The sequence below is a fragment of the Nyctereutes procyonoides genome, unplaced genomic scaffold, assembly GCF_905146905.1.
Source record: "Nyctereutes procyonoides isolate TBG_1078 unplaced genomic scaffold, NYPRO_anot_genome, whole genome shotgun sequence".
In the NCBI taxonomy this organism is placed as follows: Eukaryota; Metazoa; Chordata; class Mammalia; order Carnivora; family Canidae; genus Nyctereutes; species Nyctereutes procyonoides.
The window spans coordinates 27,556,169-28,132,884 of NW_026575131.1; the positions used below are offsets into that span (position 1 = coordinate 27,556,169).

Here is a 576,716-nt window from a genome sequence, read left to right on the forward strand (position 1 = left end):
CAGAGTTAGTCTGGGGAGCACCAGGGATTTGAACGTAGATTGCCTGATTCTACTTCAGGCACAAAACCTTCAAGGCAGACATCAATGGATGGTTTTCTTCACCAGATCCTTCTGCTCTGGGGCCCAGGGAAAAAAACTCATGACTGGAAATATTTGACAAGGAAATCTACTGGTTCAAAAGTGAAGTTGACCTAAGGTTGATCTAGATGTTCTAGACTCAGAATGAAATTTTAAAAATAACATGCAGGATGCTTGGGTGGCTCAGCGGTGGAGCGCCTGCCTTCGGCACAAGGCAAGGTCCTGGTGCTCTGGGATGGAGTCTCATGTTGGGCTCCCTGCAGGGACCCTGCTGCTCCCTCTCCCTCTGCCTCTGCCTCTCTCTCTGTGTGTGTCTCATGAATAAATAAATAAATAATCTTTAAAAAAAAAAACAACATGCAAGCTTCTTCTCTTTGTTTCCCTCTGTGTCTCAGAATCCTGAGGTTTCCTCAAAGTTGTAGGAGATGCTGCTGGTGCCTGGTCTCAGCCCTTGACTCTACACATAGAAAGATCCTCAATGTGATTGTCTGCAGATCTTTGCCTGAGGGCTTTTTCCTGGTGGTGGGAGCTTGCTCGGCCCTGAGCTAACCAACAGCACCATCACACTCAAGATGTTAGGAGCAGGTCCCAGTGTTTGACAGGTAGCTGGTGGGTGAACCCTGTGGCTTCCTCAACCTTAGTTGGGGCAACTGAGGCACAGGTCACATTCTCTCATAGCTCCCCAGCAGATTCAAACCCCAGTCTCCCAAAGCGGTATCTGCTTGAGGACACATCCTTTACTGGCCGCCTTCCATTCTGGCTCACTTCCTCACTCCTCTACCCACATTGGTGGGACTATTTCCCAAATAAATGACTTGCACTCAAATCTTTGTCATGAGGTCTGTTTCTGAGCATAAACCAAGATGAAGCCCTAGCTCCACTCTCATCATGTTTTTTTTTTTTTTTTTTTTTTTTATTTATTTATGATAGTCACAGAGAGAGAGAGAGAGAGAGGCAGAGACACAGGCAGAGGGAGAAGCAGGCTCCATGCACCGGGAGCCTGACGTGGGATTCGATCCCGGGTCTCCAGGATCGCGCCCTGGGCCAAAGGCAGGCGCCAAACCGCTGCGCCACCCAGGGATCCCTCTCATCATGTTTTAACGTCCTCTCTCTTTTGTCTGAATCCCCCTTTGAAACCGAAGGCTAGGTGTCCTTATTCCCATTTGTAGGTAAAGAAATCGATGCTCAGACAAGTAAGTAACCTGCCCAACCTGTCCATGCTTCTGAGGGGCTGGGCTGGAATGCAAGTATTGTGCAGTTTTGTGTATATATCATGAATTATCTTTCAAAATATGATTTTTGAACAGTTGTGTAATAATCTATCTTATTAATATATCCTCACTTAGTTAACCATGGCTCTACTGTTTGGCCCTTTTGCCTTTCTTTGCTCATCTGTAAAATGGGCATACTAATAGCAATGCTACTGGATAGTTGTAAGAATAAAACAAAACATAATCTCTGTAGCTTCTAGCAGAATTTCAGACACATGATAGATACCATAAATGTTAATTCCCCTGTCCACCAAGCAGAATGGTTCATGTCAAGCCTCCATCCCTCCTCACTCTTCCCTTTGAGGCTCCTGGTCTTCCCCACAGGGCTCAAGATAATTCCATTGCCTGTAGAAGTAGTCTAGGGGTCGCAGATCGGATTTCTAAGCTTTTCCCACTGCTAAGAGCTATTCAGACAGAGAACATGGAGATGAGTGAACAAAATCCCATAGGGTCTCTTCCTGTTGACATGGCAACCTGACTACCAGCTGTCAGGCAAGGTTTCCGGGGCTGCTCATTTAGGGGACTTCACCACAGGTACCTGATTAACAATCCTCAGCTGGGGGAGGGGAATGGTGGATGTATAAAAGCATTTATTCTAGAGTCACCCTGAACCACCCCCCTCAACCTAACCAGACAAGACCCTCTTTGAAGCTTGAATTAGGGTGCACTTTTTATTATCCTCTCCCACCCCTAGCAGCTGCTTAACCCAGAGTTGCAAATAATATCTGTTTGAAGACCTTTTGTCTTCAAGTTTCCGGCTGGCTGACTTTCAAAAGCTTTTCCAGCCCTGGTTTCAGCCCATCCTTTGCAGACACATTCTGCAAGTAGAACTACAGGCAAGAAACAGCCAGTTGTCAAAAACATAAGTGATTGGGAGACAGAAATCACTTCCTTATGAAGCAAGTTACTGCTCTGGGGTCAGAATCAAGTAGTTTGGATCCCAGTTACCCTGAACATATGATACAGTAGGGCCAAAGCTGTCTGATGCAATTAGATTCATCCTCCCTTTTATTTCTTCAGTTCCAGACAAAGGGTATGATTTCTTTCCTGAAGGGCCAGAAGCTGTCTCAGGATGGCTTTGTATGGTGGTGTAGGTTGTACACTGCACAAAGCCACCTGACAGAGAGGCCCAATTGGGAGTGAGATCCAGTCTGGGCATCACTCACCACTCTGGCATGTGGTCCCAGAGTGGGAAACTTTCCTAATTAAATAAAAGCCCTGAATAGACTCTTAGGGCTCTAATGGACTGTATTACTTTATCAAATTCTATCATGGGGGACAATAAAGAAAAGGTGGGTGGGTGGGGGACAAGGGAAGAGATGAGAGTTCACACCTGGACCACACTTTTCCAAAGTGTGGAAATTGATACTTTTCCCATGAAATCCAATTAAGCTTCAAAATGTAACATGGAATTAGACAAATAGGATTTCCTAAGTAAGATAGTATACAATTTTTTTAATGTAATCTCTACTCCAATGTGCGACTCAAACTCACAACTCTGAGATCAAGAGTTACAAGCTCTTCTGCTTAAGCCAGCCAGGCTCCCTAGTCCGCGATTTTTATAATGTGATTTTGGGATGTGCTCATTTACTAGGACAACAGGAGTCTAGGTATGAGAGGTGCTTGGACCACTCTCGAAGCCTGGGTAGATGTGTGGTTAGGGGTTGGTTCACTTACCTTGCATTGAGAGAACTCTTCCTTATTTATTCTTGTTGCTCTTCCTTTGACCCTTAGAACCAATACTACTGTTAAAAATAAGACAACAAGCCCCAACTGGAGTTGCTTATGCTAAGCCCTTTGTCACCAAAATGAAGCTTAGCTTAATTATAATTTTGGGTTTCCCAGAGATGGAATCACCTGATCAGCCGTAGTTAGGTAATCTGCCTTGACGGACACTATAAGGAAAGTCAACTTGCAATGACCCATTTGTTTTGTTTCCTAGTAAAACTTCCTTGTACCTGCTTCCTTCTGTCTGTAAAATCTCCTGCCTTGTGTAGCTCTTGCGAGCTTCTTTCCATCCACTAGAGTGGATGCTGCTAGATTTATGAATTGCCGAATATAGCCATCAGATCTTTAAAATTTACTCAGCTGGATTTTTTTATTTTATTTTTTATTTTTTTATTTTTATTTATTTATGATAGTCACACACACACACACACACAGAGAGGCAGAGACATAGGCAGAGGGAGAAGCAGGCTCCATGCACCGGCAGCCCAACGTGGGATTCGATCCCAGGTCTCCAGGATCGCGCCCTGGGCCAAAGGCAGGCGCCAAACCACTGCGCCACCCAGGGATCCCGGATCTTTTTTTTTTTTTAAACACTAACTACTTCACTGTGTGGTCAGACAGTCTGTTGAGATGATAACGTGGGTTTTTTCCTCCAAGCATTTTCCCTCAATCCCCTGTCCTGGAGTGGGCATGGAGGTGGATGGGAAGAGGTGTGGATCCCAAGCCGAGGAGTTGTGAGCAAAGGCCTTTGCCTTCCTGAAGATCCATCAGAGTCACAAAGATGACGACAGTGTCTTCTTCATTCCTGAACCTTCATTACCTGACACCTAATAGGATGGGCAATTAACTATCCTAGTTTGCTGGGGATTTTCCAAATTGCTGTACTGAAAATCCCACATCCTGAGAAAGTCCTCAACTGCAGGCAATCTGGGACTGTTTGTTACCCTACGAGGCTTTGTTAAACAAGTGAATGAATGAATGACTTTTGTTTTCCAGAAGTCTGCCTGCACTGAAGAGATGATGCTGGATTGCTCCAAGGCCCAGGAGAGGGTAGAGCAGAGGTTGGCTAGCTATTGGCTATGTGCCAAATCTGGCCTGCCATATGCTTTTTTCTTATAACCCGAACACTATGAAAGTCAAATGAAGAATAAAAGCTTGTGACATCTGAAAATTTTATGAAAATGACATTTTAGAGTCCATAAGTAAATGACCATTGGGAAAAAGCCACACTTGTTCATTTATGTATTGTCTGCAGCTTCTTTGGTGCTCCAGCAGCAATGCTGAGTAGTTGTGACAGAGATTATAGAGCCTGCAAAGCCTATAAAATGTTTGCTATCTGGCCCTTTACAGAAAATGTTTGCAAAGCTCTGTGATAGAAGGAGCCTGCTGGATTCAGAAAGAGATCACAGTTTGGAGGAGGAGAGATGGTGGGACGCTCACATTGCATAGTGACTACCCCTCAGTCTGGCAAGACACCAAAGGGTGGTTGAAGACACCAGAGTTCTTTGCTTTCCCAAGATCTGTGCACCCATAGAAGCTCAGAGAGTGGGGAAGACCACTGCCAGCCTGGACAGTGAGGGGGTTGGTGACAGCCTTGGGGTATGGGAAGTTAGGGGCCCTTTCCTTGTCTTCTGGGTACCATAAAATTCTCCTGGATTCTAAAGTGACTCCCAAGAGAGGTAAATGCTCAACAGTGACTAAGATGGCATTTCCACCTAGCTTGGAGGGGATTACATTTGGAAACTGATTTAAACTGAGTTTAATGAAAATGAAGAGATACCAGTTTCTTGTACATTTGAGTGTGGGGACTAAGACTCATGATTACACGTTCTGTGGAGGACCCTGTTGCAGGAGTTGCAGCGTTGGGGTGCTCCAGAATCTGAGGACCTTTGTAACCTAATGAGTGCATCTAAGCCAAGGAGGCCTGGACTGTGAGAAACAGGAGCCTGGTGAGAGAGAATCATTTTCAATGTCCACAGGCTTGTCATCCTTCCATCACTGAGATTGATACAAACCTGGCACATCAGTGCTCAATAAATGCTTACTTCGAGGGATTAGGCAAATGTTTTCTTTCTCTGGGGACAAAGCTCTTCAGAACCTGCTATGATCTGACATGGATCATTTCTTTTTTTTTTTTTTTAAAGATTTTATTTATTTATTCATGATAGACATAGAGAGAGAGAGACAGAGACACAGGCAGAGGGAGAAGCAGGCTCCATGCTCCGGGAGCCCGACGTGGGATTCGATCCCGGGTCTCCAGGATCGCGCCCTGGGCCAAAGGCAGGTGCCAAACCGCTGCGCCACCCAGGGATCCCCTGTAAATGAGATTGATTCCTTAATTTTTCTTTCTGCTACTTCATTATTAGTGTATAGAGATACAACAGATTTCTATACATTGATTTTGTATCCTGCTGCTTTACTGAATTTGTTCATCAGTTCTTGGTGGAGTCTTTCAGGTTTTCTATGTAGAGCATCATGTTGTCTGCAGATAGAAAAAGTTTTACTTATTCCTTGCTGATTTGGATGCCTTTTATTTCTTTCTGTTGTCCAATTGCTGTGGTTAAGACTTCAGTACTGTGTTGAAGAACAGTGGTGAGAGTAGACATCTCTGTTTTGTTTCTGACCATAGAGAAGCTCCCAGCTTTTGTGCATTAAGGATGATGTTAGCTCGGGATTTTCATATGTGGCCTTTATTATGTTTAGGTATGCTCCCTCTAAACCCACTTTATTAAGTGTTGTTTTTTTTAAATCATGAATAGATGTTGTACTTTGTCAACTACCTTTTCTGCATCTATTGAAGCTATCATATGGTTCTTATCCTTTCTTTTATTAACGTGGTGTATCACATTGATTGATTTGTGAATATTGAACCACTTCTGCAACCCAGGAATAAATCCCACTTGATTTGTGGTGAATGATTTTTATAATGTATTGTTGGATTTGGTTTGCTAGTATTTTGTTGAGGATTTTCACATCCATGTTCATCAGGGATATTGGCCTGTAGTTCTCTTCTGTGGTGTCTTAATCTGGTTTTAGTATCAGGGTAATGCTGGCCTCATAGAATGAATTTGGAAGTTTTCCTTCCTTTTTTATTTTTATTCTTTGGAATAGTTTGAGAAGAATACATATTAACTCTTCTTTAAATGTTTGGTAGAATTACCCTGTGAAGCCATCTGGTCTTGGACTTTTGTTTGTTGGGAGTTATTTGATTACTGGTTCAATTTCTTTGCTGGTTATTGGTCTCTTCAAGTTTTCTATTTCTTCCTGTTTCAGTTTTGGTAATTTATATGTTTCTAGAAATTTATCCACTTCTATGTTGTCCAATTAGTCAGTATATAGTTTTTTATAATATTCTCTTAATAATTGTTTGCATTTCTGTGGTGTTGGTCATTATTTAAGGTAAGCACTTTGAATGGCTTGTCTGGAACCCTCACAGAACAGCTGCAAGGTAGGTATTTTTACTGGACAGATGGTGAAAATGAAGTTCAGAGAGGTCAAGAAACAAGCTTGAAGTCACACAGCTACCGTTTTCATTTCTCAGCCTTCTAAGTCTGAAGTAGAAACAGGGGTGCCTGGAAAGAAATGTTTAACCATTATTTCCCATAAGAGTACCGAGTTGCCAGGACTAGTATCTTAGCTTTCCCTCCACGTGCTGAATCTCTGAACACTAGTAATTACATGGCCATGACAGACTCATGGCTGGAGGAAACGTATTAAGCTTTTCTCCCAGTTGTTTCCCCAGATATTTGCAGCTGATTTTTTTCATCAATCATCTCAGAAGAAACACAGATAAATCTCTGCTTCATTAGCTTTATCCAAAGCCTGGGGAAGTTTAGCAAGAGAACTGCATTATTTTGAATAATCAGGTTTTCCTACCTCAGCATTTCCCTGCATGTAAGAGTACCTGGATTAGAGTCCCAGGGGCTTGTCTGTCTCATGTGGAGTCCAGTTCTGTGATATTTCCAGTGATGTAACGAGGTGTGAACTGAGGATTAATTCTCACTCATGTTACTAGACCTATTACTGAAGAGACTTCAAGATCCAATTATAAATTGTAATGCGGTAGAAAATATTCCCGATTCTCACAACACCTCGGGGACTTGAGATGATTTACCTGGGAGTTATTTACATTTATTGCTTCTTGTTTTCATAATGCCAAAAAGTTCCAATTTATTATTTAAGGATTCTATTTTTTTTTCTTTTTTACCAAATCCTTGCTCTAATGCTCGAGTGTTATCAGCTTATGAAAATGAGCAGCTTGTTTTCTGTGAGGGAGACAAGAGAGTTTTCTCAGCAAAGGCACATCTCACAAGGGAGTTGGTAAGGGGGATTTTTGGTATCAGAGTCTTTCAGCATTAGTGGAACACTTAAGACCAGACTTTTAAAAAATTAATCTTTTTTTCCTGAGTGTAATAAGCAAAGCAAATCAAACAAATAACTATAGACAACCTGAAAAAATTAAAGTGCATATCATTACACTATACAGTTTTAACAACTGTAAATATATTTGACATATTTATATGTGCAGTGTTTTTAAAGTGCCAAATGTTTTGCATGGATCAACTTTTTAAATCCTGTTAGCCACCTCAGGTAATAGCATTATTATCACCCTCATTTTATAGATGAGAGATAGGGCACAGAGAAGTTAAGTAGTTTGCAGGAGGCTGCCCAGAGGGAGTAAGAGGTAAATGTAGGATTTAGACCCACCCAAGCAGTCTGATGCAAGTTCTCAGACTCTTTAGCAGTACCCAGGACTATATTTCTATGTAGCTCTTCAAAAGATATCATATCAATGGTTCTATGTGTATCATCTACATTACTATAGATATATCATCATATATATTACTTACACTATGTATTCAGATTAGTGTTCCTCCATTCTTGCCATATGACATATGTCATAAACATTTCCTTTTGTCATTTACTTATTTAAAATTAAGTAACATTTTAAGGTATAAGGCCGATTGGTTACATTTGTAGAACACAAAATATTGATTTCTCATTTCACATCGTTTCAAAATAAATCCAAAATAGATTATAGATTTTTTTAAATTCTAAAAAGAAAAAAAATTAAGAAAATAGAAGTAAAGCAGCCTCAACAGAGCTTGAATCAAAATCCAGCCCTTTACCTGCTCTGTGACCTGGGCAAATTGCTTAACTTTTCTGGGTCTCTACTTCTTAATCTGTAAAAATGGAAATGGTACAATTTCTAAATCAGAGAGCTGATAAAGGATTAATGGAAGATTTAGGGCTGTGCCTGGCATATAATGCACTTTTAATAAATGTTAGATATTTTTATTTTATGTAGGGATAGAAACATCTTGTCCAAAATTTCAGAAGATAAGCAGCCTGGCTTTCTCTCAGCTTATTTTTTTCTTTGTTATAAAATTACAAATGAAAGTTTTGGAGTATGTGTCTGCATATTTAGAAGAGGCACAAATCTGATTTCCATAACCAGTTTCCATTCTCCACAGAAAAAAGTTGGCATAATTGCTAATCAGAAAGGGTGGGTGAATTCTATTCCAGAGCTCCAGGTTAGATTTAGCCTGACCTACCCACCCAAACGATGTCATAGTCGTTTACAATTTATTGGGAAGATATTGAAACACATTTTTAATTTATTTGACATCCTGGATGGCAAGTCTGCATGTAAGCCCAGCTCTGCATGTATATGTTTAGGCCTGGATGATTAAGTTGGATGCAGCGTTTCTTTACTTTTACTTTTTTTTTTTAGGATTTGTTTATTTATTTGTTTATTCATTTATTTGAATGAGAGGGAGAGAGCAAAGCAAGAGAGAAGAAGAAAGAGAAGTAGACTCCCTGTTCAGCAAGGAGCCGGACACGGGGCTCCATCCCAGGACCCTGAGATCATGACCTGAACTGAAGGCAGATCCTCAACTGACTGAGCCACCCAGATGCCCCCAGACAGCAGCATTTCATCAGAAAGTGTGGAAGAGTATGTGAGGGACTACTGAGGCCGGTGGCTTCCCATGAAGTTCCAGAGCGACTGTTCCAGCAACTGTGAAGAGCAGTGTCCCAGGGTAAAAAATTACCTTTGAGAAATGCACACTTTGAACAACAGATTCTTCCCCAGCCTGTTGAAATCCTAACAGAGTATTGAAAAAGTGGGAAAGGCATTGTTCAGAACAGAATAATATAAGAACAATCTAAAATTATTTGAATATTAGTGTGACAAGATATATATAAAACAACCCTAAACAAATTGGGATAGGTTTTGCTAAAAGCTGCTATTAGCTCAAACATTTGATTGAAAAAAAAAATATATTTTGATTTCTTTGATACATATATATATATTGTCTCCATATATATGTATATATGGAGAGAAAATATAGGAGGAAGTATAATGTACACACACATATGTGTGTATATATTTTTACATATTTATGAACATACATTTTAATTTATATATTAATTAATTTTATTAATATATAAACCATAATATTTATATACTAATATATAAATAAATAAATATCATACATAAAAACATATCTCCCATCCCGATGTTTTAGTTGTTGGTTTTAATTTGGAATCCTTGCTTCCCTGTCTTATCTGGGCAGTTGTGTGGGTCCTGTAGGAATTTTGTGGTTTTCCCATGCACAGATTTCTGTACAATTTTCACACTCCTAGTGAGTGTGCAATTTCCTGCTTGGGAACAATGCAAGTCCTCCCTGTCACCTTTTCCTGAAGAGGTTTGTTCTTTGGTTATTATGTAATCTGCAGTTTTATAAAATGGTGCTTGTTGCTTCAACAGTTACAAACATCAAGTATGATGGAAGGATATTAGAAAAATAGCTAGGTGAGTGAAAAGACAAAAATTCCCAAAGCAAATACCTAGTTTGTGCATCTGCCCCAGTCTCGTGGGAGCTGCCACCCAGCACCCATTCATCCCTCGTGCTTTAGTGATAGAACGCCCTGATCTTTAATTGGGCTCATCAGTTCCTGCAATCTCTATTGCATTACAACATCCTTTGCAATTCAGTGTGGCCATGTGATAAGTTCTGTCTGATGGATGCAAGCAGATGTCTTGAGCATGGCTTCCGGGATATGTCCTTCAAGGGAGGGGCATGACTTCCTCCTTCCTGCTGGTGGGAATGAAGATAGGATGGTTGGAGCTCAAGTTACCAACTTGGATGATGAAAAGAACACATGGGGCCAATGGCAGATCAACAAGACAGATTCTGGCTTCCTGATGATTGTAGAGCTGTCGTGTCAGCCCTGGATTTCTCAACAGGGTGCTTTCTAGAAAAATATACAGCGATCTTGTTTCAGTCATCTTTATTTTGGGTTTTCTCTTCTTGTACTTGAACCTAATCCCAACTGATCTGCCCTTCCTCCTATCCTTGTCTTTTCCATCCTTCCTCTCCAATTGAACAGCTCCAAGTTTTTGGACTATTTGAGGGTTTCTCAGTGTCTGTACTCTTGATATTTGGGGCTAGGTAATTCTTTCATTTGTGCACTGTAGGATGTTTAACAGAATCCCTGGCCTCTACCCACTAAATATCAGTAGCTTTCTTCCCTGAGTTATTTTTTTTTAAAGATTTTATTTATTTATTCATGAGAGACAGAGACACAGGCAGAGGAAGAAGCAGGCTCCATGCCGGAAGCCCGATGTGGGACTCGATCCTGGGACTCTAGGATCACGCCCTGGGCTGAAGGCAGGCGCCAAACCGCTGAGCCACCCAGGGATCCCTCTCCCCTGAGTTATTAACCAAAAATGTCTTTAGACATTGCCAAATCTAATCAATTTTGGATGGCTTTCCTTCCTTGTCACTAAAATAAGCTCCTTGAAGACAGGACTCTATCTTATTCATATTTGTGGCACTAGTGCCAGACAGTAGGACATCTTTCAATATAATCATTTAGTGAATGTTCATGGAATGAATGGATGGAAGAGGGGGTGTGTCAATCAATGAAAGGTCATCTCTCCAACCACATTTTTGGTCTTTGGTGTGTTCCTCCTAGACTCTTTAAAATGTTTTTAGGGGATCCCTGAGTGGCTCACCGGTTTAGCGCCTGCCTTCCGCCCAGGGCTGATCCTGGAGTCCTGGGATCGAGTCCCATATCGGGCTCCCTGCATAGAGCCTGCTTCTCCCTCTGCCTGTGTCTCTGCCTCTCTCTCTCTCTGTCTCTCATGAATGAATAAATAAAATATTAAAAAAACCTAAAATGTTTTTAACTTTGTATTTGGATATAATTTTAACCTTACAGAAATGCTTTCCAGAACAGCACACAGAAGTCTTATGTCCCCTATACCCAGATTTGCTAGCTGTTAACATTTTACTGCAATTGCTTTAGTACTTGGTGTATGATATTTTTCAGAACCGTTAGAGAATAAATTGCATATTTTATGCCCCTTTCTCCCTAAATACTTCACTGCATATTTCCTAAAAAGACTATCTCTCCCAAAAGCCATAGTGAAGTTAAACTTTCAAGAAATTTGACCTTGGCAGACTTTTGCTTAATCTGTCACCCAAATTCCATTTTTGCCAATTGATCCATTTTAATACACTTTAGAATACTCTCCCTCAATATGGAATCCAGGCTAAGATCAGGCATTGCATTTCACCATTCTGTTTCTTTCTTCTCCTTTAACTTGGAACATTTTCACAGCCTTTTGTGACATTGAAATTTTTGAAGGATATGCCGTGCCTCCTTTAAAAACAGGATATTCATCATTTTGAGTCAGCCTTGTATTCCTTATGATTGGATTCAGATTGTGCATTTCTGACCAGAAGACTATGGAAGTGATGTTGCGTCCAGCGTCATACCTGGAGGCACATGATGTCCATCTGCCCTTCACTGGTGATATTAATTTTGATCACTAGGTCAAGGTGTTGTTCAGTGTCTTCACTGTATAGTTAGCATATTTATATCTTTCAATCCATCAGCCATCTGTGAAGATTTCCCAACTCCAGCATTCCTTTGTTATTTGTCTGTTAGCGCTGGGAATTCTTCTCTAAGCATTTTCCCTATTGATTACTAATTATCTGTCTATTTGCATTATGTACTCATGCATTTCTACTGCCAGTTGCTTATAACTCATTACTAGCCTTAATTATCTTGGTGCCTAAATTGTCTTAGATTTGGCCATAGCAAGTTCCTGTGTCCTCATGAAATTCCTCCATTATTATGGTGAGCACTTCTTTCTTTCTGGCACAAGAAGATGTTCTAGACAGGTTCATCTCCTGCCTTCCTCAGCCCCACACTGAAATTCTCCTAAGAGCCCTGGTTCCTTTCAGTTTCCCTAGACTCTTAATCTCCAAATCCTAGCAATGCTCTTTACTTCTGAATGGTGACCTTTGGGATGGTTGTCAATGTACTTTCTGTGCTTTTCTGTTTTGCTTGAATTTTAAAAGTAATGAACACACACACACGTTTTCCACAAAAGCCATAAAAATATTAGGAAAGAACCCATAGTCACCATCAACCAGACTGCTGCCTAAGTCAAGCATCCAAATGGCACTCTCCCCCCTCTTCTGGTTCTCTTTCCCTCCTGACAGCACTTCTAAAGACAGGGAGAAACAGTTATTTTGGTTCACATCAGACCTTTAATCTTGGGAGCCACAGACATGAGTCTGGAAGGGAGGCGGGGAGCTAACATGCGGCAAAAGTGAAAATGCAAGGTCGGAAAGTTAAATGAAACAGGAGGTGTTTTTCCCTCCCTGCCCCTCAAGTGGGATGTGGAAGGGCTTTTAGGCGTAGGCTGCACACAGATGTGACCTTTCAAAGTAAAGGGCAGCTTCGCAGCTACTGTGGGGTTGGCCACCCTCCTGGAGAACAAAGCACAAAAGCTAATGACAGTCCCTTTTGGTCACAGCCATAGGACTTGCAGTGCTTGTTGAACAGAAGTGCTGAGAGTGGGCGTCCTTGTCTGGTCTCCGATGTCGGGGGAAGAGCTTTCAGCTTTCACCATTGAGAATATTAACTGTGGACTTGTCATATACAGCCTTTATGATTTTGAGGTAATTTCCCTCTATTCCTGGTTTGTTGGGAGTTTTTAATCATAAGAGAGTGTTGAATTGTATTTAATGCTTTCTCTGCGTCTATTGAGATGATCGTGTGATTTTTAGCCTTCATTCTGTTAATGCGGCGTATCATCACATGAATAGATTTTCATACGCTGAACCATCCTTGTATCCTACGGATAAATCCCACTTGGTTGTAGCATCTTATCCTCTTAATGGGCTACTGGATTTGATTTGCTAGTGTTTTGCTAGGGTTTTTATCTCTATATTCATCAGGGAAATGGCCTGCAGTATTCTTTCCTTGTGGTATCTTTGTCTGGCTTTCCTATCAGAGTGATGCTGGCCTCATGATATGGGTTTGCAAGGTTCCCTCATCTTTGGTTTTGAGAAAGGGCATTAATTCTTCTTTGGAGGTTTGGTAGAATTTACAAGTGACACCATTTGGTTTTGGGCTTTTCTTTCCTGGGAGGTTGTCCTATATTTTTATCTGCTAAATCTGGCAACTTAACACTGCTGGGGGAAGGGGGGTTGAAGGATTTCCTGGAGAAGAGACATCTGTGAAGAGCTACAGACAAATAAATGTGTGTGTCTGGAATGATAGGTAGTAGGTGTGGAGTTCTGAGGGACTTCCCTTCCCCCACCCCCAACATGGCCTCTGGAAGCTTTTTATCTCTCAGTCACCCGGAAAGGGTGAGATTTTGATAATAATCAAAATTACTGAAAATTTTGATTTCAGTAATTTCAGTGATGGATTTCAAAATTCCATCACTGAAGCATTGGTCATGCACCAGATATTATTAGTTTACGGCATTCATGTTATTTCTCTCTATCCTCTCTCAACATTTCTCTGAGGCAGGTGTTCCCATTTTCTCATTTTCAATGAGAAAATCGAGGCTGAGAAAATCAATGTGATTTGCCCTAGGCTAAAAAGGCTGTGATAGACCCAGAATTCACATTCAGGTGGGTTTGGTTTCAAAGCCCATAAGCTCAAATGTTGTTTAGATTGCTTCTAGGCCCCACAGAAGACCTGGGTATTTGAGGGATGGAGCTACAGCAGTTTGCAGTCATGCTTTTGACCCTCCCTGAAGTTTTGAATCTGAACTCTGTGATCCAAGTGCTACTATATTTCTCAGCCCCAGAGGTGCTTCTGAACTGGAGAAGATGCTTCTGGGCCCAGCCTGGTGGGAGTCACGTGGTCCATCAAGGGCCTGGCCCGGCATGGGAAGGGAGGATGGGCAAATAAGGCTAGTCCTGTTTCTTGGATCTAACAGAGTTCAAGTGAGGCAAGTCAAGAGTGGCAAGTCAGGATAGAAGGTTTCCTTTAGGTAAATAGAGCAGTAAAAGGGAAGGCTTAGGGCCTGTTCACATGGTGGACAAGGACTTGGACTTTGGAGGTTGAGTTCAGCAGGAGTCTTGTATCTACCACTTCCAGCTACCTCCCCACCCCTGGACAAGTTATTTGAAATCTCTGAGCCTCTGCTTTCTTATAGGCAACATGGTTTAATATAAGTACTTGCTGTGGTGGTTCTGATGATCTAACGGGATAAAGTTGATAAAGTGGTCAAGTAGTGCTTTGTATATGGTAGCCATCACCACCATTGTTGTCAGTGCTGAGGGTCATTACTGCTATTAAAAAGCTGGGCATACTGAGCTACCTTATTCTGGAAACATGACTCTTTGCATTGCTTTCTCTCCACATTTATTAATCACTTATAAATTTGTGTCAGACCCTGGGCAAAGAGGAACCCAAAGTTCAGCAAGGGAGACAGATGAAAAAGGCAGATCACACAGAGTAAATGATAGTACAGGAGGGATGGACTCGGGGCAGTGAAACTCTGGAAGAGCAGAACTGCACATAGTGAAAGCTAGCTGCTACGGGCTGGGGCTAGAGGAGTGGCTTACTAGTTCACACCACTGAGAGGGACAGGAGGAGCCTGGCTTCATGGATTGCAGCCCTCCAGCAAGGCTGGAGTCAGGTGCTCGTGCCAGGTTGCCATGAATCCATCTCTCTGCGTCTCTCAGCTCTGGCTCCTGTATGCTGCTTTCACTCTCAAGCATCTCTCTCCAGGTTACATCCCACTGGCTTAAGAACTCTTGCTGGAAGAGAAGTCTTTTTTCTAAAGAGTAATGGCAACATTTTCAGCACTGTTTGGCCTGAGGTGGATGCATGCCCATCCCTGAACCATTCATGGTGCTTGTGGGCCTCCCTGCAGATTCTGGGAGTATGGTAATCCTACCTGGTACTGATAGGCCATATAGTCCACTTTCCTAGGGGAAACTGAGTTATGGTCATGAAAAGGGGGGATGGACACTAGATAAGCAAAGACAATGGGTGTGTGTTCCGAGAATGGTGGAAAGGATGCCAATGAAAGCTTCTAGAATGAAGAGGCCCCTCTTCATTTTATTTTATTTTTAAAAATATTTTATTTATTTGACAGAGAGAGATAGACAGAGAGAGAGACAGCACAAGCAGGGGGAGCGGCAGAGGTAGAAGGAGAAGCAGGCTCTCCACTGAGCTGGGAGCCCAATTCAGGGCTTGATCCCAGGACTCTAGGATCATGACCCAAGCTCAAGGCAGACACTCAGCTGACTGAACCACCCAGGTGCCCTGAAGGGGCCTCTGTTTAAACCCACAGAGGCATGAAAGTGTGCCTTGTTTGAAGAGCAACAAATAGAAGGTAGAAGCAAGGAGATGGGAATGGAAAAGGACAGGGATATGTTCAGAGAATTTCATTTTTCCAAAAGTCATCACTTATGTTTTCTTGGAGCCTCACTTAGACCACCTGGTGAGGAGGGTCAACTCCAGTTTTCTCACAAGCAAATTGCAGATATTTCCATCTGCTTTAGAAGTGGTACTGGCAGTTCCCACTGTCACTAAGTTCAGATGCTGTAGCACCCCTCACTGGTTTCTCTCCCTCAGGCCCCGCCTTTGTAAATGGTCCCTTTGTCAATATCTCTGCAATTACCTTCTTGGGGTGTGTTAGCCATGTCATGTGAGGGCCTTGATGAGTACAACAGCATGTACATTCGGGGATAACGTGTAGCAGAACAGGTTCCAAAAAGCAGTTGTTTCTCTGCAGAGACCCCTGCCTCATCTTCTCTCAGCATAGAGAGAGTGGTAGTTAAATAGCGCTTACATGAATCATGCAGCGTGGTGGCCAACAGTCAGCGGAGAAAGAACTGAATTGCAGGCTATTTGTCACCAACAGGCTGTCCAATCAAGCTCCTTCATGATTTGTAATACAAGGTAGGCTTCAACAGGAAACATTTATTTTAGCTTCATCATTCCCTCCTCTTAATGATGTTTACTTTGCAAAATGCTTCTCATAATTTCCTTTTTTCCCCCCAACTGCATCCTCCTGTCAGCATCCTCCTTTGTGCCAAGAGTACAAACAGCTCAGAGATTCCAACTTCCTCAGAAGAAATGTGACTCTATTAATTACTCTCTCAAATGGGACTTTCAAATCCCGCTGTAGAACTAAATAAAAACTAAATGAGAAATATCACAGGAAGATGGATGAATGATTCGACCCAAACAGATACTAGAAATTCAAGGTCAATCTCCTTCTCTAACAGTAGCATTCAGAAACTGCTATTTCCTTCCAGGTGTTTTTTTCTTTTATCCCCCCACCCGTTATATATCCACAGGGTTCTAAGGGACTAGACTGGACTCTGCGGTGATGAACAGGACAGACAGGCCTCTGCCCTCACAGAGTTTATGGCACAGAGGGCCAGCGAGAAAGGTAAGAACAAGCATTACACAAGGATGTTAACAAGGGGACCACAGGCAGTCCAGAAGGGAGGGCCAGCAAATGCTGCCCAGGAGAAATAATGTTGGAGAAGTTGAGAAGAGATCAGCCAGGTGAAGGTGGAGGGGTGCACCAGGCAATAGGAACAGCCTTTACAAAGACTTCAAGGTGCGGAACTGGCTTTCTCCATCTTACCGCATTTCCAATAGTGCCTTGTCCAGCTGGCCTGCGTTTTAACCTGTCTCTGGCTAGATCCCAGAAGTAGGCTCCAAATCCTTCAGCTCATTTCCAGTTCCTCCTTCTCACTTGTATCAGGTCTCCCACCCTCAGGTATATCTTCCATCATATCACAGCTCTGTTCAGACATACCGTGGCTGTACACATTCTGTCTTTATTCTACCCTTGTGGTGTAGGTCCTACTCCGTGCTCCACGCGCTCTCTGTGCATTTTTCTCTTAGCATCTTCAGGCCTGGCTTCTGGGCCTTTGGTTGAGCTCTTCCCATCTCCTGCATTGTCCTCCTCCCCTGCAGAGCTGTGTTAGCCAGGGTCCCAGCACAGTCCACACGGTACACTCAAACTGGGTAGCTGAGAAGCATTAAAAAAGAAACTATGCACATAGATGTGCACAGCATTTAGGGAAACCAGCATGAGGTGGTGCAGTACTTACAGCCTTCCATCACCACCTCCAGCCAGAAGGAGCAAGAGATGGAAAAGTGACCAGATACAGAAAAAGCAGCTTTGTGGAGGAGGCTGTCCAGCCCAGGCTTTTCCACCCTCCTATCACCTACAAGGTCACAGGCCTCAGCCAACCAGAAGCCAGAGGCAAAGACACATGTAGATGCAACCGTGCAGGTCAGCCTTCTTGGACAAGAGCAGGGTAGAAAAGAGTGCCGAGAAGACCCAGAGGGATAAACAGAGAAGAGGTGCAATGCCCTCCCTACTTCCACCACTCATCTCAGCCTTTTCAAAATTAGATCCATGAATCAAGATCCAACACAAATGCCAACTCATGCAAGAATCCTCCCACCTGTGCCGCTCACTGCCCTCCAGCTGGAAGCCTCTTCCTCATCCCTGAACATGTCCACTACCTTCTCAGAACTTCAACCATGGCACTCCTCATTTTGCATCTTACGCCCCCATGACTTCTATGCTTATGCTTAGGTTGGGCTTTCTGAAACCAGATCCTGAAATGATATTTGTGTCAAGTTGACCTCGGGAAGAACTGGTAGGGAGGTGGGAAGAAGGAAGGAAGCCTAGCCAAGCTAGGGTATGACTCAGTGCTGCAGGGGAGGCCCAGGCTCTGTGCACATCTGCCCTTAGAATTGATTCCGTCAGGGGCAAGTAGCGGTCTAGATGGACTCCCACGCCAGTCAGTCACTGGTGAGGGACCTCTAGTTCTCTGAGCTCACAGGCAAAGTGGCTCTGGCACCTGTTGTTAGATGCTGAGAGAGGGATGTGGATGCTGGCTTGTGAATGCAGACATTCACTGGGGTCTGGTGTGGACAAAAATGGTGAAGCAATTAAAAGAGTTGGGGGGCAGCACTGATAGGTCTGTTATTACTCACATCTCTCTCCCTTCTTAGATAGTCAGCTTCTCTAGGGTGAGGACGGGAGTCATCTCTGTAATACCATATGTATCTTTGTAATGTCAACATCAAGCACCAATGTCGGCTCCGTGGGTGTATAACTAATGCAGCTGCACGGCTCTAAGAAGGACCCCCCACTCCGTGTAATCCTCTACTGTCACCATTTTGAAATTCTTACTGATTGTTGAACAGGGAGTCCTGCGTTTCTATTTTGCACTGAGCCCCATGAATTATACTGCTGGTCCTGCCTAGCACAAAATGGACATTTGATAGGTGTTTAGTGAATGAAGGAACGATGCCTGGCATTCATTAGATGGTCAGTAAGTGCAGGCTAAATGGGTGTATCAGATGGAACTGTTGCCTTCATGTCTTCAAGTGCAAAGATGAGGTATGGTGGGGTCTTGCCATGGACCCTGGCTGCTGCTTCCTCCAGTCTTCACACCTCTCTAGGCCCCTGATGAGGTGTGGGTAGGACTTGTTTATTTCAAGTCGCTATTTATTTTTCTCTTCCCATGACACGGAAAATTCTTGGCATCAGGCAGCCTCAGGGTAACACTATTTTTATTTCCCCAGCAGAATAATTAAATTTAGGTTCAGTTGCTCTTCCTTAGCAGAGAGACTGTGGGCAAAATAGGATGAAGAGCTGTTGCAAATGGCTGGCTGGGATGGGTTCCAGAGAGACTGGGCACCTTGATCTGGAACACATTTACTGTGGATCCACATGGGGAGGAGAAGCAAAGGCTTTGTTAAGATCAGTCAGCCAGACCTGTCTGCTGTCTAGAGCAACCACAAACATATCTTAGAATTACAGAACTGGGTGGAGCCAGAGGAATGATCATCTAGACAAGGGGTCAGCAAACTATAGTTCACAGCCCAACTCTGGCCCAATGCCTGAATTTGCAAATAAAGTTTTATTGGAACACAGCCACTGCCATTCATTTGTGTATTGTCTATGGCTGCTTTCATGATACAACAGAACTGAACTGTTGTGTTAAAAACTGGGTGGCAAAAAAACCCCACAAAAACTGGGTGGCATGCGAGACGGATAATATTTATTATCTGACCCTTTAAAGACAATGTTTGCTGACCTTTGACCTAGATAAGAAACCCTCAAAGAGTGCTATGTAGACATTAATAGTCCTTCAGAATTATTAGAATATTCTGGAGTAAAGTCTCTCTTTTCTGTTTAACTTGAAGCTGAGCTCAATTTTATATTGAAATCTTTCTTTTACTGCCGTAACTCAAAGAAAATGAGTCAACGGAAGGGAGAATTGTTAGAGACCTATTTCTTGTCTCATTGGCCACCATTCTTCTTGAGGCTCAGGGACACAGAACGATAGCCTTTCCCTGCATGTCCCACACATGTTCTTGCTTTCCCATATGTGCTGCTCCTCTTCTTGGAAGGAAGGGTCTATTTTATCTTCTCTATTTCATGATCTCCAATTGTGAATCATCTCCTAAAGGATTCCATGGAATGCCTAGAATTACCACTCAGCAGATTTCCCAAGACGTCCACAAGTACTTCTTGAAAACTTATGGTATGCAAAATAGTGTTTTTCAGTGCTAGGAATTAGGGGAGGGGTTTTCTCAGTTTGGATTCCTCCCCAGAGCAGACCCTGAGACAAGGACTCAGGTGCAGGAAGCTTATAGACAGGCAATTCTAGGGAGCAGAAGTGAGGAAATTAGGAAAGTGAATTAAGGCAAGGAGCAAGGATGATAAAGGTGTGTTAAGGGGTAGCTGACTATGGTAGGTAACTCTGGCTCAATTTCGCTGGGGTCCTTCTGTTGTTCTTGTCTCATAATCATAGGGTGAGAAGGCTGGAGGACGTAGCCATGGACTTCGCCCCACCACTGACTGAGTTGCCCCTGGGGTTTGAATTCTCCTGCATGCCCTGGGTTCCTCTGTCTGCTATAGAGCAAGCTCCCAGGGCCCCAGGAAAGAGAGACACGTACACCTGAGGTAGAAAGTTGTCATTGGAAATAGTCTACTGGTGTTACAGGTGAACTCAGTTGTGCTGAGAAGGTGTATGGGCTGGGCATCAGCATTTCCTGCTACAGAATGACATTCAAAATATTTAACCTGGGGGCGCCTGGGTGGCTGAGTTAAGTGGCAGATTCTTGATTTTTGGCTCAGGTCATGATCTCAGGGTCCTGGGATCAAGCCCTGAGTACCAACTCTGTACTCAGTGGGGAGTCTGCTTCAGGATTCTCTCTCTCCCTCTGCCCCTCCCCCTGCTCTTTCTCTCTCTCTCTCTCAATTAAATGAATAAGTCTTAAAAAAATTATTAACCCATGCAGCATGAGCACAGACCATTCAGAACAGGCGCTAGCTGTGAACATCTGGTGTGGGCATGCCAGCACTCGAGTGCAAACAATCCGCTGTCCCAAGGATGCACACGTGAATAAGCATCTCGGTTTTTAGGCTGAGCTGCTCTCCAGGAAAAACTGATGGGATTTCTATGATGACATCCTCTTCCAGAGCTTTTAGCATCAGCCCCAAATCACTCAGAACAGTTGAAATGAAGATCAGAGTTGGTTTTGTTTGTGGCCTCAGGGCATAGACAGAAGCCTCCCGCCTCTCTCAGCCCAATTACCCCTCTCTACCTTAATTTAAAAAGGATTCCAAGAGTCAAGAAAGCCCAGTTCACTCACACATGGTCACCCCAGAGATTAGAAATGATTTTCATTCTGCACCTCTCTTCCCATCCTGATCTCAGAGAAGGGGGTTGGTGGAGGGAAATCTAGCAGGAAGGGCTCATGAGCCGGGAGCCACATTACTATGCAATTTAGTGTCTTCACTATTCCACGCATGCATTTCAGAGGGAATCAAAGTGTTAGAGAAATTGAAGATCCTTTAGAAACCTCCTTGTGGTTCTCCTTTCCCCACTTTTAATTTCATTATTGATTTTCATGAAGTCCTCCAGAAGCCCCCAGTACCTACAGCTTCCTTTTTTCAAAAAGAGAGATTTTTAGAAAACGGAGTTTACAGGCTGGTAGAGATACAGCATCCTTGCAGCCAGATAAGCCCTTGGCCTGACACTGAGGCCTCTGTCTCTCCTGGTGAAGGGTCCACAAATTTCCCAGGATTAACCTGTCTCACTGCAGGGTTCCAATCTGTTTGAGGTCAAAGTATACCCTTAAAGGTAAAGAAGGACAAAATAGTGCAGTGAGAAACAGATGAAACTGGTGCAGTTATTTTGAATAGAAAGATAAATCATTGAATTTTGAAATGGCTTTATCTAATAAATAAACACGTGCCGTGAAAAAAATGGCTGGGCTGGCTGAGGTCCAAAAATCAGTAAGACACAGAAGGATGATCATGTGGCTCTGCTTCCAGATAATCACAGCTGGCAGTTAGTTCCAGGTGCTGGGCTCCTCTGTCCTCACGGATTGTCCACTCTCTGTGGGCTTCATTGCCCCCTAAACAATGAGGACATATCACTGTGGCTTTGATCTTAAGAATATTCTCCGCACTGCTTATTTGCTGGTTCTGAGCTAAAGTAGAGTGAGAGCCATCTTAAACTGACTCTAAACCTTCATTCTCACCGATTTTTAAAATGAGTACAGTCTTTGTAATAAGACCCAGCTCGCCTATTTAACATTAAACCACATTGTGTTTTTTTTCCCAGTATGACATTGACCCACATCTAAGCAAATATCTTCATGTTCCCCTTTGCACTTCTTCCATTTGAGAAGGACTCATTAATTCATGTATTTGTTCATTCAATATTCACCAGTAGCTTCTATATTCTAGGTGCTGTTCTGGGTGTTCAGGATGCTATACAAGGTAGTCACGGCTCCTGCTTTTAAAGATCTGATAGGCCAGTAAATGGCCACTGAATTGTGGTTTTATGTGGCACTTAGAAAACATGTATAGGGACGCCTGGGTGGCTCAGTGGTGAGCGTCTGCCTTCAGCTCAGGGTATGATTCCGGGGTCCTGGGATTGAGTCCCACATCAGGCTCCCTGCAAGGAGCCTGCTTCTCCCTCTGCCTATGTCTCTGCCTCTCTCTCTCTGTGTCTCTCATGAATAAATAAATAAAATCTTTGTTGAAAAAGAAAACATGTATAAAGTATATTTACCTGCTGTTAACCTAAAAAGAACATGGAGAAATCATCTGCTGCTTTTCCTCCTCTCTCTCTCTTTTTTTCCCCTCTAGGACATCTTTGGCTTACTGACATTTAGCCCTCTATCTATTGGGCTTTGCCACAGATGGCCAAAGTCAAAAGCTAGCAAAGAGGAGCAAAAGAGACAGATTTTTAAATAATTAAAATTTGTCCGTTTGCTCACTGGCACCTTGTTATAATCTTTTTTAAGAACTCTCGGTTTGCACAAAAGAATATCAGAATGGGAAGGAACTTTAGGGCGCATCTGGCCACAGGGTCCTCCTTTACTAAGTAAGAGAGACTCTTAGACCCAGAGAGAATCGGGGGCAGCAAGCTGGGAGGGAAACTCGTGGTTGTGACCATGCATCAGCCTGTCCACCAGGCAAAATCCACTGTGCCACTGTCAGGAAGACACCCTCCTCTCCTCCCCTGGCCTCCTGCCTGCCATTTGCACTTTATTCAAGGAAGACCATGGGCTACAGTCTGCATGGGTGCAAAAGTTCCGATGCCTCCCTGCAAAGGAAGAATTGCCTAGAAAATTAAACCTAAATGACATGGAGAGGCAAGGAAAAGCATGTCTTATTGTTACTGCTTCTCTGCTTTAGCTCTTGCTGAATCCTTTTGGGTTCTGGAGCTGTGCGCTGCAGCTGTGGCCGCTTCCTCTTCCTCTTCCCTCGGAGGGGAGTTTGCGGTAATTGGGTGTGATCCTCGGATCGTGCAGAAGCTCTTCGTTGTTGGTTTTACATCCACTCACGTTATCATATGGAGGAGCCAGACCACGGCACAAAACAGGCGTGGGCGGAGTTCTGGGTTTTATCTGCCACTTACTGATGCAACCCGAAGTAACTCGCTAGACCTCTTCGGTTTCATTCTCCTGTGTGAGATGGAGGTGACACCACCAGTATCTCACAGCTGTTTTAGGGATTAGGTAAAAGATCATATGACAGTATCTGGGGGCAGTAGATGCTCTATCAGGGGCAGCTCTTAATAGTAATGATGATAACAGTGTGTCTGGAATCACACAAAGTAGAGCAAGATGCGTGCGTAGGGGCTGGCATGTAACTGAAGTACTCGTGTGCTTCTGAGTCCCACGGTAATGCCTTTAGGAAACCTGGTCTCATTCTGATCCCAAATTTGTATTTGAAGAAAGCATGAGGCACACTCACAAAAGGTGGAGGACTTTCTCAGAGCCACACAGCTCTTGGTGACCAAGCTTGGACCAGGGCCCAGGTCCTCTGTCTGGCCCACTTTTCTGGGTCGGTGATCTCTCCAGGGGCAGAGCCCTCCCAACTGCACAGTCTGAACACTCACACAAAGTGGGGGAAATCCAGACCACAAAGAGCCTCTCTGTAGGTAGAGTTCCTATTTTGTCAGCAAACAGGTATGAAAAAACATCAGTATGTTTGCTTTCTTTACACTCGGAGTTGTGGATAATGTATTGAAGACTTGCAACAAGATTGCACGGTTTTCATCAAGTGGGCTGGAGGGGAAGAAATGCCTAGACCCACTTCATGCGGTGGCCCCTCCAGAATTTGATTATGCACAATTGTACCCCCAAAGGACCAAAGAGAGATGAGAATCCATGCGGCCTAGACTGGAATTGAAGGAAAGAAGACTGGCACAATAAATATTCCAGGCCTGAAATCTCTGCGATACAGTCTCGCCCTATCCATGGGCTGGACCACCTTTCTGGGTTCAGCAGACTGGTCTCCCCAGGAGCACTCATTAGCTCTACTGATGCTGAAGGTCAGCTGATGAGCAGCATTCCTGTTGGTTTTCTTCCAGCCCTTTTCCCCCTTTCTTACAAAGAGACTATTTAAAGCACAATTCCTGATCTCATACTTGGACCCATTTTTAGACACTAGAATAAAGAAAATTAGGGGTTCTAGGACTGGGTATGTTTCTGTCACACTCACCAAATTGCAAGCTCTTGGATAGGAATATTTTATCTCTATTTAATCACAGGAAAACTTCCCAGGGAGGCTCAGGTTAGCTCCTTTTATATAGTGACAATGCAAGAAAGATTTCACTAAGAATAATAAATGAGATTATTCCATCAAGACACTTTTACTGAACCCATACCTGAGAAGCAAATAACATTACCTTCCAGTCCCAGTTACAGATTTTGTATTAGAGATGGTTGTTAATTTCCCATGTCAATCATTTCTTTTCCAGCTCCTCCCTTCTTTCTTTGAGAACCTGCCCATATACTTTGTAAAGACTCAGTTCCCACAGTCCCTGCTGAGTGGGTGTGCGATTTGCTTCTCTGAATGCAGTCAAGTAGATCAGGAGTCCCTACTCAAATGCAGACAATCAGATTCTCTTTCTTGGGGATAGGAATTGGGTTTCTGAGCTGCCACTGAGGGTCTGTTAAGCATTTAAAGAGAGAGGTGAAGTTAGCAATGGGGACATTGTGTTTGTTCTTGTGCCAAGAAGCAGAAAGAACTGGTCAAGAGATAGAGATAAAAAGGAAGCTAGAGATAAGGCTAGAAATGAGAATGAAGGAGCATGGGTAGGAGGGAGGGAAGGAGAGAATGCAGAAAAATGGTCACATTGTAGACAGATGCAGAGACCAAGAAATCAATTCATTTAAGAGAAACTAAGCACAAAATATTGGCCTTGGGGCACCTGAGTGGCTCCGTCGGTTAAGTGTCTGCCTTCGGCTCAGGTCATGGTCTCAGGGTCCTGGGATGGAGCCCCACATCGGGCTCCCTGCTCAGTGGGGAGTTTGCTTCTCCTCCCTCTGCAGCTCCCCCTGCTTGTGCTCTCTCTCTCTCTCAAATAAAAAAAAAATCTTTAAAAATTTTAAAAAAAATCTTGGCCTTGCTTTCTGTTACTGCTTCCAGTATTTTGTGCACATTAATTGAATTCTCTGACCTTTCATTTCATTATATCCCCCTGTGATGCATACAGTCCTTACCTTTTTCCTGTGTGTGTGTGTGTGTGTGTGTGTGTGTGTGATATAATGGGTTTTTTTCCTTGCAGCCAAGAAATATCAAGACAGATTTGTATCCATAATCTCACCTACAATGAACAGTAACATTTCAAGATGGCACCTTTGTCTTAAGAGTAGAGCTCACGGTCTAGGACAGGAACCAAGAAGTGAGGGAGGCTTTTGTGATCTATTATTTTAGCATCATGTTCATTGATTTATCTGTCACTAGTGCTTCACGTGCTTTGGCTCTGTTTTCATTCTTTGCATCAAGCTAAAATAGATTCTATAATTGATATCCTCCTCAGAGGAGCGTGACTTTCCATCTGGGATGGATTTTCAAAAATTCTTACTTGGATCCCAGAGGGTTGGAATGGCTCCAAGATTCCTCATAACACCATTGGCCAGCACCTCTTTTCCCCTTCCCTGAAAGGTGTGAATTTGACCTTTTCATTGGTCACCCAGGCTGCCATATTCAGCTACTTGTGACTAGGATACAAAGGGCTTTGAGGGAGAGCAGCCCACAGAGTTCTATTTGAGGGATACCAAATGCTTCCCCAGGACCCAGCTGGTGCCTCTCTCTCACACCGTGCCTGAAATGTGCACAGTTATTTCTGGTGAATTATACTATTATTGCTCACGATGAATTCTAATATTAAAAAAATTAGCAAATATAAAAAAATTAGAGTTGCCCACAGAGAGGACAGAAAACTCTCAAATCTGCTGGTTATGTGACTTTGGAAACATCAAAACCTTTGTCCTTCAGTTTCCTTATCTGTAAGAGAATAATACTAATACCTACCTCAGAGAGTTGTTATGGGGGTTAAATGAGTTACTATTTGTAAAGCCCCTAAAAGGATGCTTGGCACTTAGTATGCTCCCTGATGAACACTTGTAATTCCTATTAAAATGGTGATAGAGGGTAAAGTCTGGAGCTTTTTCTCACAAATATGTAGACCCTTACACTTAGAATGTCTGAGGTTTGGAAAAAGGAAAGGGTCAAGGGGTCAGGTCTTGGTGGATTGGGAACACTGTAGGGTGAGACCAGGGGTGAAGTTCTCCCTCCTGAAAGGGTTACTTCACATATGTATGTGAGGCTTTTGGTGGTGGGCTGGCAAGAAAAGTCAAGATAAGGAGGAGGGGTTTTGGAAGTTACAATAATTTTACAGTGAGTAAAAGTCTTTGTGAAAGTTTGTCTCAAAGGCTCAGGCATTGACTTTGTGTGTGTGTGTGTGTGTGTGTGTGTGAGTTGTGTAATTTAGACTCAGGAACACAAGCATGAATATAAGCAGATGTGGGTCCCTGAAACATACTCACTTTTAAGAGATATTCTCAAAAGTTGTTGGTTGGCAACAGATTATAAGGATATTGGGGTGTTTGGTTTTAAGTCACATTTATTCAGGTTTAATTCACATACAGCAAAATCTACCCTTTTTATCTAGTGTAAAGTTCTAAGAGTTTGACAAATGTGTGCAGTCATGTAACCACCACCACAATCAAGATATAAAGCATTGCCACCTCCCCCAAAAGTTGCCCTGCGCCCATTTGTGAACAACTTCGCTTCCCACCCACAGTTCTGGTAACCACTGATCTTCCTCCCCCTGGGTAGTTTTGCCTTTTGCAGAATGTCAGTAAAGTTTCTACAACTTTTGAACCCAGGTCAAGTAATAAACTCTTTTAGCATCCTGATGCCCTTATCATAATTATATCGTATATGCAATTGACTAATACATTGTTAAGTGTCTACTTCTCTTCTGCTAGACTTATGCAGGCATGTCCCAGGGTGGAGATTATGGAGATAGTTCATTACTGTATATTTAGCAGTACCATCCATTAGAGGCTCGACAAATATCAATGAATGAATAAATGAATGAGTGAATGAGCAACTTAATGACTATAAGGAAAGTGTTCATGTTCTAAGTCACTACTAAGCAAAAGCAATTTGATATTCAGTGGTATCAAATCTATCTTATTGTAAAGCACCCAGAGACTATATTATTCAAACATTCCTCAAGAGTATGCATATACTTTTCAAGTTATATTGAATCTAAATACTAGCAATCAGAACCACCCCCAGGCAATCCCAGATTCATGAGCAGTGTGCTCAATTAATTTAAAATAAAATGAAGAAAAATCTTTAAACGTTTAACACTGTCTATTGCTATTATTTTGTCTAACTGCATATTTAAAGCTATTTATTTCATGATTTTTACACTCCATATATTTTGCAGCAAATCTGAAATTACAGTGATGCTTAAGAGCAAAATCATGAAATCCTCAAAATCAAGTTTATCTTCAGTGTGCTCGTCGAGTTCAGAAAGGAGGTCTTTGTATTTGGGTTTGGTTTCTTGGCCCTGTGAGAATAAAGAATAAGTAAAAACTAAATTCGGTTTGCCACCTTGGTTTTACAGATAACAAGCAATAAGAAACATGTTATTAACATGTTATTGTAACATAACATGTTCTTAAGAATATCATGTCAAGTTGCTACTAGTGCTACTAGTTGAGCACCATGTTAAATCTTTTCATGGGTTATTTTGCTGAATTTCCATGGTGACCTTATTGAATATATTATTATTATCCCCACTTTACAGATGAACACCAAAGATTCAGTGAGAATTAAGTCACTTGCCTCAACCTAGGCAGCTATTGGTATAGAGCCAAATTCATGTCTTGGCTTCCTGATCCTAGAGCCCACACTCTAAACTACTAAGCTATCTGCCTCTCTAGAAACATAGATACGTTATGTTTTCAGAATTTCAAAATATGGGATGTCTTGGTGGCTCAGCAGTTAAGCATCTGCCTTGGCTCAGGGCAGTGATCCTGGGGTCTTGGGATCAAGTCCTGCATTGGGCTCCCTGCAAGGAGCCTGCTTCTCCCTCTGCCTATATCTCTGCCTCTTTCTGTGTCTCTCATGAATAAATAAATAAAATCTTTTTTTAAAAAAAAGAATTTCAAAATATAATCTCTTTTTTTAAAAGCATAATCTCTTTGTTATGGGAGAAATTCACTCTGTGTCGCACTGAACAATAAAAATGTCCAGATATGTGAAATAAAAAATGCTAATAGAAAAATCTGTGCTTTGGAAAACTGTTCAGCATTTAGTCTGATCATAAATCACAACCAAGTCCATAGTCCTCATAAATAGATTGAAGGAAAACATATGAGTAGTACATACATGGAGAGGCTTTTTAGTTTCCCACCACAGCTTGTGAAATATCTAATGCCAAGTGGCATTAAAACATTAAGGTCATTTGGTTCTCTGTTATTCTGAGCTATGTTTGCATTTAGTTCAACCCCAAATGCTCACCCATGTGCTAGCTGTAAAAAGCCATCACAGCAATGACTAAGGCCCTTTAGGAATGATGATACATTCCTCTTACAGGCTAGACCATTCTTGTTTCTCTAGGCTCCTGTTTCTCTCAAGAGGTCCCACCTAACAGTGAGGGTGAAAGAGCTTCCCCTGCCTCACTGCAGGGACAACTCAGTGCTACGTTGAAAGGGTCAGATCCAAGGTAGAGATAGGATTACTTACTGGTGGAATGGCACACTGCTCAAGGGTCAGAGGTGGGTGTAGATCTCACTTTTTTCTTTTTAAAATATTTATTTATTTATTTATTTATTCATTCATTCATTCATTCATTCATTTAAGAGAGTGAGCATGAGTGAGGGTAGAAGGAGAGGGAAAGAATTCTAAGCAGACTGCCCACTGAGTGCAGACTCACCTTGGGGCTTGATCTCAGAACCCTGAGATCAAGACCTGAACCAAAGTTGGAGGCTTAATCCACTGAGCCACCCAGGTGTGCTAGATCTCTTTTTTTTCCTGCATATTGGAAGAGCACCAGAGTTGACCCAGGTCTAGCCCTCTTGGGGACTGACTAGCCATATTGTCTTAGTTTCTCCTCCTCCTCCTCTCCTCCCTCCCTCTCTCCCTCCTCCTTCTCCTTCCCCTTCTCCTTCTCCTTCTCTTCTTCTTCTTTCTTCTTCTTCTTCTTCTTCTTCTTCTTCTTCTTCTTCTTCTTCTTCTTCTTCTTCTAGATTTATTTATTTATTATGAGAGAGAGAGAGAGAGGCAGGAAGAGTGAGTGGGTTAAGGGGTTGAGGCAAGAAATATCCAAGCAGGCTCCTGCTGAGTGGGGAGTTGAATGCAGGGATCCATCTCACAAGCCATGAGGTCAGGACCTGAGCTGAATCCAAGACTCTGATGCTTAACCAACTGAGCCACCTAGGTACCCCTTGTTTTTTTGTATCTTCTTAACAGTACATTTAAAAGCTCAGTTTTATTGTATCTGGCTGACTACAGAGGATTAAGATCCCCCAAGTCTTGTTAGCTTATGAGAAAGGAGATGCTCTCCTCAGAATGCAGGCCTCAGCTAAAAGATCCATCTCTGTTTACCAAAGAACTCCACATGGGGATGTAGGAGGAAGCCCGGTTAGTAACTAAGGGGCTGCCATCTTTAGCCATGGCCTTGGATGCCCCCACCTGCCTTAAGGAATCTCACAGAGCTGGGTGCTCCATCCAAGGCAGCATTCTGACATTACACATTTGGTCCATGAAGTTAAACTATTGCTATTAAAATTGAGAATGCCCCTGAGTCCCCTGGAGTCTCCTGAAGTGTAGCTTCTGCTTTTGGGTACCTCTCATAGGAGGATGAGATGTGTCTGCTGCGGGAGATCCAGGAATTGACTGCCTTTCTCAAGTGTAGCCTACACTGAGGAACATGAGGCTGAAGGTGTCTTTCTGAATGATTTGGCTTTAACTTTCCCCCCAGCTGTTCTCAGAGGGGTTAATGAATTATAGCACCACCCCTCCCCTTATCCAAGGTCTCCCAGAGTTTCAATTCCCGGGATCAACTGTGATCCCCAAGCAACCATTCTCCTTCTGACAAATCATCAGAAGGTCTATAGAAGCCTCATGTGAGGTCACAGGGCCCACCATCACTCACCTCCCTTCACCTCAGTCACATGGTCACAAGAAGGGTGAGTACCATCCAATAAGGTACTTTGAGGGAAAGACCACATTCATGTAACTTTTATTAGAGTATGTTGTTATAATTGTTCTATTTTATTAGTAGTATTGTGACTCTCCTACTGTGCCTACTTTATAAATGAAACTATCATAGTCACTGTGTTCATAGGGAAAAGTGGTCTGTAGAGGGCTCAGTTCTGTCCCTGGCTTCGGCTTCCACAGGGACCTGGGAACTACCCTGCTCGTGAGGGGGGAGGTGACTGTACATCAGAGTGACCCTCTGCTAGGTGCTCATTCTCATGTTTGTTGAAAGTTCTCTGAGGATTTGCCCAGCCGCCAGCCAGGAGGCCTTTTTCTCTCTGGAATCTGTCATTCTTTTGGCCTCTGATGTAGGCAAATGTTACAGGATTTACTCACCCACACCTTCCTTAAAGACTCTCTAGAACGTCTTACTGCTTGTCAAATTCTGCCTACTAATTCTGGCTGAAAAAGTCTTTCTTTAAAAAAGAAAATTCAAAGAACAATACAAAGGATTCTTATTCTTCTTGTAATTGAAAATGTGTGCCCTTTGACCTATATCACTTTGCTTCCCCCTCCCTCCGGGCCCTGGCAACCATCATTCTAGTCTCTGTTTCAGTGAAACTGGGTTTTTAAAAAATCACTTATTCGTGGATCCAGATCCAAGGTTGATTTCTCACATAGTCTTTTGAAATAATCAGATTCACAGGAAGTTGTCCCCTTGGCCCAGCGTCCCCTGGTGGATGACTGTCCTATATGAAAGCCCACACATTTATATTTTAATAGAATTATAATACTTATCTTTTTAATTTCTCAGAACACACATAGCACCCTAGACACTGCTTCCTTTTTAGTTTTTTCTTGCTCTACCTACCGATAAATATTGGTGGTCTAGACTTTGCATGAGCCCCCCTTTTCTTCTTACACATTTCTCCTATGCCAGCATTTCCCAAAGTATGCTTGGAGAATGTAATGCAGTTTTAGGTGATATAGGAATAAATATTAAATACAAATTAATAGTCATCTATTCTTTTACTACCTTCCATTTTTACCCACTGAATTGACATTTATAATCATGATAAAGTATTCCTATACATTTATTTAAGTAGGGAGATAAAGAAAAAAGTTCTAAGTGAATTATCATACAGGCTACAGGTAGATGTGGGAAAAATATTAGTATTTCAGTGAGTGAAGGTTGCGGAATATGTCTGTATGTAATTGAGGTCGGTGACCTAACTCTGACTTCTATATTGCCAGCACAAATCTCTATTCTGATCTCCCAAGTCATATGTCCTGTTGCTCTGTTTCTCCTCTGGCATGTTTCAGGGACATCTTAAAATTGACACATTCTCATGGAACTCATCACCTCTCCCCCACCTCATCTCACCTCAAATCTGCTTATACTCCAATCTTTGTCTTCTCTGGGAATAAGGCCACCACCTACTTCTTCCCAGGGTCAGAAACTGGGGCATCAACATTTGCTCTTCCTATTTATCAACACTACAGCCAATCAGTTATCAGATCCTGTTCATTCCACCTTCCAGATGTCTCTCCTGTTCACCACCTTCGTCCCAAGCATCATTGTCCTTGGTTTGGATGCTCCGTCACAGACACTCTCTCTTTGTCCGACCCCCACCCCAATTCCTTCTGCAGGTGGTGTAACTTCTTAGTCCTGGACTAAGAGACCATGCCTGGCTTTCTCCTACCCTCAGGCTGTGCCTCTGTAATTTGGCTTCTGTTTGCTTCCTCAGCCTTATCTCCTAGTGCTTCCTGCTTTTCCTTCTCATCAACTACTTCTTGGCTGTCCCAGGTCATTGACCATCCCTACCAGGCTTTGCATATACCATTCCCTCTGCTTGGAATGCTATCATTCTCAGCCCCCACCCACTTCCCTTGCATTACCAACTCTTGCTCATTCTTCAGATGTCAGCTATACCTTTTTTTCCCCAAGAGTGCTTCTTTGACCGACTACCCCAAGATGGTCCCTCTGTTTTTAAATGCATGCTCTACTGTTTTATGGTTATTTGAATATTTCTAATTACTTTTTCAGCACGTGTCTCTGCTCTGCTGGATTGTTAGCTTGTTCATTGCATTAACTCTAGTGTTCAGCTCACTTCTTGGCATATGGTAGGTATTCATTAGACATTGTTGAATGAAACAACATGATTGTTGGCTCTTTGGGCCCTCCATTATGATATGGCTCCTATTTCTTCATGCCTGTTAATTCACTTACTTCTGTGAAATTCCTAAATTGTGTTTGCAGCAGATTTTTGGCAGTAGCTTTTCCAAGTTTACCATTGGGGTCAGAAGAGTTTCTGAAAATCAGAGCGATGGTGGCAATGGCTTTTTCCAGATCTGAGCCCTTCTTGAGAGCTGTGAGGGAAGAAATGACATAGTCTAGGTTAGGAATGACCCTTTCCCAGACATGGGGTTATATTTCCTAAGGGACCCAGGGGGTGCAGATCATTTCAATGTGGCCCTGTCCTTGGAATTTTTGCCACCTATCTGAGAGTGGGATGTAGGGACATCTGACTCTGGATCTTTAAATAATGGAAACAAAAGTTTCTTCAGGAGCAAAATAATTATTTGAATTAGGATGAGATTGCCTACCTGTTTGTCATGTGACCTTGGGAAGATACCTCACGTCTCTCAGCATTGGTTTTCTGATCTGTAAAATATTGAAGGGGTACCTACTATGTACTAGGCTCAGACTCTGGCATTGAGGATACCACACTGAATAAGACAAAGTCCTGCTCTTGTGAAGTTTGGGTTCTATGTCAGAGCATCACCTCATGTCGGTGTGATACAGGAGGATGGCATCCAGAGCAAGCTCTTTGATATCATGATGGATAAGGGACTCCCTTTGACTTATAGCCTCAGTCATATGACTTCTCAGCTGGTTTCTCTGGTTTCAACCCCTCGGAAGGGCGGTGCTAACTCACTTCTTTCCAGTGGGTAGCACCCAGTGAACACTGAGAACTACACAAGATGCAGTGCAAAAAAGTCATTTGTTCTCTGTCCTGTTAGGCCCTTGCAATCCTCTATCATAGAACTTCTCACATATTAGAGTCATTGCATTTTTAATGGTCTTTCGTCTCAACTAAAAGGCAAGCTCCAGAGACCAGGGATCGTATCTTTATCACTGTATTCCCAGTGACTGGCACAAATTTCTGCTACTTAGTAGGTGCTTGTACATGCTTTTTAATGAATGAATAAGAAGAAAATTAAAGGAAAACAAAATCCTACAGCTTTTAGCCCAGGTAATGTGCAACAGTTGTTGCTACAAAGAATGATGATCAGAGAGAATAACACAACTTTTGTATTGAGAGTGCACTATACTTCTGGTATTTTCCTAAGGGACTCAGCACCCAGAAGTGACACAACTAGATGTGGCTTCTGCCCTCTTACAATATACTTTGCAATCTAGTGAGATAATAAGCAATAATCAAGAAGAGATGTGTCTATGAATCTATGTTTGTTTTAATGTATATTCAATAATTATTTGTCCATATATATATATTACACATACTTATAACTTGTGATGTATGAGGCAAAGAAAGGCGCAGAGACAGAAAAAATTTAAAAAAAATACATCTGGGAGGAAAACTACTTAGATAGCTAGTCTTGGAGGTCTGTGTGTTTAGACAAACATTTAAGCTAAGACCTAATGGATGGGAAGGATCTTGCCATGTGAAAGTATTGGGAGGGTGTCAGGCTGGGATTCGGGTTATGCCAGATATCCCAGGCTCAGGGAGCAGAACGTGTGAAGGCTCAGATCAGAGGGAGTCTGGCGGGTTGAGGGAGCTGGAAGGAGACAGGTGTGGCAGGAACCTAGAAGGGTGTTTGATTAGGAAAGGAGGTGAGACTGGACCATGCAGAGCTTACAGCCCCTGAAAAGGAATCAGACTTTTCTTTGCAAATATTTTCTTCCAGTCTGTCAATTGTTGGGTTTTTTAATCCTTTCAATTGAGATCTTTTGTGGAGGAATAGTTTCTAATTTTTATAAAGTCTGCCAATTTTTCCTCCTATGAAAGATTTGTACTATGTAAAACTAGAAGTTTTATAATTTTATGGTCTACATTTAAATCCATGATCCATTTTGAGTTCATTTTTTGTAAAAGGCATGAGACTTAGGTGCAAGTTCATTTTTTCAACCTGTGGATGACCAATTGTTTTTGCACCAGTCCTTGAAAATACCTATCCTTCCTTCGCTAAGTCATTTTTACATCTTTGTCAAAAATCAGTTGGGAATATTGTATGTCAATCTCTGGGTTCCCTATTCTGTCAACAACACATTGGTTTTTTTTTTTTTAAGAATTAATTTTTATTTTATTCTTTTATGATAGTCACACACAGAGAGAGAGAGAAGCAGAGACACAGGCAGAGGGAGAAGCAGGCTCCATGCACCGGGAGCCCGACATGGGATTTGATCCCGGGTCTCCAGGATCGCGCCCTGGGCCAAAGGCAGGCGCCAAACCGCTGCGCCACCCAGGGATCCCCAACAACACATTGTTTTGATTCCTGTAGTCCTATAGTAAACCCAAACATAGGGGAAAGTCCCCCACTTTCTTCTTTTTCAAAATTATCTTGTTTATTCTAGGCCATTTCCCTTTCTGTATATATTTATATAGACTTGTAGTAAGCCTTCAGAGAAATTTGAGGAGAATTGATATATTTGCTATATTGACTCTTTCAACTCAGGAACAGTATGTATCTTCATCCTCATACCACATTAGATATGCTGGAATGATGTGACCTTCCTGAGGACACACTAATGATAAGTGGCAGAACTTGAATTTGAATCCATGTGGAAAACATAAGCCTCATGATGATAGGAATTTCTTTTTCTTTTCTTTCTTTCTTTCTTTCTTTCTTTCTTTCTTTCTTTCTTTCTTTCTTTCTTTCTTTCTTTTTCTTTCTTCTTTCTTTCTTTTCTTTTTTTCTTTTTTTTTTTTTTTTGCCTGTCTTGTGTTCTGTGGAACCTGCAATATTTAGGATAATGCCTGGCACATAGTAGGTGCTTCATATATATTTGTTGAATGAATGTCTGCTAAATCTGTGTCCTCAGCTTCTTACTCCCTGATTTCCTTTCTAGCTTCTTTTTTTAAAAGATTTTATTTATTTATTCATGAAAGACACACACACACACACAGAGGCAGAGACACAGGCAGAGGGAGAAGCAGGCTCCATGCAGGGATCCCAGAGTGGGATCCATCCTGGCACCCCGGGATCATGTCCTGAGCCGAAGGCAGATGCTCAACCACTGAGCCACCAAGGCATCCCTCCTCTCTAGCTTCTGATCCTCAGTCTCACTGCCTATGGCTTGTGCCTGACCTTTCCTACTTCTGTCTGCTTGTCTAGTGGCTGGCTCTCCATCTAGCCTAGAGCTCCAGCCTCAGAACATTCCCTGCTTCTTTGGATTTGATTTTTGGCTCTTTATCCCTCTATCCTTAACCACCTCTTCCCTTCATCTCTGCCACATCCATGAAACCCACAGTTAGAATTGAGATTCTCCTTGATTACCCAACACTGTGCTGCTTATCAAAATCCCAGAAGATAAGTATATTCTTCTAGCTTGTGTCTATCTGCCTTTCCTGGGATGTGTGTATTTGAGGGGGTGGGATGCTATATGGTGGTAACCTTGAATGTAAGTGGCTAAAGAATAAACTCTATTTATTCTGTCTTTATGAAGCAAATTGCTTAGAGGAGGTAATTCCTTAAGAGGTAAATATTCCTTCAGTAATTTTGGCCATTTGATTTATTAAGTAATGACTAGGAGCAATTTGGGAAGGCTTTAGTATGAGCTGCTCTACTGGTAGCCTCTTGCTCTCCAGGCTACACCTTTCTGGTGAGGAAGGGGTGTATTTGCAAGCTGTGAGTGAGTTTGCAAATAATGACAGACACCTTCCTTGTTTACTCGGTGCCAGATGCCTTTCAAACATAATCTTATTTAATGCTTAGTAAAACCCACAGAGGTAGTACTATTTGTGTCTCAATTTTACATATTGGAAATTGACACATGGAGAGATTAAGAGTTTTAAGGTCAAATTGCTCAGAAGTGGCAGATGAAAGAATTGAAAGTCTCTTTGATTACAAAGACCATAGAAACACCTGCCAGTTTGGAGGATCTCTTTGTAAGGCCATCTGCACAGAGGCTGTGGATTCCAGATATTGTCCAGCTCCAGGAAGAAGTTCAGGTCCATCTGCATTCTAGATGGGGACTCTATTTGGAATGAGTCAACTCCTCTTCCTTCTCCACCATTCTTTTAAACCCAGCAGGAATTTCCCCCTTGACTATGACACAGCATATGTTCATAGTAAGAACTGAACTAGAAAATATTACAAATAAAAGATAACAAGATGCTCTGGTTGTCCTACCAATAACTCATGATACTTTGTGAGATGTTTTGGTTTCCTGTTTTTATGGTTGGGTTCTTCCTTAATAAACTCAGCATGTTGCCTTTTAATTCATGCCCTGTCTGCCTCACAGAGTTGTGAGCAAATATGTGAAAGCATATTGTAAAGGGCTAAGTCCTAGCAAAAACCCAAGGGTCAATGTTTCTCTTTTTGGCATCTTTTATCAGCTTTCTTGCCTCTGGAAGGGGAGTGTTGGAGAGGGTGCTAAACCAGGCACTTCATGTTGACCTCACCTGCTATTTCCTACTTTACTTTTTATGATTTAACAATACTAAACGTGTGTATAGTCTCTTACTCATACCGTTCTGCAACAGATATTTTTTGGGGAAATATTTATTGCTAGGCTCTGTCCTACTTCTGGGGATGGGCCACTGAGCAATATCAAGAGAGCAATACCTAATTTCCCGGTGCTTGTGTTCTGGAGGATAATAGTAATGAACAATTACAGAGCAGTATTTGACATTCTAGTCATTCCTCCATAGGATGCACAGGATTCGACTACTTAGCTCTCACACCAGCCTTCAGAGGTGGGTTCCCCCATATCATCGCCACTTTATAGATAAGGAAACTGAGGCTCATGAAGGTAAGTAGCTTGCTCAAGGTCACACAGGCAGTCTGGTTCTTTACTGCGATGCACACTGCCTTTCAATATTGTTTTTCAGGCAGTGTATTTCATAGGACTCTTTCTCAAACCCCAGATTGGGCAACATGTCCCTCCTTTGTGCTTCTCTAATTCTCTGAACATAAACTTATCATAACCCTCACACTAAAACTGTTCATCTGTCTAAATTTCCTTCTGGATCAGAGAGGTCCAAAAGAAAGGTACTGTGAGCCATAATGATAATCTAATATTTCTGGTAGCCACATTAAAAGAGTGAAAAGAAGCTTACAAAATCATTTCCATAACACATTTTATTTAACCCAATCTATCAAAAATATTATCATTTCAACAGGTGATCAATCTAAATAAATTATTGAGATATGTTACACTTTGTTCTACTAAGTCTCTTAAATCTGACTTACCAATTACACTTACAGCACATTTTCATGCTCAAGATCTACACGTGGCTGGTGGCTGCTATACTGGACAGAGCAGTTCTAGACAGTGTGTTCCTGAGGACAGTTACTACAGTTTATTTATCTTTACTACACTCATTCCCAGGCCCTGGCGTGTTGTGGGCCTCGGTATACGTGTGTTGTACTGAGCTGACCAGAACTTCAGAGCCATCCTCTGCCTTGTTCCCCTCACCGTCCCTGGAAAATGGCACACAGCTCTAAACATTAGATCTAGTGAGTTCCTGGCATATTAGCATAATAGAAATCCAACTCTCAGTGAAGCAAGGTGTCAGAATCGCCTCATTGTAGAACTTCTCCTAATATTAATTCTTTTTGCAAATGGAGAAATGAAAACCTGCTGGAGAGAAGTGGTTTGTCCCAGTTCACATAGGTAGTAATATGGCAGGACTAAAAACTAGGTCTCTCTAGGTCAGTAGTTTCCCCAAAACGCTAGAGCTTTTCAAAATTCTCTGCTACAAAACTGCTTTGGATACTAGAGGCAAATATGTACTCATCCCCTATTCCTCTCCTCAAGAGATCAGGGCATAGGGCCAAGCAGCCAGCAGAGAAATGTGGGTTCATATTGACCTCTAGTCCATGTTCTGCCTGTGTCTTATTTCAGCGGATAACATTTAAAACCACTTGCCACTGAATAAAACCTATTCTGGGAAGTTGAGCCATGTTTATCCTGTGCTTTTTTAAGGCATGGGAATAAATGTGGCCCAATGGTCCGATGAAAGGAGTCAGGTCCTAGGAATGGTGTGTGTGTGTGTGAGTGTGTGTGTGTGTGTATGTGTATATGTGTTTCAAGGGCAGTAAGAGTGATAGAGTTACAACTCCCCTCAACCTCTGAGAAGGGATAAATTGTATTAGACATGTGGTGGGTCAATTATCAAAAGTATCCAAAATCATTTAAATTGTAAAACAGAAACCATAGCTTTCTTATTGTGATAGTATAAAAATAGTAGTTTCACCGAGATGGAGATTTATTTAAATAAAAATACAGAGTCTCCTTTGGAGATATTGGCTAGACATCTAGGAAGAAAGACAATTGCAATATAGTAATATCCATTTATGTTCATTACTCTGTAAACATTTTAAAGCCACAGATTTTGGAATAATGATCCAAATTTTGAATGACTTTTTTTCTTATATTGTTCCTTCCATGTCAATATTGTTATCTCTAAAGATATTTTCCTGATAAAATTGAATTGAGGGGAAATATTTACATTTTGAGGGTTGGCCACACTGTGTTTTCATTCCATCAACAGAGGCAGTTGGGGGTCGATTGCATCCTGAGTCCAATGACCATTTGTGAACTAGATATTGATGGCCTTGCTCTGGACACACTGAGGATGCTGCCCATAGAGAGGCAGCTGGGCTCATGGGAAGCGGCCTGAATTAGGTCAGAGGATTTATGTTCTCATCTTTGCTTGGCCTCTTATGGACCGTCTAGATTTGGGCAAACTAATTCTTGGACCTCAGTTCTCAAATCTTTAAAAAAGAACATGATGTTATGCTATATGTTGGCAAATTGAACTCCAATAAAAAGAAATTTAAAAAAATAAATGATACAATGGAAAAAAAAAAGAACATGATGAATATTTAAGGATGTATCCACAAGTTCTCTTACAGCTCTGGCATTCTTTAATGTCCTGTTATATCTATTCTTTGTGTGCTATCACTGTAGAAGAGAAATACGTACCATTGCAGTCACCCCATGACTTACCTTTTATTGTAGCCAGTTGTTTTGATATCGAAATGCTGCCAACAAAATGAGAGAAACAGAATGATTTTGGAGCTTGGGTATTTATTTCAACATCTCAAGTAAAACAATACAGAGACACCTGGCTGGCTCAGTTTGGTAATGGTCAGACTCTTGATTTGGGCTCAGGTCATGATCTCAGGGTCTTGAGGTCAGGCTCCATGTTGGGCTCTGTGCTCAGCGGGGGTCAGCCTGGGATTCTCTGTCTCTTTCTCGCTCTGCCCCTCCCCTGCATGCACACATTCTAAATAAATAAATAAATAAAATATTTTTACAAATAAAGCAATACAAAGATTTAAAAATTAATTTGCTTTCAGTAAACCTTCACTGACCCTGTGGGTGGAAAGTCATCTGTCTTTCAAACTCCTTTTTCTCCTTGCCACATAGTAAAGACATGCTCGAGTATGTCTAGTGCGCATATCCTAGTGTTTCTTGCATTTATGTCCCCACAGGGTTAAATTCTCTCCAATGGAAAAGGAGTGGAAAAGTGTGGTCACCTTCCATGTAAGCTCTTCTCTGTTCTTTCCTATTTCCACCTGACTGATGTAGAAATTATCCAGGGCACTTTGGAAACCTCATGTTAAAACCACTATCATCCTGGGTCCCTACATGGCTACATTGAGTAAATCTGCTACAGACCTGAACCCCCACTCCAGACTGTCACACGAAAAAGAAAAAAATAACTCCTTGTTCCATAAAACACTAGGATTTGAAGTTGATTTATTTGTTCTGAATCTAAGTACCGTGCTGGGGTTTGGGGATGCCTCAGTGACTGATGGGGACATGTTCGTGTGCTCTTGTGGCTTAAGGTCTAGGACTGAAAACAGATATTAAGCAGGTATTTCAATCAAAAGTAATGGCATAACCAGATTTGCATTAGGGGAAATTATTTCACTGATATATCAGGAAGAGAATGGATAAGGGGCCAGATGGGAGGTAGGAAGATGAATCTTACTCCCTTAAAAACTGCAAGTCAAAGTTTGCTTGATATTTCAACCCACAATGACTAGAATGGTTTTCAAGAAAGCCAATAAGAACAATAGCACTTGGTCACATCTTTGACAATTCCTTAAAGGAAGCTTCCCGGTTCAAGATCTGGATTTGGCACTAACTAGCCAAGAGTGCATCACTTTGAGGAGCCTCTTTCTTTTTATTTTTAAAATTAGGAAGTTGGACTCTATGATTTTTTTCTGAGATTTATTTATTATTGTTTGAGAGAAAGTGAGCGAGCAGGGGAGGGGCAGAGGGAGAGAGAGAGAGAGAGAGAGTCCAAAGCAGACTCCACACTGAGCACACACAGCTCGGTCTCACGACCCTAAGATCATGACCCTGAGATCACAACCTGAGCCCAAACCAACAGCTGGACACTTAAACCACTGTACCACCCAAGGTCCCCAAGGACTGTACAGTTTTTTAGAACTTTTATGGTCTTCTTGGTGAGTTCCTCTTGATTTTCTAGAAACTCTGCACCATTATTATTTCCTTTATACAATGTGCTATCTTTCATTTTGCATACAATGCACCTACAGCATGGCTTGTGTTCTTTCTTTCTTCTTCTTCTTCTTTTTTCTTTTTTTTTCTTTTGGCTTTTGTTATTTTCTATTGCCACAATCTCCATTAGTCTGTGTGGGCTTTGAGACCAAGAGTTTATGCAATTTATCTCAAAACCTTCCAACCCTCACCTAACAGAGTGCTATCTAGCATTTGTTAATTGTTCAAGAAAGTATTCTGAACTATAGTACATCTCCTAAATAAAACTACACAAGAAAGAATATTTTGAATTTATTAGTTATAATTTGACACATTTGAAGATATGAAACAATTTCCCTCTGCCATGGGTAATCTGAAAGAATTTGTTGTATAGTTAAATTCCTTGCTAATTTTGATTTACAAATGTTTCTCAAGAGGCAATCAAAGATATTTGTGTTAATCGAATCATCTTTTCAGTTTGCAATCAAATCTGCCCAGTTGTTCCCTTTGTTTCTCCAATCCAACTTACAGCTGCTTTGGGGTGGGTAGTAAGTAACAAACTTAGAATATCTTGACCATCGAGTTGACATGAACTCTTTGGAAATGCATCTGCAAGCTTAAATGAAACTCATTAAAGGAAAGCCACGTGCCACTGACCTTTTAGGCATTTTCCTAGGTGCTAATGTGGATGTTGGGGCTGCAGAAGGACTGGGGTCCCCTTCCAAGTGGAGTGCTTGGTCCCGGCTACTGTGCATACAGCCACACATATCTGGTCGTTTGTTGTGTGTTGGTCTTTCCTAAGCAACAGTCACTTGCCCACTGTTACTATTGTTGTTCACTCCATGACAACTATATAAGGCTTTATTAGAAGAGCTTTTTGCCTTCTTTCCGTGCCAATAGCACTCTCGCAACGATGGTGAATGTTCCTAAAACCCGCCGGACTTTCTGCAAGAAGTGTGGTAAGCACCAACCCCACAAAGTGACACAGTACAAGAAAGGCAAAGATTCTCTTTATGCCCAGGGAAGGCGGCATTATGACTGGAAGCAGAGTGGCTATGGTGGGCAGACTAAGCCGATCTTCCAGAAAAAAGCAAAAACTACAAAGAAGATTGTGCTGAGGCTTGAATGTGTTGAGCCCAACTGCAGATCTAAGAGAATGCTGGCTATTAAGCGATGCAAGCATTTTGAACTGGGAGGAGATAAGAAGAGGAAGGGCCAAGTGATCCAGTTCTAAACTTCATTTTGTTATGAAGACAATAAAATCTTGATATTATGTTCACTTCAAAAAAAAAAAAAAGAAGAGCTTTTTGCTAGTGTTACTGGACATTAAACCATTCAGACATTCAACAAATATTTGAGTGCCTGCTATAGGCCAGGTGCTGGTGCTGATGATACAATAAAGAGCAAAATCAAACACAGGCCCTGATCCAGACAGCTTAGGGGAAAGACAGATAATCAAGTCATCACACAAAAAATACCACCCAGGAACAGTACTATGCAAGGGGATGCTATGAAATTGGTGTCAGTCAGGAAGATCAGAGAGGCTTCCCAGAGGAAGTGATGTTTGAAGATGAGTGGGAGTTAAGTACACGAAAGGTCAAAGGATCCACATTGTGGGTAGACGGAATAGCCTGTAGTAATCTTGGGGGCAGGAGGGAGTATGGTGATTAGGAGGGACTGAAAGAAAGGCCAATGTGTCTAGACCGGAGGCTGAGGAAGAAGAGGAGGCATGGTGTATAAGACCATGAAAAGCTTGTAGGTCACAGTGGGGGATTTTCACTCTATGTCAAAAGAATAGGAAAGCATTTGTGGATTTTAAGCAAGGAGGGTAATCAAGTTAGATTTACATTTTGGAAATATCACTCTGGCTTCAATGAGAATAATGGTTTGTAGAGGTGGACAGTATAAATACAAGAATACTGGTGGGAAGGCTACTTCTTTTGTGTTAGCTTAGAGGTCTTTCTGTAAAAATCAGGGAATGTGTCAGCTCAGTCAGATAAGTCTGGTTCAGGGAAGACTCATGTGAAAACGTGTGCTTGGAATAACTGGCAGTGTGCTAGGTGTTTGATAAGTCCTTTCTTTTCTCCTCAACAGCCACTAGACATAGGAATTCCGATCGTTTACAAGTGATGAAATAGAAGCTTGGAGGTTTTAGATGACTTGTTCAAAATCCTATGGCTAATAAATGAGTGAGGCTACATTTAAACCCAAGGCTGTATAGTTTCAAGCTTAATGCTCTTTTGTTATATCCTGTTGCCTCTCACTGCACTATTTGTTCATTAAAATTAGAGCTGTGGTTCTTGTTTCCTCAACTGACACCCAACTCTCTGTAAATTCTATGAGAAATCTTACTATAATGCTCTAGCCCAAATTAGCTTCTTCTTTCTATTTCTCCAAAGCACTTCTTACTTCTATTTTAATACTTCTGATCATTTGCTTTGAATATGTAATTAGTTATGGTTTATCGTTTTCTCCTCTCACTAGAGGGTGAACATTCTCATCACCAATAGCATTGATTTATAACTGCCTAAGTACAGGACGCTGCGCTATGCACTTCACATGCAATTCTTAGAATGCTCTTTTGGTGGCACTATTATTATCATTTGCATTGTGCAGATGCCTTACACAGATTAGGAGATCAGGGCTTGCCCAAGAGCACACCACAAATACGACTTGGGAGTCAAACAAGATCTTTCTGACTCCAAAAATCACACTCTCCACCACTATCTCCTCTGCAGGGACTGTATCTTAATTATTTTTGTATCTTCCTCTCAGGGTCTAGCAACCTGCTCAGGAAATGTTTATGAAATTGGACATTTGTTGACTACTATGTGACCCAGAATCTAGGAGGTGACAATCGCCAGGGCAAGTCAGGCATATATGTGGTCCTGGGAGATACATAATGTCCAACGCTCCCTCCCTGCTTTGAGAGGATCTGAGGATGAAATTAAATCCCTAAGAAAAAGGTATCATGTCCACTAAGGAAAGAGACGACAGGGGGATCCCTGGGTGGCGCAGCGGTTTGGCGCCTGCCTTTGGCCCAGGGCGCGATCCTGGAGACCCGGGATCGAATCCCACATCGGGCTCCCAGTGCATGGAGCCTGCTTCTCCCTCTGCCTATGTCTCTGCCTCTCTCTCTTTCTCTCTCTGTGACTATCATAAATAAATAAAAATTAAAAAAAAAAAAGAGAGACGACAGGAGGAAGGATATGTTTTGCCCACAGTAGAACCTCAAAAACTCTTCATTTGAATATAGTACAGTTTATGTATCTGTATATCTGGGTTATTTCCATTTTGGGATCATTATGAATAAAGCTACTATGAGCATTTTTCTATGGATATTTTTGTATACATATGCACTCATATCTCTTGGATATATATCTAGGAATAGAGCTGCTGGGTCATAGAATAAATTATGTTTAATTTTCTTAGAAACTGCCAAATACTTTTCCAAAAAAGATCGTTTCATTTTACACTTCCACCAATAGTATTTGAGTTCCAGTTTTGCTATATCCTCACCAACACTTGGGATTGCCAGTCTTTTTAAAGCTTTATTCACTCTGGTATCACCATGTAGTTTTAATTTGCATTTCCTTGATAAGTAATGATTTTGAGTACCTTTTCATGCTTACTGGCTCTTTGGTTATACTCCTTGAAATACTACTCATCAATAAAAAAGAACAAACTACAAATATGCATGAAAATATGAGTAAACTCCAAAACCACATGTTGAATAAAGAAGCCAGACACAAAAAAGGAATACATATGCTGTATGATTCCATTTATATGAAGTTCAAGAGCAAGGAAAACTTTTCTCTGGTAATGGAAGTTAAAATAGTGCTTCCCCTTTGGAAGAGAGAGTGATTGTGAAGGAGCATGAGGAGACTTTTGTGGATCATGAAAATGTTTTATATTCTTGGTTTGGGAGGTGGTCATATGTGTGTATACATGCATGAAAATGTTTAACATCGTTAAGTTTATTAAAACTTCTGTCGAATGAATTCACTTGAAGAATGAAGTTAAGGAAGCTTGGTTCACCTCAGTTTGAAAGGCCACGATTAGGAAGGCACTGCCTGTCTTCTGGCACCAGGCACCCCTGTGGTCCCAACAGCTGAGGAAAGATGCTGCTCAGCTCAGTGACCTACCAGGGCTGATTTTGTCTTTGAGCATTGTTCTTCCTTCTGCTAGACCAGAATGAGCCTTAAGAAGTTCCTTCTCCAACTAAATATGTCTTTAATTCTATTCATAAAGATGATCCTTTCCTTTCCGATGGGAACTTTATAGGGATAATTTAGTTTACGGAATTTTTCTTCAATTTTGTTGCTATAAGCTCTGTTGAATAAACTAGAAAGATGGGCTCTGGGCATTGGGCATCAACTTGTATTGATTTTTTTCAAGGCCTAATCTAATTCTGTTACTCTATAGCCAGCTCTGTTCTTTTTCTGCAGTAAAAGGAGACCAGATTCTTTCTTTCTTTCTTTTTTTTTTTTGTAAAGATTTTATTTATTTCATGAGAGACACACAAAGAAAGAGAGAGAGAGAGGCAGAGACACAGGCAGAGGGAGAAGCAGGCTCCATGCAGGGAGCCTGATGTGGGACTCGATCCTGGGACTCCAGGATCACACCCTGAGCCAAAGGCATATGCAAAACCTCTGAGCCACCCAGGGATCCCCCAGATACTTTCTTTCTTGCTGAGATAGTACCTTATGTAGCCAGGCAATAACAATCTAACTTTTAGATGGTAGTGTCCTTGCATCCAGTGGCACTGGCCCTCCCCTGACATTTTTTTCCTGATTGATCTTGTTGAAGTGGGATGCTGGTGCGAAGCACAATGAGACTTACATAGATAGCTAAATCCTCTTTTGGTAGCCATGATTGCAGGCAAGGACACAGGGTTGTCATAAAATATAAAGGCTATACTCCACCTCTGTAATCACCATTCAGTGATTCTCTATTATGTTGTGGTTTCGTATAATTGTTTAAAAAATATATTAGAATACACATAACATAAAATATACCATCTTAACCATTTTTTAAGTGTACGGTAGTAGCAGTAAGTATACTTACATTCTTTTCTTGTACAACCATTACCACCATCCATCTCCAGAACTCCTTTCATCTTGCATAGTTACCCATTAAAACAGTAATTGCCTATTTCCCCCTCCCCCCACTGTATACATATGCCATGTTTTGTTTATTCTTTCATCCATCCGTGGACACCTGGGTTGCTTCTGCTTTTCGGCTATTGTGAATAATGCTGCTATGAACGTGAGTGTGCAAATACCTGTTTGAGTCTTTGCTTTCAATTCACTTGGGTATATACCCAGAAATTGAATTTTGGAGCATATATTAGTTCTATTTTTAATTTTTTGAGGACCTGCCACACTGTTTTCCACAGCAGCTGCACCATTTTACCTTCCCACCAACAGTGCACAAGAGTTTCTCCATACCCTTGCCAATGCTTATTTTCTGTTGTTTTTTTTTTTTTTTTTTTGGTAGTAGCCATTCTAATGAGGTGGTATCTCATGGCAGGTTTGGTTTGCATACTTGATCTTTGTGGGTCTGTGTGGGGATGGGGCACAATCATTTGTAATGGTGTTTACCTAGAGAGTAGAGCAATTATTTTCTAAAAGTTTTCTGCTTTGGGAGGTTGTCTCATTCCTATCCTATTGGCTAGAGAGGGTAGGCTTCTGTTGGGGCTTTTTCCGTTTGTGCCCTTTGGTGTTTTGGGTGGGTGGGTGGCTTCCCTCTCACCCAGTCTGGTATACATGAAACAAAAAGAAACCTCAGGGAACTCACTGTCCTGTTGTTTGAGTTCCGAGGACCCTTGAATATCTGTCTTCTTTTCTCCATCTTTTAGACTTGTGTTTGTCTTATGTAGAATGTCGAGGGTTTTTAGATGTGCTTAGTAGGAAGATGAGGGAAAATATGTCTACTCTGTCTTCTGGGAAACAGAGTTCCTCTGCAATGTTAGAAATGTTAGCTTATTTAAATACTTGCTGTCTATTCATAAACTTACCCAGAGAGTTAGTGACTTGCTCAAGAGCCGATTTTCTGACCTGATGGAGGACAGTTTCTATGACCTCACCACACTTTTTTGCCACTCACAGTACCCACATTCATGGAACTCCATTGCATTCTTGTCCCTACTCATTGCCTTCACAGGGCTGTTTGTCAGTTTTGGTTCGCGATTGTCTCCTCACTAATTTTAATAGCCTCAGATTCATAGTGAGTGCATGATAGGTGTTTGCTTGTTTGTCATTTCTCTCTTCTCTCTCTCTCTCTAATAAGTTTTATGTCTACATTTTACTGCTCTCTTTCTGCATACCCACACTGTTGTGATCTTCTAATGGTCAGCATTGGGATGTCTTGTCTTTATGATCACCTTTTTATGTTACATGTTTCATGCAACATCTGTACTTGTTTTTTTAATGAAACAATTCTTTTAGATTTGTTATCCAGGAGACAGCAGGCACAGAGCCCAAACCTGTTGACAATGCACAAGTTCCCTTGTCAGGCCTTTTTTCTCTCTTTGGCTGGGTGTCAGCAAAACCACTTGGAAAGACTGTGGCTTTGTCATGGGCCCACCCAGTGGAGCTGCCAGCAGATGGCCTGAAGCATTTTACTGCCTGTCTGATATGGTGGAAATTAAATTCCTGAATAAGAATGCTGGACATTTGATTGGTCTGGGCATAAAAATTATCCTACAGTGTAATGGGGGGAAAAGCAAGAACCTTCAATTTTCCATTGGTGACTGTCATTATGCAGACTTTTCTGATGCTCATTTGAGAGGGAAGAACTGGTTCTGATGATCGCTGGAGCAATCTGGGGCCTCTCTCATAAATAAAACATGCCCTATAATTGCAGTGACGCAGCCAACACACGCATACATGTAGAATCAATGCTTATTATCCCGTCAATTAACATGGAAAATTAAACAAGATTTTAGGCTTTGTTATTGTTAGCAATCCACTACCGATTAAGAGGGTCTGGAAGTCTTTGGTTAATCCGTGGCTTCTTAATTTAGGATTTTAATACCCACAGGGTGAAGAAATCAGGCGAGAATGCTCAGCTCCACACAATATGCTTAAAGAGATCTGGCTGAAAGACTGAAGGAATTGTTCATCCTGGCAAGAAAGTGCTCGCTTGCATTTTCCCAAAATGGTAGCTTATGTGGGAAAAGGCTTGCTTTCAAAGTCATCTGAAAGTGTTTAACTATGTACCTTCAAACTTTTAATTTATTTTTGAATAAATAACACATTTCCATGCTTTAAACCAAACATATAAAAGGCATATAGTAAAACACCTCCTTCACATTCCTGTGCCCCATCTGCCCAGTTCTTTCTTCCCTCAGTTACAACCACCTTCGTCTAAATTAGTTACAAAACCTGAATTTCCTTTTCTTAAGAAAATCCTATGCATGGTTTTCATATAGAATCAGGATTGTTTTAAATCCTATAGGGGACAAGGCACAGAATGAACGGAGACATTAATTCCTGACTATAAAACCAGGTCTCTAGTGGACATATGCTAGATTGATGGCTTCCCTCCCTCTCTATCCCATGCATCTCTCAGAGCTGTGTGCCTGCTGCCTGAGGTCTAATGAGCCGCTTTCTGTGCTTCTGAAAGTCGGAGAGGTCATGGCATTGCTTAGCTCAATAATTGGGAGTATTGCAAGCCTTCACTATTGTCCTAGGGGAGTTCTTGGCTGTCTCCTCCTCTGACCCGATGATTAGTCCTTTTCCTGCTGCCGGGTTCTGTCTATGCTGGGTCTTGTCTACTCTTATCTATTCCTGCCTTCCCCCAGGGAACTGGACTGCTCAGCCATCACTCAGGTCTTTATTTTTCTTGGCTTATATCACCAGCACACGACTTTTCAAACCCAGTGGAAGCGTTTTCTATGCTGGTGTCAGAGTTTGAGACTAATCTGCGCTGAAGAAGTAAAATACAATATGATCGAAGTCTCCACTGGTACTTCGATGTTGAAGAGAATATGGCTTAACCTGAAAGACTTTGATACCCAGAATACTAGCAAGATCTATGTGTTTTTTAGTACTTTTGTTTTACTCTCTTTTGGATTACATTCTCACCATAAGGTGCATATGGGTTTAAAAAGATATCATGTTGATAAAATTGTTCTTTTAAATTTAAAACAGCTGTCAATGTGTCTTCCTACTGGCATGTTGAAATTGGACAGATATAAATAAAGATAACCAAGTTGTAAACAGAAATATCCAATCTTGAGTCCAGCAGAGATATTAATACACCGAAGAATCTATTTGGAGGATTCTAATTTCCCTAACAAAATATATTTTCTCCTGAGCCATGACTTAGGAAAGCAGGCATCAGCACGTTGCCTTGAACTCCTCAGCACCTGTCATGATGATAAATTGTTACATAGCAAGTCTGCTTGAGCAAATCCCACTACCAATTTTAAATTGCTAAGCCCTTTTTGTAAGTTTCAGGGAGCACAGAGTACCTGAAATAACCCCAAATAAAACTTAGTGGATACCTTAGTTACCTCCACCTGATTATCACTGACACCATCGATCAGCAAAAATTCTCCTTTATACACTCTGAGATTACTTCTTTCCAAATATCTAATTTAGAAAAAGTGTTACTTTTGGAAAGAATGCACTGGAACATGTTTTGGAACTATTTCTTCTTCATTGCATGAGTTACAATAGATGCTTGCTTTTTACATATGTCTGTCTGTCCATCCAGCCATCCATTCATCTATCCATCATTGATTCATAGAGTCATTTATTGTTTGACATTCAAATGATGTGTATCAGGCAACTGAGCAGGGCTTGGGGCTACATGAGGACACTGTACCAAGGCTTAGAGTCTCCACTCTCATGATGCTTACACTTTAGTGGAAGAGACAGACAATAAACAAGCATGAAAATTATTGATTTGGAAAAAGGAATCTGATACACCATCATGAAGTAGCATGGGGTGACAATATAGGCGGGGGCAACTTTAAGTTGGGGGGATCAGGGATGGCTTCTCTGATGATACTTGAGCTGAGTCTTAAATTAAGAATGAGCCGGCTGTGGGAGGTGCTGGGGGAAGAGCTTTCCAGGCAGAAGAAACAGTATGTGCCTGCTTTTGAGGTATGGAAAGGAGGCTGTTTGGGCTGGAGCACAGTGACCAAAAAACTGCCATGTGTGGTAAAAGGGGCTTATTCTGAGGCTTATGGGGAGCGGTGGAAATGTTTCAGATGAGTTAGAACATGGGGGGTGGATTATGGTGAAAAATGGATCAAGGTGGCATGAAAACAGATGGGGAAACTATTGACCTGTGGTCAAGATCAGAAATAAGCTATTTGTACAGGGATGATGGGTTAAGTGGGGAGGACAGGATATGGGGATGTCCCTCCCGAAGAAGGGGCTAGAAGAACTCAGAAGTCATTAGTTCGACTAAGTAGCTGTGGGATGGTTACAGGTTCTCTGCTATTTCTAGAGGCAGAGAAAACAGCAGGTATAACAGGTTTGGTGAGGTATGGGACATGAAGGGAGAGTAGGCAAGTGGAGGCTGGAAGGCCTCAGGGGCTTTCATCATGAAAGTATGGGAGGCAACAGACTGCAAAACTCTTGGCAGTTTCTCATGATCCATGAATGATGCCTGGCCTGGAGAGTTAGGTTTCAGAATTCATTCACCTGTGATAGGGTTCAGGGATGCTAGGTAAGACACTAGTCTTTCCTTCCAGGAAATGCTTGTCTGGAGCAGTGGACTGAAGGAAATAAATGATGACAGCAGTGTGCAGATTGTACACAGTTCATTGAAAAGTACAAGCAGCTCTCTCTACCTGGGGAAGTCCAGGTGGCTTTGTGGAGGAGGTATTCTTTTGGCTGGATTTCAAAAGAGGAGTCAGGGTTAACCAGACAGAGAAAGGCATTCCAAATAAGAGGAAGAGAATTTGCAAAGGCAAAGGCACAGAAATACAAGGTGTTACTAGAGTAAGGCTCAAGGATAAACTGTGTGGGTGTATATACATGCATTGGGAAAGTCTCAGGCCAAAGCCGAAGAGTAGCCATTAGAAGCTCACATGGCTCCTGGGGGCAGCCAGGCATTGGATTAATGAGTGAAGGAAAATGGAAGGATGACAATTGGGAATGGTGGGGGACTTCGTCAACCTGGGGAATATAAGTGTCCTCGAAAGGGAGTAGAATCTTCACAGCTCCTGCCGTTTACTCCAGGGTAGAAATGTTGTGAGGGCCTTTTGAATTTATTAATGAAGTCTGAAATGCAAAATCTCTTGAATGTTGACCATTAATTCAAACTGTAAAGCAATGTGTGGGCCAAATGAAACACTTTTGTGAGCTCAGTGAGACTACGGGTTAATTGCTGGCAACTCATGCACTACTGACAATGGAGTTGCCTTTTTCCTTTTTGTGTCTCCTCAGGTGGACAGTACAGGAGAGCTAAAACCTGATTAAATCCAGTGAACTAAGAGCTACTGGGTTACCAGCTAGCCCTTCTAGGGACATCAGAGTTCAGCAATTTGTTTCCCAGGTGTTAAAGGAATATTTACTGTGTAGTCAGTAGTGTTCTTTCTCACCTCTTGAAAATATGCACAAAATCTGCTGTGATTAGAGCCACATTGCCCAATATTGTGGCTACTAGCTACCCTACAGCTATTCAAATTTCAATTTGTTAACTAAAATTAACAAAAATTAAAAATTCAGTTCCTTAGTAATACTGGTCATGTTTTTCAAGACCTTGATAGCCACAAGTGGCTAGTGGCTACCATATTGGTCATACCAGATGCTGAATGTCTTTATCATCGTGAAAATTTCCACTAGACTGTGGTACACTAGGTTTTAGGTGACAAATTGACTGTTCTGTGAGGAAACTAACTCCATTCAGAAAAATGCACTGTAGGAGTATATTTGGTGTAGACACAAAGTATTTTTAAAAATCTATCTTATATGTGTCTTTCTAAAACTAATTTGGTACTGCCTGTGTTATTTCAGATGGGGATGATCTGAAACATTTGAAGGATTAAATAGTTTTCGTGTTTCCTTGGCAGTTCTTATCCTGAATGGTTTCATATTTCAGAATTTCCAAACCGTTGTAACAGAGTGCGTCGAGACATTCTCAGACTTGGGGGCCATGGTACCATGTGTATGTTTGCAGCAATGGATAGATTGGTGCTCTTTTTAAAAGTCTCTAAGAATGAGGAAAGACATCCATAGCTATTTATTGAGCAAATGTAAAATGCTTAGTAATCATACACTGTCACCAAGGGAAACAATTTAAGTGTTTAAGAGCTTCTCTTCCAGCGTAGAAACACCTAGATGCAGACGGTGGCTTTACCACTCAATACCATTAGCATCAAAGCCCTCGTTTATTTTCCAATATTACAATGTGAGATGAGTATTTTTGTTATTCTCATTTTTTTTAAAAAAAGGAGAAATCAAGGCATACAGGGGGTTAAGTTTCATTTAGTGTCACACAGCTAATAATTGTGGTGAAGTTGTAGATCAAATTCAGGTAGTCTGACACCAAGGACAATTTTCTTTTCTTTTTTTTTTAAGATTTATTAATTTACTTGACAGACTGAAAGGGCAAGTACAGAAGTATGTGGGGTGGGGAGGGGCAGAGGGAAAAAGAGAAGCAGACTCCTTGCTGACCAGGGAGCCCAGGACCCTAGGACACCAGGATCATGACCTGAACTGAAGGCCATCCAGGTGCCCCTAAGGCCAATTTTCTTAACCACAGCACTCCCATGCTTCTTCTGATCATTGCCAGTTTATGAACTTCACTGGGCCTTGGTTTCCTCATCTGTAAAACAGGGATAATGTTACCTAGTTCACAGGAGTTCCTGCAAGGGTAAATCACATGACACAGCACCTATCAGCTACTGTTGGATTTATTCACTTTTAAAGAAAGGCATTCCTTAAGAGAGTTTTAAAAACTCAATCTCATCATAAAATAAAGATATTTACACAACAAAGCTATAATGTTTTTCTTTTACCTTATTAGAGTGGTAAAACCCCCAAATTAGATGATATCCTAATGTGACAAGGGTAAGGGGTAAAGCGTACTCCTGAGCACTTCTAGTGGGAATATATTAATATAACCTGTAAGGAGGGAACTGGCAATATCTATAGAAATTATATCTTTTGACCCAAGAAACCACTTCCAGGAATTTATCTTTTCAGTAGGTTTGCTAGCATGTTTAAAGATGTGTGTTTAAAAATATTCATTGCTCTGATATTTTTGTAGCAGAATGTGGATCCAACAGTGTATGTGTGTGCTCCTTAGAAAAAGATTGACTTAACTAGGGCTCAGCAGACTTTTTGAATAAAGGAGCAGAGAGCAAATTTTTTAGGTTTTGTGGGCCACATGGTCTCTGTTGTTATAGTGAGAAAGCAGCCTTAGGAGATATGCAAATCAATGGCCATGGCTGTGTGCCAATAAAAAACAGGTGGCTTACTGAATTTGGCTTGTGGGCTATCATTTGCACACTCCTGGCTTAAATAAATCATGGTGTGTCCACAAATGGGAATACCATTCAGTCACTAAAGAGAATATAGGACAATCTCTAAGACCTATGATTAAATGGAAAAATCACAACGTAGCAAGCACTTACAGAGCATCTATCATGTGCTAGGCAATATTCTTTTTTTTTTTTTTTAAATTTTTATTTATTTATGATAGTCACACACAGAGAGAGAGAGAGAGGCAGAGACACAGGCAGAGGGAGAAGCAGGCTCCATGCACCGGGAGCCCGACGTGGGATTCGATCCCGGGTCTCCAGGATCGCGCCCTGGGCCAAAGGCAGGCGCCAAACCGCTGCGCCACCCAGGGATCCCGCTAGGCAATATTCTAAGTGCTTTACCTCATGTGTTAACTCATTAATATTCATAGTTACCCTATAAGGTAGCTGCTACCACTATTACCCTCATTCTAGACAAAGAAGTTAAAGTGGTGCACATTAAGAAACTTACCTTCCCGTAACCACTAAGTGTTGGAGCTAGAATTCAAACTACAATTTGAAACTTGAGACCAAACACTCATCCTATCATATGTTGCCTTCTAGAACAGGGTATAACAGTGAAGTGTGCTACCTTTTACATATATAAATAAATGGAATTACATCATCACTTTATTTTTCATTAACATCTCTAAGAAACTTTTTAGACATTTAAAAAAAAGATTTTATTTATTTATTCATGAGAGACACAGAGAGAGAGAGGGGCACAGACACAGGCAGAGGGAGAAGCAGGCTCCATGCAGGGAGCCAGAGGTGGGCGGGGTCTTTAGGATCACACCCTGGGCTGAAGGCGGCACTAAACCTCTGAGCCACCTGGGCTACCCACATTTTTTTTTTTTTTTTTGAGAGAGTGCATACACCTGAGCAGAGAGGGAGAGAGAGAAAGAATCTAAAGCAGGCTTCATACCCAGCATGAGCCCTACACAGGACTCCCTTTCATGACCCTGAGATCATGACCTGAGCCAAAATCAGGAGTCGGACACTTAACCTACTGAGCCACCAGGAGCCCTTAGACATTTTTCCCTAATGGACTTCCAATGAAAACTTAACATCTCAGACATAGTGTATCTGTTTAGGTAGTGTGTTATCTGTGTTTCGTACACAAAGAGCAGGACTTTTCTTCCCTCCTCCTACCATGAACCAATTTTTACCCTTTTAGGGTCAATACTGCCCTGTTGAGAATGAGTGGATTATGGGTGTACTTACATATTCATGGACCATCTGTATGAATGTGAGAATGTGAGAACAATGCTTCTGGGGGTATAGTCTGGGAGGGTCAGAAGAGGGAGACCTCTGATTATACAACTTTCTGCAAAAGTGAGAAGAAAATAAAGGCCCCTGAGCAGCCAAATCAAATAACCATGTAATGAAGGAGGGAGCACTTGCTGTGCTCCCCTCATTTGTCCTTGCCTGGCTGTGGTTCAGGAGCATTAATGAAGCCTCTGAGCCCCTGGGAAGTCCTTGCTTGGAGGAGGGCTGCCATTTCTTACATCTGCGGGGAGGGTTTGTTTGCCTGACTTCAGTGGTTTAGTTGACAGCTTCTCCTTCCCTTTTTCACACTAGAGGCTTTCAGGGTTCTTTCTTCCTCACAAACAACTCCAAATTGAAAAAAAAAATAGATTTTTAGTGATTTCTTTAACTTCTCTCCTAGAACCCAGAGATCCCCTTTTACATCGTTACAATAAAATACAATTCCCATTCATTCTTTGTTTCCCAACAAACTAACGCCTCCCTGGACCCCACAGTGAATTTGGGAGGGGGGTGGCGAGGGAAAGGAATGATGGCAGAAAGAACTGGTCAGAACAGGATAAGAATCTTCTAGGTTCTAAGCTTTGCTCATCCACTAAACTACTTTTCTGATCTGATGTTGAAACTTTCTATCATGCAGACATGGGCCCCACAATGATCTGTATCCAACCATTAGTGACCCCTTGGTATATGTGACTCAGTGGAGAGTGGAGACCAGCATTAAAAAACACATGAAGTACAATGGAATGGAACAGACAAGTCCAGTAACAAATGGAGTGTGTCTCATGCGGTAAAGGTTAGACTTGTTTTGTGAAACTCAGAGGTTAGTGGTGTGGGTGCACTGGGGCACATTCCAAATGTATTTACTGTTCAGAGCTCCTGTACTGCAAAGAGATGAGCCCAGTGCAGTGGCCGGGCCTTGTGTGATCGCCTGGAGCTTCTGTATAAATGCTCACCCGCTCCAGGCATCCTTTATCCTGTCACACTTTCTAAAATCCTCCATCGCATACCAATATCTACACTTAGGTTTCTGGGTTTTTGTTTTGTTTTGTTTTGTTTTGTTTTCTGTTTGCACAGAGCTCAATAAAGTAAGGCCAATCATTAAACAATGGTAGTTATTAAACCATATTTTTAGGCCAAAAGAAATTATCATTTCCATTTCACTTTGCAACAATATGTTCAAACATGTGTGCCCCCTAAATTTGGAAATTTCTCGATTCTGAATATGAGAACCAAATACTGGCGGCCTAAAAATTCACATGAAGTTATTTCCCCTTTTGTAGGAAGAGGATGAAGAGTAAAGGAACTGTGGCGGAGCGATGACTGAGGGTCAGCGAAGTTAGCAGGTCAGAGGGTCAGGAAGGAGCTTGGCCCTGAGGGCAGATTAAAGGAAAAGTCTGCAGTCTATGACTGACTACTATCCCACTATTATCCCACTTATCTATACTTATCCTGATCTTTCCTTCCCCCAGCTAATGCCATTTTCTGAGTCAAGTCCTAGGAGGTTCTGCTGTGCTCTCCTAAGACTCTCATGTCTCTGGGGTCCTTCTTCACGGATGTAGATTATGGTTAATGTGTCACATGCTGAGTTTAATGTTTGTCTGGGCCCTTTGGTACAGAAGTCAAGTATGGGAGACCGAGGAGTTGTTTTCTCTTCTTTTCTATAAGATCAGGCAAAGCTCTTGCACCTTGATCACAAATTCACCAGATCTTTCACTGCCCCTAAAGTGGAATTAGCTTGTTTATTACTTATTAGGGGTTTCGGGGGTGCAGAGGAGAAAGGTGGGCAAAATGGATGGTCCCTAGCATGAGGCACAGGTATGGCTTCAGGTTACTCCTGTATCATGACCTGGAGATGGTGCAGTTTGCAAACAGGGTAATGGGGGTAATAAGAAAGAGTACATCGATATGAGCTGGTGAAAGCCAGGGTCTGCAGGCCTCACAGTGCAGGGAGCCCTTTCTGTGTGGGCACAATGGGAACTATTTGTAAATATGCTGGAAACTTCCTACAGGAAAGATTAACATTCTTTTTCCTCTCTGGCTCATCAATATGTTATATCATCTAGGTTGCATATTTTATGAGAAACCTCTAACATAATAGCTTGTCTAATCTATTACATTGCATTCGTTCAACATTTGTTGAGTACCTGGTATATTCCAGGCACTCTTCGAGGTACTGAGAATACAGGTGTGTGCATTTAGCAAAGTCCCAGACCTTCGTGGAGTGGGAGAGAGATGAAGGACAAATAAATAAATGAATACATAATGTAATTTCAGGTCTATCTGCAATCTCTCCCATTGGACTGTAAGTACATTGAGGGAAGTACTTTGTTTATCCAGCTGTTTCTCCAGCCATGTGTTGGACTGAACGAATCTTTGGTGCCTTCCAGGAGCCCATCAGTAAACACTGCATTTTAATTACTAGAGCACTTCAACAAGGAACGTTGTAAATACGGGCTACCTGACTGGGAGCATGGTCAAAGTTGATGTCTCAAAATATGAACGTTGAAAATCTATCAGTTGCCACACATTGGTCCTATAGGCTGGGTCATCTCACTAACAGAAAAATTAGTACTGTCAATTGGAACAACTATCAGTTTTAATCATCGTTATCAGCTACTCAGCCCTCTGATTAGGCAAGTTTGCTAGGAAATTTACTGACCTGTGGGGGGTGGGTAGAGTGGTAGGCAGAACAGTGACCTCTGCCCCCAAATGCCCAGAACTCGTTCATACCCTAATCCCAGGAACCTAAGGTTACATGGCAAGGGGCACTAAGGTTGCTGATGAAGATAAGGTTGCTAATCAGTTGACCTTAAAGTCAGGAGATGATTCTGGCTTATCCAGACAGGCACAAAGTCATCACAAAGATTCTTAAAAATACAAGAGAGAGGCAAAGAGGAGGTTAGCGTGATGCCACGTGAGAAGAACTTGACCTGCTGCTGCTGGCTTTGAAGACAGGGCCAGAGAGTCAAGAGCCATGGAATTGCAGGTGACTTCTAAGGTAGAAGTGTCAAGGAGATGGATTCCCCCTAGAGCCTCCAGAAAGGATCTAGCTCCACCAGCTCCTTGGTTTTAGCCCAGTGAGACCCCTGTTGGACTTTTATCCTACAGAACTTTAAGATAACACATGTGTGTTGTTTAAGCCAGCAAGTTTGTGGTAATTTTGACAGTCAGAGAAAACTAGTAAAAGTAGATACCACAGTCTCACATTATGTGGATGAGGAGTCTGAGGTCCAGAGATATTGAGGCACTTTTATAGGCTCACACAGTCTGGACCCGATGATGGAATCTAGATGTGAACCCAGTTCTACTACAAGACTATGCTTGCACTCTGCTGCTGGGAAGTTAGACGATCAATTAGCGTTAATAAAGTAAATGACACATCTACTAATGCCTAAAGATGCAACTCAAAACTTCCAAGACATATGTCTGGACCTAGGGTCTCCTCTGAGTTAACTGTGTTGAAAAATGCATTCCTCATTAGTGCATGTGGCTCCGTGCTAGGTTCTGTGGAAACATATCAATAATAAATGTGAAATTTTAAGAAGGTGTAGGAGCTTCGAGAGAGCAAGATTAACAAAGGATTTGTGAAAAGAATAGCAATGCTTGGGGTGATGTGTAAGCTATAGAATGTATCAAATTCTGGAAGTAATGTGACATTGGAGATCAATCAGAATAGACTGAAGTGTCTGAAGACACCAGAGGAGAAAATATCCAGGAGAAACTTCAGTTCACAGAAAAGAAGGGAAAATAGTTTAAGTATGAAAAACTGTTGAGTTTGTATTTTACTTTTGTGTGTGTGTGTTCACCAAAGTGGCATGAAAGCAAGTAATGTGTCACCCGAGATTGTTTCTGGTAAGTAGGGAGATGACTTTAAGGTCATATGAGCCAGTGCATCTAGTTCACTGCACAAGCCAATTAGACTCTCTCAGGGTGCAAGAGGGCAATCAAAATATGAATAAAAGAGCAGCGGTTCGAAGACAAACCCTTTCTCAGCCACCAGGAAACCTATTAGACTTATTACAACCTCCTAAAAGTGTCTTGTTCGATAAACCAGGGCACCTGCGCCTTTAGTGAAAATACACAACTAGACTTAAAATATTTCTACTTTCAGAACATCTTCTGTTCTCATCTTGGCCTTTTAATGTCCACTGTACATTTTGCGTGGAAGTCGTAGCCAGGGCCATTCTTGGACGTACTTGTTGCCAGCAGGTTTTCTGAGGAGCATTCACCTGAGCCCTAAAACCCAGCAACGTCTCAAGACTCCAAGTCAAGCATGTTAAGAAATCTCTTGGTTCAACTGGACCTTTAGTGGTCTTAATGACTTAATTAACTTGTTCAGTGTGCTGAGTCTGATTTTATTCATGTTGACAAATGATTCTGGCCGGAGCTATCCTTCCAATTATTAGGGACTCAGTATTCATATGGAAGGTCTAGTGAAGCACTTGATGGTCTAGGTCTTTGTTGAATGAGCCCCAATGGAACAGACAAAGCACCTCTGGCTTAAAACGTAGAACAGTGGGGTAGCACTTGTTGGGGTCTAGCAAGGTGGTCTAGAGCAAGGAGTCTTATGTAGAGAGACCTGAATTTGAATTTGGGGTCTGCCACTTCCAGCTCAGTAACCTTGAGCTATAGGTCACCCAACCTTTACAAATCTCACTTTCTCACCTGCTTGATGGGCATGAAAATAGCATTGTATCTTGCATTTCCCATGAGAATTAGATGGGCAAATGAGTCTAAAGTATATAGCATAGTTCTCTGGGCAGTTTGGATGATCAGTAGATACCAGCAATTAACTATTTCTGTTAGTGATGGTGACAATGAGGATTTTGTCATCATCTCAATCCTCTGAACTTTGGTTTTCTGACCTCGTGTGGGAGTAATACTAGCACCTCTCAGTGCTGTTATGGTTAAATGCAAAGTGGCTGGTGTGTTATAAGTGCACAGTAAATGTTAGTTGTTACTTAACAGTTTGGGGAGTTAGGTAATATCATATGGCATATTGGGGTTTAAGTCATATTTATATGCTGGGTAGACTGGAGGGGTTCATGGGAAAAAAAATCTCTCAGGATTAAAAGGAGAGGGACTTATTCTAGTCTTTTCCTGGCATTAAGTTGGTGAAGCTACTTACTGGAGCCAAACCCCAGGGTGGCAGACACTGTTTATGGCTCACACACACCCTCCTGGAACTCAGCACAGTACACACGCTGAACCAGCGATGCCCACCTGCCAGCACCTGCCACGAAGCTTTCTCTGCTGTAGCCGCATCCCCTGTGCACTAGAAGTGCTGGGGAATCATCACTCTCCCAACGTCGCTGTTCAGTGACTGACAGGACTCAATGGATAAATCTCACGGTTCCTTCGTCCCTTGGTTGGACTAAGTGGGAGTGTGCTGCTCTGCATCTCAGGCTTTCCGGGGGGACTGAGCCCCAGATGCGCACAGCTGTACCCTTCTCCATAATGCAAGATTTATTCGCTCACCTCCCTTCTTTGGTTCAGTTCCCAGTTCCCTACTTGTGGTTGAATTCTGGCCTCAGAGTCTACTTCTCTGGGGGACATGGTGACAAGGCGTCCACTTTTTCACTGGGTGAAATGAAATAAGAGTTGTTATGACTTTTGAACATCAAACTGCATATGCTTTGGGTAGGTGAAGACTTCCTATTCTTCTGCCAGCATTGAAGATTTCCTAGCACAGATTCCGTAGACCTAAGAACCAGCCTAACACAGGTAGAGCTTCCCTCCTCATTCAGGCTACAATGTTCTCATTCCAGGGCTTCTGGAAACTCATACTGTGTCCATCCTCCTCCAACCCCATTGCTCATCTTCAGGTCATCTTGTTTTATTTCCTCCTTAGCATTTACCACTATTTGAATTTCTCTTATTTCTTTATTTGTATATGAACACTCTGCCTAACACCAGACTATAAAATCCACAAGCACAGAGATAATGTCTCTCTCTCTGTCAAATCTGATTCCCCAGCAATTTAGAGCAGAGCTTGGCATGTGGTAGGTACTCAGTAAATAGCTCATGAATCAATTGATGAATTAATTTATCCAGTCTGAGCATCCCCATTGACAGGGAGTTGCAAAATAATACATCAGGTCCCAAGAACCCTTTACTCAGCTTCCCCTAATGTTGACATGTCACTACAGCACAATATGAAAGCCAGGAAATTGAGAGAGGGATCTTTACAAACCAAAAATTGTATCTTGTTATTACTCTGTTTACCTGCTTTGTGGCTTCCCATTTCACTTAGAATAAAGTTTGTCTCCTGTGTCCTACAAGGCCCTTTGGGGTCTGGTTCTTCCAAACTCTGAAGTCCCACCTTCCCACCCCTCCTTACATGTCCTGGCGCCCCAGCATTGCTCTTGTCATTTCTTCAGAGGAGCTGGGTGGTCTCCTCCCTGAGGTCCTCGGGTGTGCTCCCCTCTGCCTGACATGTTCTGCCCACCACCATGCCTCCCCATTCTGTATGTCTCAGCTTAAATGTCACCTTCACCAAGAGGCTTTCTAGGGCAGCCCAGGTGACACAGCGGTTTAGCGCCACCTGCAGTCCAGGGCCTGATCCTGGAGACCTGGGATTGATTCCCACGTTGGGCTTCCTGCATGGAGCCTGCTTCTCCTTCTGTCTGTGTCTCTGCCTCTCTCTCTCACTCCGTATCTCTCATGAGTCAATAAAATAAAATAAAAAATCTTAAAAAAAATTCTAAAAAAAAAGAGGCTTTCTGGGACCATCCTATTTTACTTCTCCCCATTCTTGTGCCTCATTTCTTCCCTTCAGAGCACCAATCAAAACTTATTCTTACACATTTGGCTTATTTACATGTCTGTTATTGGAGTCTTTCAATCTTTAGTGTAAGCTCCAAGATGCCAGGAGCTGTGTTTTGCTCATCTCCGTACAATGAGAAGTTTGACTTATAAAAACTCAGGCTTATAAAGTGTGGATAAGTAGGTTTATACCTCAACATTCAATAGCCAGCTAACATCTGTAGAGTGCCCTAGGGTCCATTGACCTTTCCCACACACGACCAGGTCACTGCCACGTAAAGTAGGATTATCTGCATCCCTGTTTTATAGACTGACAATAGTAAGATTCATTGATCACTGCAGAAGGTGACTGTAGTGCCCTAATGCTGCTTCCTTTGGCCAGCCTCGAATTTCAGCCACTGTTGTTCAGGATGGCTCCTGCTGGTGATCTCCTTCATGCACGCTGCTTTCAAGGCTCCCCTTGACCTCTCCTCAAGGTCACTGTCTCTAGGAGATGGGGAGGGAGGGTGGTGGTAGCACTCATGCTGCTTCCCCTCCTCCCACTCCACCCATGACCTAATAGTTGTTAAGCCTTGGACATATTTCTCTGCAGTCACAGCAGCCTGCTCAGCCTGTAGGGAAGTGTAACTTGGAAATGAGGGAAAGTCAACACCTTGTGGGGAGCTCTCAACCAACGGGGGCTGGGGGTTGCTAGATAGATTCCAGCTCTTGTGCCTTGATGGGTAATTGCTGTAGCCAGTCTGAATATGACTCAAGAACCCTGCTGGGTTTCCCCCTTCTCTCTCTCCTCCCCTCACCCCCTCACTCTTGCCTCCTGGAATCACCTTCCCCTGGGAACTCAACAGTGCCTACTGGGTGTCCTAATGCCTTTAAATGCCTTACCTTTTTCATCCTGATAGCATCTTGTGAGGCAGATATTATCATATTATCCCCATTGTAGGGAGGGGACAGATGAATGAGTGAGAAGTTAAGTGTCTTGCCAAAGGCATTCATTGATGTGTCCACATCGCCCAGTGAGTGAGGGTAGTCTCTGGGGTGTTAACTTCCCTTCATGTTCAGGCTGCCCTTGCCTTCAGGCTGTGGCTTCAGAAAGTCTGGGGCTTTGGAGAGGGGATCAGGGAAGAAATAGGAAAGTCAAGTAAATGGCAGCACAGGAGATTCTAACGCAGGCAAATGGGATCTCAGGACCCACCTATTCTACTTGGATGCATTACCTCCTTCCAAGGAAAGGTCAGGAAGTTGAAGTCACACCCCAAAATACATCTAGAAGCAGAGAAGCTTCAACTCCCAGTTAAGACCAGTGGGCACAGAGACCTAGCTCTCTGGCTAACTGATGTCCACTTTTAAAAGGTCAGGTCTTCTCCTTTTTTTCTTGAAATCAGAAGGAATAAAACCAGCTTAGTGAAATACCTTTTGTTTTGTAGGAGCAATTTATTGTGAATCTGCAGAGGACCGTAGAAGCTTGTCTCTATCTAGACCAGAGCAGGCAGTGCTTTCCCTTGATCAGAGACCCCAGGGTACTTTGGGCTAAGGCTAGTAATGAGAACTTCTGGCTATAGGGTTTCTCTGCTTTGGAGAGTCCATGACAGTACATGAAGCAGAGGCCACTATCTCCTCTTGGAGAACAGGGGATCCCTGGGTGGCTCAGCAGTTTGGCGCCTGCCTTTGGCCCAGGGCGCGATCCTGGAGTCCCAGGATCCCGCGTCCGGCTTCCGGCATGGAGCCTGCTTCTCCCTCTGCCTGTGACTCTGCCTCTCTCTCTCTCTCTCTCTCTCTCTGTCTATCATCAATCAATCAATCAATCTTAAAAAAAAAAAGTGTCCTCCTGGAGAACACAGAAGGAAGCAGTCACATTCAGCCACCGTTCCCAGGAAATGAGAAGTCTCCCTTCCCATAGCCAGCTTGCTGCCTCGCAGATTGCTGCCTCGCAGATGTCAGTAGTCGAGGCCACTTCCTCTGCCTGGGGAGTCTTTTCTTCTTGTCCTCCTGTAGTCTACACTCTACCCTGCAGCCACTGAGATCTTTCCAAAATGCTGATCTCATTATACCCCACTTCCACTTAAAATCCACTAGTGAGGGGATCCCTGGGTTGCTCAGCGGTTTGGCGCCTGCCTTTGGCCCAGGGCACGATCCTAGAGTCCCGGAATTGAGTCCTGCGTTGGGCTCCCGGTGGCGTGGAGCCTGCTTCTCCCTCTGCCTGTCTCCGCGCCACCACCCCCCCCCGCCCATGTATATCATGAATAAATAAATAAATCTTAAAAAAAAAATCCACTAGTGAGTTCCCTTAGCTTCTTTGGGGATAAAGACGGGATTCTCAACGATGATCGCCTAGCAGCACCTCCCTCCACCCACGAGCCCACCAGCAGCCCACCTCTGCAAAGATTCCTTCACTCACTGTACTCAGGCAACCAGACATTTCATCCTGCCTCCCACCTTCTGAGATGCTTTGCAAGTATGCTCTCCCTCTGGGATACTCTTCCTGTCCGTGTGAAACCCAGGGCAGGCATCTAGTCTAAAGCTCTCTGATCTCCCTCTATAACTAGCTCAAGACTCTTGGATAAGTGTTCTCACGGACTCCTCTCTCTGTGCTGCACCCCATGTAAGTGGAGTGTGACTATTTTAATGACTACCTCTCCTTTTTTTTTTAAAAAAAAAATTAATTTATTTATGACAGACACAGAGAAAGAGAGGCAGAGACACAGGCAGAGGGAGAAGCAGGCCCCATGCAGGGAGCCCAACGTGGGACTTGATCCCAGGTCTCCAGGATCACACCCCAGACCGAAGGTGGTACTAAACCGCTGGGCCACCAGGGCTGCCCAATGTCTATCTCTCCTAATACAAGGTCAGCTTCTCAAGCTGAGCCCCTTTCCATTTTTTCCTACTCTCACATCCCCAGCGCTTTGCATAGCAGTGGGTGTAGAGGGGGTCCTCAAATGGGAGAACCAATGAAGGAGCATCCTTGGGCTTGGAAACAAGGGCAGGGGAAGAGACTGGAAACATTGCACATTTATACCTTGCTGTTTCACTGTTAAAGCTAATCAGGTTCTATTGTAATTCTGCACTATCCAGCCAGCACTGTAAGCAATAGCTTTATTAAGGTCAAATAGATATCACAATACAGATTTATCCAACAGGATCCAGAAACTGGTTACAGATATCATCTAAGAAACACGGCTGTTTTGTGTTAAAATGCTTCCAACATCACATCACACAGAGTTTATACATCGATAACAACTTTTATCTGGAAATACAGATGCACGGTTTGCCCTCACTGCTGGGCCTTGATGTTTCAATCAAGTTAAAACAAAGAAGCGAAGATTGGCATTTTCTTGATAATGAATACATTCTGAGGAATATTTCATGAGAACCCTCTTTGGGATCAGAGTCGCTCACGGAAGTCATTTCTAATTTATGGATAACACTCAAATCAGAATCAGTAATTAGTAAGTTAAGCCGTGACTTGAGAATTTTTAAGAATTGGATCAAGAAACATATTAACTTTACAAATAAATAGGATTTAAAATTTTTAGCTGGTAGTGTAGTTTCTACAGAACATCTTTTATAAATTAATATGTTGGCACAATAGCTTCTCGGCTATGGTGTCTGATATCTGCATCTCTATGATTCTAAGAAAACAACATTCCATAAACACAAACACTTATTGGGCTTATTGTTCATGGTCCATTGGATAAGAGCCACAAAACACCTTAGAAAGTTACAAGAATGTAAATATTTAGCTAAGTAAGTAGAATAAATATTGGGCAGTTGCCATATATAACACTGAATATCGACTAACAGGGAAAAAAATCCCAAACCTTAGTTACAATGCATTCAGAATTGGGTAAAGCCAAAGAGACAAATCTGCAAGTATACAAAGAAATGAATATATTTTTCTTTAAACGTCCATTTAACAAATTCATGGTGCAAACTGGAAAATTTTCATAAATACAGTTCAATTGTTCGTTTTGAGAGAAAATGCTTATTCATGCACTAAATCATATGAGCACTGATTGACTAATCAAGTAAAAAAAAAATACAGAGTAACTGTCTGAAACAAATACCTGGAGACTCACATTCCTACAGGGTCTGAAACCAAACACAATGACACATGCACATGTGATACACCAAATAGTCTTATAGAAATCATTAAAACATCTTTCGCATCAAAACGCTTAGGGAAACACAGTGCTATATAATTTACTTTATGCATAATACATACTAGAGACTTTAAGCTACAAAATGCTTTTACTATCTCAACACACCTACAAAACGACCATAAAAGTATCTGTGTATATAACAAGGTACTCTCCAATTAGGCATCTATGATGAATAATGTATCTCTTCATGTCGTCTCCTCTCTAAGTACCATTTATCATAACCCAGGCCTTTCTGCCTTAATGAGGACTACAGATATCTGATTTACATTCAACACCCTCTGCATTAAGAATTGATTGAAACTCTTATAAAACTCTTCTGCTACTAGAATGGAAGGTGGTGAGGCTATCTCCAGAAGACTGCAAATACTACCTGTTAAATCTGATTGGTAAAAGAAGCGGGGCCACTGGACTGTTGACCAAACTCATCTGAGGACGGCCCCAAGCTCGCCTGCTGGCTATACCCACTGCTTGACCCATAGCTGTCTTGGTTGTACCCGCCTTGGTTATAGCTGCTCGAGTGCTTTTCCATTGGGTCTGAAAGATATCTCTGTCCCGAGGAATGCCAGCCAGTCTCCTTGAAAACAAACCAGATGTTTCCAGCCCAGAGGATAAAGTTCAAGAACCCAAAGACCTGAAGGAGAATCAGAACAAATGAGTTGATAGAAGCGCAAGAAAAATCTTAATTTCAGAAAAATCCTTCACAATATGTACAATACTTTTCATTCAATATTGAGATATTTTCCAAGTTTTCATTTGGATCTGTTATTTCATTTAGAATATCTGACTTTTATTGAATGCTTACTCCATTGTTGGGCATTGTGTAAAGGGCTTAATGTATATCCATTCATTCAGTCTGAGAAGAAGGTGCTGTTATTATACCCATATTAAAGATGTGAAAACTGAGATTCAGGGCAAGAATCTTGTTTAAGGTCACATGACTTAGTAAGTAGTAGATGAAGGTCAAGATCTGACTGACTCCATAGTCTGAGCCCTTACTTAAATGTTACTGTCTCCCCAAATGAGGTATTTCTCATTATATAAGAGGCCTTTGGGGGTACAGAGTTGAGAACTTTGATTTTAATGATAGTGCATTAATTTATTAGATTACCTTCCCTTTATGGCTAGAGATATGACTCTTCCAGTTCTTGTAATGCTATAAAAGTGAATCAACTAAAGATGGAAGTATGGTATAAGGATTTGTACAGGTGGTATCCAGGTGAGCACATGAATGATAATGTACATACATATTGTGACTTTGAATAGTTGTACTTTCTGTGCCTCTCACGTTCAGAGATGAATGTCGAAATCACATGATGAATGAAATGCAGGTTTCAGAGAAGATGTTTTCCTAAGAACTGGATGTGCTGTTTTCCTATAGAAATTCCTCTTATTCTCCCAAAGGGTATTGTTTATAAGTCAGAGGATCAGGCATTGACTCCCCAAGCCCTGAGTATTTGATGGAAGCAGAACTGTTTACTGATGCAAGAGGCCCTAAACGGAACAGAGGGCATTGGTTGACCTGGGAATTAACCACAGGCAGTCAATTTTAACAGCTCCCTACTGGGGATAGACAACAGTATGATATAAAGCTGTGATGACAGCTTTATCTTAAGTAAGCACTCCAGCATGACAATCATCAATCAAAATGCGTCTGGGCCACCACCATCACTCTGGAACACAGGGTGCTAGAAGTCCCTTACTGGGCCAAAATTTATCCGTTGGTTGCTGGATGATAGGGTGGTCCTGAGTGCCCTGTGGGTGGGAGTGGGGGGGCTAATGTAGTCAAGATGAGGTGTCCTGAGGCCTTGGAACAGGGGCTTTTTACCAAAGTATTTCAGGATTTAGCAACAGGGGGATCAGGGCACACTAACTGCCAACTTTGGAGTCATCCCATGGGTTTTGAGATCAGAGTGGCCTAAACCCTGCACTTTCTTGCTCTATGATCTTGGACAAGGCAGTTAGGTTCTGGACCTCAGCTCCCCCCCTTATATGGAATGAAGACAATTATTCCTTCCTTGGGTGACAGTTTTAAGGATTAAAGAGAACATGTGTAAAGTTGATAGATGGTGCTAGACATATTAGAAAATGCTTACTGACTGTAAGCTATGCTCTGAGTATGTTCCCAAGTATTTCCATGAATTGTATTCAATTGGCTCTTTGCAGCATAAACTGACTTAAGACTTTGACAGTAAGGGATGTCAGCAGCCCAAGCAGTATTTAGGCCCTCACCTGATCTAAAAGAGTGGTTTATCCCTTCTTCCCTCTCTCCTATTCCACCCTCTTTTCTTCCTTTAACTTTTTCTTTTTTTTAATTTTTTATTTATCTACGATAGTCACAGAGAGACGAGAGAGAGAAAGAGAGAGAGAGAGGCAGAGACACAGGCAGAGGGAGAAGCAGGCTCCAAGCACCGGAAGCCCAACGTGGGATTCGATCCCGGGTCTTCAGGATCGCGCCCTGGGCCAAAGGCAGGTGCCAAACCGCTGCGCCACCCAGGGATCCCCTCTTCCTTTAACTTTAACTGACGTTTGTTTAACATTATTTGATGCCATGCTCCGGCTCCTTGCCGAGGAAGATACAAAGCATAAATAAGGTACTCACGGGATTACAGTTGTGTGATCAAAATGAACTAGGTAATTAGTGACTGATAAAACTCCAATATACATGCAGGACCTTTCATCCATGTGTACAGGAACTAGGCTATTTTCCATTGAAGGGGAGGATCTTGATTAAACTGTGTTTTTGTAAGTATATGTCAATATATGAGTAGAAAAAATTATCAAGGAATCTTTTCAGATCTGAAGAGATGGCTCTGCCCGGAGCCCATTTCATGTTTCCTATTCCTTGGTTCCTCCCTTTTGTTTGCTGCTACTTGGTTTCTAGGTAAGGTATGCTCAAGAAGAACCTAGAAAGCAGAGAAATGCAACTTAAAAGTGAGAACATACATTAGGTGTCTCCACGGGCGTGTGTCAGGAGCAGTGATGTCTTATTCCATTATCATCACACTGGGATCACAGGCTCCTGGTTGTGACATTTTAGGGGCATATGGGCCCTTTACTCTTTTCTTGCCATTTAAGGGGAGACTGCAAGAAACTGTGCATAGCATGAGGAAGAATGAAGAAATGAGACCTAGATTAGCCAAAAAGAGGTGTCCAGAGTGTCTATAATGAACCCAGAGAAGCAGCAGTAGAAATTATGGATAGAACAGTTATGCTCAGAGAACTTTTGAAAGAAAAGTTGAGAGAAGAAAAAAAAAATCTTCTTCCTACCCTTTGGGGTCTAACATTATGTGACATTTAGGAGAATGGAGGTATTGTAGAGGCAGCTTTTGGTTGACACTTACTGAACATCTGTCCTATGCTGGGCACTAGTCTGGCATTGCTGTCACTACTTGGGAAGTCTTATGCAAATCCCCTCACCACAGCCACCTGCGTTTGAAATGTCTGGATAGCTCTTTGCCTATTCATGTTAGTATGAAATCATAGATGCCAAAATGCTTTGGAGAAAGTAAGCTTGTTACCCAGGTAGAAATATCAGTGCTATTGCTGAACCAGTAACTTGTAACTTCTTGTGGTGTGTCTGGTTCCTTCTCCAAAGCCTACGCTTGCCTAGTAGGCAAGTTGGCTTGGTTCTGTGAGCCATATTTTTTCTGCACAATTCCCTTAACCCCAGCCAAGGTGAACACCTGGCCCAAGATGAGCTAATGAGATTCTCTGCCAGAAATTTGGGGTTTTAGTTCAAACCAAGATATTTCTTTAAAAGGAAACATAGGGGTGCCTGGGTGGCTCAGTCCGTTGAGCATCCCACTCTTGGTCATGATCTCATTCGGGGTTGTGAGATTGAGCTCAGTGCTCAGCCGGAAATCTGCTTAAGATTCTCTCTCTCTCCCTCTGCACCTCCTGCCCCCAGCTCTCTCAAATAAATAAGTCTTAAAAAAAAAAAGATAAAAAATATAAACTCAGAAACTGTGGAGTTGCTATCTTCTCTTGTGTAAACGGGAAAAAGAAAAAAAAAAAAGCATCTGAAGAGTGTCAGTAATGTAACAGACGTTCAAAAAGAGAGAGCTGAGGCAGTTCCTGGCCCCGGGTTCTGCCCTTACAAAACACATTTCTAGTGTCTTTCTAATTACTTTTACTTTTTGTGAAAAGCTAGCTCAATAGGATTTGAAGACAAATGAGTTTGTAATGAAAAAAAAAATTGCTGTGTTTTGGCAGATTAATATTCTTTTCCTCTGCCTTTGATAATAGAAATTTAGTTTCCTTCGCAAAGCCCAGTTGCAGTCAAGTGGCCTGAGCTCTGTGCTGGAAATTTAAATCAGAAGCAGAGTAATGCAAAGTCAGATACAATATTCCTTGGGATCTGACATTGAGAACCTTGGTCCTGCTCTAGATGCTGCTTTTTTTTAGAACCTGTTTGTCAGATTTCAGCAATTTTCTGAGCTACTTCATACCTTTCCAAAGTTTTTTTTTTTTTCCTGATGAGGTTAGTCAGAGTCAGTTTCTGTTACTTGTAACTCAAACATTCCAGCACATACAGGTATTGGTATGGAAGTGGGGTGCAGAGAACAGACGTTAAGGATAAGCAGATTGTTTTGCTTTAGCTATCTGGAATTCAATTTTCTGTCACTAGGAACTGGAGGATCCTTAACTGATGTAGATCCATAATGGCAATAGCAGCAGACCTGTCCTCTCTCATAGAACATGCTATTTGGTTTCCATCCATTTATCTCTTTGATTTTTTAAAAATAATTATATATCTTATTTAAAAATATTATATATGTATATGTAGAGCTTAGTGGATATTTTCTTTTCTTCTCTTTTTTAAAATTTGAGTATAATTGAGACACAACATAGGTGGACCCAGAGGGTATTATGCTAAGTGAAATCAGTCAGGCAGAGAAAGGCAAATACCTCTCTTTGATTTTAGGAGACATATCACATTGTTTCTCATTCAAAATTCCCGTCGCCTGGTCTAAAACTTGTTAGAGACATCAGAGGTAGAATTAAATAGACTATGTAGGATGCCATAATGTATGAGAAGATTGATTATTAATTGAACAAACACATCGGGTGATTTTCTCTTTTTTCTCTTAGATTTTTAAAATAAATTTATTTTTTAATTGTTCTCTTAGATTTTGAGATCCAAATTACAATAACCTTCTTTCAGCACTGTCTAGAAACAAACTGTAGAAGCAGGAGATTATATTTCAATGCACACCTCCATGCATTCAGCTGAAGGTATGGTCCTCAATGAGCAAAAATTATAATGAGACTACACACTTTTGTTCCATGTTTACTCTCTCACCAAGGCAGGATTCACAATCATATCATCAGGAAATAATTAGCAACCATTTCCCTCCTCTTAAATGCCTTCTAAGGCATTTCAGAAATGCCTGTAAATTTCAGAAAGCTGTAGAAACATGAATTAACCTTGAAGTAAAGATAATTATTTTTAGGAATTGCAAAAGAATGTTTTTCCTTCAGCAAACAGTGAAGGGTCTTCTATTCTTCCGTAATGACTGTTTTTTGCTATACCTTCTGTCTTTCTTAGACGCAGTTTCTTTCTTTAAAATAACACAAGAATCCAATTTAGCTGCCCTGCTAGCTGTCAGATTTTCTGTCTTCCTGTGAGAGCTATACATTTGATAATATTTGACTTTGTTCAGCTAATATAGTTCAGCTATTCCAAAGTTACCAGGCAATTAAACTAGGAACATGGAGATAAAAAAATTACCATAACTATTACAAGTATTTTTTATACTACACAATTCTTCCTGTGTCCTAACAGGTCTGCGTGTTTTTTTCTCCAGACAATCAACTGGATGTATTCTAGTGATGTGTGGCTTGAACAATGTTTTCTTCCCGGGAAACCTCTCTGCCATCAAATATTCCTTTTAACTTCTGGCAGGCTTCAGCCTTAAAAGTTCAGATTTTATATCTGCTTCTGGCTTAGAATTTTGACTGTCATCCAAGAAACAGCTGCCAATACCTGCTGGGTTCTTATTAAGACCCGTAATGGGCAGCATTAAAGCCTATGGGTTCTGACAATAGAAAACTTGAAGACCAGAGGATCATCTTGGAGTGAAATATCGCCTTTTATAATGGCCTAGTTTTGGAGGCAGAAACCTCCAAGATGACTTCTGAGATATTTTTCCTATTGACTTGAATGGCCAACAAAGATTTGAGAGGTAAAGCATCAAGGAAAACATACCACGGAAGTGTTTAAGCTGGACATCACAGGGCTGTGGACAGCCATGCATTTGTTGGACGGCTGTTTGCAAGCTGACATCAGTAACAAGACTTCCTTGGGATCCGTCGCGACCTTGACATCAGACAGTCCTTTCGCCCAAGCTGATGAACCCACCAACCACAAGAACGAAAAGACTACGGTGACGATGAAGTCCTACAGAAACAAAGATAAAACAGTAAAAGAAGTGTGAATTCTAGAAATGATTACTTTGAATGACTCTGTGGCTTGCTTTTTTGGAAAATTCCTAGATCTCATAGAACTGGAACCAGGGAGAAGTTGGAAAACAAAAGTAAGTTCTGTGACATTATATTTGTATAAAATAAATAACAGTAATATTTACTGAATGCTTGCTATGTTCCAGGAATGATGTTACATACTTATAACCCTCATCTAATTGTTCCTGCAACACCCCTGTGAGGAAGTTCTTATCATTGTCACAGTCGCAGCTGACAAAATTTGGGACAGGGGATGGTCAAACAGCTTGTCTAAGATGCCCACAAATAAGTCAGCGATGAGTCAGCACTCAAACCTGGCAAGCCTACATCTAAGCCCATGATCTTAACCACCATGTTATGATGACCGCAAACAGAGAGTTGCTGATTGTTAAAGACTTCTGGATAGCAATATTCATTCATTCGCTCATTCATTTTTTTTTCCATTTAACAAACCTATGTGTGATCTAGTGTATGCTTGGGACTGTGTTAAGTGGGAGGTAATAACAGCCGTAATGTTTTGAGTGCTTTTTATGGGCAAGAGGTTTTATATAAAATTATCCTTACAAATATTGTGTTAGATGGTATTTTTAATACCCATTTTAAAGATGAGAAAATCGAGACTCAGAGAGATAAAGTAACATATAGGAAGAGGTGGAGTCAGAATTCAAATCCAGATCTGTTTGACTTAGAAAACCATCTGCTGTGACGGGAAAGACGCTTCTTTTTTCCTATGAAACATCTCTCGATGCAAGAGGATGAATATTTTGAGGAAACATTCTGACCTTCTGGGCTACTTCTCATACCCTCCCTCATAACTCAGAGCGGATGGGGATGGGAGTCACTGTCCAAGTTAAGCAGACCATGTTCTAATATAGGACAGTTTTTCCAGATTTACTGTATTTACGCTTGACTACAATAAAAATGTTGCATACTGCCTACCTAGTATATGAAAAACATTGACCTGTAAAGGAAAATAGTGTATTTGCTATACCAATAGAAAGATTTTTATTCTAAATGATAAACCCATCAAGTAAAAAACTTGCCCTGTGTCTCTTTTCTACCCAAAGGCATGGCACATCTGACTTGTCCTGGTTAGTTTTCTCTCATGACGTGACTGAATTACTTTTCTTCAGGATCCCAGGATCGATTCTAAGGAAACAACTCTCACACTGTAAGGATGCTATCATGATGGAATTTGTTAGGCGTGACTTTTGTGGAGAATGTTCTAGACTGTCCACTTCTAAGAATGGCTGAATCTTCTGAGAAATTGTTATCTTTTCATCCATGGGCTGTTGCAAATCATGTTACTTACCAGTTGAACTTTTTAGGTTGGCTCTACAAAATTCAGGGCCAATTTGTTACCCACTCATAGGGTTTTTATGGCATGGCATGACCCTATTCCCAGCCTTGTTTTATATACCATCCTTTTTTTCCCTTCTCATTTTTAATTAATTCCAGTTTGAGTTTCATACATCTTTGGAAGCTATGTTAAATTGTTTTTGGAATGAATGGTGATATAAAGAGGCAAACAAATACAATATCTACAGCAATCAATAAGAACATTTGGAATCAAGAGACCCAAGTGTTTTGAGTCTGAATTACAAACTGGAGGAATGGTTACAAATAAGTAAGCCAGGTTGACTGTGTCAAATACAAATTTAGGTTCATGTTCAATCTGGACACTCATGCATTCATTCATGCATTCATTCATTCAAACAGTCATTTTTGAGTAACGTGCCAGGTATTGAGCACAGTCTTCTGAGGGATTAGAGAAATGCAAAATATGGACCCTGCTCTTTTGCTGTTATGTATTTGTTAGGGGTTATCAACACCCTATCATTCCAATTATGAGAGAGTAGCCATCATTATTTATGTTCATCGTACTTAAAAATAGACTTGAGAAAGGGTGTTAGGATGGGGAAACAGGAAAGAGTCATGTGAAGATCTCTCCACTGGAAATTGAAGAAAATAATATCAAAACGTTTAGACTTGTTAATAATAGTAAGAACACCTAACACTTATGGAGCACTTATTATGTGTGAAGTATTATCCCAAGTTTACATGCATTAACTCATTTAATCCTGACCACAGCATTGTGAAACAGGGGCTAATCCTGTCCCCATTTAACAGCTGGGGAAATGGAGGCACTAAAGGGGTTCAGTAAAATTGTTCAGAGTAAGAACTTAGCAAGTGATGGAGCCAGGAATGTAAGCTGGCCTGCTCCTTCCAGTACCTGTGAGCTTGACGATTCTATACTTCTCATGTCTGCTAAAGGAATATTGATCTTATTTAAAGTAATTACACTAAAAAGTTCAAAAGTTGGACTTGAAGTCCTGATTAATTTAGATATGACAAATAGTAATGAGTCATGTTGCATAAATAAACTTCATGACTGAAGTCAAGTATCTGTGGCCTCGAGGGTAAGTAAATATGTTATATTTGAGAAAGCATCCAAATTTTTACCCCTAGTACCATTTCACAAAGAGACATCAGTATATCATACTACGGTATCTCTTGTACTAGTTAACCACTCAGAGTCTGTCATCAGATTAGACCTGAGGCTGAATCCTGACCCTACTACTCACTAATTGTGTGTTCTTGGGCAATTTGCTAGACTACTTGAAGTTTCAGTTTAGCTCACTGTAAAAGCTTCAGTTTAGCTCACTTAGACAGGAATGGTATCTGTCTCATAAGATGGTTGCTGGCAGTGAGAATGCATTTTTGTTTGTTTGTTTGCCTATTTCTCCCAGTAAGATGTCAGCTCAATGACGGCAAGGACCTTGCTCATTGCTGGGTCTTGGCACAAGAGTTACCATCAACATCTATTGAAAGAATGAAGGAAAGAAGGAAGACATATACAAAATGGCCCCAATTTTGATAAGATATCTACATTTATGTTTATAACATTGTGTAAGAGTTTACCAAGTGGTGGTCGTAGGATTAGAGATGATTTTTGTTTTATATAGGCTTATGTACTTTTTAAAAAGATTTTATTTATTTGAGAGAGAGAGAGAGAGAGAGAGAAAGAGAGAGCATGAGTGGGAGGGGCTGAGGGAGAGAGAGAGAGAATTCCAAGCAGACCCCATGCTAAGCCTGACGTCTGGCTCCCTCTCATGACCCTGAGAGCAGGACCCCAACCGAAACCTGAAGTCAGACACTTCAGCTGCACCAACCAAGTGCCCCTAAACTTACGTATTTTTGAATATACCTTTTTTTAAAATTACACCAAATAAAATCAAAGTGGTAATGTGATCAAGACATTGACTGACAGAACTTCAGATGGCTCTTTGTCCTTACAGCAGCATCAGGATTTATAATTAGATCAAATAATAAATGTCATTAGATTTGAGAGTTTCACAGCAAATGGTTTCAGAAAGTAATTCTCAAACGGTTTTCCACAACTAAGCAAAGTGTGAAGATGAGGAGATTATGTAAGAAGTTCTAGATATAGAATATGTTAGCCTGAACTTTTTAAGATTTTTGGCTTTGGCACTGAGCCTGAGTTAGAGGCCACTTGCTGGGAGTGTGGTGTGAGAGTAAATCTTTGACCCATGTTCCTCCCTTCCAACCTCCTGCTGAGGCTCCCATTAGCTAAACCCTGCTAGAGCTCAGCGGGCAGGGCGTCCACCAGGAGCTGTCCCCAACTAGAAGTTGTCTCTGGAGCCTCAACACAGCTGCGGTCACCCGTGTTCACCATGCATTTCCTATATGCCAGGCACTCTGTTAAGCACTTACAGACATCATTAATCCTACAACATAGGTACTTGATGTTAGTCCTACTTTTCTTATGAGAAAACTGAAGTAGAGACAGGGCAAATACTTTACCTATAATTAATGCCTGGCTTGATTACTGCAGGTACCATGAACCTCCTAAAAAGCTCAGGGAAAAGATGCTCTTTGGTGTGTTTTATGCACACAATTACCTCAGCTGATGTCCTTTTAGTCATTTTGGTACTACCTAAACAATTTTTATTTTATCCATATACTCTTGTGTTATCGTTTCATATTGCATTTAAAGCGAATTTCCCTTTTTACATAAATAAGGTCATCTTAAATGGAAATTATGTGTGTACTATAATGTCAAACCAATACAACTTGTCATAGATAGAAAGGAATTGCAAACATTAGTGCTCTACGGTGGAAACAAAATACCTTAAACTCTAGCTGGGGATGTTTGCACAAGGCTTTAGAGCCTAGGATCTTTGTTAAAAGGGAGATTAGCAAGCGTTAGAGGGATATTAAGGAAATGCTAGTCTGACCTAACTAGAGGACCTGAAGTTAAATAGAATGTAGAATAACTCCCTTGGCATTAATGCCATATTAATGGTCTACCTACACCATCTTCTGTATCAGGAGAGGTAAACGCCTTGCACTTGAGAGGGAATGCTCTTGTGAAGGTGCAGACAAGGACCTGGTTGTTTATAAATGTTGCTGCCCCACGTCTGTCTAACAGAAATAGCATGCAGGGAATAAAGTCCAGAGGAAAATTTGTAAATTTACTGCTAGGTTATTATGTGCATACATTAACCCTTTGAAGCTACCTCCTGCTGGTTTTGCTTGTGTTCTTTATTCTCATACAGTGGGGAGCACTCATTAGAGTGCTTTTATGGTTCAAAAAAAAACCTCTCACACTTGGGGTCTCTGTGGTCCCAATAAAACCCCAAAAAGTAGTCAGAGGAAGTTATTAACCCCATATTACAGATTTAAAAAAAAACAACAACCCATAACTGCGGCTGAGAGGGATAAGTGGATTTGCCTGAGGTTCATTAAGTGTTTTATAAAAGATGCTCTGAGCTATTGGTCTCACTCTGTACCTAAAGAACATTGACACTCTGTATTGAGAGAACACTGCCATGCTACCTGGTAGTGTTTCTGCAGTATGTTTTAAGTGTGTGTTCAGTGATCCAAGAATATAGCCTCCTCAACAGAGGGAGCAGCCCGGCTTAATGGTTGGCTGGGTGGTTTCCACTTCATTAGCTGCCTGTGTTTTGTTGCCCTCACTTCTAATTTATTGCTAGCAAACTCATTTTCATACTAGAATGTAATTTAATATATTAAAGATGCTTGTCATGGATCACCCTGGGGCATAGGAAGGAATCATCTTTGGTGACGGAGAACTGAATCTTTTAGAAGGAGGTAAACCTGTCTCTATCTCCCCCGAAAGTGGCACACTAGATATTGGTAGAATAGTCAATTCTCCTATTTCTATCTATTAGCAAATATCTCGGTACTTCAGCTCCAATGATAGTATTATCTGTTTTGCCTCCTCCGTGGCTTTGCTATTTATTCTGTGGCTGACACCTATGCCAAGAGCCTATACCAGAAACAGGGCAGTCCAACGAGTCACCCTTACCCCCAGTGTAACTGGATTTGTTTTGCTAAGTCAGATTTCAGGAATCCTGGGATGAAGTTGTGAATGAGGAAACACAGAATCAAACAGTAAGATAGAGGCTCAGTTTAGGACAGAGCTTGGGATTTGTGCTGGAAGAGAGAAGAGCTAAACAGTGTCTGAGTAGAATAACTTCTTGTCCACTCGCAGGTTTATTTTATTATTTCATTTGAAAGATGAATGATAGTGACCTCTGACTTCTGGAGAATGTCTTCAGTTTTTAACATGATGTAGCAGAAGATCATTTGATGTTCGCAATAATTGCAAGAGGGTGAAGATAATTATACCCATTTTACAGATGCAGGGAAGTTAAGTGATGTGTCCCAGTTGTCACAGCTGGGATTTGAATGCATGGCATTGGGCACCATGTTTAGTGAGTGATTTTTCCATTATGCCCATGCTTTCTCCGAGTTTGAGTTACCCATTACTGTGGAACACAGTCATAGAAATAAATAACATTGGGCTCCCTAACGCTGAGAAAGGCATTTTTCTTCACAATTCTCTTTCAATCTGAGGAGTAAATAAGAAAGTCTCAGCTGGGTGCTAATCTGTCGCTAACATCTATTTAACAAATATTTAACACTTATTTATCAAAGAAAATTGGCCCCAGGCTCAGAGCCTTCATGTAAGCAATAGTGCCTGGCTGGAATACAGTACTCTTTACTTTCCATTGATTCATTTCTATGTTTATTTTCTAATTATGACAAATAATGCTAGATTTCTGTATCCGGTAGTGGTACAGGGTTTTCTTCAAAATGACATTGTGTTTAAGTTTAAGCAAATAATTTTAAAAGAGCAATAGCAAATAATTCATGGTTTAGGTGACAGAAGCAGGGTAGAGAATAGCTGATGTTGGAAAAGGCCTATAAGGCCCCATCCTGAGGAGGGAACGCTGAAACTAGGTCAGTGCTGTCTAACAGAACGTGAGCCAGAAATGTGAATCATATATGTAATTTTAAGTTTCTTAGTAGTTCCATTAAAAAAAAAGCAAAAAGAAAATGGTGCAATTAATTATATTAAGACAGTATATGTATTTATATAATAAAATTGGATATATAAAATTATGAATAAGATATTTAACTTTTTTTTGTATGAAGTCTTTGAAATCTGGTGGGTACTATAGCACAGCTCAGTTTGTATCACTCACCTTTCAGCTGTCCGTAGCCACATTGCTATTGCTACTGTGTTAGCTCAGCTTTAAACCACAGTTAACAAATGGAAGTACATGTCCATCCACAGTAAGAGTGATGCTCCTTCTCTTGTTTGGGGTCATGGATGTCACATTTTCTCTTGGAACTTGGCCTGAGATGACCCTAGTAGCCATCTCTCAGCCTAGTTTTCCCAAGGTCAGCATGCCTCTCATGTCTCTCCTGGCCTGTAGGATCCCATATGTGGGTTGATATAGGAGTCCAATGCATGGCCCCAGTGGTCTGGTAGAGGTCTGAAGGCAGACCAGTGGGACCAAGGAGGCTTGGGCCTTCCGTATTGGCAGACCACAGGATGGGATGGACCACAGGGACACTGGGGACTGCATTTTAGGCTAAATGTAGGGGAAAATCTGACTTGACCCCTCTATTCTCAGGATAGGTGCAGGATGGTGGCTGGTGAAATGGGATGAAATATACAGTTCCACTTTCCAGATGGGATAAATTACTTAACTCCAGCTTGAAAGATACAGAGCCAGGATTTGGAGCCAAGGATTTTGGCTCCAGAATCTGGGTTCTTAATCTATTATAAAAAACTCAATTGCTTTTAAAGGCCCATGACTTTATTGACTCATAATAAAAATTAAGTTGCAATATTAATACTTTAGGTTAGCATTTTGGAGGGTTACTATGTATCAGACACTATGTATCTGATATGATACACTATGTATCAGATACATCATTCCTTTAATTGGCCTAATAGCACTTTGAGACCACTATTATTTATCCCACTTTACGGATGAGAAAATCAAGGTTCAGAAAGATGAAGTGAGTTGCAAGAGTTTTCAGATTCATTAAGTTGCGAAGCTCCATTTGCAAACAAGGTTTGCTGAGCTCCAAAGTTGGTGTCCCTTGCTGGAGGGTGAACTTCATTATATTCCAAAGTAGTTTTAATGGGGGGCCCAATATGTGTCAGGCATGATCTTAAAAAGTTTTCCATATTGCACCTCAATTTTTCCTTACCTCAGTCCTGCAAAGTAGCTCTTAGTTTTTTTTTTTTTGTTTTTATTAATAGAGGAAAAGTGCTTAGGGTAGCAAGTAGAGGAACTGCATACCAAAGCCAGATCAGTTGGACTCCAAATCCCATTCATTTCTTCATTTGTCCATTGCTCTATCAGTTCCTTTTCTTAATCACTTGCCCAATAGTTATTATCTTCCCACTATAGGATAGGTACTATTCAAAAAATAGAGTAGGAACAGGAGGGAATCAGTCCTCAAGTGGTTTGCATTTTTCCTTTCTCTTCACTATCTGATTGTTTTATGTTATTACTGTAAGATGCACTATTGTCACACCATCAATTAATCAAAATTTTGCAAAACGAGAGAGGTAGTGGATGCTGATCATCTGTTCTAGGGGCCGGATAGTAATCAGTCATCTTGTTTCATGTGCGAAGAGTTCTACCTTATGCTTGAGAATCAACGTAAGATTTTATTTCTTTTCCTATTAAGTTAAATTTGATTGTGATTGACACACAGCACTTTCTCTTGTTCTTCAGAGAACTTCATCAGTTGACTTGTGGTTGCTCAGCTGTGGAACTGGGGCCGTCTGTTTCTTGTTTTTAACTTTTGTTATGAAAAGAAGACTTTTTATATTTTTTTTTATTTATGATAGTCACACAGAATGAGAGAGAGAGAGGCAGAGACACAGGCAGAGGGAGAAGCAGGCTCCATGCACCGGGAGCCCGACGTGGGATTCGATCCCGGGTCTCCAGGATCGCGCCCTGGGCCAAAGGCAGGCGCCAAACCGCTGCGCCACCCAGGGATCCCAAAAGAAGACTTTTTAAAAGATCCTCTGCCTCTCTCCTTTTAGCTTAGTCATACACAATTGATTTCATAATCTTTGTGCAAGAAAGGAAGTATTCTTGGCTATTTGACAACCTCAGAATGGACAGTCTTCACTAGCTTACTGCAGTGTTGTTGTAAATCAATATTAAGAACACCCCTTAAAAAACTGATTTGATATCTAATTGACCCTGCCTAACCTTTTCACCACAAATAGCACAAACCTTTCAAAACAAGTTCATAGTAATATTAGAAGATTAGTAACTGTTCAAAATAAATTAGTAATAATTGTAGCAGTATTGTTTGTAATATTTGCTAACTATTCAACTGCTTGATTCAGTGCTTACTTTGAGCCACACACTGTGCTAAGGCCTTCATATACATTATTCCATTTAATCTTCATTAAGGATTTGTGAGGTAGGTCTCATTATATATAGGGTTTTAGAAAAGAAAGCATCACATAATGGTTAAGTCTATTGTCTTTGGAATCAGTCAGCCTTGGGCTCAAATCTCAACTCTTACTAACTAGCTTTGGGACTCAATGAAGCCTCAGTTTTTCTATCTGTAAAAAGGAGCAATAATAACATGTTTTCACAGTGTTTTTGCCAAGGATGCCTGAACTAGTTAATGACACATAGTAAGCCTCCAGTGAATTTTCACACCACACACACACACACACACACACACACACACACGAGGTAGAGGAAAATTCTTTGTATAATTGGATATATAACAGCATAGAAAAGTATATTGGTATTATTCAATGGGTTTTGATGGTCAAATAAATCAGGTGGGTTCATTAATTTATTCAACAAATCTCCAATAAGAACCGACCTGTGCCTGGTCTTTGGAATACAGTAATTAATAAAAACAGACATGATTCCAGTATTCATCTGTTGGAGGAGAGACTGTGCTCAAATAATCACAGAAGAATAGGTAATTGCAGATGATGATAATGGCTTTTTAGGAAAAGGACTCAGTGTTTTGAAAAAAAACAAAAAAAATGAGTAGCACTAGTTAGTCTAGGGAAGCAGGGAAAGCTGCATGGATCTGGTTGCATTCAGAATCCTTTTAGGCTTGTCCCTTGGATGGTTTTCAACACATGGAATAATAAAGACATAACAAAATGATTTTCCTGGATGGTCTATGAATTGGTGCCTAGAGGGTGTTTTGGGCTGAGAAGCCCAAACTTCTACTACCTGCTTATACTACACGCCCAAGAAGTATGCACGTTGACAATGGTCAAGACCAGGAAGATTTATTGAATCATTCTGCTAGCAGAGAAAGGCTTAAAAGGAGGGAAAGAGTGCTTGGTTAAAGGCTTAAGAGGAGGGAAAGAGTGCTTGATTATTGAGAATTTTGGTGGCTTGCATGTCTGCTGAGGCTATTGGCTCTCTGCACTTGCTCAGCTGCAATCCTCTTCCTCTTGGAAAGCCAAACAATCACCAAAGAGGCATCTAAGTGGTGGCAGAAGAGGATTTCTGCCTTTCTGGATCCTCAGGTTCTTAGAAATTCCTAAGTCTAGCTACAGGGTTGTTAACTGTTTCCAGGTGAGTTGCTAACTTATACAGAAAACAGCATTATCTCCAAATGATTGGTTACTGGTTTTGACACATCTACCAGTAAGTACAGAAAACAAGTAAGATGCTCAAGTCTTTGTGAGTCAATTGTTGAAATCAGTTTGGACATCTTAAAAATAACTCAAGGGAAAAAAAATCACCTTTGCATTGTGAGTCAAGGATGAATCTGGCAATTTGGAGACACTTATTGATCATCTTATCAATATTTTTTATTTTTATGGTTTTTTTAAGCACCTCCAAAGTATTTTTGGGGCTGCCATTGAATCAGCTAGGTAAAAATGCTAAGATTTAGTCAATTATCCACCAGCTTTGTCTACTTGACATAAAGCTCTGGGCATTGTAAACGTATCTGGAAAATGCCAGATGCCAAGCAGTAGATGAAACATCTGGAGGAAGTGTGGCATACAGGAGATGTGGGGGGAGGCTTGGAGTCAAAGGCAGTTAGGTTTGGACTCTAGCTGGGCTAGAATGTCCTCTCACTGTGTGATCAAAACTACTTCACTACACGCCTGGCTGTCTCAGTCGGAAGAGCATGTGACTTTTGATTTCAAGGTTATGAGTTTGAGTCCCACATTGGGGGTAGACATTACTTAGATTAAAGAAACAAACTTGAAAAAAAAAAAACCTACTCCATCACAGTTTTTTATATATAAAACTTGGGAGTTGCGCGCGCACACACACACACACACACACACACACACACACACGTGGAACCACAGACACACAGAAACACCACACACTTTTTAAAAAACAGATGATACACAACTACCTTTTTCTCTCCATACAGTGGCAAGTAATAGAGGGATGGATAGTAAAAATATCAGATATCCAAAGAAATTTCTTCATTTGTCTAAATATTTTTAGGTTTCCCTCCAACCTATATTTAAAAATGGATGCATTTTATAGGAAATCATGTCAAGTAAGCTACTCTGAGAAATTTTGACTCAGAAAATGCTGGCAGACCTTTCAGGTGCCACCTTCTGAACCAAGTCAGCTGTTCTCTGGTCTCTGCTCCGTATTCTTTTGCCATCATCTTCCCTGCAAGTGGAAAGAAAGCACATCTTCCTCCTTTAGAATTACATAATATTAGAGTGGGAAGGAACTGTCGAGATAAATCTAGGCTGTCAAATACTCCTTTGAAAACATAATCCTATTATTAACTTACTATTCTACAGCACTGATATCTCCCAGATAAGATTTAGAAGAGTTGCAATGCATGGCTGGAAGTAATGCAATAAAAGCAAACCTGATCATGGATTTAAAATTCTCTGGGATTCAATGTTCACATCTGTAACATGTAAGCCTACCTCAGAGGATTGTTGTGAAGATTAAATTAAATTAAAATATGAAGCATCGAGACTGAAATATTTTAATTGTTGCATTAATGGTTGGGATGATGATGGTGGTGAAGATGATACAATCTTCAAATGACATGGGCTCTTTTTGTCAGTGACACTGGACCATGAATTCAGCTGTAATGACTTATTTTTTTCTTTTTTTTTTAATTTTTAATTTTTAATTTATTTATGATAGTCCCAGAGAGAGAGAGAGAGAGAGAGAGAGAGAGAGAGGCAGAGACATAGGCAGAGGGAGAAGCAGGCTCCATGCACCGGGAGCCTGATGTGGGATTTGATCCCGGGTCTCCAGGATCGCGCCCTGGGCCAAAGGCAGGCGCCAAACTGCTGTGCCACCCAGGGATCCCGACTTATTTTTTTCAATCTGTATATTGATGTTCTTTTGAAAATAGATTCACTCTGCTGAGGTTCAAGGCATATGGCTAAAATTTTGCTAATGCAGTCTAAAGTTTGATCCACTGGTTCTTTGTGGGTACAGCTTCAAACCTATTTGGCATCAATGAGGAGTTTTGGCAACAACCAGATGTGAATACGTGAATATTTCATCTGGTTGCTCTACATGATTGGAAAAGAACTGGAATCATCGTGTTAAGACCTGGAAGGCCACTTGAGGAACTTCTGCCTGGAGAATGAGCCACTGCTATGATCAGTGAATGCCTTGATCATCGTTATGTTCTCAGAAACTATATAGTATGTGTTATTTAAATTATTTTCACATGGTTTCATTCACTGGATTGTAGGTCCTTTGGGGACTTAACCACCTGTGTCCCTAATGCCTAGTCAAATGTCTGCTGTACATATGACTTCTCAGATATATCCACTGCATGGGAGAAGAAAGGACAGAGAGCTCACATTTGGCATTGTCACTTGGAAATCATCTGGATTTCCAAAATCTGCATGTCTCCTAAGTTATCTCAAAGATATAAGAAATTCATGACACTGGCTGCCTATAAAAAAGAAAATTAAATAGCTGGAAGAAGGGAGTTTTTATTATTTTACTTATATATATTATCCCTTCCCTCCCATATGCCCTTTTACACATGACTGGATTTGGAAACGTTAGCATAATTTTAGAATAGGCATATTTTACTGGATTTGACCTTTGGCAATTGCGAGAAACTTTCTGTTTAGGGGAATGATTATGATTATATTTCACACTTCCCTCCCACCAATTTTTTTTTTTTTGCAAGTGAGCAAGTGTTAGCACAGCTAGGTTCATGAAAAGAGCTGCTATTTTTTTAAGCATTCCTTATGCCTTCCTAGAATTGAAGACCCATTATTCTGTCACATATCAACCCATCTGTCAGCTCGCAACAGATGGTTAAAATGAAGAACTTCTAAAATACCAAGAAGGAAATTATCCTGCACCATCCACAGCTTAAATTTACTCTGACTTTGGAAAATTCCTTTGCCACTTCGCCACTCATCATACCAAGTGAAAGTGAGGGAAAATATTACATTTGAATTACAAAGTAGAAGCCATTCCTCAAAAAGATGGCCACTGGATTCATAGGCTTTGGCTTTACTCTGTCTCAGTTTAGGGGTTCGAGTCTCAGTTATGCTGCTTCTCAGATGCATAAATGGTTTCCCCCCCTTTTCAGAGGAGGGCAGGGAGGGGCAGAAGGAGAGAGAGAGAGAATCTTAAGCAGGCTCCATGCCCAGTACAGAGCCCAATTCGGGGCTCAATCTCATGACCCTGAGATCATGACCTGAGCCCAAATCATTATTAGTCAGATGCTTAACCAACTTAGCCACCCAGGTACTCCTTCACAGAATAGCTTTTGATAGTTTATTTGACCTGATAGACCTTTATTCCCTCAATTGAAATAGTTGAGAATTAACAGCCTGTTCTAGAGAGTTATTGGAGGAATGAAAAAACACAAAAGGATAATCTATGGGACAGTGTCTTGTACAACAAGGCACCTGACAAATGATAGATATTACTCTTTTCACCGTTGACTCTCCCCTTTTGTTCTTAACCCATTTCCCACAGATTTATTCTAGATTAAAGATTCCTTTTCTCTGGCAGGCAAGATTTGAGCAGAGGCCTATGGACAGAAAGAAAGCAGGTATGAAGCAGTGTCGAAGTGTGATAAGTCTGCGTGTGTGTGTGTCTGTCTGCAATGTATGCTGTATATACAGTGTAAGTCACTGAAACACTGCATGACTGGTGTGTGTGTGAGGAGGATGGGCAGGGCGACTATGGGAGTGAAATGTCTACATTCTAGGGGAATACATGTTTTTGTAATTCTGAAGGTACCAGGGACTCCTGCCCAAATCCTCCCAAAGAGAATCTTCATATGTTTTCTTGGTTTTCATTTTCAGTCTGGATGAATAAATATTTGTGATTTTTACCCTGTCTAGGCATAAATATTAATTGAATCATAACTTATGTTTCATGCTTTATTTAGCTGATTCCACTTATTTTTGTCAATTCTATCATATTTCCAACATGTAACTGTTAGAATTTAACATTCACAGTTTTTTTACAGTGGGAGTGTTTGGGAGTAGAGTTTCCCTCTCCCCAGTGTTATTCTTTTATAAGCATTGATGTGTGTGATAAGAAATAATGACAGTCCCGGAAGCTTTGAGGTGGGAGATGTGTTCTAGGGCGGGGTTTCTTAACGTCCTGTGCCACAAATCTCCTAGGATTTTGTGCAGATTCTCACTCAGTAGATCTGGAGTAGGTTTGAGAGTCTGCATTTCTTTCTTTCTTTCTTTCTTTCTTTCTTTCTTTCTTTCTTTCTTCCTTCCTTCCTTCCTTCCTTCCTTCCTTCCTTCCTTCCTTTCTTTCTTTCTTTCCTTTCTTTTCTTTCTCTTTCTCTTTCTTTTCTTTTCGATTTATTTATTTATTTTAAGGGGGAGGGACAGAGGGAGAAGGAGGGAGAGAGAACCTCCAGCAGACTCCATGCTGAGTGTGGAGCCTGAAATGGGCTTAATCCCACGACCCTGAGTCATGATCTGAGCCAAAAGCAAGAGTCAGATGCTTACTTGACTGAGTCACCGACTGAGCCTAAGTCTGCATTTCTAACATACTTCCAAGTGATGCCAGGGCTTCTGGTCCATGCACAAACTGTGAGATACAAGGTCCTAGACTATGAAGAAACTTCCTGCATAAAAACTTCCCAATGTGCTCTGGCTCCACTGCCCTCCACGGCCGTACTCTCAATGAGCTTTCTCATACCTTTTTGCATACGTTGCCATTTGGCCTCAGTTTCATGGAGGTGGGTCTCATTTTCCCAGTTCAATTTTTAAAAATATATTTTACTTATTCATGAGAGACACACAGAGAGAGAGAGCGAGAGAGAGAGAGAGGCAGAGACACAGGCAAAGGGAGAAGCAAGCTCCATGCAGGGAGCAGGGAGCCCAATGTGGGACTCGATCCCGAGACCCCGGGATTAAGCCCTGGGCGGAAGGCAGGTGCTAAACCACTCAGCCACCCAGGGATCCCTTCCCAGTTCAATTTTAAGGTAACTCTCTTCTTAACTTTCTCTCTTCTAGTATTTGTTGAGTAATTTCTATATACCAGGCACTGCACTAAGTGTTAACTTCATTTAATTCTCAGTGATAAGGTCAGACTATTATTACCATCAATTAACAAGTGAGGCTACAGAGGTACAGAGAGGTTAAATAAATTGCCCAAGGTCACCCAGCTAGCAAGTGGTGAAACCAGGACACAAACACGGTTTGACTCCAGAGCCTGGACCTCCAGTCATTAATGCTTCACTAAGACTATGCCTCACTGAAGCAGTGTCAAATATATTTTTATAATTGCTGCAGCTCCTATTTCAGTGTTATTTCTAATAGACATAAGCAGATAGAGTAAAAATCTCTTCAATAAATAAAGAAGAAACACAACTATGCTGTTTTCTCTTTCCTGTCTTCTTTTCCTTCTCTTTCTCCTCTTTCTTCTTCTTCAACTAGCTGCTTAATGAAACCTGTGGAACTAGTTTCAGGGGATTAGGACTAACATTATCAGACAAAAGTCCAATAATATGCACTTAGTTAAAATGTATATTATTAGAATCTGGTCTGGAGAAGTTAGCCTATGTGGGCACCATTTGACCTGTGGTATATTAAAATGTTGTAATGAGATCTCATTATATGCCATATTACATCATGTTGATGAGAGGAAGAAACTAGTTATTATAAAAGAAAAGGTCCCATATAAGATATTCTTAGTCACAAAGAGGACCTTGATTCCATACAAATTTGCAAAAATTAGCTGAAGATGTAATAACCTTTTATCAGTTTGCAGAGCTGCCCCTGTTTAGTGCGGCTCATAATATTATTCCTTCTTTTTCAGAAATCATTTTTACTATTACAAAAATGAAGCCAAACAGAAAACATTTTTTAAAGAGCACAAAGAAAGCTGCACCCATTCTGGAAGTAAGTATGCAATATCCCGGTTCCATATTTTGAGAACCACCCCCATTCTGTTTACGCACTGCAGCAAACGGTATCTAGCCTACTGGAAAACACCTGGGAAATAAACATTTTGCAAGTACTTTATTTTGATGATTTTGAGAGAATGTGAAAGCCAAATTATGGTACCTGTGAAGGTAATTGTGTGTGGCTTAAGTTAAAAAGAAATTTACACTTGCAATCACAATTACCTTTTAAAATGTGTTGGAAATATGAGAGTTGATTCATAACAGGTGGGGATGGGGTCTAAAACCATTCTGTAATGAGAAAATCCCCAAGAATTGAAATAATCTTTGATAAACCTTTCAATCTCCCAGAGTGCGCAGTGTTCTTACTTTTGTCTGTGCATGAGGTTGTGGGCTTGTGTTTAGGAGACACACATGAAAAACACGTGTCTTTCAACATTGGGATTACTTCAGTTCAGGGAGATGCTCTCACTGTGGGACTCTGAGGAAGCCGAGATAGAACATTCTGTTCTCCTAATGCTTTTTTTTTAAATAAAGATTTTTATTTATTCATGAGACACAGAGAGAGAGAGAGGCAGAGACACAGGCAGAGGGAGAAGCAGACTCCATGCAGGGAGCCTGACATGGGACTCGATCCCGGGTCTCCAGGATCACGCCCTGGGCTGAAGGCGGCGCTAAATTGCTGAGCCACCTAGGCTGCCCTCTCCTGATGCTTTTTGATGGGATGGCAGTAGACAGCCTGCAGGTTGGAAATGTATTTTTCTTTTTCACTACATATTTCTTATACATGTATGTATGTGTTGTTGGTTTTTGCCTTCTTCTTCTTTTTCTTTCCTTTCCTTTTTTTTTTTTTTTTGATAAACACATGTATTGAATGATCATATGCTATAAGCACCTACAGTGGACTCTGCTATGTTGCTGGTTTGGAATGGCCATGAGGTCTTTCTGTTGGTTTTGTTTTAGTGACAACTCCCACACCCTCATCTTGCCCAAAAGGTTCAAACGAATGGTTCCCAACCTAGTGTTCCTTTGAAGCAATATATGAAGAGTCAGTTTGTACTAGAGGCTGCCTGAGTCTTTTTTCTGGATTAGTACATAGCTTTCTGACCATACTCAGAGCGGTGGTAGAAACAAGCTTCTTGGAGATCGCTTCCCTATCACTTCCCCATCTCTCTGTTTGTCATTCTTTAGAAGGACAGTTGAGCACAGTGGTTAACTGCTACAGTGCTAAAGTCAGTTCTGGATTCTTCAGTGCTCACTCATTATGTGACATTAGCCAAGATCCTTAAACCCTCTTGACCTTGGTTCCCCCATCTCTAAAATGGGGGATAATACCTATCTTACAGAACTTTTGTGGGGATTAAATGAGATATAACATATGAAATACTCAATGCATATCTGACGTATGGCAAATACTCAATAAACATTAATTGTTGAAATTATTGTCTCCAGATATACTAGACACAAGGAGACTTATGTGTTAAGAATGACTTTCCAAAGCAGATCACTGATGGCAGAAGTAAAGCCTTTCTGGAAGTGAGACTATATGTGCTGGATGCCAATCTCCTTGATGAGAATGAGCACAATCCCACTGGCTTTTTAGGACCAGAGACTGCGGAGTGGTAACTAAATCTAAATAGTTTTGACCGTTTAAAAGGCTGGCATTTGCATTAGGTGTATGCTTCAACATTTTGGAGGCAAAGCAGCAGTTGCCCAGCTAAGTTTCTACCTTTGAAGCCCCTTGTATTATCGTGTACCTGGTTTTTGTGGCTATTTCCTTTCCCCTTTATCTGAGATCTACACACTGCCATTTCCCTCCCCACATCCTTACTTAGGATCTGAGTTAATAAAGTATTTTTCTGAGTCATATTTTTAGTTGCCCTGGAGCACTTAATTCTATGAATTTGGGAAAGAAATACAGTCCTTCCCACAGAAACTATTGTGTTTGCTAAATCACCTGAATATCATCAATACATATATATTTTCTGCAAGACAGGTGGGACTTGCTCAAAACTGCGAGTTTTATTCTAAAGAGGTTTTGATGAACTTTGCTCATAAAAAATAATAAAATAGAAAAGTCTCCTTTTTCTAATATTCACCAAGTTCTTTGTTTCTAAATACAAAATGGATGTGAAGACTAATTTCACTTTAGCCATTAGAGAGCTCCTACCTCAACTGAGTCATCAAATAGCTATTTATAAGCAGGAATAGGAAGACCTTTCAAATGAAAATTCATAATTCATTTTTAATAATTTTTAAATGGAACAGTCCTCCACCCCCATGCCACCCCCTGTCATGCTTGGCATTCAAAAGTAAGGAGAAATACCAGAGCGTTCTTCCTTAAAATGACAGATAACAAGTTTACTGTTTGTTTGTTTATTTTTGTAGCTAGATATGAGGAGCCCATCTCAAAAACAATTTGAAATTACTTATGCACTTAGAGGAGAACTAGGAAAATTCACCAGATCATCTAGGACAATAAAAAACACCAAAAGAAACAAACAAACAAAAAATCAGTTAACATCACTGATCATTCATTTTCCACCATGTCAAGTATCCTTTTAGATACCAGGAATATAGTAGTTGACAAAAGCAGACAAAAATCCTTGCACAATATACTGTAAGGTGGAGAAACAATGAACATGGCAAATAACTCATGTACATAGTAGTTTGGGTAGTAGTTAAGCATTATGGAGGAAAAATAATGCAGGAAAGAAGGGTAGGAACTGATATGATGAGGAAGTGGGAGGGTGGCCAGGAAAATCTTATTCAGAAGGTAGGTTTTGAGTAAAGACCTGAGGAAAATAAGGCAACCAGCCGGGTGGATATGTGGGAAGAACCTTCCAGGCAGAGGGAGAAGGGTTCTGAGACTGGAGAGAGCCTGGTGGGTTCATCAATCTAGAGAAATGAAGGCTTTAATTAATTTTCTTGAAATGACTCAAATGTGGCTTTATACTTTTTAGGTTAGAGACTCTCTATAGGATGGGATAACAAATGTACAACATTTATTGCTCCAGGGAAATTGGATTTGGAGGAAGGATGTGGGGAAGAGTAGGAGACCATGGTCATGCTTTCGATAAGAGATGACAACAGAGACTGGCTTGGGGAAGTGGCAGTAGATTCAAGCAAGAGATATAAGGAAATAAATTTGATGCCCTTAGTGAGGGATTTGATTTAGAAGTGGAGAGAAAGTGTCGCAGAAAACACGTTTCTGGCTGGGAGGATAGTAGTTCCCTTTATTGGGGGATCAACTTTATGATTCTAAGGAAGTTCTGGGGTGCACGTGGGCCAGACTTTGGATGGTTATTTCATCAAGATGTATGTGTGGGTTTTGTGTCCACCACTAAAATTATACTCATGATAAGAAGTATCACTATATTTCTAAATCTTCTCTTTGCCTAGGGGTGGTTAAAGAAAATCTCTCCTTTGTTCATTTCCAAATCCTTTAGATGGGAGACCTTCTCATGGTCAGCACTGCTACCTTAAGTTCTGAGGTTCACTTTGAGAGCCCTTTCTTTATTTATTCCTAAAATATGCGAGTTTTGAAGGTCATATCTTTTCCTTGCGCTCCCTGTTTCCACATTCTCATGATCTTTGAATTTCAGATCTGTACCCCATCTCCTTGCTACAATCCACAAATGGATGCCCTACACTCCTCAGTTTAACCTGTTTGAAAAGGAACTCCATCTCTGTCTCCTCCTAAACCTATTCTTTCTTCTGCAGCTATCAGCTTTACTGAAGACAAAAATCTGATGTTATACTGGTAGCCTCCTTAGGCTCCTCCTCCCCCTCCCCCTTCTGTTCTTGGGGGTAGTGTAAGGTGGTGTTTGCCAGCCCAGGCTCTGGACTAACAGATCTGGATGCACTTCTAGCTTAGCCATTCACCAGCCATGTTACTTACCTTGGGTCTCACTAGATTAGCAGTAATCGAGCCTTGGATAAACCTCATTGGCTACAATACTGCCACTGGGCAAAGCTGGGTCTCACTTGAAATGGGAGTGGAAATACTTACCTCCTAGGTTTTCTGTGAACTTTAAATGAAAACATGCATGCAAAGCCCTTGTTTTCATGCCTGGCAAATAGTTAATGCTCAAGAAAGACTTGAAGTTATGATTAGACTCTTACTGCTTCCTCTGAAGACTATTGCAATTGTCTGCTAATCAGCCCCCCCATCTCGATTACCAGTATATTATTTGTTAACACAAGTTTTTAAAAACACAAGTTTGCTAATATCCTTCTTTAATTTTTTTTTTTTTTAGAAAGGGAGGGTAGAGGAGAGGAGAGGAGAGAGAGAGAGAGAGAGAGAGAGAGACTTAAGCAGGCTCTACACCCAATGTGGAGCCTGATGTGGGGCTTGATCTCACAAACTCTGAGATCATGACCTGAGCTCAAATCAAGAGTCAGATGCTTCACCGACTGAGTCACCCAGGAACCCCTGTTAATATCCTTCTCTAACAGAAAACTTCCAATTGTGTAAATAAGTGTCTTAGAATTCATCCTGCCTTGGGAACATTTTATTTTTTGAAGGAGGAGAGGTCAGACATCTTTTATAGAATATAAATCTATGCTCCACAATTAGGGTTATCCTACCTTTAATAGCCTCATCTTCTACTAAATCTCCAAGCGTTAAATACTCTCACCCTCACACATGCACACTCACACTCATGCACCTTACCACACATATCCTACTTACATATGCCCATACTCATATGTATCCTCACTCACACCCACATGCATAATCACACACCTTCACTCACACGTGTCCATACACAGCCTCACACACACAAAAACACACTCCCTCTGCCCTCTTCAGTGTTCTGTTCCTCACTCTGCTTGCCTCCTAATGGAAGAAGCTTCCTACCATATTTGGCCATAGAAACTGAACCTTTGTTTTACATTAGAACTTCTGCTCCTCAGGAAAAAAAAAAATTCTGTTTCTGTGGTTGGAATAAATCACTTGTTCTTCCTTTCTTCTTATATAACAATTTGTTCTTCCTTCTTGGCACAGCGAAGCAAATAGCTCTAAAGCCAGGACTCTCTGAAATTCAGCCTCTCTGGACCTCAGAGTTTAGCACAGTGTGTTGCACATAATGACTTCTCAGTAACTGTTTGTTGAATTCAATTAGTATGATTTCAGTCTCTAAGAGCTAAATGTAAACATGCAGACAGCGTTTAAGCATTGCCTTTACCAGCCACCTGTTGCTCCCTGGTTCACAGTTTACCTTACAACCGAGTGTGAGAATCATACTTGCAGAGCCATCTGTCTCACATATTGCCAACAGGCCTGGCTTTGCCCAGTCTCTGCATCAGTACACCTTTCATTTAGCTCTCACCAGTAAGCCTTTTTGGTGAGATTGCCACCTGACAGTTTAGAGCAGAGATTAAAAACTGGTTCAACCAGTTTGATTACCTAACCTGGGAGTGGTTAGGGGTAGAGTGAATGAGGAAATGGAGTGTCAATGGGCCAATGGGTCGTGGGTTTCTGAGGCTCACCTTTGCCCTGGTTGGTGTGTATTTACCAGTGACCGGAAAAAAAGATTTAGAGAGCAGATTTTTCTGTGCATGGAATACTGTGGTCTGGCCTGGCATACTGTTAAGCAGAATGATGGCACAGTTTTAAGAAAATCAGACAGCTGCTTCTTGAAACTTGGAAAGTCATTCCAACTGAGAATTCCCTTCCTAACTTTGGGTGAGGGAAATGGCCAAGAACTTTCTAAAATTAGCACCAGTTCCCTTATCCTTATACAAATTACCATCTGGTGTTTGTTTCGTGTACTCGAAGAAAGCCAGCTGGAATGGAGAATATCAAATACCAGTAACATTTTATTCTGAAAGGTCCATTTGATATCAAACTCCCATATCAAGTAGTGAAACCTCTAAATCTATATAAGGGTGATGGATGCTGTTGATCTTGTGGCGAGGAGAATTTTCGTAATCTAGTTTAGGAAGACACAGCACATGAGAGTTTCAGTTGGGGATTTCTCTGCTGTGGTTGTATATCAGATGGACAGAATAAAGGATGTTATTTTACCTAACGTTAAAGACAGTCTCTTTACTGTCCTTAATATTAGGTCATGACAAAAGCATGACACTGAATTAAAATGAAGTAGATATTTATTTTCACAGTAATTAAATTAAAGATCATAAACAAACTCTGAAATAGAATTTAGTACAAATAAGAAGTTAACTCTCTTCCAAAGCCTAGGCTTGGAGAAGTCACAAACTTACACCTGTTATTTACTTCACTCTTGAGCAAGTTTCTACATAAGATCTTCCTGACCTCTCCCTCTCCCCAACAAAGTATGCTGGCAGCTGGAAGTAATTCCACTTACCAAGCAACCTGAAGTCCAGACTTTTTTCTCATGTTTTCAGGGATTTAATGATTAAATTTCCTTTGAATAAAATGACAACAGTCTGAATAATATTTCTTCTGTAAAGCGTTTCCCTACAGTCCCAGGGAGGGTTAGCCTAGCCCTGCTGTCTGTAGCCACAGCATGACAGAGACCTCACCCAGAGCTCGGAGCCAGGGGAACCATATCTGGGAAAGGTTATTGTATTTATGATCTCTAACTGATTCCTGGGCAGGGAGGACTGCTTGGAGACTGAGCAAGGCAAGGCTAGTGGGTGCAGAGATATAAGTTGGGACAGTGCTACACCTTTGTGATTAAAAAAGGGGGGGAGCAGCAGGGGAATCATGGGAGAAGGACAATTTAAAAGCTGGAGAGGCCGGTGGGGGAAGGTTTAAGAAGCAGAGGAAGAAGCTGTTGGCCTCACAGCATTTGGCAGAGGGTGGGCATGATATGGAGTCTAGGAATGAAGAGCAAGCCTCTAACAGAGTTTTACTTACTTATTTCTATTAACATTTTATACTGTAACATGCAATATAAACTTTCCAACTCCCTATGAAATCCTTTATATACCTAGTACTTAGCTCATGTGTGGTAGTGGATTCCAGAAAGAACTGGCACCTGCTTCATGGTGGCTGCTCAGTAACATGTGGGCTGTAAGTGTGCCTGTTTTGTATAGGATAGGCCAGTGGCAGGGTTTCACCCGTATGCCTGCCTTAATGACTTGAAAGTGCTCACATTCGTTTCAGAAGTATATCTGTTTGGATGATAAATTATAAGGTCACACAAAATAGCTCTTATCTGATTGTATTTTCAGGACAGACACATTTTATCCCTAGACTGCCTGTTTACCTACCTCCACTCCAGAGATCATGGAGTTGAGCTCCCAGAGGGATAGGATACCGTCTTCATGAATTCATTCAACAGCATGTCCTAAGTTTTGTATTATATGTGTTAGGTGCTGGGATGTGATGAGAAATAAGAAACGATCTCTGCACTCAAAGATCTTAAGCGGGGAGGCTGAGATGTACCCAAACAATTATATGCCTGAGTAAGAGAGCTTGCAACAGGGTTCCTCCACCTTGGCACTATTGAAATTTTTAGGCCAGATAATTCTTCATTGTGCTGGGGTGTCCTGTGTGCTCCATCCTAGGTCTCTACCACTACATGCCAGTAACACCCCCTCCAGTAGTGACAACCAGAAATGTGTCCAGACATTGCCAGATTTCACCCCTGCCCAGGCTCCCATCCCAGCGTTGAGAACCTTCCATTAAGTCTAGACCCAAGGCATCAAGGGAGGAGCACCTAACCCAGACTTGGACAGAATCATATTAATTCTTCGTCCTTACCATCAAGTTGATGCTCAAAAAGTACTTGATTAGTGAATAAAATACATAGTATTATGCTATTCTTCAGGATCATTGGAACAAAGTCTATAGTAAACTAGAGGGAAATTTAAGTATGAGGTCTTAGGCTGAATTTGACAAATGAATTTTACTCTGAATCACTGGCCCCAACATTGTTCCCAGAAATACCATATGTAGCCACAAAGGAACCTGCTTCCTAAATATCACAGCACAGATTTTTCTAGCAGTTATTTTCCTGTTAATAAACACTGATTGTCAAGCACTTTGGCAAATATCAGGTGCCTTAAATGCTAAATAGTCATTATAAAGCCACATAAATATTTTAGATTCATCATCCACAGCAGGGAAAGCAGAGCCCAGATTCTAGGAGGGAAAAGAAAAAAAAAAGCCCTGACATTCAACTAATGGCTTCACCAACTGATGTACCCACCCGGGAGCCTGAAACCTAGTCTGTCTCAAAAGTAAATGTTCTTTGCAAAACATAGTTAAATCTATCTCAACTTCAGAGGAGGCATCCTGTCCCCAAGTCAGCTATTGTTTTGATGTAAATGAGGACAAAAAGAAACTCACAGCACAACCCACATATGCCTTTCACACAGCCTCTGCCCTGAACCAGACTGACATGGAATAATGGGAAGGCGGATGGCAAGATAAACCTGATTCACATGTCAGCCTTTCTTAGTAGACCCAGATGAACTGGGTGATGATGGAGCTTTCTAGAACAGGCTGTGTGACTTCAGGCAAGTGACAACTTCTCTGGGCCTCCATCAGTAAGATGGAGGACAAAGGAGTCATGATTTCAAAGCTGCTCACAGCATTCATGGTTACATCCGCAGTTTTACATTCTTAAAAATTCATAGAACTGAAGAGTTCACAGCATTATTATTTTTGGGGTAGAGGAAATGGCATAAAAAAAAATCAGTCCCTGGACCTTAGCCTACACCCAGTGAAATAAAGGAAGAGATAATGGTTAAGAAGAGATCAAAAAGGGTGTTGCCTCTTGACGGGATGAGCACTGGGTGTTATTCTGTATGTTGGCAAATTGAACACCAATAAAAAATAAATTTATTATTAAAAAAATAATAAAATAAAATAAGTAGGACATACTGTAAAAAAAAAATCAGTCCCTCAACAGTTCTGATGCTGTACCCTTTTTTTTTTTTTTAAGATTTTATTTATTTGAAAGAGAGATAGTAAGATGGAGCATGAGTGGGGGACAGGGTGGGGAAAATGAGAAGCAGTGAGAGGGAGAAACAGGCTCCCTACTGAGCAAGGAGCCTCACCCAGGACCCAAACCCAGGGTCCTGGGATCATGACCTGAGCAGAAGGCAGAAGCTTAACCAACTGAGCCACCCACATGCCCCTCTGATGCTCTACCTTATTAGGCTCCCTAAAGTGTGATGACACCCCAGAGTACCATTCTGAGTTTGGCAGCTACATAGAACGAATGGGCCAGTCTGAGCTAACTCCCAGCTGGCTCCTCTCTGGGATGGTTTTGTGATGACCATTATGGTGTCCTAATGACTGGAACATGATCCAGCTGGTAGCCCTGGGCTTTAAGTTACTTAATCTTCTGGGAACTCTCTCTTATTTTCTCAAAATAAGTATTCCCAGCAACTGCACATAGAACCACTAATGTTATTTAGAATTTGCAATTAATAGTGAGATTTTTTTTCTTCTTGATGGATCCGTTGTCCCCCTAACTGCCAAACCGTAATTTCTCAACTGATTCCCCAAAGATTCATTTTATTCGGAGTACTCTTAAAGCAGACACAAAACCCAGCAGAAGAGCTGCTTTTTTGTTTTAATGTTGCTGCTAAGCTTGAAAAAAAAAATCTCTCCTCCCTCCTTTAATTCCTTCAGGAAATGCTTCATTCTGAATACTTATTAAAAATGGGGAAGCAGTCCTAGGAGGCTGCTGGAGGTCTAAGTTCATAAAGTGAATATGCATAAAGGCAGCAGAATATCAAGTTTTTATAATTACACCTTTTCATGCATACAATTCCTAGAGTGAAATCGGCTTTGATTTGGGTTGATTTAATATAGTCTTTCTAATTTAAATCTATCCCTTCACTTCTACTTAACTGTTGTTCAATTTTAGATGTGAAAAGTGGGTTCCTATTCCCCACTTTCACACACCAATAGGGATTCTGTATTTCTAAACAAGAGTGATGAGATAGCATTTAATTTCTGACCTCTTTCCCTAATTCAAGAGCTTTGGGGAAAGAAGGTATTTCTGTTTTGGAGAGATAAACTGTAGAATGAGAGGACAAAAGAGGATGGAGAGATGTAGGCTTAGGTGACTGTGCCTAGCATAATGCTTTCTCAAAGTCAGCAAGCATGGGTCTTTGTTGCAAGAACAATGCCTAAGATAGGAGAAGAGACTGAATAATCTTGTAGCAAAAGACATAGTTAAGAGCATGTACCAAAAAAACCCCAAAAAACAACCCATAGTTAGAAGTGGAATTTTGATGAAAATAAAGGCCTGTTAGAGCAATCTGTTTCAATAGGTAGAAGGAATCAATGAGGGATTTTGAGTTGAACTACAGCTGAAAGTGCCACTTGCACTGCTATCCCAGGACCTACAGTTGTATGAGGAACTCTCAGATAGATGTATGATTGGCCTAAACTGAAAGTCAAGTACGTGTGGCGATTGGAGTTCTAGTTAAAAAGCCATGCACACACCAACTGGAGCTTTTGGGAGTCCTTCCCATATTTCTTTTGGAACAGACATTTGCTTTGTGGAGCTAGTGTTGACCACAGTTCCTGACACATAAGAGGAACCCAACTAATGTGTGCTGAATTATAACAGACCCTATTCTTGATGACCAACTTAGAAGGTCATTAATTTCACTTTTAACTCTGACTTTAGGAAACTATGGCTGTGTTAGGAATAGTCTTTGCCCTTCAGATATTTAATATTCAGTGGGGAAATCAGGTAAGACCATGTCTACCTAAAGTACAGGTAGTAATGGTTTTCATACAAAAAATTTTTTTAAAATTTTATTTATGATAGTCATCACAGAGAGAGAGAGAGAGAGAGAGAGAGAGAGAGAGAGAGAGAGAGGCAGAGACACAGGCAGAGGGAGAAGCAGGCCCCATGCAGGGAGCCTGACGTGGGACTCGATCCTGGGTCTCCAGGATCGTGCCCTGGGCCAAAGGCAGGAGCTAAACCGCTGCGCCACCCAGGGATCCCCATACAAAAATTTTTAAAAAAGATTTTATTTATTTATTCATTAGAGACAGAGAGAGAAAGAGAGAGAGAGAGAGAAAGATATGCAGAGACACAGGCAGAGGGAGAAGCAGGCTCCATGCGGGGAGCCCGATGTGGGACTCAATCCCGGGTCTCCAGGATCAGCCTGGGCAGAAGGCGGCGCTAAACCGCTGAGCCACCAGGGCTGCCCCCCAATTTTTTTTCACACAGAGCTACGGAGGTTTGAGGAGGAATAATTCATATATCTGAAGGAATATGGAAAGTGGGGGAGGTGAAGGTAGATATAAAATATAAAGGAATATTTCATGGAACAGACAGTATTGGCAATGGGTCTTTGGTGATGAGTCTAACTTCGATAGGCTGAGATGGGGGAGGTGAGGATAACATTCCTAGTGGCAGGTAGAGATGCAGTAGCTATGCAGAAATAGTTATATGCACAGCAAGTTTAGGGAATTGGTAAGGACTCCACTTTAGCTAAAACAAGGGATGTAGGAGATGGAAGGAGATGGCTCTGAAGAATAGGGGAAGGGTCATAGTTTTGGATAGCCGCCTTGAATGCTGGAGTGGGGAGTGCATCTTTATTTTCATAAGCCAGAGACCTTTGAAGTGATGGCTAGAAGAATGGAAGACAGAAGGGAGGAGACCCCTTTGTTAAGAGTCTCCACACAGGAGCCTGAGTGGCTCAGTAGGTTGAGTATTGGACTCTTGATTTACAGCTCAGGTCACAATCTCATGGGTCATGGGATTGAGCCTCACATTGGGCTCTGTGCTCAGCAGGGAGTCTGCTTGAAGATTCTCTCCCTCTGCCCCTCCCCCCACTTGTGCACCCCCATGCTTTCCTCCTCTCTCTCTCTAATAAATAAATAAATCTTTTTTAAAAAGTCTTAATACATATAAACCTAATATGAATAAATTCTCTCCTTCCCACAGCCCCATACCAAGCCCATTCCTCATAACTGTGCCAATCTTTAAGGCATGAGGGTTTGTTTATAGAACGGGCTCCTGCACAGGTGGGGCTTCTACACAGGGATATTAATCCCACGTAGTTTGGTCTTGGTTTTTTTCAATCCTAAGTCAACAATTTACAGAGCATGTGGGAAAAAACAAGACAAGGCAAGTTGTGGGAAATAGTTTAAATGGGGGTTTGAAAAAAACCACCAGATTTATGCGGAGGCTTCAGGAGGTGATGGCAGCAGACAGGGCTGGACAAACACTCTTCCCAATCTTGCTGCTCCCCAAGAGAACTTTAGCCATTGGAGAAACCCCAGGATGAAATTTATAAGCCATTCCGTTATTTTAAAAACCTATCACATGGAATTTCTGTATTCTTGTTTACTTCTGTTTGTGGCCTCAGGAACAATTAATGATCTTGAACTTCACTTACTGAGCCCCAGTGAGAAAGGATACTGCCAAAGGACGAGTATAGAGAGCACAGTGATGGGACTAAGCTCACACTGCCATGCAGATTAATGCCCGTCTTGGGGATTTCTCCTTGGTAATTAAAGCCTGCACTTCTGCCTACTTAAATATGGCTTGAATTGAATTTTGATGTCCCCTTAGTATCTCAAGTTTCAAAGCATATGTGCTAGTGGCAGCATCCTTAGGACAAGTTGTGTTATTGTTTTCCTCTCTGGAAAGAAAAATTCTCTGCTGATCCTTTTGGGAGATCTTTTCTCCAACAGTAATAATATTGCAAGATCTAGGGTAGAGTCAAAAGTTGGAATCCAAATTTTCACTCAGAAAAGAAGAAATTTGCTAAGGATATGCTTTATACAGATTTAAAGAACTTTCTACTTTAAAAGTTAGGAAGAAAATTTTAGGGCTTTTATCTTGAAGAAATGATTTAAAATATGTGTTAAGATTGCAGTGCATGGCTAATTATCATAGCATTGCTTGCAAGGAGAAAATTCAAAGTCTGATAATAAGAGATGGGATAAATAATTCACTAGTTACCCCTATATAATGAAATATTATATAGCCATACAAATAGAAACAACTAGAGTTCTTTATAATAATGCATATAAAAGTACTACCAGAGTTATTCCACTTTATTCTTTCTTGGTCCTATGAATAAATATCATTAGGTATCTACCATATGCTTAGCTATTTGTAATTTAAACTTTATAATTAACTTTCTTTTTTTTTAAGTAAATTTTTTTACAGTAATCTCTATGTCCAACATGGGGCTTGAACTCACAACCTCAAGATCAAGAGTCACATTCTATACTGACTCAGCCAGCGAGGCACCCCCTATAATTAACTTTCAATGTATCAGTTCTTATAGCTTTTTTTTAAAGAAAAGTTACACATTATATATAGGTCAAAGTCACTTCATTTGGGAAGTATCAGAAACCCAAATCAAACCAGCAAGTACAAAGAGAAATTCACAAATTTCAGTTTGTGAATTTTTTGCGAAACTCTTTGACTAGCAAGTCAAAAATGTCTACTATATTATTCCCCACACTTACCTACATCCTTCTTGCTTAAGCCATTTACCCAGTCAAAACATCCAGTTAGTTTCTGTTCTTTGCCAAGTCTCATGGACTTCATAAACCTTCTCTGACCATCCAAGTGAATAGCATGTGCTCTTTCTTGTTGATTCCTATGTGATGTCTCTATTACTGGTAATAATAAAGCATATTTATTTTGTGCTTTTATCCTGATGTGTCTTTGTCTTGTCCTATGGTGAGGACTTGTGTATTTCATGCTACTGCAGTCCTTGTATGCCTTGCACAGAGTGGGTGCTTAAGAAGCTGATAGATCTTCTTGGATTTTCATTTTCCTATATCCAAGTAAAACTGGGGTGGCAGTAAGCACCGTGGTAAAATGCCAGACATTTTAGTCTGCTTTTCTCTAGCCTCAACTGCCATTTTCCTAAGTTATTTTTCCACTGTAATAATTTCATTGTTTTTGGTCTTGTAATTCCTAGGTTGTAAATATCAACATATTTTTCTGCCTATAGGTATGCCTAGTCAATTTAGCCACAAATAAAACTCATTAAAATTAAGGCTTAAAAAAAATATTTTATTTATTTATTTATTTATTTATTTATTTATTTATTTATTTAATTTAGAGATAGTGAGCAGAGGGAAGGGCAGAGGGAGAGAGGGAATCTCAAGCAGACTCTCAGTTGAGTGTGGAGCCAGACATGAGAAGATTAAAAGGCCAATGACATTGTGTTTGAGCATGGAAAACATTGAGTATGTGGTCCAAGAGGCTTAAAAGTACAAAGCTGGAGATGAGAAGCAGAAGGGCAAAAGATCCCCTAAGAATATGCTCCGATGCTATGTATTCACCAGTAAGGCCACTCAGATGATGAGACACATCAAAGGAGAATCAAGGATGAAGTCAAACAGAAGATTCTTGGCAAGTACAGTGGAACCATCAAATGGCTGATGAAGAATCAGATTACTAAAAAGGAAGATTTTTAGATTCTTTAGTAATCAGATTACTAAAAAGGAAGATCATGACCTGCGCAGAAATCAAGAGTCAGATACTTAAGTGACTGGGCTGCCCAGGTGCCCCTTAGTTGTTTATTTCTTGAGACAGCATATGAATTGATGAAATGTTTCTTAGACATTTCAGAACCTCATGGAGGCAGATTCAAAGTTACAGGTTTCAGGGCAGCCTGGATGGCTTAGCAGTTTAGCGCCTGCCTTCAGCCCAGAACACGATCCTGGAGTCCGGGGATCAAGTCCCACACTGGGCTCCCTGCATGGAGCCTGCTTCTTCCTCTGCCTGTGTCTCTGCCTCTCTCTCTCTCTCTCTCTCTGTCTCCCATAAATAAATAAATAAAATTAAAAAAAAGTTACAGGTCTCAGATAGGTAGGAGTTAAGTGAATGTGAAATTATATCTTGGCCAACGTCTCAGGTATTTTCAATAATCATATCCTTCATAGGGGATCCAAGGCAGTTTTTAGCCAGAGTCACTTCCTTTGTGTTCCCAGGGCAAATTTTGAAGCATTTCCTTGTTTGGTTCTGTGGCTTTGATTAGGGTCCTACTAATAGCAATGGAAATAAAGATGTCCAGCTGGGAGAAAGAGTTAAGAGGGATGCAAAAAAATCCATGCTCTGGACTTTGTGCCAATTATTTGAAAGTTTAATGAACCGTGGGTATTGGTGCAAGGCATTCTTAAACTGTTGGGAGCCCCAGTGAATCCAAAGCTGTGTATGTTTGTGAGTGTCTGCTTGTTCTGGAATCAAAGAAATAAACTTAGCAAATAGTAAGGATATTTTTGGCATTGTGGGGGTGGAATGGGGAGGGGAAGATTTCACCACTTTCAAAAAAATGATAGGAGGAGGGTGAAAGTCTGAACCTTATTTCTCAGTTGGATGCCCCCAAACAATCAAATTTCCTCAAGTTTCTTCCTGTTACACAAGTGTGCTCTTCACACTTTCCTGCTATTTTCAGACTTGCCAGCTGATAAGGGATTTAAGCTCCAGTTCTCTGGAGCCTGGTTAGTTTAATGGGGTTGTGTTCTTACCCCTCTTTGCCCTAAAGTATGAGATCTTAGTGCCAGGTTGGAGGGTGGAAGAACCAAGAGAGGGGAACTGAGTGACAGAAAGGCGAGACAGTGTGAAACCCCATCTTAGGGTTGATTGCATTTTCTGTAATGATAGCAGCTTATGCTGAATTTGGAGGCTCAGGAATAAAACACAATATGAAAGGGGGGTTGATGTTAACAGTGCAATAGGAAGCCTTCCAAAGCATTTGTCAAGATAAGAAAATCAGTGGAGTTTGCACTTATCCACTTGTTTTCAGCCCATTGAGATGTAATAAACACCAGCTACATAGAAAGCACAATATGGACGTTGGGTAGATAATAATATAAGGCTGATGAAAATAATGGCTCACATTAATGAGCACCTGCTGTTGTTTTAAGTGCCTTACGTGTCATAACTCATTTAATCTGACCAATGACTTAATAGGTTAGGAACCACTGTTATCTCTATGTCATAGGGGAAGAAACAGAAACACAGAGAGGTTCTGTTAATTTGTCCAAAGTCACACAGATGTACTGACTGGGTGGTATTAAGATTTGGGCCCAGGCAGTCTGGGTGCAGAACCTCACTTCTTAGCCACTGGCTTCTACTGTTTCCCCTTGACAGATCAAGGGTAATAGAGCAGAAGGCAAAGCTACAAAGGTAGGACATTTACACTGTGTGCATGTGTGTGCGTCTCTGCATGTGTCCACGTGTGTTCATGTGTCCATGTGTACGTCTGCATGCATGTATATCTGTGTGTGTGTGTAGTGGTGGTAGCTACAAGAGGAAACACAAGAAGACAGAGGGCATGAGGGTAGCCAACATCCTGTAGTAAGGTCCATAGACCAAGAGAAATGAACACAGTGAGAAGTAAATTCAGCTAAAAATGAAGGGACTTCTAAGCTGGGGTCAGATAGACCTGAATTATCTCTGGGGCAAGTAACCTGGGGCAAGCCCTTAAACTTCCTCAGCCTCAGTTTCTGCATCTCAAGAATGGAAGTTAAAATACTAAACTCGAAAGGTTAGCTCAAGGGTTTAAAAAGAATATGTAAAGTGCTTGTGTAGGTCTTGGCAGTTGGTAGGTACTCAACAGCTGCTGATGGTTGCTATAAATTGGGGTTTCTCAACCTCAGCACTGTTGACATTTTGAGCCCGATAATTCTTTGTTGTGGTGTGTTGTCCTGTGCACTGCGGAATGTTTAGCAGCGTCTCTGGCCTCTGTCCACTGTATCTCCCCCAGTAGTGACTATCAGAAATGTCTACTGATATTGCCAAATGCCCACACCTTCACCCCACTGGTTGAGAATCACTATTCCATTTGAGAAAGGAAGCATGGTTTCTCTTGGGTGTGCTGGGCCACGGAGTAGACACATTTCACATTTCAGTTGTTTTAAATGGAAGAAAGGAACACACAGGAAAGACACATTTGGGGCTTTGCAACATTTCCACCAAGGTCCTAATTTTTCTAACTGAATTACAAGTTCCCTGGAATGAAAGAAACTCTGACAAAAAAGGCCGGGGTTCAGACAGACATGCTACATGAGCCTTCTGAATATACTGGGTCCAACACAGGATGGGAAGAGCTCTGGGCTCTAGAAGAATCATGCTAATTCTATCAGTAGCTCACTGTCTTTATGAAGGCTATTGGACTACGGCTCTGGTCTTTGTTTAACTAGTTAATTGGAACACAGCACCAAATACAGTGGGAATCAACCTTCATTTAAATTAAGAAATTGCTAATCATAAGAAGCCAGAAACGAGCTGGAAAATCTGATAAAATGTGTAGATGGTGTGCTGAGAACATTTTAAATGGGTTAATTTATTTCCCTGCATCTGTGGTATAATTCTGGAAAGATTTCCTTGTTGATGCAAAATGTGTAGTAGTTTGGATGAAAGTTCATTTAAGGTTGGTTCATATCCTTTTGTAATGTCATCACTTCTTGTCTCAAAGAGTAGGGAAGCAGAAATACACACACACACACTCCACATCATAGGCCAGAGCGTCAGATTCTGACTGGAGTGCTTATACGAACAAGATACACACTTTGTGGGCTTCAAATAGTATTATATTTTTTAGCATCAAATACATTGTTCCTGGGGCAGAACTTCAAACACAGTCTCCATTCATCCTCTCACCAATCACCAACCACCAGATACTCTGGAGTTGTCTTTAATACTGGGTGGCCTGTCTACCTCCTTTACATTATCAAAGCCCATCTATGTACCTCTAGCGAGTCATTTCTAGGAAAGTTCTAATTATTAAATAGTTTTCCTCAACCCCAGACTGGATGCTCTAAATTCACCCCTATGTACATGGTGCTTGGCCTGTTAAAGACACTTATTATCTAGGAAAAGGAAGTACATAGGCATAAAGTGGAAAACTACATAAGAGGAGAGAAGACGAGGAGGGGAAGGGTTGGGGGGCCGGAGAGAAGGGGAGCAAGAGAGGTTTCTCAGAAATTCCCTAATAGCTTGAGGCTGCAGTTCTGATTTCCATCTCTGACTACAGCTAAGAAAGATGTAGTTGGGAGGAACCAGCATGTGAATCTCAGAGCATCCAGCTCTCTTCCTGCCTCCTATTGTCCTCTTTTAGTGATGCTTTAGCTGGCACTTAAAAATGGGAGCCTTATTTTGTTTTGGGGGTTAAAATCCACCTTCCAGTAATCTAATGGGGTGGAGCCACAGGAACAGAAAGGTTAAGTAAGGGGCTCAACCTGGCAATTGTGGTCTTAGAAGCAGCGCTGAGAGGGAGGGCTGCTGATTATTAAAGGAAAATGCCTACAATTTTTCTTTATGTGGCTAAGGTCCTACCCAGAAAAGGGCAGGAGAAAGATTAAAATTAACGGCAATAATAGTTTGGCAGGTAAATACCATAATTTATCATTTACTGTGTGCCTTTCCTTGTGCAAAGCGCCCCATAGGCACTAGCTCCCCTTTCCTTTCAGCAGCCCTGTGACGTGTGTATCATTACGAGCTTTGTGCTGCAGATGAAATAACAGGTTCAACTGTTAAATAATAGGTCATACAGGGGGATTAAAATCCAGGACTCTAGAGCTTAGCCATTACCCTCAAGATCATTGGACTAAGAGTCTAAATCCTTCTGCCATTAACTTCTCTGACAACAGGTAAGTTTTCTAATCTCCCAGGGACACATTTTCCAACACCTGGTGCTCAGTAGAGGTAGTAAATTGAATCTGTAGAATGGAGCTGATTCTAATTGCTTTACTTCTCTCTCAGGGTTGTTCTGAGGCTAGATGGGACAGTATGAACATAAAACAAACGTGAACCACGACACCACTGTGTGCCTCCAAAGGGCAAACACTGCTAGTCCCATAAACTGCCTTTGGTCAACCTTTATGCAAAAATCAGAGGTTGAATAATGCAGCTCTTTCATTTCCCACAAAATCTTAAGGTAGATATCGATTCTGTTAACCTCCTAGAGTAGTTAGTTTAAACCAAACCTCTTGTACCAAGGATTCACCAAAATATGGGATGGTGTGTACTATATACTCATTCTTAGAGCACTCTGTCTGCCCTGTGAGATATTTTTTTAAACCAACTTTACATTAATATGAAAAAACCCTAAAGCTTCACAATGTCACTATTTGACATGAGATCTGAAAATGGCTCAGAATATTCCGACACAGAAATCTAGGCAGGAGATGGGCTTTAAAAGTGTACTCTAAGGAACATGACAAAATGATCTAACCAGATATGACATTTCAATTCACAATCATGCCACAATTCAGGTGGCCATTTCTGCTTTTTGAGAACTGTTATTTATTCATCTGTACAAGAAGATATACACTACTGTATATCACTATAGTGATGTGCAGTAGCTGGCTGATTCTTCTGGTCTGATTTTCTTGGTCCTGTGTCCTTGAGCATCATCAACAATTATGTTACTTCTAAAGACGTTCATATTTTCATTTTTACTTAAAAGTGTACTGTCTTGTCAAGCATATTCAGTAGAAAAAGTTATTTTTTAAAAATTGCTATTGATAAGCACGGCCCCAGTCTGTCTGAAATTGCTCACGACTGCTTGCAAACCTATAGGAATCAGTCCTGGTAATCTCTGATTTACAGTACCCATTGATCCTGGGCATTTTTAAAGCTTGTTTTCTCTCAATGACGTCTTCCATTTGCAACAGAGATAAACAACAGCACAGCAGAACCCTGAGTTATTCTAGCATCATAGATTTATGGCAGTAATTCCAGGACTCCAAATAGATTTTGAAGGCAAATAAAAAATGTCAATGGCACCAAATAAGCAGAAAAGTCTAGGAGTTACAAGGTTTAGTTTCTCTATAATCAGAGTAAGACAATATAGGATCTGTCTAGGTGTATAAACCAACTGGTGTTACCTAACCTCAACCTTCTAACTTTGTAGCACATTGCCAATTAGGAATTTGGATCCTCTTGCATGGTGGTTATGAATTTGAGCCCTGGAGTTGGAGACCTGGGTTCAAACTCTCTATCCTCTATCAGTGATGTGACCTGAGAGAGGTAACCTCTGAGTCTCCCTTTCTTCATCTTTACATGTGAATAATAACATAAGTTAGGGTTGTTGTGATGACTAGCTTTATGCATAGTAGATAATCCATACCAATAGATATTATTGTTGTTCTTATTACCAACGTATTACCAACCTCATCACTTTGCTACACATTAATCTTACTTATGTATAATGTGTAATGTCATGTCCTAGAGGATTATAGAATGAGATGGGAAACTGTTAATTTTTAGATGTGAAGTAGCTTAAAAGGATATCTAACTTCTTTAAACTACTTGAATTATTCATATCTGCATAATATGCTAACATCGTCGTTACATACTAAAACATCGATGTGGAAAATTACAGAATGAAGGAAAAATGTGCATTTTGTTAAAAACAAAGCAACACCAAAAAAGAAGAGATGGTAACAAGAACTGAGATGACCAAGTAATAATCATAGCCATCTTTCTGAATAAACAGGACTGACTTAAAATGAGTACCATTATTGTTAATAGAGCATTTGAAAGTCTTTTTAGGTTTGAACCATCCTTTTGAGGTCTTGCTCACAGTGCGGGTTTTCTGTAACCTGCTACCTAACAATTAAGGGTGGGTATAATAGCCCACTTTTTGTCTCCCAATTATGCCCTTGCTATGGTGGAGTTAGAATTGACATGGTTTGTCATTTGCAGTGTAATGGCATCCAACTGATCCTCCTCCACATTCATTCAGCCTCTGTAACTCTTAGGACTCAGGCTCATTTTTAAATTAACTTTTATCTCCTAAGTAATGAGCACATCAGTTTTTTAATATCACGGAAGTTTCATCTAGGAGCCTTTTCTTTTTTTATTACGAGAATTACTTCCCCTGCCCCTCCCCTTCTTCCACGATGTAATAAAACAGAACCTACCCAGTGTAGTACACAACTCAGGATTTCATTATATCCTGCTGGATGGGAGAGACTATTTACACAGAGATGAAGTGGCATGCCTTCACAAGATTATTTCATATGAGGCAAATGTGGTTTTATATAACAAAATAGGTCTTTTTACATTTTGTGAGCAAACTAGCTGCTGAGTCAACTTCTTCTCTCAGGAAGTCTGGATATTTCCTCAGATTTTAGAATTGTGTAACAGTGTCTACACATACTCAGGAATAGGTGAATGCATATTGGTTCTGTGGTACATATATAGCAATCTCTTTTGTGTATCTATCTGCTTATTGTGGGAGGGATAAGCCCAAGGTAGGCTTTCTCTTAAAAGTATTTTAAGACCATTAAGACTGTTAGCTCCAATTTGGGAGGGAAAAAGATATTTGTTCAAAGATTCAAGTTCATTACTCTTTTTTTTCCAAGATAACATATTAAAGTACCACAAATTTGAATTTTGGGAGGTACTTTCATACTTAATCACAAGGCTCTGCAAACAGCGATTTCTTCTAATTACCATTCAAAATGTTTTTATTTTAAAGTTCAAGTCTCCATAATATATTGATTAGATTAGATATCTGTAAAATTTATTTTACTCCCTTAAAGAATTTTGAAAAATTATATTCATACTTGTGTAGATGACATCTAATTTTGTTTTTATTAAAAATCTAAATAGTTCAAAGAACACCATTTCTGGCCTACTTATTGGTATTTTAAAACACACCCACTGTATCCATTTTTAGATGAATCCAATGGAGTTATTGTTTGATTCTACCTTTCATTAAAAAATTAATGAAAAAGTTCCTCTTGAGCAGTTGGAAATTTTACGTGTTCCTTTTGTTCTCTATGAATTTGTACTTCCATTGTACTTCCCTCAAAGAATTATAGCATAAGAAAATACTTTTTATACTGGAAAGCATTTTATTGGTCATCCTATTATATTTCTTTGCCACACAAATATGTACAAAAGTTTAAATAATTTTTTGCCCATGACCCTACTGCTTTAAGTATCAAAAATTTATTTGGGGTTGAGTGATATTATTAATAAATATTATTAGTGCACAATTGTCCCAAACAACATAAATGTGTTATACATTTTAATAATCATTAAATTTAAAAAGTAAAAATTCTATTAGGAATGTCTGGGGCTTATTTTTTCTAAAATTAGTTTGCATATTTTTGGGGGAACAAATATTATTTATTTCTAGAATGGGTCATGATTCAGCATAAATTCTCTTCCCATTTTTCACCTTATAGATGTGTTGAGAAAGCTAACTCACATAAATGAGTAGATGAGAATGGAGTTTTGTTATAGCAATGTCATTAATTTCTTCAAATTCCTTCTGAGTTATATGTCCTGATCATATAGTGATCTGTTATCAAAAATTATTTTTTGATGGTCTATCAGCTGATGACTAGATTAGAACTTCCAATTTTATTGAAATAAAAAAATTGGGAACCTCCTTATATGCAAAAGAGTACATTACCCCCGCATTAGAATCAGTCATTTTTGTCAACACCAGCACCAACATTTCATTAGCACCTGAAAGGTTTGCCTCCTAGCAATGTACTATGTGGTGATGTTTGGGATGAAAGAGAAGGAAGATTTTCTTTTACAAAATAGGAGTAAGTAGTTAAGAAAGACAGCAAGGTATTTTTACATGCAGAACATTCTCAGATAAATTTTTGTTAAATGTACACGTGAAGGTTGAGAAATTTAAATTTATTTCCTAAACAATTATCCACACTCCGTGCTCCTCTGAGAGTTGTTGTGCCCCCTGTCAGTGTGTGTGTATGTGTGTGTGTGTGTGTGTGTGTGTGTCTGTGTATGTGTCTGCATCTGGATATTCTGGGCTATACTGGTTTCATCCATGTGAGTCCTTGGATCCACGTACAAGGAAAAAGAAAGTAGGAGGAGGGTCAGTGGTGGAAAGAGAGAGAGATTGGGAAAGATTGGTGGGGTTTGGGGGGAGTGCAGAGATGGAAAAATCTATGCCCAGTCTATCATATACTAATAGAACAATGCATTTCAAATAAGTGCAAGTCACACTGTCTAAATAACCAGTGAGAATAATGGTTGACTGGCTCCATAATGCTGGAATTATAAATAAATCTGCAGTAAGCTTCACTCTTCCCTTGATCTCATGAGATTTCCAACCATTTATTTCAGAGGGGCTGCTAGCAATCTTGTGATACTTTTCCAATTCAGAGACACAAAAGAATGGCAGACATCATGGTTCTGTTTCAGATCCAAGAGATGTGGATGAAAAAAAAAATGTGATTTAAAAAAAAATACCTGCCCCAAGGGCTTGCCTAACTCCAAAGCGCTTCAAGCTGTGGTAAAGAAATCAGAAGGGATGGAAAGAGTTATTTCAAGAAGTAAGCCACTTAAAAAAAAAAAAAAGAAGAAGAAGCAAGCCACTTACAATGAGTGGGCCCCGGTTGTTTTCCCGATACTTGTTCTGGAAGAAAATGTAAACGACGGTGGCGGCCAGGGAGTAGAGGAAGGCGAAGACAGCGACCGTGACGAAGAACTCAGCAGAAGATGAGGAGTCACCAGTCAGTGCCAGCTTCTGCCGCTCCTTCCCCTCGCACGTGGGCACCTCAAAGGTCACCTGCTGCAACCTGAAGTGTCAGAGCAAAGGAGACTTTACAATGCAGATGAGACCGAGTGGGGTGTGTGTGGGGGTGTGTGTGGACATGTTTTAAAGCAAAGCAGGGGTGATCAGGGAGTTGGAAGGCATGCTTTCATGACAAGATCATTAAAGAAATTACAGATTTATGCTGGAAATGTGGAAGTAAATATTGCAGGGAAGCATAATTCCACTGGGTTTCCCAATATCTAGTCACCCTAACAGAGGTGAGGTGAGGGTGGGGAGGGAGAGAGAACCTGAAATGATGATAAATTACAATATCTGACATCCTCCAGCTCAAATTACCCAGTACTTTCTCATTGTGCTTGGACTCAAACTCCAACTTGTTAATGTGACCCACCAGATCTTACATCAGGTCCTTACATGGCTCATTACTGGCTTGCAGTCATTTCATTGACTGTTCTCTTTTCCTGAATCACCCTGTCCCCTGATATTTTCCATGGCTGGTTCCTTGTTGGTATTCAAACGTCATCTCCTGGGAGAGCCTTTTCCAGACTACTAATCCAAAATAGCTCCTTTCTTGTGGACATTTGCTATCCCATTGCCCTGGTTAGCATCATTCATTCATAGCACTCATCACTAGCCACACTATCTTGATGAAGTATTTAATTACTTTTTTTTTCCTTCACTGCTCTTTCCATGATAATGGCATCTTGATTTTCTTCTTCTATGTGTATCCTGAATGCCTGACACTTGTTAGACACTCAGTATATAGGAGTTGGATAAATGAATGAACATTCTTGTTTCTGTAGGATGACAGATCAATACTAATTTGATTGAACTTTAGAACTTCTATTTTAGAGAGTAAGTTCTATCAGGAAAGCATTCAGGCTCAATATATTACCTAACAGAGAAAAATAAGATTTTGGGGATAATACTTTCTGCTCAATAAATGACACCTAAGGGAATGTATTATATCTAGTATTGTAGCTCATGCTGTGAACTAGGTGGTAAATTATAATTTAATATAGGAACCAAAATTCTGCTTCATAAGAAATGACTAAATTATTCCTTGAGTATTAGGAAGGCACTCAGAATAGCCCTAGCAGTGGTATCAGCAAAGCACCACTTGGAAAATTATCTATGAAGGTAACAACAATAATAAAGCCATTGATGAACCTGGTAATTTCCCAATTAATATTTAGAAAGTATTTTTCATACGAAGCAAAACTTGATCCCTTTAAAACAGATTTGTTGTACACATTCTCTTATACTTTAGATAATATAATGACAAAATAGTAATAACAATAGCAACTAACATTCGAGTGTTTCTTGTTTTTAAGATATTTATTTATTTGAGAGAGAGAGAGAGAGAGGAGAGAGAGAGAGAGAGTGAAAGCAGAAGGAGGAGCAGAGGGAGAGACTCTTCAAGCGGATTCCCCACGGAGCATGGAGCCCAGCATGGGGCTCGATCCCATGACCTATGAGATCATGACCTGAGCCCAAACCAAGAGTCAGATGTTCAATCAACTGAACCACTCAGGTACTCCAACATTGGAGCATTTCTTATATGCCAGATACTGTGTTTTATACTCTTTATTTAATTGAATGTCCATGTCATAGGCACTTTATTGCCCCCACCCCCTTTACAGAATAAGAAATGGGCTTAGAAAGATTCAGTAATTTGTCCTAAGCCACGTGGCTAGTAAATTGGGCAGAGATTTAAATCTGTGTTTGACTCCAGAGCTTGTGTTTTTAATTTCTACATTAACCTGTTTCTGTTAAATGATGTGACTATTAGGTAGTATGAATGTTTTTTAAAGTGAAGGTCATGGGCCACTAGCATTGCAATCACTAGAGGCCTTGTTAAAAACATATTTCAGGGTCTTGTCCTGGACCACCTGAACCAGAATCTCCAGGGACATAGCTTCCTTGACAACCAGTGTGGGAAAGTCTGATCCCTCTGATTCCTTATTTTTCAGAAACCCAGTCTTTTTTATTTATTGCTTGCCTTAAGAGAGAGCTGTTTACACAGTCTACTTGATCTCCCTTGTCTATACTGAGGCTCCTCCTGTTTCTTATCAACCAAAAAGGTGTATGCTTCAGTACAATTTAGGAAAATAGAAGTATTTGTCATGGTTATATTGTAGAGTCCCTTTCCTCCCCTTGCCAAAGATAGTAAAATATTTATCAATAATTTGGTCTGTGGGAATGCTGAAAAATGAAATAGCTTTAAAAGGTAATCATGGCAATTTTCTCAAATAGGTGATTTTCAGAAAATGTACACATTTTTTCCCATTATTTTATGATATGTCATTATTCCACAAATTTTTAGGAAGCAGCCAGTAGTTCACACAATGGCTAGATGCTGGGATAGAGTAAGGAACATAGGATGGGCCCTACTCATGTTGAACTTCAAGTTTAGAGGGAAAAGATCGTTTTTCTGAGGGGAGCCCGAGGCTAGCGTGGGGTGGGGCAGTCAAGGTGATTCCCTATGGAAGTGACGTTTAAGCTGCAGCTTGAAAAATGGGTAAAAATCATCCAGATTGAAAGTTAAGAATGAAAACACAATGAAATATGACTATATATCCACTAGGCTATAATAAAAAAGAGCATAAGATTGGATTAACAAGTGTTGGTGAGATTGGGTACGAATAATACGATAAAATTGGAATTTAAGTTCTAATTAGACAGATTGGGACTTCCGTATATTGCTGGTAGAAATGTAAAATGGTGCAGCCACTCTGGAAAAACAGTCTGGCAGTTTTTCAAATGGTTAAACATAGAGTTAGCATATGATCCATCAATTCTACTTCTAGATACATACCCAAGAGAAATGGTAACATTTGTCTGCACAAAACCTTGTACAAGAATGTTCATAACAGCAGTATTCATAATAGCCAAAAAGTGAAAACAACTCAAATGTCTATCAACTGATAAATGGATAAATAAAATATGGTGCATCCATACAATGGAATATTATCTATTAGTGACAGGAATGGAATGCTGATGCATACTACAACATGAACAAACCTTGAGAATGTTCTACTAAGTGGATGAAGCCAGTCACAAAGGACCGCACATTGTATGATTCCATTTGTATGAAATGTTCAGAAAAGGCCAATCTATGGAGACAAAGAGTAGGCTGGCACTTGCCTAGGGGTGGTGGTGGTAGTTGTGGTGGGGATAGGAGAATTGGGAATAATGGCTAGCTAAGTGATGCAGGATTTCTTTTTTGAGCAATGAAAATGTTCTAGAATTAACTATGGTGATGGATGCACAACTCTGAATATTCTGAAAACCAACAGTGTGTACATTTTAAGCAAATGAATTGTATAGTATGTGGATTATATCTCAATAAAGCTGTTAAAAAATAGGTAAGAAGGAGCATGTACCAAGATCTTGCATAGGCCAGGAGCACAGCACATGGGAAGAGATGAAATATGTCCTGAAAAATTGGAACATGGAAGGAAAAGAGAATGAGTGGTTTCAGGTGAGATGAAGAAGTCACCAGGGGACCTCACCATGAGGTATGGTGGGCCAGGTTATAAATTGGAGTCTTTGTCTTGAGATGAAGATTGCAAAGATTTTTTTTTATAATGAACAACATATAAAACAAAAATAGCAGGCAGGGCCATGTCACCTGCCGCACACTTGCTTTCCACATGCCAGGAATAGTGGTGTTTCCAACACCAGTTCCCTCAGCTGACATGCACAGACTGGGTCTGCAATCTTTGTGTGTGGTGGGGGCAGCAGGGAGCAGAACAATAAAAGAATTGGGTGTTTTCTTTCCCTATGCATTCAGCTTAATATCAACATTTTCCCTATTGCTAACTGATTATGATGATTTACAGTAAATTTAATTGTGGTTATCTGTACAAGGCACACATGCAAAAAACTCAACTAAGAAATCTGCTGTGCTTATTAATGCCAGTGATTTATAGCTTGGTATTTAGTCCGCCAGTTACACTGGGGTGAAATCAAGAGAAAGAAGGGAATTTGAAGTGAGTTCTAAGCTAATGCTTATTCTGTGGAAGGGAGTAGGGATCATTTATAAAGAAAGAGCATGTCAGCTCAAAATAGTCTGAAGCATAATAATTCATTTGACTGAACATTTTTAACACTATATGATGATATATATTACTAAACGCATATATTTTAACACAGGAGTTCTTTTAAGCATCAGCTACATATAATGCATAAATATGTATGGTTTGTTGTGGAGGGAGAGATTTTTATAGTCAGTATGTGTTTAGCAAGTGTAATAATTTTGGGAGCAGATATCATTCATTTAGAGCCTAAACAAGGAAAAAAAAAACCCTGCTCTGTACAGATAGAGCATGTCGGTTGACAGAATCTGGATGCCAGTGGGGCCACCTCTGATCTTCTGAGGAACTTGTCAGGGAGCAATTGCTGAGCCTGCAAAAGGGACCAAATCCAATTCTGTTGATTTCAAATGTATAATTCCCTTCTGGGTTGGCCTGACTCAATCAAGAGGTAATTGAATTTCATTGGATTTTACTGCATTGTGTCCACCAAAGAAAAGCCTCCATGTTAGGGTAGTTTTTTAAAAAACATTTTTACCAACAAATAAACACAGTCTTAATAATTTCACTGCTGCCTCAATGACACTAAAAGGGACTGCTAGGCACCCATAGTTTTTAATTCTGTTTGTGGGGACTGGAAAAATATTAAGCAAGTTGGCATTGCTTTATTAATAAAAATGTTTATGATAACAAGCACTGACATTTTTCAGCCTGTAGAGATTATGCTAGTTTCTCTACTGACATATTTCTCACCTAATGCTCTTAGCACTTTTCTTAGGTAGGCACTATTACTAGGACCATTATACATATGGGAAGACTGAGGCTTAGAGTGTGCAGTAAGCTTGTCTGAGGTCATGTGGCTCATGGAGGGCAGGGATGAGTCTTGAATGCAAGATTAAGTGGAACCCACACTGGTAACCACTATATGTTTCTGCTCCTCAAGTTACAACATCCTTAGATTTCCAGCTGAATGTCTATAAAAATGACCAAGCCATCTAATCTAATGGTATGATGACTTATACTGAATAGGATTCTAAATCAACATTCCTTGTGCTTCCACCTTGAAGTGTGTGAATACTGCACTGTACATGTGACCCAGCAATGACAGAGCTGAATCCCTGCAGACCAGTCAATAGGAAGTCATTAAAAGCTTCCCATTTTCCAAATTTTGACCTGGGTTATTTTAACATTTGCCTCAGAAGCAAGCAGAGGGCAAATGAACCTGAATGCATCATGTACTGAAACTGTGATATTGTAGTGCCCCTGGTTCTTTATACAAAGTGAGATATTCAGTACAGAAAGGCACAGATTCATGTTTAGGTAGCACTGTACCATTATGGACATCTGTTAATAAGACTTTTGAAATTATTGACAATATCTTTCACCTGCTGTGGAAGAAAATAGGACTAAAGCTCCTAACAGAGCATCTGAGGGTGGCTCAGGGAGAGACAATAATGACATGTCCCAGTGTTGGTGATCCCGCAGGAGCAAACATAGAAAGCATTAAGGATGTTGGGGAGCAAACTGCTGTCACTGAATTTCTCACAGCTAGAATTAAAGCAGCCAAGGGAAGATTAGAGGGCAACTGGCAAATTGTGGTGCTAAGCACGTTTCTCTTTACTTGATCATTTTCTGCAGCCCCCGTTTCAATCCTTTTATCAGTTGATAGAGACTTTAATCCTCTTGCTCCATTTTTTTCTCTCTTTCTAATATGAAATATTGGCATTTGTCTGGTTGTAGATTGACTTATCTTTTGCTAGCCATATGTGTCTGCATGATAAATGCATTTGTGCGTACAGGTATACACTCACACACCTCTTCTTGCTTAGCCTTTATGATTCATAGCATAAATCACTACAAAATCGTGGGAGTTTAGCAACATCTTCACAAACTAGATCCATTTTTTCTCCCCAGAAACCTTCTCCATTCTATAGATGAGGAAGCTGGAGCTCAGTCATCTTTAAAGAGTCATCAAAGATTACCCAGTTGGCATAGAGAAGAGGAAAACTTGGAAAACAGCTCTAAGGTGTTTTTATTTTTAAACATATGATTCAAATTCCATCTGTAAGGTTTCCAAACTACTGAATTATCCATGATCCTCAAGTCCTTCAATCATTCAGGAGGGATATGTTGAACCCCATGGGCCAGTCATTGGAGAAGCTAAGCAATGAGTTGCGAGGAATGGGAATGGAGATTTTCTAGGAAGTTGAAAAGGACAAGGCCCTCTGTCTGCCATGTCCCTGGTTTTCCTACAGTGCTTGAAGCAGGGCATATGGCAATGCTATATAGGATACTGGTGACAATTCTATTACTACTGGATGGCAATCACCAATGACAATGACATAGACCAGGCACATACCCAATGTTTCACATTTTATCTCACTTGGACCTTCAAACTTGATGAAGTGCATACTATTTCTCTTATTTTAGTGGCAAAGAAAGTGGGAAGAGAGGTTAAGTGACTTGTGGGAGTAAGGGCCTCAAAACAGAGCTTAAATGCCTTTAAAACTTACTCTAAAGCTCTCATATGAAAAAAATGCAGTGCTATTAATTTTTTTAATCAATCACACATATACTGACTTCTTACATGATTGCTGGCTTTTCTGTTGGCCTTTCTGTGGCTGGCTCCCTCTCTTGCCACTTTCAGTTGTGTTTCCACAGAAGAGTGGTCATAGGATGAATGTATGGGGTCTGGGACCTTTTTTTCCCACTGTTCCCTGGGCTCATGGGTGACTTCAAACTGGTTCTAAAGACTCACATATTGATTAGAACAAAGTTTTCCTTCATGCCACCAGCTCATCATGAGGCATATTTCTATGTTATGGTCCACTTCTGGGGAGAATGACATCACAGGGGTGCAGGTACAGGATCTATTTGGGGTGGAAAGGGCAGAAGTTGGGGACAAGGCAGGGACTGAGAACAGTCTTGGGAAATATGCTGGTTGCAGTGAGAACTGAGAGAAGACCATAGTACTTGGACTTAGGTTGCTAATGTTGGAAACAAGTTTGAAGACTTCATCTTGCAAAGGAAAAAGGAGAGAGTTTGTTCGAGATGCAGGACTCACTGACCAGAAGTATTAGTATATGCAGGATGACTCTGTTGACTAAAAGGGTCATTATTAGACTCTATCCAACATCAAAGCAAGCAGAAATATAAAACGATCCAGTTCACAAACATCCTAAGAGTGTCTCAGGTATTCTACTGATGCTGTTTGTTCCCAGGAAGGTCAGTGGACCTGCACTCCTGTCTGCTAGACCTAAGAGCTGATCTCCAGCTTCCTTATCTTCAGGTAAATGGCATTTTTAGGCAGCCAGCATCATTTTTCCAGGTATCTTTGTCCTAGCCTTAGTCAAATCAAAAGAGCTTCATCTCTTGTAACAACAGCATATATTCACTAAAAATGTTTTCTTAAAAGAAAAAAAGAAAGTGAAAGACAAAATGCTGTACTTCGGCTCTTACACACAATTAAGTCATTTCTCCTTGATGTGATTATGTATTAAATGTGTTAAATTTTATTGTCTTCATAGGAGGAACTTTCCATTACTTTCTGTGCTCTCCATTCTATCATTAGAGAAGATAATTTTTTGAATAAATACTGAGCAAGGGGAACTGAGCAAGACACTGGAAAATGCAATCAAGGCTACTAAAAAAAAATACTCTTTTCTACACGATTTGTTGTGCTTGCACACAAAAGGACATGGCTGGAAAGTGACTGCCCCCTTACCCAGCATGTGCTTTTCATCTCCATAGGCCATAAAGAAACATATCCAATGTATTGGAAGTATATTATGCTAAGAAGGATCTTTTAAAATTTCATCCCTGTCCCCTACAAGTTTGTGTTTACACAAATATTTCAAAATAAGATAGACTACGAGGTGATTAAAAAGAAATGCACTAAGGTCCGGGCATGTCCTAGAGTGGAACCCAGAGAGGGAAAACTCTATAAAACACATTATAATGGCTTGCAAAGAGGCACTGCCATTTTCATGAAGCCATGATTTATTAATTTTAGTTTCTTCAAATAGAATTTGAATCATAGAGAACTCAGACTGCCTCTACATTGTCAAATTAAAATAGATAATGAGGTCATTATCTGTATTTGCAGAGAAAATCCTTTTTTCCTACCTTTTTTGTCTTCCTTGAACTGTGGTGCTGGACTCAAGTGAATTATGAAACAAAAAATCATCCTAGAATTTTCTTTTTTAAACTTGAATGTCTAGATAATGGATTATCTGTCCATTTTATTTGAATGATATAGAAAAATTACATGAATAAAAAATGTAAAGTATTTAACTTTATTTATTTGTTAATAAATAAAAACATATTTATTAATAAACATGCAAGTAGCATGGGAGAGGGCAGCAGAAATCTGTCTGGTCTTACATTTTGTTTAAATTTAGGTCAAATTGGGATCCCTGGGTGGCGCAGTGGTTTAGCGCCTGCCTTTGGCCCAGGGCGCGATCCTGGAGACCCCGGATCGAATCCCACATCGGGCTCCCGGTGCATGGAGCCTGCTTCTCCCTCTGCCTGTGTCTCTGCCTCTCTCTCTCTCTCTCTGTGTGACTATCATAAAAAAAAAATTAAAAAAAAATTTAGGTCAAATTGATTTGATTCATTAGTTTAGTCAAAATATGCTATTTTAAAAATGTAGCCAATATAGAAATGTTTATAAGAAAATATGTTTGTTCATAATTCCATCCTCAGTATTAACAACTTACAAAAATGAAAAATCAAACAGGGTTTTCAACTTGCTGTTTGTTACTTAATAGTATGACTAAAACACAAATTTTTTAAAAAAGGAAGATATACTTTATTCCTTTTAATAGTCTATAATATATGCACAGCATAGAAAAATTACAGTGCCAGAATGCTCCACATAGTTACATTGTACAGTTTTACAGTATTTTTTAAATGGTCCCCCACTGGTGGACATTTTGACTATTTCCAATCTAACTGTTAAAACAATGCCTTGAATATGTATTTTTGGATATTTGTATGATAACTTTCTTTGGATATTATTTCTACAAGTAGAAGTGGTGGGTAAAGGAGTGTATTGATCAGGGTTCTCTAGAGAAACAAAACTAATAAGATATATATTTTAATGAATACAAGGATTTATTTTAAAGGATTGGCTCATATGATTGTGGGTGCCAGCAAGTCTGAAATGCATAGGGCAAGCTGATAGGCACAGGATTCAGGCAAGAGTTGATGCTACAGTCTTGAGTCCAAAGCCAAGAAAAAAACCAGAGTTTCTGCTTTGCAGTGTGGAGATAAAATTCCTTCTTTTACAGGAGATCTCAGCCTTCGCTGATCAGACCTTCAACTAATTGGATGGGATCACTCATATCCTGGAGAATACTGATTTAATTAAAGTCAACTGACTGTAAATGTCAATCACATCTAAAAAAAGACCCTTATAGCACATCTAGACAAGTGTTTGGTCAAAAAACCTGCCACTATAGTCTAGCCAAATAAATACATAAAATTAACCATCATAACAATCAATAAATTTTGGTATATCCATACAGTAGAATAGTACTTAGCAACAAAAAGGAATGGGATGCTGATACATAAAACATAGGTAAACCTCAAGATAATTACGTGGAGTAAAAAAAAAATTAAAAAGTCAAGCTAGATTAAAAAAAGAATAATTACTACAGTAATTATGAATTAAAGTCTATCATATAAAGTCTAAAAAATTCAACTATTCCTTAGTGAAATTAAGCAGATCAATGGTTGCCTTGAGATGGGATGAGAGGCAGGAAGGAGAATCATCAAGGGGAAGAGAAAATTTGTGGGCCATGGATACATTTCTTATTTTGATCGTGGTGATGGTTACACAGGTATATTTATTTTTCAAAGCTTATCAAATTGTGCACTTTAGATATGTACAGTCAATTATATCTCAATAAATAAATATTTGTTTATACTTAAAAAAATTAACCATCACAAGGGGTATGCAGTATTTCTAAAGACTTTGATAAGTATTGCCAAAAGACCCTGCTGAAAGGTTGTAGGAATTTGCAATCCCATGAAGAGTGTACTAGGGCTGTCCCTCTTGCATACTGTTTTTCTCTTTTAAAAAAGCTTTTATTATAGAAAATTTCAAACCCACACAAAGTAGAGATTATCATATCATCACTTCCCATGTTTCTATTCCCCATGATCAACTGTTGCCAACTCATGGCCAATCTGTTTTCATGTCAACTACCACCTGGTGCCTCCTACCACCACCCTTCACCTGCCAATAGATTATTTGGAAATGAATTCCAGACATCATATAATTTCATCTGTAAATATTCAGTATGTATTTTTAAAAGATTAGAATTCTTAAAATACATAGCCACAACACTGTTAAATTCACACCTTAAAAATAGTTAATTTTTTATATCATTAATTATCTGTCAATGTTCAAATTATCCCATATGATTTTAAGTTGGTTTATTTAATCATGACCCGGAGAAGTTAGTACATTGCATTTGGTTGACATGTCCCTCCAGTATCTTAACCTACAGACTCTTCCTCCTTCTTTATTTCCCTTTGCAATATGTGCAATATGAATATGCAGAAGGAATCAGGCCCTGTAGAGCCCCCTCACTTCTGTTAAATATCAGCTTCAAGGATAAGGCTCCTAAATGCTTTGCACCTGTTCCAGGTGGGAGATGAGGCGATAGAGAGGCATGTGAATAAAAGCAGTGATTTCCCAAGCATTTTGGAGTTTGGGTATCAGTATAACTTCCAGGAGAAATTTGGTACCAGAGGGAACTATCAATTTTTTATTTAGGTAATTGAAGACATTCAAAATAAAAATTAAAATTAAGAACAGTAATTATCACTGTTACCAAAGTTTCATACAGTAAAAGATATATGAATACCCTGAAAGCAGAAGGGGAAACTTTCAGGATGAGAGCCAATCATTTCAAATGGAATAGTTCCCAGAGTCTAGAGCCTGCAGAACAGAATCTGGGAACGAAAAAAGTGACAGGACTTAGACTTGTGGGCCTATCTATGCACCAATTTTCAGGTGACCTTAAGTAGGACTGTTCTCTGGGTCTCAGTGTTCTCAAATTTAAAATGAGTGGCTGATTGAAGGGTTCTTAAGAGGTCTACAGATGAATTTCAGGGGTTCACAATAAATCTCAGATAGCTTCATAATCATTTAAAAAATCATCTATCTGGGTCAGGTTTCATAATTGTATCATATTCTTAATAGGTGTCCTAACTCCAAAAAGGTTAAGATTTACTAAACTTGAGGATTTTGGTGACCGAGTGCTACAAGTGGAAATAACATCTGAGTTCTAAAGATTTCATTCAGGCTATTTCATGGACGTACATTTTGCCTGACATAGGTTAAATTATTGATGGTCCTTTACCCTACCCATTATTTACCTCATCTAATCTTATATCTCGGGGCAACGTGCAGAAAAATATTAGAATATTAGTCTATTCAGTGAGATTTAGCTTTCAATGCACCTACCGCCCTAGCATACATCCTATTTGTCTCCATTTGAGGCCCACTGGAGCATCACTTTTTCACTTATTTTTTCCCCTAATTGGAAGGCAAGATAAAGTAGCCCCACCAACCACCAACTATGTGATCTTGGACAAATTCTGTGCCCATTTTGAGCCTCAGCTTTCTCATCACTTATATCTCAGGGATTTTGTAAGGCTCAACTAAGATAATGCAATACATTGCATTTACTGTAGTCTGCATATATTTAAGCAAATACAGTCACTATTCTTAGGTGTGCAAAGAACTTCTGAAGTTCAAAATTCAAGGTGTAAATCTAATTACTAAAGTTGATTTTAAAAATTCAAAATGCTTTCAAATTAGATTTCAAAGACTTGGAAACATGGCATTTTTTTTTACTATTTCGCTTTGTCAAAAAAGTTACTCTACCAAGCCGTTATTTAGTCATCTGTCGTTGCTTGCTGTCATGTCATTCTGTACATAATAACTGGCATCACTGAATCTTCAGGATAGGGAACCTAGTAGAACCATTGCTGGGTGGGAAATTCAATATATTTGCCAGATTATAATGAAATAAATAGTAATTGCTTATACATATAGAACAAAATGCAATTTCCTTTAAACCACCAAAAAGCTATTGCCCTGTCAAGTGGCTATGGAAGTGTACACTTCCAATTCTTCAGTTATTAATACATACCAATAATACCATAAATATTACCATAAATATAATACATACCAATAATACCATAAATACACAAATCCTTTTTGGCAAAAAAATGTCTAAGACACAAGTCAATACTGTTCATTTTAGTTAATTAGAAACAGTTTGTTCCATATATTTATCAACTTAAGTTGGAAAAAGTGCCCTTTATTATCAGTAAGTATAATGTCACCCATGTTTCTGGTACTTTGCCAGTAACCAGGGGATTAATCATACTATTTTCAGGTTGCAATTGGAACATGACAGGTAGGATTTCATTTTTTGCAGTGCAACCAGAAATCTTTTTAAAATATAAATCAGAGCATGTCAATCCCCTGCATTAAATTCTCCTCCAATGCTTCCCCTTGCACTTGAAGCTATATCCAAACCCCTGACCGGGGCCCACAAGGACTGACATTACCAGATCTTGTCCACCTATTTGCTATCACCATACCATCTTGCTTATTTTTCTTCCTATAGCATTTCCCCTACCCAAGTCTTGGGGCCTTTGAACTAATCTCAAATAACCCACTGTCAGCTTCATCTCTTCATTCAGGTCTCAGCTCAGATGAAACCACCTCTGAGAGGCCTCCCCTGACCACCTAATCTAAAGAGGGTGTTCCATCTATTATTCTCTATCACATTATTCCCTTTAACTGCTCTTATTTATCACTCTTATCATCTAAATGATTGAAGTTATCCTGCTTATTTGTCTCTCCCATTAGAGTATAACTAGCAGGAAGGCAAGGATCCTATTAATTTTGTCTACCTCTCTTTAACTTCCAGGTCGTATCTGGTGCGGGGTTAATATTCAACATGTATTTGCTACATCAAAATGAAAAGGAGGGAGGGAAGAAAAAGGATAGAAAAAGAAAGGACAGATTTCATTAAAGTCTGAGAACAGATATTTATCTAGAAGCTGACCCTGCTCCTACCTCAAAGAATTGTAGAAAGAGATGCCTCAGCTATTCTACCAGAGGGAACCAGGCACTTGATCAAAGTCACACAGTGAATGAAAGAGTCACAACTCAAGCTTTCTGCTCCTGGATCAGTGGACCTTCTACTATCCTGCAATTCCCATGAGCAAGAGTCTCTCCAGTGGCCCAGAAAGATCATGTCTAGAGGTTGGAAGAGCCATATGATCTAGAAGTAAAAAATAGAAGGAAACTCACAGGCTTCTGGGGCCTGTTGGAGAAGCTCAACAGATTCCTCCCCTCCAGACCTTCTCAGGTCTTTCTCATAGGTCTCGTTATCTAAGGCACACCTGTGCAGCTGTGTGCTGGCTTTGCCTCATTGTCAGGACGGGGCTTCAGCACCATGCTTCCAGCAGATGCCTCATTCATTAATTCATCTACTACAAGCACTGTGCTAGGGATTATGCATATCAGAGTAAACAATAGGAGATGGTTTCTGCTCTCAGGGTATTTGTTCTTAGAAAAAGCAGACAACTGACAATCTGTTTCTATAAGTAGCAGTGAGGGTTAAGACCATATAGGAAGTCAATCTACCACAATTGGTCTGTCCAGAGGGATTGTCATTGCACAGTAGCATATTCTTCCTTTTGCTTCCCCAACAAATGCTTTTTATGCATCTCTGGCAAAGTGGATGCTTCTTCAGCCTTTCTCAGGGGCTCATCTATGTCAGTTCCATATATGCCTGCAGAGGAAAGGAGCTGTGCAAATTTTTCAGAATGGTTGATCAGGAAAAACTAGATTATTAAAAATTAATTGGCTGAAAATCAATTGGTCAAATAATTAACCTGAAACTGTCATGAGATTTTACCCAAGCTGTTTTGCTACCATGTTTTAAGTTGATGCTCCTCAATTTGAAGGCTGGTAAGAATGAAGATGTGTGTGTGTGTGTGGGGGGGGGGGGATGTGGTAGAGAGCTTGGCCCAGGGCAACTAATACAGTGCAAATATTTTCCAAGAGGAAAATCTATCTTTCAGCAAACTGATTATTTGGAAAATTGGCTCTAAGGAAATGATTTTCCTGCATATTTGGTTTTGGTTGGGAATTAACCTTGGACCACCCCCACACTGTTTTTGGAACAGAATTCTTTCGGAATGACTTGGTAACTTTGAAGCCAATGCCATCATCTTCCCCTTGCCTGCAGTGGTGAAGCTAGCACTGAGAATGAGACTTAAGCCAAGCTGTCTGGGAAAAGGAAAGGAAAGTGGCTTCCTTCCCTCATCTGTTGGGAGTCTAGATACATGTTTCTGGTCTCAGGTTATCCTCCATTTTGTCAGCTTAACCTCTTCCTGCTTATCCAAGCTAGTCTCCTGAACTTCTGTCTCTGAGAAATCACCCTGGTTCAGACCCATCTTAAATGAAAGGCAGTTCTATGCAAGGTCTAGCAAGGATTTGATTGAAAAGACACCAATATTTCATAGAAGAGTAAAAAAGGTCTTAAACAGAAAAATGGCACTTAATTACTGGGAAAATCCCAAAAGAAATAAAAAACAAAAACTCTTCTATGATTACATTTCCTTTTGATTCATGGAATATTTGAAGGGAAGAGAACAGAAGCTCAATCTAGCTAAAAATCAAGGTGTAAACTATGTAAACATAGACTACAAATTAAGTCTTGCAAGTAATTTTTATTTAACTTCTTAGAAATAATGTTTCTAAAAATTTTAGATCAGAATTCCTCAAACTGTGGTTCAGAGACCTGTGAGGACTCTGAAGCCCTTGCAGGGAGGCCTCCAGAGCAATACTATTTTCAAACCAAAACACTAATATGCTATTTGTCCTTTTACACGCATTATTTCACAAGTGTGCAGTAGAGTTTTCTAGAAGCAGCAGGTTGTGGGGTGTAGTCTTTGTTCTGATGACTAATGGAATGTCTACTTGCATATTCTAATATTTTACAAATCTCTCAGTTTTTACTTCTAATGTGGTAAATAGTCATAGATACAATCCACACAAATAAGAAACTCTTTGTAGTAGTCCATCATTCTTAAGAATGTAGAGGGGTCTTGGGACTTAACATTTGAGAATAAATACTCTAGGTAATGACTTTTCACCCTCCCTAAATTATTTCATCTTTCTTAAGCCCATTTTTAGTAATTCAAGTAATATGGTGGTCATGCATGGCCTAATTCACCATTTTACACAGGCAGTGCTTTCATTTGACAGATGTTTATTGAGTAGCTGTTCCATGCAAGTATCACACTAAACAATAGTTTTCTTATTATCATCAAATAGTGTGATTCATGTCCCTGTCCGTAGCAAAACCTAAATAAAGGCTCATGTCTGAATTGCAGATGGCGCTACCTAGATATTTTCTAGCCCGCTAACTGTCCATGCATAATCCAGAAAGAAGAAGCCTATATCAGATTGTGAATGTTCCCTGGTCTTTGACATTTCACTTCTCAGGGTCTCTCAGGCTAGAGGCAGGACAAGAGTTGTCAGACTTAGATGTTCTATTGCAATGGTTATCCACTATAAACACTACCTATCTACTATAAACACCTCTCTATCTTTTATCTCATCCCCCAAAGGGAGTCACATACTGTGGTCTACAGGTGGGAAGCTCCCCTATAGGAAAGCAAATGTTGTCTGGGTATCCCCATGTAGTGGACATCTGATATTTTTGCTTACTTGGCAGCTGTTTTTCCTTTTATAAACGGTTCCTTGATTTTCAGGTTTGAGCATCAGATCTATACATTGTAAGTTGTCATGTTTTATCTCTTGAGCTTAAAAATTAGACAGGCATATTGGATCTTACTCCAGGACAAAGAGGCCAATACAGAAGAAAATATGTGGAGAAAGAGACAAAGAGATTCTAGTTCCTTATTGTGTTCCTGGCACCTAGAACAGTGTCTGCACATTACACATGCTCAAAAGCATTTATTGATTCAATTGACTTTAATCTAGCTGCTTTACAAGTGACGAGAGCACTCAGAACAGAGGCCCATTTCATCCTTTATCTTGGACAAGCATCGGCTGCAAAATATGCCCACTGGCATATCAAAGTTTGATAAAATCCATTTTTTCTTCTCTCTTCTATTTACCCTCCCTCTTTGCTGTTACCTCATACCATTTCTCTAGTTTTTATATTTTCATTCCAAGTACCCTCTCGAGAAGGTAGTTATTTTATATCAGGACACTGGATATGCTGCTTGATTCAAAAACATGCTTTTCTGAAAGTATTTTTAACTTTGCATTTCTATGTTTAGCTTCTCTGGGCTCCTAAATCTTGTGAAGGAAATTTCACATTTGGCCAACCTATGCCAACATTCATAGTCTGGATCTGGAGCCAAGGAACATGAACCAAAGTAGATTAGGAGAATGAGTGAGAAGAGAAAGAGTTTTATAAAAGGGGGTTATATTTAGCAGGATTTAGTACTCAATAGGTTTGGCTCTTTCAATCAAAGAAAAATTAACCTATTCAAAACTCTATTTGTAATCTACACAACTATTTCAGAATCCCACTTATGTAAAGATTCAGTGGATCTGATGACCTGTAAATGATGCAGTCAGTAGAAAGGACTCATGCATCCTCGTGTCCTACAGATTGACTAGGAAAATAGCTTGTAATCCTGTATCTTTGGTTGGTCATTTTATAAGAAACCATGTTAAGAAGAGCTCACTTAACCAATCTCCTTTCCTTTCTCCATGTACAATTAAGGGGGTTTCTTATTTACTATCAAGTTGACTCCAAGAATTAAAAAAATACTGGCAGGACACTGTCCATTCCTCAAATCTGCTTGCCTGTTTGGGTTTCCCTAAATGGTTGGGCAAGATGACAGCCTCACACTCTTACCTTATCAGCTTAGTATCCCTGATCATTATAGGCCAACTCTCAGCTTCAATAGAAAAATCCAAATTAGGTCACAAGGCCAAATATCTAAACCAAATACTGAGGCCAAGGGAATGGGTGCTGTAATTTGGTCAGGCTGTCCTCAGGTGCTCAGGGTGTGTGTGATGTGTGTTTATGTGTGTGTATATGTGTGCACACATGCATGTGTGTGAATATGTGCATGCGTATGTGTGAGTGTGTGTGTAAGAGTGTAGGATGTAAGAGGAGGTGGCACTCCACACAAACATCACTGAATGGATTCTTCACTGAGAAAAAGGATTCCAGTACTAAAAAACGGAAACAATACAAATATACTGTATAGGTCTGTTCCCTAGAGCATCATGCCTGTTTTTTCTTTTTCTAATCTTTATATCTCCCATGCCAAGTATGATACAGAGGCTCAACACATATTTGTTGAATGAACAAACATAGAGCTACATGCAGTAATATATATGCCTATCATTATAATAAGGACCACGTATGTGTATACTCTAATGTTGATGTTTTGTTGAATTCATGTCCATTATGTTATAGCCTCCTTCCACCTTCCTCTTTCTCCATCTTATCATGCACGGGTTCATTTCTTTTTTGCACTTTTCTACTTAATTAGTCTTAAAGTATTACTCAGGTGCATTTCTTTCATGGAGGCTTCCCCAAGGATTACATGCCTCAGTATTTCCCTCATCTTTGAGTTATCAGTGCCTTGGTTTTCTATGTCTTGCCCTTCATGAATAGAGTGTTTTAGAACAGAGCTCTTTAATCAGACTGCTCACATTCAAATCTCCACCATTTACATGCTTTGTCACCTTGGCAAACTTAATTTCCTTGTCTGTAGAGGATGATAGTAATAGTATCTCCCTCACAGGGTTGTTGCAAATACTAAATAATAGCCATAAAGGGCTTAGAATTGTGCCTGGTACAGAGTAAGTGCTCAGTGAACATTGACTATAGTTATATCTGATGGAATAAACAGTTGTGCTCCTGTAGCAGACATGGGTGATGTCCTGCACCATGTTTCCTTGGCCCAACTGACTTTAGACAGCTGTTGCAGATGTTGATAAACCTCCCACCTAACCTCTTCTCTCAGTCTGAGGGCCTTCTTTGGCCAAAGAAGGGTTCTCTGCTGCAAGCAGGCACAGCTGGAGGTATGTGGGAATTAAACCCTTGGATGCAGCCTTCAATCACTGAGGTATGAAAGTCAGTGGGTAAATGCTATTGCTTCCCTGCCCTCTGGTCTTAGGATTCTTGGGTGTATTCTGCACAGTTTCTCAGAGGATCCCCAGCAGGACTGAGCCTCAGTTCCCCATTGTGACTGGCTACTGTTTGTCCTCCCTTTCTTCTCCCTCCCTTCTTCCTTCCTTCCTTCGTTCCTTCCTTCGTTCCTTCCTTCCTTCCTTCCTCTCTCTTTTTGATATTTCTCTGCTATCTCACTTTGCCTGCTTCTTCCCTTGGGCCTCCTGGGATCACCTCACACATAAGTTTCCTGTACCAAGTCTTTGTCTTAAGGTCTGTCTTGGGAGAATCTAAATTAACATAAGTCCCAACAGTCTCAATTATGAAAGTTATTTCTCAGGATATATTTATTTAGGACAGGTCACACCCATTTTTTTTGTAGCTCTGGATCGTTTGGCATGTTTTGTAACCTGACATCCAAACTGCTTAGCGAGGGATCCCTGGGTGGCCCAGCGGTTTGGCGCCTGCCTTTGGCCCAGGGCACGATCCTGGAGACCCGGGATCGAATCCCACGTCGGGCTCCTGGTGCATGGAGCCTGCTTCTCCCTCTGCCTATGTCTCTGCCTCTCTCTCTCATTCTGTGTGACTATCATAAATAAATAAAAAAAAAATTAAAAAAAAAAGATTTCATTCTTTAAAAAAAAAAAAAACCAAACTGCTTAGCGAATAAATGATATATTTTGAGAAAAACTTTAGTATTTAAATTCAAGAGAAGGAAGCTCTATCATATTTCTCATCACAGCTGATGAGATTAATTTGCTATTTACATTGCTATTAGGTTCAAATTTGGGATACACATGAAAGCTTGAACTTCTTTTGGAAAACTAAGCCTCAAAATTGTAACTTGTGAAAATGAGGCATAAAGTGGGTTTATTTATAAAAGTGACTTCACACTTCACTTGGTGGATTTTACTTTGTTGAGGAATCGCCCAGCTATTGAATGATTACTACTAACACACAAAGATGCCAAAATATAAACTACAAGCTACAGGATTGTGTATTTTTTCAATAATACAAAAACTTCACACTTTGTTATTGAAAAAACAGATGTCCTGGTGCAGAAGTGGATAAGAGAGAAAAGGCCTTTGCTTTCTTTCAACTAAACAAACGGATAGAACAAAATCAGGAATCTGGCCAGATGAGGTTTACTCTTTCCAAATACAGATAGTTAGACTCATGTTTGTTTTATGATTTACAAGTAAACTGCCATTTCCAAAAATGATTTGACAACTGCAGAATATATAAACAAGATAATATTTTAAAAAGTGAACAATAGAAAGATATACTAATAATGTGTAAGATTAAGACTGTATCAGTTAACTATTGCTAATACCACATAATAAACCACCTCCAAACTCAGTGACTTAAAACCATCACTACCTACTGTTACACTGAGTCTACACATGGCTGCAGTAGCTCTGCTTCATGCCCGATCATTCTGGGCCTCAGGGTGAAGGGGAGCACATACTGTTGGGGCGAGGGAATGAACTGTGACCAATAAGTAAGTTTGTCTATAGCAGGGAATATTAGTTATCATACTGCTCTTTAATGTCCATTATCACCCTGGCCTCTTTTAATTCAAGATATTCTCATCTTTACACTAATGCTTCTTTCTGCTTAGAATTACTACCCCCTTATGTTTTCCCTTATATCTCACCTTCTATAATGTAAACTCGATATAAGAGATTTTTTTTGGTCTTTTTTTTTCCACTGACGGTGGTTTCCTATCTCTTGGATGCCATCGACTGCTTAAGTATTTGGATTTGTGCATCAAGTCTTACAGATTAAAACTCATTGTAAGTTCTTAATCCTTTTGTCCATATAATCTTTTTTTAAATATTTTATTTATTTATTCATGAGAGACACACAGGGACAGGCAGAGACACAAGCAGAGGGAGAAGCAGGCTCCCTGTGGGGAGCCCGATGTGGGACTCGATCCCAGGATCCCAGGATCATGCTCTGAGCCGAAGGCAGACGCTCAACCACTGAGTCACTCAGGTGTCCCGATAATCTTATTCAGGTGTTTCAAACCATAGTAAGCTTATGTAGTTGAGCTGGGAGATATTGTTTTGGAAGGACAGTAGTCTGGATAAAAGTTATTCACCAGAAGCTCTGTTTCCCTTCACAAGAGACCCTGATTCAACTCTTAAAATATCTTGGGTTTACTGACAACCAAGGCTACATGCTCCAGTGAAATGTCTTAGGATCCTGCAATATAACTTGTTAATTGTGCAAGAGTATTCCATGTGGCAAGAATTACTTGTTTCTTTTAGGAAGCTCAGCTTATCCTAAGGATTGAGTTAGCATCTCATATCTAGATGGCAAATATTTATTCATTATAGAACTGATTTCCACTGTTAGTTTAAATTCAACACACAAAAGTATTTAAGATTTAAATCTAAGACATTGTCTACAATAAGAAAATGTCCTGACATCTCCTAGTTGAAATCTCCTTTCAATTAGGAGATATTCTTTAGTTTTCTGTCTTTAAGCATTCCTTCATTCATTCAATAAACATTTCTAAGCACACCCCATGTGTGAGATACCATGTGTCATACCTCAAAACGCAAGGATAAATGCTTCAAGGAAACTTGCACATTAGTGGGTAGAGAGCACATAAACAGATAATTACCACGGAGTATGATATCTGCTAGAATGAAGCTGTGTATAGAGTTCTGGTGACTCTTCAGATAAATGCAGCACAAGGTGGGACAAGGGATTCAGGGAGATTTCATAGTAGATATGAAATGTGAGCCAATTCATGAAATACAAATAAAACATTTGCATGGCAGGAAAAAAGTTAGAGTGGGAATAGGAGAGAGGGTAAAAGTTTGAATATGAAGGGTAGTGTGATGGATAGTTATAAAAATGTATGAAAATAGCAAGTTTGGGGAACTATAAGTCATTCCACAAACTTATCATTTCAGAGATATAATACCTGACCATAGTTTTTAGGGTTAAGCAACAACTTTGAAATATAATTAACTATAATATACTACCATAAAGTTCATCCTTTTAATGTATATAGTTCAGTGGTTTTTAATATATTTATAGTGATTAGTATATTCACAAAGCAACCTATAACACTATCTAATTTCAGAATATTTTTATCATCCCAAAAAGAAGCCTTATACACATTAGCAGTCACATTCCATTCCTCCTATCCCTTAACGTCTGGAAATTACTAATCTGCTTTGTTTCTATGAATTTGTGTAATATAGATATTTATGGTATCATACAAAACATGGTATTTTGTGACTGTTCTGTTTCACTTAGTATGTTTTCAAGGTTCATCCATGTTGTTGAACAAGTTACTCCTTTTATATTGCTGAATAATATTCCATTCTATGGATATACCACTTTATCCATTCATTCATCAGTTGGTGGACATTTGGGTTGTTTCCAGTTTTGAGTTATAATGAATAATGCTAGGAACATTTGTATATAGGTTTTTGTGTGTATGTATGTTTTCATTTCTCTTAGGTATACACCTAGGAGTGTAATTGCTGGATCATATGGTTTAACATTAACGTAATCATATGTTTAACATTTGGAGAAACTGCAAAACTGTCTTCCATAGTGGATGAATGACTAATAATTCCACTAGCAATGTAGGAAAAATTGAATTTTTCCACATCCTTGTGAATATTTCTTATTTTTGTTGTCTTTTTTATTTCAGCCATCCTGATGGAGTTGAAGTGCTAGCTCATTGTAGTTTTGATTTACATTTCCCGAATGACTAGTGAAGTTGAGCATATTTCAATGTACTTTTTGGCTATCTGCATGTCTTCTTTGGATAAATGTTTATTTAAGGCCTTTAGTCATTTTAAAACTGAGATGTCGGGATCCCTGGGTGGCGCAGCGGTTTGGCGCCTGCCTTTGACCCAGGGCGCCATCCTGGAGACCTGGGATCAAATCCCACGTCGGGCTCCCGGTGCATGGAGCCTGCTTCTCCCTCTGCCTGTGTCTCTGCCTCTCTCTCTCTCTCTCTCTCTGTGTGACTATCATAAATAAATAAAAATTTATAAAAAAAAACTGAGATGTCTTCTTGTTGTTAGAGTTCTTTATACAGAGAGAGTTTTGTAGAGAGAGAGTTCTTTATATATGCTGGATACAGTCCTTTTTTGAAGATTTTTTTATCATCCTGTGGGTTGTCTTTTCACTTTTATTTATTTTCAAACTTCAAATAAATGTTTTTATTTTTTCAAAATAATAATATTTAAGAGACATACATTTATGCCACAGATGATAACAGTACTTAGAAAATAATTATGGGACTTTAAGTTTGAACTTCTTTCCTGAAAAAGTTGTGATTCACAGTAAAAACAAAAATCACTCAATTCTTTATAAGATTATGATGCTTTTGACTCAAGACCATGTTGTTCAGTCTGATCGTCTATATAATTCATTAAATATAATAAGAGGTATCAGTTACTATGCTTTGTCAGATAGTATACATATCTAAGCTATTCAAATTTTATTTTTTCCACTTTGTTGATAGTATCCCTTAAAACACACGGTTTTAAAATTTTTTTAAAATAAAAAAAATAAAATTTAATTTATCTATTTTTTTTTATTGCTTATACTGTCAATGTCATACTAAGAAACCACTGCTAAGTAAAGTACATAAAGATTTATTCCTGTGGTTTCTTCTAGGAGTTTTGTAGTTTTAGATTTTAAATGGTCTATGATCTGTTTTGAGTTAATATTTATATACAATATGTGGGAGCAGTCCAACTTCATTCTTTTGCATGCAGGTATTCAGTTGTCCCTGCATCATTTGTTGAAAAGATTATTTTTTTCTTCACTACTATGACTGGCACCCTTGTTGAAAACCAATTGATCATATATGTCAAGGTTTATTTCTGTACTCTCAATTCTATTCCATTGCTCTACATGTTTACCTGTATGCCAATACCAACTACATTTTCTTCTGATTTTTTAAAATAGAGAAATACATTCCACCACTGCATTTAATAAGCTATTCAAGAGGATAAAAGACCCAAGGGTCAAAAAATTTAATCAGTTATTTTTCCCCTCTGAATTTACCAACTCATAATCATTTTCAGAGTCAGTAGAAGGAGTAACAGATCATCATTTCTATTTAAAAAGCTCTTTTATGCTGATGGATCTTTTTCCTTACCCACAAAAATTTCCTGGAAGTCATATTTTTAGAATCACATTATAAATTCCTGCCTTTAGTATACATTTATTGAGAACCTACCCTTTGTAAGGATAGGTAATCTAAATTCTTCAGAAATTAATTTTTAAGGTTAATAGCTATGTCTATAACTGTATATATGGATGTATGTGTAGTGTATTCGTTTTCTACATCAATATTTTAAGCATTTTACGTTAGTTCTGTCATTTACTGGCTGTGCACCCTTGGGCAAGTTTCATAATTTCTTTGACTCCTAGTTTCCTAATACCAAGAGTATACTCTCATTGAGTTCTTATAAATGTTAAATGAGAAACACATGTAAAGATTTTAGTAGAGCGTGTGATACAGAGAAGCACTTAAAAAGCTTAGACTAATAAACCATCATTAGGTTTTAACATCCTGGACTGGAACAATAAGGAAAGTATTGAGATTCTTTATATTCTCTTAGAACCTAACTTTAATAAAAAAAAAAAAAAGCTTTGGCCATTAGTGTTAGTAGAAATGTTCAAAAGTATCTATTGACAAAATATAGTTTTCAGGTATTAAAGCGAGAAACTGGAAGAGGACAATAAGTAATTCCTAGACTTCTAGTTCACAAAAAAATTGTTAATTTTTCCTCCTAGCTGTAATTTGGTTCCAAACTCACATGAGGAAGTAGGAAAAAAGGGTTGACAGAAATTCAGTTACCTTAATTTCTAATGTAGTCATTATTTGGTGACATCTTCCAAGGTTGTTCATCTTTCTATTAAAAAAAAACCGCTTTCTAAGCAACTCAATGGAGTAAAAACTCCTAAAATACATGGGCAATATACATGGTGGATAAAATATTTGACAGCACATGTCAAAATGTGTTGTACTTGAATTTCAGCTCTAATCTACTGATAAATTAAAGTGTTCTACTGTCTCATCTTTCCCACTAGTTTTATCCCTTAAAATAGTTTTCTAATGTGGATACTTTTCAAGGGAAACTGTAATAGACGTTAGCTGTGTTTTGGTTGTCAAGCACTCATTTTTCCTTTTTTGCTAATAGCACCTTGATTTCTTTTCAGGGAGTCACAACATTTGGGAGATTGTCCTTTTATGAAGGGATGTTCCCAAGCAAAGAGGTAAGTGTATATGACTCAACTTAGACCAACCAGATTATTTTTCTGGATTTTGGACCTTGAATGACATGATCAAAGGATGAAATGAAGGGCTGAATTGAATCATGCCTATAGCAACACATGAACTGAATTATGAATTAAAGCTATTCCATAATTTTTACTATATATGTAGCTCGAACTGCCCAATTTCCTGTATTTTTAAAGCCCAGTTACTGAGTGTTCCCCTTCTTTATGTGAACTTTCCTATGTCCTTCCAATAAATGTTTTCACTTTTGTTACTCAAAGGCAGGTCCTGTAACTTGCAACTTCAAGAACTCAGTGATACAGAGTCTGCCTCCAGGCCTGCCCATTCTCGTACCCTCCTAAAGAAGTAGGGCTCTGCAAGTGAGTTTTCCATATGTATCTGTTGACTTCTTTAATCTCCCCTAAAGGCTCACCCTTAAATTCTCTTGAAAGTCTCCTATTGCTTTTAAGTCTCAGACTCTCTTAAGCATTCCAGAACTCTTCTTCAAAGGATTTATTAAGACCTTGTAGGATAGGAGAGAGTAACATTTGATAATGATAGAGAAAAATCACAAAATCCTTCTTCTGCTTTCATCTGTTAGTTCTTCAATAAATATCTGTTGAGGAACTGCTATGCCCTGTCCTAGATGCTAGAAATACAAAAATGACTAGGGCAGAGTCTTGTTCCTTAGACAGCCTGGAGTCTACTAGAGAAGATAAGGCCCACAGAAATAACAATAAAGCCACAGAGACTGTGATAAGAGCTATAATTGAGGTACAGATCAAGTGCTCTAGGAGCACAAAGGAGGGAAGATTAATTCAGACTGGAAGGATTGGGGAAGATTTCAGGGGGAGGAGATGAAATTTCAAGCTAACTAATCCTCCTGTAGGTGCCCAGTGGCCAATTATCTCCATGAAATGGAGTTTGCAAAATTAAGCCTGACCTGTAAAAGTTAGTTTATTTTCTCCTAGCATGGCATATTACAGTTTCCAAGGTTTATGTCTTCTTGGGCAATGTACTAAATTGCTTAGGATGGGAGTGAGAAAAAAAGGATGTTAAACCTTGCTGTTCTGTGCCTAATATGTCTGGAGTCTAGTGTTTGCATCTTTTTAGTCAGTGGGACTAAATGACAATGATCATGGCCTAGATTGGGGCCATTGTTTCTTAGCAGGCTTTAAATACCAGCTCCAATGAACTGCTTGGGCTTATTTTCTTTAAATGGAGACCTGCAACTTGTTTTCATCTACCTTGAAAAAGATACTCATTTCATATTTTTTATGTCCACATCTTCCTTTTTTTCTGCCCACATAGTGAAGCCAACTTTCTTCTTCATTTTAGCAGAGAAAGAGTACTCAGAATTAATCTAGGATGGACATTCAGTCTAACAGAACACGTTTGAAAAACTTATTACTGTTCGTGGCCATACTTGTAGGGATTTTGTGTGAAATGCTCCTTTCGTGCTGGTAACCTCTAAGATGTGAGGGAGCAGTGTTATTTGGAACACAAAATGTTGTGTACCTAGGTGACAACGAATTCATCTATCCAGCCAGAGAGAATATAATTGAGAGAGGAAAAGCCACTTATTTTTTTAAAGTTCCTTTTTTTTAAGAGAGTGGTTTAATTTGATCAAACAAGTAGTACAATAACCCCTCTCCCTGCCTACAAAACTCACATTCTGGACAGTATTTACATTAGTATTCTATCAGGCAAGAGAAAAGAGAAAGAACGGAAGGTCACTGCTTCTTATTGACCTGGGGAGAAAGACCTTGGAAATCCTTGTTTTATTGAAATCTGTTATGTGTACACATTAGCGAGGAACCTGGGAGGGTTAAAATTCCCAGAAGTTCCTTGGGAATGACATAACATTCCTATAGAAATAGGCAGAAAAAGTAAAGAAGTCTTCATTAGGAAGACTAATGCTGCCCTTATTTTTCCAACATCAGTGCCCTGAATTTTCTGCTTAATTCAGTGACCCTCAGAATGTCCTAAAGATCCTTGTCATAGACTAAAAAAGGGTGAACATGGAAGAGGCAGAGGATCTTCAGACCTATGACCCTTCAATTGTTCCCAGTGCTCATTGGGAAAAAAGGCTACTTTTAAAGTTTATCTCACAGGGCATGGGAGATTGCTTGGCCCACTCCTAATGAGTGAATTTGGATTTGCTATTATGGGTTGGATTATGTTCTCCAAAAATATATATGTTGAAGACCTAACCACCAGTACCTCAGAATATGACCTTCTGTGGAAACTAGTTAAGATGAGGTCAGCCTAGATTAGGTTGGGCCCCTAATCCAATATGACTGGTGTCCTCATAAGAAGATGGCCATATGAAAACAGAAATATACAGGAAGAACACTGCAGGATGAGGGATGCAGAGGCTGGAGTGAGGCAGCTGCAAGTCAAGGAATGCCAAAGACTGCCATCAACCACTGGAAACTAGGAAGAGTCAAGGAATGATTCCCCTGCAGTTTTTAGAGGGAGCATGGTGCTGTTAACACTTGGATCTCAGATATCTAGACTTTAGAACTGTAAGATAATAAATTTCTGTTGTTTGAATACATTCAGTTTGTGGGATTTTGTTACAGCAGCTCTGGAAAACTAATACATTTGCTTATAACTCTCTTATCCCATGCTTTGTTGACACTTGTGACACAGATGTGCAGATTCATGGAGCACTGTACACCTGCCTCCTCCTCCTTACCATTAGGCTCAGGGATCCCTAGAACTATGAGCATCTCCTAAGTTAACCATATGCTTTCCTACCTCCATGAATGTGTTTCCTTTCTGGCACAGCCAGGCCTCAGAATTCCTTGCCTACTCATCATTCAAAGTCAGCTTTGACTCCCCTCTAAAGCAAGTGTGAACTAGTGGGAGAATAACCTTGTCCTCCCAAGTGGTGTCTTTGTACCAGCCTCTACTTGCCGTTAAGCTAGTTCACTGCATGTCTAATTTCTCTCTGTATTATAACTTTAAAAGTGGTGACTGTTTTATTTTTATTTTTTTTGTATCTCTGAAAGGCTTGCTTCTCAAATTATAGTCCTTAAACTAGGAGCATCAGATCACAGAATCTCAGTCCCCATCCCAGGCCTCCTGAATCAGAATCTTCACTGTAACAAACTCCAATGAGATTATATGCATGGTAAAATTTGAGAAACATTCCCTAGAGGACCTTGGGATACCAGCTACTATTAACTGAATGTATGCTTACCTTCTGCTATGTTGCTGAGAATTTTTACTTAAATCATTCCAAATTAGTCATCTGAACAATTCTATTAACAATTCTAAGAGGTAGGTATTATTACTCTCCATTATATACATGAGAAAATTGGAGAGAAGGTGGAATGGAAATTGTGAGGAGACCTCCTACCTCTCCTCCCAGTTGAACACCACTCCTGTGACTTGACCTTCCTTGTGGTTTTTCAGGCAGCAATCCTAACTGCCCTGGGAGTTGCAATTTCTGGGGAAACATCTGAACATCTGTCATAGAGACAGGCAGGCCTCTTTTTGCTATTTCGACACTAGTTGATGAACTCATGTCTCTCCAGACACTATATCAAAAAAGGGTTCCATGGAAACACTAAATTTGGGAAATGCTACAAATTACACAGCCCTCTTGAATATTAATAGAGCAGAGTCACCATTAAAGGCTTTATTACCTGACCTCAGTAAATATACCTACTTAACTGTTTAACTCAGTTTTCCCAAAAGTTTATTTGGCTTCAGATTGAGGTTGTGTAACAGCCATTAACATTCTGTGAAACACACTTTGGTTTAAAATGAGATGTTAATGACAAAGGGAGATCAAGAGGGAGACTCCATGGATTTTTTTTTTTTTTAATTCAGAGATAGAGAGGGAGGGATGGTTGGGAGAGAGAATATTTCTCTCCTGCTGTTATCTTTCAAGTGGATTTTTTTTTTCCTCAAAATCAAAATCAGATATTAAGCATGTAGGAAGGAAGCTAGGGACCAGCAAGAGCTTCTGAACCACTGGGAAGGGTGGTTCATTTCTCTATATATTATTTAATATCATAAAGTCTTCCCTAGAATCTCTTCCAGGCTGTAACTCAAGACAAAGACCTTTGATAAAATTAAGTGGGATGTTAACTCTTGGGAAGATAGAGTGCCACATTAAATCATATTAACCTTTAAAAAATGGACACTGAGGTCGTGAGCTTCACACATGGGGGGCGCAATACTGCAAAGTAGCAGGATACAGCCAAGCAAAGGAGATTAATTACACATCAGGAGGTTGCTGGGGAGAGGGAGCAGGAAGGATTATGCACTTGGCTATTAGGGGAAATTTCTTTTTCAAGGATGAAGGACTGCATTAGGAGCCTTTTTGCTTTGGCTGGGCTCTTGATAGTTCTGAGGGTAGATTTATTTGGATTTTTGGTGCTGATGGAGAGCAGTTCTCTATCCATAGTGCTGCTCAGAACTCTGGCAAGCAATGCCACCATTCCCTGGAGTTTTTAATCAAGGTCAGGCATCCTTTTAATGCAAATATAGGGCAGCAGTTGATTGCTGCCTGTGTGCTTACAATGGAAATGGTAGGATGGGGTTTTCCAGATTTTTTCATTCCAGAAAGAAAAAGGATTTGAGATCAGTTGTTTGGAAGCAGAAATACCTTCCGGAAGCTCCTTTTTGTAAGGACATGGACGCAATAATAAATGAACGCCAGCAAACAGGAAGTGCTACATGAGTTTTCCAGGAAAGCCCAAACTTTTGTTTTTTCCCCCATAGTGCTCTGTGATCTCCTTTCCCCAAATTCTTTGCTGCTTCTATTCTGTCTGGCTTTACTCCAGCTGTCCCCTATTTCTGGAATTCCTTAGCCCCCATTTCTGCCTATTGAAGTCACCCATTTTTTCAAGGTCCTGTCAAACTTGTCTTTTTTTGAGAAGGATTTCCTGATTTTCCCTGGAGAAACAAATGCTGCTCTTCGGTGGCCTTTATTGGCCTTTCTTATATTTATCACATTTTGATTTCTATCATCATGGTGCCCATGGTTATCTCTGAGGTTCACACTTTGAAGATGGAAACGGATTCTCAATCATGCTTACCCCCACACTGTGTAGAGCACATAGCTGAATGGTGCCTCAACACAGCAAGATTGCAACTAGGGGTAGGTGACATCTATCATTCAGCATTCTGATCTGGATGATTGGATGGTGTTCCCCTTACTTCCAGGCGTGTTCTTTCCTCTTTGTTTCCCGATCTGCGCTAGACCAGGGTTTCCCAGTTGTCAGCCCCTCTCTTTTTTTTTTTTTAACTCAAATGTTTTATTTTATTTTATTTTATTTTACTTTTTTATTTATTTATGATAGTCACAGAGAGAGAAAGAGAGAGAGGCAGAGACACAGGCAGAGGGAGAAGCAGGCTCCATGCACCGGGAGCCCGACGTGGGATTCGATCCCGGGTCTCCAAGATCGCGCCCCGGGCCAAAGGCAGGCGCCAAACCGCTGCGCCACCCAGGGATCCCTGTCAGCCCCTCTCTTATCACTATCACAAGTTATGCCACATCTATGAACCACTCATGCTTCTATTTATTCAATATTTTTCTTTATATTGATTCCCTTGTTTCTTATAATAATTCACTTAAGAAGCAGTCCATTTACCTCTAATTGTAAACCTAGTATCAACTTGCCCTCAATAGAAGATAACCACAAGTATGAATACGATGAGAATAAAACCTTATTAAATTCATTCATTAAAAATTCATTCATTCAGCAAATACTTATGGAACATCTATTATGTACCAGGCATTGAACTAGATGCTGGGGATATGGCAATGAATGAGAAGGACATGGTCCAGTTCTCTTTGGGCTTATGTTCTCTTAGGGAAAACAGAAAATGAAGGATAAACAATAAATATATAAATGCTATAAAGCAAATGAAGCAGGGCAAAGAGATGGAGAGGAATTAGGGTAGTATTTAGATGAAGAGGTCAGGGAGAGGTTCATTGAGGAGATGATGTTTGAGCAGATACTAGGAAGGGCAAATTGTGCAACCATATGGAAGCAGAACTTACGGGGTCCTGAGAATGGAGGAGAGTGTGGCTGGAGAGGACCAAGGGATGGGAAGGGTACTAGTACATGAAATCATAGAAAAAGAGCATGATGAGCCTCTGACAAAAGCAATGACTCTGAATCATATTCTGAAAGAAATGGCACGTCTGGAACATGCTATTATACTCTGGGAAATAACGTCATTGGTTAAGTGAAGATTTGAGGAAATACTCCTTCGGAATTCTAATTAGAATATCCTACTTGGTTCACGACCAAACCCTGGAGTCAAGCAGTGCTGTCTCCAAGAGAAGTTTAGCATTCTGTGGGACCTAAAGGGTCGAATGCCCACCACAATGTTTGGTTCACTCAACTCTGAACTTCTTTGGGACAGTTCCTAGCACATAGTAAAATGCCTTAATCTTTTGTGGAATGAAGGAAATGTATATTGCTTTGATTTCCAGATTGTGTATCTTTGTTTGGGCCTGGCTAATCCTGTGCCCCTGATCCTGGTATTCACTCCCACCCTGCCATAGCAGGCAAGAAAGAACTACCAGCAGTAAAGGTGCCTGCTCTTGCATTCTCCTTTCAAAGCATTGGTTCTTAATTGGGACTGTCCACTAGAACCCGCAAAGGAGCAATATATTGACATGGCCTGAGCTTCACCTGCAGGGATTAGGTCTTAATTATTCTGGGTTAAGGCTCAATTATCTGTGGTTTCAAAAGTTCCAGTGATTCTAATGTGCACCAGGCTGAGAATCACTGCTTTAAGGGAAGCATTTTCACATTCATTGTTCTAGAAGGAAAAACCAAGAGTTTCAGGTCTCTGGGATTGCATGAAAACTAGTATTTTGATGTGATGTAGATACATGGGTTAGAAATATACTGGAATTGAGATTCTCTGTGCCAGGCATAGTGTATTAAACAAGACAGTATGGAAAGTGCTATGAAACAAACAAGGATGCTGTCATAGTAAGTGACTGCTGAGGAGGTGTATGTGTGTAGGTAGATAGGGGGGGTGGTTGGCATGAATGGGGCAGTGAGGGAGGGCAACCTCATCATAGAGGTCAGGCTCTCTCTAAAAGAGGTTATTTGAACTGAAATGTGAAAGCAAAGCAGAATCAGCCAAGCAAAAACCTAGAAAAAGTTTTCAGATCAGAGGGAATGGCAAGTGCAAAGCCCCAAGGTAGTAGTGTATTGGAGGAATTGTGAGCCAGAGAAGAATGGTGAGAAATGAGTTCAGAGCTGTTAATCTGATTAATTCCTTATTTATTTCCTCAGCAAATTCTGTCATTTTTTTTTCTTTATAAAAATTAACCTTCTTCTTAAAGTCTCCATAGTCCTATAACTACTCTCCAGATGTGTTCTGCAGAGCTGAAATGTCCTTCATCCTTTCTGGTTTACCATACCATAGTCCACATTCTCTATGTCCTTCAAGGTCCTATTCAATTGCCACCACCTTCCAAAAGCCCTCCATGATCATTCTTGATGGAACCAATCTCTCTCCTCTCTAAGCCACCACAGCCCATTACCTTCACCTTTTTAATGAATGGTAGTTCTTTGTCTTATGTATCTTTCTCAGCCTATCTTCTTTACCCTACTACCTGCTCCATGCTAGAATCTAACCCCAGTTCTGATTTATCTGATAGTTCCTTGCTTTTTGCTCATGGCTAGCCCTGCATTATGCAGGGCTCAAACAATGTCTATGGAAGAGTTACTTATGTGCATTCAATTCCTTTCAACAAGAATAACAGCAATCCAAAAAACCTAAGCACACACACAGTAATTAAAGCAACTAACAAAACTGCATTGGCTCTCTGCCTCTGAGTATATTGTTGACTTGCAGACAATAGTTTCTGATCATTCACCTTTGAAAGAACATATTGCAATTCAAGCGAAAAATGTCAAAGCAGGTAGTTTTGGGAAAGCCAACTCATTTGTTGACTAAAAATGATCCAAATAGCGAGAAATGAAGACCATCAGAGAATGGAATGCCATCATTTTAACCTACTTAACCAGATACTTGCAAGTAATATAGAGAGAATAGAAGGTAGAAAGATGAGAAAAAGAGAATAAATAAAAAGTAACGCGGATTCACTCGCCATGGTCAGTGGTGTGTGACAATTGTACCATCTGTGGCCAGCCTAACTGCTACACCTGTGGATTCTTCCAAAAAGATTACCTTTTTTTGGGCAGAGACCCTATTATTTGATACTATTTGATTGCCAAAACCAATCTTATTTAATCCTACTGCTGCCCTGAAGAATGGTCAGCATCATCCCATTTTTACAAATGCTGAAACTGACCTGCTGTTCTGGAGGCACCATGGCCTTGTGCATGAGATATGAGCTTTGGTGCTCATAGCCTGGACTCTGTTTCCAGCTTCACCTACTTGCTATGTGATCCTGAGCAATATCTAATGATAATACTAATAATAATTTCTTCTTCATAGAGTTGGGAGCATGGGCCAGGTCCACATATGTAAAACACTATAAGGACACTAACACATATACAGTCAGCATTCAGTACATATTAATTCATTAGGTAACTTTCCCAAGGCTGGCAGGTGGTAAGGCAATGATTTGAATTTAAGTGTGTGTAAGGGAAAACACTAAGCAGTAATGGTCTTAGGCTAATGGAGTTAGCAATGCCCTTGGAAGTGGGAGAAATCACCCTAGTTTTGCTCCCATATCACTTAAGTATAACTATTAAATGGTCAGATCATTTCCTTAGTACCCTGTCTTTCTTTCTTGTCCAAGTTAGAGCCCTTTGTACTTGCTTTGGTAGCACATACACTAAAATTGGAAGGATACTGAGAAGATTAACATGACCCCTGTGTAAGGATGACATACAAGTTAGAACCCCTTGTTAAATAAGCATGGCTGCAAACACTATTAAAGCCCTCCATGAACAAGGCTGTGTGTGCAAGGTGAAGTGTGACCATTCCTTCCTCTGGATATTTGAAATCAAGAAATCAAAGATTTCAAGGTTTGGCAGGGGAATCATAGACATGTATAGTGTATTACAGACGAGTTCAAACTTGCCAAGCAAAGGATGAAGGTATTTCTTCTGCTAAGCTTCCATTAACCTACACTCTCCTGCTCCATGTATCTCCTACAGAGAAGAGGGATGACTGAAAGGGACAGAATATGAATGATTCTGGGAATTCCCTCTAATCTGGCACTTTGATTTTGACATAATGTATGCCGGGTGGTTCACAAATCTCCCAAGATTCTGAAAGACCTGGGATCCCTGCTGTACTTGTGAAATCCAAGGAAGTAGAAGTTGTTTTTGTGATGTTTGTACCTCACCCTATGAAATCATTCCTTTCAGTGCATGTACTTATTGTCACATTTGCCACATTGCCATATTTATTTACCTCCCTATTTGTCTTCCTTTCTATGTTATGAGTGCTCAAGGGCATGGAATATATCCAGCATATGGTAATAATTAGAACCTCCAGCTCAGAAGTCAGGAATACCCAACTGCGGTCCTGATATGGCCATAACCTCTCCTTTCTGACTTTATTCAGACAGACTTTGTTCCTACAATCTCTACGTTTTGGGCACTTTTCACCTAGTTCAGGTTGGTATCCCAAACTGCAAAATGTATTGTGACTGGGCATATTTCCATTGAGAATTCAAAGCTCTATCGATGGGGGGACATGCTTCTGTAAGGAGTAAAGAAGTTCTGCTGTAATTGATTAAAATTAAGTTTAGGAAGGTTCTAGGTTATTTGTAGCATTTTTTATCATAAAGAAAAAAGGGTATATTATATCCTTGATTTCTATATGAGGAGAATCAGTTCTGATATTCCTTTTATGCATTTCCAGCACAAATTCACTTAATGTAGGATTTTCGCTGCTTCTTTTTTTTTTTAAATATTTTATTTATTTATTTATTCATGAGAGACACAGAGAAAGAGAGACGCAGAGACACAGGCAGAGGGAAAAGCAGGCTCCATGCAGGGAGCCCGATGTGGGACTCGATCCTGGGACTCCAGAATCATGGCCTGGGCTGAAGGCAGGCACCTAACTGCTGAGCCACCCAGGGATCACCTCGCTGCTTCTTAAAATATCTCTTCCTCTATGATCTTTTATTGAGTTGTAATTCATGTGCCAACCACCTTATAAAGCACTTGAAAGCATATTACCTCATTTAACCATCATAGTGATTCTCCAAATGAATGTTAGTATCTCCCCATTATAACAAAAAGGAAACTGGGACTTTGAGGTAAGACTGGTTCTAAAGTTGTCTATCTGTGCTTATCCCCCCTATGCCATAGTGTCCTCATGTTTGTTAGAGGTCTCAGTTTATGGAGACGAGCTCATCCAGTTCTCTGTTCAGTTTCTAAGACATCTCAGAGTAGAGATCTCAGAATGCTACTTCAGCATTTAGTTTATACACTTGTAGGTAGATCACTCTGAGACCCTCAGGTATTTTCCCTTTGAGTCAGAATGTTAACTTCCCTGAACAAACAGGTCTTGCTTTTATAAACAGATTTTGCAAGGAAGGCTAAATGACATCTCATATACAATACTACTCAAAGGTTTCATGAATATATATTATATTGTGAAGTAAAAAAAAGAATATTTGAATACATTAATGATTCTAATGAAAACATGAACCACACATAAAACAAGAGAAAAGTTGCTCTTAACACTTGGAAAGGCAAATGCATACCAAACTTATATTAAAAAAAAGAAAAAAATTGAGAGAAGATAAATAGAATTAAATTAGATGCAGACTAATCATCTGCTCTGACACATTAAACTGCAAAACGGAGCACTAGAAGGTAGTTGTAGAAGGAAGTCAGGCCATGGTCTTTGACATTTCTAAAATACATGTAGCCAGAAAAAAGACTATCCAGTAAAAAGACTATCCAGTGTTTGTTGTCTAAGATGAGCAAAGACCGGGAAAGAGCTTCTTTGACATGGTGTGTTCTCTTCTAACCCAAACCAAGACAACGGTATGAGTTAGTTCAATCTTCTGGGTGTTTTCCTGTATACCTAATGATCACTCAAATTTCATGTCTTTAAACAGCAAATCTAACTTCAGAAATTTTTGTTGAAGAAATAATTATTTTTAAAAAGCTATCACAGCTATACATAAAGGATGTTGATTGCAGCATTGTTTATACTAGTACAATTAATTGTTGGACTAACTGTTGTTTGGAACTCAAATACTTGTTCATAGGGGGCTAGTTAAATCTGTATAAAGCGGGGCCCTATGGTCATGCTGATGTAAAAAAAAATAATTTAAATGTCCACAATGCATTAAGCTTAAGATGTTAGAAAACTTTTCAGGTTAACCTTTTTATGTGTGTAAAAATAAAGTAATATCAATATAATATACATATACATACATATTCATACACACAAAATTTGTAAGGTGAAAACACACGTGATATGTCTTTTCATCTGTGTACTTTTCTGGATTACCCAAATTCTCCACAGCACGTTTCTGTTGGTTTGATAATAAAAGCAGAAGTCATTACAAAAAAAAAAATCTCTAAGATGTTGATCATTCACAGTACATATTGTCATGTATTCACTTTCCTTATTCCTTCCTCCAGGCCCGAAGTATACAGATATGCCTCAATTCCTATTAACGGGCAACTCAGGGAAAAGAACCCAACTAAATTATAATTTTTCTATTTAAGAAAAGACTATTTTCATTATTTATGAAGATGACTAAGACACGGAAAAGAAGAGAAAAGAAGGTGATGATATTGATGTCAGTCTTCCAGATAATAATTATAACTATCCCATTTAGTATGGGGCAACACCTAGGGCCTTCAAAGCTGTCTCTGAAATTATCTAATTAAGCAAAGTGAGGCTGACAATGATAAAAGTGGAAGATTTAATCTGAGAAGCATGAGGGGGGCCTCTGGATACTGATGAGAGGAAATCAACAGAGGGGTAGTAAAGGGAGGGGCCAAATGAGAACTTCAGTGCAAGGAAATATTGTAATAAGCTCATAGAAGTTTTGAAGGCTGAAATCAAAAATCACAAATCAAAAAGAGAAGGAAAAGAATGATAAAATTAGTAGAACTGGGGAATGCCTGGGTGGCTCAATGGTTGAGCGTTTGCCTTCAGCTCAGGGTGCGATCCCGGGATCCTGAGATCGAGTCCACATCAGGCTCCCCACAGGGAGCCTGCTTCTCCCTCTGCCTATGTCTCTGCCTGTGATCTCAGCATTACTGATGATATGTATCTCTGTAACATAGGGAAAACATTAAACATACATCATAGATGCACATTCTTGAGGGAAGCCATAGAAGATGGCCAGCCCTTGCCCTGTGATCAAATGTAAATGCTCTGAGAAAACAATCACATCAGAGGATATCAAAAGAGCAAGTCTCAGGCATCCTCAAAGCAGAAGGTTATTCATCAGAAACTCAGGGAAAATGCTTTAAAAAAAATTAAAAAGCTTATTTGGAACCTGGTTGGTCCAATTCTCGTGAACACTGGCTTACTTCCTCACCTAATTACTGCCTCCAAATAGCCTCATTCTAGGATATATATTAATTATTCCAACTTAGTAAGATGTGTGAGCTGTTCCTTCGAAGTTCCTTCCAGGTTAGAAAGAGGGGAAGTGGTATTTACAATAGGCCTTGATAAGGGGAGGGAAATCCAGAAGTGGAGGGGGCAGGAACCAAGGCTATTTACATGCTGGAAAGTTGAAAGCCAAAGTAGGTACACTTCAGCAGGTATAAGATGTCGAAATTTTTAGAGTTGTTCGATTTTCCATGACTTTCTATGACTTATTGTGTCTCCTTCAGCAGGTTTAAGGGTGTACAGTGATGCCTGCCCATCCTGTAAATAGGCATCTCAATATCTTTCTTTCTTTTTTTTTTTTTTCAAAACATTTAGACCTGCTGTTAAAATACAGCTGCCAGTTGCCAAGTTTAGTGAGCTTCCTGGCCCAAAATTCACATATGTCAGAAGGCAGATGAGAAAAAGTGCAATGCAGTAAACATATCTGTGACTTTGATTTCATCTGCATATAAATTGCTTTATTGTGTTTATTTGGTTGTTGTTGCTTGACTAATCAAAAAGCATCACATTCCTAGCTCTCTGCTTGCAACAGTGCTCACTGGATTTCTGATATCTGACTTGAAACAGTAGTGGTGAGCATGGTGAGAGTGGGGCCTGGTCAATTTGCATCATTGCAGTGGACACCAAGCACATTAGGAGCATGTTTAGGAGTTAAGTATAAATGGATTCATTTTCATAAGATGCCCTATGGGGCATTCAAAGTTCCTTACTAGTCATAATCATAGTCTATTTTATCTGTCTTTTCCTCCCTCTCTCCCTGCCCCCTTCTCTCCTGCTTCCCCTCCTTCTCTCCTTGCTTTATTTACTCATTCCACTTACACACACAACCACTAAAGGTCTTTGATGCTGTGGATCCCTGGGGAGTAAAGAGTTCACTTTACTTTGCCACTTGTATTACACTGGGTCTGCCTCTCTCCCATCTATCCATTGGGAGCTGACTCTGAAGTGTAAATTAATTTTGTCATTTGTTTAGACAAAAATGACACTAGAAAATAAAAATCACAAAGCACATTTACAAGAAGTAGAAATTAAAATGACTTCTGTATGCTGTACAGCTTTATATGATCTGATGTGTCATGTCTTTGTCTTCCCAGGTGATTAGAAGTTGACCACAGGGCAGCCCTGGTGGCACAGCGGTTTGGCGCCGCCTGCAGCCTGGGGTGTGATCCTGGAGACCGGGGATCGCCCCTGCATGGAGCCTGCTTCTCCCTCTCCCTCTGCCTGTGTCTCTGCCTCTCTGTCTATGAATAAATAAATAAAATCTTAAAAAAAAAAAAAAAAAGAAGTTGGCCACAAACCAAATGAGGGTGTACAGGAGAATTGGTTGCTTTCAAAACCTATGTTTTAGTTTCCTAGGGCTGCGATAACAAATTACCATTAACTGGGTGTCTTAAAACAACTGAAATTTACTCTGTCACAATTCTGAAGGCCAGAAATTAGAAATCAAGGGATCAGCAGGATTGGTTCCTTCTAGAGGCTCTGAGGGAGAATCCATTCTATCCCTCTCCCCTAGCTTCTGGTGGCTGCCAGAAATTTTTAGCATTCCTTGGCTTGTAGAGGCACCATTCCAATCTCTGCTTCTATCTTCAGATGACCTTTCCTTGTGTCTCTGTGTGTTCTCTTTTCCTGTATCTTATAAGGACACTCACATTGGATTTAGGGCCCACTCTAAATCCAGAATGATCTCATCTCAAGACATTTAAATATATCAGCAAAGACCATATTTCCAGTTAAGGGCATTTTCACAGGTACTGGGGGGTAGGACTTAGACATATTCAACTTACTACATTTGTCCTTGCTTTCTTCTCTATATTACCAATGTTGAATATAAACAAAACAAAACCAAAAGTCCTATAACATATATACAGAATATAGAAGGATACAATGTTTAGTCTTCTTTGTAAGCAAATATTGGAAACATCCTAAGTGTCCATCAATAGGAGACTTGGCTAAATAAATCTGGTTCATCTACCCCATGGAATAACATGCAGCTACTAAAAAGAACAAAGTAGGACCTACATGAATTGAGATAGAAATATATCCAAAACATGCTGCAAAGACAATTAAGCAGATTACAGAACAAAATACATGTCATTAACCACTTAAAAAAACAAAACAAAACAAACTATGAACAACAAACTCACACAATTCTCCTTTTGGGGAATTTCTCTGTTTTGATGTCAGTTATGCGATTCTAAGAAGGGGACTGCCAATCATTCTCTTAATCCTCCTTTTCTGCCATAAAAAATATCCTGATCTAGACAATTATAGTGTCCTATTCTGCTAACCATGGTGATGGGAGGGAGACTGGGGTGAAAATCAAGCTAGCTAGTCAGAAGTCTTCTAAAGATTTTTAAAATTTGGATTTTGAGGAGAAAAAAATCTCTTGTCTATTAGGCTCTGATTAATTTTTTTTAAAGATTTGATTTATTTATGAGAGAGAGAGAGAGAGAGAGAGAGAGAGAGAGAGAGATACAGACAGAGGGAGAAGCAGGCTCCATGCAGGGAGCCTGCCATGGGACTCAATCCGGAGTCTCCAGGATCACACCCTGGGCTGAAGATGGTGCTAAACTACTGGGCCACCAGGGCTGCCCTCTGATTAATTTTCTATGGCTGCCAGAACAAATTACCACAAGCTTAGTGGCCTAATAGAATACAAAGTTATTATCATTCTTTGGTGAGAAATATGACACAAGTCTCAAGGTGTCAGCAGGGTTGTGTTCCCTTCTGGAGCCGGTACAGGAGAATCCATGTCCTTGCCTCATTCATCTATAGCTTGTTCTACAGGCTGTCTGCTTCCTTGGCTCATGGTCCCACTTCTCCATCTTCAAATCCAGCAACAACACTTCAAATCTTTCTTGCATTACATCTCTCCAACCTTGCTACCATTGTTATATCCCCTTCTCTGACTAATTCTGTTGCCTACATCTTTCACCCTTAAGGATCCTTGTGATTCCTTTGGGTCTACCCAGATAATCCATATATATATGGATAACATCCATAGTTTAAGGATGATTAAACATTTTAGTTTATTAACAATTCTAATTCCATCTGCAATCTTAATTCTCCTTTGTCATGCCAGGCAACATATTTGTAGGTTTAGGGGATGACAATGACATTGAGGGTTGGGCATTATTCTGTTCCAAGTTTCAAGTAAATCCAGGTCTGCAGATAGCTATCCTCTCTAATATATGGAGAAAGCCCGCGAAAGAGGGAAAACTGAGGCACTGCCAAGAGATAGAGAAATAAGAGAAATTGAAACTACCTGTTGGAGCTTCTGGATCTGGCCATTCCTGAAGTCAATGTACCTCACTTCAGTATGATTGTGTAAGTAAAGAGATTCCTCCCATTTGTTTAGAACATTTTTTAACTGGAGCACCTGGGTGGCTCAGTGCTTGAGTGTCTGCCTTCGGCTCAGGTTGTGATCCTGGGGTCCTGGGATTGAGTCCCACATTAGGCTCCCCACAGGGAGCTTGCTTCTCCCTATGTCTCTACCTCTCTGTGTCTCTCATGAGTAAATAAAATCTTAAAAAAAATAAAACATTTTTGAACTGCGCTTCTCTCATTTACAATTTAAAGAGTCCAAATTACTTGTGTGTATGTATATACATCTCATATATGTTTATACACTTCTAGAAAAATCTAGAATCATGGGTAATAGAGTTGGAGTGGCTTGTATGAGGTAGCTTTCATTTTTTATTTAATTGTATTTTGTGACTATTGTACAATGGCATATATTACTTATGTGATTTTAAAAGTGAAGAAAACATAAGAGACTGTTAAATTAAAGGTAAGTTCATCCAGGGCTCCAAGGTCTAGCTTAAGTAGCAGGAACCTCATATGTTTGTCTTTCATTTGCTGCTTTTAAATAGTACATGAGTCCATTGGAGAGCCCATAATTACAAGTTACTTCTTAGGCCCTGATAATATACTTTATCCTTTAAGAAAGCTATTTAGATGGGACTGCAGATGATAAAAGGCCTACGCTCAAAGAGACAAAGAACTTGCTGGCTCATCTTTGCAGACCCGACATGTCCCTGTCTGGGTCTGCATGGTAGGCCTTGAAAGCACAAGTTTGTCCTAGTTCTCTTTATTGCTTCCTCAGACTATAAATACATGCATTATGGGAATCAAAGTTAAAAGAAAAGGAGCAGAAACAAATGCCTGCATTTCCCTTAGCAAAACAAAGAGACAAAAGCAGCCTTAACTCCAACTGCATTAAAAAAAGGGAACAGAACAGTTTGTTAACATGTTATAATTAAGAACTCTGAAGAATTCTCCTATTGGACTTGGCACAGTGGGATGCAGTATGTTGGATCTGAATTCCCTTGTTTTCTCTTGTGACAAGGCCTCATGGATAGACAATCCACCAACATACATGGGGCAGTTTGATGTTACTTCCCTAAAAGTGACAGTGTGAGTGCCCCAGCCAGGGAGCAGAGGCATCAGGATTCAAATATGGGCCTTTCTGGTGCCTGGATCCATGATTCTCAATACCCAAAGCGCATAAGAATCATTCAGGAACTTTATTAACCACCCAGATTCTCAGATTTCTCCCTCCCTTCTCTCCTCCACAAAGTTTAGAATTTGGAGATCTAGGGCTAGGCCCAATAACAGACATTCCAACAGGCATCATGCATAATCAGGTGCAGGACAAATACACACATATTCACTCTCTCTCTGTCTCTATCATGCCTCCTGCCCTTTAACTTGATAAAAGTTATCTCAGATTCTGAGAAGCAGAGGTGCAGGATTACATATTTCTTTTTTTTAATAGTTTTTTTTTAAGATTTTATTTATTTATTCATGAGAGACAGAGAGAGAGGGAGGAAGAGACACAGGCAGAGGGAGAAGCAGGCTCCATGCAGGCAGCTGACGTGGGACTCGATCCCGGGTCTCCAGGATCAGGCCCTGGGCTGAAGGTGGCGCTAAACCGCTGAGCCAAGGGGGCTGCCCAGATTACATATTTCTGACTGGCACTCTATTCTAATATCCCAGAGCATAAGGGACTGAGACTGGGAGGTATTTCAGGGAGTCGCCATTACTGATCAGAAGTTTAAAAAACAAACAAGGAACCTCACACTTGATTACAAAGAAAGTCAACAAAACTTACACTCATCTATAGAGAAGTAATCAATTTTTAAGATGTTAAATTCCCCAGGCTGTAGGCAATTATTCAAATTTCAAGGAAAGAATCAAACTTTATTGATCAAACCTTTCTAGATGCACATCAAGAAATTGCAGTGGGAGGCATAGTTTCAAAACCTTCTGTTTTCTACTGAAATATCCTTATCCTCACAACATAGCTCATTCACATTTCTGCTTTGTTTAGTTGTAGGCCTGGCAATTACTACTAATTAATACTACCACCTCCTTTCAAGCAGATGTTGAAAACAACAGTCAAATATCTAGTCTATGGCTGAACTGGACTGGACTCATTATTAAGTACTAAATAACTAAAAGCAGGGCATAATTTTTACTCATTCATTGTTCATTCAAGAGAGTCTGTTGAAATTAAAGAATGGAAAGAATCAGAATGCAGCCAAAGGTGAGGTGGGTTAAGATGTAGACCCTGCCTCAGTTAACTTTCCTACCTCCAGCACATCGGAGTCACTTTACCCAGCTCTGTCCCCCCAATCCCATAGCATTGATCTATTTACTATATAATTTACCTATTTACTATAGTTGTTTATGTCAATCACTTCGTCTTTGAATGGGAGCTCCAGGAAGCTGAGAACTTTGTCAGCTTTGTGCATAGAATAATGCCTGGAACATATTAATGCTCACATTCGAGGGAAGGAAGAAAGGCGGACTTTATAGTGGGAAAGAACAGAAATAAAAGATGCACAGACAATGTAGTAGCCACCAGCCACATGTGGCTATTGGGAATTTGAAAAGTGGCTAGTCTGAACTGATAGGAGGTTTTGATGACTTAAGACAAAAAAAGAATGTAAAAGATTTCATTAGCAATTTTCTATGTTGAGTGTGTGTTGAAATGGGGATCACTGGCCACACTTCTCTACTTAGTGGGGAAAAAGCAGTGTTCATCAAAGGACATTCAGGACATGCTGCATGCAAGTGACAAATGTTTCCTTTTTAGGCACACTGCTGAGAAGTAGGAATTGCAAACTTAGGAGGAAGCATGTCTCCTCCATCAGCCACCGTAGGTCATTCCTACTGTCTACTCAGGGTATTGGGGCTCATGTCCCCTCAACAATTCTTCTCACTGATTTGCTCTAAAAGGCTAAAATTAGGAAGAGGGAAAAGGAGGGAGGAAAGAAACCAGGGTCCAAGTTTGAAGACAGTAATACGTGCAAGAATAATCTCTGCGCTGTGAAAATGTCCAAGAAGTATGACAAGTAAGTCTAGAACAACAGACAGAGGTACATTTATTAATGGGAAGAGGTTTCAGCTCAGGAATGAAATCTTTGGGGACATGCAAATATAAACATCGATAAAAAGGTCTACAAAAGAAGGTCCTTCACAAGACATTAATGTCATCGATTGAACTCATCTCGCTATCTGAATGTTGTTCATTGAAACTTAGAGCCAGTTGGAATTGAGTAGTTTGCTTAAAGACACAGCTATTGATAACCAATAAATCTTTCAAGGGGTGAGGAGAGATTAAAATGTTTATCATGCATCTAAACCACATTCCAATGTAAGCATGCTATTGTAGAAATGGCCTTCACTATATGGATTAACTTTTTAAATACATATAAAGTATTTAATGTAGACAACTTTCAAGATACAAATAGCAGGTGTTCAAATAACCTCCACATTCAAATGACTGGTCCTAATCTTTATTCAGCCCTCAATCTTGCTCTAAAAAGCTACCAGTCATTCCTTCCCCAATGGACCCACTGTCATGGAGAGAATAGGGTCATGTCTGATGCAAGCTTCTCCCATAACACATTTTCTCTTCCCTCCAATGTTGTGTAGAAGTGTGGAAACTGGAAAAAATAGTTAGTGTTCTGGAGCCAGGTATAGTTGTTGAATCCTCATTTCAAAATTTACTAGTTCTGTATCCTGAAGCAAGGTATTAGGTTGGACCACATGGAATTGCCGACATTTTTGCGGTTTGACTGGTGAAAATGGCAATTTCATATGGTTCAGTCTGACATCTAAAATTCTGAGCTTCTGGCAGCCTGGGTGGCTCAGCGATTTAAGCGCCCAGGGCGTGATCCTGGAGACTGGGATCGAGTCCCACGTTGGGCTCCCTGCATGGAGCCTACTTCTCCCTCTGCCTGTGTCTCTGCCTCCCTCCCTCTCTCTCTCTGTGTCATCATGAATAAATAAATAAAATCTTAAAAAAATAAAATAAAATTCTGAGCTTCGGTTTTCTTTCTTAAAAGTGAGACTAATACTGCCTTTAATTGTGAAAATTGCAGGTATGTAAAGCTCTTGGCACAGTCCTTGAACAGAGTGGGAGCTCAGTAAATGGGAACTGTTATCATCAATCACTTAGAGTATGATCCACATAGTCTTTCTTTCTCCTTCCTTCACAGTTGATTTACTGTCTTTTATTCACATACAATCACTTTAATAACTTCATTTTTCTCTCTTTCACCTCTTTCTTAACTATCTCAGAAATCTCTCTACACTGCCTTGCTCTCTTTCCATCCCTTCCCCCACACCATGTCCACATGGGCTACAAAAGAACCTCATCACAAATAGTGAATGTAAAAGTATTGGTGGATGTAGATGTCAGTGATAAGACAGTCAAACATTCAGAAATACTATTTATTTAGAAATACTATTAGATGTCATAATGAACATTTGTTTAATCTATACAATATGATCCTTCAAAGTTTCCAAAGCAGCTTTTACAATGTCCATAGAAGTCCCTCCTACCCTCTCTTAAATTGATAATTAAAAACTCCTTTTCTTCAAGCATGGATTTCCAGACACATTTTAAATATTATATTCAGTTTTGTAGCAACCTCTTTTAATTAATTATCTGGCATCTGTGATGTTCACTGTAAACAAATAATTTTAGCAGTACAGGAGCTTTAGTAGGTTAGTCTTGGAACCTAACACTCTTTATACTGCAAGAGGAAAATGATGACTTAGAAATGAACTTTGGAAAAGCGATTTATTTGTAAATTTGGAGGAAGTCAGATTGTTAAAATCCTGTAAGAACAAAAGAGGAAGGTAGAGGTGACAGGACTAAAGAAACAATGATGTCTCATTTGCTTTATTTTGTGAATTACAAATCGTAAATTAAAGCAAGTTGGTGCTTAGTATCTCTTTACAGAAAGCTATTTTGGTGCTTAGAAAGTTTTTGGAATGTTTTTTGCAAGATCTCCATAAAATAACGGTAGTTTCTCTCTATTCTTAGTTGACAAGGGCTCTTCATTTTATAACCTTCTCAAAAGCATGAATATACATGGCCAAAACACATGCATTCATATGAGATTTTAAAAGTTACCAAACCATTATTTTGTAAAATTTTTCATTTTAAAAGTGAACTAAAATAACTCATTGAAAGATCACCCTGTTACACATATTGTCGACTTAATGGAAATTTGGGAATATGCATTTTATGTAGGATTATTTTGAGAAAAAAATCCATTGGATACACAAATTAATATGGAATATTGTCTAGGAAATGGAACCTGCAATCTACACTATTGCTGGGTATGGCTGAAAGTAATAATCTATTTATATAAATTAATCAAAGTATCATTGACAGTGTTTTCAGACTTATCACCTAATTTCAGTCACTGATTGAAATGTTAAGTAAATAATCCAGGTGGTATGCACATATAGTAAGAACCTCATTGAAATTTTGAGAGAGACCACCTTATATAATGCCTTATATTTCCTAATAGAAATTACTGCTTGTAGTTTCTATTACTTGATATAGATTCCAAGGGACAGGTTGTACATTTAATTTTTTCTTTGCTTACAAAAGAACATGTAATATCAATGGTGACTAAAGCATTTTACACCCTCAGCATTATTCCATTTGGACTTTACACAACAATTCTTTGTATTATTACCTTTTCTTCTTCACTGTGCTGTGAACTCCTTGAGGACAATGACTTTATCTTTTTCATCTTGGTGGTCCTCAGTGTGCTGAGACATTTATTTCAATTAGGTTGGTATATTGGAAACAGAGACTCACTTAAACTACATCAAGAAAAAGAGTATTTTTGGAAGGACATGTGTGGACAGATCTAGAAGTAAAAATGACAGAGGCAATTCTGGGGATCAATGGCTCACTTCCTATTCCCCTCTTGGGACATGATTCCACACAGCTCTCTATTTCTCTCCGATATTCTCCTTCTTCTAACTGGCTTCCTTTCTGACTCAGAATTCTTTTCCTTACAATTTTGGATCTTAGAGCTCTTCATAGCCTCTCTAGCTATGACTTCACTTCATCTGTGATCTTCTGCAACTCCCTCCCTTTTTCCAGCTTCTTAGTGCAAATTCTCCAAATAGGGAATCTGATTGGTCTACCAGTGTCCTTTACAACAGGTCATTCAATAATTTGTTTTTTTTAAAAAACAACCAAACAACTACTGCAACTAATAAGTATCTCAGTTTTACATGTCCAATATAGAACAATTGATGCATGTCCCACCAACCCTCTACCATTATCATCTCAGTCCTTGGGCGCCAAACCTTGACTCCTTCTTTGCTTTACCTTCTACCCATATATCCTTCCCATCAGCCATTTCAATGACCACACCTTTAAAAATACCTTAAATCTTTCCAGTTTTCTCCTTCTCAACTGATAAAACTCTAATTTAAGCCACCATCATCTTTTGCTTACATTAACCAATAGTCATTTAACTGTTCTTCTTTTTCCACTGAAAAATATATTTTTCACACAGCAGCCAAAATAATTCCTGGAATATACAAGGATGTCCATTCTCACCTCTTTTATTCAACATAGTACTGAAAGTCCTAGACAGCAATCAGATAAGGAAACAAAATAAAAGACATCCAAATTGGTAAGGAAGAAGTCAAACTTTCACTATTTGCAGATGACATGATGCTATATACAGAAAATGCTAAAGACTACACCAAAAAACTACTAGAGCTGACAAATGAATTCAGTAAGGTCACAGGATACAAGATCAATATACAGAAATCTGTTGCATTTCTACACACTAATAATGAAATAGCAGAAAGAGAAATTAAGACAAAAATCCCATTTACAACTGCAGGAAAAAAAAATAAGATATCTAGGAATAAACTTAACCAAAGAGGTGAAAGACCTGTACTCTGAAAATGATAGAGCACTAATGAAAGAAACTGAGGATGACTCATACAAATGGAAAGATATTCCATTCTCACAGATTGGAAGAATAAATATTGTTAAAATGTCCATACTGCCTAAAACAATCTTCAGATTTAATGCAATCTCTATCAAAATAACAACAACATTTTTTCACTGAACTCGAACAAGTAATCCTAGAATTTGTATGGAACCACAAAAGACCCCAAGTAGCCAAAGCAATTTTTAAAAAATGGGCAAAACTGGAGGTATCACAATCCAAGATTTCAAGATACACTACAAGGCTATATTAATCAAAACAGTATGGTACTACCACAAAGATAGACACATAGACCAATGACAGAATAGAGAGTCCAGAAGTAAATCCACAATTATATGGTCAATTAATCTTTGACAAAGGAGGCAAGGATATGCAATGGGAAAAAGACAGTCTCTTCAACAAATGATGTTGGGAAAACAGGATGGCAACATGCAAAAGAATGAGACTGGATCACTTTCTTAGACCATACACAACATAAACTCAAAATGGATTAAAGACCTAAATATGAAACCTGAAATCATAAAATTTCTAGAAGAGAGCACACTTAGTAACTTCCCTGACATTTGCTGTAGACACATTTTTCTAGATATGTCTCCTGAGGCAAGGACAAAAAAAGCAAAATAAACTATAGGGATTACATCAAAATAAAAAGCTTCTATACAGTGAGGGGAAAAAAATCAACAAAACTAAAAGGCAACCTACTGAATAGGAGAAGAAATTTGCAAGTGACATGGATATGTCACTTTATTGGATGATAAAGGATTAGTATCCAAAATACATAAAGAACTTATATAACTAAACACCCCAAGAACAAATAATCCAATTAAAAATGGGCAGAAGATTTCTCCAAAGGAGACATCCTTTGGATGTCCAGATGGCCAACACACACATGAAAAGATGCTATACATCATTCATCATCAGGGAAATGCAAACTAAAAGCACAATGAGATATCATCTCACACCTGTCAGAATGGCTAAAATAAAAAAAAAAAAAACATGAGAAACAACAAGTGTTAGTGAGGATGTGGAGAAAAAGGAACCCTTGTGCTGTGTTGGTGGAAATGCCAACTGGTGCAGCCATTATGGAAAAAAGTATGGAGGCTCCTCAAAAAGTTAAAAATATAACTACCATATAGTTCAGTAATTCCACTACTGGGTATTTACCTAAAGAACATGAAAACACTAATTCAAAAAGATATATGGACCCTTATATTTAGTGTAGCATTATTTATAATATCCAAATTGTGGAAGCAGCTCAAATGTCCATTAATAAATGAATGGGAAAGAAGATGTGGTACATATATAAAATGGAATATTAGCCATAAAAAGAATGAAACCTTGTCCTTTGGAACATGGATGGATCTAGATGGTATAATGCTAAGTGAAATAAGTCAGGGAAAGACAAATACCATATACTTTCACTCATATATGGAATTTAAGAAACAAATGGACAATGAGAAAAAAGAGACAAACCAAGAAACAGACTCTTAACTATAGAGAATAAATTGCTCAGAGGGGAGGTAGGGAATGGATGAAATAGGTGAAGGAGATTAAGAGTACACTTATCATGATGAGCACCGGGTAATGTATAGAATTATTGAATCACTATATTGTGCCCCTGAAACTAATGTAACACTGTGTGTTAACTATACTAGAATTTAAAAAAAATTTTTTTAATTTAAATTCTTAAAATATGTAAATCAGATCAGGTCACTCACCTACTTTTAAGCAAAGGATTCCCATTACAACTAGAATAAAGTGCTTTACATGGCCTATGAGGCTCTGATGTTGCCTCTGCCTGCCTCACTGCATTCCATGCTCTCCTCATCCACTGTGTTCTTGCTGTACAATTGTATCTACTCCTTTACTGCACCAGGTCCCCTCTTCCTTTTGCACTTGCTTTTTTCTTTGTTTTGTTTTTTTACTTGCTTTTCTGTCTGCAGAAATCTCTTCTCCAGATCTTTGCATGGCTCATTCTTTTTGGGTCATTCTGGTCTTAGCTCAAATATCCCCTCCTAAGAGAAACTTCCTTGCCTTTCCCCTTCCCAGTTATTCTCTGTCACATCACTATTTAGTTTTTGTCATTGCACCTATTGTTATCTGACGTGATCTTGGTCGTTGGTTTGTTTGCTTTTTTTTTTTTTTTTTTCTCTCTCTCTCTCTCTGTTCTGTCCCCTTACTGCAATGTTAAGCTCCAGGAGAAGAAAGACCCAATCTATCCTGTTATCCACTGGACCTCCAACACCAAAAACCTCCTTGCATGAAGTAGGCATTCAAAAAATGTGCTAAATGAATGAATGAGCCTCTCTTTGTCCCAGCAACCATTCATAGGTTGTTGACCAACAAATAATTTGGTGCCTACCCATCATCCAATTAGCTAAAATGGGTGGGGCCTCTAGGACCCAAACATGGCTACACATGGCCTGGATCTGTAGCAGAGGGCAAGCATCTATACTCATCTGGTTACATGCTTGGCACCCATATACTGATCAAATGAGCAAATGGACAAGTTCAAAAGTTCAACCAAACCTCTGAAGACTCCTGGTGATGCACAATAAGACTGAAAGAAGAGCTGAGTGTGCTAAGCCTTTTTTCATACTGTCTATGTTTCTCTTCCAGAAAGCATTATAAAAAGTGCTAGAGACACACTGTTTATTTGGCTAGCGGCATTTGGTTGAAAATTGAAGTGATTTTTAAAACTATAGAAACATAGTCATCTGGGCACTAGTGATGAGCTTGAGCTAGAAAGTAATTCACATTACATTTTCATTTAGTCTTGCACAACATAAGGCATTTACATTCATTTTCTTCTATGGCACTGTGTGCTCCAATGAGATATTTATGCTTTACTTTTTATCTGCATAAAGGAAACAAACTTTATCATTCTTTAGAAAACATTCACTTTGCAGAGGGACCAAATGCCATCTCTAAAGACCATGGTAATCAGAGTAGTAATTTCAGGTTTAAATGGTAAAGTTCACATCAGTCTAAGATGTGGCTTAACTGACAAAAAAAAATCATATGTAATGGTTCATCATCCATAGCATTTATTCTCTCTTAACAATTGCTTGCAGTGACTTGCAAAAAGACAGGAAAAACCAGTCCCTTCCCATTCTGGCAAGCAATAAATGCAACCTAGAAGTAAAAAAAATAATAAATCGTTGAAAATTAACCATGAAGACAAACTCTTTCATATTTTTGTATCAACGAGGGAGGGTTAGCAAACAAGTTCTCTTTGCAACCACTATCGAGCAGACTGTTTTTAATGCCAACATTTTATGATAATTTGTTAAGATGAACACCATGACGTAAATTAATTTTATACATGAATTCTGAAAAAGTTCTATCATGCTGTGTAAATATTAATTTGTTAATTTAGGCAATTTGTTACAGACCTCCTTATCATTAGTAAAGATTAATAGGGTCTTAATTCCAATTATCTGCACTGTGACTTTGTGTGATGGTAATATTAGGTAAGGATTTCAGGGAAATTAGGCAAACTTTAATATAGTTGAAGACTTGTTATGGGTCTTGAATGGGACATTTAAACTCTGTGTCTCAGTTTCATCAATGTTGAGTATGTTTTTTAAAAAGATTAAGCTCCGTGGAAAGAGAATCTCTTTCCCTTTTTAAATTTCCTTCATTGTGAAGCTTGATGCCTGGTACCATACTGAACGTTTGTTGTATCAATTAACAAATCTCATAGGAGTTCACTGAAGAATGCTGATTTAGTAAAGCAACTGGGTCAGGGACAACTGATAAGATACCTTTGCCAGAAAGAAAGAAGGACATAGTGCTCTCCAAAAACTTTTGCCAGAAATACAAATGTCTAATAATTATAATAACAATGTGTTTATCTTCTCCAATGATTAAATAAGTGCATTTATAGTATTCCATATTGAGAAGAATGTGAAGAATCAGGTACCTTCATATCCTCCTGGATTTACTTTACACTATATTAATTGTAGCATTATTTATAATTGTGAAGAACTGAAACAGCCTAAATATCCATCAATAAGTGATTGGCTTAATAAATTTTACTATTATGGTATAATAATGAGGCCAAAAAAATATGTTAGATCCATAAGGGCTGACATGGAAAGATATAAACAATTTTTTAAAAAATAAGAATGAATTTGCAAAATGATATTCACATTAGAATTGATCTGTATAAAAAAAAAGAATTGATCTGCATAAAAAATGAGTGAACATAAAGAAAAAGCTTGAAATGATATCCACCTGAACTCCTGATAGCAATCACCATTGAGAAATCACATTAAAGGAGATTCCAATATTCTACTTCTTTCACTTCTGTACAGTGAGATTTTTCAGGACAGAAAATAAAATGTGTTCTTTTTTCTAATAAAGTAAAAGATAGGGATCCCTGGGTGGCGCAGCGGTTTAGCGCCTGCCTTTGGCCCAGGGTGCGATCCTGGAGACCCGGGATTGAATCCCATGTTGGGCTCCCGGTGCATTGAGCCTGTGTCTCTGCCTCTCTCTCTCTCTCTCTCTCTCTCTCTCTGTGTGACTATCATAAATAAATAAATAAAAATTAAAAAAAAATTAAATAAAAAAAGTAAAAGATATTTTAAATGGAGTTATATAAACAAAAGAAAGTGAGATTGTTTTAGATGATGGGATATAAGATAGAGGAAGAAAGGATGGAAAATGAAATCTCTGGTAGGTATGCTAAAATAAAACATTAATGTAGAGGTTGTTCAGGATAATTCTCAGCTAATTTCTAAAGATTCCAAGAGCTAATCAAGTGCATCTCAGAAAAAGTCCCAACTCTGCAACTCTGCAAGTGGTTCTCTGCACTTTCCACTTATTTCTGCTATTCTGGTGCTGGGCTTAAGGAGCATTACAACTACAAATCCTTCACTGTAATCAAAGATGTTCAAGCTCCCTGATTAGTATCTGGAAACTCTCAGCTCACCAACTCCCGCTTCCTTCCAAATCCACCTTTTTGCCAGGGAAATGAGGATCTGCCACAGCATTAAACCCTTTGGAATAACTTTGTTAGAAAACCATGTCATTTATTTGACTCCTTAACACCTCGCCTCCAAGTGACAGCTGCTACTATGGCACAGAATCTTTCAAAATAAAAAGTGAAAAGTTCTACAAACTATCAGCAACAGCTCATTTATTTCAGATTCTAGCTAGCTGCAGAAAAGGAAAAAGGGTGATCATTATAGCTCCAGCCTGGAATTGTTGTTTCTTCACAGTTCATTCCTGGACTTGGGAAATCAACTGGAAAGCAAATGCCAGCAATTCTGAGTTGCAAGGAACACAGTGTATCTGAAAACCATCCCTAAATCCTTCTTGCCTGCCCAGTTTGCCTTGTCATCGAAGAACACGCTATAAGATCTGGGAGGGAGGGGAGGATGCACCGAGATTGTGGAGGTTTGTCAATTTAAGGACATCACTGCTGTTCATCACAGTGCAATGATGAAGAGGTAAGCCAAACTGAGATATTCAAATCCTAGTCTGCCACTTAGCAGCTGTATGGCCTTGGGCAAGTCATTCAACCTCAATGAGCCTGTTTTTGCACCTGTCACGTGAAGCACAGAGTCACTATCTTATGGGGATGTTCTCTCCTAGGGATGTTAGAGCATAATATATGTGACATGCTTTGCACACTCCCTCTTTTTTTTAAAAAAAAAAAAAAGATTTTATTTATTTATTCATGAAAGAGAGGGGGGGGGCAGAGATACAGGCAGAGGGAGAAGCAGGCTCCATGCAGGGAGCCCGACATGGGTCTTGATCCCAGGACTCCAGGATCACACCCTGGGCTGAAGGCAGGCGCTAAACCGCTGAGCCACCCAGGGATCCCTGCACACTCCCTCCTTTATGGTAAAACTATCTGGCTTTTATTTGATAATAATGATGCTGATCATGATGACAATCATCGTCATCATTACCATCATCATAATCATCATTCCTGTTAGTTTGGCGCGGCTGTAAACAATTCTATTGAAACACTCATGGATGTCAAAAGATTTAGACAGGTTTCCAGGTTTGGCATTTACTAGCTGTGTGATCTTAAAAAAATCTAAGTCTCTGTGCGTTGATCTCTAAAAGGGGAATAAAAATACTCTGGCTCAGCCTTTGTTACAGTGTTGTTTGACAATCCAGGGTATAACGACCATACCAATGATTATACATACACACGTGCACACATATATATAAGATGAAAGAATTAACATATCCATCCTACTTCCTAATTTCTACCCTAATTTCTACTTGGTCTAATGGGGAAAGGCAATTAGCACTTCATCCTTTTTTGGTAAGGGGTAGGGAGGGGGACATGCTTAAAAGCACATAATGGGGTGGTAGTAAAATTGCTACAGTTAGTCCATTACTAAATAATTAGAAATAACTATTTGCTTTTCTGTCATTTATAGTTTTCATTCTAAGAGTAATATGTGCTGACAGCAGAAAATTTGGAAATAAGAGAATATAGAAATATCCATTTGCTTACTCATGGTAACTTTCTTTTTCTATTTTATCATGCTAAGTATAATAAATAAGGCAAGCGTTTAAACAAAAGTATAATCTCAAATATTGTAAAGAAAAATCTATCAGTGTTAAAACACAAACTATCACGTAACTGCAAATTGAAGCCTTATCTATTTCTCCCTAGGTCACCAATTCTCCACCTACTGTGTGTCTAAGAATCACGGGAGGACTTACTTAGTAGATGCCAATCCTGGGCCCACCTGGCACTAATGCTGAGTAGGTAGGTCTGTGGCAAGATCCTGGAATCTCTATTTTTACCAAGTTTTCTACATGATACAGATGCAGATAGGGGGACCCTGAACCTCCCGTCAAGAGAGATTCTAAATTTCAGAGTTGTTTCCAGGTCTGCATTCCCATAGCTGGATCCTAGAAGGGGAATCAGGAATGTGAGTGCTGGACTTTCAGCTTCACAACCCGGGCCCTGAGGCTTTTACCATCCTATTCTGTAGAGCATCTGGCAAGCAGGCAGCTTGAGGACTTGCCTCCTTTTTGTTTGACCTTGCGGCCCCCAGAAAATTCAATTCATTTTGTGGCTCACAAAATGTCATTCTTTCTGGGATGGGTGGGGTTGGGAAAGGAGATGGAACACAGGTCCCACCACTCAATTGGCAACAGCTTGACCTCATAGAGTATATTGTGTGACTTCTGGTCACCAGTTTGATAGCTCCAGGGGATGCAAAGAATGTTTTAACATTTCTCTGTTTCCAGAAAAGAAGGAAGCAGAGATGGAGGTTACTGGGACCTTGGAACAGACACCTAACATTTTCTTTCTTTTTTAAAAATATTTTTTAAAAATTTTATTTATTCATGAAAGACATACAGAGAGAAGCAGAGCCATATGCAGAGGGAGAAGCAGGATCCTTGCGGGGAGCCTGATGTGAGACTCAGTCCCAGAACCCCAAGATCACTCCCTGAGCCAAAGGAAGACACTCAACCACTGAGCCACCCAGGCCCCCCAGCACCTAACATTTTCAAGGGACAGGATATACATAGAGATGTGAGTGGGATGTTTCCTTCTGACATTCCTAGCTATTAGTATAGCCGATTTCCTTTGTTCTTTTCTAGGCAATTTGGTCTCCGTCTCTGTCCTTCTAATTCTAGGAAGGAAAACAGATAAAAGAAAGAACTAGAACTTATTTTTATAACTTTGAAGGAAGCAATGTTTGCATCCTTCTGAGGTGTTGAGCTTCTCTCAGGTAATGAGGTTCTGTTCACCACACTCCCTCATGCCTCCTCTGCAAAATTACACACAGTGAGACCAAGAACTACATAAAAGGCTCACTCAGCATACACTAATTTAATCTCTGCCACTTGTCAACTCCCTCTGGGAGCTCCACAGAAACAAAAGCCTTGATTACATAACCTACGATCATTCTCAGTAAGTGCCCCAATCCTGGTCTTCCAAAGCCTGTACAGATTTTACCTAAATAGGACAAATATCAGTGCAAACCCTCTGAGGTTGAAAGAAAGAGACTTATATAAAGTAATTTCATTGAATCTTCTTATTTCCTTCTGCTTTCTCTGAAGCAGCAGTGGTGGGGGCACCATCAATGCTCCTATCCAAGTTCAAGTACAACTGTAGCCCTAAAAAGATTTCCATCTTCATAGAATTAGGGGTCTAATTCTCTCTTAAGAAAGCTTCAGTTCAGTCTTCTCATTTTATAGATAAGGAAACAAGTTCAAATTGGAGCTGTGTGCTGGACATTGCCTGTTTGTTCTCAGTTCCCTGCTCCTTCCATGTTCTTTTCTGCATTTCCAGGGCTTGATTTCCTTATCAACTAGCTTCCCATTAGGTTCAGCCAATGGGAAGCTCTGGTGGGAGACCAGAGGGTGTCAGCAAGGGAGAAGCCAGACTATCTCTCCCCCTCTCTCTCTTGCGGCTTTGGGCAGCATCTCTAGCAGTGGCTGCATCTCTTTCTTGGTTCCTGCTCCTTTCATAGTCCCAGCTTTGGCCACGCAGACCCCATCTTCTACTCTAATAAGACCCTCTTCCCTTTATGCTTCTTGCCTGGGGGTCAGTAATTTTTTTTTTTTTTTTTTTTAGAGATAGAGAGTAAGGGATCCCTGGGTGGCGCAGCGGTTTAGCGCCTGCCTTTGGCCCAGGGCACGATCCTGGAGACCCGGGATCGAATCCCATGTCGGGCTCCCTGCATGGAGCCTGCTTCTCCCTCTGCCTATGTCTCTGCCTCTCTCTCTCTGTGTGTGACTATCATGAATAAATAAATAAAATCTTTAAAAAAAAAAGAGATAGAGAGTAAATATTTTAGGTTTTATAGTTTTACCAATAGGCAAAACTGAGGTTATTTTGTAGCTACTTTTATAATATTTAAAATGTAATCATTAAAAAATATAATCCCCCCAAATATATATACCATTCTCAGCTCATGCACCATGTGAAAAAGACAGTGAGCTGGCTGGATTTGGCTCAAGAGCCTTACGTTGCCATCTCCTGCTCTACCTTAGGGGCAGTGGTGGTATCCCACAGTTGCTAACCTCTGGATTCCCTCTTGGTCCCTTTTCCTCATCATTGAAGCCCTACCTACCCAGTTCCCTTCTTCAGGATGCAAAATGTTAGAACATTCTTTGCATCCCCTTCTTTGGGGATGAGCTCTCTTTTCCTGGCTGGACCTTGACTGATATCAGCAATGACTTGTTTACAACCAGATTTCATAAAGTGGAATTATTGTCTACTTCATAAATTTCTTATGGCTTTCGGAGATGTGGGTGCAAAGCTGTCTCAATGGAATTCTGTAAGTTTCCATTTAAGTTAGGTCAGCTGGCTGCCTATGTGTGTGTTGTTGACTGCGCTGGTTGACAACCTCATGCAGTGTTGAAAAATTCATGGCACCAAAAGGTGCCTATGATAAACTGAAGTTGGCCCCCATGCTGACCAAATACTACTCAACCTTACTCACAAAAATGATGGAGAAAGCTGGGAAAAGATGACAAACAGGGTTAGGTTGTAGATGTAAATTCCCATAGGAGATGAGCCATGGATGACCATGTGAACTGTGCTATATACCACACAGCACCCTCTCCACTGCCTCTGTCCCTGTCCAAGCCACTGCCTCCCCTTCCCCTGGATGGCTGCAGTGGTTTCCTAACTGGCCTCCCTGACTTCGCCATTGCCTCATGCCCCCTCTAAGACTATTTTATAGCCACAAGCAAGATCTTTCAAAAACATAAAGTTGCATGGTTCTGCTGTTCAAAACCTCCAAAAACTTCCCATCTCACCCCATATAAAATCCAAATTCCTCATATTATTTCACAAGATCCTATGTGATCCAGCTTCTGTCTGCTTCTTCAAGTTCATCTCCTGCCTCTCTCCTTCCCTCCACCTCATTCCAACCCAAGAAGGTTGGTCTCCTTATTGATCTACTGATTATGGTTTTCTTCTTTTTCTCTATGCCTTACTGGTACTGTTAGGGATCACCTGCCCAGACAATTACAAATCCTTATCTCAAGGGGTACTTCTGTGAGAACCCAAACTAAGGAATCCTTTTAAGTCCCCAACACCACTAATGTTTTGGGGGAAGTGTTTTAACATCAGTACTCCTATCTACACAGGTCAGGAGGGGAATTGTGGGGTGAGGGTAGAGTAATTTGTCATTCACTAATTTTTTCACTTAACTCATTCCAAGGCAGCAGCCACTGTACCACATTTTCTGTGATCTCTGCAGACACTCCCTACAAAGGACGATTCTTGTCTTTACTGCAGAAATCTCCAAATATGATTGTCCTTATCCTTGGTCTATAGCTATACTCTGGTGCTAGTTCCTTGCATTACATTCTATTAATCAAGGGTGCTTGGGTGGCTCAGTCAGTTAAGCAGCTGACTCCTTTTAAAAAAAAAAAATTTAAAGCAGCTGACTCCTGATTTCAGTTCAGGTCATGATCTTAGGGTCCTGGGATTGAGCCCTATATCAGAGGTCCATGCTCAGCAGAAAATCTGCTTGAGGATTTTCTCTCTCTCTTTCCTTCTGCCCCTCCCCCCTGCTTGCACATGCTCTCTCTAATAAATAAATAAATCTTAAAAAAAAACCCTATTAATTGTATCTACAACAAGGACACTACAATTCCATGAACTCTTCATGTGTGTCAAACTCTGTGTTACATAAATAACTTGTACAACTTAACTGAAAGGTCACAACCATACTAAGAGGAAAGTACTACCTTCTTACAATAAGGAAACCTAGGTCCAGGGAGATTATAACTTGCCCATCTGCTAGGTGTCAGAGCTTGGATTTGAAGCCAGAGTTTTGCCAAATATATACCATTAACCTTTTGGCTACACCACCCTCAAATCTCTCCAGCTCTCCCTGCCCCGTAGAACCACTCAGTCTCATCACACGCAAAATCTATTTTAATGCACAACATTATGATGAGATACTGTAGTTATAAAATTTCTGAAACGTTAGCCAAAAAAGAGTGAAACCCTTCGGTAATGAGAAACAATAAACAAATGCTTAAATGTAATTGCAAATGCAGCATTTCCTGAACACAGGAATAAAATACTGCAGCCCTTAACATTTTTATTTTCCCCAAATTGGCCCTTATGGTAAAACAGTTTATCACCACTGCTCTAGGGTATGGATCTTGAGAAAAAAAATACTCCCCCCCCCCCCAGTGAGCTAGCATTACTAGGTAATGACGCAAACTACACAGATTTCTTGGCACCAACCTGCACCTGTCCCCATGTTCCAAACAGGAGTGGTAGGATCAGAGCAAGTGGCTATGATTATAAAGGGGGAGAACAGGTTGTATGTAGTCAGTACCCAGCTGAGCACCCCAGTTTGTCTTTCCCTCAATACAGAAGACCCCTCTTCAAATTCTATTTCAAGAATCCTGAGAAATAAGCTCAGAATCTCATTCTACCCCACTCAGGCCACACAACCCCACTCAGGCCACACAACCCCAGGAGGACTAGTGCCACCAAGCACTAGCACTTGTCTCAGCTCTTCATCACTTGATTTCCTCAGTTATTCCTCATGTCCTTCCTTTGTTATAAGCACAGACATCCCCCATAGGTGAGCCCTCTGCTCCTGTTCTTCCATCTCTCTCAGGACCTCTCTTCTTCCAGGACTTCCTTTTCTTTGCATGAAGACAACTCTTTTGAACTCTGTTCAGGCTGTGCCTCTTCTTCTTACATGAGTTTAGCACAAAAATTCCTGATAGAAGACACCTCAAACTCTGCATAATCAAATCCAAATCTATATTCTCTACTTCAAAATGGTTTTCCTTATTATTCTTTTTATCATCTGTAACTCCTTTTCCCTATTCAATCCCCTAGAAATTACAGATCTTCTAAAATCTTGTCAAAAACTGCCTTTCCAAAAAAAAAAAAACTGCCTTTCCACTTTTGTCACTTTTCCTTGTCACATTTTTTTGCTCTCTCTCACCATGCGTCCAACAGTCTAAGCATTGTTTTCTTTAGCTTTTATTCAAATTAGTAGAATATATGAAATCCAAAAGTTTAGAATGAATTTTCTATGTGTTGTTGAACAAATTTCTCCCCACTCAATCAAAGGAATGGTAACCTGCTTCACTGGGCCCGTGTACTGATCACATGATATACATGAATGTGGCTAACACAATGGTTGTTACATAGCAGGCTTGCAATAGGTATTTGCATATTTATTCACTCATCACTAGGGCCCATTAGAGCTAGCCTTCTCCATGAAAATCTTTGCTCCCATAGCCCCCAAACTCCTTAATCTTTGTCCTCCATTTGATATATGTATCAAGTGTCCATGCAGTGTTAGTTGGCACTCTTCAAGTACACTTTCTCTGGAAATTAAATTCCTTACAATAAAAAACTCTACTTCACACATCTGTGTATAAAGGGCTAAAAATTTTGATCCAGACCCTCCAAATTATCAAGCAAGTTTTTTTTTAACCAAATGAGCACATATAGTAGATAAGAAAATGGTTAAATATTACTTGCTCATTTAAATCACGAGTCAAAAGAAAGGTAGAGGACAAATGTTTTATGCCCATAGTAAAAGAATATATTGTTGAATGTAAATCCCTTCTGATATGAGTCAAAAATATGTACATCCGGTGGTATAAAGGAGCTACACACTTTGGCATATGTATCAGAAGCAGCACACAAATGTTTTGTACATTATCTAACATTTTCTAAATTGACTTTATCCCACACCTGATAATCTGATAAGGAAGTTAAGTAAGTTTCCTTTGCTCTGTCATTTACAGACTTGGTATTAGAGTTTATTGTCTTCCTTGTGTTTGCAATAAACTGAATAGTTAGAAACTGGTGAATGCTCTTTTATTTCTAAGATTATGATACAATCATTGGCATTGGCTTGTAAAGTTTCAGGAGAAAATAACCTTTTTCATGATTTATGTCATCAGCCTCTTGCTAACCCAACTTCTTTTGAAACAAATGACATAAAAATAATCTGTATAAATTCTAGATGTTGTCACTTACTATTGACAGCTTCCTCAAGAAGATAATGATACAACATTTTAAAGCATCCAAATGTATGAATGGAATTGCAACTCTAGTAAAAAAAACCTCTAGTTTTTGGAATGGTATGGGTATCTCTTAGATGGATACTAATGGGGCAAAAGTGTAAGACATTCTGTGGGATGAGTGGGCTAATCTGAATTCCTGATAGTAGACTCTAAATGTTGTACAGATGTGGTAATCAGAAAGCCAAAAGCTTTCTTGTTTTCTTCTTGAACTGGTTTTTACAGTACTTGTAGGAGGCCCAGGGTTCTAAGGAGATACTAGAGGTGCTGTAGCAGGAGGAGAGTGGGTAGAGGATGTGTGTGGCAGGGAGAACGTGAAGGAAGACCAGTTCTGTGCTTCCAGCCCCTTTCCTCACCTGCTTCAACTTTCTCAGGGACTCCTCCCTGTTTTATATACAGAGCTTCTAAGCAAGGTAGTGTTTGGAAGACAAGTTTCTGCTACTGAAAAAATAATGGTTGATTATCTTTGTTTCAGAACCCAAGTAAAAATATTCCAAATAAGTGGGTCACTGTACTCATAGATGGCAATAAACATTTTTATCCAATTTCTTTGCCTTTTATTGGCTGACAGTATGTCTTGGGAAGAAAATTAAGCCCAATACTGGAAACTGTTTGCTTGAAGTGTCTTTTCAAATTGTACACGTAACCAATGATGGCATGAAATTAAATATCACCCTGCTCTCCACCAAAACAAAACAAAACAAAACAAAACACAAAACAAAAAAACAGGCACTGTTTTCTTGTCTAACCAGGTCTCTTGATTATTCTCTTCCAGTATGAGAGACAGAGAGACCTGTTTAGTGACCTGTTGCTCTTCAAATCTTAATGGACAGACTTTCAAGTCATCTGTTGCTACCACATCTTTTGGTAGGAAATCATTGTAGAAGCAATGCACACCTTACAATTTCATGAATAATGTTATTAAGCATTCTACCCCTGGTACCCAGCCATTGACATTTCTTAACTCCTCTGCTAGATCCCAGCCATTGGTAGTTCTTATCTCCTATCCTAGATCCCACATATTGATCAGTGAGTGTGCATTGGCTTGGCCATTCTCCATTAAAGCTAAGGAGTTCATCCAGAACTTCAGAAGTGGCAGGCACCCTTCACCAATCCCTCTAGCTTCATTTCTAGTCATGAAGGTAGCTTTTTTTTTTTTTTAAACCAAATTACCAGGTTATGCTTACTGTTTCTGACCTTTGCACTCTATTTTTATTTTAGAGAGTATCTACTTGAGCAGAGGCATTTGCAACTTTTATTAATTCTACTCCTAAAAATCATTCAGTATATTGGTATAAATGCCACTTCCCATGATTCTTTGTCTATGAGCTGAGGTACTTTTGTTTTAGACTAGGGAAAGTTCACTAAATCAATATAATAAGGATGTGTTCCATGATATACAGATCCTCTGAGATGCTTAGTGAGGAAAGGTGTCTGCGGTCAAACATATTTGGGAAACATTGTGTTTCTCTTGGTGATTCAAAATGTGCATTAGAAAGGCAGAGTGCTAAGAAGTATTTCTTAAACTTATTTGACTATATAATTTTTAAATTATTCCCCACATCTCCTCTCCCTCCTCCTTTTCTACATTAAACATTAAATATCTAGGACTCCATGGGAGAGATTTTGGCAAACACTGTACTTTCCTATTTAAGAAAAGTTTTCAGGGGTCAATTTCTACTTTTCTCTGTAATTCCAGAGCCAGCACCATGTCTGGCACAAGGTGATTACTCAATAAATGTTAAACTGAAATGAATAAAAGAGTAGATTAATGAGATGCCATACATTATGCTGGAGGTTGTTTTAAAAAATAATACCTGCTAGGGACGTCTGGGTAGCTCACTAGGTTAAGCATTAGACTCTTGATTTTGGTTCAGGTGATCTCAGGGCCACGAAATGGAGCCCAACACTGGGCTCCACGTTGGATGTGGAACCTGCTTAAGATTATCTCTCTCCCTTTCTCCCTCCCGCTCCTTTAAAATAAGAAAGAAAAAAATGCCTCTCTGTGAGCATGAGCAGTTATTCCCTACCTGAATGGGTAGGCAAATGCTATGTCAATGCTGAGGTTACTTTCCGTCTTGTTGACACAGTCCACACTCAGCCGCAGGCCTCCAGAATAGCCACCACATGTTGCAAATGCAAAGATTGCAAAAAGCTGTAGAAAAAAGAAACAAGAAAGAAAGTAGTCATTAGAATCATGCTAATCTAATGAAATATATCAATAGGAGTTTAGCATTTGAATTGAGAGAGGTTATGGTTCTTCTGAATGTGACATCATATTGGGTTCAGGCTGGGAGATGAAAGCCAGGAGGATGATGTGGACTGTTGAGGTGGTATCTGAAAAAAAAGCCTGGTAATCTGGGATAACTCTGAGGAAAATTGAACACAAGGACAAAATATCTATGTTTGATTGTGTAAAGAGCTGTCATACCTCAGAAGGTGGATATGATCTCACATTGAAAGATCTGGAAAGTTACACAACACACTAAGGGATTAATGATGGATGCCTCCAGGTGGGAAGAATTTGAGGTGTCTCCTTGCTTTTTTTCTTTTGGTTTATCTGTTTTTTCTGCAATAAACATGTTTTATCTTTTTGGAGTAATATAGTTTTTTTTTTTCTTAAAAAGGCATAGAATTTAAGAGCTAAACGGCTGAAACAGAGTATATGAGTATCTAAAAGGTGCAACTTCAGAGCATGAGATTTCAGTATATGTCAGCCTCAAAGCCTCCCTGGTTGTTACATCTCTATATCAGTTGCTCTTTGTCAATTATTATAAAATTCAACTAGTTACAAGTTAATTCATAATCTATTCCAGTATAGAACATGGATCTGTGGGAATTGGGTACTGAAAATCAGGAACAGGAAATTAGGGAAGTCTTAAAGAAAGAAGATACATCTGGGAGACCAAGGATGGCCTAAGATGGGAAGCAAATGCTAAACTGTCTGCTAAACTTAGTTTGGCGAAATTCAAAGTATTTCCTACTCATTTCCAAAAAAAGTCAATATAGTGCACTTTAACATTAATCCATGCTGTAATACTCCCCTTTATTTTATTTTCATTTTGGAATGAATTTTGGAATTCCATTTTGGAATTATTTTCATTTTGGAATTCAGCTTCTTGGGGTAGTTTGGGGTCCCATTAGGAACACTAGCTCACAGCAAAGCAGAATTATTGTATAAGGGTTAAATGTATGGGTTCCAGAATGTGATCTTAGGAAGTTTCCTTAATTTTCCCCATGTCTTGGTTTCCTCATCAGTAAAACAACACTCATAATAATTCCTCTGGATCATTTTGTTATTCATAACACAAAGCAGACAGTTGCTGTGGACAAGAAAGCTGCTGGAACTGGCAATGTCATCAAGTCTATCGGTGAAATGAGTGTTATCCATAACACCTGCCACCTCAGTCTTCCTTGGTAGTGCAAAAGTCTCAGAGCTGTTGGTCTCAATTGGCCATCTGACTTCAATAGGAAAAACAGACTGATTAATGACAAAAATAAGTATTTTAAAAATGGAAACAACTTAACCAAAAGATATAGTAGATGTAGTAACTGTGTTTATGTGTGTTAATGTGTGTAAAGCATTTGAACTAATCCTGGCAGAGGGTAAGTACTCAATAAATGTCATTACTCTAAAGAGATGTGGATGGCTCCTTCGTAAGATATTCCAGGCCATAAAATAGGAAATTCAGATTTACTGTTTAGTTAAATTGACATGACCATCAGCCCCAGTGAACCAGCATCCAAACACTCCAGAAAAACCGATCTGTTTTGCTTCACTTTTCTTCCTAGTTTGCTTCATTGATAGCATTTGAGGAGGTGTTCAGAAGCTACTCCAATCCACTCCACAATCTGAGGCTGATGCACACGGAACACCAAGGCTGAAGGGAACCTGATTTTTATCCCGGTGGCGTGCATCTGCTCACTTCTCACGACCAAATGCTCTCTTTCTGTCAGCTCTTAGTATTGGTAGGAATAGGAGGAAATGAGTTTAATTGTTCAACGCTTAAATCTAAGTTGCATTCTATAATACTGGATGTTTCGGCCTTTGTGTCATGTCAAAATACTGCCTTCAGTAAGATTTCTTCCAGAAGGAAGAGTGGAGTAAGGGAGCCAAGAACTCTGTGGTATGACTATGGAGACAGGCTGTATCCTGTCCATGCTTTCTCATCTGTAAGACAGGAATGTCCTCTGTATCTTCTTGAATCACTGAGAGGATTAAATGAGATGGAATACATATTTATGGGCAGCCCCTCTCAATTCATGCAGAGATTTATGTTGTAGTTGCACATGTGCACTTCTATGGGCAAGAATTATAAGTGTGTAATTAGCACTTGTACATGTCAAGGGTAGGAGAACTGTCCATTCTTGCCATTATTAAGTGTCTACTATGGGCCAGGTATTGGGCCCAGCACTTAACATATGTGATGTTATTTTTTCTTAACAGTGATGATGATGATGATGATGATGATGTGTGTGTGTGTGTGTGTGTGTGTGAAGCTTAGCATTCCCATATTAAAAATGTAGAAGAATAGCAGAAAGGCTCTAAGCAGTTGCATTTTAAAAAATTCCTTAAAACATTAAAATGTAGCAAGTTGGAGTTGAAGGGACATAACGATAAATCCTGCTAATTTCAGTGCTTAATAGCTATAAGGGAAACTAACTCTTAGCTTTTCATCTTACATTAAAGTGCTTTATATACAGTAAGGATTATTAATACTACCATGTATGAGCTTAAGATGGAATGATAATTATTATGTATTTAACTATTCAAAACGTTAGATGCATAGAAGGAAGGTGTCAAACTATTAAAACCACACACACTGCTACTTTTTCTTTTAACCTCTACTGAGCTCTGAAAATATAAGACATTGTACTTAAGTTAAATATGATACCTATAGGCTTTCTGGTTAACTTTCTCCCTTCCTCAGTCCTTACTGATTAAAGAGAAATCATACTGTGTGACCGATAACAAATTCACATGGGTTTGGTGAGGATTAAACAGATAATGTCTGTACAACACTGGGAGAGTCAGATCCTGCTGAGTGAATAACATATTACAGGCATGGCTGATTCCATATTTGGGAGAGTGAAATCAACTCCTTCAGACTCTATCAGCCGGGAGCCTAGCTCTGTAATTAGAATACATCAAGACAAAGTAGGAAAAGGGGACCAGAAGCTCTTTGGGGGGTCAAAACTGAAGAGGAACGTAGAGTAGGAGGAAACTTGGAAAATGCTCTCACGGATTCCCCTCCCAGAAGTCTGCCCACCCACTCTCCCTAGGTGGTTGGGCAGAGTGATTGTGGAGTCAAGCAAAACCTGAGTTTGAGTCCAATTCCTAGCTGTCAAGCACTGAGCAAGTTATTTAACTTCTCCAAACCTCAGTTCCTATATCTCCTAAATCAGGACTAATTCACTGGTTCATTCAGCAGATGTTTAATGGTGCACTTAATTTGGTGCCAGCTGGGAAGGAACAGAAAGATAAAAGAGTAAACACAAAGACAAAGAAGGTCCCTGCTCACTATGGAGCTCAATACTGGATGGGGGAGACAGAGTCAGAAAGAACATACACATGAAACAATTACAAATTGTTATGTATTTTGGGGAGGAAGCTCTTCTACACAGGAAGTTACACCTGAGGAAAGTTACATGTAAGCTTAGACCTTGAGGATGAAGGAAAGGAAGCCATGGGGAGTAGAGGGAAGTGCTCTGGGCAGAGGGAACAGCTCAAGTGAAACCCCAAGGGAGGAAAAGTTTGCTAGTGGAAGGTCAGTGTGGCAATTAGATAATGAGAGAGTCTGAGAATAATAGTATTTACCTCACATGATTTTGTGTGCTTTAGCTTGGAGAACATATGTAAAGCATCAGGCTCACAGCCCTCAACAAACATTAAAGTGTCTCCTCCTTCTCCTTCTTCCTTTGCTACTATTACTAGTACTACTATACTATTGAAAAAACGGAGAAGTCCAGAGGAAAATTCACTTGCTCCCACTGAACTAGAGCAGAGTTGGCACTAGAATCCTGGGCTCTGGACTCCCTGAGTCAGCATCTTCTAAATAGCTCTACAATAGCTGGAAAACAATTTCTAGCCAGCTAGGTGGGAGTTAGATATCAAACATTCCAGTCTTCTTTGACCAAAAAATGCACCATCGTGCTTTAGTGGCCTGTGGTTCTCCATGCTTCTCCTGAGTGTCTTAGATGCTTTGTGCTCTCTTTGTCCTCTCTCCCTTCTTCTCTCCTTCCTTCCTTCCTTCCTTCCTTCCTTCCTTCCTTCCTTCTTATTACCCTTGATGGGGTGGAGGATTTTAGAAGGGAGGTTCTTGGAAGGCACTGTGAAAAGACAGAAATTTCCATAGCTTGACAACCATTTCTCTGAGAGGCTGTTAAAATTAGCAAGAGGAAGGTTAGTGCATCTTGTAGATGCTTGGCTCTGCAAGACCAATGTTGGGAGGGAACTGTGTTATATGGCCAAGACAGAATGAGAACTGGAGGTAGTTCTATAAGTCTGAAGAGAGAAAAGAGCCTGAAGGAACTGGGTATGTGTGGTATTTGGAAGAGATGAGAGAGGGACTAGAGAGAAAGACCTCCATCTGAGGCTGACTCAGCAGGTACTATAAGCAACTGTCTGAGAGATGTGAAGATATGGAGTCTGTGTGTGTGCACATGTATGCTTGGGTCATTTTTTCCAAACCCTGGGCTCTGCCCATATATCCTCAGCTAGCATTGCACTCTTTCTGGTAATGCAATCTATTTACTCACCTTTGTAGATACTGGGGTCATAACGCTGGGGCAAAAGTCCATTTACCCAACCAAGTGAAATTATAAAACCTCTGTGTGGCTATCTTTCCTCAAGTTTCCAATTTTCAAACAAAGCAGACACCTCATCCTACAGTACATTTTAAGATAATCAATATCATAACCACTGGCCCCATCATTCACTTCCCTTGAATTCAAGAGACAGAAAATAATTTCCTGTGATGAACTCTCATTTCACTACTGTCTTGGATGATCTACAGCTCTGTTCCTAACAACAAAAAATTATTCTCTAAATGAACAAAATTAACCAGCAAATTTCCTTTGCATGCAGACTGTTTAGAAATACATTCAGGTAAAAGAGACAGAAGAATTGTCTTACATTTTCTGGCTTAATAAGCATCTATAAACCAAAATCAGCAATAGCAGAAACACTTTTGCACACTTAATAATACCAAAGGTTTTTCCCTGGAAAGAGGGCAAGCAGCTCCCTCCTCAGAACTAAGTGAACCACATAAGGAATATCAATGAAAGATGCTATTAATCCTTCTGGTTAATTTGCAAGGCATAGTTGAAAGCAATAGGTTAGAGGAGGACAAGAAATCAGGGTGATTAATAGCTTTCACAGAAACCTGTGGTCTTCAGGAAAGTTAGGGAGGGGACATTTTCCGTGGCCTGATATACAACCTCAGGCAGGAAAGATACCTTGGAAGAAATAAGTAAGGAGACTAGAATAAAAGGGATTGGAAAATTGAAACCAAGTACCAATACTCATGTTGCCACTGAGCTGTGTGTACTGACAATCAGATCTCCACAGGATAAAGCATGGATTTCTAGCATTTGGTTTGTCAGTTTCCATGGTGTGAATATTCCCACTATGGCCAATCCCAAGCTATCCTCCCAATACCTGCAAACTTGATTGGAAGGAGAGCTGTACCATCAGCTGTGCTCTAGCACACCACTGCTCCCAAGGGACCTTCCTTGATTCTCCCTGGGAGCAAGGGTGTTATTTCATTGACTTACTCTTCTTATTTCTTATTTTCTGTTATTCATATTACTCACCTTGGGCTTACTGCGTTGACTTACTCCTCTTTCATCAGGTACAACTATTCATTCTTTCATTCATTTATCTACACAATCACTTATTTTTTAAAAGATTTTATTTATTTATTCATGAGAGAGAGAGAGAGGCACAGACACAGGCAGAGGGAGAAGCAGGCTCCATGCAGGGGGCCTGATGTGGGACTCAATCCCGGGGCCTCCAGGATCACACCCTGGGCTGAAGGCGGCGCTAAATTGCTGAGCCACCTGGGCTGCCCCCCAATCACTTATTCACTTAGTTATTGTAGCAGAGGCTGTTGATGCCCTGCCTATATCCCAGTAGCTGGCCCCAGAGGCCACCTGCAGCTTCAGGAAGCTAGTCAGGTATATCTACACACCAAAGGCTTCCCCCTCCAAAACTGAGGGCCTTTCTGCTGAGGGCGTTCTCAGGCAGCGGGAATGTGCTCAGCCTGTGACTGGAGCATGGTGGAAGTCCTCTGGAGTGACTTCTCTGCTGGCTTTCAACCAATTTGGGATGGAAATTAGTGGACAAAACCCCAGTGTTCTTGCCACTCTGAGGTGCATTCAGTACAGTTTTTCAGAGACTTCCCTTTGAGATTGAGCCCCCGTTGCCTACAGCAACACCTCTCTGCTCATTAATACCTGTACTGGGTGTTCCTCCTTTCCTTGTCTCAACTCCTTACCCATCATTGTGCCTCTTCATATCACCCCTCAAGTAAACTTCCTGAGTCAAAGTTCTTGTCTCAGGATCTATTTTGGGGGAATACAACTGAGACAGTTATTAAATCCTGACCAAGGGCCTAATACTATTCAGGCACTGAACCGTGCCCAAGGATTACATTAATAAAACGAATTGTATCTTTTGACACACCTTGTCTCTTGCCTCTCAGCTTCCAGTTTTTCACACTCTCATCTCCCCAGCCCTCTCTAAATAAGCTGAGTTCCTTTGTAAATAGGAGGTCTTCTTTGACATTATCCAGAGTAGGCTTCCTGACCTCAGCCCACCCCAGTTCTGGCCCCATTACTCTCTGCCTTTGTTTGTTTGTTTTTACATGAACAGATGTTTCAAAATCATATTTTTGGCATTATTTATTTACTGGTTCATATTTTGTTTGACTATTTCACTGAGGAAAGGTAAGATACTTGTCTATTGCTGGATCCCTATCACCTTGTACAATACTTGGCATAAAGTAGGTACTCCCTAAATATCTGTTGACTAAATAAGAAAATATGTTTTCCTGTTCCACCTCTAGGGAACTTGCTGTCTATTTGAGAATACAGACAAGTTAATGAAAAGGCACCATGACATTGTTTTATTGTGTAACTGGAGCATGTTACAGGAAAATATGGTACATATTTTATGGTACATATGGTATATACTTGGAGAGGAGTGGAAGAGAAATGAGGTATAGCTTTCTGGAGAAGTAGATAACTAAGGAGAAATCAGGAAACTACGCCAGATTTATCCAGGTAAGAGGGAGAAGACGAGTATTCTAGGCAAAGAGCAGCAGCAAGTCAAAGGATCTCAAGTGAGCAAATGGGGCACATTTGGGCTGTGCATTTGGCACAACTGCAAGGTGGGAAGAAGGGAGTGACTGTTCAAGATGAAGGGGGTATGTTTTAGGTAAATTCTAAAAGGGATCCAAATATTATGGTCCCTGGGTGATATCCAGCAACATCTATTCATGTATGTATATATATATAGCTGCTTTTACACTACAATGACAGAACTGAATATGGACAATAAAAATCCTGATCCACAAAACCAAACACATTTACTATTTGACTCTTGTAGAAATAGTCTGTCAATGGGAAGAAACACCAGTTTTGTGAGGGGACTGGGATTTCAGCAGTAGGGGGAGGTCATGACAAGTCTGCATTTCAGACAAGCCAGGTGGTTGCCATGCAGAGTGTGGACTGAGAGAGGGAGGGACAGGATGCTGGAAGACCAGCAAGTGTCTTATTTTTCTAAGATTTATAAACTCTGTGCCAACTGTCTCATTTATATCTCTTGCTGTTCCAAAACATCATTTGTGGCTCATAAATTTTACCAAGTGAATGAATATGAATGAATGGGCAAGAGAAGATTAGAGGATGAAGTTCATAGAAAAGCATATTTTGGCACTGAAAACAATAATATATATTATGCTGATAACAGTAACAATAAAACAATGATAGTTGGCTCTTTGTGCCAATCTCTTCATTAAGTACATTCTTTACATTAGCTTATTTAATCCTCTTAACAACCTCTTGAAGTAGAAACACAATCCCTTATTTTATAGATGATAAAACTGAAGTAAAACAGCACACCGAGGTCACACAGTTTTTTGATATGTGATGTAGTCATGGTTTGAACTCAGATCTGCCTTTCTCTAAAGTTTATCTTCCTTCTCAACCTTCCCAGGGCTGTGAAAGGGACCTCTCTTGGCTAGCACATGCTACAGAAGGACTAATATGGAGATGTCAATTATGAGCGTAGTAAGGTACTCTCCATCACATCAATGCTCAGAAAGCCAAATGACTGAAGAAAGCATCCATAGGACAAAGCCCTGATCATCCAAATGGATACCAGTGGTAGCTCATGTATTTTGTCTCAGCAACACAAACCTTCACTCCACAGTATCACAGGTCACCAGGGGAAGAGAGTTAGAGTCTAGCATGACAAAAACACTTAGAAAGCTTAATGTGAGTAGGTCACGTCAATTATACCTCAGAAGTCCCTTCTGTCAGCCACAGCAGGGCTGGTGGCTTGCTCACTTTCATACATCTCTATCACTCGACAGTTTATAGGGGACCCAATTCTCCCCCTCCACTTCCCTCTGACGAACCCCTCTTGTCCATTCTCCTTTTATGATTTGTCTTGGACTGATGAGCCATTTGTCCCAAGAACCCTCGAAGAGCATTTTTGTGAACACAATTGTTTACAGGAGCTGATTATCTCAATAGTAGCCCTGGAAGTGAAGAATACATACTGTCAAGTTGGTTTCTGGTGCAGAATGGGTTTTTGATGAACTGTGGCTTCCCTCATACCCTACTGGCTACCCAGGAGGCCCCCAGCAGATTGATGAACACCTTTAAAACTTAATGTTCCATTTCTACTCATCTTTGTCTAATACTTTCTTTTAGTGTGTCTTCTCTTGCTGATAATTGGATTTTTCCAAGGAAATTGACCAGGCACTTTCTTTACTATCAGTTTATGGTTACTGCAATATTCTGACCCAGAAAACTTCTGTGAATAACCCTGTAAAACATCAGATGGGACCTTCATGTGAAGAATAAAACTGCCAGTTGTCCCTGGAAGACAATATAATTGTATCTTATAGGGAGGCTCTGAAAGCTACTGTCAAAAAAGCCTTCCCGTGTAGAACTGTATGTTTTCTCTTGTTACATAACTATCTGTGTTTTTAACCAGCACCAGTATCTCCTACACTGCATTCCATTTCATGCTACCTATCAAACATTGGCTATTGTGCCTTTCTATCCATTCTGTGATTTGTATGAAATCCTCCCAGGAAAAAGCAGCCTCACGGAATTGGTACTTCACACCGTCACCTGAGAAATTCTGAGCAGGTGCTACGGAAACAGAGCTCCAAATTACTTACAAAGCAAAAGAAGTTTCTGTTTTCATTGTCTTAAATGTGCAGCCTAAAGACTGTATCAATTAGTAAAGTATTTGGTCACTGGTAGCAGAAAGCTTGACTTATAGTGGCTTAAACAAATAAAGGTTTACTTTTCATACATATTGAGAAGTCCAGAATTGATGATATCTGTACAAACATATCTTTGGTTCTTTTTTTTTAAGATTTTATTTATTTATTCATGATAGACATAGAGAGAGGGAGAGAGATTGAGAGAGAGAGAGAGAGGCAGAGACACAGGCAGAGGGAGAAGCAGGCTTCATGCCAGGAGCCTGATGCGGGACTCGATCCCAAGACTCCAGGATCACACCCTGGACCAAAGGCAGGCGCCAAACCACTGAGCCACCCAGGGATCCTTAATATCTTTGGTTCTTATGATCTTGGCCTCATAGTCACAGAATGGCTGCTGTGTCCATGGACATGTTAGCTGCATGAGAGACTGGAACATGAATATCCAACTTTCCTGGGTTCCAGAGGGAAGATAAGCAAGGGGACAAAAGCTAAGAATGGTTGCTGAGTCAGTCAGTCTCCACTGTCTGCCACAGAACTTAGGGAGACAGGGGCAGAAGTAAAACAAGTAACCAAAGCATTTTATAAAAGCAAGACAGCATAGGAAAGCCCGTTCAGTAAGTGGTCATTTCCCTTGTCCTAGACAGTGCCTAGAAAGTCCTGTACCTCATATAATAGGCATATATAATAGGTTTAAGTTAACACTTGCCCATAAATTGAAATGAGAATTTCTAATTGAATTTTATTTTCCAGCATAAAGCCTGACAAATCATTGAAGTAAAATGCATGCCTGAAATAGTAAAAATAAATTGGAAACCATCTTCATGCTTATAAAAATATAGACTAATCAAATAAATTCTGAGATACTCAGTCAATGGAATATTATGCAATAGTTAAAAATAATGAATAGTAGTATAGAAAGTTGTTCATCTTTTGTAAAGGAAAAAAGCAAATTGACAAGTATAATATACATGCATATATCAAATAGGCTTGTAAAAGTCTAGAGAGGTAGCATTGAAGTATCATCAGTTGTTACCACTGAGGATTGGACTTTGAAGGCAGAAATTCAGTTTTTCATTATTTTTGTATTGTTTTCTTTTTTTAAAAAATATTTATTTATTTTAGAGAGAGACAGATTAAGCACACAAGTGGAGAGTGGGGGGCAGAGTAGGAGAGGGAGGGAGAGAATCCCAAGCAGACTCCTCATGAGCATGAGCTAGACATGGGGCTTGATCCCATGACCCTAAGATCATGACCTGAGCTGAAATCAAAAGTCGGATGTTTAACTGACTGAGCTACCTAGGTGACCCTCATTATTTTTGTATTGTTTCAATTTCTGCCAATAAGCGTGTATAACTTTTGTAACTAAAAAAAGATTTATTAAAATTGCAAATTTAGACAACCTCTGAGTAACCTGAGCAAAGCAATTTCAGCCTGTCATTAGATGGTAGTGCTGTTTTTAACTTTCATTTGGATGAAAAAATATAAAAAACAAACAAACCACACTCTCTTCCAGAATAATCTTCAATAATACCTTCAAATTATTTACATTTGCAGAGGATGTAAATGGAATAACAGTTTTGACCTGCTTAGTTATTAAAATATTTTGACAAAGTCACTCTTTAGATCAAGGTAAAAATATTTCAAAATATGCCACAGGAACATAGGGCTCAAGTATACTGTCCATCATCAATTGAGTTAAAAAGTGCAATGTTTCTTTCATCAGATTCAGTGATGGCACTTATTTTTAAAGGAATCAACTCTAATTCTCTCATATCTGTCATAATGGAATAATAAGAAAAAATAAAAATTCAGCAGAGCTTTTCACCCAGAACTGACACCATTTCCCTGACACCTGATTAGAGTCTGGTGAATTAATTTCTTGCTTATTGTAGTGTTTTTGAACTTGACATTTTTATGTGATATAGACTTCCTGAATTTTCTTACCTATCATAACCATCTCTACAGCACTGAAGAAAATCGTTGATGATAGATATATTAACTGCATACTTCTGCTTGACAGGCAAATTAAAGCAAGATAAGCCCAGGGAATATAGCTACCATTCTGTAGTTCAATAATATGTACTGGATATGCTGGCATGAACTATTCTTTGCCAGAAGCCATGCTTTCATGATAATGTAGAATGACTAGATTTTTTTTCTTAAACTGAAGATAAGTCACAACCCTTAAACCCCATTTTTTAAAAAAGAGTATACCTTAGATACCATGTCCAGAAAATAAAAGTTGGGATTCTGTCCCAGTTGAATTCAGTTTTTTTGACATTCTCTTCTTTAAAATTTAAACATTTTGTGACCTAGAGTTGTATTTATATCCCTAAAGCAAATTAGAATAACTGATAATTTTGGAGAAAAAAAATTGATCCATACCAATTGTCTACATTCAACTAATTCTTTTTACTAGACTGCATGGCTCATAAAAAAAAAAAAAAAGTTTCTCTCATTCGTTCTCCTTTTCTTAAAAAAAATTGTTGTGTTGTAAATTCAGCTTCACCTTGATAAAAAAGTACAGAATCCCATGAAAAGAATAATAGTTGATTTTTTGCTTATATTTTTATATTTTTTGTGCTTTGTGCCTATATTAAATATCAAATACAACTTATGAGAATAAACAGGTATCATATTTGAGCTCATGATTTCAAGATTTGAAGACCTTCCCATGTTTTACTTCCTTTGACTTCACTAGCAAGTTGCATCTCTATACTGTTCATACTTTAAGACATTCATACACTTGTTTTGATCATTCTGATTTTTTGACCATTTGATTTCTGGGTCAAAACTTCTGAGCCTCTCAAACATGAAGCATAGTCATCAAATTACCTCTGTCATAACAGACAATTTGCCACTATGTATTATTTTGATTACATAATGGGAGAAAAGCAAACATAAAACAGGAAGCTAAAAGGTAGCATATTGTTCATATTGCAAAAAAAGCAAAATAGTAGCGTCGAAGTCTAATGGAGCAGTTTGAAGTAGATTCTAAAGTAATATTTTCTTATCATAAATCAAATCATAATAAGAACACAACTGTTGCTTCTATTTAGTGAGACTCTATTTGTGTCCAGCAGTATTTTGGGTGCTTTAGAGACATTGTTATTCTGAAACCTCATCACTGGGTGAATAGGTACCATCATTATCCCCATTTCAGAGCTGGGTAAACCATGGCTTAGAGGAGTTAAGGGATTTATCCAAGGCCACTCAGACGGGGAATGATAGTTTGAATCCATGAGTTCATAACTATACTAAAAGAAACAAAATTAAAAATCTAATTGGTCACTGTTAGAGGATATTAGTGAACAGATCCATTACTTTAAAAACTAGTAACTAAAAGGGAAGAATCAATCATTCATCTTACATTTTTTTAAGAATGTTACTTATAAGTGACTACACCGAAGAGAGGAAATTTCCCTTTATAAAATTGTTCCCTAATAATGAAAAAGGATGATAGAATTAGAATATCACCATTTTGCAACTTGTTATGGACTGAATGTTGAAGTTCATATGTCGAAGCCCTAATCTCCAGTGTGGCTGCGTTGGAAGATGTCAGCTCTAAGGAAGGTTGAGTCCCTGACCTAATAGGATTATTATCCATATAAGAGTAAACATCAAACCTCCCTGGTTCTCTGTGTCTCCTTCCCCCACTACGTATTCACCAGAGAAAGGCTATGTGAGCAGTCAATAGGAAGATAAACTCCTATAAGCCAAAACAACAGCCCTCAGAATGAAATTTGCCTTGCCAGCACCTTGACTTTGGACTTGTCAGCCTCCAGAACTGTCAAAAATAAATTTCTGTTATTTAAGCCACCCAGTCTCTGGTACTTTGTTATGGTAGTCTGAGTTAAGACACAACCTTTAGTGAATTAGTAAATCTAAGCACAGATGACTGATAACAGATAAAGAGACATAATCAGATATTACATGCCTTAGTCTAATAAAAGAAGACTTCACCAACTGTGAAGTATTCTTGGCAAAAAGAAATTAATCAGTCAATCAATCAAACTCTGAATTTCAGTGAGCCTCTATGCCCAATTTACAAAACAATATAGAAGAGACAGGAACATGTAAAATTACACCATAGGGACTAAATCAGTAAAATTCAGACCCTGAGAAACTCTCCAAGGGAAAATACATTGTTTATTCAGGAACAACAAAAAACGTGCAGTGTGAGAGAAACATTGGAGGGGGAGATTGAGAGAGAGGAACTTATAGATTAAAAAGGTTTCAGAGATACATCAACCCAATGATGGATTTAAAAAAAAATCCAGATTTCAGGAAACTATAAAAAAACATGAAATCAAATGAGACATTTGGGAACTTGTAGATATTTGATGATGTTAAATTATTGCTAATTTTTAAAAAGTGAGATATGGTATTGTAGTGTTTTTGTATTCAATACTTTTGAGAGATACACACCAATTTATAAGAAAAATGACAGGATGCCTGGGAAGAAGGTGTAATAATAGGAGCATAAAAAGGAACAACACTGGCTATGAGTTGATTATTGTTGGAGCTAAGTAATGAGTAAACAGAGACTCATTAAATTATTCTGTGTTTTTATGTGTTCGAAAATTTACATTATTCAAAGTTTTTAACAACTGAGATTTTTAAAAAAGACTTTTTACTCATTCATGAGAGACACACAGAGAGAGACAGAGACATAGGCAGAGAGAAGCAGGCTCTCTGTGGAAAGCCTGATGTGGGATTCTATCCTAGGACCCTGGATCATGACTGGAGCCGAAGGCAGACACTCAACCACTGAGCCACTCAGGTGCCTCAACAACTGAGATATTATAAATGAACCTAGATATGAATGCATATGTTTAGACAAAATTCAATAGTTTTTAAATTTAATATATATGTAAACAGTTTTCACGTTTTATTTTTAAAAGATATTCAAAATTAATCTTAATCAAAATTCCTGAGAGGACTGCTTTTTAAAGCAAGGAAGTCTCACTCTGTTCTATTATGATACTGCAGGACTTAGAAGAAAATATATTCTATTTTTTAACAAAATTTTCTTTCTTAATAATCTTTTATTGATTGTCCTAAGAACCCATTTAGTTCTGCCTCATTATGAAAGAGTAGCTTTTTCTCATTATGCTTTAATGAGATGAAAGATTACCATAGCCTAAAGGACTATACATGCCATGTTAAGGACATCATTTCCTAGACATTAAGACAAAAATCCCCACCATCATTCAATAATGTCTTTCTATTAAGTTCAAGAGGTAATAAAATATATCAAATTACTTAATATTTAATATATTGGTTTTAGTTTCTGAGTACTAATGTTAAGTGGAGTTCATATAGACCAAACTGATGAGCGGAGACATAAATATTATCCCATCCACTTCAACACTGCAAAAGAGACTGCAACTAAAAGACAGAGTGAGTGACCTTTCCAAAAAATTCACTTTCTGGCTGCAGATTATACTTATAACACTTTTTTTTTAAGATTTTTATTTATTTATTTGACAGAGACAGAGGGAGCCAGAGAGAAAGAGAGAGAGAGCATGCTCCAGAGAGCCAGAGAGCACAAATGGAGGAATAGCAGAGGGAGGGGGAGAAGCAGAGTGTCTGCTGAGCTGGAAGCCCAATGCAGGGCTCCATGTGGGGCTCCAGTCCAGGACCCTGGCATCCTGACCTGAGCAGAAGGCAGAGGCTTAATCTGCTGAGCCACCTAGGTGCCCCACTTACAGCACTTTCTAACACATTGAGTAAGGTTAAAATACTACCAGAGAGTCACCTTATTTGTTCATGGGAATTATCACTCAAAAAATAGTGACATAATTTTAAAAGATGGGATTTGCGTGTGGGCTGGGGAACCTTGTAAATTCTTTAATGAATGTAAATAAAGACCAACATGACAAAACTGTCATCGGGGTAAACGTGATGCTTAGCTCATAGCAAGATTTTAATATTAATTTGTTGAGTAAATGAAAATACATCCCAGGGATATATTTTGAGGTTCTCTCTCGAAACAGAGCAGAAACCATAACTTTATTTCCAAGTATTTGGGTGGAAGGGAGGTCCACCAAAAGTGATTTAAATAAGAGTCTAAAAGGAGGTACGTAGAACTGGAAGTTAGAAGAAAAGGTATCCACATAAAATTTGAATTCATGTAAGGGAAAAAGGCAGACACAATACGACAAAAGTAGATAACTAAGAGTTACAATACTTGAATAGCAACATTCCAAGGAGTGAGATCTTCTTGGAAGTTGGAATAAGATGAAAGTGTTTTGGGGGATATTTGATAGTGGTCATCTAGGAAAGTCTAGGATGACATGGGGAATATCTGTGGGCTGCTGTTTTACCTCACTTTATCCTTCGGGAAGTTGCTGAAGGCTATGAACTTCCTTTTTAGAAAAATTCTCATCACCACATAAATTTCAAAACTATTACCCAGATGCTGGGATTCAGAGACCCTTTGAGGCTCTCCAGTAGGCCACACTCAACTATCCAAGGACCTCAGGCTAAGATTCACCATCTTCAAAGAGAACAACATACTAGAAACTACAGCTAGTGGCAGACCATCTATGCCTCCTACTAAGATCTGTCTCTCACATGCATTCGTCAGGTACTTTTCAGGCAACCATTATCTCCTAGGTACTTTCCAGTCCATTCCTCCCCCTCCAACTTAGGTTTCTGATCCCATTTCTTCCAATTGTCTTCAATTGTGATCATAACTCACTTCCTTTAGGATTATGTCACTATCTAATTCTTTTTTTGATTTCCATATGTACTGTAACCCTGTCAAATGTGAAATCCAGGATCTGGATTTTTGAGCGGGATCTGGCTACTTCTTATAAGGAGTAAAATGGAAATCACCTGAATGGAATGGAAATCGCCTGAATGGAAATCACCTCACTGAAAAGGTAAACTATAAAATACTCCACAGTAAAGTATGAAGCCAGTGATTTTATCTTGTTCCCTCAAATATGAAAGAAAGCGACAAAATCCTTCTGGGAAATCTGCTGTCAAAAAGAAGACCCCAATGACTGCAGTGGCACTGAGTCAATTTCCAATGGAATAAACTGGTCTCTGAGGAATGGGGTTAATGGCTGCCATGGTGGTTGAACTTATGTCTGCAGGGCAGAGGAGCCCGACAGGAATGGTGAGCCTGACCTGCCCTCATTTCTCCGATGGCCCTGGTTGCTGTACACCAGCACATTTCCTCTTCTAGGAAACCAAAGGCATGCCCAAGAGGCTGATTCAAGACCATCAAAAACTAAGTGTTTTGATTTCCTTAGCAGAGATTGGTTGGAAATGCAAATTTAAATGGATGCACAATGAAGTATGCAAAGGATAATTTTCCAGTCTAATGTTTTCATCTCTTCCCAATCATAATAGATGTGAGAGGATGTCACCATTTGAGAGAGATAAGTCTCAGCTCATTTTATATCAATGCACAATTTAGGAAATCCATCTTTTATGACCTGTGTTACCAACAACTCTAGAAAGCAGGTTCCCTATGGTCTGGTAATAAAATGTAATGCAGTGACCTAAATTAAAGGTTAATGAGTATAAATCCATACCACTGGATTCAAGGTTTTATTTGATATATGGTTCTGCCTGGAACAATCTATTATCTAATGCAACTTTATCAGAGGTATGTAGACTTTCTCCTTAAAGTTAAAAAAAATGAATATCATCTTCTAAATGTAAACATTTACTAACTACCTACTGTGTACCAGATGTGTCGATGTTGGAGATAGATAAATAGATGGATATATATACTGATGCCACCCTTTGGAGCTAAAACTATGGTGAGAACAGTAAGTAGTAAGTGAATAAACAAATACAAAATTGTGACAAAGGAGATGAAGGTACGAGCCAGTACAATGATAGAGAATAACAGTGGGGCCTTCTTAGATAAGGTGGACAGAGGCTTCTTTAAGGAGGCAATACTCAGGCCCAAAAAGACTGAAAAGAAGCTAGTGCTGGGAACAAAGAAAAGACTGACAAGAAGCTAGTGCTGGGAACAGAGATGGATAAAAAGACACTCCCAGGCAGAAGATTTTGAGAAGGGCAATAGCTGGGCAGGTTTGAAGAAATGAAAGGAAGCTCTTGTGGCTGCAGTGAGCAAGGAGAGGAAATGGAATAAGTTGGAGCTTGAAGCAGGACCAGGCAAGCCCTCATAAGGAGTCAAGATTTACATGAAATCTGTTTATTTATTTATTTATTTATTTATTTATTTATTTATTTATGAGTTACATTATAATAATTATTAATAATAAAATACTTATGATCAAAAGAGCAACTAATACTGAGGAAGCATTTACTACATGTCAGACCTGAGTAGAAGTGCTTTACATGCATTATCTGAAATGATCATCCCAACAGACCTGCAAGATAGGTACTACCCTAGTTCTACATGTATGCAATTGAGAGTCGTAACATGGTAACTTCTCTGAAATCATACAATAAGTAAAGGGCAAAGCCAGGAGTTGAACCCTGGACTTTATGAGATTAATTCTTAGCCAAATCTAGAGACATCCTCCTTCTCCTGAATCGCATCCGTACCTAGAAGCATTTGAAGACAAGCAGAACCTGTCTTTGGATTAGAACTTAGAGGGACCTGAGGTCCTTTTGATCTCATGCAGACTTACTACTGTATTTGGCAGATGCTGAAATGGAATCCAAAATCCTAGTAGAACCAGTGGTCTGTGGGGAAAGGATTAGAAGCTGTGTTTTGACACAAGTCCAGAAAAAGGCCAGAACGAAGATATAAAAAGTGACAGACTTGCTCAAGTGAAAGGAGGAAGCTGCTACATTTGTTTGGCTTTTATTGGCTGATATGTTTCTGTTCCTTGGAAAGAACTGATAGACAAATGCCAGAGGAAAGTGGGAAGAGCTGGGTAATGTAAAGCTTGCTTCAGAGGAAGCAGATCTCCTTAATGGTTATGATTATTATGTTGTTCTCATTTCTAAAGCTGCAAGTTCAGTGAAGCACTGTAAATGAAACAACAAATTCAGTATGACATTAGGATACTGGACTTAATGGGCATGTAAAGACTGTGTTCCTTTTAGGGTGACTCTTAGAACCCATAGGAACAGCCTCATTTGAGATATGCTCAGACTCAGGCTGTGGTACCTCCTTCTGTTCCATCATCAGAGCCAAAGCCCTGAGAGTAATCCTGCATTCTTCTTTCTCTCATTTCATTCACTCAGTCACCTAGCTTTGCTGGTTCTGTATTCTGTACAATAGTCATAGCTCTGTCCCCTTCTCTCTTCACCTGCTACTGTCTTTGCCCAGGTCACTACAGTCGATTGCTTGCCTAGAGTTACAGTGAACTATCCATCAGCCGTATCTGCCTCCAGCCTTGTCACAGGGCATCCAGGCTCTACTCTGCTGGAAGAGTGATTTTCCCAGAATGCAAGTTTGACTATGTTAGTTTCACTTTCCCAGTTACCACCATTCAGTGATTCTCCACTGCCTACCAGATAAAGTAACTTCCTTAGCATGGCATTCAGGATCTTATGCCTTTAGATCCTTGCCTTTCCAGCTTCATCTTTCAATGTCTTCAGTGAACAAGGAATTACTTAAAAATGCACCCTCCATCAAAAAATATCTTGGCCATTCTTTGTTTATAAGCTTTCATCGATGCTTCTGTCATTTCCTAGACAGTCTTTCTCATCTTTGTCTTTTAGGCTCAATTCAAGTGTTCTTTCTTCGTGAAGCCATTCTTATATTACTTCTTCATAATTCTGTGGTAGACAGAATAATGACTCTCCCCCCCAAAAAAAATTCCCATGTACTAATCTCCTGCCATATAATAACCTTACCTGGTAAAAGGAATTTTACCGATGCAATTAAATTAAGACTCTGAGGGGATCCCTGGGTGGCGCAGCGGTGTAGCGCCTGCCTTTGGCCCAGGGCGTGATCCTGGGGACCCAGGATCGAATCCCACGTCGGGCTCCCGGTGCATGGAGCCTGCTTCTCCCTCTGCCTGTGTCTCTGCCTCTCTCTCTTTCTCTCTCTCTCTGTGTGACTATCATAAATAAATAAAAATTAAAAAAATAAAAATAAATTAAGACTCTAAAATGAGATTATCCTGGATTATCTGAGCAGGTCCAATGCATTTACAAAGGTCCTTAGAAGAAGGAGGTGATAGGTCAGAAGGAGAGGTGGTGACAAAAACAGAGGAGGTAGAGGAGAGACTGATTTAAAGATGTCTGAACCAGGCTACTGGTTTTGAAGATGGAAGAAGGAGCCACAAGTCAAGGAATGCAAGCAGCCTCTGGAAATTGGAAAAATAATTCACACACTTTCCTCTCAATCAAAATATACACGGTTGAGGGCAGGAACCATGTCTCATGCACATTTACGTGTATAGCTATAAATAGCTATTCATTCATTCATTTGTTTGCTCATTCACTCACTCAAATATATATTACTTACTTAGTGTACAATATGCACTAGACACTGCTGCTCAGTAAATGCACTGAAGAATATAAACAGAGGCTTTCTGTCTTACAGTTTGAGATTACAATTTGATGGAAGAGATGGAGATTAATTAAATAATCTCCAAAATAATTTGAGTTTACTGAAAGATATGTAAAAGTGGATGATATACTGGTCAGAGTAGGCAGAGGGAATGGAATATGTGAAGGTTCTGAACTAGATGAAGCCATTCAGTGAGGGGCGTTTTGGAAAGACATGATCTGGAGAGGCAGACGGGGCTAGATGCTTCAAGGTCTTCTGGGTCTTGACAAGGATACTGACATTTAACCTAGCAACAACAGGAATTTAATGGAACATTTTAAGCAGGGGAGCTGGATAAACAGACTTGAATTTACAAGAGTGCTCTCATTACTACATAGAGAAGGGCTTGGAGGAAATGTGTGAGAAGAAGAATGAAGAACAGTAAGACCCTTTTATGGGAAGTTGCAATAGTCCAAGGAAGAGAGAGCAGTAATAGTAAAGATGGAGAGGAGTAAACAGATTGAGGGATACTTTGGAGGCAATGTTGTCAGGATTTAGAGCTGAGTTGGATGTTAGTGGGTGAAGGAGGTGTCAAGGATGACTTTGTTGAATGAGAATGCAGTATTTTCCTATAGCTTGGTAGTATAAATCATTTTGTCAGAATTAAGATGCTATAGAGTCCATGTAAAGAACACTGAATCAGTTCAGACCAGTTTAGGAACCCACAATTCCATTCAGGTCCCTTAAGCATTAAGCTGTGTGAACCTGATAAATCACATAGACTTTCTGCTTCCTCAAATGACAGAAAATTGATCATCACAAAGGAGGGTAATCAAATGAAATTAGAGACTTAATTCAATATAATAAGTTTTTGTTGAATATCTATTTTTGCCTATATCATGTCTTATGAAATCTGGAAAATCCAAAAGGAAGATGTGATGTGTTTCTTTACTTTTGCTGATAACTTCGCTGGAGAAGGCAACACTAGTGAAGATGAATATTAGGATTATGCAGGATAAAACATAATTGCTAAGCTAATTATATAGTGCTGGCTAAATACAAAAATGAGAAATCATTGTGACTATTGCCTTTTGGCACTGTATAGGAAGGAGAACTTGGTCTTAGTCCTATATGTGGTTTAGAGTTTAAAAGGCAAAATAAATAAATAAATAAAAATTTCAAAAATGGAGAAAAACATACTGTGAATAAAGAAACAGAAAGAATTAAGGAGTGTTCAGAGTCAGTGAAGTGTTTTATTCCACTGCAATGTGAAAATCCAAACTGGTGAATAGTGGAAGTAAATCTTGACAGGTAAATCTGGGGCCAAATCAGAAAATGAGGTGTGGCAGAGAAGCTTGATACTGATCTAGTAAGATGTTGGCAAGCCATGGAAGTTTCTGAAGAGAAGAGAGAAGACATAGGTAGACAGTAGTTAGGAGAGAGTGTGCCGGATATTTTCGATGGAATAATAAGGAGATCGAGAAATCTGAGTGGTGGGGAGGACAGATTGACAGATACTTCAGAAGGATTCTCACAGAATTTGCTGATTTTGCTTATAAAGAAAGTGGAGAAAGGAGAGTGTGAAAGGAATACAAGATTTTCAGTGAAGAGCCCGGGAAAATGACAGTTTTACTGTCAGAAATGGGTTAGGGAAAAAGGGAGACAATAGGTAGGCCTGTTTTGAAGAGGCCAAGCTCAGATGAGATTGTGATAACCAAGTGAGCATATTCTGCAAGTGAGATAAGAAAACTGGATTCATGATTTAAGGGACATAGTCATAAAATGATAGCTGAGTATTGGATAGATTGCAAAAATGGCTATAACCCTTTGTATCTACTCCCATACTCCCATTAAGAGGTGGGGTCTCTTTCCCCAAACCTTGAATCTGTGATGACCTTGTGACTTGCTCTGAGCAACAGAATGTAATGATAAATGACTTTCTGTGAGATCAAGCCTAAGTCTTAAAAAGGCTTGCAGCTTTCATGATCACTCTTTAGGAACCTCAAGATTGCCATGAGAACAAGATAGTCTCTGGGGCATGTGAGTGGCTCAGTGGTTGAGCATCTGCCTTTGGCTCAGGTCATGATCCCAGATCCTGGGATTGAGTCCTGAATCAGGCTCCCCATAGGAAGCCTGCTTCTTCCTCTGCCTATGTCTCTGCCTCTCTCTGTGTCTCTCATGAATAAATTTTAAAAAATCTAAACAAACAAACAAACAAAAAAACCAAGAGAGTCTTCTAAATGATGAGATAGATATGTTGGCCAGTCATACATATTTTCCCAACTGGGAGATAGCTAACCCCTAAAAAGACAGCCACCTTAAAAACCAGAAAATGATCATAAATGTATCATGACTAAGCCCAGTGAAGACCAGCAGACATACTACCCAGCTGAGCTCAGGCCAAATTGTTGAACCATAAAATCTTGAGCTATACAAATAGTGTGGTTTCAAACCATTAAATTTTGGGGTATTTTGTTCTGCAACAAAAGCTGACACATAAACTCAGAGAGAGAGAAAGAGAGATGGAGACAAGCAGAGGGCAGAGCTAAGTAAATCACGTAAATTCAAGGAAGAAATAACCTAACTAGATTTTACAAGATTTTATTAAAGCAACAATTCAATTACTTCATCATGAATCAAAAGCAAACAAAGTTTTAGTGCTCCAAATACCCTGATTTTCACACAAAAGATGCATGCATAATTAGGATTAGGAGACAAGGTGAGAAGAAAATTAATTGAGGGTCTTGAAAGAAGAGAATGATTCATAAGAAGTGGGTTGACATTTCTACCATTTAGAGTGAACAAAGGCAAGAGGAACAAGTTAATATCAAATTTATCATGTCAGATGTTATCAGTAATATCCAAGGTATCAGTCAGGAGTAAGCTAATTATATAAGCTTCCATTTGCCAGGCAAGATCCCAGTCAGGCTGTGGAGATTTCCCCTTTCCTGAACAAATGCTTTCTAAATATTCAATGCGTCCCGGATATGGTTTGAGCTCTGTGGGCCTGTGTAGTTTTTCAGGGGACCTTTTCCCACCTTCTTCGGTAATACAAATTAGAATTTGCTCCACTGAGACTTCTGACCCTTTATAAAGTTACAGGAGTTTAATGACTCTCTGATTCTCTAGGTCCTTTTTACTTCTTCCTGTTTTCTAGATGATAAAGTCAGTTTGTTAGATGCTGAAGCACTTGAAGCTCACTTCAATCTTATTTTGACCTAATTTGTTTTAGCAGATGCAAGAAATATCACCAAAGAGCTCATTAGAATGTAACTTCTGTGCTTTTGGTGCTATGCTCATGGTAAGTTCTTGGCTGTCCTTAAGTCCCAAGGGGGAATACGGTGACCTGTTAAGAACTTAAGGAAGAAAAATGAAATAATAACAAAGGATAATTCTAAGTGGAAATACCAGTTTAATAGAATGGAGTTACTGGAATTAAAAGCATAACTGATTGAAACTGAAAACTATCCTTGGAAAGTCAGCACTGAGGCATTCACCAGGAAGCTAATTCTTTACCTTGGGAGAAGGAAAACAAGAGGGCTCTGAGCATGCATCACAGCCTCAGATAAATCCTGGACACACGACTCTGAGGCATGTTAAAGAAGGTATTCTTAGCTGGGAGAGTGATGACCCCACATTGGGGAGAAACATGCAAAGAAAGGCCAGGTTTATCGGCAATCCTACCTTAACACCCAGCTGAGGTGTTGCTGTGAAACAGCCCAGGAGACCACATTGTGAAGGCTGTTCTAGAATCTAGGGGCAGACTTTTGATCTTGGGGTTGTCAGTTTGAGCCCCATGTTGGGTGTAGAGATTCCTAGAATCTACGGGTGAATATGGCTCTGTTGGAGCCCAGTTGTGTTCTCACTGTGCTGAAAGAGTTAATGAGATCCAACTCTGATATGTTTACTCTTTTAACCTATTGTCTCTAACATTTTCATTATTAGATTGTAGTATTGTTTGTGGACTAGTGCTATAATGAGAAGGAGAGATGTTATATCTTTAAGGTACATTTGTATACTTAGGTGATAGAATTCACTAAGATTAATTTCAATTTTGAGCCAGTAAGAATAAAATTGTTCCTATATTGAAAGCAGAGAGCATTAAAAAAAGATATTATGAGGAGAATGCTTTAAAAGCCCACTGTAAACCTTAAGTAAAATTGGTTTTGAAAATTCCATAATAGCCTAACAGGTTTACGTGTGTGTTTTTTAACATATGTAAAACTGTTTTAAAGCTGATGTTCTGTGGCTCATAAATTCTATTTGCTAGTATATTATTTATTCCACCTTCATCCTTAAAACCATCATATTTAGACAACAGCAATAATTTAATCTAAAATAACCTTGACAAGTCCCCACAATGCAGAGTAATGACACCACAAAGAGCCATTCACTATCCTGGTGCCCTGACCTTCCTTTTATGAGGGTTTCAGGAATTGTCAAATAAGTAGAGGTTCTATAGTAGATTCCATGTTGAATCTGGGGAGAGAAGATCTGCGTTTGACTCTTCACATCACCACTTACCAGTAGTAAATCCCTGGTCAATTGAAAATGAACTTTCTTTTCTTTTTTCTTCTTTTCTTTTCTTTTTTAAGATTTTATTTATTTGTTCATGAGAAACACACACACACAGAGAGAGAGAGAGAGAGAGGCAGAGACACAGGTAGAGGGAGAAGCAGGCTCCACGCAGGGAGCCCGACATGGGACTTGATCCTGGGTCTCCAGGACCACACCCTGGGCTGAAGGCGGCGCTAAACCGCTGAGCCACCCAGGCTGCCTGAAAATGAACGATCTTTCTTCCTTTTTCTTTCTTCTTTTTTATTTTTTTTTATTTTTTTGAAAATGAACTTTCTAAGCCATAGTTTACCTCACTTGATGGAAAACTTAATATACAATTAATCTATTTGCTTCCTGGGGTTATTATTAGTATCACATGGAATGATGATGCATGACACTGTCAAGTATTCAGTCTCATGAACCTGCAATTGTCAAACTTTCTGTGGAAAGATGGAAACGGAGTACCAGATGGTCATCAAGCCTTGACTCCATTTAAATTTTTCAAATAGAATGATTCTAGATTTTAAAGAAAACCTAGAGAGAAAATCTGAAAATTCACAAGGATGAAAAATAGTTATTTGCACTCCTAAAGCTTTGCTATATGTTTCTTTTAATAAATTTACTGTTTAATTTAATTCATAAAAATATGGGTTTGAAAGAATCAGGTCCCCTCTGCCTGATTTATATTTCTCTATAGTTTTTACCATGATCTAACATTTTGTATTATTTGTTTATCCCCCCCCCCCATCTCAACCATCTGAGTAACATATAACACTTCTGCATTTCCAATGCCTGGGAAAATTCCATGCATTTAGTAGAATCTTAAGCAATATGTATTGAATGACTAAATAAATGAATGAATGAAATGATAAGATACACATGCTAAATTAAGTTAAACATCACTTCTAAAATTTTCAAAGTAGGCTTATATTTGTAGCAACCAAATTTTAATTTCACAATTATGCCATATTATAGATAATTTGAGATTAACTTTGTGAAATTTCATTTTGTTTGACAACCAATAATAACTCTTACGATTTATTTAGTTTAGTACTAGGTACCACATACTTATACATACTATTGAAACCTCACAACAGCCCTCCTTCCCCCATAATGAAAATTCTTTCCTCATTTTGCAGATGAGAAAACTGGGGTTTAAGAAATGTAAATCACTGGATTAAAAGTCACACAGTGGGGAAAGGGAGTCAGAATTTGCACCCAAGGTTTGAATAGATCCAAAGTATACATTCCACACTGAGAGGGATTAATTAAAGGTAAAAATTAAGTGTGATTTAGTATTTGTTTGATAATGTTTTTATTGCATCTCTCGTTGTGGATACTGTAAGAGGAATTTTCAATTCTAATCTGCTCTTCGTGTAAGAGACACTATACTATATTTTGGCATTTATTGCTGTTCTGGGAAGTCTACTTTTAATCTAAACACCATTTATAAAAATTCTCCAGATGATTCTGATGTAGATGGTTCATGGACCACACTAGAAGAAAAATATTCTGGAGTAAAAGAGACTCAGAATTTCTACTGTCTTTTTTTCCCAACGGCTCCAGGTTCTTCTGGCAGGGGGTAGTGGGGAGGTGACCCTGATGTCATCCATGAGGAAGGTTGAGGTCATCCCCACTGAAGAGGCTGAACAAAGAAAATCTGGGAGCTCAAATAATTGGTCAGTTGGCATCAAAACCAGAGCTGGAAGCCCAATCTTTTAACTTGTTCTACAACTGAGTTTCTAAAACTGAACTGTGCATGTGAATCTGCTAGAAGTCATTAAATGTAGATTCTGATACTCAGTGGATCTGGGGTGGAGCCCAATATTCTGCACATCCAAGAAGCTCCCAGGCAATTCTGCTGGTCTCAGTTAACCCTTGAAATATGCTCAAAGGCTAAGGATTCCACATTCCTAGGCCCACCAAGTTCCATTTCATTCTAATAAAGATCATTGCTGTTCCTACTCGGATACAGATTAAAAGGATCCTCTTTTCCCCCATTTTACTAGCATTTTCCAGGATATGAACCAAATGAGGAGTGTTCTAATCAGCTTTTTCCAGGTTAACATAGTGTCTTACAGCTTAGGCCCAGGTTTCAGAATCACTACTTATAAAGTGTATGACCTTGGACAAGTGACTCAGGCTCTCTATCTCCTTTTCCCCAGCCTTAAAATAATAATAGCCATCCCTCATTGTGCTGTTGTAATGATTCAGACTCTATGAGGTAGAGAGCACAGTGCTGGGTATGCAGTAAGTGCTGCATAAGTGTCAGCTATATGATCTCTTAGCATGTTGTCCTGTTGTGTGACCCTCATTCAATATCCCTAGACTTATGAAAGGAATCCATGTCCTTCAGGATTTTATGGACTCCAATATTTCCTTCTTTTAACTCCTTCAAAGAGTTGCTATGAAGATTAAGTGAATTAATATGCATAAAACACTTGGAGTCGTGCCTGTCACATAATTAGTACCCAAGATGGTTTAGCTTTTAGCACTTACTACAATGGTAATTAAATCACTTTTGAAGGATTTTTAAATTGATTCTTCTCCCGTTAGACTGTAAATCTTAGGAGAATAGGGACTACATCTCTTTTAGTCACCTCTGTATCCCTAATTTTTTTTTTTTAAGATTTTAAGTTATCTCTACACCCAGCCTGGGACTTGCACCCTTGACCTCAAGATCAAGAGTTGCATGCTGTACAGCTAAGCCAGCAAAGTGCCTCTGTGTATCCCAAATTTTAACACTGAGCCTGGCACAGCATCACTACTTGACAGATCCAGTAGACTGCATAAATGAAAGAATGTATGAACAACTGAATGAGTAAAGGAGTAAGAAAACATCCTTGTCTTCCAGAAGGGATTCACAGGAAAAAAGTTTGAGGAACACTCTTCTAGAGGATAAAGGCAGTGGGAGAGGGAGAAAAGAATTATCTTGGGAAACTTGTCTGGAGTAGTTTGGAGGAAGTGTTTTCCAAATTCCTCAGAGGATGAGGAGTTTATGAATGCCAGTCTGGAGTGAAAAAGTGAGCTGAGGGAAAGGAGTCTGGGGAAGGACTGCCAGCAGATAATTGTCTTGGAAAAAAATCTGAGCTAACCGAGGTTTCTGATCAGATGTGCTGGGAGGTGCTTTGAGGTAAATAAAATATGAGAAATGAGAAACCTTTGAATTTCCTACTTTGGGGGCTAACAAGGAACCCAGGGCAGGCATTGAGAGGCTTTCCCTAGGCTTTGGTCCTCAAAGAGGAGAAAATCTGCATTTGTCAATTCTCCCAAGGAGCTTCTGGGATCATACAGAGAGCGGAGAAGGTTAAAGTCACACAGTATTAGAATGTGTTGCACCAACATCAAAGGTCATGCCAACCCTCTCTTCCACCCACCACAGTAAATGGGTTTTGCCTGGACAGAAGAGGGTGAAAAGGGTCCAAAAGAGTAGAAAGGAAAATTCAGGGGCATTTTTAAAGATGAGATGATCAGAGGGAATTGCTTTACCCATATTGCGTTTGGCTTTATTATAGTTATTCTTCAGTGATGATACTGTCTCTGCAATTTATTTATTTTTTATTTTTATTCTTTATTTATTATTTATTTTATTATTTATATATTTGTCTATTTATTTGCAATTTATAATATGGACATAAATCTCCCTTTGAGATGGAATTGCCCATCAAAGCACTCCCAGACAACTCTAGACACATCCCACAACTGCAGCCATCTTTCTGGTAGACTGGGGAAACACTTCTCCTAACCTCAAGCACTCATCGGTCATGGAGTGAAAACTGATGGCACAATGGCCTTTGACTGTACAAGGAAGGAAATAATGACAGTGACAATAGTGACAATAGATAAGCACAATAGTGTCTAGGCCTGCACTGTCTTATGAGGCTTTCCTCTATCATCTATGACAGCAATCCTTTCTGCAACTCTAGGGAGAGGAAGCATTAATTACCTTTTAGAGATGAAGAGATTGAAGCCCAGAGCAGGCAAATAAATGGTCTAAAGCCATGCATGAGGAAAAATGGCAGAGCCAGGATTTGGATTGTTTTCCTCTCACTCCAAATCAGTTCTCTAAGATAGTGTAGGCAGAGGCAGTATTCTTACGGGCTTTCTGCCAGAACCATTTACTTAGAAAGTCTTTTATCTTGGCAAATGCACCAAGTGTCTCAATACTTACACCTTTTAACAAGGTTAAGGGCACAGATACATTATGAGCCCTTCTCCTGGGAAAGCCACGCATCTATTCAAGCTCAGAAGCATATGTGATGAGCACCATGGCAAAGTGCCACTTGCCTTTCATGTGTTCTTAGCGTCTTTCACTCTTCTAAGATCCATCAAGATACTCCATGCCTCTGTAGCTTCTAATGGAGCTAGAAACAAGGTTAAACTCACCCCAGTGATTGTTGGGTATACTCAATTAAAACATCTAGGGACCTATCTCAGGCACCTGGAACATCTGGCCGTAACCCAGAACATGTACATTTCTGGTGTATGCCAAATCCATGAGTTGGCCTTTCTTCATTTGTAATGATTTTTCAGGTCATTTGTATGGAAGGACATTAAGCTCTGCTTTTGTCTTTCTTCTGTACCAAATTCACCACAAGGTCTTGAGAAACTCACCTCACCTCTTGGGGCTTCAATTTTCAGACTTAAAGAAATTAAGTTTTAGTATTTTACAGTCATCAGGAAGACGTCAGATGTTTTCAGGGTGTCATCTTTTCCTGCTGGGATGCTGACTCATATGGTAGGTCCATCTGACTTCAAAAGCTGGGCCCTATCTACTCTGTCAGACTGATCTCTAGGGCTTCTTGTGGCTTTTGCAATGTATCACTCTGTATTCCCTGAATTACCAAAGAAATTCTAAGAGTGTCAATGGAATATCCCAAACTTTCCAGCTAATAAATATTAAGTAAGGAGTCAAATCTATAGCCTCCCATCCACTACCACACTGCATTTATTTCCAAAATAGCCTCAAAGAGAAAAAGTGTGCTTTAAATACACTTGCCTTTTTTTCTATTAAATATTATTAATTCTTTAAAAAAACACTGGATTTTTAGTTGTGTATGCGAGTGTGAAACCAGGTTCTATTCATCATTAATTGCAAGAATTTAGGTATATAGCAATGTCCTTTTCCCCCCATCTTTTAAAAGTTTATAATATTTTAATGCTGCCTCCTTTGTTGATTGCTGCAAATGAGACAATGTAAGTCAAGCGAATGTGGTAAAGTGTTTACACAGAACGGATAATAATAGTAAAAAAGACCTAGAGATATCTTATTTGTCCTTTGTTAGGCAAGTTATACAGAATGTTTGGGCAAAAACTGCATAAAAACCTTGGGGTTGGGCAACCCAGGTGGCTCAGCGGTTTGGCGCCGCCTTCAGCCCAGGGTGTGATCCTGGAGACCCAGGATCAAGTCCCATGTCGGTCTCCCTGCGTGGAGCCTGCTTCTCCCTCTGCCTGTGTCTCTGCCTCTCTCTCTCTCTCTCTCTCTCTCTCTCTCTCTCTCTCTCCTCTCTGTGTTTCTCATGAATAAATAAATAAAATCTTTAAAAAACAAAACAAAACAAAAAAAAAAAACCTTGGGGTTAAACATGAAGCAAAACATTTGAAAATAAGAAAAATAGACATGAAATGGAAGTTTTGGTCAAGGCAGATGATGGTCACTAATGATCACTAGGTTTCTCACTTAGTGGTTCTAAACCAGGGATTATTAGGCATTGTCTAAAGATAATTTTGGTTGCTGCAATTTGGTGGGGGTAGGGGAGGGGGTGGTTGTTACTGACATCTAGTGGATAGAGGCCAGGCATGGTGCTAAACAATCTGCAATGCATTTATTTCTTTTAAAAAAATTTTTTTTTTTTTATTTATGATAGGCACACAGTGAGAGAGAGAGAGGCAGAGACACAGGCAGAGGGAGAAGCAGGCTCCATGCACCGGGAGCCTGACGTGGGATTCGATCCCGGGTCTCCAGGATCGCGCCCTGGGCCAAAGGCAGGCGCTAAACCGCTGCGCCAACCAGGGATCCCTGCAATGCATTTAAACAGCCCTCAACAACAGTGAATTTTCTGGGCCAAAATGTTAATAGTGTTGAGGCTGAGAAATCCTGGCTTATTAGAAGTGGCATGAGTTAAGAAATCAGTATATCTTGTTTATTCCTGTGCCTTAGCATTTAGCACTGTACTTGGTATAAAGTGGACTCATCTATCTATCTATCTATCTATCTATCTATCTATCTATCTATCTATTACATTTGTTGAGTAGATGAACAAGGAAATGGAACATTCACAGAGAACCAGATAATGCAAGTTGAATCTAATTCAGATGGCCATGGAAAATCTTAGTTCTTCTCAGTATCCTTTCAGTTTATGCTTCATCTTCTTTACTTTCTTGCCCTGTCAAAGCTTCTTCCCTTTCTTTCCACCCCCAAAACTAGGCAAGAATAAGTATAGCCTATCAAATCTGAGAATGCCTAAGAGCAATAAATAATGCTTATAAGACGCAAGCTTTGCATGAACTCTTCTAGCTACCCTCTTCAAACCATCCATGGCAGCCAGACAGTAATCAAATCTGTAAATAAATGGATTCATTCTTATTCCTTCTCTGAGCATGAATAGATAGGACCAAAAGCATATATTTCTTGCAAATGTCTTGCTAAAACAGTTCAATTATGCTTTTAGGAAAACACATACAAGGCCATGAAATAGAAACTAGGTTTAGGTGAGAAAAATGGTAAATAAAAGGCATTTAGTTCTGGGGGTGCAAATATTATCTGTTCATCCCTGTATCTCCCATGCCTAGCCTGGTGCCTGGCACATGGCAGGCATCCTTAAATATATAATGAATGAAAGGAGGGCCTAGTGAAGTCAGTGTTCCAACCTTACTCTCAAATCTGCCTCCCAAATAATTTCTTTTAAGTTTTCAATTAAAAAAAAAACATGTTAAGTCTCAACATCCAATTTCACAGGAAGGCAATTTGAATGCCATAGATTTTGAAAAATTGTATCCACTTTTCTCTGTTATGGAGATCCAAAACCAGATAAAGACATATGGGTTCATCAATGAGAGGCAGATGTCAATATGGTGACTTAAGAAGTCCTTGTAGTAATAATTTGTGTCGGATGCAAACATTCTTAAGGCCATATTATACCAGAAATAAAATAAGCCTGAAATACTTGTCACATCTTTGCCAGGAAGTCTACACTGAAACAATGTACGGTAATTTGGAAGGATTTAAAGATTCCGTAAGCAAGGCTAAAGAGGTCACTATCAATAGAAGCCTTCTGTTCTCAACACATCAGTCCCCCAGAGGACCATAACGTCATGATTATCCAGTTATATTGGCCAACCCAAAGCTCCACAGTGAACTGTTTGCCCTGTGTTGGGAATAAGCTTTCCAGAAACTATAGTGGAATGTGTTTCAAGTTGGCTCAGAACAATTTTCCATTAGTACTTTTGGCTAGAATCTGTGTTAAAAAAAATGACCGCTGTAAAATATATTAATTATGCAGATCCATTAGTCAGCAGAGTGGAAAGACTGAGGTGTTTCCATTTTCAACTCATCCCTAATCTTTAAACATTTAAAGATACACTGATGACCAAGAACCTCTTTTAGAGGATTCAACACTTCGTGTAACTCATATCAAGCTCAAAATCTTCACTGATTCTATTTTCTTATGCAAGTACAGAATAGGACCACTAGCTCTGTTTGTACACCAGCTTAGAATGTTTGATGACAAATTCAAGACTACTCCAACTCTCATTATGTCCTATACCAGCTGGTTTCTCCTTACTTAATAGATTATTTTTAAGCTCTTAATGATCAACATGTTTAAGTAGACATATCCATAGCCAAAGAAAAGACAGAAGGAAACATAGGTAAGATAAAGTGCAATCTCTCCTGCTATTTATTTTGGATTTGATCACCTCTGTGAAGAAAGCTGTCTCTTGCAGATGGAGACTGAAATATGACACGCTTCATAAAACTGTCTTTAGGTTTAGTTTTAAGGAAGATCCTGTATTTGATGAGCACTGTGGCTGAGCATAACATATTTCGTTATAGTAAAAGTGCTCATTTGATGGCTCTAATATATTTAGAATCCTCATAAATAGTGTTGGAAAAGGCAGATTGATTTAAGTGTCTTTATCCTGACTGGCTCTAAATACCACACTTTCTGATTAAACCAGCCAATTATTATTTTTTTAGAGCAAGAAAAAGAAGTAATAGAGAATCAATAAGTTTCCAAGCTTGCCTCCGACAAAAAGACTATCATTTTGGAAACATTTTATTGTGTGCTATATGCTGAATTCTTTTTAATTAACTGGGTGTCTACGCCAGGGTAGGAAGTGGAGAACTCAAAAGCTATTGCTTATTAGACACAGCAAATCAGACCAAAAAGTCAATGTGGTGGGTCAAACTTTAACTCTTAGTGCTTCCATTTTGTGGTGGGCTGTTCGGTTTCTTTGTTCATTTTTTTTAGATCCCTCTGAGTTTTGGTGAAATATAGTAAGGGGGTCCTGAGCTGGGTTCTATCTTCTAGTAACATTTCCATCATTCATAATCTGTTCTCTCTCGCTGGAGGGAATAAAATGAAACATTTCACAGACTCCCCTTATGACTAATGTGCCTTGCCTCCAGTCCAAAAACTGCCAGTTGAAGAGAAATTCTAAACATATTGATTCTATGTCACTTGCATTTTTCCCCCTATAAGACTCAACTGAATTTTATTGGCTTAAATGGATTTCAAATGGGACGCTCAGTTGCAAAAGAATACATTTGGGGACTCTGGATTTCAACTTTGTCACGCTCCTCAGCATGCTTATCAGCAGCTGTGTACGTTTTTTAATGACCCAGGTGGTATAGACACTTTGCAATATTCTACCTTAAGTGCCACCTCCATCCTTTCTAGCTAGCCAAAAGTGAGAGAAAATCATGCTGGAGTCAGTTAAAGGAAGTTGAGAATTATACAAAGTTCTCTACAAATAAATCAATTCAGTCACAACTGCTTTTTACATTTGCATCAATGACGAACCAGACTTGAAATTCCGATATTTACAAGTTATCATCCCATCTTTATTTTTACCCTACATTCAAGAGATTGAAAGTCAAAGGGATGGATTTCTTTTAATCAGTTAAAAAAGCTACCTTAATTTAGCCACTTCTGCATATATCTCTCCGTAGGCTGGCTCCCTTTCGTCATGTCCACATCTTTCTGGATGCACAAGTTGAGTGGAAATAAAGCATACATTCTCCAGTTTCAAACACATAATTAGCTTGGAGTCACAAAAGCACAGCCTGAGTAGAAGGAGGTTATGTAGGGTCGGAAGGGGGAAAACAGTAATGAAAATACAATGTATTATTGCAAGTCCCGAGAAATCATTCCAGTCTAGGAGTCAATTGAAGATTGCATGAAGTGAAGCCCTGACAGGGGACTCATGAAAAGCATGACTTTAGAATGAGCATATCTGGTTCTGAGTTTCATCACCATCACCAGCATCATTGTTATCATCATCACCATCATCACTGTCTTGCCTCAACAACTTACATACCTCCCCTATGTCCCTCTGTTTTCTTATCTGTAGAACGGGGAGGCTGTGTTAGCTACCTCGTAGAATGGTTGTGAAGGTTAAGCAAGCTGTGTAAAATGCTTGGCACAGTTAAGCATACTATAGGTACTTACTCAGTGGAAACCACTATTGCATTCTTTATTTTGCTAAAAAGAATAAATGATCTCATTGTGATATAAACATTCATTCCCTGTATTATTTTCCCCCAACATAGCACAGATTTTTATTCCTCAGAATAGATTACAACAGTTTTTTGGTGATGGCATTCTGGACTTATCTGAATTGATGCTTTTAAAGACTGTGCACACTAACCCTAAGTCAAACTAAGGATGCTGACCTGTTTAAGACATAGATACCCCATTCATTGCCCTTCCGATGTCAGTGAGTCTAAACATGTTTAGAAGCTTAACACTTTTGTAAACTGGCAGCCTGGAGGAATAGACAGATGCTTTTACCCGCAGGGTGCTATCCCTCTCACATCTTCATTAATCTATATTACTGAACAGCTTCAGATGATGATAAACTCCATTTTCAGCTAACAACTTTGTACATAACTTATTCTAAAGCCATAAAAGGAGAAGGATGACAAAAGACATTAGAGATGTGGAGGAAGAGGGGCTGGGTGGGGAGGGAGACGGATGTTCAATGCTCTTGACTTCATTTAGCAGTAAATATCAACAGCCCAAGGATAAAAGTTTTGTTTGTTTTGCAGTGAATGGTTGGCTAAGGAACACTTGGTTCCAGCGATAGTTTATGGCATTGAAAGCTGTTATTAGTAACACTGTGACCACAGTAAGAAGCAGTGGAAGTTCATGTGGATTTGTAGCATTTTTTTTTGAGGCTGAACTATTTTTGAGGCTGAATTAGATTAATCAGAATTTAAAATTCTGTTTGTCAGAAAGAGTCACTTCATTCCAGCATGCAAAGGGTGTGTGAGGAGCAGAAGGCCTCAAAGAAAGTAGGAGTGAGGATCAGTGCATTTCCTAGACACTCATTACTAGTTCCATGAATTGTCCTTAGATGATGCAGGATCTAAATAATTGCCATTCTGAAGATTCTATGCCTAATAAGTCCAGGCATGCATGACGTTCCCAACTTCACTTTCAAAATCTTGGAAAAATATATAGCCAGACCTCATTTTGCTTTTTATTCAAAGGTGCCTTTAACTTTCATTACAAATATATTCTAATTCATTTCACTATGAGAAAGTCTGTGCCGATTGGTTGATTGTGTAACATAAAGAGAAAATTAAAGCATCAGTTTGTTTCCGTTGGAGCAGTTACTTAATCATCTTATCACTGTCTAGGGTAATTATATTAACAGAATTTCTCCCAGACTTCTGAGTTAATAACAAAGAATTCAGACCTCCTAATACTCTCTGGAAACAAAAGAAAAACGCAGCTAGCCAGGTAATGCATTTAAAAGTCATTACTAGCAGCGGTGACCAGATAGGCATGTTGCACTAGTTTGAACTTAATAACAGCAACTTTTCTCTTGATCAGCTTCGGATACAGAAGCATGAGAGCCAGGGCTGGGCATCTGACAGATGGTGACACAAATACATAGTGCAAAGAAAGAAGAGAAGCAACAGCTACTTGTGATTACATCTTTTCACGGAATGCTAAGGATTTACTTTAATGACATGAATACTTTTCATAAATTCAGTTCATTTAAAGGTGCACAAGTACCCAATCTTACAGGGAAACTCATCTCATTCATTCCATCTTTATAAGACCTTATGAAATTAGCACACCCCTTTCGGCACTGCATACAATGTTTGGTAGCTATTCATGGAGTTTAAGAAATTATTGTTCTGACACTGACAAAGAAACTTTCATTAAAATGGCAAGCAGGTTGTAACACAATGAATATACTTAGGACATTAAATACTCCAAAGGGGAGAGGTAGAGTGACATTATATTTTTATAAAGCCAAAAATAAGTTTGCTTAAATAGTTTCCTTACTATGTTAAAAGAAGCCCGACACATCCTTCAACAACTAAGGTAAGCATCACATTATCACACAGCACAGCCTCTTTGACTTAAAAATATAAATATAAGAAGGCAAAGTAAAAAAATAAAAGATGTAAGATTTCAAAAATGATATCTGGAGAGAAAAGTATGCAGCCTAAATGTACCTATGCAAATACACATGCACACACACATACACACACATCTCCACAGCCAGCAGTAAATCACGAGAGATATAAAAACTTACCGGAGCAAATATCACCATACACATTTACAAAAGAATTGATAATCCAACTTCCCTCTCCTGAAAGAAAATAGAGGTTGTCTCATACTAAAAATAAAGCTTCTCTGTCCACAGCACCAGCCACTTGTCCCTCTTTTTATGAAGCAAAGGAGGAGAACAAGAAAATCAATGAGGAGGGAAAGTGAGATGTTATACCAATCAGGTAGCAGCTCCTGCCTTATTTGCAGAGAGATGGCAAAACGGTCATATTGTTAGACAGTGACAACCCACAGCCGAAGTACAGCAACCTGATACTTCCCTCTGGTGAAAGGCTGCCTGCCTTGTGGGGAGGTGGTTACCATCATGGTGAGCTCCCACACTTGGCTCTTTGCTCACAACTGCAAGCACGGGGCTGCTGTGCGCAAGCAGGCTGCATCATGAAGAGAGCACCATCTCCCCCTTTACTCCGGGAGCCCCCTCCTCCCTCAACATAGCGCTTAGAAACAAACTGGGAAACAAAAAGGAGCCAGGATTTTGTGGGTTGGGGGAGTGGGTGGGAAGTGGTGGTTTTATAAAATCCTGATGAATAGATTTGCATAGATTAGGTAAATGTTTATATGTTTGTTTAAAAAAAATTGCCCTCGTTTTTATGGAAATGCCTGGATGTTATGCATGATACCCACTTGAGAAATTCATGCACCACCCATAAATAATCATTAAGGTGATGGTATGGGAAGACTTTTCTGGCTCTGGCAACTGGGGAAGGGAAGGGACAAATTACAACTTGGTTGCTCATTTGTTGCAGGAGTGTTACCTAAACCTTCTGCAAAATTATAAAACTGAAAAGGCTTCAGAGGTTTAAACATGACCTGGGTTTGCTTTTCCTATGAACGGGCTTCTGCAGGAAGGAGATGAGCTTGGCTAGTTCAAGGGGCCGAAATCATGGCATCCTGAAGCAACATGTTTTGAGGGGACTGGCACTGAATTCATGGAGAGGCTGCCCACAGCTCCCCTGCTCCCCTCACACTGGCTTCCTGAGGGCAATTTCTCTTGGTGGCCTGTACCTCATCATTGGCCCAAGAGACTTCTATGCCTCTTCCCATTCTGTTCCCCATTTGAGGCCCCACTCAGCATAGAAATAGTGTTAGGCTGACTCAGGTGTCTCTGTTTCACCTTTTGTGCCACTGGTGATGGCCAGACCCAAACTCACCTTGACTGGCCACGTTTTTTATTGGTAGATATTAATTCAGAATTTGTCCAGAGTCTTTCTCTGGCTCCCACACCCCTCTGTCTCTGTATCTCTCACACACACAGCACCACCACCACACTGCATCATACATCATTATCACCATTACCTCTTTCATCCTTCTCTATACACAGAGTAACCACTTTGTGGGCAGGAAAAGGCAGCTGGCCATGTGGGAGGTTATAGGACCAAACAAACAAACAGATAAGCAAAACATGATGAGGAAGCAACCTGGGGTCTCTTCCTGAACCTCTACTTACCAGCCATGTGACTTGGGTAGTCTCTTAAGATCTCTGAGCCTCAGGCTGTAAAATAGGCATGCTAATACCTCATAGTGCTGTCATTAGAGTAATGTGGGGAACTAATGAAAGAGGGCTAAGGCAGTGCTTTCCAACCCAAACTACACACAGACAACCTGAAATAAGGATCCTTCAGCTGCCTTTCTCTTCCAGCTTTGATCTGCTTGTTCCTTACACACAGACCTTCAGGATACTTAGGAATGCTTCAAATTGTGCACAACTCATGGCCCCTTTGAAATTCTGATAGGAAGCTTACGCCCCCTTACTCTCTCTGCCACCCCCCCTCATCTGCCAATTGAAAAATCATTGCATTTCAATGAGGGATGTTACTCAGGGGAGTAAATTACGCAAGTGAACACAGTTGAAGCAGAACAAAATAGGCTAAGAACCACCAGGCATTTAAGTTCACACCCAGCAAACATTGTTGAATAAATGAATGAAAAATTGACTGAAGGAATAATGTCCCGATACTGAAGGCCACAGTTCCTGCCAGGTGGCTGCTTGGTGAGCAGTGTTGGAGTAGAGCTAAGGAAGTCGCTGTTCTGGCCACACATCCAGAGGGGAGAATGACATTTTTTTTCTTATAACATGCACTTTAATATATATATATATATTTTTTTTGATTTTTTTAATTGGAGTTCAATTTGCCAACATTTAGCATAACACCCAGTGCTCATCCCGTCAAGTGCCCCCCTCAGTGCCCATCACCCAGTCACCCCATGCCCCTGCCCACCTCTCTTTCCACCATCCCTTGTTCATTTCCCAGAGTTAGGTGTCTCTCATGTTTTGTCACCCTCACTGATATTTTCACTCATTTTCTCTCCTTTCCCTTTATTCCCTTTCACTAATTTTTATATTCCTCAAATGAATGAGACCATATAATGTTTGTCCTTTTCCAACTGACTTATTTCACTCAGCATAATACCCTCCTGTTCTACCAACGTCGAAGCAAATGGTGGGTATTTGTCGTTTCTAATGGCTGAGTAATATTCCATTGTATACATAGACCACATCTTCTTTATCCATTCATCTTTTGATGGACACCGAGGCTCCTTCCACAGTTTGGATATTGTGGACATGGCTGCTATAAACATCGGGGTGCAGGTGTCCCGGCCTTTCACTGCATCAAGAATGATATTTAATAGTTTCTTCAGGGTGGAGAGTGAGTCAGTCTCATCAATTTTGAATATTAAGAGCCCCATTTCAGGAAAAAGAAAATTTTTGTCTTCCACATAATAGTGAACATTTCTTGAATATTTGCTGTCAGATGATCTTCTAAGAGATTTCCTTCCTTTCCTTTCCCTTCCTTTCCCTTTCCCTTTTCCTCCCTTTTGTATAAGTGGATTACCTTAAGTGGGCATCACAAAACTAGGAAGAGCTACTATTTTCATTCCAATTTACCAGAGAGGAAATCAAGATGGGGTTAAGTAACCTAATCAAAGGTACACAGTCAATAATTATTAAAGTCAAGACTTGAACCTAGTCAGATGCCAGAGTCCAAGCTGTTAATAACTCCCCTCTAGTAACTACATGACAGTACTTATGCTTTTATTTATTTAGCCTACAGGATATGAGTATACACATACGGATACACAGACCCTGAAATAATTTCACAGCTCTTCTCACTGTGTAGATTCATACACAGACCCTGAAATAATTTCACAGCTCTTCTCACTGTGTAGATTCACAGTATAGAGACCAGGAACTCTGGTGTCGACTGGTCCACTGAGCTGACAAATCCCATGCCTAGGCTCTGCTGATCTTGTATGAACTTGGCCACCTTATTTAATACCCTAGGAGATAGGAGGCATAAGCCTCAGTCTTGGGATTTCTGGTGGTCTGTTGATGACCCTTTGTGTCCTCTTATATGTCTATGCTTCAGGTTTTCTCACAGTTTGAAAGGTTTCCACCAAATGATCTAAAGGCCTTCCTGGATCCACTTTGACTAGATAAAGGTCTAATACTAAAAATTCAAATTTGATGGTTGAGTTATCTTTTTTTGGCCTCATATTTTGTGTCAAATAAAGTATTAACATTCTCTACATCTTCCTTGCTACCACCTTACCACCAATCATCTCCCACCTGAGCCAATGCAATAGACCCCCGACAGGTCATCCTTTTACTCTTATCCTTATAAATCATTCTCTGTGTATTATCTACATTGAGCTATTGAAAGTATAAATTAAATCATATCACTCATCTGAGAAAAATTTCAAGAGCTGTCCAGTAGGCTCAAAGTAAAACTGAAATTCTTTACTATGGCTGCAAAGCCTTATGTGTCCTGGCTCCTGTATACCTTTTGCTTGCATCTAATTCCAACCCTCTCTCTCTCTACTCCTCAGCCACACTGGCCTTCTATGCTTTTGCACTTGCTATTCTTTCTGCCTGGAACCTTCTCTACTTAGGTCTTTGCCTACCATCTCCTCCTCTGCCATTTTCTTCTTACTTATACTCTGTTCTTCAGAGGGTCCTTCTTTCCTGACCCTACCCTAAAAAAAAACTCTCTTTCTTCCCAACTACACCTTTTCACATATCCTCTTTTTTTTTTTTTAATTGTCATTGGTATTGTGTGTGAGATGTGTTTTTTTTGGTACTTCATATTGCCCTTGTTTATTTATTGTTTTAATATCTTTCTTCACTAGGAGACAACCTTTATGGAAGTAGGAAACTTGTTTTGCTCAATACGATAACTTTGGTGTTTAATAGAGTACTTGGCACATAGCAGGTGCTCAACTGATATGTGTTGGATAAACAAATGTTAAATAAATGAATAAATCAACATGAAAACAAATTAGGCTTAAAAACAGAGGCAAAGAAATCTAAATTTATAAAAGGAGCTTAACCTTGAAATGCAGGGCAGGTGAACAAGGGTGACTGATTCATTCATATTAATGGACACAAACTGTTTTCACTGCTTCATTCAGGGAATACTCTTCAAAGGTTGCAGATTTCAGCATCATATTGATTAAAATGGAGGTCATGTCAAAAATAGTGGAGAGTGCCTGTTGTGAACCACACTGATCAGATGTTTTATAGAAACTTGGGTTCCCAGGGTTCAGTTCACTTAGGCCCATAAAGAGAAGCTGCTATTTTGATACTCAACTGTATATTTGTCATTAGAGAGGAAGTAGTCCTGTCAGCTAGCCACTTAGACTGTCCTTACCTTCCAATTTATCAGACAGTTCAGACAGTTGGATACCACTCTCTAACATGCCATTGGAACTTACAAAAATAAAGCCATATGCCATTATTTGATGGTTCTTGTTTGAAATGTGATATTAACATTGTTGCCTCTGCCTTAAAAATAACACTTATCCATTATTAGGCTATTAAAAATAGAAGTACAGTGTTTTCTAAATTGAGCATTTGTAGAGAAGGTTAAGTAGATTAAAATAATCTGTGAGTCTCTGAAAATCTCATTAGCAATGCTAATTTCCAATATGGTCCAATCTTTAACTCTGATCTTTCAACTGAGCATGGCCTTCAGATAACTTCAAACAAATTTTTTTTTTTTTCTTTGAACTGGAAAGCTTGTCTCTCCTTTGGTGGACATACCTTCTGGTGCATGTAACAGTTCCTCTTCTTTACTGCTTCTATTCCTAAACATCTGGCCTCTCATTAGGAATCCTTTCAGGCCTGCCTGCTCCAGGGTTAGACAGTGGGAGAGCTAGCTTTCTAAGCATTTAGCAAACATGGAGAAGAAAATTCCAGCACTGTGAGGATCACTCCTTTGCTGTGGGGGAAGGGAAGTAATCAAAGACAAGAAGACTACTCTGGCCATTCTAATAAAGGACCAAGGGAGTTAGCTGAGTTTCTTCTATTTTGCTTCCAAAACAATTTCAACTCTTTAAAGCTATAGCAATGAGAGCACTTACAATCAATCCACTTATGGAACAACCTTGGCATCTTTAATGGTGTTTCTCTGCTCTGACTGAGCACAACTCTTACCAGGGGAAAATGCAATTTATTCTAATGTAAACAGGTATACAGTGTCAGGGAAGGACTTTCTAAACCTCTTGCTTTTTTATTTCCCTTGTAAGAGAAAGAGTATTTTTCTCCAACGCTGTGTCTTTTCCTTTTGAAATATCTAATGAGACAAAATAAAATCAATATCACTTGAACATATTTATTTATTAGGTCATTAGCTTTCCTCACTAGAGTTCAAGGCTGGCTAAAAGAAGCTAAACATAGAGAAGTTTGTGGAAACAGGGGAAACTAAGAAATATAGTGGGACAAGATTTGAGGAGTGTTAGGATATTTGGTTGGCAATGTAGTCCCACCTGGGAGATAAAATGGTAGTTAAAATAGCAAATCAAACATGTTTAAGACCCATTTTCTGAAGGCCATGAATCTAAGCTCTTCGAAGGCAGGATAACATCTTACTCATCTCTAAGTCCTCAGCCCAGAAGTACACAGAGCAGCCAAAGATGATTTGCTTAATGAGGGATGGAGAGAATCATCTAGGGACAGAATAGGTATGGTTAAGAGCACTTCCCTTTAGGAACGCATTGTGTTGGTCAGCTTCTGTTTCTCCTTCTAGATCCCCCTTATCCCCCCCTACTCTGTGACCCAGAAGGTTGACCTAAATGACCACATTAATGAGCAACATATTCCCATGTCATCCCAATGGGAGGTGCAGCCAATGAGATGTACAGTCAGAAGAGAGAGTGGGAGGAAACTGTAGTCTGGGTATTTATTCTCTTGATCCTTCCCAATGGCCCCTGATTAGTTACATCCCCCTGGCAAAGGCCACAGGTGCTGTGAAGTTACCTTCTCCATATAGTTTTTCTCTGTGTGTGTCTCTCTCTCCCTGCAGTTGACCCTTCAGGCCTGGGGTGGTAACAGCTCCTCTGTTACTTACTAGGTACAGGACAGGCATCATCCTTTTTTGCTTTATTTAAATCCTTCCCACCTCTTTTTAATTCACCTCTTTTTAAAAATTCCCCCTCAATTAATTTTAGTGCCCTAGCACTTTCCCACTTGGAACCTGAATATACAAACAGGTGGTTTTGAGTTCCAGTTCTGTCCCTTACTGTTCATGTAGTCTTGTCCCATGCCCTCACCTATAGAATTGGGTACTTGTAAACTAATGCTACAGACTACTCAGTACATAGCAAACATTGAACACATAACAATAATGATGACGGTTTTAATCTTGATAATGATTATGTTTGCCAGCTTCTGTTTGCTTTGTAGATATGATGCATAGCTCTTTCATTTTTCCTTTACAGAGAAGAACTTACCATATTTTGGAAAGGAAAGGCAAGTCCATGCCCTGTTGAGAAAGACTTAGCAGATTTTTCTCCCTTGAATATGAGAAAATACATGAGAAAATATGCCTCACATTGAGGCATATGGCTTAAAACAAATATTTGTTGAGATTGGTTTTGAGAGTTGTTTTTCTGAATATTCATAGTATACTAGTCAATCTACTCAGCCTATAGCACAAGTATGTGGAGAACTGTATCTTTCCAATACTTGATGGAGAACAGTTTATGGATTCTTAGATGTCTGTCCATGATCTCCTGGACCTCAGCAATGATTCTAGATTTATTATGTACTGCGTAATCTTCTGTATTCATTCCGTTTCTAATTAAATTTTCCAAGCCAATGGAGGGGCTTAGTCCCATTAGAAATTCCCTTAATATCCCAGAAAGACTTGACTCTGGAGAGAAGGGGACTTGGGTTTTACGTATCACAACTAAAACCTACTTGGAGGTTCATGTTCTCAATATGGAAGAACAATTCTCAAATCCACAGAAACTTGGTCCATTTCCTAAAGTGAGATGGCAATCATTCATTAGCTTAAAATTTTTAGTTCAACAACTATTTATGGAATGTGTGCTATATGCCAGGTATGTGCTAAGTTCAGTGGATTCAGTCATGAAAAAGTTAAACAGTTATTCTGCCCAAAATAAACTTTATATCTTTCGCTGGTTTTTCTGCATAAGGCAAGATCCTACTAGGGCCTGGTGTATAAATAATGCTTAATACATACTCGTGGAATTACTGAATGAATAATGCTGAATTTCTATGATGCATTTCTTAATTATAAAGGAAATACATGAACATATTGCCCTCGCCTCACAATTTTAATCTTTTAAAAGATATTTATTTATTTATTTATTTATTTATTTATTTATTTATTTGAGAGGGTAGTGGGGAGGGAGGGAGCCAGTGAGAGAGAGCATGAGCAGAGGAAGGGGCAGAGGGAGAAGCAGGCTTCCTGCTGAGCAGGGAGTCCCATACAGAATTTAATCCCAGGATCCTGGGATCAAGACCTGAGCTCAAGGGAGCTGCTTAACTGACAGAGCCACCCAGGTGCCCCTGGTCTCACAATTTTTAAAACGTAAAATGTAAAATATGACCATAAAATAAATTTTTGGATGATATTCTTTTTTAAAAATTTATTTATTTATTCATGAGAGACACACAGAGAGAGGGAGAGACACAGGTAGAGGGAGAAGCAGGCTCCCTGCAGGGAGCCCAACGTGGGACTCGATCCCGGGACTCCAGGATCACATCCTTGGCTGAAGGCTGCACTAAACCGCTGGGCCACCCAGGGCTCCCCACTTGGATGATATTCTTATATGTACTAGAATATAGATGGCACATTCAAATGACCCAAATATCTCCGTTCACATTATAAGGATAATCTTAAAAAAATTTAGGGGCTCCTGGCTGACTCATTCAGTAGAGCATAGGACTCTTGATTTCAGGGTCATGAGTTCAAAGTCCACATTGGAGCTTAAATTTTTTTTTTTTTAATTTGAGAATAGTTAACATACAATGCTACATTAGTTTCAGGTAAAATACAGTGATTCTCTATAAGTTATGCTATGCTTACCACAACCGTAGCTACCACTTGTCACTATACAACACTATTACAATACATAAGAATAATTTTTAATATTAAAGCTTTTAAGCTGAATGCTAAGAATGTGGTAGAGAAGCTCCCCGGCACCCACTGGAGATGGGAAGATGGTGCAAGGTGCTCCCTCTTCTCTGCTTCAAACCACTCCACTTTGTGCTATTCTATATTACAGGCTTCTGCACTTGAACAAAAATTTTACATCTTAAACAAGAAAGCATGGAAAACCACTGATATAATGGAGGAATTTGGCAATTGTCATTTCCTGCAGTGAATCCTTCTGATACAAATAATGATGCTAATCTTTATTCCTGGCTATTAGCCTCAGCTCTGTCCATGTACTATCTCATCTGATTATGATTCAATCCTATGATCCAGAATCTATTGTTATCTTCAGTTTACAAATGAGGAAGCTAAGGTTTAGTGCAGTTCAAGAACTTGCCCTAGTCTGCACAGCTAAAAAGTGTTAGAGCTAAGGTTTAAAGCTGGGTTGTTTGACTCAAAAGTCCTAACTGTAAGTCTCCATAGTACTAGCCTTGTTAATGTGTTTAGCATATACAAGGTGGGCAGCTGAACATCGCCTCTCTGACTGAGCTTATATTCACTGGAAAGCAAAAGCAATGATGTATTTGAACTGCATAATTTCTGATGATTACACCTGTTGTTCTGGTGTAGAGGGTTAAAAGTGGTTCCACCATAAACCTCTGGACAGTACAATCATTCTTCCTTCTATTCTTGCATAGCTCAATATTGCTTCGTACATAGTAGGTGCTAATATATCTTTGCTAAATAATTAAAGAAGAAAAAAATGGATAAACTTGTTTAAGCCCATACTCATAATTCTAGTCAGAAAGAGCAAAGATGCAGCTCCCTGTTTTCTTCCTATCATTTTTTATAATAGAGAAAGCTCTATCAACAAATAGATGGCTTGCAAATTTGACTGTTCCTGACACATATTTCTTAAAGCCTGGTGTGGAACTACAAGATGAATAGTTGTTGCTATGATTAAGGATTAAGACTTTATATCAGAAAGAATCCCTGAGGTCCATTTTTTGCATGAATCTTGTTAGTACTCTAATAAGAGCATGAGACGAAAAACACAAAGACCATTTTCAATAATCTTGCCCAGTACACTGAGAAATGAATGGTAAATTAGATCAAGAGCTGTGTGAGTTTTTCAATGATAATTTCCCTATGAAGTGAGGTGTCATAGCCAACTGTGTACATTTGTGTGATTCTTTTAGCCTTTCTAAACTTCAGTTTCTTTACCTGTAAAATGGGAATGATAATGCTGAGTTACATAAATAGCACACAGAAGGAAGCCTGCTGGCAATTATAACAACATAAGTGACACGCATTCTCTCTCCCTGCTAATGCAAGAGAGATTTAAGAATCAAATGCTTGCAAAATGGCTTTCTGGTTTTCCTTTCCTTCCCAACAAATTGAATTAAAATCCCTCTGTTAAACCAGTATACCTCCAAAACCCAGACCAAATTATAGCTCTTAATAAATAAAATAGGGCAAGGGTAGGAAAGGATGAAAATCTGTCTCCACCCATGTAGTTTATCAAAATGTAGAATTTATAACATTTGAGTGTTTTTGTACTAGCTCCAAGGACACCAGTCATGGTCTCTCTGGTTATGATTCCATCCGAAAGCATCCTCCCCACTCTGTTCTCACCCTCCAACCCTCAGCCCCGATCTTAGGGATGTGTATGGTTATGATGCTGTGTAGCAAGAGAATGGAGCTGGTCAAAGTACTGGGGGCATTATTTTCATTTGATATGAAATCTTTGAAAAATCTCTTTCTTGGAGCATTATTTAATGAAATATTAAATCTTTGAAAACCCTCTTTCTTTTGCCTGAGTATGTATTAGGCCAGAAGTGTCTCTGGATTCCTTAAAATTTAGACTTTGCCATTTGGTTTAAAGCAAAATATTTGTTAGCCAATTGGATCTATTTGGCCAATAAAATATCCTGTAATTTCACTGACAACAACAACAACAACAACAACAAAATCTTCCTATCTGGAGAATGCTTCTGTATTCTTTGTAATTTTCCCTAATGCCTTGCTTCAGGTTTATAAGAAAAGATGCTGCAGCCTTGACAACCTCACAGGTCAGCTGTGATGCCAACAGAGGATAGTTCCTGTGGAAGCATTTTGAGAAGTGAAATTAGCAGTACTAAATGGAGCTCTTGTTACTTGCCGTGCTCAGTGTCTCCCTCCACAAACATAAGATGCAACTATTCTTCTGATAGTTGATTACTTATTACTGCGGGCCTGCTTAGAACAGTTCAAAATGCCATGTGCACTCACACAGAGAGAAACCAGTTTTCTTCTTCAGCTGTGCATCTATTTTTAAAATAGAATGCTTTACCAATGTCTTCCTTAAAATGTTAGTTCCTTCTCAAACCATCCCCGAGTTGTTAAATGATACAAATTAAGAGAGTGAATCTGAAGAACAGGACATTCTGATATTTCCAGAATGTCACTTATCTCAACTCCAAGAGCAGCTCTTTCCCTCTCATCTCTATGAAAAGTGTGGAGACAGAAACTCCCTGGAAGGGGCTATAACACAGCTTGTTCTGACATTAGTTGTAGGAGGAGAAGAGTTGGCCTGAGATTCTGTGCAGACAAAAAGAAAAAAAGAAGAAGTCTCTGTTATGACATGGCAATGCCCTGGGATATGGACCTTGGGGATTGAAGCCACATAGTGCTATGGTTCTCAAACCTGGCTACATATCTGAATCACGTGGGCAGCTTACAAAAACCATGAATTATCAGTTCCAAACTCAGACTTCCTCAATCATAAGCCGAGAGGGTCCCCAACTACCTCTTACCAGTGTGAGTTTGACAATGCACAGGTGTGAGTCACCTCCACACAGTGCGGGAGGCACTGCAGTCAAGTCCACACAGTGCGCGAGGTACTGCAGTCAACAAGGCTTGTCACACAAGATGAGTTCCATATTCAGCGCAGGCTCTGAGTAGGAAGAGGAGTCTCACCTAAGTGGAGAAAGGCTGCCTTCTGGCATCTGTTCCATAGGAGTGGAAGTGTGCATAAGGAGCCCTCGTGCCCACCTCTCTGCATACCTCTTTTGTGTTTTGGGTCTTCTCTTTGACTAAGCACATGTTCATGCACACAAACAAGAGAAAACCAATAGGTAGGTAATACCTGTAATAACCATGGTCTATATCTCTGTGCCAGGCTCTCATCTAAACACTTCATATGAATTAACTCATTTAATCTTTAAAACACAAACTAAAAGCTCAAAGTCCAAAGGCCAACAGACACGCTACCTGAACCATTTCCTAGAATCAGATTGACTTCTACTCTCTCTCACCTCAACCCAGCCCTCCTTCTCTCTGGACTCCAAACTCTGCTGGCCTATGTAGCACAGGTAGCCTTAAGCAACACTATCTTGGTTGCTCTCTTCTACAAGTATTACTCCTGACACAAGGTTATAAGTGCAAGTAGCTTATTTGGAAGGTGATTCCAGGAAAGGAGAAGGGAAGCGAAGGTAATGCATTAATGACAGGTAATCATGAGGTGCAGGAAGCCGGTGCTCCTAGCCTCCGACTCCCTCTCCTTATTATAAGCCCCCACAAGCATTAAATATCCTCCCCTGCATTTCCTGCCTATGCTGCTTGAGGGCCTAAAGTCCTCATGTTGAGGGATCTGGTTCCTGCCGGAGGATACTGAGGTCCTGCGTGAGAGCACTGAGTACCAGACACATGGTAAGACGTTGGCAGTGACTGTTGCAATACCTACAGGTACCCTCAAAAGGCATATATCACATGTAGGGACGGAAAAAAAGGGAACCATGACTTTTTGTTTGATGAGGGTTCCAAGGACAGATTTTGTTGGTTCTGGCTCTCCTTGGACTGTATGAATTTTTTCTTTGTGTTTGTTTTGTTTTTAATGGGCGTGGTGATTTACCTAACAGACCAGGCTGCACTTTCCAGCCATTTGCTTTAATGTATCTGCCCCTTTGCTTATGCTATTCCCTGCAGTAGAACTCCCTCACTTTTCTTCTTGGATAACCATTACCCTACTTGCCTTTCAAAGGCCAAGGAAATTATCACTGCCATTCTTTTTAGTTTTTTTTTTTCCTTTTCATTTATAGACCTTATTTCCTTCTCCCTGGGTCATTGTTAGCCATCGTCATGTTTGTCTCCCTCATTAACCCAAGAGTTTTCAAGTGATATGTGTTTAGTAAATGCCTATTAATTGAATGGATAGACCATTTCTAAATAAAGAAATTTCAAGCTTACATATGATTTACCTTCAGACCCTGGGGTGTGGCTGTGGCTGTGGCTGTGGAAGGGATATCTTGTTCCCTCCTGTGCATTTTCTTTTTTTTTTTAAATTTTTTTAAAATTCATTTATGATAGTCACACAGAGAGAGAGAGAGGTGCAGAGACACAGGCAGAGGGAGAAGCAGGCTCCATGCACCGGGAGCCCAACGTGGTACCCGATCCCGGGTCTCCAGGATCGCGCCCTGGGCCAAAGGCAGGCGCCAAACCGCTGCACCACCCAGGGATCCCCCCTCCTGTGCATTTTCAAAATTCTGATACTTCATTCAGTGTTATTGATTTCTAGCATTTTCCTGTTTTTCATAAATGCTACATCACCATTTGATTGCAGTGCTGGCTCAAATATGTTTTATTAGTAAGGTGGTACAAGTGAGTTGACAGTAGCTCAGTAGGTCCTGTAACCTAACATTTCTCAAGACAGAGAAAGAAAAAGAGAAGTATTGTGGCTTTGCTAGGCAGTGGCAACAGGTTTATGAATCACCTTCCATTTTCAGAAACAAATGTTCAAATGTTGTTGTTGTTGTTGTTGAAAGGACTTTTACCCTGCTGGGGATTTGTTATTTGGTTTGTGAACTCCTACTCATCCTTCAAAACCCAGCTTATTTGTCTTCCTCTCTGTGAATAGGAAAAGATGGTGACATTTTGGGGTTACTTACTCTTTGACAGGCACTGTATAAAGCACTTATGTTCTTTTTTATTTTTATTTTTATTTTTTTAAGTAATCTCTATACCCAATGTGGGGCTTGAACTCATGACTCTGAAATAAAGTTGCATACTCTTCCAACTGAGCCAGCCAGGTGCCCATACTTATGTTCTTTTATTTTATTTTCCCAACAAAACTGCAAGGCAGGAATTAGTCCATTTTCAGAAAAGAAAAGTGCAACTAAGCAAAAACCTAGCTAATATGTGATGAAATCAATATTTGAAGCCAAGTCTCTCAGCACAGTGCTCACAGCACATACTTTCTGATTATTCTTAGTGCCAACCACATCTTTTACATAATCAACTATTTTTAGCATATACGTCTTCATTCAGGTTGTGAAGGTTTATTAAGACCCTGAATAAGTACATATATTTAGCATTGTGTATGTCTGTGTGTGCATATGTGCATCCTCAGTGCAGAAGAGAATAAATGAAGGTGTGGAATGAATGAACAAAGTCATCTAACATCCTAAAATATAATGTAAAACTAGCCGATGCTTTGAAAAAGCTCAAAGCATATTTGGCAAATTAAGCTTTGACAAAGTTGGGTTAAGTAATGCTTAACGTCCTGTGCACAGTTGGCCCATCTAGAATTTATTTATTTTATCTATTCAGGTCATTCATATCCTTACCTTTTCAACAGCTGACTATGCACCAAGGCTTTGGACTCCCAATAATCTGGCTCTTGTCTGTCTCTGGATATAGGTAAGAACCAGGAGATAATTAGCCAAAGGACAAATCACCAAGCTTCTAGAGGCTAAAGACTATGCATCTCAGATTATAGGCCCCTTGGCCCTTACTCAGAGCATAATTGCTTTTCTTTTACAAATAATCCTAACAAAGTTGTCTTTTCAAAGAAGACAGCATATTAGAAGAAGCCAAGTAAAATGGAACAAATTGTCAGACACAGGCATGCTTAGAGCCCATGGGAGCAAGAGAGAACACAGAAATAAATAAATGAGAACTTGAAAGTATAGCATTCTCAGAATATTTTATGTAAGGGCAAAGAAACCGTGCTTTACTCCACAGGCTCTGAGAATGTCATTGCATTATGGCAAAAAACAGCATGTTAAAAACTGGCAAAATGTATTCTATCAACTCTTTTAAAACACAAGGACATGAACAACTTATACTTTGAAAGAAAAACTTCTATTGAGAATAGTGACAATATTTAAAAAAAAAAAAAGCCTAAAATTTTGGCTCTTAAATTAGCAAAATTTCAACAATCAGAAATCCTGGTTCTTTTTTTTTTTTTAATTTATTTATGATAGTCACAGAGAGAGAGAGAGAGAGAGAGGCAGAGACATAGGCAGAGGGAGAAGCAGGCTCCATGCACTGGGAGCCCGATGTGGGATTCGATCCCGGGTCTCCAGGATCGCGCCCTGGGCCAAAGGCAGGCGCCAAACCACTGCGCCACCCAGGGATCCCAGAAATCCTGGTTCTTAAGAAAGAAGTGTTTCCTATGGATTTCAGAGATTGCTAAAGTGTTACAGCCCTGAGAAGGTGCCAGCCCTGGTAATACGCAGAGTGTGCAGAAATGCTAAGAATAATTGGGTATCTCGTGACTAGATTCCACTTGAGATCCCAGGTTATTAGATATACCATAGAGAACTGCTTAGCTTTGGGAATGTGAGGATCTTTCCATTGCTACCCATCTGCAAGCACTACAGGACAGAAGGCTATGCGGGTTTACGATAAGCAAATTGTTGATACAATTATCTCAGCCTAGTGAGTGATGGAGTTGTTGGTCTTATTCTTACCATGGCTTCCCTTACTGTTTTTTTTTTTTTCATATTCAGTCATTGTTTATTGCACTATGTTATAGCTACCTACATGACACAATAAAGATATAGAGGAAAAAGAAATACCTCAGCCATAACTTGACAACACATCAGAGTTGTTTTTTTTTTTTTCATTTTCATATGCCTTCTAGTTCTTGTTTACATATGTGGTCACTGATTGCAAAGTGGATCCTCTTACTTCTTTTCCTGTATCCACACTTATTCACTGCGACTTTGCAGCTCTTGTGCAAGAAATAGAATTATGTCTGCACTCCTGAAATGTGGGCTCTCCTCATGACTTACTTTGGCCAGTAGAATGTGACAGAAGTAAAGTTGCACCTGTTCTAAATCTAGGTCTTAAAGTGCCTTGCAGTTTCCACTGTCTTAAAACTTTTCCAAGCAAACATGACAATAAGCCTGGGATAGCTTGTTGAATGACACTGAAAAGATGCATGGTCTAGCTGCCCCCATTGCCCAGCCAACAGCCAGCGGACCACTAAACATGTCAATGAAGTCACCCTAGACTGGTCAACTTGACAGCTGCCTTCAGGCACAAGAGTAAGCCCAGCTGATCATCAGCAAGTCTGTTTATCCAGAGACTAATAAGAAATAATAAATGCCTATTGTTATAAGGTCTGAGGTTTATGTGGTTTGCTATGCAACAACAGCTGATACAATACTCATGCATTTAGTTGACCTAATGGTAATTATGTTATAAATCATGTTTTTCAAATGCCTATCTAATATGTTATGCAGTGAATATATAATTACTAATTTAGGTGTTCTCTCTATTGTCAGATATTTAAATAATCTACAGTTATTTTGGAGAGGCAATGATGCAATGTAATGAGAACAGGCTACTGGCCTTCTAATTTTCTATAATGGCTCATAGAACTCAGGGAAACACTATTACTGGCTTATTATAAAGATATTATAAAGGAGACAAAGGAACAATCATATGAAGAAGTACCTAGGGTAAGATCTGGAAGGAACATCTGTCCTTGTAGAATTGGGGTATGCCCCCCTCCTGGCACATGGATGCATTCACAAACCCAGAAGCTCCTTGAGCTCCATCTTTTAGAGGTTTCTACAGAGGTCTCATCATGGAGACATGATGGACTTTAACTCAATCTCTAGCCACTCTCCCCTGCCTGGAGTTTGGGGAATGGGGCTGAAATTTCCAACCTTCTAATCAAGGTCTGTTCTTTCTGGCAACCAGCCTCCATCCTGAAGCTGTTGAGGGGTCTGCCAAGAATTGCCTCATCAGAACAAAAGATATCACTCAGGAAATTCCTCCTATTACCCAGAAAATTCCAAGGGATTTAGGAGCTCTCTGTTAAGGCATTCCTATCGCCCTAATTACCCAGGAATTTTAAGATTTTAGGAGCTCTGTACAAGAAACTGGGGATGTGAAGACCAAATATATATATATATATATATATATATATATATATATATATATATATACTTCTTGTGATATCACAATATCAGAAGTTAAATATAAATAAGCAGACAGGGGCACTGGGGTGGCTCAGTCAGTGAAGCTGCTGCTTATGGCTTGGGTCATGGTTTCGGGATCCTGAGATTGAGCCCTGCCGCTGCTCAGTGGGGAGTCTGCTTCTCCCTCTCCTTCTCCTCTGCTGCTCCCACTGCTTGTGCTTTCTCACGCTCTCCCAAATAAATAAATAAAACCTTTTAAAAACAAACAAACAAACAAACAAACATACAACAATGGAGGTGAAGAAACTACTGTCTAGAGGTAATCGTGCTTGTACTTAGTTTCCATTCCTTCAGGTAAGGAATCAGGGTCCTGTAGCAGAGCTGACCTGGACCTTGTAAAGCAGAAATCATCACTCTGCTGCTTATCAAATACCAGTGCATGGCAAGATCTAAGTGAGCTACATAAGAATGATCTAATAAACTTGTTTAACATGCAGATTCCGAAGCCATACAGCCAGAGATTCTGTTTCAGTAGATCTGGAGCTAGACCCAAGAATCTGTTTGCTTTGAGATTTCTCCCAGGAGATTCTGATGCACAGCCAGTTTGAGGAACCACTGCTTTAATTATCCATCCACTTGTCATTTTTCAGGTGGGAGATGAAGATAAAAAAAAAAAATTACACAAGTAGCTTAAAGCTCCACAGGGAGTCAATCAATGGCTGAGCTGGGACTAGAGCTCAGGCTTGGGATTTCTGAGACAAAGTTTCACATGACTTAGGACTAGGAGAGTTATCCCAAGTTCATCAAAGACAGAAATCCACTGAGACTCTCATTCTAAGTGCTTGCTTTTCTTCCTAAGGCCAGCTTCTGCTTCATTCTAGTCAATACATACTGTATACCCCAGGGAAATGATTAATGTGAATACATATTTTATTCTTCACTGAGAACATGTCCTCTGAACTGTAACCAAAGTAACTGACTTTCTGACAAGTTGAAATATACCGAAAAAGGGTTTATCTTCTATATTAACATGCAGCTCAATGTTAGCTTTCCAAAAAAGCAGTAAATCAAGGTAACAGGTTCTTTTAAATTGTGTTGTCTCCTAAGGGTTTTGTAATACATTTTTTTAGATAGAAAACTTACCACTCTATATAACTCATTCTTTCAAACGAATAGCATAAGATTTTTCTGGTCTTTCAAATTCGAGATTTGTGAAGATGCTATTCTCTGTCATGTGATTTCTTTTTTTTTTTTTTAAGATTTTATTTATTTATTTATGAGAGACCCAGGAAGAGAGTCAGAGACACAGGCAGAGGGAGGAGAAGCAGGCTCCATGCAAGAAGCCTGATGCGGGACTCCATCCTGGGTGTCTGGGATCACGCCCTGAGCCAAAGGCAGACACCCAACCACTGAGCCACCCAGGCATCCCTGTCATGTGATTTCTTAAACAAAACAAAACAAACAAACAAAAAAAAAAACGGAGCTATCAAGATGGATATACCCAACAAGTATATTTATTTTGGTAGACTTGGAAGGCTTAATAGGGTTTTAGAGTTATTTAAAAATTATTTTAAATTAATTTGAAAGTTGAATTCAAGCACAAAGCAATAAATTATTTACTGAAACAAAAAGAAAAAATTCCAACCTGAGTCACTTTTCTGTAAAGTCTTGAGTTTCATGTAGCTTAGCAGTAAGAGTAATCCCTGGTATAATGATTAAAAGCTTGATGTTTGAGAAGACAAGGGTTTGAATGCTTCCCACCACAGGCATGTGACTTTGGAAAATAATTCAGGTCTTCTAAACCTTAACATCTTTATGTATAACAGGGTAATTGCAGCACATAAGAAGACATTGAATATTCACCACATGCCAAGATATTTAAGGACTTTGTTTCTATTTGTCCATTTATTGCCTATTAACTCCACATTATAAGTATTATTATTGTCCCTACTTTACAGATACAGAAACTAAGTCTCAGAGAGGCTAACTTGCCCAGGACTCACAGGTAATATGGGATAAAGCTTGGATTTAAACCAGGCAGGTGGGATCCCTGGGTGGCGCAGCGGTTTGGTGCCTGCCTTTGGCCCAAGGCGCGATCCTGGAGACCCAGGATCGAATCCTACGTCGGGCTCCCGGTGCATGGAGCCTGCTTCTCTCTCTGCCTGTGTCTCTGCCTCTCTCTCTCTGTGTGACTATCATAAATAAATAAAGAAAAAAATATTTAAAAAAAAAAAAAACCAGGCAGGTGATTCCAAAGCCTACAGCACCTAGGTAAAAGTAGATAGATCTTTGTGAGGTGGCTATAAGGATTAAATAAAATACTCTCCTTCAAGTGCTTGAAAACAGTGAGAGTTCAGAAATAATGCTCTAATACCATTATGGGCATTGAAGGACCCTGAGTCAAATACTTCCATGAGGAGCCCTCTGTTAGGACTATAAGCTACTTACTTGCCTTTCATGATTCCTAGTGGATATACCCCTAATAGTAAATTAACTTTTACCTGCTTCCTTTCATTTGCTTTCAAACAATATCTATTATTATCTAAGAAATTAAGAAAAGTATAGAGAATAAAGTTTCTAAATCCCACCATTCAGATGACCACTCCATTGGTGGAGAGGATATCCTTCCAGTCTTTTCTGTATGCAAATGAATATTTGCTCTTTTTTAAAAAACTAAATGTGGATTCCTTTATAAACTAGATTTTAATTTTGCCTTTTCTCCCTGTTGATCATATCATAAGCACTTTCCCCATCCCACTATTCTGTGAAAACAGGATGTTTCATTGACAGTGCAAGATTTCATTTCAGAGATGAACTGTGGAGAGAGGTAGACAGATTGTGCCCTTCCATTCCTCCTCCCTAAGAGGACAGAGCTAATGTGACGGGTATCAGGTGCAGACACTAGTGAGAAGGATTATTGTGCTAAGAATTTACATGTAAACATCTTCTTTTCTGTTGTTTCCCCTCTATTAATTTGGCTGATGAAGGCAGACAACTGTCACTATACATACACTTTTTCCCTTGTATTCTCCCTTTTCATTGAATTGAGAGTGGTATAATGAGATTTGGGTTTGGACTTATGAAGAGTGAGAGAAAAAATTCTCCTGTCTAAGCATAATGTCCAGTAAAACTTACTAATATGCCTCCACTCTCCAAAATGCCCCATATTGTCAAAGGGACTATTAACACTGTACATTTTTAAAATGTTGGTTACTAGAGTGATTACAAACTTGTCCTGAAACACTAGTATATTAAACTCAGACAACTCAAGCTTGCTTTTACTTATTTACTTATTTATATGGATTCTAGATACTATGTTTTCTTTTTTTACTTCATACAAACACATCTGAGGTAATAATAATATAGCAACTATAATAAAAATGGAGTATAAGTAATTGTTATTGAGTCCTTCTATGTGCTAAATGTCTACACACTATCTCATTCAATGCCTAGATGATTCTATAAAGTGGAGATTGTCCACATTTTGCAAAAGAGGAAGTAAAAGTCATAGGTATATGACTGGTCAAAGGCAACAAGGCCAGTGAGTGGTAGACCAGGATTTCGATGTCAACTCACTTGCCATCCATGAGGCATTTCTCTACACCTTTCCCACCCCCAAAGCTGTTTCCTTTGGTGCTATAGGTGATACTTATTTTTTAAATAACTTTTTGTTTCAAAATAGTTTTAGATTTACAGAAAAGTTGCAAGAATATCACAGAGAGTTCCTGTGAACTTAGTTTTCCCTACAGTTGATATTACTGGGATACATTTGTCACAACTGATGAGCCCATAGTATTACATTATTATAGGTTCATACTTTATTCCTGTTTCTTTAGTTGTTAACCTAATGTTCTAGAGCCCTACTCAGAAGACCACATTACATTTAGTCATTGTGACTCCTGAAACAACTTTAGACAGTAATGGTTTTTCATATTTTCTTCATTTTTCATGACTTTTTTGAAGAAAATTGGTTAAGTGCTTTATAGAGAGAATATCCCTGTTTGCATTTTTCTGACTTTTTTTTCTCATGGTGAGACAGAGATTACGGGTGGTAATTTAAAAACAAAACAAAATGAGATTCACTCAATACCCACCACCTAGAATTAAGAAACCTTAATGTTTTCCATATTTGCTTCAGAATTTTTAAAGTAAAAAACATGAGGAAACTGAGGTTCCCTTCCTACCCCTCTCCAATTTCATTTCCTTTTGTTCTCCAAATTTGAATTTTTCTCATCCATGTCTTTACATTCATTTATTACATGTATTTGTCAATAAGTAGCAGGCAGTAATATTTTAAATTTCTATATATTGATCTAAAATAATGAACAATTATTCTGCAACTTGCTTTCTTTAGACACATTTGATTCTTGAGACCTATGTTGATGGATACAGACTTAGTTCATTCATTTTTAAACTCCTCTATGGTGTTTAGTTTTATGAATAAGTTATGCTTACCTATTTGTTTGGATGATGGACAATAAAGTTGTTTTCAATTTTTGTTATTGCAACAATCTACAATGAGCAACTTTGTATTTATTCTTGGTGAAGATGGGTGAGTTTCTCAACAATACATATTTAGCAGTGGAATTATTGGGTCTTAAGCCATGGCCATATTCATATTTTTCCTAGGTCTGACCAAATTCCTCTCCAGTTTACACACCCTCACCCCAGAAATGTGTGCATGTGTCCCTTATGTCACATCACTGTTTCCACTTAATACTTTTAGATTTTCAATAATTTGCCAATCACATGAAGTTTTTTTTAACTTAAAAAACTTTACTAAAAAAAAATACTAAAAATAAATAAATAAATCAATAAATAAATAATAAATAAATAAATAATACTGAGTCATGACTGACAAATAATAAATTACACATATTTAATGGGAGCAATTTGATAAATTTTGAGAGGATCCATGTACCCATGAAACTAACACTACAACCAAGATACTCAAAATTTTCATCATCTCCAATAGTTTCCTCATTCCTCTTTGCAATTCATCTCGTTCAACTTCGGAACACAGGTGTGGTCAACAAAATCCTAAGATGGCTCTGAGGTTTCCCCACCCCCTGGTATACATATCCTATGTAATCCTCTGACCTTGAATGTGAATGGTACCTGTATATAGGACAAGACAGCACTCCAGTCACTAGGTTACACTGTGTGGCAAAGGTGAAGAGATTTTGGGAATGTAATTAAGGTCCCTGATTTGTTGACTCCCAGGTCTCTCATCAAGTTGATTAAGTTAATCAAGAGGGAGGTCATCCCAGGTGGGTCTGATCTAATCATGTACGTCCTTTAAAAAAGGTTCTAAAGAAAGAAGTCACAGACAGGCTCTCCTGTTAGCTTTGAAGAACCTAAGGTGGAGACAGCCATGTAGTAGAGAATGACAGGTAACTGTAGACCTCAGGGCCTCAATTTTACAGCTCAAGGAGCTGAATTCTGCCAACAGCCAGAGAGCCTGAAAGACTACTCATAGTCTCAGAAGAGTCTGCAGCCATGATTTCAGCCTGAGCAGATAACCCAGTTTCATGCTGCCCCATAGAAATTGTGGGATAATAAATGTGTGTTGTTTCAGGCCTCTGTGCTTGTTATCATTGATCATGCAGCAATTTAAAGCTACTATACCAGGCAACAATTCATCTGTTTTCTTTCACCATTAGGTTTTCATTTTCTAGATTTTTAAAATAAATTGTATCATACAGAAGATACTCTTCTTTCGGTCTGGATTTTTCACTTAGCATAATCATTTTTTAGAGTCTGTCACATTATGTATCAGTACTAAGTTTCTTTCTATTCAGTGTATGGATATACCACATTTTGTCTATACATTCACCGTTAATGGACATTTAGATGGTTTTCAGTTTTTTGGCAATTACAAATAAATCTATAAGTCTGTGTGGACATATATTATCATTTCTCTTATTTTAATTTGAATCTTCCTGAATATTAGCAAGATTGATTACCTTTTCATAGTTTACTGTCTACTTGGGTGCCCTCTCCAATAAATTGCCTTTTAATATCTTCTGCCATTTTTACATTGCATTATTTGTGAGTTTTTTCCATCACTGATTTGTAGTTCTTTATGTATTCTGAATATAAGTTCTTTGCCTATTACTAAGCAAAGGAAATGTCTTTTTGTAGTTGACTATTGTCTTTTAACTTTGTTTAAAATATCCTTTGTCATATAAAAATTTTAATTTTAATAAAGCCTAAGTAATTTATCTTTTACAAAATGTTTGCTTGTTTTAAGACTTGAGGTTATAAAGGTATTTTCCTATTTTTTTTAAATCATGGCTTTAGGGTTTTGTTTTTCATACTTATATACCTTTACTCCTTTTGGGATTTATTTTTTTATAAAAGGAGGTAGGAACACAATGAGTTTTTAAATCCAATTTTCTTAACTCTACATATCAAATAGTTCATCCTTACTTCACTGATTTTCAGTGTTAGATATAGCAATTCCTCCATATGTAAATCCTCTATTTTTTCAGCTTTCTACTAAGATGCACGGCTATATTTGATCATTACTGAATTTACCATGGTGTTTTGATTATAATAACTTTACAATAAGCCTCTTTAGGATACTTATGATATTTTCTCCTCTTTCTCTTTCAGAATTATCTTGGCCTTTCTTGGATTTTACTCCTTTAAAGTTAAAAATATATTTACCTTAAAAATTTTGATGCATTTTTAAAATTAGAATTGCACTGAATTTATAGACTAATTGGGGAAAAACTTATGTCTTTACAGTATCAACTCTTCTTCCCCATAAGCATACTATATCTAACCAATTTCTCTTGTTTTCTTTTTGATGTCTTAATCACATTCTGCAATTTTTCTTCCAGAAAGATCTTGCACTTTTAGATTTATTCCTAGGTAGTAGATATGGTCTTAATTTTATGTAAGCTGTCATAGCTATTTCCCTATGAAAGTTTTAATGTGAAAAAACTGGCACCTCAACAAGTAGATACTTTAACAAAGAAAATGAACCTACTCCTAGCATCGTTCTCAAACTGATGTTTACAGTGATATTTTCTCCATTCTGTGTTTAGAAAGTAGAGCTCATTGTGATCCCTCACACTAGAGTTTCACATTCCTTCCATTCCTTCCAAATCACCTTCCATAGTCTGTGTTCAAGATATGGATACTCTCTAACCTCCCTGACCCATTTAATGAGGGCAGTTGCACTTAGGCTCCAGATAACAATGTAATCAGGAAATGTGAAGACAGAGGTTGCTGAATCTTTCAATCTTGCAAGAAAAGCTGACAACTCAAATTTTAACATGAAATTTTCTGACTTTTATACTTTGGCAAATAATTTTTTAAAAAATTGAACATGGTATAGGCCAAACTAAGCAGGCCTGAGACCTGATGAGTGCTGCTAGTTCTCAACTTCTAGGGTGGCCCTAGCATAAGACTCAGTTTAGCTTCTTTGCCTGCACCACATTTCTCTAGCCTATGAGGGTGAGCAGGGCAGGAACAATGTGCCTCCTGGGACCTATTTTTAGCTCTAAGTACCCGATCTCACAGAATGTAAACTATAAGAGTTATTAGAGTTTTTTTAGTCCTACTTTAGTTTTTTTTTTTTTTTTTTTTTTTAAGATTTATTTATTTGAGAGTGAAAGAGTATGTACGCACAAGCTGGGGAAGAGGCAGAGGGAGAGGGAGAAGCAGACTCCCCGCTGAGCAGGGAGTCCCATGCAGGGCTCCATCCCAGGGATAATGACTGGGATAATGACTTGAGCCAAAGGCAGATTCTTAACTGACGGAGCCACCCAGGTCCTCCCTACTTCACTTTTTACAGTTATAGCTATTTCGAGGCTAAGACAAGGAAGCAGCTAGCCAATGCGGACACATTCAGCCAGAGGCAAGGCCAGGCCTAGGACTCAGGTGGAAGATTTATACATGTGGCAGATTTACTATTATTTACATTGTCTGATTATTTTACAGAGCTTCAAGGTACAGGCTGTGATCCTTCTCACAACGTGTCAAATAAATAAGACTTTGTTTGACAGGTGGGAAACTATTAAGGTACTGATTCTTTTTAGGATTCATGTAGAGGAACTCTAGATAAAGTGGAAAGAATATTCAGGTACATAAATGTCGCCCTTTAAGAGGAAATTAAAAATGAATACAAACTCTTAAAACTCTATTAAGCCAAACACTCCATTAATTCTCAGTGGCTTATGGGCCTAAAATCTGGGCAGCTATAACCAACCAGACTTTCTAGATTATTGGGTGGAAAGATTAAGCATAGTGAAAACACTTGAGCCCTAGGCCTGTTTGATATATGTCCTATGTATGGATATGGATTTGTGGCTACATATAAACATGCTCCTATAAAACAGAATGAAATACAATATAATGCCAAGCTTTCTACTACCATATGAACTGAAATGTAATGTTCAATGATTCAACAGAGAAGAGTCTCAGTAAAGTTAAGTGTACAACCCAAACATTTGCCTTTAGATTACTTAAAAGATCAGTGGGTTGAATACATAGACACATCTGTGTCTTGCTTGTAACCTTTTATTGCTTTTTGAGAGTTACCTGTGTGGCTTAATGAATCAAACAACTTTAAAAGGCCTTTAAAACCACAAAGCTTCATTTCACAACTGCCATTACAGATTGACCAAAGAGCCTTCAGAGATGAAATTTTCCTTTAATGGAACTGCAAAGTGATTCAAATTATCTATGTTGCAAAGGTCATTGATATTTTAAATTTTTAAAGAGCATTGCCTAGATCCAAAGATTCTTATTATTATTTGTTGATTCGAGGGACACTTGCAGAACATAGACTTAGAAATTTCTGTTTAAAAACTCACACCAGTTATTGGAAAACTATGGCCTGAGGGTCAAATTAGGTCTACCATCTGTTTTTGTGAATAAATCTTTATTGGTACACAGCCACATCTGTTTACATCTTGTCTATGGTTGCTTTTGTGTTAGAAGGGCAAAGTTGAGTAGCAGTGACTGAGACATTATGGCCCACAAAGCCTAACACATTTGCTATCAGCCCTTCACAGAAGATGTTTGTCACATATGGTCTGTCATCTTTTTTAAAAAAATATTTCATTTATTTATTAGAGCAAGCAAGAGAGAGTATGGGTGGAGGGAGGCAGGTGGAGAGGGAGAGCCAGGGCTCTCTCCCAATGTAGGGCTCAATCTCAGAAACCTGTCATGACCTGAGCTGAAGGCAGATGCTTAACCAACTGAGCTATGCAGATGCCTCTATCATATTTTTTTTAACAACTCTTTAAAATGTAAAAGAAAACTTCTTAGTTCTCTGGGACAGGACTTGGCTTTCAGGCCATAGTTTTTCAATCTCTGGTCTAGATAATCAACAAAACAATAAAGCAAACTCTGATTTGTAGCATTTGCCTATTTCCATGGTATAAATTCTCTTAAGTATGACCAATTTCAAGCTACCAACATGCATCGTCAAACCCAGTGTTGAGAAGAAATGTGCAGCATCATGCCATTTTATAGTCCATACAGATATAAATACGAATACAATACAGATGCAGATATGAATCATGGCACATGTGATATCTCAACAACATAGATAACAGTAAGATTAGTAAAATAGAAAGTGGTGAATGTTAAGTGCTTATTCTTTTTTTTTTTTAAAGATTTACTTATTTATTTGAGAGAGAGAGAAAGAGTGATGGAGAGAGGCAGAGGCAGAGAGAGAGAGAGAGAGAGAGAGAGAGAGAGAGAGAGAAGCAGACTCCCCACTGAGGGTAGAGTCCGATGCGGGGGCTGATCTCATGACCCTGAGATCGTGACCTGAGCCGAAATCAAGGGTTAGACACTTAATTGACTGAGCCACCCAGATGCCCCATAAGTGTTTATTATTCTTTCTTAATGTAAGTTACTCAATTGTAAGTTTATAAGATTTGAAGTTGATAACGACCATGTTTAACAACCAGTTCACATCTTTGAAAATTTAACAATTGGCTCCTTGTGACCCAGTGTAAGCTTCCTGCATTACATTACTGGGTTCAGGAAAATTTCACTTCTTGGAGATAAAAGAAAAAGTATTTTACTATCATACCATAGGTTAGAAAGTGGTAAATTTTGGGGCAGCCCGGGTGGCTCAGTGGTTTAGTGCCGCCTTCAGCCCAGGGTGTGATCCTGGAGACCCGGGATCGAGTCCCATGTTGGGCTCCCTGCATGGAGCCTGCTTCTCCCTCTGCCTGTGTCTCTGCCTGTCTCTCATGAATAAATAAATAAATAATCTTAAAAAAAGGAAGGTAGTTAATTTTAAAATGTACACATATACTTGAAGGGAAGACTTAATCATGAATATATTGGCCAATTAACTTCAATGTATGTGCAAATGATATTGGTTGTAATTAGGATATATCTAAGCTGGAATGTTACAGTTTATACAGTCAGCAATTGGATCACATAGTGTCCACCCCCAAATAAATTTTCTTTTAACTTCAAGAAAAATAAACTCAGTAGCAGGTGGGTTTTATCTTGATTGTTTCAAAATATTTAGTGGATACATTTCCAGTCTTTTCATTAGTGGAGGTTGGTTTTGAAAGTTTCTGTGATAAATGTGAAATCTTCATACTATTTCTGAATTGCAATAATGAAGAGGCAGGGATAGGCTTTTTTTTTTTTTTTTCAGCATTGCTGATATCTCGCTATCATTGTTCCTGTGATGAAGAAGGCACTTGGCCCATTTGTTGTGCAAAGGATTCTTTTACATTTCTTCCAATTCAATAGACCTGAAACCTAGGCTGAGGTGAAACATTTACAGCCTAATAAAAACTCCAAGGAGTAAGGAACTCATCAGATGTGTCTCTATTGTGTGTAGATGTTTTAAAAAAATTATTTAACATTTTATGTTTTTAAGAAAAAAGAAACACAAAACTAATTACTGTCAACTATATTTTAAGTTTTCAGCTATCTAGCCAGCAGAATGCTGTTATTAAATCACTGTATGCCTTCTTTGCTTTTCTTCCCACATAAGAATCATTATTTTATTCACAATATTGGCCCCAAACAGAGGCTGTCAATCAAGATAACCCAAGTTACTGCCTGAAAAAAGAAATTATCAGGAGTCTGCTTTTATTTCAGAGATATATTTTGTTTCTTCTTAAGGTTTCTTATTTTCACCTCCGATTGTTGCTAAGGAAATGCATGGGAAAGGGTTCCTTACTGGATGATACTGCAGCTCCTAGCTTTTAAAAGATCACCTTTTTTTTTTTTTTTTTTTTTTGGTTTGTTTTAATGTTCACCTCCTCCATTATCCTTCCATACCCATAGAACCTTAGCATCTGGGCAGCATGGAAAACAGTTGGTGGGGGAACTTTCTTCCCAATCCCTCTACCCCCAAGCAGCAATCACCATTAGCAGCAGCTGCCAGAAACTTACAAGTAACAACAAACAAGAAGACAATAGCTCATAGTGATTTGAATGGGGTAAGGCAAAAGCAGCAAGAGCATTGCTATTTAAAGTTCTAGCTTGGGGGGGTGAATGGGTGACGGGCACGGAGGGGGACACTTGACGGGATGAGCACTGGGTGTTATTCTGTATTTTGGTAAATTGAACACCAATAAAAATTAATTTATAAAAAAAAAAAAAAAAAGTTCTAGCTTGGCATAACTCTTCTCTGCTGAAGTGATATTGCAGCTATATTTGTTCCAAGGGTCTTGTCTTGATTTTTGTCCTTCTCACTTGTGTAAATGAAGGAAAATAAAATGGCTTTCGTCTAACTAGCAAAACTTAATTTTCTATCCTGCTTTAGTTGTAGATCAAATAAGCCATTACATAAGCCTTCAGGGACTCCTTAGAATTCTTTCTCAATTATTTACTCATTATTTAAATTAAGACCAAGCAAACCAAAACTTTTCCCTCAACATTCTTCTGGACAGCTACCCTCTGAGCCTTTTGCAAATCACGGCAGAAAGATAAGAGGCCATTATAGTTCAAGTCACTTATAGTCAAGACATGGTGAGTCATGAAATATGATAGAAAGTAATGTGTATCAATTAAAGAGAGATTAAAGATACACTCTACTTTGTTGCTTTGTGATAGGAAAATGGTTACTTAATGAGGAAGATTATTTTATGGCTTCTAACAAGTGAGTAAGCCATTGCCATTTTGTGATCATTATCTAATTTAATAATGAAAAGGATAAAGTATAATAATAGTATGCTGATTTGTAGCATTTTCCAATTGCTGTGCTGCAAATGAGATAATGACATGAACACTTGAAACCCTAAAAGCACTAATAAATGTAAGATCTACCTACTAAAAAGATGCAGATAGCACCAAGTTTGGATATTGGATATTGATTTCTCATTAAAACCATCTACCATGACTCCACCAGAATTATCTATGTAAAACATAAAATTCATTCCATCTTCTCATTGCATGAAAAGCTTCAGTCATACCTGGCAAAGTTTAGGTTAAAGTTCAAAATGCTTGTAGTATTGCTAACACCAAGCTTCTGCTTAAATCTGTAGACTCAACTTCTACTGCCCAGTTCCTACTTCCCTTACTTCAGCCATATTTAATAACGGTTATTTCTTAAGAAAAACCATTATGGTTTCATGTCTCTAAGCCTTTGCACTATTGCCCCATCCTCCTAAAACACAACTCACCTCTGTACCTCAAGTCTAACATACACCCTCCAAAATGTGTCTCTTAAAAGAAGCCTGTACATACATCCATTACTTATATTGTATTATGTTCACATATTGACCTTACTATTTCTCACCTACACTTTTAGCTCTTCTAGGTCAGTATCCCTGTCTTGACTCAGTATCCCCAGTACTAGGTGCAAGAAATATATTGGATAAAACTGCATTGAATAAATGGATGAATGTACCAAACTTGTTTTTTTTTTTTTTCAGGCCCAGCTTCAGAAGATTCTTCTTTTAAAATCAAGAGAACAACATCTCCAGTGTAAAACTCTCCATGTAGCTTCTGACCCTCATATCCAACTGTCTACTTACTGTCTTCTTTCAAATGTTATAAAAACACTCTAATTTCAGAATGTACAAGACTGATGACATTATCCCCATTCATTTGGTCCCCAATCTGATGTTACATCAATGGTCTTCGCATAAGTTGCTCATATCAGAAAAGGTGGAGTCACCACTCATTGCATATCTAACTCATTGTGAAGGCCACTGGTTTTCCTCCTCTCTATCTTTCCTGCCAATGCTACAGCCTGGCAACCTGTTTATCCTTAGACTATTGCAAGTAACCTCCTAATCCACTTTCCTATATTCATTCCACTCCCTGTCCCATCCATTGTCCCCACTATAGTTAACATGGCATTTCAGAATGCAGACCTGGCAGTGTTACCACCTGGCTTGAAACTGTTTAATGGCCTCCTATTGATTTTAGGAGTAAGATTAAAATCCTTCATAGAGCTTCCAGACTGCATGATCCTCTCTAACTCTCTAGGACTGCTGAAGCCTTATCTCACTCACTCCATTCTCACCTCTTCTCTTCACTTGAATCTCAACTTTACAGTTCTTCCAATGTGCCACATTCACTCTGTCTTCAGGGTCTCTGCACACACAGTCCACATCTCCTTGAAGGCTCTGAGGCTTTCTCACATCCCCTACTTTTCTTTAGCCTTCAAATCTCAGCTCCAAAACCATTTCTTCAGGAAGTCTTTCCTGATCTCTCACACTTGATCATGTCATCCTATTATAAGCACCTAGAACTTTCTTTTATTATCAGTTTGTAATTATATATTGTTTCATTATTGTGACATTTGATTATGACCAGCCTTTCCACTACATAAAACTATTAGGATCATGTCTGACCTATCCACACTATATGCCCTACTGCCTAGCATGGGGCCAGGCAGTGTATGTGCTCTATAAATATTTGTTGATTGACTGAATGAACAGATCTAAGAGGATAGAGGCCTGCAGAAGAATGCTGCCCACTCTAATTTGTTCATGGTGGACTGAAAGCTCACCTCCTTTTCAACGCTTATGACTTCTGATCTCCGATTATCAAGATTTTAATTTTCTACCCACCCACTTCCACATCTTTAGATTAGCCATTTGCTGTTCTTTATTTCTCATGATCTGCTTGAAACTTGTCTGACTCAGCTTCTGCATTGCATCAGTTGGGGTTCCTGCTTACAAGAAGCAGAATTAAGCGGATAAGTTCATTAAAGGGTAACAGGTAGCCCCACAGAATTATTGGGAGGCTTAAAGAACTGGGCTTAACGCCAAATTTCCAGGAATAACACCCCATATCATGTTCCAAAACTAGACTGATAAGAAGAAGGCTACTCTAACCCCCACCCTCATCATGATTACTACTGAATGAGCTACTTTCAACATTGTAGCATCATTACAGACATTACACAAGTGGCAGGCACTCAGCTCTGCCATCACTGTCTTTAAAACCAGGACCTCCCCTGCTCTCACCAGCTGAACACATTCCACAGTAAGCCTTTTCCCTCAGATGGCTCATTTCTGAATTGAAATCTAGGGAATGAATCTAATTGGTGGAGAAGGGTCTCATGCACATTTTCTAGCTGCAAAGGGGGCTGTAATTGAGTTTTTAGGCTCCCACACTGGAAGAGATAGGACTCATCAAGTGGAAAAATCCTAGAAACATAACAGGGTATTTAAAAATGCTAAGCAGCCAAAAATATGACTAATGCCCACTCTATAAATAATGCTCAAAACTTTGCTATCTTGTTCAGCTTCTCTTCGGTGGTGAGCCTCAGCCTATTCGCTTTGGCCATCACAACTGAACTGACATATCTTGAGCAATCTAGTCTATTATTCTGTTTGAGATAGACCGGACTTAGAACCTGAGAGATTTTTAAAAACAACTTTAAGCTATTCTAGAAATCTCTATTTAAGATACTAGAATGGAGGATTTCAAAGCACAAACTCTGAAATCCAAGGATCTGGGTTTGAAACCTGTCTCCATCATTTAATTAAGTGACGTGTCATTTCTACTCAAATTTTATTTACTAAAGCAAGTTACATGGATACACTTACTTTTGGGCAGCAGTGCTCAAAAGAAGAGCTAGAATTACATGATAAATAACACAAATGATGGTCTCAACCTTTCTGAATCTGTTTCCTCATTTGTAAAATAAGGAAATAATAGTCTCTCTCCTTCACAGGATTGTTGTGAAGACTGAATAAGACCTATATGATAAATGCCCAATACATATCTAAGGAATCATATTTAAACTTTGGGAAACTTAAAAGGCACATTATGGTATGAAGAACAAGTGCATATCAGGAAAACCTCACCACTACGGTCCTCACTTAACGTCTTCATAGAAGCAGCAAGAGGGCAGATCCAAGGATCAATGTCAGCAATAAGTCAAAGGTAAGAGTTTGCTGAAACTTGAAAGTGGAAGCCCACATGAATGAATGTGCTATAGTAAGATATGATCTTAAAGCATCAATCTTTGTGCTTTTCTTTCCTTCCTTATGACCCTTCCTCCTGTCAGTCACAGAACATTGCCTCAAGGAGCACTGGTGTGATTACAGCAGAAATATAAAGAGAACAACAAAAAAATCGATGTTTAGTTTTTCTGAATTCCAAAATACGTTCTTGAAGCCCACATCAAAAATAATAGCTTCAAAAGCCCTAGCTTTTGATACATAAGGAGTTTTGCTGAGAGAAGAAAAGGCTTTTGAGAATCAAAATGGAAGGCCCTGAGGAATGCATGAGAGATATAGGATGTATATTATAACCATATGGGAATAAGAGGAATGAAAGCTGTAGATCGATTGATCTTGAGAGAGACAAGACAAGGGTCATATGACTTTGAGGGGTAGGAAAGAGGAGAGTAAGGAGGCTCAAAAATCCTGGGGAAGGTGGATGAGGTTAGGGAGAAAAGACCTCTCACAAAGAGAAGTGGAAGGCAGAGTCAGCACAGAGGCTACAAAGGATCTCTGTGGGAAGTCAAAGGGAAGCCAAGCCAAAACCTTTGGACTTTCGTTGCCATTCAGATGAGCATTATGTTGCCATTCTGAAAAGACAAGTGGGCACTTTTCTTTTTCTTTCTTTCTTTCTTTCTTTCTTTCTTTCTTTCTTTCTTTCTTCTTTCTTTCTTTCTTTCTTTCTTTCTTTCTTTCTTTCTTTCTTTCTTTCTGATTTTATTTATTTATTTGAGAGAATGTGAGAGAGAGAGCACAAGCAGGGAGAGCTGGCCAAGTTGAAGGAGAAGCAGGTCCCTGCTCGGCAGGGGAGGTGGGGAGCTTGATCCCAGGACCCTGGGATCATAACCTGAGCCAAAGGCAGATGCTTAACCAACTGAGCCACCCAGACACCCCAAGCTGTCCAGTTTTCCAAAGACTCTTGTGAATCAATCAATAGAAAGATGCCCTTAGTATGTCCATTACCTTTGCTGAGCCCCAACCCACGTGGACATTCTTACTCTCTTCAAATGAACATGGGTACTCTGATCTTCTGAAAGACAGGCCATGAATGTCAAAATAGTGGTGTTAAAAGAGAGCCCTTGCATCTATATTTGGGTGGGAAAATGGAGATATCCATTCTGGGTTACAGTCTAACTCCTGAGTAGCTTTTCTACTCACTCCATTTGTTTTGCTCCCCAGTAAGACTAGACTGCTCAATTCTGGATTTGTCTCACAAGGAATGATTTCTGCATGTATATTCCTTTTCTTTCTTCAGCAAAGATATCTTTGGGAAATTTTATAAGATTGCAAAGTGGGGCATTTCACTTGTAGGTTATTAATGCTTATAGATAAGTAACTGCTAAAACTATGCTGACTATATGTCAAGCCCTAGTAAGCAGTTTAAGTGGACTATCTTACAACAGTATTTCCTCCATTTTATAGGTGAGAAAATTGAAGTCAAGAGTACTAAATGTCAAGGATGTAGCCATAGCTAGAATGATTTGGACAGAGACAGTCTAAGCTTAGCAGCCACAGGCCTGACCACTGGACTACAGTGACCTCTTATTTATTGTTAAGATTTTTAAAATTTATTTGAAAGAGAGAAAGAGAAAGAGTGTGGGAGGGAGAGGGAGAGAGAGAATCCTCAAGCATACTCCCTGCTGAGTGCAAAGTCTAAGGCAAGGTTCTACCCCAGGACCCCGAGATCATGACCTGAGCTGAAACCAAGAGCCAGCCGCTAAACCATATCATACCTCTTTATTTTTTATTTTTATTTTTTTGTCTTTTTTTTTCGTACCTCTTTAAAATACAGGAATAAGTTGCTCATGACTCTTGCTATCCTTCCTTCATTCAAGCAATTTTTTGGAAGGCTTGCTATAAATTAGTCACTGTGTTAATCACAGGGATAGAGAAATCAATTGGGCACAGCATTAATACTCTTGAGACACTCTGGGTCTATACTGTAATGGTTCATTACTGCCACAGCCCTAAACTGTTCCTGTGATTTCTCCATGGAAAACTGAAATGCAGTGGAAATAACTCTGTGCAAGCTTTACCACCAGGTACATGTGGGACTCTCAGTAAGTAAATAAATCACTCAAACTGCCTGTGCTTTGTGACTTGTTACATATTTCTAGTCCTCCAGTGATAAGATCCTGGGACTAGGGCAGGTGCACTGTGAATCTAATGTATAATCTATTCCAAGAAAATTCAGAGGCAAGCTAACATTCCTTGGAGTCTCAATTAATCAACATGGACTGATCTGTGAGAATCCAAATGGCACCAGATCACTTCTACCAGCAGTAAAAATATCTAGGGTGGAACTTATGTTCTGGTCCTGACTTCTAATTGTTGTGGAGTTCAAAGTGGGGCACTAAAGTTAATAGAAAAAACCCTCCTGCTATCAAGGAACTTGGCAATGACGTGAAGAGACCTCTGTTATTCTAATGAGACCTGCTTGTAAGATTGCTTTGCTCCAAATTCTATACTCGGTAAAGTTTTCCTTCTTCTTTCCCACTTTCTGAGTCCTTGTTTCTTTCTGTCTGAATGTCTATTTGCGTGCATCGCTGTCTTGGTTTCCTCTTCGAGGGGCAGCAATTTCCTCTAGAAGGAGAACCAGAGCCAGGCTGGGCACTGCCTTGTCCTAAGGGAATGAGCTTGGACATACAGCTAAAATCTCTTTCACTCTTAGTTCTGAATTCATCAAATGGAACCACGACACCTGCATCCTAGAGTTGTTTGGAAGATTCAAATTAATACATCCCCTGAATCTAGCACAGTGAGGAGTAAAAATAGAGCACCTCGTAGAATACGTGGTATAGTAAAGGTATGATGGGATATCTAGCCCATGCTTGTTCTATTATTTGATTTCTTCCTTCTTTTTTCTCTTTCTTCTTCCAAACCTATGTTTTCTCTACAGCAAAATGAGAAAATCTCACTGAAAACTCAGGGATATTGATCCTGACAAGAGTACACTGGGTATTATTGGTGGTAAAAAGCTACTCTCTTAACCTACGTACCTCAAGACTCGCACATTATACAAATCTCATTATCGTCTCTGATATTCACTTCCAGCAAGAGCCTGGGCTCTGGAATCAGACTGTCAGTGCCCAAATCCCAGCTTTGCCACCCACTAGTAGGGTGATCCCAGGAAAGAAATTCAACTTCTTAGATCCTATTTTCATTCTATAAGGTAGGAAAAATAGAATTACTATTATCTAGTTCATAGTGGTAGTGTGAAGATTGAAAGGGAGGTACCAACCAAGTGCCTGTCATAGGGTAAATGTCCAATAAGTGCTATTATCTGGATTGCTGTTATTGTTATGGGAACCAGCACACTGAACTGTTCTCCAGTAATATAGAATTGAAGCTACAGTAAATGAAACTTTATAGACTCTATTGCTGAACCTTCCTTTCAAATCCATTTATTCTTTTCTATCCCTTAGCACAAGCCACCCCTATCTCTTACTGAGAATCCTGCCTAACTAAATAGCCTAACTGTTCTCCCTGCTGCCAGCCTTGGTCCTCTAAACCACTCTCCACCTGGCAGGCTGAAGGATGCTTCCCAGGTTAATCTAATCATCTCACTCTCTTGCTCAACACCCTTAATCGCTCTTAAGAAAAAGTCCTTTAACATCATCCACAGGCCCTGAACTTACCTAGACTCAATATTAAACATATCTACAGCCTCAACACTAATTATAGCCTCCTCTGTCCTGCAGGATCTAGCCACATAGAACTGTTTTCACTTCTTTGAACATATGCTGCACTCTTTGCCTTCAGCACTCTGCTTTTGCTATTCACTCTTGTCTTACCTCTGCATCTGGTACCACCTTCCTATCAATTTATAGGACATTTCTTCTGGGGAGGTTTGCCTAACCCATGTTGCATACTTTCCAAGTGATCTCTCAGCTTCATGAATTTCTTCTGCTAGGCCAACCATTACATTGTTTGCTATTTGCCCATTGACTTCTGAAGCCCTCCTCTAGATGGTTATACACAGGGCCAGGGCCTATCTTGTTCTTCATTTCTCAGCTGGCAGGGGTAGAGACAAAGAGCACCTGGGCTGCGGTAGTTGAAGTAGGGAGCTAATTATACTGATGAGATAGGGAACTACTTACTACTTACACTGAGGGAAATATGTCTTTTTCCTTAGGATTGTCACCAAATAATATGGGTTACTGCCCAATCATCTGTCACGATATGCGACACATGGTAGGTGCTCAACTAAATAAATGTCAGTACATTCATCTACACTGCTGGCTTATAAATTAGGATTACAAAGAGTTAGTGCAATGCCTTTCCCTTCTGTAGATTTTTAAATTGTGGCTTGAGAGGGCAGGTTAATCTTGTCTTATCCCCAAGATTTGCATGGCATATGTTAAATATATGGAGCAGATGCTCCATTTAAAAGAATCAAGTGACTTCTTTTTTAATAAAAAGGAAGGACACTTCAATATAAAAAATAAGATAAATATCTTCTTAAATATTAATACACCAAATTGTGGTTTTATTTTATAATAAATTCAATAAAAATTTCTTATGAGGTAGGTGATCATACAAGTTACTACAGTACCAGAATCCCTATGGTAGATAAAAACATGTAATTAAAATATCATTATAATGATAGGTTTAGAAAAACTGTGATCTGACCCATTTCTAAGAAAAATAAGAAAGATAGAGCCTAAAACAGTCCAGTGAAATTGTAAGGTAAAGATTTAGGATAACTAGTTTTCTTTTAAATACGGGATCCTGTCTCAATAACTTTTTTTCATGATTTTCCTCAACATATACTAGATACCTCACGTGTGACTATTATCATTGTTATAGTTCTTTGTAAAGAAATCTATTTTACTATAATTCTATTCACTGTAATTTCCTTAGTAACATGCTGCTTTTTCTTTTAAAAAACTATTAAAATGTCATTCACATCACAGTCTAGATGTGGCTCCAGCTATTCCCAATAGCTATTCAAAAAACATAATCACCATAATTACTGTTGACATCTAATTAACATTCAGCTTCCTTTCTACAGCATCTACAGCTGGACAAACCATCTATTCCAGGATAAAAACTAATGCTCTGTTGCCTTTTCTTAAAAAAATAAAACAAACCAGGATGCTAAACACCTGGGCTCACTGTTTTTGTTCCCCTATAAATGGTAGTTAGAGATAGGACAGCTACCATGAACACCTTTCTAAATACTGCCAACTGATAAACTGGACCTGGTCATAAGAAATTAAATCTATCCAATGGTTTAGGGGATTGCTGATGTTAATCTGCAATCTAAGAGTTTTATTGATTAAGGATGACTTTCAGAGTTTGCTAATGCATAGTTTTTTGATGAGGTCTTCCTTGATCTGGCTCCTTTCTATATGACTTACTTCAACACTTGCCACCCTTGTCTTTGTTCTCTTTGCATGACAAATCCTGGACTCCTTCCAGCTTCCCAGCATCATGTTCTCTCTTGCCTTTAGGACTTCAGCCATGCCCCATTCTGTCTTCCTTCATCAGTGTGATGGTTACAGATGTAGGCTCTTATACTAGAACATCCACTTATTTCTACTCTCCATACTACGAGCAGTATGACCTTGAGCAAGTCAGCTTAGCCGGTGGTTACCTGTGCTTTCTCATTTGTTAAATATCCACTTCATGGGGTTATTATGAAAATTAAATGTATTAATATACACATTGAGATACATATTTATATATATCTATGTCTAAATGTTTATTCTTATGAACTCTTATCCTGGCCAGATTCCACTGGTCTCTCAATATTTGAGGCCATTTTTTTCTAGAAAGCCTTCCTTCATGATCCAGGACAGTATAGGTCACCATGCTGTGCATTCCCACAGGCCCCTATACTTTTTGCATTACCGTAACACTTATATGTCAAGTGTGTCATGCTTTATTCATTTGTACAACAAATATTTCTTGAGCTGATATTTGGTGCCAGGCATGGGGGATATGGCAATGGTCCTTGCTCCAGTAGAGCTCATATTCTCATAAGTGTTGGAGGTATGAAATAAGTATGTGCTCAAATTAAGAAAAATACAAAATTTAAATATTATGAAGAAAATGCAATGGTATAATAGGATAAGAGTATTTGAGGGGATGTACTACCTTTGGTTGGGTGGTCTCTGAAATAGTGACATTTGACCTAAGCCTTGTCTATCACAAAGGACTAGTCATACACAGATGAGACAAGAAAGTTCCAAGCCCAGGAAATAGCTAAAGCAAAGCTTGAAGGTGGAACTGACCTAAGCCTTGTGGCCACACTTGTCCTTTCTCATACAGTGGACATACAATCTACACCTCTACCCACCTCCTCTACTTGGAATTATCAGAATGGGAAAGAGTCTCCCCAGCTATGCCCACAGTCACAAGTAGGCCGGACTTTTTTTTCCTATTAAGGTTTTGCCATAAAGAAGGGTTAATAAATACAAAATGTTGAAAGAAGTTTCTAGAATCCTTCAGGGTTGTTAACATCATGGAAGCTGGATTATAAAGTTTGATTTTATTTTCAAAATGAGAAATGAAATTCATGTTGGATTTCTATTCTGTGATTTTTATCTTCTAGAGCAGTGGTTCTCAACTGGGAGTGATTCTATACATAACCTATCCTCCCACCCCCTGGGAACTTTGACTTTTTTTTTTTTTTTAAGAGAACACATTAGTAGCATGGGCGGGGGCAGGGGTGTAGAGAGAGAGGGAGAGAGAGAGAATCTTAAGCAGGTTTCGTGCCCACGTGGAGCCCAACTCGGGGCTCAATTTCATGAACCTGAGATCATGACCTGAGTCAAAATCAAGAGGATGCTTAACTAACTGAGCCACTCTGGTGCCCCGGAAATTTGACATTTTCTGATTGTCACAACTTACTGCCTGTGACTGGCTACTGGTGTTTAGAGTGTAAGATGCTGCTAAACATCCCATAACTCACAGGACAGCTCCCACAACAAAGAAGTGTCTAAGCCCAAAACGCCAATGTTTTCTGATCTGGAAAATGGTCTTTTTAAAATCCTTCCTTCCCAGTTCTGACTCCAACTAGAACAGTAGGGGTTCTTTCCTTTGCAATAGTTTCCTTCCTTTATAAACAGATAGGCTTGAAATTATGAAATTAAGGATGAACAGCAGGGGCCTCTTTGTCTCAAGGGAGCAATGTATGTCTCTGAGAGTCAGTATACTGGAGAATATCTTGTCTCCTTTGCCAAAGGCACTGCTTTCTTCATATCCTACTGGCCAAGAATTTCTCAACTCTTAGAGACTGATCCTACAGAGGGCAAATAAAGCTTATCCTGCACTACAGCTCTTATTCATTGGCAGCAGTTGTTTGGAGCACCATTTGGATGCCCATGATCCAACATTGCCCAAAGCAACGTTCAGTTGACTAGAGATGTGCACCATGAATACAGGATCAGTACCACGTATGTGCTATTCCTTCATGATAGAATGGCTACTAAGTCTTTTGTTCTGCTATCAACCTAATTCTACAGTTTGCTTTCTACTGTGGGCTAGACGTATGACTTTCTAAAAAGTTCACAGTTAATGATAGTCAAACTATGCACAGACAACCGGGGCAAGCCAGTGTTTAGGTAACTAGGTTTTATTGTGTTTTCTCCCTCAAAGGCCTGACCACCATTGGCCTGTGGTTTGAATAGCACTTCCTAGCCTCACCTTGATACAGTTCTAGTTGGTGGTTAACAGTGGGCATTGCCATCTTTTTTCTTCTTACTTGTAATTGACTATAGCATTGCATGCTCTAAACTAAATGGCTCTCATCAAGCTTTTATTTGATTCATGGCTAGTCTGTTGAGTGCACACCTGTAGGCCACTCATCAGCAAATCCAATTATCTTCTCAGTGCTTCTTTTGCCATTTCACTTGTAGTTCCCCTCATAGATTTCCTCATAATACTTTTATGAGTGCATGAATTCCATCTCTCTATCTCCCTTCCTTTTATGCACCTGCATTATAGTTTTCAAAGCTCTGTAGGTTTTATGAACCTCACCCTCTTACACTGGGGCCTCTTAGCATCATAATTAAACCTTTTGTGTGTATTATATCTAGTTCCTGTACCTCCACCTGGATTCTGCCATTGGTTGCTCTAATGCCAATTTTGCTTTGCTTCTGGACAATCTCAGAGGATCTTCCATCACATATATCAAGCCATTCTGTTTTGATACAGCTCTTACACTCATTGGCCCTAGTTCTTTTCCTTGGTCATACCAAATGAATCTAAACTTACTCTTCATGACATTTCAAGTTGGCATTTCCTCCTTTTGTGTTTATTTTTTTTCATTTAATAAAGTTTTATTTCCTGAAATGTGCAGTTGGTGGGATCTTGTTCATGCATCTTCACTGGCAGCTGGGGCATCTCCACCTTTGGTGTTTCTGGTGTAAATTACTTGAGCTCTGTGCTTTGAAACCAGTTTAATAAGTCCTTTACTGAGGAGCCCCTGAAGAGCTGCCCTGGCCAAAGAACCTCAAATCTTCAGTCTCTCAGAGACAATAGCTGGAGTTATAAGCTTATAGTTGGGAACCCCCTTATAGAGTTTGTCATATGTCGCTTTGTCGAAGACACCAGATTATTGAACTTGTTTCGAACTTTGCCTTTGGACCACTTCTTCTTTTTGGCCTTGCCCCCAGATTTGTTCACTGGGTCTTTGTCCTTTTTGGCTGACTTTCTGGCATCTTTCTTCTTCTTGTTGTCCTTGGGCAGCATAGCAAACCTCGGAGAGCAACAGCCACCCCTCTATTTTGTTTTTATTGACTGTTCTGCTTCCACTTCCACTTCCCCTTCCTATAGCATTTTATTTTGGGAAATTACCCAACTATTTTCATTGAAGGAAATTACTTTATTTTGGGGAACTACCTCTCCCCCATTTTGTTCAATTCAATGATCACGTAATCTAGTATTTGCCCATGGTGTTTTTAAAATTTGTTGACACTCTTACTTTTGAATAGTAGAGCTAATTCTCCTCTCCTTAAGTGTGGACTAAATTTACTTTCTTCAAAGGAACAGAATGTTGCAACAGTGATAGTGTGTGATTTCCCAGGCTAACCCCCAAAAAACATTGTGGCTTCCTCCTTGATCTATCTCTTGGGAACATCTTGCTGTGGGGAATGCCAAGTACCGTGTAATAAGGACACACTAGCAGCCTTATAGGTAAATCTACATGGCAAGAAAATGAGGTATTTTGCCAACAGACAGCTCCAACTTGCCATCCATGTGAGTAAACCATCTTAGAAGTGAATTATCTAGACCTCCAGGTAATTGCAGCCTGCCTGATATCTTGACTGTGGCCTTACATGAAAATCCATAAGTCAGACCCTCCCAGCTAAACTGCTTCTGGATTCCTGACCCAAAGAAACTGTATGGAATAATTAACACTTACTATTACATTAAGCCTTTAATTTTGGGGGCAATTTGTTAGGCAGCAATCGATAACTAATATCCTGTAAGAAAACAAGCTATTTTGCTGTGAAAGAGCCCCCACAATCTTATCTGCATGTAAATTTTAACATTCTTTTCTTTATACAACTGCAGGTCAGCTGGGATGGCTCTGTTCTTCTTGGCTGAGTTTATCTATCCCTCTACAGAATGAGTTGAGGGTTGGCTCAGCTATATAGTTCTGCTTCATGTGACTCTCATTTCCACTGAACTACAGAGGTGGTTTAGACATTTTCTTCTCATAGACAGAGGCATCAAAGAACAAGCATAAATATGGGAAGCCTTTTAAGGCCTAGACTAGGAACTAACATGCTTTCACTTCTACCTCATTCAATTGACATAGTTTACATAGTTGAATGCAAATTCAAGATGCAGAAATATATCCTTTAGTGACAGGAACTATAAAATCACATGGCAAAGACTATGGAAGTAGAATTCTGTTATTGGGAGGCAGTAAAGCATTGGCATGATAATCTAGTCTACCACAGCCAGATCCTCTATACTCTGTAATAGCAGACACTTTGACCTAATCAGATGGCCCCCTCAGGCTCTGAATCTCAAGTTGAATGATGCAAGGTTGGAGAAGCTTCCATTCATTCCAGCTGTAGGTCCTGGTGAAGCTTTTCCTACCATGAAAGCAGTCATTTCTGCTTATTTCCTAGCCTGGGTCTCCAGGCCTTTCAAACATTCATCATGGGATGTGGTTTTGATTGGCTCATCAGTTAGATGCTATCATCTGATAGGTTCCTCGGAAAGTATACTATAAAGTCGTCAGTATCAAATATAGCTCTTCATGCATGTTGGAAGTAACAGAGAATAAAGAGGGCTTATCTCTTTGTCATAGAGATCATGCTTTTGTTAATAGCATCTAAGATTCCATTTGCTTTACCTACGAACTCAGAATCTTTTTTTTAAAGACACTGTTCTTTGACTCATCCTCTATTTATGCAGTCACTTTGTCATTTTCAAGTTGAAGTCCTTCTTGGTCTTGGAGTTGATTTCATTTACAGAAGCTGAAGAACAATCAAACCAGCGGTGAGTCATGCTCCCAGAACCAAATTGGTCACTTGATCATTTTGTAACCCATGTTTAAAACAACAACAACAAAAACCAAACAGCAACAAAAAAAGAAATCCTTTCACCCCTCCTCTTTGTCCTGCCCTCTTGGAACAATAAAAAGCATCTCCCTCCTCTGTCCATCTCCAAGGATAATTGGAGATTCTGTTTTCTATTATGTTTGGAGTATGTTGCACACACCAGAATAATTTCTTTTCTGAAGCTATCTGAATGCCTGTCTCAATGCCACTTTTTATTTTCTTCAAGGACAACCTTGGGGCACAGAAAAAGAAAGAATTTATTAATTCTAATATCTATTGAACACTGTTCATGGGACATTATTATATTTGGGGGAAAGTGATCATCTTCCTCAGAGGAGAAAAGAGTTTTTGTAAAGAAGATAACGGACTTATTCAGTCATACAGCTAGTCAGTGACAGCTTGGATTGAAACCTAAATCTGCCTAATTCTCAGTCTTTATTCTACACCATGGTAGATGGCCCAGTATTGACTCAGCTTCTGATATCACAGATCTTCAGAACTAGTAAGACATTAGGATTTGCTGAAAGCAGTGATTTCGTTACTGTGATCTTCTGGGTATAAGAATTCCTCAAAGGTGCCTCAGAAGCTGCCATAAATGGAGAGTGAGAGGGATTGGAATGAGAGAAAGGAAGGGAGGGAATAAGTGAAATGGAATCCAGGTATGTAGCACTTTGGGCCTTCTATTCTATTCTATTTTAGCCAGAGCATCTCTATTTCTGTTTTATATATCAGAGTCCTGATTAAGATCATTTTAAAGGGTTCCACTGCATTAATGAGTTTAAAAGCTATAAATTTGAAGCAACTCCCTCATTTCCCAGATCTATGATTCTGGAGAGAGTTTAGATGGTTGGCTCCAGGAACCAGTCAAAAGCAGTGCCAAGACTACACCCAGATACTTCAGCACCCAATAGGTCACTTTCTCTTCTCTCTCTCCTTTAAAGTCTTCAAGAACTAACCCACCCCACCATATTTTCCTCATCAATATTCCCACTATTCTAGTCCTAGAGAAGCCTGAAATAAATTATATGCAGAAAGTTCTCACAAGCATGAAATATTTAAATTTTACTGTTTGCCTTTTTGTCAGTTTTTGGGTATTGATGGTTCCCGGGCTGGAGGAAGATCTTAGCTCCTCCCTCATACATCCTTTCCAACTAACAACTTGATAGCCCAGAGACTTATCCAAAAGTGTTCTTGACATGTTAAGAAAAAAAGATGCTGTCAATGTAGGAACTGAATATGTTGGTTGAAAAAGAGGGGATGCCTGAACTAATATTGTTTCTGAAAGGGATACTGATTTAGGATGTCTCAGGAAGGAGTGATTGAAACCTTCTCCATCCCTAGACAAGGCGTATTGACTTACCCACAGAGCTGGTTTTATAATTTCTTTCCTCAAGCTTCACTCCCATAAAATTTGTTTCATCAAAAAGAGAGCTCTCAAAGTTTCATTTTTAGGCTAATAGCTTTTCTGAGAAAACAAAACAAAACAAAACCTTGAGGAGCCTTGCAACGTGATGAATTACTGAATTGAAGAGCTTTAGAGGATCCTTTCACAGAGAGGGCATAAGAGCCCCAAAATTAATTAATTGTGGAGCTGATGTCATACAAAGGACTGTCCAATGTGCAGGTGTGATCACCCCAACGATGTTAGGTATGCAATCAATGCATTAATAGTTGGCCCCTGTCTGGTGAGGAATTCTAGCACAGATGATTGGTTAGGTTTATGTGTTCCCTACCAGGTAGTAACTATCCTTATTAGTAAGGCTGCTTACTATGGACCAGGAACGGCTCTGAATGCTTTACATGTTTTCAGTCATTTAATCCTCACCAGAGATGAGGAAATAGAGGTAAAGAGAAGTTAATTAAGACACCAAGTTAAACTTTTACATAGATGCAATGCATTTCTAGGATTTTAATCATTGATGTTGTAAAACAGAAGAGATGTTCATCTCAACCATTAGCAAGAACAAACATTTTTTAAATCCCAAGAAATGATTTTGTACCCATATTAAATAAGAAAAAGAGAAAAAGAAGAAGGAAAAATTATTTAAAGTGCAACCCCTGATGCAGATAAAGTTATAGTGATAAAGCCACATACATTGAAAGAGATAATGTGTATATATAATACATAATAATGATGTATATACATACAATCATTGGTATATGTTAAACATTTAAAGCTTGTTATCTGTTATTGCTAGTTATTACTATTCTTACTTCACATGTAATAAAGAGACAGTACTCATGAGCTGTGTGAACTCAAGAAGCTTGCTTGGTCTCTCTCTAGTTTTCTGAATCTCATCATCTTCATCTGGCAATAGGTACAATTATGATACATACCACACAGAGTTGTTGTGAGGTTCAGATAAGATAATGTGTATAAAGTGCTTAGCACAACGCCTATCACACAGTAACCACTCACCATATGAGAGCTGGCCATTTTGTTACTGTTATAATAATTAAATAATTACTCTTTAATTATTATAGTTTTAAAATGTCATAACTATTTTGTTACTATTATAATTATTTGTTACTGTTATAATATATGTACTGCACGTATTTTGCCAGCAGCACTGAAAATTTGTGCCACCCTTCTGGAAACACGTCAAGATAAATTCACATACTACGAGTCACAAAGAGGCTTATTTCCACTTCTGAACATTTATTATAAGGAAATAACTCAAAGGATTCAAGAAGCAATGTGCAAATTGCCTTTAGCATTATCTCCAATAATCCTGTGTTTTAGAAAAGAAGGGTGGCCATCCAACAACTTTGAGTAATGTGGAATAATGATAATAGCCAATAATAATGTGGCTGGAGCCAGAAACCAGCACCCCATATGATATTCCCCTCAGAACTATTTAATGATCAGTGGTCAGACCCTGAAATAAGTCTGGTCTAGAGCTTTTTAAACCTATTATTACTCATCATGTGTGGGTTATAATAAATAGCACACTGCTTTTCACATGGTGGTATGGACTAGTAAATCCATATCTTGATGGATGCACCTATTTATACTGAAGATTTTATTAGATAAATTTTGCCCCATAAATACGAGATAGTTGCAAGCTTTTTCTGATGCTACTACTCAGAATTGTCTTAGAGGCTAATATTTGTTTTTGGCTAAAAAATTGTTTAAAGCATGATTATTTAAAGCATTTTTGTTTCTTTCAACATATTTCTATTGTCTCAGCTAAAATTCTGCAGAAGTAATTCTGAACAGAATGAGACTTGGTGTTTCAGCTTTATTTGGTTATATCTTGGCAGTGTGGCTTATAGTAATTTAACATACTTACTGCCCGGGGAAATCTGCGGAGCATTTTCTCTTTGGAAGAGAGCTGAATGGCCTTTTTGATCCAGAAAAGTTGAGAGTGGATTTGCTTTAAAGGTAAGAGATTTTGCCATATTAAAGGAAAAAATGCGCAGATACAATTGCCCAATTTTTTAAGAAAGCAAGAACAAAAGTTAAGTACACATAGAGGCTCATTAATATTGTCCTCGGGGACCAACCAGGAAATGCTCAATATGAACACAGCTTTCCAATGTTTCTAGTAATAATCTCTTGGATAGAGTTAAAACAAGATTTAATTTACATCAAAGTCTGAGAATGAGTAAGGTTAAAGCTAGACTCTAACAGTGAATTTTTTTAAAAAAGAAAGAACGAGCAGAAAATAGAATTATAAAATGAGTTGTATCAGGAAACAGCCTAAGAGAAGTTTAAGAGGCTTGTTTAAGGGATCCCTGGATGGCGCAGCAGTTTAGCGCCTGCCTTTGGCCCAGGGCACGATCCTGGAGACCCGGGATCGAATCCCACGTCCGGCTCCTGGTGCATGGAGCCTGCTTCTCCCTCTGCCTATGTCTCTGACTCTCTCTCTCTCTCTCTCTGTGTGACTATCATAAATAAATAAAAATTTAAAAAAAAGAGGCTAGTTCAAGTTTGCACAACCAGGAAAGGGGAAAAGGTAAGATTGGAATTCAGGTCTGTCCTATTCCAAAGCTCATTTGATTGGAAAAGTCTATCAGCAAAGAGACAAAAACAGTACCATTTACTATTCATTAAGCTAGCAAACATGAAATTTGGCTATAGTTCCAAGATGAGTGGGGAAACAGTCACTGTCTAACAGTGAAAGGAGTGAATATGAAATGAGCAGCTACTTTGTGGACCTGTGTACTCTGTGAACCAATAATTGTATTTCTTAGTATTTTATCTTAGAAACACACTCACATACATGCAGGAGATATGACATAAATGAGACTTTATTTTAGCCTTACCTACAATACAAAAAAGAAAGAAAGAAAGAAGAAAAGAAACAAAAGAAAAGAGAAAAAGAAAATAACCCCGGTATTCATCAGTAAGGAGATGGGTAAAATATATTTTGATGCATTTGATCCTGTTCAATTTCACACAACTTTTCCAAGGAGTGGTTTAGGTTTGTGTATAACCAACAAATAAAAATCCAAGACATATCTGTCAGTGATTCATGGTTGAATCCAAGTTGAAGAACAATGCATACAAAATTATATCATTTATGCTAGACTCCCAGGCATATTATTTAGTTTTCCAGGGCATACTCATGTATAGGAGTATAGGAAAGCATAAAAATTTATAGAAAAGGAAAAATAATGCATAGCAGAATCATTATATACTCACTACAGTGTTGGCCTCTAAGGAAGGAGAACAGATGGGAATTAGGGTATAAGTCAAGAAAAACTAAAATTTACTTATGATATTTTAGTATATTTTTCCCACATAAATGAAAAAATGGAATTTCTGACTCATAAACTCAATCATTAATTACTTCTATAAATAGAAGTTAAGAAAAATGAAAGAAAATGGAAAAAAAAAAAGAAAATGTTGTTTACTGAGTGAAAGCATCCCCCAATATGAAAATGGAGGCCTAGTTCATCACCACATTCCAGAAAAAGAAGTTACTGTGTGGCTGGATATTATGGTTGAACAATCAGGCACTTGAGGAATAACTGAGGTCCTGGGATGATCATCATAATACTGCTTTCCATTTGTTCAGTACTTTGCAGTTTTCAAAGTCCTTTCCCCATACATTATCTCCTAGATTCCCACAATAGTCTTATGAGGATGCAGCGGTATTCCCAAGATGATGCTCAAGAGTCCCGGAAAGATAACACATTTCCAAGATTCCACAAACAGATATATACATACATACAATACCATTTCTTCCAGGATCATGAGTAGCTAGATTTTAGGGGTCCTTTTGTGTATATGGCTATTCCTCCCGTGGCACAAATGGGTATGGAAAGTGGTCATTTGAAGAGTTCGTGTACAGTGGAGTAACCTGAGAACCTACTTGATTTTTGCCTCTGAAACCAGAGAGCAGTATCATTTCTGAAAAGTTGATTCTTACTGCCTGGAATTAGGTAATCTAATATTCCACTTTGCATCTACTAATGCAAGACCTTGAGAAGGAGGAATGTGTGGTACCATTTCTGGGACTGATTCTCATGTCTTCTCCATGATATATTGAACATTATTCAAATATTAATTATTAACCGTGCATTTTAGTTAGACAATAAAGTTGCTAGTCCTAATGGAGTTGGAGTTTACTTATAACATGAGTTCACACTTAGAAGTTTCTCTTCACTGTTCATGTCTAAAGAGGCAGCATAGTGTAGGAAAGGGCAAAAGGCATAGTCGTCAAGGGTCAAAGCACTAGAGTCAGGCAGACCTGAATTATTATTTTGCCTCTGCTACTTACAAGCCATGAAACTTTGCATACATAAAATTACTTCTATAAGTTTCAGCTTCCGGGATCCCTGGGTGGCGCAGCGGTTTGGCGCCTGCCTTTGGCCCGGGGCGCGATCCTGGAGACCCGGGATCGAATCCCACATCGGGCTTCCGGTGCATGGAGCCTGCTTCTCCCTCTGCCTGTGTCTCTGCCTCTCTCTCTCTCTGTGACTATCATAAATAAATAAAAATTTAAAAATATATATATAAGTTTCAGCTTCCTCATCTGTAAAATTTGGTTAGCCTGGGAGCTAAGAAAGTAGACTCTGAACCGATTTATCTTGATTCACATCTCACCTCTGCCACTATCTTCCTATGTAATTGTGGAGAAACTACTTAATCTTTCCTCACCTCACTTTTCTCATCTGCATGAGAGGTAATAGTTGTACCCACCTTAGTATTGTTGTAAGAGTTAGATGAGTTAATATGTATATATATATATATATATACATATTAACATATACATATATACATATACATATATGTATATATACATATATATAGTTGTGCCATAAATATATACATATATATGTTTTATATATACACATATATATATATATATATATATATATACACACATATAAAATGTGTGTGTCTCTGGCACAGTGTCATAACTGTTAGCAACTATTATTGCCCTTAACTTACTATGCAGCACATAGTAAGTCCTCAATAAATGACAATGGATGCTAATGGCGCTATTAATACTATTGGCCTACAGAAAGAATTTTTCAGATTCAGACAAACAGGAGGCCAGATTCCTCTGTCCAGGGAGAGGTGCAAAGTGATACTCAGTGGATGCCTATTACTTGAAGGACTAACAGATACAAATGTCCTCAGGAAGCCAGAACAAATGCCTGTACCAAACATATAGTCACAAAGACACGTTGGTGCAAGCTTCATGGACTTTTCATGTCACAGTTAGACAGAGTCTACAATGGCCTAGGTTGGGGCCCAGGAAGGGATTGAGAAGGGCAGGTCGGAGAGAGGAACTCCACTAAGACTATTTTTAAGCATGGCCAGAGCTCTGAATAGTGATGTAAACAATCCTTTTTTTTTTTTTTTTTGAAACAATTCTAAGAAGAGTCATCCCCATGTTTTCCCCCATAAATAGGCCAAAACATTATTATTAGAAGTTGGATTGTGATGAATCCAGTAAATCTCACTTTAATAATTAGTTAATCCATTCAAAAAATATTGAGGACTTGCTATGGCTCAGCACTATTCTTTTTTTTTTTTTTTTGGTATATTTTTTTATTGGAGTTCGATTTGCCAACATATAGTGTAACACCCAGTGCTCATCCTGTCAAGCGTCCCCCTCAGTGCCCGTCACCCAGTCACCCCATCCCCCACCCACATCCCCTTCTACTACCCCTTGTATATTTCCCAGAGTTAGGAGTCTCTCATGTTCCACCACCCTCACTGATATTTTCCACTCATTTTCTCTCCTTTCCCCTTTAATCCCTTTCACTATTTTTTATATTCCCCGAATGAATGAAACCATATAATGTTTGTCCTTCTCCAATTGACCTACTTCACTCAGCGTAATACCCTCCAGTTCCATCCACCTTGAAGCAAATGGTGGGTATTCATCATTTCTAATGGCTGAGTAATATTCCATTGTATACATAGACCACATCTTCTTTATCCATTCATCTTTCGATGGACACTGAGGCTCCTTCCACAGTTTGGCTATTGTGGACATTGCTGCTATAAACATTGGGGTGCAGGTGTCCCGGCGTTTCACTGCATCTGTATCTTTGGGGTAAATCCTCAGCAGTGCAATTGCTGGGTCGTAGGGCAGATCTACTTGTAACTCTTTGAGGAACCTCCACACAGTTTTCCAGAGTGGCTGCACCAGTTCACATTCCCACCAACAGTGCAGGAGGGTTCCCCTTTCTCCACATCCTCTCCAATATTTGTTGTTTCCTATCTTGTTAATTTTCCCCATTCTCACTGGTGTGAAGTGGTACCTTATCATGGTTTTGATTTGTATTTCCCTGATGGCTAGGGATGCGGAGCATTTTCTCATGTGCTTGTAGACCATGTCTATGTCTTCTTTGGTGAAATTTCTGTTCATGTCTTTTGCCCATTTCATGATTGGATTATTTGTTTCTTTGCTGTTGAGTCTAACAAGTTCTTTATAGATCTTGGATACTAGCCCTTTATCTGATAGGTCATTTGCAAATATCTTCTCTCATTCTGTAGGTTTTGTTGACTGTTTCTTTTGCTGCGCAGAAGTTTTTTATCTTGATTAAGTCCCAATAATTCATTTTTGCTTTTATTTCTCTTGCCTTCATAGATGTATCTTGCAAGAAGTTGCTGTGGCCAAGTTCAAAAAGGGTGTTGCCTGTGTTCTCTTCTAAGATTTTGAAGGATTCTTGTCTCACATTTAGATCTTTCATCCATTTTGAGTTTATCTTTGTGTGTGGTGTCAGAGGATGGTCTAGTTTCATTCTTCTGCACGTGGCTGTCCAATTTTCCCAGCACCATTTATTGAAGAGACTGTCCTTTTCCCAGTGGATGGTCTTTCCTGCTTTGTCGAATATTAGTTGACCATAGAGTTGAGGGCCCATTTCTGGGTTTTCTATTCTGTTCCATTGATCTATGTGTCTGTTTTTGTGCCAGTACCACACTGTCTTGATGATCACAGCTTTGTAATACAACTTGAAATCCGGCATTGTGATGTCCCTGGCTCTGGTTTTCTTTTTCAACATTCCCCTGGCTATTCGGGGTCTTTTCTGAATCCACACAAATCTTAAGATGATTTGTTCCAACTCTCTGAAGAAAGTCCATGGTATTTTGATAGGGATTTCATTGAGCCCAGCACTATTCTTAGTGCTCAGCATACAACCAGGAACGCAGTAGATACGATCACCAGCTTCCTGGTGCTGACAATCTAAACACAAGAAAGAGGAGACAGGACTCTGGGGGTGTAAGCGAGCTTCAGGGCATAAGGAAATCCAGGAGAGCAGAGAGAACTTCCAAGAAGAAGGAGGTCTTGGCTGAGTAGCTGGGAGAAGTTAGAGGTGAGCATTTCAGGCAGAAGGAACATGACAGAAGACCCTGGGGAAGGCTGCATTAAAGAGTTTCAAAACATACACACACAAAAATCCCAATCAGGCTGGAGTTGGAATGTCACTAGGAATGTGTGAAAGAATGAGGAATCCAAGATCTAGAGTGTTAGAATATTTTGCCCAAGTTCACAGAACAGGATGCATGCCCAAGTTTGACCAAAAGACTGCTCTATTTCCTCTCACATGGAGTCATTGGCATTGTTGGCAATGAGCTGTATGCGCTCAGGAAGCAATTGGCAGTGACACCATATCTTTTTTTAAGGATCAGCACAGATCCCTTTCTTTCAGGTCCACAGACTCTTTTATCTCTAACCTTTCAGTTATTCACATCAAAACCCATCACACTTGAATTTCATAGTCATTCAGTTTTTCTTGGGTTTTCCTGCCTTTGATGTATTTAACAGCCACCTGAGCATCATTTGGAGGCTGCATTCTTGCTACTTTGATTTGCTAAATGTACCCTCAAGAGAAAGGCCTGACTGGAAATCTAGCTACTTCTATTCAGTCTTTTGATGAAGATTCAAAATTAGGCTGCAAAATATATTTGTTTATCATGATCTTTAGAGAGAGAATTCTTTCCCAGTTGCCAATTTGTGTGCAGGGTGGAAAATGCTGATGTATCACATGCTTTTGTCTTCATGGTGCTAAGACAATATTAAATATCTTGTGAAAAAGTGGAATTCATTAGTGTTTGGCCCAATTTAAATGCTTTCATAGGTTCCTAACCAAAAGTGAAATGCTACTTGTGGAAATGCCAGTATAGAGCTCAGAGTGCGCTTTCTATTAACTATAATGATGGTTCTTAATTATTAGCACCTCCTATGTTCCAAAGTGCTTTTATGTGCACATTAATAATTATCCTTACAAAAAAAATTATCATTACACCAACCCTGCCAACTCAGAATTATCAGCCCCATTTTATATATGAGAACAGTGAGGAAAAGAGGATGGAAGTAACTTGCAAAATAAAAGTGGCAGAGACAGAATTTTCACTTTGGTTGTAAAGAAAAATAGATGTCAGATGTTTTGTTTGGCATCCATATATCTTTTATTTTTATGTTGACAGCATGTTGATTTTCCTTTGGAGAATCACCCCTATTGCCTTCTTAATGCACATGATTCCAGAGGGGCTGATGGGATGTCAAGCTTCCCACATAACACCCACCTGGTCAATAAAGATACCCTACCCCCAACCATAGTGATTGCTTCAAGAATGGGCACATCACTTAAGTGAGCCAATCAGAGCCAAAGAACATTAATCCCACTGAGTTCCCTGGACCCATTGGTAGAGGAGACATTCCTTCTTCTCAGTACTTAACCAGGGATGCTATAAACCCAGGACTACCAATAGCCATCTTTGGGAAAGCTGCCTGACAATGAAGCCAACCTGATAACATCATTTGGACTGTGTCCCAGTCATGTTGAGCCTAACAATTCCCTCTTCCCCCTCTTTTTTATGTTTAAGGCTCATTTTTGTTATTTGGAACCAAAAGCATTTGTCTAAAAATGGAGCCCAAACACACTCTATCCAGTTAATGAACTACACACTATATATAAAGAGGACTCAATAAAATACATTTTTTATTCCAAAGTTCTCTAACAGTAACTCCAAAAAGATCATTGCTCTTACTCTTGCTGATCTTAATTTGATAAAAATAAAAGCCCAGATGTAGCCAAAATTCTAAATCTCCTCATACAAAAGTCCAAAATATCTAATTTTGAAGATCAGGACAATAGTTTTATCAGAACATAGTAAAAATCCATCCCTTTTTCTATTTATGGGAATTTGTGTTTTGTGAGCAGTTACCAATTAATAGTTTTAGTAATCTACTATCAAATTTCTGGGTAAAAATAAAATAATTCCTGGAACCCCATGGGGCTCAGTCTCTGCATAGTCACACTTTAAAGCATTCAAAAGCTGTACATACAGTTAAAAAAAAAATTCCAAACTTCACTTGAGCTTCTGAAAAATATTAAATGGGGTCCAGTTCATGGTGGATGCTGTGATGTGTCACCCAGCTATCCATTCAGGAATAAGGGGCATATTACCTTAGCTATAGATCATGCCACTGGCAGACAGGGCCCGCTATCAGCCTCTTCATGGCTTGCCTTAGTTGAAGAGGGCACCCTTACCCAAAGTCACACCCTCTTCCTGGGACAACCCACAATCAATGACTGAGCATAGGCACAAAGCCCACACCTCTGGTCCTAACTGGGCAGAACTGTGATGGGTCATCCTATCTTTAGGACCTCTACAAAGTTAGCTGAAGCCTTTTCTATGACTACTCTGTAGCTCATCTTCCTCTGTTCAAGCCTGGTTCCTATCCCCAGGTGTTGATCAAGTCCTCTCTGACAAATGTCCTGGTTACAAGTCTTTGACTCAGAGTCAGCTTCCTGCAAGATCCAATGTTTAACAGATAGCAGTACATCATGAAAGCTTTTCCCCACACCCCACAGCTGCTGCTTCAAAGCCCCCAAATCCCTGAATAGCCCCCACCCCATACACCTCTTCCTGTATTCCTCACTTCCAGCTCTTTGGTAAACTTGGCCTCTTTGACTATGACCCAATTCCCATCTCCCATATCCCCCCTTCTTCTTCTCTACCATTCTCCAAATTCTGAAACAGGGCTAGTAAAGAAGAGTCTGGCTTGATAGAGGAATGAGGGAAGACTTAGAAGGGTACATTCAAAGTTGTTCTAATCACACAATACCACAGTGATGCTAAAGTCCTTTTTACACAGCAGCAAACCCAAATATGGAAAGATGTGAGGGCTGCAGGGACTGGTGGTATTTAAAGATCATTAAGCTGAACATGCCAATGGAAAACTCTAAAGGTTAAGCAATGTGAAGTCTATCCATGAGAAAATCACAGATTTGTATCCTCCCTTCTAAATATTTTGGAGTTCTACATAATCATGTGGGTTTTTTTTAAGTTTTTTTTTTAGATATAGTGATTGAAACAAAATATAATGCTGTGTATTTGGATATAAGGTAGATTATAGATATGGTAAAAATTGCAAAGGTGAGATGCAAATCACTAAATTATAGGTATTCCTTTCTTATGGTGTTGTGGGAATCAGGTCAGAACATTATGCATGCATAAACACTGTGTTTGAGTGGAAGATAACTGTTTTGCTCTATAGAACATTGCACTAAAAGATAGTACTGAATTAAAGAGATGGCAATTTTCCTAAGAGGACTGCCAGGCCAAATAAAGCTTGACCCCAGTGTAACAGGATTCTTGAGGGACAAGGCCATTTGTTTTGAAAAACCCTAATTATCTGGAAAGAAGACCAAAGGCCACTTAGCAGGGTCCCCGCTGTGTTGTTGAGGTTCTCCTATGACCTGAGGCACACCATCAACTACCAAGACAGACAGCATACTTTGTGGCACAGCCTGATGTGCTGACCTACAGCAGCACCGCACTGCGTTCTGCATGACCAGCCTCCGGCTCCCACCAGGTTGACCCTGGCTAGCTGCATAGCCACATCCCTTAAGGCTGATCCCAGGTCAGTCACCCAGAATGGAAGTTCATCAGAACATAGTGATTACAGTCAGATTTGCATGTTAAGGGGAAAAGGGAGGGGGGGAAGTAAATATAATCCAACTCTGCTCTTATTCTCATAGAAGATAATTACAGCCAAACAAGAAAATTTAATGTCAAAGTGCCAGACTATATTATAATTAAACAAACACAAAGTAGGTTTCAGGAACTTTGACAATGCCACCTAAACGATTCAAACAAAGCTTGTTAATGAGGATGGCAGACACCTTGCCATTACTCCAGAACTCAGCACTGCCCCGTGCCTTTTTAAGATGGCAGGCAGCCATGGAACATGTGGACTCCTACACGGCAGAAGAAATTTGTTTCTATATTTTGGGGGTTGAGGCTCCCTCAGCTAAGGCAGAAGCTGTGGGTTCAATTAAAACAGGGTTCAAAAAAAACAGGGTTCAAATCTCACTTAACCAATTAGTATAGGCATGCACTGTGCTTCAATTTCCTATTTATAAAAATGGATTAATGACAGTAATGAGAAATATACAAAGCCATACACCATGAAGCCTCACTTGTAGTAGGTACAAATGATATATTTGGTATGGTATATGGTATATTTGTTACCAAGATAATTAGTACTGACCATACACCAGATATATTATAGGGGCTTGGTAGGTGTCAGATGAGATGAAATAGAGGTGAGTGAACTTCTAGCTACTTTCAATTCCCAAGATATAACTCAGCAATTATCCAGCAAGGTCTTGACAGAGCTAGTATTTAGTCTTGAGTCTTTTGCTTTCATAGTCTGTGAGGTTATGGTTTTTCTCTGTAGAGTGACTTACATATAGCATGTGCTTCAAAAGAGCTGTTGACTAACTCCATGATAGAATAGTAAATGGCATAGCATGTAGGTTTACCCAAACTCATGATAGGGAGTTTTCTTCTATGTAGTCTCATATAAAGTCTAGACACATACTCCTAAGTTCTCAGCCACTACAACATTTGAAAACATTTTCCAGATGATTTTTTTGAAAAACAGAAATTAGTGTTTTCAGGAAGAAGAGCTAAAGGTGCTATTAATGTTAAAGCCACATTTTGAGTATATGTGTCTTCAGTCCAAAGGAAAGAGCTGTAAAAGAACTCTCCAGTTTACTGAGTGATTTCATGTCCATTGTTCTGCTTGTCACAAAAATTCTCAAAGAGTTGAAACCATGATTCTCAAATTGTGGGGCACATTCTTAGAATAACAAGTGATATTACATAATGTACAATATTAAATGACATTGAATCACACCTTCTAAAAACTATCCCTTTTTTAAATAATTTTTCAGTACTATTTATAATATCCAGGAGAAAGTCTCAGTCTGGTACTAGAATGTCCTTAACAACTCCATAATATTCACTAACAACCTGTCTGTGAGGTGGGAGGAGAAGGGAGGGAAAATAATTAAGGGGCTGGGGAGAACACATAATTGTCACCTTCAAAGCACTGTGCAGTATTTAGGAAGAATTTTAAAATACAGCGTTCTTTGTTGTATTCAGAGCTATCTACTTAAAGAAGAGTATCAAGTACATACTAAGCAAATAATGGTACAGGAAATATCAGTATGATACAATAACTGAGAAAGTGGTTTTAGATGATGGAAGTTTACATTCATACTTTGCATCCAGTAGTAAAGCTGTAGGTGTGAGACCTGGGACAAAGGGTCCTCCCACACCTAAATCTTGTGTTATTTCCACCTCAAGAATGCCTCCTAAATAATTAAAACATTCCAAGGGTAGGGTAAGTCTAAGTAGAGGTTAAGAGCTCTCCTATCTAGTGAGATCTGAGGTTGAGTGCAGCTTCAATGCCACTAGTTATGTTTTACTGACAAGTTACTTAATATCCGTAACCCCCAATATCTACCTTTTAGAAAAGGAGATAAGCATAGCATCTAACCCAAAGGGTTCTGTGGTGCTTCAATGAGAAAAATCAATATCAAGCATTTAGCACAGTCCCACAGATATAGGAGCTCCATAAATGTCAGCTCAAAATATTGATTACAAAGCTAGAAAAATCACATTTCTTTATTTCAAACTATATACTGAAGCCATAGTAATCAAAACAGTATTGGATGCACATAAAAACAGACACATAGACCCGTAGAACAAAATCAGGATCCAGAAATAAACCCATGCATATACAATCAACTAATCTTTAACAAGGACAACAAGAACACACAATGAGGAATAGTATTGAGAAAACTGGACATTCACATACAAAAGAATGAAACTGGATTCCTATCTTACAACGCTCACAAAAAATCATCCAAATTGGTTTAAAGACTTAAATATAAGCCTTGAAACTATAAAAACCCCATAAGAAAACATAGGGAAAAAGTTCCTTGATGTTGTTTTCAGCAGTTTTTTTGGATATGATATCAAAAACAGAGGAACAGGAGCAACAAAATAAACAAGTGGGACTACGTTAAACTAAAAGTTGCACAACCAAAGAAATAACAGAATGAAAAAGCAACATAAGGAAAGGGAGAAAATATATGCAAATCTTATAGATGATAAGGAATTAACATCCAAATCATATAAGGAATTCCTACAACAAAAAGTAAAAAAAACAGGGGGGTGGGGAGAGAGAGAAACTTTACTACAAAATGAGAAAGGACCTGAATAAACATTTTTTCCAAAGAAGACATACAAATGGCCAGCACGTACATGAAAAGGTGCTTATCACTCATCATCAGGGAAACACAATTTAAAACCACAATGAGATATCACTTCACATGTTAGGATGGTTAGTATCAAAAAGGCGAGAGATAAGTGTTGGGTACAGTGTAGAGAAAAGTCAACCCTGTATATTATGGGTTGGAAAATAAATTGGTACAGCTGTTATGGAAAACAGTATGGAAGTTCCTCAAGAAATTAAAAATAGAACTACCATATGATCCAACAGTCCCACTTCTGGGTATATATACCCAAAGAAAATGAAATATGTATCTCAAAAATATCTACACTCTCATTTTCATTGTAGCATAGTCACAATAGCTAAGATACAGAAACAACCTACAGGATGTTTCATCAACACATGAATGGCCAAAGAAAATGTCTCTCTCTCTCTCTTTCTCTCTCTCTCTCTCTCTCTCTCTCTCTCTCTCTCTCTCTCACACACACACAAAGCACACACTATGATGTTATTTAGTCATAAAAAAGAAGGAAATCCTGCCATTTGCAAAAACATAGGTGAACCCAGAAGATATTATTATGTTAAGTGAAATAAGCCAGACATGGATAGACAAATACTGTATGATCTCATTTATATGTGGAATCCAAAAATATTTGAACTCATAGAACTAGAGAGGAGAATGGCAGTTTCCAGGGCTAGAAGAAAAGGGGATGGGGAGAGGTTTGTCAAAGGGTACAAATTTCTAGGTATAAGACAAATAAGATCTGGTGACCTAGTACACAACATGGTAAACAACAGTTGAAATAATTGTACACTTGAAATTTGCTAAGAAAAGGTAACTTTGTGAGGTAATGGATGTGATGATAATTAACTTGAGTGTGGTAGTGATTTCACAATATATTGAATATTAAACCATCACATTATACACTTAAAAATCACAGGTACAACCTAAATATATATAATTGTTATTGTTATTTATACTTTAATAGGCTGGGAGAAAATATCAATTGAAAGGCTTTGAATCAGAACTCTGCCAAATGCTTGAACATCCTAGCATTACAATGAGTGGTTGTTCTGACCATCAGAAACTGACTGGTCTATCTTAGAACATATTCTTTATTGAGGACAAACCCTAACCATGGTTAAGGAATTATAAAGCTTGTTCCCAAGAAGGACTCTGAGATACAGGGAATCTAAAATCACACCTTTTGGTCAGGCAATCATATTGTCATAAATAGCTAGGCTTTGGGGAAAGGGAGAGGTGAGAACTTGATCTTAACTGAATCTCAACAAAGGATGCTCCATTTAGAAGTAGAAGATAATATTTCACAGAATATATACCAATATCCCGAAAATTTTCAGAATGTTTATTAAGCACTCATTCTGTTCTATATTCTCTACTAGGTAATGGGGCTACAGCAATAAATGAGAGAGACTCAGGCCCTGCCTTTGTAGTGGTGCAATCAAATGTTCTAGAACCCTATCCCTGAGGTCACACAGTCTTACTAGCACTTGTTCAGGAGAAAGCATACTTGGAAAGGAGCAACCACATAGGCATTAGGTAACTGGATTTCATATCCAGCACTGATTGCCCTCAGATGATTTGATACTTTGGAAAAGAGATTTTGCCTAAGTGTCTCCACTGATACAGCAAAATCATTAGATATTTAATCAGAATTTCCCAAATACCAACCATTTATATAATGTAGTTGTTGTCCTATCTTTATTCCACTATACTATACATTTTTATTCTTTAAATTGTTTCATGTTTTTATTTTGATAAATTTATATTTCAAAGGAAATCCTGTATCACTACCATAATTAAAAACTGGTATCTTGGGTAGCCCCAGTGGCTTAGCGGTTTAGCGCCACCTTCAGCCTGGGGTGTGATCCTGAGGACCTGGGATCCAGTCCCAAGAGTCCCACGTCAGGCTCCCTGCATGGAGCCTGCTTCTCCCTCTGCCTGTCTCTGCCTCTCTTTCCTTCTGTGTCTCTCATGAATAAATAATAAAATCTTAAAAAAAAAAAGGTATCTTATGACATAAATGGAAGTCATTTGTAAAAAAACAAACATTTGACCAAAGTTTAGCACAATTTTTTTTTTTTTTTTTTTTTTTTAGAGATGCAGAAAGAGCATACCAGCAGGAGGAGAGGGGCACAGGGAAAGAGAGAAAATCTCAAGCAAGCTCCATAGGGAGTGAGGAGCCCTATGCGGGGCTTGATCTCATGACCCTGAGATCATGATCTGGGCTGAAATCAAGAGTCAGACATTTAACTGACTGAACTACCCAAGTGCCCCAAGTTTAGCACAATCTATTGCCAGTCATCCATTAAACTATTATAAAGTAGATAGATATGAAGCCAAGATGTGCTTCAGGGAGGAGTGCTGTTTCATATGGTGATTCCATTAGTGCTATTCATGGCCTCTTTCATTCCTTGGCTCATGCTATTCACAAGAGATGGACCAACTTATTTGCTTGATAAATGTGGGAAGGATAAAGGACAATCTTGGTTCCGAGCCACTCTTTTCTCTTAGGAGCTATTGAGTCTCACACTATGCTGTTTTCCACAATTCAACCCTTGGCCTCCATGTGCTATTCCTTAATATTATCACCAGTTTGTTCAGAATGTGGTAGCATAAGGCATGCTATTCTATAAGACTGAAAGAAAATTGAATGTGAATGCTTCCAGAGAAAGTTGATGAGAAACTACAGAATAAAAAAGTAAGACCAACAACTTCTTAACTCCCTGATAAATCTTTATCTCCCTAAAAGTGGGATGTCCCAATGTTTAGCAACTCCTGGTGTGAAGTTCACAGAACCATCTATAAAATAATTCTTCTAAAGAATTAAACCTGAAGACTCTAGTTCTAATTAGCAGTTTATGGAAATATAGGAAATAGAATAACCTCTTAAGTGACACATAAAAATGCAATCAGTAATCCAGAATGTTGGAAATTCTTCAAAACAAATAAAAAATGAAAACCTTCCTCTTTTCAATAAAAAAAATGGCAGGAAAAGGGGAAGATGTGAAAAAGTAAAAGCCAGCCTGGAAAGGAGACAGAGTAGAAATATTTTTCATTATTCCTCCTATGTACAATGACAAACCCTAGTAATTATATATAAAATAAATGTAAAAAGACTCTTGAGAGGAGGAAAGAAAAAAGCAGACTGGCTAGAAACAATGGGACTAAAGAACAACATGGGAGTAAGTTTTCTTTTTTCTTTTGACTTATTTATTCCAAACATGTTTATGGGAAGAACCTTATAAAATAAGAGGGATTGTGCCAGCATTACAAATGCCTCTGGGGAAGGCTTAGCTCATGGGATGACAGGCCTGAGCTGCCCTCACTCTCCTTGCAGTCTTGTCCCTCTCAGTGGAGCCAAGCACACCTTTGCTCAGAAGCCTCTATGGCCCCTCTTCCCATGTGACACACATGTGACATATTGCTGGCCCCTGTGACCTCACCTTCCACCCCTCCCTTGGCTGGTTGACCTTACCATCCACCCTTCTCCTGGCTGGCCCTTCTGACTTCTCCCACCTCTTCTCTGGTTGGCTTCTCCTCAACTGCTCTTCAGACACACCTCCACACACTCACCTCAGGACCTTTGCAGTAGCTATTCCATCTCTGAAAATGCTTTTCCCTTACCAACAAGGCTCATTACCCTCTGCCTACCCTGATCACCTTCCCTCATGTGTTGTTCACTACAGTACATAATTCCATTTATCCTGCGGTGTGATCCCTGGAGTGTTCTCTTTGCTTCATATATTACAGATGTGGAGATGAAGAAATAAGCAACTCAAAAACACCAAGGAGTGTAGACCAAAAAAGTCTCAACAAAAGCCTATTGTCTGTAGTCAAAGGAGCAAGAAGAGAGCAGTCTCATAGCATGATGCCCCATATATGTTTTAGCTGGCTTCCTTGGAAACTGGTTTGGCAGGAAAGGGGGTAAATGAATGCTGCATTATTACTGCCAGTTGGGAACAGAAGTCCTGGCCTCCATTGACACCTCAGTAGCAGAAGGGATACTTGTTAGTGTTGGTGGTAGTGGGAGTGGAAAATCCAGCTCCTTCTCGGTCTCTGGTGATAGCACCCTGGTTTGGAGGAGGAGGAATGCCTTGTTACTGCTCTCTCCACTAGCACTATGGGAGTGGGGAGTGGGGAATGGGCTTGTGGCTACTAGGTAATGGAGAAAGTCCTGAGTCTACTAATTTCTTTTGATACCGCTCCAGCAGGAGGTGTGACTCAATACTGCTTGGGGGAGGATGGAAATCGTGGCTCCTCCAGTAGTCTTCTCTGACTCTGCAGGTGGGGGTGGGGCTTTGTTACTGCCCAGTAAGCAGGAAAGTCTTGGCTCCTTACTCAGCCTTCTCAGTGATTGCTGGTGGGAACGGGGTTGCTGCAGGTACTTAGGGTTCTTTATGACAGCCTGGTGAATTTGCAAGTCCAGGCTTTCCACTCGACCTTTGCTGGTAGAGGTCGGGGCCACAGCTATCTCAATGTGTTTGATGGTATGGAGTAGCTTTGTACAAAAGTCTTCTGTCTTGCTAGATTAAACAAAGCCTCATGGATTTGTGGGGCTATAATAAAAGAGCTAACATTCATATCATTAGAGTCCCAGAAGGAGAAGAGAAAGTAGAGCTGAAAAAGTACTTGAAAAAAATTATAGCTGAGAATTTTCCAAATTTAGCAAAAGACATAAACCTGGGTGATCAGTACATGGAGATTTATTGCTCTCTTCTCTCTTTTGTATATGCTTGCAAAGTTCCATAATAAGGCGTATCGAAGAGAGAAAGAATTTGAAAGTGAACATCTTTTTCATTGTTTGACTTAATGCAATGACTTTAAACAATTTAAAGCCACATCATGAAATATGGTATTAAATAAACTGTAAGCATCCATTTAATTATAACACTAACATTCTAAATATCTATAATTTACTTACTAAAACACCTATGGAGTTATTCTTTGTTGAAAATATTCCACTATATTGTACAATTTTTCCTTTTAAGATGTCTGATTTCATGCTCTCATAGTAAATGCAATGTAGATCCATAGATCGACTCTAAAGAACCGTAACCTGAAATTTTTGCTCTTTACTTTCTGAACCAATACTAATGAGACTTCTTAATGAAGGGGATCTGTGCCATATTTTGTGTCCATTTATCCTGACAGTCCAGGTTTCTTATATTCCTCTAATTTCTATTATACTCGTTTTATTAAAGATTCAACTTGGCAGTAAGGGGATAAAACCATGAAACATAGAACATTCTGTATAATAATTCTACAATGTTCTGCTATGTTTAAAACCATGTAATTAATGTTTTTACTTAATAACATAGATTCCAATTTTCTGGAGCATTGTGTCTTCATGAAGCAGGTTTTTTTTAAAGCACCTAAAATGTATCTCACTTGGTTTGCTTCTTCCTTACTGTTTGACTCTTAAAAAATGTTTTTTCATCTTTTATGTACACTAAAACAAAGACTTTTACTCAAAGTACGTGATTTCATTAAAGATGATAGGTTGGCATTACTTTACAGAAATTTGCTATTGTCCTGAAGCTATTTTATTGTTCCTTTCCAGGCTGTCAGTTTCATTTAAACCCGATAATTATACTTATAAAATAAGACTTCCTTTCTTACCTGAAAGTGACTTCGAAAACAGGAGCAAGTTGCTTTTTAAACTTAGATTTGTAAACTGTGTCTGTTTAAACCCTAGGAAACTACAGAACAACTGGCTTAAAAAGCTGGTTAAAAAAAAAAAAAAGACCACATCCTGTTGACCTATTTCAATATAAGACATTTTTCTAGTGCTTTTAAGTAAATTGAATATTTGTCATGTGGTTCTTGTTAAATAGAGGCTTAATTCAATTAACAGCAGATGTATTTTACAAATGCTATCTCTATGACTTAGAATCTACTAGCTCTATCAACATATTTTAATCTTGGTTTTTCTTTTAACCTTTTCATTGACAATGTAAAAACAAAACCATCACCTCAACTTATACATAGCTAAATCAGTTTTACTTGATTCAAGAGAGAAAGATACATTAGTGCAAGGCATGACTTTGTGAAAAACACTATAATGAGAATACAATACTGATGTTTTGATGACTCTTCCTTTAACCATTTGCTATGTACCACAACTGTTTTATGCACTATGAACATAATAGCAAATAAGACAAGTATGGTCTTTTTCTTGGTCCAGCTTACATTGTAGCAGAGAAGAGAATCAACAAACAAGTAAATAAAGAAATAATTTCAGCAATAACTAGCCGCATAAATCAAACAAAAGGAAGTGATAGAGAAAGTGATGTATGTAGCTGCTTTGGATGAGATGATCAAGAAAGCTCATACTGATAAGTTGGCATCTGAGCTATAGTCTGGATGAGCTGAAGACTCGATGGATCATGGAAGATCTGGGGGAGTGGAGAGTGGCAGCCAGGACACTGTTCTGGACTGAGACTTAAGCAAGTGCAAAGGCACTGGGGAAGTTTTGCCAAAGTTTTACAAAAATAGAAAGCAGCTCACAGTTGTGGGAAAATGGTTATTAAGGTACAGAGAGGTCTGTAATGAGGTAGAGAGGCAGGTATGTGGTCATATCATGTAGGACCTTGTAGGCCATGATGAAGAGTTGTAATTTATCCTAAGTGTAAGGAGAAACCATGAGAGCTTTCACAAGGGATTGATATGAACTGATTGAATTTGTAGATTGTTTTTGCAGCTGTATGGAAAATGGATTTTAGTGGGGCAAGACTGGAAGAAGGTTCAAGTTAGAAGACTATTATAGGAGCCCTCTTCAAAGATAATGATGGCTTGCATGAGAATAGGGATAGTGAAGATGAAGGGAAGCAGATAGATTTGAGATATGTCAAAAAAAAGTGCTATTAGCAGTACTTGTTGATAAATTGGACAGGTAGGTAAGAGGAGAGAAACCAAGGTTGACTTTAAGATTATGGGTTTCTTTAATTGGGTGGTTGGTTGATTGCTATTTACTGACAAGAGAAGACAAGTAGAGGAGCAAGTTTTAAGGTAGAAACCAAGAGTTCCTTTTTGGACAGGTTAATTTCCAGATGCCTTTAGACATGCAAATGGACACAGCTAGTGGATCATTGCATATTCAAAGCTGGAGTGTGAAGGGCAAGTCAGGGCTGGAATAGGAATTTTAAACACACTGGCATCTAGTTAATATTTTTTAAAGTAGAATTAAATAAAATCATTAAACTAGCATTAAATATCATTTCAGGGAGGCTGTGTAGAATAGAATTTAACTATAAACCTAAGGCCTCAGCAAACCTGATGCTAGGTTCTTCAATTTTTACAACTATAATCAAAATATCCTATAAGTGAACTGGAAACTGAAGGATTTGAAGACTCAGGGCCTAAAAGTGTTTTAACCATACAATAAAAAATGGGATAATTTAAATTCCAAATCGACAATTGGAGAATTTTTCTGAGCTTCCAAATGCATTATGTATATATAGGAGTCTTTCTGTAACTCAACATTCTAAATTTTTACAACGTTCTCTCTCATAAATTCAAAGCTCAGTGTGATAGAATATAAAATTCCTCATTCCTTTCCCCAATAAGCCTGAGTAATATCTAAACAATCTCTAATTGCTGAAGAACAGACTATATACTTATATTGAACCCCCATCTGCCCTCCCCCCCAAAAGCTAAGAGAGCCATCCTGAAGTTTTGCCTCTGGTATAGAAATTTCCAGTTATGCCCACAAATAATATACAAAAGGCCATGTGGTATTGGTCCACTTGAAACATCACAGTGTGAAATGCCTATAGTTAAGTTCCAGTATAATTTTTTTGGATAAGCAAAAATTTCGTTTTCAGACCTCTAAAGACAGATTATAAAGTTCTATTAAAAGAAGGTGTCCAATAGATTCTTTATTGACACACTAGACAGCTTGTCAATATGTTTTTTTTTTTCCTTAAAAACTCACCTAAAGAACGATGAAAGGATTAAAGAAATCCCAGATACAGGCAGAGTCAATCCTTTCAGAACATTCTCAAGGGCCTGGTTTTCTAAATGAAATCTTGCCAAGTATTTTAAAATATCATTGTTCTCATCTTGGGCTAGATCTGAGGAAAGCTTCTCCCATAGGGTAGAGGACTCAGAGGGTAAAGGAGTATTAACACCTCCACTTCATGCAGTCATCTACAAATGTATTCCTCACTGACACATCCCCTCCATCCATCTAGCCACTGGCTGATTATTCGGCAAAACAATTGACTTGACAAAATAATCTTATTATTTCAAAAATCAGAAAGAATGTAGCTAATTCGAGGATGGAGCCAAACTACGTTTTCATTTTAAACTCTGCTTTAAACAGTAAGATTCAAATGAGCTAATGTGAAGGCGTTCCTCTGAAATACCCTTGAAGAGTGGTCACTGGGAAAGAAGAGGACTTGAATGAGCTCTGCATTTCTAAATATTTAGATTCCATAGATGGGGAAGGGAACTCTTAGTCTCCACTAGCCCAAACCAATCTCAGAGTTCTATATAATGATAAATAAGAAGGGAGTCTATAAATGCTTTAAAACAAATAAAACAGCTTTTTAGACTATCAATGAGTCTCCTGATTAGGATCAAATAACAAATAGTGACACCGAAGGCCTTAAGAGCAACACCCCCTCTCTCCTTCACCTTCACAACAGTGAGCAGTGATTTATTAAAAACAACAACAAAGACTGTGGGCCGCTGGGGTCGGTGAAGGATCTCAAGATGGCCGGGTGAAAAGTTGCTCTAAAAACCACTGACTGGGTAGCTTTTGGGGAAATCATACCCCGAAACCAGAATGAATGCCAACTCCCTGAAATCCTGGAATGAGACGCCTACCTCCAGGTTGGCTACTCTTCTTGAGAAACCATCTGCTATCGACTGGGCTTACCACAAGGCCAATGTGGCAAAGGCTAGCTTGGTAGATGACTTCAAGAAGAAGTTTAATGCCCTGAAGCTTCCTGTGCCAGAGGATAAATACACTGTCCAGGTGGATGCTGAGGATAAAAAAGATTGAAAAGCTGTGCTAAGTTTTTGTCTCTCTCAAAGGCCAGTATTGAAGAATATGAGAAAGAGCTGGAAAAGATGAAGAACATAATTCCATTTGATCAGATGACCATTGAGAACCTGAATGAAGTCTTCCCAGAAACGAAATTAGACAAGAATAAGTATCCATATTGGCCTCACAAGCTAATCAAAAATGTATAAACTTGAGTTGGGGAGAAAGCTCTGGCCCTCATATTATAAACATTGGACGTTAAAAATAATGATATGGTAAAAAACAAAAAAAAAAAAAAAACAAAAACAACAACAAAAAGGCAGGAGAAAGGAAGAAAAGCTCAATCACCAGATTCCAAATTTCAACAGATTGGATTGGTGTATTTGGGGGAAAAAAGACAAATCTTAAAATGTTTCAAGAAAAGTAAAGGATCAAGGAGTATATGGCAATAAGCAAGTAATTGTTTTCATTTCTTGACTGACTTTATACTGTCTTTGTATGTATACACATTCTCTGTGGTCTGTTTCCACTATATAGACTATCTTTCCCATACTTACTTTACCCCCTACTTGGAAGACAGCCTTAGTCAGCTCTGGCTGCCATAACAAAAGAGCACAGACTGAGGATTTTAAAAAAGCAGAAATTTATAATCCATCCTTTGCTTCCTCATCACCTGGTTGTCTTCTGTGAATAGGCACCTTGGTATCTCTTTCTTCTCTCAAAAAGCCACCATTCATATTAGATTTGATCCTCATCCTTATGGCTCATTTTAATTTAATCACCTCTTTTAATATCTTATTTCCAAATATGGTTATATTCTGAGTTACTGGAGGTTAGGACATCCACATGTTAATTTGGGGGGAGGGATGGGGAGACACAATTCACCCTGTAATACACACCATAAACATGGATGATTTGTTCTTCCCAATCTTGAAAGTAACAGAATCTTCACCTAAGACTTCTTTCTCACCTCTAAGAAACCCCCTTGCTCAGGTCTGGTTTGAACATCTGTCAATGAGTGGCCTCATTTTCTCACCGCAATCACTGTATCAAGTCTTAGCAATCCAACTTGCAGCAAAACCTTATAAATAAAATAACTCCTTCCCAAACAGTTGATAATCTCCTTTGACCAAATTCAAGGACCATTTCTACATTCTACTTCCCCTGGTTCAATATGCGGCACTGGACTCCATTCCTGCCACCTCCTTTTGGAAATGCATTCCTTCCTTGGGGACCTGACTTTACACTCCAAAAGACCCCTTGTTATTCCTTCCTGGTTCTCCCCTCTATTTCTGCTTCTGTCCCTAAGGTCCAGTCTCATTCTTCCAGTCTGCTCTGTTCTCATTTTCCTTAAGAAAATTGTGCCTTTTCAACTGGTTGAACCATCACTTCCTATATAAGTAGCTGAACTGCCTGTCCTGAATTGTCTCAGAACTTCAGGCTCTTCATGTGCATTTTTTTTTTCAGCTCAAACTCAGCATATGCAAATCCTCATTCCTCTTTCCTTCAAACTAGTGTCCTTCCCTGTACTCTCTTTGCTTTTGTGAGGGACATTCCTCAGGCCTGATGCTGCAGTTCTCTCTAGTCATTCATTAATGTATTATGCATGTGTGTATAGAGCCCCTGTTGGGAGGTACACTATGGTGCTAAAAGATGCAGACATCAGGTGAATGGAATAGACACAGTCTTCAGCTTTGCAGTTTGCTCTTGGCCTAGGCAAGCTCTCCCTTCATGTCCCATAGCCATTCATTAGATTCTATAAATCTTTCCTTCCAAACATCCCTGGGGCCAATATCCTTTCTCTCTTTTTAAACAATTCCTTGCCGTCAAAATCAGTGACTTAGTTTCTTTCCTGATTCTTCCACTCCCTTTCACTCATTTTGCCCATCTCTCCCCATTCCTTCTTCTGTGGCAATCACCAGTTTGTTCTCTTAATTTATGGATTTTTTTTCTGCTTTTTGCTTGTTTATTCATTTGTTTTATAGGTTCCACATATAAGTGAAATCATATAGTATTTGTCTTTATCTATCTGACTTACTTCACTTAATACCCTATACATGCAACCATGTAGTTGTAAATAGCAAATTTTCATTCTTTTTGATGGTTGAGTAATATTCCATGGTGGAATATTACATATATACATATATGTAAATAAATCACATCTTCATTATCCATTCATTTAACAATGGGCACTTGAATTGTTTCCACATCTTGGCTATTGTAAATAATGCTGCAATAAACACAGGAATCCATACATTTTTTTTTTGAATTAGTGTTCTTATTTTCTTTGGGAAAACACTCAATAGTGGAATTATTGGATCATGTGGTATTTCTATTTTTTAATTTTTTGAAGGAACTTCCATACTGTTTTTCACAGTAGTACCAGTTTACATTCCCATCAACAGTGTACAAGGGTTCATTTTCACCGCATATTAATATCTTATTTCCTCTTATATCTCATCACATTTGGATTTATGTGATAACCTCCAAATTGACTCTATTCCTTATCTCCACCTTACTGGATCCTCACCACTGGTCTCTCCATAATATCACTACAACACACTAGCCTTTATATACCAGTGTGGTCACTGTCAGTCCTTGAATAAAAAATTTCAGTGAGTATACTGACCCTCTGAAAATTAAAATCCAAGCCACAGAGCTGGGAATGCTTGAAGAAAATTACAGATTTGAATTCCTGCTTTGTTACTTCAATGCTCAGTGTCTCCAATAAGTCATTTACCTTTTCTGGGCCTTTTCTCAGTTGAATAGTTAAGATTAAAATTGGTAACTAGCTCATAGGTTTGTTATGAAGGACACCAGCACTACCACCACCGGATCTATGAGCTAATGCTTATGAAGCACTTCATATGCCAGCCACTTTGATTACTGCTTATTATTCATTTCATCTTCACTCTAGATACTAGATGTATGACCTTGGGTAATTTTCTTAACCACTCAAAAGCTCAGGTGCTTTAGTTTTCAAAATGGATGTTGTAAGGAGTGACTGTGATAATACATACACATTACAGCACCTGGCACAGAGTGAGCTCTCAATAATGGTACTATAACTTCCTCTGCATCACTCATTATAACTCCTGGATAGAGACCATAAAACTAGTTGTGTTACAAGTGTACCCATCTCCGATTTTCTAACATAGATTGATGCGCTACCAGGAAAAAGGAACTGTATCTTATATTTACTCTGTTTTCCTACCAGAGTCAAACAGCATGGAGAAAACACAATAAACCCTTGCTCAGTGAGTGACAATGAATGACTTATCAGGTGACACTGTTCTCTATGAAGGTACACACTATTTATCTGAAGCTGTGATCCAGAATGTTTCGGAAGGTGGCTTATATTTTTTGGTTTGTATCATACTCTGCCGTTTTTCTTTCATAGCATTGCGAAGTTACTCTCTTCTAGCCCTATAATTACAGTAACAGAAAGTGCCTAAATTAACCTAAGATCATAAGTATTCTTTTTCTTGACACCCCCCATAAAATTAGCATTTTAGAAGAACAAAACCTATAGGGGAAAACCCCTTAATTTTATCTCAAGAAAGTCATTAAATGATTTAAATTCTACTTGATTTCAATACATAATCAGAGATTATATCTGGGTTAATGAGTATCAGAAGTAAAGCTAATTAAGATTCTGCCTCTTTTGCAGAAAATAAAATGGATTCAGCACAATTCAGTCTTCCAGATCTTTTATTGATATAATTACTAAATGCAAATATTTATGAATTATACAGACAACATTCAGTGTCATTTAAAATAGCAAAGAGCTATTGCTACAACAAAGGAAATCAGGGAAAAGAGCATCAAAAGCATCTCACAGATGCTTTGCTCATCCTGCTTATGTGAAAAATAATCAGAATATCAGAATAAGGAGGTATATCCTTATTAATAGATTCATGACACTGAAGGGGTAAAAGGGTCAAAATGTTTGTAACACTTCTTAGGTGAATAGAAAATGTAGAGAATGTTTTTGCCTATTCATTTGTGCACACAAAATAAAGATATATGTATATACAAAATAAAGATATCTATATCTATGTATCTATTCATCTATGTATCTATATCTCCTTTGAATAAACACAGGCCCTTTTCACCCTGGGTAACAGTTTTTCCTCAAATTAATGAAAGGGATACTGAATATGTTTCTTTCCTCTTTTAGCATCTTTTTGAAGAAATAAATATACTGTGATGATACTTTTGACAGCAAATTGTAAGGCTGACATACTTTTCCATAATTCTTCAACTTTATTTCCCCATTAACATTTTAACCAACCAAATTTAAAATAAAAATCCCCATATGAACTTCAATGTGGACACCTAAAATGAAAAATAGACAATAGCAGAGCTGCTCGCATTGGACCTTACTTTGGGGTGAGAGTGCTGAACTCTACTCACTCCCTCCCTGACCCAACACCTCCTACTACCAGTCAGGAAGACTTCCTGCAGAGCCCTTTAATCCATGGAACCCTGTTTGAAAACCTTTGGACTAGATGGCTGTAGATTATTCCAAACTCTAAATTCTATTTTTTTCTATGACATTCTGGTAGTTGAACATAATGTTCAAAGATACGGTGTCGTTTATTGGAATCTGTGAGGGGAATTATGAATTATACATTTGAACTCTCGCCCCTTTGCCAATATCCTGTTTCAGCTCACATCAGCTACATTGCAAACCACAGCCCTCTGCTGGCACATGTTATTTTGCAGTCAGCTAACTTCCCCTAAATACTTTCTGTAGTTACTAATCTTAAAATATCATTCCCCCTTCATATACTTGTGCAGATGATTTTCAGAACATCTAAAGTAAAGCTTTCATTTATCTGTTTCTAAAGATGTTATTTCACTGAAACTCGCCCTTATTTCAGTTTATTCATGTCATTTGAGATCATAATTCAGTCACCTAATGTATTAATTCATCCTCCAACGAATGACATTTACAAGTATGATGAAGATAACATCTTTAAAGTAGAGCATCCCAGGTCTCCTCTCATGTCTACAGAATCATAATTGTCAACAGCAGATACAAGCAGCTCTGCTTTTCCATGCACGCCAGCTGATTTGGAAGTGTGGGAACCATTACTTGAGGTCTTAATACAAGTCATCTGTAGTGGTGAATGAGTCAGAACCAAGGACAGAGATCATCTGCCCTTGTTTGATTTTAATCCATAATTTATACTTGACAGTTCAATCGATAAGAATTCACTGACTCTATCCTCTTCTAAATTACTTTTATCCAAACTGAAAACAAGAATTTCTTAAATTTTGGTTTTCCCAAATCCTTCCTTGCATCCAGATTTACCTGTATAAAAGGTTTCTCTAACCCTAATTTTTTAAAATGGCAGTGAAGTCAGTACTTCTAGTGTGACTTCTTCCTTCAGTATGTACTTATAGGCCATCTATCTATTTGATTATATGTCCTGGAATTTGGCACTGGACTGACCTTAAGTTCTTGAATCTATAAGTTGTACTATCTAGTTACCCATCCTCCCTTAATAGAACATCTCCAATATCTATGCAAATTGAAAAGCTCTCTTATACTTTGCATAAAAGGTCAATTCATCTGGAACACGACAAATAGACTAATCTTGATTTCTGACATCTCACCTTTATGTAGTTTCACTATCCTTAGCAGTGGTGTGCTTTACATTTCTAGACTTATGGTCACTCTGTGACAGAGGAAATGAAGTGTGGGAAAGCCTTTGTAGATGGTAACTACAATATTATTATTAGCCAGTATTACCTGTTAACATTTTCTCATCCATCCAAATCAAAGAACCTGCTTCTTCAGAGATAATAGTGACAATAGTAGTAATAAGGTAGAAGTAATAAATTACCTTTTAATACTTAATGTTCCTCCTCATTACCATGCATAGTTTTCATAGTTGGTACAGGCAATGAATCTAGATAGATATTTATTTAAAAAAAAAAAAGAGTCTGGGCAGAAGGAAATACCATTATGTGACCCTTATAGTCCTTTTTTTTTTTTTTTTTTTTTTTTTTTAGTCAAGGACTATATTATCCAAGGCTGTTTCTGAGTATCCAGACAGTATCTGGGACTGAGTAGGGTTCAAATATTGTCTAAATAAGTAAGTAAATAAATGATTACATGAATTTATAACTGCTTATATTATTTAATTCCTTCAATAACCCCATGAGTTAGCTATCATTCTCTTACCTCACAGCTGAGGAAAATGAGGCTCAGAAAAGCTAAGTAACTTGTTAAAGATCACAAAGTCAGTGTAAGAACAACTCAAGCCATATATTTCAACTGCCATAACTACACCTTATCTGTCTCTAAGCCACAGTATCAAGAGAATTGAGTTTGCTTTGCGTTCACTCACCTCCAACTACAGATCTTGGGCAAGTCTCAGAAACTTCGAGTCTCTATATTCTTGTTCAAAGCACTAAATGCTTTTTTCCTGCTTACCTTGAAATGTTGTTTTAACACTCAAAGGAGATAATATGTAGCTAAACATGAGGAATTATTATTATATTTATATTATTATATTATTTTTTATATTATTATATTTTATATTAATTATACTAACATTATATTATATAATTATTATCTCTAAAATCTTCCTTAGAATAAGATGCTTTACTATCTAAATGTCAAGGGATTGATATTTCCTACTGTAACACAGATGCTGTGCAAAGGGAAATTTTTGGAACTGCAGCACACAAGAAATAATTATGGAGAATGATGCTGGCCTCCAATAGTTAACATCACTCTGGATGGCATAAAAACTGAAAGTTACATTTGCCACCATGCAGATTAGTAGTAATGTTTATGACTATTATAGAAATTCTGGTGTCATACTACTATCCAGTCTCCATATTCAGGAAATCATTTAGATGATTCTATTGGTGTTGACAGTTGCTTTCCTTAGGAATCATTCAAATAATGGCTTTGGCTTTCTATGAAATTTTATACTATTTATCTAGCAGAGGCTGAAGATACAAAGAAATTTTAGAATAGAGGAACTGAAAGGAACAGATTTCAAAAAGTAGAATCATTATATCTACATCTCTGGTTAGAGACTGAGAAATGTCTGCTCATTATGTGGATTTCATCATGAATGCCCCCTCCTCATGGAAGCCTTCCTTGACACTCCCACTCCTTTAATGAAGCTACATTAGCAAGCCCACCCCTTGACCTCCCTGGAATCCAGTACTTTCTTCCTATAGCATTCATCATAGTTGGGATTCCAGTGCTATCTTTGTGTGATTATTCAGTGTAAGTTCCACCAGACTGTAAGGTCCTTAAAGGTAAATGTGAGTCTATTTTTTCTCTTCTATTTTCCCATGGCTTAGCATCAAGCTCGGCAACATGGTAGGCTCTTAATTTTTACATATACCCATCCATGAAGCTAGAATAGAGAGATAACTGCAGGATTTATCTTAGGAAACCTGCTTCCTAATATAGTACCTATCATTTAGTGGTTGTTCAGCTAGTATGAGTAAAAAAAAAAAAAGTAAAAATCCTTGTTTGGGTCAAAATAGGCTTGGTTATACTGCAGTAACAACCAACTACCAAATCTGATTAGTTTTAAAATAGTAAAGATTTATTTTTCATTCATGTTATATGTCCATCATGTGTTGGGGGCTCTGCTTCACACACACACACACACACACACACACATACACACATTTAGGGAAACAGTTCATGGTGGCTTCATCATTTGAAACATCTCTGATTATAGAGGCAGCAGGAAGATGCCAGGGAGGAGTTGCCCCAGCCCTTACATATTTCTGTCAGAAGGGGCTTGCAACACTACTCACACTGTGCTGGCCATACTAGCCAATTAACTACACTTAAATTCAAAGGAATAGGGAAAAATTCCTCTTATATTCAATATTAAAGAATTGCATTGCATGAACATTAATAATATCTTATTTACCACCAAAAGAATTGTTGAACACATTCTAATAATATCAGCTATTTTTCTTGACTTGCTATTTAAGGCTGCCAGCTTATTTTACAAAACATTATAATGTTTGTATACAATATTTGTGTATGCTCATCTATGTAGGTGTATAGGAAGATACAGCTGGAATTTCAAGTTATTAGTGCCCCATTATAACTATGACTATAACCTAGGCTATACCCATGTGTACTTTGTGTCCTGGCTTACATGCACAAACTGAGCTAACCCTTAGTTAATCCTGTGAGGAGATAATATGAACTGAACTCCTGGTATCCTTTCTGCCTTCTCCTGGTAAGACCTCTCTAATTTACCTTTAGGGAGCCATAAGTCCTTCATTATACATTGCCTTGTGGATGTTACTGTAACAGAATTCTGTCTTCCTCTGACCAAGGGATTGGCGTACAAATCAGAATAGGTCATTGAGATTCTTGGAGATTTGAAAACCTCCAAGAGATGGAACAGAAAAATTGTTGGAAATCGGAGAAGGACAAACAGTGTATGTTCTCACTTATTTGGGGAATATGAATAATAGTGAAGGGGAATATAAGGGAAGGGAGAAGAAATGTGTGGGAGATATCAGAAAGGGACACAGAACATAAAGACTTCTAACTCTGGGAAATGAACTAGGGGTGGTGGAAGGGGAGGAGGGCGGGGGGTGGGGGTGAATGGGTGACGGGCACGGAGGGGGACACTTGACGGGAGGAGCACTGGGTGTTATTCTGTATGTTGGTAAATTGAACACCAATAAAAATTAATTTATAAAAAAAAAAAAAAAAAAAAAAAAAAAAAAAAAAAAAGAAAAATTGTTGGAGCTCTATACCCTAGTAGTAACACACTAACATATTTATTAATTTATTCCAATATGTACTTACTGTCCCTATGGGCCCAGGAAGCCTCCTGGCATTTCATCAGCAGACCAGATACACATATCTCCTGCCTTCACAGAGTCCACAGAAAATACAGTGGGTGGGGGGGGTGTTTTGCATAGAATAGTCAGTAATGCTTCTTCCAACGGCAACTCTGGACATGCATGAAGTGAGGGAGTCAGCCATGTGAATATCAAGGGAATGGTCAAGGGAGATACAAAGCACTAAGACCCCAAGACAGAGATGGACTTGTCTTGTTCAAGGAATGCCAAGGAAGCTAATGTGCCAAGCAGTGGGTGAAGTGCTACACACTGAGTTTGGAGATGTAGCCAATGTCTGGATAATGTTGGGTCTTATAAGTCAAAATTAAAATACTAGATTTTATTTTTAATGCAATGGAAAGTCATTAGGGAGTTCAATGAGGGTTGAAATATTTTGATTTTATCTTTAAAATAATTACTCTGACTGCTGTATGTAGAATAGAAGTGGGACAGAGGCAAGAAACAAAGCTGGGAGAAGATCAAAGAGAGGTCACATTCACCATCCATTCAAGATAGGAATTCCTGGCTTGTGGGTGATGTGTGGCAGGTGAGAAGTGGTCAGAACTAGGATACAGGTTGAAGGCACACTTGAAAGGTTTTGCTGATGAACTGGAGGTAAAGTATAAATAGAAGGTGACACAGATGGCTACAAGAAGAGAACTAGACGTCTAGTAGAATTGGGTAAAACTGGGTATATTTATAAAAGTCAGGATTTCCAGGATGTGAAGGGATAGTGTTGTTTTGAATATTAATTTTGAGATGCCTATTTTACCTCCAGGTGGAGATGTCACATCAAAACAGGGTTAGTGGCCAGGATGTATATTTGAGAATCTGATGAGACTAGTCATTAATTCCTAATTCATATATCTCCAGGGCTGCTTGATTCAGATGTTTCCTGCTTCTTTATATTCTCGTTGAACTACGGGTTACCTTATAATCTTCAAATAAATTATATATATTGTGTCCCACATTAAGTTTCTGTTGCTTGCAAAGACCCTGATACATGCTATTAGTATCTCCATTCTACAAATTTTGGAAAGGTTAAGTAACTTGCCTAAAATCACAAAAATAACAAGGGGCAGAGCTGAACTTGAAGCCAGGTGTGTTCATAAGATACCACCCATCTAAAGTCAGAATATTACATAGCCGCTGCCTCTCTGTTCTCCTTAGCAAAAAGTCTTCAAAGGCCTGGGGCCACCTGCACTGTTCAAAGTGACTTCACAGTGGTACACAGAAGCAGGAGAGAGACACAACTTCAAACAGAAAAGGGCATCTCTCTGGGAGAGCCAGCAGTTGCCAGCCTGAAATTTCAAGAGGCATCTTAAAGCAACAAGGAGTTTGCTTTTTCTTCTTTGGCAGTACACTGTTATTTTACACCAAGTCTGTGTTGCAAAGTGCAATCTACTCAACTCTTGGTTCAGTTCTTCCAACAGGAGAGCAGTTGGGTTGGTAAGTAGGGGGAAAGTTATTATTCTATGGCCAGGTATAGAAACTTAATTCACAGCTGAATTCTCAGAGGCTGATGTACTTTCTTATTTGGAGAATCTTATAAGGTTTATCTACATGAATTAAAAAAACAAGGTGTTGTGGTTTTGTTATTTAAGGGCAGCATCTCATTAGGTTATTACCTAGAAGAAAAAGAGAGATGCTTTTCATGGTCACTCTTCTCCAGAGCCCAGCACAGTGCCTGGTACTAAGTAAAACTTTCATTTTGAATAAAAAGGAATTTTTAAAATAAAAATATGGAAAATATTTTAATTTCTTAATAAAAAAATAAAGGCTTTAAAAATTCTTAATAGCACAAAAGTTAATAGAAGAACATTAAATAGTATTACAGGAATTTCATTTTAGACTCTTGGGCAAGGAGAGGTGGATTGTAAAGTGATTATACTTGATGGTTCTAATGTCAAAATGCCTGGGTCACCATCCTAACTCAGCCACAAACTAGCTAGGACAGGCTCCAGGATACAAACGGAGTTTCAAAAGAGGATGGTAAGAGGCCATCTAAAGTAGGAGGGATATCTGGGTCTCAGGTAGAGAACCACCTCCCTGTGGGGCCCCCTGGGGGCCCCACAAAGAGATGGTGTGAGAGCTCAGACAGCAGTGGAGATGAGTGCTGCCTACCCTATAGGCACAACCAAGGGCAGAGCCAGGGTACAGGATCTGGAGTCTGCCAGAGTCAGGAAAGCCAACTTCAATACCAGAGATGTGAGAAACTAGGGCACTAATATTTAGCATTTTAGGCCAAGTCACAAAGATTTATAATAATGATAGTCACTATTTGTAGAACATTTTTTTAATGTGAAAAGCACTGTTCTAGGTTTTTTTTTTTTTTTTTTTTTTTTTTTTTTTTTTTTTTTTTTTTACATGTTAAATCATTGCAATGTTACAATGACTCTACAGGGGTATAGACAGTATTATTACTTTAATGTCTCAGGTGGGGAATCTGAGCCCTATAGCAGATAAATATCCTGCAACATTCACACAGCTGAAGGAAGAAGCAAGATGGGACCACAGATTTTTTAGGTATAGAGCCAGCCCATTTAACTTCTACATTTTAACACTTGATTTCTGCTTTGCTCACATTGACTGATTTCTTGTTTTGTTTTATTTGCCTTTGTTAGGAAAGCCCTTCTTTTTCCATTTTTAAAACCATTATGGGTTTGTGCCAGAACAAATATAGTTCATATTCATTAAACATTAATTGAGTACCTACTATGTGCCAAGAACATACACTTGCAGACTAGAAAGATAAGTGAGACCATTCGTCTCTCAGAGTCTCATGAGAGAGGACTAATGACAATGATAAATGCAGTGAGTCCTTTGGGAGCACAGCAAACTGAGGACAGCACTAATCTATTCTGGAGACTGAAGGAAGGTGTCATTGTCCATGGACCCTGAACACACTCTTTGACCTATCTTTCTCAGTTTTATTGCCCTATCTACAAGAAAGATGAGGAGAAAAGAGTCCTAATAGGGTTATTCTACGGATTAAATGAGATGTTTGTAAAGTGTTTAGCATAGACTGTAACATATAGTATTTTATAAATGCCATGCTATTGTAGGCCTTATGCATTCAACTTTGGAATAAATAAAAGCTTTTAAAAAAAGTCTCCATTAATATATTATTAGTTATGTTTTAAGACAGTTTTTGATGTTGTCAAATCACATGATTTTTTCAAATAAATAGTAAAATTTGGAAAATTTTTAATTTGTTCATGTCAGATTTTGAACAGTGTTCCAAAGAGCACCATAGATATTAGCCAAATAGACCAGGGTAGCTAACACATTCCTGATGCCTTATGACTCTACTGTCATTTGGTTCAACAAGTAATCACCAAGCTTCCACACCAGGCCCTGTGCTAGCTGCTAGAAACACAATGAAAATAGTAGTTTTTGTTGAGTTTGTGGCGCTTAGAGACTTCCACAAAAGACAGATATTGAATGAAAAAGTTTCAAGTGTGTAAAGTACTAGGGGAGAAGGATGTGATATCACAGGAAAATGCCACCTCCTATTCTCTGAGGGTATGGGCTTGAGCTGAGACCAAAGATGAGTAGGGGAGAATTAGGAGTTTCCAGGCTGGGTGGCATGTACAGAAGATCACAGGCAGAGGAGTCACATCATACATGTATTAAAGACTCTAAAAGAGAAATGAATTTTCAAGATACTCATATCATACAATTACCAACATAGGGATACAGCTTTGACAAGTGGTCCTAGGGTATCTGGACAGCACTAAAAAACACATGAAATGAGAAACCTATCTTCAGTAAGGTCAGGGAAGCCTTTCCTAAGGAAGTGGTCTTTTAGTTTAGACATGGTGGATGTGTCAAAAGTAACTAGGTGGAGTGCCAGGGGAAGAGGAGACAGAAACCCAGGCATGAGGAAGAACATCTACAAAGGCCCTACACCAGGGAGGGGCTCTAAGCAAGGGCTGGAGAGACCAACGCACCTAGTTGAAGATGGAGGATGAAGAGGAAAGCAAGACTCCATATCAATGTCTTGTAGGATATGTTAACAATCTTAAGATTTCTGAAAGTAGTAGTGATTTATTCAGGATATTATTCAGGTGGCTAGTAAGATCAAAATTGCATTTTTAAAGAATCACTATAGCTGTTAAGTATAGAATGGATTGGGAAGTGGGCCAGTGAGGATGTGGGACTATAGTGGGGAAGCTGTTGCCAATGGCAGTTGTCCTAGCTCTGGAAATCTGAAAGATCTGGAAAGTGGGGGCCTAGGGCCTACAGCAGATGTTGGTTTTGCTGCAGCAGTCTTTGAACTGAGCAAACCTTGGGTGAAATCCTAGGATCTATTGTTCTGTGATTTTGGGGAGGTCAGTCTGCATTTGTGAGCTTCTGCTTCCTTATCTGCAAAAGGTAAAATTGTACGTACTCCTCAGCTTGACTATGAAGACCAAATTAGGTAATGGATAGGAAAGCACTCAACACATATTGATGGTGTTATTATAAACATGCATGGCAATAGCTTATAAAACAGGCTCCATTTTGTCTGAAGATGTTAATGATCATTCCTGCAATATTTTCTAGATTGAGAAGATAGATATTTGAAAAAAAAGAATAATAAAAGCTAATGCTGACATAATATTTACTATGTGCCAGGCATCTTTCTAAATACTTACCCTACATTAATACCTTTAATTCTCACAATAATGTGTGTTATGCACATTACTTGCTTCTAGTTTTCACTCCTCCCTGTAGCCACTCCCGAGTCATGTGACTTTGCAGTTCCTCTCACCAAAAGGCTAGAATATATTTCTCTGTTCTTTGAGTTTGGTCATGTGATTTGCCTTGGTCAACAGAACAAGGCAGAAATAACGGTGTGCCAATTCCAAGCCTCTGTCTTAATTGGCCTCATGTGCTTCCACTTGCCCTTCTTATGATGTTGCCACCACCATGAGAAAAGTATCCTCTGTTATTCTGTTGGCTTGAGGAACACGTGGAGCAAATCTTGCAGTGTGAAGAAGGACCAGCCTTCCCAAATTCACTTTGATCCACTAGCCTCTAATAGTCTCTTTTTTTTTTTTTTTAGTTTTTTTTTTAAATTTATTTATGATAGTCAGAGAGAGAGAGAGAGAGAGAGAGAGAGAGAGAGAGAGAGGCAGAGACACAAGCAGGCTCCATGCACCGGGAGCCTGACGTGGGATTCGATGCCGGGTCTCCAGGATCGTGCCCTGGGCCAAAGGCAGGCGCCAAACTGCTGCGCCACCCAAGGATCCCAGTCTCTTATTTATACAAGAAATAGCACATAATCATTATTTGAAACGGCACTCTGTTTTCCTGTATTCACAAACACAAAATATGTATCTTCAAGCTAAGAAAAATGTCTGTGCATGGAATCCTACAACATCACCAACCTCAGCACTAAGCAGCCTGCCTCAGTCACCTAGCTGGGTATATTAATAGCTTGGAGTGATATAAAACTTAAGTTTTATGAGTGGATGGGATTGTTTGCCAAATTGGAGCTTTGATGAAGAACACTGGAGTCATCAGTTAGTCAGGCAAAAGTATGACTACAGATGGCTTGAATCATCCAATTGATTTGTCCATATCGTGATCCACCTATTGGCCAATTCCCAAATCTATGCTCCAGGGCCCGATGAGCAAAGACTTTATAACCCGTCATGAATATCGTAAGCCCAGAATGTGTTGCTTAAAAAACAGTAGGTTCAAGGCCAAAGTCAGAGGTTCCATTTTAGCAGGTAGCCCACAGCATTCCTAATTCTAGGCAGCCTCATTAAGTCTCCCTCACTGTCAGGGAAGACGAATAAGGATGATCCATCTCATTCTTAGGAAGCCATCTCAGCTCCTATGGGTTGATAGCAACTTCTTACTCCTTCAAATTCTCATAACATTCTATTTGTGCCTCCCTTACCAGATTATGTTTCCTGAAGATGAAGAAGACTATGTGGATTTCTATTCATCCACAGCACCCTGTGTACAGTAGGCATTTAATAAATGTTTGTTCTTGGGCAGCCCGGGTGGCGCAGCGGTTTAGCGCCGCCTGCAGCCCAGGGTGTGATCCTGGAGACCCGGGATTGAATCCCACGTCAGGCTTCCTGCATGGAGCCTGCTTCTCCCTCTGCTTGTGTCTCTGCCTCTCTCTCTCTCTGAATAAATAAATAAGTAAATAAATCTTTAAAAAGGTAATAATAATAAATGTTTGTTCAATGAATATGGGAAGAGGAAGATGTGGTTTAGAAAGAGCACAATGTGGTTTAGAAAGAGCCTCTCTTGTTCATCACTGTACCATTGGTGTCTAGCACACTGCCTGGTACTTGATCAATGCCTAATAACTGTGCACTGCACTAATGGACAAGCAAATAATCTGCATGGGAGGCAGAGAACCTGTATTGGAGCTGATCTCTAAGCTGCAGTGTCTTAAAAAAAGATTCCTCATTGTTTCTGCAAATCTAAATGCCTACAGCATCTTTGGGTCTTGTCAATCCACTTTCCATAAGCTTTCCAGCTGCCTTTCCATAAATTTTCTGTATTTCAGTTAGCTGGAGTTGGATTCTATGACTTGCAACCATAGAGCCCTAACTGATAAATCAATCTGTTCTCAAAATGTGGCTCAAGGACTAGTTGCGTCCCTATGCCATGGAGCTTAAAGATTCAGAACCATAGTCCTCACCTTAGACCTCAGGATCAGAATTTCCAGCAGACTTGGCCTATTTGACAAGCTCCTCAGAAGACTCCTTTGCAAGCTTGAAGAAGTGGACAGGGCGGCCTCCAAGGTCCTTTCCAACACTAAAAGTCCACAATTTCAAAGGACAAAAACAGCAACCCTTGCCAAAGCCTGCAAGTCTTGATTACTGGCTCTTTGTCACCTCTTTCAGTATATTTTATCCTCTCATCTCTCGACTTCATCCCGCCTTCTTTGGTTTTCTTTTCACAGTCTCAGTTTAGGACCTTCACACTTGCTGTTCCCTTGGCCTGGAACTCCCTTCTCCTTGTCTTCACACTGCCAGCTCCTTTCCTTCAGGTGAGTTCCAGTGTTTCCTTCTCAGAGAGCACATTTCTTATCACCTGTTGACTCCACACTGCTTCTCAATCTCCACACTGCCGGTCAGAGCATCTCAGCACTTAACACTGTCTGATGGGTCATCACTGATTTGTTTGGTTACTGTTTTACCTCTCCTCTACTTGGAACTTAAGTTCTATGACTGCAAGGACAAGCCTTCTCTTGTCTCTGCAGTATTCCCTTGTGTCCAGAGCTTTCCTTATACAGCAAGTTCTTAGTAAATACTGATGAATAAATGCAATCTATGGATATTTGAATCTTTGAACACTATCCTACATATGATATTACTCCAAAAAACTGCTTTGGATCAACAAAACCAAATGTCACATTTACCTTTAGAAATTTGTCATCCCAGGTAATACTCCCCAGTATATCACCCACCACCTCAAACTTTGATCTCTCTGAAAGCACACACACACACACACACACACACACAAGTGCCATTGTTTCTGGTTTAAATTCCTCAGCTAAGTAACACTTGGCCTAAATTTACTTAAAGCAACAAATAACCAACAATTCTTGAAGCATTCTTCTTGGAGTATTAGAAGGTCAGCTGAAATGCTTCCCTCTCTACAGTGCATTCACATTTGATTTGAAAAGCACAGGTGCCCTCTACTGGAACTATGCAACATTGCAGCTTGAACTCAAACTGTCAAGCCCATTAGGCACGGAGTGTCATGTTACCCCTAAAACCAGATGCAGTAAGCAGATGAAAAGAGCAAGACCCACAACAAATAAATGAGCACTACTCATGGTGCTTATCTGTTCTGAAGATTAAATCCACCAAGACCAATTGGGCGGATCACTCAGAATTCTGGCCTTTGAGACACTGAGCACATTTCTTCCTATAACAACAACAAAGATCAGGGGTATCTGGTCACTTTAGGACAACCTAAGAAACAAGTAGGATCAAACAGAGGGGGAAAATATGCAAGAAGGAAGCACAGTATCAGAAGGAGCACACTCAAGGGAATGAGGTATGACATAATGTATCCTTAGTTGGGGTGTGTGCGTGTGTCAAATTCCTCATTGGCAAAACAAGGAGGGATTAAGAACTGACCTCAGACCTCAAGCACTTTGATGAGAGGTCAAGAAATCACTCAATGATGGGCTCTGAAACAGATCCAAGCTACAGACATGGCTTTGCCCACACACTGCTGGTTAAACTATTAATCACAAGAGGCAACAGCTCTCAAATTGGCAACAGTCTTTGTCTCTTATGCACTTACATGCACATTCCTGATTGTGATGTCAGTACCGAGTGCAAGTGTCACTTCCATTTAGCACACTGATGATTTTCTAACAGCCAGCCTGTTTCATGCATTCATGTGATTGCCTGGCCCCTGCAGGCATTTGACTTTATACTTTTGCCTAATCCCTTTGGGATGTTCTGCATAATGGTGCATTATCTCTCTCCTCTTCACCCCAATGTGCACATGCATGCATGCGTGCACACACTCACCTTTTGCAAGGTGGATTTTCCTTCTCCCTCCATCATGATATACTCTTAAGTTCTCATTTGCGAAAGAAAGAAAAGAAGAAAGAAAGAAAGAGAAAGAGAGAAAGAAGAGAGAGAGAGAGAGAAAGAGAGAAAAGAAAGAAAGAAAGAAAGAGAGAGAGAGAGAGAGAGAAAGAAAGAAAGAAAGAAAGAAAGAAAGAAAGAAAGAAAGAAAGAAAGAAAGAAAGAAAGAAAGAAAGAAAGAAAGAAAGAAATTGCATGAACCAGACAGAGTTCCCTCTCTCCTACCGGAGCATCTCAGCACTTCACACTGAATGGGTCTGTGAGCTTGTAGTAGATCCAGCAAGTGAAATGTTAGTGTGACACAGGTGCTTGTTGTAAGGGGGAAAAAAATCTCCATCTCCATTCAGGAGTTAATCATTGTGTGGTGTGTGTGTGTGTGTGTGTGTGTGTGTGTGTGTGTGTGTGTGTGTGTGGTGCTTAGGTAGGTAGGAGGGGAATAACCTATATATTTTCCCTTCCACTGAATATTTGTAAATAATAACTATAGCTGTAGATGTGGAAGATGTCTTCTGATAATTAAGACTCCTTTCCTAAAATGCTATAGATGGGATACTAAGTCGAAAAATCATGATGGGGCATCCCAGGTGGCTCAGTGGTTTAGCGCTGCCTTTAGCCCAGGACGTGATCCTGGAGACCCAGGATCGAGTCCCATGTCAGGCTCTCTGTGTGGCACTTGCTTCTCCCTCTGCCTGTGTCTCTGCACCTCTCTCTCTCTGCATCTCTCATGAATAAATAAACAAAATCTTTAAAAAAATCATGATGTTTGCTCTTCTTATCAGTTTCAGTATATGCAGTGACTGCAAAAGACCTGCATTTTAGAATCATAAAGCCAGGGTATTAAAAACAGCTTATATTTAAGCTAATGAAAGTTTACATGTAATTGGACAAACTCAATGGATTATTCCAATTTTTTTGTTTTCCCTTTATGAGAAAACACGAAAATACAGCAGAATGAAACTAAAAGATAAATAATCAAAATGGAGTCAAAATGGTATCATTTATTACGTGACATGTACAGGTAAATTTTCCAAGCCCTCGCCACCTAGTGGGCAAAGGCAGTTGCTCAAAATGAGGCAGAAGGTCCTTCAGTTCCCAAGCCAACAGTAAAAGGTCTGCCTTGATTTAAGTATTTTGTATGCTTAACAAAAGGTAATAAAAGGTGGATGTGAAATTCAGGCAGAGAATAAACTGGTCTTCACAAACTCTTTCTAAGGGTCCAGAAAGTAGCCTGCCTCCTGCTGAAATTCAAACGTGAAACGCTGGAATTTATCTACAGCAACCAGATGAAAATGGTTTTTCAACCACACATTTGCATTTCATTATTGCCAAATCACTCTGTTAATCTACAACCTACCAGTATGAATAAGAAAAGAGAGAAAAGATGATCATTTAACAGGACAGTTCTTTAAGGAAATGGATTTTTGGGGCCATTTAGAAATCTTATAAATAATTAACATAAGCCAAATGAAGTTGAATACTTACTGTGTCCCCAATTTTGTGTTAATTGCATCATTTCATTTTTTTCTCAATAACTCTGGGATAAATACTTTTTTCTTTTTTTAAAAAAAGTTTTTATTTATTTATTCATGAGAGACACAGAGTGAGAGGTAGAGACATAGGCAGAGGGAGAAGAAGGTTTCCTGTGGGGAGCCTGATGTAGGACTCGATCCCAGGACCCTGGAATCATGACCTGAGCTGAAAGCAGACACTCAACCACTGAGCCACCCAGGTGCCCCTGTGGAATAAATTCTTATTCAAGAGATGAGGAAACTGAGGTCTAGACAGTTTTAACATTATATATGCCTACACAAAAGAATGTTTCCCTCCATAAAATTATTCCCGAAGTAAAAAATGATAGGCTTATATTCATATCATGACACATTCTCTCAAACTGTAGAGTACCCCATCCATCTCCAAGTGCCACTTGAAGGACACAATAACATTTCTGAAGTGACCTTAATCAGTCCTACTTTTGGATGTTTATTAAGGTAAGCTGATAGAATTGGTCAAAAGCGATGCAGAGAGATTTTGTACATATTTCACTATATTTTTTGTTAATATGATTTCTCAACTCCAAGGAACAAATATCATTGTAAGTAATCTCTTAAAATCATTTTTAGAAGTAAAACAGTAAGTCAAGTTAGTGAAGTATATGAACATACCTACAAGAAGAATTTTAAAGTTGTCATAATAATATGAATCTGTATTTGTGACATGGGCAAAAATTCCAGTAACAGGATCATAGAAAGATTTAAGAGTTCTATATTTTTTAAAAAATGAAGATCTCTTAAAGCTCTATTAGGTGATTTAAAGATGGATCTAGCGATGAAAATGAAATTGATGTACAAAAAAAAAGCTCAACTGAGATAGTTTCAGGAAATGCTAGAGTAGGCAAGGGCAATATTTCAAAAATAATGTTAGGATATAAATCTTAAAAAACATATGAATTTGTCCCTCCAGATCTACTTTCTACCTTTCTTGCCCGTACCCTTTCCCCAGGAGGTAATGTGGATATACCACACACATGGCCTCCCCTGGCCTCAGGGTTCCTCGGTTTTGTTCTCTATGAAGTCACCCCTCATTGGAAGTCACTACCTTCTCATGACAGTCCCTTCCTTCCAGGTTCCACACGTCAGGTCTTACTTCCTGCACTGTACAGACAGATAGATCCAGGAGTATGCCCCAGGCAACTGCTGCCTCGTGAAATTCCCCTACATTCAACTACACTTTTATTAATACTCCCTCTATAATGAACCATCCTGTTTGAGTATGTATCTGTTTCTCATTGGGATCTAAATATACTACCCAAGGAATTAAATATTAATATTGTAATATTTAATTATTACAATTGCATATCAGCCATTTCCTCTCTATTTCTAAGACCTTACACATTAAAGACACCAAAACTTTTTTTTTTTTTTTTTACATTAGAAAACAAGTAGAGTTTCTAAAACTTGCACCTGGGCAGCCCGGGTGGCTCAGCGGTTTAGCGCCTGCCTTCAGCCCAGGGCCTGATCCTGGAGACCCGAGATCGAGTCCCACGTCGGGCTCCCTGCATGGAGCCTGCTTCTCCCTCTGCCTGTGTCTCTGTCTCTCTGTCCCTCTGTGTCTCTCATGAATAAATAAGTAAAATCTTTAAATAAACAAAAATAAATAAAACTTGTACCCAAGGCTTTCTAACTTATGAGTGCAAGTGTTGGCCTCCTTACTAATCGTAGAATAGGTAAAGACATAAGAGATGCTGCTGACAATTGGAAAATTGGGTCAAATGGAAAATGATGTATTCCATTTCTAAAGGGCTGTTGATACTTTGGGTGTCTCTCTCTCTTTTTAATGCCACGCTTGTTATTATAAGCAGATTCTATTGAACACAAGAGGTTTGGTTATTACCTTTTATCAAAATGTCAGGAGGACAGATTTTTAAATGAGCTAGACAATAGGAGAGAACATTCTTCCCCGTCCACAGAGTCTTTGAAATTGATTGCAAATGAATCGCCTCTGAACAGCATATAAGAGAGGCTGAGAGCTCTCCTAATGATGTACATCTGCGAGGCTTCACTTGGGGTTTGGCTGCATTTACATCACTATAAACTCTGCAATTACAGCTCGAGCCATTTCCGGCATAGACACAGAGAATACGAATTGCAGCAGCAGGTTTCCTGCTTTGGATCTCTGCCAGGAGCCTGAGTCACCGTCCCAGACATCTGTAGCACATTAAACTGTACTCTTGTTATCTCTCAACACTGAACAATGGCCTGAGCCTCTGACAAAACAAATGGCCAAAGCCTTTTCAAGAAACCCTCTAAAGTTAGGCAGTGAATCATGAGCCTGCACAAAACTTTTCAGGTTATTTACACTGTAAAAGAAAACCAAAATATAGCTGAGAGGATTTCTGATAGTTTGAACTTTATTTAACTTTATGGATTTAGATGGTCTTGTATTATAAACTGTTTTTACCCCCTACCCCCACCCCATCCAAATTCATATTTTAAATCCTATATCTCCAGTGTGATGGTATTTTGAAGTGGAGTCTTTGGGAGGTAATTAGGTCTTGAAATGTCTTAATGCCCTTATAAAGAGACCCGCAGAAAGCTTTCCCTGATCTTCTGCATTGGGAGCAAGAAGGTGGCCATCTATAAGCAAGAAGCAGACCCTCACCAGGTGCCTAATCTGTTGGTGACTTGATCTTGGATTTTCTACTCTCCAAACTGTGAGAAATAGATTTCTGTTATTTATAAACCAGCCAGTCTATGTTATTTCTGTGGGAGCATCCTGGATCGACTATGAAAAAAAATGTCAAGATACAGCTGAGATGATTTTTGATAGTCTGAACTTTATTTAATCTTTCATGGACTAAGTAACTGTTGAAAGCTCAAGAAAAAAGGGTGATTGTTCCTATTCCTGAAGAGACGGCATTTAGGTCAGTAGTCCAAGAGAGAGAGAAAAAGTAACTTCAAGCCATATTCCCATTCTGCCTCCTACTCTCCATCTTCACTGCTGCCTTAGCATCTAAGCCACCATCATCTTGAAGAGAAGATTGAAAACTCTTCATCACTTGTCTTCTGATTCCTGGTTCTTCGCCACACAGCAGTCACCACGATCTTATAAATAAAAATCCCTGCATGATTTTTCCTATCTTAAACCATTCAATGGTATCTCACTTCTATAATAACATCTAGGTCCTTCCAATGGCCCAAGACCCCTATGTTCTCTAATCTCTGTCATCCTCTCCAGGTTCAACTCCAATCATTCTCCCTATTGCTTTTTCTTCTCCAGCTACTTTTTATTTCCTTAAAAAGGCCAACCTTGTCCTTTCTCTGGGCCTTTCCACTAACTTCTCCCTATGCCTGTATGCTTTCTGTAGTTTTCCAAAGCTGACTCCTTTGGATCTCAAGCTCACAAATCAGTTCCTCAGAGAGGCCTAACCTTATCAATCCTGTTGATTTTATTCATGTGATTATCATTATTTAAAAGCACATGCAAAAGAAAAATAAGGGAATCCTACAAATAACTTTATACTCATAAATTCTACAGCTTAGAAGAAATGGACCAATTCCTCCAAAGCAACAAACTACCAAAACTCAATCAACATGAAATAAACAATCTGGATAGTGCTATAACCATTAAAGAAATTGAATTTGTAATTAAAGAGCTTCTGATAAAGACATTTCTAGTCCCAGATGGCTTCACTAGAAATTATACCAAACACTCAAAAAATAATTAACACCAACTTTACACAACCTCTTTCAGAAAATAAAAGAGGAGGGAATATTTTTCAATTCATTTTATGAGGTCAGCATTATTCTGATACAAAAACCAGACAAAGACATTACAGAATAAAAATTATAGACTGATATCTTTCATGAACTTATGTATAAAATCATCAACAAAACATTAGCAAACTGAGTCCAACAATAAAAAAAATTATGTACTACAACTAAGTATCAGTCTGGTTATTATTTGGTCATTGATCATGACCAAGTGTCCAAGTGTTCCCTGGAATTTATTCTAGGTATGCAAATTTGATTCAAACAATGCAACTCACCATACCAACAAGATAAACAAATAAATAAAATCATATGCACTTGGGTGTGGAGCCTGCTTAAGAGTCTCTCTCTCCCTCTCCCTCTACCCCTCCCCTGATCTCTAAAAATAAATAAATAAATAGAACTCTAAAGCAAACGAGGATTAAAAAGGAACTTCTCCAACTTGATAAAAGAATATCTATAATAATCACTGCAGTGTGATATGGGAGAAAGACTATTCAACCAGACAGATGGAACAGAATAAAGAAATTGACCCATATCAATAGTCAACTGATCTTTGGCAAAGTAGCAAAGACAATTAAATGGAGAAAGGATAGTATTTTCAACAAACAGTGCTAGAACAACCAGACCCCACCTGCAAAAAAAAAAAAAAAAAGAATAAAATAAAATCTTAACACATACCTTACAACTTTCACAAATTAACTTAATATAGGCTATTTACTTAAATATAAAAAGCAAAATTATAATACTTTTAAAATATAACATAGGAGAAAATGTTTCTAAGTGACCTTGGATTTAGTAATGACTTTTTAGGTACAATACCAAAACACAATCTATGAAAGAAAAAAAGTTGATAAGATGGACTTCATTAAGAAAATAATAATAAAACCCACTGAACTGAGTTCAAAAATTTTTTAAGCTTAAAAATTTTTTTATCATTATTACTTATAACAACAAATGCTGATGAGGATGTGGAACAACAGGAATTCTCATTGACTGACCAGCAGAATACAAAATGGGACAGTCACTCTGGGACACAGTTTGGTATTTTCCTACAAAGCTGAACCTAGTTTCTCTGGAACACAGTTTGGTATTTTCCTACAAAGCTGAACCTAGTTTACCATCCAATCTAGCAACTATGACCTTAGATATTTACTCAAATGAGTTGAAAACTTAGGTTCACCCCAAAACCTGCCCACAAATGTTTATAATAGCCTTATTCATAATTGCCAAAAGCTGGAAGCAACCAAAAGAGCCTTCAGTAGTTAAATGGATAGACAAATTGTGGTGCCTCCAAACAATGTAATACTTTTTCAGCAATAAAAAGAAATGGGCTATCAAGCCACAAAATACATGGAGAAACCTTAAATGTATATTGAGAATTGAAAAGAAGCCAGTCTAAAGAAGCTACATATTTTATGATTTCAACTATAGGACAGTGTAGAGAAGGCAAAACTGTAGAAACAGTAATAAGATCAGTGGTTGAAAACTGTGAGGTCATAGATCTGTTAAATAACCTTATTTTGGTTAGCATTGTACAATATATATGTGTAACAAATCATCACATTGTACACCTTTTACTTACACAAGGTTATGTTAATTATATCTCAAAAAAGCTGTAAAAAAAAAAAAAAAGATCAGTGGTTGCCATGGGCTCCAGTGGGGAGGAAGGAAGGGATGAATAGGTGGAGCACAGGGGATTTTTAAGGTATGAAACTATTTTTGTTTTTGTTTTTTTTTTTTTAAGATTTTATTTATTCATGAGAGACACAGAGAGAGAGGGGCAGAGACACAGGCAGAGGGAGAAGGAGGCTCCATACAGGGAGCCCGACGTGGGACTCAATCCCAGGACCCCAGGATCACGCCCTGGGCCAAAGGCAGGCGCTAAACCACTGAGCCACCCAGGGATCCCAACTATTTTGTATGATACTATAAAAGTCTATACATGATATTATGCATTTGACAAAACCTAGAGAATGTGCAATACAGAGTGAACTGTAATGTAAACTCTAAACTTTAGTTAATAATTCAATTTAGTTAATAATTCAATATTGGTTCATCAATTGTAACATATACCATACCAATGCAAGATATTAATAACACGGCAAATTACATAGAGGAGAAAGGGTATGTGGGAATTCTCTATATTATCTGGTCAATTTTATCTGTAAACCTAGTATTTCTTTAAAAAATAAAGTCTATTCACTAAAAAATTAATGGTAGAATCTAGGTGGTGGATATATCACACTGAAAATGTTTCAACCTTGATGTACTTTTGAAATATTTTATAATAAAATATAGAGAGAAAAACCTTATGGTCACATAAAACCTATATACAAATGTTCATAGCAGTTTCATTCAGCACAGCTGTTAACATAATGTTCTTCAATGAGTGAATTCTTAGACTATGCTTCATCTATACCATTGACTACCTCACAGCAATAAGAAGGACTGAACTACTGATACTTAGAACAACCTGGATGAATATGAAGGAAAGCCTGAGTGAAGATAAAAAGCCAAACCCTGAAGGTTATATACCATGAGATTCCATTATATAACATTCTTTAAGAGGACAAAATTACAGAAAAAGAGGACACACTACTGGTTGCCAGCAGTTAAGGACAAGGTGGAAGAAGGAAGTGGATGTGTTATCAAAAGGCAACACAAAAAATCTTTGTGGTGACGGACTGTTCTCTATCTTGACTGTAGTGAATACACAAGCCTACACATGTGATAGAATTGTACAGAAGTAGACATACACTCACACATGTGCACACACATGCACATGAGTACATACAAGTGAAACTGGGGAAAACAGAAGAGACAGGTGGATTGTATCCACATCACTATCCTGGTTATGATATTCTACTATATAATCTTTTAAGATGTTTGTACTGGGAAAAACTGGGGAAAGAGTACATGAGATCTCTCTCTATTATTTCTTATAATTGCATGTGAATCTACAATTATCTCAATAAAAATTCAATTTAAAAAGCTAAATGCACTATAAAATTTATTAATCTGCTTACTTCCTTTCTCTTTCCAATAGAATGCAAATATCACCTGAACAGGGACATTGCCTATCTTGTTCACTGCTGAACCCCATCATGATTCCCTGGGGTATTAATAAAAAATGTGCTCAATAAACTATGATAATAGGTCAGCATGAAATAACTGTTATGACAGAGGTATAATTCTAATCATTCATTAAACAGAAGTTTACTGAGCACTACCTAAGCACCTAACAGCATTGACCAGGTAACCAAGATGAAGCCAAGAAAAGTCTTTGTCTTTAAGGAATTTGCAAGCAAAAGCATGAGGCAAGAATTCTAGGACAGGGACTGTTTCATTTGCCTTAAAAAGCATTCACAGTGCTTCTCTCCCCCAAAAGAGAGAAGAGGGTACTCTAACATTCGCCCATATGGCCACTGCTCTTTGTACACTGATGAAGCTGCAATGCAAAGAGAGAGTTGAAGGAGGTGATGTAAGATAGACAATGAGTTGGTATGTGGTGGGACTACTGGATTCTGAAATTTCCCCATTCCTGGGAAGCCTTTCTGAACAGAGTAGAGGGGGTGATCACCAGTCTCTGCAATGTCACTGTATGTGTTCACTAGCTGTGTGGCCTTGGGCAAACTAGTCAGAGCGCATGAGCTGCTGTTTTCCTCAGCTATACATGGAATTAATAACACTACCTCTGCGTGTATGTAACTCTTAGATTAGAGTCTGGCCCACAGTTCTCTAATGGTTCTTCTACCTCAGGCTGATGGCAGTGATAAGCTGTCTGAAACCTCTGAAAAGTATTCAGAAGGCATTTGACTCCAAAGGCAGCCAGATTTTTCTGCCTAGAAATTTGCTCTATTGTCATCAACTTGATTATTTAAAGATGTACAAAAAAAGGAGAGAAGAAATGACTGAGAAAGCCAAACATCTTCCTCCCTTGCTGCCCGATACTTTCTTTGATATTTTTTAAAAATTAACTCAACCATTTTATTTTTTATTTTTTAAGTACATTCTACACCCAACATGGGTATTGAACTTATGATCCCGAGATCAAGAGTCACATGCTCTACCAACTGGGACAGCCAAGCAGCCCACTTACTTCAGTATTCTGAAGGGACTAAACATCTAGACTTCCCACCGTTTAGGACTTGACTTCTCAGGAACGCTTCTCACTGGAAGTGACGGGCTAAGAGGCCAAATGGGTCATCCACTAGGGCCAACTGTCAGAAGAGAATCTTCAAAGAGTTTATTGGAATCCAGATTTCTTTTTTAAGAAACAAGTGCACTTTTATTACTTAGAGCAGTTTCAGGTTTACAAAAAACTTGAACAGGAAGTTCCCACAGCTCCTCCTCTCTACCGTCTCCCTCCACCATAAAACATATTTCTCCCCATTAGTAACATCTTGCATTGGTGTGGTACATTGTTACAGCTGATAACCAATACTAATACACTATTTTTACTGAAGTCCATTGTTTATACTAGAGTTCACCCTTCCTGCTATACATTTTACAGGTTTTGTCAAATGTATGTCATGTAGACACCATTTTAGTACCACATCGAATAATTTCACTGCTCTCAAAATCTCCTATGCTCCACCTATTCCTCCTTTCCTCCTTCTCCCACATCATTCTGGAAGCCCTGGCAACCACTGATCATTTTATAGTCTCTATAGTTTTGCCTTCCCTACAGTGTCCTATCACTGAAATCATATCGTATATAACTTCTTCAGATTGATTTCTTTTCTTAGCAATATACATTTAAGTTTCCTCCATGTCTTCTGTGGCTCGATAGCTCATTTCTTTTTATTTCTGAGTAAGTTCCATTGCATGGATGTACCACAGTTTGCTTATCCATTCAACTATTGAAGGACATCTTGATTGTTCCCAGTGTTTAGCAATTGTGAATAAATCTGCTATAAACATCTGTGGGCAATTTTTTTGTGTGTGTGTATACATGTTTACAATTCATTCGGGTAAATATCTAGGGCACACTTGTTTCATTGTATAGTAGACCAGGGTTAACTCTGTAAAAGACTGACGAACTCTCTTCCAGGGTAGAGATTGTAAGTAGAGACTGTCTTCCAGAGTAGCTGTATAATTTCGTATTCCCATTATCAATGAATGAAATTTCCTGTTTCTCCAGGTCCTCACCAGCATTGGATATTGTCAATGTTTTGCATTTTAGCTACTCTAGTAGGTATGTGGTGCTACCTCATTGTTGTTTTAATTTGCAATTCTCTAATTACATCTGATGTTTAGCATCTTTTCATATGTTCATTTTCCCTGCATCTCTTCCTTGGCTAGGTGTCTATATAGCTAGGGTTGTTTACTGTTTTGAGTTTTAGAGTTTTTAAAAACTATATCTTGGATACAAGACCTTTATCAGATATATGTTTTATAAATATTTTCTGCCAGTCTGTGAGTTGCCTTTTCATTTTCTTAACAGTATCTTTCAGAGCGTAAGTTTTTCTCCAACTTTTCCATGTTTTTCTTTCATGATGTTTTCAGAGTTGTATCTAAAAAGTCATCACTATACCCCAGGTCACCTAGAATTTCTCTTTTGTCTTCTTCTAGAAATTATATAATTTTGCATCTTACATTAAGGCTTCTGATCCGTTTTGACTTAAATTTTGTACAAGGTATAAGTCAGTGTCTAGGTTCATTTTTTTGCATGTAAATGTTGTTTCTTCAGCACTGTTTGTTGAAAAAACTATCCTTTCTCTACTGGATTGCCTTGAGGCTGGATTTTATAAATAAACTTTTCTAGGTTATAAAATATTACATGTTCCTGGATACTCAGAGGTGATCACTGGTAACATTTTGGTGAATATTTCATAAGTCTTTTATTCCATTTTGTGTGTGTGTGTGTGTGTGTGTGTGTTGTGTTTTTGGAATCCTACTGTATATGATCTTCCTCCTACTCAGTAATTTCCTGAGGTAATTAATTTCTAGTTTCATACTAAAGCAGCAATTTATGGTTGTGGCCACTGGAAAATATTATACACACTCTTCTATAATCGAATTTTTTGCCTAACTGAATATTGTGAATTTTCCACAAAGTTTTCTAGGTCATCATTTTTTTGTCACTGCATATTATTCCATGATATATTTAACCAAATTATAATGGTCAAACATTTAGGTTGTTTCCAAAATTCCTACTTATTGTTAAATGAGACATAAGGAAGGAAGTTATCATTGTGGCCTTGAGTGAGGCCCAGAAAGTGGCCTTTAAAGATTAGGAAATGAGGTCCAGATGGAAGGTGCAAGGTCAGAAGGGTGAGGGAGTTGTGTGTGACAAGAGAATACTTGGGTTGGAGCACTTGGCTAGCTCTGTCGGTAGAGCATGTGACTCTTGATCTTGGAGTTGTAAGTTCAAGCCCCATGTTGGGCATAGAGATTACTTAAAGAGAGAGAGAGAGAGAGAGAGAGAGAGAGAGAGAGAAAGAAAGAAAGAAAGAAAGAAAGAAAGAAAGAAAGAGAGAGAGAATACTTGGATTAAGGCTACCAATATTGGAAGAACCCTCAGATGAACAGTTTCCCAAAGGTAAGACCACTCCTAGGACTCTGGTTAAAGCAAATTCTAGGAGACTGAAAACCTCATGGACTTCCAGGTGTGGTGGCTTCTATAGGCCCTGTCCTCCTTCATGTCCCATATGTACTTCTTGCTCTGTCTCCATAGCACTGAACCCAATACTGATATGGTCACTGTCTCCCCCTGGAAGTCTACTCCTGAGCATAGGGCTGTGTCTCAGTTGCCTTTATAGCCCAGACGTTGGACAATGCAAAGCACATATTAGGGGCTCAGTCCCCATCCTGGAATTAAACCATCTTCCAGGAGCAGGTTTTCTAAGCATGTCCTAGAGGAACTAATTTTAGCAGCTACAGCAAGTCAAAGGAAATGCTCATCAGCAAAAGGCAGGGACAGGAGTGATGGTAGGGAAATACCAATTATCAATCAGCCTAGGATTCAAAATCCTCAGAGTTGTGTAGATTCTCTGTAAATGCAAGAGAAGCATTTACCTCTAAGGCAGCCAGCTTGCATTCTGAGTGCCTGGGACTAGTGAAGTGACCTCTAATTACCACCATCTATCGGTACACACACGACCGAGACAATTACCTGGATATTTCAAGCTGAACTTCAGCAGAGAAGCTAATGAAAGGTAGCTATGATGATGGTTATTAGGTATATCTGGTCTCTCTCAACTACATCCTTTGCCACACCAGGCAAAGGTCTCTCACTGGTCCCTCCCTTATAGCAACCATGTCTGAGTTATATCCTCTCCTGGTGGGCCATTCTACAGCCATCCTCGGTCCACTTTCTGATTATCAGAGCCCAAACCAGTTCCTGATGGAGGTCTTATAAGCATATGGATATGCCTCTTCCTGCCTGTACAAAGCTTTTACATAGGGGCGGGGGGTTGTATTAGCTATTCTGAATTCCATAGTTAAGTTAAACTCTTTACAATTATACATTCCTGCCCTGCTTATTAAAACAGCTGTGAGCCAAAAATACTTCATAGTACTTGACTGAAATAGCACAGATTATTCTTAAAAAATAGTAATAATAACCCTGTTTAAACTCTAAGAAGTTTTATACAGTCCACCACCAGGTGTCACCAATTTCTCTATTACTATAGATCATCTTCCTCATTCTTAATATAGTTTGTTTAGAAAATGTCTTAAACATTTCGGCTTTAAAAAAAAAAAAAACCTTTGCAGTAAGTGAAAATAAGCATATAAAATTAGATGGAAAAGACAAAACTTAATGACACATTTAATTCTACAATTATCTTTGGACTGTTTACTGCTATGAACAAAAAAGGGATAATCTGACAACAAGTCAAAAATTCCCCCTTTAAGGGTGAGCCATCACTTTTGTGTTTGCCTTCTCTTGAAATCAAGGCTTTCTTTTCAGATTCAAAGATGACAGGAGGCTGGGGGTAGGGGGCAGCCTGTCAAGTTTCTGAAATGTCTAATGAGATAGAGTATAACCAATGAAGAGTTCACCAGATTTGAAAGTATCCTTAATTTGAATTCAGCAAAGCAAGGTTAAGGTAAATTTAAGGCTTAGGAAAAAAACCTGTTTTTGAAAAAGAGTGAATATTATTTGCCTTTTTTTTTTTTAAGGATATGGCAGATTAAGGCAGTGCTTCTCAGTCAGAGATGATTTTTTGTCCCTAGGAGGCATTTGGCCATGTCTGGAAACATTCTTGGTTGTCACAACTGATGTGTGCGGGGTTCTACTGATATCTGTGAGTAGAGGCCAAGGATGCTGCTAAACATCCTACTGTGCACCTAGGAGCCTCCACAACAAAGGGCTCTGCAGTAAAGACAACATTGAGAAACTCTGCTCTGGGGTAACAGAGACTCCAGAAAGAACCTTGGAATGAGATGGAGTTTAAATCCTCAGTGTATCACCTAATAGCTGAGTGACTTTAGGCAAGTTCCTAAACCTCTCTGGGTTGTTTTTTTTTTTTAAGATTTTATTTATTTATTCATGAGGCATAAAGAGAGGCAAAGACACAGGCGGAGGGAGAAGCAGGCTCCTCGCAGGGAGCCCGATGCAGGACTCCACCCCTGGACCTGGGATCATGACCTGAGCCAAAGGCAGACGCTCAACTGCTGAGCCACCCAGGCGTCCCTCCTTTCTGGGTTTTGATCTCTTATTTGTAAAATAGGGATGGTGAATTCTACATCCTGGGGATATGAGAGAAGCCTGGGATGTAATGGCTTAATAAATATTAGTCTTATTTTCATAATTATTATTAAGGTTAAGACCTTAGGCTGTATATATGTCTCTTTTCTCTTCCTTCTCTCTTTACTCCCTTAATAAACACATTGAGGAGGTACTCTTGGAAAAGTACTGAGCTAAAGTCTGTGGATACAATAGAAGAAGGACAGACATATTTTAACCACCAAGGAGTTTGCATTCCAGTGTGAGATAATGAGAAAACATTGGAGTTCAGGAATGAACAGTCAAGAAAGTATTCCTGAGACATCTTTGGTGCAAAAAGGTGGTTTTGTTAAAGCATGGGGACAGGATCCATGGGCAGAAATAGCTGCACTTGGGTTGTGAAGAGTGGCTGATTATATTATATACTTTCAAGTTGGGAGGGGATTAGGGAATAGTTAAGTCTCTAGGGAATGTGGAAGCAAGATTTCCAGGACGTTGAGGGGCTAGCTGTTGTTAGAAAAAGGTCATTAATACTGTCTAATAAAACCTTAGTCATGAGACCCTTCAGATGGATATCAGTGGGCCATAAGCTTGGAGGATAATTGCTAACATGTATCTTGAGGGGGAGGGGAGATAAAGGAAGTTACCAAAGGAACTTTAATATATTAAAGGAGACTTAACAGGATCCTGGAGGTTGGGCTAATGTTAAACTAAAGTTGTCTTTTGCCCTTAGCAAAGTATTAACATTGAGGAAGTTGAATTCCTAGAGGAAGGTCACTCTGCCTGTCTCAAGGACTTGTCAATGGGCTGTAAGTTATAAGGATATGTATTTTTTTTTCTAAATTTATTTTATTTTTGTTCTCCACATCATGAAAGAGTTATTAAATGATCGGTCACTTCAGGAATATAACACAGATGAGGTGTACAAAACCACAAGCATAAGGTGAACCAAACATGAGGGCAGGGTGGGAGGTGGCCATCAGTGAACACCTTCCTGTGGAAGGGACCTTGGGGTTGAATGTAAAGGCTGAGTTAGAGTAGTGAGTAAAGAAGGGTGAGGAGGAGAAAGCCAAGTCCAGAGAATCACAAGCCTCAAGTTCCTAAGTTGGGAAGAGGCATGAGATTTCATGAAGCCCAGTTAGAAAACTCATCCTTCTTCTTTCCCTCTTCCCACAGGGCATATTCTGAAACTTTTTATTCCAGATCTATAGGTTAGGTGTGCTTTGAAAGGGAACACACCCCAAAGAGGATGAAAGCATGACCTCAGAATGCCTACCAGCTAAAGGTAACTTCAGAATTCACAGAGCACCTACTTTTTTTAAATCTCATCAGTGCTTTCTATTCTTCAGATCTTGCCAATTAGAAAGTCTATCCTTGTTCCAGGATAGACACACTGGAACCTTTTCTAAACCCTTAGCTTCTAGCACATAGCCTGGACTGAAAAAGCTCACTAGATATTTGTTGGTTTGTTGCTAGAAGCCTGAGGTCTAGGACCCAATTCTGCTACTTTCAGTTGTGTGACTTTAGAAAAATCTCTTAACTGCTCTGAGTTTCAACTTCCTCATAATGAAAGTGAAAGAGTGTAACACCCAGGGCTCTAAGAACAGGTTCATGCCCTGTAAAGAATTTTTTTCAAGATCCCCAGGTTAAAAAAAAAAAAAAAATTGGTGGCTTTATATTTGAGTCCTAGGACCCTTCTAGATTGCTGGCTTATTTCAGCTGTCCTGATGGAATGCAGTGGGTGTAAATGTATCTGAGCAGGAGAGGTTTATGGTATGTTACCACTATTTCTATTCTTATTAAAAGAGAACAAGAAAAATAGGATAGAAAAAAATCAAACAGTTCATCAGAATGAACTGGAGCATAGATGAGAGAATTCTTAAAGAATTCTTAGAACTGCACTTTGTTCATTTCTGTGATTATGCTTTTTTATCAAAAGTCTTTCATTTCAGCAGCCTCAGAATTCTGAGACAGACTTGGAAATATCTTTAGAAATCTTTTAATCCTAGGATGGCAACAGGTTTCTTTTTCACTAGTAAACTCTGTCCAATTAGTAAGGCTGCCTGGATTGGTGTGTTGAAAAGATCCTAAGGCTGCATCCAGATTTATTTATTTATTTATTTATTTATTTATTTATTTATTTATTTATTTCCAGATTTATTTTTTTTTCAGACAAAAAAAATCACATTTATTTCAATTGTTCAAAGTGCAAATACAGCAAGTCAGTTCACAATGTTTCAAGATACAGTTTTAAGTATAATGAAAACTTGATATACAAAAATGAAAGGGTAAATAGCAGAAATAAAGCTCAATTTTTAAAAAAAAAAATTCAAGTAACCCGAAAACCTTTAGACTAAAATATCCCATTTATGACAATTCGGAAACGCCTTGATTTATAGATACCAGTAGCACATTGCCATCTGAAAGGGCTTCTCAAAGAAGGAGAATCACCCCAAACCAGTCAGCTCAGGACCAGAGTGGAAGTTCTTGGGGCGGGCTATTCCGGATTTGGCCGCCTCACTCTCACTGTCGATCCATACGGTTCTACCCATGATACTTGGATGTTTAGGCAAATTCTAGAAAATGTTTAAAGTTCAATATGAGGCCAACACCCTGCTAAGAGATACTGAAATGGCCACTATATATTTACAAGATTTTAAAGACCCATCTTAGCTTCAGGCCTCTGGTGTTACGGGGGAAAGACAGACTGATACTTCTTCCACTACTTAGAACCTTTCTGTAAGGTTACAACATGGCCTTAACAACCTCCTCACGAAAATCATACTTCGTTATAGATTTACTTATTTCTACACATACAGAACTTTTATGTAAAGTAGAAAAAGTTTCCGCTAGGAAGATAATTAAAGGTTGTTAAATGTTCTTTGTATCACTTAGCAGCCAAGACACAGGTTTATTTCTGCTCCGCAGAAGCAAGGTTAACTATTTGCTTCAATTCAGGGAGGTGTGTGCTTTCAGGATGGTGGAGAGGAGATATTTATTGCATCTTTTTCTCAATCTTCTTCATCTTTTCATTATAGGCAGTAAATTGAGAGTCTGTTCCAAAAATTCTATCCCATCATGTAAATGTGGAAGCATAGTTTCCGATGAAGTTCATGTGGTGGAAATCATGATGCCGAGAACCAGCATAGAAAGGGATCAGATTTAAAGGGTTCAGGGGAATGTCATAGCCACTATGGACATCAATAGTTTCTATCAAACGAATGGTCACCCATGCCCAAAGGAGAATGACATGATCACATAAAAGCATGATTCCAATGAAAAACCCAGTTCCAAGAATCAGAGTTTCCAAAGGATATGCATATTCAGCTTCCATTCCAAATGGAGCCTGAAACTCATGATGAACTTTATGGATATATTTATATATTCTTTTGTGATGCAAGAGCCTATGTAGGAAATAGTGCCAGGTGTCCTCAATCACCGCACAGCCAAAGCATCTTGCCAAAAGCATATACCATCTTGGCATTCTTTCCCAATCATAAGGTATATTAAAATACTCTGTAAAATAATAAGTTCCACAGATCAAAGGAAGCTGGATACAAAAGTGATTAAAGAGAAGTACTTTAAAACATTTCCATTGGTTTTCCCGGGTTTCTGGTTTATCTTTTTGAATTTTGTACCTTTTCATGAAAGGTATAAGTTGAAACAAAAATCCAGGTAAACAGAACAAGAAATAAAGAACTTCGTGAACTATCAAGGATCCCCATGTTGCAATCTGGAACCTTGTATAATTATTCAACATATAGTTCCAAGCATTTTTAAATGGTTCTTGTAGAGGGTTCTCAGGTAAAAGTGAATCTACATACTCCACAGCCAAGGATGCTGAACTAAAGATGCTGATACTTTCATTTGTTGCCATTTTTCAAATCTCTGCAGAAAGCCTTAGAATTCTGGCCGAGCGGCAGGAACGCCTATATCCAGATTTAAAAGACAAATCATGTGGTGATCAATTAACAATGTCTGCCATAGAAACAGCAATAGTGGTAGTAGTATGTATGTTGTGTATTTCTGACCCTCATCCAGACCAATACTTTCCTTAAAATGATGATGAAGGATCGGAGTTCAGTGATCTATACGTGTATAACCCAAATCTAAAGGATAGATTAGTGGGCCTCTATTACTATTAATTTTGTCTGAACAGAAAGTTTGATTTTAGAAAATTTCATCTTCATCCATTATATGCTATCCATCATATGCCAGGTATCTGTTATATGCTTCCCTAGTATAATGGACTGTCAAGAGCATGTGTTCCATAGCTGGACTCTCTGGGTTCAAACATCAGTTCACCAATTAAAAGCTATATGACCCTGAACAAGTTACTTAATCTCTCTGTACCTCAATTTCCTTATTTGTAAAATGTACATAGTAATAATAATAATTCCTCTTTCATGGGATTCGTGGAGAGATTAAATGAATTAATACATGTAAATAAAGTATTAAACCGTGACTAGCACATAACACTTTAATTGTTCACCATTTTTTTATCCCTACTTTGGTTAGGGCATTTATTTAAGGACTGACATGCATACTAGGAGAAAAGCAGTCTCTCTCTTTCTGAGGTCTCAAACAGAAAGTCTCAAGAAGAATCCCAGAAGCTCAGACCTGGTTGTGATCACTGTGGCTGCATATGGTGAAACTGTTACAAATAAGAAGGGGAAGAAGAGCCAAAATATGGAGATGGAAAGTCAGATCCTAATGACAACATTTGAAATCCTCACATAGATATAAAGGTAAGGTGTTTTTTGTTCGTTTGTTTTGCTCAAGTTTGAAGAACATTTTTGACACCCACAATTACTATCTTTGCAAGGGACTTTTAACTCCCAGGTAGAGGTCTGCTCTTGAAGTTATGTGTTCCAGAAAAATGCAACAGAAGGACCCAGAGGAGATTGACCAGTCCCATCAACAAGAATAACTGGGCCCCAGGATTGCTTTTCCAAAGAGGACTTTGCTGGATAAAAGACTCCTGAGGACTAAAATGTACTTTGAAGACCAGAAAGGATCACTGAGCTTCCTGGTAACACTGGGCACAGCTGAGCCTACAACGTGCCAGATCACAGGATTCTCTCAGCCCAGATAGCCCAAATTAGGCTAAAATATCTGCAGAGATGTCTTCAGCCCTGAAACAAGGCATACCATGATTTCAGAAGGCTGGGATATGGCTTCCCTCCTTTAATAAGGAAAAGGTAAGAAAGGTGGCTGCTTGACCAAGCAAGGACCACCTTTGTGGGGGAAACCCAAAGGTACCTGGACAACTTGTTTCTGGTCAAGAACTTGGTCTTGATCCTGAGAGCTCCAAGTCAAATGAAGAAATCAGTTTCATCCTTGATCTAGCCTCCATTCTAAACACATGAGCTTTACTTCAGAAGGTTGCCATTTCTGGCAAAGACAAGTTGGTTCACAGGGTAGCCATATATTTTACTGTACAGAGACACTTTAGTGAGTGAGAATGGACAAAATGAATTGCTCCGGGACCAGGTGTGAACCAGCGCAGCCCCCAAGACATGCAATCGACCCTTACTAGTCATAAAGGGGGTACAGTCTTTTCCTCAAGCAATGTACCACAATACATTTTGGAGATTTGATCTGATTCAAGAAATTATTCAGATTAAGATCAAATTTGTTCCATTTTCTCCAAAATTACTACATCATGATGATGGGGCAAAGGTTATCAGGGTTAAAGGATTAGACTATTTTTTATATACTGTATTAACCTATTTTAGATCCTGGGTTCAAATTCTGATCACTAAACATCAGTGCCATTTGGGGCAAGTTATTTCTCTGTGCTTCAGTTTTCTCACCTGTAAAACAGGGCTAAGAAGAGCAGCTACTTCATTGGATTGTTGTGATAATTAAATTAAAATGTAGGTAAGTGACCAGGTTAGTGGCTGACACACAGTAAACTCTCAATTAGTAGTAGCTATAATTTTTAGTATTTAAAAAGATTGTGAATTGAGAACTCTGGAGCCAGTTTGCTAAATAGTCAAAAGTCTTTTATTTGTTCACTTAAACAGTCATTGTGTTCTCCCAAGGCTCATTTGTGTAAGGACTCCCCTATTTCAAAAACTGGAATAGCTGAGGTAACCTTCCTGTTGGATTTCTCTTATAGATTATATTCAAATCATTCAAATAAGAAATGTATTGAGCAGTTAGTATAGTATAGTTTATTTAATAAATGCTGGAGATATGGCAGTAAATGTGAGAAAACTGCAAATCTGGCCTCTCATGGACATTATAATAAATAAAAGAAAAAAATAAGCCCATATAATTGTTGTGTTTAACCACAAGCCACTAACAAATATGGCAAGTTTATGTAATCATAGTGGATTCAGACACCAGCTCTGGGGAATTCAGTTCTTCAGAGGTCACATCAATCCCCCAGTCCAATGCTTATTTTGCATGAACACAAGCTTCCACAGCTTTCTTGCTAAGCCCTGGAGCCCTGCATTCTTCCCAGGACTGCTGGCTCCTATTCTTAGTCACCAGCAATTTTGCTTTTAGGCTCATTCTCTTGTCCATTTTGAAAACACATGATTGTGAGTCAAAGCCAGAGAGAACAGGCATGTCAGGGGGACTGGGGCCTGGAGCGCCAACCTAATGATTAAGTTCCTAGATTATGCTGGTACATTATGAATTCCTTCTTTTAAATATAGGCCAGTTTCATTTGATATGAAATGAGCTGACTCAGGCTAGTAATGCTAAACAGGTTACCTAATTGTGGTGAAATGTGCAGCCTGAATAAAAGATTCTGGACAGACCCAAAGAGAGAGATGAGGGCTCTGAGCTTCTAGAGCCTGGGGATAAAGGCAAAAGTGAGAAGGAACTCCCATTCAGCTTCTATCACAGTTTTTCTGAGAGTGTGCTATATTTTGTTGTTAGGGCTTACTATTGAGCATCTTGAATGATATAACGAGTCTTGTGACAGATTTGAGATTTGTGGAATATCTTAGAAGTAATGTTAAAACCTAGTGATGGGGCCACTAAAATCTATTTTAGATTCAGCATATGTGATATTCTACATTTGAATAACATTTTACAATTTATGCCCAATTAATTTGTTAACAGTATTTAGTTTGTGCTACTGTTCCCATCTGTGCCTCTCCTGGTCTTTTTCATACACCGCCTTTTTAAAAGCAAATTGCAGGACATATGCATATATACAGAAAAGTGCAAAACATCTCAATGAATTTTTACAGAGTGAATGTACCTATCTACTCATTTCCTAGTTCAGAACACCAAAAGTCCCACCCTACTATGCTCCTCCCACCAAAGTTAGCTACTGTCTTGACTTCTATGACCAGAGATTATTTGTTAATTGCATTATAACACTATGTTCTCTTTCGTATCTGGTTTCTTTTGTTAATTTTTTTTGCATGAAATTCATCAATGTTGTGTGAACTCCTAGTTTGTTCTTTCTTTTTTGCTGCAAGTGGTCCACTGTATAAATACAACACAATGTCATCATACTACTGATGGGCATATGCGGGTTTTTTTTTTTAAAGATTCCATCCATTTATTCATGACAGACACAGAGAGAGAGAGGGGGAGAGACATAGGCAGAGGGAAGAGCAGGCTCTCCAAAAGGAGCCTGATGTGGGACTCAGTCCCGGACCCCGGGATCATGCCCTGAGCCAAGACAGACGCTCAACCGCTGAGCCACCAAGGCATCCTGCATTTGTGATTTTATAAATCGACTCTTATAGACATAATTATTTGTGTCTGTTGGGAAATATAGATATCAGAATAGTTACTTGGATATACAGTTTTATATATATATACATATATACGTTATATATAGTTATATATAATAACTGTATATACAATTATATGTAATTTTATAGTTATATATCATAATATATAATATACACATATATATGTAATTCCATATGCATATATTACATATACATGATGCTTACACATATATTCAAAATAAACCTACATATACACACACACACACACACACACACACACACACACACCCCTACTTTAGTAGGTACTACTGAACAGTTGTCCAAAGTTACATCAATTTATACTCCTACCAACAGTGTAAACAAGTTTTAGTTCTATATCCTTGCTATCACTTAGTATTGTCTTGTTCATTTTAGTCATTTTGGCAGTGGTAAAAATCATCTACTTTTTTTTAAGTCATCTACTTTTATAGTGTGTATATTTATCTCTATTCCCCATTTGTCATAGACACTTATTTTTCCCCTCATAGTTTACATAAATGACTGCAATTTTAACATAACTTGTAATCAACAAGTATCTAGTCAAAGTGGGAAAAAAAGCTAAAAAATAAAATGTCAGTGGTTCATTTTATTTCTATAGGGAATTTAGTCTAATGAATTGAGAAACATTGCTATTAGTTTTGGTAAAATTGAGGAGCACAAAAATGAATCTGATAGCCAGTTAAATCCAAGATTCCATATTACATCTCCCAAAACTAGCCCTATATAAACTTAATTAGAAAGAGTACCAGCACAACCCTTCAAGTGTTTCCATGAGTTACTGAGTCCAATTCTTTGAACTTGTGCTTTCCTCTAAAGAACTCAGTCTGTAATAACCACAACTCCCTTTCTTGGTGCTATATCACAGAGAGAGAAACAATGGATGAAGAAGACAATGCTTGTTTTAAGGCATCACTATGAGAAGGTGGAAGACCAAGGACCAGGATCTAGGCCTTCAGCTTTCCAGTTTTATCATTATAGGATATTACCTTTTAGGACAAAACTGGCCACTCAGTGATCTGGAATAAACAAAGTGCAATCTTTACCAGTGACCCTCTGAAGTTCCTTTTAACCTATAAGAAATAGTGATGACCACTGGAATTTCAGCACAGTCTCATTTGTTATGAAGGAGACCTACACAGTATAGACATAGCTCACCTATTGTCCCTAATATCTGAAAATGAAAGAATAAAATAGATCAATTGCAAGGTAATTTAATCCAAACAGTCCCAAATATGTAAGCTAAGAGAAAGTTCTAAGTGAGGTCCCATAAATTAGCCTCAGCCTCTGATATTTTGTAGAGTCATGGGTATGAGCTCACCCTCTGTAGTCTGACAGATGGGTCCAAACTCCTGTGCCACTGCTGGCTTCAGTGGGACCTTTAACATGTCCCTCAACTTTTCTAAGCCTCATTTTTCTCACTGTTAAAATAAGACTGCAGTGGAAATTAGAGCTCATGTGTAGCAGAATCATAATTTGAGGTATTAACCAATTCTTCTTTTATTCTCATTTCATCTTCATGCAGATGGGGAGATATGGGTCACCATTTAACCTGGAGCTAGATTTCTTAAAATTGGACCAATGAATAAAAATGACAACTTCTCAGCTCCTTGTTCCAACTCAGACACACAGGAGTAGTAACAAAATGAATCTCCTTTCATAGGTTCAAGACTCTTAGAGCCCTATAGTGCTGTTGGGATAAGATATCCAAAACTTCCCATGGGTCTTGAGAGGGACATGAACATTGGCTGAGGAGGAGAGATTCATGGACCTGTACAGGGTCCTGTTGTGGGCATGAGGAGCTAAATGTCAGATGTCAGTTGTGGGTAGTTTCCACTGGCAACTAAGGTAAGGATTGACCTTCACCTCACCAGGTTATCTGAGCCAGGTATCTAATGGGGACCAGTCAAAACTGGTCTCCATTTTACTGTGTGTCAAGGTCTGACTAAATGAATTTACGCTGAATAGAAAAGGCCAGCAGAGGGCCTGCTGGGTCTAGACAGAGAAGTGGAGACCCACTTTCTATGGTCCCCAGATTGGCATCTGTGAAATGTCCTGGGCTTAGTATCTTCCCTGGGTGGAAAGGGAGAATAATTTGGAGAAGGAAGGGGGATTCTGATCATGATCCAATTCTAAACCTGCACTAATACATTTCTAGATCAGACCTTCCTTAGAAGTGTGTACATAGGGGACGCCTGGGTGGCTCAGCAGTTGAGTGTCTGTCTTTGGCTCAGGGCATGATCCAGGGATTCCGGGATTGAGTCCTGCATCGGGATCCCTGTGAGGAGCCTACTTCTCCCTCTGCCTGTATCTCTGCCTCTCTCTCTGTCTCTCATGAATGAATAAATAAAATGTTTAAAAGAAAAAAAAATAAGTGTGTAGATAATATTCTGATCACTGGGGAGATTGTGAGTTCAAATTATTTTGTTAAACTATTTAAGTTTCTTGTATACACCAAGTGAGTGATGCTGAGAATTCATACCTATTATATGTGGAAAAAATGCCTGGTATGAGTAAATGGTCATTACTATTATCTGGAAGATCTAATTAACATCCTGTCTCTTGTCACCCAAGAATTAAGTTGTAATCACAGTGGCTATTCTGCATGCTATAAATAGCACCTACTAACACTGTACTAGCAGTGAGATTTTCAGCTTGTAACCTGCTGGAAGGACTTTTTTGGATATTAGGATATAAATGTGGACTACCCAGATGGCCTCATTAAAAAAAAATTCTGATTTATATGAAGCATTTTTTACCATTATCAACCTGAGTTAATGTAACTCAGACAACTTGAGATGAATGTATCTTGACAGAAACTCACGACACAGGTTTCTGTGTTCATGAGAAGCCAAGTGCCTCTCACTTGCAATATGTATTGTGCTCTTTCCCGAAATCTATGGAGAACAGCCAGTCACCCATCACCATCTGGCCAGGCTAATTCTGGGTGGCTGCAGCTGCAACCCAGGGTCTGGTAATCATAGCTCCCAGTTGTCTTCATGCTAAATAGTTAGCTCAAGTGGCTGCCCGGCCAGCAGATTTCACTATATGCAGCTTCCTTCTCTAATAAGAGATCCAGATTCCAAAGCACTAAAGGGCACCTTAACCATTCAATACTCAATACTGTACAGTTCCTTTCTCCTTGAGCTTTCAAGACCACTTACACCTTGACCACACATTTCATCAAGATAATACTTCTTCTGTGGCAATAATCCCATAGTTGGTCCCTTCTGTTCTGATTTGCCATTCTATAAACTATCTATTTTCTATCCAATGTCAGTTCCAGATTATCATTCAAAAGCTCCAATGATGCCACATCACCTTCTAGATCACAAACGTTTAATATTTCTATGTTGGCTACAAATAAATGCAAAATTCCTAGCTTAGCTTTCAAGGCTCTTATCATATGGTTTTAGTTTTGGGAAGCAATATAACGTAATGGTTGAGGTTACTGATACATTGATTCATAGCTCAAATTTATTATTTCCTCTATACCCTTTATCAGGTTAGTTACTATCAGTTAGTTACTTTATCAGTTTACTCATCTTAAGGTGAGATTAATAACACTTCCACAACTGTGGTAGGGATTAAGTTAGATCAAGGTAATTTGCCTAGTACCTTTGCACTGAAAATACTCATTGGAGGTGACAGTTAAAATAATTACTACCAGTTTTTCAGTACTATTTGCTGCTTTTGGCCAATATTCTGGCAACAGTGGTCTACATTTTGAAGCAGTACAGTGTAACGTGGTTAAACATTAAGATTTTGCAATCAAACTGTCTGGGCTTCAGGGATGACTGTGCAACTTGTGTGATTTGAACAAGTTACTTCACCTTTCTGGGCCTTGCTATCTTCCTCAGTAAAATGGAAATAATACTTGCCTCTTGGGATTCTGTATCAAATGATAGCATGCATACAAAAAAACTTACCATTGTTGGAACAAAGTAAGTGCTGAACGAAAATCATGCATTATTACCTGTCCTACTTTGAGTTTAATATACTCTCTTTGAATATACATTCCTCTTGTTTGCATGTTTCGCTTTTGGCTTCTACCCCTCCCCCACCCCAATTCTAGAACCACCCTATACACCTTATGTTCCTTTTATAAGTCTCTATAATCTTTAAACCCAGACCAAACACCCAAAATATTTCCTCCTCCAGGAAGCCTTTCCTGATGCCTCGGCAGGAAATAACTTCTCTGAAATAAATTACTTTGGGAGTTTAAAGAAGTAGCTTTCCAACAGAACTGAGGCATTCTGGACTGTGTATGTTTTATCTCAATAATTAAATGATAAAGTTTGAGGACAGAGATTCAGCCTACTTTTTCTTTCTATCCCTTCCATCGTAGGGCTTCAGCAAATGCTCATGGAACTATGTTTTATCCAGTTCCCATCTATGGGAACTATGATTTATCCAGTTCCCATTTCTTTTGCCAAAGGACCCAGAGGTTTAGGAACGGAAGCTATGAAGTATAAGAGAAAGAAGGTGTGCTGTCTCTTAGAAATTGAGCATCTCTAAAATATGAGACAACATGTAGCATTACATTTGACTCTCTCTTATTTCCCCTGGAGCCAGTTTTTAAGAATTTTGCCCTAGGGGATCCCTGGGTGGCTCAGTGGTTTAGCACCTGCCTTTGACCCAGGGTGTGGTCCTGGACTCCTGGGATCCAGTCCCACATCGGGCTCCCTGCATGGGGCCTGCTTCTCCCTCTGCCTGTGTCTCTCCCTCTCTCTCTCTCTCTCTGTGTCTCTCATGAATAAATAAGTAAAACCTTTAAAAAGAAAAAAAAAGAATTTTACTTTCAAGAAAAATCATTGTTGATGATTCAAAAGCTCTGTTGTTGCTTCAAAAGAAACAAATGACAAAAACTGCCCCAACAAATGCAACACTCTGCAGTTAGGGTCCTGCTACTTTGAATTCTATTGATGTGCTTAAACTAATTTTTCTCTTTGAGCCTTTCCTGTATCTTGAAAAAGAGGTCTCTTTGAGGTCTTATATTCCACTCCTATCTTTGCAGTGCCTGCTTAAAGAAGTTCTCATAGGATAATTCCCAGTGAACAGCTTCCCCCTCATCCCCTTAAGGGGATGCTTATGGAGGATAAATGTCCTATGGCACAGATGGCCCTTACACTGACTCTGTAGCCTCTTGCAGAAAATACCACTCTTGGTGAGCAAGTAAGTCTTAGATGGGGACTTGTAAATCTCTTTGCATGTGTGTATATTCATCTCAGTGATGAGCTTCTCAAGGGTAGGGAATGTGTTGGGACCACTTCAAACTGTGTGACCTCAGGAGACTGTTTAGGTTCTCTCAGCTTCTGTTTTCTCATCTGTAAAGTGGAAATAAGACCACCTGCCTGAAAACCTATGGAAAATCAATGAGTTAGAAAGTGCCTAGCACAGTACCCAGTCCATTTGAGACACTCCAGAGTGTATGCCTATGTTTATATGTGTTCATATCTCTAGCACCCATGTTGTAGAACACTCATGACAAACATTTGTGAAAACCCTATACTCCTCCCAGCATTGAATGCAGAGATTGCTGTGTACTTCTCCAACCGGCATCAGGTCTCCTACTATTCCTCCATCAGGAAGCTTTCCTAACATGCTGGCCAAGCAGGGTTTTTGCAAGAAGGCAACATTTCCCCTCATGGACTGTTGTAAGAGACCTAATTAGGTTAGTAACAACAGTGGACTCCCCTGGTGACAGGCTAGCTGTAAACACACTGGAGGAACAGCTATAACTTAAACCTTCTCAGAGCTGAGAACTGCTAATTCCCTGCCAGTCACTCTAACATGGCTGCTTTTTAGCTGACCCCTTCAAGGGAAATTTCAGAGGGCTCAATGGGGTGCTTTCTACTGTGGGGTACAAAAAAACCTTCAGCTGATTTTATTCAAGGGGAGTTTTCTTTGTGTTCAGATTGGCTACCCATGTGGACAGGTATGTGGAAACACATGAAGAACTCCCATTGATATAACTGAGGCTAGAAATTTAGACTTTTCTCCCTAAAAGAGGAACAGAGAGTTTCCCCTTCTCTAAATAATATTAAAGAATAAGCACCCACTATACGGTAAGCAATGAACTGGGTATTTGGACTACAGAGAAAATAAAGCACAGCTCTTATTTTTAAAAAGTCCCACCAAAACACACAGGGGATTTGAACATACCTACTATTCATTCTTTAGGAGTTCAAAATTAATTTTGCCTTTATCTCTACCCACATATAACTTGACTTTCATAACAGTTGTTAACATTAATCACCTTACTCTATTCCAGAAATAGAAATGGATTCTTATGGAAATATTCGCCTCCACAATTATCAACAAAGCAAGATTAGGGAGAGAATGAAACACATTTTCCTTTTTGAACTATTCTCCAGGACCCACATTTCTACAATAAATATGGTTTACTTTTACACTAAGACTATCAAGAAAAAGTGCTATTGTATTTAAAGGTCAGAAATGAACTGAGCCTCTTGAACTCATAATTTGACAAAATGAAAATGCAACAATAAAATATTGATATTTTCCTAAAAATAAGTTCCAAAACATATAAGTTTTTTCTTTATTTGAAAGAAGTATCTGGAGGGTATAAAGTTCAAAAATGCAGCCTAAAAAACATAACACCAAAGAACTGAAAATAAAAGCAAAACCAAAACCTTAAAAATGCAGTCTAACTAATTAGGTTATTCTGGGTTAAGTATTCAGTCCATGTCTAGCATGCTCCCCCAAGCAATGCTCTTCATTCTCCCTGATTTTTCTTTTTTTTTTCTTTTTTTAAAGATTTTATTTATTTAGTAGAGAGACACAGAGAGAGAGAAAGAGAGAGGCAGAGACACAGGCAGAGGGAGAAGCAGGCTCCACGCAGGCAGCCCGACGTGGGACTCAATCCCGGGTCTCCAGGATCACGCCCTGGGCTGAAGGCAGCGCTAAACCGCTGAGCCACCTGGGCTGCCCCTGATTTTTCTGTAATACATGTTTTCTAGCACTATTAATGCTCCTGGCTTTCAAACTTAACAGATTGATTTAATCAAAGGAGGGGGAAAGAGAACAGATTTTGGATTATAATTTCTTTGAAATGGCAAGAATTTCTGGAAAACCGAGTAATGCAATCTTATTTTACAGAGGAGGAAACTAGGAACAAATAAAACTGAGAACAGAATAAAACACACAGCCTCAATTTCATAATAGTTCAAAGCTCCATCTTTAATGATTATCCTGAGCTCTTACTGAAACACACAAGAGGGAAAAGAAAACCATGGCAAAAAAGAGAAACATGGAAATTTCGAGGCTTCAGGAGGGAGGCAGTAAGGCTTTGGGCTGGATGTGCAGTAGGTGATCCAATGTCACTGATGGTATCTGAGATGATTCCAGATTCTACATAAATACATTTTTATAAAGAAATATTGGGGTACCTGTGGGAGTCAGTGGTTGAGTGTCTGCATTTGGCCCAGGTCATGATCCCGGGGTCCTGGGATCGAGTCCTGCATCAGGCTCTCCACAGGGAGCCTGTTTGTCCCTCTGCCTATGCTTCTGCCTCTGTCTCTCACGAATAAATAAATAAAATCTTTAAAAGAAAAAATAGCTAAGGGCAGTTGTGCTCACTTCCCATTGACTCATGAATTCCACTTTAAGGATTTGTAATTAAGAAATAAAAAATGGGGGCAGCCCCGGTGGCTCAGCGGTTTAATGCCGCCTTCAGCCCAGGGTGTGATCCTGGAGACCTGGGATTGAGTCCCACGTCGGGCTCCCTGCATGGAGCCTGCTTCTCCCTCTGCCTGTGTCTCTGCCTCTCTCTCCTTCTGTGTCTCTCATGAATAAATAAATTTAAAAAGTCTTTAAAAAAAAGAAAAGAAAATAAATGTGGGACACCTGGGTGGCCCAGCGGTTGGGTATCTGCCTCCCACTCCGGACATGATCCTGGAGTCTCAGGATCGGGTCTCCCTCTGCCTATGTCTCTGCCTTTCTCTCTGTGTCTCTCATGAATAAATAAATAAAATCTAAAAAACAAAAGAAAGAAAGAAGAAATGTGCATAAAGATATATATTTTAAATGTTCCCTATAGCATTGTTTATAAGGTAGCAAATTGAAAAGCAAAATTTCCTTATAATTAGAGACTTATTAAACAAACTATTATACAGCAATGTATGTTTAGCACCCTGCCATTAGAAAAAAGTAATCTTAGAAAAATTCCTAATGATACAGAAAATGTTTCACACTGTAATATGTAAAAATATAAGGTTACAAAACAATATTGATAGCAGACTTCTAATTATGTAGAACATGTATACACACTATATTCTAAAAATGGGCATTGTTTTTAGGTGGTGTCATTAAGAGTGATGTTTGTTTCTGCTTTTTTGTTTTTCAGTATTTTCCAAATTTTGACAACAAAGGTTGTCATTTTGGTAATCAAAAAAAGAAAACTATCAGTTAAATAAAAATTATGCCTGTCTGCTTTGTATAATAAAAATTATTTCAGTAAAAGCTAAATTTCTGTAACAGAAGATACATACAACCTAACCATTTACCTTCTTCCTAATTCTTCAACAGAATGTTAGACAGGACCTATCAGCAACTGCCAGGTTGAGTACTACATGACTGTGCACTAGCTGGACCACTGTAAAAAACGTAAATTACAGAGAAATTTATTTCTTCCTTATTCAGTGGTTGAATTATGTGCTAGTGTTTATTTGAGACATTTTGTAGATAAATAAATGTTTTTCAAACACATTTTTTCTTTGTTGACTTCCATATTCTGAAAATAGCTTTTATGTGTATGGTGACAGAAATAACATGGCATTACACAATTAAACTTTTTTCCAATCCCCAAGTTCATAGTTTGTGAAAATCTGACATATGTGATCTCTTGCATCAGACTAAAGTAAGTCTTGACTCTACAAAGGTTTATGTCAGTTCTCTACAAAGAACTTTCCAATGTTACATTGTATGCATAGAATAAGGGCTTTCTCATTAAAAAAAAATACTTCTATATTTATTTCTCACCACACAAGTAAAGAACTACATTCACATAAATATTAAAAAGTCTCTTCATGGGGTGCCTGGGTGGCTCAGTTAACTGTCTGCCTTCTGCTCGGGTCATGATCTCAGGGTCCTGGGATTGACCTCTGTGTCAGGCTCCCTGCTCAATGGAGAACCTGCTTCACCTTCTTCCTCTGCCAATCCCCACCCCTGCTTGTGCTCTCTTTCTCTCTCTTAAATAAATAAAATCTAAAATAAATAAATAAATAAATAAATATGTCTATTCATATCTTACTTTTCATGTGAACTTATATATGAGGATTCTATTAGTTTTAAGAAGATAATGTACAATGTTCAAGAAGACCCAAACTGGAACCATGAAGTCCTCGAGGCAATATCACAGTTTCATCTCTTAATGTTTACAAGCTTGGCCCAAACACAACATCAGGTCAGCTTTTCTTCAACTGAAATGGCTTTCTGAGTTAGGAAAATTCATTCATTCATTCATTAAGTATTCATTCAATAATAGTATTGGAAACTCTGCTAGGCCCTGAGTACATATTAATGATTAAAACAAAATTTCTGGCCTTATAAATGTTCTAAATTTGTGAGAGAGACAGAGAGTTAACATAGAAACAAACCAAGAATCCAATAAAGTCTATTGTGATCATGCTATGAAAGAAATAAGTGTAGTGGGCAGCCTGGGTGGCTCAGCGGTTTAGCGCCTGCCTTTGGCACAGGGTGTGATCCTGGAGTCCTGGGATCGAGCCCCATGTCGGGCTCCCTGCATGGAGCCTGCTTCTCCCTCTGCCTGTGTCTCTGCCTCTCTGTCTCTCTCTGTCTCTCATGAATAAATAAATAAAATCTTAAATAAAAAAAGAAAGAAAGAAGTGTAGTACTGGTGTAAAATTTATCAAGATGAATAAGCCTCCATGGAGACTGTTACAGAAGCACTTGCAAAGGAAGGATATTTATTTATTTATTTTTATTTTTAAAGATTTTATTTATTTATTCATGATAGACATAGAGAGAGAGAGAGAGAGGCAGAGGGAGAAGCAGGCTCCATGCTGGGAGCCCGTAGTAGGACTTGATCCTGGGACTCCAGGACCGCGCCCTGGGCCAAAGGCAGGCGCTAAACTGCTGAGCCACCCAGGGATCCCAAGGAAGGATATTTAAATGGAAATCTGGGGGCCCCTGCCTGACTCAGTCTGCGAAGCATATAACTCTTGATCTCTAGGTTGTCAGTTCAAGCTCCCTGAAGGTGGGTGTAGAGATTACTTAAAAATAAAATCTTAAAAAAATAATTAATAAATGGAGATCTGCAGGACAGGAAGCAGCAAGGATGCATGGAAAAACGAACATTCCAGGAGCAGGGACAAGAGCGAGAGTCCTAAGGCAGGAAAGCAGTCTGTTCAAAGAATGGAGAGGTTAGTGGCCCTGGAGTGGCCTGAGCTTTGGGAGCTCAGTACCAAAGACTTATACTGGTCCACGCCATGATGGGAAAGGCAGGAATCCAGAGCACAGGTGGAAAGATCAGGCATGAGCAGGATAAAGAACATCGTTCATCGTGTCAAAAAGAAAAGAGAAGAGAATGTTACGTGAACACGGATAAGTTAGGTAAGCAGGTTTGGCCACAGGACATCAAAGAAAATGCCTTCTCTTTTATCTGGACGTAAAACATGAATGAATCTGCTGACAAGGAAGGGAGAGATGGATGTAGCCAAAGTTGAAGGAGATGTGGTCCAGTTTGAAATAGCCTCTTTGAAGAACAGCAGGGAGAGAGAAAGAGAACTAAGGAAACTGAGATTGCTGGGCAGCACCTAGGTATCAGCTGGTAGGAGGCTGTGGATTTATAGTTTTAATAAGAGCAAATTAAGTCTCTAGCCAGCAGGTTACAGAGTAGCAAGTACAGTCAATCTTATTTATGTTAAATCATATGTATATATCTTTGGGCACACAGGCAGAGAGAGATGTCTAGGAAAAAATTCATCAACATGTCAAGCACTATCTGCTTATGGAGTGATTTTGATATATACTTGATTCTTTATTGTTTGAATTATTTAATACGACTCACTTCATTGTTAGATTTATTTCATACTTGCACATCATTGGAATTTATCATATTGCCAGTGGTGGGGGGTGTTTAGAGAACTGCAGAATTCTTGATCTGAAAGGGACTGTCTTGTCCTAGTTTCCCCTTTTATTTTTTTATTTTTATTTTTTAGTTTCCCCTTTTAAATATGAGGATAGCGAGGCCCAGAAAGAGGAGGTTCCTCTTTAAGGGGGCACCTGGATGTCTCAGTTGGTTAAGTGTCTGCCTTCCCCTCAGGTCATGGTCCCAGAAATCCCAGGGTCCTGGGATGGAGCTCCAGGTCAGGCTCCCTGCTCAGAGAGGAGCCTGCTTCCCCCTTTCCCTCTGCTGCTTCCCTTGCTCATTCTCTCTCTCTCTCCCTCTCTCTCTTTCTGTCAAATAAATAATTTTTTAAAAAACCTAAAAATAAATAAGTAAATAAATAAATAAACAAAAAGTCTTTCAAGGATTTAACTACAGAGTGGGTCCCAGGTGTCCTAACTCCAACCCAAGAGTCTTTCCTATGTGAAATTCAGGTAGGGTATTAAATTTAAAATAATGTATAAAAGACTGCTTTTAACATGGGTTTTGACAGCACTTTTTGGTAATGATATATCCTGTTTGAGGATGATGCTTCCAAGTATGCATACATGTACATGTATGCGTATATGTTTGTCATATATATGTATACACACACAGCTTTAAATCTAGATTACATATACACATTATCTAGCTTTATCTTAGAGGCTACATCTCTAAAGATACCTCACTGGGCACATCTATGGAGAAGTTGATCAAAGGATTGTGCACCATCATTACCCCATGGACTGCCAGTGGTTGTCAGGGTCACAGATAAAATTTCTCAAATTGACAACTGAGATTCATAAGATACAATTATACCTCATTTCCTTTTAGAGTGAAATGTTAAGGGGACACCAGAAGTTAATTAAAAACACAAAGAGGGGCACCTGGGTGGCTCAGTTGGTTAAGTGTCGGACTCTCGATTTTGGCTCAAGTCATGATCTCGGGGTCCTAAGATTGAGTCCCACTGCAGGCTCTGCACTGGGCATAGAGTCTGCTTAAGATTCTCTCTCTTTCTCTGCCTCTCCCCACCACTACCCTACCCCACCCGCTCACCCTCATGTGCAGTCTCTCTCTCTAAAAGCAACAAGGGGCACCTGAGTAGCTCAGTTGGTTTAGCATCTATCTGCCTTCAGCTTGAGTCATGGTCTCAGGGTCCTGGGATTGAGCCCTGGTCAGGCTCCCTGCTCAACAGGGAATCTGCTTCTCCCTCTTCCTCTGTGCTCTCTCTATGTCACTCTTACTCTCTCTCTTAAAGAAACAAATAAAATCTTTAAAAATACAACAATAACAAAAAAAACCAAAACCCACAAAGAAAGCAGACTTTTAAATAAAATTTAAATTTTAGGGGTGCCTGGGTGGCTCAGTAGGTTAGGCATCTGCCTTTGGCTCGGGTAATGATCCCAGGATCCTGGTATCAGGTCTCATGTCAGGCACTCTGCTCAGCGAGGAGCCTGCTTCTTCCTCTTCCTCTGTCTGCTGCTCTGTTTGTGCTCTCTCTCTCTCCCTCTTTCTCTCTGTCAAATAAATAAAATCTTTTAAAAAATTTAAATTTTAAACAAAAATACTACCACCTTCTCTTGCCTTCTGTTCATTCATGCACATTAAAATCTACACATCTGCTTTTTGAAAGAATATGGGAAGGACACCCACATTATACGGCATTTATGTGTATTGTGGATAGCCTTGAGCTAGCTAGAGGACTTCAGAGTGTAGGGAACAGCTCATCAGTGGCCCCTCTAATGCACTGGTCTTTACATGTTTATCACTGGCATCCAAAGCAAGATACTCTCATGGTATTAGCACATCCCATGGGTCCCCTTCTTGATTTCTCTTAAGAAAACTGGCCCTCCCAGCAGCCCACTGCCTATTCTAGAACTGGAACATGGACCAAGACTAAGCCAGACAGTGCCCAAGTGGCCTCAAGATTGGCTCAGCATTGCACACGTGTGCTCATCAGAGTCTGTGGGCCAGCACGAACCTTCTGCTGAGACTTTAGACTTTAGAACAGGAACAACATTGCTTCTACTAGACTTGGACCCACGAAGACACAGGCTGGGGTTGCTGTAGCAAGAATCTGTGTAGGAGCCAATACAGGTGAAAGTATAGCTGATGGACAAAAAAGATTATGAGGTTTCTATTTTTTGAAGTCAAACTTAAGTTCATATGGTTCAGTCTAATCAATTTTAATGACCTTGAGTTGAACTTTTGACCTGAAGCCAATTCTAACCATGGACTTGCTGGTCACATAAGGCAATAAATTCCCTGTTTTATAAGCAGGTTTGGATGTTGTTACTTTTTTTTAGCTGGATATAACAGTAAAAGTCCACCTTCCTCCTTAAAGCTGAGGTCCTCTGTAAATAAGAGACTGATGGAGAGAGATAAGATAAGAGAGAGATAAGAGGGACTCCATCTCAACTCCACCAAAAGGAAAAAGAAGAGGATCTAGGATGGTAGGGTCAAGAAGGAGCTGGAGCTCAGCCTTGGAGGTGGAGGATGGGACATGTGGAAGAACTCTTCCCTAAACTCAGAGGGGACAGCATCTCTGCTTGAGGAAACATTCACTCAGCAGAGCAGAACTAGGGCTGGGGAGTGGAAACAGAACAAGGCTTTAAGATACAGTTTATCGTCCTGTAAATCCTATCTTAGAAATCTGGAAGAAGCCATCGGCTCAAGAAGTCCACTTATCTGTGTCTTCTAGAGTCACTATAGTTTGTAGGCTAGAGCCCTGGAATAGAAAGGATGGCAGAAAGAATCATGTAGGGAAATCTACAAAGGGCTCTCCTTGATTATTCAGCAGAGTACTGGTTAGAACATGCATGTGAGGGAGCTGCCCATGGAGAAGAGTGGACCACCTAAGATTAAAGTTAAGACTACCTGACCATGGGGATCCCTGGGTGGCTCAGTGGTTTAGCGCCTGCCTTTGGCCCAGAGCGCAATCCTGGAGTCCCGGGATCGAGTCCCACATCGGGCTCCTGGCATGGAGCCTGCCTCTCCCTCTGCCTCTCCCTCTGCCTGTGTCTCTGCCTCTCTCTCTCTCTGTCTATCATAAATAAATAAAATCTTAAAAAAAAAAAAAGACTACCTGACCTTACACAGGAATGTAAACTGTGCCTGAGCCCACCAGCTGGAATGGAAAAGCTTGAATTTACAAGCATTGAATAGAGGACTCAGAGGAGTCTTGCCTTAGTAGTGAGGAGTAAGTAGCCCTAGACCAAATACCTCTCTGGTCCTAACCAACAAATCCTAAGAGCAAAACTTAAAAGGACTCAACTTATTCCAAGTAACTTAACCAATTCCCAGGAGTAAGCTCAATAGTATTTATAGAAAAAAAAAATCCATCATCAAACAAGGTAAAACTCACAAAATCTAGTATCCAAGCCAAGATTACCAAGCATCCAGAAAGGAAGATACAGACCATGATGAGGAGAAAAATCATTTGAAATTGAGATAAAAGTGATACAGATGTTAGAATTAGCACATGAGGACATTCCAACAGCCGTAAGTGTACTGCAGATGTTGAAGAAGTTGAATAGAGACATAGAAGATTTAAAAAAAAAAAGACCCAAATTGAATTTCTAGAAATGAAAACTATAGTGTCTGAAATGAAAACTATATTTGAGGGATCCCTGGGTGGCGCAGCGGTTTGGCTCCTGCCTTTGGCCCAGGGCGCAATCCTGGAGACCCGGGATCGAATCCCACATCGGGCTCCCGGTGCATGGAGCCTGCTTCTCCCTCTGCCTGTGTCTCTGCCTCTCTCTCTCTGTGTGTGACTATCATAAATAAAATAATAAAAAAAAATTAAAAAAAAAAGAAAACTATATTTGATAGGATTAATGGCAGATTAGAATTACAGAAGAAAAGACTGGTGAATTTAAAGACACAACAATAGGGATCCCTGGGTGGCTCAGCGGTTTAGCTCCTGCCTTTGGCCCAGGGTGCAATCTTGGAGTCCCGGGATCGAGTCCTGCGTCGGGCTCCTGTTATGGAGCCTGCTTCTCCTTCTGCCTGTGTCTCTGCCTCTCTCTCTCTCTCTATTTCTATCATGAATAAATAAATAAAATCTTTAAAAAGAGATAAAAAAAGAAATAAAAATAAAGACACAACAATAGAAACTACCCAAAATGAAACACAGAATAAAGAATTTTATAATAGAGAGCATCAGTGATCTATGGGACCACTTCAAGTGGCCTAACATAAAGAATTGGAGTCTCTAGAGGAAGGAAAAGCAAAACATAAAATTGGAGAATAATTATTGAAAATTTTCCAGATTTTTTTTGAAAACTATAAAACCCATGGATCTAGAAGCTTCAGGAATTCCTAAGCACAATAAACATAAAGGAAATTACACTAATGTATGTCACAATAAATTGCTCAAAATAGGAGACAGAAAAAAGTCTTAAACACGGCCAGGGAGAAAAGACACATTGTGTAGGGAGGATAAGGCCTATGGAAATTTTCCTGTTCAAAGCAAAACAAGTGAGAAGGCAGTGAAGCAACATCTTTGAAATGGTGAATGCAAAAACCCTTACAACCTAGAATTTCATACACAGCAAAAATGTCTTTCAAAAAAAAAAAGATGCCATAAAGACTTTTTCAGACAAAATGAAGCTGAAAACATTTATCACCAGCAGACATGTGCCACACACACACACACACAAATGTTAAAGTATTTCAAACAGAAGAGAAATGATACCAGATGGAAATGTGGATCTATGCACAGGAATGAGAAGCACTAAAATTGGTAGTAACATCATTTATTATAAATCATGTATACCTCAATAAAGGGTTGGAAAATAAAAGATGTGTAGGTAAATAAAATTTGCATAAGGAAGTATTTATTGAATAGCTGCTGTGTGTTCAATATTTTCTATGCTAAGGAAAACAACACTGGTTGGATTTATTCCTTGTCCCAGAATGGTTTGCTGACTACAATGATATGAGAGAGACCACAGGGAAAAGCTCCAATAATTAAAAAACAAAAGAAAAAATGGTTCCTCTTTTTCTCTCAACTTAAATGCCAAAGCAAAATGAAGGACTTGGCTCTACTATTCTTTGTATTTGAGAGATACTCAGATGCACTTTCTTCTTCTTCCTTAATATTCCCTAGTATTATTGAAGATAACCTTCCTTTTCACTTTGTCCTTCACAGTCCTTTACTTTGGTAAAAATCCTTATTCATTATTTTTCCCTAATGTGAGTGATATTAAAAGCCATGAACTATGTCCTTCTCAAGTCTGATATCAGATCTCGATTAGTCTCTTAATACCAACTGCAATTAGACCAGAGTCTACATTTTCTTTCTTGAAAGTGAACTTTCTAAATAGGTTTCCTCCTGGGAATCTTATCAACACAGGATTTCTCACTTCATCTCAATGTGTGACCTCTTTTAAGACAACTTAATATATGAAAATCAAAATTTAAAGAACTTGTAAATTGAGGGCTGATTGTCTACTTTAGAAAAGATTTTCATGAAGAATTCCTTCAACATAAAAAAAAAATATTTGACAGAGAGGCTGAGGTGAGGGGATGGCAAGCAAAGGAAAGGCTGTAAAATTGCCAGCTGGAGGCTGAGGAAGCTGTTAATTAGAGGGTGGAGGAGGATGAAACATTTCTGAAATTATAATGTCAGTCAATGAGAAAATATGAATATATTAGTATACAACCTCTGGGGAAATAAATGTAGAAAGAATAAAAGAATTAAAGTAAACTCAGCACTTCGTTCACATATTAGTAAACCATTTTAAAAGTGAGTTTCCAAAAAGAACATTGGTTTCAACAGAAAGATGTTGTTTAAGAAGGTGGTGAGGGCAATAGGGAAGATAATATAATAGTTATGAACTTGGGATTAGAAGCTAGATTCCCTGACTTTGAATCCTGGCTCACTTGCATAACTTGTGTGTGACCCCAGGTGTATCACTTAACCTTGGAGCCTCCACCTCCTCAACTGTAAAATGGAGACTGTAATATATAGTACGTCGTCCTTTCTGAGACTGGGAAAACGAAGATGGATCATGCAATATGCAACAATGGATAAAGCACAAGATTATTTTAAATTGACACATAGGGAAGGGGAGCACAATGAGAAACTCTACTAAAGGGAGATGCTTTCATTTAGCACAGCTCTTTGCACAAAGTATTTAAAATATGGGTTATTATCATTATTATTATTACTGTCCAGAAACTTCCTCCAGTTATTCTGCCTTCAACATGGAGAGTGTAAATTTTACAATTTAAGAGAACAAGCACGATAAAAATAATGATAGTTGAAAAGAAATCAATCCCTCCTTCCCTTCCCTAGATAAACAGAATGAATATGCCTTCCTCAAGTCTAAACTGAGTTGGTGTCAAACCCCTCATTAAAATCACCTGCTCCCAAGTGAAGTCTTCCATTTGTATGGAATCCATCTGAAATTGGGCAAAGAAAACTCAATCCTTTTCAAGGATGATTGATTTCTTTGCATGCTGAAGTCACAATTAAGTATATTGAGTTCTCTGCTTTTTGATCTTTATCATTATAATGAACTCCTTGGCAAATTTTAACAGACCATCTACAAACTAATTTTAAATTGTTTCTCGTCACTGGTAAATCTGACAGACAGAGGTTGGGTATGTATAAGTCTCAAAGAACCTGTCCGTCTACTCTGTCAGTGAAGAGCCATCAGGCATCAGAAAACACATCACCTGCCTTAGTGCAGCATCCTATTTATAATGGCAGCCTACTTAATGCTTTGAGAGTGAAGAATACAGGATTGTTTTAAATTCAAACATACTGAAAGGGAGCATACTGAGAAACTTCACTAGAGATGCTTTCTCCCTTGCCCCAAAGACCTGCACCTCAGGGCTCCTGAACTTAAATCGACATTTCAAATCAAGAAGCCTGACATTGAATTGTGAGATGTATAAGACAGCAGTCTTTGCCTCCAAGGATTTACAAAGGAGAGAGAAGGTACAAATGTTACTCTTATAAGGTACTATAAAAGAAAATGTGCTTTGAAAATCCAAAGGCTCTCAAAATAATGAAGAACATGAAAAGTTGTCTGAGATGAATAAGTGGCATCTGAATGGGCCTTGAATGTTATGTGAGACATTAGCAGGTGGAGCTGCAGAAATCGAGGTGAATAGGGCATTCCAGCTCCAGTGGCTGTTAAGGGAAGATGCTAAATGACCAATCATCTCCGTTTGCCAAGAACCGAGGGGTTTCCCAGGACACACACCTTTCAATGTTGGAACTGGGAAATATCATGGCAAACCAGGAGGAGTTGTCACTCTAGGATATGCAAGGACTGGAGCTGATTCTGAGAGTATCTAACAGCTCAGTTTGACGAGAGCAGTTTCTGAGAGCTGATGTGTGAGTGAGTAACCTGTAGCACAAATATTTAGAATCCTTCTTAAAAATAAAGATGCCACGGGGGGCGCCTGGATGGCTCAGTTGGTTAAGTGTCCCACTCTTGGTTTTGGCTCAGGTGATGATCTCAGGGTCGTGAGATGAAGGCCAGCGTTGGGTGTGGAACCTATGGAAGAAAGGAAGGAAGGGAGGGAGGAAGATGGCTTGGCCCTACCCTTGATTTACTAAATCTGAGTTTTCCAGTGGTAGAGCACAGTAGTATGTGCTTTAAACAAGTTCTCCAGGAGATTATTATCATAATATGATTTGAAAACTAGCAGAGAATGTAGGATTTGTATAAGGGAAAAAATCTAAAACATACCTCATATACTCACAACTTAAACTCAGCAAGCTTTCAGTTGTTTATAGTATAAAGAATATTCTTTTTTCTGGTTATCCACTGCTGTATAACAAATTGGGCCCAAAATTAGTCACTTAAAACAACAAACATTTACTACTTCGTTAGGTCAGGGACCCAGGAGAATTTAGCTGGATGGCTAAGGGTGTCTCATGATATTGTTGTCAAACTGTCCAGCTATGGCTCAAGTCATCTCCAGGCTCAACTTGGATTGGAAGATACATTTTCAAGACCAAGGTCATTCATGTGATTGTCTGAAGGCCTCATTTTCTCCCTGGCTATTGGCTAAGGGCTTCAGACTCCTGCCTCCTAAGCCTCTCCATTGGGCAGACTCACTCACTGCAGTGTAGGAGGAAAATACACAAAGAAAGATGTGGCTAGGGCAGCCCGGGTGGCTCAGCGGTTTAGCGCCGCCTTCAGCCCAGGGCGTGATCCTGGAGACCCAGGATCGAGTACCACGTCGGGTTCCCTGCAAGAGCCTGCTTCTCCCTCTGCCTCTCTCTCTCTGTGTGTCTCTCATGAATAAATAAATAAAATAATTAAAAAAAAAAAGATGTGGCTAACGAGGAGGTGGGGATCACTGGAAACCATCTAGGAGGCTACCTAGTATATTCATTCTCAAACTGGACCCACTATATAGATCTGGAGACTGAGGCTCAGAAAGAATAACTTTCCCCATTATCCTACAGGTAATGTTTTGGCAAGATCTGGACCAAAATCCAGACCTGTCTGATGTTTAACTTGTCCAAAATCTTGTAATAACTCTAGTAGTCTTCTTCACAAAAAGCACTGAATAAATATTATCATATGAAATAATATTTACTATGATGATGATTTGTCTCAAAACTAAACAATACAATTATACATGTAATATTAAATAAATTAATTAATAACATTAAATAGCATAAATATAATATGATTTCTGGAAAAGCTAACCTTTCATCATGAATTCTCTCCTTTTCTTCCAGATAGACACACATGTGATGTTTTTATTGAAAAAAAAAAAAAAGGTGTATGTGGCGGGGAGACTGTGATACTTATACTCCCAAGAGGAAAAAATGTTTAGTATTTTGCATGAGTCATTCATATAATTCTCACTTGTGATATTTTTAAATCACAGAATTCCAGCTTGGAGGTACTGAGAGAAAGACAAATTCTTTAAACAAGAAATGAAAAATTGTTACATGCCCTGCAATTTAGAGGATCAACTCTCTTCTAAATTATGCCATTTCTGTAGCTTGCTCTTTCCTTTGCTCTTAGTAATTCTTTTTAAAAGATTTATTTATTTATTTAGAAAGAGAGCAACAGTGTGAGAAGGGGGAGAGGCAGAGGGAAAGAGAATCCTCAAGCAGACTTCATGCTGAACTCGGAGCCTGACGCAGGGCTCAATCTTACCACCCTGAAATCATGACCTGAGCTGAAACCAAGAGTTGGAAGCTAAACCAACTGAGCCACTCAGGCACCCTTGATTTCTTTTTAATTAATTCTGATACTGTTTAAAGAGGAAAACCATATCCAAATGACCAGTAAACTTGATTTCTTTTACACACACACACGCACACACACACCGACATATATATTTTTCTTATTCACCTGATTCTTAAGTTGATTGGAGGTCTCACTGTTTTAGAAGCTGTACTGGCATTGGTGGTAACTTTTTCTCTCTCCCTTTAATTCCCAAATGTTTTCCCCTAGAAGAGAACCCACCTGCAGAAAAGGATCTGCTAGCAGCCATTTATAATACAATGTAAAATTAACCCAGCTGTTACTTTTTCCAAGAAAATTTGCCATTTAAATGTTATCACTGACTGCAGAATGAACAGCTTTTTTGAACAGTCCTAGAATAGGAAAAGAGGAGTGAAGAAAAGCCAAAAGCACTCATTGGAGAATTCTTGTGATGTTTTAAGGTAAAGATGGATCAGTTCTATAGCCCTTGGCAACAGTGTATTTTTGTTCCTCAACTCCCCAGAATTACCCACTGGGAAGGTTTAATTAATTTCATAGGACCTCCTTGGGACATGAACCCTATTCCTGCTCCAAAAGCACAGTCTATGGTGGGAAAAACCTGACTAACGCAAAAGGGCAGACAGGAAAATCGTGAGTCTCCCAAAATAGAGGAAGAAATTTCTTTTGTGAAAGCTCAAATAAGTAAAGGAACAATCTGGGAGTTTGAGATGGTTCTAAAGGAGAAAACAATGAAACAAGGGATGTTGATGAGGAAGGACATTCCAGGTAGAAAAACCACTAACTCATTCATTCATACATTCACTCATTCAGGAAATATTTCCGTGCCTACCATGAAACAGGCATAACTCTTAATTAATGGAACTGTAGAGGTGAAGTTGACAGACAAGCTCATCCTCATGGAGCATACATTCCATGTGTAACATTCAATATTAGAGTGAAATTAATTCATTTGACATGAGGTGAACATATGAATCTTTCTGTACTGCAGAAGACAAGGTAGGAACTTTACAAAATCCAGAAGTGTCAAGAAGTGACACTAATGCAATGAGCATACACCTGCTAGTTATTGCTAACTTTCTACAGAGAATTTTCTAAAATAGTTCAATTCTCCTCATTAAATCATATGTATTTAAGCACAAGCCTCCTACAGTGAATTTGGAAGAATTGTATAAATTAAAATATGTCGTTTTCAGAAGATTCACATCATAGCCTCAGGACAGAAAATCTTTTACTTTGGTAAAGGAATACTGTAGGACATTTTGTTTATATACTTCAGTACAAAAATAAATTTCTCAAAATAATGAATGTGGGTATATGCATCAAACTCAACATAAGATGGTCAAACCATCTCCTCAATCCATTTCTTCCATACCAATCCATTTTAAAATAACTAGAGGGGTGCCTGCGTGGCTCAGTTGGTTAAGTGTCTGCCTTCTGCTCAGATCAGAATCCTGGGATCCAGTCCTGGCATGGGGGGGGGGGGTCCCTGCTCAGCGGGAAGCCTGCTTCTCCTTTTCCCTCTGGCTCCTCTCCCCACTTCCAGCAAGCTCCTGCACTCTCTCTACCTCTCTCTCTCTCAAACAAATAAAATCTTTAAAATTTAAAAAAAAAAAAACTAGATCCTTGTAAAGGAGCTTGTTAAAAGAAAACCATAAAATGGAGTCATTTATGCTAGGTTGTCACCAAACCAGTACTTAATGCCTAACCTAACTGCATTCCAACCTCCCCCCAGAAATGCAGTCTTCCTCAGGAATTTTCTGGTCAGCACTAATGAAGTAATCAGTCACTTGGGTCCCCCATCCCAGGAATGTGAGGTAATCCCACTGAAGGGCCCCCTGTCCTTCCCCTAAGTGAAGGTTGACCTTGCCTGAAACGATTCTTTCTTTTTTCCTACTAACTTCCTTGCCTCACTCTTTTCCTATAAAAAAAAAAAAAAAAAAAAAAAAAAAACCCTTCCATTTTGTACAATTCCTGGGGGCTCCTTTCTACGGGCGAGATGGGATGTGTCCAATTCATGAATCATTGAGTAAAGCCAATTAGATCTTCAAAATGATTCAGTTGAACTTTGTTTTTTAATAATCCTTAGCCTTTTCTAGATATTATTCCATGGCTTGAGCTATCTTTTAAGTCAGTCAATACTTACAAACTTATATTGTCTTTTTCAATATAAATATTTAAAAATAACTGTTCAAAATTCAAAACATTTTCCGAGGACCCAATCTATGTTTGATACTGTGCTAAGCACATCTCATACCTAAAGGTTATCCAAAACATCTAACTATCCAGATCTATTTCTCCAACTTGTCAGTGTAACACTACTGAAAAGAGGCTATGTCTACAAAACACCAGATTAGTAATAGACAATGAAAGGAAGATTAGTATTTCTATTTTTCCAATGAGGGAGCTGACACTCAGAAAGTAACCTGTTTAATGTCATATGGCAGAACAAAGATTCAAGCCTAGATTTTCAAATCTAGTTCTTTTTTCACTAAATCATATTTCACTGCATTTAATATAAGTATTTCACAGAAACAGAACTTTCTATAGCTGCCTTTGCTAATATGCTTTTTTATAACCACAGTGACATTCCTATATTTGATCAGGTGCCCTAGAGGCAGAGCCTGTGACAAAGATTCAGGTGCTGAATCTTTAGGGGAGTACTCATTAGGAAAAAAAGAGAGAGAAAGGGAAAGAGCTGAGCAAGGACATGGTATCAGGTAGAGGAGAGCAACAGTCTGCCGTCACCAAGGGCTCTGAAGTGTGAATTGTACCAGAGGTGAGCCCTCCTTGAGGCAAGGCGATAGCCCAGACTGTCCCTGGTTATAGGCTTCCTTACAGAATGTAAGTACCTGGGTATGGTGGCTTCCACTCAGTCAAAGGCAATTCTCTAGAGAAGGGGCAGCTCTGACCTGTTGACAGTCAACATTCACAACAGAGGAAGGGGAGGAGGGCTGTGCCCTACCCTGATAAAGGAGATCAGGGCAGGGGACTAACAGAGTCCACCATAATTACTTTATCCTTAAAGCATACCTGAAAATTGTCACCAGGCTGGTGAATACCAGCCCCATGACACAGTTTTTTAACCAAGGCATTGGAGTCAGCAGTTCCATGCTGATGCTACCTTAGAATGAAGATAGATAGATAGATAGATAGATAGATAGGGCAGGAGAGCAGAATTTAGCACCTCAAAATATATCTCTTTGGCAAAGTATCATTTTAGACTGCCTATTTAAAAAAAAAAACCTGCAAACACAGGAGAAGCTCTGAAAACTGAGTAACAGTTATTCTTTTGTAAGAGACACTGAGAGAAGAGAAATCACCATTTGTGAGGGAGTAAAAGAAGAGGATGATGAGCCAATCTCTACACTTTTATCAATGCAGAAGGTGGAGACTTAAATCTGCATGACAACCTTATCTGTGTTTTCTGTGCTTTTCCTGCCAACTTCCAATAACTAACTCCCCATCCTCAACATCTTTTTGGCTTTAGTTGAAGACAATATTTAAGGTAATGGCTCAGCCATTTCAAGGAGTTACTCAGCTTTCCTGGGTCTCTCCTATCTATATAGGAGATATGCATGTTTTTAACTTTTATCTGTTTTTCTCCTGTTAATCTTGTTTCTTGTCAATTTAGTTCTTAGACCAGCCATAAGAATCTTGATAGGTAGGGTAAAATTTTCGATCCCAACAATAGATACAGGCAATACACCATCTAGAATTCACACTTAAAACTCAGAATTCAAGTAAATTTTAAAAAGGTGCTCTGGGTAACAAGTTTTATAAAATGTCAATTGCCAAAATACAATTTGCAAATATCAATTGGAGATAAGTCATATTCCCTCCTTCTTCTGCCCCCTATTTCTGTACCCTTACCCACTCTACTGTGATGAGTTCTTCTAAAACTGGCAGAGAAACTTGGAACACTTAGCAAAAATATATCCAAATCACTCTTGAGCACCACAAGTGAAAAACATATCCCAATTCTGCAATCAAGGACTCTCATCATTTGCTGCTAATTTTAATACCAAGCACCTCTAATGATTAATGAATTCAATGATGCTACATACAAAACATGGAAGTACCTCATCCTGCTGCACAGGAGATAAGTCTGAAGATTAGTATCCCCAACATCTAAATGACTGTCACCACCCACAGAGATACCTTGTTTGTGCTAGTTTCTCAATTACTATGAAACTACTACCATCAGTCTCCTGGGAGTTTGTGATTTAGCTTTGATTACCAAATTCCCGGGACTCTGCTTTCTTATAAACTTTGCATTTAATCATACTTGAAAAAAGTTAGTATCATCAGTTAAGTAGAAATAGCAACAATTTTCTCCCCACCCATTGCTCCTTCTTGAAGAATCTCCTTCCCCACAAAATGAGAGAGCCTGATATACTACACGGTCCTGTTCCTCAGCCCAAATCTGGCAATAGGACCCCAGGGTGAACCATGTCATAGGTGAGGCTCAGTCGGTCATTTTCCCTCTCTGGAGAATCTGTGCCAAGAGCAACACCATTGCACTCTTGAATTGTGAGGTTAGAATTAGGCTTGAGGCAGATATTGTCTACTTTCAACACACAAAAAAAGCAAAGCAAGATGTTTATTTACAGTAAAAATCAGAGAAGTAGAGCCAAGACATAAGAGAATCAAAGAATAGATACAACAAGAGCCTAGCAAGATGATTCGGAAAACTCTTCCAGATAATTTTCCAGCTTCAAGATCAGATTTCCCTCTCCCTCTCCCTCATGAAGTCTGACTTAACTTCTTGTCTTTTGATAAATCTTCTTCTTTCTTTCTTTCTTTCTTTCTTTCTTTCTTTCTTTCTTTCTTTTTTTTTTTTAGATTTATTTACTTGAGAGAGAGAGAGAGAGAGAGAGAGAGAAAGTGCATGCATGTGAGCAGAGGCCGAGGTGGGGCAGAGGGAGAGAGGGAAGAAGAGGAAGAGAGAATTCCAAGCAGACTCCAGGCTGAGTGTGGAGCCCAACACAGGACTTGATACCAGGACTCTGAGATCATGACCTGAGCTGAAACCAAGAATCTGATGCTCAACCGAGTCAGCCAGGTGTCTCCTACTTTTTCTTTCTAAGCCAGTTTGAATGGGTTGTTGTTCCCTACAACCAAACGATTTCTGTTTAATGATCTCTGATACACTGAAGAATCAGAATGGAATTTATTATTATTATTATTATTATTATTATTATTATTATTATTACTAGCTCAGCCAAAGCAAAGGGGTGAATGCAGCAACTATTTGAAGAAAGTCTATTGTGTATCTTGTCAGAGACTGGTAACTCTCTCCCCAAGATCCACTCTCTCTCTCTTTCTTAGTAACAGTTTTGCTGGATGTGTCAACATGCCCAGCTAAAAACCACATTTCCCAGCTTCTTTTGCATACAAAGGTAGCCAAGTGATAGAATTATAGCCAATGGGGGTTCTACACTCCTCCTTAGAATCTTCCAGAGGGATTAACCTGCAGTTGCTAACAGTGGTAAAGTTTTAAATAATGTACTCTCTCTTGCCTTACTTTTCATTTAGTTTTACTTCTCCACTTCCTTACCAGTGTTTCCTGGGATTACCTCCCAAATTAAGTATAGGAATCCGAATCTCAGAGTCTGCTTTTGGGGAACCCATATTAGATAGGTGTTAACGTTCATGAGGCCACTCTTGACTAATGAGGGATGGAAGCCAAATGCCAACTGGTTCTTGTTTCATCCTTTTGTCCCCTGAGTGGATAGGTCTGAGATGCATTTCATAAAGGCTGTTCAGGAAGCCCCATCCATTTATGCAAAGACCTCTCAGAAGGAGGATCAACTCTGTAATGTCCCCTTCTATTGTTTTCCCTCTGCCCCCATTTTACATCCCTAGTCTCTCATGGCTGCTCCCTGGTATCACTTCCTAATACACAACAGAGATGCCACCTTTGACTTAGGTCTTACTCTTGGAATCAAATGAGGGTTCTGCATAACTAGGATACTGGGACTGTCTCTAAAATTCCATCCTTTCAATGGGTGACTAAACGGGATGGGGTGGTGATCCACATGGCATTGCATATTCCCACTTCCTGTTCTTATGGTTGACATCACAACCATGACACAGCTATACAATTGTTGCTTTCTTTGATTTGATTACCATTCTCTTATTACTCTTACATGTGCACTTGAATATCAGTGGTACTGTTCCGATAGCCACTGTCAAAACATTGCCAGACTACCTTGCTAATCATAGAATAAATAAATATCTCAGCATGATTTCTTGCTAACTAAACTCTGAAGACACTGTTTAATTTCTCTGCATCACATAATACTAAACAATCTTTGTAGCCATGTATCCTCATTAAAAAATCTGACTATTAGGATACCTGGGTCTCATAATCACTTAAGCATCTGACTTGGTTTTGGCTTAAGTAATGATCTCAAAGTCATGAGATCAAGCCCTGTGTCAGGCTCCACACTCAGCATGGAGTCTGCTTGGGAATCTCTCTCCCTCTCCTCCTCCTGCTCATATTCTTTCTTTCTCATAAACCAATCAATCAATCAATCTTAAAAAGTTCCTATTATTATGAGATAGTCTTGTGCTAACAAACTGGTGCAAACTTTGACAACTGTCTTTTTGCTTCATCTCAGGGGCAAATAGAAAAAAAAAGTTTGTCTAATCTTTTTATTTCAAAGTATAAAATAGACAAGTAAATGTATAAAATTCATAAACATATGAAAATATATAAAATGCATAAAAAGTATAACCTAAAGAACTGGAAAAATTTGAAAAATCCAGAGTCTAACAAATTTCTATAAGTTGGTTTGAAAAACTCCTTGCCACCAACACTGTATGATGTGTACTGAACAATAAATGTAAAAATGAAAGTGATAAAGAACAGAGCCACTTCACAATGACTATATTCTGCTACATAATAGTCAGTCCCTACCTATCTAAGTTATGTATTGAAGTTCAGCACACTCTCCTTGTAAACCAGAAAGATGGGCTAAATCTCCCCATTTTGCTTAACAATGTGGTAACCACTAGCTACTAGCTACTTATGTTAAGTACTATCTATTTAAATTTATTTTTTTCAGATTTATTTACTTATTTATGAGAGATAGAAAGCTAGTGGAGGGAAAGGCAGAAAGAGAGGATCTCAAGTAGACTCCCCACACAGGGCTCAATCCCACAACCTGTGAGTTCATGACCTGAGCCAAAACCAAGAGTCAGATGTTTAATCAACTGAGCCAACCAAGTACCCCACTACTATTTAAATTTAAATTAACTAAATAAAAATAAAATTAAAAACACAGTTCTTTAGTTTCAAGTACTCAGTAGTCACATGTAGCTAGTGACTACTGCATAGGACAGTTGCAGGATGTACTTTTGGACAGTCTTATCCTATATAAATATTCAGAATCTCCTCCCATTAGGGCTCATTTATTCATTGATTCTTTAAACTACAAATAATTAAACCATTCTTTTTATGAATAGAATTATTTGAGATTATACTGGTTGACTGAGAAATTTAGTTCTTCTCAATATCTTATCTAACTTACCCTAATTGCCAATGTTGTTGCAAGGCCCTTCTGGTGCCTTGACTCAGCCTGTCCCATAGGTGTTGCCAAAGGTTCTTGGTCTTTTTTTTTTTTAAGACTTTATTTATTTATTCATGAGAGACACACATGGAGACAGGTAGAGACACAGGCAGGGGGAGAAGCAGATTCCCCATAGGGAGCCTGATGAGGGACTCTATCCCAGGACCCCGGGATCATGACCCAAGCTGAAGGCAGACGCTTGACCACTGAGCCACCCAGGCATCCCAGGTTCTTGGTCTTTTCATAAGAAAGAATTCAAGGTCAGAGACGCAACACAGTGGATGAGCAACACAAGCAAGAAAGTTTATTAAAGCAAGAGTGTAGTCTAGAGATATGAGAGTGGGAGAAAGAGAAAGAGACAGAGGGAGAAAGAGAGGAGGAGAGAGTGAGTGAAGACACTGAAGGTTGGATTTCTAGCTTTTACTGACAGTTGTTCACTAGAGGGTTGGAATATTCATTACTTGGGGTGGGAATACAAGGTTTCCAGCCTTTTCCTCCTAATTTGTCAGGGGTTTCCTGTCATGGCATCTGCCAACTTGAGCCTGACTGGTTTGATCTGGCTTGTTGTAGAGTGCTGCCAAGACAGGCCTCTGTCTTTCCCAATAGATGACCATGACTTCCTTGTTGCTGCCCTCCTGGTATCATAAGTAGGATTACATTAGATCATAACTTGCTGTCTGCTCTAACAATATGAGCCACTGCCTCCATTCCATTAAGATTTTGGCTGAAGAATAATCCCTATATTTTCATGCTTTTTATACCTAGTAAATTTTTAAAAATCTTATCTGAGGAAAGGCAAAAAGGACATATGGACTCACTAAATTCCATCATTTCCAAAACCAAGTGAGGGTTAATTTCTGAACACCAAGTTCTCATTTATCCATCAGACAAATGGCTCTTGAAAACCTCCTGTGCAAGAAAAGAACAAGGCCAGGTTCTTGGAGGTGCAAAGATAAAGCCTCCAAAGTGTGAGGACATGGTGGTGCACTGGAAGCAAGCTGTAGACTATGGGTCATATCCAGAATTCAGCCATGCTTTGTGTATTTTGCAAAATATGGCTCTTATAATGTTTAAAAAATGGAAGACACTTCCTCCATTAAAATTTCCCAAAATTAGCACCAGAATCCTTTTTTTCTGTTTTCTCAAGAAAAGTGGAAATATCTAGACACATTAGGTCTGTGGTCCCACTCAGCAAGAATTGGCTGGTGAAGAGGCAGCTCCTCCTATCACTGGTGTTGCCTCTATGGCTGCCTGCTTCCTGCTTCCTCACACATTACCTGCCTGGTCCCCAGGAGACCTGGTTTGCATTCTGGCCCCAATATTTACCAGTCAAATAGCCATGGGCATTTCTTCTGTTTTTCAAGGACAGAAAAATCAATATGGGGTAAGAAACGGAGTGTCTCCCAAAACAAATCAATAAAACAAAAGATAGACAATCTCAAGGATCTTTGCAGTCTTAAAAGCAGATGGGGATCCTTCAAAGGTTGGCAGAGAAATTATTGACAAACTGAAAAGGCAGGAAGTATCCAGTCCTACAGCTCTTTCTAAGTCTATTTCCATCAATTGCCTAGGCAACTGTGGTTCTAATTTATACGAATAAAATAAAGACAAGATCAAACAAAATAAGAGCAATTCAAAGCAAATCAAAAACCATCCTTTAATTTATTGTTTTATCAGGTAGACATAAAAAAAAACCCACTTAACAAAAGTTCTTGGCTTTGAACTGCAAAGAGAACTTAGAATTTAAAAAAAATAAAAAATAATAAAAAAAAAGAACTTAGAATTTTGCTCTGCATGCCCATCACAGAAATTACCACCTAATAGAGGCTAATAAGTTGGTTCGGTCAAACTACGTTGGTGGATTTTTTTTTCCCTGACAGATAGAAGTTGTCTGGTTAAGTGATGGGGCTGGGCCTTCAGGTGCAATCTTGGTTCACTTATAGCTATGGAGGGCAGACCTACAGATTAGGATGGTTCTTCCCATAGGGATCTGGTCCCTGGGAGAGAATCAGAACTTTTCCTCCTCTTTTATTGCTAGGTTAAGCACACAGGGTCTTCTTAAGCACAGAAGACCTAGGTTCAAATCTCAGCTCTTCTATTATTGACTGTACACACTTAAACATTTTCTGTTTTTCTAAGACTCGAAATCTTTGCTTAAACATGGGAAAATAGTGATGCATACATTCTAACGGGCTGTTAGAATTAAATGGCATAACATGTAGAAAGCACTTAGTGCAGTGCCTAGAGCTCAGTAAGTATACAATGAATGCTAACAGCTGTTATTTTAATTCACAGGGAGGCCAAGGTGGCCCAAAATAGCCATATGTAAGTCACAGGCAGAGTGCATCCATAATGTGGATAATGCTGTTGATAGCAAGTGTGGTCAGGAATGTGATCCAAGAAAGAGGAAATAAATGTCCTTGGCATCAGGCAGCTGCTGAATTTATTTTACTTTATTGATTTGGCACTCTACAAACAAAAGCCAGATATGCCCCAGGATTCCTCAGATGGAGCAGTAACACTCTATTCACTCTGCCATTCCCTCAAAAGAATTATTAACATCCTAAGCGTCTCAAACCTGAAGAAGGTATGGCATATATTAGTATACATGAGTCACTACATACATATACATGAGCTTCACATTTCAGAAAGGTACTGAATATGGGCCAACACTTATGAGTATAATTTAAAGAAAATAATAATGTTACTTATAATAAATAAATTTAATATTAATAGGATAAATAAAATACAAATGGGATAGTAAATTTGTATTATAAAACTAAGTTATAAAGGATTTATAATAATAGTAATTATCTTTGGCAATCATTCTAAAAATTATATAAATCTATTCTTATATAATGATTTGGAGAAAGGATGGCTTATTATTTGCCTCTCTACCCAAGTCAGAGTGTAGCAATCTAAATAATTTCCAAATGGTGGAGTAGTACAATGACCCAGAAAGTTTAAGGCAACAGCTTATATAAAGATCCATGTGAAAAGCACCATGAGTTTGGCACCCTCAGTTATCACTTTACAAATCCATTCTGTTCATTAAAACATTCCCAAAAGAAAGTAAGAATATAAACAACCTTATTAAAAATGTGCAATTTCAATGCATAAAGTACGTAATCAAGATTTCACTTTCATCTATAAAACTGAAAAAAATTTAAATGATAATGCCCACATTGGTGCCACCTCATCGGAGGACAATTGTTTCAAATACCTTAAAAACATATAACCTTTTGAACCAGAAATTCTACATCTAGAAATTAAGTAAGTAATAAAAGAAGTATACTAACCAGTTATCTTGAAGCAGAGGTTAGTTTTTGGAGGTGAAAAGTGTTATAAATACACATTGGAAAAGTACATAAATTAGAAATCAGTAAATAACTTCCAGGACAGGCATACAGTATATACTATATAGCTACAAAAATTATGGGGAAAGACATTCTATCTAGTGGCATGGAAATACATTCATGATATATTAAGGAGAACAAAACAGGTGACAAAACAGTGCCTATTCTAAGAACCTATTTGTTATGGGTTGAATTGTGTCCATTCCCCACATCCCTAACCCAAGATTCATATGTTGGAAGTGTGAAGTCCTGTCTCCTAGCACCTCAGAATATGACCTTATTTGTGAATAGGGTGATTGCAGATGTCATTAGTTAAGATAAAGTTATACTGCAGTTGGATGGGCTCTAATGACATTTGACTGGTATCATATAAAAAGGAAGAAATTTGGACACAGACAATAGGAGAATGCTATGTGAAGACAAAGGCTGAAATTGAGGCAATGTATCATCTACAAGCTATGAAACATCAAAGACTGTTAGCAAACCACCAGAAACTAGGTGAGAGGTATGGAACAGATTGCCATTTAAGGCTCTCAGAAAGACCCACTCTATCCACACCTTCATCTTGGACTTCTAGCCTCCGGAAATATAAGATAATAAATTTGGCAGGTGTGGTTGTTAAGTAAATGACCAAAGGAGGATTTCAAGCCATGTCTATCTGATCCCCTGTCTCTTCTGTGCCTGCCATGATCAAATATACTGGGTATGTGTATTATGGGGCGGATTTCTTTGACATGTTATTTGGAGCCATTTTATTCACAAGCAATATATTTATTAATTTTAAATCACAAAAATTAATAAAAATTACCCGATGTTCTTCTACTGAGAGATAACTAACATTGATATTTTGAAAATTTTTTATGTTCATGTAACTTTTTTCCTGCGAAAATGATATATTAGCTTGTCACTTACTTATCATTTTTGTAATATTGGGCAAGTGACCCTTATAAGGTCACTATAAAGTATTAATGAAATTATGTATATAAGATAGTAGTAGCACTGACATATACAGCCTGACACATACCAAGGGATCATTTCTTTACAGCCATTACAGTGAACTCCCACTATTTATGGGAGCTTTGTCCTTTTTTAAAACAAAGAAGTATGATATTCCTTTTGGAAAACATCTTCACAAATTCATGGTCACCTTGCCAAAGCCTGCTGGCAGCCTGGGTTTCCAATGTATCTGAACACTGATCTAGGACTTGACAGTCCAGTCTAATCATTCTTCCCTGCCAACCACACCTGCCAAATATTTACTATCCCACTCAAACTCATTTGGGTTATGTGGACCTAATCTTCACAGCCTTTAGTATAAAGAATGCATGCATCCGGGATCCCTGGGTGGTGCAGCGGTTTGGCGCCTGCCTTTGGCCCAGGGCGCTATCCTGGAGACCTGGGATCGAATCCCATGTCGGGCTCCCGGTGCATGGAGCCTGCTTCTCCCTCTGCCTATGTTTCTGCCTCTCTCTCTCTCTCTCTCTCTCTCTCTCTGTGTGTGTGTGACTATCATAGATAAATAAAAATTAAAAAAAATTATAAAAAAAAGAATGCATGCATCCATGTATGAGACAGAGAGAGAGAGAGATGTGAAAGAGAGGGAGGGAGAGAGGCAAAATATCTAGGAAAGTCTAGAAAAAAATTCACCCTTGCGAATTTTCCAATTTATTATTTCTATACATCAGCAATAAAACATATTCTGGGGAAAGAAGGAAAGAAAATAAGAATGCATTGAATGCTTGCTATGTCATCACTCTTTGCAAATGTTATCTCATTTAATGAACACAGTAGTTCTGCCTGCTAGTTATGATTTTCACTGATATAAATATGAAAGGACCAGAGAGGATAAGTAACATGTCCAAGGTCACATAGCCTGTCAGACATGAACGGACAGTCAAATCCAAGTATTCTTTCCGTTACCAAATGAGGGAAATGTAGCAAATAAAGCCAGACATTAAAAGACACACACATACCAGCCAACAATTTAAAATAATTTTAAAAGGAGAGAAAGTATAATATTTACACTTCAAATTCACCTGCTGTGGCTGGTAAACTTAGTGGTTTCCCCTAAAATAGAGTTTAATACCACTAACAATTTTACATATACTCTTTTTTAAACCAATGAAGTACATGTCTTTTAAGATAAATTTCAAATTCATATATAATAATTGTGCTTTTGCTTTCAACTGTTTCTTAAATAGAATTTGCAACGTGGTTCTGGCAACAAAAGTTCTTATATAAATTCTAGTAGAGAATTATGAAACATGCAAATAAGCCTCCCCCCCTTTCCTCAAACAGCTGCAGCAAGAGATGAACATTAAAGGTAACACATCAGACATGGCCCTTACAGGAAAGATGCCTCGGCTACCTGAGCTTTTGTTTTCTGGAGTCAGCAATGGTCAACATTTATTGAGTCCTCTGATAGGAACTTTCATGCATATTGGCTCATTTTATTCCAAAGTATTGTGTTATGGATATTATCACTATTCTATAGCTCAAGGAGATGAAGGGATTCATCCAAAGTTTTTCAGGTATTAATTCATTTTTATCATGTAAACATATTTTTGATGTAGGTAAAATCCCTAGAAATTGGAAGTTCAGTAAAATTGATTTGCCCATGAACATACCCAAATGTATGAACCAAATGGTATTGAACCCAAGCTTGTGGCTCTAAAGCCAACACACTCTAAGTCATCATCATAATCTCTCCTCATCCACCTATCCCATTTTCCAGTTTAAATATCTCCTGGGATCTTCATTCTTCACTCAGATCATGGGTTTGTGCCTAGTAATTTCCTGGTATCACTCTTTCTTCCAATCTAACCTTTCTGCTTTCTCAATTCTTCTGGATCCCAGCTTCAGGAAGGAGCCCAGGGGGAATGCCAACTGTCTATCAGGTGTAGACAAAACCATCAGGTGAATTAAGGGCATGAGAGCACAGCCAGGCAGTCTCATGGTAGACCAGATGGAAATGTGAGCACTTCTTGTTAAAGCCATAGGGGGTATGTCTTTTTGTTTGGCACATAAATCTTTCAAAACAACAAATCCAAAGAATGGCAGCTCACATACACACAGACACACAAAGGGCAGACAAAATTCGTTTGTTCCTTCTGTATTCATGATGGAATTTGTTTGACTTGAGGAATTTATCAGGCATCTAAAAAATAATTTAAGTGTTTGCATCTTGCTAAATATCCAGATCCATTCTCAATTCTACAAAACCTTCACAAGCATGTTTTCACAACACATTCCTGACCTTGAATTTCTTTATACAATAGATCAGTAAATATAGATTTTGTTAGAAAAGATACACAAGGGATCCCTGGGTGGCGCAGCGGTTTGGCGCCTGCCTTTGGCCCAGGGCGCGATCCTGGAGACCCGGGATCGAATCCCATATCGGGCTCCCGGTGCATGGAGCCTGCTTCTCCCTCTGCCTGTGTCTCTGCCTCTCTCTCTCAATCTGTGACTATCATAAATAAAAAAAAAAAAAAAAAAAAAAAAAAAAAAAAAAAAAGATACACAAGATCAACAAAATTTATCAGGGAATAGGAGTATTTTTGAGGAGTCAAAGAGTTCCTGAATGAATTTGGATATTCCTAGTCATTATGGGGGCATTGAAATTTTGTTTGTGTTCTGGCAGCATGAGAGTGAAAAGGGACCAGAATTAGGATTGAGAAGACATGACTTTAAAAGGAGTGATATATATTGTTCCTACCATATTCACTAGAGAAATCATTTAATTTCAAGAGCTGGGAGAAATGAGTTGTCACCCTTAACGCAAGGTAACATGGATAAATGATTAAGATGAAAGAGTCTGGCATCCAATTGGCTGGGTTCAAATCCTAGCTCTATCACTTACTAGCGGAATGACTTCAGGCAAGTCGCTTGATCTCTTGAGTCCTCAGTTTCTTCATCTGTCAAAAGGAGTTATTGCTTGGTCCTTCAAAGGTGATGATGAGATTAAATGAAATAATCCATGTACAGCACTTAGTAAAGTGCTTGTCTCTATGTATTAGTATTCATATTACTCGTATATGTTTTATGATCATCTCCCAATGTTCTCCCAATGGAGAGATAGTAACAGAATGAAAAATGATACGCAATAATAAATTGAGCAAAATTTATACTGTGCTAGAACTGTTAAATGCATTTGTTGATAACATATCATCATGTTTAACAATCTCTTCCTTAGATACAAGCAGGGAGCCTGAGTATGGACCAGACATTCTGCTGGGGGTTTTGCAAACATTATCTTACTTAACCCTACTGGCAACCAAAAGACATGACTCTTGTGTCCTTTCTTTGATGTCTGAGGACTGCAAGGAGCAGTATGATTGTGTAGTCAGCTTCACTTCAATGGCTGGAAAGAAGAGCAGTTTTCTTGTATGAGGCTCATTCCAAAGCCCATGCTCCCTAAAGCCCCATGCTCCCTTTCTTCATGGTGATTCTGCTTGTCAACCAACTCGTCTCCTCTCCTCCCTCAAACAGCACCTATCACACCAGGCAAACGAATGACTCTTTCATTAGTATATATTCAGGACAAAAAGTTTAATTGGGGTAAGAATGTTAAACTAAAAAGAAATACACATTAGTGTGTTCCTATTTTCTATGACATGAATAAACACAGGAAATAATTATTGTAGTAATTAGTCTTCTAACATGAAGGGCCAGAGCTCAATTAACCTACCAATATGTGAATACAGATGAAGGGCATGTGGTTTGAAGGAATACATTTTGCTTTGAAAATGGATTATTTAATCACAGGCAAAACCTCATCATTCCTCTCAGGAAGAGGTGATGAACTAGATGGCACAAGCTCATGGAGCCCTGTGTGTTGAAGGGCCAAAGGTACACCCCTAAAATAACATCATCAATGTGAATCCACCAAATGATCTCATCACAGAGAATTCCAGGGAGGTTGGTCCTAGATCTCAAAGATGCAATACCTTCTCCTTGAGAAAACTGCTAGTGCTACCTTAATCAAAGATGTACTTATGAAAAAAAAAATCATTTATTCTTCCACCAGACATGTAAACCTCTCACTGTGCCTAATGTGCTCATGATTGCAAGAAATATCCCTCCCACTCCTCCCCTGAAAGAACAATCTCAGAAGACATATTTTGAACCTCCTGATCCTTTTATTCAGGATACGACAGAGCTAGTGGTGGGCATTTGATCCATGCGCAGCCAATGCATAACCTGATATGGCCTGGGGCTGATAGTTGTGTCCACATTGAAAAAATTATTAGCTGAGCCAGTCACATTCTTTCTCTTAGGATATTAGATTAGAATCATGAAAAGATTAGAATCATGAAAAGAAGAGAAAGGGAACACACAAGGGGAGCAAACAGGACAGTGGTCAGAACACAATAGTGGGACTCACTGCTCACTGCTTTGAACCCAAGACATGAGACCTGTGCATTTTTCAGTTCTCACATTTTAATTGCTGTAAGAACTCACCTCCTTTATTGTACAGTGAGTATGCCTACAACTGCCCTCTTTCCTTTTATAGTTGGGTCAACTTATGTGAGTCACTCTCCTCCACAACGAAGAGTAACACCGAAACAATTATTTCTATAGGAGTTCTCACGATTTGTCTTCACAACGAAGATCATGGAGGGGAAATTATACTACATCCAATGTGTTCTCAAACATTTGTGTATTCAGTCTTTATTCTTTCCCCTCCCTCTCTTCTTCCTCCTTCTTCCTTCAACTATTACTCACTGAGGACCTATCACCTGATGTTTTGATGGGATTTGTAAGTGTCCCTGGAGTTGTTCTTACTATATGTCGAGCACTGTGTTAGATACTTAGAATGTACTGATGAATAAGACAAATGATATTTTTGTCTTCATGGAGCCTTTAGTATGGCTGCAAAACTAAAATGCAAACAAGTCATTAAAGAATGTTCTCAGGGAACCATCAGGAAGCTGACTTCTGGCAACACCTGCCTACTCAGAGGTGTCCTTCCAAAATAAGTGACATCTAAGATGACACCTGAAGGGACAAGAGGAATATGCCAGCTAACTGGGGCTGGGTGAGAAGTGAAAGGCAGTATTATATCCAGAGGAAGAAGCATGTGCAAAAGTCCATCAAATCAGCAAGAAACCATCACCAGTCCTCCAAAACATCTAAGAAATGTGAAATGTGTACAGAGCAAGAAACTGGATTTCAGCATGAGAGCTAAAAAGGGTGAGGATGGACCTTCCCCATATTTGATGAGGCATCAGCTTCAACTGGCAGCACCATTTTCTTCTGATGAGTTCCAAAAAGATCAGAGAGACTGAGGCAGAGGCTTAGAGGGTAGTTGGTGACTGGGAAGGACTCAGCCACTCTGGAAGCAAAGATAAGGCACTCCCACTTCATGTCTCAAGCTTCACATGAGGGCAATTATCATATACTGTCCAGAGTCACTTAGATTAGAAAAAAAAAACATTTTTTTATCATGACTTCATCATGATTACAATTATCTTTACTTTTGGAAGACATTTAAGTTTACAAAGTGTTTTACAAGCTTGATCTCACTTAAAGTTTACAATACTGCAAGGGACACTGTCCCCAATATTTTGGTGAGAAAACTGAGGTTTTCAAAGAAAGGTTAAGCTAACTGAATGAATAAGAATAATTACAAATAATTACAAATATGGCTGTATATTAAGTCAAATATATGCCTGTAGAAGTTGAAGACTCAAAGGAAAGTCATGGTTCTCTACACACTTTTTAGAGATTTTTTTTTTTTTCTATTAACACATGACCCTTTTTTTCTTGTGTGTATCAGGAAGAGGTACAGTTCTGTGTGTCTGGGGGAACACAGAACTAAGAATAATGCCTCTACTTGAACATGAGGGCTGAATTGCTACCCTGTTCCTATCTGGGAGACCCCCAAGTGCCAGGTGTAGCTGAGTATTAGGGTGTGGTTAGTAAGTTCCTGAGGTTGATCCTGTAAGGACTTTCGTCTACAACCTGGATAATTCAGTTGGATACATGCAGCTATTCCAAAATAAGCAATTTCTATAGATTATGATTTGAGAAAAATTAGGAAAAGTCTCTCCCTGCACCACAACAAAAAAACTCCTGAGAACCAAGTGCCTGCAATTCTTTCATGAGACCTCTACCTTTAGGTTCAACAGTGGCCTCTCTGCAATGTTCTTTGAAATGCAGATACTCCAGGGGCAAGTCTCCAGAGTCATTTATGCTATGGAAGAAACTAGCAAAACAAAACAAAACAAAACAACCATGGATGGTATATAGATAGAGGGACTCCAAGAAATACATGCAAGGTGAATATAGATTTTCTACTTCAGAATTTTGCCAAAACCCTAACTTCGAAGAGATTGCCAAAATGTTCTAAATTACCTTCTGATGGACTTTTACTTTCTCCTTCTTCATCATTCCCAGAATCACCCAAATAATTGTCATCATCATCATCATCATCATCACCAGTACCTTCATAATTTGTTGAGCACTTTTTATAGCCCAGGCACTATGTAAAGAGGTTTACTTCCATTAAGTTACTTAATCATTATGGTAATCCTCTGAAAGAGAAGCCATTATCAGTTCAATCTATAGATGCGAAAAATGAAGCCTTGTGAAGTTAAATAACTTGTCCAGGATTACCATGCTAGTGAAGACTAAAATCAGGATTCAAAAACCATAAGTATATGTTTCACTTTGTTTCTGTATTTGTGGGGCCAAACACCAACTGTCTTAATAAACTTGGAAATGCATTAAGTGATGAATCCATTAGCATACTGGGGAGTTAGCTGCTCTTTTATGAAAAATGTATTTATTGATTCATATTCCAATTGCATATGATTTTGTCACTAATTGAGAGGCTAGAAAGTTATAATTAAATCCACATTAATGTAGCTTTGAAATTACAAAAAAAAAAGAAATTACATCAGACCCCAATGACAGATTGCTGTTCATAATTTAAATAACTTGTATGTTAGAATTCCCTGTCTTGTTTATACTCAGAAAAAGAAAGAGTTGTCTGACTCATGCAAACAGATTTTTTTAAGAAAATAGAAAAAAAAAGAGCATAAAATGAGATTAAATTATTGGCTTTATAATCATAGTCTTTTTTTTACATATTTTAAATGAACAAATACTAATTTTTAATTAGAACCTACTCTACTTGGTTAATTAATAACTAATAGAAAATAAAACGATATAAAAGATAACTGATATGTGTTGTGTTCATCTCTAAAGGCAAATAAATATTCCTTGGCATTTTCAGAAAAGGCTTCAAAAATATATCTAAGTGGGTGAGATAAATACTGCAAAATAGGATAGTATCTGCCTTTTAACGTTTCTTTGAGGCTTAAGGATAAGGTATAGCAGGTGCCTGCCACACTGAAGGAAGCAAAAATGTGTATCATTTAAGAGAAGACAGTTTGGAGTGAGAGTGCTCAAATCTTGGCTTTGCCATTTCCTACAATTTTGTTCTTGATGAGTTAGTTAACATCTCTGAGCTTCACAGCGAAATGGAAATGTTACTCATATAGATTTGACATGATGATGTATTGAAAGCACTGAAATATAGTCCCTCATATGAAACTTGCATGAGAAAGATAGTTCTTCTTACTTTTCTCATTAAGGATTTAAAATGGTGATATATTATATTATATGAATTATGTTATTGCTTTATTTTGTTATTATCAATAACATTATAAATGTTATTAATATCAAGTAAGCAGAATGATGTTTGTTTGGAAAACTTAGTTTAGAACTTAGATTCAAGGATGAAGATTATACAAAGCAGGTACCTTCATTTAAATAAAGTAGTAGCCCTACAATTCATGTGTCAGACACACTGCATCTTTGGATTAGCTGATCTCCTTTGGGAAGGCAGAAAGGAAAAACAGAATGGAAATGCAAGGTCCAGGGTTGCTGCAGAAATGGTATGGTAAAATTTGAGATGGATGTCAAAGAATAGAAATTAGAAGAATCAGGCAATTTGACTCAGCAGTTATTTCCAGAGGGACAGAATCTGGACCTGCAGCATCATGTTATTAGAGGACAATGCCAAATATCATTTGCAGAGTTGAAGTCCTTTTGATGACCTTACATCTGCACCAATTCTGGTCCTGGATGATATAAATGTGTTGCCATTCCCATATTCCATTACACATAAATCCAAAGTGTATATTCAGTCTTGTAAATGGTAGAAGAAAAAATGTGCTGACAGTATTTTTTAAAAGGAAAAAAAGAAGAAGAGGAAGACTGAAGTCCTCCTACTGGCAAAGAATAGAAATAGCAAAATTAGTGATTGGTGGAAGGTAGGACTCTACCAACTTAGTGTTTCAGAGTAAGTTGAAGAAATAGGGTAAATTTAATTTTTTTTTTACCATTTCCAAATAATGTTTTAAGAGATTTGCTGGATAGAATACTATCAACAAGGAATAAATGAAACAAACCATTGAAATCAGTGCTATGTCCTAAATTTGGGGTTTGACTCAACAGATAGTGAGAATTCCCTGACCTCATTTAAGTAGAGGCTAAGAACTGGGAGTTTTGCCTCAAAGTCTTTAAGTTGGCTAAAGCTTTTCCCTGAAGGCTTGACTTTTATACGTTAAACTTCCAATCTACTATATCCATGAGCCTTTCCTAAGCAAAGTGCACATAAATACAATGCATTTCCTCTCTAAGGTTATATAAATCCAAAAGCAGAGGATGTCTTTAGAAGTAATACCACTTCATATGGTCAATCCATAGGAAATCATTCAAAATATGAGTTATTTTTAAAAATTACTCATGTGTCCAACTGTGGACAAATGATATGCCTATGATTCTTCCCGCATACCATAGCTTTTCTTTACCCTCTCCTCTCCTCACTGCATCTCAAATTACACTTTTTGGAAAAAATCAATTTTAACAGTTCAGTAGTATATATTTATGTTTTTCTCTATGCTCAGACAAATCTCTCTTTCTGACACACACACACACACACAACCATATTTCCCTTTTTCTGTTTCTTAAAAGATTTTTAAAAAATTATTGATGAGAGAGAGAGAGCATATACACACGTGCAAATGTAAGCAGGGGAAGGGGCAGAGGGAGAGGAAGAGAGAGGGAAAATCGGACTCCCTGCTGAGCACAGAGCCCTAAGTGAGGCTCCATCTCACAACCCTGAGATCATGACCTGAATCAAAATCAAGAGTCATATGGTTAGCTGGCTGAGCCACCCAGGCACCCCTTTTTCTATTTTTACAAACATGGTTTTACCATCTACATGTCAGTTTGAAATGTGATTGAATAAATTGTTGATTAAAAGAATAAAAGCCACCTTTTTCCATTTAACAATTTACCAAGTATTAGGAATGAAACCAATATTTTTGCACTTGATAATTTTATCAGAGACAATTACATATACTGACCTCTAGGTCAATACATATTAATTTAACTCATTATTTTTAATGGCAGCATAATATTCCACAACATGTATGAACCATACAGTAACCATTTTCCTATTAATGGACTTACTGTTTCCAGTTATTTCCTCTACAAATGATGTTGCAGTCAATATCCTTGAACATGTATCTTTACATACACTTTTATATCTACAGCATAAATACAAAAAAATCAAAGGATTATAGTTCAAAGACTTTAAAGAGTACCAATTTAAAGCTGCTCTCATTAGAAAAGGAGAAAGGGGAGTGTTGTGCATGGTATGTCATGATCAATTTACAACTTTTGCTGATCATGTACTGTTAACCAAGCTCTACGGAAGGCACTAGTGGGGAACACAGAGACAAACAGAACAAATTTCCTGCTATCTAAAAGATCACTCTCTCATTGTCACCATTTTCTACAGAAAAGATGCCTCAGAGTGGTTCCTCACACCAATGCATACATGTAACACATTTTCCTTCTCTCCCTCCACTTTATTAAACATTCTCAGTAATGAACCTTCTTGTCTCTGCTCTCATTTCTCTACCTTAGCTCTTTTAAAAGGTAGATCAACTAACTTAAATTACTTTTTAAGGGTTTGGTTTTTTTGGGGGTTTGTGTGTGTGTGTCCCTTATTCAGGTTCTCTTCCATAAATGAGAAGCTAATCACCGATTTGCAAGCAAAAGCTCTTCCACCTTAGAACCTCAGAGACCTAGAAGAAGGAAAAGACTAGAAATATTTTAGGTGTAATAAATGTTCTCTCTTGCATACACACACACACACACACACACACACACATATCAAGAAAAAAACAACTGTAATGCAGTGTGATAAATTCTCATGAGTGAAATGTAATAGAAGCCCAAAGAATGGGCTGAATCATTCCATTTTGGGAAGAGAAAGGGGAAAGGAACAAATGTGAGAGAGAACTTCAGGAAGGTAACATTTAAACTGAAGTTAAAAGACAAACACTTTTTCTAGGCTTATGGTGTGAGTATGAAAAGAAATAGCAAGAGCGTGAAGGTTAAAAGGGCTCTTGAGTTTTGGAGGGAACCTGGATAGCTTATGGTGGTGGTCCTCCAATCTTAAAGTGGATAGGTTATCTAGGGTGCTTGCTTAAAACGCAGATTCCTGGGTATACAGCTTCCCAATATTTTGAGTTAATGTCCAGAAGTCTGCATTTTAAACAAATTCATCCAGGCTTAACTACTTTGAAGTATGCCAGTAGAGGCTGTGTGGTGAGCAGTGGCATGATGTTGTCAGAGGGCTGTAAAGAATACAGATTAACGTGTCAGGTAAGTGACAACCTAAGACAATAAGAGATATCAGAAAATGATGTCAACTCTTTGAATCTTGTTTTGAGAGACAATGGTTTGGCAGTGGAGCTATTACTTTCATCAAAAACCTCTGCTCTTCCACAGGGATTGTTTACTGAATGGCTAAATGAATGAATGTGGGCAGAATTCTGAGAAAGCCAACCGGAAGTTTCATGGACTGTGAGCACTGCTTGCTTTGTTTAACCCGGCTGTGAGGAAACCTGCTTTAGGATGACCATCCCAGAACAAGGTGCAAGGCTTCCAAATGTTGTCTTGACGTGTGTCAAATTGATATATTCGTGCATTTTTATGCAGGTTCACAAACAAGGCAAAAGTGCTTACCCTGTGGATCATCATGCACCACAAGTCGTGTAGCCAAAGCCAGACATTAGCCCTTTAGAGCTGAGATCTGGGAGGCCAGAGCACGCTCTTATGTAATTTCCCAGCTAGTCAGTGGTAGGGCCTGTGATTAATGCTACATGACGGGCTTTGAACTTCCCTGTGCAGATGGGTCCGGCTGCTCCTCAAAGCTCCTAGCAAGAGAGGAATGTGCGATCTGCAGATTTCACTCTGAATAACCATCATCTAAGCCAACAGCACTAGCACTGCTCAATGAGCGACTGCTACTGTGCCTCACTCCTTATCAATAGGTTGCCATTGGACTGTCAGAGTGGTTTGCTGTTGTTGTTGTTGAACGGGGACAAAACAGAGGAGTAACACAATTTCGGAGAGCCCAGTGGCTGAAGAGAGCTAAGCAAAGAAGGCTGGGAGCTGGGGGGAGGTTCTTCTGGAGGAAATCCTGAGAGCCCTCGAGGAGTGGCCAGGGTAGAGGAATGACACCAGGGATGGAAGGCGTCCTGCCCTCTCCACCAACCGCATTCACAGCCTCGCGGCGCCTCGCCGGAGCTCCCGCAGGGCAACTGAGCGCAGCAGCGCTTCCAGCGTCCCGGGCCGGGCGGGCGAAGGAGCGGTCCCCACCAAGAGCAACTTTCAAGCTTGGCCAAGGCAAGGCCCAGCCTTCACAGAGTCCCTTCAATCCACGCCCCTTAGCCACCCTCCCCTCCACCTCCGCCCCGCACCACCGACCCCGCGCAGAAGCGCAGGTGAGGCCGGGAGCGCAGCGGCGGCTCCTCCATCTGCTGCGCTCCCCACCTCCCCATCTCCCGGGGAGGCTCCAGACAGCAGCCCCGGCCAGGGCGCCCGCGGGAGGGGAGATGACACCTCGGAGCGCTTGCCAAAGCCCGTCTGCACGGCCGCCGCCGAGCGCGGTGCCCCGGCCGGTGCCCGCCAGCGCGGGGAGGCCCCGGGACCGGACTGCGCGAGCGCCGCGCGCCCTCCCGACCTCTCCGCACCTGGCTCCGCGCCCCGCCCGCCGCGCGCACTCACCAGTTCCAGGGCTCGCAGGAAGGCAAGGGGCTCCTTGAGCGCCCGGAACGTGCCCGCGGAGGCCAGCTTTGGACGGAAGAGAGAGAGAGAGAGAGAGAGGAGAGAGGAGAGGAGGGGAGTGAGGAGGGGGCCGCGGCCCTTCCCGCCTCCCGGGGCCGCAGGGCCCCCAGCCCCCGCCGCCCTGTCCAGACCAGGTCCGCCCTACCTGACTCACGGGGTCCATCGCTCGCGCGCGCGCTGACCGCTTCTCCCCTCCGGGTGAAGTTCGGGGGGCGCCGCCGTGTCGTCCTCGAGGCCAGAAGCTCGGCGGCGGGAAGCGCCCGCGGGGCGAGGCCCGGGCAGCTCGGGGCCCGCGCGCTGGCTGATGCTCGGCTGGCGGTGCGCTCCGCGAAGCCTGCGCGCCCGGGCTGCGAGCGGAGGCGGCGGGGGGGCGGGGAGGGGGCGGGAGGGGGAGCGCCCGGGGAGGGCTGCCATTGGCCAGCTGCAGCGGGGGGCGCGGGGGCGGGGGGCGGGGGCGGGGGCGGGCGAGGCCGAGCGCCGGGCTCCGGGCAGGCTCGGCAGCGCGCGCCCGCGCCCTCGGGCTCCGGGAAAACTTGGGGGGCCCGAGGGCGGGAAAAGCCGGCTGGCTGCGTCGGCAGCGGGGTTCCAGGGCGCAAGCAGGGGCTGCAGGTAAGAGAAGGGCACCCGCCCCTTACCTGGGGACGTGCGTGAGGTTCGGGGACACCCGAACACCAAAGCAAGCCTGTTGGCGTCGGGGGCCGTCCTGGGTGCGGCCGGGCAGCGCCGGGGCGGGGGCGCATCCGAGAACCGGGGGCCGCGGCGCCTTCCCCAGCACCAGCGGACCCGCGGGACCGACCGACGCGGCGAGAGCGCGGGACCCGGTCATCCTGAAAGTGGTCCAGGGCCCCAAGGGGGTCATTCTCGGGGCCACTGCGGGAGGTCAGGAAGCAAGTTCTCGTGCCCACGTTAAAGGTAGGAAAGAGACTTCAGGGGATCCCTGGGTGGCTCAGCGGTTTGGAGCCTGCCTTTGGCCCAGGGTGTGATCCTGGAGACCGGGGATCGAGTCCTGCGTCGGGCTCCCTGCGTGGAGCCTGCTTCTCCCTCTGCCTCTCTCTGTGTGTCTTTCATGAATAAATAAATAAAATCTTAAAAAAAAAAAAAAAAGAAAGAAAAGAGACTTCACAGAGGCCGAATTGGCCAAGGTAACACACAGCTCATGAGAGGTCAAAAACGAAGTTTTCCCGTGCTTTTCCGCTGAGATCCTTTGCCAAATAACCCCCGAATGAAGCTCCCCGAATTCATCATAAATAGTACTGAGCCCTCGCCTGCCAAACTCATACTTTTTTTTTTTCCTCCCTCGTTCTGCTAATCTTCCTGAAAAGGATAGATCATAACAGCAAAACAATCGAGTTCTTTCTGTGGGTCAGAAATTGTGCTGAGAGCTTTATAAACATTAGTTCACATAGTCAACATAACCCCCATGGGTTAGTATGCTATTATTCTCACTTTAGAGATGAGGACATGGAGGGTCATGGAGGCGAAGTTGGTCTGCTCTAGTTTAAAGAGCTAACAGAGAATGAAGCCCGAGCTGGTTTCAAAGTGTCAGAAAAAGAGAAGATGAGGAAGGGTGCTCAGCCACTAAATCATGTTGCTGGTGTGCCCCCTTCCTTCTCACTCCGTTTGGACTGGATTCCACATATGAAGTGGTCTCCCGGCAACACAGATACCCCATCTGTTTACTACAAAGATCTGCCAAAAAGGTTTGGAGGTTGTGTGTGGAGGGTGGAGTGGTGGTGGTGGTGGGGGAGGGCGACTAATATTTAAGAGCAGGGGATGAAGATGGAAATGAATAGTTAGGAGTCAGCTAAGGGGAGACAGCAGGCCAAACATTCAAGAAAGAGCGCCTCCAGAGTAGATGCCCCCTGTCCATAAATTTTGTTAGAGAAAACTAAAAATTTCGTAAGGACTCCAAAGGGCGAGTTGCACCATCTGCAGTCAGCCAGTTTTGTTCCTCCTGCTCTTCTTCCTACATGCAGATAATCTAAAACAATTGGAAATAGTTGTTTCAAAAATAAGCCATTATGCAACTTAAGGGGAGAAGAGAACTAAGTTATCAAGTACTTAGTATGTGCTCTATAATTTGTATATTTGTATTTTCTTTTTTCCTTAAAGATTTTATTTATTTATTCTTGAGACACACAGAGAGGCAGAGACATAGGTAGAGGGAGAAGCAGGCTCTCTGTGATGAGCCTGACGCAGAACCCGATCCCGGTGCTCTGGGATCACACCCTGAGCCAAAGGCAGATGCCCAACCACTGAGCCATCCAGGGGTCCCTTGTATATTTAATCTTATGTGTGGAGTTAGTTAGCCTCCTCAAGACTTGTTGTTTTTTAAGTTTGTAAAATGGAGCCAACAATATGTACCTTAGCTGTTTGTTGTGAGGACTCAACGAGATTTTTATAGATAACATATCTAAGGTGGTCTGGCAAAAAACATGTATTAGTTATATTTCTCAATGCCCACATCTCAAAAAAAAAGCAAAGATAAAAGCTCAGAGGTCTTCAGTGGAGGTGTGGTCAATTGTAGCACTGTCTTGCTACTCTCTCTGCTGTACCCCTCCTCTATATATCCTTGCCTTTTTGAACTCAAGAATTGCCAATTTACTTGCTTTGGCCAGTGAAATGTGGGCAGAGGTGATGTGTGCATTCTGGGCAGGAGTTTTAAGAACGTCTTAGTGACTTACCATCTTGTTTATTTTCTTATACCATAATGGAGAGAATGTATGACACCAAGCCTCTTCTGACGGCCTGGGTCCTGGCATAAGATTGATGAAGAGCCCAACATGGCAACTGGACTTCATGAACATGAAGCTGAGCAAGAAATGCATTTTGGGTTGCAAGTTACTAAGAGTTTTAAGTCTTTTGTTACTACAACACAACATAACCTAGGTTGATTCATGAAAAGGTTCACACAGGGGCACTCAGTTGGTTAAGCGGCTGCCCTGGATCAGATCATGATCCCAGGGTCCTGGAATCAAGCCCCACATTGGGGTCCCTCCTCAGTGGGTAGTCTGTTTCTCCTTCCCCCTTCTGCCCCCCCACCCACTTGTGCATGTACTCGCTCTCTCTCTCTCAAATAAATAAAATCTTAAAAAAAAAAAAGGTTCACACAGTTAGTACATAATTGCACCATGATTCTCCCTGAACCTGTATGACCTCATTGTCCTTATATCTTTGTTCTTTCCATAATAGTCAACTACCTTATGGCTATAGCATCTCCTGCTTGTGTTTAATAATGATGATAATTATCAAAATAGCTTATATCAATTCAGTTCTTACTGCATGCCAGGTACTGTAATACATGTTTTAAATACATCATTTAAATGTGACCATAATCTCCCCTTTATGGAAAGTGCCTCCAGGCCTAGAAAGGCTAGGTAACTTGCCCAAAGTTGTTTAGACATAAACATTAAATGTCTACACTTATCTCTTTAGACAGAGAGAGTGATTTATTTAAAATATTGCCCACTAGCATTTCATTTGAGCTGAGAACTTGGCACAGTTGAAATGTGAGCCTATTCCCCCTAGGTCTTTCTTCACACTCAACATTTCTCCTCCCTAATACGGTGGCAGATTTTTCCAGTCCTCCAAACACAATGTGAAGGAAGCCAGAATTATGGCAAATGGCAAATGTGTCATAGCTTAGGCAACAATTGCACATTGTCACAGGATGCTTTTCACGTTCCAGAAATGTATGAGCTTCCAACAGCTGCATCACCAAAATAACCCAGAGTTCCATATCACATTTGCAATGTTAAATATTTTGTAGACTTTGAGGTTAGAACCTCTATCCTCAAGCCTGGAAATATCAATGGGTTCCCTAAAGAACTAGGTTGGGAGAGGTAGGGGGGATGATGTAAACATTGTGACAATATTACTCTCCCTGGCTTATGGTGATGCCCTCTCTTCTGCCACAAAATGACCAAAGTAACTTCTTTCTTACTGTAACAGATCAATGCATTGGCTGAATGATCATGTTAACTAGGGTAGGGCATAAGCAATCCATTTCAGTGGGCTGTATTGACTATACCAGTTTCCAAATTATTCTTTTGTTTTTGACCAGGGACTTACAGTTATGAAGACTTCCTTTGACCTCCCAAGGCAATCCATTTACTTCAGTGGTTCTCAGCAAAGGGTAATTTGGGACCTTCCCTCCCCCAGGAAACATTTGGCATTGTTTGGAGACATTTTAAGTTGTCACAACTGGATGGGGGAGGAGGAGTAGAAAGATGTTACTGGCACCCACTGGTGTCTAAAGAATAGTGGCCAAGGATACTGCTCAACATCCTACAATATAGGAGAAAGCTGTACTCAACAAAGACTTATCCAGAAACTGTCAATAGTGCCAAGGTTGAGAAACCTTGACTTACTCATTGAACAAGTAGGGACTGCATGACTATTATGGGTGAGGACTCTTCTGGGTGCTGTAAAGAGCTTGACAAAATCCCACCTTCACAGAGCTTACACTGTAGTGCGATATACTATAAATCTAATATGTTCAAGGTCAATATTTGGTAAAACAGCAAGTAAACAAAATGCAAGTTATAAAAACAGCCATTTTGAATCTTACAGGGAATCAAAATTACAAAAATTAAAGTACCAAACCGCCATAGATGAACTTGCATTATTCAGACAAATTAAATCCTGCTCTCAGGGAATAACATACTTGGGTTTCATCTTTCTATGTCTCTTCCGGCAAAGAGGAGAAAGTAATTTAAAATGTTATCCATAGCAACTTAATACAGGATAAAATACTATCCATATGTTATGATATTTAAAATACTGGAGATAACTAATGAGTGGAAGTCATTTAAAATGTTATATATTTAACTTTCTGCTTATGCTGCCAACTTGAACTTTCCAAATCTTTCCTTAACTAGTGAGTACAATAGCAGAAGCCAATAGCATGTCTACTTAATTATTTGTGTATTTGGCTTGCATGAGGCCACTGGTACACGGTCCAGGAGTGGTGTGGAAATATTTTCAAGAATTTGAATTTTCCAATAAATGACAGCATTATCTGTCAACCCAAAGATCAAATAAAACAATCTTTACTTCTGTTTCAGTCTTAAATGGCTGCATGCAAAATACAAGGATGTGTACAAGTTCACTTGATTTAAAACTTCATCACAAAATAAAATTTCATAGGTTTCTATGGAAGTTGTAGCATTCAAATAGGATCATTCTTTATTAATAATCATAACTGATATAAAAATTCAAATGTGGATGGCGATTGTAAGCTCCCATCACAAAATGCTTTCAGTGTTTCTATTTGCATCTTTGTTTTAAACAAAAGATATCTGTGTAAATATAGCCACGCTTGAATACATGCAAATTTAGAGGACCAAAACACATGTCAAAGGGTTCACCATTGACCTCAGGGAATAGGAATCATAACAGTAATCATAATAATGACTCCCAGTATTAAGTAGTTGCTGGACAGAATGCTAAGTGTACCTATTGGCATAACTCAATATCCTCATCAACCTCATAAGTATGTATCACTGTTTCTTCCCTTGTGTAGACAAGAAAACACAGGCTCAAAGAAATTAAAAATCTCAGCTAAGCTTTTATAGATAGTAAACAGCAGAGTCATGATTTTTCTTCTACCCTTATAACTTTCCAAGAAAAAGATTTTATGCAGTTTCCATTGCAAATTCGAAAATGTCACAAGCTTTAGGCAAAAATATTTTCTTGCTGAAACATAAACAAAATGTCTCCAGAGAAATAAAGCAAAGATAGGCACCACTGTCAACTCCTAGTACAACTTCTACCACTGTTATTCCATGGACATAATTAGATGAAACTCCTCCCCTTCTCAAAGGCTCAATCATTCCAATTATTTTTTGTCTTTCATTAGTTGTGTTATCTAAAATGCTCATCGTTCTTGATGCTCTCCTTGGATCACTCCCATGTTTTCATGGATCACATGGATCACAACAGCTTTATATTAACCTTACATCACCCACTACAATTTCTGAATGAGGTAAATAGAGCCCAAAGAATGGATACATCTGTCCTAAAATCTTCCTGCTTGAAAAAAAAGTCTATCATAAGTGAGGCTGACACAAATTCAGGATTCAGACTGAGTTTATCATATCCTGGTTCTCTTACTCTCTCACTGTGTGACCTTGAGCAAGGCACTTAAACTCTTGTCACTCAGTTTCCTTACGGTAAAATGGAGATAATAATGGGACTATCCACTTCACTTTGTAAGAAGGACTATATGAGTTAACACAAGTAAAGAGCCCAGAAGAATATTTAGCATTAGAGAATCTAACATAGAAAGTTGGTAAAAGATCAACATATAAGACCTACAACACTGGTAGTGAGATGGCCTATGACATTAGCATCCCAAGTCATATACCATGACTTACCATGAACACTTAAAATCAATAATTCTATCTCCCTTTTCTCTTTTCAAATTTCTCATTCGTTTTTCCCCCAAATTTTTCTCTTTTTTCCCCTTTTTCCTTAACCTCCAAGATTGTCAGTTGATCTTGGGAGTTTTCCTCAGAGGTTGGTAAGAATATTGGGTTGTCCATAACATTCTTTTTGGGAGGCTGCCTGATATTACATACACTTTCTAAGACTATACAATTGAACATGAAAGGTTTGCTTAAAATTTCTTTGATGTTTATACGTGGAGCTTTGATAGGGATTGTTATGATTTTCTTAAAAATAGGTTTTTACTTGGGAATATTTGTGATCTCTAATAATTTTATTCTTATTTTAGGGAATAATTACATAATTAAAAAACCCTTAGAGATGATGAAGATAGGGAAGATCAGAGGGATTCTTTTATATATTTAATAAACGTATGTCATCCAAATTATACTGCTTGCTTTTCATGTTAGTAAATTCCCCAGATCTTCTTTAGACCTTATACTTCAAAATGGCTTTTAGATCTACTCTAAAGGAACACAAAGAAAACCTAACCCTATTCAACAATTATAAGAACACATTTACTAATTCTTTAGTAATTTAAATCATTAAGTAAAAAAGCAAACTCAAATTGATTCAAATGAGATATTAGAAAATTGACTGCTTTGTCACTTCATGGTCATATTCTCTGCCAGCCAAGGTTTTGCACATAGCTTGACAAGTGTGTGTGAGGACACTGCTGGACCCACTCACATAGAGAAACACAAATCCAATACCTAAAATTAGGTTTTTACTAAATTATACTGCACTGCACTTTTTTACACCTGCTTGGTGAAAAAAATCCAGAAGAAAGGTACAATTACATAGGTTCTTTGGCAGAAGTAGAAGACGGGATAAAATACCCCCCCCCAAAAAAAAAAGATCACTAAAAGAGAAGGAAGGAAGGAAGGAAGGAAGGAAGGAAGGAAGGAAGGAAGGAAGGAAGGAAATAGAAACAGAGAGGTAGAGAAAGAAGACAGAAAATGAAAGAATCCTTTCCCCAAATCATGATCAGCTGATACCATCAACAGCTTTGTTATAAGTTACTTCTATTGAGAATTTGCTATGTTCCACACATTGTAATAAGTTCCTTATACCGCTACAAATTAGTTATTATTATCCAGATTTTGGAAATAATGAAACTGAATCATTGACAAATTAATGACTTACCCAACTTCATACAGCTAAATGGAAGTGAAGCCATTTGAAGCCAATAATTCTTTAGAGTTTGAACTAATTTTATACATTCTAATTATCCAAAATATAAAATATACATTCCTCAGATCACAAATGGAAATTGAAAATAAGACCTTTCTTCAGTCACCAACCCCCAACTACCTAATTAAATATTGGGACCTAATAGAAATGACGAATAACCAGCATTTGCTTCAACATGGATGGAACTGGAGGGTGTTATGCTGAGTGAAGTAAGTCAATCGGAGAAGGACCATTATAAGGTCTCATTCATTTGGGGAATATAAAAAATAGTGAAAGGAATTAAAGGGGAAAGGAGAGAAAATGAGTGGGAAATATCAGTGAGGGTGATAGAACAGGAGACACTTCTAATTCTGGGAAATGAACAAGGTGTGGTGGAAAGAGAGGTGGGCGGGGGGAAGGGGTGACTGGGTGACAGGCACTGAGGGGGGCACTTGACGGGATGAACACTGGGTGTTATGCTGCATGTTGGCAAATCGAACTCCAAAAAATATATACAAAAAATTAAATTAAATTAAAACCTTAAAAAGTAAAAATAAAAAATAAATATTAGGGACTGATCCACATTCTCTCTCTCTCTCTCTCTCTCTTTTTTTAGCTGTGGTAAGAACACATGTGGATATCTAGTTTTCCCAACACTGTTTGCTGAAGAAACTGGCCCTTTCCCTATTGGGTATTTTTGGTAATCTTGTCAAAAATTAGGTAAATATATGTCTGGGTTTATTTCTAGGCTTTCTATTATGTTCCATTGATCTATGTCTTTATGCCAGTACAAACTATTTTAATTATCATGACTTTAAAATATATTTTGAGATCAGGAAGTGTGATACCTTCACCTTTGTTCTTTTCTCAAGATTGTTTTGGCTGTTCAAGGTCTTCATCTTTTCATATGAATGTTAGAGTTGTTTTTACTATTCTGTGAAAAATGCTATTGGGATTTTGATAGGATTGCATTGATTATAGATTGCTTTCAGTGCTGTCGATATTTTAACATTATTAAATATTACAATTCATAAATACACATCTTTCCATTTATTTATGTCTTCCTTAATTTTTCAGTGTTTTATAGTTTTTTTTAAAATTTTTTTAATTTATTTATGAGAGTCACAGAGAGAGAGAGAGAGGCAGAGACACAGGCAGAGGGAGAAGCAGGCTCCATGCACCGGGAGCCCGACGTGGGATTCGATCCCGGGTCTCCAGGATCGCGCCCTGGGCCAAAGGCAGGCGCCAAACCGCTGCGCCACCCAGGGATCCCAGTGTTTTATAGTTTTCAATGTAAAAATCTTTTACCTCCTTGGTTAACTTTATTCCCAAGTATTCCACACTCTGAATCCTTGTATCTCCTTTTAGTTTCAGTTTTACTACTAATGATTTTTGCAGTATCACTTATTCTTAAGTGAAAGCAATTTTCCCATTTATTTTCAAGATTTTTAAGGGATTATCTTAAAATATTTCTTGTTTTACTTAGTGTCATAGGTGGTTAAATACTAATGAGGTGATAGGAACATGTTTGATTAAAAAATTAATCAAGCTATTAAGCAATGAAAAGACATGGAGGAAACTTAAGTGCATTTTAAACACTTAGAAGTCGATCTGAAAAGGCAGCACTGTATGATTTCAGCTATATGACCGTCTGGAAAAGGCAAAACTATTGAGACAGTAAAAAATACTATAGTTCCAGAGGTTATGGTGGAGGGAGGGATGATAAGTGGCACACAAAGGATTTTTAAGGCAATGAAAATACTATGTAAGATACCATAATGATAGATATGTGCCATTTTACATTTGTCCAAACCTATATTATATATAGTACCAAGAATGACTGTAGTGGAAACTGCATTTGGGGTGATTACTATGTGTCAGTGTAATATCGTCAATTGTAGAAACTGTACCACTCAGGTAGGGGAGTTGATGATGAGGGAGTAGGGGGTATATAGGAAATCTTTGTGCCTTCTGCTTAGTTTTGCTGTGAACCTAAAGCTGCCCCGAAAAGAAAATAATCTCACTTCTTAAAAATGATAGATTTAGCAACCCTAGGTTGACATCCTGAAGTTTAAAAAAAAAAAAAAAGTCTGTCATTACTTAGTGCTATTATTTTCCTATTTTCCGAGCCAGGGACCCATCATGTTCAATGATAGAATAAAAAGTAGGACATGTTTATGCAATTTTTTGAGTAGTAAGATGAATGTTGGATTACTTTTTCCTTAGCATGATCTATAAATTAAGCAAGAGAAATGTAATTTTCTCTGCATGGCCTTATTTCTAAATAAAGATTAATTAAAGGTAATCTTTTTGTTTAATGTGTATGTTGTGTGTGTTTGTGTTCATGGGAGTTTATGAAGAGAAAATATAAGCACTTTGTTATCCTCCTTATTTTACAAATATTTATAAGATTAATACACATAAAATTTCAGTAATACAGAACTATATAAGGTACAAGTTTTCTCTTTCCCACATCCTATTTCCATTGTCCAGGGGAATATACAATTTTCTGTATAGAAATATAGGTATGTGAGCAGCCCAGGTGGCTCAGCGGTTTAGCACCACCTTCAGCCCTGGGCGTGATCCTGGAGACCTGGGATCGCGTCCCATGTCAGGCTCTCTGCATGGAGCCTGCTTCTTCCTCTGCCTGTGTCTCTGCCTCTCTCTCTCTGTCTCTCTTTCTCTCTCTCTGTCTCTCATGAATGAATAAATAAAATCTTTTAAAAATATATGTATACATGTGAATATATGTATATGCATATATATATCTAGATTCAAATATATAAGGTACATATATCTATTTCAAGTATCACTATATGCTATTAATGAGTTAGTATCATTTATATTATTGTATGGCCTCCGTTTTTCACTTTATATTTTATAAGGGCTACTTTTCCTTGTCTTTATATATTAATTTACTTGCTTTTTTTCTTCTAGGCAGGTGGAATCTATATGCGATGACAGGAGCAATAGCAGCCACCTTGGAGTCAAAAATGAATGTCACATCTGGAGGGTGATCCCATCATCCAATCTTTTATCTGTTACAAGGTAGTACTTTGTTCATGCCATTATGTTTTGGAGTTTTTTAGATTGCCTTAGACTGTACACTAATAAAATATCCCTCATTTCTCAGTTCGAATAGCATCTACTCTCAGAAGTCTTCCAGATTTCTACCTCCTCTAATTATATGCCAATCAGAACTGATCACTCTTACTTCTAACTCTGGGAAATGAACTAGGGGTGGTGGAGGGGGAGGAGGGCGGGGGGTGGGGGTGAATGGGTGACGGGCACTGAGGGGGACACTTGACGGGATGAGCACTGGGTGTTATTCTGTATGTTGGTAAATTGAACACCAATAAAAATTAATTTATAAAAAAAAAGAACTGATCACTCTTATCTCAGTGCTCTTTGTAATTTGAAAATGTTTATTTCAGCTTATAATCCTCTGGTTTTATTATACTTCTTTTAATGTAATGTCTGATGTTAACATAGAAGTCCTACCTTATATTTCGGACTAAGTTAGGTGCCCTTGCCATGTACTTTCAAAACACCCTCTACTTCTGTATAATAATTATGATCAAACTTACCTTTTCACTATTTACTTTCCTGCTATACTACATAAGCTCCATATGGACAGAATCTTGGCTGCCTTTCTGGTGACTTATCTCCAACTTCCACAGGAAATTTGGCACATAATAGGCTCATAGCAAATGTTTGTTGGATAAATAAATGATCTCCTTAAAGGTAGGAAATATGGATTACTCATATTTGTAGCTAAGCACAGTGTCTGGCACCTGTTTGGTGGCCTGTAAATGCAGACTGCAACAAACTGGATTTGAATGGGATGTTATTGGAAAAGATGAGATCGGCTTAAAATATTAGCTCTGCAAAGGGAAGCAGATGGGTATTTTTGGTGAAGAAGGTCCTTACAAAAGGCTTTTCTGCCAATGTTTCCATCAGCAAATACTTTGAAATTCCTTTATAACTGGGAAATGATCATTGGAAATAACAATACAAAAAAAAGAATCAGACAGGAATGGCTGTTACATAAATTCTAAGAGATACCTTCTATATCTTAAAAGCAGTTGTATGAATATTCATTTCAATGTGAAACCTCACACCCACCTTTGTGTGGTCAGGCATTTGTGAGAAAATTCATCATTGGTTATTTCCTTATTCATAAGCAAATCATATCTTTATATTATTAGGAAAATAGAATTTATTTTTTTTAATAGGGAACAGATAAATGGGATACTTAAATGGCTTCTCGGCTATTTTTTTTATTAAAATTACTTGAAAAGTATTTTCACTAATATTTTATATTAGCAAAGTTACATAGAAATTGAAAGAAATTTCTAGAGTTGATATGCTAAGTGAAGTAAGTCAAAGTCAAATACCACATGAATTCATTTATATGTGGAATCTAAAGAAATCAGACAAACAAAAAGACCCCAACTTTAAAATACAGAAAACAGATGTGGTTGCCCGAGGGGTGGGGGTGGAGGATGTGCAAAATAGGTAAAAAGAAATAAGAGTTACAAACTTCTAGTTATGTGATAAATAAATATAGCATAGGGTATATAGTCAATAATATTGTAACAACATTGTATGATGGCAGATGGTGAAAACATTTTTAAAAACCAAGAAATTTCTAAGTTGACACCGTGAAGAAACTTCAAACCGTAGAATTTTGGGGATGTTTACTTTGAGTGCTAAACAGTTCCATTCAACTCCCCCATATGAAAACAGGTTTGATTTTAAGTTCTCTAAATTTTCAAAATATTTTATATTTTCTGCAAAAATTTTCATATAAATGGAAATGATCATAAACCCATATATGTATTAAGAATAGATTGATTAATATGATTCACAACATGAGAGGGGAATGTCCTTAATATCACCCAGGCCTCTCCTTTTGCTATCTGGATGTCATGCTGTCATTGACTGGTATCTTCTTTCAAAAGGCTCTTTGGTGACTCTCTCCCCTCATTTATGACTTGGCATGTAGAATCATGAAGTAAATTCTATGCTCATTTTACTTGCTTGTTTACATGAAGAATGATTATTCTACAGTGTGAAATAATATTCAAGTAATGAGAAATCTGAATTGTGAAACCATTTCTGGAGGTATTAACTCTTTTAGAATATTTTCACTGAAATGGATGATACTGAACAAATTGTGTGTATGTCTATCTCTCTCTCTTTTTTTGATCTCCCATGATTCCTTTAAATTTATTCAGTCGTAAGGGAGTTCTCCCAGGCCCCTGAAACAAACCTCAGACATGATTTTGAATTGCTCTCTCGATAAAAAGTTATAGGTTATTTACAATTTCTTGATTCTGAAATTTGTAATTCCCAGTCTCATATAATAATCTAAGTATCAAAACTGAGTAAAAGTTAAATCTTTCCCTGTGCCCAAGCTGGCGTGGTAGAGGATGGTATGGTTTGCTTCTTTTTTCTTTCCTTGGTCTTCCTTTCTCCATTGCTAACAGCTTTTTGACAGAAATGAAGAGGGGTCAGTAGAACAGGAAATCTCCTGGTTGACTGATAATATTGTAAATTGGCTTCATTTCCTCTCAGCCTAGAAGATTCTCTCTTCAGAAGGACACTTCCGATCTCTCCTCTTAGGGACCACTCACCTGACCCTCCTGGACCTGAGGTGTGTGCCCCTGCCTCAGCTGGTAATTCACTCCTTCTGCAGCTTTTTAGGAACCTGGTAGACCCTTTAGGTTAAGAGGGTCTTGTGGGTACCCCTTTACATGTGGTGTAAGGTGCGCTCATGAGTGGTCCACAGGAAAAACTTATGAATCCTTTTCTCCAATTAACTTTGAGAGAGCGGCTCACCCAGAATTTCCACCATTGACTGTAACTTCTCTACCATTAGTAAACCCAGATTATTTCTCAGAAAGTAGCTCACTTTTTACAACTGCTGGGTACACACAACGAGCTCCATGTTCATGTCTGTAGGTTTTCAGTGAGCTCAGTGCCCATTTATAGCTTCATCCATTAGTCCTTAAAGCATCTCAGGAGAACCCAGGGCCATATTACAACGTTTGTGGACTGTAGGCAATTTATCTTCATGGCCCTTTCTTTACAAAAACATACTAAAACTTTTATTTTATAACTGTGTTGGCATAATGATGAATGTAATCCAAGCTGGATCATATTCATTTTTTTCTTTGGATTTTAAAAGGAATTGAAACAACTTCATGAGCCTCTTTCTTCATGGTTCCTAGGTACTATGCCTCCTAGGCTGAGTGGAAAAGCCAGCCCTGAGCAAGCCTTCATAGATTTAATCAATATATTGAACAAGTGAGACTCACAGGGTTGTTGTAACAACACAACTTTATTTTTTATTGCCTCCTATAAACAATTTATTGAGCACCTATCATGCACTAGACACTGTAGAGTAGTAAACACAACAGACACCTGATATTTTTGACGTCTAAATGTTGTCAGGTGATATAAACGTAATGAAAATAATAACAGCGCAATAGTGTTTAAAAAAAAAAACAGAAAGAAAAAGAAACCACAAATTCTTGGACTTATTGATGTGATAAATTCTACTCTTTTCTGGGCCAGGCCCCATCTGAGGAAACATGGGCATGTATTTGACTTGGTAAGAGGTAGGTGTTTCCTTTCCCATTAGTAATTAATATGGCAAAGTCCATGTGAACTTGGATGGGGAACTCTAGTTTGTATCTCTGTTGCATCCGTGAACTTTGGCCAGGTGTGCTAGATTCTGTGTTTCTAGACTCAGTTTCTTCATTAGTAAAAAAATTTGAGAAGAAGTGGTTTCTAATGCTCCCATTGCTCTATAACAATTAGGGAAGTGAGGTAAAATACATTTTTAAGTATTGATAAGTCTGATTTAAGTCTAATAAGTGGACATGCACCATGACTAAGTATTATTTCTTGAAACAAATGAAATATCTCACTCATTCAGTAACTGTCTATTGAATGTCTACTCAACACAAATACTGTGCTAGAGATTGGATTACAATAGTGAATTCAGCAGGCATGTTCCCAGCCCACATAGAATGTGGAAGTCTAGTGATCCAATACTTTGTCCTTTTCTCTATTTGCTAGTATATTGAACATTGTGGAAGCAAAGATGTTTATCACTGACTAGACAATAATAATAGTCCCTACACTGATTCTTCAGGTTGAAAAGGAAAGGGAATTTTGTTTTGTTTTGTTTTAAACAGAATGCCCAAATTTCAGTTAAAGGATGTCATTGGAAACCAAACTGCCACTATACACTGTATTATTGAAAATGCATTTAAATTATACCTATGAGTTTGAATAGCTCCTATGTCTTCCTTATTTAGGAAGATATCTGTTCGGTCAATGAGCCAGTGATGTGCCTTGTATTCTACTGAATTTTAAATATTTCTTTTTTTCTGTTAGAGAGCAAGGCTTTTCTAACGGACAGAAGTGACTTTCATGTTGAATGTCTAAGTACCACTTACATTTACATCATAGAAAAAAACACTGGGCTCTATTTAGCATTCAGTTCTGGAAATACAATTAAAAAAAAACAACACATACTCCTGCTATGTGCTGATAGGAGTTGTTTCGGCTTTTAATAAAATTGCTTTTTACTTAGAGCACTTTTCCTCTTAAAAGCTCAAAGAGTCTCACTGCATGCTTAATGGACATGTGCATCTCAATCTGGAATTTTTTTTTCAAAAAGGCTTAAGAGTGACTTTCTCACATATTATTTTGCTTAAATTCAAGCATCTTATTGATCACATACCTGCTAATCTTTCCATATTTTTTGCACAGATTACTGAGCTCCTTCACCTTTTAATCTGTTCACCATCAGATAAAATCTTTAACTTATTTTTCCAATTTATGGAACCCGTGGGTCTTTTATTCTCAAGCAGCAATTCCAAGCTATAAATTATGCAGGATGTGGAGTTTTATATGCACTAATCACAAGTAGAGACAGAACAACAAAATCATTGGCATTTGTTTTTGAAGACCAAAAGATAACATGTAAAAGCTGTGTGACTTTGGACAAATTACTTAATCTCTCTTTGTTTCAGTTGCCTTGTCTATAAGATTAGGATGTATTAATAAAAAATACACTTTATTTGGTTGTTTGAAGGTGTGGCAGTTTTGAAACATGACCCCCAAATTCTTTGACACTTTTCTCATCAAAAAGCAAAGCTGATGTCCCGTCCTATTTAATTTGGGCTCTAGAATTACTTCATTGGTGGAATATATTGCGTCAGGTTCTGGACCCTTTAAAAACTAGCAACTTCCACTTACCATCTCTTGAGATGCTTGCTCTAGAAACCCAGCCTCCCAGCCATATATGAGAAGTCCTAGAAGCTTATAGACAGACTCCATAAAGAAGAGTGAGAGACTTCTTGCCTATGAACTTGGGGCACACAGCTCAGCCAATAACATCTAGGATGCGTCTAAATATCCTACAATGCAAAGGACAGCCTCTTCCTGACCAAACATACACACAATAAAAGATTACTGGGCCCAAAATTTGAACAAGGGCAAGACTCTGGTCTAGAGCTCTGGTTTAACACATAAAAGGGGCTCAATAAATTTTTACTGAATAGTGAATGTGTCTAAAAATATATAACTGAAACAAAGTTTGATAAAATAATACTAAACCCTGACTACATATGTTACACTCCGATATTTTCTTTTTTATACTTGTGATATTGGTTACAACCACTAAATTGGTTTTCAAAATAATGTAGTTCCATATTTAAAAATGATATTTAGAATGCTATTTTTATGAGTCATCAAGCTGAATTTTAACAGAGAGGCTAAAATTCATTCATCAAAATTATTATTTTAAAGCCTGGTAGGAAGGCATTGCAGTTGTTCAAGTGATACTGCAGTTTTTAAGATATTGAAGAGTTTCTTTTGGGGGGATAGACGTTCCTTCCTTCAGAGTTTGTAGAACAATAATGTTATTCTGTTGTTACCCCTCTTGTTTTTTAACTATAAATTTATTATCTCATTGAACAACTGCCTTATTCACCATATTTGCCTCTAAATGGCCTTTAGCAGCTATTAAAATGTAAATCCACCCTCAAATGATAATTACTTGGCACCTGTTAAAACATTCAAAAGATTTGCTATCAGTTCTAAAGGCAATTCACAAAAATGTCTTACCAAATATTTTTAGTGACTTAGAATAATTGCAAGATGACTTTGAAAGCAGACATTTTTATCTGTTTATTTAACTTCTGGTGATATGTTCAGTGTCTGTCACCTGCATGTATGAGCATAGGTTAGGGCATATGAAAATGTATGGCTTTGTCCAGTTCTTCATGTCATATGTCTTTGTTCCAATTATCAACACATTTTTAGAAAATTTTTCTGTACCTTTGTGGTGAGAAAAATTGGATGTTCACTTTTACAGAAATGATTGAAGGAGATGTGTTTTCCTGAAAGGCACATTGCAAACCCTTTGTCACTGAAAGAGAAAGCCAAGTGAGTTCTCTTTGGCAGCTTTATACTATACTCAAAAGATATTTAAAATCCATGTTTTCATCCTTTATCTTGTTGTTATTGAAATAAATGCTACATAAATGGAATTCTAATTCAATGTAATGGATCACAAAACATGGCATAAAGACGAAAGGGACATTTTATTATGCATTATAAATATGTTTTATAACAGTAATATATGCTCTTGGTTTAAAAGAAATCTTTATAAAATGCTATAAAATGAAAAGTCTCAGTCTCTAGAGGAAATTAGTTAATCATTTCTTCCATATCTTTAAAACATTTAGAATAGACAACATTTTTATGCAAATGGATTCACATTATTCAAATTGTTTTTTCCCTTGCCTTTTTTAATTTAAAATTTATCTTGCAGATCTTTCACATTGGAGCATATTTACGTGCCTCATTATTTTCGATACATATTACTCCATGGTATGTGAAGTGAAAGACTATCTCATTCCAATAACTCAGGTAAGGAAGACATTTAATTATCTTTATTTCTTTTTAACTCAACTTAATTTTGTCCCAGGATTCAATTCCCTTGGGTGTCCAAAACATAATCTCTGCCAATTCAGGGTTTTTCTGCATGACATTTATATGAGTTTCATGAGACTTAACATAGAGAAGAGGTTCTGGGACATGGGTGTGGCATCTTGTTTGCTATTGGCTCTCCATGCTGACAGATCCTGAGATATATACTTCCCTTCTGATCCTCAAACACTGCTCCATGTAGATCTCTGATGATCATCTCTGGCTTCCACTCCATTTCCCTTAGGTCCTTTGAATCTCCCTCATGTGTCTCCATCATTCACAGACACAAGGGACTACTGAGCCATGCTGGCTTTTGGAAGCTATTTCTATTCTGTTCTTTCAGCACTATGTCAGGATGCTGTCAAAATTGGTGGTCATGGGAGTGGTCGTGGAGATTCCAGTCATATGTAGGCATCTCCCTAAGAAGCAGATTTCCTTTTCTCTTAGATTCAACAAAATGATCTGTAGCTTTAGTCACTTCCCACCTCTGGATTCAACCTTAAATGGAAGGTTCCTTTCTAGTGCACATACATGCTCCCCTTGTAACTCCTTTCCTTCTCCCAACCCAAGAAACTTTTATCTAGGGGGGCAGATAGGTACGTTTCTCTTAGCGCAAAAGCTTCTAAATGTCAGGATCTAGGCTTTTGAAACTCAAAAGCCAAATGTCTTCTGTGTATTTGTCCTTTGCTTTCTGCTATGTCACTTGTCCTCTGAAGCAAGGCATTCAGTACACCAGGTGAAAAAGATAATCAACCCCCCCCCGCCAAAAAAACAGGTAATATTACAAAATATTATCTCATCACATGTGTCTGTGTCTTACTTATGATCCTTATAGGTAGTAATTTCTTTTGTTTCCATTGGTTGTTGTTGCTGTTGCTATAAGCCACAATAAACATCTTTGCCCATATAGCTTGAAAATTTATGTAATCATATTGACAACAGAAATGCTAGCTTTAGAATTCCCAGGGAAAAGGGCAAGGGAAAATGTAATTTAAATACTGATGGATATCATAATATTTCCCCTCCAGAAAGGTTATACCACCACAATCTTGTATAGAAGAGCCATTGCTTTAGCCACAAAGGTTTTATCACATATTTAATTTTTTGTCAATCTGATAGCTACAAATATTATTTCCTGGTTTTCTGATTTCCAATGTCTTTAATTCAAAGAGAGATTGAACATATTCTCACATTGTTTTAGCCTTTTGCGCCGACTGTTTCTTGAAATGCTATTGACATGAAAAACATTGTGTTAAATAATCCTAAAGTGGTTTAAAAAGAAATTTTTTTCAAGAGTTATTTATTTGTTTATTTTTGTTTTGGGGAGGCAGATTACATAGAATTTAGGGCAACTATTTCCCAGTCTCTACTTAACTTGACAGCAACTAAATAACTATTATATAGGGTTAGGAATGAAACAGAACTGAAAATGAAAAACTGAGTCACCAACACAGAGCTCATAATTAAGCTTTGGCAATGTTATAATATCTCCACACTGCAAATACAAAGCTAGTTCTTATCAAGATGGCATTTGTCCCAAGGATCACATGATATCAGCCATGAGAGCTGACAAAATCAGTAAATCTCTCTTGAGCGTGTGTAATTATGCAAAGATCCCAATAGCTAATTAGTACAATGGATTTTGATCTCCACGCAGTTTGTTGCAGAGCATCCATTTTACATGTCCTAAGTTGTCACTGCTTTAGAGTCTCCACTACAGTATATTTGTTACCATGTTAAGAACTTCAGGAGGAATAATGAGGCCTGATTGCCAACTGAGTGATTAATTCTTCTACACTTTAATTATGGAACATCTAAAGTGCCTGATTTTTCACTCCAGATCTTCTTCATGCCTGTTTCGTATATTTTCTATTTCATACTTGTACCTTACCAAAATTAGCGTAATATCTTCCAGCTAGAAAGCACCTTACAATATGCACAGCTCCTTAGAAGCAGCACACTTCCTCTTTATCTTGATAGTTGCTGCTATGTCCTGAAGCCATACTATGTGCCAGGCAACTATGCTGGCTAATTATCATCACCCCCATTTTCCAGAGCTTGACACTCAGGTTGAAGAACTTGCCTAGAGTCAAAATCTAGTAAGTTGCAGACTCAGCATTAACAGGGTCTGGGGTCTGATAAATTCTGTAAGGAAAAAAGGAAGGAGATTTTTAACAGGAGCTGTGGCATTTCTTGAAATAGACTTTGCTGGAACTGCTACTTAATAGCTAGCAATGCCAAGACCTCCTGTACATTGCTTTGCCTCTGGGCAGCTAGCTGTCCCTTCAATGCTTTGACCAGTTCTGTTTAATCTTTTTTAAAGACTACAAGGATGAATAAGGCAGCCTGGGTTACATGACCCTCCAACAATTTTTCAAACATGGACAAAGAGGCCTTATGAAGAATAGACTAGATTCTTGATTCCCCATCCCATCTTTTGGCCACATTTTCCCCCATGGAAATGGTCCTAGGGGGACTCCTTCCTCTACTTGCTGTTCCTTTAGTTACCCCCACCCCTCCCACACACAGTCTTCTGCCGCCTTCATCTCATCAAATTTAGCTAACTTACTGTGTTTGGAAAGGGGCTTTCCCTCAAGAGGCAGAAAGAAATGGAATGGGATTTGGGAAGAAGGGTTGGAAGGAGAATTAATCCTATAGATGAGGCTCAGTAGTAGTCAAGTTGTTGCAGTTAGATCTGGATGATAGAACCCTTTGAAAATACCTCAAGAACACAGGTGTTTAAGGAAAGCAATGCTCTGCAGATAAATGTAAATTGGACAACTTTTTGGAATAGCACCTTGGCTGGATTGTCACACTCCATAGCCAGAGACTTCAGCCATTGAACCCCACGCCTCAGAATTCAGTCCAAAGCAAGCCTGATAGTCTAGTATCTCCTTACCCTTTTCAGAAGTAGTTTAACATTTTATTTGGGGGTTTAAAACAGGAAGAGTTGCTCTCCTACTACCTGGAGACTTTAGGCTGCAATGACTGATTTAATGCAGTATCCTCATTTCAAAACCTAAGGTTCATGACAGTTAAGCAACTTGTCCAGGACAACACAGAAAAAGAAACATTTCTGTTCACCTAATGATCTTTGACTAGTATTTAGAAGAGCATTCCAGGGATGCCTGGGTGGCTCAGTGGTTGGGCGCCTGCCTTCCGCTCAGGTCGTCATCCCGGGATCTGCAATCGAGTTCTGCATCGGGATCCCTGCGAGGAGCCTGCTTTTCCCTCTGCCTATGTCTCTGCCTCTCTCTCTCTGTCTCTCATGAATAAATAAATAAATATTTTTTTTAAAGAAGAGCGTTCCAGTTCAATACACGTGATCTTTTTAGTATGTAAGTGTTGCAGAAAATTTAAGTGTTCCTGAGAAGCATTTTTCCCTTAAATAGCTAACATTTATTGCACTTAAGCACAATGCCAAGTACAGTGTTAAATTCTGTCTGTAATATGTCACTTAATTTTTACAGTAGCCCTGGGAAGAAGGAGATTGTAGAAATCCCCATTTTATAGAAGAGAAAATAAAAGCTGAGATTTTAAGTAATTTATCAATTGTTAATATATAGTATCTTATCCGAGGTTTTGAATTCCAAAGCTCAAGCAGGCTCTTAACTTCTGTTACATGCCAGGTTACTCCACAGCATTGGAAGTATTTAAAGGGAATCCAGGACCAGACCTCAGAGGGCTTACACTTGCTGCTCCTACCTGTAATGCTATTTCTCCGATATCCACAAGGTTTAAACATGCACTTACTTCATGTCTCTGCTCAAATGTCACCTTATCAATAGCACATTTCTGACCACTTTGTGCAAAATACCTCCCATATACTGATACTTCTTATTCCATTTACTGTCTTATTTTCCTACATAAAATTTATTATTATGTGACATACTACGTATGTACTTTTGCATTGTATCTATCTTCACTCAGAAATGTAGTCTCAATGAAGTCAGGAGCTTGGTCTTTTCCCTGTATTCCAGGACCTAGAAGAGTGCTTAGCATACAGTAAATATTCACTAAATATTTGTGGAATGAATGAGTGAGTGAATGAATGAATGAATCAAGCAAGCAAGTACATCACATTTTCATCATCATCCCAATATGATATTGTTCACAAAAGCATCTGGGGAACTCCAGGCAGTGTGATTTAAAAGGTATCTGATTTTTTTTAAAAAAAATCCAGTTGAATAAAAGAATATTAAATTATGTCAGTGGCTGATATTTAAAGCATACGAGAGCATCAACTTTTTCTTCAAGCACTGACAGCTGGCAGAAGAATGCATAAGTCTGCTCTCCTTGTCTGTCCTTGTGCTCCTTCCTCCTTGCATAGCTCTGTATATTTAAGAGTCATTGGGGATACTCAATCTGAGAAATGTAGAAGCAGCATTTCTTTTCCTTTTCATAAGCCAAACACTTATTCCCAGTGGGTAACATTTAGCAATGAAGTGTTTTTTGACTCTAGCACTTATCAGTGTTTCAGAAATATATGGTCTAATTAAATTACTCAGAGGTTGTGCTTTAATCAAGAGCAAATTTAATGAATATTCAAGCTGTTCATTGTTAGGAAATGGGAAGAGACTGACGGAATATTTTCATTACAGCCTCAAAAGTCATCCAGAAGAGGGTGCTAATGTTCTTTGTGAAATATGCCATACACACTCACACCCAAACACACACATACACACTCTCACACACACACACTCAATAAAGCTTTCTTATGTGATTGATCAGGTAATACTAACTATATGCACTAAATGCTAAGAAGAAAATGTGTAGGAGCATCTGCATGGCTCAGTTGGTTAAATGTCTGCCTTCAGCTGAGGTCGTGATCCCAGGGTCCTGGAATCAAGCCCTGTGTCGAGCTCCCTGCTCAGCAGAGCATCTGCTTCTCCCTCTCCCTCCCACTGTGCTGTCTCGCTCTCTCTCAAATAAACAAATAAAATCTTTAAAAAAAGAAAATGTGTAAAAACAGGCAGTTCAAAAGTCAAAATCATTGCCTATTGATAGCACAAAAGTTTTTAAGATTTAGGATGGTTTATAAAATCTAACTTAGTCCTGGACCCGTTAGTTAACAATTGACAATACCACCACCAAAAACAGTGTATTTTCTATCACCAGAAATTGCCCAACAGAGTTAATACTGTGATATTTCAGTAAACCATGAACCTTTATCAAAGCTAAGAGATGAACAAAAAATATTTTGGCTAAAATTTAATATTATAGGCAATTATATATTTAAAATGAAAATTAACACTTTTCATTTGGTTAGTAGCATACTCTTTAAATGTGTTTCTTTTTATTTTTTTAAAAGATTTTATTTATTATTCATGATAGACATAGAGAGAGGGAGGCAGAGACACAGGCAGAGGGAGAAGCAGGCTCCATGCCGGGAGCCCAACCCGGGACTCAATCCCGGGACTCCAGGATCACGCTCTGGACCAAAGGCAGGCGCCAAACGACTGAGCCACCCAGGGATCCCCAAATGCTTTTCTTTTGATGGTAGATAAAGATGGATAGTAGTTATTGCTTAACTATAATTCACGAAAAATCGTATTATAGTTTCTGGTTATCTACCCCAGATAAAAACAGAGATTTGACATTAACATCTTTTCTGATTCACTTGGGTCAAAAATAAAATTTCAAAAAGGAGGAAGTTTCTATGAACTAAGTAGCTCTCAAAATTCTTTTCTACTTGTGCTTTAGTGATAGAAGTTGAAGATAGCCAGGGCAAAATCACCTTTCATTTATTTTTAAAATGTGCCCTAATTTTTCTTCCTTATCCTAGGTTTTCTGAGCTACTATCTTTATAATTCAAGCAATGTGTACTTTGATTATTTCTTTGAAGTGGGACAGTCATGTGAACTGTAAATTTTCTGTGGGCAAAATAAATGCAAATAAGAAGAGCTTTCTGAGTCTGCCCAAATGAGTTACTTATAATACAAATAAGAAAAGTCATGCTGAAAGCCAACTAAAGCTATTTTTACATTCCACTATTAGCATCTAGGCAGAGTAGCTTTGAGAAGACATAGGTATTGCAAAAGCTCAATAGATGGTTGGTCTTAAGTGAAGTTTGCTTTTGTAGAGCTTGTCGAACAGCATTCTATGGAAAGAAGCAATGCCTTTGCATGAAAGAGGAGTCAGTATAGTCATTCCTGTGTAAAGTGCACATGCCACTTTCACTCCTACATGGGCTAGCAAGCTGAAGTGAAAGACTCAGACAGATGGAGGAGTTCAGACACTGAGCAGGCCTCTGATACTTAAAATGTCTGCCCTCATGCTAAAAGGCTTTGCACTGGCTCTCCTGAATTCATCAGCTGGGGGTGGGTTGATCGCTTGCATATTCATTCTCAGATCTATTTTTTGCCCTTCTCTGCCTCATCAGCTATATTGAAAGACTCTACATATCCTGTGCTCCCTGGTCTTCTGCTTCTAGATAGCTTTAGCAAATGGGAGGCTCTGGTTGAAGTGTGGAGCGCTAAGGAAGGATAAAAGCCCGGATATCCCCCACTGTTCCTGGCTGTGTTTCAGATGGCAACTTCTGGGGTTGCTGCAATAGTGGGTGGCTCCAGTGCCTAGAGGTTGTCCCTTCCTTCCATGATCTCAGTTCAGACTAGATAGGCCCATCAGGTGACCTTGACTCCTGAACTCTGGTACAGCCATCTCCTGCTTTTCTAACTCCAGCCCTGGGTTGGGGGAAGCTGCCTTGCTCTTTCTAAACTCAGGTTTGTTCATAGTGCCCTTTGGTCCGTTAGCTGTTCCATCCCTAAGTGAGGAATTCCCTGTATTGGATTTTTGGTTTTGGTTTGAAATACAGAACGGGCTCTTATTTTACTGAAATAAAAGACTATCTTTTCTGCTATAGGAATATTTGGAAAGTAATCACTGTTCCGGTTTAACCTGCATATTTTATTCTGCAGCTTCTTTAAATTAATATGGTTGGGCAGTGAAAATCAAGATTCAGTTAAAAACTATCTTCTCCACCAGTTTCTACCCTACTTACCACACACAAAATGACCAAATACATAACTCTGAGGAACCTATGAAAATGTGACACATCTGGTGTGGCTATATTTAACACATATTCTGTATTATTCAACTCTTTAAAATGTCTATGGATTATTAAATGCATCCATCAGAAAAGAAATAAACAACCCCCCAGCTTCACTCTTAATTAAGAGAGCTATGGACAGAATTATGCCTTACCATTTTGAATATATTATTCCATTGTCTTTTGCCCAAAATCTATCTGAAATGGGGATAGCAACAGTGTCTCCCCTGTCAGGTTGCTGTGAACATTAAGAGATATTTAAAACAATGTCAAGCCCACATGTGTCACTGAGCAAATATCAGCTATTATGCGGACTACAAGTCTTTGTCAATCTAGTTGTCCTTCCTTTATGGAATATGTATTTTAATCTCTAGTAGGATTTAGGAACTTTGCTTCTCTTTAATATTCTGCAGTTTTACAACAATGATTCTTTTAGATACGAATTTGTCTTTAGCGCCTTCTTAAATCTTAGGATAGATGACTTTTTTTTTTAATTCTGGGAAATTCTCAGCCATTTTCTTTTATAACATTAGGTCTCTCATATTCATTTAATTTTATCCTAAGAACTTCTATCAGACATATTTTAGACCCTGTCTTCCTATCTTCCCTGTCTCAACTTCTCTTATTATTTCTCTTTTATATATTCTACTAGGTCATTTCCTTAGATCTATATTCCAATATATACATTATTTTTTCCTGTGTATTTATCTTTTCTGTTTCCTCTTTACCTATCTATACATTTAAAAAATAACCGTTTTAAAGTCTCCTTTAGATCATTTTCTATTTCTCATTCTTAATGTATAAACTCTTTTTTTTTGTACCCTCTCATACTGCATCCCAGTAATTCACTTCCTCCCATGGCTTAAATCTTCCACTGGCAGCTCATCTGCAGTAGAGACTTATTTCCATGGTGTCCTGGGTTTGCTGAAATATGGAAATGGCCCTTGGGGAATGTTGGCTTTGCCTCTTCTGAGAGTCTGTGGTTTCATTATTTTGGGGTCAATTTTTATGTTGATTTCTCAATTAGGAGCTTTTGCCCTATACTGTTGGTGTGAATTTGGACCTTCTTATTCACATGATGGTGGGTTTGCATGTTAGGACATTACTTTTTTCTAATCTCAACCCTGGATATGCAACAAACTTCCTTGATGCTTTCCACAGCTAGCAGGGGTAGAGTCTTTCCTGTGACCCGTGGCTTACTGTAGGTATTTCAGGTCTACTTCCCTGAATGAATGGGGCCTGTGTCCTAGACTACCTCACTTCTCCTCACTGGTGTCCAAACCTCCAAACCCAGCTGAAGATACACCTTGAAATTATGCCTAGAACCTATATCTGCTTCTCACAATACTCTTAACACATTTTAACCTAAGCTCCTTCTCACCTTTTGATCTGAGTTTGCTATGCTTCTGGAAATGAGTATATTCTGCTTTGGTTTTAAATTTGCATATATATTCACATATCTTTTATTTTATTATATATTATTTTATAAATTCAGTTTCTAATTAAGGGTGTCCTTTCCTCAGTTTTATTCCCCATATTAACCATGTTGAAGGGAAAGATGCTTAATAATTGTAGAAAGATTCTTGCAAAGAGTATAGTCTATGCAATCTCAGAAACACCTGGAAAGGGGTATAAGTATAATCCATTACCAGAAAGAAAATAATGTGATGCTTAGCTGATCATGAATCCACAGGAGCTCATGAAATGATGCAAAATATTTCTTTTTCCATCAGATTATTTATTCATTTGACATACTTTCTGGCTCGAGGTAACAGAAAACTCAACTATAATTGGCTTAAACAATAGGAAAGATTTATTTTCTTATCTATCCAAAAGCTAAAAGTAGGGCCGTTTCAGGGTTGGCTAACTGAGTGGCTAAATTTCATTTTTGCTTCTGTTCAAATTTTCAAATCTCTTAGCTTCTCCTAATGGTTATGAAATTATTCTGGCAATTCTAGGCATGTCAACCTTAATATATATCAAGATGTAGGAAAGGGGGAAATAAAATTTATTTCTTCCTTAGGCCTCTCTTTCCGACAGCCAGGAAGAATTTCCAAAAGTCCTAATGGTGTAACCCTCATATATTATTGATTAGAAATGTATCATATGCCCACTCTTAAACCAATCACTGGCAAGGGAAATGGAATTACCAAAAACGGAAAAGATCAAATTAGACTCACTCTGAGATTGGTAATGAGTTCACACTTCCTTGAAATGCAAGGTTACCCAATGACTGAACAATATGAGTAATCTGTTACCTTGGAAAGCAGGAAATAGCTGTGTGGCAAAGTCAGGTCACTCAGAGACGGCATTAGGAAAAAATCTGGAGGTCCATTTTCTGGGCTCCTTTACTCTTCTGATTTCCATCCCTCTTTCCTCTTCCACCCGTAGCCCCTGCTAAGGCACAAGTAATCTTGGAGGCTACCATTATTTCTATTTCTCTTTAGTGAGAGTGAAGGTGGATCCTGATAGTTGAGGACCTCCTTGCAGCCTGTGTAAAACCTAGATTTTCAAAAACATCTTCAGACTGAACCATCTCTGGGATAGATAGGGGCTGTATTCATCACTGTCCTGTTTTAGAAACGTGGTCTTTCAGAAGTCCCATGACATTGTCAAGAGGTGCATGCATAGGCCTCCTTGGGTGAGGACAGTATAAAATGTCATGGCATAGTGGAATGTTACCACTGCAGGGCAGTTAGTTGGTTATGTGCTGGTATGAATTGAATAGAGTTTCTTCCCGGTACAGATTGGAGTCCCAACTGGCACAGGCTGCATGGTCTGCTTTATGAGTAATGAAAATTTTTCATTCATACAAAAGCTGTGTGGGTGATTGACAATGACTCCAAGGCACTGTGGGTCATGGACCTTTTAACAATGTTCTTTGCAATGTTCTTTCTCTTGTTTCACGCACTGGGCATATCATGGGTATGGGACGTTGCCTTCTTGGACAAGTGTCCCAGGGTGAGGTTATTGGTATTTATCAGTCATGTCCCTTATTTCCCCACCTCCAGACACAACTCTGTGTTCTCTTTATATCCTCCATATAAAAGTTTTGTCTCTTCTTTTATTTCCTTCTAGACTGCAGAGGACCATACATCCAGAGCAAATCATAAGCCACAAGAAAAGCTATTTCTCTTTTCATGAGTGCAGGGAAAACTGCGTTTAACATTTTCTAGATGGTGAGGGAGAACATTTGCTTTTCTTACCAGACTGTAGACTATGGGGGTGACTGCCCTGCTAACATGGGATGAATGGCAGCCCAGGTGGCTCAGCGATTTAGCACTGCCTTCAGCCCAGGGCACGATCCTGGAGACCCGGGATCGAGTCCCGCATTGGGCTCCCTGCATGGAGCCTGCTTCTCCCTCTGCCTGTGTCTCTGCCTCTCTCTCTCTGTGTGTCTCTCATGAATAAATAAATACAATCTTTAAAAATAATAAATAATAAATAAAATGGGATGAATGCTTCTGATGCAAGAAAAAAGTGAAGACAAAGAGCTAAGTTTTTTAGATTAAAGTAGATTAAACATTTTTACCTGCTAAATAAATAAATTTTTCTCTTGGGGCAACCATGTGGCTCAGTAGGTTAAGCATCTGTCTTCGGCTCAAGTCATAATCCCAGGGTCCTGAGATCCAGCCCATGTCAGGCTCCCTACTCGGCTCAGTCTGCTTCTCCCTCTCCCTCTGCTCCTCCCCCTGCTTATGCTCTCTCTCTCTCTCAAATAAATAAATAAAAATCTTTTTTAAAATTCTTCTCTTGCCAGTATTGATTGCTTTGTCTGTTGTGAATGTAATATGTCCTATATTTTTTTAAAAAACTCAAAAAAAAGGGCAGCCCCAGTGGCCCAGTGGTTTAGTGCTGCCTTCAGCACAGGGCATGATCCTGGAGTCCGGGGATCGAGTCCCACGTCAGGCTCCCTGAGTGGAGCCTGCTTGTCCCTCTGCCTGTGTCTCTGTTTCTCTCTCTCTCTCTCATGAATAAATAAATAAAATCTTTAAAAAACTCAAAAAAAAAAAAAAAAGAAAATCATGAGAAGTGAGGAGATAAAATATAAAGGGATAAAAGGTATGCAGTAGATCAGAACTTGCCCCATCTCACATATGACACCAGCCTAATTAAATTGAACTTCCTTAGTCCAATAGGGATATAAAGAAATAAATAAGATTATCAAGGATGTAAGACCATTTCATAACCTTTTTCTATCTCCTATAAGACTTTTAATCATTAAACAGCTGCTTGATAATGGTAGAACAGGTGTAGGACATCTGTCACACTTCCTCTGTCAAGGAGGAGCAAAAGGATTTTGCTGGAATTTTGAAGGAATAGTGTCAGAGTGTTAAATGTGAATGTCAGCAAAGACACATTTTGAGTACACATCTATAAAGAGAGCTGGAAAATAGTGCCACAATTCATACTCAGTGGACCAGAGCCTGCAACTTAACAGCCTAATTACCAGTCATCCCCAAAGGAAAATGAAATTTGTGGCATATTATTCTTTAGAACAGTACTGCTCAATTTTGGTTTTGATCAAACCTAAAAATCTTGATGATTCTTTAATTTTTTAAGTTCAAAATAAATGCAATGTCATGATTAAAAACATAACAAAGGGGGGGAGGGGCAAGATGGCGGAAGAGCAGGGTCCCCAAATCACCTGTCCCCACCAAATTACCTAGATAACCTTCAAACCATCCTGAAAATTTACGAATTCGGCCTGAGATGTAAAGAGAGACCAGCTGGAATGCTACAGTGAGAAAAGTTCGCACTTCTATCAAGGTAGGAAGACGGGGGGAAAAGAAATAAAGGAACAAAAGGCCTCCGAGGGGGAGGGGCCCCGCGAGGAGCCGGGCTGAGGCCGGGGCGAGTGTCCCCAGGACAGGAGAGCCCCGTCCCGGAGGAGCAGGAGCTGCACCAACCTTCCCGGGCGGGCGGAAAGGGGCTCGCAGGGAGGTGGAGCAGGACCCAGGAGGGCGGGGATGCCCTCGGGCTCCCGGGGACACTAACAGGCACCTGCGCCCCGGGAGAGTGCGCCGAGCTCCCTAAGGGCTGCAGCGCGCACGGCGGGACCCGGAGCTCCAGGGAGGGGGCTGCGGGGCGGGAGCGCGAATCCAACAGCGCAGGCCCCGGAGCACAGGGCGCCGGGACACAGCCCAGGATCCGGCCTCCCCCGGGACAGGCAGAGGCCGGGAGGGCCCAGGACAGCGAGGACGCTCCTGCCCCGAGCTGAGCAGATCAGCGGCCCCGCCCCGGAGCCTCCAGGCCCTGCAGACGGAGAACCGAGAGCCCCGAGCCCCGTTGTTCCTGCGGAGGCTGAATCCAGGCTTCCAGAGTTGCCATAGCAACTGCGGCTGATCCTCCTGGGGCCCCACGGGGTAAACAACCCCCGCTGAGCCCTGCAGCAGGCAGGGGCAGAGCAGCTCCCCCAAGTGCTAACACCTGAAAATCAGCACAGCAGGCCCCTCCCCTAGAAGACCAGCTGGACGGACCAGTGATACTCCCCCGTGTTCCAATACAACTTGTTTTTGGCCACTCCGCACTGAGCAAAATGACTAGAAGGAAAACCTCACTTCAAAAGAAAGAATCAGAAACAGCCCTCTCTCCCACAGGGTTACAAAATCTGGATTACACTTCAATGTCAGAAAGCCAATTCAGAAGCACCATTATACAGCTACTGGTGGCTCTAGAAAAAAGCATTAAGGCCTCACGAGACTTCATGACTGCAGAATTTAGATCCAATCAGGCAGAAATTAAAAATCAACTGAATGAGATGCAGTCCAAACTAGAAGTCCTAACGACGAGGGTTAACGAGGTGGAAGAACGAGTGAGTGACATAGAAGACAAGTTAATGGCAAAGAGGGAAACTGAGGAAAAAAGAGATAAACAATTAAAGAACCACGAAGACAGATTAAGGCAAATAAATGACACTCTAAGGAAGAAAAACCTACGTTTAATTGGGGTTCCCGAGGGCGCCGAAAGGGACAGAGGGCCAGAATATGTATTTGAACAAATCCTAGCTGAAAACTTTCCCAATCTGGGAAGGGAAACAGGCATTCAGATCCAGGAAATAGAGAGATCCCCCCCTAAAATCAATAAAAACCGTTCAACACCTCGACATCTAATAGTGAAGCTTGCAAATTCCAAAGATAAAGAGAAGATCCTTAAAGCAGCAAGAGACAAGAAGTCCCTGACTTTCATGGGGAGGAATATTAGGGTAACAGCAGACCTCTCCACAGAGACCTGGCAGGCCAGAAAGGGCTGGCAGGATATATTCAGGGTCCTAAATGAGAAGAACATGCAACCAAGAATACTTTATCCAGCAAGGCTCTCATTCAAAATGGAAGGAGAGATAAAGAGCTTCCAAGACAGGCAGGAACTGAAAGAATATGTGACCTCCAAACCAGCTCTGCAAGAAATTTTAAGGGGGACTCTTAAAACTCCCCTTTAAGAAGAAGGTCAGTGGAACAATCCACAAAAACAAGGACTAAATAGATATCATGATGACACTAAACTCATATCTGTCAATAGTAACTCTGAACGTGAATGGGCTTAATGACCCCATCAAAAGGCGCAGAGTACCATGGACTTTCTTCAGAGACTTAGAACAAATTATTTTAAGATTCGTGTGGAATCAGAAAAGACCCCAAACAGCCAGGGGAATTTTAAAAAAAGAAAACCATATCTGGGGGCATCACAATGCCAGATTTCAGGTTGTACTACAAAGCTGTGTTCATCAAGACAGTGTGGTACTGGCACAAAAACAGACATATAGATCAATGGAACAGAACAGAGAACCCAGAAGTGGACCCTGAACTTTATGCTCAACTAATATACGATAAAGGAGGAAAGACGATCCACTAGAAGAAAGACAGTCTCTTCAATAAATGGTGCTGGGAAAATTGGACATCCACATGCAGAAGAATGAAACTGGACCACTCTCTTGCACCATACACAAAGATAAACTCAAAATAGATGAAAGATCTAAATGTGAGACAAGATTCCATCAAAATCCCAGAGAAGAACTCAGGCAACACCCTTTTTGAACTTGGCCACAGTAACCGGAGAAGGACAAACAGTGTATGTTCTCATTCATTTGGGGAATAGGAATAATAGCGAAAGGGAATATAAGGGAAGGGAGAAGAAATGTGTGAGAAATATCAGAAAGGGAGACAGAACATAAAGGCTCCTAACTCTGGGAAATGAACTAGGGGTGGTGGAGGGGGAGGAGGGCGGGGGGTGGGGGTGAATGGGTGACGGGCACTGAGGGGGACACTTGATGGGATGAGCACTGGGTGTTATTCTGTATGTTGGTAAATTGAACACCAATAAAAATTAATTTATAAAAAAAAAAAACATAACAAAGTAGTGACAATTTTAGAATCTGTTTTTTAAAAATAATACTTTCTCCGAAATATGAATGAACTGAATTACCCTCTACCACACTTCAAAACTCACTGCTATGAAATAACATCCTCACTTACTAGCTATCTGAAATTATACCTTTAGGGCTCTAATTTGTTTCACTTTAACCTGTATTGAATACAAATAACCTCTAAGAATGTTGAAACATATAAGCTCCATCAGTCATTAAAATTAATTGAATTAACATCAAATCTCTTCTTATTTTAAGTCACAGAATTAATTTAATAGCTCTACAAAACCACTGAGGCTTACACCTCTGTTTTACAGCTCCCTTTGTGTTTAACTTAACGCAAAGTCTATCCCGTTTCGTGTTTCTGCATTCCCTGCCACTAGGTTTTCATTCATTTAAAGATCACTCCAAAATTATCCCTCAGTAGATGGAAGGGGATGAGGGGGATGAAGAGACTGGAGGCTGAAGAGAGAAAAAACAAGACTGCTGAGGGGAAAAGCAGGCCCACCCAAACCAGGAAGCCAATGTTGCCTCTTCTCTATGGCAGGTAGAAACTGACTCAAAGAAAAAAAAAAAGTTTTTCTTTCTTTCTTTCTTTTTTTTTTAAAAATTACTTGTTTAAACCGAGTTTCTTCTTTAAATCAAAAGAAACTGACTTCTGGTGAGGACAAGATGGCATAGATGAGTTCCTCCTTGCTCCTTCTCACTAGGCGTGAATATAAACCCCAAAATGATGCAGGGGATAACAGAGAAGAATGCTAAAAGGGTGTAAGAGGTTATTGAAATGGTTTCCTCACAACATAGTGGCAGGTTGTCATCCAATAGGGGAAGATGTCTAGGACCTATCATTTCCCAACTCCTGACCTAACAAAAAAAAAGGTAGCCAGGGGGTGCATTCTTCCTGCAGATGGAAAAGGAGTCCTGCTGGCAACATGAGGCAAATCCAAGTCCACTGGCAAGGAGGGTCCACTGAGAATCCCATCAAAAATAAGCAGCCTTTTTCTGCGGAGTCTGAGGCTTTCCAGCCTTCATGGAGCCACCTGAGACCTGAGGAAATCCTTTCTGTGACCTCAAGCAGCACCAGCAGGAACAAGTGGGAGTTTGAGGAGTACCAAATAAACCAAGCAGACCAAAAATAACAGCACATGGCTTTGAAAATGAAACTTCCATAAAACCACAGCCCACAAAAGTAGACTCAGACCTAATTAAACCTGAACAAGTGATTGCCTATTAAAATGAAAGATTTAAATAGGACTTAGAGCCTCCTAACATTATAAACAAAATGTTCACAATCCAATGTGAAATCATCTATCTGTACAAAAAACAAGAAAATCACAACTTGAATGAGAGAAGGCAGTCAACAGATGCCATCATCCACCAACATAAATCAGATACTAGGATTATCAGATAAGGATTTTAAAGCAGCCATCATAAAAATGCTTCAACAATCAATTATAAATTCACTTGAAACAAATTAAAAAATAGAAAATTTTAGCAGTGTAATAAAATTGTTTTTTTTTAAAAAATGGAAATTATAGACTTCAAAAATAAAGCACTAATAAATCATTCAATGGATGGGCTCAAAAATAGAATGGGGGTGACAGACAGAACTGGTGAACTTGTGGACACAACAATAGAATTCACCCAATCTAAATAAGAAAAAGTAGACTAGAAAACATGAACAGAACATCAGGAACTTGTGAGATAGTAGCAGGGGAAGAACACCAAACACATATGATGTCACCATATCAACAAGTTAAAGAAATCATGTGATCATATCAACTGATACAGAAAAAGCATTTGGCAAAATCCAACAGCCATTCATGATGAACACTCTCAGCATTTAGGAGTACAACGGAATTAACTTGATAAAGAACATCTACAAAAAAAAAATTCCACAGATAACATCGAGTTTAATGATGAAATACTGAATGCTTACCCCCTAATATCAGGAATAAGGCAAGAATATTCACCCTCACTACTTTTACTGAACATAGTATTAGAAGTCCTAGCCACCAAAGTAAGGCAAGGTAAAGAAATAGAATGTATAAAGGTCAGGAAAGGAAGAAATAAAATAACCTCTATTTGCATATGACAGGATTGTTTAAATAAATAGAAACTACACAAAATCTACAAAAATACTTCTAGAATTCATAAGTGAGTTTAGCAAGCTTTCAGGATATAAGATCATGAACAAATCAACCACATTTTATATACTAACAATTAACATAGAGAAATTAAAATTTAAAACAATAGTGCTGTTACAGACACTCCAAATAAAATTAAGTACTTCAAATATGCATTTAACACAACCATGTATGGAATCTATATGCTGAAAATTACAAAATGCTAATGAAAGAAATCAAAGAAGAATTAATGAAATGGAGAGACATACCCTATTCAGGGATTGGGAGACTGAACATAATAAATATGTCAATTTTTTCCATATTGATCTACAGGCATAATGCAATTCCTATCAAAATCCCAGCAAGGTTTTTTGTAGACACAGACAAGTTTACTTAATATTAATATAGAAAAGCATGGTGCCAAGAATAGCTAAAACAATCTTAACCAAAAATAAAGAGAGAGAGAGAGAGAGATGGGAGACATTACTCTTCCAATATTAAGAATTACTGTAGAGCTGCAGTAATCAGAACAGTGTTACATTGGCAGAGGGATAGAGGCATAGATCAATGGAACAGAGTGGAGAGTTCAAGTACAAACTCATGCACAAACACCCAACTAATTATTGTCAAAGATCAAAAAGCAATTCAATGAAAGAAAGATGGCCTTTTCAACAAATGGCACCACCAGGACAATTGGATATCTGTAGGTTAAAACATTTTTTAAAAAGAGTACCTCAGATTAATGTGCCTTATAAAAAAATTAACTTAAAATGGATCATGGACTTAATATAGAACGTAAAACTATAAAACTTTTAAAAAATATGAAAATCTTCAGTATCTAGGGCTGAACAAAGACTTTACAGTCTTTAACACCAAAAAGCATGATCAATAAAGGGAGAAATCAATGTATTGGACCTCATGAAAAGCTTGTGCTCCGTGAAAAAGCCCATGTGAAGAGGATGAAAAGACAAGCTGCACATTGGGAGAAAATATTTGCAAAACACATATCCAACAAAAGACTAGTAGTTAGAATATAATGATCTCTCAATACAAAATGTTAGAAATGGGGATCTCTGGGTGGCTCAATGGTTTAGCGCCTGCCTTTGGCCCAGGGTGTGATCCTGGAGTCCCGGGATCGAGCCCCACATCAGGCTCCCTGCATGGAGCCTGCTTCTCCCTCTGCCTGCGTCTCTGCCTCTCTCTCTCTCTCATGAATAAATAAATAAAATCTTTTAAAAAATGTTAGAAAGGGAGGAGCCCTTACTGGATGACAAGGTTGAGGAGCAGAGGGGGCATCTAAGGGGAAGAGAGAGAGAGGTGGGTATGATTATAAAAGGAAAACATGAAGGATATTTGTGATGTTGGAACTGTTTAGTGTCTTGACTAGTAATCACAGATGAGTTTACTTTGATGAGTATCTACATAGGTGGTAAATTATAAAGAACTTGGTACACACATGTACACATTTGAATATACAAATGATCACAAATAAAACTGAAAAAACCTGAATTAGATCAGTGGATAGTATCAATGTCAATATCCTGGCTCTGATATTTTTTATAGTTCTGCAAACTTCCTCCTTTGAGGGTAACTAAGCAAAGCATACAAGATTGCTCTGTATTATTTCTTACAATTACATGTGAATCTATAATTATTTCAATAAAATTGCATTAAGGAAATAACATCTCAGTATCACATTAATAATTGAAGTTTTTACTACTGCGTTTACTTATCTCCTGTAACATGTACAAAACAGCATCTTTACTAGAAACAACCAGCTTGGCAAGGACAACTGGCTCAGAGCAGAACATACTGTACTCCGTTACCAAGAACTCGGACTACAGGCAAGTCATCATTTGAATAGAGAATGAAAAATACATTTTAGAGTGTAGAAAGTCTACTCCTTTCATCTAATAATTCCACAGAGGGGCAACTCCAGAGTATCCTCGCTGGGTTTTTTTAGAGGCAACACTGTTCATTTTCTAAACTAGGGAGAGCCGGGATCCCTGGGTGGCACAGCGGTTTGGCGCCTGCCTTTGGCCCAGGGCGCGATCCTGGGGACCGGGGATCGAATCCCATGTCAGGCTCCCGGTGCGTGGAGCCTGCTTCTCCCTCTGCCTGTGTCTCTGCCTCTCTCTCTCTCTCTATGACTATCGTAAATAAAAAAAAAAAAATTTAAACCAGGGAGAGCCTATCTATACCAGAACGTGATTCATTTTCTTATAACTTGACCCCAAAACATCACAGGCTGGAAGTTCTTGATTTAGTGTGCCTGTTCTGTAGTCTTAAACCTTTCCTTCAGTGGTACCCAAAGATCTAGCCATAGTCTTTAAGCTTTTGTCAGAAATAAAGTTGACAGTTTGATGGATCTTTGTTTATATTTGTTCTGGGTCTCTTTATCAAGTGTTCCTAAACTTAAAGAAGAAAGGGCCTTTAGGTCAGCCATACGATTGGAAGGGGGAATGGCCATTGGCAACATTTCTGTAGGCTGCTTCTGCATAGCAAAAACCCAAACATACTTGGAAAAAGTGGTATATGGAGATGGATAGCCTAAATACAGCCTGCAGGACAACTGTTGATGTTCCTGCCATTGATGCCAACTTCAAGGAGCATTATCGTTCATGATAACTAAAAATAAGATGATATGATTATTAAATTTAAGTTGGGAGAAGGTATATTCTATGCAGAGTGAATAGCATGTTTGAAAATGTAGAATCAGGGCAGCATGGGTGGCTCAGTGATTTAGCCCTGCCTTCAGCCCAGGGCATGATCCTGAGGACCTGGGATCCAGTCCCACGTTGGGCTCCCTGCGTGAAGCCTGCTTCTCCCTCTGCCTGTGTCTCTGCCTCTCTGTCTCTCTGTCTCTGTCTCTCTCTCTCTCTCTCTCTCTGTTTCTCATGAATAAATAAATAAAATCTTAAAAAAAGAAAAAATGTAGAATCAATAGTATATTAGAGATTCAAAGAGTTCCAAATGGAATTTAGTGGTAGCAGTGTTGTCAATATGAGGCAGAGACAAAGAGACTAATGGAAATACCATTGCCCGGTGGTTGGGAATGTGGGGTCTGGACCATGATGGGCTTTGTGTGCTGTGCTAAGGATCACGATCCTTATTCTTAAACTGACAGGAAACTGATAGATTATTTACTTTCTATTTGTTTTAAACTTGGGATGATAAAAAGAGAATTTCAATTCAGTTTATATCTCCCCTCCATGCATCTGCGTGCACTGGTGTTTTCTGCCTGTAATGGTTTTGCTTTCCATGCCCACCTGGCGAGCTCCTACCATTCTTTACATCTTGGTTCAAGAGTTCTGTTCCTTAAGCTTTCCTTGGGTTTTCCAGGCAAAGTTAGGGATTCTCTTCTTTACTGTCTCACGATACTGTCCTACCTATGGTCTATTTTTAATATCCTTACGCCTTCTTTTATATTTTCTATGGTTTTCTCCATCTGATTTTCTAATTTACCATTTCATTTTTCATCACATTTATCTTGCCATTTATCTCATTTACTTCAGTTATATTTTTTATACTTAGATTTCCAGTTGGTATCTCTTATTGGTTTCTTGTTCTTGCTTCATGTTCCTACTATGTCGTCCCATGTCTCCTGGAGGGTCTTTGGCATGGTTATTTCACATTTTTGGATCATTTGTTTCAATAAATCTGCTTTCAGTGTTAAAAAAAAATATTTGCATCCTGGCTAGACACTAGATTAACGATAATGCCTACACTCCTACCACACCTCTCAGGGAGCTAGAACACCTGTTTTCAAATTCCAGTGGGCTTAAAAATTAGCTGGGTTCTCTGTTAAACCATGCAGATTCCTGGGCTCCACTCTCAAGGAGCCTGGTATAGTTGGTCCTGAATGGGTTCTGGAAAGCTGTGTGTTTAACCACTTAATTCTGATACCCCAGGCCATTGGATTATACTTTGAGAAGGACTGTAAGTGATTGCAATGTAAACAAAATTCTTTTTACTCCTGTCTTGTGAACAGAAGATCTGAATGCACTTTCAGATGGAATTAACAATGTAGGTTCTAGTCTCCACTAGAGGGTAGTATATAAAAACTTTGAGTTTTGAACAAAATTTGTTTAAATTGTGTGATTTTTTAAAAAAAGAATCAGAGGATTTAAAACATTTTTAATATGGATTTTTTTCACATGAAATGTTAAAAGATATTATTTGGAAAAGTGATTTATTCTTTCTTTGTTTTTCTCTAGTTTAATCAGACGACTTGCTCAGATTAAAATATTTCCTCATTGCTAACATACTGTTATTCTGTGTGTCATTATAGGACATTAGCAATAAGGGAGCCCACCTTCTGTATTTTACAAATGAAGGACAGAATGCCCAGGAGGAAACCAGTTCTAGATCTCTACACTTAGTAGCAGAGTTGAGACTAGATCCCAGGTGGCCTGCCTATCAATTCAACACCATTTCCTATAAACCACCTTACAAAAAAAAAGATACTTTGGGAGGTGCTGAGAGTGGAAAAGGAACACTACATTATCACATTTTAGTTCCTTTATAGTTCCAACAAAAAACAAAATCAGAAATACTCATTTGAAACATCTTTGAGAGCTGTGAAGTAAACCCTGGCTTTTTTTTTTTCCATTTGTTTTTATTAAGTTCCATTTGCCAGTATATAGTATAACACCCAGTGCTCATCCCATCAAGTGCCCTCCTCAGTGCCCGTCACCTAGTTACACCCCCCACCATCCCTTCTGCAACCCTTTGTTTGTTTCCCAGGGTTTGGAATCTCACATGAATAAATCCTATTTAATGACTAGAAATCTGATATATCTGCTGTTAGATGAAGTTCTTCATTTCACTTTTCCTTTTTTCCACTGGCTTAGACTAGTTCTGAGTTATAACTCTTTGATTACTGCCTTTTCATCTTGTACATATGATTTTATTGTTGTTTTAAATGGTAGAACTATAGCTTCCCAAGTAAGGACAACATGAATCAGGGTTAAAAAGAACAACAGCAGGGTAAGCTTCCTTTGTTCATGTTGTTAAAATAAGGGAAACAGGTGTAAATGCTCCAGTTAATCAGGCAGTTTTTATATTTTAAGTGGTCTTGGCTTTGAAAATGAAATCTGTGCAAAAGGGTTGAGCTTTCTCCCTCTCATCATCCTCTTCTTCTCCTTCTTTTTATTTCTTTTTATTTTTTTTTCTTTCCTGACATGTGGCATTTGCTTTACTGAATGGCTTAACGTCTGGTGGAGTCATGTGCTTTTTTGGCATGGTTCTCTGCCCCAGGATCTGCTAAAAGAAAAAACGGCCTTTTCTTAGAAGGCTGTGGACCACTTTTGATCTAGGGCCTAGTGTTTGGCAGGCCCAACAGTAGTATTATCCCTGTGAGGAAATAGCAATAGTATTATTTCCTTATTGTGATGGAGATGATTTCCTGAAATGAAAGACTTAGGAATTTAATTGGGGTATAAGGAAATCACTAGGCAGTAATTTGTATTTTCACCTTTTTAATGGGACTCCACCAGTCATTTCATGCCCTTTAAAGTGGCATCTCCTAAGCATCCTACCAATGTATAACGTGGGTTATAAAACTCCAAATTCCCAAAGGTATGTTATAATAGTTAAGTTCATAACTATTATAATACAAACTGAATTTGCAAAGCTCCTGGTAAGTGTTAAGCATTGGGCTAAGTTGTTTATCCATAAAATCTTATTTATCTTGCTTAACAACCTTATTGTTATGCATTATCATCACCATTTTTACAAATGATGAAATTGAGACTCAGGTGGGGTAAGGAGCTAATATAAAAAGCTAGAGGTGGATGAACTAGGCAAAGTATGAGTGCCTGCTCTTAACCATACTGTACCCCATGCTTAATTCATATACAGCCCTTAGCAAGACAACACAGAGGGAAGTGTATCCAGTGAATGTGCATGTGGATGACCATTTTAAGTTTTAAAATATGATGTGTATCAATATTCTCTTTAAGGTTAAGGTGTTCTCAGAAAGGGAAAAGGATTAATTATGAGCCCTACCTTAGCCAGTAAGAATAAGCTTGCAGGAGCTGAGATAGGGTTAATGTCTCAGATAAAATTCAAGCCAGACCTGATTTTCATGCTCTATTTACTGTAGCAGACCAGATTCCTTCCTTCACAATCTCTGGAAATAGAATAAATAGCAAATGTATTTAAAGAAGCAAAATCTAGATATGCTGTACACATTCACATTAGAGACAGGTGTTATTTCAGATATATATTAAATTACATTTCTGGGGCATCAAGGCAGGTGCCTCAATTCATAATAGTTTAAAGCTCCATTTTTAATGATTATTCTGAGCCCTCACTGAAACATGCAAGAGGGAAAAGAAAACCATTGGAAAGAAAGAGAAACATGGAAATTTCTAGGCTAGGGAGGCAGTAAGGCTTTGGGCTGGGTAGTAGGTGATCCAGTGTCACTGGTGGTATCTGAGATGATTCCAGATGTTACATAAATACATTTTTAAAAAGATTTTATTTATTTATTCATAGAGACACAGGCAGAGGGAGAAGCAGGCTCCATGCAGGGAGCCCGACGTGGGACTCGATCCAGGGTCTCCAGGATCACACCCTGGGCTGCAGGTGGCACTAAACCGCTGCACCACTGGGGCTGCCCTATAAATACATTTTTGTAAAGAAATGTTGGGGTACCTGGGTGACTCAGTGGTTGAGCATCTGCCTTTGGCTCAGGTCGTGACCCCAGGGTCCTGGGATAGAGTCCAGCATCAGGGCCCCCCGCATGGAGTCTGCTTCTCCTTCTGCCTATGTCTCTGCCTCTCTCTGTATGTCTCTCATAAATAAATTTAAAAAATCTTTTTAAAAAAGTTGTCAATAGTTGCATATTAATTTAGCAGAGATGGGGTGTGGTGGGAAATCTAGCACCTAAAACCAGTAATTTTATGGATACTATTTCTTTGGACAAGGCCAAGTTTTGAGCAATGAGAAAATTTAAATTTTATTTTAACAAAAATATTAATTGAGTAATATTAATAGTGATAAACAGATATGGAAAAAATTTTGGAGATGTTGTACAAGAGGGATTGGAGTTTGGGAAACTTTAATATGGCACAATCAGTATATGACAAAAAGGCTCCAGTACTTGGGTCTAATTTCTGGTTTGAAATGGATTAGCTACATGAACATGGGTAAGCCATTTTCACATCTCTAATCCAGAGTCATTTTGACCATAAAATGATTTGTTCTACCTCTCAAAGGATTTGAGAACACATACATTTGATAAATACTGACTGAGGACTGAATTAATAATACCTCTTACTAGTAAACATATGACTAGTTGACTAAAGTACATAAATACTGTCATGATTAATGATGAACTGAGTTAATTTGAATTAACTCCAGTGAAAGCTCTACTAAATGCATCAGTACTTACACTAAAAAAAACAGTTTGTAAGGGTAAATTACAATTGATTTTTTTATTTTTTTATTTTTAAAGATTTTATTTATTTATTCTTGAGAGACACACACAGAGAGAGGCAGAGACACAGGCAGAGGGAGAAGCAGGCCCCATGCAAGGAGCTCAATGTGGGACTCGATCCCAGGTCTCCAGGATCACACCCCTGGCTGCAGGAGGCGCCAAACCGCTGCGCCGCTGGGGCTGCCCAGTTGATACATTTTTTTTTCCAGTTGATATTTTTTATATCAGCAAACATCAATGCAGATTTTCATTATTAACACTGGAAAAATTGCAACTGTGCACATTACCAGACTGGATGAAAGATCACGAATAGAAGCTAGTTGGTTTCTCTTACATGGTAGTGCTGAGAAGGAAATTACCCTAATTTGATTTTTTTTATAGATTTTATTTATTTGTTCATGAGAGACGCAGAGAGGTAGAGACATTGGCAAAGAGAGAAACAGGCTCCCTGCAGGAACCTGATATGGGACTTGATCCCTGGACCCCAGGATCATGAACTGAGCCAAAGGCAGATGCTCAACCACTGAGCCACCCAGGTGCCCCTGCATTTAATTTTTTACCTGACATAGAATATCTGCACAAAAAAAAAAAAAAAGAATATCTGCACATAGAAGAGCCACATTCATCTGAATGACCTTATATACCCAGGCCAACATAGAAAAAGTAGATTTGTAAACAACTGTTTTTGGTGAAAATTATATTAATGATAACAGTGATTAATAATGATGTGGATTGCTCTCATTTATTTAGCACACAATGTGTGTGTATGTATGTACATGTGTGTATACATCAGATGATGTGCTCAGTACTTTATCTCTAATTTTTCAATGTCTCTGAAAATTAAATACAAAAGCCCCTAATTTTAGTTGATGAAGGTCAGGAAGGCTGAGTTTTTGTCCAAAGCCACAAATTCATCGAATGGCAGTACCAGGATTCAAATCCAGAACAATTTTGGCTCCAATATGCCAACTATTTCCATTGTGCTACTCTGCTTTCTGATATAATAAAAGTGGGGAATTCTAAACAGATAACAGACGTAAGAGAAAGAATTTTAAGTGTGAGTTTAGCAGAATTTTCTTTAATGAGGATAGGGACTCTCAGGTTAAAAGAAATGTTGATGCAGTACTCATTGGTGGCCACTGTTAGGATTAGCCCAGGACTGAAAGCAAGTAATAAATTTTCACAGCTAAGGTCCCATCCCTGTTATCTCCTTCCAATTACTAGAAAGGTTTTCTCAAAAGTTAAGCTACTGAGATAATAACAGGGTTCTGAGTAGCTGCTGCCATACTTTTAGAACTTTTCAAACTCATATTTTCTGCAGCATCAATTGGCATCATCCAACAACATGACAATCTGACAGACTAACCTGATATAGAAAGTCTATGGGTGATTACTTGAATCAAACATAATTGTCGCATTTCCATAGTTCTTCTTGTCAAGGAATTGCCTATGAGACAAGCCCAATGGGAAAGGAGTTAAATAGTATTCTGGGTACATGATCGTCTGAATGGTTCTCAGATGTGTAGTGACACCATTTAAATAGAATGGCTTGAGACATGGTTTGTTTTCATTCCACCTACTATGAATGGAGAAAGAAACTTACTCATACATTCACTCAAAATACATTTGGTGAGTTCCTATCTCACCAAATTAGTAATCACTGGAGAATTCCAGTAGGTGATATAAGAATCAAAGTCAGAGGAGTCCTCAATGGTAATTTAGACTTCACCTACCATCATCATAAAGACTGACTTTACGCTTGAAAGTGCACAATTTCTTCTTGTTGCTGTTGTCTGTATATAATAGTGACTTTATTATACCATAGATGTCAGAACACTAGAGAAAGAGTCAGGAGGAAGTGATTAATCCCAATTTCTGTGCTTCCAAGCTGTAGGACCTGAGATAAGTGGTGGAAACTATCTGGGATTCAGTATGTATGAGAATAAAATACAGCAAATCAGAGATCTAAATCCTGTTCCTCATCATATAAATTATATATAATATATCAATATACATAAATATAAATGCTTCTTAGTCTCCTCTATGCATGAGAGGATCCCAGCGTTCAGGAGGCTGAAGTTAAAACATCATTCCAAGATGGCAATCAAATTATTATCTGCTTTCCTACCAATCTCAGGTAGGCAGGAAGCCAAACCGAGTTTTACTCATTTCCCTATGCAGTTTCTCTAGTAGCCACTTGGGGGCGCCAGATGGTCTATTTTTGTTTATGTGAAGGCAAAAAATGCCCAGAAAAATTCTCTCTGTAGGACTACCAGAGAGTTCTCTCCTTTTTTGCTGTTTGTAAATATTTTCAGACTGCATTTAACCCATAAAAAGGTTTTTGGAAGAAGGGTCTGGAAATCTGGAAAATGCGTTCAACTGGGGAGAAAATAAAGGAGAAATGAAACTAAGGAGAAAGGCTGAGACTGTGGATAGAGGGAGGAAACAAATGTGATACCCAGAAAAGTTTCATAAATGCCAGATTCAGAAACAAATTCAATGAAGTCCCTTTAATGATAAGTTAAAGAACTGGTAGAGTCACTTGCATTTTCAACTGTTTTATCTATAAAATGAAGATGATGATTCTTTACCTGCCTGAGGGGTAAGGATGATGTGTATCACTTAGGCTAGCCTCTCCTTCCAACACCACAGATTCTGTTAAAGCTGCTAATCAAAAAATAAATAAATAAATAAATAAATAATAAAAATAAAAATAAAGCTGCTAATCATATGGATACTATATTTACATATCAGGATCCTCTCTTCCCACATGGTGAAGGATTCTGAGCTGAATGGATATATTTAGCCAAGATGGCAGGTACATGTTGAAGTTTGGAGAGTCTTCATGAACCACCACCCTTGCTCCCATGCACTGATGCTCCCTTTTCTCAGCCATCCCATCTCTCTCTTGACTTGCTATAACAGCGTCCAAACTGGCTATCTTTCTTCCTCTCTTGCTCTCTCTACCCTATCTTGCATCCAACTGCCTGAGTACATCAAATCACATCACTCTCGCCTTTCAAAGCTTTAAATGGCCATCCATTACATTTAGGATAAAATCTAAATTCTTTCCTTTAGATGTGTACAAAGTCCTATGCGATCTGGTGTCCACTTGCCTCTGGGAGACACTGCTGGTTGGCCATCCAATATCATGTCGATTTTTCCTTGTTTCTTAAGAACACTCCAATTTTGTGTGTGACAGCATGAGCTCAGTTACAAACTCTCAACTCTCTAGATTTGTTTGGAGTTAGGAGTGCTTACATGGCCCACTTCTATCTAGTGAAATATAGGTTGAAGACTTTTGGAGGGGTCCTTCTGAAAAAACTACTTTTTTCCCCATCATTTTAGCAAAGGAAAGTCTCAGCTTGCAGGAGTCTTCTACCCTTCACCTGTCTTCTTCCTGCTTTGAATAGGGATGTAATAAGTACAGGTACAGCAGCTATTCCATGATCGTGAGGATGAAGCCTGCATGCTAATATGGCAAAGCAAAGGATAAAAGATCTCCAGGTCCTGACAGCATAAAACATAATACCAGCTAAGAGTGTCTACCTCTAGATTTTTGCTAATGTGATAATCATACATCTATATTTGGTTAAGTGACTGTTGTTTGGTTTTTGTTTCAAGTTGCCAAAACTAATTTTATGTAAAATACTATCTGTCTGGTTTTATCTTTAATTTGCCCCCGTAATCATCCCACATGCTGTAGGTATGGTGTTCTCTGCATCCCAGATCCTCCCTTTGGAGCAGAAAGACATTTTCCCAGCTTTTGAGATGATTGTTAACTGATAGCTTTCTGCTCTTACACTTCTTGAAAGATGCCCTTACTTCAAGAGAGCCATATTTCCCCAAGTAACAACTTATTGATACTGTGTCAACAACATATAGAGTACATGGGTCCCCTGCTTCCATCATTCCCAGTGACACCCTTGAGGGGAATTATGCTTCACTTCCTCCCAACCCTGGCCTTTGCTGGTTTAAAGATCTGCTTCCAAAAGGTGGAGCTCCTCTGTCAAGAGATGTAGTGAGACTTTCATTTAAGCAAAGTTATAGCTACAGTCAAAAAGAGATATGCTGTGGTCACCACATGCTATGAGATGCCACAGCTGGTATCATGTTCTCCTCACCTGGGGGCCTATCAGATGAAAAACTCTCAAACATGGGAAAGAGTTCAAGAGGCCAGCAATCAAAGTGTCACCAATACGAGGGCACAGCAGAGTGACTTTAAAAGAAATGTTTAATAAATCAATAAATGAATAGGGTCTGGGAACTGGAAACTGGTATCTGAAATCACCTCAGTGTTTCTAGCAGACATTACCAGGGCTTACTTATGTCATTGTGCTCCTTGCCTTCTTGGGCCACAGAAGAGCACATTTCCTAACCCCTGGGAGTTAGGCAGAGTGATGTGACCAATACTGACCAATGAAATGGAGGAGAGGAACCTGTGTCCCTTCCAGACTCAAGCAGTAAAACCTCCCTGTGCAGTTCTTGAGTCTGTCTCTTCCCTTCCAGGAGGGGTATGGAGGCCAGGTGTTGAATGATGGGGACGCAAGATTGCTGACTCACTGCACAGGCTCCAGCAGCCTGGGATAATGTCTGATCCACAGCAGGTTTTGACTGACCCAGAAATACAGTTTTACATATTAAACCACTGAGATTTGGGAGTTGCTATCACCGTGCTGAAAGCTAGCCTAGCCTGATTCATACAGGATTCTCACCACACGAACATAAAACATCTTCCTGGCACTTATTTGAAATGCTTTTTTGCTCGTCAAGATACAAATAATATGACTGATCTCTTTTGAGCCATCTGTAGACTCCTCATTGCATCTTTAGTTAAAACTCACAGAAGTCAGGAGGCCATTTTGTAAATGATGAGAATCATCTTAAAATTTGAGATAGACCCGTATATCAAACTCAAGGCATAACACCAATTCTTCCCTCTTCCGGATCAGTCTTTCTAAATTTTCGTGATATTATTCTGTTCTTTTTTTTTTTTTTTTTTTTTATTCTGTTCTTAGGTCCTGTCATTTATCACCTCCCTTTAGAGTCTGGCTGAGCCACGAATCATCTGGAGACTTTGTAGTAGACTGTATCTTGAGTTGACCTCTTTCATTTGGACGCCAAAGCCATTTTCACAGCTGTTCATTGCTATTCTCTTTGTCAGGAAGAATGTTTTGCTTAAAGGGTCTTTAAAATGGCAGAAGCTTGACACATGCCTGCCAATAAACTAGAAACTTATATTAAGAAGCCATTCTGCACAGCACTTACAGAGCCATATAGGATACTCCTCCACTATTACCTTGATAACTGCCTCAACTACCATCATCTACCACTTATTGATCATCAACAATGTGCTTGGCCCTATGCTAATGAAGCCTTTAGAAATATTCTCTAGTTATCCCTACAGCATTTTCTGGCATAAATTATTCTACCTATTTTACAAGCAAGGAAACTGAGGCTCAGAAAAGGTAAACTTTCCTAAACTTTTACGGTAGATAGTATTAATGTCAGGGTTCAATCCTGATTTTACTGACTGAAGAGTCCATGCATTTAATCACAGAATTCTACTGACTTCCAGTTGGGAAAATAGAGTCACAAAGGCAATGCTGAAATATTCTTCCCCTCAGCCTATCTGTATGTGTCCTACATGCTTAGTGCTTTGCTTAGGTCATAGAAGGTCCAACACAGCAGATGCTTTTTTAGTTTGGAAGGTTCATTTTAAATTAAAAAAGTAACCCGACAGTCTTTTCTTTCAGGAAGAAAAAGGAATGTTAAAGTTAGTATATTACTATTAAGTTTTCCACTTGATTTCAACGTTGAATGGCTCTTGCAACAACTCCCTGAAAGGTTTTTTTCTTCCCCATCAGCCAGGTTTTAGTTGAAAGTTTACATTTCTGCCTGAAAAGATACCAGGCTAACCTCCTTCACATCAGCAGTTTGTTGGGCCTTTGGCGTGTTGGGAGGGATAAGGGTGCAGCCAGCCAACACATTCACAAGAGACTAAGGAAGAGAGTTATAGAGGTGATCTGTGTGGCTCTCCAGCTCGCTGAACTGCCTCAAGATCCTGACGACACCCTTTTACATTGTAGAAGAATCTCCTCTTTCTGTAAAACACTCTCCATTAGGGACTGGTGTTCATTTATATCTCTCTTAAATTGCCAGTAAAGCTGCAGAGAAGACTTGAGATCTGTACGACTGGACCTGGGTGGACTCGAGTGGTGGTAACATCTGCTGTATTTCACAGTCAGCAGATCAGCTCTCCCAGCTGATAGAAAAATGTCTTCACACGTTGCACCAGGAGTTCTTTCCCCTGCTCTCCTTTCCTGGGGGTAGGGGGGGAGGCGGGCGGGGGGGGGGGCAGGTTGCCCTTCAGTATCTAGATCTGAGAATGCCAGTCTGTCCAACACAGCCTTAAGTGAGGGGTCCAGAGGAGACCCCTAGGGCTTGGGCACTCACCAGACCACCTTCTCTGCAGAGTCCCTTGTGTGGACAAAGGAGGACAGGATTAGAACAATTTTTCCCAAAATATATTCAATTCTTTCCCATAACAATTGTTGATTTGTAATAAATATAAGCCTAGTGAACAGCTATTCAATCTTAGGTACTCTTTTTCTTCCCTGTCTAGGTACAATCTTTTAATCCCTTCACATTCTGTCCCTAGGTAAAATCATCCAGCCCTGTGGCTTTAAATACTGACTAAATTCTTGAATTCCCAAATTATATTTCAAGTGTAAACTTCTCCTTGGAAGAGGCACCTGGGTGGCTCAGTCAGGCCTCTGACTCTTGATTTTGGCATGGGTCATAATCCCGGGGTCCTGGGATAGACCCCACAGTGGGCCCCGTGCTCAGTTGAGAGTCTGCCTCTCTCCCTCTATCCCTCCCCCCACTGTGTGCATACACACACACACTCTCTCTCAAATAAATAGATCTTTAAAAAACCAAAAAATACAAAAACTTCTCCTTGGAGTACTAAACTTACTTACCCAAGTGTCTGCTTGGCATCTCCACTTAACGATTATCACAGGCATCTCAAGCTTAAGATTTTCAAATCCAGTTTTTTTTTTAATTTTTTTAAAAGATTTTATTTATTAGTGAGACACACACACACACACACACACACACACAGATAGGCAGAGATAACAGGCAGAGGGAGAAGCAGGCTCCATGCAGGGAGCCCAATGCGGGACTCAAACCCGGGTCTCCAGGATCAGGCCTTGGGCTGAAGGCTGCGCTAAACCACTGACCACCTGGGCCGCCCCAAATCCTTTTTTTTTTTTCATTTCTTCACTCTGCCCTTGATTCATGTATCTTCCAGGCTTTACCATGCTCCTATCTATCAAATCAGAACCCTAGTGCATTGATCAGAGTCCAGTTGGGAGAGAGAAACCACACCAGTTATTTGAACAGAGAATTGATCAAATATAAAGAATTAGATATAAAGTTGCTGGCTAGGTAACTGAAAAGACTAAAGAACACTAAATTGTTAATAAGTAGCAGTGCAAGGAATAGCCACCAGCTCTAGGCCTGGAGAACAAAGAGAAAAATCAGAGTTCATTAAGAAGAGATTCTGGAAAGGTAGGCTCCTGCAGAGATAAGGCTGAGACACCTGAGAGAGAGCAGGAGTGAGGCTGTGAGTGTTGGAAACTGCAAACTAGACTTGGCCTCTGCTGCAGGAAGGAGGAGGAGCTTCTGCTGCGGTGAAGAACAGGAGGCCGGAGGTGACTTTCCTGGTAGCAGAAAGCCCACAGAAAGTCATCAGGAGGGACCAAGACCCTTGTTCTTCCTGCTGTGCAGTCTATGGCACCCCCTAATGGCAGCGGCGCACAGGAAGCAGTGGGAACACAGGAACTTGGTTTGTGGTCCCAGCTCCAGCATCACACAGCGGAGTGTGGAAGGTGGTGGACTTGCAGAGAGATGATACCCTGATAATCAATCCGTTAGTTATTAAGGACTTAGTAACTGAATTATCCTTTATTCTCTCTGCCTAATTCCATTACCAAATCCACCAGAAAGTTTTAATACTGCTCCGTCTAAAGTAGTTCTCAATCTTAATTTTGTTGACCTACCCTCCTCTTTCCCGTGAATTTGATCCAAGGCTCTGTCATCTTTACCCTGGATTATGGTAGTATCTATCTACTGGATTTCTTAATTTCACTCTTGCTTCCCTCTAAATTACTATTCATTCAACAAATGTTTATTGAGCACTTACTGTGTCCCAGGGGCACTTAGACTACACCAGTAAACAAAACAGATGAAGTCCTATCCTTTGGAGCTTCAATTTTATTTATTTTTTTTAATTTATTTTTTTTTCAAAAGCATTCTTTTTTTTTTATTATTATTATTTTTTATTTACGATAGTCATACAGAGAGAGAGAGAGGCAGAGACACAGGCAGAGGGAGAAGCAGGCTCCATGCACCGGGAGCCTGATGTGGGATTCGATCCCGGGTCTCCAGGATCGCGCCCTGGGCGAAAGGCAGGCGCCAAACCGCTGCGCCACCCAGGGATCCCTGGAGCTTCAATTTTAGCCACTCACATCAACACAAAGTAGCAAGATGGCTTTTATTAAAGTATACTTTAAATTGTGTACCTGCTTAAATCCTTTAAAGACTTTCCTATTCCAAATAGAAAAACGCCAAACTCTCTATGAAGGATAAAGCTAGGTTTAATCTGACAACTTTCAACTTCTCCAGATTTGGTAGTATCCTTTTCCTTCTCCCCTGTTCTCTGACAAACTAGCCAACTTTCAGTTTCTTGGACATGCCAAAATCTTTTCCTACTAAGGATCTTCCTGCATTCATTTCTTTTTGGCTAAAAAGATCTTTAACTCACTCTCTGCATGTCTTTATCACACTATTCAAGTACCCACTAAACTATCACTTCCCATTTCTGAAATATATATATATATATATATATATATATATATATATTTATATTAGTTTACTAATTAGTCTACTTCATTTGTTTCTATTATTTTTTTCCTCTACAGATCCTTCATAGAATTTGCCATAATTTACAATTTTAACTTACTTGATTGTTTGCTTGTTAAACATGTCTTTTCCACTAGACTGTAAGTTTCATAAGAGCAGGGGTCAGATCATGTCTATATTCCAGCATAAAGCACAGTGTCAGGTGCTCCATAAATATTTATAGAATGAATTAGTCAATTAAAAGTTGTAAGAATTCATTTCAATATTGTTTAACCCAGCAATAACTAAACTTATTTGACCACAGGCCATTCTTTTTTTTTTAAACTTATTTTATTTAAATTCAATTAGTTAACATATGTAATTATTTTCAGAGTTAGAGTTCAGTAATTTATCAGTTGCATTTAATACCCAGTGCCAGAAATTTTGTTCTGCAGTTTTGTTCAATTTATAATTTGAATCTACTATTACCAACTTGAAGCACATTATTTTGTTTTATTTAAATTCAATTAATTAATATATAATGTATTATTGGTTTCAGAAGTACAGTTCAGTGATTCATCAGTCTTATATAACCCACAGTTCTCATTACATTATGTGCCTTCCTTAATGCCCATCACCCAATTATCCCATCCCCCCATCCACCTCACCTCCAGTGACTCTCAGTTTGTTTCCTAGAGTTAAGAGTCTCTTATGGTTTGTCTCCTTCTCTGATTTCATCTTATTTTCTTTTCCCTCCCTTCCCTTCTGATCCTCTGTTTGTTTCTTGAATTCCACATGAGTGAAATCATATAATTATCTTTCTCTGGTTGACCTATTTCACTCAGCATAATAACCCCCACGTTGATGTAAATGGTAAGGTATCATCTTTTTTGATGGCTGAGTAATATTCCATTATGAAAAAAACACCACATTCTTTATCTATTCATCTGTCATCTGTTAACTGTCAATAGGCATCTGGGCTCTTTCCGTAGTTGGGCTATGGCCACAGGTCGTTCTTAACATAATACCTTTGAACCTCCTAAAAAAAAACTCATGTTCTATTAAGAGATATTGGGTTATAGAGGCTTTCATTTGGGATCCTCCCTGGCCCTTGTTTTACTTGTGGAAAAACAACTTTGGAGCAAAAGATACATTGGGTTAAATTTTACTCTCAGGGAAAAGAACAAAGGATTTATGGTTATTTTTTATGAGACCCCAGGAGGCACCCAAAGTTCAGTGACAAAGTTATGGTCTAAGCCCTAACTAGACTAAATTCCAATGCTAACTCTCATCTGTAAAATCAAGGTTACAATTCTGATATTTCAGGATTGTTGGAGGAAGTAATAACACATACAAGATAATTGATACAATATGCAGCACACAATAGGTTCTCAATATAAATGTTAGCTCCCACATTTTCACTTATTCCCTTTGTCCATCTATTGGAGAAATAAATTGTCAACAGTCTGCAGAGAATAATGGAACAATATTGACAGCATAACTCTGGTATAGATTATATTAACCACTAGTGGACAGTGTTATTAACCAATGAAATATTTATAGTTTTTCATCTCTTCATCTCTATATCTCTCATCTACTTGGCCTGCCAGTAAATATTAGATCTCGTCCTGCCCTTAAGAATACTAAAATTGTGGAAAAACAGTCAACTCAAATGAAATAACTAGAGAGAAATAAGATGCTAATAGGCAATAAGAGATGTAAGAAAGGAGGCATAAGCATTGAAGTATGTGAGGTTTCTCTTATAAAGGAGAGTGGGGGCATGGATATGCAGTTTCTCTTAAACAGCCTCTCATAATCGAGCAGTTTAAGAAATGTTTTTGGATGGAGTTTGGGAAGTCTACCCCAAATAAAATGAAATTCTGATTTAGCAATGTGCCCTTCCAAGACCACATCACATTTTAAGGAATCTATCCTCATAAATTTCAAACGAAAGAAAAGATCCAAGCCACTTTCATAAAGCCTGACTTCTCAGCAGAGTGCTTCATTACAGACCCTGGGAGGCTTAAATGGCAGGCTAATTTTTCTTCTTCCCCAAAATTGAAAACAGCTTGAGCTCTTGAAAGTCCTTGCCATCTACCAAAGCAGATGGAAACTAAGGAAGAGAACAACTTTACAACAAAATAACATCAGGATTAACCTATGGAGATAGTGAATTCAACAGAATACTGTTTCTATGCAAGACTGTAACCTTGGGTCTCCTTGCTCTTGTGGAGAGCACTATGGCACCATTCTAAAGAATGATGAAAAATTTGAGGTAAAGGAAGGCATTGTGGTACCTTTCCCAGAAGCCTAATTTATGAAAATAAATCCAGTTAGATTTGCAAAGTCTAGGAAAGAGTTCAGACAGTGGCAGCAAGAAGTTATCTGTTACCATTGGATTTGAAGTTATCAGTAAGGCACACAGAAAGATATCAAATACAAAGTTAGATAACCAAAAGTGTTAGTCATCTTCAATTAGTGTAAAATTAAATGAGTGATTTTTTGATTGGTCTCTGTTGAATATATACTTCATCTAGGGGGACAAGGGAGGAGAATGGGCAGGTCATGTGTCCTGCACACTCAGTCAGCCCAAGCAGCTCCAATCTGTCGTTTGAATATTTTAATTTTGTGCCTGAAAAATGGGTTCCACTGCTTTAAAAAGAGTGAAAATCACAGTTCTAGGTGATTTATGGCAGTGTCTCCAGATTCTAAGTGTGACTCTTTGGAATTGGGAGAGTTTCCAATACAAAACAAACCATGCCTAAGATTCCTCTAAAGACAGTTACCATCTGGAATTAGGACTTATTTTTTTTTCTCTGAGGTGATATTCTTCCCCATTTTGTTTTTTAACTTACCCATAACCTAGTTACTTGATTATAGTATTAGAAAAGCAGAGGTTTTGACATTTGTTTATTTATTTATTTATTTATTTATTTATTTTTAGGTTTTGATATTTAAAAAGATAATGCTAATAGAGAACTTTTTACATGTGATTTGACAGATAAATTATAAATGAAATCCTAAATTAGCTAATGTTGCATCTTTAATATTCTGCTTTTAGTAGGAACATGTCTTGGGCATATAGGTACTTGAGAATCCATAAAGCAATATTCTTCACATTGTTGGTAAAAGGCATCTGCTAAACACAACGTCTGATATGTGCTAGGAAGATCAAAAGGAAGGACTTACGGGAAGATGGAAAGAAAGAGAAACGGAGGAAAAGAAAAAAGAGGAAGGAAGGAAGGAAGGAAGGAAGGAAGGAAGGAAGGAAGGAAGGAGAACAAGAAGGAAGAAGAAAGGGAAGAAGGGAGAAAAGGAAAAAAGGAAGGAACGAAGGCAGGAAGGAAGAGAGGGAGGGATGAAAGGAAGGAAGGAGGAAATAAGAGAGAAGAGTGAAAGAAACAGCTTATATAAAATTAATATGGATGACTTTTTTTTTTTTTTTTTTAAGTAACAGCTACTATGTGGTTTTACCCTCTCCCATCACACCAGTCTTTTGTTTCTCAGTTCTCTGAACAGGGACATCAAAAGCATTAATTATGAGAAAGGGAAGGAAAGAGAAAGGAAAATAAGTAGAATTTGTAGGAAACCAGACCAACCAAATCTACTTTGCTTGTAGTGAACATGATTTAGAGCATTTTTGCAAACTCTGATGATCCTGAGATAAAGAGAAAAAGGGGGATTAAGGAAAAGACCTTGTATAAAAACCACTTTGTCGACAATATATTTCACTTCAATTTAATGAAATCTCACTATACCTAAATCAGCCCTAATTTCTGTGAGGACTCTTCCATTTCAGCTAGATTACCTATTCCTTGAGGAAGGGGACCACTAACATTATTAGCCTTTTCATTATTCTCAGTAGCCGGCGCATACTGGGCCTTGCAGTTGAATTTAAATACAAGTATTAAATAACTAATGCTGGCCAGAGATATGTAAGTCAAGAAAAGAGGAATTTCATTGATGAATAAGAAGTACAAGTGAAGTGAATCTGTTTTGGTTGTACAAACCTAACACTCATAATTCACTTAAATATTCAAATGGTTTCTACAGTTATGTTTGACTGTTCTTTTAGTAAGAATAATGCCCTGTTAAAAAAAAGAAAGGTGTTTGCTAAGATGTGCTCTGTGAAGTTTTCTAAATCCTAGTTAGTTGTAAAATAAAGTCTGAATTAATCCAACAAGTATTTATTGAGCACTCAAGCACATGATTTTAGGTAGCCCTGAGCCAAGAACCACATTGTCCATGTCTCATGGAGCATCCAGTTTGTAGATTAGATGGATATTAAGCAACTCATTACCTAATTATCTGATTAAAACTATTATAGAATGCTACAATGGAAAAGGGTAGGAGGTAATGAAGTTACAGTCTCAGAATTCTTTCCTGAAAAACATTATACTTGTACCCATATATGAAAGTTAAGAAAAGAACAACTAAGTGAATAAGGAGAAAGAGAATGGTATATAAGTAGCTTGTCTGAAGACACCAAAGTGAGAAGGAGTAGAACATGCTTGTGGAACCAAAGGAGGGCAGTGTGACCAAACCCCACAGTGAGGGAGAAGTAGCACAAAATAGAGTTGGAGAGGATGACAGAAGCCTATAAGATTATGAGCAGCTTTCCATGGCTCTATTTTGTTTTTAAGTTAGATGCCTAAATTACTGAAACATGACTGTGTTTGACTATACATGAAAATTGTCAGTCTTGTATGTGTGATGAAGCTGATCCACTTTAAATTCTTTCTCCCATTGTTTCTTTTTTCCTAACCTTTAACAGGTGAGATGATGTATAGATGTATTGTTTTAAACAATGACTGGGTTATACATTTTAAAAAATTCTTTATGCAAGGGATAAGGTAAATCTTAGAAGAGAACAGAAGGACAACAATGGAGGCCACCATCAGCCAAATTGTGTTCTGTGGATATAACATGATGTCACCTTAAAAACAGAAGAATTCGGGATCCCTGGGTGGTGCAGCGGTTTGGCGCCTGCCTTTGGCCCAGGGCCTGATCCTGGAGACCCGGGATCGAATCCCACATCAGGCTCCTGGTGCATGGAGCCTGCTTCTCCCTCTGCCTGTGTCTCTGCCTCTCTCTCTCTGTGTGTGACTATCATAAATAAATAAAAATTAAAAAAAAATAAAAACAGAAGAATTCTGTGGTTAAACGTTTGGGGGAAATAGTAGGTTAAAGAAAGGTAAATAGGTTTCTTTATTGATGATTCCTCAGAGTCTTTACTATTCCATCTAATCAATGTTTTCAACTAACATTCCAATCTTTACTGAACACAGGGATATAGCATGACTAGGTAAGACATGATCTCATGGGGTTTACAGACTAAGCATCATGGACTATGATCCTCCAAGAGGTAAACAGAGTTTCTAGGAGCACGAACATTGGATTGGCTTTGCCCAAATAACTGAAGATAATGGGTCTTTGGCTGGAGTAGAGCAGTGCAAAAAGCCTTTTAGGTTCCATATTATTTTAGGCTCATTAAATTTCATCCTGCTTGTTGATGGCATTTGAATAAAGACTTTTCTTTCATGTTTTTTTTTTTTTTCTAAAATGCTGCAGACAGTACTTAGAAGATTTCCTGATATGGGATTAAGAAGAGAGTCCAGAAGATGACTTTCTAGCAGTTCTGGCATCTCAGAGTTTTCCTTTCCAATGAACTTCCCCCACCATCCCCCCAAGAGCTCTACTTCATGTAGATCCTCATGATTCATACTACAGAGTTATGGGTATTGTTTTGTGATTTTATTTAGAAGGATACAAAAGATGACTTATTTCAGATAAATCTGTTTAATGAAGATGTCTTGGCACACAAAGCACACTCAAGAATGTTTATTAAATTGTTTAATCTTGTTAGTGACAAATGTTTCCTATGAATCCTTTTCTCTTTGGTGACAATGCCATAAACTTGTGAAGTCAATAGTTATATCCACTTGCTCTGGTTCCAGACGGAAAATCCACTTTTAAGAGAATTAGCCTTGTCAGATAATATGACAAGAGAAACCAGACTAGAACACAGTATAGAAGAAACTATTGAGTTAGAACATTTAAATACGTGTTAGACTGACCGTATCCTGGAATACACCATTGAGTAAAAACACTCAAAGAAAAGTGATGATCCCCTATCCTCCCTACTTCATTCATCACTGAGTAAATTCCGCTTTTATTAACAATAACCTTAGTTACAAGGATGACAAAAGCACAAAAATTATATGTCATTTCTTTACCAGAAAATACTGCACATTGTCAATAGGAGCTCGTCCCCAGGACTGGATGACTAGGAGCCAAATTTCCTCCATTATTCTCCCTGAAAGCCTAGTACTTCCCTTCATGTATGCATGTCAACTTCATTCTGTCTTTCTTCTGCTGATGTTTTCCCTACTTCTCTTGCCATTAGAGCAAGATGATAGCCATAACTGACTGCATCACCGGTCACAGCCCTAGATCTGCATAACCTCCTAATTCCTGTTCTTGGCTTGAATTTCAGTTTTGTAAAATTGAAAAAGCACAGGTCATGTGCTTCTAGTGCTATCAGCTGTGGCCAAGACCAATGGCCCATCTGCTCTGTTGTTCACATAAGGAGAGGCATAGTACACAAAATGATTGCCATTATATTTTTTATGTCTTTTCGAAACTAAATGTAAATACATCTCAATGGCACATCAAGAAAGTTTTAGCTGAGACAACACAGTATTTGAATGATTAAAATAAATCACATAAAACCTAAATACTATGTGATTTTCTATTGGGATGTATTTATGAATGTTCATAGAAATCTTACCATAGCTTGTCATTCTAAGCAAGGAGGTGCTTAAATGGTAGCACATAAAATCCCCCATACATTTTGTTGAAAATAAGAATTCCTCTGCCCTACCTTGAAAAGTCTAAATAAGTCTGAAAGATTTGTTCATGCTCTCTCTAGGTGATTCTTCTGTAAATGGGACACAGTTTGAAAAATATGGGTCTAGATTAAATAAAAGGAAAAAAAAGGACAGGACTAATAATGTGAGAAAAGGGCCTTCAACAAAGGGGAGGACAAATGAGAACTAGTTATTGATTGTTTCTGGGGTATCCTTTCCTTGCTATAAACTTTCTCAACCACCAGGAGAACCGTCAAAGTGCTTATTCCTGAATCAAACATTCTCAGAGGATTTTTCCACTGTAACATACTCCTTGGATTTGTGTTCAGCAATGTCCAGTTACTTTCATGAAAAGATGTGCAGCACCCCACTTCAGATGACAATTTCTCATCAAGGAAGACAACATACTATGCACTCCTGCCAGAGGATAATAGAGACAGCTATTGCTCATTCAGGTTATGAATGCAAAGCCAGCTTTGCAGTCAGGCAGAGCTCAGTTCTCCTCTGAGATCAGCTGAATGAAAATGATACAGATTCTCTTTTCAAGCACCTGTCAAGGGAAGAACATACACACTCCACAAAGGGGCTACATAAGTGATCTTGCGCTCAGAGACAGCATTGTGACGATCATTACATTGTTTTTGCAAAAGTCAACTTTAACAATGACAGGAGTTTCACAGCAACTGCAAAATTTCAGAGGCACAACCCGCCATAAGTGAGGAGGAACATGCCACACAGGGAGTTTTTGTTCCTCTCCCATTCAGCCCTAGGCTAGGTGTCTTTTGGTGTTACATGAAAAAAATGGGAGAGACCTCTTTTTTAAACATTTGTTCACAAAGGCTCTAATTTCATTGATCTAGTGATTAATTTGTCTATTTTTTAAAAATTTTTGGAAAATATTAAGGCATAGTTTTCATTAAGCTGGACCAAGAACTATGCTATATGCTAGGGATATGCCTGGATGCAAAACTGGCATAGCCCCAGGGGCACCTGGGTACCTCAGTCTATTGAGCATCTGACTGTTGATTTCAGCCCAGGTCATAATCTCAGGGTCGGGAGATCAAGCCCGCATCAGGCTCCATGCTCGGTGTGGGGTCTGCTTGAGATTCTTTCTCCCTCTCTCTTTCCCTCCCCCTCCCCTGCTTGCACTTGGCTTGCTCTCTCTCTCTCTCTCTCTCTTTCTCTCTCTCTCTCTCTCCCAAAATAAATAAAATCTTTTTTAAAAAACTGGCATAGCCCCTGTCTATGAAAAGGGGAAATGAGGAAGACAGATATGAAGACACTAGTCACAGACATAATACAAAATTATGTGAGCTAAGTGCTCTGGAACACTGTGATGGTAGAAAATGGAGAAATTACTGCATCAGGAAGGTTAGAGGTGGTGAAACAGAGTGGTAGGGTAACAGCTGGAATAACTAGTTGAGGAATAGCCAGAAGGAGGAATAGCAAATAGGAGAACCTATTTGCAAAGGTTGGTATGGGGGTGTTGGGGAGAGATCTAGGCGGTTCAAGAAATTGATGAAGGAGAGAGTGAGGGTGTTGTTCTAGGTTGAATTGCATCCTTCAAAAAACATATGTGGAGTCCTAACTCCCAGTTCCTCAAAATGTGACCTTATTTGGAAATAGGGTCATCGCAGAGAGAATGATGTAGAGTGATTCCTTAATCCACTATGACTGGTTGTCCCTGGTGGTCACATTGGTGTAGAGTGGTTCCTTGATCCACCGTGACTGGTTGTCTTTCTAAGAGGAGGAAATAGGCACATGGGAAGAAGATGTAACCATGTGAAGACAAAGGCAGGAACTGGAGTTCAGCTGCCCTGAAGCAAGGAACACCTGGGTACACCAGCAGTTGGAAGAGGCGAGGAAGTGTCCTCACCAAGGGCTTTGAGGGAGTTTGGCCTTGCCAACACTGTGTGGTAATTTGTTGTGCAGCCCCAGGAAGCATGTGCCCAGTACGACTGGTATTAAACCAAGCTGAAGTGCAGAGTGGCCAGACCACACAAGACCTTGAAGATCTTGTTGAAGATCTTACTCTTAAGAATAAAGGGGTGTCAGAACAATGTTTTGACACAATGTGGCAATAATAGCTAAGTCCTGTGTGAGAGGATAAGCTTACTTTTTGGTCACTTGAATTTCTCAGTAAATGAATTGGAAGGAGGCAAGAATTACAGTTAACCAAGATTCCAAATCATTGATATTTCAAAAAGCCACCTAATGAGATCAGTTTTCTTTCCCACTACCCCAGATTTATAGGAATCAAGCTTTCTCTACTGGCTAATATGGGACAGCTGAATTTGAAATATTTCAAAAAAAAGAAAAGAAAAGAAAAGAAAAGAAAAGAAAAGAAAAGAAAAGAAAAGAAAAGAAATATTTCCAAACTGTGCTCCAGGGAACTAGTTCTAAGAAAAATATTTCAGGAAATAGTCTAGGTTTCTTTGGGTGTTTCTTCCTGCTTGCAGAATCACAATGTGCATTAACATGTTGTAGTCTCTTGGAAGTTCTGTAGGACTTGAACCTCAGCTCCCAAATATGTTTGACCATGAAATACCCTTGAGCCAAACCAAAACAAGAAGAAATAGGTAAAAAGTACCCATTAACTTTTCAAGGAATTCACTTTTGGAAATGCAGAGAGGTTTTTAAAAATAGTATTTTTGTGCCCTTCCTCCTTTTCAGAACTGGGAAATGCTGCCCAATACCTAGTTGCAATCTTGCCCTACAATTTTTCTCTTCCTTGTGTGCATGGCCTGCTGGGGGAATAGCTGCTTACAATCTGTGAAGCTCAAATCTTCCTTCCCCTTCTCTTTTCCCAACTGAATTTCATTTGAGAGATCTGCCTTCAAGCAATTCTACAAGCAGAGTGTGGAAAAAATATTTCTGAGCAAATAAGAAATTGTAATGCGTTTTCAGATGGCATGTTTAAATGTGATTTGAAATAGATTTGAAGCCCAGACTTCAAAATGTTGGCCATCCCAACCAAGAAACAGTGCTATACCTGGAAAGGATTCTGAGGGTCATTTGGTACAAAATGCTTATTTTGTTTATAAATAAGTGAAGGCCTAGATTGCCGAGAAAGTACCAAGCCACACAGCTGATGGTATGGCACAGCAGGAGGGACATCTGAGATCTTTACTCTCAGCCCTACCTCCTCTTGGAAAATGTCTTTTAGGGCCTTTAAAAAACTTATATAAACTCCTGAAAGCATTTGAATCCAGACCATTAATCTCAAATATAAGGAAGGTCACCAAAAATGGAATCAATTAATTCAGGAATCTCAGTAGCCTATACCTTCTTTGTGAGTAAAACTAACCAATTCAATAAACCAATTCAGTACTATAAGGAGGGAAAATGTATAAATAGTAAATACCCTGTAAAGTTGTATGTTTTAATTGTCCATGTAACACAAATTATTTACTTTAAGTTACCACAAATAATCCCTTTTAACACATTCATATATTTATTGTAAATTCTCTATTCTTGGTGGAGGAATTTTTTTTTCCCCTCTAGACAATAAAATGTTCAGAAAACGACTCTGAAAAGTATCTGCGTTGGCTCTTTTTAATTCTCTCTTCTTTCCTTCTGCAATCTTTGGTCACAGGTTAAAAAACATCACCTGATCCATACCACTCAGTTAAGAGAGAAGAGTCATATTTTGCTATTGCTGCCCTTTTTACCATCCAGGCTGCAAAAAAAAAAAATCCTTATTAATGCATTTATGGAAATAAGTCTTAGCTTGTTCTGCTGTTGCTGCCCCACACAGATACATGTTTTGCATACCTGATTCCGTACCTTAGCACCAGCCTTTCAGACAAGATGATGGGCACAGCAGAAGGGAAGATGGCATCAATGCATATGGCTCAGCCCCATCATGAACTTAGGCTGGAAGATATGCAAATGGTGTATTGCCCTTGGTGTGCATATCTTACAGACACTTCAAAAGAAGTGGTGGTTATGCAACACGACACATTACCCCAAACCAGCTATCACCCTGTGCTCCATTGAAGAAACAGCAATCTGCTCTAATATTGGAGCATAATCAGCCTAAGGAAACCCTTGTGACTTTTAGTCCCCATTTCTCCTTACTCAGGAATTTTTAAGGATAATTTTGTGTCTATGCAATTTTTTCTTACTAGATAGTTTTAGAACCTAATCCACATATAAAACATACTTCCAGATATAATTTCATCATTAAATAGGAGTGATACTGCCTGGACACATCTAGGTTTACTCATTTCCACCCACCTCCTACTGGCCCATTTTGCTTCTTCTGTTGAGACAGAACATTGATGTCATCCCATTTGGGCCAAAGTAAAAGCACATCCAGTTCCCAACGTTCTCTTATCTTAGAAAGCAGATAAATCTTTCAGAATGCTTAAGGAACTGCCTTCACACTCCCACCACCACACTGGCAGTAAACAGCACAAAGAAATTAGGGTCTGTATCCTTTCTCCGATTGAGGAAGGATGAAAGGAAAGATGGAAAATTTTTAAAAAGAAATAAAAGTCGAAATCAGGCCCCCACTACTTGCTTGCTGAGGGACGTTGGACAAGTCTCTTCATCCTTCTGAGCTATAGTTTCCTTATCTGTAAATTAAGTCATAATATTTATTCAAATATTGATTAAGAAGCAGAAGCAACTGGGGTTTACAAAGTATCATTATGGTTACTGGCACATCAAAGCTTTCAGCCTGAACACTTCACCTTCCTTTCTCTGGCTCCTTTGAACTTCAGTATTCAACCCAAGGTAGCTTCAGAAATCGAATGCCACTCGTGTATCCAAGTGAAAGTTTAACCTTAAAAAACCTGTCATCCAGAATCTAACATCTAGAGTTAAATAAAATATCATTAAAATAATACAGTGGGGAAAAATACGGAATAGATAACAAATAGACTCCACAGAAGGGGTAATGGGGGCTATATCCATGAATAAGAGCTTCAGAAAATCAAAATATTCAGGCTAGCATATAGGCCATTATCAATTCCACTATTATCAACGGATAAAAGAGTCAGGGGGATATTGGACAGACCCAGGAGGCAATTAAATGTTAGTGGTTAACATGCATAAGTTCGGAGTCAAATACAACCATATTCCAATCCCAGCTCTACCATATACTAGCTGTGCCATCATAAGCCATTTAACCTCTGTAAGCTTTAGTGTTTTCATCTGAAAAAGGGGGTAAGATAAAAGTATTTAATTTATGGGGTTGTTTTTGTGACTAATAAATATTATAATGAGTTCTGCACAGTATCAGCCAAATAGCAAATATTCAATAAATGACATCAATTATTATTGCTGTCTTTTTCTCTTTTTTTCTGGACACTTAAGGTCAAATCTGATTCAGTCATAATCACAGAGCTTCGGTCTTTTGATGCTCTAAAATGCATACCCCAGTGGTTGGGTATAGAAATAAACAGAAGAACAAAATGCTCTTCTCTGATGACTCTTCTTCCTTCCTTAAATAGTCAGGAAACAATATGGTCAGCATCAGATCAGTGAGGTCATCAAGAAACTGAGTAACTTGGAGTCCATGCTCCACAGCTGTCATATACAAGTGTGAATTTTATAAAGCATGCTCATTTTAGCTCAACTACCAGCTTGTGTTCTAGAGTAGAACTAAGATATTTACCCATAGGGGATCCCTGGGTGGCGCAGCGGTTTGGCGCCTGCCTTTGGCCCGGGGCGCGATCCTGGAGACCCTGGATCGAGTCCCACGTCGGGCTCCCGGTACATGGAGCCTGCTTCTCCCTCTGCCTGTGTCTCTGCCTCTCTCTCTGTGACTATCATAGATAAATAAAAAATTTTAAAAAAAAGATATTTACCCATGAAACCAATGGGGGAGCTTTAATTTTTGTCCTACTCAATTGGCTGGCATGGTAGTTGAAATCATAGCACTTGTCAAGGCCATTCTTTTTAAAGATTTAGCTATTTATTAGAGAGAGAGTGTGTGTGCACAGGGAGAGGGGCAGAGGAAGATGCAGAGAAAATCCCAAGCTGACTTCACACTGAGTGCAGAGCCCTACACGTGGCTTGATCCCAGGACCCTGAGATCACCCCCTGAACCAAAACCAAAAGTTGGATGCTTAACTGACTGTGCCGCTTGGGTGCCCAAAGATCATTGTTTTTAGATATCTAAAAGAGATGGGAAATCTAGATCTCTGGGTTAAATGGCAGTTATTCAAAGTGAATTCCACTAGATGTACCAATAGTTTCCTGGGTAAAAACAAAATAACTTTTTCAGATGGATCCCATTTTTCTTTATTTCATGGGAACACTGATAGGCAGTTGTAAATCATCATATTGTTAAAGACTGAGCATCTCAGACCCTGTCTATGCAGTGTGGAGGGTGAGCAAATAAGATCAGTGTGATGTGGAACAAAACCAAAGGGAAATTTTTATTATGTTATTTCTTTGTGTGAATACCAGTCAGGAAAAGAACATGTGGGGAGAAAATACAATAAACAAGCTCAAAATCTCAAATTCATAGCTCTTGCTGATCCTGAACTGGATGTTCCAGGAGTCAAGGGCTGAAAATGTTTCACTAGTTTTACATTATTTTTTTTAAAGATCTTATTTATTTATTCATAGAGACAGAGAGAGAGAGAGAGAGAGAGAGAGAGGCAGAGACACAGGCAGAGGGAGGAGCAGGCACCATACAGAGAGCCTGATGTGGACTCGATCCAGGGTCTCCAGGATCACGCCCTGGGCTACAGGCGGTGCTAAACCGCTGTGCTAACAAGGCTGCCCAGTTTTACATTATTTTTAAGTAGCAAGTATATGTGGCTATTCATGTTACTTATATATTTGGCTGAAATACTGTGAAATTATTTATAAAATTTCTAAAATTCAAATGAGAATGCCTCTAAGGTTTTGTATACAATTGTTTATAACAGTTTTAGGGGCGCCTGGGTAGCTCAGTGGGTTAAGCGTCCAACTCTTGATTTCTGCTCAGCTCTTGATCTCTGGGTCATGAGATCCAGCCCTGAGTCAGGCTCTGCGCTCAGCAGGCAGTCTGCTTCTCTGTCTCTCTCCATCCCTACCCCTGCTCAGCTCTCTCTCTAAAATAAATAAATTTTTACAACAAACAAAACCACAAATGTTTATAACAGTTTTGTTTGTAGTCAGCAGAGCTAGAACAATCCAAATATCATTCAGCTGATAAATGAATAAAAAATGAGTAGCATCTCCATACTGTGGAATACTACACAGTAAGAAGGAATGAATTAATGGCACACACTACAACAATGAATCTCAGAAGTATTATGCTGAGTCAAAGAGGTCAGAATCAAAAGGCTGTGTACTCTATAAATACGTTTATATGAATTTCTAGAATAGGCAACGAACTGAAGTGATGCCAAAAGCCAATGGGGTGGTGTTATAGATTATCTGCAAAGGGGCATGAGAATTTGGGGGAGGAGATATTTTGTATCTTGGTTGGAGTGGTGGTTATGAAAACTCACAGAACCACACACTGAAAAGGATGAATTTTACTGTATGTAAATAATATCTTGATAGAAATAAATTTTAAGAAATACCTGTGGAGTTTAACAAAATTCCATGAAGGAGTCCAGCATCTCAGGCATAGCTATAAACAGCTGTGACTCCTTCCCAAGGCAGCCTAACTGAGTGAGCCAGGCTTTATTGAGTTTTCATTACCTGCAGACTAACCAGGCCTTTGACCATGTCCACTTGGCCTTCGTGCATGGTCAAGACCAATAGGTGGGGCAGTAATATTATATCTCAGTTTATTAGTCGGTGCTTTGTGTTTATTTTCTTCCCCTTCTGGAATACCAAGGCCAGTGTCTTTCCTCTCCTAGCCCATACAGAAACAAAAGCAAAGACCAAAAAATGCCACCAGCCTAAGCATGAGGCAGAACTATTTGTTTGTTTTTTATTAAGATATAATTGACCTATAAGGTTATATTAGTTTCAGGTGTACAATATAATGATTTGATGTTTGCATATATTGAGAAATGATCACCACCATAAGTCTAGTAAACATTCGTCCCCATTTTTCTTCTTATGATAGGATCTACTCTCCTTGCAACTTTGAAATACGCAATACAGTATTATTAGCTCTAGCCACCATGCTGTACGTAACATCTCCAGAACTTATTAGTTTTATAACTGAAAGTTGTAACTTTTGACTCCCTTTATTCATTTTGCCAACTCTCTACCACTGTCTCTGGCAACCAACAATCTGTTCTCTGTATCTATGGGTTCATCTTTGTTTTTGTTGTTCTTTAAGATCCTACATTTAAGTGAGATCACTCAGTGTCTTTCCCTAACTTACTGCACTTGGCAACTTCCCTAACTTAACTTCCCTAACTTAATGCCCTCAGGGTTCATCCAGGTTGTGACAAAGGACAAGATTTCCATATTGTTTATGGTTGAATAATGTTCTGTTGAATACATATATACGGATCTTCTTTATCCATTCATCCACCGATGGACACTTGGCGTACTTCTATATCCTAGCTATTGTAAATAATGCTGCAATAAACACAGAGGTGCTCATATTTTCAAATTAGTATTTTTGGTTTGTTTGAGTAAATATCCAGTAGTAGAATTACTGGATCATATGGTAGTTCTATTTTTTAATTTTCTGAGGAACCTCCATACCATTTTTGTAGTGGCTACACCAATTTGCATTCCTACCAACAGTGTACAAGGGTTCTCTTTTTCTACATCCTCATCAATACTTTTTATCTCTTGTCTTCTAGATAATAGCCATTCTAACAAGTATGAGGTCTTATCTCATTGTGATTTTGGTCTTCATTTCTCTGACAGTTAGTGATGATGTGGCAAAATAATTTAAATGAAGTTTTTATCGGCTAGTCCAAATTGAGGTGTACTGTCAGTGAAAAATACACACTGCATATTTTGAGAATTTGGTACAAGAAATATAAAATAACTCAGCAAATTTTATATTGATTTTCAAGTTGAAATAGTAATCTTTTAGATATGTTGAATTAAAAAATATATATATTTTTAATAATAAATTTATTTTTTATTGGTGTTCAATTTACCAACATACAGAATAACACCCAGTGCTCATCCCGTCAAGTGCCCCCCTTAGTGCCCATCACCTGTTCACCCCCACCCCTCGGCCTCCTCCCCTTCCATCACCCCTAGTTCGTTTCCCAGAGTTCAGAGTCTTTATGTTCTGACCCCCTTTCTGATATTTCCCACACATTTCTTCTCCCTTCCCTTATATTCCCTTTCACTATTATTTATATTCCCCAAATGAATGAGAACATACACTGTTTGTCCTTCTCCGATTGACTTACTTCACTCAGCATAATACCCTCCAGTTCCATCCACGTTGAAGCAAATGGTGGGTATTTGTCGTTTCTAATTACTGAGTGATATTACATTGTATACATAGATTTGTATTTCCTTGATGGCAAGTGATGCAGAGCATTTTCTCATGTGCATGTTGGCCATGTCTATGTCTTCAACTGTGAGATTTCTCTTCATGTCTTTTGCCCATTTCTTGATTGGATTGTTTGTTTCTTTGGTGTTGAGTTTAATAAGTTCTTTATAGATCTTGGAAACTAGCCCTTTATCTGATACGTCATTTGCAAATATCTTCTCCCATTTTGTAGGTTGTCTTTTAGTTTTGTTGACTGTATCCTTTGCTGTGCAAAAGCTTCTTATCTTGATGAAGTCCCAATAGTTCATTTTTGCTTTTGTTTCTTTTGCCTTCGTGGATGTATCTTGCAAGAAGTTACTGTGGTCGAGTTCAAATAGGGTGTTGCCTGTGTTCTCCTCTAGGATTTTGATGGACTCTTGTCTCACATTTAGAACTTTAAAATATATTTTAAAAATTAATTTCTCTTTACACGTTTTAGTAGGCTTTAGAATATTTTAAATTAACTATTAAATTTAATATTTGAAATGTAAAACTTCACATTATATATGAAGTTTTGTGACTCACACTATATTTTTATTTGATAGCACAGCTCTATAACCTTGGTTAAATGACTGAATTTCAGTTTCCCTGTATGTAAAATGTTGTAAGGAAGTTTAAGAAATTAGCATAGTGTCTGGATCTTAGGGGACTTTCAAAAATGGTTGCTATAATTAACACAAAGCTATAGATTTAAGTAATTATTTACATACGGTACATGCATTGAAGAAATGTCAAATTATTAAATGACCATAATATAAAGAAATAAGTTTAGGTAGAGTACAGCCAGATTATAGAGTTTAGTTAGTGTAGAGGCTGCTTTTAGGCAATAGGCTTGAGCAATAGAAACTTAAGCAAGACAAAAGGGCCCATGGTGACCACCACACTGAGTGTAAACAGGCTCATTAGGCTATAGCCCCTAACCAACTAATGGGCTACCTACAATTGGGCACAGTTACCAGAAAAGGGAAAATTCCATATGCCCCTATGCTCTTTCACTCTACCATATAAAAGTCTCATGGCAGGGATCCCTGGGTGGCGCAGCGGTTTGGCGCCTGCCTTTGGCCCAGGGCGCGATCCTGGAGACCCGGGATCGAATCCCACATCGGGCTTCCGGTGCATGGAGCCTGCTTCTCCCTCTGCCTGTGTCTCTGCCTCTCTCTCTCTCTCTGTGACTATCATAAATAAATAAATAAAATTTAAAAAAAAATTAAAAAAAATAAAAGTCTCATGGCAGACATTCTCTCCTTTGCTGTCCTGCCCCCTGTTCCCTTTCAGTGACAGTAAATTTCTATCATTTTTTGTTGTGTCTTGGGTGAATTCTTTTACTTTGGGTACTGCTGGTCCCTACTGGATCAGGAAACTTCACAACTGCATGCTGTTATAGTTCATTCAAAGGCAGATTCTGGAGCACCTGGGTGGGTCAGTCAATTGAGCAGCTGACTCTTGATTTTGGCTGAGGTCCTGATTTCAGAGTCGTGGGATGAGCCCATGTTGGACTCCATACTCAGCATGGGGTCTGCTTTTCCCTATCCTTCTGCCTCTCCCCCTGCTCTCTCAAATAAGTAAATAAATCTTAAAAAAAAAGTTAATGTAGGCAAGTTAGAATTGTCACCCCAAAGGTAGTGGTGGTGGTGAGGGTGTTATATGAAGGGACTTTGAGGAAGAAAGTCAGTTCTCTAGAGATTGGGATAATTGAAGCATTGAGTGTTTGTAGGAATGGTAGAATGACCCTGGGAAACACCCACAGGTCACAGACCCCTGAAAGAGCAAAGCAGCATAGACTGAAGCCCAGGGAGCTGGGCTGGACCATGGAGCTTAGAGTCCCTGGGAACCTCAAGTGCAAACTTGGCACAGAAAGTGCAGAGATCAAGCTGAGAGTACAAGGAGAGGGACTTTGGGGGACTGAGGACCAGGGACCCTTCTCCATATTTCTGGACTAAATACATTCAAACATTTGAGTGTATCTTCAAGGTAGGAAAGGAAAGTGTCCTTCCACCTACACACACATGGATGCATGCATGCACACACATAACATCAAAATGCCTGAGTAGATGTACCAATTCTGGCAAGTGACTGGATTGATTTAGAAAAATAAAGGAATGTTACAGTTCCTGCATCTCAAGTTCTGTCTCACATAATCATGGTGGATCGCCATATACAATTTTGTGTACTCATTGGAAAATATTTTGGTATTGTTAAAAAAAAAACAAATTCTGGGTAAATTGAAATTTCTAATTGGCTTTATTCGATGATTCATGAATTCATCCTTTCTAGCAAGTAGAAAGGAGTTCTGAGGAGTTGTACAAAATGCAAGATTTTTATAGGAAGGAGAGTAGGGCAAGACATTATTTGCAAAAGAAAAGAAAGGATTTTTTAGGGAAGATCACCTTCCCTTAGAAGAAGGATAAGGGGTCTTGTCATGCAGATTACCTCACTAGTGCTGATCAGGAAATTCCAGACAGATTTGCTTAAAATTCCACTCCTGATGTTGAAATTTTATAGTTAGGAAGTTTTGGTGAGGTTTGACATAAGTGACTCCATTTTGGGTCTATTTCTTTGTAAGAGTATGATCTGTTTTCATGTGTTATCATTAGTTGTTTCTTGGCACGGGGTAGAAACTAGAAGAGTTTCGATGACTATTGTGTTACTTTTCCACAGGGTTTGAGGACAGTGAAAAATATGCATTGCTTTAATAATATTAATAGTAATGTATTACCATTTCACAGAAAAATTCCTCTCTATTGGAGTTGTCAGTAATGCTTCTAGGACCTTCCCAGCCTTCTGTAAGGTCTTATTTGTTATTCTTTTGAGGGTTCTAGGAGTATGTCATTAGATATTTGGTTTGTGACTGCAAATTACAGAGGACACCTCTATCTCTGGCCTTGATCTTTGTGGCCTCACTGATCAGGATGTTGCCACTTGGAATGGGAGGGGGTGGGCTATATGCTTTAGAAGTTCCTCCTTGAGGAACAGAATATACTTAAGCCCATCATTGGCTTTCAGTCAGTTGTCCAAGTAGCTCAGGCATCAATTTTTGATTCAAGAACTCTGCAAGAGTGAGTTCTATGTTTCTGCCATGTATCCTGCTCCTCTAGACATACTGCTTCAGGGCTGGATGCCTAACTCAAACAAGAGGATTCTGATTCTCTGTCTCCAGGTAATTTGTGACTGAGACAAAAAGAGTGCTGGTTCCAGAGAGTTCCAGGAGTCCCAGACATGCATACTTAGAACTCAGAAGTAGCAGAAGAAACTAGAAAGCAGAAAGATGGGCAGATGGGAGCTGAGTGAGAAATGGCAGAGAGTAGAATGTTAGTCCCGGTGGCTCAGCTGTGCCGTGTTCCAGTGTCTGTCCAAGACACTGTGGTCTTTGGATTCTGTGAGACATTCTTATATCTTGGGTCAGGGAGCAAAAATTCCTGCCCCACCCCCAAGTTTCTACTAGCTGGACTAAGAATCAAATTGACATGAGACAGATTTACAGGAAAAACAATAAAATTCAATAGTGTACATATGGAGAATCCACATAGAAATGGAAATGCCAAGGGCAGGCAAAATGTGGTATATATGTCATTCTGAACTAAGGAGAAGAGGTAGGAGTCTGCGACTTCAGAGGGAAGGAATATAATTCATAGGAAGATGAAAAAGTAAATATTTGGTAAACAAATGTTTGCCCTGCCATATAGATGGGTTACTCAGATAAAATTTATCTCTGATAACAACCCCTATTCTGAAAAGACCTTCTAATTTACATTCTTCTATGTAGTTAAGGGCTGGGCAAACATTTCTCTTGAGCCCATGAGTCTGTTACCTTGAGGTCAAAATAATGAACATGACAAAATGGCCCATCTTGGGGCAGCCTGCCCTTAAATCCTATACTTGTAATAATTTCCCTCCTTTTGCTCAAATTAAATTCCATTGGTTTCAGTTACTTACAAAGGGTCCTAAGAAAGGAAAATATTCACATACTTACATCCTAAACAATCAAGAAATAATCCTCACTTGCAAGGGTCTATAAATAGTAGGAAAAATTTCTCCTCCTCTTCTCACCTGTAATAAGGGATCATAATATCTCATTTATCTGTGAACATTATGAATTTATAGAAAAGACCAAAGAAATTTACTAGAGATATTTTACAAGCAGTGTGATTATTATGATGCTCTGAGACCCCTACTTAGACTGTCCAGCCCCCTCTCTGCATCCTTTGGCTTCACTTCCAGCTAGAGTTGAGACTACCACTACCCTACTTTCATGCCTATCTTACACAGAATAATTGCACTCGATTTTTCAGCCTAAAACAGTAATAATCTGCAGTACCACTGTTAGGAAACAGAAGAGGGCGCCCGAAGAATATTTAAGAAGTGACAAAGAGCCTCTCTAAACACCTTTAAATACTACAATGAATGCTTTCTCTCAAGCATAGGAAAGCAAAGCTTGGTCAGCTTTGCAACTAACATTATTGTGTGGAGCCACATGACCAAGGGATAAAGAGCAGTCCCTCAGAAAAAGGCAAGGCCTAAAAAAAATAACTTAATATCTGTCAAATATGTTTATATTCCTAAATAATAATCAAATTTGATTTTCATGTGGCTTAGTAAACAAAGGTGGTCAGAGATTATTTCGTTTTTTTTTTTTTTTTTTTTTTTTTTTTTTTTTTTTTTTTTTTTTTTTTTTCTTTTTTTTTTTTTTTATTTTTTTATTTTTTTTATAAATTAATTTTTATTGGTGTTCAATTTACCAACATACAGAATAACACCCAGTGCTCATCCCGTCAAGTGTCCCCCTCCGTGCCCGTCACCCATTCACCCCCACCCCCCGCCCTCCTCCCCTTCCACCACCCCTAGTTCATTTCCCAGAGATTATTTCGTTTTAATGGATATGGAGAGGAAATAAAACTAGCATTAAAAAAAAAACTAGCATTCAGAGAAATTTCCATATGCCAAACACGTTTATGAACATTATTTTATTTGTTATTCTACAAAAACTCCTAGAGCTAAATTCTCAACACATACACACGCACACACATGCACACACTCTCAAAACCTCCAGCAAACTGAGGGATTATTTTAACTTGTACCTCTTTCACTTGCTCCAAATAGTCTCCATAACAATAGGCTTGAAATAAACAGGTAGATTATTTAAGAAATCTTTTTTGAATTAAGCAGATAGAAGGAAGAAGGAGAGAAATGAAGATAAAGAAGGAAGGATAAGATCAGGAGGAAGGGTCTGGGGGAGAAGATGGGGGAAGAAGGAGAGGGAGGGAGGAGACAGAACAGAGCCACAAAGGAGAGGGACAGGAAGGGAGGTGGATCAGGGAAAAACTTTTCCTGAGCCTTCAAAAGACCTTCATGGATCCTAATGACCAGCCTACACTTTATTTTCATGCACCCTCACAGCCCCACTATACTTAGTTCTGAGGCCCCTAATGGGTTTCAGATAATGTCAACATAGGCTACAATGCCCAGGCCCAGTACTGAATGTTTAGAAGAAAGCCAAATGCAGCTACAGGAAGGGGGAACAATCAAGGGAGGGGTATTGATTTAGCGAGCTCTAAAAGCAGCCTTCACAGAAAGGCTTTACCAGCCTCCAGCTGTTCATTAGTTAATGAATATGAAATATTGACTCAAGGATGGCCCCACAGGTGTTCAGGAAAACAATCTCATTTCAAACTGCACAAAGCCCAGAGAGTGGATGGGTGGGGGAAAGGAGAGAGTCCTTTACCTCTCCCTTCCCAGAACCTCAGGCTAAGGTGGGTCTCTGGGTCCAGATTCTCAGCCAGCCCCCTACCCTGTGGGGCAGATCCTGAAATAAAGACAATGGGGCACAACTGTTCATCTCCTCTTTCAAACACTTTAGGACAGGGGCATACTGAATCCCAAAGTTTGATCCTGTGATAGGTAAAATACTTAAAAAAAATTAACTCATGAATTTATTTTCAAGTGTATTTGGAGAAAAATAAACTTCCACATAAAGCCCTCAAATTCGTAAATATTAGGGTAAAGCCAAATGAGGCATTTGTACTTTTTAAAGTAAAGTAGATATTTTAAAAAATTATTATGGAGTGGCACCAGGCTAGCTCAGTTGGTAGAACATGAGACTCTTGATCTCAGAGTTGTGAGTTCAAGACCCATGTTGGGTACACAGATTACTTTAAAATAAAATATTTAAAAAATTGAATAAGTAATGTGCAAATATGACTATAGATACTGAGGCCAGACTGTTAAGGGCTGGAGTTTGAGAAACATAGGTTTAGGGTAGATGAACCAGGAGGATTAGAAGAATGGCTGATGGATGTGTCTAACTGAGTCAAGAGTGCTGGATGAATGGATGAGTCCATGGATGGATGGTTGGCTAACTGGATGGTTGGATGTGTGATAAATCAGGAGTGCCCACTTAAGATGTTCCTTTAGCTTCATTATTTGCTAGCGCAAAGTAGATGTCATTGGATTGAAGGGAAATGGAAGTTGAAATGGGTCCATCTGGTTCTCAACCAGTGTGCCTCAACAGATAGATTTGGGCCAACCCCTTCACAAGTGAACTGGTAACCAATGTTAAATTGTTTATTTTCCTTATGATTCAGGATCTCACCAAAATTGTTTAAGAGTGTGGGCTCTGCAATCAGATTTTTTATGTTAAGTTGTAGCCTTTACTTACTATTGACCTTGGGAAAGTTGCCTTACCAATCAGGGCTGAAGTCCCCCCAGTTGAAGGATGAGGCCAATTGGAGCACCTACTCAGAAGGTTTGCTGTAAAGTTTACAAATAATAAAGGCAAGGCAAAACAATCAACCCATAAAATCCAAATTGGCATTAATGAATGAATGATTTTGTTTTCCTGGGATTAAATGGATGATGTTGAATATAATAAAACAAAAATATATTTGCATGTTTTAAGTTTCACTTGTCAGTTTGAATCTTTCAATTTCAGTCTAGCATTATTATCAGTTCTGTTTTTTTTCCTTCCATTTTAACAATGAAGTTATTTTTAATCTCTAATCATTAGTTTGATGAGGTATTCAATTTAATCATGTACCCCAAAATACAACATTGAATTTTTAAATAGCTGTCTAATGAAAAATTTATTTTGACTTATATACTACATTAAAAATAACCTTTTTTTGTAGGCAGCCTCCAAAATAGTTCCCAATTATCCCTCCTTGTACCCATGCCTTTTGTATTTTCTTCCCCTTGGGTGTGGGCTGGACTGAGTGACTCAGCTCTAATAAATAGATTGTGGTAAAAGTGATGCGGTATCACTTCCATGATTAGGTTCCAGAAGACTCTGCTTTCCATCTTGTTTGCTTTATGATTCTCTCTTTATCCCCCCGTCTCTCTCTCTCTCTCTCTCTCTCTCTCTCTCTCTCATCCTTACTCTGAGGGAAGTGAACCACCATGTTGTGAATTGCCCCATGGAGAGGTTCACATAGCAGGAACTGATATCTCTGGCCAATAGGCCAAGAGGGCCTGAGAGCTGCCAACTGCCAAGTGAGTGATGGTAGAAGTGGATCCTCCTCTGGTCAGGCCTTAAGACACCTACATCCCAGCTGATCTGTTGATTACAATCTGATGAGAGACTGAGTCAGAGGCTCATAGAAGCCATGAGATAATGTTTGTTGTTATAAGCTGCTAAATTTGGGGATAATTTGTCATGTAGCAATGGAGAACTAATATATCATCCAAATGGAAGAACTGTTTTAGAACCTTTGAGAAACATGGTACTAAGACACCAAAGTTCCTCTATCTTTTATGCATTTGAGCTTTGGCAATAAACTCACGTAACCTTTCTGACTTCCATTTCCTAGTCTGTAATATGGGAATAATAAACCCCGCAACTCCATAAAATTGTTTATTTACTTAACCTTTTCTGTAAAACTTGTAAGACAGTTTCTTACTCAACCAAGTGGTTCATGAAAGGACAAGTTCCCTATTTGCTCCATTTCATGTGTGTGGAAATGAAGCACCCTTGTGAGGCTGTGAAAGGTAAATACCAGATTTTGAAATGTAGAATTTGTTTTGGGAATACTAAGCTTAGATCAATGTGCTCAACCTGACTTTGAGTTTAAATAAGAATTCAGGTACAAAAGCGCCTGGGTGACCCAGTGGGTAGAGCATCTGACTCTCAATTTAGGCTCAGAACATGATCTTAGGCTCCTGGGATTGCCTGGAGTTAGGTTTCATGCTCAGTGGGGAGTCTGCTTGAGGAGTCCCTCTCCCCCTCGCTCTCCCCCAACATGCTTGCTCTCTCTGTCAGAAATAAATAAATAAATCTTTATGAAGAAAGAAAGAAAGAAAGAAAGAAAGAAAGAAAGAAAGAAAGAAAGAAAGAAAGAAAAGAAAGAAAGAAAGAATTCAAGTCCAAATATGTGTAAGTCCTATTCAACTTTACCTCCTCAGGAAGGTCTTCCCTGATAAGCTTGGGTGAAGCCATTGCCCCTACTCTCCAACAAATATTCCTGCTCCTATCTTTTCACTGCACTAAGCAGCAATGGAATTTATTGCATTCATTTGTTTCTTTTCTGCTCCTCCCTGAAGAAAGTTAATGTTTTGAGAGCAGTGACCTCTCTGCCTTATTCATTGCTAGAGCATTACCAGCATGAAGTAGGAACTCAATATATGTACTGCCTACCAGACGGGTAGGAAATGTGTTTGCTGCCTTCATTATCCAAGAGTTAGTTGCCAAGCTTTTCAGGTAAAATACTTGATTGAAAGTAAAGAAATCATCATTAAGTTCAATTAAGAATTTTTCTGGTTTTCATAGCATTCAGGATTGGTTATAGGAGTGGCTCTGGACAGAATGAAGAGTTACAAAAATCATTGCATGATCCTTAGCTCCAGAAGCTTTAGAAAATGAGAGATGGACCAACAGTCTTGAGGCCTTTCTACCTGCTAGCAACACCCTTTGAAACATTTCAAAACATTTATTATTTCAAGGGGGGCACTTACCTATTCTCCCTTTTTTGGTCATTGTTACCATTTGTTTAGGAAATAGACCCATTACTGGTTTATTGTGGCTAAGTGCAGATTTTCAGAGCCTTCAACTGAGAGAATGAAAGCCTAACTTCCAAAATTCATATTTGGATGGGTTAATTTTCTTCTACTGAACCTCCATTTATCCTCCTCCTACTAGAACACATCCTTTGTTTAGTGAATGTGTGTGTGTGTGTGTGTGTGTATGTGTGTGTGTGAGGGAGGTGGTTAGGGAGCTGTGAAAAGGAAGAATGAAAGGAAGTGTGGATATATTCAGGGTTTTTTTAAGTACTGTACTTAAAAAGTATTTTCATGCAACATTCTGGAAAAAGTACATGACTTATGTCACTTCGTTTGAGGCTCCAAAAGGATAGCATATATAGTTGTATTAAATAAATTGCTTTAGAAAGATGGCTTAAAAAATAACCTCAACTCTTTTTAATCTGAGGGACTTCCCTAAGCCTTTAGCCTAAAAAAAAAAGGTCCAATCTTTTCATTTATTTCACTTCGAAAGTAAACATCACAAGATGAAAAATTAATTTCACGTTTTCATAGAAGTGGGAAGGGAGGGGGCTGTTTTCCTTCTTACTTAACCCTTCTTCCCTCAGGCGTGATTCTGGAGCTGAATAAAGACAATATGTTCCAAATTGCCAATCACATTAGTCTCTGTGTGGGCTGCTTAAAACATGCAAATGGCTCTGAAAAATGTCTCTCATCCTACAAAGATAAATGAAGGTGTGCATCACCATCAATTGCAACAGAAGGCAAAAGAGGACAGAAGGGATTGATAAATGAGGCGTCTTTGCTTTTCCCCATAGACAAACATTCTGTAAGGAAACACGAATGTTGATGGATTACATCAGCCTCCTGACTGTACACATACCTGTAGCCTTCCCTGCAGCCTATCCTCCCCAGCACTGCCAGACACTTCCTAAAGGATAATTTTGTTTACATCATTCCTGTGCTCAGACACCTCCAGTGGCTCCCTGTTGTCCCTTAAGTTAATAAAGAAAGCCCCCACTTTTTCATACCAGTGTTCAAGGCCTTATTAACCTTGTCATCCTTATTACCTACAGTTTCTCAAGGTAGATCTTATATTCTAGCCAAAGTCAACTATCAGAGATCCTTATTATATGAGTATTTATCAGTCTCCATAGTAATGATATTCCAAAAGGAAGTCAAAGCTATAAGAAGAGGAAAAATACTTACCAAGGAAAAAAACATATATAAATTTAGGACCTCCTCTAACATCTCTGCTCTTTGAGTTAATCTCTTGGTTTCTTATTGATTGTCAGACACTGTCAGTGTCCTTCAGTATAAGATAAATATATGAGAACTGATTGCCAATGGAACTGTGAATATTACAAAAACAATGAAACGTTTTATGAGGTTTGTAAAAATGATGTAGGAGAAATTAATTGAGCTCTCACATATTTTTGCAAGTATGACCTCTTCATGGCCAATCTGTGAAACTCAAGTATAAAGTGAAAGAGATCACTTCATGTCACCATAAAATTGTGTCAAAAATATTACACACACACACACACACATACACCTTGATCCATTGTTTAAAATTTAGCATATCACTGTGATTATAATTCACAAATCATAATATATAAATGTATTATTGAAAATTAAACTTATTTTTTATGTTTTTGTTTTGTTTTTAAGATACATTTTCAATCAAATTTCCCTGCATTATTTATGGAATTTTGGTTCCCACTTCAAGGGGGCTCCCTTTAATAATATAGCAATTTTCCTTGGTCCTTGCTCATATCGCAAAACATTCTACACTTTTCTATGCCTGCTGATTTGCACATATTCCTGTTGTGATTCTCCTTATCCTTCTGGGTACAGCTCAGATACCACTTCCTCTAAAAATCTATGCCAAACTCCCATAATAAGAAGAAAACTACCTCCTCCAAAAACGCATTTGTAGCAACTTTGGGGCATTTCAGATGCTGCCTCAAAGAATGGAGAGTTGAGTGTATGAGCTAGAGTGAGGGTAGGTTCTATATATAGTTCTCATTCATTCATTCATTCATTCATTCAACTAATACTTGTTGAACTCCTTAATGTATGAATTAATGCTCTGGGGCCAATGGGAAGATAAGGTTGTCTTGGTAAACCTGTCTTTATTGAATCTATATACTGAACAAAGGGTCAACAAGAAAGTAGGGATATACATTTCCTTTCTTTCTGTTTCCCTCCCTCCCTTCCTTCCTTCCTTCCTTCCTTCCTTCCTTCCTTCCTTCCTTCCTCCCTCCCTCCCTCCCTCCCTCTCTCCCTCCATTCCTTTCTTTTTAAGTAGGCTCCATGCCAGTGAGGAGCCCGATGCGAGGCTTGAACTCACAAGCCTGAGATCAAGACCTGAGCTGAAATGGAGTCTGACCCTCAACCCATTGAGCCACCCAGGTACTCCTGTATATTTCCTTACTGTGGGCTTTCCAAAAGTGAAATAACTACAAACTTTCCTGTCCCTGAAATAAAGGGAAAGTTATTACTTTTCACTATGGACGTCTATTCAAAAGGAAAAGATTTCATGTGGGAGTAAACGCACACTCCTTGCAGGGTTCCAGCACACTGTCTAGCTCCCCTCTATTTTAGCCCTAAAATAGTGGTGATCTGCCACTCAGCCTCTGTGTGGCCAAAAGCAGAACTTGGCAGCTGGTACTCTGATGGAGTGGTGTCAGATGGAGCTGCAGGCCTTGTCCCTAGTGAATTCTACAATTTGTTTGGGTTCATTTCTGCAGAGCTGGAAATCTGTTTCTTAGAGCAGCACTGACCAGTGATTTGCAAATTGATCCAAGCTTGTGTCTGACTGAGATCCTTCAAGGAGAGGATAGAGCAGACAGTTTTTGGCTGGAACTTTTATAACACTGATTAGTGTTACATGTTAATTTTCGTGGAGAATGCAGAATTTAAAATACCAAAGAACAGAAAGTTTAGTGGTCATGAATCAAACACTGAATGACTGTAGAGACCAATGATGTGACACAGATGGTTCAGGTGGCCTTGGCATAATAGGAAGGATCCTAGTGGGATGAGCTGGAGATTGCACACCCCCTTTAAAGAGATTCAAATTCAAATATTTGGTACATGTGTGTGCTTAATGCAATACAATACAACGTTTGATGTAGCCTAGAGATGCCAGTTTGCAAATCCCAATTTTTTAAAAGATTTTACTTATTTATTCATGAGAAACATAGAGAGAGAAAAAGAGAGAGAGAGAGAGGGCTCCATGCAGGGAGACCAATGCGGGACTCAATTCCGGGTTCCCAGGATTAGGCCCTGGGCTGAAGGCCATGCTAAACTGCTGAGCTACCCGGGTTGCTCTGCACATCCCAATTTAGGAGAACAATGAATCTCTATTTAAAAATTATTTTTATGCTCATTCATTCATTCATTCATTCATTTTGCTTCTGAGGAATCTTTCAAATATCTCTTTGTACTGATACTAGGGCCATCTTTCCTTATGACAAACAACCAGTTCTTATACCAAAACAAAGCGCAAAGTAGATATATTTTCCTGGAGTTTTAAATGTTGAATTCCAAGCTTGTGTGTGTACTTGGAACCAGCCTTAGGACTACAAACTGATTCTTGTATATCTCTGAAAATTATATGAAATTTATCAACTACTGATCAATGCTGCTGAAACCCAATGGCAGGCTGAATGGCCGGGGTGTGTCTCTAGTTGTCTTTGGGAGAAGACATGTATGGACCATCATTCAATCCCCTGTAAGGACAAGGAGCTTCTAGAGGGGAAGGCCACAGGAAACCTCCACTCTTATCTTTTTTATTAAGATTTTATTTATTTATTATTGAGACACACACACACACACACACAGAGGCAGAGACACAGGCAAAGGGAGAAGCAGGCTCCATGCAGGGAGCCTGACGTGGGACTCCATCCTAGGTCTCCAGGATCATGCCCTGGACTGAAGGTGGTGCTAAACCGCTGAGCCACCCAGGCTGCCCCCACTTTTATCTTTTCTGGAAAAAATTTGATGGAAGTTTAAGCGATTTTTCACTGACTGGTTCAGGTGACTGTTTCAAAGCTCTACTGTGAGGACAGGAGGGTCGAGAGAGAAAAGAAATAGTAGGTGCTGTGACTTAGCCACTCTCCTTTGTACTGTATAAGGGATAAGCCTCCAGTGTTAACTATTTTCAATTAGATATTTAAATTGGCTGCACATGGCATCAAGTAGGGAGCTTTAAAAAAAAGGACATATAGATGCCTGGGTCCTAACGACCAGAGATTCTGACTCTATGGGCTGATTCTGATAGAGCCCAAGCATCAGGATTTTTGAGATGATTCGGATGTGAAGCCAAGATGGAGAAATGCTAGCCTAGACCTTCAAATGTGTGTGTGTGTGTGTGTGTGTGTGTGTGTGGAGGGATGGGGGTGGAGGGTTGTCTCTGAGCGCTCAATCCACTGTGTTCTCTTTAACTGTTTTGCATTTTCTCTCTAGTTCATGTCTCCCCTTCCTATATAAATAAAAAAATCCAGCCTCCTTTTTAGACATCTTATGTCTAGCAGCTTGGCAGCCTTAGACATCCCTGTGTGTTAGAGCTTTTGCCTCAGCATTAGATTGTGCAACATTTTCTCCCTTGCCACTAAATATGTTACAAATGCAATTATAATGGCTGCATAATATGTTGTCAGGTATGTACATGATCATTTATTAAAATAGTCCCCTATAGTTAAGCATTTTGGTTATTTTCCACTTTGCAATATCATAAATGCCATCACCTATTTTATAAAATACAAATATTTGTCCACTTCTCTGATTATTCCCTTAGGGGACCTTGTTAGCAGTTAAAATTACCGGTGCAAAGATAATGAACATTTTTAACACTTTTGGTATATATGGCCAAACCACTTTTCAAAGGTGCTGTACTGATTTATGAACCCAACCAAGATGATGTTCTGTAATTAATTCTTCCTTTGTTGCTGAGATGGGTGCATTTCAATTGCCTGGCATAATTTAAACAAAATTCAATTAAAGCCAGTGTTGTAGGCTGTACCATTCAATAACAAGTATTAAACGTGCTGTAATATTAATAAATATTTATTATACATTCCAAGGAGAGCTGCATTTTATTTGTTCACTTGCAAAACTTCCTTAGTTCATCATACCTTTCAAATTAGTAAAAGCCTTAATTTATTTTCATCTTAATTTCCTTTATAATTGTAACAAAATAGAATATACTCACGAATTATAAACTGGGTCTTTGGGCATACTGCAGGAGTATCATCAAGAGAGTTTTTGAGCAATGTAGGTACCTGGATTCCTTCCACAGGAGGCTCACATTTATTGGATTTGATCTAGAGTCTGAGAATCTATATTTGTAGAGGCTGCCCAGGTGAGGCCATCCATGTTCAGGCTTTGGTACCATTGCACTGTGTTATTATGAGTCTCTCCTATCCATATATCACTACCCTTCTTAAACTTCTCACCTCTTATTTATAGCCAATAATTCAAGAATTATATGGCCATACTTCTTTTAAATTTGTAATGGATTGATGGAGTATAAAGTTCTAAGAATTAGGGCAGCCCCGGTGGCGCAGCGGTTTGGCGCCGCCTGCAGCCCAGGGTGTGATCCTGGAGACCCAGGATCGAGTCCCACATCGGGCTTCCTGCGTGGAGCCTGCTTCTCCCTCTGCCTGTGTATCTGCCTCTCTCTTCGCTCTCTCTGAATGAATAAATAAATAAATCTTTAAAAAAAAAGTTCTAAGAATTAAAAATAATAATGAAGTTAAGATAAAATGTTCTAGTAGGTGAAGTAATTGTGGCAAGAAATGATTGACATTTGATTATTCTGCTTAATATACATGCAAATTAAGTAATATCACAAATATGTTAAAGTCATAAGCTTTATGATATATAACAGAGGCCAATGATCATCAACAGGATAGTCTACCCCTCCAGGGTGAGCTGATAAATGTCTCAAGCATCATTTTACAGATTACTATCCTGCATTGATGAATTGATTTTAGCGTCTCATGCTGTTTTTTTTCCTGGGAGTGGCACCCTGTTTCCCAAGTCAGTTGTCTCTTTATTGTGATATACATATGTGTGTGTGTGTGTGCACACATGCACACATACACTTACACATATTCAAGAAACTTCAGGAGAAAGAAATCAATGCTGCTATCTTTCTATAGGAAAATCTACTACAGGGCAGCCCGGGTGGCTCAGCAGTTTAGTGCTGCCTTCAGCCCAGGGCCTGATCCTGGAGACCCTGGATCGAGTCCCACGTTGGGCTCCCTGCATGGAGCCTGCTTCTCCCTCTGCCTGTGTCTCTGCCTCTCTCTCTCTCTCTCTCTCTCTCTCTCTCTCATGAATAAATAAATACAATTTAAAAAAATAAAAAGAAAAATCTACTACAGAGTGCACTACTACAGAAAAATGCCATTTGGGAAATGATGACTGTCTTAATTAGGGCATATAATGTTGTAAGGGGAAATACAGTCTAACTCATGCAACACAGAGGTTTAAGGAAAGAATGTAGGAAACATCTCACACAAATAAAGTACACAAATGACAGTGAGGCTTCAGCAGATCTGACCATTACATTACTCTCCCTTGTGTGTGATGATTTCTAATCTGCCTTCCATGAAATCCAGCTATTTGCTCAGTTCCCATCTCTTTCAACAAGTCATGTCCAAGGACAGTACTGCCTGCTATACATCACAAGTGGCACATTGTAGGTGCTTGCTAAGTTTTGGTAGTTGAGACAGTGAGTGCATCTGTCTGTAGACACTTGGAAATCAAAATGTTAAGCTGCCTGAGGTCTCAGATTTACAATCTCTCTAATAGGTGAGAAGTGACCAAATGAACTCTGAGATTGTGAATAGAAAGAGCTCTAATATATTAGGCTGGCAAATAGGAACAGCATGTGGAAGATTATAAAACAGAACCAAGTCAGTAACATAATTAAAGCAGTAAAACAGTGATTTGTATGTGATCTTTGACTGCAGACACACACACTTACACACACACACACACACACACACACAGCCTCCTAACAGTGCACGTTGTTTTTCTTTAGATCTACAGTTCAAATCCCAAGTGGAAAGGAAGGATGTCTTCAGTAGAAATACCTACTGATGAATAATTCAGATGTGATGAAATATTTTACAACACTGATGTTGTTCTCCCTAAAGGACATAACTTAATTTTATTCTGATAATATATAATTACTCTAAAAAATGCCAATATCTAATGAAAATTTCTTGTGTCCCAAATCTACCTCTTTTTTTAATAGTTCAATGTATGTATATACATGCCTTTTGTATACACATACATTTTGTATTGATGGAATAATATTATATAAATATTCTACAGTCTGCTTTTTTCACTTAATAGAGTGTTGACATCATTTATATCAATAGATAGATATGATTGCAGAATTTTCCATCATATGGATGAATCATGATTTCCTTCAGCACCAGTTTTTTCATAGACATTGATTTCACTTCTAAATTTTTGCTGTTCTAAATGTCTACACAACAAATTATAGTGCATATATATTTATTGTCTCGTCTCATTAATTTCTTGGATAATTCCTAAAAGCAGGATTTCTGGCTTGATCTCCAATTAGTTTGTGCCAACATCCATGTGGAAGGCATATTAATGCACCCCTCCCCTTAAAGACATTTGTGTCCTAATTCCCAGAACCTGTGAAAATGTTCGGATATATGGCAAAAGTGAATTAACATTGCAGATGGAATTAAGTTTGTTAATAAGATAAATTTAAAATAGAAGGATTATCCTGGATCATTTAGATAGGCCTATGTAATCATGAAGGTCTTTAAAAGAAGAATAGGGAGGCAAAAGAGAATCAGAGGATGGTCTGACTACAGAAGAAAGGCACAAAGAGTTGTAATGCTGCTGGCGTATGTCACCTTGCAGGTCATGATAGATGGCAGGTTTTTTTTGTTTGTTTGTTTGTTTGTTTGTTTTACTATAAAAAAGAGTAAAAGACAAATCTTTACTGAAATAAATTAGTCTAGTGGCTAGATCTAAGAAAGCACAAATCAGGTAGCCAGGGCATCAAAGAGACTCTACCATGTTACCACTGTGTTTCCTCAAGCTTGTTCTATTGCTCATGAGATCTCAATCTTTATCATTATCATCTCGATCTTCCTTCTTGATGATGACTTTTGCCCGTTCCTTCTTCGGCTCCTGTTTGGCTTTCTGCTCCAGGACCATCTGTCTCTAATCATAGCCATGGTCATTTCCAGATTGGAACTCGATCTTCTCTGGCCAATGAATTGAGTCTGCCAGCACTTTTTTCTTTCTTTCTTTTTTACCTTTACTGAAGACATGAAGGATGAATCTTCAATATCTAACTTCCAATAATTAGGGATAGACCACGAGAAGGTCAGAGATACTGGCCCTGATATCACTGAGTCTCTAAACCAAAGTCAGATTTCTTGTTAGGGAAGAAACATAAACTTCTACTTGCATAAGCTACTGTTAATTATTTATTCTATAATTTGCATTATAGAATAGAAGCTATTCTGATATTCTATACTGTTAGAAATAGACAATGCATTTCTAACAGATAGTATCCTCCTTCTATCCTTACTCATACCTTACCCTTTTCTTTTGTTCTAGTATAATCCTATCCATCCTTAGTCTACTTCCTTTATAAAGCTTCCTTTGCTATTAGGGCTCATGGGACTCTCCTCTTCCTCAACCTCTATCACTATCCAAGTCAGTTGCTTGGTATTTTATGTTGTAGTTTCCTCTGACTGCTTCTTAGAGCAGCACTGTCCAATGGAAATTTCTGCCATGAGGGAAATATTTATATCTATGCAGTCCAATATTGTAGCCAATAGCTTCATGTGGCCATTGGGCACTTGAAATATGACTAGTGCAACTGAAGACCTGCAATTTTACTCTACCTTCATTTTATTATTTGTTTTTATTTTATTTTATTTCATTTTAAGTAGCTACATGTGGCAAGTTGCTACCATGTTGTTCAGCCCAGCACTAGAATGGCAGTTCCTTAAAGAAAACAATGATTCATAAATTTCATTGCTTCTAGTAGAGAGGTAGACATTAGATACATAAGAAGGCATTTTTAGATGACCTTTAATTAATCCACATTGCCTACAGCAGTGGTTGTCAATCCATAAGCCTATAGCAAATAGGCAGGTAAGGTAAAAAAAGAAGTTTCCTTGGCAGCCTGGGTGGCTCAGCAGTTTAGCACCGCCTTTGGTCCAGGGCCTGATCCTGGAGACCAGGGATCGAGTCCCATGTCAGGTTGCCTGGATGGAGCCTGCTTCTCCCTCTGCCTGTGTCTCTGCCTCTCTCTCTTTGTCTCTCATGAGACAAATAATAAATAAAATCTTAAGAAAGAAAGAAAGAAAGAAAGAAAGAAGAAAGAAAGAAAGAAAGAAAGAAAGAAGTTTCCTGAACAACAACAGGGAAAAATGAGCTGCCCAAAGGGGATAGTGACTTTTTAGCCTTACATGATATTGTTATATTGAAGGGAGAATCAACATAGCCAAATATTCCCAATTTCCAGATTTTCTGGAAGATTGGGAATATTTGGCTGAAAGCATCAGATTTTAAAATGTTGATAGTTAATTCAAATTTAAAAGAAAATAGCTGAGGGTAGCGCACATAAAAGACATGTTGAGTAGATGTGGCCAGTGGACTATCTATGAGCCACAGTAAATTTCAGAGTCTTCTCAACCTGGAAGACCTGCTGACATCCCAGTCCGGTCTCCTGCTGTTCATCCCCAGTGTAATCTGCTCTGCAACCGTGAACCACTTACAGCTTCTAAATACATTTTGCATTCTTATGCCTTTATGGCCTTGCTTCTGCCTTTTCTCATTGCTTTTACAACACATAGAAGCAATATGTGTTGCTCTCTTCCTGCACATACCTCAACCCTCTTGTCTTCACAAGAGATCCTATTTAGTCTTTGGGGTCAGCTCAGCTTTCTTTCCTTCTATCGTCTTCTCCGAATCTGCACAAAATTAAAAAATCTAAGACAGCTACTATTTTATTTCTTATATGATATTAGAATAAGTTACTTACTAACCAGCTTTAGTAATAATTACTGCCAGTTTCCAAGCACTGTGCTAGGTATATAACTAACTGTGTTAAGGGATTTATATAATTTACTATCTGTTCTTCCCAGGGTTAAATAAGTCTCTGCTGCTATCCCCTTCTCTGTAAAGGGTAGGTAATGATAGTAACCATCTCTTTGGTGGTGAAAAATGAAAGAGATTATGCATGTCAAGTGCTTAGTACAATGTCTGGAGCACAGTAAACACTCAGTGAGTGGTTGCCCTCATTGTCATTTCTTACCCTGGAATATGCCACATACAGATGCCTATGTAGTCACGCGGTCACTTGGATTTTTAAGTCAGACTGTTCAACTAACATAGATCCAAATCTGGTGGAAAAATCCCTGGAACTATTTTAACCTAAAGTAGCAAGTAGATAAAAACAATTTTGTTTGTAGAATTTTCCTTTATAAAAAATGCTGTGATGTAGTATTATGAATTTTACCTTGCAGATGAAAAAAACTGAAACACAAACAGGCAACATTGTCCAAAGTCACATGAGTGTTGGAACAAAGATTTAAACTCAGGTCTTGGGATCCCTGGGTGGCGCAGTGGTTTGGCGCCTGCCTTTGGCCCAGGGCGCGATCCTGGAGACCCGGGATCGAATCCCACGTCGGGCTCCCAGTGCATGGAGCCTGCTTCTCCCTCTGCCTGTGTCTCTGCCTCTCTCTCTCTCTCTCTCTCTCTCTCTCTCTCTCTGTGACTATCATAAATAAATAAAAAATTTTAAAAAAAATAAAATAAACTCAGGTCTTTTTAAAATCAAAGGCCAATGATGCTAAAGCCCTAAAGATGGGCTGATTACCTATTTCTCAGGCTAGGAAAGTGACTAAAACCAGGATTGACTACATAAAGTGGTGAGGGTTACACCGCCAGGGCAGGGATCCAAATCTAGGTCTCTTGGCTCCAGAGGCTTCTTCTAGTCTAGCTGGATACCTCTCTCTGCCTAAAGTAGCAGTTTGCATTCAACACCACTCTAAAGTATGGATGGAGCTTCTGAATGGCCTTTGCATTTCCTTAAGTCATAGTATTTTGAAATATTAGCCTGGAGCAGACCCTTGGGAGTCCTGCCCAGCACTCAGAATCTAAAGACGCCACAGGGAATGACTGCCCTCCACGACAACCAGGCCAAAGGGGAAGGATCACTGGCCTGTTTTCAAAGACTACCAGCAAGCCTCTTGGGAAACTTAGCCTAGTTCTTTGTTTCTTCCTTGTCCTTTGAAAAACCTAGAATATCTAGAAGGATCTGTTTCATGTCAAAGATAACAGGCTCTGTGCTTACCAGAAGAGTACTTTCATTTTTTGAAAGAATGCGGTTCATAATGTTGTGAGGCTTTTGGCTTCTGAGATTTTTAAGAGTGGTAGGAAGTCACAATAAATCCTTTTTTTATTTTCTTGGAGGAAAATGGATTTATTTTACTTTTTATTTTTTTTTTACTATGGTAAGAACACTTACCACAAGATTTACTCTCAACAAATTTCAAGTTGCACCACACGGTATTGTTAACTCTAGGCACAATGTTGTAATACAACAGATTTCTAGAACATATTTATTTTGGATGACTGAAAATTTATACCCATGGAAAAGCAACTCCCCAGTTTCTCTCTGCAGCCCTTGGCAATCATCATTCTCTCTCTGTTTCTATGGCTTTCACTATTTTAGATACTTCATGTAAATGGAATAATTTAAGATGTATTCTGTGACTGGCTAATTTCACCTAGCTAGACAATGTCTTCTAGGTCCATCCATATTATCACGTATGGCAGGACCTTCTTTTTTAAGGCTAAATAATATTCCATTGTATGTACATACCTTATTTTCTTGACTCACTCATCTGTTGATGGAAATTTAGGTTGTTTCCACATCTTGGCTATTGTAAATAATCCTGCAACGAACACTGGAATGATCATATCTCTTTAAGATCTTAATTTCAGTTCTTTCGACTATAAACCAGAGCACGAGATTGCTATTGTACAATTTTAAAATTTTCTGTGGAACTCAGATCACTATTTTCCATAGTGAGCAAATAATTTTACATTTCCTCCAACAGTGTACAAGAATTCTAATTTCTCTACATCCTCATGAACACTTGTTATCTTTTGTGTTTTGATGATTGCCATCCTAACTGGTGTGAAATGATACTTCATTGTGGTTTTGATGTGCATCTCCTTGATGATTAGTGATGCTGAACATTTTTTCACGTACTTGTGTATTTCTTTGCTTCTTTGGAGAAATGTCTATTCAAGTCTTTTCTCCATTTTTAAAATGAGTTATTTGTTTTTATGCTGTTGAGTTATAGGATTTTCTTATATTTTTTTGGATACTAACCCCCTATCAGGTATGTTGTTAGTAAGTATGATTGCCCTTTCCATAGGTGCATTTTCACTCCACTGACTGTTTTGCTGTGCAGAAGCTTTTTAGTTTGATATAGTCCCACTTGCCTATTTTTGCGTTTGTTGCCTGTGCTTTTGGTATCCTGTCAAAGAAGTCACTGCCTAGACTATTAACATGAAGGTTTTCACTCACATTTCCCTCTAAGAATTTTATCAAAAAAAAAAAAAACACAACTTATAAAAATTTGTGGGATACAGCAAAAACAGAACTAAGAGATAAGTTTATATTGATAAATGCCTACATTAAAATGAAAGAAGATTTCAAATAAGCAACTTAATTTTGTACCCCTAGAAACCAGAAAAAGAACAAACTAAGTCTACAGTTAGTAGAAGGCAGGAAATAATGAAAGTTAGGACAGAAATAAATGAAACACAGACTAGAAAAACCATAGAGCAAAATCCCTATAAGTTGGTTTTTTGAAAGCAAACAAATTGATAAATGCTTAGTTAGGTTACATAAGAAGAAGTGAAGACTCAAAATAAAAATTGAGGGTCACCTGGGTGACTCAGTGGTTGAGCATCTGCCTTTGGCCCAGGTCATGATCCAGGGTCCTGGGAGTGAGTCCTACATCAGGCTCCCCACAGGGAGTCTGCTTCTTCCTATGCCTATGTCTCTGGTTCTCTCTGTCTCTCATGAATAAATAAATAAAAATATTTTTAAAAATAAATAAACAAAAATTGAATGAGAAGACATTTCAACTGATGACACAGAAATAAAAAGGATCATAAGAGACTGTTATAAACAATTATATCAACAAATACTTAACCTACAAGATATGGATGAATTCCTAGAAACATACCCCCCACTGAGACTGAATCATGAAGAAATAAAAAATATGAACAGACCAATGATGGGTAAGGAGATTGAATCAATAATCAAAAGCCTCCCAACAGAGAGGGGATGACTTCCTTTGTGAATTCTATCAAACACTTAAAGGAGACAGATGACTTCCTTTGTGAATTTTCAAACACTAAGGAGAACTAACAAAGAGTCCTTCTCAAACTTTTTCAAAAAACTTGAGAAGAAGGGACTTTGGGAACCTCCAAATTCATTTTATGATGCCAGCATTATCCTGACATGAAAGCCAGATAAAAATACTGCATGTAAGGAAAATTAAGGTCAGTATCCCTGATGAAGACAGATGAAGACATCCTCAACAGACAGAATACTAGCAAATCAAATTTAACAGTACATTTAATAGGATTATAGTCCATGACTAAGTGGGATTTATCTCTAGAATGCAAGGACGGTTCAACTATAGAAACCAATTAACATGGTATACCACATTAACAAAATGAAAGATCAAAATTGCATGATCATTTCAATAGATGTAGAAAAAACATTTGAGAAACTTCAACATCCTTTCATGAGAAAAACTCTCAAGAAATTACTTACAGAACAACTTTATTTCAAAAGTATATACATCTACACAGAAAAGAAAACATGGAGAAATAAACAAAACAGACATTATTACCTCTGAAACATGGATGTATTGAACATTTGTCTTTTTTTTTTTTTGGCTGCACAGTCCGAAAACCTATTCTTGTGTCTGGGGAAATCACCTCCCTTGTGGCAAAGTCTTTTCTCAAAGGTATCTGAAAACACCAGATCCTGAATTTCCTAGCCTTTCTTGTAGTTGGGACATAGGCACAACTTAAACTCCACCAATCCAATGGGCTCCCCAGACTCAAAATTGAAAATATTGATATTAAAAAGTATAACTGATCTAATTCCTTCCCAGTAAAGTGTTGCAGATATGGGGGCCATTGCCACTTTTGGGAGGCCTCAGTCGTTGAGGAAATGTACACTGGTACAAGCTCTGTGCTGTCCATAGGACAAGATGTAGTGTGTGTGCTCAGTACCTTCATGGCCTGATTTTGAGCATTGTTTCTAAGTGCTAACATCCAAGCTTGATTTTCTTAGTGATTATCTGAGTTTTGCAATATTATTTAATAAATTTTAATCCTACTTAGATTAGCTAGAATCACTTTATATTACTTAGATAGGGAACCCTGGCAGATACAATGAGATTGGGGTGGTATATTTTTATTATCTGCAGTGTTTACATCTTAACATTAATTTATGTAAATAACTAGACAAATGCTCAAGCATTTGGTGATCAAGAGAAAGAAAATATGGAGTATAATATTGTGATGAATGGTTCTACCCCATATCCATTTGCTCTCTCAAATATACCTTACAGTTTGCTTATGCTAGTTCCAACACATGGAATGCCTTCCATACTTTCCAACCATGAAAATCCTAACTCCAGAAATGCTCATCAAATTTATTTTAAAACCACTACCCTTACCCTCTCATAAAAATCTCATTTAGACTCCATGAGCAGACATATGGAAATAAATAGTCAAGGAGGGAGATCAAGAGAGAACATAGATAATTCTGCCCACAGTCTCAGACTGATGTTATTATGTTGACCGGCCTGTCTAACCTTTCTGGGGGATGAACCATGTGTCTACATTCCTACCTCCTCAGCATCTAGCAGAGTGCTACATGAACATATAAAAATTAGAACACACAAGGTACTCAATGAGTGTTTGTTGAATGTATGAAGAGAGAGAGGATCAAGGATTAAAGATGTCTTCTCACACAGCATTTCCATTCATTTTTCCATCTTTATTTTTACACTCTCCACCAAATGCCCAGATGAATCAGAGTATGATCACATCCCACTCAAACAATTTGGTCATTTCAGGTAAAGCCATTTATACCCAATCTTAGCATCATTGCATTGGACTTTGTCCATAGCTCTAGGGTTCTCATGCTGACAGATCCTACAAGAGAGAGCTGAATGCTTTGGTGCAGCACCTCCATTGTTAACAGCTGGGAAAGGGGACCTAGGAGTTTCTGCTCAGAGGTCCAAGTGCTGTCCAGAGTTCTGCCTTGAGAAATGAAAAAAGAATAACCACAGTCCCTGGAAGAGCTGAAAGTCTTTGGCTCAAAGTCTGAAAAATCTCTGTTGAGAAGCAGACATCTGACAGGAGCTGCAAAGTCGGCAAATCTAATTTCAGACTACCTAGAAAATAAAAATAGGATCCCAAGTTCAGCTGTAATGGCTTTGAGAAGGATTCAGAGGATTCAGAGGGCTTGGCAAGCACAAATGTTTATGTGAGCTGTGATTAGGCAGGCAGCTCCATCCCAAAGCAGTCCAGACCTTGAGGGGCCTCTTTTATATCCAATGGAGTCACAGCATATCCAAACTAAAGGAAACACAAATCATCACATCTAACCTCCTCATTTCACAGATGAGTAAGCTGAGGGCAGGAAAGAAATCACTTTGCAAAGAAAACAGCAAAGATACACTGTTAGGCATAAACATCTGCCTATCAGCTAAAGGGTACGTTTGTTCCCCTGACAACATTGCATTGCAGGATTCTTCTTCTCTGGCCTTTGGTGATGGCAAAAGGTGGTTGACCCTTTTTTTTTTAATGTTCAATGAACAAATTTAATTTTCTTTCAAGCAGCAGGATAAGGTGGACCCAAGGAATTCTCATACACTGTAAACAGTGAGGAAGCAATACTTTGAGAGAATTATCTTCAGGTGAGGTTTATTTATTTATTTATTTATTTATTTAAAGATTTTATTTATTCATTCATGAAAGACAGAGAGAGAGAGAGAGAGGCAGAGACACAGGCAGAGGGAGAAGCAGGCTCCATGCAGGGAGCCCGATGTGGGACTCGATCCTGGGTCTCCAGGTTCATGCCCTAGGCCAAAGGCAGATGCTCAACCGCTGAGCCACCCAGGCATCCCTTTAGGTGAGGTTTAAATCATCACAATAAGAAATACTATACAGAAGCATACACATGAAAAACCTAAAAAAAAAAAAAAATCAAGCTGTGAGGAGACCCAATATTGAAACAAATATACTTTGAGAATAGCTAAAAAGCATCTGCTTTCTGCAATCTCTACAAATAAAATAGCTTTAGGAGCAGAGATTCTGCACTGGACCAGAAGACCCAAACTTTCATTAACAGTCTTTTGTGTAACGGGGCTGATTCCCTGGCATATTAATTTTTTGGCTGAACTCTAGGAAGCTGAATTCTGCAAATCTACAAAATGCCCCGACGTTTGAAAGTTTGATCAATTTTCCCAAGAAGAATCCACACGAAGTACTGATTTTCCTTATATATATCTCATCAAGCTTTTTTTGATCAACTCACATTAATTTAAAAAGAATATCAATTCATGCATCAGTATTCATCCAAACTCTGTGCTTGGAAGGTGCAGATCCTTTTTAGCTTATATGTCTAACTCACAGAGGTACTCTTTGAGAAATATTCTTCTCTATACCCCACGGGACTGCCATACCCCATAGGACTGCTGTACCCTCACTCTAGACATACACCATGTGACTGTTTCCCTGCTCACAGTTAATTGGTCTAGGGACGATACCTAGCTCCAGCTGGATCAGTGAGATCCCCTTCCTATGGATTATGAAATCTGAGCGATTTAGGGGATTAGCCAATCGTCTGGGCTGGTCTCTTAAATAGAGGCAGTATATCTGGAGAATTGTGGAGAAGGATTTGCTATGAATATGGAAAAGTATAAAACGTTTGTTGGAGGGAAAATAATGAGAGGACAGAACAATAAAGACAGTGAGAGTTAGAGAGGTCAGTGAAGGGAGAAACTGTAAGCAGGGAAAGAGGAACAGGAGACAGAGCCAGAGGCAAAGGTAAAAAAGGGCTAGGATGAGGTAGAGAGACAGAGACAAAGCAAGAGATTAAGAGATTAAAAACTGCCTGAGTTTCAAATTTCTTTTTCAAGTCATTTGAGAGGCCCAGCTGCTTTGGGGTTCCATGGATAACACAGTGTTCTCTCAGTAATTTCCCCTTTTATTATTTGAGCTTTGTTATTCTCTGTTAATTGTGACTAAGAGTTTTAACTCTAAACAGCCTGGCACTCATTCAAAAAGCAGTGCTAGTGAAAAAGAAAAAAAAAGTATAAACCAAAAAGTGACACATTATGGATTTTGACACATTTGGAGAATACTTATGCTTCTTCATATCCATTCAAGTACTGCCTAATTATCTGAAGTCAGTAAAACCTTCACCATCAAACGCAATTTGATTCAGCTCTGCAACTGGGAAAATCAACTAAAAATTGTACTGATATAATTGTACGATGGTAAAGTAAGTAAATGTACCCTAGTTTGAAGGAAATAGAATGGAGATTGCCAAAAGGAACTACATGCTTGGTTTACATACTAGAGCCCAGCCGAAGGTGCTGAAGGCTACCTTTGGAAACCAAAGTGGTGGGAGTAGGGGAAGTTGGTGGCGTCCAACCAAACAGGAGCAACTAAATGGGGAATAACACATTGTATCATCACTGTATATCTTATGTGGCCTCACCTGACCATGCTATGTATTTTTTACAGTCACTCCCCTGGACTGTTTTTATAATTAAACAGTACTGCCTAAACACATCATGACTTTAAGACATCTATCCATCCTTTCTACCTTCCCTTTTACCTTGCAGTACTCCTACCTTACTCCTCCACAGATAAACCCTTGTGACCTTCCAACATCCTGCATGAAACATTGACCACACTGGTGCCTTCCCCAGGCCACCCTGGACAAATCTGATTACCTCTTCTTCTGTTGTCTCTATTGCACTTGGCACTGATATTTATTATATGCCAGGAACTGTTCTGGATGTTGGAACCAGAGTAATAAGCAAAACCCTTGATTCACTGGTGCTTTGGGAGACAGACTGTAGACAAATAAACAAATAAATATATAATTTTCCATACACTAATTAATACCATGAAAAAAAAAAGCCTTGTAAGGTAATGATTGATGGGGAAGGGAATGGGATCTTATTCTAGAAGTTTTCGTATGTTAGATCTAGTTGTTCCTGTGTCTGTTCAGCCATCTACGAACTCTGAGAAGGACCTTTGCCTGGCACATAGTAAATGTTCAATAAATTTGTAAAATAAATAGGACATATCAGGACCACAAATTCAGTGTTTCACAGTCAACAGAATGTCCTTCCAGGTTTTATAGAGAGCAGGTAAGCTAGAGAGTTAATCAATTTCCCAATGAATGACAGAAAATTATTTTGTTCACTGAAAAATATAAGTATCATATTTTTCTGACTTCACCCAGAAATGTAATTAACCAGAAAGCTCTCAGTACTGGTACCAAACATCAATATTCCATTTCTCAGTTTCATAAATAGCTATGTAGACTTGGCCCCACATTCTACTTTCACTGGCTTCAATTATTTAATGCCATGCTTTCTCGTCCAAAATCTGCTGTTTATTATCTGTGTGTCTCGCGTTATTTTTTCAGCCACCAACCGAGCTAGGTTGTAATTTTCAATCCAGTACACTGGGGTTTGTTGTCTGACTTCCATTCCAAATACTGGTTAATTTGGCTATGGGGAATCCTGAAGGGCTGAACTACTTGGCTGGAATACAATGTATTTTGTTGAGTAAGAATATCTGACTCATTTCTGATTATAGGCATAGGATGCAGGTATAAAAAAAATACTCGGTAAGTTAAAGCATAGCAATAAAAAAGCCAGAGTCTTGGATATGGAGGGTGATAAAAGGCATACATAGGCTTCGGGATCAGCTAGGGCTTGGTTTGTATTTCTATTTTGCAACTGATTATTATGGTATTTTTGGACAAATCAATCCAGCTTCTTTCTCTGAAAATGAGGACTATAATAACTACTTTGCAGTGCTGCTGCAACAATCAAATGTAGTGTCTGCAAACTACCTAGCCGAGTATCTCCTACACTGTGGTACTTACAAAATAAAATCATTAATAGACCTCGATCAAAGTGGGCAATATCATTAGAAGGAAATCTATATTTAATAGACTCTGCCCTCTAAATCATATCTCAAAACCAACTGCATCCAGCCAAAATCACGCTCTTGGAATTAAAGTAGGGATCTGTATTAAGAACACAATGCAGGACCGCATAGCCTAGATTTAAACCTCTTCAAGTTGTATGACCTTGGGCAAATTACTTATCCTTGTTGTGCCTGTCTCATCTGTAAAAAGGAAGTAGTCATGGTACCTATTTCACAAGATTATTGTGAAGTTGAGTTAATACATTCAAGTTACTAAGAATAGGAATCAGGAACACCAGCTTCTAGTCCTATTGGCACCACTAATCAGAAGTAGGGCCTAACAGAATTAGCTTCCTTGTACCTTACTGTTTTATGTGGGAAATGAAGGAACTGGCCTCTAAGATTCTTTTTATCTGTGGAATGCAAGCATTCTGATGCTGCTTGGAATGAAGCTACTCTTATTGTATCCTTCTGTTTAGCATCATTAGAAAACTTTGCACAACCCATTCATTGTTTGTTGAATTGATCTGACTACTTTGTACAATTCAGAAATTTCCTGGGTGAGTAAGGTCCTCATCTCAGCTAGATGACACTTATTTAAGAGCTGAGATGGTGCTCATTTTGTATTTGTGCTAGTCCCAGACTGTAAAAAGACTTGATGATTTTATCTACTTCATCTAAATACGATGTCCAACAATATCCAACAATGTTTACTTTTCTGTTAGAAGAGTGAGAGACAGAAAGAAGAGGAACTGTTGACAGAAGTGAAATCTTATCACTCTGGGGGAATATGCTCTGAGACCCTTGCATAACGCTAGGTTCACAATATGAAAATGTTTGTACAGACTTGGGATCTTCCCTCATGGAAAGCTTAAGATTCCTCAGATTAATCTATACCACCGGCAAACCTCATTTTAATATTTAAAAAATTTTTACAAAGAGGGGATCCCTGGATGGCTCAGCGGTTTAGTGCCTGCCTTTAGCCTAGGGCATGGTCCTGGAGTCCCAGGATCGAGTCCCACATCGGGGTCCCTGAGTGGAGCCTGCTTCTCTCTCTGCCTATGTCTCTGCCTCTCTCTCTCTGTGTGTCTGTCATGAATAAATAAATAAAATCTTAAAAAAATTTTTTTTAAAAGAATTGTCTCAACAGTTTAAATCTTTCTCTTGATCGGGGTGCCTAGGTGGGTGAGTGGGTTAAGCTGACTCTTGATTTCGGCTTGGGTCATGATCTCAGTGTGGGATTGAGCCCCAGGTGGTTTCCACACTGACTGTGGAGCCTGCTTAAGGTTCTTTCTCCCCCTCAGCACCTCCTCATCTCATTCTCCCTCTCCAAAAGATGATAGATAGATAGATAGATAGATAGATAGATAGATAGATAGATAATAGATAGATGATAGATAAAAATCTTTTTCTTGATCATTTAAGAAAAATCTCGTTGGAACACTTATTAAAACAATGTTATCAACCTACATTTTTTTCATTATAAAAGGCTAATTTAAGTCCTAGAATTGAACCACTGATAACTCAGCACTCTATTTTTTAATTTGTCCTAAATATCTGACTCGGCACTATCTCCTTTTTTGTAGGTTCTTCACTTCTTTGTTTATATCATCAGACCTAGCCATTTTTCACTAAGACCCTCTTCTATCAATTGCTTCTCAATTGTTATTCCATACACGAGTGGAGGCATAAAGAAAGAGAAAGCCCCAATGGTATGTGGATTTTGGGCAGGAAACTAGATTCACTCATCAGCCAAGAGAGTCACTGTACATCAGTAGAGTTCTTTGGTGGCAAGCAACATACATTAACTCAGTTGACATTAAATAGAAAATGGAATTTATTTAGAAGGAGGAGTGGGGAGATCACAGAATAAAAAGGAAAAGTTGTGAGTCAAGTGGTTGAAACAGAGACCAAATGGCCCACAATTCCTAAAATACTTCTTAGCTGGTCTTTTACAGAAAAAGCTTGGCAATCTCCACACAAAATAATGGGAATGAATGGGCAGTGTTTTCAGGGTATCATGGTGGGGCTGGATCCTCTGCAGTCACTTTCAATTCTTGTATCTCTTGTTTCAAAGATTCAAATTCCTTGAAGACAGAGTCTGATGGACTAAACTTGGACCACATACCTGGACCTTTTCTGGGGTTGGACTGAGTTCCTCAGCTAGCATTCCTACTAAGGGAGTATCCAACAGGTGAGGCACAGACCCCAAAGTAAACCGAAGGAGCTGTTGCTAAAGAATGGAGAATACATGCCAGGCAGGCAAAAATAACAGATGTCCAGTACACATACTCCCACACAGCAGCCTTGCAGCAATTCAGATTCGTGCTTCAGCAAAATTAAAATACACATACCACACATAGACACACACACACACACACACACACACACTCATACACTGCAAGTCAGGAGCTTCAGGTTGCTCACAAATAGTCAAAACCAGAAACAATACTGAATTTCAAGGGTATGCTATGTTCCATTTTTCCTAGTCCCAAGAACCTTGCAAATAGCACTGAAGATAAAATAAAAATAACAAGTTGTTGAGAAAATCATGTCACCTACCCCATATTCAGTTCCCTCAATCTTCCCTGACTACCTAACAGGGCTGTGGTGAGATTCAGGCCCAGGTATGGAATAGGTGCTTCAAGCCAAGTGCTCAGTAGAACTTAGCCTAGCCCCGTACAACTAGTCATTATTTTTACCACTTCTTAACACAGTGTCTTTGGGTTCTGGGGGGTGGGGGGAAGGAAAGAAGAAGTTTCACCAATTGCTTTCTCCAAAGCAGGGCAATACAACATCTGAAAACTATGTCATACTCTAAGAGTGAATGATGTATAGATAAAAACTGGTGACTTGAATAGGGATGGATATGCAAGAGAAAGTGGGAAAAGCTTGATCCTGGCCTGAAAATAAAACAACTTGTTCAGTCGGTCACAGGCACAGGCACGGCATGACTAAGCTTGTCAGCAGAGCAATGGTCTAAGTTAATGACTTTTCCCCCAGTCTGCACCAGAGGGCATTTGGAAGCATGAATCTGTACTCTCATGATTTATACATTTCTCTAGCCCATATCTTGGTTCTCCAGACTCCTTGATAGTTACATGCGAATGTCCATTTCATCCTGCCACAGAGCTATATTTTTATTTCCCTCACAAGCTTATTCCAGCTTCTCCATTTTTGTAAGCAGCAGAACTATCCTTCTAATTGCTCAAGACCGAAATCTTGGAGTCTCCTTTTACTCTTTCAGATTATAATTATTCTATCAACAAATCCTGTCAGTTTTACCTCCAAAATATATCTTGAATTAATCAAATCCCTACTATTTCTACTGCTAGTGCTTGCCTAAGCCATCATCTTCAGTCTCCTGGCTCTGCAGCAGTTTCCTCTTTCTATTCTTGACCTTTATATCCCAGCAGCAAAAGTGACCTTTGTAAAGCACCAGTACTGGATCCCATCACTCTCTTAAAAACTGTCAGTCGCTTCCCATGGCTTTTAGAATCAAAAGCAAACCCCTTCATGGCTTACATGTTTCTTCCCTCCTGTGCCTGTCTCCCTCTCTTCCTCAGGATCCTCGAGGCATACTTGCCTTTCTTCAGTTGCTTTTTGCCTTCCATCTGCCTGCATATCCCTTAACTGTTGGTCTGATTTCATACCACCCACCAGGCTTAATCTCCCATAGCAGGAAAGTTTACCAAGTCAGCTCTCCCTGTTTCTTTCTCTTACAGGGTCCCGTTCCCTCCTCTGTAGCACTTATTTCAGACAGATGAGCTGTTTGCTTACTTGTTGAATACACATCTTACCTGTCAGGCTGCAAGCTCCCCAGAGATGGGGGCAGGGGTAGACCTCACTCATCTTATTCATTATTAATCTCCAGCCCTGAACACAATGCCTAGCCCATACTAGACACTCAATGAAAACTAAATTAAAAAATAATGAATGCCCAAATTGGCCTTTGATTCTTTGTGGTTTCCACTATCTCGTTTATTGTTAGTTAAATCAGTTTCTTTCTGCTTAGAGATTTGTAGTTTGTAAAGCCCTTTCTTTGTCTTTCTCTCATCTGTGAAGAAAGCAGAGAAGCTGAGCTCATTCTTTTCATACACTTGAAGAAACAAAAAACAGGTTAAGGAACTTGCCTAAGGCTTAATGGCAGCTCCTGTGTGGCAAAACCAAACCCAGAACCCAAGATTTCAGAAAGCTTCATTCAATGCCTTGACTCTTCTGTCCTAAGTGGTCAATTGTTATCAACAAATATCAATAATTAAAAATACAGTGAAATACAAAAAAAGGATAGTCACACGGAGATAGAAAAGGCATACGTTCTATTTAGAATTATTTTAATTGTTTGTCTTTTCGGGCTAACAAGCAAATAAGATTGTTTTGCATTCTGCTCCAAGCAAAGCCAGACAGAAAAGCCTGTCTCTGGAATTTTATAATTGGAAACTCTTTTCAGGTTTTATGAAGATTTATTATAAGTGAGGCATTATAGTGGGTAATAAAGCTAGCTTCATTGACTGTAGCAATGATGGAAAGTAATTAAAAACCTGTGGTCATACTAGATTTTAATTAGTGTAATGGACATGTCTAAAATGCAGGTATATCCATTCATTATTCTGTTAGAATTCCATATTCTCTAAAACATTAATATGTGAAAGTATGTCTCAAGAAAGAATGACTACATATAATGGATTATTTTAAACATGGACATTATTTTAAATATTGGTTGAGGACAGTTAATATTTTCAGAAATACTGTCTAGGTGATTTTTCATGAGAAGTTTCTGCTCTCATAGAGCCACATTAGCCCCTTCTTTCTCTATTAGCATTCTACAAAAGCAACTTATCCCTTTACAGTTTGTAGAAAAGTTCATCAGCACTGTCTGAGCATGGCTATTCAAATATCATGATTAATTAATCTATTTGTTTTTATCTTCAAAATTAAAATAACTTATGCAAAACAATATGCCTCCTTCCAGTTACACTTCTTGATTGCCCAAGGATAAAATAATGCACAAAAAATATTTTGGTTTAAATAGGTAAGAATAAAATTATCTGGTTTAGCTACCCATAGCAATTAATTATCAAATGTAGATTATCTGTAAAGATGGACGCCAACACCTTCCCTCATCCTAGCAAGCATATGTCCCTACTCCCACCAAGAAGTGGAACCTATTCTCCCTCCCTTGAAGCTGAGGTGGGCCTGCCATTTGGTTTGACTCCTGGAATGTAACAAAAGTGGCACTGTGAATTCCAAACAATGAGCCATTAAAACTATTAGCAGCTTTTGGTTGTACCCTCTTAGGATCTAGTTCCTTTGTAAAGGATCTCAGGTGCTACTACTAAATGATGAGAGACCTCATGGAGAGAGGCCCAGCCAGTCCTAGCCATTGCCACAATGAGGCACTAGACACATGAATAAATCTTAGATGTTCTAGCTCTTGCTTGAAGGCATATGACTCAGCCCGTGCCACATAAAGTAGTGATAAGTTATATCCACTTATCATACTCAAACTTCAAAACTATAAGGAAATAAGTGGTTACTGTCTTAAGTCATTATATTTAGGGGAGATCTTTTTTGCAGCAATAGATCATTAAAATACCAAGATAATCACACTTGTCTTCCTCCATGTCGACAAAAGCTAAGTTGTTCAGTTCAATACACATTTATTGAGCAACTACTGTGAGTGCTGGTTATGATTAATACACAGTTATAGCCTTTAGTTAGCTTTTTGTCTAAAGGAAGATACAGAAGTAGAAACACAGAATTACAAATTATATAATAATAACTTTTGGCAAGGAAGGCACTGAGGCAGTTGACAGAGTTAGAAGATCTGGAGAAGATTAGGACTCAAGGAACAGAACCAGAACCTGAAATCATCAGAAACACTCAACTCCCCATGACACATTGCTATTATCTCTTAATCTCGCAGGGGCAACAACTACTATAATAAGCCCATTGGCTGATTCGTCTGTTATTTCCCTATATTTCTAAAAGCTAAGCCTAATCTACTTTTTTCTTGAAATCCCAAATTTAGACATTGTCCACTCACTTCCTCTTTAGATAGATGAAGATTTTAGTTCTATCACATTCCATTTCCCTTGCCTCTACCCCTTTCAATATAATTATATCATAAGTGTTGATTAACTATACATCAGTGCTTTTGTCATTGTGACTATGTAAATATTTCTTACTGCTCAGTGAAGTGGTGTACCATCATTACATTTAATTTCTTATATTACTTTTTTCTTACCTGAAGTTAAAATTGACTCCTTTTTATTGCTCAGTTTTATGTAAATCAATGAACTCTTGCCACACATTCTAATAACTCTTCAAAACACTTTCAACACATTTTTTTTTCCCAATGTCACACTTATAATCTCTTGGTTTTAATATTTTCTTGAAGACACTTCTCCATTGTTCTGTTCCCAGCTGGACTACCATGTTTCTGGTATAGCTTGAATCCTGAGTTTTCTCTTAGCCACCATTGTGAGAATTCCTTTAACCTGGGTTGCAGATCATCCTTTCTGGATCCCATTTCTCTTAGTTCATTTTTACATTTTACCACAGTAAAGCCAAAAGAGTGCATTGAGGTTAATTACTTTGAAATATGATCTGAAAAATGTTTTTCCGCCATCCTTGGACTTGAGTGGTGGTTTGGAAGGTACAAAATCCTAGCTTGAAAATAATTTCCCCCCAGAATATGAAGCTATTCTTTCATCATCTGTTAGCTCTCAGTCATGTTATTAACAGCCTTGATGACATTCAGATTTCTGATATTTTGTGTGAAGTGTACCCCCACTCTCTCTGGGGAATTTTATGTTTTCTCTTTATCCATGGTCCTATGTCATGATTCTTCAGCATAGATCTGTTTACCTCCATTGTGATGTGTATTTAATGGGGTCTTTGAACCTGGACACTCATGTTTTTAAGTCTTTAAAAATTTCATAATATTCTTTCTTTCTTTTTTTTCCTCCCAAAACTTCAGGCAGTGAAATCTACACTTCAGTTGGTCACTTTATTGCTTATTGCTTTGTGCCACTCTTGAATTGCTTCATGTGTGTTACCACAATGGAAGCTTCCTCATTCTAAGCACTGTATTAGAATATCTAATGTGGCTCTCACAACGGTCTGGCGTATTCTATAGTGAGATTCTTTTTTTTTTTTAATTTTTATTTATTTATGATAGTCACAGAGAGAGAGAGAGAGAGAGAGAGAGAGAGAGGCAGAGACACAGGCAGAGGGAGAAGCAGGCTCCATGCACCGGGAGCCCGACGTGGGATTCGGTCCGGGGTCTCCAGGATCACGCCCTGGGCCAAAGGCAGGCGCCAAACCACTGCGCCACCCAGGGATCCCTATAGTGAAGATTCTTAATGGAATGACACTGAGTTGCTTTAAAATCTGGATAGACCAATCAAAGTTGCCCAATCATTTCACCTGACTTGAAATTCTCTTGCCTTTTTTATGGAGATTAAAATCTAGATCTGTTTTGTTCCAAAGCATATAGTATTCTATCATTTTTGTAGCAGACGCTAGTTCCCTGTCCATATCCCCTCAGCATTTGCCTCCATGCAACAGGTTGCTGTAGTAGGTCAAATAGTGTCCCCTCAAAATTCATGTCCACCTGGAAACTCAGAATGTGATACTGTTTGGAAACAAGATCTTTGCACATGTAAGTAGCTGAAGATTGGGATGAGATTATATTGAGTTAGGGTGGTCTCTAAATCCAGTGACCCCTGTCTTTATAGACAGAAGAGAGGACACACAAAGACATGGGCACAAAGAGATGGTGATGTTGACAATGGGAACAGAGTTCAAGTGATATGTCTACATGCCAAGGAACAGCTAAGATTGCTAACAACTGCTAACATCAAGGAAAGAAGCATGTGGAATGTTTTTTTTTTTTCCTCAGAGACTTCAGAGAGAACCAATCTTGCTCACACCTTGATTTTTTACCTCTGGTATTCTGAGAGAGTAAACTTCTGTTGTTTTAAGCCACCTAGTTTGTGTTGATTTGTTACAGCAGTCCTGAGAAACTAATACAACTACTTACTATGAACCTCTATGATGAAGGATTGTTTTTCTCATCATGGGAGCACCTTTGGCTTGCATATGGACAAACCAAATATGCCTGGAAGCCACTCTCATGGCTTACATGGTATAAAAGGAGTGGTGGGTTAATATCCTAGCTTACTCACATTTGTTTTGATTACTTGATTACTCTCAAGTGATTCTATACTACCTTCCAGACTCTCCCAAATGGACTGAGTTCTGGTTGCCTATCATAGTAATTAGCTTAATAACCCATACAGATCTTCCTCGACTTATAATGGGGTTACGTCTTGATAAACACATCATAGTTGAAAATATCATAAGTCATATGTATTAAACACCTCACTTACCAAACATCATAGCATAGCTTTATCAACCTTACCACTCTACCTTAACACACTCAGATTAGCCTACAGTTGGGCAAAATCATTTAACACAAAGCCTAGTTTATAATAAGGTGTTGAACAACTCATGTAATGCATTAAGTACTGTACTGAAGGTGGAAAACAGAATGGTTGTTATGAGTCAAGAATGGTTGTAAGTGTGTTGGTTTGTGACCCTTCTGAGCATAGGGCTGACTGAGACCTGCCACGCTGCTGCTGCCCAGCATCACAAAAGAACATTGTGCCACATATTGCCAGAACAAGAAAAGATCCAAATTCAATATTTGAGGTTTGATTCCTACTGAATGTGTATTGCTTTAATACCGCCATAAAATCGAAAAATCTTAAATTAAAAGTTGGGGACCATCTGTACTTTAACAGCTTTCTTTCCTTCTCTGCTTCCCCATCCCACAATCCTACTGCTGTTCTGAGATCACCTCCCAAATTAACAACTTCAGCTCTAATCCACATCTGAATTGGCTTCCGAGAGATCTCAAACCAAGCCATTTCCTCTGTTCTCGGTTCTTTTTTTCCAGAATTCAAAGTAAACAACTAATGAGTTTACCTAATAGAGCTAATTTTCATATTGTTTACCTCCAACTATCCACCCCTTTGTAGTTTGTTACCATTGCACTGTGTTACTTTTTGGAGGAAGAGATTTCCTGGTATACATCTTCTATTTTTTTCCCACGTCATACTTTTTATTTCCAATAAGCATTCTTTTTTTTATAGGAATTTGTTTCATGAGAACACTATCTTCACTCATCTATTTGAAGATATTTTAAAAATTTATTTTAAGTTTTCTTCCTCTCTTTGCATTGTCTCTGCTTATTCTAGCATCTGTTACTTTATTTTCCCTTCCTCTTATAAGTTAATGGCTTCTGTCAAATATCTGCTTCATTTCCTGAGTTAGGTACCAAAAAGATTAATAGAAAATTTATTTATATGATTGGGGCTTGTTACCTGGTGGGCTCATTTTAAATTTCATGGCCAGCTGGATATTTTATTTGGGATTTTATTTGAGATCCCCAAGCAGATCTTTTGTGGGGGCAGTTCAGTTTCTCCAGAGAAGGATCCCTCAATTTTATGCTTGGGGCTAAGGCTATGCTTGTAGTAGAAAAGCCTGCTTGTTAGAACTTTGGATGGGATAGAGGTATGGGGCTATGGATCTTATTGCAGTAAATAGGCTTTCACTTATAAATAAATAGGCTTTTTATTTGTATCTCTCTCCTACCCTCATCTGTGCTTTGGCTCCCAAGGCTGAAGCCTCTTTGGTTCACTACCATCAAGGGACTATTCTTTCTGTTTTGTGAAGGGTTATAGAAGTAGAGGTCTAGGGACCTGCAGATATAATTGCTGCTTATACTGACTTTCAAAACCACTTCCCTGTTTTCACTCTGATTGCCACCATCTGAAAAACCAGGTGCCCTCAATTCCTGAGCTTTTATGAAGTTCTTCAGTACAATCTGATACCATTCTTACAACTGCCTTCTGTCTTCATATACTATGGTTTGGGAGTTATATATTTAACTTAATCAAAGATGATTTAATACAAGATGGAGTTTGTATCTCTGTATTGCTTCATGTTTTGGGGGGGGATTTTCAGAAGGAAGAAGTTATCTTTACATTATTATATTATTATCTTAAAACTGGAAGTCCAGGAAATAGATTTTAAGTGGCCGAAGCAACTGATTTACAAGCAGGTGGTTTTTACATTAATTAGATACATATCAAAACTAAAATTAGGAGTATTTAGAAAAATGCTATTCCTGTCTTATTGCTTTTTTTCATGTAAACTTATAGTCATAAAGCTTTTGAAGGCAAGAAACCCACACAATTCTATTATTTTCTACACTACCCCTAGCTGTTTGACAGATACATAAAGTCAATTGAGAATAGATAAAAGAAACCATGCATGCCTGTAATTTGCCTCCAGGTTTAAACACTCCCAGATCATCATTCACATTCACAACCTTTGCAAGCCCATTTTTCCCATTTATTTCCTACCCACGACCACTTCTACAATTTGCACAATGGAAAGCCCACTTCATCTCCTTGTTTCAGACCTAAGCTCTGCATCTCCTCAGGAAACAGACAGTTACTGTCTCATATGTTAAGTCCAACTATCAGTGACTCAGTTCTCTATAAAAAGCAATTCACACTTCCCTCTACCCCTCTCAGAGTCCATAAACATGAAGAGTTTCTGAGAAAGGGAAAGAAATGTGGTTTTTCAAGGTGAACAGATAGGGAACAGTATGAGAACAATGCATGAGCTCTGCTTCCCCGGGGAGAACAGGCAAGCTGGCCATCAAAGAAGGGCAGAATCTCCCAGAAAGATCTCCATTAGAGATCGCAACCCATGTCAAATACATTTAGGCCATCACTGAATAGGTGTTCTCTTCTTAGAGAACCACAGTCCAGTAAAGTCTCTGAGAAGTCCTGTAGTAAGTAGAACAGCTAAACTTGATTTAATTAAAGAGTTTAAAAACACACTTGAGAGAATAGTTTATTTTTCTTATATTAATAATTAACTGTTCCAAGACTTGGTTTCTTCTTCTATAAAATAAAGATAATAGTATCTAGTTCAAAGGAATATTTTAAGTGTTAATAAGATAATCCATTTAAAACATTTAAGTGGTGCCTGGCTTATAATAAGCTCTGTAAATTTGAATTGTAGTTGTTTGTTTAATTGTAGTTTAATTGTGGTAGTTATGGTTTTCGTTCATGTTAATAATAATAATATTTTATGGGATCTACCTTGGGAAATGCTATATGAGTACATCCGTATTTGCACACCACAATCAATGAAACTTGCTAAGTGAGCAATTCTGAGACTATTGCAAGGCTCCCACTGGATCAGAAGTTCCAATATATTCCCAAAAGTTCTAGTTCTCTGCCTTAATGATGTAAACATGCTATTAGATCCTGTAGTGTGCAGGCTAACCTCAGTCTCAGAAGAGCCACAGAATCATCAAGCTGGACTTCAGGAATACAATATAGCTGTGTGGAAAGAGCTTTGATTTTGGACCTGGAACACATCTGGACCCAGTCTTAGGTCTATTCTTTGCTGTTTGTGTGATCCTGGATAGTTTACTTAACCTCTCTTGGGCCTCAATTTTCTCTGCTAGAAACAAGGGAATTTCTAGTTCCCAAAGTGGTTGGAAAAATTAACTGGGATTACCTGTGGAAAGTGAGTGGCTTAGTGCCTGAATCATACGAGGTTAATCCCTGCTGAGTTCCCTGTAGTATATGTAGGCTTTTATATTACTTACGTGGTTGGCCACTGTACTACTGCTGAAATCCAAAAACGTAGTCTTGCTTTTTACACAGGAAGATGTCAGTTGTCTGCTGATTGCATTCTTCCCTCTTATTCTTCCATCACCTCCTTACCTTGTGTCCACTGACCTCCACCCACGGGACATTATCCATGAGGTCCAAAGTGCTAAAATTTTATTACCTTTAACACAACTTAGTGGTGGAAGGGCCATCCACTGAGGCAGGCCAACAGGGAAGAAAATGAGGTTACTAGAGTCATTTTGCACAACCAGAAAAATTTATATTCTAATGAACTCCTAATAGAAGACTTTCATATATAAGCTTTGCCTCATTTGGTGTGCCTAACCGCTATATAAAGTAGATGCTTCTCTTTTTATTATACTCTGTGCAGAAGGAGGAACAACCTCAGAATTCATTTTGGATTTCTCCAAGGTCATATTATGTAAAGAAGCTAATACTAGAATCAAGCCTTCTGGACCCAAATAATACATATCAATAATGCATAACTACTATGACAAGGTCCAGCTTGGGCTATTCAAGCCCTTTACCTGCATTTCACATTTAATCTAGAAAAGATCTTTGAAGGAAAGAAACATTCTTTCCCTTCCATAGGTAAAAAAAATAGGGGCAGCTGGAAAGTGGCAGAGCCAGAGTTTGAAATGAGGTCTTTGTGACTCCAAGGCCCTTGCTCTGCCCACTAAATTACCTGGACTCCCATAGAACTGTTGGATCCCCTTAACAACATAAAGGCCTTCAGTAAGATGTGTTCCAGTCAGCGAGCACCCAGTGCTGCAAATGACTTTTAATGAATACTTACTGCACATAAACACCTAGTTGGCTGTTCTTTAAACACAGGTTTCAAGATATCTGGAAAGACTGGCAGAGTGAACAAGGCTTTCATCAGAACTGAGTTTAGCCTCATTGCAAAGATCTGCCAACAGCTGAGCCAGTATTTGCCTAGCCCCCTTAGTTTCCTGAGTTCCACTCTGCCTCTGATTATCCTGCTTTGATTCTTCCCTTCATTTATTTCAGAAAAGAAATGGGCAGTGCAAAACAGTTAACATTTCTGGAGAATTTGTCATTAGGCAGGAACCGTGCAAAACCCTTCACCTCCATTACTTTGATATTCTGAGGCCTTCAGGGAGCTATTCTTATCAGCCCACTTTTGTCAATGAGAAAAGGCTTGGGGATGCTGTTTAACTTGCATAAGGTCACAGTGGACATAAGTGGTAGGGGTACAATTTAAACCTTGTCAGTTTAACTGCAAATCACAGCCCTTGTGCCACTTTCCTAAGCTGCCTCTTCTTTAGAGAGAATTTAAAAAATACCACATTGAAACCACTTCACAAGAAACACCAGCTGCCTTGTCATTTATCCTGAAACACTAATTCCAGTAAGCCTAAGCACAGGGCCAAGAGCAGCAGTTTGGATGACTTTGAGAGCACACTCTAAAAGTGAAATTGTGATGATGTTTTTACCAACTTTTACTTCTAAAGACTCCACCTTCCTGTCTTCTTGTGGTTTAGAGCAGCCCAGGGCAATGATGGAAATGCCTCCATCAAATGCCATGCCTTAGAATCTTAACAGGCTCACTCTCAGGCTGTCCAGAGAAACATGAGTAAATGTTCTACTTCCCAGTGAGTAATTGATCCTCTTCCTGTGATAATTCTATGAATTTTCCTTGCTGAATTGTTTTATAGAATGTATTCATTTTCTGTTGCTGCTAAAAAATTATCATAAACCTGATGGCTTAAAACAACACAATTATCTTATGATTCTGGAGGTCATATGTCTTAAATGGGTCTCACTGTCACCAGAGCTACACTGCTTTTTAAAGGCTTTAAGGGGGAATCCATTTCCTTTTCCAACTTCTAGAGACTTTCTCCTCATTCCTTGGTTTTAGCCCCTTCCTCTGTCTTCAAAACCATCAATGGCCAGTCATCCCTTTCTCAAGCTGCATCACTCTGACACTAACTCTGCTGCGTCCCTCTTCCACATTTAAGGACCCTTGTTAATGTCTGCTGATTGCCAACTTTATTCCATCTCAAATCAAATTCACCTTTGTCATGTAACATAATGACAAGTTCTAGAGATTAGGACACGGACATCTTTGGGGGCCATTCTTCTGTTTACCACACAGAGCAATTTATAAATTCTTAGTTTTTGAATGGAATCCTTCAAAAGTGTGCACAGTTAGACACAGAAAAGAGAACCTAAACTAGAAAGATATTGATTTCAAAATGTGATAAAAAATAATCAGTAGCAGCATCAATTATATTCAGGAACAGTTCAGCATACAAAGCCAAAGCACTGTTGCGTGTTAATGCGATCCACACTGCAGAACTCTAAAATGGTTGCTACCCAGTGTATCTTATGGATTAAGGAAACCAAGGCCCAGGGGTAACATAAGAGTTGTGGCCAAGTTGGGTGCAAACGTAAGGCTTCTTACTTAATGACCTGCTCCCTGTCTACTATCCACAGTTACTCCAAAGAAAGGTTCCCACCTTGCAAGGTGCATTTATTGGCAAAGGCCACAGCCTGCTGGGACTGAAGGTGCTGATGAGGTAAGTATGTCTTATAGGCTCAGGGCATCTTCAACACTGGAACATCATGGGTTCAGCCTTCCAAGCTCATCCTATGGATGAGCTGCTAGGACTAGCCAGGCTTCTCCTGCTTTCTTAGACTTTCCCAGACCCTGAGATGAGATCTGTTCTCTCTGGGGATTAGGTAGCAAGAAGTCCCAGCTCTAATTCCCTTTTCATTCTGTGAGCCAAGGACAAACAGCCTAGTTTTACCATTTGTCACTGCCTATGGAAGGTAGGGAGTCCAGCCAACCTCTCAATTTAAAAGATGGGAAGTCCTGGGGAAACCGAGATGTATTGGTCACCCTAAGAGAAGGAGGAAAAATATTTTTTTAATCCTGAATTGGACCCTGGTGTTCTTTCTAAATTACCCATAGATTCTATTAATTGTTCACTGGAATTTCACTGGAATTAAAGTAAATATGTGTGGATTCTCATCAATTTTATCTTGGTCAAAATCCAGTTCTACTATGCACTAGCTATTGGGAGAAGTTATTGAAAATCAGTGACTGCTGATTAACCACTAAGCCATGCCCAGGTGATCAGAGGTTCCTCATCCCCTCCCCTGTCCTTGGAATGGGGGTTTCACTTGCTTTTCCCACTCCCAGAGGCTGCCTCAAGGACATAGCCTTGAGATAATGATACAGTGTTGAAAACCACAGTGTACGTAACTGAATCCAGTTAAGATTGCTTTATAAACTTAAAAGATTTGTTGGGCAGCAACAAGGCACCAACCAACCTGGAGTGGCCTGCCTCTTTCTTAGGTCTCTCCCTACCTTATGAGTATAGGGGCTCATTTCAGATTTCATCCTGGAAGCTCCTGAGAGAGTTGCAAACCAACACTAGCTGTGTAACTTTGGACAAATTGCCTAACTATTCTGGACCTCACCTTCCTCATCTGTGAAATAAACATGACAGTATTTCCAACCTAAAGTCAATGGGAAGATAGAATGAGACAATACATATGAGTTTAATATAGTGCCAAACTCTGAATAGTTGGTAGTAATTACTACTCCTACATAATTAATTGGCTCAGTAAATTTAAAAAATTATCCAGTAATATTGGAAAGGGCAGCCCAATGCCAGGAGTATGGCTACCCAGTTACTCAAGTCTTAGTTCAAATCCAAACTTCTCTATTCCATAGGAGGATGGCCTGTGATACATTTCTCACTCTTACTGTCCCTTATCTGTAAAAAAAAACTAATGTCTCCCTCAAAATTTTATTAGTTTAAGAAATAAATGAGAGGATATTAAGGTCCTAGCACATGCCCTAGCATATAATGAAGATTCAATAAGACATGGATATTATTACTTGAAATGCTATATTAGGACATTCTGATTGCAAATAAAATAACCAAAGTAGAGACTTTATTGGCTTGCGGCTTGAAAAAAATCCAAGGATAGAACCTAGCCTGAATCATATTGGATTTTCTTGATGCAAACGATAATATTACCAAGAATCTCTCTCTCTCTCATCTCTCCATGTCTTGATGCCATTTCTCCTCTGTCCTGACTTCATCCTCAAACAAATTCTTCCCACATGATGGAAGTAATCTAGCAAACCCTGCAGAAAGAACACTGCTCCCCATTAATTCCAACAAAATTTGGGTATTGACCAGCATTGAACCCGTTTGATTTCTATCCCAGATAAATCACTGTTGCCAGGAAGCCTGTTGGCCTGGGTCACATGACCATCTCTGGAACTGAAGGAAGAGGCTTCAAATCTCTAGTTCCACTCTGACTAGGAGAGGTGAATGGAGGTTCCCAAGGTAAAATTAGAAGAATGAGAAATGGATTCTGGACAAGCAAAAACCTGTTCGGGATGCCTGGGTGGCTCAACAGTTGAGCATCTGCCTTTGGCTCAGGATGTGATTCCGGAGTTCTGGGATCGAGTCCTACATTGGACTCCTGCATGGAGTCTGCTTCTCCTTCCTCAGCCTATGTCTCTGCCTCTCTCTTTGTCTCTCATGAATAAATAAATAAAATCTTAAAAAAAAACTAGATGTTCTCCATCGTTGCATTATTAGTATAGTAGTTTCTGAATATGGTTTTTTATTTTTTATTTTATTTTTTATTTATTATTTATTTTTTTTTGAATATGGTTTTTTATTTTATTTTATTTTATTTTTTTGAATATGGTTTTTTAGAAGCCAACCCTGGCCAAGGAACAAAGGACTATCAAACTGCTATCTAATGTGACACCTGAAAAACTTCCATGCAATAAAATTTTGGCACCCTGGTTCATTCTGCTGGGTTGAATTTCCTGGGGAAAACAATACTGCCACCATTAATAGGGAATTTTTAATCCACCCAAAGAACAGGACTGTGATAGTTTTAACATCTATCTATAAATTCTTTGACACTCATCCTTTCAAATCTGGAGCTGAATTTCACACCTCTTACATAAGGGTTGGACTTAATGAATCATTGCAAATAAATAGAATGTGGCAGGAGTGGTTGTATATGACTTCTAAGCTAATTCATAAAAGGCACTACAGCTTCCTCCTTGCTCTCCTTCTTGAAATGGTCATTTTGAGAGAAGTCACCTGCCATGTTGTGAGGACACTCATGCAGTCTTATGGAAAGGACCATGTGGTGAAGAATTGAGGCTTCCTGGAAAACTTCCAGACTCATTCTATGAGGCCAGCATTATGTTGATCCCAAAACCAGGCAGAGACCCCACTAAAAGGGAGAATTACAGACCAATATCCCTGGTGAACATGGATATAAAAATTCTCACCAAGATACTAACTAAAAAGGTCCAACATTAAAAAGATTATTCACCACGACCAAGTGTGATTTATCCTGGGTTGCAAGAGTGGTTCAATATCCACAAATCAATGTGATACACCACTTTAATAAAAGAAAGGATAAGAATCATATGATCCTCTCAATAGATGCAGAAAAAGCATTTGACAAAATACATCATCCTTTTTTGATGAAAACCCTCCACCATGTGGGGATAGAGTGAACTTACCTCAACATCATAAAAGCCATATATGAAAGACCCATACCAAATATCATCCTCAGTGTGGGAAAAAATGAGAGGGGGAAAAGCTCTCCCCTAAGATCAGGAACACAACAGAGATGTCTATTCTCACCACTGTTGTTCAACATAGTACTAGAAGTCCTAGCCTTAGCAATTGGACAACAAAAAGAAAGAAAATGCATCCAAATCAGCAAAGAAGAAGCCGAATTTTCACTCTTCACTGATGACATGATACTCTATGTAGAAAATCTAAAAGACTGCACCAAAAAATTGATAGAACTGATACAAGAATTCAGCAAAGTCACATGATATAATAACGTAAATTCACAGAAGTCAGTTGCATTTCTATACACTAATAATAAAGCAGCAGAAAGAGAAATCAAGGAATTGATCCCATTTACAGTTGCACCAAAAACTATAAAATGTCTAGGAATAAACCTAACCAAAGACATAAAAGATCTGTACTCTGAAAACTGAAGAATACTTATGAAAGATATTGAGGAAGACACAAACAAATGGAAAAACAATCCATACTCATGGATTGGAAGAACAAATATTGTTAAAATGTCTATGCTACCCAAAGAAACCCAGGCATTCAATGTAATCCCTATCAAAATACCATGAGCATTTTTCACAGAGTTGGAAAAAACAATCCTAAATTTATGTGGAACCAGGTAAGACCCCAAATAGCCAAAGTAATGTCGAAAAGAAAACTGAAGCTGGAGGCATCACAATTCCAGACTTCAAGCTGTATTACAAAACGATAATCATCAAGACAGTATGGTACTGAAACAAAAACAGACACATAGATCAATGGAACAGAATAGAGACCCAAACTCTATGTTCAACTAATTTTCAAAAAAGCTGGAAAGAATGTCCAATGGAAAAAAGAGTCTCTTTAATGAATGGTATTGGGAAAATTGGACAGCCACATGCAAAAGAATGAGATTGGATCACTCTCTTACACCATACACAAAAATAAACTCAAAATGGATGAAAGACATAAATGTGAGACAGGAACCCTTCAAAATCCTAGAGGAGAACACAGGCAGAAACCTATTTGACCTCAGCCATAGCAATTTCTTGCTAAACGTGTCTCCAAAGGTAAGGGAAACAAAAGCAAAAATGAACTACTAGGACTTCGAGATAAAAAGCTTTTGCACAGCAAAGGAAATAGTTGACAAAACTAAAAGGCAACCTACAGAGTGGGAGAAGATATTTGCAAATGACATATCAGATAAAGGGCTAGATCTAAAATCTATAAAGAACAACTGAGTGAAGTAAGTCAATCGGAGAAGGACAAACAGTGTATGTTCTCACTCATTTGGGGAATATGAATAATAGTGAAGGGGAATATAAGGGAAGGGAGAAGAAATGTGTGGGAAATATCAGAAAGGGAGACAGAACATAAAGACTCCTAACTCTGGGAAACGAACTAGGGGTGGTGGAAGGGGAGGAGGGCGGGGGGTGGGGGTGAATGGGTGACGGGCACGGAGGGGGACACTTGACGGGATGAGCACTGGGTGTTATTCTGTATGTTGGTAAATTGAACACCAATAAAAATTAATTTATAAAAAAAAAAGAACAACAACAACAAAAACAATAAAGCAAGCCAAGAAATTAGCAGAAGACATGCACAGACATTTCTCCAAAGAAAACATACAAATGGACAACAGACACATGAAAAAAAAATGCTCAATATCACTTGGCATCAAGAATATCCAAATCAGGGATCCCTGGGTGGCGCAGCGGTTTGGCGCCTGCCGGGATCGAATCCCACGTCGGGCTCCCGGTGCAAGGAGCCTGCTTCTCCCTCTGCCTGTGTCTCTGCCTCTCTCTCTCTCACTGTGTGCCTATCATAAATAAATAAAACAAACAAAACAAAAAAAAACTCTCTTTAAAAAAAGAATATCCAAATCAGAACCATAGGGATACCACTTCACACTGGTCAGAATGGCTAAAATTAAAAATTCAGGAAACAGTAGATGTTGGCAAAGATGTGGAGGAAAGGGAACTTTCTTACATTGTTGGTGGGAATGCAAACTGGTGCAGCCATTCTGGAAAACCGTAATGGGGGTTCTTCAAAAAGTTAAAAGTGGAACTACCCTACAACCCAGCAATTGCAGTACTACTAGGTATTTATCCAAATGATACAAACAGTGATTTAAAGGGGCACATGCACTCCAATGTTTATAGCAGCAATGTCCACAATATCCATACTGTGGAAAGAGCCCAGATGTCCACCAATAGATGAATGGATAAAGCAGATGTGGTATGTATATCATATATATATGATAAAACAGAGAGGGAGGCAAGCCATAAGAGACATTTAACTATAGAAAACAAACTGAGGGTTGCTGGAGGTGGGGGTGGAGGGATAGGGTAACTGAGTGATGGACATTAAAGAGGGAACATGATGTAATGAGCACTGGATATTTTTTTTAAAGATTTTATTTATTTATTCATGAGAGACACAGAGAGAGCGAGAGAGAGAGAGAGAGAGAGAGAGAGAGAGAGAGAGGCAGAGACACAGGCAGAGGGAGAAGCAGGCTCCATGCAGGGAGCCCGATGTGGGACTCGATCCCAGGTCTCCAGGATCACGCCCTGGGCTGAAGGCAGGTGCTTAGCTGCTGAGCCACCCAGGTGTCCCAGCACTGGATATTATATGCAATGATGAATCACTAAATTCTACCCCTAAAACTAAATGATACACTATATATCAACTAAATCGAATTTTTAAAGATTTTTTAAAAAGAATTGAGGATTTTTTTATGCAGTCAGAGAAAAATGAAGGCCTCTAGTCAAAAGCCAAAAGAGTGCACCATCCTGGCACTCAAGCCTTCATGAATAAAGTCCCAGTTGACATCCCAACTGCAACCTTATGAGAGACTCAGCCAGAACCACCTAGCTAAGCTTCTCCCTGACTTTCAGAAATTGTGGGAAATTATCAATGTTTGTTACTATAAGCCACTAAGTGTTAACACAATTTGTTGTACAGAGAAAATTACTATAATAGTATGGATTAAGTATTAGAAATATCAGGAAACCTGAGTTTGTGCTCTGGATCTAAAATAAGCGGTAACATCTTTGCACTAATAAATTATTTTCTCCAATTCTGAGTTTCTCCAAGTGTAAACTGGGGAAAGTATATCCCTGCATATTTCACAAGGTACTAGACATAATCCAAGGATATGTATAGGCATATAGCTTACAGTAGTAAAGGTAGTAAAACTGACCTTGCAATTACCTTATTAATTGCATATAATCCTATCACAATTACCATGGGAAAATACTTTTAAAATTTTAATTACATAAAGAATTGAGGATTTTAGAATTTTGAAGGATTTCAATGTTTAGTTCATTTCTTTGCATTGTTGACATTTAAGTATCTTTCAGCCACAAGGTCCAAGAAAGTTAAATGACTAGCTCAAGGTCATATAGATGCAAGATGGATCCTAAAATGTATCCTCTCCCACCTCAGTTTACTTATCTATAGAGTATTATCTATAATAATGCACAATGCTGAAGCCATGACCCACACACCCCAGATTAAGAACAGTGTCATGGCCCAAGAACACACCTCTCTGAAAATTGAAAAATAATTTCGAAACATGGCATTTACTTGTATTCTAAGCCACTATAGAAATATGGAGGGGGAGAAGACATCCTCATCCTTTACAATCTTCAGCTATCCTCCATTCACCTAGTACCAGCGTGCAACACCCCAAATCCTCTCATCCCGCTTTCTTCTCAACAGCTTCTTCCTCCTACATATTTATGGAATTCTTTTCAGGGGAGGAACTGAGTGGGCAGATCCAGAATCCTTTTTGGTATGCACAGGGCAAGTCACACGTTAATCATTTTTATCTGCCATTGCTGTCACAGGTTGGATTCTCCATGAAGTAGACTATGAGGTAGAGTTTAACATATAAGATTTTTTTAAAAGAAAGGTAGTTGGGACAAATGTCTAATGAAGGAAGAGGATGGAAGCAGGATCTGGTAGAGGGGAAGTCAAGCTGCTATGCTGGTCCAGTGACAGCTTTGGCTGACTCAGAGGGAGCTCTGGAGTCAAAATGGCCCATCAGAACTGTCCTGATGGTCCAGCCTTTATAGATTCACCTTCATCAGTCATGGTTGTGAGTCACTGAAAGAAGGCAGCTCTCTGCAGCTGGAGCAAGTCACAAAGGGCTGCTAAGAGAAAGCTTCCTGCCAGCAGCACTTCCAGCAGCTGCAGCAACAGCTTGAAGGGGATCTGGGTGGCTCATCACTGTGTTTGCCACAATCACACATGATATATGTGCCTGGCACCTCACAGACAATTAATAAATAATAACCATTAGCTGACTCTGGCTCCAGGGCTCTTTCTATAGCATTCCTGTGATCTCTCTTACTGGAATTATGATAGAGTTTACTATCTGCATCCTCAAACTGCAGAGAACCCAGACTGAAACTAGAGGACACAGAATGAACCTCAGGAAACCCAGACAATCAGGGGAGACCCTGTCCTTTTAATTTACTATTATTTACTGGGTGGAGAGTCTTGTCCTTAATAGGCCATTTCTAGGAGCTCTAGATCTTGCAGAGATTTTACTGGAATACATGGAATCTGGTCCAGGGCAGGAAGCACTAGAGGGAGGATGTGCTGCCAGGCACTCTGCTTCCTTACTCAGCTTTTCTTCTTTTCTGTTCACAGTTAGCGCAGAGCTCTCTACTGGCTGCATTGGACAATGCCCATGATGGTGCAGTACTCTATACCCCGAGCCAATAAAGTGGGTGAGTGTTTATGCTGGAGATAGGAATCCCATAGGCAAAGTCTCAGTTGGCTCCTCTAAAGCAGGCAAGGGCATGCCTGCTAATCATCAGTTGTAACACTGTACAGGAGAAATCAGGTCAAATGAATATCACAGGCAGCCTTGAAGAAAAAGAGAAATGACCAGAGCTGAGCCTCAGGGAGACATGAAGGGAGAGAGGACAGCTGACTTTCCTTCCCTGGGAATGAAAGGTTTATTGGCTGATTTTATGTAGGAGCTCATTACTTCTTTTTCTCTGCCTCTCTCAGGCATTGCCAGGGATTTATGGACGAATTAAAGAAATAACCATTTGCAACAACTGGGGAGCAACCTTGGGCAGACCACCATTGGAGGAGCTTTCGTTTATTCATTCATTTAACAAATATTTATTGCAGTGCCAGTTGCTATTCTAAGGCCTGGAGTACAGCAGTAAACAAACAAGAGCCCATATGCTTAGCCACCAGACTATAATATAGGTCATCCATCTAGCAACTGGAATTTCAACTCCACATTAAGAGCATTGACCTCAAGTCCATAATCTTTACCACCACACCATCTACACCACTATACTCCCCCAACCATACATCTCTTCCCTTCTTGCCATTTTATTTCATTTCTTTTTTATTGTTAATGACATCTAAAGAACTGAGGCTTGTTGTATTTAAAATTTGCTATAGATAGATTGGCAACCTTGGGATTTCTCAAAAAATTAGCCATATTTGATATCTGTCAGAATAATGGAATTACAGACATTCAACACTGGAAGAGTTCAAACCTATCATGTGACCCAGTCCATTCTCCCTCCTTCCACCCTGTCTCACACTTCATTTCTTTAACCAGTGTTCTCTCTGAGAATCACCAAGATTCTTCTGACGTGTTTTTGTTCACCTAAAGCCCAGTCCATTTCTGGACATATCTGTGTGATAAAATTGTATTGTTTATACTCTGCTAAAATCGATTTGCTTTATCATGGCCTGCCTTCGTGGTCTGGTTCTACTCTTTCCTTGCTACATAAGCTACAGGATTCCATTAAGTTCCTTGAAAGTACCAAGTTCTTTCCACTTTTTCAGTTGCTTCTGCTTGGAATGCTTGTTCCTGGTGTTCATCTAGCTGGGATGAAGTTCTCCTTCGGGTGTTAATTTAAGTGGCATTTCTTTAGGAAAACTTTTAATGAATCCTACAATTAGATAAAAATACTGATTTTCAAGAGTCTTTACTTTCTTTCAAAGAGTTTGTTGGATGGATGAGAGGATGGAATGGCTAGTGACTTCTACTCATGGCTTTTGATTCCACATTTCAGGCTTCACCAAACAGGCTTGGTTCTGCTGCTTCATGAGATCTCTTTCATTGTTTGCACAATGAGTTGACACCCTGTCTGGCTATTTTGTAGTTTTCATGGCTCCAATTCCTTCTGTGCTCCATTGCAGATCAAAGCATGGGCACGGCCTCTGTATTCTCCATAAGGCACTTCTCATGGTGATATTTGATTCAAGCTGATTCTGAATGGAATGGAATTTAATGCACAGGAGGAAAAGAATCCTTGACAGAAGCCAGCTGTGAATGAATGGAGCAATGAATGGAAACAGTGACAGGAAATCAGTAGTGATACTGCCAGGAAGAGCTAAGTATAGAAGAGATTCACACTTATGTTATTTATACCATTTTTGCAAATACCTACAGACATTTTACCAACCAGCCCTTTCCCCAAAAGGTCCAGAGTTTCCCCGATATGGAGATGAGTCTATCTATAAGACTAGCTTACTCTAGATAATACGGTTATAACCATTTTCCCACTTCTTTACTTCTAGTTTTTGTAAAAGTGTTAAATTGTTCTACCCAGGTACACTTCCTGGCCTTACCCTTCTTAAATCTAGAATCGTGCTTGAAAGAATCCTGTACTTCTTTGAGAGTCAATTTTATCATCTGTTAAAAAAGAAGATGATAGCACCTGTATTAGTTGTCCCTAAAAGATCAAATTATATAAAGCAAAAGTGCTTCACAAAGCTGCAAAGCATTATACTGATATAGGGTATGTTTAGAGAGGCGACTTATTTTACTTAGGGAATAATATGGAACATGTTTTAAATGAACCACAAATATATCTCTGGGAAAGATTTAATGTAAATGCTAGGTCACATTTCATAAGTGGAGTATTGAGGGACATCTCTAGGGATGTTGAGGTTCATCTACTTATGAAACAGGAATTTGTGGTTTGGTTTCAGAAGGCAGCCAATGTGTGGTAAGATCAGCAAGAGAAATCTTCAGATGGTGAATTCCAGTTTATAGAGACAAACACCTCACATCCACAAGTATGGCTTTTCCTATTGCATACAGACTGGATTTAGGCAGAGGAATTTTTTTTTTTAAGATTTTATTTATTTATTCATGAGACATACCGAGAGAGAGAGGCAGAGACACAGGTAGAGGGAGAAGCAGGCTCCATGCAGGGAGCCCGACATGGGACTCGATACCGGGTCTCCAGGATCAGGCCCTGGGCTGAAGGCGGCGCTAAACCTCCGAGCCACTGGGGCTCCCCGGGCAGAGAAATTTTTTAAAAACTTATGCTATTCCCATGTTGACATAAAAAAACTCTTTCCTATGCTTCAAGGGAAAAAAGGATGCAAAATGATCTTTAGGCAATATACTTATTAGTTCAAAACAAGCTTTTAAAATCAAGCAGACAAGGGTTCCCATCCTGGTTCTGTACCATGTAAGTGATATGATCTTGGATGTGTCCTCAGTTGTTCAAGGCTGATTTTCCTTACTTCAGTGTTTGTCTATGTCTGTATCTGTATCTATACCTATCTATCTTCATACAGTGCCTTGCATATAGTAGGAGCTCAATAAATTATAGTGTTTCTTTTTGTTTTCCATACAGAATTAAGAAAATACCACAATTACAAATACCGAAATGTAAAGTGTTATTTACTCCAAATATCTAACTTAAGTTATACTGTAAAAGAATCAATATCAAAAAATAAGTTTAAAACATAATAATGGGAAGCATTTTTAATCTGTAATATGAACTCACAGATGTTATTTATTAAAGTTGCCTTTAAATCCACTCTGGAATTGATGTCTTATTATATTTTAAACCTAGCTGCTGTTCTCAAAGGTACTGAGATACTCTTTAGAAAAATTATGTTGGAAGAATTTAATGTACTCCCACCCCCTCTGGGCCATCTACCCAACACCAGATCTCAAGATTCAGTCTGTTAACTGGTTCCACTACCTCCCCTCTCTCTCCTTTATCCATTCCCACAAACCAAATGAACCCCCTTAAAAGTAATATCATGTTACCTCTACTCCCACTGCTGTATTGCCTAAAATCCTGCCATGCCTTTTTCTTGCACTTCAAATACAATTCAAACTTCTTGCCACAGCCCATGAGCTATGCAGGACTCTCTTACCTCTTCAAAATCACTCTCTGCCAGGGTGCTCATTGGTCAGTATGCTCTAGTCACACCAGGTTTAGAACACTTAGAATAAACCAAGATTTCCTCTCTGTCAGGAACACTCCCCCTTCCTCCTCGCTGTCCTATCCTATTGTATCCTATCCGAGTTCAAGCTTCTATTTAAATGTCCCCTACTTCAGTGAGGCTTTCTCTAACAAGCCTATCTAAGATATCTTTGCATCCCATTACTCTCTGTCAAAGCACTTTGTATCCCTCTTAACACTTTTGTTATAAGCTATGATCATTTTATTTGTTTATACATTCATTGACTTTTGGTCCATCTTCCATACTCAGTTACAAGCTTCATGAGAAAGGGAACCAGATTTTGTATCCTGAACACCCAGCATCGCATAGTGTTTGACATATAGAAAAGCACTTAGGGAAAATCATTGTGTGACTAACTGAATGAATAAATCCAAGTTTCACCTGTTTTCCTAAATGGCAGGTCCCTGAAGACAACAGGCTGACAGATTGATCACCACCTTGGTGGTGTTTAGTCACTCAATGTTTATTCGCTCAAGAGAAAACACTTGCACATCACAGCTAAGCTTTCTCAGTGAATTTTTTGAAAAAAAAAAAAAAAGAAAGAAGAAAAAAGGTTGTGCATGCAGCCCATGAATTGTTACTAGAAATTCTCAGAGTTAACCATGGTACTGTGAGATCAATTCTTTCCTTCCTGAACTGACAATCCAGAGGAAGGGGAGGAGCTAGCTCTGGGGATGTGAAGCCTCTATTGATGAGGGCTATGGTGGCCATGGAGGTGTGCCACTCAGATTTCCCTTCAGGGAAAACTGCTGCAGGGATCATAGTGGGCTGACAGCATCTTAGATCTGCTGTGACATCCGAGGCCTGGCTATTCCAGCTAGTGACCGAGCACAAGAGACATGCCAAAGCCATACTGTTCCTGCTCCATGCCACACTCGTCTAGTAAGTAACCTTGTTTCAGGACAGCCCATTGGCCAAGACTTGTCTGCCTTCTGAGGCTCTTCCTCCCCAGCACTGATTCCCCTGCCTTCTTTCCCTTCACAAGGGGGAGACCTGCACTGAGATGTGAAGGCTCTGCCCACCCACTCCCACCCACTCCCTCCCCCTTCATCCTTCTATCAGTGGGCATTTTGCACATCTCTTGGTGTCTGCTTCTCAGAGGACCCCAACCAAGACAAGGGGCCTTTGTTGAGAAAAGTAAAGAAAAATCATGAATGCAAATTTAAATATGCATCCTTGTCAGCAGTCTGTGAAGAAATGAAGACCTCATAGGCTTAAGCTTCATTTGAACCACAGCAAATCCACCTCTGGCAGAGGTTCCTTCTGCAAGAGTTTCTTGCCTTGGCTGAACGTTGGAATTGTCTGGACAGCTTTTAAATATAACTGATGCTGCTTCCCGCCTGATTTTGGAGTGTGGCTTGGCATTGGGGTTTTTAAGAGCTCTCAGAGTGAGGGCGCCTGGGTAGCTCAGTCATTTAAGCAACTGCCTTCAGCTGGGGTCATGATCTCAGAGTCCTGGGCTCTCTGCTCAACAGGGAGTCTGTTTCTCCTTCTCCCTTTGCCCCTTCCCCTACTCCTCGTACTCTCTCTCTCTCTCACTATCTCTCTCTCTCAAACAAATAAAAACAAAATCTTTAAAATTTTTTTTAATTAAAAAAAAAGAGAGAGCTCTCTGGGTGACATTAGCCCGTGTTGAGAACCACAGATTTTCAAGGGTACCTGGAGGGGCAACTGACCATAAGAATTTCTGATTCCTTTCCTTACATGCTTTGAAGATATGGCAAAATTCTGATGCAGTGTTTCTGCCCCTAACTTTATGATGCTAAGCAAGACCCATACTGCCTCTGAGGTTTTCTATCCAGATCTGAAAAATAAGTTTCATTACCTATTACACAGATCACATAAAACAATGAATATTAAAATACTTTGAAATTACTTTTGGGTTATTAGTGATGGTTATGTAATGTTGGCCTTACCAGATATGAGTCTTTATAAGCATGGCGTGGGAATAAGGATCTTGGTTAAAGACAAAAACATCCTGATCACTTAACTCATTGAGAAAATAAATTCTTAAATGCAGGGACCACCTTGTCTGTGTTTCATATATCAGTCAGTAACGGATAAAGACAACACATTACAGGAAGGCAGTTAGTTTTTGCCAGAACAAGCTAGATTAGTATTTCTCAGTTTCTCTTGGGTATGTCACCTGCATCAGATTCTCTTGAGGATGCTGGTTAAAAGTGCAACTGTCTGGGCCCAACGAAGGCATACAAAAATAAAGATGAAGGAAGGGGAGGGGAGGGAGAAGAGTCTGCATTTTTAATAATCTCTTGAGGTGATTCTTATGCAAAGTAAGGTGCCACCTCAATTCTGGTGTGCTTAGAGCCAGAATTTATCTCTAGTTAAAATGACGACACCCTCCTTTTCCCTGTGAAGAATTCATTCCATCACAAACCTATTTTAGCACTAAATCTGGCCCACTTGAAACAACCATTTGATTGCAAATTATCAAGAGGAGATTTTGTACATTAAAATGAAAACAATTTTATAATGGGCTTTAAGAACGCGATGGATTAAAAAAAATAACAGCACATATTATGCAATTGAAGAATATAAATCTAAAATTCTTTATTATTTTGTATTGTTAAGGCCAGACAGAATCAGGAAAGCAAAGGAATAGCTCTTCTTCCTTCTCCCTAACACTGCATATCCAGATTGGCACAGCATATCTAATTCCTATCTTCATCATTTCTTACATGGATCTTGAAATATCTTCCTAATTGTTCTCTTGTGTAAATCTTTCTCACCTCCTGTGTCTAATATGACCATTCCAGTACAGCAGGGTGATCTTTCTGGAATACTATATTATTCCCTGCTTCATAGCCTTTAGTGTCCCATTGCTTAAATCCTTGTTACTCTAAGTTTGGTCTGTGCACTAGCAACAGTGACATGGCCACAGAGCTTGTTAAAAGGTGCAAATGCTCAAGTCTCACCCTTGGTGTACTGAATCAGAATCTACATTCTCGCAAGACCTCAGACGATTGATATCTTATTACGATGTAAGAAGCCTTAGTCTACCGCATAGTTCCAACTCCCAAGCCTGGTAGGCTCCTTGTGGATTGGTGCCCACTCCTCTCTCTAGCTCTGCCCCATACTTTACTCTCTTTCTACCTACAGAACTGCAAACAATTCAGAGTTCTGTAAACATATGCTATTCCATGTATTCACACTTAGACTTGCTATCCCCACTGCTGGAACTTGCCTGGGCATTCATTCCTCCTCTATGAAGCCTCCCCTGATCCTTCCTGAGGCAGTTAGTGACTTTTCCCTGTGAAATTCTTCTGTATTATCTATATCACATTATGTTATAACTGCTTTTCATTGGTCTGCTTTCCTAGATTATGACCCTGTGGGCCCATTTTTATTTTTATATTTTTAAAGATTTTATTTATTTATTCATGATAGACATAGAGAGAGAGAGAAAGAGAGAGAGAGAGAGAGAGAAAGAGAGAGGCAGAGACACAGGCAGAGGGAGAAGCAGGCTCCATGCCCGGAGCCTGACACGGGACTCGATCCCAGAACTCCAGGATCACACCCTGGGCCAAAGGCAGGCGCTAAACTACTGAGCCACCCAGGGATCCCCCCATTTTTATTTTTAATCTTTATATTCTATATCTAGTGTAATCTCCGGCATAGAAAAAGTGCCCAATCAATATTTGATATATTGCGTTGAACACAGGAAATGTATTGTTCAAGGTCTCGATGACCTTGAAGGTCAGTGTCTCTGTATATGGTTATATACTGCAAACTACGATGTGACTAGCACCTCTTAATGTTGTGCAATATATTAAGTGTATAGGGCAGCTCTAGTAAAGATTAAGTTTGGTCTCTGCAGTAAGTGTCAGTGATGACAAGTGACAGAAACCAACTGAAGCTAGCTTATGCCCAGAAATGGGAATTTATTGTAAGAAAAAGGAATGACCTGGGGATTTAAACCAGAATTTAGAAAATCAGATTGGAATCAGAAATTCAAACACTTTCATGACTTTCTGTCCATTTCTCCTGGCTACTTCCCTTCATGCCAGTATTATTTGTCTTCTAGATGCAGACAGATTTTCTTTACTCACATGCAGATGTATGGCCACTCCATAGCCCGCAAGTCTAGGTATTATTGGTTCTGCCACTTAGGAGGATAGGGTATACAAAAAAATCCCAGAGAAAATAATCTGATTGGCTCAGCTTAGGTTATTGTTGATCCATTGATTAACTAAATATGGCTTGGGATAGGGCTATCCAGTTCAAATATGACTGCCAGGGGCATATTTTCTGCATGGCAGTGTTCCCTGAAGGACGGGGTTGATCAGATGGTAATTAGAACCATATTCCAAAGGAAATGGTGTCTATTTAGCGTAATCATGTAATGGACTGGGTTTGCCTGCTTAATAGTATGATTGAGGCAGGGGCCTTGGGCTTCATTTTCATATGAGTCAGGGAGATTTACTTGGTTCTTTGCCAAATATCACATTGACTCCTGAATTGTTATCTCAGTAATGCTTTAGGTGAATCTCCCTTCTTTCTTATTTATATTTTTATAAAGATTTTATTTATTTATTAGAGAGACAACGTGCACAAGTGGGGGTGGGGGGAAGGAGCAAAGAGATAAATTGACTCTCTGCTGAGCAGGGACCCAACAAGGGGCTCAATCCCAGGACTCTGGGATTATGACATGAGCCAAAGGCAGTCACTTTACCAACTGACACTTCCCCCTCCCCCTGCAGCTGCCTCTAGGTAAATCTCCTTTCATTCCCTCCCTGGTCTAGCTTCTACAGAGATGGCATAGGAAATGGGAAGTACAGACTCCAAGATGATAAAGATTAAAATCCCCTGATAGACTCTTACTTCACTGAGGCAAGAAATGTTTCTTATTCATCTTTGTCTGCCTCTCCCTCCCCAGAAACTAAAATGCTTTATGGGCCGTATGAATCTTCTAACGGATTGAATTAAGATGGACTGGACTGTTTTTTATTTTAGACACTGAGGCTGATGAGAACAGTAGGGAAAGCAGCATATAAACAGAATGTCATGAGTTGCTGAATATGGAACAGTTACATTAGAAACTTTGACTTGGTGGCTTCCAAGTGAATAAGACCTTACTTTATTATGAACGTTACAGTGGTTTTGGAGTCAAGTACACTAAGGTTTTATATTGGCTTTGCCATGTATTAGCTATATGTTCTAAGTAAATCCAAACTCCATTTTTGTCTTCTATAAAATAGAGATGGTGATAATACCTACCTTGCAAGATACTTGTGAGGATCAAATGGGAAAATGTATATTTTATGTACTTGGCACAGTGCTCAGCATATAGTACACATTCAATAATTGTTAACTATTGATATTATTTATGCATTTATTTCCAACATTGGGTAGCTAGGGTAAACATTGCCAAGACTCTAGGCACCCACATGAGGGGGTTAATATTTCTGGGTTACATCATAATCCCAAAGCATCCATGATGGCTTGGATGCAATAATAACTCTTCAAAACTAGCTAATTTGCCACTAGGGAGCTTAGAAAGATAACACTTAATGAGAAAATGTACAACTAATCTGCATGTGTTCTTTCTGGAGCCTGCCCAATTCCCAAGGGACAAAAAGTCCAACTCAATTAAAGTGTTTTTGGAAGCTAAAAACATTGCAGAGTAAAAGCTAATGGCAGAATAACCAATTTTCTCTCCAGTATGCCCCAAGCATCCACCTCTCTCTCTCTAATCTTTAAATCACCTTGACTAAAACCTTGCCCCTGTTTGAATCAGTAGGAAATAAATACCATCTCTTATAATTAGAAACTCTGGCATTCCAGAAATCTTGACCAAACTACCTTGGCTTCTTTTTCAGCATCTATCAGCCAAAAGGTCCTCAGTGTATTCTTTAGTCTTTTCAATTATGTCTCCAAACTAGATCCTCCAATTGCCAATGGGCATGTCTAAAACTAGAAAGCTGTAGTCTGAATGATTTTCTTAATAAAGAATGAGGAGGCAGAGAGAAAACTCATTGAACTGAAAAAAAAAAGGTGATTACTGGCTGTCCAATATTCCATAACCAAGTTCTGTGCAAAGATCCAAAGTAAATTGGCTTGAGTCAATTTACTGAAGGTATACAAAATATTAACCAGTCAACCACAACATAAACTGAAGCACTTCTTTCATTCACCCATTTATATCCATTCACTTGTTTGTGTTTTGTCTATTTCTTCCACCAGACCTCAAGCTCCGTGGAGCAGAAACCACAGATGTATCACTTTACTACTATAACCCCACTACCTAGCATAGTGTCTGACACAATATAGGCACTCAAGAAAATGTTGAATAAATATAGATTATTTTATGTTAATGGGAACATAAGCCTGTTGCCAGTTGTGTTCTCCGGAGGCAGATGCTGAGTCAGAGTTTAACATGCAAGATTTTTATGAGGGATCAATAACTTTGAAGGGAAGGGAATGGGCCAGGTTGGGCAGAGGAAAAAAAAATCAAACAGTGATGAAAGCCTAACAAGCCTTGGCCAACCTGTCAGGGAAATTTTGGGGCAAATTTTGTCCATGAGAATGTCTTGAATCACCTGTGCTAAATCAATCCATGAAGGCTTCCCTAGGAAGGGCATGATCTCAGGTAGGGAGGCTTTCTGCAACTGAGGACAACCTTGTCTTCTGACCCTTTTCTCCCACAGCTGGACAGCAATGCACCTTCCTTGATGAGCTAATGGGGCAATGCATCTTTGTGTATGCCACAGTCTGGATTACTTTCTCTCTGGAGAACAAGGCTGTCTGTTAGCTGAGTGTATCAACGAATCCCTGGAAGTGCAAGAGAGATTCCAAACTGAATTTAGAGGTTAACCTACAGAGAGATGAACTACTCTTTATAATAAAGTAGGAGGCTTTTTTTTTTTTTAATTCGCTAGAGGTCAGTGAATAAATGGATAAAAACAGAGAGGGTCAAGAAATTGGGCTAAAAACTAATGCCTAGTATCTAAATTAACAAAAATGGCTAAAGGACTTTTGAAGCTCTAAAATGTAGATATTTATTTTTAAATTATCTGCATACAATCCTGCAGCCTCACTTCCTACTCTAGTGACTTATTCTGTTCCTTTATTTAAAAAATATGCTTCCTGTCTACATATATCTGTTTAGTCCATTAGAGGACATTCAAAAGGTCAAGCTCAACACATTTTAGCTTAAGAAAACACAGAATATACCTTACGCTCTTCTTCATCCAACTCTTTGAAAATACAAAGAGTTCTTGGATCGTAGGCTGTGTAAAAAGAGACCCCTGGCTAGCATGGGCTCTGGGGCTGTCTTATTGACCCTGAGCTTCTCCTGTTTTTCTAACTCTGTTGTTTATGTGAATAATTTGGTGGCTACTATGGCAAAAGATTAACTATAAGATATAAAGTAACTCTATATGATAGGAGAGCTGAGGGTGAATACCCAAAAAGGGACAAACTTGGATTCCCATTTCAAGGCTGGAATTCAGACCTCACTGGAGAAAGTATAGATGGTAGAAAAATTCCCTTGTTTGTTGGGCCAGAGCAACCCTTGGAGCAAGGTGGGGTGCAATTGGACATCCAAACTTACACAGGAAGTTGAGGAGATATGGGCAGAAAATCCAGGTGTCAGTGTCCTATCGAAGGGACCAAAGAAAGGTGAATCTTTTTTTTTTTTTTTTTTTTTAAGAAAGGTGAATCTAACTGGGGCTATAGTGTGTTATAAAACACACTGAGAACCCATATTCTGGGCTCACCATGGAGGCAAAGTCCCACTGGATGTCCTTCCATCCATACAATGACTGTCAAGGCAGCCTTTGCAATCAACAGTAGATCCCTTTTCCTCCAGTGCCCTGTTTTGAGAAAGCTTAGCATTATGCTCATTGTAAAGGAGAAATGCTTAAAGAGATTCTATCCATTATTGCAGAGCAGGTGGGTATTGAAGTATGAATTTGGAGTTGAGAGGCACTTAGTTGATAACTGTCTCATGTATAATTTTTCATAATCTCCAGGGCACCTGAGTGGCTCAGTCAGTTAAGCGTCCAACTCTTGGTTTCAGCTCAGGTCATGATCTCAGGTTTATGAGATCAAGCCCCACATTGGGCTCTGTGCTCATTGAGGAGTCTGCTTGAGATTCTCTCCCTCTCTGCCTCTCTCCCTGCTCTCTCTCTTATAAATAAATAAAATCTAAAAAGAAAAAAAAGAACTTTTCATAATCCTAATAATAACCCAGGAAGGAAGGAATACAAATTTCTTGCATTTTATAGACAAAGAAGCTGGTCCTTGGACAGGTAAAATTTACCCAGAGTCACACACATAGTGACTGGAAGGTTCAAATCCAGGGAGATTGATTCCAGGGCCCGTGTTCTTACTGGTATCCTATACCACTGCTCATATATACATGCACACATTGTTTTGTCTGCATGCATGTGTGCGTGTGTCTGTATACCAAATACACCAAATACATATCATTGGTGAATTCATTGTCCTTGAAGAGTTTTTAGGGGAGGAGAGTATCACCACGGAGCCTGAAAAAATTGCCTTCAAAATGTAGCAAAGTAGTATGCACTTGCCAGCCAGCTTAGCACTGGCCTCTCTTCCCCACTGATTCCTCTTTCTTCCTTGTGTGTTTGATCTTGCCATGGCTGGTGACACTTTAGGAAATATTTAGAGACCAGAAGGGAAGGTCACACCGCCATTCTTTTTTTTCTCTTTGACTCTCAAGAAACTTTTACTGTTCTTTTAGTCAAACACGTTGAGATTCTTAACATAAAAAGTATAACCTCTGAAAAACTTCACCATTCTAGAGCTTCAAGGGGAAATGATGAAAGAAAGCTTTTAAAATTCTGGCCACAGACACATCTATATTTTTATTCAATTTTATCACTGTCACAAATACTAAAAGTACTAGGAAGCACAAGATGGGTTTCCTGGAGATTTTTAGCATTTCTGAGCTTTGGTCTAAAATGTCATTTATCACTCTGTTTATCACTTGGTCCTTGGACACTCATATCCTGTTTTTGCAAACCTCATGAAATGATCATTTCCTCACTTGCTAAGTGCCTTTCCCTCATGAATCTTGCTTTACAAATACCAATAGAAGCTGAAGGTGGCCTTTGGGAAATAATCATTTATGAAGGGGATAAAGTGAATGTCAAGGTCCCTCAATTCCCATGGCCACTTTATTGTTTTGACGTTTGTATTAGATAGGCATTTGTAGACGTAGAATTTCTTTTTCTGATTTTGTTAAGATTGGTCCTTACTTGCTTCTACCTTAATAAATTGATCTCTTTTTAAAATAAAAGCTTCTAAATAAAAACTTCATAGGTTAAAACATCTTTGTAAATATAATACATGCATATTGTAGAAAATTTAAACAATGCAGAAAGGTATATAAAATAAAGTCAGCCACATTTTCACTACCCAGAGGCAGGCATGGTTAACATTTTGGGGTGTTTCCTTTCAAGCTTATTCTTTCTAAGCGTGAAAGTTTGGCACATTTGTGATGAAGTTCTCAATGTAGTTTTACATTCTGCTTGTCCACACCTGAGGATTTTTTTTTTTTACCTCTTCTGAATCTTTCTTTTTTCCTCTTCTGAATCTTTATATTGGAATATACATATAGAAAAGTGCTCTGTTCATTAATGTAATGAGCTGATCACTTTTCACAAACTGAACATGCCCATGTGACCCACATCCAAATCAAGAAACAGGCTATTCCCACCCCCATGCTCCGACTCCACCTCATGCCCTTCAATTGCTATCCTATCTCAAGAGCAACCACTACCCTGGTTTCTTTTGTGTGTGTGTGTTTTTTTTTTAAGATTTTATTTATTTATTTATTTATTTATTTATTTATTTATTTATTTATTTATTTATTTAAGAGAGAGTGTGCATGATCAGGGAGGGGTGGGGAGGAACAGAGGGAGAGGGAGAGGGACAAACAGATTCCACAATGAGTTCAGAGCCTGTTGTGAGGCTTGATCTCTAGACCCTGAGATCATGACCTGAGCTAAAATCAAGAGTTGGATGCTTAACCAGCTGAGCCACCCAGGCACTGCTATCCTGACTTCTATCTCCATAGAGGAGTTTGGCATATTTTAGAACTTTATATAAATGGAGCCATGAAGTATGTAATTCATCATGTTTGGCTTTTTTTGTTCAACGTTGTATGTGTGAGATTCATCCATGATATTGCATATCGTAGCAGTTAATTTTCATTAGTGCATATGGACAACTTTTAAAAAATATATGGTGTGGGCAGTCCTGGTGGCTCAGTGGTTTAGCACTGCCTTCAGCCAAGGGTGGGATCCTGGAGACCCGTGATGGAGTCCCACATTGGGCTCCCTGCATGGAGCCTGCTTCTCCCTCTGCCCGTGTCTCTGCCTCTATCTCTCTGTGTCTCTCATGCATAAATAAATAAATAAAATCTTTAAAAAATATATATGGGGTGAGAAGAGTGAAGTTCATGTATGTCCTAGTTCAGGAAGCTGATCTCTGCCATCTTCCTGTGAGGCAATTCTATTCAAAATTATTTCTCTGATGAGCATCAGAGTGTTTTTTTTTTTTTTCATTTGAGTGGTGGGTTGAGGAGGGGAAAGTATGGAAGGTAACTTTCACAATGACTTCCAAAGATTATGCATTCTGTATATCTCCAGGACTCCCAAGAGTTTCTCATGATATAAGTATCCTATACCAAGGAGGGTTTCCTTTCTTAGAAAGTTATGTTAAAAGCAGAATATATAAAACATTGATATTAGAGAAAGCAAGTAACTGAACTCACAAGGACTTCTTTTGTTCTACTTATTTTGGAGATTTGCATAAAATTCAGAGAGGTTTGTTAATTCATAAGAGTGACTTCTTGAGTGATTAGCAAAGTGGTACTACTAGACATAGGACCCTCACATGGTAGCATCCGTTTCATAGTGGAGCTTGTTAGAAATGCAAGTTACTAGACCTACAGAATCAGAATATCTGGGTATAGGACCCAGAAATCTGGATTTTAATGACCCCTCCAGTTGATTCTGATGCTGATTGAAATTTGAGAAATCCTGTTCTAGAGCAGGAGAGGGTAGTGGTGAGGAGTATGGGTTTTGAAGTTGAAGGGGGCTGGGTTTAAATGCCACTTCTGTTGTTAACAAATATATGATCTTGGACTAATTATTTAACCTGCTTTGTTATGTGTAAAATGAGATCATAATTCCTACCTAGTAGGGTTTCTGTGAATTTCAGACAAAGACATACACATGAAGAGCTCATGACAATGCTCAGTGAAGGGTTCTTAATATGAGGCCTGAGTTTTTTAGGGGTCCGTTATTTGGGCTTTGGGGTTTCCAATAGTTGATTGGATGCTAGATGGATAAAATAGGTCAAACAGCTGATCAGACACTCTTTCCTGGGAATTCAAAGTCAAAGATACAAGAGTTTCAGTCTTTACTCAGGCTCAACATGTGAATGCCAAGGGCAGGTGAATGCTGGAGGATGGAGGAGGGAGAAGGCAGGGGACAGACATCTTTCACCAGAGAGATGCAGACAGAGATAAAACAGGAATGTTGAAAAGAGAAAAATGAAATGAGAGACCATATGGTCTCAGAGACAGAGAGTAGATGTTTGATTTCTCAACCCAGTCTCTTTGGAGGTCAGATTGTAATTAACACCCCTGTGTCCCATTATATGCTCATGCATCCTTTTCCTATAACCCCCTTCATGTTTCAGCTAATTTGAGGAGGCATGTGTTAATTGTAACAGCAAATAAACCTTGACTAAGACAAAGTACAACTTCAACCTCGTCTCTAATCCAGCACCTGGTGGTGGGGACATTACCTGGTGCAGTGCTTCTGATGATCCTATCTTCTTACATCAGCATCTTGAAAATAAAGCATCTCAGGCCAGCTGCACTAATAATCACAGCAGGGGGAATATTTACATGTTCAACACAACTGCCTGGAAGAAAGTAGATGGAGATAAGGTTGTTTCTGGTTCACAGAGAAATCCTTCATAATTCTCTCTTATTATAAAGAGAGACATTTACTCCTTGGAGTCTAACAATATCAAAGTGGCAGATAAGTCTGATCATTAGGCTTTTGGTGAATTTATTTTGCTGGTACCTGGGAAGAAAACACCTTTTCCTAAAGTTGCAGATTATTTAGAGATGTAACATACTGACAATGAGGCTGTCTCCTCTATCTGTTTCATCTTCTTTTGAACCTGACAGCTGGCAAAACAGGGCACTGGACTCCTAGCTGGGCTTGCTTATGCACAAGGTGGTTTTAAGCCAGCCTCACAGGTAGGTATTGATTACACCTATAGATTATGCATTGAATGGATAATGGAAAGGTGCTTCTCTCCCTACTCCACCATCTGTGGGCTCCTTGAGAGGAAAGATTCAGACTCTATATTTAGAGTCCAGCTGAGTGCCTGGATTTTTTAAGGAGACTCTCCATAGAGCTCCTGACATCTGATGTGGTTAATTTTCTCTTTCCCTTGCAGGGGATAATATTAATAAAATATGACCATTAAACTCTATGGGCCCCACCAAAGAAGTTAAATTAGACATAAAAAAGGAAATAAAATGTGTAATATCTGCAAGATCCCTCTAAAAAATTCTCTTTCTTCAGAAACTGTGCTTACTTGCTGTTTAATGTTTCCATTAGGAGAAGTTGCCCAGGTGCCTCAAATGAAATCAGAGGTGTGATTGAATACCAATATTGCCTAACATTTCTGTTCTTGATAAAATAATGAAAATGGGGTTATGAGGTTAGGTGGTCTGCTAACCATCTGTGTTCACCAGACTGTCCAAGAAACTTACAGCTCAGGGAAGAAGGAATGAGGAGAAGGGACATTTAGGATTGCTCAGGCATTCAAAACAATCACATCTTCATCACAGACAGACAGTAGTGTCCATAGGATCTCAGTGGGGATTTTAATTTTTCTTGGAGACAAAACAAAAATGTAATTTAAGTAATGAAGAAAATATGTGATTAGTGTCTATCTTGTCTATCTTTATTCATCCTGAAATTGTGTTTAAAAAATCAAAGTAAGGCTCACCCATGGAATAGAGTTAGTTTTATTAAGTATTAAAACATTTATTCATTTTCACATTCACTTGTCTACTATTTCTTTAGAAAGTCTCTAGTTTAGCATCCTCATTACATAGATTTAAAAACAAAATATAAGAACTCTGAGGTCAAGGAAGGTAAAGGTGCCTTGTCCAAACTAGCAAATATCAGAGACAGGACCCAAACCCACTCTTCCATATTCCCAGGCAATGGTGCTTTCTCCTTGGGTCATAGTTCTGCTTCAGGCTGAACTTTGCTCTGTTCAAGATATGATTCATACAGCTTTTTATAAATCCTGCAAAGAAGATTTTCCAAAAGATTGAAATGCTCATTGAGAGCTAAGGTATATACGGGAACCTTCTACATCATATCTGTGTCATTTTCTAGATGTAGGTTAAGCCCTAGAACAGCAAGTTTCCTGAATTCCAACACAAAACTAGGGCCAGCTCCCAACAAGAAAAGCTGGAGGTAGCCCTAAGGGCCTTGATTATCATCTGTCAGATTGATGCTACACTAAAGAAACTATTTTATATGAAGAAGGTACCTATTTCTGAACTTTCTACAAAGTTAAGAATTATTGATTTTAAAGTTGTTTTGCTTTTGGAAAATGATTTGCCTTATTTTAAACATGGAATATATACTTATACATTTTTCTTTCTGTTTTCTCAGTATCCTTTGAGGATTTGACCCCTAATTATGACCTCATGTGATTCTAGTGGGGTGTCAGTCATGGGGTCCAGAGTCCCTGATGACAAGAATTGAGTTGGTGACAAATGAAGTCTCTCTCTGCAGGAATTTGAATCTTGAACAGCCACATCCATGGTTGGTGGCTGAGGCTGAATGATCTGATGGTAGGATTCTGGAGAGATTACTAATGAGTTCCTACCACCAAGACCACTGAGTATGCTTGTTCATAGCTCTCTCAATGCCTAGGTTTTTAGCTCTTCTTCTAATTTATGAGTTGCTTAGTTCTCACCTGTCTGTCTATTGCTTAAGTTAGTACATTGGATAGCTATTGCTTGCAAAAAACTCTTGTCTTATCCAACTACTGAGTAGGGAAGTGATCCTGAGTCAGTTCCTTCTCCTCTCTTGGCCTTAATGTTTTTATGTGTATAATGGGCATGGTGAATGGATTAGAAGTTTCTCTACATGAACAAGAAAGAGAGTATGCATAAGATGATGACCAAATTAAAAAAGAAAATCACTATTTTAAGGTTTGCTCTAAGCCAAGAGGAGTACAATGATAAATAAGATACACATGAGTTTTAACACTTCACTGTGTTGTCCTGGGTATCTAACTTATTGTGTAACCAGCATGGTAGAGCCAATATTTCCTAATTTTCCTGAATGAAACAAATAATTTTACTGTACAGAAATGATGGGGAGCCACAAAAGGCATCACAGAGTGAAATACCTGGAGTATGGATATTTGCTACAAGCAGGCCCAGGTTTCCTACTAGCTCTCCTGGCATTCCTGGTAGAAGGATGGGCACACTAATGCTGGCTTGATGCCTCTATCACCACTGATTTTCTTACCTGAGAGCAGTTCTCACCACATGTCTCAAAACCTTGAACCTTCACTGATCAATGCTTTGCCCAGCAGGGGCAGCTGTCAGTGTTTGGCACTGTTTTATTCCTGGCATTGACATTGACATTGATGACGTCTTCAGGGTTTGAAGCCTCACACACAGCTGTGTACTCAATCCGAATTCAGGAAAGAAAGCCACTTTATTTATCCTTTGCTTCCAAATTGGTCTTTTTTTACATCTTTTCAGCAGACTCCCAGTGAAAGCCACTGTGGGTATACAGCTGAAAGTAGTAAAATGGATAGATCCTCCATTGAAAATGAGGTTTATGGCTGCCAATAACCCCAATCCTTGTCTGGGCCTTCATGCATCTTCAGCCTTGAGAAGGAGAATGTATAAGCTTAAGCTTTCTTTTCTGAATTAATAGGATGAGTCAAGATTTGTGTTTTACATATCTCCTCTAAATTCACAAGAACCCAGTGAGGTAAGCATTGTTTCCTTGTTTTTTTCATTTGGGGAATCTGAGACTTAGCAACTACAGTGAGGCAAAGACAGCATCCAAATCCAGTGTCTGACTGCAACCTTTTGTCTTATCTTAACCACTATACTGCTCCACCTTTTGCTTCTCTCTATCATAATGGGAAAGAGGTAAAGAAATATTTCAGTAGCCGGAGTTGAGATTAATAACTGTACTTCCATGCTCTGTTTGGCATCATCATGTAAGATCCATTACTAACAAATTCTGGCAACATTCTTATCTGGGAATAGGCATAAATATTATGACTTGGTAGCTGAGATCCTGGTGTGACTATCCCAAGAAATAACAGACACTTGCCTTAGTCTCCCATTTTCTGCACCTTGTGACATTCAGCTCTCAGTAATCTACATTAACATTGTGAGTTCCAGATGGTTTTACCATGACACCCAGAGAAATTTGGAGCCAAATCTCTCTCATCCTCCTTTCCACTAGGATACAAATTCTATTAATTTTGAACTGTGAAGAAACTAAATAGAACAGCAAACAATACACTCCTACTAATTCCTACCATGCATTACAAAGTTGAACAAAAGGATTCTGAGCGACAAATTCTCTGCTAGTCAGTTGTACTGGTAGAAAAAAATATCCAATCTGACCCCCGGGCTAGAATAACACAAGTATACAAATATAATTGGATAAAGCCCTTAAGTGTTATTACCATACTAGTGATTGGGTTTTCTTGCAGCTTTCTATCATGGATCTAATTTCCAGATGTTATAATTATTACCACTTAGTAAGCACCAACTGTGTACCAGGCAGTGTACAAAATTTTACAAAAAAGAATAGCTGTTTTTAAAAGAATAGCAGGTAGGTAATAGATGCCTCTAATACCCTGGGGAGACTGGGGCATAGATAGTTACCAAAATAAATGGTACAGTCAGGAATCAAACCCAGGGAAGTCTGACTTTTAAGCTTATATTCCTAAGCACTGTGCTAGATGACTTTCACTCTTCGAAGAAAGGAAGCATTGCTAGTTCTATAAATCATTCCACCTATGGGTTCAATGTCATGCACTTTACAAATATTCAGAGAAATTCCACCTCCCTCACTCCTACTTATCAAGCAATAGTGGAAACGTATAAAAATATCCAGCCACATTTGTCAAACATGATATGTTTTTCATGAATGCAGTAAAGACTCAGTAGATTTCCACTGATATCAGCTGAGGAAATAATCAATTCTGCTGCAAACTCACCTTGCACTTAATGTCATTCATTTGCCCTTGTAGATGATTTAATAGACTTTCTGGGGACCTAAATGTTCATACTATGAAAGGCCAATATTGAGACACATGAAAATGTGCAAGGAAGCTTAGACTTTTTGGAAGTAAGTAGAATCTCTTTATGCCTGTGTGAACTGGGTGACTTAATTAAAGGGCATAATCTTAGGGATTTCATTTGGAGTAGGATACAGAGAGGTTTGAACTCTTGAGAGAGCAAGAGGCAGAGCTTCACTAAAGGCAGAGATCCCAGGCAAGACTTTGTCTTTCACTTTTTTGGGGGATACAAAGTGTTTTCTCTCTTTCTTCCCAATGCATCAATGTCGCAGCAGATCCAAAATAACTAGACCCCTAGTGAAAAAAACCCAGCAGGGACACTGACTCCATTTATGACCTGACTGCTTGATATTTGGTCAATTACCTCCTCTCCACAGAATGTAGCTTAGATTTTCCTCCTATGCATTTGCTGAAAGCAAACATAACTACCTCGACATCTGTCATATCAGGAAGACTTTTTCGTACTCAAACAGAACAGCTCTTATTACAGGAAACAACAATAGTAACAAAAATGAAGCAGCAAAACCTGATGTGCTTCAACAGTGTTGAGTACCAGCATGAGACTGCCTTAAGTGTGTGCCATCTTACATCATCCTTTTATTGCCTTTGGCTGCTGTGCTGTTAATTGACTCTATTATTCAACTATCAAAAAGTAGTCAAAAGGGGAGTTATGAGACAGGTTCTTATTATACAAACCTATAATTCCCATCTTGTCTCCAACAGTTTATTCCTATTTCCAGTGTCTTCAGAATTTGAAAGCTATCATTAAAATGACCCTAAGGGGACTTCTTGGATAAGCTACAGAGAGCCAAGGGTACAAGGAAACCTAATGAACTAAATTCCAGAAAAGTGATAAGGGAGAAGAGAACAGTTATTTCATCTCTGGTAGATCTGTGGGAAGGAGAGGAATCTGTTAAAACATGGATTAAGATAACAAACTATTAATGGCTAGCATGAGAAATTAGAATTCCAAGAAGCTTCAACTATAGAAAGATTCTTTATGCATGCATCAACTCTTTCTCACGGGCTTTCACTGAGTGCTTGAAGAATGGGAGCAGGGCAAGAGAGCTGAAGAGCATTTCTTTTAAGGGACTTTCTACAAATTGCACTTCAGTGGTCCTCCAAAGGCTCAGGGCGGAGCAGGAGGCTGACAGAAATTACCCAAGGTGCACAGTATTGGAGAGCAAAGAAAACTTCCCAGAGAGTATTCCAAATACTTGGAGAGGCTATCAGAAATCCCAGATGTCTTAGCAGTGTTCAGATCTCAAATTCTGAAGGAAAAATCCTTCAGGTGAATTGAATCTAACTAAAATCTGCACCAAAACTAAATATAGGTTGGGGTGATTCAGCTCCCAACATATTGGTCTTACAGAAAAAGGAGACATATAATGTTTACTTAAATCTCTGCTGACCTTTTATACAGAGTATGTAGAACACAATAAAAAACTGTGAGACTTGGGGCACCTGGATGGCACAGTTGGCTAAGTGTCCCACTCTTGGTTTTGGCTTAGGTCATGATCTCAGGGTCATGGGTTTGAGCCCTATATCAGGCTCTGCAACTCTTCATGGAGTCTGCTTGGGCATCTCTCCCTCCTTCTCTCTCTGCCCTCTCCTTGTTCATGTGCTCTCTATTTCTCTAAAATAAAATAAATCTTTTTTAAAAACCCCAAAACAACTGTGAGACTTTTGAAGAAGCAAGACCATGTGACGTGGTCAAGTAAGAAATAATCAATAGAGGAAGACTTGGTGACAACCCAAATATTACTAGTATAAGACAGGGAATTTAGTATTTTTTTAAAGATTTTATTTATTTATTCATGACAGAGAGAGAGAGAGAGAGAGAGAGGCAGAGACACAGGCAGAAAGAGTAGCAGGCTCCATGCAGGGAGCCCGACATGGGACTTGATTCTGGGGCTCTAGGATCACACCCTGGGCTGCAGGTAGCACTAAAACCTCTGGGCCATCGGGGCTGCCCAAGCCAGGGAATTTAAAATAATGATAAAAATAGATGGAAAATCTAGAAGAAATGGTGGACAATGTGTGTGAACAGATGAGGAATTTCATCAGAAAGTATAAAAAAAGAACCAAACTGAAATGCTAGAAATAAAAATAAATAATAAAAGCAGGAAAAAAATCAATGGATGGTTTTAATAGCAGATTGAATGCAATAGATGAGGATATCTGTTGCCTTGAATAGAGTCCAAGAGAAATTCTCTAAACTAAAACCCCAAGAAAGAAAGAATGCAAAACACATAACAAAGTAGCAGTCTGTGAGTCACTATCAGATATTGTCCACTGTATATTTAACTGCAGTCCCAGAAAAAGCAGAGAGAATAGAATGGAAGAAATATTTGAAGATTGATGAACAACACCAACCCACAGATTTCATCAGTAGGGTCAGTCAAAAGGAAACCATTAATAGACACAGAGAGGTCAAACTGTTAAAAAGTGAAAATGGAGAAAAAAAATTTTAAGAAAAAAATTTGAGAAGAAGCCAAACGATGAAAAAGAAATATTACATATTAGGGAGCAATAATGAGAATTATAGGTGGCTTCCTACAAAAAAAATAGAGGCCGAAGACAATAAAACATCATCTTTAAAGTAAAATAACAGTCAAGCTAGAGTACTATATCCTTCAAAATAAAAGTAAAATAAAGACATTTTCAGGTGTATAAAAGTAGAAATTTATTTTCAGGGCAGCTTGGATGGCTCAGTGGTTTAGTGCCACCTTTAGCCCAGGGCCTGATCCTGGACACCCGGGATCGAATCCCATGTCGGGCTCCCTGCATGGAGCCTGCTTCTCCCTCTGCCTGTGTTTCTGCTTCTCACTCTCTCTCTCTCTCTCTCTCTCTGTGTCTCTCATGAATAAATAAATAAAATCTTTTAAAAAATTTTGTAAAAAAAAAAAAAGAGATTCATTTTCAGCATACCTACACTATAAAATGCTAAAAGAAATTCTTCAAGCTGAAAGAAAATGATATCAAATAGAAAGCCTGCATCTTCATGAAGGAGTGAAGGGAACCAAAAAGATAAATATGTAGGTAAATGTAAGAATCTTTTTACTAGTTATCCATGTATCTACATTTGTTTTTAAAAATTCAACACAATAACACATTTCTTTAAACAATGTTTAAAAGCAGAAAGAATAACAATAATTAATGGGCTTTATAAAACATATAGAAATAAAATATGACAGCAAGCATACAAAGGATAGGAGTGAGAAATGAAGCATACTATTGTAAGATACTATTTCATGATGTGGTACGGTAGTATTTGAAGTTTGACAGCACTAACTTAAAAATGAACTTTGTGACCTCCAGAGCTTTCACCGAAAAAATACACGAACATATAAAACTAAAAATCTTTAATGAGAAAAATTCTAAAACCGTATTTATTTATCCAAAGAAGGTGAGAAGGAGAAACACACACACACACACACACACACACACACACACACACACACACACAGATGGGTCAAATAGAAGACAAGTACCAAGATGGTAGTACCAACTATATCAATAATTACATAAAATGTGAACAGATTCTATTCTTCAATTAAAAGTAAGAGATTATGAGACAATTTTTTTTTAATTTTTATTTATTTATGATAGTCACACAGAGAGAGAGGGAGAGAGAGGCAGAGACACAGGCAGAGGGAGAAGCAGGCTCCATGCACCGGGAGCCCGACGTGGGACTCGATCCCGGGTCTCCAGGATCGCGCCCTGGGCCAAAGGCAGGCGCCAAACCGCTGCGCCACCCAGGGATCCCATATGAGACAATTTTAAAATGATGTTTAGCAGAAGCACCACAATATGATGACACAGACGGATTGAAAATACAAGGCTGGAAAAAGATATGTTATGCAAACACTCAGCATAAGAAAACTGCAGAGACTACAATAATTTCAGACAAAGTAGGCTTTAAGAAAAATAGGCCAAATTAAAAAGGGGAGAGGCAAATTATCTAATTAAAAAGGGACAACTCATCAAAAAGACATAAACATTAAACATCTTAAATTTGTATGGTTTCAATTTCAAGCTTTAAAATATACAAAGCAAAATCTGACAAAACTAAAGAAGTAGAAGCAATTTCTGTTTCATGAATTAATAGAACACATAGCATGGGTGGCTCAGTGGTTGAGCATCTGCCTTCAGCCCAGGGCATGATCCCAGAGTCCTGGGATCGAGTCCCACATTGGGCTCCCTGCATGGAGCCTGTTTCTCCTCCCTCTGCCTGTGTCTTTGCCTTGTGTGTTTCTTGTGAATAAATAAAATCTGAAAAAAAAAGAACACATAGACAAAAATGAAATCCTGTAAGCACAGAGAAAATTTGAACAATTCTATCAGCGAACTTTACCTAATAAACATTTACAAAACATTATACCCAACAACTGCAGAATATGTATGCTTTTCAAATGCACATGGCATAGTCACTTAGATAGTTATATGCTGGGTCATGTATCAAATCTCAGTATATTTAATAGTATTGAAATTCTTCAACCACAAGAGTATTGTTAGAAATTATTAACAAAAAAAAGAGAAATTATTAACAATAAGATGTCTAGGAAATACTGGGATGTTTGGAAATTAAATAATATCCTTATAAATAATCCATGGATCAAAGAGAAAATCTCAAAGAAAATTAAAATATATTTTGAGGTGAAGTAAATAAAACCAGAGAAATCAAAATTGTGGGATGCAGCAGAAGTAGTGCTTAAGTGGAATATATAGTTCTGAACGCATATACTTGTAAATACAAAAGTTCTAAAACATGCATGGTTTTACATCTTAAGCAGTTAGTAGAAAAAACACAAATTAAACTCAAACACAGTAGGAGAAAGGATCAACTAATTAAATTCCATCAACTTTCAGATGAAGTAGCTAATGCCCAAAGTTATTAAGTAATTCCCTTGAGATTACATAATTTATTGTGAATGCAACCTAAACTTTTAAAAACCCATTTCCTCTAGATGATCTGCGTTCTCATACTTCAGCCTCCTGTTTTTCCATGTGTACTTTCCATGAGGTTCTTTCTGCTGAGGACCCATCACCCTCCTAAGTTCTGAAATGGAAGTCTTGCTACAGGCGTTAAACCAGGGTCCATATAGAGGTTTATTTCTCCTGATTTCATTCATGGTAAGGCTACTAATAAGCTAGAATGAACATTTCCTTCCCTTTCAGGCTCAAAACCCAGCATAGCATCCTAAACTGTAATTAGAAAATCCATGGGCAGGGCACTCATTCACTTTTCTCCTGAGGGAAGCCCCTGATTTTCCTTTAAATTATCCACGAGATCCACCTAGAGTCCACAATACTTACATGGCATCAATTTTTACTCATCTCTAGCAAGTTACTCAGTCTGACCTATTTGAACATTACTTTGCTTCCACACTCCCAACTACTGCCACTGGATCAGGAATGGGCACATAACCCATAATATGAGCCATTAAGATGCAATCTGGGTTCTTTTTGCTAGGATTTACTGTTTTGTGGAAAGATAGAGGTGTAGTTCCTCTTCTTTGCTAAACTTAGAAATGTGAAAACGTAAGCTTTCAGCTTCCATGGGCTATATGTGGAAGGATTTTACTTGAGAGTGACAATGACAAGAAAAATGAGCCAAGAGAAAAAAAGAGAGACACTGGCACTTGATAACATTGCTAATACTCTGAATAAGCATATGTATTTGCTTTTATTTTAAAATGTTTTTTTAAATTTGATTTAAAAAAATCACATTCAAGTATAAGTGTCCCAGCTGATAAGGAGCCCAAAAAGGATGACGTCTTAGAGACATGTAAATTTCTAAACAACACCGTGAATCAGCTATATTCCAAGACTTGTGTTCAACCTGCCCAAACCCTAGCAGAGTGAGGCTACCAGATGTGAAGGTAGCCAATGAGCTGGATTAGCTGGATTTTTGTTCTCACAATTTGAATTAAAAATCTCAAAAAGAAATGAGATGGTGGTATTACTGACTGAATGTTTGTGTACTCTCAAAATTTGTAAAATTTGACTTTATCCAACAATGTGATGGTATTAGGAGGTGGGGCTTTTCAGAGGTAATTAGGGTTAGATGAGATCATGAGGGTAGAGCTCCCGCAAATGGGGTAGAGCCCTTGCAAGAATCACCAGAGAGCTTGCTTCACTTCTCTTTCCACGATGTGAGGATATAATAAGAAGTCATCCATCAGCTGTCTGCAAACCAGAAGAAGTTTGTCACCAGAACTCAACCCTGTGGCCCTCTAATCTTGGACTTCCAGCCTCCTGAACTGGGAGAAATAAATTTATGTTGTTTTTAAGCTACTCAATCTATGGCGCTTTTTTTTTTAATATAATAGCCCAAACTAAGATTATTGGCAGTAGGAACTGGAAGCTTATGGTATCAAATTTTTTTTTTTTTTGGTAAAGATGAGGGTATGAGTTAGATTGAGTCCTCTGAGGTAGAATTAGGATGCAAGTCATCATAACTAAGTTATGAAGCAGCAGAGTCCATAGGAAGCAGAAGTCATGAAATACACAAAACATATTCAGAGAATAGGAAGGAATAGGACAGGTCAAGAATGAGAGATGAGCTGAAAATGAGCAAAAAATAATAGAAAACATGTGGTACAGAAGAGAGAGAGTAAGAGAGAGAAAAGCTCTGAGATAACATTAAGCGTCTTTCAAATTTCATTTCTCACCAGAATAGCTTGTCTCCAGCAGTTTTTGTTGGAATTCTGGTAGCAGCTTTCTGTAGTCCTATATTACCACCTCAGTTCCTGTGCCTACTAGCTTTGTAACTTTGAGCTAGCTATTTAGTTAGCTAATAGGCCATTTCCTTGCCTGTAAAATGGGATAATGATGGCACTAGCTTCAGTGGACGGTAGAGATAAAAAAAATCCATGTGAGGGTTTTAGCATAGTAACTGACACAGTGTTAGTACTCAATAAATGGTAGTTGTTTTCATTCATACTATTATTTTTTAATTATTCATTCAAATATGGGGCACCTGGATGGCTCAGTCAGTTGAGCCTCAGGCTCTTGGTTTTGGCTTCACTTGTGATCTTGGAGTTGTGGGACTGAGTCCAGCATCTGTGAGCCCACAGAGTCTGCTTGGGACTTTCCCTCTTTTCTCTACCCCCTTGCCACCACCTCCTCCCACACCTTGCAGGAGCTCACATACTAGGTGTGTGTGTGTGTGTGCATGAGTGCACTCTCTCTCTCTCAAATAAATAAAAAACTAAAACACTTTTAAAAATTAATTCATTCAAATGTATGTTGAGATTCTAATATTGACAGTCTTCTACACCCTGGGGATGCAGTAGTGAATAAAAAAAAAAACCCTGTTCCACGGAAGATAAACCAAAGCAAAGCATATAACCCATGAAGGTTACATGTTATCTTTCCTGTCTTATTTATTATCCCCCCAAATGGTCTTGTGACAGTTCACTACTCACGTTATTTGGATTGTTTTAGTTACCCAAAAATATATAACCCAACCTAGCAGCCTAGAAGAGTTGAGAGGATAGGAATCTAGGGACAAATCTAGGGACATGCCTTTGGGTCTAAAATATCTTCTTTTGAAAATTTCCTCAAATTCTCCATACCCTAATTTGCTCACATGGGAAATAAGCAAAGTACATGAAAAATAAAATAGGTCATGGAGGCTTTTTACCTCATTAGAATGAAAATACTAGATAGAATCAAGAAATTATAGTTATTTGTCCTTAACATTATCTGTGTTTAATCATACATAATTGAAAACTCCAAAGCATACAAATTTAAGAAAACTTGTGTGGTATAATAATGGGAGCTCACAGTCCCAAAATATAATTTTTCTTAATAACCTTGATGAAGAAGTCAGATACCCTAGGGTTGGCATAAGAGAAGAAAACAGCCCAAGTGAGGCATGTAGACAGAAAAATCTGGTCTTTTTTTTTTTTTTAAGATTTTATTTATTTACTCACGAGAAAGAGAGATAGAGAGAGACAAAGACACAGGCAGAGGGAGAAGCAGGCTCCATGCAGGGAGCCTGATGAAGGACCAGATCCCAGGTCTCCAGGATCATGTCCTGGGCTGAAGGCAGCGCTAAACCGCCGAGCCCCCCGGGCTGCCCAAAATCTGATCTTCTTGTACTCAAAATTTGCTATCTTCCTGTCCCTATTTTTGATGAGCTGATCAAAATCCAAAGTTGTGTTTCTGCCAGATAAGTCATTGAAAAATTGTGACTCAGAGATTTCAAGATCCAAAATTTGTGCTTATTGTGACCTTTATTTAGTCTTATATTCCATTTCATTAACTTATGTCTGAAAAGAATTAGTGAGAAATCAACAGCAAAGTCTAGACTTAGTTCCAGCATCAGTCATAATTGTGGGAAATAATGTGCCTGACTGCTCTTGTATCAGAATGATGCATCGTCAAAGCTCAAGAATGGGCATGGTGGTCCAGTAGATAGAGGAGAGTTGCTGGAACTTTGAGGGAGCAGACAATACCCCATACTCAATAAATTATTGAGTGCCTTTTCTCAGTGGAGATGAACTCAGACCTGGGACCAGAAGAATTCAGTTTGATTCTTGATGCTGTCATTTGCTATTTTTGGTTGTGGACAAGTCACATTACCTGCTAAGTCTCAATTCCTCCTTTGCAGGTTGAGGGATGATTGTGGGGTTCAGCATCAAAATGAGAATGTAAACATGTCTGGAAAATAGTAATTATGTAGTGAGTATATGTTGAATGAAGTTAGTTATAAATGGATTCCAAAACACTATAAAAAGAGAAGATATTTGAGACAGCTGAGTAATTTCCATAAGAGACTTCAAAAATAGTACTAAAATAAGCTATATTACAGCCATGATATTAATTTCCTGTTAGGCTTTATACACATTCCTTAACCACCGTCTCAATTTCCCATGTGAACAATAGATAAAAATTACAGACCCCAGTCTCAACATATATGTGTACAAATACACACACACATACACACATTATAACCATATGAGTACTAAATATCATGTAAAATTCTTATATTCAGGGATGCCTGGGTGGCTCAGCGATTGAGCATCTGCCTTTGGCTCAGGGCATGATCCCAGATTCCCAGGATGGAGTCCAGCATCGGGCTCCTTGCGTGGAGCCTGATTATCCTCCCTCTGCCTGTGTCTCTGCCTCTCTTTCTGTGTCTCTCATGAATAAATAAATAAAATCTTAAAAAATAAAATAAAACTTATATTCAATCATTCACTTAACCATTCAACAAATATTTACTTATTAAACTTCTACTACCTGCCCAGCACTGTGCTAGACACAAAAGACAAAGCAAACAAAACCCAATGTTTCCCCTTTTGACATTTACACTGTAGTGTATTTGAATAACCATGTGTACTTGAAGACCATATGATGGCTCATGACAAGGGAAGTGCATGGATTGTGTGCAATCACATTGGGAGCCCTTGCCCTACTACATATATTACTAACAGTCATGAGCCCAAACCTTTCAGTGCTCTGGCTTTTCTAGGTAAGAGTTAAAACCATCATCAAAAACTAGCAGTCTCCTTGAGCTCAGCTGTCTGCTGTGAATGAGAGTCAGAAGTGACATCTGTCACTGCAGATGACACTGGCTGTCAGAAACAATTGCATCTTTAAGAAAGGATGAAGAAAATTCCCCCTCGTGCTCCCAAGCGAGTTTGCCAGGTGTAATTGTTATGCAAGAGGGAACTTTTCAAATCAGCAGCTAGAGCTGAGCTCAGAACAGCCTGGAAAGCAGCAGTTCCATCCATCAGGTGGCTAGCAATCTTCTCTTCTGGAAGAATGTATATTCTTCCCCAGTGAGGGAATACACTTTATTTGTACCCAGTAGTGCACAGATTTTTCTAAAGAAAAAGATGTATATGTAGAATTTTGTTGTTTTGTCTAACTACAATTTATCAACCCCCATCACTAGTAAAAGTACTCCGACTGTCTTTAGGAAATCACTCTCCACTATGCTGTATGATATGATATGTGGGGATGCAGGGCACAGACCTAACTCTTGTAGCACCCTATTCTCTTAACCAAAGTGATTGATTGATAAATGGAGACATATTACAAGCTAAGCCAATATGTTAAATCACAACTAACCCTAGCACTTTCCTTTGAAAAGATAAGAAATAAGGCATTCCAGGTCTGAATTTGAAACTGACTGTAAGATTGAACCCACTTGTAGCTTTCTTGTCACCCCATTAGAAGAATGTATCTAAGGAAGGAACCTACAGAGAACAAAGACTAACCAAGAGAAGTAGATAGATAACCTGGTCCCAGTGAAATAATTTTCAGATGCCCAAATCAGAATCAATCTTTTTTTTTAAATGAATTTGAACTGTATTTTTTGTTACTTGTATATAAGAAAACTATGATGGGTACAGATGGCACATATGTAATCACTACTAGGGCAAGTACTTTGGGTTACAGGATGGTTTGAACTGTTTTATCCATCCTCTTTCTTCACCAATCACCAATAATGAGAAAGTTGAATTTGTACCCAGCGTTGTAATATTCCACAGTCCAGATACATATCTATTCTGTTAGACTTGACTTCCCATCAATTAACATTATGAATCATCCCACCCCAGGACATTTGAATTTTAGAAGATGACACTTGATTAAGAATTACATATCCCAAAGGGATGCATTCTTTTAACAATATTTGTCAGATGATTGAAATGCCTTTCCTTTCTCTCTCCTTATCATTTATTGTTAAATCAAGTATATCTGAAAAATCTATAAGAAGAGAACATTATAAAATAGTTTTCCAAGTTGTGCTATAGTCAGAATGTCCACCTTCTTATGTCTAGCCATATATTTACAAAAAGCCTGGGTTTCTGGCACATGGTTTAGGAATCCTATTAAGTGACCATTAGCTTCTAGTTTAATGTGGATAAGTCCTATGAAGATGAGTAGTGCTGAAATATGAGGGGCTTGGAGAAACTCTAACAGTACTTGGACATGGTTGGAACCCTCTATCTTTATGCCATAGTCAAGATATCAATCAATCATAGTCTTCTGATTGCCCATAATGGGTGTAGAAGTCCAAATTGCTTAAACACATAGGCTTTGAAGTTAGATAGTCCTCATCTCAAATACCAGCTCAGAAAACTAATAGTAGTGGAAGTTTGGACAAGTTAATTAATACTCCAAAACCTCGATGTCCACATTAGTGAAATGGGCATAATCATAGTGCCTATCTCATAGGGCCGTTGGGGAGATTAAATGACATAAGTAAAGAACTCAGGAACATATATGACTAAACTTTAGACCTTTCATGACTGTAAAACCTAGGTGTAACAACACCCTCCCACTCCCAAAGTTCACTTCTTTTTCCCAACCCATCCTAGGTCCTTCTTACCAGAAATGACATTTATACATAAAGGAAAAAATTTGTGAATCACTAATCAATCATTTATTAGCCAACTATATAAAGCCATACATCATATTTTTTCTTTCCTTTTAAAAATGTTATGCAATATTTAAGGTACAGCACAGGTTATAAAATATAATATGAGGAAAACTGTGTACTCATTTCTCTGAGTAAGAAACAAAATATTATTAATATACTCAAAGGCTTCTTTCATTACATTTTCTTAACACAAGTCTACTCTAATTGTATAGAAACAGAAGGCATATTATGGTGGGCATTTTGTTCAGGCCCTCATAATTACATAATCCATTGAGAAAACATCTTAATATGAAGGTAACAAAGGTTTTGTCTACCACTCTGAGGACAGAAGTCTTCCTGGCTCTGCAAGTTACACCCTTCTTCTTCAGACCTCCCTCTCTTCCTGGGGTTTAATAAACACCCTGAGCCTCCTTCCACCCACAGTATAGAATTGCAGCCTAAAACAATGCAGTGTGAAGTATTGATTCAAAGGCAATCTCTCAAACCAAGGCAGATCCTAGTGAGACCTGGTTGGAAAATGGCAGATCATCAAACAATAAGACTGAACTAGAATTCAGGTGCCATCCTGATCTGAGCTTTCTCTGTAAATCCCCTAAGTCCCATTCTGACTTTTCAATAAGCCCAGTATATAAGCTACTACTACAAAAACAACTTTGGCCTGAGAGATTAACCCCCCAAAAAGCATATTTTAGGGCTGGATTAGCCATGATCCCCATCTCTGGCTTTCAGGAATGAATATAAGTCATTAGGTATTGAAGTTGCCTGACAGCTCCTTAGTCACACTCATGCTTTTGTCTCAGCTAGAGGATGAAAAAGGAGTACAAACTTAGAATTTAGGGTAAGTGTTTAAATTAGGATAAATGTAATGATGTTTAGGATACCACTGGGTTCTGTGTGGTCTTTAGGTCCTGATGAGCGGTCAATCATTTTTACTGAGAACCCATGAAGCACACTTTGCTTAATGCCATCTGATGTGTCAAAAGAAATGGAAAACTTTGTTAATTTATTTTTTAACCACAAAATTTTTACCCTATTCAGTTGGCATTTGAAAGTGTGCAATACCAGTGAAATCACTTTATAAACTCAACATCTCCACGACAATGTAAGGGATTTTTATTGTTATCAGAACAGTTTTTATTGATTTCTATGTGGCAAACTAGTTGTGATCATTCAATGCAAATGTCCTGTGAACAACAAAGAAGAGCACAGTGGTCAGATTTGGGAGCCTTGGGGAAGTTGGTGCAATGTAAATCTATCTTTTGGGATATAAATTTCCATAAAGACAACCTCAAATACAATTATTAAGTATGCCTGTGCCTTGTTGAAAGTCCCTAAAGGCAACACACTTGGTTAAGAGGGATTGTAAATCTCCTGTGAGGATTTGCCTACTAATTAGTTTCTTTTTAGTAAACAACTGGTTCTTTGTAAAGGTCCTTAAGATGATCATACCTCATTAGTGTGAGATATGAGGTATTAGCATTAGCATGAGGTGGTAGGTCCTTCAGTTTGGCATTTGCTTTTTAATATGTGCTATGTCCCTATCTGAGTGCTAGGCACCACAGGGGATGCAGCTATAAAAAAAGACACATTCCTCAAAGTCAAATAAGTTACATTTTAATTGTTACATCCAAAATCAAGAATGCAAATGAGTATGAATCAGAAAGAAATATCCTGAATGCTATTAGAAATTCAAAAAATAAAGAGATAGATCCCACAGTTGAAGGCTTCGGTAAAACAAAAACCAACAGAAACAAACAAACAAGTTTGCCTGCATGACATAGACCTTGCAGGATGGATAGGATATTGACTGGTGAGGATAAAAGGAAAAGGCATTATAATTAGAATGAACAACATGAGCAAGATACAGAGATTTAAAGTGTGGGATACTTGTAGGATAAAAGCAAGTGCAAGTACTCCATTTTAATTATGTCACAAGATATCCTTTGGGAAAAGATGGAAAATGACAGCATCAAGGAAATAACCGTAATAGAATAATATTGACAGTGACCACAATAGCTAACATTTATTTAGCTGGCCACCATCTTCAATTCTTTCTTGTTTTAATAATCATAGAATATGTAAGGAAATACATGTGTTTATATACCATTAAGATGCAATCCTTTCTTGATGTCAACTTGTTATTAGGAATCAGTAGACTAAAAAAAAAAATACATACATTTAGACCCACCAGTTCCACATAAAGAAATTTATTCTAAGTAATGGTCATATAGGTTCAAAGAGATGGGTGTGCAAGAATGCTTACTATAGCATTGGTTTATAAAAATCACAGATTTGGAATCATAATTGCTTACCTGTAGGCAATGAGTAAATAACTATGGGGATATTATCTATGCAGTAAAAATTATAAAGACTATGTATGCATTGAGGGACGACATCTGGGTGACTCAGCAGTTGAGCATCTACCTTTGGCTCAGGACTCGGTCCTGGATCCGGGGATCCAGTCCCACATCAGGCTCCCTGCGAGGAGCCTCCTTCCCCCTCTGTCTATGTCTTTGCCTCTCTCTGTGTCTCTCATGAATAAATGAATAAAATCTTTTTAAAAAAAGAATATGCATTGAACATCAAAGAATTTTTAAAATATATGGTAGAATGAAATAGAAGATCTGTGATCAGTTTACATGGGATAATCCTAACTTGTAAAACACTCATATTTTTAATTTGTATATTAAACAGAAAAAAAGTCTGGAGGAATATAAGCAAAATCTCTAAAACAATTATATATGGATATTTTGTATAAATTTGCTAATTTGTTCATTTTTGTTTTTTTCTCTTTCTACTATGATAATGCATTTTTATAAGTATGATATAAAATAATATTTAAAGTATAATATATACAGTAATAGTACAAAAGAACAAACTTTCCTTTTTTTTTAAAGATTTTATTTATTTATCCATGAGAGACAGAGAGAGAGAGAGAGAGGCAGAGATGCAGGCAGAGGGAGAAGCAGGCTCCATGTAGGGAGCCTGACATGGGACTTGATCCGGGGTCTCCAGGATCAGGCCCTGGGCTGAAGGCTGCAGCGGGAAACCACTGAGCCACTCCTGCTGCCCCAAACTTTGCTTTTAAACAGATAGATCCCACTCCACATGTTTCTCTGGAATTGTTGATAGCTTACCTAAATGATCTCGGCTTCAGTGGTGTCAAAGGAGACCTTTATCTTAACAGCAGGGAATCTCAATCCATAGATTGGGTCAATTACATCCTTTTACATTCTTGAAATTCTGTGAGTTCTATAGCAGGTGAGGTAAATTTAGATGAGGGGGAAATAGAGTCACCAAAAATTTTTATCGAAATCTGAGAACTGGGAAGGATTTTGAAGGATGATAGAAAAGCCAAAAGACTTTCAGAATGGGGAGAACACTGAAAACCACAGATAAAATATGGAAGGACCTGAAGATGATCCTTGTTTTAAATGTATCATTTTTCTTTCATTCTTATCACAACTGAATGAAATAGAAACTGTTATACCAATCTTATAGATAAGAAAACTGAAGCCCGATTCTCTAACTTTCCAAAGATTGCCCAGTAGGAAGCAGTGGAACTTGCACACAAGGCAAGAAGGTAGAAATTACAGAGATAAAGATTTCAGTGCAGCATAGGGAAGAACAAGTATGAAATACTTGTATGTAGTGAGTTCCACGCATTGGGAGGCAAGCAGGTACAGCTTAGATACCTATTAAGCAATGATTCAGAGGAGACACTACCTCTGCTCTTGGTTATAAAGTTTCAACATAGAGTACCTTACAACCTTGAGAATTCTGAGCCTTCTTGCCAAGAATAAAACTAGGTCTCCTCCTAACATTCATGAGAAAAGGGTTCAGAAACTCCCTTAGGGGCCTGAGATTCTAAGAATTGACAAAAGAACATTTTCTACATGTTTCTCCTTTATTCCAGCTACTATAATGTTTTCTCTCTCTTTTTTTTTTCCTTTTTACTCTTCCTATTGTCCCTCCTCCAGATCACCTTCCTCCAGTTCTGTTGCTCTTCCTTCCCTCCCACTGTTTTGTCCGATGCTCTATAGGAGACACATCCTAGGATGACTCCATTTTCCCTTTTCAGTACCCTTTTTAGATACTTTCAATCAATACGTAGCAGCAAGGATGCAGGAAAGAGCATACAATGGGAGAGATAATGTCATAAAATACTGTTAGAAGAGCATTCAGAGCTCATTTGTTCACAGAACTCAAAGCCACATTCTGTTATTTTTCTCTCAGCCGGTGTCCTGAAAGTCATTCTGCATTAGAGCAGGAATAGTGATCAAGGCCTGCTGTGATCTTAAACAGTGAAAAAAAAGACAAAAGATAACTGGGAGCAATAAGAAAGCACAGTGACACACAACCATCTCTCAGATCTTCTTATGGAAATATGAGTTCAGGGTGGTTCTTGCTCCATTCACCCATTCAGTCATGTATTCATCGTGTCTCACCTGACCATCTATCATGCAGGTAACAGATTCCAAGTAAGAGGTGGAAGAACAAAGCTGAACAGAGAGGTTGTAGAAGTAAAATGGCTCCTAACAATAAATTATTAGATAAATGAATCTCACAAGGAAAACTGACATTTGTGACCATACTCATAACACAGATTAACTCAATCCTTCTATCTCTGCAAGGAAAGTCTTATGAATCCCCATTTACAGAGGAATTAAATGAGATTCAAAGAAGCTTAAAAAAAATGCCCACAAGGTCACACAGCCCAGAAGTGGAAGGGCCTGGATTGAGATGAAATGAAAGAGAACGTATCTCTACATTTTAGGGAAATTAATTTTCTTCACCACGTCCAAGAGATAAATTCCACCAATATTTTCCCATGTTGGATGCCTTTAGAAAGCAGAAAAGCAAGATGAGAAATAAGGACAGAATGGAGAGTCAAATAAAAAAAAAAAAGAAGGACACAAATCATTCTTGGTTTTCCTTTTTTGCACCCTCTCTAACGTGCAGGTCCATGCTTATAGCTGGCATACATCATACTCATGACCTCTCTCATTTATGGCATCTTTTTTTCCTCATCCTGGAATATCTTTCCTGATATTTCTATGTCCTGTTCATAGAGGCAAATCTGAATTGAAGCTCTGATTTTACTTAAATCTATACTTAGACTATTCCTGATTGTTTTAGTCCATAGTGATGCAATTTTTCTGAACCAATAGTCTAATAGATTTTATTAAATCCTGCCAATGCCAATGACCTTAAAGTTATTACACACAAACCCAGTTTGTCTCAACAACTCAATCTCAATCTTGGTTTCCATGTCTTCAATTATTTCCTGTTTAATAGCATTCTTACTCATAGGAAAAAAATTTTAAAAGTCTTCACTAAAAGAAATATATGATTAATAAATAGATAATAAACACAATAAGAATTGATAGTGGAATATGAGTGGAATTCATGTGGCAGCTCAATAGAATTGGCCAAGACATAACATTCTTATGGGATAGTTTCAGGCTTGTTCCATCAAAGTCATCTCCAGGAGGCTCTTGAGACAATGGGTACAGCCTCCAGTCTGGAGGAACTTTGATGGTCTGCAGGAATGGGAAAATTCAAGCAACTGTTGGTATCGTCATTGAGCTCTGTCCAATACAGCCCAGTAAGCTATAATGGGGACTGCAGCCTTAGCCAAAGGAGGTATAGCCAAGCAACACGGAGAAGAGGCCACTTTACAGCTGATAGCATTTCTCACCAGGTGTTTGTTTTTGTTTTTGTCTTTAAATAACTCAGAGTAATTCCAAATTTGGAGGAGTTTGTATTTAAGAGTGTGAAAGAAAATATTGTTGGCCTGGGCCATAGAAAATACGGAATTGGTTTTAAATTTAAATGGTATTTAATGGTATTCTTTTTTAAATACCAAAAGAATCTTTTCTCAATTTTTGGTCATCATCACAATATAATAGCTACTGATAAGACATACTATTAAGCTTAATTTGCATCATTAATATTTTCTCTGTAACTTTCTTAAATTTAGACAGTCCACAAAACAATAAATCGAGCCTTGATTTTTGGTATTTGGCAATCCTATGGTGTACATACTCCCACCATGACGTGTTTCAAATTACATCCCTGGTGGTCGAGTTTGGAAAAGATACACTGTAACCCACAGAGACAATAGACAATGCAGTCAAGTAATTAGGAAACTAAGTTTTGAGTACTTATTACCTTTGTGTTCAATACAATTTATTTAATTATAAGTTTATATGATTTATATTTTAATAAGGGCTGTGTTCAACAACCAGCTTGAAAATTCCTGAAAATTAAACAATTAGCTCTTGCAAGCTAAAACAAGCCAACTTCAGCACACCTATCCCCTCTTGCACTAGTTACTTTCTATCTCATTATGTTGAGATCATTTTCATGGTAGTACTTATGAAAATCTAATATTAGAATATCTACTGTGTGTTTTTTGTCTATTTCCCACACCTCTATAAAAGAGACATTCATGGGCAGCCTGGGTGGCTCAGCGGTTTAGTGCCACCTTCGGCCCAGGGCGTGATCCTGGGGACCTGGGATTGAGTTCCATGTCGGGCTCCCTCAATGGAGCCTGCTTCTCCCTCTGCCTGTGTCTCTGCCTCTCTCTCTGTCTGTCTCTCAGGAATAAATAAATAAAATCTTAAAAAAAAAAAAAAAAGAACAGACACTCATGAGAATAGCAACCTTGCTGTTTTTCACTGTATTATATACCCACAGCAACTAGAACAGCCCTGGCACCCTGGTACAAGCTCAATATCTATCTACCAGAAGCTGAATGAATTCAGGATATAAAACACCTGCCAATTAAAAGATAAATCAACTAATAGAACCTGGTCTAAGGCAATGGCAGGCATTTCAGATGAAGAAATTCATAAGGCCAATACACATAGAAGATAATCAACTTCTTTTGAAAGTAAGCAGATGTCTTTGTTACAATTACTATTCACTCTCCTCCTACCCTGCCCACAGATGGGGACTATTTCTTGCCATACCTCCCCATTTGAAGATTAAGCTAATTTTGAAAGCATCATCCTCAAATGTAGGTGTCCATGAGAGTCTGACTCAGAAGGCCTGTGATTGTATTTTTTACTAAGTACCATAGATGGCTCTGATACTGGCAATTCAAGGGTTTCTCTTTGAGAAGTGTAGTGTTGACGAATACAGTGTTCTTAGCCTTGGCTGAACATAAGCATTAACTGGGTCAGGGCCAGGGGAAAGGGGGCCTGGGAGGGTATTAACAATTAGACATTTGACCGTCATTGCTTCTCCTCGTGTACAGTAATTGAAGATTTTTTCCTGAGCTTTTTAAGAATTATTTTTTTTATGAGATTCTTTGATGCCCAGTGAAACCTGAGGTCTAACATATGTAAGAAAATAAGCCTAGTTAACAACACTTTCTTTATCTCCATATGTATAAATTACTTATCTGAAGATTAAATTTACTGAGCTTGAAAATTATAAAACTTTGTGTCTTAAAAATCTATTTCAGGGGCTCTTGGCTGACTCAATTGGTAGAGCATGTAACTCTTGATCTCAGCGTCATGAGTTCAAGCTACATGTTGGGCATAGAGCCTACTTCACACATATATAATCTGATCTTTTCCATGGTCTCTTTTGAAAGATGTCTACACATTTAATATGCAGATATGTATGTCTTTAGCTTTGTCCAGACAGTTGACTGGTTATATAAGTGTGGACTGCTAGCTGCCCCCAGCCAGCTGTGTGAGCTTGAACGGATTCCCTAACCCCACATCCCTCAGCTTTCCCACAGGGTTGTTGTGAGGATTATGTGGCTCCATACATGTGTAGTCCTTAGAACAACCTAGAAGTTCATGAGTCCTCTTTTAGTATGTTCTTATGTTATTAACCATTAGGATAGCTCCAGCTCCAGAAATGTATATCCTTAGAGGAGAGGAAAAAACCAATACTGAAAGAGAAAAACCAACTGATGATTTTAATAATTGCACCAATCCATATCAACATCCTGTACTAGTTAGCCATTGCTAGCTTGAGAATAACTGCAGTTAAGCCTTTGCATAAATTACCTGATGTGTTGCACTTGTTCTCAGCAACTCTGCAAAACCATAAAACTCTTCAAGACTTCCAATAAGATGAGCATCAGGTTATTTCATATTATTCTGGAACCGGTAAAGAAAATTTCAAGTGGCAGCCAGCACCATCTTTCAAATGACTTTTCAGAAATGGAGGAAATTATACCATTTTCACTTCAAATCATTCACCAGGGAAGTGAAGCAGATTCTCACAGGGAACCAGGTCACCAAGAGAAAAATTCTAAAGGCCATTTATATGGCATTGCTGTGATGATCCTGGAGACAATTGACCAAATTGTCCCAAAATCCCCTCCAAGCAGTCAGGTTTTTTGATAATTCAGTTTATGAAGTAGAATAGTAATATGGCTAATTCTAAATATTATTGCTTGGCTTCACATAGCTTTTGTACTTTATAAAAATGATATCATATTGGATATATTTCTGCAAATAGACAGTTTTTGCCCAAAATTATGTTTTTGAGATTCATCCTTGTTAATTCATAGATCTGTACCTTATTTCATTCATGTCTATTTTGCCTTGGTATGAATTGGCTGAAACTTATTGGATATTTTATTCTTACTGGACATTTGGGGTTTAATTCTTTGTTATTACAAGTAATAGTGGAATAATCTTTCTTTTATATACACATGTATTAAAATTGTAAAGAAAGTAAGAGAATGATAAACAAAAGATTCAGGATAGTGGTTCCTCTCAGAGGTGAGGAAGGGAAATGAGCATCAAAGAGAGTGTTGCAGGATCATCAAAGGTATGATAATATTCTACTTAAGGTAGGCATGTAAATAGTATGTATGTGTATATACATGCATACATACATGCATAAATATATAGAGATCCATACATTTTATTATATATGAATTTATAAATATATACACAGGCTTAAGAGTTTTTTAATTTGAGATAATTTTGAAATAATTCACACAGTGTTTTAAGAAATAATAGAGATCCTTTTAAAATTTTTTTCAAGATTTTATTTATTCATGAGAGACATAGAGAGGGAGAAGCAGACTCCCTGTGGGGAGCCTGATGCAAAACTCTATCTCAGGACCCCTGAGCCAAAGGCAGATGCTCATCTACTGAGCCACCCAGGTGCCCAATAGAGACCCTTATATCCTTCCCCAAGCCTTCCCGAGTGGTAACAACTTATGTAACTGTAGTATAATATCACACTATGTAATTGGCATTGATACAATCTATAGACATGATTCATATTTCACCAGTTTTGTGTACAGTCATTTATGTGTGTTTTCTATTTAGTTTTATGCAATTCTATCACAGTGAGATTCATGGAACTATCACCACAGTTAAGACACAGAACTGTTCCATCATAAAGGTCCCTCATGTGATACTTTTATAGCCATAACCACTTCCTTTCCTTCCCCTTTTCTGAACCCATGGAAGCCACTAATATGTTCTCTATCTCTACAATTTTGTCATTTCAGGAATGAAATAAATATGAATAAAACAGTATATAACCTTTTGAGACTGGCTTTTTAAACTCAGCAAGTTTAAAGATGCATCCAAGTTGTGTGTATCAGTAGTAATTCCTTTTTATTGCTGAGTAGTAGTCCATATACATACTGTTAAATTGTGCCATTATAAAAAAAGAAAACATAATGGTTTCATTAGATGGTAGATTTAAAAGAGGTTGTGATAAAACAATGAAAGATTTTCAACACACCCTTGCTTTTTAATTTTTTTTTTAAATAATAGTCACACAGAGAGAGAGAGAGAGAGAGAGAGAGAGAGAGAGAGAGAGAGGCAGAGACATAGGCAGAGGGAGAAGCAGGCTCCATGCACCGGGAGCCCGACGTGGGACTTGATCCTGGGTCTCCAGGATCGTGCCCTGGGCCAAAGGCAGGCGCTAAACCGCTGTGCCACCCAGGGATCCCCACCCTTGCTTTTTAAATGAAACATTTTGAAGCAAGAAAAGAAATGTATAATTGGCTATTTGGGGATACATGGACTAGGAGAAACTATATGTGACCTCAGGAACCCAACTTTGAGATTTTGATTTCTGTTAATATATGATATAGTAAATTTTCCATTACTGGAATCAAAGGAAAACATAGATTCCCAAAGAATGCTAATTGTTGATTTGTCTGAGTTCACTGCATGGGACATAACCAAGGAGGGTAGGCTGGTAAAATATGTGGGCTAGTAATTCTAACACAATTTGCACATCTTGATGTTTAAACCAAAAAGAAAGCAAGTTCTACTAGGCTTCTATCCTCCCATCATTTTTACTCATTCTTTCATGTAAGAATTTACCCATTCATTCATTTAACAAACGTGTTTAAGTGCCAACTGTATACCAGCACTAGGATCTAGCTCCTGCTATGAAAAAATCAAACATCCTAAAAAAAGAAGAAAGACCAAAAGAATTGCAATTCCCTCTCATCTAGTCATATATTCTTTTACCAACCCTGATATTTCACTCTAGTTCATAGAGAAAATAGAGGCCCAAAGAAAGGAAGCAATTTATATAAGGTCACATAGATGGAAATCATGGGCCATTGACAATATCAGTATGAGGCACCTGAGTGGCATAATTGGTTAAGCACCTGATTCTTGATTTCAGCTCAGGTCACAATCTCAGGATTGTGGGATCGAGCACTGCAAGGTTTTTGCACTTGGGCATGGAGCCTCTTGATATTCTCTCTCTCACTCTAACTCCACCTAAATAAATAAACAAACAAATAAATAATAAAATAAACTATCGATGCAATGTACTAACCATACAGGAGTAATTCTGGAGATGGGGTCTTCAGGCCCAGGCATCATACCTTTACGCACTTTTTTCTTTTTTATCAACTTCAGAAAGTTTACTGATGAGTCTGACATTTTTTTCTTAAATATATTGTTATATCTTGGGTTAATTATTATGATTAAAATTGCACTGAACTATTCATTGTTAACTATGAATAAATTTTTGAAACTATTATTTTGTAGGCACTTCTGAAAACTGAATTCCTGAGAAAGGCTGAGCCTTCCATATTTAGCTTCCCAGAAGATTCTCATGAACATAAGTCTGGGCACCATCCTAGAGAATTTCTATTAACTATTCCATTATTGGAAATTAGTTTCCTTCCACAGTGTGTAGGGAAATTAGCTCAGGTTATTCTTTTATCTGAAGGAAGAAATGAGCAAGCCAGTATGAACCCCCACAGGCCTTCCTTTCCTCCCTTTTCTTCTGTTTTCTTTCTCTATTCTCTCTCAAGAATACAAGGAAAATGGCTTTCTTTATTCCTTTGTTTTGGCATTGCATCAGTACAGCCCATTTCTCGCTCCCTGAGCATCCTGAGAAAAAACAGAGGGCAGCAGACCAATGATAAAAAGAAGAAACCTTAACCAGGTTGCTTAGGGAAAGGTCTTCTGAGCAAGGCATGAAATCTCTGCCAACTGCTTCCTTCTCAGATTCCTTTAAAACCCTTTATCAGTTCCAGCTGTTGCCCTGCCTGGAACATCCTGGTTGGTCAAGAACACTCTAAGTCTAGCCAGACTGCCCACAGAAGAGGTTTTTGGTTTTGGTTTTGTTTTATTTTGTTTCATCACCTCTGAGCTTCATGGGTGGCACAGCTCCAACTGTAAAGGTGCCCACATCAAGCCCATGCAGGCAGATGAATGGACCCAGTTGCCTGCTTCGTAATTCAGTTGTAGGAGACAAGCCACAGAACAAGGAGGCTTACCTTACTTGAACTTACTTGGTCAGAATTCTCTCTCTTCAAGTCATATACTCTTTTATCAACACCATTATTTCTGTCTGGTTTCCAGATGAAAAAGTTAAGTCATAAAAAGGGTACAAAATTTATCCAGGGTCATTACAGATAGAAGTGATAGATCATTTAAAATACCAACCAGGGCAGCCCGGGGATGGCTCAGCGGTTTAGTGCCGACTTCAGCAGAGGACGTGATCCTGGAGACCCAGGATCAAGTGCCACGTCAGGTTCCCTGCATGGAGCCTGCTTCTCCCTCTGCCTGTGTCTCTGCCTCTCTGTCTCTTCTCTTTCAATCTCTGTCTCTCATAAATAAATAAATAAACAAACAAATAAATCTTTAAAAAAATAAATAAAATACCAACCAGTGGGATGCCTGGGTGGCTCAGTCAGTTAAGCATCTGCCTTCAGCTCAGGTTATGATCCCAAGATCCTGGGATCAAGCCCTGGGACTGGCTTCCTGTTCAATGGAGAGCTTGCTTCTCCCTCTCCTGCCCCTTCTCCTCATGCTCTCTATCTCAAGTAAATAAATAAGATCTTAAAAAAAGAAAAAAAAAACCCACACAGTGAATTAACACAGGTATGTATGTATGTATGTATGTATGTATGTATGTATTTAATTTAGCTTCATGCCCAGCATAGAGTCCAATACAGGGCTTGACCCCGAGATCAAGACTTAAACTGAAATCAAATCAAGAGTGAGATGCTTAACCAACGGAGCCTCCCCCACCCCCCCAGTCTGAACAGCCATCACTTAGGCCACTGCCTTTCAATTCTGGTAGGGTTTGGGGGTGGAACTTAAAATCCAAACAATCAAAAACAGGTTGGGGTTCTCAACCTAAGGAGGGGTTCTCAGGATCCAGTACTAGGGATAGGATTCTGATCAGCTGATGTGAAACAGGGTCTGGGGCTCTGTGTTGTTGTTGTTTTAAGATTTTATTTATTTATTAATTTATTTTGTAGAGAGAGGGTTCCAGTAGAGGTCTAACTCTGACACTGCTTTGCTTGTTTGTGGTCAGAAAGCAACATCTGCCACGCAGGTCCCTGGAATTTCCCAGATGTTTGGCAGACATTTATCTGGGGTTGGTTGGCTTCACTGTGAGTAAACATGTGCTCTGGCTTCTTTTGTGCTGAATAATAGTTTCATAGGATCTAATTTCACAGATAAAATGCAGTATTGATCATTCTATTTTAGGATTTGGTACACAGATATTGGAGCAAGAAGTGGTGAAATGCAACCCCAGGGAGAAATAATTCAGTTTCCCATGGAAATATTCTGCTTCTAAATTTCCTCCTGAAGACAATGTAGGGAAATCTAATGTGTGAGTCAGGCAAGATTGTAACACCATTAGCTCTAAACCATTTAAATGACAAATAAGGTTATAAAGACAGGGTTAAATCTGGGACACTCACTCTTTAAGGGAGACTTTAGATGTGTGCTCTGACTTGCGACTTACAACAGAGCCAGGCAGATGGTAATTAATAGCATTTTCCCAGAAGGTGGAATAAAATGAAAAAGATTTGTAAGTGCTTACCTCTTTACCCATGGAGAAGTGGTAAATAAAAATACCATTTATCCAATATCTCCAAGAGATAAAAATAAGTGTATTTTTGGATAGCAAAAAATGTCAAAATTTTACTTTAATCATTCTTTTTGAAAATTATTTAAAATATATTATCCATTTTCCCTACCATTTTATAAAAAGCACACAGCACTTTTGTGCTTATTTGGGACTTAAATGATGACAATTAGTTACAGGACTGTGTATAACAAAATAATACTCTCCAGCATTACTGATTTGTTCTTTCGCCTAAACTGAAACTAAATGGCCCCTGTCTGCTGTTCTTTGAGTACACCTATCTTTGCTCTTTCTCACAGTCACTTCCACTGATGTCTATGGGCTTATTTCTGGTGGTCTTGCCTTCTATTCTTCTTGCTTCTTCCCTATCTTGAAGTCTGGGAATACAGGTGACTAAGCTTGTTAGAACTATTTTCAACATAAGAATAAACAGGTTCTGAACAAAATAGTGGAGTGTTCTCCTATGACTAAGGGGAAAAAAATTACATTGTCTTGATGACTTGTATTTTCACTCTTGAGAGTTCTTAGGCTACAGGATAATGCAATCAAATCAATGTTAGATTAGTGTGGTTTTACTGTATTTCGTAAGTAAAATTAATCTCATCATCTACCCTGAAAATAATAAAATATCTAGGTCAAATTAGTTATGCTTCTGAGTTTTACATTTGGCACCAAATTTTAACCACAGAATACTCCTGACTTGGTGAGGCAGATATTCCACATTTTCAAATAATGAAATGATTATTCAAATGGTTTACTGATTTTCCAAGAGCAAGCAAGGAGTCAGACTCAAACTTGGCTGTATAGATCACAGAAACTGAGGCCTCATTCTAGACAAATTATATCAGAATCTCTAAACAGTGCAGGCTAAGCATCAGCATTTTTTAGAAAGCTGCACAGTTACCATTTTCAAGAGCATCAACATGTACCAAATAGCAAAGAATTAAATGTAACAAAAGATATACAGGACTATTTACTATTGAAAACTAAAAATGCTATATAAGAAAACTTAGGTAAATATATCATGTGCATGAATAGGAAGAAGACAATATTACAAAGTTGTCATTTCTCCAAAACTGATCAATATATTCAATGCAGTCTCAATCAGAAATCCAGGAGATTGATTTTGATAGAAATTGACACATTGATGCTAATTAAAATGAAATGCAAAAAGCCGTTTGTATTCAAGAGTATCTAGAAGAAGAACAAATCTGTAGGACTTATATTTAGATAAGAAGAACTATTGTGAACCTATAATAGTTAAGCCAATGTAGTATTGGTGCAAGGATATAAAAATAGAAAGATGGAACAAAAAAGAGTCCAGAAATAGATGCAGACATACATAGTCACCTGGTTTACAACAATAAAAGGCTGTCATGAATTGAGAAAGGTAAATGAAGCTGGGTCAACTGGACTTTCAAATAGGAAAAAAATGTATCTTGACTCCTACCTCACTATATATGCAGATGCTAGTCCCAAGTGGATTTCATATCTAAATGAAGAAAACAGAATAGAAAACTTTCAGGAGAAAAAAAACAAGAAATATTTATGAACATAGAGCAGGTCAACATTTCATAAATTGACACTAAAATACTAGCTATAAAGAACAACCTGATAAATCAGGTTATATTCAAGTTATGAATTTATGTCTATCAAAACACAGAGTTAACAAAGTTTAAAAGAAATCCCTAGATTAGAGGAAGATATTTACAATACACAAATCCAGCAGAGATTCATATCCAGAAGGTATTAACAATTCCTGCAAGTCAAGAAGGAAAAGACAGAAAATCAAATAGGAAATTGGGCATAAAACTAGGGCAATAACTTTAAAACAGAGGTTATATAAATGATCAGTAAGTATAGGAAAAAGTACTCAACCTCATTAATTATCAGGGAAATGCACCTTAAAACTGCTAAGAAATATGACTACGTACCTACCAAAATGGTGAAAATAACAGACACTCAATACCAAGTATAGATGAGGATATGGAGCAACTAGAACTCTTACACACTATAGGTGGGCATGCACAACAACATGACTGCTTGGCAGTATCTTCTAAAGCTGAACATACAAATGTCCTGTGACCTAGAAATTCTACTCCCAACAGATATATGTCCCAACCGAAATTTCCCTATGTATACCAAAAGACATGTCCAGAAATGTTCACAATAGCACTATTGAACATAGCTTAAAGCAGAACAGGAACCAATTATCCATCAAGAATGGAATGGATAAATTTTTATATTCACACAATGAATAGTGGGGAAATCTCACACACGAGACACCTGGGTGGCTCAGTAGTTAAGCATATATTGCCTTCGGCTCAGGGTGTGATCCCAGGATCCTGGGATCGAGTCCCTGCATCAGGCTCCCCTCCCCGCAAGGAGCCTGCTTCTCTCTCTGCCTATGTCTCTGCCTCTCTCTCTCTCTGTCTCTTGTGAATAAATAAATAAAATCTTGAAAAAAAAAATCTCACACACAATGTTGAGTAAAAGAAGTCAGACACCAAAGACTATATTCTGATTGTCCCAATTATAGAAATGTCAAAAATAGACCAAAGTCATCTATAGTGTTTTGTTTGTTTGTTCGTTTTGTTTTTTGCATATAAAGGATTTATTTTATCTATTTATTTTTAAAGATTTTATTTATTTATTCATGAGACACACACAGAGAGAGAGAGAGAGAGAGAGAGAGAAAGAGAGAGAGGCAGAGGGAAAAGCAGACTCCATGCAGGGAGCCTGACATGGAACTCGATCCTGGGACTCCAGGATCACGACCCGGGCCAAAGCCAGGCGCTAAACCACTGAGCCACCCAGGGATTCTCTAAATGATTTATTTTAAATGTTTCATCTATAATGTTAGAAGTCTGGAAAGTGTTTACCCTGGGTCAGGGTAATGAATGCAATGGGATATAGAGGGGGTTTCTGAGATGCTAATAATGTTCTGTTTCTTGATCAAATTAAGTGTGTACATCAGGCTGTACACTAATGATGAGGACAACTCTTTTTGCATGAAATATTCAGCAAAAATTAGAACAAATAGAAATCCCTCTGGGTGATACTACTATGTAGCTAGAGTAGAAATCCACCTGTCTAGAGATCATATCAGGTTTCTTCCATCCCTCTCTTTCTTCCCTTCCCAGACCCACCTACCTAAGCCTTCCTCTCCCTAATGCTAGCTCCAGAGTGTCAAGGACTGTCTGGTACAAAAGATACGGATGGGAAGAAGCCATCATCTTGCCTTCAAGAAGCTAAATGTTTTCTCATCTATTAACTTCAGCCTGCCAACTGACAATAAGATTAACCTGTCACACTGCAGTTGCTACAAGGTAAAGTTGTTACTAATTACAGCTGCCACAGATATCCTCATGACCTTCTTGAATCATTATAATACTAGTACACAAGACATGACCATACCATGGGCAGACTCAACTGCAACAGGTATTAATTACACAGGATTTTATTGGGCATCATTTAACTCCAAGTATAACAGAGTATGTGTAATAATGAACTGAGTTACTGGCACCCACATGATGTTTCCATTGTATCTGGCATAAGGATCATTCCACACCCAGTGGGATGATCCTATTCCCCGTCAACACTACTTGCTTTCCTGATCATAGATATTGATAATCCTCATTTTATTGTTCTGTTTTTCACAAGCAGTGTGTGAAAATTAGTCTCTCAACCCTACTATTTATTATTTCTTCTACCTCTTTTGACATACACTTTGAAATAAACAAAAATAAGCATGTTTCTGCAGAATCTTGACTTCACATTTTCAGAACACTTCTCCATGCTCAATCTCTGTCCTCAGGTGCTTCCAATAACCAAGGCACCAAATGACATAGAAAGTCAAAGCCAATCATCTTTATCTTGCACAGCACACTCTGTCTTTTCAGAACATGGTCATTGATTATCTGACCATGATCATTATGCCAAGGTTTGCTTTTGCAAACAAACAAAAGATGACATACCCTTGGCCTGAATCCTGCCTTTAGTTTACATTCTCTCTGACTGCTATAACCAGAAAATCTAAATAGTCAGGTGGAAAAGGGCCCTGAGAAATTACCAGTTACTTCACTCTTAGGCACAAATTCCTTTCTGCCTATACCTTCCCTCTAACCTAGATAAACCATCCTGATAATAACACTTATAATGTTTCCAAGTAAGGGGTATTCATTAGTTCACTGGTTGCTACTTACCCACATTCAGGTTCCAGACTATATGTTACTTTCCAGAGCAGCCTTCTCTTGCCCTTCCAGAAGAGTTTAGGTCCCCATATTATTAACTTTCACATAATCACATAATTTTCTTTATAGCACTTAGTTCAGTTTCAACTAATTCATTTTTGTACTTATTTGTCTTATTCACCAATATATCTTCAGCAGTTTGCACAATACCTGGCTCATAGTTATATGCTCAGTTAATATTATTGAATCAATGAGTGAATGAATGAATGAATGAATGAATGAATGAATAAGAGCTTCCTATGGTGTTTTTTTTTGGAGTTGGAAGGGTTTTTTCTTTTCTTCCCTAAGATTATTTTCTCTTGCTCTAGATAAAGCACATCATCTCTTGTTCTGTCCTCAGTAGAGATGAATGGCAAACAGGTGGCCAACAGCTCCCATGTCAGAACCCTTCGCATAATCATAAATCATTACAAAGATACTTATTCTAAAGTTTTTATGTCTTAGCGATTTTCTCTGAAGGAGAGCTAGGTCATGATATTCAACTCAAAAAAAAAAAAGGAATAAGGAATAAAGTCATCTAGATACTCTTGACTGACATTAGTACTTGGGACCTTGATGTATCTGAGATTTTTCTTGAGATCTTGACTTAATCCTTCCGACTTTCTAATTTTGGGTGTCTTCACAAATTATGAAACTGAATGGGAACAAACTAAGGGTATCCTGCATATATGTATCTTTTACCTTTATTCATTCATCCATTTGTCAAATATTTTTAAGAAAATAGAATGTGTTTAGTCCTGTGCTAAGGACTAGAGATCTAGTAGGGATGGAGAGAAACAGGGTCCTGTCTTCAAGGTCCAGTCATGGGGAGAAGGGGTAGTTAGGGAAGTCTTTTTGGTATAGGAGTTGCCTAGATCAGTGATTTAGCACCTATCCTAGTCGACTACAGGGCTTATTAAACACAGATTGCTGGACCACACCCCCATTTTCTGATTGTCTAGGGGACCCTGAGCTTCTGTATTTTTTTTTTTTTTTTTTTTTTTACAATTTCCCAGGTGATGCTAATGCTACTGATCTGGGGACCACACTTTTAGGGCCACTGACCTGGATGAAATAGAATATTAAATTAGAACATAGTTAGATTTAATAAACATTTGCTGGATGGATAAATGAATGGATGCATCAATCAGCCAATCAGTTGAAATCCATCACTACATCAATAGCATAAAACCCCAGTAAAAGGAGGCCACAGAGATGGATTTTAAAGTAGCTTATTTACTACAAAGTAATGAAAGACTCTACCCCTTCTCTCCCTGTGGTCCCTAACATGACTCATCACTAGCAAATGGTATGGCTGGCATTAATCAGGCTGCTTTTCCTATTTATGTCTTGTTCTATCTGGAGTTGCAATGGGCATTGCCTCCTCCGGAGTGTAATTTGGGCTGACTCATTTCCCAAGTTGCTGATAGAAAGGTCAGCATGCCTCCAGTTTACAGCTGATGGCATATAAGGAGCTATCAATCATAAGTTGCACATCAGAGAGATTAGCCACCTTCATATGTGTTCCTTCTTGGCCACCTTGCCAAGAATCTAGCAGATCATTTGAACTAAAGGTTAAAAACTCACATTGGCATATGTCTGTGAATGGAATACTCAGCAGCATAGAAATTATACTAGTGTAGGGGCACCTGGGTGATGCAGTCAGTTAAGCATCTGACTCTTGATTTCAGCTTGGGTAATCATGCTGGGGTTGTAAGATGGAGTCCTGAGTGGGGCTCATGTTGAGTACAGAGTCTCCTTGGATTTCTCTCTCCCCCTCTGTCTCCCTCTGCCCCTCCTGCCTATTCTCTCTCTCTTTAAAAATACATAAATAGATCTTTTAAAAAAGGAAATCACATTAGTCTCATAGAAAATATTTAAGTGCCTAGCTTTGTTGTCATTCAGACAGAGGTGTATGTAAGTCCTGATTCTGCCTCCTAAAAATTAGATGATCAACATCCCTAATCTTCAATTACTTCATCTCTAAAACAGGCATAATGGTAATAATAAACTCATGAGATTGCTGCGCATGATGTGCATAACATGTTTAGCACAATACTAACCTCATGTTAACCATTCAACATATTTTAGTTAGCACTGTTGCTCTTTAGCTTCTCAAACTGTTTTCCTCTATTAATGTTTTTGTAAATTATCTTCTGTAAACAATAAACTTAGATTTGACATATACCCTTCTTTTTTTAAAGATTTTATTTATTTATTCATGAGAGACACAGAGAGAGAGGCACAGACACAGGCAGAGGGAGAAGCAGGTTCCCTGCAGAGAGCCCGATGTGGGACTCGATCCCGGATCTCAGAACTCACCCCCCGAGCCAAAGGCAGACACCCAACCCCTGAGCCACCGAGGCGTCCCAGCATATACCCTTTAATTGCCTTTAGACTGGGTCAAGAGGAAGAATTTCACTGCTTGGATTTTCAGTTCTGAGCCAGAAAATGGAGTGATTCATATTCAGCTAATTTCTTTTTGCCACATAGTATAAAGATTTCTACTCTGGGCCAAGATTCTTTCCCTGTTAAAGATACCAAGAAAAAAGCTATAGAAGAAAATCACCGTCTTCCTTATAATCAGCTTTAAAAAGTAAGGACACAATACTTCCAGTTTCCCTCCCTCACCCCCAAATCTTTTCTGAATCTAGCAGTATTACCTAGGATAAAAGCAACTGAATGAATATTGTTCCATATCAGCCTGGGGGTCAGACACCCCTTGGTTTCCAGTCCTGGCTCTGCCACTACAAGCTGTGTGATCTTGGAAAAGTTACTTATACTCTCTATGTCGTTGTTTTCACTATTCTTAAAGTAATAATATTACTAATAATTATTGTGAGGATTAAATTAATCTATTTTCCAGTACTTGAAAAGTACTAAGTTCACATAAATGTCAGTAATGTGAACTCTTAGCATCTTATCCTGTTATGTGACCCTCATTTCAATATTTCTGGATTTGTTGAAGGAGTCCATGCCCTTCAGATTGGAATGGTTTCAATTATAACCTCTTTCAACCTCCTCTTTTTAATATAAAAACCCTAATCCTTTTAAAGAGCCCACACCTCTTTCATCCCTTTTAATGTTATAGTCCCCTGGCAATTTCTCCTACAGCTGCTTCTTCAGTCTTTCTGGCAACACTAAATAAGACCTTTCTAAGGTAGGCCTTTCATCTACCCTGCCAAATGCAGGGCCTTGTCCATAATAGGCACTGGATATATATTTGTTGAATAGATGAATGAATAAATGCAGCCAAGACATTCAAAAGTAATCGTGGCATTAAGCTAAAAATAAGGCAGCTTTGTTTCTCTGTAGACATGCAATGGGGCTAAATTACCACATCCCCTTCAAAGAATTGTTCCAAATCAGTCACTCATAGGGAACTGTACAAAGCCCTATTAATCATAACGCTATTATAAAACACAAGGGTGGGAAAAGGGACTGTCTTCTCTGCATTAGGCACCTTTTAGTTATTACTCTGGCCAAAAATCCAATCACCTAGACAGAACCAAGATCAAAAGGAAAATGCCTCAGCTCTCATCTCCAGGTGCCCTTGTTCACTGAAAATTGGCAAAAACCCAACTTGTCTGGAATCCCATGGACTGCTAGTGAGCTTTTGAAAAGGTGTATTAGATCATTTTACTCTCCTGTTCAAAACTATCCAGTGACATTCTGTGATACCTGAAACCCAGACTGCTCAAGGGTCCTGCTGATCTTTTTGCTCAATCATCGTCTCAGACAGCCATCACTTCACCCCATCCCCAATCTATCCCTAAGACGGAGCCCTGCAAACTTGTTCTGTGAAGAGCCAGAGAGTGAATATGTCAAACTTTGGGGAACATACCATCTCTGTTCCAACTACTCAACTTTGTGATTGCTACAGGAAAGTAGCCATAGTAAATGTATAAATTCACAACTGTGGCTGAACTGTGGCTGTGTTCCAATAAAATGTTTTTTACAAAAGCAGGTGGCTTCCTGGATTTGGCCCATGGGCCATAGTCTGCCAACCTCTTCCCTAAGATAAGACCCCTTCCATAACCCCCTATCCCTATATCCTTGCATTTAGTTATTCACATTTGTTTGTTACTTCTCTGGTTCAGTCACTAGAATATGACCTTCAGGGGGACAGGACCTTTGTTTTGTTGACTGCAATGTTTCCAGCCCTAGGACATTTCCTAGCATATAGTGTGTGTTCAGTTGAATGAATGATCTCATCTCCTGTTACTTTTGCTGTCATTCACTGCTCTGATTTTCCTTCAGTTCTCAGGACATTCCAAATTCATTCTTGCTTTCTGGTCTTTGCACTTGCCTTTGCCTTCAGCCTGAAGCATCCTTCCTCCTTGCTTTTCATGTCCTCCTCTTCCATTCATTTAGTTCTCAGATCTTTGAAGTTGCCTTTCCTGATTATACTAAACAAAGTTTCTCAGAAGCTTCACCGACTCTTACTTTCCCCACAACATTTATTAAGAAGTGGAATTATTTTTTTATTTGATTTCTGTTCATTGTCTCCCATGACTCCAGCAAGTTGATCCACCTCCTTAAAGCTTAGAAAAGTGTATGACACATAGGAGTTTTTCAATAAAAATGTGTCTAGAACAACAGTGCTTTTCAAACTTCAGTGTTTATATGAATCACCTTTGCATCTTGTTAAAATGCAAATTCTAAGTCTGTGGGTCTGGGGCAGGGCCTTGAAATTCTGTGGGTCTGACAAGCTACCAGGAGATATTGATGCTGCTGGTCTATGGACCACATTTTGAGCAGGGAGAGTCTAGTGAATATTTTTGACTGCCTCACCTTTAGGGCAGGAAGTGGACTGTAGGCTGAGGATCTTTCAAAAAACATCTGACAGGTTTGCCAGCCAGAGCCAAAGATCAAAGCGGGAGACCAATTCCATCCTTAAAAGGCATATCCAATGCAAAATGGTTACGGACAGATTTTCCTGAGTCACTTAAGTGGTTTTGGCCTCAGGCACCAGGTCTTCAATGAACAGGAATTGGCAACATTTCCTATAATAAATTCACCTTGAAAATGCTGAATCATCCATGGGGAACCAAAATTAATTTGTCTTCATTCTGTGTTCAGTTATGTCTCCATTTATTTCAACCACTCTACTGCATACATTAGGAGAGTTACTTGCTCTACACCTCAATGTGGTAACCCTGAGAGACCTCATATTTTTGCAGAGCCACAGATCATGCTGCTAGTGTAAATGGTGCAGACTTGACCTAAAAGAAAACTTCCTACCTCAAAACTGGAAGGGAATGTATCCACAGGGAAATACGATATGGCGGAGTGATTAAGAGCTGTCCTCTGGAGTCTGATTACCATTTAAACTCTGCATGACCTGGAGCACAGTACCTACACTCTTATCTTTTATTTATTTATTTATTTTTAAAATTTTTGCTCAAACAAAGTGCTGGAATCTTTTTTCTTTTTTTTTTTTTTTTTTAAGATTTTATTTATTTATTCATGAGAGACACAGAATGAGAGAGAGAGGCAGAGACACAGGCAGAGGGAGAAGCAGGCTCCATGCAGGGAGCCCGACGTGGGACTCAATCCCGGGTCTCCAGGATCACTCCCTGGGCCGAAGGCAGCGCTAAACCACTTAGCCACCTGGGCTGCCCAGTACCTACACTTTAAATGCCTCAGTTTTTTCCTCTTAAATGGGAAATAATGGCACCTGATGCTTAGCATTGTTGTGATAATTAAGGGACAGAATTCTTTGTAAAGAACTTGGCACAGTATATGATACATGTGAGTATTAATAATAGCTACAGTTTTTATTCTGCTTTACCATAGAATATTGTTATTATATTTATTTTTTTGTTATTATATTTATTGAAAGTTATCTCATGTTTTAGAATTTGAAGAGTAGCTTTGCACATAATATTTAACACAATTATTTTAATATACCAGTTAAGATATAGAATTCTTACTATATACCAGGCATATACTAAGAGCTATGTTATCTCATTTAATCCTGAAAATAAATCTGTGAAGTGGATAGGGAAGCTGAGGCTTCAGATGGTGACAAGGTTTGTTAAAGTTTACTCAACTGGTAGGATTGGAGCAAAGATTTGAGCCAGGTTTAGCTGACTTCAGGGTCAGCTAGCTATCCTTTACCTTCTAGCTATCCTTTACCACCTTGCTGGGGATGTTATACATGTAATATAGATTTTGATGTCTTGGTTCTTGAACAGGAGATCTTTCCATTACAACACCAACACTTAAGGTGCTTTTCTCTTCTGTGAGAGAATCCGTATGACAATCATCAAACATACTTTCAGGTCTAGCAATTAAGCTTCTGAGCTCTATTCTGATGGGCTTTGCCAGCTTGTTTTCCATTTGTTTGTTTGTTTAATTTTTGTCACTGTAGACATCCTGTTTGATAGAGCTTTGGCCCAATAAATACTGTAACTTCAACCCCCAAGAAGGCCGCTCAATGGCCATACTATCCCTTATGTTCTAGTTATCTATTGCTGATAATTAGCAACCATACCAAAATTTAATAGTATAAAACAACAACAGATTCTGTGTCAGAAATTTGGAACGGGCATAGGAAGGGCAGCTCTTCTTTGCTTACAATTTCTAGGGTCCCAGTTAAGAATACTTGGGGCTTAGAGAAGATTCTATTGTCTAGAGGCTAGAATCATCTAGCAGTGTCTTCACTCATATGCCTGACACTTGGGCTGGAATGAATCAAAAACTGGGCTCAGCTGGCACCATGGACCAGAGTACCTACCTGTGGACTCTGCATGCACCCTGGGCTTCTCACAGCATGGCAGCTCAGTACTCAAAGTACTCCCAAATGAGAGAATCTGCAGAACAAATGTTCTTTCAAGTCATCAGACTCATATTTAAGAGTCACATGGTATGATGTTTGTGTTCATTTGTGTTCTATGGTTCAATGAATCACTAAGAAATGCCCAGTTTCAAGGGTAAGGGAATTAGATTCTACCTCTTATTGGGGGAAACAAAGCCACAATGCTCAAGAACATGTGTAATGGGAAATGTTGTTATATCAATCTTTGGAAAATACAATCTGCTCCAATCTTCAATTCTATACTTTCCCTATTTTGTCATATTGAACATTACTTTGCAAGAGGCCAAAAGCTTCTCTACTGAAATGATCTGGAAATGAGGAGAAAAATAATCCTCTTGAATATCCAATCTTGAATACTTACAGAAAAAAAATACCCTTCCATATGTAGCATGTCTTCAATTCATGAGCAATAATATTTTAGGCTTTTGGAGTTATCAAGATGTCTTTGTTAGGTACAACCAAAAGATTCCTAAGGTGAGAAAAAATAATACGAAAAAACTTTAATGAATAACTGTACCATTTATTTGCAACTTTAAGGCTGTAACATGCATATAATCCTCACAACCCAATGAGTTAAACAATATTCTAAGTTCTCTATAATAATAAGAACATTGAGGATTAGAACCACTGAGTAACGGTTCAAGTTTCACTGAAATAGGAAGTAATAGAGCAAGGAAGTGTTCAAGCCCAACTCTTTAAAGATCCATAGCCATTCAATGGTAATCTAGTGATCCTCCTTGGAGCATTTAGTTTCAAGCTCTCTTTTTAAATCAGGAATCTTCTTGTTTCAGGTGACAAAAATAAAACTAAAGCTAGCTCACATAAGTGGTAAATCATGCCAGTTATAGGAGCTTCAGGCATAGCTGGATCCAGGAGCTCCAGCAATGTTCTTGGAGTCTGTCCCTCTCCAACTCTTGGTTTTGCCTCCTCTTTTTTAATATTTTATTTATTAATTCATGAAAGACACAGAGACATAGGCAGAGGGAGAAGCAGGCTCCCTGCAGGGAACCCAATGCGGGACTCAATCCCAGAACCCTGGAATCATGACCTGAGCCAAAGGCAGACATTCCACCACTGAGCCACCTAGGTTCCCCCTTGCTTCCTCTTCTGATTTCAGTCTTAAGTAGCCTCTCCCTATTTGGCGATAAAGATGACCACCACCAACTACAGACTGTATACTCTCACTTGAGCATAGCCAACAGGTGTTTAGCTTCTCTTCTCTATCAGTTTGAGAAAGTGTCTGTTTTATTTCTTATCTGGATTAAATTCTAATTGATCTCAGTTGGATCACAAATCTATTCATAAATCAATCACCTGTGAGCAGGGAGTTGAAATAAGATGGTTGGCCAGGTCTAGGTCAGACCTTCACAAGCAATGTGGACTATGTATGGGGGAGGAGTGGTTTCCTAAAGGGATATCAACATGAGTATACAATGGCAAAATAATGGACATGGAGCAGCAAAAACATCAGGTGCTGACTACATTCTCATTTTACAGTTGGATAATCTTGTAGTTGGCAAGACTGATCCTTATTCCATTTTTATCAATTCTTTCCCTCTGGCTCCCAGTGTTCTATTATTGCATCTGTTCCTCCTTCCTTAGAGGAAAAGAGTTGACAAATTTATTCACACTAAGGTGTGAGTCACTCAATCACCAAAAATCCTTGCATTCTAGTTTCTATAATGAGCATTCACTCATTTGACTAATATCTATTGAGCATTCACTATGTGACAGCCCTGTGCTAGGTAAGCACTGCGGATATAAAGGTGAAATAAGACAAGCAGGCCTTACATAGACTCAAGTATGTATTAACATTGTAATGGGAAAAGTAAGATATATTTTCATTTTTGAAATATTAAGGTTATCAGGGAAAGGCCAATTACTCACACATTTTCAAATTTGAGGAGGTCATAAATATTGCCTAGAACAGCTTTCTGACCTCAGCTTCAACAGCTTCCAGAGCTCTGATTCAGCAAGTCTGGAGTAAGACCCAGGAATCTGAATTTTTATAAACACTCCCAGGTAATTTTGATGAAGATGCTTAAGGGACTTTACTTTGCTTTCCCATTAGTTTAACACAAAGGAATTATCTCTAATGACTATATTTCTGAAATATAGAAATCCCTGAATCTCTCCTGAAAAAGAGAAATCTTGGAGCAAGGATGTCTTTCCTTTCAAAACATACTGCATAAGCAGCATCTAATCTGGTCTTTTCATAGAGCAACCACCCCCACTTCCTGTATGTTGAGATCTGCAAAGTGGATAAAAGATGCTGTCGATGCCCGGCCCATAGTATCCGTCTCTTCACATTAAGAGCTGCTTCCTGTGAACATCTGAGCCTGAGGGTGTTTTTGTCTGGCTGTGGTTGCACACTTGGCCCATGCATGTCTAGGTGGAAGACTAGAGAATGAGTACCTTTAAGACAGCTGTCAATCAACATTGGTTAGGGAGTTGGTGGATGCACACTCCTGCTTCCTTCTCATCCTTTGGGGTAGCTGAATCATATTCTGTCTCGCAGACTTCCCCCAAAGCTTTCATTGGCTTTCTTCCTGATCCTGTCTTCTTGGAATGTTCCCTGTGATCACTTCCTGTATAAATGAGCAGTCTTCTAGTCCTTGGCTCAGAGTCATCTTCTTGGGAAACAAAGCAAACACCCATGTATGTCTAATTGTAAAAAGCCATGTGCTGTGCTTGCATTTTTCTTAGAAATATTAAGTGCTGACAGTTGTCTTCAGGTTACATCAAAGAAGTTCCAATGAAGTATCTGAAAGAATCGAATGAGGGCTTAAATTAGAATGGATTCCTCAATATCTGACACACAAACTAGTACACATGTCTTCAGTTATCAAGCACAAGGTGGAGACCTTCTTACTATTATTATTATTATTACTATTATTTTTACCATTCACTCTGAAAAGACTCAGCCCAAATGCTAAATAGTTGTTCTAAAGAAGGATTTGGAAAAGGAACAGACTGATGTTAAAATGTTATTGTACTAAAATAGTCATAGAAAGTGCAAAGAGTGTGTTTATTATGCAGAATGCATCCAAGCATGATTAGATGTTTGGCAGAAGAAAAACTAGGAAAGAGTGGAAAAAGCCGAGCAAAAACCAGCCAGACCCAAAGAATTACTCGAAAAGTGAATGAATAGAAAACTTCTTGGGATTTGAATGTTGATGAATAACTGGCATCTCCCTTCTTCATCTACTTGCAAATGGTAACAAATCATTCTGATGATAATTGCAGAATATATCTATTTATGACAAGCTGATGGACATGGAGATCATTCTATTTTATCTTCTATTGATTACCCCTCAAACTAATTCATGGGTTCTCAGAAGAACCCAAGACTAAAAGAGCAACACCAGTGCTTTGTTCCCTAACCCAAAAAGAGAAAGAAAAGAAAACTATTAGTTGAATGAACACATAAGGAAGAAGACAATTATTCAGAGAAGAAGGCTGGAGGCTAAGTTAAATACAGCTATTTCACTGCTTTGTGAAAGTTCATGTTAAGCCCTTCACTTTTACAAAAGACCTACATTAGTACCTGTTTTCATTAACCCCAAGATATCTGAAGAGGACTTTCACTTTAATAAAAAAGGTCAAAAGCAAAAATAGCATTCAGCTTGTGTTTTATTACAGTGAGTGCTTATAGAGACCGGGGTCAAAACAAACAAACAAACAAACAAACAAAAAGAGACCGGGGTCACCCCACATACAGAGAGTGGTTCCAGTGAGCTCCTTCCCATGGAACTACTCTCAGCACCTCAGCATCAGGCCACCGTAGCTTTAACCTGTGTCTGTGAGCATCTGGAGCTTCATCTCCATTTATCTTGTACATCCACTAGAAAGATGCATCCTAAGGTATCAGAAAAGCCTAAGGGAAGGTATTTTGAGGGTCTGAGAATGCTCAATAGTTTTTCCATGTAAATAAATGGTAATAACTGCTTTGTTTTATACCATCTCAGCTTAGGAAAGTTTTCATAGAGATGCTCTACTTTTGGATAGTGGAAGAAACTTGTATATATATGGGTGGGAGGAAGGGCTAGGACAGCCCTTTCTGACAAACATTTAGAATTTCTGTTCTCTGTTCTTGTGATAGCTACTAGGGAGAGATCAATTTAGAAATTTGCTTTCAGTTCTACAATTTAGACCTCTATTGAGTTGTAGAGGAAATCACACAGTTGAAAAGCTCCTGAAAACAATTTTGCTGTATTTTTTTCATCAGAATTTTACATAATGCTGCTCTTCTGAAACCACATCTTACTTTCAGAAATTTTATCTTTAAAATATTTCTTCTACATCTAATTGTAACAAAACCAAATATTTCAGTGGGATTCTTAGTTTTCAAGCAACAGGAATTGATTAGGCCCATTTAACTAAAGCACAAAGTAATTCATTGGAAGTGCTAGGGAGAACTTTGAGATTTGAGAGAAAGGCTGAAGAAATAGAAAAAAGGCTACCAGGAACCAGTGGTGCTCTGGGTATCCTGGGAATAAGAATAAATTGGCCAAATCATTAGCCACCACAGCTGGGATGAACCAGCTCCAAATGTTTTTGCTGCCTTCATGTTACGCCATTAATCAGAATACCGGGAAATAAAGTAAAATTTTTAGCTTGGGTTCCAGGCCCACATTTTGGCAAGGGGAGAACAGTGTACTGAGAATGGCATTTCTACCAAGATGGCATACAGGGGGGGAAATTACTACCCCCAAAGAAAATTAGACACTGGAACCAGAACAAGGGGAGCTATAGAACCTAAAGGTCAGGCTAGAGATATAGATTAGTGCTTCCTGAGATAATAATGTAAAAAGATACCAACCTTAGAGCAACTTGTCTCACCACTTCATTGTATTAGTATTTTGCTACCTTGTCCGAAATATTTTCTTAATAGCCCTCAATGACTGTCATACCACTATTAGAATTTTTTTTTTTTTGAAATACATCACTTTTGAAGGATGATGCCTCCCTCTCGCCATTAATTGGCTTTGGTCTCTGGCCCTGAAGCTCACTGTACTTTCTCATCTATCCTTCCAGACTCTACATACAGAGTAGCCCTGCCAGTCTGCTCTACCTTTACTGCTGTATATGGTACCTTAACAACTTAAGTTTGAGGGACAAATTGTGACTCTCTGAGTTCCAATACATGAACATGTGCTAGGAATTTGACATCATATTCCTGGTGTTGAGTATTTTACATCTATACCCCCCTCTGTGCAGGTAGATCCTATATTATAAAACAAGAAATAATAATGGTAATACAGCAGCCCTTGAGAGCACAGTGGGATGTATTCCAAGGCCTTTGAAAACCACCAAGTTCTCAGATATATCTCCTCAAATTATATTTTCCCCCACAAAATGCAGTAAAGCATAACTGAGAAACTATAAATAATCCCCTCAGTCTTTAATGATTCTATAAATATGGGACTAAAGTCATTTACAAAGCCATTAAAATAAATACTGGTTGGAGCACTCACTGAAACAATTTAACAAATCATTTTTTTTCTTGTTTTCCTAATAGAACATGTAGAGATATGAGTCACTGCTGAGTATGACATTTTCTTCTTTGATGTTTCTAACACATATAACTTCCAGATAAGAACTCCCAATTTTGTAAACCTTTTCCTGCCCACCATCAATGCTGGAAGAGGATGGTAGATAAGGGGTGGGGCTCAGGAGTATGACTTACCAGGTTAAAATCCTGGCTCCACCAGTTAGTATTGTGTGAATCTGACAAGAACTCTTTTCAGTAAACCTTGTTTTCCTTATCTGCAAAATGGTGTAATGACACTAATTGACATGACAATTCATTTTAAGCATCAGTGTCTGATACTTCATAAATGCTCAATATACATTAACTTTTAAAAAACATCTTTAAATAATGACATCATGAAAGCAATTGCTTCTGCAAAGATGAGTAGAGAACAGCAAAGCAACCCAAAAGCATAAGATACTAGAAATAAACCTAACCAAAGAGGTAAAGGATTTATACCCTAAAAACTACAGAACACTGCTGAAAGAAATTGAGGAAGACACAAAGAGATGGAAAAATATTCCATGTTCATGGATGGGAAGAATTAATATTGTGAAAATGTCAATGCTACCCAGGGCAATTTACACGTTTAATGCACTCCCTGGAACGTCTGGGTGGCTCAGCGGTTGAGCATCTGCCTTTGGCTCAGGGCATGATCCCTGGGTCCGGGGATCGAGTCCCACATCGGGCTCCCTGCATGGATTCTGCTTCTCTCCCTGCCTGTTTGTCTCTGCCTCTCTCTCTGTGTCTCTCATAAATAAATAAATAAAATCTTAAAAACAAAAGAAAATGTATTATTAAAAAAATAATAATGCAATCCCTATCAAAATACCATGGATCTTCTTCAGAGAGTTGGAACAAATCATCTTAAGATTTGTGTGGAATCAGAAAAGACCCCGAATAGCCAGGGGAATATTAAAAAAACCAGAGCCGAGGGCATCACAATGCCAGATTTCAGGTTGTACTGTAAATCTGTGATCATCAAGACAGTGTGGTCCTGGCACAAAAACAGACACATAGATCAATGGAACAGAATAGAGAATCCAGAAATAGCCCCTCAACTCTATGGTCAACTAATATTCAACAAAGCAGGAAAGACCATCCACTGGAAAAAAGACAGTCTTCAATAAATGGTGCTGAGAATATTGGACAGCCACGTGCAGAAGAATGAAACTAGACCATTCTCTTACTCCATACACAAAGATAAACTCAAAATGGATGAAAGATCTAAATGTGAGACAAGATTCCATCAAAATCCTAGAGGAGAACACAGGCAACACCTTTTTAGAACTTGGCCACAGCAACTTCTTGCAAGATACATCTATGAACGTAAGGGAAACAAAAGCAAAACTGAATTATTGGGACTTCATCAAGATAAAAAGCTTCTGCACAGCAAAAGAAACAGTCAACAAAACTAAAAGACAACCTACAGAGTGGGAGAAGTTATTTGCAAATGACGTATCAGATAAAGGGCTAGTATCCAAGATCTATAAAGAGCTTATTAAACTCAACAGCAAAGAAACAAACAATCCAATCATGAAATGGGCAAAAGACATGAACAGAAATGTCACCGAGGAAGACATAGACGTGGCCAACAAGCACATGAGAAAATGCTCCACATCACTGGCCATCAGGGAAATACAGATCAAAACCACAATGAGATACCACCTCACACCAGTGAGAATGGGGAAAAGTAACAAGACAGGAAACCACAAATTTTGGAGAGGATGTGGAGAAAGGGGAACCCTCTTGCACTATTGGTGGGAATGTGAACCGGTGCAGCCACTCTGGAAAACTGTGTGGAGATTCCTCAAAGAATTAAAAATAGAGCTACCCTATGACCCAGCAATTGCACTGCTAGGGATTTACCCCAAAGATACTGATGCAGTGAAACGTTGGGACACCTATACCCCAATGTTTCTAGCAGCAATGTCCACAATAGCCAAACTGTGGAAGGAGCCTTGGTGTCCATTGAAAGATGAATGGATAAAGAAGCTGTGGTCTATGTATACAATGGAATATTACTCAGCCATTAGAAATGACAAATACCCACCATTTACTTCCACATTGATGGAACTGGAGGGTATTGTGCTGAGTGAAATAAGTCAACCGGAGAAGGACAAACATTATATGGTCTCATTCATTTGGGGAATATAAAAAATAGTGAAAGGTAATAAAGGGGAAAGGAGAGAAAATGAGTGAAAATATCAGTGATGGTGACAGACATGAGAGACCCCTAACTCTGGGAAACGAACAAGGGGTAGTGGAAAGGGAGGTGGGCGGGGGGTTGGGGTGACTGGGTGACAGGCACTAAGGGGGACACTTGAAGGGACGAGCACTGGGTGATATGCTATATGTTGGCAAATTGAACTCCAATTTAAAAAAAAAGAGAGAGAACAGCAAAGCACCTTAAACTATATATGCTAGGGGCTAAGCGAGGTTCATTCACTAGCTAGATGACTCATTCCCTACACAATTTATATTTGTATCTTAGAAGAATTAAAAATCCTTGATAGGATCAACCTCCAGAGTCACTTACAAATAATGGAAATACTAAATCCATATGCACTGAGGATCTAATGCAGCATTGACAAATAATTGGGGAGTGCAGTGGTAAATGTTCAGAAGGAACATCTCTGAAATGTCATCTGGCTTTGTGAGACAAACAGAAGCATATTAAAGTAATTCCAAACATAACTGAGCTACAGAATACTGTACATAAAATTGTGTAATCCTCTGAGTGACTTATTAGAACTTTGGGGTTAATACAAGACCAATTAGATAGTTTAGCTCACTAATGCAACCATCCCATAATGATACCAATGAGTTTCCCAGGAAACATGTTGGTGTTGCTGAAGTGGAGGCAGAACATGAAAAATAAATCAAAGTCCCATGATTTTTGGTCCTGTGAGAGAGTTGGCTTCAAAATATCATGGGAAATATATTATTACTATTGCCATGGTATGAATTCAAAGCAACCAAGTTCCATGAACACATGGGGAAAAGGCACAGACTATACATGTATGGTGTAGAAAGGGTGGTGGTGCCCCTGCAAAGAAAAAGGTATGCAGTTGAAAGTTAGATGAATACTTTGAATGGAACACTTCCCTGCCCCACTGACTGGTGGCATGGCCATAGAATGGCCACTCATAGAATATGGACATGAAGTAAACCGAGGCCCTTCTTACGTTAGCAGGCACTGGCACTCCTGCCATTCATCACAAGAGGGACATCCCTAGGTAGGTAGGCATTGAACCAAGCAGGATGAGCAGAACTAAATCTAACTCATAGCCTCAAGGGAACTAAACCCAGTCAACCCACAGCACAACAAGAGCCATTCCAGCTGATCCTCAGGCCCATGGGCAAGGAAAATAAATTATTGTTGTGAGCCACTGAGTTGCAGGGTGATTTTTTATGCAGCATTGCTGAACAATAGTTGACAGATGAATAGCAAGAGCTAATACCAATTGGGTCCTCACTTTGTGCAAGGCACTGAACTCAGGACTTAACATTCATGATTTGTTCTAATTCTTAGACAACCTGGAGAGGTGGAAATCATTCTGCTTTTTAAAAAGTTAAGTTATTGACCTGAAGACACATGATTAATAAATGGCAGAATCAAGATTCAAATCCAGGGCAGTCTGGTTCTTGTGCCGAGTTATTTTTCACTGCACTACACCACCCCTCTTAGGTGTTCATTTATGTCAGGGTTGAAGGATAAAGACCACATTCTTCTACAGGTCTTGAATTCATTTGTCTGGCCTTCATAGGAATTTATTGTGTACTTATTGTATACTATATATGAGTCTGGCATACAGTAAGCACTCACTGCTTAGTGGAAGTTAGCTCTTACGGGTTTTACCACGTGAATATGTAAAAAAAATTAAACAATGAGATCTTAAAGCAATACAAGGAGAAAAATAATGTATGGATAATATATTTGATATAATTAAAGAAACTACTTCCATTTGTTCATGTTAAATGATTTATTGCCACCAGGTAAGATCTCAAAGATTTAATTTTATTATAAGAGCAAATAAATTTATTTGAAACCTAAATTTTTTAAAAATTTATATTATATCACCTTTCTCACTGACAGCTTTTATGTTCTAAAATATCTCTTGGACCCTAAGTTTATTTTGAGAGCAAACAAAAAAATCTTCCAAAATGATATATAATTCTATCTCCTATGCTTCTAACATGGGGAGGTATTATATGTAGGCCAAAATATTTCTAGATAGAAAAAATAATGCCTCTACACTCAAAGTCATGATGCTAGGGTATATGATGAGGGCATTATCTTTTCACATATTTTCAAAGCTTTCAACAGTTAGAAGAAGCAAAGTACATTTTGAAGAACCACTAGATACCGGGTACTAATATAAGTTCTGGGAATTTTAAAACTGTTTAATAAAGCACCCCCATTTTACATGTAAGGAAATGTCAGAAAGTATCCACAACGCCCCTGGCCATACAGCTGGTTGCATGCAATTGCAACTTAGAATCAAGTTTCTTCTAATTTAATGAATCAGGCATCTTGTTTTGCCAGAATCAGATCAGAACTGGAAAAATGGCACTGGTTGCTCTCTACCTGGAGGCACAAATGCAAACAACCCCAAAGGCCATTCTTGTACAGGAGTGAAGGTGGCAGGGGTAATACTGCAGTAAGTGAAGGCAGCTGTGGTGAGAGGGAGAGCACAACCCCTGGGGCAGTCCCTGGTGATTGCGCACCACAGTCACTCCTGACATTCTTTCTTCTTGCCAACAGAACCCTGACCTTGTTCGGGTCATAGCATTCTCAACCCTGAGTGATGAATCAGGATTGGTGCAAATTGTGGAAATCTCAATATCCTTTGCTAGTAGGTAGGTGTGGCTGTGTGACCTAGCTCTGGCTAAAGAGGTCCAGGGAAAGAAAGACATCTAGGTGACTTCTGGGCAATTTCCCCCTTTCTTAAACTAAAAGAGCTAAATGGGCAAGGACCACTCCCTTGAATGACTTCTTTCCCCTCCTACTGCTATGATACGGAAGAAGAAAAAAGGCCACTGCATTGAGGATGGCATCAAAAAAGAAAGATACTGTTGTTAAGTTCTTGAATGAAGTCTAAACAAGCCTTCCCCCAGACTCCTTGTTGAGCTTGCAATAGATGCTCCTTTGGTTTAAACCTTTACAACGTGCGGCAAAATGCATTCCTGACTTCAACTGTGTTGTGTCCCCACTAAAGAGGCAGAGGCTGTTCAACTCTCATCAACTACTGAATGTTGCAATGTGGGCTCTTGTTGCCACCTCTTCCAATAAGATAGAAAACAGTATTTTTTAAAACAGTAAAACCGCTTGTTTTTAAAAATAAAGGAAACTAAATCAAATTATTAAAATATGGTGCATACCGAACAAAACATACCTTCAGGCCAATACTGAGGGCTATAATTTGGCAGTTCTTGACAGTTGTATCAAGTTAGTAAACTCTGTCCTAAATTAACTACCCATTTTGCTGGCTGGTCTTATAGAAAACTCACAAAAGAGCCATCAAAAAGTAATTATTATGTAAGCGCTGAATTCCCGCAGATATAATAAACCAGATTTGCCTTCCCAGACTCAAGAAGAAAAGGAATGGCTTCTCCATACAACTGGCCTTGGATTTAAAGAGAAAGTTGAATTGTTAGGTCAGAGAGAGGATTGAATCTGTTCAGACATTTCCATGGGTCTCCTTTCCAAATTGATTTGTCATTCCTTTGATAAGATCTCAGAAACTGATTGCAGAGCTACTTGGAGCTCAGGTTTCATGCAATTCTCATTATAAAAGGAAGAAAATAAGACCCTTTCTATGTCAATGATCAAACCAGGGACCTGCTGCTAATCTCAGGTGTATTGTATGGCTGTGGATACTGCCCAGGCTGGATAAAAATAGCAGCAGTACTAGTAATAACAACAATAAGAGTATGTGGCCTGCATCCAATCTAAACACTGAAATATTTGCTCATTATTTTTATGTTGGGAAATTGCCCTCCTCTACTCCTCTACATGGTACCAACAGAACTGTACATCACAGGGTGCTTGCCTATATTATAAACCTGCAAGGAGATGCACTGGACCCAGACCTAGCTGACCATCTTCCTGTGTTATTGGTTGCAGAGATGGCACGTGATACAAACAGGGAAAATCAGAGTTCTTTTATGAGAGTTGATATATAGACAGAGAAATAGAGCCTGTTTTCTCCTCCATCATCCTAAACTATAAAGAAGAAAGCTATGTGATACCAGACAGCATGTAATCATCAGAGGTACGACACCTGTCTGAAAAAAGAAGCCAAGTGATTTGTGTGCAGCTGAGAGCTGAGGAGAGAGAGAGAGTCCTTGACACTTGTATTTAAATTTCTGAATCCATCTGTTCCTGAAAAAAGTCCATCCCTTGGACATTCCAATTAAGTAAACCAGTGAATTCCTGGAGAAATATTGCTAAAAAGTCAGAACAAAACGTATTGGTTTACTGAGAATATGGAAGAACTAGATGTAAACTATAATCAACTGCCCAGAATGGGTGCAAGGACAATATAATCCATAGGCTGGTCAGAAATTCCCAGTGGAAGGACAAGGTGTGTTTATAGCAACCAAAACAAAAAGAAGTTTTACAGAATGTAGAGATGACATTTGGTAATAAAAAAAAAAAAAACACAAAACTTTGCTCTCTACTCTTAATAAGTGACCCTATTTTGAATTGTTGTCTTCTGTTAACTTCTTTTTTTTCTGTACTGCCTCCAAATGAGGTGTATATTTTGCAGTCACAAAGGGCACGGACTCCAGTGGATGATGCTTTGCAGACAGGCACCTTATATAAAGGCCAGGAAAAACCTGCGTTTTTCTTCAACTTTGTTCCTTGTTCATTGTTAACAAATTATATTATTTTACTGACAAGGACAAATACACATCTTATTCATTCTGAACATAGGTGTGAATCAGGTAGATTGCGTTTGGAGCCTCAGCTCTGCCCATGACTATGTATGATACTTACATAAATTACTTAAACTCCTGGAGTGTCAGTTTTCTCAGGAAGAATAGAGATTTAGGTGAGCATTACACAAGCTATTGTATGTAAAAGTGCCCAGACTATTGCCTTGCACTTTTTACAAACTCAAATCAAGAGGTGTTTGACACTTAGTCCTTTTGTTCTCCATTATCTCTTTTTGCCCTCAGATGCTCAACCTATTGGGGTTTTTTTCCCTGTTATTTCTGTTCATCAGTATTTTCTTCAACCACGTATGTTTTGTTTTCCTCCCAAAGTACAGTATAATGGAGAACACAAAGTAAGGTTCACTAAATCCCCTACCCCAACTTATGCCTTGAACTCCCACACTGTATCTTTAACTGCTTCCTTAACATTTCCACTTAGATATCCAATATGTAAGCATCTCAAATTTAACACAGCCAAGATAGACGGCTTGATTTCCTCCATATCCTGTCTTCCCCACCTGAAAAAATGGCACCACCATCTACTCAATGCTCAAATGAGTTTGTTCTTCTATTTCATCTGCCATATCCAAATAATCAATCAGCAAGTCCTACTGGTCCTACCTTATACATATGTAAGATATATATATATATATATATATATATCACATGCTCTGTATTTGTCCCTGACTGCCAATGCTTTATCACCCTAGCTTAAGCCACCATCTCCTCTTGTCTAGTCTCCTAGACTAGTCAACTAGTCTATTATTGAGTTCAGAGTTGGCATAAATGGATTACCATGGGACATTCTGGATAAAGACAGAACTGATCTCCAACATCATTACTATTTTTCTCTTGGAAATCTTTAAGATCATACTCAGTCAAGGAGAATTCATTGCAAGCTAGAAAAGTCAAAGAACTGTGTCATGAATTTTCCTAGTGCTGGGCAAAATCTGGGAATCTTTGAGAATCAGAAACGTGAGTATTATACTAGAGGAACATGAGCTGACATCTCCTGGCAGCAGGTCACAAGCTTAGCCACTCTCTCTAGAGTTATTTTCCTACCCTGTGACATTAGGAGGGAAACGTGGCTTCTTAAGGTCTAGAACTTCATGGGAACCTGGTGAATTAATTAGACTCCTGTGAAGTTCAATCAATCACAGCCCAAAGTCCTGAGGAAAACAAGATAGCAATTAACCTCAGGTTTCTACTTCTCAAACAAAATAAGAGCATCTAGGCTACTGAGTTACTAGGCACAGAATCTTGACGACAATGATAGGTGTCCTTTAGGAACATTAATATTCAGTTGAACCATATGAAATTGCCGTTTTTGTGGGTCAAAATGGTTGAATAACAACAATTTCTATTATTTAACTTAATAATAATAGCTAATCTTTATTTCTTACTATGTGTTAGGAACCATATGAAATGCTTTATGTGTGTTAATAATGCATCATTCAATCCCACAATAATTCTACCAAGTATTATCCCATTTTACAGAATAGGAAACAGAATGAGAGAGGCAGAGTAACTTGCCCAATTCCAAACTATCAAAATCTACTAAATGCTAGAGTCAGAAATAAAAAATAAGTATAAAAGACTCTCAGGTTCTAAATGCTATGAGTTACTGCTTTATTGAGTGCCTCCCATGTATTGGGCACTTAGAATACACTGTTGCTAATTAAAGGTAAAGATCATCCTTATTTTTAAGAGAAAGTAACTGGGCCTCCAAGATTTTAAGTAGCCTAAGGCCAGGGAGTACATGGCATACCTGTCATTTAAACCCAGAATTCTTAGATTCCATAGCACTTACTTATTTTAGTATGCCAAACTGCATTTCACATATGAAAGAAACTGTTTTGGGGAAAGGGATATACACACATGTGTGTGTGTGTGTGCATGTATATAATTTGTTAAGACCAATCAACTGGATTTTTAACAAAAGAAATCCATTTGCTTCACCTTCTGAAGACCATATAATTTGAATCCTTGTCCCAAGAGCACAATAACCATGCTAATGAATAATGAGCTCAGGAATAATAGCTACAACCCTAAACCCCAAATTTGTTCTGGATAAAAGCTGATGGCCTCCTGTCCCCTGGTGAACTTCCAAGCTTGGAAAATTTCCTGCCTCCTTCCACCTCCCCTCAGGGAACCAATACCGGCAATGTGTGTGTGGAATGGCTCACTGAAACGTTGTAAAAATGAACAGATCTTTCCAAGGCTGCCAGCCAACACTGAGAAATTTGGTACAGACCGTCAACCAAATGGAACTCAATTCATCTATATTAGGATGACGGGAATGAGTCAACTCTCAGGAGCCTCGAACCTTTCATTTTAATTAGTCCAAATAATGTAAAGCAAATGCTTTTAAACCACTAAAATTCAACAAGCTGCCCACATCTTCTCATAAATACTCCACCTCCACTCCCTCCCTTCTTTCCCTTTTCACACACAAGAAATTGATAAAGTCCAAGGACAGCTTTTGACTGGAATCATTTCTCCCTCCTCCTATGTTGGCTGAAGTCTATAGCTGCCAGCATTCTAATTCTGTTAGCTACAGTCCCTTCCATAAGACCACCCTAAATGAAGAACCCAGAAGATAGAAACTGCTTCTAGAATAGAAAAGGATGTGGTTTAGAGTAATTCTCTACATCCTGGATAAACATACAGAATGGCAAAAGTTTATTATCCATTATGTGAAGACATTTGCTCCCTTTTCTTAATCATAATGTTTTATTAAATATAAAAAGCATGACTTTGAAATCAGACAGACCCAGGTTCAAATTCTGCTTCTAGCACTTACTAGTTGTGTAGAAACAGTTTACTTTAAAACCTCTCGCTTCAAAAAATAATAAAAATAAAAATAAAATAAAATAAAACCTCTCTCTTCAAGGGCACTTGGGTGGCTCAGTCAATTAAGCATCCGACTCTTGGTTTTGGCTCAGGTCATGATCTTAGTGTCATGAAATACACTAAGCCCTTAGATTGAGCCCTGCCTCAGGCTCCATGCTCATTGTGGAGTCTGCTTGAGATTCTTTCCCCCTCCTGCTCTCTCCTCTCCTCCTTCCCTTGCCCTCACTCTTTCTCTCAAATAAATAAATAAAATCTTTAAAAACAAATAAAAATCTCACTTTATTTTTCTCACCTATAAAATAGAACTAATATTAGTTCCTAGTTCATAGGATTTTTGTAAAGGTTAAATGAAATATAAAGCTTGTAAGGACTTTGAACAAGGTCTAGCTCATATTAAGTGCTCAACAAATGTTATATGGTATCATTATCATCTGAGTATTAGATGATATATTTTTTTTGTTTTAAGCAAGAGAAACCCAACCTAAACAGGCTTAAGCAAAAACATAAAATACAACAAACATAAAAATAAAATAGCAATTTGTAGACTTATTGACTTATAAGTCTAGGGAATGATCTGGTTCAGATAAAGGTGAATCCAGAAGCTCAACTTACATCATCAAGAATCTGAGTCCTCATTAGCAGCTGACACTTTACCCCTGGGAAGAGGATCCTTTTCCAATAGTTTCACTGAAAGTTATAGTCCTGGAGCACACTGAGCTAAAACTCTTACTTAACCATCTCCCACCTAGTTGCTGCTTGTACTGACCAGCCCTTCCTTATGTCTCGTAGCCCAGGGGCAGTGTAATGGAGCAAATCCCACTGAAACTCTATTGTCTGAGACCAGGGGGAAAATGAGTCCCCAAAATAAAACCAAATGCCATTACTGGGAAGGAGGAATGCGTCCAGAGAGGTAAAAACAGCAGATGATCACTCAAGTCTGGAGGAATTAAAACTAGCTTGAGAGGTAGAGTCCAAGTCAGCCAAGTGTCTTGGGATTCATTGTGGAGAAATTGGAAAGCTTCGAAGGTGACATGAAGAGTCTCCTCTTTCTAAAAGCCACTCTCCATTCAGAATCCATTCTTAATACACTGGGTTAAGTAAATAGTCTTTAGACTAATTTAAATTCTTCTCAAGGCTGCTATGACACAACTGGTCACAAACAGGATGGCATTTCCCAGTTCAGTTAAAATCACTTCTAAATATATAAAAGCCTGAAGAACAGCTTCCCTAGCAGAAGGAAAGGTTATAGCCTGGCATCTCTACTTACGTTCTTTGGTTAATTCTCAACCCTGAGAAGGAGGTGTCATTATTACCATTTTACAGGCAAGGAAACTGACACTCAGCAAATTTAAGTGACTTGCTAAAGCCATGCAGGTATGAACATGGCCTGGTTGTATTTCTAATCCAAATATATTAGACTCCCTACAATAATTGGCCATCACTCTTCTCAGCAACAGCCATGACTAGGTCCTTCCCTTTTTGGCTCCTTATTCTATATTTGAAGTGCTTTGTAAAGGAGGGCGTATCATCCTAAATAAATCTGAGGATCTCTACACACAAGTGACCATTTTATACTGACACCAAGTACAGGTGAGGAAGCAAGAACTCTATCATAACTGCAGCTTTGCCACTTCCTACAAACAGCCACCTTCTTCAAATTGGAATGCCTCACTCTTCATCTCAGCTCAAGGCCAGGTGCTTTTAAAACACCTTGAGGAAAATCCTTTCAGGTATTTTGAGTGGAGCCAGTGTGAGTCAGCAGACATTTTCCATTCTGCAAAGAACCTGTCCAGTGTTTCTTTTATTTGTGGCACTTAGAAATCCCAAATCTCACAACAGCTAGCTTGACATAGGCAGAGATTTTGCTGAAGGGAAATATACCATGCTGTTAGAATTGTTTTGTAATTGTTGTGGAGAGGTTTTATATTTATATTCTTTTGAAATTACAAACATGGTAGTTATGGGCACCTCTTGAATTGATCAACAGGGCTGGGATATTTGGGGGAAATTTTCCAAATAAGAGGAATTCCCTATTCAGAAGACTATCAGAAATGACTGTTTATCTCAGACAATTGCTTTCCCTGAAAAGTAGGTCAAAGTGTGCTATGTTACTTGAGACTATTCCCACCACATAATTTCTCATTGACATCCTCAATGGAGATGTAGGAAGCTTTTTTTTTAATATTTTATTTATTTATTCATGAGAGACACAGAGAGGCAGAGACACAGGCAGAAGGAGAAGCAGCCTTCATGCAGGAAACCCGATGTGGGACAGATCCTGAGACTCCAGGATCATGCCGTGAGCCAAAGGCAGATGTCCAACTGCTGAGCTATCCAGGTGTCTCTTAGGAAGCTTTAAAGCTGAATTTCCTGACTTTAGAAGAACCTAAGAACATTCTAGAATGCATTACCAATCGTTAGGCAGAGGCCATGGACTGACCATCCATCCATTCTTTTATTCACTTGATTCCTAGAGTTCCCAGCTGCATGACTGTCCATGACCAATTCTCCATGGCAACAGATTTGGCAGAAAGGCTGCTGGGCATGGAGACCCTAATGGTTACCTAGACTGCTTCTTTCTAACAACTTTTCAGAGGTGGACTGGATTAGGCCCTGAGCAGCATGCGCATGGAAGCTGATATTATCAAATAACTGTTCAAAAAAAAAAATGACATGGATTTCTTTCAAAATGTGTGTCAAGTGATGCAAAGATACACACACATACACACCCCAGATACATAGACAGTCCATAAAGTTAGAATAGTGAATGAATAGAAAAACATTATCAGCCTGTAGATTTCTCCCCCAAGCCTGCAATTCTCACAAGAATGAAGAACAAATAAGGTGTTCTAGTTCTTATTTCAAAGCAGCCTGTAAAGTGAAAAATAGGACTTTACAAAATTTGGGGTGCCCAGGATGTCAGCAGTATGGATGCGTGTGGCAGTTGCTCAATAAGTAATTGTTAGGTGAAAGAAAGAACCACTTACACAGCTGTGTAATTCCTTGGCGCTCGGCAGTTTCTTCTGCTGTTGCTTCAGTGTGTAAGAGATGTTTAATGTCTGCAGTTTTCTTAGTTCCCTCAGAAGCAGTCCCTGAGACAAGGACTGGAGCTAACTACCTTGACAGGTGATTCCAGGAGGCGCCAATGAAGGTGAAGGTGAAATAGGGCCAGCTGGGAAGACAGCTAACAAAGGATGCTTCCACAAACAGGATGCCACTGCTGGAAGGACAGCTCAGTGCCCTCAGGGACACTGGGGAAGCTGTGTGGCCTGAGGGGTCTGGGATATTTTATTCAATGGCTCCCTCCACCCTTTCCCAACTGAGGCTTATTCCTGGAGGTCTTAGCTCCCCAGCGCTCTGGTCTATCCCACCTGTGAGCCACACTGCCCCCATGGCCAAAGAGGTATGGCCATGGTAGCATGGCCTCCCATACCAGATGCTGGTGTGCCATGTATACTAGCAATATGTGGTGGAGTGGACAGACTCCAAAATGACCCCCAGTACTGTCCCCCACCACAGTGTTCATACTCTCATGTAATACCCTTGAGTGTGGGCTGGACCTAATGGTTTGATTCTAAGGAATAGAATATGGCAAAAGTGATAGATTGTTACTTCTGATATTAGATCACAGCAACAACCAAAAATGTCTTGTTCATCCTTGTTCTCTCTCTCCTAGGAAAAGCTGGCAGCCTTATTGTGGGCTGCCCTATGGAAAGGTCCATGAGATATGGTGAGGGATGGAGGCTCTGAGACCAACAGCCCACAAGGGACTGAAGCTTGCCAACAACCATGAGTGAGCTCGAAAGTGGATCCAGTTTTGAGAAGACGGCAGCTCATCTCACAGCCCGATTGCAACTTATGAGGACCTCTGAACCAAAGGTGCCCAGTTAAGTCATACCAGATTCCTGACCTAGAGAATCTGTGAGATAATAAATATTTGTTGGTTTAAGTTGCTGAGTTTGGGGATACACAAACTTGCTTGTTACACAGCATTGTATAATTAATACAGCTGCACCATAAAGACCAAAAAATGTTCTATAACTTTCTTAATGGCAAAGCAAGAGTTTCAGAAAAGGTACTAATTCATTTTTACTACCAGGGCGCACTGCCCATAGCTTTCAAGAGACTGTCAGAGAAGGAATTCAAACAGGTCAGTGGAGTGCCCAGCTTTTTATATTTTTAAAATTTATTTAACTGGGCCTAACTTACCATCTAGAATAATGACTCATTTATTAGACACAGTAACTGAAGTTTTAATCTGAACAGACATATTTGAACAAAAATGTGTTATAGACAAACGAGAATCAATTAACTTTGCACAATTGATTCCTGACTCTTACATTTATTATGTGTTTATCAAAGCTATCAAGTGAAACCCTGCACCTCTTTTTCTTGAAATATCTAAAGCTAGGAAAGTAGTCAGTTGATGGCATAAAGTCTGGGTATATACAAAATTGAAAGACGCTTTGGGAAGTCATAAATTTGAGACCATAGGAATTTATTTCTTAATTTGGGACAGGGCCATCATATAACACTTCATCTTCATTTCAAACCTAAACATTTGACCTTGTCCTAAAAGGTAGTTAGTAAGACAAGTTATTTTACTATGGAATGCACCTGTTTTGATCACCTCCTCTTCACTCTGCTGGTGAAGGGATCCCCACCGTCAGGCTATGGGGATGACTAAACACATGACACCCAACACCAGACAGATGAAGCTGACAGCAGTTTATTAGTCACATATACTCAAAATCTGGACAGGAGGACACCACAGGCCACCCAGGGCCACATGGGGATTGTACTTGGGAATGGAGTGAATAATCAGGGATTACGGGAGAAAGGCTTTATATTACTAAGACACCAAGGTAACCCCCAGTTCCAGTAGGAGGATGTAGTTGGTTTATTTGAGTAATTCTATGGGCCAGCAGGGAACTGAAACCCACCACTTGGATATTCAGGAACTGTATTTGGTCCATTTGATATCAAGCCTAGGAGACCTTTCCACAGAACAAAGTGGGGAAAGGGATGTATAGTTAGGTCATTTGAGATTCCTTCTGATTTTACTGGATGTCAAGGGAGCATGTGACGTTCAAGTCTCACACTAAATACCCTTGGGACATTTCCCCACAAAGAACCCAGGAGTCTGTTTACAGTTCCTCTTGAGATGTCAATAAGTTGATTGTATAAGCTGTTAGATTTCAGCAAGACAAAATAAAATTTACATGTACTTTTTACCTAAAAATAGACCAAATTATATACAAAATGATGCACTTGTTCCTTTTACAAATTCCCTGATCTAATCCCTTTTTGGTTTGGAAAACTTGCTTGTTTGATCTCTATGATTTAAAAAAAAGAGTTCAAAGTCACAAAGTCATCCCTTAAGGTCACAGATGATATTACAGACTGGAGTTTATGAAGCTCAGGCCACAATTTCTGTCCTGAAGGGAACCAGAAAGGAGTGAGGAAACCTCCTCTGCATTTTCCTGGTCATATTTATAGTCATAGCAGCAGAGTTGCAGGCAACCCTCTGTGGTCTGCCTCCAACAGTTGAGACAGTTTGGCCCATCCTGGTGCCTGAGACCGATTGGGAAAGTGAGATGTTCAGAAGAAGCAATTCTGAGAAATCACTAGATATTGTTGAGCACTGAACTTGACAGGCAATAAAGATAGAGTAAATTCCTTTTAGCAAGTTTCAGTCCCTTCATAGTCCTCTTCCCTATGGTAACACACTATCAAGTATAACCTTGCTCAGAATGGAGGGGTCCTTAATTGGGGTAAAACACATCTTGATCATGTAGCCAAAGAAACGCGACCCAGAAGGGTAACAGTTGCTTAAAGATCTCACAGCAGGTTAATGGCTTTTAAAAAGCTCTATTCTTGGGGCACCTGGGTGGCACATCAGTTAAGCATCCAACTCTTGGTTTCGGCTCAGGTTGTGATCTCAGGGTCATGAGATCAAGCCCTACATTGGGCTCTGAGCTCAGTGTGGAGTCTGCTTGAGACTCTCTCTCTCCCTCTGTCTCTTTCCCTCTGCCCCTCCTACTTGTGCTCTCTCTCTCTCAAATAAATAAATAAGTCTTTAAAAAAATAAAATTAAAAATGTCTATTCTCTAAGACGCTTGATAGTGTGTTAGGAAAAACAAGATGTGAGTGTTGGAGTGAATTTAATCTGTGTTTGAATCCCAGCTTTCTTGTCCACCAAGAGTGCCATACTAAACACATAATTTCATGTTTCTGAGCCTCAGTTTCCTCTTCAGTATGAAAGGACTGGCTAAATACATTGCCTGACACATAGAATGTGTATATATTCCCACATCTACTTATATATTTTTTTCATTGATGGAAAATTACAAAAAGTAAAATACCTGGGATCAGCACAATTGAGGCAGAATTTGATGCCTAGTATGATTCCTGGTATGATTCTTTCACTGTGCATACAGTTTCTAATTTAAGGGCAGCCAAGCCACAAATACAGCCTCTTAGAATTTTTTCACATCTGCCATGTCACAGAGATAGCATCACTAGAAAAACATACTGAGAATGTATCGGGACCTGGTAATTAATAGTTTTTTTCACCAGCAGAACTGATACTCTTTTTATGTCTCTTTGAGGAACACTCACAAGGTGGTTAAGTGAATATTTATTTTCATTGTAAATATATCTAGAGCTAGAAAGCAAAATTAGACAATAGGTTGATGGATAGGTAGACAAGTTGTAGTAGAACTGGAATCATCAAGAGTTCAGTAGTCTTTTACACTCTAAAAGCACTTTACCTTCCACAGGGCCTCTTCATAGAATTATAAATTATAAAAATAAAATTAAAATTATAAAATAAATTATAAAAATTTATTCAGTGAATAATTATTGCATGTCTACTATGCCTGCATGTACTGCAGTGTACTGATACTGCTCTAGATGCCAAGAATGTAGCAGTAAGCAAAATAGGACAAAACACCACACCTCATTTAGCTTAATTCCCAGTGGACAAATAGAGAGGCCATAAAAAATGAGGAAATACATTTCTTTATCTAACACATGACGGATAATAAATGCTATGATGAACACTGAACAAAGGAAAGAAGGTAAAGGGTTCTGAGGGTAAGGGTTATAATTTGAAATACAGGGATCTGAGAAGGCTGCTTTGTGTCACTTAACAAAGACCAGAAAGAGTTAAGAGTTCAGGGTATTTCAGTTGACGGCAACGGCAAGTATAAAGGTCCTGGGGCAGAATCAAAGCTGCAGTGTTGTATTCCAGGAAGAGCAAGCAGGTCAACGCAGCTGAGGGAGTGAGTGGAGGAGAATAATAGAAGAGGCTGGAAATATAAGGCAGGGGCAAATTGTGAGGAATTTACAGACTACAGAGAAAACAGTGGCTTCTACTCCAAGTGAGATGAGAAGGTCGGGACACAGAAGAGGCATGGTCTGATGCATGTTTAAAGGATTATTCTAGTTGCTGGGTTGAGAATAGGAAATGTAGGAGAGACAGATGGAGAACCGGACAGAGGGCTACTACAGATCCAAGTGAGAGATAATGTTGGTTTAGATTATTGGTGGTAACAGTGTAACCAGTAAGAAATGTGAAAATTAGTAAAGGGCTTACTAAAATGGAGCTGGGAGGCAGGCAGGAGTTCTCAAACCCTATCACTCCCTGTCAATTGCAAGTCAATGGGAAGAGATGGAGCTTGCTTTGGATACTACTTTAAGATTTATTTATTTGAGAGAGAGTGTGTTTGAAAGTTGGTGGACAGGCAGAGAGAGCAAGAATCCCCAAACCAACTCCCTGCAGAGTGGGGCTCCTTCCCAGGACCCTGAGATCATGACCTCAGCTGAAATCAAGAGTCAGCTGCTTAACCTACTGAGCTACCCAGGCATCCCTGGATACTACTTTAGCTACTTACTTTACTACCCCAGCAGGAGGAAGGAAAGCTTTCCTCCTCCCTCAGCAATAGCCCAGCCAATGAAAGACAGTGACAACGCAGCCAATGAGAAGCCATGTACTTCCAACACCCAGTTTACTCCAATGGACATTTTATTTACAAAAGCTTCCCTACATTTCTTTTTCCTCCATAAAAGAGCTGGTTTTCTCTTTTATTCAGGACTTCTCTGTGGTTTTGCAGCAGCTTGTCTGCTGTGGATTGCAGTTCTAATATTCTCTGATAAGCTCATCTTCTGCTGGTAAAATAACTGGTATGTATGTATGTATGTATGTATGTATTTATTTATAAGTAGGCTCTGTGCCCAGCATGGAGCCTAATGCAAGGCTCCAACTCAAGACCCTATGATCAAAAGTCTATTGCTTAACCAACTGAGCCACCCAAGTACCCCTGACAGTTTTATTCTTTAAAAAAATTTTTTTAAGGTTTTATTTGTTTATTTGAGAGAGAGAGCATGAGTGGGGAGAGAGGGAGAGGGAGAAGCAGACTCCTCCTCACTGAGCAGGGAGCCCGACACAGGACTCAATCCCAGGACCCTGGGATCATGACTTGAGCTGAAGGCAGACACTTAACTGACTGAGCCACCCAGGCACCTTTTGGCAGTTTTATTTTTTTTTTAATTTATTTATGATAGTCATACAGTGAGAGAGAGAGAGAGAGAGAGAGAGAGAGAGAGAGAGAGAGAGAGGGGCAGAGACACAGGCAGAGGGAGAAGCAGGCTCCATGCACCAGGAGCCCCATGTGGGGTCCGATCCCGGGTCTCCAGGATCGCGCCCTGGGCCAAAGGCAGGCGCCAAACTGCTGCGCCACCCAGGGATCCCGGCAGTTTTATTTTTTAAGGTTAACAGAAGCTATGTGATCCTGGAAATATTTTATTTATTTATTTATTTATTTATTTATTTATCTATCTATCTATCTATCTATCTATCTATTTTTGATCCTGGAAATATTTTATTTATTTACTTATTTATTTATCTATCTATCTATTTATTTATTTTTGATCCTGGAAATATTTTAAAGATAAAGTCAACAGAACATACTGAGTTGAGAGAAATAAAGTGAACAGCTGAGGGTGACTCCCAGTTTCTGGCTGGAGGCACTAAGAGGAAGCCACATTTATAAGATCAAGGAGAGGAGATTTGCATGAAGCGTGGATGGGGAATTAGGAATTTGTGGAGAAATGTGTTAAGTTTGAAATGCGTACTAGCCAATCAAGTGGGGGTTTCAAGACGACAGTTGTGTAGGATTCCAGATTGAGGGGAGAGGGTCAGGTAAGAGATTTCAATTTGAAGACCAGCTTTGGAATGCTGAGGCTTCTAATGTTTACAAGGAAGAGGTAAAGGAACTAGTGCTTCTTCCCTATGGACCATCTGAGCTTATATTTCACCAAAATGTGTTCTTCCCTGAGCCACATTTCCCAGCATTGGTGAGGAAAGGCCTGGGTGGAAAGCCTGGCTGTTGAAGAATGGTTCTTACACCAACTAGCAGGTGCCTGTGTTAGTTTTCTGTGGCCTGTATCTAAGCGGCCACTTGACTTAGCTCCTCTTAACTTCAGGCATAGCTGAGGGAAAGGGACTTGCTTATTTGGGACTTGGGCACAAGAAGGAAGTTGTGCAAGCCCCCGCTCTCCCACCCCTGTGCTCAGGACTGCTGCTTGGAAGCACCGGGTATTTTTCCACTGGAGAAGTACTTGGTGGATGTAGTGATAAAAACTCCTCCTTGAAAATGACTCAGCTGCTCTGGTCTTCTGCCAAAGTCTTGTTCAAGACAGGGTTGAAGGAGGCTTCAGACAGGAAGGATGGAACACCTGCTGTAGGAATCTTCTGTGGGGAGGACTTCTACCTTTTACACTTCCTTCCCCCCAGGTAACCTGTGTAATAGTGGCTCATGTTTCTCCAGGCATATTGGGTGCCAGATACATAAAACACCATCTTAGAGATGAGAAAAGAAGGCTTAGAGGATCAAGGCCGTTCTGAGCCTGTGCTCTTGATCACTACTTCTCTGGCCTTTCCTGGCAGAACCAGCTTCCACCTGATGTTACCCCTCAGGGGTCTTTATATCAGAAACTGGGAGCTCACTCTCTCTTTTGCCTTCCTTCCTCCTTAAACGCTATTAGAGAACAACAGAAGCACCTTATTAATGGCTCAACTGTTAACTCTTTTGTAATAAGACAATTACCAGGGAAGAAAAGGCAAAACATACTTCTGGGTATGTTATTTCATATATACAAAGCTACCTTTGATTACAATACACTAGAGCCCCAAACTTGCTTGTATTTTGAACTCAAAACATTGTTAGCATGACTTTGCTTCTTTTCCTGGAAGAGAAAAACCAGTGGTGTATTATCTGTAAAATCCCTCTGGTTTGATACATAGTTCACCATTTTATCTCAGCTCCCCAGTGTATATAATTGCTGCCAGAAATATAGACATTTTCTCAGGTAAGAGCATCTGCTGTTGGAAATTGCAGGGAACGAGGAGGCCTCTTGGCTATGACTCCCCACCATCTCTGCCAGCATCAGGGCCCTGAGCTATACTGTTCCCACATCCAGAGTAAAGAATGATTTTCACCCCAAATGGGAACAATGTTTCTGTATTTATAAATCTGAGAAATTCAGACACATCTGCTCATATTTACACCAATTCTGTTGCGGCTGTAAAATTGCATATGCTATTTTGATGAAACTTTATCTTAATTTCATTACCAGCCTGAGTAATCATGTGATAATTGCCGGATTTCCAAGTAACTGGGCAAAAATGATATTTAGAGAGTTTTTTTTTTTTTAGTTTTTCCTTTTAGACTCATGATTTTAATAAAATATTCTGCTATTTTATTTTTCTAAATGGAAGCCAAAGTAATAATATATTTTCAAGCTAGTCATTTGTTCATACTTAGAAGGAAAAATGACTACTATACCTTAGAGACAGGGTCATTGATGGCCTTGGTCATTGTCCAGTCCAGGCACAGAGATTCTACATTAAAGTCTATTTGAGGTGAGGAAAGATTCTGTAGAAGAAAGAGCTAAGAATTTGGCTTTAAACCTGAGTTAGCAGTCAACTGCCTTCACTAACTAGATAGTTGTGTTACCTTTTGCAAATAAATGACATAATGTCTCTGAGCCATATTTTCTCATCTAGAGAATGGGTTTTTAAAAAATAACTACATTCTGTGAATCTTTGTAATTAGATAGATAGTGGTTAGGATGACATCTAACACATAGTAGGTTATGAAAAATGATAGCTCTTAGCATTTTTATTACTACCTTCCAAACCTATGTATATATCTTTTATCCAAACTGCTTAAAGTATTGTCATGAGAGATTTCACTGTTTGTCTAACTAGGACACTACTTTGTTTTGGGGATACTTTTGTCCCTTGTTGGGATAGGAAACCAGGGCCACAGTGTTGCACAATACTACTCCAAGGCATGACATTCACATTTTGTTCCACATGAATGACTTCCCTTGGAGTTACACATTAGAAAACCGAGGGGGTTCTCACCTGAGAAATCAACAACCTATATAGCTCTCCAAAACCCCCCTCTTGCCTTCCAGGCTGAACCAGTCCTGATGGCAGGTTATGGGACCACCCAGAATCATGAGGGTATCACTCTATGAACTGCAAGCAGCTACTATTTAGGAATCTCCAGTTGCCACAGCCCTCTTACAAGCTAGGTCTCCCTGGATATGACCTCAGTTGAAATAAGCCTAAGTCTGTTATAACCCATTGGACATCTTCCTTCAGGCTATCTGTGGTGATGGCAAGTTCTGCATCCTACAGCCTAATGGGCCATCTCTAATTCCAGTGCTGCCAAATCTGTCCTACCTTTGAGGTCCAAATATGTAGCAGAGGCTATATATGCATAATATTTCTTTTGATTTCAATTTAGGCAAAAACTTTAAACTGGGAAATTGGCAACTTGAGTTCTAATCCCAGCTCTTGTACAAATCAAATGTATGATTTTAGGCAAGTGTTGTAGATTGCAAACCATTTTCATGTCTGTGTGCATACTAATTTGCAGTATGACTTTGTATTCCATCAAGAGGTGCTATCTAATTCTCAACTCCTTGAAGCCATGTTTGGCTAGGTGACATGCTCAGTCAATGAAACACTAGCAAATACAACACAAGCAGTGCGTTTAAAAGTGTTTGCACATTGGGCCTTGCTCTCTCTGGCTGCTTAGATCCATGTTGCCATATGTGAGCAAGTTCAGACTAGCCAGCTGGATGATACTTCAGTTAAGCCTATAGCCAGACTGTGAATGATGTCCTACTAGATTAACTGATCTTCCAACTGCAAGAAATGTGAATGAGATTATTCTAAATTATTCAGCCTCAGTTAAGACAAGAAATTAAGCCAGACCAGAAAACCCACTCTGTTAACCCACAAAATCATGAGCAAATATGGGATTATTGTGTTAAGCCATTGATTTGCGGGAGAGTTTGCAAATAGCTAAAGCCAGCTGATACCATAATTCAGTTTATTTCTCTGATTTTCTTTCCACATCTTGAAAATGAAGGTATTAAATCAAATCAGCACATCTTCCTAACCCAAGGCCACATGAAACATTGTTAATTGATCACAGCACACATTCTCATCAGACCCAGAAGTAACAATGCAATGCTTCTTATTCCAGTCCTCCAGTGCCCACCAATCCAAGATGTGGGCAATGGGATCATGCCCATTTGCTTGCTTTGTTTCACACCAGTAATTCTCAACCCTGGCCAATCACCACCACTCCCTGACCAGTCCCCCAGGGAGAGATACAGATGTCGGATTGTCTGCTTCTACTTTTTTGAAATCACATTTGGTAGGTTTGAGTCAGCCTGGAAATCTAAAGGTTTCCAGGTGATTTTTTTTCCCCAGGTGATTTTAAGAATGAGACAGGTTTGGGAATAGTAGACTGAATGATTTCTTAGGTGTTTCCCAGCCCAATCTTTTGGTTATTCTAAGTAAAGCATTGTCCTTAAATGTATATTTGACTGGATAATAACAATACTTTCTATCCCTAAGTAATCCCATTGCAAACATACACATGAGTCCTCAAATGAATCACCTGCACTGCTTTGACTAACTTAGGGTACTCCTCTAATATCATTCTCCAGTATGCAATAAACCAGAAGGAGACAACCCTTTTAGGCATTCAGAAGAAGGAGAGAGAAAGAGAGACTCCCAGATTCAGGAAAAGGTGATTTAACTGGTTAATTCTCTATAGTCATAAACCATGGATCCTGCTCTGAAAGAGGGAGTTCACAGTATCCTTAAGAAGACCATGAATCCATACTTGTACTTCCAAACAATGAGCTAGCCTGTCACATTCATACAGTTACTTGCAAACCAAGGCCTCTACATTAGAATATTGAAAGAATTGTTACTTCATCTCACTGGCTCCTCTGAATAACTCCATTAAGTAGGTACTTTTATTATTCCCATTTAATGGATTCCTGAGGTGGGGTCACATAGCCAGAAGGTGGCAGAGCCAAGCAGTACACATAGATATGATTACAACCCCCCACTCCACACTAGTGTGCCACACAGCCTCTTGATGATGCTCTCATTAATACACAGAAACATGAGCAAATTCCCAAAAGACAGTCTTCTAAAACACACCAACTATGACAGAATGTTAAATCAAATTAAAACCATGAAAGAAAATGAAGCATTGGTTCCTTCTCCTTACATTTTCTCATCAAAACTCGCAATTCCATTATGTTTATTGCTCCCTTTGTTCCAGTTTCTTCTTAAAAAGAAGTTTTGATTGACGACTCCTTGGAAGTCACTATAATTTAATCTACTTACCTTCTCTTTAATCATTTTATTTTGTTTCCTCTCTACTGTTTCTATACAAAGGCAGAAAGATATCGCTATTCTTTTGCTTCTTCTGTATTATTCTATTTGGAAAATCTTAGAGGGCTTTCTGTGTTGTTCTTTACTTTTCCATATTCTGCCGTTTCCGGGAGGAAAGTCATATTCAAGAGGATGAAAAGCAGGAGAGCTCGGCTCCAGTTATTTGTTTTCCAAATGAGAATGGAGGGATCACTACAGATGACAGGATAGTCCCATTCATTCATGAAACAGACACATATGTAATTGAGTACAAAAGGCGTAGCCCTTTGATAGGTTTATTGGAACATTCCATTTGCTGGAGGAGAGAGTCATAAGTCAGATAATCATATTGATAAATGTGCAGTTATATTGAGGATGCTGAAGGAGACCTATAGGGCCCAAGAAAAGCTTGTAACAGGGGACTTGGCCTCATCAGGAAGGCCAGGGAAGCCTTTTTGAGGAAGAGATGCAGGAGCTAAGTGAACTAGAAGTAGAAGAGAGGCTGGGGCAAGAATGTACTGAGCAGAGGGAACAGCCCATGCAAGTGCACCATGGGAATATGGATTTGAAGGACCCCCATAGTGAGAGCAGAAAATGAGGAAGTGTATTATGGCTGAAGAAGGAGGCAGGGAGACCACAATGCTGAACACACATCAGAATGTGGGTTTCGAATTTTATTTCCAGAGCAATGAGCACGTTGAAGGATAATGGTCAAGGGAATGGTTCACTCAGATTTGGATTACGAAAAGATCACTCTAGCTGTAGTGATTTGTAAAATACTTTCCCATAGTAAGACCTTGTTCATCATTGACTTTTGGGACAAAATAAACAAGTCTTTGATAATTTTCCTTTCAGTAGACAGAGGGCATGACATAAGTGAAATGATGATCTCAGGCAACTTAGTTTTCAAAATCCTTGTTATTGAGTTGAGCAGTGAAGTAATCTCCCCAAATGTTATGTCATTAACAAAGAAGATAGAGCATCCTAAACTCCCAAGAGCCAAGAAGACTTTAGCCTGGGTTCATTTCTTAATTCCTTGCTATGATCAAGGCCCTTTGGGAATTATTGTCAGCAGCAACAGCAGTATCTCTACATTTAAATAGCTCTTCTAGAGTTTATAAAACACTTCTACAAACATTACTGGAAATTAATAATAATAATCAACACTTGTGAGAGCTAATCAAAGGCTCCAAACTGTTCTAATTTACTTCTCTCCATTACTTGTAGGTAGGTGGGGAACAATTATGCTCATTTTAGAGATGAAGCTGCAGTGCAGAGAGATGCACTCAATGATTGAACTCATAAGTTCAACTTGCAAGTGATGAAGGTGGGGCTTGACCCCAGGTCGGCTGACTTCTAGTCAGAAACCTCACGACTGTGCATTGTAGAAGTTTCCAGATTGCCTGGACTGTTTACTCACCATGTGAGCATGGGTACGTTTTTAACTTTTCTGAGGTTCGGTTTCCTGATCTATAAATGTGGAAAATAATAGAACAACTTGGAAGAGTTATAAAAAAAATAAGTTAATACATACAATATACTTTATCTAATACATAGTAAAGTCTCAATCAGTGTTAGGTATTATTATTACTATTATAATTGTGTATGTTCCACCATACTGTGTTGTTGTGGGTAGGGCAGAGAATCCCTAAAAGTATAAAAATTATTTTTTTAAAACAGCTAAAATTTATGAGGCAGGTATTCTTAATTTTTAGTGTTTTTACAATGAGGTAGGCATGACTATTATTTTCTTTTTTACTGATGAAGAAATTAAAGCATAGAGATTAAAAGTAATTTATTCAGGGCACCTGGGTGTCTCAGTGGTTGAGCATGTGTTTTGGCTCAGAGCATGATCCTGGGGTCCCTGGATGAAGTCCCACATCAGGCTCCCTCCAGCGAGCCTGCTTCTTCCTCTGCCTCTCTCTGCCTCTCTCTGTGTGTCTCTCAATAAAAAATAAATAAAATCTTTTTTAAAAAGTAGTTTATTCAGAGTCCCTAAGCTGAACTGTGGCAGGGCCAATATTTAGAGATAGGTAATTCTGACCTCTAAGGCAACAGGCCTGGAATCCCTGACTGATCTGACTGAAAACACTGGGATTTATTGAGAGGCCACTGAAATGAGAAGCCACAGGTGGCAACGATAGCCAGAGGGCACTAGGAACAGATGGTTGAGGTAAAAAGAAGCTTGTTGGAAAAGGATTTTCCTTCTAACCAGTTGAGTCACCTGGCAGTTTTTAAAAGCTGAGAACTGGGATCCCTGGGTGGCACAGCGGTTTGGTGCCTGACTTTGGCCCAGGGCGCGATCCTGGAGACCCAGGATTGAATCCCACGTCAGGCTCCCGGTGCATGGAGTCTGCCTCTCTCTCTCTCATTCTGTGTGACTATCATAAATTAAAAAAAAAAAAAAAAAAGAAAGAAAGAAAAAGAGGATGTTAATGAAAGCGTAAAATGTCTTTGTCAATGACAGGTTAGCATTTTTAGATGAAATTACTACAAGGTAAAGCTTAGAAACTAAAGACTATAAGGCTTCCTAGCCAAGAAAAAACAAAATAGATTTTCAATTAAAGGGATTATCTAATGATTTAATATGGAATTGATTTTGTCCATTTTCAATGCGTATTTTTCTTTATTTTCAATGCATATTTTTCATGTCTTATAACCCTTTCTTACTATCCATTCTGGTTTACTACATGCCCCAGGATGGGGGGTTTAATTGCTATTATTTATTCAGTAAAAGAGCTTTTGTTCCCAAGTGTAAGGTGTTCATCAAAGCTGGTCCTAATCTTTTAAATGGGTAGGTAATGTAAAATCTGTTAGAAGAGCAAATAGCACATTCATTTGACTCAAGAATGAATATTTCATCTCCCAGACAGGCCTACCTGTCCTCTTGGCAATCTGAAGCTGAGATGGTCTTGTGGATTTCTATCCACCCCCCTTTATTTTAGGCTTATTTCTATTTTGCTCAGGATGATGCCACCAAATTTAGGATTTTGTTACAGACGTGTGAACCTCTCTTTGTTAGGAAATGATCATTGTCTATCCTGAGTAAAATCAAAAGGAGAACAACTGGCCCCTGTTGAAAAAGTCTTTATGAATTTTTAATGCCGTTTGCCCATGTGGTCAAGGTTAATTTATTTTAAAAATATGATGGGTCTGGAATACAAATAAATATTGTGTGTTTTCCCATTTAGAGCCTTCATAAAGACCATATGCTGGGAGTATTATTGGGGCCTGCACATTTCATTTATTTGATGTTCATAATCATCTCATTGCCTTTCTATGTTAGCTTACCTTACTGTGAAGTATAAATAAGGAGCATATGAAATGAGGCATTTCATAAAACACCCTAAATTAATTCTAAATTTTGCTGTTAATATAGCAGGATATACTTGGCTCTTTCAGAGAGATCTTATTATGCATGCCCATATCTAAAAACATTTACTATCTATTCTATAATAGGTAGAATGTAAGACCATCTCAGGTTCACCTAAAATACATAAATTTTTATATAAAGATAAAACTAAAGACCCATTAATATAATCAAACATGTGCATAGAGTTTTCTCTCGCTAGTAATTATAGGTCACAAAAATATTTTTAAATTGTTTAAGTACTTTAATCCTTCTAAAAAGGACTTGAAATGCCATGACAAAGGTCATGGATTTCAAGGTGGTGAATTGAGGTTAAGAGGGAAGTGAATGGGCATCCAGACTCAGTCTTTTTCCATGTGAACCTGTCAACCAAAGTGTCAAGTTCAAGGTTTGACCTCATTAGAACTCATCAGCTGAGAAATATAATTCTATAGACAAGACCTACTTGCAATCTAAGAAAAACCCTGGATATCTCTTATCTTACCCAGTAATTACCAGTTGCTAAGCTTGGTTGTATGTATGTAAAAATAAAAAAAGAATGAATTTAAGTGAGGCTAAATATAGAAGCCAAGATCCAGATTCTATTGTATTAGGCTTCTGCATGACTCAACTAATTCCCATAGGTTGACAACCAGTCTAATTTTAAGTCTAGAGACTTTATAGCCATAAGAAGTATTTCCTAGTTAGGTAAGGAATTTGCCTGTCATTCTCCACTCTTGGTAGTTATCATAAGACAGTAATTTGCATTTTGAACTCGTCATTCAAATGGAAACTCAGAGATTTCCAATTTTGTTCCAAGTCCCATTTGACTTCCAAGAAATGTGCCTAATTGTTTTAGATGTAGTGCAATCACTAAACCATTGTGGGACCTGAGCTGGAATTTCACTAAGCAGAGGCTTAGCTATAATGATAAGACTTAACTGTCACTCATACTGACCAAACCAAAGACATATTAAATGATAGAACCTCACTTGATTATCATTTGTTCTTTCATGACAGTAAAAATTATCATAAATTATGCAGATAAGTATTTAATCATGGATAATATGCAAAAAATCTAGGTCTGTGATATTAAATAATGTTGACTAAAGGCTTTGTGAAAATTTAAAAAATTATAGACCAGGAGGAAAAACTTTGTCCTCATGCTTAGTTACAAATGAAGTCTTGTTTGAATATCTCTAGTCTTACCTACTCTTCAATCATAGTACAATTGTGCATTGCAAAGAGATACTAAACATTTCACAAAAATTTACTTCAAATCAATTGATTAGGTGTTTATTTAGTGCCTACTATGCACAAGGCCTTGTAGTAAGCTCTAGTTCACTGGGCCATTTTGGACTCACTGGAATTCAAACTTGTGCTGCGAGTCCATTTCTTAGAGTGCTAAGAATGGTAAACAATAGTTCTTGCCTTATCCCAACAACATTTATCCCAAATTCTTTCCAAATTCAGAAGGATTTGTTTAAAAAATTATTTTACCTTGTCAAAAACTGAAGCTGCAGCTTGTATGTTAGTGAGAATGAGATGTTTGACTCCACAGTCAGTGATTTTCCCCTTACATAAGATAGCCTCTTCTAAAGTTGTACAAACGGAACTGGTAATGAAGGCCAGTACTGTGACTAGGCTAGACAGGTGGCAAAAGTGAGTTTTGATAAGGGGTGCCAATATCATGAGAGGGAGAGAAGCCTAAGTGAAGCCTTCCGTACCTACCATGGGAGCCCTGGAAGTCTGAAGAGCTGGCATACTTCTCCCAAGAAGGTACCCCCCCCCCGAAAAAAAAAAAGCATTATTACTATTACTACCAGCATTTTGGAATACCTAACATCCCAGGAATTGAACTAAGCACTTTACATATGTTATCTTACTAAATCCTCGTAATAACAGCCATTCTCAACCCCTTGTTTTTTCGTTAAGAAAACTGAGTCATAGAGAGGTTGATAAATTTACCCAGGGACACACACAGCTGAGAAATAGCAGAGCCAAGATTCAACACGAGGTCTGCCTCCAGGTTCAAATTCTCCACTACATTCTAGTTCCTTACAAATATAAATTTCACAAATCTAAGAGCTGACAATGCTTGGATCATGACAGCACAGAGGTGTGGAGTTAGTCCACTTGGTAAACGGCATCTCAGCTGGCCCAAATCAAAATCATAGGAATAATCCATAGATAACCCTATTCCATCCTTTACCCTCAACCTCCAGTCCATCTTGCCATGTCTACCTCAACAGTGATTCCCAAATCTGGCCACCATTCAATAGCTCCATTGCATTGTCCTAGACCTCAGAAGTTGTCGTCTTTTACCTAGACTACTACAATGGCCTGTAAATGGTCTTCTTGCTTCTCCTGTTAATTCCTTACTCATTTTGCACTTCTCAGCAAGAGTAATTTTTGAAAGTAAATACGATTATGATAGTACCCTGTTTAGTCTTCTTATGGATTCCCATTACTTATAGAATAAAATCCAAAATCCTTTCCATAGTTTACAAGGCCCTTCATAATCTCTTCTATCTCTATTCACTTCCAATAACCCTTACCCCATTACACTTTGATAGAGTTATATTTATCTTTCTGTTCTCTGAATGTGTCAGGATAGTTTCCATACTTAGGCCATTACTCCTCCCTCTGCTGGGAGTGCTTTTCCTCCACATGTGCTCCAGATAGACTTTTTCATCATCTGGGTTCTAGTTAAAGCATCATTTCCTTCATGAATCCTTGGAACCCCCAGTTTCATTGCCTCCATCCTCCTAGACATCCTATATTTGTTTCTTCATAGCACTTTACACTACCTGATAGCATGTCATTTGTTATGTGCCTGTTATATGCCCCTCTCAATCTCAAATAGAATTCCTATGGGAGTGGGATCCTAGTCTGTATTTTTCCCTTCATTTTCCAGCACTAAGAACATTACCTGGAACATATTAGTGCTTACAAAATACCGAAGATTGCATGACTGAATGAATAAAGGAACTCAGAAAGCAGGGCTCAGAGAAATTAAATGAGACTTAATCATGGTTCCTTGGCTAGTACAAGGTAAAGTCAGGACCAGCAAGCTAAGACCCAGAAGGTGCTGACATCTCTAAATCTAGAGAACTCAGAGCTCAAAGGGTCAGAAGAGAGTCAGTATATGAGTTAAGTTTTAAAGAGAGTAGGATTTTATGAGTAAGTTTTAAAGAGAGTAGGATAGACATCGAGGATAGGCAATTCAAGCAGGGGATACAGCGTGGGCTAAGGCAGAGAGGTGGAGAGGTTCAGGGCAAGCATGTTCCCCTACAAGAACAAAATATCACATCGCCTGAGATAAGCAAAGAAGAGAAAAGGGTTGACGTATCAGCCTCCCACTCTGAAGCCTTCAAGCTTGTGGAAGAGTTTTTGCAACTGACACTACAGTTAAGAGATTCTTAATTGTACCTTTTCAGCTTTTAGCTCATCTACGGCAATGCCTAGCCTACTTCTATGCTGCCTCCGTTATGAAGCTCTCACACAGCTCAAATGTAATTACCACAAAGTTGCTTAGATTCTGACAACACAGTGCCAGTAAAACTTGGTTGTAGGTGGGAAGGAGTGGGAGTCCAGAGATAGGGGTTTTTAATTCTCCTTAGGACTTCAGGCAGGTGTTTTCACCTTTTTATATCTCAGTTTACTCTCCTGGTAAGATCTAGCTCTCCAGTAAACTTCTAAAAGTCTCTGGTTTGGTGTAGAGAATTGGTTACCACTCATTGGGTCCTCAAATCATTCACTTAATATGTTCATCGATGCATGTTTATTGTCTTTTAATATGCATCAATGCATGTTAGTTTCTTGGGGCTGCCATAACACTCATAAACTGGGTGGCTTAAAACCATAAGAATTTATTCTTTCAAATTTCTGGAGGCCTGAAGTCCTAAATCAAGTGTTGATAGGGCCATACCCCCTCCAGTGTGTCTAAAGGAGAATCATTCCTTGCTTTTCCAGCTTCTGATGACCCTGAGGCCTTGCTTGGCTTATCATAGTTGAACTCCTGTCTCTGCCTCCACCTCCAGATGGCTTCCCGCTCTGCATGCTTCTCTGTGTTGTTCCTTGGCTCAAAACCTGTTTTCACCAATTCTTCCATGTTTGATCTTGAACATGGTACGACATGTAATCTCCTAGGAATGTCCAGATGATTCAATGAAAGTATATAAATATGTTGCACTTTGGCATATGACTGGCACACAGCCAGTGTTCAATAAATACCTCCTTGGAAATGTTATCTCTTTAGTGAAGCATGTCCAATGGATGGGGTTGTCTGTCCACTCAGAAAACAAATTTGTGTCAATACCAAACCACCACAAAGGGGAATGAAGTTACTTAACTTGGAAATTAAAATCTCCAACATCTGGTCATAGAAAGCATGGGCCTGAAGTACCTAGACTGACTTTCTGCATTGACTGTGTTATACAGATAAATGTTCAGTTGCCACCTTAGTGACATCCAAATAGACAAAAGACTGGATTTAAGGTTCATTCAATACCTTTTTCCTTTCTAATAGGCAATTTCAGATATACCCAATATTCTTGGCAAGATGTAGTTAATACTGTAGATTTCTTGGTATAGGAAGCCTATTATGCTTAAAACAAAAACAATAATTTTTATTCCTTGAAATCATGACAGTAGGGACAAAAATCCAATTTGTAGAGATTTTTGCCCTTAAACTTCCATGGCTTATATACTTCAAAGAAGGCATACCCTGACTGTAGTAGTATGAGGCTTCTTGCTGTTTGTGTTGGAGCAGCTGCATGCTCCTCCAAAGATAACCTGGCCTCTGCTTGCTTCTCTAGCTTTACCATCCATACATAAATTCAGTAGATATCCTGGAGTAACAGGGATCCTCTGCTATGCACCGTGCACTCTTTTAGACACAGAGAATAAATAGCGCAGCCTGGGTGGCTCAGAAGTTTAGCGCTGCCTTCAGCCCAGGGCCTGATCCTGAAGACCTGGGATCGAGTCCCATGTCGGGCTCCCTGCATGGAGCCTGCTTCTCACTCTACCTCTCTCTCTCTCTCTCTCTCTCATGAATAAATAAATAAAATCTTTAAAAAAAAAAAAAGACACAGAGAACACCTCTGGTAACTCATCAGGTTTATTAGATACAGATTTTTCTAGGGTATTTGAGTTCTGACACAGGATCCAAGGAATCTGACCGTGACCTCCTTAGCATATTATAGGACAAGTTGTTTTTGTTTTTGTTTTTTTTTTATAGGACAAGTTGTAATCTCTCATGTTACAGGGCCAATCTGACAAAAATGGTCTGTGTCTTCTGGAAAATCCCATGTTTACAATATTGCATTGAGAGGAGGGAGAGTGGGATAGGATTGCTGCCAGTAGGCTGGAGAAAGTTGTCATTTGGGACTTATCAATTCTTTTCCCCACTGTTTCAAGTTTAGTCTGTGTCCCTCTGCATGTTGTATACCCAAACATCCTGCCATCTGAGCAAATGCCTTAATTTATATTACTGCATGAATCTGGAGAACAAGGTTAGAACAAGGTTCTGGTACCAGTCCATCTCCTTTATTTGATTTAACCCCCCATAATAATGGCAGCAACTATGTCTGTCTTGTTTATCATTATGCCTGTGTCCTGGGATACAGTAAGTGTTCAGTAAATATTTGTGAAGAGAAGAGGAGAGGGAGGATGGGAGGAAGGGAGGAGGGAGGGAGGGAGGGAAGGAAGGAGAGAAGGAAGAAGCAAATACTTGTGACTGAGCTATATTCCCTATTCAACTGTGACTTCTAACTTTTTGCTCTGTTGATATGATACTATCTTTATCTTACCGCTGGCACTATCTCGTGGTTGGAGATCCCTCCTAGCTACAGCCTAGCATGTTCTAACCCTGTTAGGGCCTGTCTATTCAACTTTACAGACTTGACTCCTGCTGTTTACCTCCTTTTCTCCCTGTCCACAGTTCCAAACTCCAAAAGAAAGACAATCACAGGAGCTCATTTTATGTTTTCTGTTGCTGAACTCTGCTACTTCACAGGTCATTAGTTGTTAATGGCTTGACTAACTTTATGCTAGATGTTTACTTTTAGGCCAATCAGTTGTGGTTAAACATATTAGACAATTTTTAGGATATTTACTTTATAAGTATTTTCCAGAGAAAAATGCAAATTTTCCAAGATGAGCCCATTTAATGGCATAGCAGTTGTTTGTTTGTTTTTAGCAGCAGTAGCTCATTACCATATTGGCCAGTGTATTAAACAAAGACAGATACATCTGAGACCAAAATCATCTTATTAAAATGGCAAGGAAGCCAATAAAATGCATCATCCATATAGCTTAGGAGACTAAGCCTGACTTATTCCAAGAAAACTGTCCCAATGGGAGTGCCTATAAAATCCTTCTCTGTTCCTCCACTTTCTACTCCACATGATCTCCATATCAGTGAATTATTTTCACACAATAAAAGCACTCATATAGGAAATATTTACAAATGTAAATATGCTCACTCCCATTTGAAGCAACCCTTATTTGCTTCATTATTTCAGAGTGCAATCTACACCATTTCCCTGTTGCTCCAGCCATTAACACAAGTGGAGAGAAGCAGGCATGAAATAAATTGTACTTGCAAAGATATCACTGTCCTTTGCTTGAATAACAAAAAGACCTAATGTGTTGGGACAAAATTGAAAAAAGAGAGGTTTTTTTTCTTTTTTTTCCAATTTTTAGATGTTGAGATTTGTGATTAAATGGAGAATTTGTGACAAGGGATCAACAAAGCTGAAACAGCAATGTTTATGGCCCTTGTATAATGATACCAGAGTCTGTGTTTAGCACAGCACTGCATCCAACTCTCCAAGCCTCCCACAACCTTACAAATAATCTTTCATTTATTTTAAATCAATCAAGTGTCCCTAGAGGCCTTTACCAGAAACCCAAATATAATTACATAAACACACAGTCTTCCTAACTATACATATGTTATACCAACAGAAAAATATATGTGCAATACAGCAAGAGTGAAGGTTCATAAAATGCATTTTAATGTCTTATGAATAAGAGTTGGATACATACATATACCTTAGCTTCAAAAGAAAAAAGAGGAATAAGCACAGAAGATGTGATTAGACCCTTACTGTGTTTGGAATTACCCCAAAGTAGCCTCCCCTCATTTAAATGAAGTTTACTCTGTTTCATGGTCTCCATTACAGTAACATACTTATTCAAATCCTAGGAAATTGCTAACTTCATCAGCAATTGGCAATGCAAGAGCCTGAGGATATAGCAGGTCTTTTATTTATTCATTAGATCTATATAACATCTCTTTTCCAAAGAACTCCAGGCCCTGTAGAGAATGTTTAACTGATGTTACACCAAAGTTTCATGGAAATGAGAACAGAGCTGTGTCTAAGGAGAAATGGCAGCAGAGGAGGGACAACAAAAAAGTATAAGACAAAGTGGGAGATATTTATGGTAGAGGAGAAACACAAGAGGTCTTTAAAATGCCAAAGTCAAAATGTGACATCCCCATGCTGCCTCTCTCTAGTTAGTCCAGACAACAAGATGATGACAGATGTTCCATTTCTGTGAAGGAAAACTTTTGAATCTCTTCTTTAGAATTACACATGCAGGGAAAGCTTCTAGGAATCTCATTTTCAGCAGAAATATTAAATTCACAAGCTATATGCTGATAAAATTTAATATTCAAATCCAATGATATTTATGTTAACACATTTTGGTATGTCTAATAAAGATCCCTCCCACTTCTCCTGGGTCTGATGTGACCAAGTTTTTCATAGTGTATGCTATTTGGAAAATATTGAAAATCAGTAAGAAGAATGGGTGGAAGGTGGCAGCATTGATATTTATTAGATTATAACAGTGTGCAGTTCTTTGGAAACTCTGCTGTGACTTGCTCCCCACACTCCCATGGCCACAGAGAGGTAGGAGGTTCCTGGGGTGAGTTCCTGGCACATAACTGTTGTTGGACTCCTTCTATGACACTTAATCTCTATACAACTTATTGAATTGTGCGTCCAGCCAGGTTCATACCGATTTCAACTCTTAGCAGTAAACAGAAAGTAAGGGAGTGGGGTATGATGAGATCATGGGAAATATGTGCCTTTAAATTTTTTCATTTTGTGAGAAAAACAGGAAGCTAAATAGTTCACATTTTTTGCACCCCTGTTGGTATTAAACATTATTTATTAAGGTACTGATAACTACTTGCTTTAAAAATTAAGCGCTAACATTCCAAAATGTTACATGTAAATAATTAAGTCTTGTGCTGATGAAGAATCAGAAGGGATAGATCCTAGAATTTTCACTTTAACACTGAGAGACCAGGTGGTGGAAGATAAACAAGTGGGAAATACTTACTCCCAGACAATGACTTCTTTCAGAACCCATTGGGGACTTACGAGACACAAATGCTTTTTTCCAGGACCAGCATTTTGGATGAAATTGACTCAGAACAATTCAGTATTTGTTGCACAGCTATGTTGTACTTGGAAAAGAGGCCCCCATCTCACCTTGTGTGGAATCTCATTAGTGGTGCCTCATTATAATAAAATGTTCTCATCTTCTCTATACATTCTTTTGTATCTTCAAACCAGCGCTTTCATCCAAACATTATAAGAAACCAGTGAAATAAGAATCTTTGCTCTCCATGAGCATTTTTTAAAAATGCTTGAAAAAATTGTGTGACAATTTTTTTAAAGATTTTATTTATTTATTTTGAAAGAGAGAGAGAGAAAGTGAGAAGAGAGCAGGAGCGGAGGAAGAGGGGCAAAGGGAGAAGCAGATTCCCACTGAGTAGGGAGCCCCAGTGATGCCATGATGCCATGCTGGGTCCCAAGACTCAGGGATCATGAACAAGCCAAATAAAGGCAGACACCTAACCTACTGAGCCACCCGGGTACTCTGAGTGACAGATTTTCATTCCCATTCTTTTAGAAAACAATTTATGTTTATGGACTCTCTGAAGAAAATTCATATATTATTTCAAATAGCAAAAAATAAATTCCAAATCAAGAGGATTAATTGGTAATGGCTTATTTGTTTTCATTTAATAAATGTATTTCCACTTTATTATCCACAAACTTATTAATCCAAAATAAATGTTTAAGAATATTGATGGCAAATGGAACATAGGTAACTAAAATGAAAGTAGGAAAATTTAGCTTTTGCCTATTCTTTAAAAGAGAACTTAGTACAGTCCTTATAACTCAGAGTTCAATTAGAAGGCTGGTTAGGCTGGAAGCGACAGTCCTATTAATTAAACTCAGACATTCAGGCTCTCTGTTCCAGGTTTTTCAATTTTGAGTAAAGGGCAGAAAAGCAGAGGAAGACTGGTGGAACTCACGCCAGCAAAGGCCCTGTGACACACAGCCCCTTCCTGAGTATGATGTTTCTGGGGTCATTGCTCTTTGGAGTTGCCTTAGAGCCTCCCTGTGCCCCACATCATGCCCCTGCAAACTTCCATAGGTTCCATGAACCCCTGATGGCTCTCCAGTACATTTTCTCTTGCTTAAGATGTCCAGATTCCTTTCTGTTGCTTAAAACTGAGAAAACCATGATCAAAAATTTGTGAATGGTTGCCTGCTTTTTGTTGATTTCCAAATAATAAGATGTCTGAAAGAGGGGATAATTTTATTTTGTGGGCTTCCCTACCATGCTTCTTGGGCACATATTTTACTTGTGTTGTGTGAGTCAGAAGACAAGTGGAGCTTGTTTATTTACTGACAAGTGTTCCTCTGGAGAATGGTCACTGAAGGGGATAAGAACACTTTTGGGTGGGTGTGCCTGGGTGGCTCAGTTGGTTAAGCATCTGACTCTTGATCTCAGCTCAGGCCTTGATCTTACAGTCATGAGTTCAGCCCCACATTGGGCTGTATGCTGGGTGAGGAGCCTACTTAAAAAACAAACAAACAAGCAAACAATTTGGGGGTTCCTTCATCTTACCAGCCATCTCCCTTTGTGATGATCCAGGGTTCATCAAGCTTGCCACTTTCCGTCCAGACTACTGTCAGGCAACTGAAGCAAATGATCAAGAATTGAAGAGATCCAAACTTGCTTCTCAAAGGCATTTACCCAGAAATGTCCAAATCCAGGTTATAAAGGATCGATTAAAAACCAAGGAATGGAACTTTCTGCTGCTCATCAAATCTGTAAAAGGAAAGACAGAAGTGACAAAATGGCAGGACTTAAATATAAATGTGATGCTTCTGTGTTTCTTGACAGTTAAAATGGTATCACTTTACACTCTTGTAATGTGTTGGGGGGAAAAACATAATGTCAAATTATATAAGAAATATTTAAGTTCTAGTAAAACGATTGATGTATCTCTGGGGGATTTAAAAACATTTTACAAACCTGTTTTAAAAAAGCAATCCTGAGAGTATTTTTCAGATCTTGCCGTGATGCAAGTGTTTCAACAGGTAATGGATTCTATTTTTAATTTTGAAAGCTTTTATTGTTCCCTGTGGTTTATTTTTTAATTTGCTGGTGGATACTTTTTTCTTACCTAGATTTCCTCCTGGACTTTCCTGTCTTTTTGAGCTGAGTCAAATTCAAAGGTGAATGCTATTTTCATATTCCTGGGTTGTTCTTCCTTGCCGCTTACCTGTAGTTGATCTCAATAGAGGTTTAATTAGCCATTTAGAAGTTAACATGCTAAGATTTCTAATTAATGGTGGCTTGCCTATCAAGTTAATGTCCTTGCAAATTATCTCCTTCTAGAGATTATTACAATTTGCAAATGCAAATTCATTAATTATTATATAGGGGGCTTAGCAGACACAGATTTTAAACATACTGCAGAGATGTCTCTTACCACAAGAGGGTAAGTTTCCAAAGTCAGAATGTAAGATGAAAGATGTGTGTAGTCAAAATTACCATCTTGACAAGCCCTTAAATGGCATGGTGTTAGAGATCAACATGCTGCTGCCCATCAGTCCTGCACACCCAGTAAGATCACCCTTTCTTTTTGAGCATCAAGTCCTTGGCATTTAGGGGACATGTAGAATAAGAAAATAATTACTTTTAAGCCCAGCATCACATTAGGCATGGCAAGGTGCCTGTGCTGTTGAGGTAAGCCTGGAAATAGATTGTGGTCAGATCCCAAGCTCACCCCCAAGGTAGACACTGATGGAATATGGCTTACATTTCCCTGCATTATTTAAATTGTCCCCATTTTCTCTCTCACCTCCCTTCTACCCATTCAACCTTTCTTTCTCTTTGTCAAGCCTATACAAATGGATTTAAGAAAGTTATCTAGGCATAGGGTATGATACCACGGTAATAGCCTTTTAAGCAACAATAGTATGGATAGTTTCATGGCTCC

At 39.0% G+C, this 576,716-nt stretch overlaps 4 protein-coding genes and 3 pseudogenes across 5 annotated transcripts; 3 read left to right on the forward strand and 4 right to left on the reverse strand.

Moving 5' to 3' along the window:
- Nucleotides 1–27,631: 27,631 nt before the first annotated feature.
- Nucleotides 27,632–41,898, reverse strand: SNTN (sentan, cilia apical structure protein). The gene is made up of 4 exons (XM_055342656.1): nt 41,789–41,898; nt 39,626–39,660; nt 32,657–32,796; nt 27,632–27,790 (listed from the first exon to the last, which is right to left on the reverse strand). Exons 1-4 carry the CDS (start codon nt 41,896–41,898, stop codon nt 27,632–27,634), a joined length of 444 nt encoding a protein of 147 aa, XP_055198631.1.
- A 116-nt stretch (nt 41,899–42,014) lies between these two features.
- On the forward strand, nt 42,015–42,365 carry LOC129522304 (60S ribosomal protein L36a-like). The gene has a single exon (XM_055344461.1). It carries the CDS (start codon nt 42,045–42,047, stop codon nt 42,363–42,365), a length of 321 nt encoding a protein of 106 aa, XP_055200436.1. The 5' UTR covers nt 42,015–42,044.
- A 22,380-nt stretch (nt 42,366–64,745) lies between these two features.
- Nucleotides 64,746–360,416, reverse strand: SYNPR (synaptoporin). Of its 2 annotated transcripts, XM_055342695.1 has the most exons (6): nt 360,275–360,416; nt 360,070–360,135; nt 173,810–173,934; nt 111,233–111,431; nt 72,018–72,209; nt 64,746–66,440 (listed from the first exon to the last, which is right to left on the reverse strand). In XM_055342695.1, exons 1-6 carry the CDS (start codon nt 360,290–360,292, stop codon nt 66,183–66,185), a joined length of 858 nt encoding a protein of 285 aa, XP_055198670.1. In that variant the 5' UTR covers nt 360,293–360,416; the 3' UTR covers nt 64,746–66,182. The 2 variants fall into 2 exon arrangements, with proteins under 2 accessions (XP_055198670.1, XP_055198671.1); XM_055342696.1 differs by lacking the exons at nt 360,070–360,135; nt 360,275–360,416 and adding an exon at nt 210,018–210,124.
- Nucleotides 144,692–144,790, forward strand: LOC129522651 (U6 spliceosomal RNA; annotated as a pseudogene).
- Nucleotides 250,323–250,750, reverse strand: LOC129521362 (40S ribosomal protein S25-like; annotated as a pseudogene).
- On the forward strand, nt 276,322–276,804 carry LOC129521361 (ATP synthase subunit d, mitochondrial-like; annotated as a pseudogene).
- On the reverse strand, nt 310,906–311,874 carry LOC129521360 (methylsterol monooxygenase 1-like). Its single transcript, XM_055342697.1, has one exon. It carries the CDS (start codon nt 311,834–311,836, stop codon nt 311,036–311,038), a length of 801 nt encoding a protein of 266 aa, XP_055198672.1. The 5' UTR covers nt 311,837–311,874; the 3' UTR covers nt 310,906–311,035.
- Nucleotides 360,417–576,716: the final 216,300 nt, after the last annotated feature.

Excerpts from the sequence above, each read along its gene's own strand:
- SNTN (XM_055342656.1), bottom strand. The coding sequence starts at position 41,898 with ATGTGTGGCTGTATGCACAGTAGCCGGGACCAAGCACTCCACTTGGAA. Across the intron at positions 39,661-41,788 it reads CCTAGGAAAATGCCTAAAAG|CATTTCGATATCAAAACAAC; the intron begins GTCAGTGGCACG and ends TTTTGTTGGCAG. Across the intron at positions 27,791-32,656 it reads AATTTAGGAATTTCACAGAA|GGCCAAGAAACCAAACCCAA; the intron begins GTAAGTGAATTA and ends TTATTCTCACAG.
- LOC129522304 (XM_055344461.1), top strand. The coding sequence starts at position 42,045 with ATGGTGAATGTTCCTAAAACCCGCCGGACTTTCTGCAAGAAGTGTGGT.
- LOC129521360 (XM_055342697.1), bottom strand. The coding sequence starts at position 311,836 with ATGGCAACAAATGAAAGTATCAGCATCTTTAGTTCAGCATCCTTGGCT.
- SYNPR (XM_055342695.1), bottom strand. Across the intron at positions 111,432-173,809 it reads GCATTTGCCTACCCATTCAG|GTTGCAGCAGGTGACCTTTG; the intron begins GTAGGGAATAAC and ends CTGACACTTCAG. Across the intron at positions 72,210-111,232 it reads ACAACCGGGGCCCACTCATT|GACTTCATCGTCACCGTAGT; the intron begins GTAAGTGGCTTG and ends TTGTTTCTGTAG.